General features: G+C 42.2%; 1 protein-coding gene across 17 annotated transcripts; it reads right to left on the bottom strand.

Annotated features, from left to right (window-relative positions):
• Positions 1–113,222: 113,222 nt before the first annotated feature.
• On the bottom strand, positions 113,223–562,889 carry MYO18A (myosin XVIIIA). 17 transcript variants are annotated; one of them, XM_077480369.1, is made up of 44 exons: positions 562,779–562,889; positions 494,344–495,465; positions 385,990–386,118; positions 383,890–383,958; positions 381,058–381,145; positions 376,891–376,997; positions 374,036–374,212; positions 365,365–365,575; positions 360,561–360,703; positions 358,286–358,386; positions 356,112–356,175; positions 353,665–353,809; positions 345,991–346,167; positions 342,484–342,574; positions 330,495–330,687; positions 328,147–328,233; positions 307,555–307,696; positions 302,546–302,705; positions 300,092–300,278; positions 296,094–296,331; positions 292,845–292,954; positions 247,456–247,521; positions 245,328–245,456; positions 232,797–232,940; positions 220,408–220,497; positions 219,021–219,140; positions 210,962–211,073; positions 206,880–207,007; positions 204,750–204,904; positions 203,025–203,148; positions 201,080–201,280; positions 194,937–195,047; positions 194,284–194,388; positions 194,044–194,190; positions 181,541–181,654; positions 174,752–174,868; positions 169,778–169,861; positions 151,673–151,810; positions 150,330–150,515; positions 146,793–146,932; positions 146,219–146,263; positions 137,633–137,755; positions 134,363–135,741; positions 116,719–116,858 (listed from the first exon to the last, which is right to left on the bottom strand). In XM_077480369.1, the coding sequence occupies exons 2-43, from the start codon at positions 495,361–495,363 to the stop codon at positions 134,367–134,369; spliced, it is 7,593 nt and encodes a 2,530-aa protein (XP_077336495.1). In that variant the 5' UTR covers positions 495,364–495,465; positions 562,779–562,889; the 3' UTR covers positions 116,719–116,858; positions 134,363–134,366. The 17 variants fall into 17 exon arrangements, with proteins under 17 accessions (XP_077336506.1, XP_077336509.1, XP_077336508.1 ...); XM_077480373.1 differs by having other exon boundaries at positions 386,080–386,118; XM_077480370.1 differs by lacking the exon at positions 562,779–562,889 and adding an exon at positions 511,187–511,204.
• Positions 562,890–576,716: the final 13,827 nt, after the last annotated feature.

Genomic DNA, 576,716 nt, shown 5'->3' with positions numbered 1-576,716 from the left:
CATTCCACCGAGTCGAACACCTTTGCCGTGTCCAGTGTCACCACCACCCGTGACCCAACTTCTGCGTGCGTAGCCTGGAGGTTAATATACAGTTTGCGTAGATTAAAGGATGTGTTGCGGCCTGGCATAAAGCCTGCTTGATCTACATGTATGAGGGAGAGAATGACTTGGTTCAATCGAAGGGACAGTACTTTAGCTAGTATTTTTATATCTACTTGCAGTAGAGAAATAGGACGATAGGATTCGGGGTAACCTGGGTCCTTCCCCGGTTTGGGGATGAGGACTATTGTCGCTTCCCGCATGGAAGGGGGCAGGGTGAAGGTTTCAAATAGGTGATTGAATAGTGCAAGCAGTTTGGGAGTTAGTAATTCTCTAAATTGGGAGTAAAATTCAACAGGGAGTCCATCAGATCCAGGGGATTTGGATCTAGCAAAGCTGGAGATCGCGGCATCTATTTCTTCCGCGGTAAGGGGTGCCTCAAGTGAATCTGTTTGTTCTTTCGTCAACTGGGGGAAGGTAATGCTGTGAAGGAAAGTGGTCCGTACGACTGTCAGGTCTGTCACTGTTGTTTTATATAGATCCGCAAAAAACTCTCTGAACTGAGAGGTAACACTGCATGGGTCCGTGATCTGACTCCCCCCCGGGCCATGTAGGGTAATGACAACTGGGGGCCTGTCTTCGCTATGCACTAGGTAAGCAAGGAGCTTGCCTGCCTTTTCACCATATTCAAAGAGTTTCTGCTTAGTAAAGAAGAGCTTTTGACAAGCATTCGTATACTGGAGTTGAGTCACCACTCTAGTCTGCATTTTAAGCTGGGCCGCTGTCGCTGGGGTGGGATTGGCAGCGTATTCCCGTTCAGTGGAGACTAGCTCCGCTATTGCCCTGTCGAACACTCCAGCGGAATCTGTTTTGATTTTGTTTATGTGTGAGATCAGGGTAGTACGGGCGTACATTTTAAATGAATCCCATATTGCAGCAACAGATGTTGTGTGATCATTTTCCAAGAAGTATTGCTTCCATTGGGTGATGAGCCCATCATCCTCTGGAAGCAGTGAGAGCCAGAACGGGTTCAATCGCCATGGCCTTGGTGGTTTATCAATAGGGATGCTAAGGGTGGTCCAGTACGGACTGTGGTCGGATAGTAACCTGGGGCAAAACGCTGTTTCCAGGATCCGTGGAGCTAGGGTGTGGGATACAAGAATGAAATCTATGCGGGACATAGAGTTGTGAGTAGGAGAGAAACAGGAATAGGCTCGAGTGTACGGGAAGTTGTGCCTCCATGTGTCTACAAGGTGAAAGGTGGAGATGAGTTTAGAGAATTTAGTCGTATCAGCACTGGCTACTGTTGCCTGCGACGTCTGTAGTCTATCCAAGGCCGGACATAGTGTTGTGTTAAAGTTGCCTAACCAGATCGCTGGTATCGCGGGGGTTACGGGACATGAAGGCAAAGCCATCTAGGATCACTGTTACACTAAAGGCAGGAGGTATGTAGAAAGCCATGAGAAGGAACGGTTCACCGTAGAGCTTAGCATGAAGAAATACATACCGACCGTGGGGATCAGTTAGGAGTTCACAGAGTTCAAAATGTACCGATTTGGCTATCAATAATGAGACGCCCCTAGCACGAGTCGTATAGGTGGAGTGGTACGCCCACCCAACCCAGGGGCGGCGAAGAGCCATTTGGAGTCTGCCCTCAACATGTGTCTCGACCAGCACCACTACATCAGCACATTGTTTTTTGAGGAATGCAAGGGTGGCCGAGCGCTTAATTTTCTCGCGCAGGCCCCTCACATTCCACGTGAGAAATGTTATAGTTGCCATGGTGCTGCGTAGGGTGCATACCCTTGCCTCAGTAGGACACATATCTTTAGATCTAGTGAAAAATATAATATATAATAGAACTGGAGTACATCAAACACTGTGTGCGGCACCTCTTCAACAGATATACATTTTCCCATATTTGGTTCCTGAGACACTGTATGCACATTTACAAATTGCAAAAATAACTGTTGAACAACCCCCTCCCCCCTCCCCGCCTTACACCCACCCCAACTTGTGCAGGCATGATCCCTTAACAACTTTAAACTTCCATCTGGGAAAAAACGTAACTTCGCATGTAAGGAGAAGAAAAGGAACAGTTTTAGCCACTGGGACAAGTAGTGGTTCCGAGCCAGCCACCACAGAGATGAATGAAAATGGGGCCTAATTGCGCGCCCCCACATGTTAGTGTAGAGAAGAGGCAGTGAGACCCACTCGCTCTGTTCATCTGCATAGTTATAATTCCCAGTGGTTAGTGGGGCATAAATTCGCTGCACTATGCATGAGGCTTGTAGGACCAACACACCTCTGCAGCCCCGTGTGGCGAATAAGTTCAGGAGTATAAAGAAAAAAAAATAGAAAACCCCCATGGGGGGGCAGTGAAATATAGTAAGTCCACTCAAAATATCCAAAATCACAGGAGGATGGTTTAGAAACCCAGTGCTCTGTATGTCGTAGGAAGGATTATATATCAACGGTTGTGGCAGTAGGGTCAGTAGAAAAACCGAGGTCCACCCGTCTCCCTGGCCCAGCAAAGCACAACAATGTGAACCCGCCAATGTGGGGCGCAAGTCAGGGTGACTATGTTGCAAGGGTGATTAAGTCAGGCCAAGTGGTGATGGATCTTTGTAGTTTAAAAGTTTTGCAATAAAGGTACGGGGGGAGCCCCTTGAGGAGGAGGCTTAGCTGGCATCCTATGAGCTCTTTCCACCACCATGACGAGGGAGAAGGCCTCCCGACCGTACGTGGTTATCAGTAGTTGTTCAAGGAATGATTTCGGGTCTTTACCTTCCGCTCCCTCCGGGAGACCGACGAAGCGGAGATTACACCTCCTCAGGAGATTTTCCATGTCGTCCTGCTTGGCGAGCAGCTTGTTAATCTGTCCCTGCATGCGTTCAGATCTAGCCTGTATCGACGGGAGGATATCTTCCATGATGCGGGTTTCCGTCTCCGTGACCCGTTCACGGATTTTCAGAAAATCTTGTCTAATTAGAGATATGTCCGTTTTAACTTCCTCGATCTGGACAGTGAGGGATGTCCTGCAGAGTGTGATCGCTTCTAGTAGTTTATCTGTGTCTCCCTGTCCACGCTCCCCTCCTGCCCTCTCAGCGACACCATCCTCCTCAGCCTCCTCTCCCTCATTCCGACGGTACTGTGCGAGCTTTGCTGCGGCAGATTTATGGCTCTTTGGAGGGGACATAGTATGAAGCTTACGTGTGACAGGTTCAGCCAGTCAGGGTATTGCAGGCAGAGAAGGGAGAGGACAGCAGACACAAGGCCCAGTAATGGCTGAAGGATGGGGTGTACCAAAATGGCCGCGGACCTCCAGGCACAGGCCAGAGTCCAAGACCTGCCCAGTCACAGTAGTGTTGGAGACTCACCCCTCCATGCAGGCAGCTGGATGGCTGTACAATATAGTAGGCAGACTGGATGAGAGGACGGCGTGCACAAGGCCCAGCGCTGGTCTGGAGCCTGGGTGTACCAAAATGGCCTTGGGCCGCCGTGGGTAGGCCGAAGCCGCGGTCTCGCCTAAGTGCGGCCGCTGTGCGGGACGGCGCCGCTCCGACCGGGTCGCCGGGAGGCTGGAAAACAGGTAGGGTATACAGGGGGTCCCCAGGCAAGTAGCCCACACGGGTGGGAGGATTAAAGGAGTGGAGGATCACTGCAAACCAGGATTAATAGACGGAGCCCTGGGTGTGCAGGTCCTACTCCATGCTCAGTCAGGCCACGCCCCCGATACGGTCTTCTTTACTATAGTCTCTAGAGGTGTCTCACAGTAAAAGTCAATATAGATATGCCCTAGGAAGATACCAGTATGGAGACAAGTCTGGGAGACTACTTGTGAGGTCATTGAATCCCCACTCCTCACAGACCTTTATACCTAGTATTGCGTTTCCATCTGGGGAAATCACCTCAGACCCACAGGCTCTCCAAAAGGCCTTTTCTGATTATTTTAGAGCTTTGTACAATCTTACCCCCCATCATCTTCCAACTTAGATGCTCTTGGCCTTCGTGTACAGGAATATGTGTATGAAACTGCTCCTTGTATTCCCCTTTTTTACTTGAGGAATTGTTGGAAGTGATTACTAATACACCATCAAAAGTCCTGGTCCCAATGGTGTTACTTTGAAATTCTATAAGATCTATAAAGAGCATATAACATTGTTCATGCTTCGGGTGTTCAACAGCATATCTGCTATTAACGGGCTTTCACCCCAGACACTAGAGGCACACATCACATTACTTCCTAAACCGGATAAGGATTTAAAACTGTTCTAGCTATCGTCCCATATCTTTAATTGGGCTAGATATTAAGATCTATGATAAATTGATTGCCTCATGTCTTCAACCCCATATTATAAATCCGGTACATTTAGATCAAGTTGGGTTTGTACAGGGGAGAGAAGCACGCGATAACACACTTAAATCCCTTTTACTCATTGATCATACTCAGTCAGCAAAAATACCAGCTTTCCTTCTCTCTGTTGATGCAGAGAAGGCATTTTATCGTGTTGGTTGGCCATTTTTGGAACAAACTCTAATTCAAATAGGACTAGGAACAGTCCTGTTAAGGAAAATCATGGCACTCTATACTAAGCCAAGAGCTAGAATACAGATTAATCAATCGTTTTCTTCTAACTTTCCTTTTCAAAATGGTACGCATCAGGGATGTCTGCTGTCTCCCCTTCTGTTCGTCTTAGTAATGGAACATCCAGTGACAGCTCTTAAGCCCCGTACACACGAGAGGACTTATGTCCGACAGACTTCCGAAGGAGTTCTGCCGGAGTTCTGCCGGAGTTCCGACAGAGTTCTGACGGACTTTTCGACTGAGCGGACTTGGCCACACACAATCACACTAAACTCCGACGGATTCGAACGTGATGACGTACGACTGGACTCGAATAAGGAAGTTCATAGCCAGTAGCCAATAGCTGCCCTAGCGTCGGTTTTAGTCCGTCGGAATAGCATACACACAAGCGAATTTTTCGAAGGGACCGGGTCCGGCGGAGTTCTGTTTTGAAGCATGTTCCATATTCTAAAGTCCGTCAGACTTTGGCGAATCAAAAGTCCGTTGCAGCCCACACACGATCGAATAGTCTGACGGAATCAGTCCGTCGGACTTTGGATGTTGAAAAGTCCGCTCGTGTGTACGCGGCATTAGACAAAACTCTTGTATTACAGGCTGTAGATGGGCAGGAGGTGAAGTTGGCAGTATTTGCTGAGGACTTGCTACTTTATGTCACCAACCCACATGTCTCCATGCCCTCTATTTTGTATGAATTTTAGCCTTTTGCCGCCCTGAGTAATTTTAAAGTTAGTTTGTCCAAATCAGAAATTCTTAATGTATCTCTGTCACCACATCAAGTCCAGGCTCTTGGTAATAATTTCCCATTTAAGATTTGCACTTCAACACTTAAATATCTAGGTATAAAAATTCCACAAGATCTTACCAAATTATATATAGAAAATGGACAAACCACCCCCCCTCCATTAGTACAAACCCCCCAGGACAAATCACTGCCTTCCATTAGTACAGATCCTCCCCTAGGACAAACCACCCACCTCCATTAGTACAGACCCCCTAGGACAAATTGCCCCCCTCCATTTGTACAAACCCCCCAGGACAAACCACCCCCCTAAATTAGTACAGACCCCCCAGGACAAACCCCCCTCCATTTGTACAGATCCCCCCAGGACAAACCACCCCCCTCCATTAGGGTACATAAAAACACCCAGCGGCAGCTGGAGAGGAAAAGACAGTGTGCAGTCATTTGCGCCCGGGTGGAGAACAGATCACAGCGGGCAGGAGTTAGACACAGAGAAGAGGAGAATACGTGTCAGGCACAGACCCCCCCCCCCCCGGTCTCTCTCCACACAGAGACAGCCACTCCAATCTCCAGCTGCTTTGCTCTCCTCTAACAGGAGGAGGGAGGGTGGACGGGCTCGAGCAGGAAACACAGCGGCGGTGGCGGTGACTGGCAGAGAGAGCCACCTCTGGACAAGGAGAGGAGAGAGGGGAGCATTCTGATGCTTCAGCGACCCCATCTCTGTGGTGCCTGGGTGCACTGCACCCGCCTAGGATCAGCCCTGACAGACTGTCTCTGTGTGGGGATTTTCAGCGCCAATTTGCGGGCAGCATGCAGGCCCCAAACAGTGACAGGGCCCTGGGCAGCCACCTCGTTTGCCCTGACGGGCGTAAAGTCGGTCCTGCTCATGTCCATATGCATTCATACAGGAAAAGAGAGAAAAATGGAATGAGCCTCAGTGATATCAAAATGCCGGCTGCATTGGCATACATGTGATTTACATCCAATAAGTCTTGATTAAGTAATGTACTATGCATGCCAAGGATAGTAAAATGCAGAAATCCCTTCCTCGTTCATTACTGGAGGACTACAGCACTTTCCCATCTTTGCCATACATAGTATTTGACTTAATCGAGCCTGTCTGGGATGCAGTATCCTATTGGAAGATCAAAAGCCACAAATTATATCTGTTAGCAGACAAACATGCCTTTATGATATCTCAGCAATGCACTGTTTCTTCACCTATCCATCAAAACTCTGTGATAGTGACCCACTAATGTCATATTTGAATAAATTAGGCTGGGCAAGAATGATAAAGAAAATCTCATAATAATTAAAGCAAACCCTTTAGGTAAAGCCAAACAAGCTATTTACACAATTTAAAATAGGTACACATTTAGACTGTTTTGAGGATAATTTTATGAGTGCACAATACAGTAAAACATTTCCAGATCTTTAAGAAACTCTGCTAACCACCTGTGTATAGGACTTTACCCAGAGCTAGCATATAGAGCAGTTTGGGTTGTGTCAAGGCACGCTTATTCAGTCAAATTTTAGCATGGATGGCTCTTTACCCATTTAAAATTATAGACATGTATCTGTAGATTTAAAGGAGAAGTGTGGCCAATGTTTTCTTGGCCCTACTTCTCCTATGGATCACAGGAATGTGGATTGTTCAGGCTCAGCCTCAGTGAGCTGCTGCTGGGAGACTGAGCCAACTGCTCCCACCACCTCCACAGTTCAGCACTCCAGTGAGCGCTGAAGGGGCAGAGCAGAGAGCCAATGATTAATAGTCAGCTCAGAGTGGAGGGGAGAAATGAGCGATAGGTGGTGTATGATCGCTCAGCTCTCAGAGTGTAGATCGGATGATCGATGCTGCATCCACCTAGGTGAGAAGAAGGTTTTTTTTTTAAATTACCACATACTTCTCTTTTAAAGTGTATATATAGTACATAAAAACACATAGATAGATTCACCCATCTCTTTCCCATTAGAAAGATTCACCCATATCTTCCCCATTTGAGAGTTTCACCCATTTCTGCCCCATTAGAGAGATTCACCCATCTTTTCCCCACAGTGTTGCCAACCGTCAGTAAATTAACAGACAGTTTGTAAAAATCTGTGATTTTTTTTTACAACCATCAGTAAATATCAGGGGCTAATCATTTGTCATGCTGTGTTGACTTTTTAAGTGTAAATCAGGCAATTACTTGTTAAGGGTATGATTGTGTTAGTTTTCAATAGGAGTTCTGTCATTTTTCAGGTATCCAGTAAAAAAATTAGCTCTGTCAGTAAATTTTCCATGTTTTGTCAGTAAAAAATGCAGCGGGAGGTTGGCAACCCTGCTTCCCCATTAGAGATGTACCCATTTCTGCCCGATTAGAGATATTCACCCATCTCTTCCCCACTAGAGATATTCAGCCTCTCTATTTTTCTTAGTGGCCATAGTCAACGATATAGAAAGTGAATAGAAGTCCTCAGGGCTGCTTTTAGAAAAGGGTCCCGTGCAGCCTACCTGGCATGGCCCCCAACCCTCTATATATATTAGGAAGACCATATTGTCACTAGAAATACACTAAAATCATTATTAGCGGACACAAACATAACAGGGAACCAATGTGAATTAGCCTTTTTTTTTATTGTTTTTTACATTTTTTTAATTAAAGATTTTTTTAAATGTTTAGCATTTTTACAGTTCTTTTATTTTACAATTTTTTTTATAACAATCTTTAATTATTTTTTTTATGATTTATTATTTTTCTTTACAAGACAGGGAACCTGCAGCGCTGTGTGTGTGTGTGAGTGGGGGGGGGGGTGGCACAGTGACTGACAGGGGGGAACACGGGGTTGGATCAGAAGGAAGCAAGTAGAACCGGTAAGGGGGATCGGTGTCGGGGAAGCAATTACAAGAACGATGCCCTGTGTCTGTGTCTCTCCCTGCAGCAGCTGAAAGCCACCAGGAGGGGGAGAAACTGGCTTTCATCTGCTGCAGAGCATCCTCTGTAATTGCCCCTTTGCCCGACCACACTAATTTCCCCTGCTGTTTGGGCCCCTCTGTGTGCCCGGGCCCCCTACAGGATGACTGGTGCCCCCCCCCCCATCAGCGGCCCTGGAAGTCCTTACGGGTTAGGGTAAAACTTTTTATGGCAGCTGTCGACAAGGGGATTTACTCTCCCTATGGATAAATGTCCTCTCACTTCCTATCACATCTCCAGGCCAGGAAATGAAGTAAAGGAAATGCTAGAAAGGAATACTAAAATAAAAAAATAAACTGACAAAAGTTTTAACCCGTCTCTACTCAATCCAAAACCAAAAAGAAAAGTGTTGGCTAAGCTTACACTTAAAAAAAAATAGACATGTATTTATTTTTATTTATTTTTATTTTCTAAAATAATATTTTGAATACCGTTTAGAATCATAGCAATGATCTTTGCGGTATGCTGTGCTTCATTTAGAAGGTAAATTCTGTTTTATAATGTATGCATAAATACAACATTCAGTTTTCTTGTCATTGTCTCCTCTGTTGTTTTCCCTGGTGTTTTGCAGAAAGGGCACAATGTTGTTTCATAAATTATACTATATTTTTCCCTTGTCAAAGCTAGGAATGTATGCAGCATGTAAAAATCTGATTTAAAATGGCCAAATATCTTTCTTACCCACTGGTATTATTCTTTTATATGTGGAAATAAACCAGATAAGCGATTGCAGTCCATTGATGCTCATTCTAAACCATAGTAACTAATACCATAATACTAAACTGTGAAAGTGGAAATAAAGATTCCATTACACCTTGGGCCCTACCTGAGGAAGGACACAGCGAAGATGAATTGTTGCACTATTCTGGGAATACAACTATCCCATCCAATGTATTTGCTAACATGCAATAAAAGAGACAGTTTCAAAGAACGAATGAGTCCTAAAATTTATTTTTTGCTCTTGGAAGAACTTCCACTGATTAATGGACCCTGGATGGTTTCTTCATGAAACCTTACTACTCTATATTTAAAGTTACCTGGTCAGGTTTTAAAAATAAAATAAAAAAGAAAGGTTTGTGTGTTTTACCTTCCCTTTGTTTCAGTGCTGCAGGCTCCATAAGACTCTTCAATATTCAACACTTCTAGGAGTGGAGGATGCCTCTGTTTTGTGGTTCCAACCCCTACATCCCTACTGGACAATGACATAGGGGTTGGAGGATGAGACCAAGGCAAGTGGCTGAGAACTGGGCATCAGACACTTCTATATGTGTTGCATGCAGGGGAAGTCTAACTCCGGCTCCTCACCAATAGAGAAAATAGCCTAACACTTTAGGCTAAGAACATTCGAAAGAGGAAATAATACAAGGGAGACCTCAGCACTGTCAAAGTGTATGACGATTTCTGTGCTCACCATTGATAATATAATCAACTAGCTACTGCAGAGAATGATCTGCTATACCAGGGATAGTGAATTAAAATTTGAGGTCCGATCATTAAAAATATTTCGGCCCAAGGTCTGAAGTACAAGTCTGTGCCATGAAAGATTGTACATGTCTTCTTTCCTTTTTTTGGTGCAAGCCGCGCTTTTCTTACTGTTTCCTCCACTCTGATGTGTACATGTATGTTAAGGGATATGTTGATGGGCACATTTTATTGTTCCCATCAGATTTCCCCTTAACATAAAATGTGCCCATCAGAGTGAAAATATGGCCATCAGTGTGCCCCTTAACATAAAATGTGCACATCAGAGTGTCCCTTAACATAACATGTGCCCATCAGAGTGCCCCATAACATAACATGTGCCCACAGTGCCCCTTAACATAAAATATGCCAATCAGCTAGTGATGTATTTAGGTTTTGTGCTGCCCTAGGCCTGCCTAAACTCAGGCACCCCCTAATTTAAATACAACCCACCTTTCCTGTCAAGGCCACACCCCTTCCCATTTAAGACATGCTCTGTCATCTTTAAACCACACCTCTTCCTCTTTCAATTGATGGACACAGGGGCTGCTTTTGATGGCACAGTGGTGGTAGTTGATGGGCACAGTGGCTGCGTTTGATGGCACAGTGGTGGCAATTGATAGGCACAGCGGCTGCATTTGATGGCACAGTGGTGGCAATTGATGGGCACAGTGCCTGCGTTTAATGGCACAGTGGCTTCGTTTTTATGGACACAGTGGCTGCGTTTGATGTCACAGTGGCTGCGTTTGATGGGCACAGTGGCTGCGTTTGATGGGCACAGTGGCTGCGTTTGATGGGCACAGTGGCGGTAATGGATGGGCACAGTGGCGGTAATGGATGGGCACAGTGGCTGCATTACTAAAGCTGCTTGGGTATACAACTTTTTTTAATTGGTCCTGACTCCTGGCTCGTTGGTTCAATTCATCTATATAGATCATCTATATAGACGGATTGAAACAGCGAACCAGGAGTCAGGACCAATTTAAAAACTTGTATACCCAGGCAGCTTTAGTATTTATCCATTCACTCACTCTGATCAATTTGTACCTGAGGGTTCCTGCCACAGTGGCTGCATTTGATGGCACAGTGGCTGCATTTGATGGCGCAGTGGCTGCATTTGATGGCGCAGTGGCTGCATTTGATGGCGCAGTGGCTGCATTTGATGGCGCAGTGGCTGCATTTGATGGGCAGAGTGGCTGCAATTGATGGGCAGAGTGGCTGCAATTGATGGGCACAGTGGCTGCGTTTGATGGCACAGTAGCTACATTTGATGGGCACAGTAGCTACGTTTGATGGCACAGTGGTGGCAATTGATGGACACAGTGGCTGCATTTGATGGTACAGAGGCTGCGTTTGATGGGCACAGTGGCTGCGTTTGATGGGCACAGTGGCTGCATTACTAAAGCTGCTTGGGTATTACATTTTTTTTAATTGGTCCTGACTCCTGGCTCGTTGTTTCAATCCATCTATATATGGATGGATTGAAACAGCGAGCCAGGAGTCAGGACCAATTTAAAACTTGTTTACCCAGCAGCTTTAGTATATATCCATTCACTTGCTCTCATCAATTTGTACCTGAGGGTTCCCACCACCGCCATCGTCCTCTCTCTCTCTCTCTCTCACTTCTCCTCTGGTTACAGAGAGACCCATCCCGACTCCCCGCCCTGAGCAATGATGCTGTGCAGAGGTGGGTAGGCGGAGCATTGGGCAGTTGCTCCCCCCTCAGCCAAGTATGCATTTAAGCACCCATACTGCCAGTGCTGATTGCAAGGCCTGCGGGAGGCTTATCTGAGTGGGACGTGGGAAGGATGAGGCACACTAATGGGCATATTTTATGGTAAGAGGCACTTTGATGTGCCCCTTAAGAGAAATGTGCCTATCATTGTGCCCCTGTAAACATCCCACATAACTTGAGGCAGGCAGGGAGCGGGAGCCAGCAGGGGTAACAAGCTGAAGGGGGTGAGAGCTGCGCTGAGAGTCCTACTAAAGGGGGCGGATCACACATATAATATTGTACCTCGCAGCTGGCCGAGTGAGATTCAGGAATCTTGAGATGACGAGCAGCAGGGGGTGGGGACAAGCACTTGACCTCACGTCTCACCTCGTGGCCTGGCTGGGAGCCGTGAGAGAGTAAATAGCAGGGGACAGGGTGCACACAATGATTGCAGAGTGGTGATATGGCGCTGTACACTGGTGGCTTGACGGTCCGGACAGGAGCGTCGCATGGCCTGTGTTCTGAATCGAGGAGCACCATTTAATGACAACTGTGCTATACATAATTCAAACAATGTTACAGAGGCAGAACTCTGTTGATTGGCAGAGATTGAAAGACCCTTTAGCTTCAGCCTCCATTCATATCTCTGCATGCGTGTCGCATGTAGGAAAGCACATTCATTTCAATGGACTGACCTACCTGCGAGAAATGCGGGAAAAGAAGTCCCTGACCCTTTAGTAAAATTGCACTGCACCTAACTACATGACGCTGTGGTTTGTTGCATGCAAAAATGTGGTGCGTTTGTAAATGTGTTAACAGTTAATGGCACCCTTGTGTTTCTGCTAAAGTGCAGCATGTTTCTCTGAGTGTCGGAAAACTTGCAATTTTGTGCATGTTCCTGATATGTAGTAGTGTGAACCTAGCCTTACAGATGAGCAACAGATGCAACATTGTATGAATTCTCTATAGCAGTTCACTCTCTGCAGTAGCTGATTCATTACACTGTTGATGGTGAGCACAGGAATGTAGAACTCCCCTTCATATATTTTCCTCTTTTGGTCTTTTGGTTCTTAACCACTTCAATACAGGGCATTTATACACCTTCCTTACCAGACCAATTTTTAGCTTTCAGCGCTCTCACACTTTGAATGCCAGTTACTCAGTCATGCAACACTGTACCCAAACAAAATTTTTATCATTTTTTTCATACAAATAGATCTTTCTTTTAGTGGTATTTAATCACCACTGGGTTTTTTATTTTTTGCGACATAAGTGAAAAAAGAGCGAAAATTTTGGGAAAAAAACACTTTTTTTTAGTTTCTATGATAAAATTTTGCAAATAAGTCATTTTTGTTCATAAATTTGGGCCAAAATTGATATGGCTACATCTCTTTGGTAAAAATAAACCAAATTAGTGGATATTATTTAGTCGCTTTGAAAGTTATAGAGTCTACAAGCTATGGTGCAAATCATTGAAAATTGATCACATCCGATCACACCTGATGTACTGACGGCCTATCTCATTTCTTGAGGCTCTGAAATGTCAGGAAAGTACAAATACCCCCCAAATGACCCCTTTTTGAAAAGTAGACAGTCCAAGGTATTTAGTAAGAGGAATGGTGAGTTTTTTGAAGTTGTAATTTTCTCCCACAATTCTTGGGAAAAAGAAGAGGTCCAACATGCAGGGAGCCCCGTAAGAGGTTCTAGGAGCATAAATGACACCTCTAATTTCCTAACGACCTATTACATTTGTGAACGCCCTGGAGCACCAGGACAGTAGAATTACCCACAAAATGACCCCATTTTGGAAAGCAGACACCCCAACGTATATTCTATGATGCATAATGAGTCTTTTAAACAGTTAATTTTTTTCCACAAGTCTTCGGAAAACGTGGAAAGAAAATGAAAACATATTTTTTTTTTACACAAAGTGGTCAGTTTATAAGATATTTCTAACTCAAAGCATGTACATAGCAAAAATGACACCCCAAAATACATTCTGCTACTCATTCTGAGTATGGCGATATCACATATGTGTGACTTTTACACAGCCTGGCCATATACAGAGGTCCAACATGGAAGTGGTACCTTCAGGCTTTCTGGGAGCATAAATGACACATCTCATTTCGTTCCTACCTATCACACTTTTGAAGGTCCTGGAGCACCAGGACAATGGAATTACCCACAAAATGACCCCTTTTTGGAAAGCAAACACCCCAATGTGTATTCTATGAGGCATGGGCTGCAAATAGGTACTCGGGTACTCTGACGGGCTCGTGATAGGTACTATGTTACTCCGACGGGCTGGTGACAGGTACTCCGTTACTCCGACGGGCTGGTGACAGGCACTCGGGTACTCAGATGAACTGTGACAGGTACGCATATAGAATGTGACAGGTACTCAGATGAACTGTGACATGTACTCAGGTACTCGGGTACTCAGATGGACTGTGAAAGGTACTCAGATGGACTGTGACAGGTACTCAGATACTCGGTTACTCAGATGGGTTGTGACAGGTACTCGGGTACTCAGATGGGCTGTGACAGGTACTCAGGTACTCGGGTACTCAGATGGACTGTGAAAGGTACTCAGATGGACTGTGACAGGTACTCAGATACTCGGGTACTCAGATGGGTGGTGACAGGTACTCAGGTACTCAGATGGGCTGGGCCAGGTACTCGGGTACTCAGATGGGCTGGAACAGGTACTCAGGTACTCAGATGGGCTGGGTCAGGTACTCAGGTACTAGGGTACTCAGATGGGCTGGGACAGGTACTCGGGTACTCAGATGGGCTGACAGGTGCTCAGGTACTCGGGTACTCAGATGGGCTGACAGGTACTCGGGTACTCAGATGGGCTGGGACAGGTACTCAGGTACTCGGGTACTCAGATGGGCTGGGACTGGTACTCGGGTACTCAGATGGGCTGACAGGTGCTCAGGTACCCGGGTACTCAGATGGGCTGACAGGTACTCAGGTACTTAGATGGGCTGGGACAGGTACTCGGGTACTCAGATGGGCTGGGACAGGTACTCAGATGGGCTGGGACAGGTACTCAGGTACTCAGATGGGCTGACAGGTACTCAGATGGGCTGTGATGCGTGATGACAGGTACTTTGATGGGTGGTGACAGGTCCTCTTTATTGGGGGGGGGGTAATCAGTGTGTGATTGGTGTACACTAGGCGGTAACGAGATGTTACCGCAATCTCCTCCTCACACACGATCAGTGTGTGAGGAGGAGAACCCGGTAACATCTTGTTACCGCGGTTTGTTTACATTCTGTGACCGGCTGTGATTGGACACAGTCGGTCACATGGTAAAGAGCCAATTTCATTGGCTCTTTACTGCGATCGGGGGTCGGGCTGTGTCAGGGTGACAAGTCGCATCCCCGATCGCCGCTCTGCATGCGCCCTAGGCGCGTGCACGAGCGCTGTAACGGCACAGTACATGTGACCGGCTGTGATTGGACACGGCCGGTCACATGTATTGGGGGGGTCGGATGGGGCTGGCAACCACACAGATCGGGGATGGGCTGTATCCGAGGGACACACCTCATCTACGATCGAGGCACTGCGGGCCCCCGGGGAGCCGCAAGAGTGGTGAAATACCGAGGCCGTCATATGACGTGCACCCAGGATGGGAGATCCCATCTGTGGCCGTCATATGACTATGGCCGGGTATTGAAGTGGTTAATCTATAGGGTTATACTATTTTCTCTATTGGTCAAAAGTTCTTTAACTATTTCTGATGAATGTTCTTAAAGCCTTATTCTATTAGGATCAAACATTAGGGAATATAAATTCACCCGTGAACAACAACAGTTGGAAACTTATTGTTATTATACAGGAGTTATATAGCACCAACAGTTTGCGCAGCGCTTTACAACATGAGGGCAGACAGTACACTTACAATACAAATCAGTACAGGAGGGACTAGAGGGCCCTGCTCATTAGAGCTTACAATCTAGAAGGGAGGGTCAAGTTGAAACAAAAGGTAATAACTGTGGGGGATGAGCTGATGGAGAAAATGAAAATACAGTTGTTAGGTGTGGGTAGGGTAGGCTTCTCTGAAGAGAAGGGTTTTGAGGGATCGTCTAAAAGCTAATAAATTAGGAGATAGACGGACTGATTGGGGTAGGGCATTCCATAGGATTGGAGAGGCTTTGGAAAAGTCCTGGAGGCGAGCATGGGAGGAGGTGATGAGGGAGCTAGAGAGCAGGAGGTCTTGAGAGGAACGAAGAGAACGAGTAGGTTGGTATTTAGAGACTAAGTTAGTGATGTAGCTTGGGGCGAAATTGTGGATGGCTTTGTACGTAGTTGTTAGTAGTGGAAGCCAGTGGAGGGATTGACAGAGAGGAGCAACAGACACAAAGAGATTGGTAAGGTGGATGAGTCTGACAACAGCATTCATAATGTATTTGAAGAGGTGATAGACTATGTAGAGGTAAACCAATGAGAAGGGAGTTGCAGTAGTCGGGAGATGACCAGCGAGTGAATTAGGAGCTTTGTTGTGTCATTGGTTAGAAAGGGACATATTTTGGAGATGTTGCGGAGGTCGAGGCGGCAGGATTTGGACAGTGTTGGATGTGTTGCTTGAAGGAGTGTTCACAGTCCAGGACTACAGCTAGAACCTTGGCATGTGGGGATGGGCTTATGGTTGTGCCATTGATTTTGACAGTGAGATCAGGGGAAGGGGCATATGGGGGAGGAAAAAGTTTGGTTTTGGATAGATTGAGTTTGTGGAAGTGGTGTGACATCCAGACTGATATATCTGATAGTAAATTAGCGATACATGAGGAGACAGAGGGAGTGAGCTGAGGGGTAGAGAAATATATTTGGGTGTCATCAGCATAGAGGTGGTATTGGAAGCCATGGGAGGCTATCAGTTGACCCAGGGAGGAGGTGTAGATTTAAAATAGGAGTGGTCCAAGAACAGAACCTTTGGGGACCCCAACAGAGAAAGGAAAAGGAGAGGAGGAAGTAGAGTTGTAAGAAACGCTAAAGGTGCGATTAGATAAGTAGGAAGAGAACCAGCGAAGAGTACAGTCACGGAGACCAAAGGTGTGGAGTTTTTTTTTTTTTGAGGAGGGGGTGGTCAACCGTATCAAAGGCAGCAGAGAGGTCTAGGAGTAGGAGTATAGAATAATGTTGATTGGTTTTGGCCATTAGTAGATCGTTTGTTAGTTATAGGAGAGCAGTTTCTGTGGAGTGTTAAGGACGAAATCCAGACTGAAGGGGATCAAGAAGGCTATTATCAGTGAGGTGGACACTTAGTCGGTTGTAGACCAGACGTTCGAGGAGTTTGGATAAGAAGGGGATCAAGGAGATGGGGCGTAGGTTGTTAGGATTGGAATGGTCCAGTGAGGGTTGTTTAACCACTTCAGCCCCGGACCAATTGTCAGCCTAAGGACCAGAGGTCTTTTTACAATTTCTCACTGCACTGCTTTAACTGGTAATTGAGCGGTCCTGCAATGTTGTACCCAAACTAAATTTGCGTCCTTTTCTTCCCACAAATAGAGCTTTCTTTTGATGGTATTTGATTGCCTCTGCGTTTTTTATTTTTTGCGATATAAATGGAAAAAGACCGAAAATTTCGCAAAAAAAAAGATATTTTCTACTTTTTGTTATAAGAAAAATCGAATACTCAACTCAATTTTAGTCATACATTTAGGGCAAAATTTATTCAGCCACATGTCTTTAGTAAAAAAAATGTCAATAAGCGTATATTTATTGGTTTGCGCAAAAGTTATAGCGTCTACAAACTAGAGTACATTTTCTGGAATTTACACAGCTTTTCATTTATGACTGCCTATCTCATTTCTTGAGGTGCTAAAATGGCAGGGCAGTACAACCCCCCCCCCCCCCCCCAAAATGACCCCATTTTGGAATTTTACAAAAAGTTGTCACTAAATGATATATTGCTCACACATGCCATAGTTATATGTGGAATTACACCCCAAAATATATTCTGCTGCTTCTCCTGAGTACGGAGATACTCAGTACGGGAGTACGGGAGTCTAGCCACGTACGGCACCCCGAAAACCAATCACTGCCTTCAGGATTTCTAAGGGTGCACATTTTTTATTTCACTCCTCACTACCTATCACAGTTTTCAAGGCCATAAAATGCCAAAATAACACAACCCCCCCCCCCCAAATGACCCCATTTTGGAAAGTAGACACCCCAAGCTATTTACTGAGAGGCATGCTGAGTTTTTTGCACAAAGTTGTCACTAAATTATATATTGCTCACACATACTAAGGGCATAAGTGAAATTACACCCCAAAATAAATTCCGCTGCTTCTCCCGAGTACGTGGATACCACATGTGGGGGACTTTTTGGGAGCCTAGCCATGTACGGGACCCCGAAAACCAAGCACTGCCTTCCGGATTTAAATATAAAACGCTACCAAAAAAAACTGTTAACGATCGCAGGGATCAGACCTGACTCTGCGAACGCTGCAGTTATGTGTTTAGTGTTTTGTAAGTGACAGTGATCGATCGATACTGCACTTGGGTGGGCTGGGTGGAGGGGCAAAACGCTGTTGCTTGCAGGTATCTGGGCTGATCCCGCTAACAATGCGTTTTTTTGGAACCCTGAACTGCTGGGGACGCTAGTATAGATCTAATCAGATCAGATATTGATCTGTTCAGATTCTATACCACTATGGGAGGTTTATGCTTTGCGTGTGGGTGTTAGCGGTACTGGCACTAACCTAGCGCTGCCTGGGGCAATGCAGACCCTGACCCTAAAACCTAATTGGTATCACCCGCCGGGTGATCAGGGGGGTTAAACCTTTATTGGGTAATAAATGGCGAGTGCCCTGATGCTATAAAAAGCAAACTAACTAACCAGAGTCACCCGTAAAACTTATACGGTGATCACTGGTGAAGGGGTTAACTAGGGGCAATCAGGGGGTTCAAATTTTTATTAGGTAGTATATGGGGGTCCCTGGCGCTATATAAAAACCTGACGGGGAACCTAAATAACTAACTGGCTAACCAGAGTCACCCGTAACATTTATACGGTGATCGCTGGTGAAAGGGTTAACTAGGGGCAATCAGGGGGGTAAAACCCTTATTGGGTAGTATATGGGGGTACCTAGCGCTATAAAAACCTGGCGGTGAACCTAAAAGAATAACTAGCTACCTAACGGCACCAGTGACACTAATGCAGCGATCAGAAAAACGATTGCTTAGTGATACTGGCAAAAGGGGGTGAAAGGGTTAACTAGGGGCAATCAGGGGGTTAAAACCATTATTGGGTAGTATATCGGGGTACCTAGCGCTATAAAAACCTGGCGGTGAACCTGAAAAAATAACTAGCTACCTAACGGCACCAGTGACACTAATGCAGCGATCAGAAAAACAATCGCTTAGTGATACTGACAAAAGGGGGTGAAAGGGTTAACTAGGGGCATTTAGGGGGTTAAAACCATTATTGGGTAGTATATCGGGGTACCTAGCGCTATAAAAACCTGGCGGTGAACCTGAAAAAATAACTAGCTACTTAGTGGCACCAGTGACACTAATGCAGCGATCAGAAAAACGATCGCTTAGTGACACTAGCAAAAGGGGGTGAAAGGGTTAACTCTAGGGGCAATCAGGGGGTTAAACCTTTATTGGGGGGGTAGGGGGCTACCCTGGACCTAACACTAACTGCCATGACAGTTTTTACTGTCACAACTGACACTAAATGCAGTGATCAGAAAATAAATGATCACTGCAATCAGTGACACTGTGACTGGGAGGGGGAGGGGGCGGGGGGCGTTCGGGGGGGTGATGGGGCGGGGTTTGTGTGCCTATGTGTGCCTACATGTCAGTGTAGCGTTGTTGACACTTACTTTCAGTTTTCTCCTCGTAGTCCGGTCAAAAAGACCGCCCCGAGGAGAATGTCATCACTTCCTCCCTGCCTGTGTTTACTATACACAGCGGGGGAAGCTTCTCATTCGCCAGGAGCGATCGAGAGGGGATGGCCAGAAACCAATGGGCATCCCCTCATCCCCGATCGCTCCTGCAGAGAAACGGACCGCCGCATCCAGCGGGAGGGGGTTCGATCGGACCCCCCACCCGCTGGAAGGCAAGCAAGTACATGTACGTGCTTGTGCCTGTCGGTGCCATTGCACCGACATACATTGCCATGCGGCGATCCTTAAGTGGTTAAGTATGGGTCTGACAAGTGCATGTTTTTGAGAGCTGGGGAACATGCCAGAAGAGAGGGAGAGATTGAAGAAGTGGGTTAGAGAGTGTAGCATAGAGCCAGAGGGTGAATGTAGCATTTGTGAGGGAACAGGATCCAGAGGGCAGGTGATAAGGTTGATATTACCAAGTAGTTTAGCAACTTCGTTTATAGTGGTGGGGTTGAAAGAGGGAAGTAATGATTGTGCCTGTGGGCATGAAGTGTAAAGTGTGGAGGGTATCAGAACAGTAGAGATCTCTGCGCAAATTGTATCAATCTTCTGTTTGAAGTGATTGGCAATCTCCTGGGCAGTGAGTGAGTTGGCGGGTGGAGGCGGGTGGAGGTGGTGGAAGACGAAGTAGAGAGTTGAAGGTAGAGAAGAGTTGACGGGGACGGGATGATAGGTTGCTAATGAGAGAGATAAAATAGGTCTGCTTGGCAGAGAGGACGCTGGAATTGTATTTTTGGAGGGCAGATTTATATTGGTTGAAATCTCTCTGAGACTTGATCTTACGCACACAGGCGCTCATGAGCATGACTATATTTTTTCAAACTTCTAGTAACATCTGTTTGCCAAGGTCAGTGGCGTAACTAGAACCTTCAGGGCCCCGATGCAAGAAACCATAAAGGGCCCCCCTGAACCCCAGCCAGGGCCCTTCCCTCCGAGTCCGATGGTGGAACTCCAGGGCGTGGTACCAGGTATGACCTTTGTGAGCCCTGTAGTTCCACCACTGGTATCAGTAGTTTTTTTGCCTATTATTTTTAAAAATTTTAGGTGCCCCATTGGGGGACAGTCCTTAGGCAGGATGGGGTCCCCGTCCCCAGAAGAGATGAGGTCCTTTTCTCCAGGGCAGATGAAGTTACTGACCCCAGGTGAGAAGGGGTCCCTGTCCCCAGGGGAGGAGGGGGTCCCTGTCCCCACGTGAGAAGGGGTCCCTGTACCCAGGGGGAGATGGAGGGGGTATGTAATAGTGTGTGGGGGATGAGGTCTTCTCACTCACCATGACCAAGCTGTAGCTCGCACACTCATCCATGTTGGCCTGGGCTCCATCCAGTGTGCTGGACGGGTGATCAGCATATCTCCCAGAAAGACCTTTCATCATCTGTGTATGACGGGGTAGGAGGGGGGCTGGCAGACAAGCCTGCAGTGTCCTCTGGGGGGCTCTCATAGGGCTGCACTGCATCTGTGTGCTTAAAGTTTGTTTACCCGGGAGAAGTATGCAGTGCAGTGTGGGCCGGACTCAGGGGGGCGGGACTCTGGCTGGGGATAACAGACATCGGACTGAGCGGCAATGCATGGAGCAGGAGAGGGGTACTCTGAGGAGCCGGCCGAGGACACAGGTCATGCGGGGAATGCACAACTAAAGAGCAGCCAGTGCGATAGTCGAGCATGGATGGAGCTCTGCTAGTCACCCTCCACCTCCACCACCTGTGTGCATGGTGCACTGGTACCCCTAGCTGCCTATGCTGCTGCTGGCCATATATAGAGGGGGCTGCATGGGCCCCCTGCATCACAGGGCCCGGTTGCGGTCGCGACTGCTGCACCCCCTATAGTTACGCCCCTGGCCAAGGTTGAAGGGGTCAGGGCTTGATTCTGAGTGTAGTGAGGGGGGCCAGTGAGTCCAGTGAGGCTAGAAGTGAAGCATTGTAGACAGAAGTGGCTAGGTTGTGCAGGATAGGGGTGAGATTTTGTCGTAGAGGTTGTCGATAGCAGAGTAGAGAAGAGAAGGGTTGAGATGACGTAGGTTTCTGCGGGTAACTGTAAGACGGTTGGGGGAAAGGAGGTGAAGGAGAGGGAGAGATCGAAATGAATAAGGTGGTGATCAGAGAAAGGGAATAGATAGTTAGAGAGGTTGCATGGAGTGCAAAGGTGAGAGAAAACGAGGTCAAGGATATTGCCTTTGGAGTGAGTAGGAGCATGTATCCACTGCTTCAGGTCAAAGGAGGATGTTAGGCTGAGAAGTTTGGAAGTGGCAGGAGTTTTAGTATTAATAGGGATGTTGAAGTCTCCGAGAATGATTGTGGGGATTTCAGAAGAAAGAAAGTAGGGTAGCCAGGCAGAGAAGTCATCAAGAAATGTTGATACTGGTCCAGCGGGCCTGTAGATCACAACTATCCTTAGAGAAATTGGAGTGAAAAGACAAATGCAGTGTGCTTCGAAAGAGGAGAGTGACAGGGAGGGAGGTGGTTGAAGTACCTGAAAGGTGCTATGTGGGCTAGAAGGATTCCGACACCTCCTCCCTTATGTCCATTGGATCTGAGGGAGTGAGTCCAAAGAAGACCACCATGGGATAGGGCAGCAGAAGACGCAGTGTCGATTCGTGGAGACAGGTTTCGGTAATGGCGAGTAGGTTAAATGAGTTGGTGATAAAAATGTAATGGAGAGAGGTGTCTTTGTTGCAAAGGGCACAAGAGAAAGGGAGTCTGGTCTTGGGAAGAATAGAAATGGGAACTAAATTGTGTTGATTGCGGCTGCTGCCAGAGGGTGCAGGGTGATGGGTGCATGGGGTACAGTTTATTGATGGAGGCCCAAGGTTTGGGGATATATCTCCAGAGGTTAGGAGAAGCAGGAGGGTGAGGGAGGTAATATGGGAATGGGATTTATATTTTTTGTATGAATTTTGTATGAATGCAGAGACTGCCACAGCAAATGCTTTATATATATAAATAGCAATCGCAATAGACCCCTAAGTGTTATAAGCTTCTCCGAGGAGCCATTGGAGTCATTCTCTCCTAGGCACTCCCAGCTTGCAGTATTTAAGCTTGGACTGGAGAAGCTTGTAAAAAAAACACACTGAACCACCAAATGGCTGAACTAATACCTTTTAACCACTTGCCGCCCGCCCTATAGGCAAATGACGGCTGCAAAGTGGTTTCAAAATCCTCATCATAGGACGACCTCAGGATTATGAGCCGATGCGCGCCCCCGGGGGCGCTCATCACGGCAATCGTTGTTGCGGGGTGTCAGTCTGACACCACGCAACTACGATCTCGGTAAAGAGTCTCCCACGGAGACTCTTTACCACGTGATCAGCCGTGTCCGGCTTTTCCTCACTCATGTCTGTCAGATGTGAGTAGAGGAGAGCCGATCGGCTGCTCCTCTGACGGGGGGGGGGTTTGTGCTGATCGATTATCAGCACAGCCCCCCAGAGGATGCCCACACTGGACCACCAGGGACGCCACCAGACCACCAGGGATGCCCAGCACCAGGTATGCCACCCTAGACCACCAGGGATGCCAGTCAGTGCCCACAATTGGTGCCAATCCATGCCCACAATGGATGCCAATCAGTGCCCACAATGGGCATCACTGATTGACATGCATTATTGTTTGGCACTGATTGGCATCCATCAGCACAAAACAATACAATACAATGTCGCCTATCAGTGTCCATCCGTGCCACCTATCAGTGTCCACCCGTGCCACCTATCAGTGCCCATCTGTGCCAACTATCAGTGCCCATCCATGCCCATCTGTGCCGCCTATCCATGCCCATCTGTGCCGCCTATCCATGCTCATTCATGCCGTGTATCCATGCCAATCCATGCCAGCTATCAGTGCCAATTTGTGCCACCTATCAGTGTCCATCCGTGTCGCCCATCAGTGCCACCTATCAGTGCCCATCAGTGCCGCCTATCAGTGCCACATATCAGTGCTCATCAATGCCACCTCATCAGTGCCACTTCATTGGTGCCACCTCATCAGTGCAGCCCATCAGCACCCATCAGTGAAGGAGAAAACTTACTTATTTACAAAGTTTTGAAACTGAAAAAAAAAAAACATAATTTTTTCCAAATTTTCGGTCTTTTTTCATTTGTTTAGCAAAAAATAAAAACCGTAGATGTGATCAAATACCACCAAAAGAAAGCTCTATTTGTGGGAAAAAAATGATAACAGTTTAATTTGGGTACAGTATTGCATGACCGCGCAATTGTCATTCAAACTGCGACAGCTCTGAAAGCTCAAAATTGGTTTGGGCAGGAAGGTGTTTAAGTGCCTGGTATTGAGGTGGTTAACCAGTTCCCTCCCGGCCTCTAGAAAAATGACTGCCAGGTGGGATTTTGTTGATCTAGGCGGACGTCAGCCGATGAGAGATCAGTGTACTAGCCCACTGCCGGTACCATGTGACCACTGTGACTAGGGATGAGCCGAACACCCCCCGGTTCAGTTCGCACCAGAACATTCGAATGGACTGAAAATTTGTATGAACTTTAGAACCCTATTAAAGTCCATGGGACTCAAACGGTCGAAATCAAAAGTGCTAATTTTAAAGGCTAATATGCAACAGACAACACCAGCAATAAGGGGTATCTTCAGGTGTATACTATGCTGGAGGCACACAACACCCACTTTAACTCCTGAAGATGCCTGTATTAGAGAACACCAGCAATAAAGGGTAGATACAGGTGTATACTGTGCTGGAGGCACACAACACCCACTAACTCCTGCAGATGGCTGTATTAGAGAGCAGCAGCAATAAAGGGTAGATATAGGTGTATACTGTGCTGGAGGCACACAACACCCACTAACTCCTGCAGATGGCTGTATTAGAGAGTAGCAGCAATAAAGGGTAGATACAGGTATATACTGTGCTGGAGGCACACAACACCCACTAACTCCTGCAGGTGGCTGTATTAGAGAGCAATAGCAATAAAGGGTAGATACAGGTGTATACTGCGCTGGAGGCACACAACACCCACTAACTCCTGCAGATGGCTGAGAAAAGAACACACTGTCCCTGCCTATCTACCTCTTTACCTGCACGCCAACACACTACACAAGGCCACCGCTATGGCAGCCTTATATAGTGTGGGGCGTGTACTAAACCCCCTGAGCTATAATTGGCTACAGGCATCCTGCCTGTGGCCAATTATGGCTCTGCTCGCTGCTGGCGCTGTGATTGGCCAAGCATGAGGGGTCACAAGGCATGCTTGGCCAATCATGAGCCAGCAATGTACTGCGATGGCATAGTGCATTGTGGGCCATTCGTGTCACACGAATTTGGTGCGAACGGTCCACAAAGTTCTGAATTTGCCGAACAGGCGGCCGATGTTCGAGTCGAACATGTGTTCGAATCGAACACCGAGCTCATCCTTAACTGTGACCAATTAGAGCAGATCACATGATAAATGTAAATAATGGATGCCTTCTGTTGTGTACAATTGTGTTGCTAGCTGTGATTGGCCACAGTGATGATATGGTACAGACAGAGCCAATCACACCCTATCTGTACCATGTAATTAGCTGTGGTCAGTCAGAGCTACATCACAACAAAACACAGTGAGTGAATCAGTTTAATTCATTAACCACTTTGCGCCCGCCCTATAGCCGAAAGATGGCTACAGAACAGACGCTAACTGCCAGGAGGCCGTCCCTAGACGTCCTCCTGTTTACTTCCCCTCTCCGCGGGCGCGCATCGGGGAAGTTCTGTGCTGGCTGTGTCCCCCGGACACAGCCAGTCACAGATCGCTGTAAACGGCCAATCACAGCGGCCGTTTATAGCGCAATCGGCGTGCCCAATGAGAGATGATCTCATATGTAAACATATGAGATCATCTCTCATCGCCGCTCTCCCTCCTCACACAGACAGCGTGTGAGAAGGGAGAGATGAACCGCTGTGAGATCTCACAGCGGTCAGTGTAAAAAAAAAAGAAAGGAAAATAAAGTGCCCATCTGTCCCCACTGCCACCTGTCCCTACTGCCCCCACTGTCATCTGCCACCTGTCAGTGCCATCTGCCCCACTGCCACATGTCATCAGTGCCATCTGTCATCAGTGCCACCTGTCATCAGTGCCACCTGTCCCCAGTGCCACCTGTCCCCAGTGCCATCTGTCCCCAGTGCCACGTATAAGTGCCATCTGTCATCAGTGCCATCTGTCATCAGTGCCACCTGTCAGTGCCACCTGTCATCAGTGCCAGAGTGCCATCAGTGCCACATAGTGCCATCTTTCATCAGTGCCACGTGTCATCAGTGCCACGTAGTGCCATCTGTCATCAGTGCCATATCAGTGTCACGTGTCATCAGTGCCACATATTAGTGCCATCTGTCATCAGTGCCACATATTAGTGCCATCTGTCATCAGTGCCACCTGTCAGTGTCACGTGCCATCTGTTATCAGTGTCACGTGTCATCAATGCCAGGTATCAGTGCCATCTGTCATCAGTGTCATGTGTCATCAGTGCCACGTATTAGTGCCATCTGTCATCAGTGCCAAGTATTAGTGCCATGTGCCATCAGTGCCACGTGTCAGTGCCACATATAAGTGCCATCTGTCATCAGTGCCACATATTAATGCCCAATGAGAGATGATCTCATATGTAAACATATGAGATCATCTCTCATCGCCGCTCTCCCTCCTCACACAGACAGCGTGTGAGGAGGGAGAGATGAACCGCTGTGAGATCTCACAGCGGTCAGTGTAAAAAAAAGAAGGAAAATAAAGCGCCCATCTGTCCCCACTGCCACCTGTCCCCACTGCCCCCACTGTCATCTGCCTCCTGTCAGTGCCATCTGTCCCCAGTGCCACCTGTCCCCAGTGCCACGTATAAGTGTCATCTGTCATCAGTGCCACCTGTCATCAGTGCCACCTGTCAGTGCCACCTGTCATCAGTGCCACAGTGCCATCAGTGCCACAGTGCCACATAGTGCCATCTGTCATCAGTGCCACGTGTCATCAGTGCCACATAGTGCCATCTGTCATCAGTACCATATCAGTGTCACGTGTCATCAGTGCCACATATTAGTGCCATCTGTCATCAGTGCCACATATTAGTGCCATCTGTCATCAGTGCATTTATGCTCCTAGAACAAGTGATGGCGCTCCCTGCATGTTGGGCCTCTCTATGTGGTCAGGCTGTGGAAAAGTCCCACACATGTGGTATCGTAATACTCAGGAGGAGTAGCAGAATTTATTTTGGGGCATTATTTGTGGTATACACATGCCACATGAGAGAAATAACCTATTACAATGACAATTTTGTGGAAAAATGTAAATAAAATAAAAATCTTCATTTTGCAAAGAATTGTGGGAAAAAATGACAACATCAAAAAGCTCACCATGCCTCTTACTAAATACCTTGGAATGTCTACTTTCAAAAAAGGGGTCATTTGGGGGGTATTTTTACTTTCCTGGCTTGTTCGGGTCACAAGAAATGAGATAGACCACCAGTACATTAAATGTGATCAATTTTGTGTGATTCGCACCACAGCTTTTGGACTCTCTAACTTTCACAAAGACCAAATAATATCCACTCATTTGGGTTATTTTTACCAAAGATATGTAGCAGTATAAATTGTGGCCAAAATTTATGAAGAAAAATTAATAATTTGAAATTTTTTATCACAGAAACAAAGAAAAATGCGTTTTTTTCGAAATTTTTGGTCTTTTTTCATTTATAAAAAAAAAAAAAAAAAAAGAAGTGATCAAATACCACCAAAAGAAAGCTCTATTTGTAGGGAAAAAAAGTACAAAAATTTAATTTGGGTACAGTGTTGCATGACTAAGTAATTGTCATTCAAATTGTGAGAGCACCGAAAGCTGAAAATTGGTCTGGGCAGGAGGGGTGTTTAAAGTGGTTGTAAACCCTTACAACACACTTCAACCTACAAGTAAGCCTAGATTAAGGCTTACCTGTAGGTCCAAGAAATATCTCCTAAACCTACACGGTTTAGGAGATATTTGGCGAAAGACAGGCACTGAGCGCGCTGCGCCGCGGTCAACGGCGATATGCCGCGAGTGGCAGCTCCCGTGCGCATGTGTGGGAGTGACACCATCGCTGCTTTGCCGAATGACAGCGGCGGAGCAGCGAGACCCACCGAGAAGATGGATGCGCCAGACTACAGGGGACAGCGGTGACTTCGCTGGCTCCTGTGTCAGGTAATGGACACATAATTATTATTATTATGCTTTACCTTTGCAGGGAATGAAAGAGGAAGTAAACTCATCAGGGTTTACTTCCTCTTTAAGTGCCCAGTAGGCAAGTGGTTAAAAATGGTTGCTTTTACCAGTGAAATTCACTGGTTTAAACAATCATAATGTGTAAAAATAAATAAAAAAAACATCCTGATCACCTTCCAAGAGGCTTACAGTGTTACTATAGTAACACTATTTCTCTGATTGTTCTAGTGTGAAAAAGATATGACATACTGTCACCAGTCAGTGTCCCTGATCACCGCCACACCTGGTATATGATAAAACTGTATTGCACTGGTGACAGTGTGTAAAGAAAAAATAAATTGTGAAAAATAAAACATTTTTTTAACCACTTTCAGACCGGACCATTTTGCTGGCTTAAAGTGGTGTTGCCACCAAAAAATAAAAAAGTGTTTAAAAATCTTTAAAAAAATAAAAATAAAATAATTGGAAATAAAAATTTTTTTACTCACCTCTAAATACCTGTTGCTAGGGGGTCCCTCGTAGTCTGCCTTCTTCCTTGCCCAGGCTGGTGACATCACTTCCCCCTCACACCTCACAGTCATCTGGGACGTGCTCGCGCATGCGCAGTGGGTGCCCGGCTGTGAAGCCACAGCTGGGTGCCCACAGTACGAATGACGGCGCCGCGAGCGGAGCGGGAACGAAGGGGGGCTTCGTTCCCCCACATCGCTGGACCCTGGGACAGGTAAGTGTCCGATTATTAAAAGTCAGCAGCTGCAGTATTTGTAGCTGCTGACTTTTTATTTATTTTTTTTTATTTTTTTTAGGGGCACCCCACTTTAAGACCAGACCACTTTTTGCAATCTGGCACTGCGTCACTTTAACTGACAATTGCGCAGTCGTGCGACATGGCTCTCAAACAAAATTGGCGTCCTTTTTTTCCCACAAATAGAGCTTTCTTTTGGTGGTATTTGATCACCCCTGCGATTTTTTTTGCGCTATAAACAAAAAAAGAGTGACAATTTTGAAACAAACGCATTATTTTTTACTTTTTGCTATAATAAATATCCCCCAAAAATATATAAAAAATAATATTGTGTCCTCAGTTTAGGCCGATACATATTCTTCTACATATTTTTGGTAAAAAAAAAACCTGCAAAAAGTGATTATTGATTGGTTTGCACAAAATGTATAGCGTTTACAAAATAGGGGATAGTTTTATGGCATTTTTATTAATAATGTTTTTTTTTTACTAGTAATGGCGGCGAGCAGCGATTTTTATTGTGACTGCGACATTATGGCGGACACATTGGACATTTTTGACACATTTTTGGGACCATTGTCATTTGTACAGCAATCAGTGCTATACAAATGCACTGATTCCTGTATAAATGACACTGGCAGTGAAGGAGTTAACCAGGAGGTGGCAGTGTAGGGGTTAAGTGTGTCCTAGGGGCGTGTTACTAACTGGGGGGCTGGGCTTTGTGTTAGTGAACACTAATCTCTGCTCCAATCACAGGGAGCAGAGATCAGTGTCACTTGTTGCTAGGCAGAACAGGGAGATTCTGTTTACTTCCGCATCTCCCCATTCAGCCTCCCCGTGAGACGATCACGGGTATCCCCATGGCGACCGAGTCCGCCTGACCCGCAACTGGACTCACGGGGGTCCCGACAGGCACATGCGCGTGCCGCTGGCAGCATGCACACGATGGCAGGGCGGCAATTTCAAATAGGCATACCTGTATGCCAATTTGCCTGCCTGTGCCATTCTACCGACATACATCGTTGTACGCCGGTCAGGAAGTGGTTAATTTCTTAATTTTCCCAAAAATTTTGACAAAAAAATTACAAGTTAAAAAAACTTGCCATGCCTCTTACTAAATACCCTGGGCTGTCTGCTTTCCAAAAAGTAGAATTTGGACTAAATTTGTACTATCTTGGCATTTTCGGGCCTCAAGAAATTAGAAAGGCTGTCAATACAGCAGGATTGATCGATTTTCAGATAAATACCATAGTCTACTCTATAACTTTCCTACAGACTAAATAATATACTCTGATTGGGATTATTTTCACCAAAAAAATGTAGCAGAATAAGTTTTGGCCTAAATTTATGAAGAAACCATGAAAAATGCATTTTATTTTTTTTAAATTTTGGTCTGTTTTTTGTTCTTTTGTTTTTGAAAAAAAAAGATAAAAATGTCATATGGGTACAGTGTTGCATGTCTGCTTAATTGTCATTTAAAGTGCGATGGAGCTGAAAAATGGCCTGGGCAGGAGGGGGGTAAAAGTGCCTGGTATTGAAGTGGTTAAGAAATATATCTGCCACCCAACTTGGATCCCCTCAACAATGTATTTTCAAATGATGTGATTACAGTGGATCGTTCTGCAGTTCTATTTAATCTAGGGCTGTTGAAATTAAAGATTAATTCCTTGAGTAATCGATTCATTTTTTTAAAAGAATCAAAATTCTCTTGATCGGTACACACCTCTCTGCCGGCTTCCGGGACTTCAGGGAGTTCCGTCGGAGATCCAGTGACATCATGGACATCGATGTCTCCTCCCCCCTTCCCCAAGTGCCTCTGTCTGCTAACAAAGGGAAGGGGGGACAAGTCCGGTGATGGCAAAGTTCTGAATGACCGTAACACGTACGGGGGAGCTACGCATGACGTCACCCGCTGCTGCCCTACATTGGGAGTTGGGAGAATGAAATTGTACAAAATGACTTGGTATGCTGATGCCTTAAGAGTTCCCTTCATGGTCATAAAAGACATGGATGAGTGAGTTTGGGGTGGAGGAACTTTCCTCAACACAACAGAACACCTTGGGGATGAATTAGAGCGGAGACTGTAAGCCAGGCCTTCTCGTCAACATCAGTGCCTGACCTCACAAATGCACTTATGGAAGAATGGTCAAACATTCCCATAGACACGCTCCTAAACCTTGTGAACAGCCTTCCCAGAAGAGTCGAAGCTGTTATAGTGGCAAAGGGTGTGCCAAATGAATTTTGAGCCCTACGGCCTAAGACTGAGATGCCATTACAGTTCATGTGCGTATAAAGGCAGGCATCCCAGTACTTCGGACAATATATTGCTTGTGACACTGAGCATGGCTATGGACTTAGGGCTGGTGCACACCACAGAGATGCAGACATGTGTGAGGTTTCCCGCTGGCTAAATGGGTAGAAATTCCATCTCACAGCACTGGGGTTGCTGGTTCAGTTTCCCAAAATGCTAATGCTTGTGTTGAAGTTTATATGTTCTGACTGTGTGGGTTTCTCACCACAATCCAAAGACATGGTGGTATTTTATTTGTCATCTGTTGAAATAGTCTCTAATGTAAGAAAGTTAGTTTTGGACTTTGAACTGGAAGCTCATTTTAGCCAGGGACTGATGTTAATGTTTGTTAGCACTAATTATGCCCAGGGACATGGACATTTAAAATTATAGTGTAGCACTGACCCCCGAAGGAGCTGCTGGTTTTATTGGGCTTACCGTTACTTTCCTGACCTCGTCTCTGTCTAGGGTTTCCCGTGATAGTTGGCCCAAAGAACTGCAGAAGCTGACATTGGATCTTCTTTTAGGTTATTTATTTAGAAGATAAAACCGTCTCTTAATGGAGGGTAGAGGGTTTAGGAGAAAGGCCAGGTACTTTTGAACTGCAAAAATAGAAAGTCTCTTATAGAAGAAATCCAGAGAATAACCGTTTCACAGCTGGATTCTCACAACCTCCAGATAGACCTCCTCTCACTAGGCCTAGCAGCCAGAAGGATGTTAAGTAAAGTGAGGTCTCTGCCACAGACTTGGATGTGAATTACTTGAGTGAAGTCTCTGCCACAGACTTGGACGTAAACGAGGGTCATAGACAAATTTAGAGAACCATCATACGGTACCAGTATCTCTCAGCCGATCCGGCGATACCGTAAGATTGTAAGTCCATGAAGTGTCCTTCAACTCAGCCTCCAGGCTCCTTCAGAGAAACCTGCATGGCCTCCTCCTGAAGAGTCCTCCCCTGGATGCTTCTCCAGTTGCTGGGCCTCTCCTTAGATGAGACAGCACTGGACCACCTTTAAACCCTCAGGCCTCAACATAAATTCAGGCCTGTCCCTGCAGTTACTTCGCCTCAGGCCATTCAGCCCCGAGATTTGGAATTGCATGTATCCACACCCCAGGCCAGGAGGGCCAGGAGGGCCACGGGGGCTGGTCAGGAGGACCAGGACCAAACAGACAGAAAAATCCTCTGGACCGGAACCCCCGAAGCACCTGATCTCAGTACTTTAAATACAACCTTCCAGAGTGCACAGCAGGAGAACACTCCCGCTGGTCTGGTTCCGAGAAAACGCGGCACCCAATACACCCAGCTAGACTGTGTTCTATCACTTGCAGGCGGTGACAGCAACACAGGCGGCCAAGGAGAACTCATTACAATCTAGCCAGACTGGTACTGAAACCATAATTTGCCAAAATTAGCCCTAAAACCGAACTGTGGTTTCAGAAATATTAATTTTCAAAAAACATATAGTGCATGCTCGTCAGGAGCCGGTGCTACAATAGAGTTTACACTGCACAGGTATATATGCTTAGAAAACTGTTGCTTTGTTTATGTGCATGCAAATGGACTTCGATCTTTGGCCTGTAGTTTGAGATTTGATGTAAATAGCCAAGGATTAACACAGTTGGCAAATACTATTATGAGTTCCTGCTCATCAGGTGCCATAACTTTAGACATACATGAAGAGACAGATTGAAAGATACTGGTGGGCGTGTACTTCTATTGTGCGCGTGTCAGTGTGCTAACAATACAACCTATCTTATATAAAGGGCTGCAGCAGGGGAGGGTTCATTTGGCCTGAGAAGGCCAGGTTTTTTGCTGTGATTTGTGGGGGAGAAGGAATGATATTGTGTATAATAACAAATGCCCAACTAGGGCTGTTTGCTGAAATTCTTGTGCATTTTTTCCATCAAAGGTGGGTTTATGTGACCATGCTGTCAATGTTGTGTGTGTATTTGTTTCTGCTGACAAAATAAAAGTACATTATTGAGCTTGTTTGTGTTTTTTTTTCTCTTCTCTTTCTTCTTTTTAATTAGTTTTGGGGGTGGTGGTTTTGGGGAAGTGCAATATCTTACTTCTATATCTTATAATTTCTATATGTATTTGTTCACCAAAAAAACGAATCTCTTCAGCACTCCAGCATGTAAATGATAAGACCCCTTTCACACCGAGCCACCCTGGGCGTCAGTGGTAAAGCGGCGCTATTTTTAGCACCGCTTTATCATCGTTTTAGCAGCCCTATTTGGCCGCTAGCAGGGCAGTTTAAACCCCCCACTAGCGGCCGAAAAAGGGTTAAATTCGCCTGCAAAATGCCGGAGTGGCATTTTTGCCGGCGTTATCTCAGTGCTTCCCCATTGATTTCAATGGGGAGCAGCAGTGAGTTCACTGCTCCTTCACCACTCCAAAGAAGCTGCTGGCAGGACTTTTTCTGACACCCTGCCAGTGTAGCGCCTGAAAAGCACCTGCAATGTGAAAGGGGTCTAAAGGTGGAATCTTTATATATAACAGCTGTGGAAAATTGCAGGTAATGAATTCAGCTGGTGGATAGGCAGTGTTGTATGTGTCAGCCCTGGTTCACATTGATGGGATTTGACATGCAAATTGGTGGCAATTGCACCGTTCTAATTGGTGTGGCACCGCAATTTCCGAAAGTAGTTTCTGTACTACTTTTTGGTGACTTCGGGTGCGATTTTTATTCACATCAGTGCAGAAACTTGCACAGAAGTCTCTGATATTCCCCCTGCAGTCGGGACTGACATGCGGGAATGAAATTGTCATTGTTGAGCTTGAACTCGCATGATTTCCTGCTGCTGTTGGTGTGAACCAGGGCTTAAACTGAGCCTTTGTCATTCACCTGTTGCTGTCCCAGGGACACCATTTCTTATCGAACTCCCTTAACCACTAGGCGTCCACATTATAGCCGAAAGATGGCTGCAGAGCAGACGGCAATTGCCGGGAGGGCGTCCCTGGCCAGCAGTACATCAGATGTGATCAATTTTTTATGATTCGCACCACAGCTTGTAGACTCTCTAACTTTCACAAAGACCAAATAATATCCACAAATTTGGGTTATTTTTACCAAAGATATGTAGCAGTATAAATTGTGGCCAAAATTCATGAAAAAAAATAAAAATTTGCAAAATTTTATCACAGAAACAAAGAAAATTTAGTTTTTTTTCAAAATTTTCGGTCTTTTTTCATTTATAGCGCAACAAATAAAAAACCCAGAGGTGATCAAATACCACCAAAAGAAAGCCCTATTTGTGGGAAAAAAAGGACAAAAAATTGATTTGGGTACAGTGTTACATGACTGAGTAATTGTCATTCAAAGTGTAAGAGCACCGAAAGCTGAAAATCGGTCTGGTCACGAGGGGTGTTTAAGTGCCCAGTTGTCAAGTGGTTAAGTTTACCTTCAAATATCATTATATGTAGAAATACAGATTGGCATATATGCAAATAAATGAAAATAAAAAAAATCTAATCGTGGTTGAGATCAGATATTCATAGCTGCGATCAAAAGAGTGTGGATTCACCTTCTGAACCAAAATTTGTCATTGTAATCACCTGGAAGTTCCTGTGCCTGTTAAGATATCCATCTAGCTGGGCATGGCGAGGTCTCTCTTTAGCAAAGAGGAGGTGCTGCTCATTTGCCGGGTAAGTGTAGGATATATAGTTGTGCTTACTCAATGTGGCGGTGGATGTGATAGTTTGATTTGGTGTGGGTGGGGTTCATTGATTTGTTTGGAATCACTTCTGGCCCATGTGCACACATCACTTCCTGCATTTGTTCTGCTGATGTAAATCAGTAAGGACTTTGCAAATATAAATGAGAGCTCCTTTCTATTAAAATATATATGACTTGTTTCACAGTTGGGTGATTTTTACAGCAAATTTGGATCTCCGAGTTGCATGACAAGTTTTACAACATCTATGCATTTTGTGGCCAGTGCGTTTTTGGAAATGGTCGGGGACTTTTTTCATGCAATTTTCAGGTAATAGATTTCAATGGAACTGCACCAGAAACGCAATAGTTGCGTTTGTGATGCAATTTTTGATGTGTTTTGCAGTTCTTATTTTAACACTGTATATAGCTGGTTGCTAACCGAGGGGCTGGCAAAGCCAGCTGCTGCATTCTTAACAACCAATAAGTCATCAGCTGTCAGCGGTTTCACCACTCAAAGTAAAAAAAAAATTGCCAGCCAAAAAAACTGCAAAAAAACTGCATGGGCCCCCCCCCCCCCCACCAGGTCTATACCAGGCTCCTTGGGTCTAGTATGGATTTGGAGAGGGCCCCATGTCAAAATTTTAAAAAATGGCGTGGGGTTACCCCAAGTCTATACCAGGCCTTTTCGGGTCTATTATAGATTTGGAGGGGACCCCCACGCCAAAATTAAAAAAAAAATGGCATGGGGTTCCCCCAGGTTTATACCAGGCCCTTCGGGTATGGACCCGGTGGGGACCCCCATGCCAAAAGTAAAAAAAATGGTGTGGGTGCCCCCCCAAAATCCACACCAGGCCTTTATCCAAGCATGCAAAATGGCGGGGCGCAGGAAAAGTGGGGGGACGAGAGAGCGCCCCCCCCCCCCTCCTGAACCATACCATAGCACATGCCCTCAATATGGGGAGGGTGCTTTGGGGTCCCCCCAAAACACCTTGTCCCCATGTTGATGGGGACAAGGGCCTCATCCCACAACTCTAGCCCGGTGGTTGTGGGTATCTGCAGGTGGGGGGCTTATTGGAATCTGCAAGCCCTCTTTGACAAGGGGGCCCCCAGATCCTGCCCCCCCATGTGAATGGGTATCGGGTACATTGTACCCCTACCCATTCATCAAAAAAAAGCAGTGAAATGTGACAAAAAACAATAGCCGGTTTTTGACAATTCCTTTATTGTAAAATAGCTCTGAGTGGTCTTCTACCCCGAGCCATGTTTCCCACCGTCATCTTCTCCTGGTGCCGTCTATCTTGCCACCATTTTCTGTCACCGCCTCTCCCGCCACCGCTTAATTCTCCCGCTGCTGTGCTCTTCCTTGTCGCCGTGTTCTTCCTCAACACCGTCTTCCTCTGTTGTGTTGTCACCCGCTTTCTGGAGTCTCTTACACTTACATTCTTACACTTCTGGAGTCTCTTTGACAGCACATAGAAAGCCCGTCCCCTTTTTTCCAAAATAATAAAGAGGTGGGCCTCCTTGTTAAAGGGGCTTCCAGATTCCAATAAGCCCCCCACCCGCAGATCCCCCACAACCCCCTTCAGTTTTCTCCTTCTTTCTCCAGCTGCTTCTTCCCCAGCCTCTTTCTCCATCTCCCTCCTTTTCTCCCCTGCTTCATTCTCCGGTCTTTCTCCTCCGCCGCTCGCACCACCGACCTTCTGAACATTCAAAGAATGAACCTCCTCCAACCAGCCAATCTGTCACTTCCATAGCACACATTTCATATATAACTATGGGGTGTGGCCGCCGGATGACATCAACAGGAGACCCCGCCCCCCTTGTGACATCACTGACCCATCATGCCCCGGGCGCTGAAGTCACAAGGGACGGGGTCTTGGAGTGTCATCATCCACCTCATCGCAGCATTGGAGGAGGTTTGTCTTTTGAATGTTCACCGGGTGTGATAGAGGAAAAAGGCCAGAGGACGAAGCGGGGGAAGAAGAAGGTGGAGGAAGATGGAGAAGACCAGAGGAAGAAGTGGAGGAAGATGGAGGAAGAAATGGGGGAAGAAGCAGCTGAAGTAAGAAGGAAAAAAAACCGAAGGAAGACCGGAGGAAGATGGAGGAAGAAGCGGGGGAAAGAAGAAGACATTTTTATAATGAAATTGTCTGAAACCGGCTATTGTGTTTTGTCACATTTCACTGCTTTTTTAGGTGAATGGGTAGGGAGTACAATGTAACCCATACCTATTCAAATGGGGGGCGGGATCTGGGGTTTTAGGGGGGCCAAAAGACCCTTCCCATGTTGAGGGCACGTGGCCTGGTATGGTTCAGGAGGGGGGGCGCGCGCTCGCCCCCCCCCTTTCCTGACCTGCCAGGTTGCGTGCTCGGATAAGGGTCTGGTATGTATTTTAGGGGGCATGCCATTTTTTTAAAATTTTGGTGTGGAGTTCTTTCGAGACTGGTATGGATATTAAGGGGAACCTAGGCTGTTTTTTTTTTTTTTGCTTTTTACTCTATATTTCCAGGAACTGGCAATTCATTACAGCCGCGTGCAAGTTTGAATGACATTTTTTCCTTTAGAAATGGCATTTTGCTGTGGTACAGTAATAAACACGGGAATGATGAGCTACTTTACAGGCATACTAAGGACACCCCCCCAGGCACGATATTTAAAGGAATTTTTAATTTTTATTGTTTCACTTTAAGCATTATTAAATCGCTGCTTCTGAAAAAACAACCGTTTTAAAAACATTTTTTTCCAATTGATATATGCCCCCTGTGGCAGGACCCAGGTCCCATACACTTTTTATGGCAAGGAACTTGCATATAAGCCTTCAGTGAGAACTTTGGATTTTGCAGGATCGAGCCCCATTGACTTGCACTATTCCCGCATATGTGATCTGACAGGCATGTTCGCTGGCAATAGTGCTGCTTTCCATTTGCATTAGCGTCCAGTTTCTGAGAGTTTAATTCTTAATTGGCCTTAACTGGGCGCTGTTTTCAGGGACTGCAGGATCATTTATTGGCGCTATAGTAAATGACCCCCAGAGTGTACGTAATTCAACTGCCTTTATAAATCACAAACGCTGGTATTATATTAATTTGTTGTAGCTGTAGCTGTATTTGAGTTCTAAGTAGCCAGGGCCTATGCAAAGGTATTTTTTGCAGGAAAGGAGGAATTGACCATTCAACAGCCACCTGACTCCAAGCAAATTTTCCTACCACACCAGAGTGGAAAATGTCTTTGCACATGTCCATACAAGCAGTAGTTTTAGCACCCCCAACACCTAATGAAATCCTACTATGCCACAGCCATCAAAGTAGTTCTACATCTCTTCCCCATAGACTTGTAACTGATCAGTTTATGGAACAACAGCATCAGGCTTTCAAATAACTCTATTACCCATGACAGAATCTTACAGGAATTCCTCTGTGCATTGTGTTACAATTAAAATGAAAACAAGAAAACTTATTGTCTGAGATACATCAGCCATGTGAAAATAATAAAGCACCAAATACAAAGTTCAGTGCACTCAGTCCTCTCCTGGGTGCAGTCCTATCAAACAACATACTGAATATAGCAAACCATTCAATGGAATCTTTCATTGGTGCCGGTATTCATTCAGAATGGACCAGTGCTAAGGGGAATGGTCTGTCTCTGCTACAAATAGACTGCAAAAAGATCTTCTGGTGTTGAGATTTCAAGGTGGATGTTCTAAAGAGGTTTCTCTTTACCTATAGAACTATGCAATCTTTTGAATTAATTAAACCTGTAATCTGTAAAGTGAAAGATGCCAATTCTTACATGATTCACATTTTCATGCTATCAAATACCTTGCCTCTCCCCATTGATAAGAACTAAAGGTTTTCTATATTAATCATTCTTAATTATGCAGTTAAGGTGTCCCAAAATGTTATCAAGACCCACAGGTTATTAGGTCTACACCTAACTACACTATCTACGCTAACCTGCCAGGACTTATCAAATATATTAAATATATCAAATGCCATACTCATGAATCTCATGTTAGAAAGTTGTATTAAATCCCGAGGTTATGCTTTATTGCAACTATGTGCTACTTGTCACAGTCTACTTGGGACAGGAATGATACAGGAAGAATCGGCTCTGCTCTCTGCAGCCGCGTGCTTCCTCTAGCACCAACTTTTGTCGCATTGTTGCTCAAGGATGGTGGGTCGGGAACCAGCCAGCAATACCCACCAACAGTAAACACCAGCAGTACCCACAAACATTCCCTGTCAGCAGTAACTGCCAACAGTATCCACAAGCAGTACCAACAGCAGGACCCACCAGCAATATCAACCAGCAGTACCTGCCAGCAGTAACAGCCAGCAGTACCCACCAGCATTACCAGCCCAAGAGGAAAGCCAGCAAAAGCAACCAACTATACTAGCTCGGGGGACAGCAGCAGCTGGCGATACCTGCAGGAATCCTGAGGAAGAAGTGACGATTGAGGTCAGTTGAGGAAAACTGCAGTGCATCAGTGTGAAAGCAGGCTTAGGCCCCTTTCACACAATTGGTCCGATCAGGTCCCCCTGTCCATTTTTCAGAGGGACCCAGTCTGACCCTCCATTCACCTCTATAGAGCTGCAGATGTAAACAGACTACTGCATCCACCCTGTCCTTCCCTCCACCTGGCTGCTCCCACTCTGTCCTCCCCTCCACCTGGCTGCAACCACTAATACTTTTTCAAGACACTGTGTATTTATATATATGTGTGTGTGTGTGTGTGTGTGTGTGTGTGTGTGTGTGTGTGTGTGTGTGTGTGTGTGTGTGTGTGTGTGTGTGTGTGTATAGATAATTGCATTTTATAGTTGGCCCCCCTACTTTTGTCCCTGTCCCCCAAGTGCCCCCCTTAAATATGAAAGCTGGAGACACCACTGTCTCTCACTGCCCCCCTGCATTGCCGCATTTCTGCATCTAAAAGACTGCCATTACTGTGCAGGCCTCACTCTGGGACAACAGGGACACTGTCACTGGCCACTGGCAGTGAAATTCTGCATCTGATAACAGGTGACGTAGCAAGTGACAAGCCCCATCTGAAGGCAGGTGACGGTGGCAAGTGACACACTCAGGGCTCCCACTGATACTGCATTATGGTGAGTTGAGCTATTTAATTTTATATTACAATGTAATAAGAGAAATAATGTGCTTAAATCATCCTGACACCATATTAACCACGGTGCCGTGATGATTGAAGTGCCAACAACAGCCATTTCCCCTACAAATTGCTTGCAAAATTGTTGGCTGTGCCTCTCCCGAGATTAGACTCCGGATCCGCCCCTAATGCAGCGTGGACATAGACCTGTTGTTTGCCCGCTGCTCTTATTGTAGCCCGTGACCGGTTACCAAGTCGCTAAAGTGTCCCTCGTGCCTCAAAATGTGGGCACCCCTCAGGTACAGCAAAGCCAAAAACTAAATTTACCTAGCCTAGGTCAGGGGCGCTATATGCACTGTGGAGAGGCGACCCCCTGTCATGGTGTATATGAGTAGTATATATAAGTATGCCTGATTTTGGCAGGCATGCTAATTACACACCTATGGGCTGGCTTCATAATCCTCCCAGAAAGAGAGCTCAGGGCTCGGACTTGGAGACAGCTCTGCCCAGCAAACAGGAAGTCTGGCCTAGGAGGTCGGGAGGGTCCCAGTAGGAGATGGCTCTAGGAGAAAGAGACAGGAGGTCTCGGAGTCTAAGCCTGCAGGTGGCAGCTTTGTACGTGCACGACTGTAGCAGGCAGATGTGGACCACAACCGAACAGCACAGAGCACAGAGGCTGAAGTGTGCATGTATACAGTGATGGTGGAACCTCATGCGAGGGAAGATTACTGTCTGTTTGAACTTTTTTGTTTCCTTTAAATATAATGTCATTTTTTTTTGAGTATCCTTACCAGGGAACATCCAATTGCCTATTTAACCACTTCAATACAGGGTATTCTCACCCCCTTCTTGCCCAGCCCAATTTTCAGTTTTCAGCGCTGTCACATTTTGAATGAAAATTGCGCGGTCATGCAACACTGCACCCAAATTAAATTTATAACTTTTTTTTCCCCACAAATAGAGCTTTCTTTTGGTGGTATTTGAAACCTTTGTGGTTTTTTATTTTCTACGCTATAAACAAAAGAAAAGTGGCAAGTTTGAAAAAAAACACAATATTTTTTACTTTTTGCTATAATAAATACCCCAATTTAACCACTTAACAACCGGCCCATAGCCGAATGACGGCAACAGGGAGGTTGCTTAACTCTGGGAGGCCGTCATATGACGTGCTCCCAGAATTCTGCTCTCATGTGCCCCCTGGGGCGTGCACTCGAGAGCTTCCATGACCGTATCACGGATCACGGTAAATGGCCGCTCATCGCGGCCGTTTACCACGTGATCGCTCCGTCAAATGACCTGCCAATACTCTGCAATACTCTGCAATGCCCTGCCAATACTCTGCAATACTCTGCAATACCCTGCCAATACTCTGCAATACCCAGCAATAATCTGCAATACCCAGCAATACTCTGCAATAGCCTGCAATACCCTGCCAATACTCTGCCATAAATTGCCATACCCAGACATACTTGGTGATGCCCTGTAATACCCAGCCATACTCTGCAATACCCAGCCATACTCTGCGATACCCTGCAATACCCAGCCATAGTCGGTGATACCCTGCAATACACAGCCATAGTCGGTGATACTTTGCAATACCCAGCCATAGTCGGTGATACTCTGCAATACCCAGCCATACTCGGCCATGCTCAGCCATACTCTGATACCTTACAATACCCAGCCATACTCGGTGATACCCAGCCATGCTTGGCCATGCTCAGCCATGTTTGGCTGTACTCAGCCTCTGTATGTTGCCAGGCTGTGGAAGTCTCACACATGTGGTATCGCCATACTCAGGATGAGTAGGAGAATCTATTTTGGGGCATAATTTTTGGTATGTACATGCTATGTGTTAGAAATATTGTATAAATTGACAACTTTGTGTTAAAAAAAAAAGAGCATTTTAACCACTTCCCGCCCGCCGGCCGTCATATGACTACTTTGAATTTGTGCGGGGATATCTGAATGATGCCTGTAGCTACAGGCATCATTCAGATATCAGCTTTTTCAGCCGGCGATTCCCTACACCATAAGAATGATCATAGTGGCTGTTCCACTGCTTGATCGTTCTTACAGGAGGCAAGAGGGGATCCCCCCCCCGCCGCCCTCTGGTGCTTCGACTGACTTATTTCAGGCTTCCCAGCCTAGAGGTGAGATGTGGGGCCTTATGGATCCCATATCTCACTGTAAAGAGGACCTGTCATGCCATATTCCTATTACAAGGGATGTTTACATTCCTTGTAATAGGAATAAAAGTGATAAAAAAAATTTTGGGGAAAAAAATGTCAAACAAAAATAAAGTAAAATTAACAATAAAAAAGTAAAGTGCCCCTGTCCCCATGTGCTCACATGCAGAAGTGAACGCTTACGCAAGTCCCATCCATATATGAAAACGGTGTTCAAACCACACATGTGAGGTATCGCTGCGAACGTTAGAGCGAGAGCAATAATTTTGGCTCTAGACCTCCTCTTTAACTCAAAACATGTAACTAGTAAAAAAATTTAAACGTCGCCAATGGGGATTTTTAAGTAGTGAAATTTGGCGCCCTTCCACGAGCGTGTGCAATTTTTAAGGGTGACATGTTAGGTATCTATTTACTCGGCGTAACTTCATCTTTCACATTATGCAAAAACATTGGCCTAACTTTACTGTTTTGTTTTTTTAAAGCACAAAACGTTCAAAAAATTGCTGCACAAATACCGTGCGAGATAAAAAGTTGCAACAACCACCATTGTATTCTCTAGGGTCTTTGCTAAAAAAAAATATATAATTTTTTGGGGTTCTATGTAATTTTCTAGCAAATAAATTATGATTTTTACATGTAGGAGAGAAATGTCAGAATTGGCCTGGGTGCTCCAGAACGCCAGATGGTGCTCCCTGCATGTTGGGCCTCTGTATGTGGCCACGTTGTGTAAAAGTCTCACACACATGGTATCGCCATACTCGGGAGTAATAGCAGAATGTGTTTTGGGGTGTAATTTGTGGTATGCATATGCTGTGTGTGAGAAATAACCTGATAATATGACAATTTTGTGAAAAAAAAAGGAAGACAAAATCTTGATTTTGCAAAGAATTGTGGGAAAAGATGACAACTTAAAAAAACTCATCATGCCTCTTACTAAATACCTTGAAATGTCTTCTTTCCAAAAAGGGGTCATTTGGGGGATATTTTTCTGGCATGTTAGAGTCTCAAGTAGGTCAGTACTTCAGGTGTGATCAATTTTCAGATGTTGGCACCATAGCTTGTGGACTCTCACAACTTTCACAAAGACCAAATAATATTCACTAATTTGAACTTATTTTTACCAAATATATGTAGTAGTATAAATGTTGGCCAAAATTTATGAAGAAAAATTACTACGGTAATCTGCTAAATTTTATAACAGAAACAAAGAAAGATTAATTTTTTTACAGAATTTTTGGTCTTTTTTCTTTTATAGCACAAAAAATAAAAAACCCAGCGGTGATTAAATACCACCAAAAGAAAGCTCTATTTGTGTGAAAAAAAGGACAAACATTTCAAATGGGTACAGTGTTGCATGACTGAGTAATTGTCATTCAAAATGTGAGAGCACCGAAAGCTGAAAATTGGTCTGGTTATTAAGAGTGTTTAAGTGTCAAGTGGTTAAAAAAATAAATACAATTTCCCCAGTTTAGGCTGATATGTATTCTTCTACATATTTGTGGTAAAAAAAAAAAGCGTATATTGATTGGTTTGCGCAAAATTTATATCATCTACAAAATAGAGGATGGTTTTATGGCATTTTAATTATTTATTTTTTTATTAGTAAAAGCGGCAATCTGTGATTTTTATTGTGACTAGGACATTGCAGCGGACACATCGGACACTTTTGACACTATTATGGGACCATTCACATTTATACAGCAATCAGTGCTATAAAAATGCACTGATTACTGTATAAATGTCACTGGCAGGGAAGGGGTTAACCACTAGGGGGCGATGAAAGGATTAAGTATGTCCTAGGGAGTGATTTGAAATGTAGGGGGAGGGGACTCACAAGGGGAGGAGGCCTAACGGTGTTCCTCTGTACTGGGAACATGCGATCAGTCTCCTCTCACTTGACAGGACATGGATCTGTGTGCGGGTGCCCGACATCACGGCAGCCGGGCACCCGCCCCCTAGATGGCCTGGAAGCCCAGGATGCAATATGATGCCCGCCTAGGATGGGAGATCCCTCCTGCGGACGTCATTTGATTATGGGTGGGATGTCAAATGGTTAATAAGGATCGGAAAGGAATTTTTTCCCTTGCTGTAGCAAATTGAGTCATGCTCTGTTGTTTTTTTTTTTTCCTTCCTCTGGGTCAACTATGTGTATAGGACTGTATAAAAAGAATGTTCCTACTATTGGTTGAACTGGATGGACTTTTTCCAACTAGACTTAGGCTGGGTTCACACTGGTATGACATGACAGTCATACCACTGTGGATCCAACTTTGCCCTGTGACTTAAAATCCGGCATCTGTCCCACTTCAGTGAACGGGGACCCGAGTTTGATCCTGACAATACCAGGCATTTTGTGTCTGGTATGAATCTTTAAGGGAAATTCCACGCCAAATTTTAAAGAAAAACCAGCATGGGTTCCCCCTCCAAGACCATACCAGACCCTTCAGTCTGCCCTTGATTTTAAGGGGAACCACCCATGTCGAAGAAAATGGCATGGTGTCCCCCTCAAATCCATACCAGACCCTTAACTGAGCATGCAACCTGGCAGGTCAGGAAAGTGGGTGGGGACGAGCAAGCACCCCCCTTCTGGACCATACCAGGCCCCATGCCCTCAACATGGGGTGAGGGTGCTTTGGGGTAGGGGAGGCCCTGCACCCCCCACCCCAAAACACCTTGTCCCCATGTTTATGGGGACAAGGGCCTCTTCCCAACAATCCTGGCCAGTGGTTGTCAGGGTCTGTGGGCGGGGGGCTTATCAGAATCTGGAAGCCCACTTTAACAAGGGGCCCCCAGATCCTGGTCCCCCACCCTATGTGAATCAGTATGGTGTACATCTTACCCCTACCCATTCACCTAAAAAAAATTAAGTGTAAAAAATAAACACATTACACAGATTTTAAAGTATTTTATTAAAGCAGCTCCAGCATCTCTTCTGATTTCTTTTCCCTCCTTCACTGATGTCTTCTGCCTCTGCCGGTTCTTTGCCCTGCTCTGGTTCCTCTCCACTCTCCGCTGATGTCTTCTAGCCCTCTCCGGTTCTTCTCCCTCTGTTAGGCATAGCCTAAATTAGGAGAGGATCAGCAGGTAAACTTATACAAACAATCAATCAATAAGACAATAACATTACTCTGAGAACTCCCTTTATGACCAAGCTTTCTTTTGGTGCTACTTTATCACCACTGTGGGGTTTTTTGTGATATATAAACGAGGACTGAAAATTTTTAAAAGAAAACAATATTTTTTACTTTCTGCTATATAACATATCCAATAAAAAAAAATGTCTTCATAACTTTTGGCCACATTGTATTTGGCTGTATGTCTTTGATAAAAAAAAATCCCAATAAATGTATGCTGATTGGTTTGCATGAAAGTTATAGCATCTGCAAACTGTGCTATATACACATATTTAAATGTTTATTTATGTTTTTAATACTAGTAATGGTAGTGATCAACAACTTGGGACAATGGGACTGCAATAGTGCAGTGTGCAATCTGACACTAACTGACGTTGCGAGGCACTAATACAGTGAGCAGTGCTAATACTATACACTGTCAATGTACTTATGGCACTGGCTGAGAAGGGGTTAACATCTAGGGCAATCCCTCTGTACAGAGCCCTGTGTTAATTTTCAACGCAGGGCTCAAAGTTGCGATTGGACAAAGCCAATCAGCAAGTCCCCACCATTTGCTGTACAATCACAGCGGGGGTTAGTGTGCGGGGTGTGTATCCTAAACCTGGAAAAAATCAGTGATGTACAGGTACGTCACGCCTTGGTGGATGATGTCACGTTAGATGCTGGACAGCAACGCTGACTCTGCTGTGGGTCTTGCGGCTTTCATCATGTACATTTTTCATTTGCAGTGGTTCGCAAAGAAGGATACTTTGTTTATTGTTTTTACTTGCAATTGTAGCCATTGAGGCTTTTAATAAAACACTCTATGGTATCACACTATGAGGAGTGCGTCCTCTTATTTCTCTCCTGCACCGCTGGTGATATCCCGTTTGGAGCCATGTCCCATGCCGACAAATAGGACATTGGAGGCTTTGTTTAAAGATCATGGAGGTCGGGGAGACCCCACAAGCACTTATGATCCTTTCTGTTGTATGGTAGTAGGATCTAAAACATCTGGTGAGTGGATATCTACACATTACTTGTTTGGACCATCCATGCAGGAAGATTTATTTTCATTTGAATCATCCAGGAACTTGATTGGAATTTTGTTTTTCATAACTGGACTTTTTCATTATCACATGATTCCTGGGTTTAAGTTTTTTTTAGTAGTTACCATTCACAATATTACTTTTTTCTTGGTCACATGGTTTATATTTATGATTATCCTCTGTATTTGCAATATATTTATTAAATTTGGTGATTGGCAAGCACTGTTTGCACAATAGGCTGTGCACATCTACATACATTGCTCTGCCTGCACAGGCTGCCGGCACGCAGTACTTTGTGGATGGGCAGTGCGCAATAGGTTAAACACCTGCAGTATTATGCAGATTTGCTCAGTGTAGCTCTACGTCAGCTCGTATACAGCGATCTGTGAGTGCACGCTCATTGACCAGCAGGGGAGCCAATGAGCAGGTCTGGCAGACTCAATGTCTGCCGGTCACCTGCAATTGTTCCCCTCAGTGACAAGGATCTACATAGTAAACAAGGCAGATCTCCGTTCTGACAGGGGATCACACACAGATTCTATCTTTCTGCTATGCAGGAAGATGGATCTTTGTGTTGTGCCAGGCAGTCAATCCCCCATAAAGTTAGAAACACACTGAGGGAATACACTTAACCCCTTGATCACCCCTGATGTTAACCCCTTCCCTGCCAGTGCCATTAGTACAATGTCAGTGCATATTTTTAGCACTGATCACTCTAAAAATGTCACTGGCTCCCCAAAAAAAGGCAAAAGATGTCACTTAGGTGTCATATCTGTCAGCCACAATGTTACAGTCCTGCTATGGCAGATTGCCATAAATGCCATAAATCGCAGATTGCTATAAAATGCTATAAATCTGTTCCCTATTTTGTAGACGCTATAACTTTTGCGCAAATCAATCAATAAACGCTTTTTAGGATTTTTTTTAATAAAAATATGTGGCAGAATGCAAATTGGCCCAAATTGATGAAGAAATTCGATTTTTTTTCTATTTTATTGAGTGTGGTTTATAGCAGAAAATAAAAAATATTGTGTGTTTTTTTTTTTATTGTCTGTATTTTTTTGTTTATAGCGCAAAAAAATAAAAACCAAAAAGGTGATCAAATACCACCAAAAGAAAGCTCTATTTGTGGGGAAAAATAGGACATCCGTTTTATTTGGTTACAGCATCGCACGACAATGCAATTGTCAGCTAAAATAACGCAGTGCTGTATTGCAAAGAATGGCCTGGTCATTAAGGGGGCAAATCCTTGCGGGGCTCAAGTGGTTAATGAATATTCAGTTTAACCCTGTCCTTACTGCAGAAGGATAATATACCAGCAACAAAGGAAGAGGTTCCACAGTAGTTATCATAGTTATAGTTATAGTCCAGGTTACACATTAGATTACAACATGGCTTGTGTAGCAATTGTATATTCTATGTTTTTTTAATTTGCATTTTTTTTTCCACGGAAGTAGAGCTACCCCTTAACCGCTTGTCGAACGGGCCATAGCCAAATGATGGTTACAGCGCGGTCAGCTTGTTCTGAGAGGGTAAACTATAACGACCTCCTGAACTCCCACTTCCACTCACCAGAAAGTGTCCATGATCGGGGTAAAGGGCGATGAGATCGGCCCTTTACCACATGATCGCTCCGTCCAACGACCGAGCGATCACTTGTCAACAAACCGGTGCATGTCTGGTTCAGCTCTCTCCTCACACGTGATCAGTACAGCGTATGAGGAGAGGAGGGAGCTGTTGCAGCAGCACGAGTGGGCTGGATCTAAAATGCCCATTCATGCCTCATCTGTGCCTCATACATGCCTCATCTGTGCCTCATATCAATGCCCATCTGTGCCTCATCCACACCTCATATATGCCCATCTGTGCTTCATTTATGTCTCATTCGTGCCCATCCATGCCTTCTCTGTGCCCATCCATACCTCATCCGTGCTCCATCCATGCCACATCAGTGCTCATCTATACCTCATCTGTGCCTCATCCATGCCACATCCGTGTCACATCCATGCTCATCCGTTCCCACCCATGCCTCATCAATACCACATCAGTGCTCATCAGTGCTCATCCGTGCCACACCAGTGCTCATCCATGCCACATCAGTGATCATCCTGACAGTACTCTCTGCATGTTGGGCCTCTGTATGTGGCCAGGCTGTGTAAAAGTCTCACACATGTGGATTCGCCATACTCAGGAGTAGAAGAATGTATTTTGGGGTGCAATTTTTACTATGTACATGCTATGTGTTAGTAATATCTTATAAATTGACAACATACCCTCTCGCATCAAAATACACATTTATTATATACTCCTATATTTACTCAATTTTGTGTTTTCATATAATTTATCTCATCAGGGAAACCTGAACAATTATTTCAGCTAAATATATCAAACAACAGTGCCTCCAAAACAAAAATAATTTAACTGCCTTAATGATTTATTCTGAGTTATTTTGCCAAGCAGAAATCTGTAAAAAAAACATGATAAGTTCAGTGTACAATAGGTCACTTACAAATGCCATACATTTTAGCCAGATTGGGATATGCATAAACACTAACATATTTACGTAAAAAGTTCTAAAATTATCTGTGACAGCAGGGTATATGTAGTAAATTAATTTCAATAATTAATTTCCCTTTGCAGACAACATAACCAATGATAACTACCAGTACATAGCAGGTAATAATTTGTGTTTTACGGAATTCAACTGTTATTCTCCTGCAGAATGAGTATGCATCAAAGTATGTAAGACCAATACGGTCAAAAAAAAAGAAAAATAGCCAAAAATAAATGTAAAAATAATGACCTAACTCTAGTGGGTATGCTATCATGGAAGAAAGACCAATTTACAGCAAGGATTATTATAATTGGCCTATTCATTTGAGCAAGCAAAATCACCAAGAGAATAATATATGTTTAATTACCCTCTAAGTATACTAGGTAGGGTTTTTAGTGGCTGATGACCCAACCATGACACTACCTGCCTGGAGTTTGCATGTTCTCCCTGTGCCTGCGTGGGTTTCCTCTGGGTACTCCGGTTTCCTCCCACACTCCAAAGACATGCAGGTAGGTTAGTTGGCTTCTGTCCAAAATTGGCCTTAGTATATGAATGGGGACCTTGGATTGTGGGCTCCTTGAAGGTAGGGACCAATGTGAGTGTGCAATGTACAGGGATAGGGGTAGACACTCACTCAGGTTGAACTGGATGGACTAGTGTCTTTATTCAACCTTACTAACTATGAAACTATGAAACTATGACCAGGCCCAAAGATGGCTGCCAATTAATGGGTGGAGTTTGCTTTCCCCTAAATGGTGTCTAGCTATGCTGGAGCTGTGTGTCCTAGCTTCAGTGAAGTGTCAGATGATGGAATGTGATGATTTCCTGTATATGATGAGCGTGTGGGCCGATGGTGATTTCTCCCAGATGATACAATCTCTAGATCAGTGGTCAGCAACCTGTAGATTGCGATCTACCAGTAGATTGCGGGCAGGTGACTGGTAGATCACGGTCTGGGGTAGCTGACACACTATCCCGGAGCATCAAACAGAGTGGACTACTTGTAAAGTTGGAGCTGTAATAGGGAGCAAGAACCACATAAGTTGATGCCTCCTCCGTAGTGCTGGCTCCTGTCTCATGTGAAGTGATACCAAATGTACTCCACCTCTTATCCCGGCTAGCAGTCTCCAGAGTGGCGACAGCAGCAGGAAAGGAGAGATCTTCAGGTCAGTGTGAAGCAATACACTGGAAATAATAGTATAGGGCTACTTTCACACTGATGCGCTGCGGTTTACCCTAACCACGGGTGCAGTGCAGTGTACCTGCAGCTTTCCCGTGGGTTTGCTGTGCTTAGCCGTAGACTTCTATTATATCCTGCAGGTTTGATTCACTTTATGAAAGCATACCAATACTCCTGAATGCAGGAGTATACACTTTTTGGGATTTTAATTTTTTAAATCCCAATCTGTCTTTAATTAAAAAATACAATATGATCTGCACAGGAAAAATGTCCTCTGTACCACAATTAAAGTAAAATTGTGTTGGATTCGAATTCTCTGTCTTATTGAAGAGTTAAGCCACTTGCAGATGGGACCAAGTCAGCAGGTAACCATACTGTCAAGACAGACTAAGTCTAAGGAGGTATGTCAATGTATAAAGCAGCATTTGAAGCAGAACTCAGAAGCTGCCACTGCCTAATTCAGTTTGAAAGTACAATATTCCTGGCTGCCATACCCACGACCTTGCTTCAATGCTTTGAGCTGTTGACCTAAAACAAGTATGCAGATCAGGAAACATCTGAGTATCCCTGGCACCAATCTAAGATTCTGTGGCTCTCTCTCCCTCTGGCCATGAGTGGGAACAACCTTCCGGGTTTCATCACTTCCACATACCTTTGGCATGCAAACTTATTGAAACTTATTCAGTACCTTAATGAATTGAAGTCAGATGTTCAGCATGGTAGCCAGGGAGTTAGCATGAGCGGGCAAGGCCGGTGAGGACACCCTTCATGACAGGTTTTCTTTAAATCAGAGTAAAAACCTATAAAGTTGATGGAGAAAGATTTGGCACAAATCTTGGCTTGTTGAGGAACAGATGGCTCCTGAGTAATCAGAGGTCTTCTGAGCGGGGCTGCACCTGTTCTCTGGGTGCTGAAAAAACTCTATGGAAAAAGTAATGATTTGGGAAGGCAAGATCTTTTTTAAATCTAAACTGCAGTAAAAAAAGAAAAAGAAAAAGCTAGGAAATGCTAATGGTGTGTTCAGAAATGTGCCATGGGTGAAAATGAATGTTTTATAGGAGACTGCAGAGAAGAGAGGATGCAATTTCTTACAATTAAATTAAAAGCAAAATAATTGTGTCTCCAGCTCTTCTCTCAAACTGAACATACAATAAAAGAGAAAAGAGAAGAATCTGGAGCTTTTAGTATGATTAGCCAGGGGCTTAGAAACATGCAGCAGATCTCTGTATTTATAATGTCTACATTTAATGCATGTTTTTAATTAGAATTGTGAAAAAAACAGGGTGTTTAAAAATAATAAAATCATTATAATTACAGTAGTTCAAAATGTTTAAATACAGGAAAAAAAACATTTACTGAAGTATAAATATCAGACATCCTTCTGGTTTTTACAAGAAACATGACATACATTTATTCTGTCACACTAATGACCTTATTCTATTGGGCACAACTGAATGGGATCTATTAACGTAGACCGTTAACGCCCAAATTCAGGAAAAGGTGGCCATTCACTAGGGAGGTCATTTATTTAGGCCCCTTAGGAAGCAGAAGCATAGGTGGTGCACAAGACATGAACATAACAAAATGACAAGGTTAGGAGAACCTTCCAGAGATGCACAAATGAAGGGTTTGAAGGATTTCCTATGAGTTATTCTGTAGAAGCAACAGACCGTGAACTTTTACTTATACCTCAGCTGAGTAGATATTAGGATCCTAAAAGACCCAAAACACCCAAGGACACCAACCTAGCACATAATGTTACAGAGCGCCACAGTGCACTCAAAGCAGGAACTCAACGGAATCCATCTGCCATTAGCTCAGGCATACTCACAGGAGGACATGTTTAGCTGAGAGAGCCCCTGCTCTCCTCCTCCAAATGAAAGAAAAAAATGCTCATGAAGTCTACTGGAATGTATGACATAATTTTGGTCTAGGCCAAAAACAAGGAAGCAACTGAAGAAATGTACAAAAAAAAAGGGTAAAACAAATATAATATGCCTCCCTATCTATTTACTAAGATTAGCAGCATAAGGATTAAAAATAGTTCTTGTTGATTGCAAGAGTTTGGTCCTGCTTTAACCCCTTCCCCCAAAAGGAGGTACTTGTACGTCCTCTGTTTGAAGCAGTTATGCCAGGACCATGGCTGCAAGTGCAGTCATTACCCTTGTATTTATTTCGTATCCCCCCCGCCACCTTCCTGGGCTCCTCCTGTCCCATTGGGGAGCCTGGAACTAAAGCTGGCTGTTTTGCCAGTTTACCCTAGAGATGACAGAGGACCAGAAAATCCCAAATCCTCTCCATGGTCGAAGCGGTGATTATTTTGCCACTTCCAGTTTGGCTCTAATGTAAACAGGCCTGTTAAATCATCTGAGAAAAACAATCGCAGGCTTTAAAAATGGAAGAGGAGAGATCTGGCATCTAACATACCTCAGATGTCATGTCTCAGTAAAGAGTGCCTGTCACTGCCCATAATAATTAGAATATCTGCGTGCTGCCACCTAATAGTGCTAACTTAATAAATGAAATAAAATAAAAAAATAAAATATAATAGAGATAGCTGCTGCTGTCACCAAGATGTTCCCACAGATACATTTCTACAGATGAAGCCACAAGGTAGGCAGTGTAACTAGTAGAGGGGGAGCCTGGTGGGAACTCTGTGCGTTACAAGTGAGACCTGTTTGGATTTTTGTATTCAGGGCCGTCTTTACCGCAGGGCAAATGGGGAAGCTGCCCAGGGCCCTGTTACTGTTTGGGGCCCAAAGCAGAGCTGCTCGTTAAGCCCATGTGCTGCCCACAAATCGGCGCTGACATAACCCACACACAGACAATCTGTCAGGGCCGATTTTTTAAATATTGGAGCTACATTGGCTTTTTCTCCAATCATCTGGTATCATTCCAGTCAGTAGACTGTCAGTAAAAATTAGGAACAATGTTCTGCCAATTACTTGACTGAGTTCCCTAAGGACCCTCGGGTGCAAGCCATCTGGTCCCAGTGACTTATTAATATTAAGTTTTCCAAGTCTATTTCTAATTCTGTTCTCTGTTAGCCATGAGGGTGCTTCCTGTGATGTGTCATGAGGATAAACACTGCAGTTTTGGTTACTGAAGCCCCCCGATTCCCTTGCGAAGACCGAGGAGAAAAATAAATTCAATACCTTTGCCATCTTCCCATCCTTTGTAACCAGATGTCCTTCCTCATTCTTTATGGGGCCAATATGGGTTGTCCTCCTTTTTTTACTGTTTATATACTTAAAGAATTTCTTGGGATTTTTTTTTTTGCTCTCCTCCGCTATGTGTCTTTCGTGTTCTATCTTAGCTATCTTAATTGCATTCTTACATTTCTTGTTGCATTCTTTGTAAAGTCTGAATGCTGATGATGATCCCTCAGGCTTGTATTTTTTGAAGGTTTTCTCCTTTGCTTTTATATGCATTTTTACATTGGAGTTGAGCCATTCAGGACTTCTGTTCGCTCTTTTAAATGTATTTCCCAATGGGATGCACTGGCTAATGCCCTTATTTAATATGCTCTTAAAGCAAACTCATCTCTCCTCCGTGTCCTTTGTTCCTAAGATTTTATCTCAAGTTATATCTTCTAGTAAGGTTCGTAATTTGGGGAAGTTTGCTCTTTTGAAATTCAGTGTCTGTGTATTCCCCTTATGTTTCCTATTTGTGTGATTTATATTGAAGCTAATTGACCTGTGATCGCTGTTTCCTAATTTACCCCTCATTTCCACATCCGTGATCAGGTCTGTATTGTTGGTAATCAGTAGGTCTAGTAATGCTTTGTTTCTAGTTGGTGCATATACCATTTAACCTATGAAATTGTCCTGCAAGACATTTACAAAACTGGCCAGCCATAGACGAATGTCTGGTTCCTTCCGTCCAGTCTATGGATGATTAAAACCCATCATTATGATGACACTTCCCGTCCTTGTTGCTAATCCAAATTGTGATAGGAGGTCCGTCTCCCCCTCCTCCCTCAGGTTAGGGGGCCTATAGCATACTCCCAGTATTTTCCCCTTAGTTTCATCCCTTTGGAGCTCTACCCATAAGGGTTTCACCTTCTCCCTAGCTCCCTTAGTGACGTCATCTCTCACATTCACTTGTACATTATTCTTGATATACAGGCATACCCTTCCCTTACCCTCTTTATCCCTACGATAAAGGGAATAACCTTGAATGGTTGCCAGCCAATCATGAGAGCTGTTGAACCAAGTCTCTGAAATTCCCACAAAATCAAAATCCTCCTCGTACAACAGTATCTCTAGTTCTCCCATCTTGTCTACCAGGCTCCTGGCTTTGGTGAACATGCCACATAGTTTAGACCAGTCTCATACTGTCCTCTTATTTTGGTGTTCCAAGATTGCAAATAGAACTTGTTGCTATTGGGTTTTATATTGGGTTTTTTGTGTATCAAAATTCACTCAAGTTTATTTTTTCCCCACAGTGTTGCATATCACTAGCCTCAGCAGTTAGAGGCCATACACATGGGCCGCATATCTTGCGGCATCAGCCAATTCAATAGAAAGCGGGCGACATTCATCCCATGTGTATGGCTGCCGGTCCAAGACAAGCAGGCCGTTCAGCTGGCTTCTGTTGAAGGGTCATGACCAAAAAAGGTTTGCCAACCGACTCTCAATCAGCGCTCTCAGCCAATGGCTGAGAGTACTGGCTGGTGTGTTCTGGTGGGGGCCCCCCTGTCAGAACAAAATTTCTCAACAGGAGAGATCGCTGTACTAACATTGAATTGTTAGTTCAGTGTCTCCTCCTGAACTCTTCGTTTTTTGTTTTTTTTTTCATTCAGCTCGCTGGGCTGAACAAAAAAAAAAAAACTGTTAGTGTGTACTAAGCTTTAGTGTAGTTAAGGAGATCTGAGTGATAAGATCATCTGCACGGGTTACTGACAACAAATCTGTCACCAAAAACAACTGTGAGAGTTGTGTGCAAATAAAAATGAGCTAAAAGAAATATTGCAATATCAAATGTATCCTATAATCCAAATTATTATATTTTTCCAAGAACATAATATGTTGATGTAATTTAACCGCAAGTAGAAAAGACAGATCAACTATACATAGGAAAGTGTACCACTGTTTGGAATGAACATTGCATTGAATTACTACAGCCTTTGAGTGTCTGATTCACTTATATTTGCAAATGTGTGCAACAAAAACCCTGTTTGTTATGCTAAATATTGAAAGCTATTTTAAAATTAGGTTTTCTATGTTGAATAGCTGGATCGAGTGCTGGGGAAGTTTTTACTAATTTAGCGCCAGATTAGTTTCATAGTCTCTGGACTGAGAATAGTTGATTATCATGTGTTACTTCAGGCCTGCATACCAGCTTTTTCCATCCAAATCACTGCATATAGCTAATAGGAGATTTTGCAAGTTCAATGGCAGACAATAAAAAGGACCACTGCGGTTATCCAGCCATCTGCAACAGTTTGCACAGCGCTTTACAATATGAGGGCAGACAGTACACTTACAATACAAATCAATACAGGAGGGATCAGAGGGCCCTGCTCATTAGAGCATACAATCTAGAAGGGAGGGTCAAGTTGAAACAAAGGGTAATAACTGTGAGGGATGAGTTGATGGAGAAAATGAAAATACAGTTAGGTGTGGGTAGGGTAGGCTTCTCTGAAGAGAGGGGTTTTCAGGGATCGTCTGAAAGCTAATAAAGTAGGAGATAAGCGGACTGATTGGGGTAGGGCATTCCATAGGATTGGAGAGGCTTTGGAAAAGTCCTGGAGGCGAGTATGGGAGGAGGTGATGAGGGAGCTAGAGAGCAGGAGGTCTTGAGAGGAACAAAGAGAACGAGTAGGTTGGTATTTAGAGACTAAGCTAAAGATGTAGCTGGGGGCAGAGTTGTGGATGGCTTTGTACGTAGTTGTTAGTATTACTACATACATTATATGGAAAACTCTTGTTACAAGGTAATATCAATGGTGTATGAAAATAGGTAGCATAGACTGTGGTTGCAACCAGATCTCTGCTCCTTGGGTCTCATAGGATCTACCTAGAAACTACAATCACCTTTTCCACCGTCATCATCTTGAAGAAGTATCCAGCTTAATGCCTTCTTGGTGTCCTCAAAGTCTCATGTTAAGTGTGGTTGTTTCTCTCTCATTCTATCATTATTCACCGCTGCACCCTACTGTCCTTCAACTCAAAAATATTAAAACACGTGATAATCCAGGCTTGAGGATGCTCCAATACAGCATTCAATTTGCACCAAGATTACACAGGCTACAGTAACAAAAAATCATACCATCATAAAAAAAAAAGAATTTTAAAGCATCTTAGAACTTATTTTACAGATTCTTAGATCTGTCGGGTGAACCTTGCCCTCAAGGGAGTGAGTTTTTAGTGTGGAATTTGTAGATCACCAGCAAAGCAAAATCTACCTTGCTCACTCATAGCATGAGGGGAGGTTGGGTGACTAGAACACCAAGGCAAGGACAGCAATAAAAAAAAAAAATTGTAAACTTTCCCCACAAGAGTGTTTTTTTTGTTTGCGTGGGCCCCCCTTCATTTCTACATTGGTAGACTATTAGAGGTGAGTGTAATACAAGAATGGCTGGCAAAAATTATGAATCAGTAGGTAGTACAGTACACATAGTATGTATTCCAACTGTTAGTTTGCTTAGAGTGCCGCATTAAGAGGTCTGCGGAAAGCAGTGGCAGTGTGTCCATTAAAGGCGCACGGGCGCCGCCCCCCTCTCTCCAGCCACCCCCCATATGACTAATGGATAGGTTCATGCATTGCATGAATCTATCCATGGCCACCGCTGCACCCTATTCATGCATCCGGACACTTTTCGGATGTCGGGCACTTGAATTACAGTGACAGGGGGGTGTTTTGAAGCACCTGATTAGAGCCATAGGATCTAATAGGCTTCAAAAAAGGTGAGCTGCGAGCACAGAGCATTGCACTCACAGTTTACCCAGGTCTGTTACAACATCGAATTAATATTAGCTTTCCTAACAACGAACTGCCTCTCCGCCAATCAGGCGCGCAGGTCTGTTACCCGTCACCTGATTGGCTGAAAGGACAGGTGCTGTGATCAAGAAGAGGGGAGGAGATGCATGGAGAACACAGGAGCCGCTGTCTGACCCGCTGCAAAGTCCAACCGCTGGCTGCCATCACCCGCATGCCTGACCCACCACCGAGACAGGGTGAGTGCTGGGCAGATGGTGAGCGGGCGCAGGGGGGGTCACAGTGGCAGCATTTTATGAGGCACAGTGACACTATTTGATGGGCACATTGGCAGCATTTGATGGGCACAGTGGCAGGGTTTGAAGGGACAGTGGCAGGGTTTGATGGGCATAGTTGCTGCGTTTGATGGGCACAGTGGCTGCATTTGATGGCACAGTGGCTGCATTTGATGGCATGGTGGCTGTTTTTGATAGGCACAGTGAGGCTGCAATTGATGGTTTGTTTGTTTTTTGCGCCCCCCCAAAAAATGTTGAGCACCAGCCGCCACTTGCAGAAAGCTATAGATTTGTGAGCACCAAATCAGTTTGGCGCTGAAAACAATGTCTGCCAGTTAATTGTTTGTGTTGAAGATCCACTTGTAAACTGGCTTATTCTCTGTCCTTTTGTCACAGCGCACAAATTTGTGACCAAGAGAAAGCAGGAAGGCAGGTCTAATGGAATAAACACTTTACTTTCAAACTAGGGATGCACCATTGTTTTTACAAAAACAAGTAACAATACTTTTTTTTTTTTTTAGTACTCGCCGATACCAGTTACCGATACCAACCGCAACTGAGCTGTCAGCAATGGCACAAAGCATTGAAAAGTTATTTACAAATTAAATAAATAGATTTTTGTTTTTAATGTTGCGCTTTTTCAATATGAAATGTGTAAATATATGTTAATATATATGTGCAAAAATATTCACTAACAAAGCAAATAAAAAAAAGTTTTAATTGCTTATCGTTTACAAAATAGACGTACAAAAAAATAATAAGGCGTTAAACAGAGGACCATTTGTTCATCCCTTTGATCCGCAGATGAAGAAACAGAAAGATACAAAAAAGAAACAAAGTTTCTTTTTATTTTAGTGTTTCAGGGGCTGAGCAATGTTGTTAATAAAATTGTTGTTAATAAATGTTGTTAATAAAATTGCCAGCTGCTTTTTTTTTTTTCACAGCTCCAATTACCGGTCTTCTTTAACACTTTAGCTGTCAACAGTGGAGACCCACTGAGGCGGCGTACACACGCGGGGACTGTCTGCCGAAACTAAGTTCGTCAAACAGTCCGCTCAAACTTTTGAATGAACGAACACGCCCACACACGGCACTTTTTGAGCGGACAAATACGGCAAACTTTGTTCGTCGTACTAAGTCCGCGCAACTTTTGAAATGAGCGGACTCGCCCACACATGAGGCAACAGTCCGCTCATTTCGAGCGCGTGTCAAGGTAGGCGGGGCCCGCGACGGAGACGTCGCGGGATCCGCCGCCTGGAATGGACTTAAAGGGGAACCCCAACGCCGAAAAAAATCGGCGTGGGGGTCCCCCCAAAGTCCACAACAGACCCTTGTCCGAGCACGCTACCCGGCCGGCCAGGAAAGGGGGGCGAGCGAGAGCGCCCCCCCTCCTGAGCCGCACCAGGCCGCGTGCCCTCAACATGGGGGGTGCCTTGGGGAAGGGGGGGCCGCGCGCCCCCCCCACCCCAAAGCACCTTGTCCCCATGTTGATGAGGACAAGGGCCTCTTCCCGACAACCCTGGCCGTTGGTTGTCGGGGTCTGCGGGCGGGGGGCTTATCGGAATCCGGGAGCCCCCTTTAATAAGGGGGCCCCCGGATAACGGCCCCCCACCCTATGTGAATGAGTATGGGGTACAATGTACCCCTACCCATTCACCTGTAAAATAAAAGTACCCAAAAAAAAACACAACACACGAGATAAAATATTTTATTGCACAGCTCCGGGGGTCTTCCGTCTTCGGGGGTCTTGTCCCCCTCTTCGGTTCTTCTGCCGGGCCACCGCGCCTTCTTATAGCTCTTTTAGAGGCGGTGGCCCGGTCTTCTGTCGCCGCTGTCGCCGCTGTCGCCGCCGCCTTCCGTTCTTGTTCTTCTTCTTGTTCTTCTTGTTCTTCTCCAGGAGATGTTGACACGTCGCTCTCTCCGGCCGGAATGCCAGAGCCGCGCTGAGCGGCCACTTATATAGTGACAATGGGGCGGTGTCACATGGTATATGTCACATGGGTTGGTCACATGGTGACCCCGCCCCCTTACGATGTCATAGTCCCCATGTGACATCAACCCATGTGACCAACCCATGTGACATATACCATAAGAACCGAAGAGGGGGACAAGACCCCCGAAGTCGGGAGAAGAGGCCGGCGGCGGGGAGGAAGAAAGCCGGACTCCTCCGCTAGCAAAAGAGCTACAAGAAGATAGCGGAGGAGTCCGGCGAGAAGACCCCCGAAGACGGAAGACCCCCGGAGCTGTGCAATAAAATATTTTATCTCGTGTGTTGTGTTTTTTTTTGGGTACTTTTATTTTACAGGTGAATGGGTAGGGGTACATTGTACCCCATACTCATTCACATAGGGTGGGGGGCCGGTATCCGGGGGCCCCCTTATTAAAGGGGGCTCCCGGATTCCGATAAGCCCCCCGCCCGCAGACCCCGACAACCAACGGCCAGGGTTGTCGGGAAGAGGCCCTTGTCCTCATCAACATGGGGACAAGGTGCTTTGGGGTGGGGGGGCCGTGCGGCCCCCCCTTCCCCAAGGCACCCCCCATGTTGAGGGCACGCGGCCTGGTACGGCTCAGGAGGGGGGGCGCGCTCGCTCGCCCCCCTTTCCTGGCCGGCCGGGTAGCGTGCTCGGACAAGGGTCTGTTGTGGACTTTGGGGGGACCCCCACGCCGATTTTTTTCGGCGTTGGGGTTCCCCTTTAAGTCCATTCCAGGCGGCGGAGCCCGCGGCGTCTCCGTCGCGGGCCCCGCCTACCTGCACACGCGCTCGAAATGAGCAGACTTCCCTCCGAGCGGGAACAGTTTGCTCATTTCGAAAGTGGCCTACACACGGGCGGACTGTTCGCTCAAACCAAGTTTCAGCGGACAGTTTTTCGGAATTTCCGAAAAACTTTGTTCGTCAAACTGTCCGCTGAAACTGTCCGCTGAAGCCCCACACACAAGCGGACTGTCCGCTGAAACACTGTTCAGCGGACAAAGTTGAGCCAACAGTCCGCCCGTGTGTACGTGGCCTGACAGCTCAAAGAACCGAGCCAGAAAGTATTGGTGCAAATATTTGTGCAAATACTCGGTATTGGCACCAGTACTAGTATCGGTGAAGCCCTATTTCAAACCCTCAGTAACCTAACATGGCACTTCCCAAAAATCCTGCAGTCACATACTTTGCAAAGTTCTAAATAACTTTAATGGAGAGACCCGTGTCCACAGTTTCCTACAGTTCAGTTAACTACACTTTCTACTAAGGGGGAAAGTTCAGGTCCCCTCTCTTCTCTATTAGGCTGGGTTCACACTGCTGCGGCTGGGAGACCCGGATGTGATTCGCACCGCACTGCAGTGCAAATCACATCTGATCTCTGTGCGATGCGAGTTCAGCCATACAGATAGTATGGCTGAATTCGCATTGCACCCGCTCCAAACTCGCACAGGACCCTTTTTTTGGTAGGCAGCAAAATCGGATCGCATGGGTGTTCACACCATGCGATCCGATTCCTGTCCGAGTTTGAAGATCGCACTGCGATATGCTAACTGATCTGAGGGTGTCATTAAGGTTTCACTGACACTCCCAGCAGTCCGCATATGGCAGTGTGAACTGCCGGCGGGAGGCATGCGATGCGGGAACCCGCCGCGGATTTGCGGCGTTCCCGCATCGCTTCAGTGTGAACCCAGCCTTAGGCACACACCCCAGCACAGCATCACATGCACTTAAGATAAACATCTACCACTCCTTTTCCTCCTGAAATGCCTAGAAGCTCTAACCACCATTCCTTATAAACAATGCTTAAGTACCAGTTCACACTAGCGCAATGCCAGACATAGCATGTAATTTGCAGCGCACTGCTGTTCACATTACATGCGATGTCTGTGCGGGTGCGATGTCAGCCATACAGATAGTATGGCTGATATCACACCGCATTCAGTCCAAACACGCACAGGACCCTTTTTTCTGTTCGGACCAGAATCGGATCACATGTGTGTTCACACATATGCGATCCGATTTATGTCCGAATTGTCAGTTCACAGTGCGATATGCGAGTTGAAATGGGGGTGTCATTAACATATAATGACACTCCCCAGCAGTTCGCATATGGCAGTGTGAACTGCCGTGCGTGTCGAGTGCGATGCGGGAACCCGCAGTTGATTCGCAGGGTTCTCGCATCGCACTAGTGTGAACCGGCACAAAAATGTGAGGGGTGAACTCACTTTTGTGATATACTGTGTGTATGTGTGTGTATAGATATATCTTATCTCTCTCTCTCTCTCTCTATATATAGATAGATAGATAGATAACACTCAGTATTAAACATGTGCATTCGTCCGAATCTCAGGTATTTTCGTTTTAGTTTTGACAAACAATAATGAAAGTGCAGAATCCGAAAAACGAAAGATCCGACATAAATAAATGCTTTATTTTCGTTTTCGTTGTTACAACAGTTCGATATAGAATAGGAGATTCGACGTGACTCTGACAATAACAATCTGTGTCTATAGAACCTGTGGTCGAATGTGCCTAACCTTACCTCTATTAGTCCAAGATTATATAGAGAAAATATTCGACAGAGAAAAAAGATTTGACAGAGAGAAAAGATTTGACAGAGAGAAAAGATTCTAAAGTGCTAATTTTAAAGGCTAATATGCAAGTTACTGTTCTAAAAAGTGTTTGGGGACCTGGGTCCTGCCCCAGGGGACATGGATCAATGCAAAAAAAAGTTTTAAAAACTGCCTTTTTTTCGGGAGCAGTGATTTTAATAATGATTAAAGTGAAACAATAAAAGTGTAATATTCCTTTAAATTTCGTACCTGGGGGGTGTCTATAGTATGCCTGTGAAGGGGCGCATGTTTCTGGTGCTTAGAACTGTGCCTGCACAAAGTGTCATTTCTGCAGAAAAAAAGTCCTTTAAAATCACTCGTGGCTATAATGAATCGTCGGCTTTCGTAATACAGAGAACACTCATTGAAAGTCATTAATTAAAAAAATAAATTAATTAATTTTAAAAAAGGTCTGGTATTGATATTAAGGGGAACCTTGCGTCAAATTAAAAAAAAAATTGATATGGGGTTCCCCCTAAATATCCATACCAGACCCTTTATCCGAGCACGCAACCTGGCAGGCCACAGGAAAAGAGGGGGGGCAAGAGAGCACCCCCCCTCCTAAACCGTACCAGGCCACATGCCCTCAATATTGGGAGAATGCTTTGGGGGTCTGTGACTCCTCAAAGCACCATTTCCCCATGTTGATGGGGACAAGGGCCTCATCCCCACAACCCTGGCCGGTGGTTGTGGGGGTCTGCGGGCGGGGGGCTTATCAGAATCTGAAAGCCCCCTTTAACAAGGGGACCCCAGATCCCGGCCCCCCCTGTTTTAAATGGTAAGGGGGTACAAAAGTACCCCTACCATTTCACAAATAAAGTGTAAAAAATGTAAAAGTTAAATAAGACAAACACACTTTTGAAAAAGTCCTTTATTAAAAATAAAAAAAAATAAAAAAGATTCCAGCGGTGGTAATCCACTCTTGCTATCCAGCGACGGATGATCAACTCTCCAGCGATTGTTGATCTGATCCAGCGCAGCAAATTCATCCATCTTCTGTCTCCACGGAGGAGACACTGCGGGTTCCCGGTGGCCTGTCATTTCTTATATGCGGATGGCGGGGCCACCCGTCACCTGACCCCGTCCCCCTCTGACGCGATGGAGAAACCCGGGCTTCCCCAGTGACGTATGGGTGACTCTGCCCCCCCCTGATGTAACGGAAACCTGCCATTAATGTCTAAACCACAGGTAACAAAAGTGAGTACACTCCTAAGTGAAAATGTCCAAAGTGTCAATATTTTGTGTGGCCACCATTATTTTCCAGCACTGATCTTCCAATAGGACACTGCATCCCAGTCAGGCTTGAATAAGTCACATACTATGCGTGGCAAAGATGGAAAAGTGCTGCAGTCCTCCAGTAATGAACAAGGAAGGGACTGCTGCATTTTACTTTCCTTGGTATGCATAGTACATTACATTAATTACTTCAAGCCTTTTTTAAATGTAAATCACATGTATGCCAATGCAGCCTGCATTTTGATATCCCTAAGGTCCATTCTATTTTTCCTTCTTTTCCTGTATGAATACATATGGACATGAGGTACACCCTGAACCATGCATTTGATGCATCACATTGTAGAATTCTCCTCTCTTTTTTTTCTGATGGAGCTGGACTTGTGAAACGCATTGAGAAAGGAGAGATCTGCAATAATTAAATGAATGTGATCATTGGACCAATTATTATACATTGTGTATTGAGTAAGAAGGCCCACATCATAGTCTTCGCAAGGCGAATGATTGGTAACACTGTTTTAAAGTAGAACACCATCATGGAAAGACAATGGTTTGTAAGTGTTTTTAAAAATTGTACAAATAAATATGGAATTTGTGTACAGTATATATATGTGTAGCCCCTTGTTCCCAAAAATGGGACTATAAGGTAAATTTAGTTTGGCTGAGCTCTAACCAGCTCAGATTGATTGCACATAGTTTATTGATTCTGTTCTAATATTGACTGTGTTGTGCATTTCCCACTGTTGCCAGTAGGTGTCACTGGTACCACAGGACAGTGTGCGAATAACAAGTAAGCTGTAATGAATATTCTTTTTCCAGAAACAGCCCAGTAGGAGGTTCCTACCGCTGTGCATTCTGGGAGGGGGTATTTGTTGGACAGATGCCATGTGCTCTGGGGAGTCCGGACCCCATGGCCTTTCAGGCCTGAGGCTACGCTGCTGCAAGCTGTGCAAGGTATATAAAGGCAACTTCCTATTATAGCCATGGACTCAGCTCTGGGGTGAATTTAAGCCCGCTCCCTGTCTCTGCAGGTACCTGCATGCTCCCAGGAGATCCAAGGGGGCGCTACATATATAACATAACAGTTGTGCTCATAAGTTTAAATACCCTGTGCGAATTTATGATTTCTTGGCCATTTTTCCGAGAATATGAATGATAACACAAAAACGTTTCTTTCACTTATGATTAGTATTTGGCTGAAGCTGTTTATTATCAATCAACTGTGTTTACTCTTTTTAAATCATAATGACAAAGGTAACCATCTTCACCTGTGATCTGTTTGCTTGTAATTAGTGTGTGTGTATAAAAGGTCAATGAGTTTCTGGACTCCTGACAGACCCTTGCATCTTTCATCCAGGCTGCACTGACGTTTCTGGATTCTTCATTGGGAAAGCAAAAGAATTATCAAAGGATCTGCCGGAAAAGGTAGTTGAACTGTATAAAACAGGAAAGGGATATAAATAGATATATCCCTTTTAAATTTTTATCTAAACAAAGCCATATATACAGTGAGCACTATTAGCGTTATTCTCTTCTGGGCCAAATATGGATTAACTTTCCAGTACCCAGAGGGAGGATGGAAGGAAGAGAACACAGGATGTATAGCAGTATCCCATGCTTAAAAGCGTTATTAATCTGAGCTGCATCAGATCCATGCAAAAAGATGAGAGTGGTGATATACTGGTGGTGGGCACACGCAGTGGAACTATCCAGATTAACCCTATCACACTAAGACCCATGTGACAATGAGGTGGTTTTCAGACATTTTAGTGCTAGAAATAGTGCCTGAAAACCGCTCCCATTAATTTCAGCCTTTGGGGTGGTTTGGGAGCTCCCAAAATGCCCTGTCCATTGAAATTAATCAGCAGTGCTTTGGAAACGCTACAACACTGACACTTTTAACGCCTTCTTTGGGGTTATAAGCCCCCCGCTAGTGGCCCAAAAAGCGCTGCTAAAACGAGCAGAGCTTTATTGCCAACGAGGCCACAGCCCCAGTGTGAAAGGGATCTTAAAGGAGAAGATATAAGAACATATATCTATATAAAACAACATTTTAAAAGGACTATTTTATGGAACTTTACTGTGTGTGTGTGTGTGTGTGTGTGTGTGTGTGTGTATATATATATATATATATATATATAGTGAGGGGAAAAAAGTATTTGATCCCCTGCTGATTTTGTAGTGGTGTAGTTACCACTAGTAACAGAATTCACCCCACTGCCAGACATCATGCATCACTTGCAGAAAACAATGAACAGTCTTTTGCTGGTTTTGTTTTTGTTTTATTGGGGGTTACAACTTGGTTGGGGAAAAGGGTATATAGGATGCCCATAGAATAGTTTAATTGCCATCATATTTTAGAGAATATACACACTAGTATATATTTAGAGTCAGAAGGTATGATGTGCATCTGCAAAAGTTATATTTCTCCTCCTGCGTCTCCATGCAGACTGTTGCTCCTCTCTGCTCTACTCCCGCAAACGATTAGCTTCCAAGGATTCCTCATTCAATACCGTGTAGAGAATGAGGACACCACGTCTGACCATGTAGAAATGATGTTCTCAGAAACTTCTTTCCTCCTGCACAAAGCGTCTCCTCAAGTTTCCCTCCTGCACAAACTTATTCTGAACTGAAGCAATGTCACATCTTTTTCTATTAAGGCAAAAAGGACCCACTCTGAATAAGTCATTTAGCAGGCTCTGGTTGCTCTCTACTACTAGACCTGAAGCCTGCAGTACCTCTCCCCGAAGGCCTAGTAGTTTAAAAGCTTTCTCATGGACGATGGACTACTGTTCCCAGCCAGCCCAACTTGCAAATCCTGTGCCCTCAGGCTACATTCATTTGACACAGATCCAGATCAAAACAGACAGGTTGCAGCATAGGCCTGCCTAAATTTGCCTGTGCTGACAGTTCCTAGTAAAAAAACTATTACTAGCACCTACCTATTGGTAGAGGGTGCTACACTTTTAATGGCAGGTTTATTTTAACAGTAAAAGACAGAACAACAATGAAAATATACAGAAAAACACAGTTCAAAAAAGTTATAAATTGATTTGCATTTTAATGAGTGAAATAAGCATTTGACCCCTTCGCAAAACATGACTTAGTACTTGGTAGATAAACCCTTGTTGGCAATCACAGCGGTAAGAGGTTTCTTGCAGTTGGCCACCAGGTTTGCACACCTCTCAGGAGGGATTTTGTCCCAGTCCTCTTTGCAGATCATTTCCAAATCATTAAGGTTTTGAGGCGGATGTTTGGTAACTTGAACCTTCAGCTCCCTTCACATATTGGGATTAAGGTCTGGAGACTGACTAGGCCATTCAAGCACCTTAATGTGCTTTTTCTTGAGCCACTCCTTTGTTGCCTTGGCCATATGTTTTGGGTCATTGTCATGCTGGAATACCCATCCACGACCCATTTTCAATGCCCTGGCTGAGGGAAGGAGGTTCTCACCCAAGATTTGACAGTTCATGGCCCCGTCCATCGTCCCTTTGATGCCGTGAAGTTGTCCTGTTGCTTAGCAGAAAACACCCCCAAAGCTTAATGTTTCCACCTCCATGTTTGACGTTGGGGATGGTGTTTTTGAGTTCATTGGCAGCAGTCCTCCTCCTCCAAACATGATGAGTTGAGTTGATGCTAACGAGCTTGATTTTGGTCTCATCTGACCACAACCCTTTCACCCAGTTCTCATCCAAATCATTCAGCTGTTCATTAGCAAACTTCAGACGGGCTTGTACATGTCCTTTCTTGAGCAGGGGGACCTTGCGGCCACTGCAGGATTTCAGTCCTTCACGGCGTAGTTTGTTAACTATTGTTTTCTTGGTGACTATGGTCCCAGCTGCCTTGAGATCATTGACAAAATTCTCCTGTGTAGATCTCAGCTGATTGCTCATCATTCTCATGCTCATTGAAACTCCACGAGGTGAGATCTTGCATGGAGCCCCAGACCGAGGGAGAGTGACAGTTATTTTGTGTTTCTTCCATTTGCAAATATTTTGCCACCCTCTCACCAAGCTGCTTGGCGATTGGTCTTCCAGCCTTGCGTAGATCTACAATCTTGTCCCTGACATCCTTGGACAGCTTTTTGGTCTTGGTCATGGTGGAGAGATTGGAATCTGATTGATTGCTTCTGTGGACAAGTGTCTTTTATACAGGTAACAAGCTGTGATTATCAGCACTCTGTTTACCTGTATAGAAGACAACTGGGAGCCAGAAATCTTGCTGATTGATAAAGGATCAGTATATCACTCATTAAAATGCGAATCAATGTATAACTTTTTTGAATTGCGTTTTTCTGGATATTTTTGTTGTTGTTCTGTCTTTCACTGTTAAAATAGATGTACCATTAAAATTCTAGACTGATCATTTCTTTCTCATTGGGCAAACGTACAAAATCAGCTGGGGATCAAAAACTTTTTATCCCTCACGGTATGTATTGAAGGACCACCATTACTCAGTACTTCCCTCTGGATTCTTTTTGGTTTTTTGGCATAAAAATATCACTTTATTGAGCATTAATTGTCTTTTGGCACATAAATAGCACTTTATTGAGCAATACTTAGTATTTACTTTTGTTGACTGATCTTTTTGGCAGAAAAACAGCACTTTATCGATTTGCATATATAAAGTGTTAACTGTTTGTTTTGGTAACCATTTTTGAGTACACTCATGCACTGAGCAGCTGATATAAGAGCTGAAACTATTTATTTTAAACTATTTTTTTTTTTTAAATAGGTCACTAGTGGCATTGCTCAGCGCTATTACCCATATATAAATCCGTATACATAAGTGAAGATGTGAACACTTATTCAGTGCCAGCAGCAATAATATACACATTTTTCTTTTTCCTCATAAACTTACAGATCAGTTATATTACTGAGTGCTAATTACTGAGAGCACTAGTTCTAGTGCCGTTTAGAATATACAGTCATATATCCTGTACATCTAATTTCATTTTGTTTCTGTACTTTCAATTAGGTTTTAGTGTGGAACTGACAATACTCTTCCCTGTCTATATTCTGACAATCGGTGTTGATTTATAATACACTGTTCTAATATGAACTGGTGATCTGGTACATTATACAGTACAGCACACCATTCTTCAGTCGCTTCCAGAATGGGCTGGCAGCTGAAGGTCATTTGTATGAGCAGCACACAATTGCTTGGCACTAGAGAGGTTACAGGGTCCTGATAATATGTTTCTGGTTTTCTTATTCCATGGCTGGATTGGTACTGCACAAATGGCACAATCAATCAGAATCACCGCAGTGTGTCAGTATTAATAACCTCTTCAGCATGGGGGGGGGGGGGGTGCGAAGGCTCAAAAGAAAACCCTAATAATTAACCTTTTAAAAGACAAATAATCATGTCAAAGCCATGGAGTCCATGGGGTGGTCTGTAAATATGCAGGACACTTGCATGCTTAATGATAAACCTTTTATGGCCATTTTAATAAAAGGTCAAACAAGGGACACCTCCCATCAGATCCCCAGGAGAAAGAAAGGAAAAGATGGGATCCCATTGGGCGAGTCTGGAAGGATGTCAGGTGTTCTAGGAATATAGTAGGATTCTAAATCAAAGAGAACCAGTCATTTCAAAAATATCTTATACATCATGCGGTTTTGTTCAGTTTGCGAGACTGTTTGTCCGTTTTAAGAGCTACCATTTTCTAGAGAAACTGCTGAGCTCTCATTCAAGGGGCAGGCCTAAACATTTTATTCCAGTCTGACAGTTCACTTACATACATTTACTGACAGGCTGATCAGTAGCTTAAAAGAAATTGTTCCTGAGAAAAACATGGAGGCTTCTATACCTAATGTCTCGTTCTGAAAATGCTAGTTCCTGACTCTCATGCTTGACCCCAAGTCTGATGATAATAAGTACCGGGCACACCAAAAACTGTGTGAGACGACACAGGGCAGCCATGTTCAAAATTCATAATCAGCCATGATATTTATTTTTTAGGAGCAATGAGCCCCCCTTTCGGAACATGGCTACATCCTACACAATTACCAAACTTTTAGCCGCCTCCCAGAACATCCTTCATAAGTCTATTAAGAGGACACCACAGACTCTCTCAACCTTATTAACTAACATCAAAACAAAGTAGGGCAACCAGACAACATTTTTATTTACCTCATCTACACCCTATTAACAGGACAATACAGATCTTAAGCCCCGTACACACAAGCCGAATGTCGGGACTTGGGAGACACTGGCCGGTTAAAAAAAAAAAAGTACGACATTAGTCCTGTGTGTATGCTACCCTGTCTGAGCAAAGCTGGCTGTTTGGCCAGCTTCTGTCAGGTGAGCATGCTGGAAAGCCATCAGCCGACTGACTCCCAATTAGCACTCACCACCAATGGCAGAGAGTGGTGCTCAGAGTGTTCTGGAAGGGAGACCGTCACCCTGTCAGAGCACAACAGCTCAGCAGGGGAGATCACTACACTAACTTTGCATAGTTATTACAGCAGCTCCGACTGGAGAGAACAGTTTGTTTTTCATTCAACCCAGTGGGTTGAATAGTGTGTACTAGGCTTTAGTCTCTCTTTAATAGCCATCATAAAATGGTCAAGTCCAGGTTTAAGTAATTGCTAATCTTAAGCAGATGACTGGCCTGGCTAACCACGAGTCATAAATAGTTTAGTTGGAGTAATTAGCAAATATACATTTCTGTCCATCTCATCCTGGAAATTCAAAACTTAAGGCCTGGTTAACACTTATGCAGGCTGCAGTTGATGCACATTCCAGGTGCATTCTGCGTTTTTTTCAATACACGTTTTTGATCCATTGAAGTCTATGGAACCAAATACATGACCTGCTGGTCCCTGGCCCTTTTCATAAAATGCACAGATGTGAACTCATAGGAAACCATGTTAAATGGATTGTAGTGTGTTTCTGCAAAACTGAAAACACAAAAAAAAAAAATGCATAGGTGTGAACCAGACCTGAGTATATTTATAACTCTGAAGATAATAGTACTGCCAGAATAAGGACATACTTACCTGTATCAGTTATTTAGCAGCATTTTAAGCCGAAATATAGACTAGACCCATTACCTCTCCTAGGTGAAATAGGCATCTGATAATCATTATATTTGTAGTCATTCAAGTGGTCATTTCATGCTGGACAATAATCTACAGGTTACCAGAATGGAATCTTTAGCTATTACAAGATATTAACCACTTCAGCCCGTGTAGGATTTGTCCCCTTAATGACCAGGCCATTTTTTTGCGATACGGCACTGCAACGCTTTAACTGACAATTGAGCTGTCGTGTGACGCTGTACCCAAACAAAAACGTCTTTTGTTTCCCCACAAATAGAGCTTTCTTTTGGTGGTATTTGATCACCTCTTCAGTTTTTCTTTTTTGCAATATAAACAGAGCAACAATTGCTATAATATATATCCAAAAAAAAATAAATAAAAAAACTACGGTAATTTATTCATCAGTTTAGGTCAAAATATATTCTTCTACATATTTTTGGTAAAAAAAAAAAAAAAATCGCAATAGGCATATATTAATTGGTTTGTGCAAAAGTTATCGTGTCTACAAATTATGGGATAGATTTAAGGACTTTTTATTTTTCATTGTTTTTACTAGTAATGGCGGCAATCTGCTATTTTTTTGCAGGACTGCAACATTGCGGTGGACAAATCTGACCCCAAATTACACTTTTTGGAGACCAGTGACAATATTACATTGATCAGTGCTATAAAAATGCACTGATCAATGTAAAAATTACACTGTGAGGGAAGGGGTTAAAACTAGGGGGGCAATCAAGGGATTAACTGTGTTCCCTGGGTGTGTTCTAACTGTAGAGGGGATGGGCTCACTGGGACATGACAGAGATCACTGTTCTTGATCACTGGTAATAGTAGATCTCTGACCTGTCCCTTGTCAGAATGTGAAATTGCCTTGTTACAAAGGCATAACCCAGTTCTGCCTCTGTAATAGGTGATCGCGGCTCACCGGCGGACATCGAGTCCTCCAGACCGACGGGCATGCTTACGCCCGCAACAGTGCCTGCACGAGCCGCCATACAGCTACGATGATTTGCGCAGGAGAGCTGACCCGCACCGTATAACGATGGTGGCTGGTCGGCAAGTGGTTAATTTATGTAGTAAAAACCATGCATGAGGGCGGGATAGCTAAATGCTTGTAAAAAGGCTGCGACACCCCATCGGTAACTAGTAGTTAGTTAACCATACCCAGGCATGATCATGCTCAGTTGGCTTGCACCTAGTCAGGCTTCAGGGGGTACATAAATGGCCTACACATATAGCAAGGGCATTGTTCAACTTAAGTCAGAGCTGCACAGTTTGTTTTTATCTACAGACACCCCTTAACTGCATAAGCAGGTTTTTGGTAAAGATGAACTAACTACTTAAAACAAATATTGTCTAAATATAAAAGGTGTAGTGCTACCGCCAGACTATTATAACAGTCTCAGTCCAAACGGCCAGTGATTAATGGAAAAAAAATGTTGGCCGGCAAAGTTGGGGCCCTTGAAGAAAGCACAGCAGTTGCCAATAGTCCACAAATTAACTTGTACAATGTTAGTCTCTTACCAAACCCAGGGACTCTGAGTCTCCAGACATGTGGTCTGGTTCAGGTTAAGTCCTCAAACAGGGATAGGAATTGCTATGATGTCTCTTGTTTTGTTTAGACAGTCCCTCCTTTTCTTCCTCATAAGTGGTAGGAGTGCTTTCTAATCTCACCAGGAACGCAAATCACACCTTACACCCTCCCAGGGAGAAAGGGAGAAAGTTCCCAATCTCTGAAGCAAGGTGATTAGTCTCTTTGCTTCTCCTGATTGTGGTCAGCCATGGCAGAGTTTTGGTCAGCCAGCAGAAGCAACCAAGTCTTTTTCCCCCAGCGCTTTTGCAGAAACAGTCAGGCGCTCATAGTGCGTGTCTCCTCACACTGCATCTACTGCACTCGTACACAGGTACAATAGATGTCGCCATTGGCTCCTCCCGATGTGTTGCGTCACATGTCAGGTGACTTCTTCAAGGGTACTCTTGTCATGTGATGTAACTCATCAGAAGGAGCCAGTGACAACATCTATTGTACAGTAGCTGCGATGTGAGGAGACACTCGCTACGAACGCCTGACTGTTTCTGCAAAAGCGTTGGTTATTCATATCAAATAAGAGTGGATTTCCCTGTATTTCGGAGTGCATGTTTAAAGTTTTAATCACTGCGCAATGATATATCTATCTATCTCATGCCCATACCCATGCAATTGTGAAATTGAGATGAACAGCAGGATTAATCAGCTGGACACTATCGCTGTTTTGAAAGCCTGAAGGGAGCGGCTTCTTGCTGAATATGTCAGGGAACTTTCTTCTGTTTTCCATGGGGTTTATTACACTCACCTTTTTATTTTTATTTGAGCAATCCTAGGATCTGTGGCTAATTGTACATTTTAGGCTGACCTGAACCTTTAGGAATTGATCCCATCATTACTGATTTTGAAGACATTTTATTATTTGCATCATAGAATAACTTATTGTTTTGATTGGTTTACTTTGTAAATTGTGCACTTAGGAAGTTAGTTATAGCGCACCATTGCTAGGTATTTATTAAAAGAATGAATTAAAAACGACTCAAAAGCGTGTGCAATGTCAAAGCCTTTAACTGATGGCAATCACCCGATATCAACAGCCTCCAGGTAATGAAGGAGAGGACACGAGGACCACTGCTGGCTGACGTGTTTCAAAGGGGTACCGTCTTCCTTCCATGTTCAGCTGGTGTGTATTGCTAGAGAGGTTTTTTTCTTAGGAGAGTGCATGTGATCAGCACAGGGACAATAAACACTGTCCAACTCGTGATGGAATGGTATTAATGGTTATACTGTGGTAAATTAAATGGTTGGAACAAGACACAAGCTTGTCTATTTTCCAGCTTTACGCTTAAGAACTGTGTATGATGTTAAGATGGCTATATACGGAGTGCTGTTGTGATGTGCTCATTGTATGTACACAATTGATTACCACAATATGTTTGTTGTAACGGTTTTATTATAATTAACTAATAAAATGATATTGGACAAAAATAAACACTGTTCAGACAGAAGGTCAGTGGTTCTGCATACTCATAGGACAGTCAGAGCAGAATGAAAACTCCTCCTACATACTTTACCCAGTGCTCTTCTGGACACTGATAGAAGTCACAAAATTGCTCTAGCTGCTGATGAGAAAAGGAATTTAGCAGTTAATATTTACTAAAATAATTGCATTTCCATGTTCTGTGTACCTTGGGAGACCAGATATAGTGAATGCAGGGTCCTGGGTTTAGAAACACTTTAAATCTGTTAAGTCAGAATTTGGAATGAAACTATAGCAAAGCTTTCCGCAATTTGGTACAGCCTGCTTTAAAGGGCCAATTCTACCAGAGTAGTGTTGAAAATGTTTTATTTAACTTCCACCCAAAATTGATTCATATCCTTTGTGACTCTTAAGAGCCGGTTCACACAGGGGTGACTCAGATCCGACTTCAGGTCGCCCCTAGTCGCCTCAAGTCGCGCTACATGTAAAAATCAATGTAAGTGAATGAGAGCCGTCTTAATGCACACTACTGAAGTCGCTCCGACTTCAGAAAAGATTCCTGTACTACATGTATCCGACTTCTAGGCGACTGGTACCCATTGATTTCAATGGAAGTCACCTCCAAGTCGGATCTCCGTCTATATTGAGGTGACTCTCACAGAATTATCAGCTCTCGAGAGGGAACTCCACGCCAAATTTATTTAAAAAATCTGGCGTGGGTTTCCCCTCTGGGAGCATACCAGGCCCTTAGGTCTGGTATGGATTTTAAGGGGAACCCCCTACACCGAAAAAACGTTGTGGGGTCCCCCCCAGATCCATACCAGACCGTTATCAGAGCACGAAGCCTGGCCGGTCAGGAAGGGGGTGGGGACGAGCGAGCGGAAGATAGAAGAGGGAAGAAAGAAGAGGGAAGAACGGGGGAGGAGACTGGGCTCCTCCGCTAGTAAAAGAGCTGCAAGAAGACAGCGGAGGAGCCCGGGAGAAGACGCTGGATACCGGGAGAAGAGGCCAAACAGAGCGGAAAAGTCGTCAGAAGACCCCCGACGTCGGAAGAAGACAACTTGTGTTTTGTTTTTTATTGACATTTTTTCCCCATGTGAATGGGTAGGGGTATGATGTACCCCTTACTCATTCACATAGGGTGGGGGGCCGGGATCTGGGGGCCCCCTTATTAAAGGGAGCTCCCGGATTCCGATAAGCCCCCCGCCCGCAGACCCCGACAACTAATGGCGAGGGTTGTCAGGAAGAAGCCCTTGTCCTCATCAACATGGGGACAAGGAGCTTTGTGGTGGGGGGGTTGCAGGGTGCCCCCTTCCCCAAAGCACCAACCCCCCCATGTTGAGGGCACGCGGCCTGGTACGGTCCAGGAGGGGGGGCTCTCACTTGTCCCCACCCCCTTCCTGACTGGCAAGGCTTTGTGCTGGGATAAGGGTCTGGTATGGATCTGGGGGAGACCCCACTTTGTTTTTTCGGCATAGGGGATTCCCCTAAAATCCATACCAGACCTAAGGGCCTGGTATGCTCCCGGAGGGGGAACCCATGCCGTTTTTTTTAAATTTGGAGTTCTCCCTTGAGAGCTCATTGTCTGATTTGCAATGGCCAAAGTCGCCTGGCCTGGGGCGACTTAAAGTCGTGTTGTAAGTCGCCCCAAGTCTTGTTGACAAGTCGTGTCCAAGTTGCCTACAAAAGCCGCGTTGGAAGTTGTGTTGCCCATGTGAACCGGCTCTAAAAGTTGTTCCTTTTTTTTTTTCATAATCAAACATTGGTCCAATGCTGCATCTGTCCTCCGCTGGCTCCAAGGCTCCATGCACACTGGAGCTCAAAAAAGATTTTTCTGAATGCCAGATTGCTGGCAGAAAGCGCTGGTTGAAGCTGACCCCGCCCCTCTGACGCTGGAGAGGGAAGCCAGGGGTTCCCCAGTGACGTGTGGGTGACCCCGCCCCCTCTGATGTAACGCAGGTTTCCGTTACATCAGAGGGGGCGGGGTCACCCATACGTCACTGGGGAACCCCTGGCTTCCCTTCACCAGCGTCAGAGGGGGCGGGGTCAGGTGACGGGTGGCCCCGCCCTCCTAATATAAGAAACGTCAGCGCTGGGATCCCACAGTGTCTCCGGAGTGGAGACAGAAGACGGATGTATGGACAGCGCTGGACTGAGAGATCCCCCTTCGCTGGATATGATCATCCATCGCTGGACCCCGGAGATTCGTCGCTGGATAGCAAGAGTGGATTAGAACCGCTGGAATCTTTTTTTTATTTTTTTATTTTTAATAAAGGAATTTTTCAAAAGTGTGTTTGTCTTATTTAACCATTTTTACACTTTCTTTGTGAAATGGTAGGGGTACTTTTGTACCCCCTTACCATTTCAAACAGGGGGGGGCGGGATCTGGGGGTCCCCTTGTTAAAGGGGGCTTCCAGATTCTGATAAGCCCCCCGCCTGCAGACCCTCACAACCACCGGCCAGGGTTGTGAGGATGAGGCCCTTGTCCTCATCAACATGGGGACAAGGTGCTTTGAGGGGTCACAGACCCCCAAAGCATCCTCCCAATGTTGAGGGTATGTGGCCTGGTAGGGTTCAGGAGGGAGGGGGGCCTGCCAGGTTGCATGCTCGGATAAAGGGTCTGGTATGGATTTTTAGGGGGACCCCACGTCAATTTTTTTTTAAATTTGATGTGGGGTTCCCCTTAATATCCATATCAGACCTGAAGGGTCTGGTATGGATATTTAGGGGGACCCCCACGGCAATTTTTTTTTTAATTTGACACGGGGTTCCCCTTAATATCCATGTCAGACCTGAAGGGCCTGGTAATTGAATTTAGGGGAACCCCCATGCTTTTTTTTTTTTTTTTATAAATGAATGAATGAATTGTCGGCTAATACAGAGAACACTCATTGAGTGTTCTCTGTATTACGGGGAGCCGACAATTTAGCCGCAAGTGATTTTAAAAGACTTTTTTTCCTGCACAAATGACACTTTGTGTAGGGACAGTTCTAAGCACCAGAAACATGCGCCCCTTCACAGGCATACTATAGATACCCCCCAGCTACGAAATTTAAAGGAATATTACACTTTTATTGTTTCACTTTAATCATTATTAAAATCACTGCTCCTGAAAAAACGGCCGTTTTTAAAACTTTTTTTTGCATTGATCCATGTCCCCTGGGGCAGGACCCGGGTCCCCAAACACTTTTTAGGACAGTAACTTGCATATTACCCTTTAAAATGAGCACTTTAGATTTCTCCCATAGACTTGTATAGGGTGTTCCGGCTTTTCGAATTTGCTGCGAACGGCCCAAATTGTTCACTGTTCGCTGAACTGGCGAACAGGCAATGTTCGAGTCGAACATGAGTTTGACTCGAACTCGAGGCTCATCCCTAGTTCCTAATTGTCCAATGGATTTAGGGATGGATATCCGTGTAATTTGTACACATACAAAGGTCAGTCAGGGCTGTCACCAACAGGACCAGAAGCAAGGTCCAGAAAGAGCTGAGAAGAAAAACAAGGAGAGAGGCACCTCTGAATATGTATCAAGTAAAAATTTATTATAAAACAAATATCCGCTCACAAGAAGGACTGCAGCAGAGCGTTCAGGAAGGAGAAGGACTACTAGTCACAGCAGGTCTATATACTGTAGACAGCACTTGTCCAGTGAGGAGTGGAAGTGATGTGGAGCAGTAGTGGATCCTTCCAGGGGTAAGCTGCATTTAAACGTTTCAACAGCAGGATCAGCAGAAGATTTCAGTGACCAGCTGTGGGTTCCAGGACAGGGGCTGACGCTCGCCCTTGTAGCCAGTCACCTTAGTGTGGGTTAGCTCCGCTCGATGGGTCTCCATTCAGTTGTGTAACATGGCCGTGTATGAGAGGCCAAAGCGAGGCTTGGAACGCACAGTGGAGCGCGGCACCGGGCTGATGACGTCATAAACATGCAACGCTTTTCAGAGTATTCGCGCTATTGATGGCAAAGCATAGGGGATGTTAGAAAAGGGTCATGCATAAATAGTCCTGTAAAAAGGGGAGGGGGGGGGGCATGATAACAAAGCATACATTTGAAAGTGTAAGTGCTGGAGAACAACACAATTAAATATACCAACAAGAAATGCGGGATACATCAGGTTTGCATATATATATATATATATATATATATATATATATATATATATGTGTGTGTTTAATAAATGTTTACTTGATACATATTCAGAGGTGCCTCTCTCCTTGTTTTTTTTCTACACTCATAGGTAGAGTGAACTTAGTGAAAATTCTATTTTTACCTCTGTTTCTATATATATTTCGGAATTCCCCTGTTTGGATACCGAGATATGTATTCAAGAGAATAGATCAGCTCATAACAAATTTTCTGTGGCAGGGGCAGCACCTCCGAATTAAACTCCGGGTGTTACAACTGCTGTGGAAACAAGGGGGATTGGCTAGTTTTCATACATAGGTGGTTTACTATACCTGAGGATGACACTGCCAACACACTGGAGGCGGCTGTTGTCGGTTCGTATGAGGCACTGACACATCTCCCGTATCGGGGTGTCAGGGCTCCGTATAGACTCACAATATCCATGCGTGCAACCAGTAGGGCATGGGCAGCAGTGACCAAGATGGGTAGCGCTTCTGAGATTTCTCCTCACACACCACTTTGGAAGAATCCTACATTAACACATTTCTACGAGTACCCTGATCTAATCATTTGGACTAAATTTGTTATTAAGACGCTGAAAGACAGAGGGTGATGGGTAACTTCTACAATTTGACGCCCTAAAAACTAAGTTTAATCTGACCAACACTCACTCGTTTCGTTATCTTCAGTTCAGACATGCATACAATGCCCAATTTGGAGATAATGGTATTACCCTGAAAATGAGTGATGTTGAGCCTCTGCTAAGGGAGGACACTTTGGACAAGGCCTTGTCTACAATATATAAACAACTGTTTGGTGGGGGGGGGGAGATCTCCTTGCAAAGTGTAGGGCGGCATGGGGTGAGGTGTTCCCCCAGATGGATGGGGATGACTGGGACGATGTATGGGACATTCATTTTACTTGATTGGTCTCTGCTAGAGACCAACTCATACAATTTAAATTCCTGCATTGCATATATCTTACTCCAGCTAGATTGACTAAGATGTTCCCTACCCAGTCACCTGGCTGCTGGTGGTACAGTTCCCTCACTGCCGATTACATGCACATATTTTGGAAGGGGGTCACGGAATGTATAGCAGAAGTAACAGCTATTCCTATACAGCCTACGATAGAGGTGTGCCTTTTGGGACTGGTGGACAATCTAGCTCCAAAAAGAGTAACTCGTACTTTGCTGATGATCCTAATCTATTACGCTAGAAAAACTATAGTGTTATCATGGAAAAAGCCTAATCATCCAGCTGTATCAGCGTGGAAGGGTTTGGTTAATAGGGCTGCACCCTTATACAAGGCTACATACAGTAGCAGGGGCATACCACAAAAATATGATAAGGTGTGGGGCAGTTGGATGAATAGTGAAACCATGGTGGTGGATTGGAGTGATACATAATAGTATGCACCTGCGAGGGGCATGTATGTAATTATCTGACATAAGTGAATGTACCATTGACTGTTGTTGAGAAAAGGTGGCCTTATTATTATTTTGATTTTTTTTTTTTCCCTGAGCGTGGGTTGGAAGGAGGAGGAAGAGTCAATCCTGAAGAGATGTAAATAGTTTTTTTTTGTGGCCCCTTGGGTCTTGTATGTACCTGTTATGTTAAAAAAGCAATAAATAAAACTTTTCAAAAAATAATTTGGGCTGAAATTCAACTTGGAGCATTGAACGGGGACGCACAGGACCCCTTCTGGGAGCCGCATCGGTATTAGGTGTGAACCGAGCCTTAAAGGTTTATATGTTTCTTATGCCCCATGCATACTATCAGATTTTCTGCTTAGTTTTTCCTTCAGGTTTACAAAAACCATGTAGTGCAAGGGCCTGCCTGATTGCATACAAATTGAAACTCCTAAGGTTTGACCTCATATTATATGGTTTTGGTAAATCTGAAGGAAAAACTCAGCAGAAAAACTGATAGGGGGGTATGGGGCTTTGGAGTTTCGATTTTTCATGAGTTTTGGAACTGTATCATCATTCACATTGTTTTACAGGTTAAAGGATAGCACTTTACCTATTTTATGCTTTTGCTTGCTTTAGGTGGATATTTCACTTAAAGGGGCAGCTGCTTATTCATTTTGATTTATTTATTAGAATTTTGAATTGTTGGCACCAATTTTATCACATTTCTTAATACAATAATACCTTGGGTTGTGACTATTGTGGTTTATGAGCATTTTTTCATAATAAGAGGTTTTAAAAAATAAAATAAAATCTTGACTCGATTTGCAAGCGTAGTCTCGCAAGACGAGCAGGATTCAAGCCTCTGGAGTTTGCAGTGATGCATGTGGCCAGAGGTGCGGGGGCACCGATGATGCTCGGAGATGCTCTCGGATGATCTCCGAGCATCTCTGGCACCCCCGCACATCTGGCCACATGCGGTACTGCATACACTAGCAGTGGCACTGGAACGCATTAGTGGAGTTTTCATCGACTCCTGTGGGGAAACTCGCTTTGATATATGAGTGCTTTGAATTACAAGCCTGCTTCTAGAACGAATTATGCTCATAATCCAAGGTACTACTGTTTTATCTTTTTTTTTTTTTTTAGTCCACTCCAATACAGTCACAATCCAGTCACAGCGCCGGCTCCCGTGTGTCAGTAAACAGCTGCTGCAGGGAAGAGGGGTGAGCACCCTAAACATCTGGGCCACGGGAGCCCATGGGTGACATTATGTCTTCCAGAATTCCCAGCAATTGTCAAGCGCTTCATGACATAAGGGAGCCGGAGTTATAGATTGGAGAAAAGGGCTACAATACAACCATTGGATTCAGTGTGACAGGAACTCTTGTGATGCTCTGATCTATAATCAGGTCTGCAAAGTTTATCCACAGCTAGAAAAGGAAAAGTTCTGCTGTTGTAATCAGTTTTCTGTATTGGTACAATTTACTCCATATCAGGCAAAATGTATAAAACACCAATGCCAATGATCATTTCATACTTCTAATGTGAGTGTCCTCAAGGTTGCACTTGCTAGGGAATGAATTGCATCAATAAAAAGAAATCAATATAGCTATGGCCTTGAGTTTCCTGTCATGGGGTTTAATGCACAGTTTCAGATCTCATCTATAGATCTCACTGTACCAGGGGCTCGGTTGAGCATCATTTACACACTTTAATACGGCTCAAACTTTACGATGGCAAAAAATTATTGTTCACTTGCTAAAAAGACCTGAAATGTAATCTCACCTGACCAACATTTGTTTTTAACCCATACACACAGAATTATTAAAGTACGTCTGTATTTCAGTTTTTGTGAAAACAAATGTAAAACCTTTGTGTTGCAGGTTTATGGGACTTTACACAAAGTGAATAGGGTTCTAAATAGGGCTGTACTAGCAATCCTGACAGAAGTCTAAGACTGGGTTCACACTATGTGCGGTCACGGGGCACAGCAGGGGGTCTGGTGCATCGCCGTTCACCACTTCAGATCTGAATTAGGTCTGAATTTGTGGCAGAATTCGAACCTGAAACTGAGCCAAAAACACACAGGACCCTTCTGCTGTGCACTCTGTGGCTGCCCCTTAGATTTGTGAACCAGCTCCATTGAGAGCTGGTCACACTCTCGCACAAAGCCGGTCACACTCTCGGGGAAAGCCGCATTCAATTCGCAATAGTGCGAACCCAACCTTATGGGCTGCCAAGTCTAGATATCTATGGCTTAGGTGAGAACCCATAAACTGTTCAGCATGAGACAGACTCTTCTTTTACTCCTAGGAGATATAAAACTAGTTATCCTTTAAAGCTTAAGTTTTATCTGCTTTGCTTTTTTATTAGTTATCTTATCTGTACTTCTCTATGCAATGCAGGCAGATCACGGCTGGTTGGGGGAATGGTAGGAAGTCGAGCATAGTTTCCTGAAAACTTTATAGTGCCCTGCAGGCGCCTCAGTTCTCCTCTGGAGAGTCCTCAACTCTGAGGCAAGCAGTGAGTCGGCTATTGGGAGGGCTTACATAAATATCAAACAAAATACAGGAAATCGTCCCAGGACTTTAAATGAGGTGAACTTGGTTAGCCAACAATTGACAGGGTAAATGCAGTCTCAACATTTATTAGAATTGTCATGCAAATAATGATAACACAATTGTCTATTTTAGATAAAAAATGTGACAGTGAATACAAGCACAGTTTTGTGTAGAAAGGGACAGTGTGCTGTTTGTACAGAATTAATTGCTATCACTTTTTTTTTCACCAGTATCTACTCTGAATAATCTGATTCTTCACACTGCCTCTTTCATGCCCCTCTGGAATTATCAATATGAAACTGCTGTTTTTAGCTAATTGTAGGATGTTTAATGCCCTGAATGCAAATGTTTTCATCAACTAAGCACGGCTGTTTTCTGTGAATTTAGTGTCTCTCGGGAGCAGAACCGTGCGCTTGTTACAGGAAAGTCTACGCAAGTACAGTGTCAGTTCTGTGCCTCAGGCTGTGATGTTCCAGTTATAACGAAGTGAGCATCTCTCCAGTATTTGGGACTCTAGTGTTAAACAGAACAAAGCTTTCTACATGGCTGTCTGTTATTCCTTGTTATGTGTAAGGAAGACATTAGAGGGAGATTTCCCAAAAAGACCAAAATCCTAAATCTGTTTGAAAGACAGCTTTGTAACGAAACGTTGCACACACCGCTTGAGTGCTTTCACCATATACCATTTCCTCCCAGTCTGAATATAGATATCAGATATTCCAATCACTCCCAACAACAAACAAGGCAATACTCGTTTGGTTGCTGAACATGGACTGTTTATTATAACAAGAATACAGTCTTATATACAGTTGAAGAGGAGGTTCTCCCCTCTCCTGCTCATTTTACTCTAACAATACACCTGTAACCAGAAACCTAATTTACATGAGCTAGTTATTGAATCATTTACCCAGACTTGGTGACTCGGAGATATGACTTTTCAGGGTAGACTTGTCATCTCCTCACTCAACTTACAAAATGCATAAGTATAAACACATCCCCCAACAGTTTGCTAGGAGACAATGATGTGTTATTGAGCACAAAACTATTGGGTGAAAGACCCGGGCTTTCCAGATCTCATTAATCAGCATTCCTTTCACATACATTTGTCCATTTAGTCCCAAGCTGGCAGAGACCATCACGGCCTCCGTAATAATGTCATTTTGCATTACATAACAGAATATCTTCCTAAATGCTTTTAGCTCCCTCAAATGCCAGGGGCCATAGTCTGTAGGCACGAGGCTAGCATTCAGTACCCTCCAAAAGCCCCTGTCCCGGGTGAATCTGTCACGAGCTTTATATTAACAAATTGAGTCCCTGATCTTAAAGCCCTCTTATAAATTTCAACCCTATTCTTCTGTCCAGAACTTTTTTACCAGGGGACAATCACCACCAATTTGTCAGGAGACAATCGCGACCAAATCATGCTGCAATCAGAAGCCACAGGGATTGAAAGCGTCAGGGATCACAAGAGCACCCGCAATTTGTGGTGATTCAGCGATTCTACCTGTAATCCAGGAAGAATAGATGCTGAAATGTTGGATTGTCTGTCACCCTACTCGGCCTGGCATTCACTTCTCAAACACTCAGAGACATAGAAGAGTCCACATGCTTTGTTTTTTTTTTGTTTTGTTTTATTGAGGGGATTGAACCTGGATGGGGTCAAGGAAATTTGGGATGCCCAGGATAATTTGTAGAACTTGCTTGGGACAACTATATACAGTTTAGTATATACACTCCATTTCTTCTCCTGCACATCACTTCCTCTCTAATCTTCAGGTCTTTCTCCTCCAGCAAATCGCTTCCTCTCTAATCTCCAGGCACAGTTAGCACAAAGTGGTAAGGCCTGACACTGGCTCAGCCAGGCATTTAGCAATTGTCAATTGTAGGCAGGAACTGCGGGCCCCTATAGTGTAGAAAAATAGAAAGTCTCTGGTGCTAGCTGTCCTACATGTGGCTACTGAGCCCAGTAAGCCATCTTCAGGCCCTGCCAGCCCTCGTGGCTGCAGCTGCCTCTCTCAACTGCCCCATTTACCACAGTCCACACTTTTGGTTCTGCACCTATCTCAGACTACAAGCTCCTATTCCTCTCAGGCGTGCCTCACTCACCAACCCCCTGCGACCAGTTTTGCTCCCTAGATCCTCTTAATAGTGCGCTCTCCCGCTGTCCTCCACTTGCTCTCTCTTGTGCCTCCAGTCCAGGGCCTCTTCATGCATTCTTGAATGTGGTCCCGACTGTACCCGAGCCCAGGCCCAAGGTCACCTCCCAGACTGGGGAGCTCCCTCAAAGGCCCAAAAGCCTCCACACTCTCTCACTCCAGCTCTTCCACCTAACAACTCCTCCCCAGCTGGGCTAGCCCTGGGTATTTAAGGAGGGCTGCCCCATGCTATTCCAAGTTTGGGATATTCTAAGGAGCCTTGACCAATCCCCATGTCAGAAATCATGAATCAGACTGAGACAGAAGTACAGTTAAATCACACTTGTTTAATAATAAAAGTAAACGTAGTTAAAACATAGCCAAAGTTCGGTAACCGCCACGGATAGTCAGACAAGCCAGAAAGTCAGGAAGCCAGGAATCAGCGTAGTGGGGCAGCAAGCAGGATCTGGAGCCAAGCAGGTCTAACAGGAGCGCAGGAGAAATTTTCTGTGATGTTGACCAAGGCGAAGGCAGAGATCATCTGGGCTGGACGACTTAAGTAAGAAGGACTGACAGCTGAGTGGCCAGCTCAGAGAAGGAAGAGCTGAGCCCAGCCCCGACACCCAGGCAGCTTCATCTCTCCTCTCCTCCTCTTTCCAGAAACTTATGGAAAGAAGAGGGAGGTTCCAGTGATGCTGCTTGTGAGTCACCAGCTGCTACTCTGAGCCACTCCCAGCCCCAATCAAATCAAAACAAACCAGCCAAGCCTGCCTAAATTTACCTAAACCTAACCAAATATCCTCACTCTAGCACATACCTACCTAGAGGGTGCTACACTCACCCCCCACCAAAATCCAGCCAGTTTCTTGGCTGGGGAAAATTTAGAAAAATGTGGCTAATGGGCCCAGGAGCAAGAGCATCCCATAAGATAAATTGGAAGGGAAAAAGGGAACAACTTGGATGGAAATATGTACAAATAAATACATATAAAAATATAAAATAGTTTATTTTCAGTATTTACAGCATGTACAACACATTACACACCTAACTACAACATCCCTACCACTAAACAATTACACAATATACATTGAACCAGAGCATCTCCCCCTTGAGGAAAAAATCCTTTGTCCGCAGGATCCGCAGCTCCAGCTGGAGGTAGATAGACAGCCGTCCCATCCAAAGGAGCCCTGTAAAACAAACATAATAACATCCTATGCTACCAGCTACCTGTACACTTTACAAAACCTTTTGTCAGAAGGGGTTCTGACCCTATCAACAGAACAAAACAATCAAAGCACACAAGTCACTCCAAATACATCTTCACCTATAGTTCTGTCAAGAGGAGCCTATGGCCTGCCAACAGAACATCAAAGGAGAAAAACATAGTACAGAGAGCAACAGTCCTCTTCGGATTTCCTGAGGGGCTCCTCCACAAACAAACAGGCTCTGTAAAGGCTTAGTTGGGGAACTGGGAAAATCTGGGCAGCTCCCTCAGTTTTCCTTTCCCGGACAGGACACAGGTGCCAGGGGACCTTTGCACCCACTGCCTGTATTTAGCTGCTCTGTGCTGGGTGGTGGATAGTCTTTGAAGGTTTGTCTGTAACTGATGGGGTTCCTGCAGCATCTTCAGGCCCCTTAACAGAATCGGCTCTTCTCCTCCCTCGGACAAGACTTCTAGGACGTGGGAATTTCCTGTCTCCAATTCCTCCTCTGAGCAGCTATCAGGAAATGACCAGTCTGCTAGCCTCTCTAGGGACCCGAATTCTGCTAACAGTCTGATAGAACCACAATCTATGGCCCTACCCCTTCACTCCTCATCCAGCTCACCTGAGGGCACAATCTCCTCCAGCACTGGCTCCTTCTGGACTGGGATAGCAGGGGACATCGGAGCACCCGGGTTTTCAGGGACATCTTCTGGTTCCTGCTAGGGAGTACTCACAGTTACCAGGTTCCAGGCCACAGGCCACAGCAGACACCTCTTCTCCTATGTCACTTGTTTTGGCAGGGGTGTCACCAGGCTCAGACCCTACCCCCCCTTTCGATGATGACTCTAGCCCCGCTCCGGCCTTCTCAGGATGTCTGTGGCTGCACGTGACACAGTCCTAAGTGCAGGTTCACATTGTGGTACTGTGGCTCCTGCTGGCTGTATGCAAGCTGGGTAAGGGGTTTGCAACAATGACTGCACCGGATCCACTGACCAGCGCGGTCGGTATCCAGCATTCTGGACAAAGTAGGCACCAACGCTTCATCCCATCAATCATCGAGAGGGCGAATCCCCAGTGATGTTCCAACCAGACAACAGTATCCACCAGTGAACTAAGAATGCTTACAGAAATAGAAGTGTTAATTATTATCAATTAACAAAATGGAAAGTAAATGAACAGAAGAGCAATCCAAAGCAAATCAAATCAATATTTAGTGTGACCACCCATTGCCTTCAGACCAGCATCAATTCCTTGATTCTTCTAGGTACAATTGCACACAGTTTTTTAATGAACTCGGCAGGTAGGTTATTCCAAACATCTTGGAGAACTAAGCACAGATCTTCTGTGAATGTAGGCTGCCTCAGGTCCTTCTGTCTCTTCAAGTAATTCCAGACAGACTCCATGATGTTGAGATTACACTAGTTGCATGTTTGGGGTTTTCATCCTGATACAGAATAAATTTGGGGCCAATCACACGCCTCCTTGATAGTATTACATGATGGATACAGTGTCTTGAAAAAGTATTCATACCCTTTGAAATTGTCCACATTTTGTCATGTTACAAACAAAAACGTAAATGTGTTTTATTGGGATTTTATGTGATAGACCAACACAAAGTGGCAAATAATTGTGAAGTGGAAGGAAAATGATAAATAGTATTCAAAATGTTTTACAAATAAATATGTGAAAAGTGTGGTGTGTATTTGTATTCAGCCCTCCGAGTCAATACTTCGTAGAAAGTACAATTACAGCTGCAAGTCTTTTTGGGGATGTCTCTACCAGTTTTGCACATCTAGAGAGTGACATTTTTGCCCAATCTTCTTTGCAAAATAGCTCAAGCTCTGTCAGATTGGTTCTAGAGTGTCTGTGAACAGCAATTTGCAAGTCTTGCCACAGATTCTCAATTGCATTTAGGTCTGGACTTTGGTCAATTCTAACACATGAATATGAAACCATTCCATTGTAGCTCTGGCTGTATGTTTAGGGTTGTTGTCCTGCTGGAAGGTGAACCTCCTCCCCAATCTCAAGTCTTTTGCAGACTCGAACAGGTTATTTTATAAAACACAAAAAAAACTTTTACACAGCCTGGCCACATAGGGAGGCCCAACGTGCCGGGGGCAGCATCAGGTGTCTTAGGGGCATACATTTCTCAAATGATGTGGCATGGATAAGCCGTGGATGGGGATGGCCGAGCCATAAATGTGGATGGCTGAGTATGGATGGGATGACTGAGCATAAATGAGTATGGCTGGGATGGCCGAGTACAGCTAGGTATGGCGGAGTATGGCTTGGAGCGGCTGAGTATTGCTGCGTATGGATAGGATGGCTGAGCATGGATGAATGGATGAGTATTGCTGAGTATGGATGGCTGAGCATGGATGGATGGATGAGTATTGCTGCGTGAGCATGGATGGCTGAGCATAGATAGATGGATGGCTGAATGAGTATGACAAAGGGATGGCTGAGCATGGATGGATGGATGAGGCTGCAATGGGCACAGAGCAGCGCTGTGGGCCCCACAGATCCAGCCCACAACACAACACTGCTGTAACCGATCTCTCCCCTCTCAGCTCACACTGTACCGATCAGTACAGAGAGGGGATTATTCTATCTATTGACGTCGTCCCGTGCATGAGCGGCATGCGCGCCCCCTGAGGGGCACGCGCGGCGTGCTCTGTGATCGGCGAGTCTATGAGACTCGCCTGATCACCGATCCGAGCAAGGGGTCGATCCCGACCCCTTATCACGTGTTCAGCTGTCAGCCAATGACAGCTGATCATGTGATACAACGGAGCCGGTAATGGGCTATTATTCCTCCTCGCGCTGACAGCGCGAGGAGAAAAAAAAAAGAGCCGATCACCGGCGGCCGTGATCGGGACATCAGTCCCGATCACGGCCAGCCCTGCCAGTGCCCACCTGCCCCCTGCTTTGCCACATGAATAAAAAATGTGTCCCCCCCTGTCAGTGCCACTCAGCAGTGCCCATAGTGCCACCCAGCAGTGCCCACAGTGCCACCCAGCAGTGCCCACAATCTGCCTCAACATAGGTGCTGCACCCCAGTGCCACATATCCGTGCCCAGCAGTGCCGCCCATCAGTGCCCAGCAGTGCCACCTATCAGAGCCACCTATCAGTGCCCATCAGTCCCATCTATCAGTGGTACCTATCAGTGCCCCTTAGTGCCACCCATCCGTGCCACCCATCTGTGCCACCCATCCATGCCATCTTATCTGTGCCCATCTTTGCCCATCAGTGCCGCCTTATCTGTGCCTATTAGTGCCGCCTTAACTATGCCTATCAGTGCCCACCAGTGCAGCCTATCAGTGCCCACCAATGCAGCCCATCAGTGCCCACCAATGCAGCCCATCAGTGCCCACCAATGCAGCCCATCAGTGCCCACCAATGCAGCCCATCAGTGCCCACCAATGCAGCCTATCAGTGCCGCCTCATCAGCGCACTTCAATGAAGGAGAAAAATGACCTGTTTGCAAAATTTTATAACAAACTATTAAACATGATTTTTTTTTTAAAAATGATAAAAATTTCATTTGGGTACAGTGTTGTATGCCCGCTGTCATTGTCATTCAAAGTGCATCAGCGCTGAAAGCTGAAAATTGGTCTGGGACTGAGGGGGGTTTAAGTGCCCAGTAAGCAAGTGGTTAAGAGAACAGTATGTTTGGAGAAGATCAGCACAGGAAAAAGAGTGTTTGATGTGGGACTTTGTTTTTGATCTAAAAAGATACACGGTTTCTGTTATTAGATACATTGTTGACTAGGGCCCCTTTTACACGTGCCAGATCAGTTTTTTTCTCAGCAGGGAAACCATCTTCTGATCCGCTGCTGAGCGGAGTGGCCAGGTGACAGGTCTGTGTCCACCCTACCTATGCGCAGTAGACACGAACACAGTCCACCCTGCTCCATGGGCAGTAGGATTTAATGGACCAGCTGTCCGTTTACACCCGGCTGCCTTCTAATTTGACCAGAGGTGAATGGTTCTACTTCCGTTCTGGCCGCAAGTCTGTTTACATCCAAATACCCATTGAAGAGAATAGAGAATCCGAACGAGACCATCCATAGAGGAGAATAGAGAATCCGAACGAGTCCATCTGAAAAATGGATAGGTGGACCCAATCGGACCTCTCATGTGAAAAGGGCCTAAGCACTGAGGAATTAGGTGTGGAAGTCTTTACATAGTTACATTACATAGAACAATGGCAACAAAAGGTGTCCAGTGTGCCCCCTCACCAATATTTCAATAGTACAAATAGCCACTGCCCTCACCTATAACTGGCCTTTATTATGCATGTGTTTCCACTGTGAAGGTTCTCAAAATTTAGAGTTAGGACTACAGAAAATACCGGGGTGCCGCGACAAGGCTGTGTAGCTTATGCACGTATTTGCAAATATGTGAAAACTAAACCCGTTTTTAATGCTTACTGTTAGACAGGACAATTTGGCTGATAGCAGGCTGGTTGGTAAGTTGAGCTGGGAATTTCTTTGGTTTTGTTTTGCATGTGTTGCCCCTTCCATGTGCTCCTTGCTGTAAAAGCCAGTTATAGGTGAGGGCAGTGGCCATTTGTTTATATCGGTAAACACAGACAGCCACTTGCTCAGCCCAAAACACCATTCAGAGAACACTGCATTTTCTCAGTGAATGCAAAATGTTCACTCAGCTGGTCCAGGCTCTGGAGAGATCCTAACTTTTATGTCAGGGTTCATCCAGATGCCTGACTGACAGCTGGCTTAGCCTCTCAGCATGCTGCTGAGAACCTGAGCCAGCCGCTCTTGCCCCCTCCACAGCCTGGCGCTCCAGTAAAGCTGGAGGGGCAGGGCAGAGAGCCGGTGACTGAGTCACTGGCTCTCTGCTCACTGAAGATCAAGAACTGAGCGATCAGAGGCCTTTGACTGCTCAGTTCTCAGTGTAGAACAGGGATATGCAATTAGCGGACCTCCAGCTGTTGCAGAACTACAAGTCCCATGAGGCATAGCAAGACTCTGTTAGCCACAAGCACGACACCCACAGGCAGAGGCATGATGGGATTTGTAGTTTTGCAACAGCTGGAGGTCCACTAATTGCATATCCTTGGCGTAGAAGCCGAGAGGGACTGATGCATCAATCCACCTATGTGAATATGAATGGTTTTTTTTTTTCAAATCCTGCATTTCTTCTTTAAGCCACACATCCACAGTATAAGTTAGAGGCCTAAAGGATGGGGAAACCAAGATGACCTGCAACTACATACAGTATCTGCAATAACACCTGTACAGCCATTAAAAAATAAAATGTTTATAAAGTTTTTGATTGATTTATATATAGAAAATGTTTTTTCTAAGGTGGCTCTCATCACAATATTTTCCCTTGTTCTGTTGTCACATTTTTCCTCGGCTAGCAAACAAAACTGAAAAACAAGTACAATGGAGCAGAACTTACTTTAGAGCTGCTGTAACATAACAATAGAGAAGATAGGAAGAGGGGACACTCAGACAAGTGTCAGAATGATCCAGCGATTGAAGCAATAAATAACCCGCAGAACAATGATCCGGCTCCCTATCTTTTTTCATAAGCAGTCACAAAAGATTACAGGATTAGAAGCTTTAGCTGCAGGCCTTAAAAGACTGAGCAAACCTAATACATTATTGCTGTACTGCCATATGGGTCACAAACTTTTATACAACATCCTGAGATTGCATTATCTGGCCTGTGGACAGCATGGAATCTTTACCAGGACACAAAACAGAGATAGCAGAGAAATGAATCCAAAAGATTAATTCTGCTTTTGGATGGATAAAAACTCTTTTTTTTTTTGTTTTTTACATTTTTGACAGCTGTGCAGATACACTGCAGAGGCTGCCATGGTTAAGTGTCAGACGTACAGATTTAGCACAGCACTTTTATTACAGAAAAATACAGTATTATTGTGAGGGGGGAACCAGAGTGGTGAAAAGGCAATACGATTACCAGCTAGAAGTTTTAGTAACTACTGGCTTGTCTTCAGCAGAGGGTGGGGTTGGGGCATTTTCTCACTAGGCCATTACAAATAACATATATTGGGCTGGGGCCCCAAGTTGAGATACTCCTGATTATTTATACATCAATCATCATAGCATGTGCTGCAGTCAACCAGCTGCTTGGTTTATTTATTATTATCATACAGAACAACGCCACAACTTAAGGGCAGTACAATTACAATACAATTTAATACAGTAGGAATCAGAGGGCCCTATCTGCTCCCTGTTCAGACCTGCGATCACATAGCCTAGCAAAGGAAGGTCTACTTGTCATAAATTAATTGGTGGCTCTGAGATGTTATATGACCAAATGCAGAGTCACAAAGGATGGTAGTGCTGGAAGAGCATGTCAAACTGTGAAATGTGCTTTGCTAATTTGTTAAAGGGATTTGTTGTGGAAGAAACATAATTTGGTAGCATTATAAATGAAGACCCATAACAAATGAGTTTTTATTTTTCTTATAAAAATATATTGAAAAATATTTCTACCAAAAAAGGTAAAGCTTTTGTGTTCTTCAAAAAGCAATATATGTTTTACTTACAAAATTACAAAGCTATTGGCGCAGGCTCAACAGACCGTGTCAGAAACCTGATAACTGTACAGCAGCTGAAGACCTACACAAAACATACAAGGTGGCCATTATGCAAATTAGGATTTATGACTTTTGTTTAATTTTCCTGAGCTGCTTACTTGTTCCAGGTCACTGGCTGATAATATTGAAGCATGACAGGCATGTAAATAGCATTTGTAGAAAATCAGCTCACCAATATCCACCTCCATGTTTACTCTTGTAGCAGAACAAACATGGAGATGAAGGGATCAAATGTAAAGGTACCACGTCTCAAATGTTACATATTAAGAAGTCCAAATGGAGAAAAGGGGGAAAAAAACGAAAGGGCTGGAGGGTAACAAACCCCGGGACTTTAAACGGTACCAAATTGGAAAAATCAAAACAAATTATAATATAATATAAAAGGTTTTATTTTTATTTATACAAAAAATAGAAATAGAGAGAAGAAGACATCATAAAAACGTCAATACACAAACAAATAGTAGCAATAAGCCTGGTACAAAACAACGATACATGAAGTGTTACCAATCTTATTATAAAAACACAGCTGCTATTCTCAACATGTTGCGCTCAATGGAGCTTCCTTAGGAGATAGACCTAATCTTAGGGCGGAAGGTAAACAAAGCAATGGAAGAACAGAACATAGGAGCAATGCCGAAAAAAGGACAGGGCACATGGAAAGGATACACTCGATTGATTGGCGAGATTACATTCACCAGTGCCCCTGGGCGCCCGTGCAAGCCTTATTAAAGGGGACATGCCTCCAAGCGAAAAAATACTTACATAGTGGCCACTGTTACTTACATTTTCATAATAAAATATGTAAATGGTCAATAAGACCTCTTATCTGATTATTTGGCTGTATATCAATATATATGGTGAGATAAAATTCGTGCATAACTTACATTGTAAAATAAAATCAATGTTCAACTTACTTATGCCTAAATTAGAAGTTAACCTAAGAACTATATTTCAACAAATATATATATTTATTTTTTGTCCATACTTTATTCGTTGATATATAGTTCTTGAGTTAACTTCTACTAATTTAGGCATTTTTCCCCCCTCCCCCGGGGGGTATCGGCTTAAAGGCATCAAGCCATGACAATTTTATTTTTATTCAATTTAGTTTTGATTTTTCATAACCTTATATTGTCCCTCTCTGCAGGCCTTTGGGAATGGGGATGTGTTACTCCTTAGCGGCCTTTGTTTTTCCAACTGTACCCTATAGGTCCGAATAGGCCTTATCAGTGGCCTTTTGGGCTACGAAATTAAGAGACCAAACTCTGGAACCCGTTTTTATATGGTGAGATATCTTCCTGCATTTCGCTCACTTATATGCCTTTTATGTCCTTTAACCACTTTCAGACCGGACCATTTTGCTGGTCAATGACCAGAGGTCTTTTTACAATTTGGCACTGCGCTGCTTTAACTGGTAATTGCGCGGTCATGCAATGTTGTACCCAAACAAAATTTGCGTCCTTTTCTTCCCACAAATAGAGCTTTCTTTTGATGGTATTTGAATGCCTCTGCGATTTTTATTTTTTGCAATATAAACGTAAAAAGAGCGCAAATTTTGAAAAAAAATGATATTTTCTACTTTTTGTTATTAGAAAAATCCAATAAACTCAATTTTAGTCATACATTTAGGCCAAAATGTTTTCAGCCACATGTCTTTGGTAAAAAAAAAGTCAATAACTGTATATTTATTGGTTTGCGCAAAAGTTGTCACATCTACAAACTAAGGTACGTTTTCTGGAATTTACGCAGCTTTTAGTTTACGACTGCCTATCTCATTTCTTGAGGTGCTAAAATGGCAGGGCAGTACAAAACCCCCCCAAATGACCCCTATTTTGGAAAGTAGACCCCCTAAGGAAATTGATAAGTGGCATGTTGAGCCCATTGAATATTTTATTTTTTTGCCTCAAGCGATTGAATAATGACAAAAAAACATTTTTTTTTTTTTTTTTTTACACAAAGTTGTCACTAAATGATATATTGCTCACACATGCTATGGGCATATGTGAAATGACAACCCAAAATAAATTCTGCTGCTTCTCCTGAGTACGGGGATACCACATATGTGGGACTTTTTGGGAGCCTAGCCGCGTACGGGGCCCCGAAAACCAAGCACCGCCTTCAGGCTTTCTAAGGGCGTAAATTTTTGATTTCACTTCTCACTACCTATTAGGCCGCGTACACACGCGCGGACTGTTTGCCCAACCTTGTTCGTCAAACAGTTTCGGCAAACAGTCCGCTCAAAATTTGCATGAGCGGACTTGCCCACACACGAGCGGACTGTTTCAACGAACTCTTTGCCAAACAGTCCGCTCAACTTTTGAAATGAACGGACTCGCCCACGTAAGGCGGAGGCAAATCCGCCCATTTCGAGCGCGTGTACAGGTAGGCGGGGCCCGCGAAGGAGACGTCGCGGGCTCCGCCGCCTGGAATGGGCTTAAAGGGGAACCCCAACGCAGAAAAAAATCGGCGTGGGGGTTCCCCCAAAGTCCACACCAGACCCTTGTCCGAGCACGCTACCCGGCCGGCCAGGAAAGGGGGGCGAGCGAGCGCGCCCCCCCTCCTGAGCCGTACCAGGCCGCGTGCCCTCAACATGGGGGGGTGCCTTGGGGAAGGGGGGGCCGCGCGGCCCCCCCACCCCAAAGCACCTTGTCCCCATGTTGATGAGGACAAGGGCCTCTTCCCGACAACCCTGGCCGTTGGTTGTCGGGGTCTGCGGGCGGGGGGCTTATCGGAATCCGGGAGCCCCCTTTAAGAAGGGGGCCCCCGGATACCGGCCCCCCACCCTATGTGAATGAGTATGGGGTACAATGTACCCCTACCCATTCACCTGTGAAATAAAGTACAAAAAAAAACACAACACAGGGGAAAAAATATTTTATTGCACAGCTCCGGGGGTCTTCCGTCTTCGGGGGTCTTCTCGCCGGACTCCTCCGCTATGTGTGTGTAGCTCTTTTACTAGCGGAGGAGTCCGGCTTTCTTCCTCCCCACCGCCGGCCTCTTCTCCCGACTTCGGGGGTCTTGTCCCCCTCTTCGGTTCTTCTGCCGGGCCACCGCACCTTCTTGTAGCTCTTTTACAGGCGGTGGCCCGGTCTTCTGTCGCCGCTGCCTTCCGTTCTTCTGTCGCCGCCTTCGGTTCTTCTGCCGGGCCACCGCGCCTTCTTGTAGCTCTTTTACAGGCGGTGGCCCGGTCTTCTGTCGCCGCTGTCGCCGCTGTCGTCGCCGCCGCCGCCTTCCGTTCTTGTTCTTCTTCTTGTTCTTCTGCTTCTTCTCCTGGAGATGTTGACTCGACGAGCTCTCCGGCCGGAATGCCAGAGCCGCGCTGTGCGGTCACTTATATAGTGACAATGGGGCGGTGTCACATGGTATATGTCACATGGGTTGGTCACATGGTGACCCCGCCCCCTTACGATGTCATAGTCCCCATGTGACATCAACCCATGTGACCAACCCATGTGACATATACCATGTGACACCGCCCCATTGTCACTATATAAGTGACCGCACAGCGCGGCTCTGGCATTCCGGCCGGAGAGCTCGTCGAGTCAACATCTCCAGGAGAAGAAGCAGAAGAACAAGAAGAAGAACAAGAACGGAAGGCGGCAGCGGCGGCGACGACAGCGGCGACAGAAGACCGGGCCACCGCCTGTAAAAGAGCTACAAGAAGGCGCGGTGGCCCGGCAGAAGAACCGAAGAGGGGGACAAGACCCCCGAAGTCGGGAGAAGAGGCCGGCGGCGGGGAGGAAGAAAGCCGGACTCCTCCGCTAGTAAAAGAGCTACACACACATAGCGGAGGAGTCCGGCGAGAAGACCCCCGAAGACGGAAGACCCCCGGAGCTGTGCAATAAAATATTTTTTCCCCTGTGTTGTGTTTTTTTTTGTACTTTATTTCACAGGTGAATGGGTAGGGGTACATTGTACCCCATACTCATTCACATAGGGTGGGGGGCCGGTATCCGGGGGCCCCCTTCTTAAAGGGGGCTCCCGGATTCCGATAAGCCCCCCGCCCGCAGACCCCGACAACCAACGGCCAGGGTTGTCGGGAAGAGGCCCTTGTCCTCATCAACATGGGGACAAGGTGCTTTGGGGTGGGGGGGCCGCGCGGCCCCCCCTTCCCCAAGGCACCCCCCATGTTGAGGGCACGCGGTCTGGTACGGCTCAGGAGGGGGGGCGCGCTCGCTCGCCCCCCTTTCCTGGCCGGCCGGGTAGCGTGCTCGGACAAGGGTCTGGTGTGGACTTTGGGGGAACCCCCACGCCGATTTTTTTCTGCGTTGGGGTTCCCCTTTAAGCCCATTCCAGGCGGCGGAGCCCGCGACGTCTCCTTCACGGGCCCCGCCTACCTGTACACGCGCTCGAAATGGGTGGACTTTCCGAGCGGGAACAGTCCGCTCATTTCGAAAGTACAGCGGACAGGCCCACACACGGGCAGACTGTTCGCTCAAACACAGTTTCAGCGGACAGTTTTTCGGAATTTCCGAAAGACTTTGTCCGTCCAACTGTCCGCTGAAACTGTCCGCTGAAAGCCCACACACGAGCGGACTGTCCGCCCAAACACTGTTCAGCGGACAAGGTTGGGCGAACAGTCCGCCCGTGTGTACGCGGCCTTACAGTTTTTTTCAAATAACAATTTATTTAGTTTTCGTGGTCGCATAACAAAAGTAGTAGTGCAGGCATACAGCAATAGTAACATGGCTTCCAAAACACAGGAGGCCTATTGTAAGTGGACAGTGCCCTATTACAGTTTTGAAGGCCATAAAATGCCAAGATGGCACAAAACCCCCACAAATGACCCCATTTTAGAAAGTAGACACCCCAAGCTATTTGCTGAGAGGCATGTTGAGTCCATGGAATATTTTATATTTTGCCACAAGTTGCGGGAAAATTACAAACTTTAATTTTTTTTTATTTTTTTTTCACAAAGTTGTCACTAAATGATATATTGCTCACACATGCCATGGGCATATGTGAAATGACACCCCAAAATAAATTCTGCTGCTTCTCCTGAGTACGGGGATACCACATATGTGGGACTTTTTGGGAGCCTAGCCGCGTACGGGGCCCCGAAAGCCAAGAACCGCCTTCAGGTTTTCTAAGGGCGTAAATATTTGACTTCCCTCCTCACTACCTATTACAGTTTTGAAGGCCATAAAATGCCAAGATGGCACAAAACCCCCACAAATGACCCCATTTTAGAAAGTAGACACCCCAAGCTATTTGCTGAGAGGCATGTTGAGTCCATGGAATATTTTATATTTTGCCACAAGTTGCGGGGAAAATTACAAACTTTTTTATTTTATTTATTTTTTTCACAAAGTTGTCACTAAATGATATATTGCTCACGCATGCCATGGGCATATGTGAAATGACACCCCAAAATAAATTCTGCTGCTTCTCCTGAGTACGGGGATACCACATATGTGGGACTTTTTGGGAGCCTAGCCGCGTACGGGGCCCCGAAAACCAAGCACCGCCTTCAGGCTTTCTAAGGGCGTTACAGTTTTGAAGGCCATAAAATGCCAAGATGGCACAAACCCCCCCCAAATGACCCCATTTTGTAAAGTAGACACCCCTAAATTTAGGGGTACACTAGTGAGACTAGGTAATAAATGGCGGGTGCCCTGAAACTATAAAAAAATAACTAACCAACCAGCGTCACCTGTAACAGTTATATGGTGATCACTGGTGAAAGGGTTAACTAGGGGGCAATCAGGGGGCTTTATGCAGTAGTATATGGGGGTCCCTGGCGCTATAAAAAGCTGCGGCGAACCTAAATACCTACCTGCCTAACTAGCGTCACCTGTGACACTAATACAGCGATCAGAAAAACGATCGCTTATTAGGCTGGGTTCACACTGGAGCGATGCAGGAACGCCACGAATCCGCGGCGGGTTCCCGCATCGCATGCCTCCAGGCGGCAGTTCACACTGCCCTATGCGAACTGCTGGGAGTGTCAGTGAAATGTTAATGACACCCCCAGATCAGTTCGCATATCGCAGTGCGATCTGCAAACTCGGATCGCATGGTGTGAACACCCATGCGATCCGATTCTGCTGCGGACCAAAAAAAGGGACCCGTGCGAATTTGCGGCGGGTGCGGCGCGAATTCAGCCATACTATCTGTATGGCTGAACTCGAATCGCACAGAGATCGGATGTGATTTGCACTGCAGTGCGGTGCAAATCACATTCGTTCTCATAAACCGCTGCAATGTGAACCCAGCCTTAGTGACACTGGCGACGGGGGGTGATCACGGGGTTAAACCTTTATTGGGGGGTTAGGGGGGTACATTAGAACTAAAGGGGGCTAACCCTAACTGCCCTAACAGTTATTACAGTCACAAATGACACCAATGCAAAAAAAAAAATGCAATTGATGTCACTGTGACTGGGGGGGCAGGGGTAATTGGGGGGGTGATCGGGGGGTGAAGGGGGGGTGTGAGTGTGCCTGGCATGTTCTACTGTGTAGTGTCGTGTTGGTGCAACTCACCGATCCTCTCTCCTCGGTGCCGGAACGAAAACTACCGACACGGAGGAGAGATTACATCACTTCCTCTCCTGTGTTTACATTACAGGAGAGGAAGTGATGTCACGGAGCATTTCTATTCGTCGGGAGCGATCGCGAGGGGGTGGCCATGAATGAATGGCCGCCCCCTCATCCCGGATCGCTCCCGAACGAATACCGACCGCCGCAGGTCGGCAAGTGGTTAAATAACTTTATTAAAATAACAAAACTCGATTGATTATTATCTTGATAATGTTCTTTGATCACTATTTGGATTGTTCACATGTTTGAATATCAATCTATATTTACAAGTGTCTTTTTTTATATTTTGTTGTCTTAGCATTTATTGTGAGCTGCATCATCTATCTCCTGAGGAAGCTCCATTGAGCGAAACATGTTGAGAATAGCAGCTGTGTTTTTATAATAAGATTGGTAACACTTCATGTATCGTTGTTTTGTACCAGGCTTATTGCTACTATTTGTTTGTGTATTGACATTTTTATGATGTCTTATTCTCTCTATTTTTATTTTTTGTATAAATAAAAATAAAACCTTTTATATTATAATTTGTTTTGATTTTTCCAATTTGGTACCGTTTAAAGTCCCGGGGTTGGTTACCCTCCAGCAATTTTTTTTTTCCCCCTTTTCTCCATTTGGACTTCTTAATATACTCTTGTAGCAGGTTTCCATTCACACTAAGTTATGGGTTCCCTTTTTATTCACCCAAAGCAGTGGTCACAAGACACTCCAGCTCTGAGTCTTCCCCCTTTTCTATTCAAAAGGAGCCTGGGTCCTTATTTGAGCGTCCATGTTCTCTTCTCTTCTATTTACAGGTGGCAGAGTCCTTTGGGTGTCCACACCACAAAGGCAGTGATGCTGACTCTCAAAGAAGGGCCCCATCTCCTAATTTCCTTTAAAGCCAATCCCTGGGCTCCTCTTGCCACCAGTCCCCTTCAACTGATTGCTGACATAACAATAAATTGTATTTTTATTTACTCAATGCCATAGACACATGAGACACTGGTCTCCTCCCCCTTTCTGTTTAAAGGAAGCTGGGTCCTTCAGTTGTTCACTGCCTGCATGACGTGGACACTTCAGACTGGCTGTCCAGTAATGGGGTCCTCTTAGGATCCTAATGAGAAGGCAACAGTGTGAGAGAACTGTTAGGGACTGGGCAGCAGGGGCAGTTCTGGATTAGCAGTCACTCGCACCCAGCTGATGGACAAATGAGTATATCTTGCTTTATAAGGTAAAAAAAAAAATTGTGTAGGATGGGTTAGAGAGGGGTGAAAGGCGTAGTGATTAATGCTTGCTAAGAGATTAGCTTTAAGCATGCTAGTTCCCATCTTCACAAGTTGTGGCTTAATTTGTATCATAAGTTATCATATTGGATCACTGACCTGTTTTGCCTCTTGCTGACACTTCTAAAGAGGCAAAAATTGGCAAAACAGCTACTGAACATACTGTTTATTAAGCAGTCACAGCAGTTACTGGGAGGGGCTGGGGAAGACTCGGCTGTCAGGGTAAAGAACGATTTTCGGGACTTGGGAGCTAAATTGATGAAAAGGACCCCTAAGGTAGTATTCTCAGGAATACTACCAGTACATCGAGCCACACCAGAAAGGCAGAGGGAGATTAGGAAAGTAAACAAGTGGCTGAAGAGCTGGTGTAGTAAGGAGGGGTTTAGGTTCCTGGAGGACTGGGCTGACTTCTCAGTCGATAACCAGTACTATAGGGATGGACTGCACCTAAATGAGGAGGGGGCAGATCAGCTGGGAATGAAGATGGCCAGAAAGTTAGAGGGGTTTTTAAACTAGGCGACGGTGAGGAGGGTCCAGAGATAGAGATAATCAGCGCGGAACATATTCCAGAGGGTAGTATTGGGGGCATTAGTGACCAAAGGTTGACCAAAGCACATAAACCAAAAGGTAAGTATAGTAGCAAGTCCTAGTTGCAATCCTGGAACACCCAATAAGAGAATAACATGTGACCAGTCTAAACTATGTGGCATGTTCACCAATGCCTTGAGCCTGGTAGACAGGATGGGTGAACTAGAGATACTGTTGTACAGGAAGGATTTGGATTGTGTGGGAATTTCAGAGACTTGGCTCAACAGCTCTCATGATTGGCTGGCAACCATTCAAGGGGATACCCTTTATCGCAAGGATAGAGAGGGTAAAAAGGGGGGTGGGGTATGCCTGTATATCAAGAATAATGTACAAGTGAATGTGACAGATGACATCACTAAGGGAGCTAGGAGGAGGTGGAATCCTTATTGGTAGAGCGCCAAAGGGATGAAGCTAAGGGGAAAATAATACTGGGAGTATGCATGCTATAGTCCCCCTAACCTGAGAGAGGAAGGGGAGACAGATCTATCACAAATTGGATTAGCAGCAAGCATAGGAAGTGTGATCATAATGGGGGATTTTAATTATCCTGACATAGACTGGGCGGAGGAAACCACGCATATGGGGAAATTTAGGTAACAGCGATCACAGGTCAATTGGCTTCAGTATAAATCACACAAATAGGAAACACAAGGGGAATACAAAGATACTGAATTTTAAAAGAGACAATTTCCCTAAACTACGAACCTTGCTAGAAGGCATAAATTGGGATAAAATCTTAGGAACAAAGAACCCGGAGGGAGATGGGTTTGCTTTAAGAGCATATTAAATAAGGGCATTAGCCAATGCATCCCATTGGGTAATAAAGTTAAAAGAGTGAACAAAAGTCCTGAATAGCTTAACTCCAATGTTAAAATGCATATAAAAGCAAAGCAGAAGGCTTTAAAAAAATACAAGGCTGAGGGATCATCCTCAGCATTCAGATTTTATAAAGAATGCAACAAGAAATGTAATGCCGCGTACACACGGGCGGACTGTATGGCCTACTTAGTCCGCCGAAACACATTTCAGCGGACAGTCCGCTCGTGTGTGGGCTTCAGCGGACTTTTTCAGCGTGCAGTACGGCGGACTAAGTATTTCGGAATGTTCGAAATACTGTCCGTCGTACTCGCATTTCGGCGGACAATCCGCCCGTGTGTATGCCAGTCCGCCGTACTTTTGAAATGAGCAGACTTTTCCCGCCCGGAGAAAAGTTTGCTCACTTCGAGCGGGTATCCAGGTAGGCGGAGCCCGCGAAGGAGACGTCGCTGGCCCCGCCGCCTGGTATGGACTTAAAGGGGAACCCCAACGCCGGAAAAAATCGGCCTGGGGGTCCCCCCCAAGTCCACAACAGAACCTTGTCCGAGCACGCTACCCGGCCGGCCAGGAAAGGGGGGCGAGCGAGCGCCCCCCCCTCCTAAACCGTACCAGGCCGCGTGCCCTCAACATGGGGGGGTGCCCACCCCAAAGCACCTTGTCCCCATGTTGATGAGGACAAGGGCCTCTTCCCGACAACCCTGGCCGTTGGTTGTCGGGGTCTGCGGGCGGGGGGCTTATCGGAATCCGGGAGCCCCCTTTAATAAGGGGGCCCCCGGATACCGGCCCCCCACCCTATGTGAATGAGTATGGGGTACAATGTACCCCTACCCATTCACCTGTAAAATAAAAGTACCAAAAAAAACACAACACACGAGATAAAATACTTTATTGCACAGCTCCGGGGGTCTTCCGTCTTCGGGGGTCTTCTCGCCGGACTCCTCCGCTATCTTCTTGTAGCTCTTTTGCTAGCGGAGGAGTCCGGCTTTCTTCCTCGTCGCCGGCCTCTTCTCCCGACTTCGGGGGTCTTGTCCCCCTCTTCGGGTTCTTCTGCCGGGCCACCGCGCCTTCTTATAGCTCTTTTACAGGCGGTGGCCCGGTCTTCTGCCGTCGCCGCCGCCGCCGCCTTCCGTTCTTCTTCTTCTCCAGGAGATGTTGCCTCGACGATCTCTCCGGCCAGAATGCCAGGGACGCACTGCGCGGCCACTTATATAGGGACAAGGGGCGGTGTCACATGGCTTTATGTCACATGGGTTGGTGTCACATGGTGACCCCGCCCCCTTACGATGTCATAGTCCCCATGTGACATCAACCCATGTGACCAACCCATGTGACATAAAACCTACCTGGAGACGCGCTCGAAATGAGCGGACTTTCCTCCGCGTGTGTGGGCGAGTCCGTTCATTTCAAAAGTACGCCGTATTAGTCCGCTCAAAAAGTGGTGTGTGTGGTCAAGTCCGTTCATTCGAAAGTATGACGGACTGTCCGTCGGATTGTCTGACGGACTAAGTTGGCCAGACAGTCCGCCCGTGTGTACGCGGCTTAAGGGTGCAATAAGGACGACTAAGATAGAACATGAAAGACACAGAGGAGAGCAAAAAAAAAAATCCCAAGAAATTATTTAAGTATGTAAACAGTAAAAAAGGGAGGATAGACCATATTGGCCCCATAAAGAATGAGGAAGGACATCTGGTTACAAAGGATGGGGAGATGGTGAAGGTATTGAATTTATTCCTCTTCACAGGGGAATCGGGGGGCTTCAGTAACCAAAACTGCAGTGTTTATCCTCATGACACATCACAGGAAGCACCTGCATGGTTAGCAGAGGGCAGAATTAAAATTAGACTTGGGAAACTTAACATTAATAAATCTCCGGGACCAGAAGGCTTGCACCCGAGAGTACTTAGAGAACTCAGTCAAGTAATTGCCAGACCATTGTTCCTAATTTTTACTGACAGTGTACTGACTAGAATGGTGTCAACTGATTGCAGAAAAGCCAATGCAGCACCAATATTTAAAAAGGGCCCAAAATACATCCCTGGGAATTACAGACCAGTTAGCCTAACATCAATAGTATGTAAACTCTTGGGGGGGATGATAAGGGACTATATACAAGATTTTAGTAATGAGAACAGTATCATTAGCAGTAATCAGCATGGATTCAGGAAGAATCGTTCTTGCCAAACCAATCTATTAACCTTCTATGAGGAGGTGAGTTGCCATCTAGATAAAGGAAGGCCTGTAGACGTGGTGTATCTGGGTTTTGCAAAAGCATTTGACACAGTTCCCCATAAACGTTTACTTTACAAAATAAGGTCCTTTGGCATGGATCATAGGGAGAGTACATGTATTGAAAACTGGCTACAAGGGCAAGTTCAGGGGGTGGTGATAAATGGAGAGTACTCGGCATGGTCAGGGGTGAGTAGTGGGGTCCCCCAGGGTTCTGTGCTGGGACCAATCCTATTTAATTTGTTCATAAATGACCCGGAGGATGGGGTAAATGGTTCAATCTCTATTTGCGGATGAAACTATGTTAAGCAGGGCAATAACTTCCCAGCAGGCAACCTTGCAAAAAGATCTGAACAAATTAATGGGGTGGGCAACTACATGGCAAATGAGGTTTAATGTGGAAAAATGTATAATAATGCATTTGGGTGGCAAAAATATGAATGCAATCTATACACTGGGGGGAGAGCCTCTGGGGGAATCTACGATGGAAAAGGACCTGGGGGTCCTAGTAGATGACATGCATGCAATGCCAAGCTGCTGCTAACAAAGCAAACAGAATATTGGCATGCATTAAAAAAGGGGATTAAGTCCAGAGATAAAACAATAATTTTCCCGATCTATAAGACTCTGGTCCGGCCACACCTAAACTATGCTGTCCAGTTCTGGGCACCAGTCCTCAGGAAGGATGTACTGGAAATGGAGCGAGTGCAAGAAAGGCAACAAAGCTAATAAAGAGTCTGGAGGATATTAGTTATGAGGAAAGGTTGCGAGCACTGATCTTGTACTCTCTAGAGAAGGGACGTTTGAGAAGGGATATGATTTAAATTTACAAATACCGTACTGGTGACCCCACAATAGGGATAAAACTTTTTCGCGGAAGGGAGTTTAACAAGACTCGTGGCTACTTATTAAAATTAGAAGAAAAGAGGCTTAACCTTCAAGTATGTAGAGGGTTCTTTACTGTAATGCCGCGTACCCGCGATCGGAATTCCGGCCAGAAAAAGACAGATGAAAGCTTTTTCCTAGGAAAATGCGACTGTGTATATGCTCCTTCGGAATTTAGCTGTCAATTTCTGCCAGCCAAAAATTGATAGCATGTTCTCAATTCTCTTGACGGAAAAACTTCCGATTGCGTGTATGCATTTCCCACACGCCAAAAATCCTGCATGCTCCAATTCAAGTACGAGACAGAAGCTATTGAACTTCCTTTTTCTAGTCCTGTCGTACATCACCGCGTTCTAAACTATTGGAATTTGGTGTGACCGTGTGTAGGCAAGACAGCTAGAGCGGAATTCCGTCGGAAAAACCATCAGAGCTTTTTCCGATGAGAATTCCGATTGTGTGTACGCGGCATAAGAGTGGCAAGGATGTGGAATTCTCTTCCATAGGTGGTGGAACTAAGGAGCTGGAAGGAAGTTCACCTCTCCCCCCTCCCTCTGTGCATGTCACAGGTCCCAGAAGATTGCCCGGCCAGTCACAGCATGCAGCGTTTGCCCAGCTGTCAAGCCAGAGCCGGGCGCCCACAGTCACAATGTAGAGGAGAGAAGGGGGAGAGGAGCGGGGCATCGTTCGCCTGCATCGCTGGACTGTGGGACAGGTGATTGTCTGATTATTAAAAGTCAGCAGCTACACTTTTTGTAGCTGCTGACTTTTATATGGGTGAAACTCTGCTTTAGGTTAAAAAACTTCCATCCTTTACAACCACTTTAATGTATCATATACATTAACCACTTCAGCCCCGGACCATTTTGCTGGTCAAAGACCAGACCACTTTTTGCAATTCGGCACTGCATCGCTTTAACCGACAATTGCGCGGTCATGCAACGTGACTTCCAAACAAAATTGATGTCCTTTTTTTCCCACAAATAGAGCTTTCTTTTGGTGGTATTTGATCACCCCTGCGGTTTTTATTTTTTGCGCTGTAAACAAAAATAGAGCGTCAATTTTGAAAAACACGCATTATTTTTTACTTTTTGTTATAATAAATATCCCCCAAAAATATATAAAAAAACATTTTTTCCCTCAGTTTAGGCCAATACGTATTCTTCTACATATTTTTGGTAAAAAATTGCAATAAGCGATTATTTATGGATTTGCGCAACAGTTATAGCATTTACAAAATAGGGAATAGTTTTATGGCATTTTTATTAATAATTTCTTTTTTACTAGTAATGGCGGTGATCAGCGATTTTTATTGTGACTGCGACATAATGGCGGACACATCGGACATTTTTGGGACCACTGTCATTTATACAGCAATCACTGCTATATAAATGCAGTGATTCCTGTGCAAATGACACTGGCAGTTAAGGGGTTAACCAGTGGGTGGCAGTGTAGGGGTTAAGTGTTCCTAGGGATGTGTTATTAACTGTTGGGGCCTGGGCTTTCATTTAGTGAACACTGATCTCTGCTCCAATCACATGGAGCAGAGATCAGTGTCACTAGTTGCTAGGCAGAACGGTGAGATGCTGTTCACAACGGCATCTCTCTGTTCAGCCGCCCCGTGAGACGATCGCAGGTATGCCCGCGGCGATCGAGTCTGCGGGACCCGCGACCGGACTCACGGGGGTCCCGACCGGCGTGCTCGTGATGGCAGGGCGGCATTATAGATTGGACGTACCTGTACGCCAATATGCCTGCCCGTGCCATTCTGCCGACGTACATCGGCGTGCGCTGATCGGGAACCGGTTAAGTTAAAAAAAAAAAAACTTCCACATTTTGTGCCTCCTCCTCCCTAAACACTGATCTGACACCACTCTTGATCCAGTACTGTCTCTGCTGCCAGCCCTGTTCTCTCTTTCTGCATTCAAGGGCTTGGCTGAGAGCATTGGTAGCCATTGGCTCCTGCTGCTGTCAGTTAAGTCCTGTGAAGAGGGAGCGAGGGGTGGTGTCGAGCCACACTGTGTATGTCAATGGAAGTATATAGCCTGCTCGGGGAGTAAGCCTGCATGACCTCCCCCTATAGCAACTGGCTTGCTTTGGGGGCACTAGAAAAAGAGGAGGTGACTAGATCATCATTTGGGGCCCCAGAAGAGGAGGTCCACGACTCCTCTGTGCAATACTAATGCACAGAGCAGGTTAGTATAACAGGTTTGTTATTTTAATTTAAAAAAGTATTACATTTACAATCACTTTAAGATAAATTAGAATGCCAGCTTACACCTAACTAGCCTTAACATTGTGCCCTCCCCTCCTAACTCCTATTGCTAACTAATCTGTGTACTTACCTATTTTCAGGCCGCTCATGCCCAGTTATGTGATCCAGCTCACGTGTGTCAGTCAGTGTGGCTGTAGGGGAGAAGAGGAAGCGGACAATGGATAGGCAATTGAAGACTATGGGGGATGTCGCTGCACGGGGCCAGACCAGGTTGAAAATAGGCAAGTATATACATATTTTTTAGCATAGGGTGATAGGAGGTGGGGGAAATGGACAGTTTGAAAATAGATGTAAGATGGAAAGATACGTTATAGCTAAATCTTGTAATTTTTTGCTAAACGTATGAACAAAGCCCCCTCCCTGCACCACCCTATTGGTCAGTGAAGGTATCAATGGCTTTAAATGGGCAGTATGAGAAGTTGGGATCCAGAAAGAGCCATGGTCAAGCAATTTGATTTTTGTAGGGAAAGTGAGGATTTGTATACAATTTTTGTGGCCTATATCTCTGCAAAGGAAGCTCATTGAGACATTTATTTTTACTGAAGAGAATCTTTAATTATTGACAGTTGTTTTAATTGTCCAGGTTTGTGACAGCCTTATTTATGTTGTTGCTGGAGAGTCAGCATATTTTTTCCTAGGTTTCAAAGGTGAACTATGGACGGATGTGTCAGGGTTTCTATGCAAATTCATTAGTATTAACCCTTTTCGCTGCTGTATGGTCAAGTGGCATATACTTCCAGATTTGGTTTCCTTTTGTCACCCCTTAACGTGCAGGTCATTTCATGTAAATTTTAAATTTAAATTGCTTTTGCTGAAATGGGCCAGAATAGACATTATATTATAGGTGTAATGATCAGACCTAAACCCCCTTATTTGCTGGTCTTTACTCAGCACTGCAGGCTCAAGTCTCTGCTGTACAATTGTGTCCTTACTTGCCATCATCAGTGGAGAGGCCACAACTTCAAGCCAGCATCTGATCAACAAATTTGTCGGTTTGCTCAGCGGGTTGGAAAAAAAAAAAAAATGAACTGATTACCCCCATCCACACATTCGAATCAATCTGGCTGAGCTATAGCCAGCAGGACTGATCATTTGGGAAAAATCCACAAGGCTGGTTAGATCAACTTGTGCACAAACTATTGCCCATACATGGATCAAAATTCGGCCTATTCAGTAGGGAATATGTATGGCCAACGTAAAAGAATGTCTGCCTCTGTCCAACTATTTGTGCCTTGAATTATTTCTTTATATTTGCACTACATTTGTACTCTGCTTGACTACGATTATTCTGATTAGCAGTTTGTTACCTCTGCTAGTACCCATCAATTACATTTACCTTTGAAGAACATGGACTGTTTGTGTCTGACCTGGCCATCAATATACTGACTCTTACAGTCTGTTATTTGCTCTGACCACCTGCCCTGCATGTTGTTGGCTGTTGCCCTTGGCTACACAGAGGAGTTACAGAAATCTGTGAAAATTATATACTGTACTGCAGCAATGTTTAGCATCGGGACACTTTTCTGGGGAAAAATACAGTCCCTGGTACACATCTCTGGAATCTCAAAGGAATGTAAAGCTTATTGTTTTTTCTGAACATTACTCTTATTTTATGAATTAATTTGCTCTTGACTAGTCAAAGGTTTCCTGTTGGCCTTGACATGCAGATACCTATTATTAGTCAATCAATCACCAGCCTCAGGCTTTTCAAGAGCCTCCACTTTAACACAGTTGCTGATGCACTGTGGCCCTGCTTACTGGCCCAATGCACACACACACACCATTCTTTCACGCCACCTCTGGGATGGTTTTCTCTTCATCAGAACTTACCTCGCTAGACCCCACCAATCTTAACAACCTAAAACCCATCTCTTTACTCCCTTTTGACGCTAAACTCCTTGGACCCTAAGACTACAACCTACTGAGCTTCCACCTCATTGAGACTAACCTTCTTGATCCCCTGGATTTTGCCCTAAACACTCCACAGAAACTGCTTTCCTAAAACTCAAACAAGTTACCAACAGCTAAAATGAATGGTCACTATTCTGTACGCTTACAATTGGACCTCTCTGTCTTTGATACAGTTGACCATTCTCTCCACAAAAAAAAAAAAAAACTCTATTCCCTTAGTCTACGTGATTGTACTCTTCATTTGGTTCTCATCATACCCATCTCTCTGCACCTTCAGTGTTGCTCACAACTCTACCGCCACCTCTCCTATTCCTTTTTCCGTCAGGGTCCCCCCCAAAGTTCCGTCTTTGGACCTCTCTTTCTCTCTCAATCTACACCTCCTCCCTGGGTCCACTGATAACTTCACATGGCTTCTAATACCATTTCTATGCTGACGACACCTAAATCTATCTTTCAACCTCTCAGTTCACTCCATCAGTTTCCTCATATATCGGTGATTTACTAACAGACATATCAATATGAATGTCACACCCTTACCTCAAATCTATCCAAAACTGAGCCCATAATATTTCCTCCCCCACATAACTCTCTTTTTTGCCACACATCTAATTGCTGTCCAAATCATGCTGCCTCAACCTCCACGTCATCTCCAAAATACTCCCCTTTTTAACAGACACCACACATCTTCTAGTTCACTCCCTGGTTATCTCTCGTCTTGACTACTGCAACTCCCTTCTTTCCTTTACATAGGTTATTCTACCTTTAGTCCATCATGAAAGCTCCTTCCAGACTCATCCAACTTACCAACCCTGCAGTGTCTGCTACCCCTCTCTGCAAGTCTCTCCATTGGCTTTTGCTCACCCCTCAGGAATACAATTTAAAATTCTAACAACTTACAAAGCTATCCACAACTCTGCCTTCAGCTACAACACTAATCTAATCTCAAAATACCAAATAAATTGCTCTTCGGTCCTCCTAGACCTCCTGATCTCTAGCCCCCTCATCACCTCCTCCCATGCTCGCCTCCAGGACTTCTTCAGAGCCTCTTCCATCCTCTGGAACTCCTTACCCCAATCTATCTTTGGGCAATCCCTGAAAATCCATCTCTTTAAAGAAGCCTATCCTGCTACTATCTTGGTAAATTACTTATCCATCTGTACAATCTACTCCTCTCTGCTGAACTGTCATTGCTGTAACATATTTGGTAAATTACTTATCCATCTGTACAATCTACTCCTCTCTGCTGAACTGTCATTGCTGTAACATATTTGGTAAATTACTTCTACTGTCATATCTTTAAACTTCCATATTTAATGTTAGCTATATAACAACCACACTACAATAGCAACATTACTGGTTACTGGTGACTGATTCTAAACCCCATGTACTTCTCTTGATCAATGAAGCAATTAGCTTTATGACTCTAGCCTGTGTCTGGTTTTGGACATCTTCTCTCCCATATTCAGGTGTCTTAAATCAGACCCTATGATGACCAATAGAGAAATGCATGCCTTCTCCCTCTCCCTATAAATTGAAATCATTCTATGGGGGGGCGCAGACCGGGGCATGGCGCAGACATCATGGCTCTTTCCTGAGTGGCTCTGTCACGAGTGATGCGCAGTTTCAGCGACGCAGTTTAACGAAAGCAGGATAACTAGAAGTGGATGAAGACACAACAAGATCTCTGCAAGACAACAAGCAAACCAGCAATTCTCCTTTATTTTGTATCAAGTCAGATTCCCACTCTATCTAGTACGATGCTCCTCATTCTCTTCCTTCTCACATCAGTGTCTTCTATCCTCAAATTCTCCTTACTCTATCCCTCCCCTCTAACCTGCAGCATGCACATATCACCCTCACTCCTACCTTCTTCCTACTACTGCACCCATCATCTCCTGCATTTGCTGCATCCATATGCTGGCATAAACTCCAAAGCCACGAGACACATGCACTCATGCTCATCTCACTCCCATCTTGTGTTCCTCACCCTCCTCCTTCTCCTAGTCTCGGGTGACATTTCTCCTAATCCTGGGCCACCACTCTCAAACTGCAAGCCACATCTTCAAAACCCCTCCCCCTCTGGCAACCACCGCAATCCACTTAATTTAGTTTCTATCCCCCTGCTTCCTCTAAGCAGCCCCCCTATCTCATGCGCCCTTTGGAATGCACGCTCCATCTGTAACAAGCTAACATCTGTACATGACCTCTTCATCTCTCATGGCTTCAACATACTCGCCATAACTGAAACCTGGCTTCAAAATTTGGACTCAGCTTCTCCTGCTGCCCTCTCCCATGGTGGTCTCCATTGGACTCACTCCCCCAGACCCAATGGACAGAAAGGAGGTGGAGTTGGATTGCTCCTATCCCCACAATACACCTTCCAAGTCCTTCCCATCCCTCCCTCTCTTCTTTCGAGCTGCACTGTATTCGCCTTTTTTCTCCTATTTCTCTGAGAATTGCAGCAATTTATCGGCCTCCTGGACCGGTGTCACGCTTTCTTGATGACTTTGCTGCCTGGCTACCCTACTTTCTCTCCTCTGAAATACCCACCATCATTCTTGGTGACTTTAACATTCCTATCAACGTTAACAACCCAACTACAGCTAAACTTCTTGACTTAACCTCATCTTTTGACCTAACCCAATGGACACATACTTCCACTCACTCTAATGGTAATACCCTTGACCTTGTATTCTCTCATCTCTGCAACCCTAGCAATCTCACAAACACCCCCTTTCCTCTCTCTGATCACAACCTCATTAGTTTCACTATATCTTTGTCTCCAACCACCCATCCTTCCAATCAGCAAACTATCACTTGTAGAAACCTTCGCCACCTTAAGCCTTCTCTTCTCTATTCTGCTACTGACCACCTATATGATATAATCTCTCCCCTGTCCTGTCCTGACCTTGCCATCTCTGTCTACAACAGTTCACTCTCTTCATCACTAGATGCACTTGCTCCTCTAACCACACGCAGAATCAGGCCCCGACCATTACAACCCTGGCAAACTGACAACACTAGAAATCTCAAGAGACGTTGCCGTGCTCTTGAACGGCTGTGGCGTAAAACCAAATGCCTCCAAGACTTCACCATATATAAATCTGCCCTTCTAAAATACAATTCCTGCCTCCATGCTGCCAAACAAGCCTACTTTGTATCTCTTATTAATACTTTGTCATCCAATCCTCGCCGGCTCTTCTCAACTTTTAACTCTCTGCTTCGTCCCCCACCCCCTGTACCCACCAACTCACTCACTGCCCAAGAGATTGCCAATCACTTCAAAGACAAGATTGATGCAATTCGCGAGGACACCTCCGCTGTGCGTACATCTTCCCCACCCAACATACCTGGCCCAATAGCACATTCAACACTCTCCTCTTTTGAATTGGCTACTACTGAAGAGGTTGCAAAACTTTTTTCAGATGCTCACCTAACCAATTGTCCCTTGGACCCTGTTCCCTCACAACTATTACGGTCACCCTCTAATTCTATCCTATGCTCCCTCACTCACATCTACAATCTCTCCCTCTCAAGTGGCACCTTCCCCTCCCCTCTAAAACATGCACAGATCACCCCCATACTTAAAAAACCCTCTCTGGACCCCACCAACCTGAACAACTTAAGACCTATCTCATTGCTCCCATTCACCTCTAAGCTTCTAGAACGCTTAGTCTACAACCGCCTTAGCTCCTACCTCAGTGAAAATAACCTTCTTGACCCATTACAGTCTGGCTTTCGCTCTCAGCACTCCACAGAAACTGCCTTACTAAAACTCACTAACGATCTACTAACTGCTAAAACCAACAGCCAGTACTCCATACTCCTACTACTTGACCTCTCTGCTGCCTTTGATACTGTTGACCACCCGCTCCTCCTCAATAAACTACATTCCCTTGGCCTCCGAGATTCTGCGCTTTCCTGGTTCTCTGCCTATCTATCACAGCGCTCCTTCAGTGTCACCTACAACTCTGTATCCTCCTCTCCATTGCCCCTTTCTGTGGGGGTCCCCCAAGGCTCTGTTCTTGGACCCCTTCTCTTCTCTATTTATACCTCCTCCCTTGGTCACCTGATAACCGCCCACGGCTTCCAATACCACTTATACGCCGATGACACCCAAATCTATCTGTCTACTCCTCACCTCACTCCTTCAGTCTCCTCTCGCATTACTAACCTGCTAACTGACATATCAGCATGGATGTCACACCATTTCCTTAAACTAAACCTCTCTAAAACTGAGCTATTAATAATCCCCCCTGCACATGCCCCCCTCCATGACTTTTCCATCAAAATCAACAATGCAACCATCAGGCCCTCCCCTCACGCCAGGGTACTAGGTGTAATCCTAGACTCTGACTTGTCATTTCAGCCTCAAGTCCAATCGCTGTCAAAAGTTTGTAGATTTCACCTCCGTAACATCTCTAAAATTCGCCCCTTTTTAACAATTAAAACTACCAAGATCCTCATTCACTCCCTTGTTATATCTCGCCTTGACTATTGCAACTCCCTTCTCATTGGCCTGCCTCTACATAGGCTATCTCCTCTTCAGTCTATCATGAATGCTGCTGCCAGACTTATCCACCTTACCAACCGCTCAGTGTCTGCCAACCCTCTCCTCCAATCCCTACACTGGCTCCCAATCACCCAGCGAATTAAATTCAAAATACTAACCACCACATACAAAGCCATTCACAACTCTGCCCCGAGCTACATCACCAATCTTGTCTCCAAATATCACCCAAACCGTCCCCTCCGTTCTTCTCAAGACCTCCTACTCTCAAGCTCTCTCGTCTCCTCCTCCCACACTCGTCTCCAGGATTTCTCCAGAGTCTCTCCAATCCTCTGGAACTCGCTACCTCCACCGGTCCGGCTATCCCCTACTCTTGCTACCTTCAGACGATCCCTGAAAACTCATCTATTCAGGGAAGCCTATCACGTCTCAAACTAATCTCCTACCACTTCCATAAACTCATTCCCAACAGTTATAACCTTCTGTACCACCTGCCCCACCCTTTTAGATTGTAAGCTCTTCTGAGCAGGGTCCTCTTAATCCTTTTGTATTTAATTGTATTGTAACTGTATTGTCTCCCTTTTATATTGTAAAGCGCTGCGTAAATTGCTGGCGCTATATAAATCCTGAATAATAATAATAATAATAATACTATCTAATATACTGTGTATTTACTTTCTCTATCAGCTCATCCACCACAGTTATTACTTTTTGCATCATTTGACCAACCCTCAGACTATAAACTCTAACGAGCAGAGCCTTCTTGTATTGAAGTGTACTGTAACTAATGTCTGCCTTCATTTTTTAAAGCGTTGTGCAAACTGTTGGCGCTATATAAATCCTGTAAAATAATAATATATTAATAAACCTAAGCATAATCCCGCTGTAAAGGAAAGATGTCTATACGTACCTAATCAAAGGGCATTCCATTCTGGTCAAGTGATCCCCTCAGCAGCCGGTTTGAAGGGAGAGGAGAAACAATGGCTGCAGTGACATCATCCATTGACTTCCTATAGGGCATCTGTTGTCTGCTGTCCCTCCTCTCCCCTGAAGCCAGGGGTTGGGAGCTAATCACGCAAATGGACTGGAACCCCTCAGATTAGGTAAGTATACACATCTTTCCTTTATAGGCTAGTTAGTATAAGAGTTGGAATAGGGGTGGGAGCAGGTGAAGACCAGACTTAACTCCTACAAATCTATTTTCAACCACCACTTTTAACATGTGGTTGTCAGGAAAAAATAAACATAAGGTGGTACAGACCTCCTGTTACATGGCTAGAGAAAGCAAACAACAGACTAAAAGTGTGGTGACATCGCCATCCTGCTGCTGGTGCAATCTGCTGAGTCACAGTGGTCTTGTGACAGAGGGGACTTATAGTATTCCCTTTCACAGATCCCCGTATATGGCTGACAACTGTGAGGGCAGAGCCTTACACTGCCAAGCCAAATTCCCACTGGAAGCAAGAAGCACCCTGCAATTCAGGTAAGTGGGGAAAAGTTTGAAAGGGGGGGGGGGGTGGAGGTTGGGGAATGAAACAATGTTTCATGTTAAACTTTAATTATGGGTGCAACATTTAACATAGTTCCAAAAGTGAACTATGCCTTTAGACAATGTTTTTGGAATAGTGTGTATGATACAGTAAACAAAACATAACCAGTCTGATTTTTTTATTTTATTTCAATTTAATTACACACAGTTGATAAAAAAAAGCAGCAGCTCGAGTATATCTAAAATATGGATAGCTGGGCCTTCATTACCACACTGTCTTGTGGGATTGATCTTCTACCAGGGATAAACAGAGCATGTGGCATGCTTACAGGTATCTCCTCAGCTATAGACATTGTTGCTCAAGCTTTTAGTGGACACCAGGGAACAAATCTGGAAAATATCCATTCTAAAGTGTACCCATTACCTACACACAGAGGACGCAGCCGTTTTGAGGGCAGAATGGCGGAATTTTGTTTCTATAGTAACATTTGTCAATGCTGTGACAGGTTGTTTACATAAAATCCCAGGCTCAGCTGTAGTATAATAACAGGTACACTTCACATAATTACCAATTACTTTTTGACATGAAAAATCAATTGTTAAAAAAAATTCTCTTCCTTGGAAGAGAAATTCACATCCCTAAACCCAATATCAATGGATTACATGCAGAACTTCAAGCATCTTGGTACTTTTTATTGCACAGTTTACTGAAATCAGCATGGATCTGGAAATTAAAACACAAGTTTAAAAAGTGAAAAGCAATCAATACATACATCTGTGTAAAACCAGAAGATGGCCATTCTCATATTTCCTCCCACAAACACGGTTTATCACAAGTAGTCTATATAAATAAAGATAGTGCTGTGATGGAGGAAAGTTAGGAAGGAGCACGGTCTTCCAAGGATGGAGTTTTTAGTGTACTCTGCAAGTATCGTGTTTAAGGTGTGGCTCATTTCTCTATGACAGCTCTAGAAATGTGGACTATTGGTGAGCTAGATGTGACAGGGACAACTTGTGGTGAGCTGCAAAAAAAAGGCTGGAAAAAGGGAGTGAAGGGAAATATGTCATCTCAGTTACATTTACCCTACAGTTATATACTCCCTTTGAATCCCCCTATACATCCTTCTAAATAGTGGCTAACTCTACCACAAGCCAACTTCGTAGCATCTCTGCTCTGTGAAGGTAACATACATACAGCAATACAGAGGTGGTGAAACTGAAAGGACCATAAATCACAAAAAAAATGCATTTTGATACTGTGGTTAATTCTTGTAATGATAGTTATAAATTATATATTCAAAACATTTACCTGCAGACCAAGATGTCCAGCATGGTGACCATAAAGGGATTGGGACAAACTGCAACATTGGCCGCATTTGCTGAAACTACTCAAGCACCTCTGGCCATGTAATAGTTTGTCCTAAAACCTATGACTGCCACTTTTGCTCGTAAGCTTCATCGGCATGTAAATGTGAAGAAAACCAGGCATGTAAAATAAAGGAATTACAACACTGATAATCATTACTTTTGTATGCACAATCATATTAGAATACAATAATTTTGCAACAGAGGTCCTTCAGAAGGTACAAGAACTAAGAACACACACCACTCTTACAGTAATAAACTAAAACCTCCATTAAAAGATTTTTAAAAAGCCTGCAGTGCTTCCTTTGCAGCTTACGGTTTGCTTTGAAATTAAATTGCACATGAATCTGAGCTCTGCCACTTTGTAAAATCTGCTGGCTTACTATGGTTTATGTTCAGAGAGTACATGACACTTTGTAGACTTATCACTCTTTTTTTACACTGATTGTTATACTGAGCGCTGGGAGTACAGCTATCACTACACTCCCGATGCTCTGACGGGAGAGACTATCTTATAAACAACATCTCTGCCTGGCTTTCCCCTCTACTGTTCATGCACAGAGAGTTTTGTATTTTGTAAAGGGTTCACATAATACAAAGAACTCTGTTATTAGGCAGGAGAAGAGGGACAAGCACAGCAGCTGTATGCGACTCTGCAGCTGTTGGAGACCAGGAGGTCCAGTGTCAGAGCTATAGTGAAAGCTGTACTCCTGGAGCTCAGTAAAAATGTAAACTGTAAATTAAAGAGACAAGTCTAAAGGTTGCATACACCTTGTTGGACTTAACCTATTGTAATCCAGCAGATTTTACAAAGTGGCTGAATACCTGGAGTTCAGCTTTAAAAGTGTACCAGTTGAAAGCATAGCAGCCTCATAGATTTGCTTTTGTTTGGTAAGAGGACAGGCTGCATTCTCCTAAATACTGCAAAAGTGTACGTGTTTGCTATACTTGCCCAGTATAGAAATATGGGAGCTGCCATTATTGATTAGTTCTTAAAGGTTAATGCCCCATGCTGTCTTATGCTTCCTTCACTACTTGTTGAATCACTGACCAGCAACAAGGTTTCCAGTAAGAGATCCGCAAGGATCTGGATGACAATCCTTGGAGCATGCACTTTCAAAACATGGTAATAATGGCAACTTTATTCTGTATCTGCAAGATTTCTGGTGAATCAGATGTGATTATTTATGTCAGGCATATCAGTATGCTGCCTTTTATTGAAAGGATTTAGTTATTGCCATGAGTTTATACAGATGATTGAGAACAATAACAGATGTACATTGTGGTTTAGGACACATCAAGTCATTCCTACAGGACAAGCAAGACTTCCTAGTTAGCCATGCTAAGAACTTGCATTTTTTTTTTTTTGCATATCTTTGAAGGAGATTCCTAATGTACATACACAATTTTTACCAAAATAGTTTTAAATTTTTGGTATTGCACCTGGATATACCAATATAAAAGATTTTATGCAGGCCCTCCTGGCAGGCTAGCAATTATAGGAACACTGTGTACTTCATATTATTTGCTTTAGTCTTTGCTGTGAGAACACCACCCTTTTTACCCACAATGCAATGTGCACAGCTTTTACCCAAGCTGCTCTTTTTCATCACATTTCTGTGAACAGCATGTCTGAAGTATGACCCCCACCAGAGCCAGCCTGTGTGATCTTTTATTCTTTTTGACACCTGCTGTCTTTTCTTTAGTTAATCAGGAAACCAAGTGTATATACATAATAAACATATGTAAATAAAAAGGTACAGGATCATCACTTTGAAGGGTCTGGAAAGCATTAAAGATCAATAAAAATGGCAAAAAGAAAGGCACCATTTAGCGCGGCACTCCATGGAAGCAGCACCTATAATGATCGCTTGGGACTACACGTCCTTCTAGTGTTTACAGATGGGAGCTCTTAGACCCAAGGACAGTGGAAATCCCAGTTACCATGTTACAATTCAATGTTCCAAAAAGGGGGGGGGGGGACAAAATTTCAGAAAAAAGATCAGAGTAATAATTTATATCTGTTTACTCTTCCACCAACTGTCAAGCATGAACACAAGCGTGAACAATCCGATGGAAGCCACCTTCAACTTTAAATGCAGAAATGAGCCCATGCAGTGAGAGTGACAGGATCTGGGCAGAAGTGGAGTTATCTAGCCAAGTCTGAGATGATCATCATTTGGAAGCCAGTAGACTGTTCCATGGACATGTACAGAAACTGCAAATCTCAATCCATGGACATTGCAGTGTGCTCACATTCCTCAGCGTAGCAATAACTTTCACACGCTCAGCATGGTTAGGATAATGCTTCAGAGGATTTGGTTTCTGTGTCACTGTCGCTCAGGTAGCTCCGAGTGGAATATTTCGATCGATATGTACTTTCAAAATTGTCCCGCTCATCGTCATAACTTAATGGTTTCCTATAGGATGGGGGGCTGTTGAGCAGAAAAAAGAAAAAAAGGACACTGTCAATTTCTACAACATGGTTAATCTTTCATCTATGTTTAAATGTTGGTTTAAATAATTCAAATATATTATGGAATTTTGCTAGCATGCAGGATCAGTTTGAATCACACTGATTTGTATTCACCCTTGCAAAAACCTGATTGTGCAAAATAAATAAGGCTAAAGTCCAAGAAAATTGATATTTCAGTATTTGGCAGTGCATGAGTGTCTTACATGCTGGTTGCATATATCAGACCAGCAGGTTGATATCTACCTATTCACAACGACCTCAGTTTCTACTTGGTTTAAGCTTTGGAATTAGGATACCCACAGTGCCAATTTCTGCTTAGCCAACAAAAAACATTGCCTATGGTAGGGTTTCCGGGGGGGGGGGGGGGGCACTCATCCTGTTCCTGACAGTGACAAAACATTTCTGGGTATAATAGGGCCATGCCTGCACAATTTCTGCATTTTACTAGGCGACAATTATTCTTTGCTCTTCCATACATCTATGACTGTACTGCTGGCAGAATAGGAGTGTATATACGTTTCAGATGATAAACAGCTGAACTTCAGTAAAATGATTGGATACTCCTCTGTATGAAGAGAAGATTAGATGTATATTGTAATTAAACAAGATGGGTCCTGCCTGCTGAACAAATACACAAACTATTGAATAAAAGATTTATCCTATTGTTTATATAGTCATCAAAATTGGATCTAAATTAATTTAGATGCAGTTTTAATGTTTATAAGGACCCATTCTCTTTATTACATTATACTTGTAATACTACAGTGTCCTTTACTCATCTTGTCATCAGTGTTAGGTGCACCTCCCAGCTTCAGTGTGGAAGTATGAATATCCCTTAAGCCACACATGGAAGCAAGCCCACTCAAGATGGTATGTGTCAACCTCAGCCTGGGCTCCTGCCAGGCCATGCCCCCCAACACATTTCGCTCAGCCCCTTGGGAAGCCTCCAATGTGCCCTGTTTGGGTATGTTGCTTAATCGTGCTTGTATGATGCTAGGAACAGCTACTTGACTGGGGTGGGGGGGGGGGGGGGGTGACACAAAACAGTTGATTTAGGATGACCAGAAATATACATTAGGCCCTGATTGCAGGAGATATACATTAGGCCCTGATTGCAGGAGATATATATATATATATATATATATATATATATATATATATATATCTCCTGCAATCAGGGCCTAATGTATATTTCTGGTCATCCTAAATCAACTTAACATGAATGCTCACTTTGGTTAACATCCCTTTACTCATCACTAAAGCTAACTTAAAGGAGAATTCAGCACTGGAGACACGAGTAAACAGACCACAAGCCAGTCAAGACTCTCAAGAGAAAAATCAGTTGAGAGAAATTTCGAGTGATGGCAAAGAGAAAAGTTATCAAAATGATGAATGCTAATCCATACACTAATCAATACTGAAATATTAATTTTCAATGGAATTGGCAATCTACATTTGATGCCCAACACAATCATCTATTGAACAAAATTAGTTAGAAGCGAATGCATGCCGTTTCCAGCATTTACACTCATATTAGGAATTTATTGGGTTTTCTTCACACATGCAATAATATAATAATTTAAAAAAAGAAAAACGTGAATAAGGTGTGTTCAAATATTGGTAATTATTTGTACACACAGGCAGATATCTTGTAAGCTGAACCAATATTTTTGAGAATGTGGCAGAGCTAATTACTAAAATACACCGAGGACACATTAAAGTGTAATCATAAGTGTGATTACTTTTGCTAACAAATCAAGAATCTGCTCCCATTACCACATATATATAAAAATCATTCATACGAGCCATTGAAGAGAACCACCGTATCTAGCAATGGCCGTTCCCTTGGCGTGGCTTAGTTGCGTGGAAGAGTTTAATGAGCAAACTGGTAGAGGTCATGGTAGGGGGCTAAGGATGCCCTTCTAGTAAACAAAATCACACTTACATTAAAAGTTCAATCAAGCTCTGTAAAACAATGATGCCTGTAGTTCATTAACAGCTAGAACTGAAATGAATCATAATGCACTTTTTTGACTTTATAAAAGCCAGAAGAAAACAAAGGACGTGTATCCCACACCAACAAATCACGTTAAAATTTTAACCTGTAATGGGAAAAACTTCTTGATGTGGGACTTTTTTTTTAGCTTAAATCACCCAATATTGGTTCAGCCTAGCCAACTGGCTGCCTCTGTGCTGCAAAGTACATTTATTCTCCCAAAACCTATTAGGATCTATAGCTGGGCCATCTCCAACAAGGCATTTATAATAGGGTTTTTTTTTAATTAGCAAAGAAATATAACAAGAAGTGACATAGATGTCCCAGCTAGACATTTTAGAATCAGTTGCAGCAAGTTGGGGATAATGACCTACAGATTGTCTGGGCAAAGAATACCAACATACTTACATTTTTTTTTACCACACTGATTAGTCTTTGTTTTTACCTGTCAATTAATGATGGAACATGAATGATCTTCTACAGACATGTAAATAGGAGCAGTACATTGTGAATACATTTTGGAGGCCCTAGTGAGTTTACAAAGTCACCACTTTATTGGAGGCAAAAGTGTGATAAGCACTAAATAAGTGAAGTAGCAAATGTTTTAGAGTCTGTAAGAAACATGGGAGCTAGCAATACTAATTTTTCTTTAGCTGTGCATGCTCCAAGACTCTGACTTCAATAACCAGCAAGTCATCAAGCTGAAACATGTATACAAGACTGTTGTTTAGACTTCACTGGCTGCATTCTTGTCCCAGCCAGAAATTGTAGTTCCATTACACTGGTGGCCCATTTGAAAAAGCAAAATTATGCTACCTAACATAAAATGAATTTCCTGTATCTAACTTTGCTAATTTTTTCTGTTTGTTCCACGATAAAAAAAGAAAAAAAAGAAAAGGAAATTAAAAAATACTTACTAGCTACACAGATAATACCATAAAATAACATTTTCATTTAGAAATAAAAATAATAAATCCTGAGCTCTAGATAGTATATGCAAAACAAGCATCTTCTTTTATTAATTGTGTCAATTGTTACTGAGGGGATAAAACAACAACAGCTGTTGCAGTGATCCCCCGCAAAAGACGGCTGAACTTTTAAATCACACCTTGTAAAATATATTCACACATTTCCTTGCTTCCAAAAGACAGGGGCTCCAACATTATGTTCACCAACTGTGTGTTAAATGGTTAAAGCAGCAACCTGCTCCATCTATTTTAATGAATTGCCATCATCATTATTTATTAATAGAGGTCTGCAGATCCTGAGCAACTGCACAATGCGGAAAGTGAAACAGCATCATTAAATACCGCTCTCTACCATTCAATCATCATGTGGCTGTGGACATTAATCCATTTAATAGATGCAAATTACCATCTACCACTAATTAATACATTTAACCCTAACAATTTCATGGTCCATCCTTTCACAATAAGACTTAAAAATCCCTGGTTCTCTTTTTTATATAAACTACCTGTAATACAGTACAACAGGAAAGTATTCACAGCGTTTCACTTTTTCCACATTTTGGTACGTTACAGCCTTATTCCAAAATGGATTAAATTCATTATTTTCCTCAAAAGTCGACAAACAATACCTCACAATGACAGTGTAAAATACGTTTTTTTTTTTCAAATCTTTGCAAATTTACTAAAAATAAAAAAATAAAAAATCCCACGCACATAAGTATTCACAGCCTTTGCCATGACACTCAAAATTGAGCTCAGGTGCATCCTGTTTCCACTGATCATCCTTGAAATGCTTCTACAACTTGATTGGAGTCCACCTGTTGTAAATTCAGTTAATTGGACATGATTTGGAAAGGCACACACCTGTCTATATAAGTTTCTCAGCTAACAGTGCATGTCTGAGCACAAACCAAGCAATGAAGTCCAAGAAATTGTCTGTCGACCTTTGAGACAGGATTATATTGGGGCAAAGATCTGGGTAAGGGTAAGGAAAAATTTCTGCAGAATTGAAGGTCCCCAATGAGCACAGTGGCCTCCATCATGCATAAGTGGAAGAAGTGCGAAACCCCAGGACTCTTCCTAGAGAAGGCTGCCCGGCCAAACTGAGCGACTGGGGGGAGAAGGGTCTTAAAGAGGTGACCAAGAACCGATGGTCACTCTGACAGAGCTCCAGCATTTCTCTGTGGAGAGGGGAGAACCTACCAGAACAACAACCATCCCTGCAGCCCTCCACCAATCAGGCCTGTATGGTAGAGTGACCAAACGGAAGACACTGCTCAGTAAAAGGCTCATGACAGCCTGCCTGGAGTTTGCCAAAAGGCACCTGAAGGACTCTGACCATGAGAAACAAAACTCTCTGGTCTGATGAAACAAAGATTGAATGCTTTGGCCTGAAAGGGCAAGCGTCATGTCTGGAGGAAACCAGGAACTGATCACCTGGCCAATACCACCCTACAATGAAGCATGGTGGTGACAGCATCATGCTGTGGTGAGGTTTTTCAGCGTCAGGAACTGGGAGACTAGTCAGGATCGAGGGAAATATGAATGCAGCAATGTATAGAGACATTCTTGCTAAAAACCTGCTCCAGAGTGCTCAGGACCTCAGACTGGGGCAAAGGTTCATCTTCCAACAGGACAATGACCCTAAGCACACAAGCAAGATAACAAAGGAGTAGCTACGGGACAACTTTGTGAATGTCCTTGAGTGGCTCAGACAGAGCCCAGACTTGAACCTGGTTAAACATCTCTGGAGAGATCTGAAAATGGCTGTGCACCCATCCAACCTGATGGAGATTGAGAGGTCCTCCAAAGAAGAATGGGAGAAACTGCCCAAAAATAGGTGTGCCAAGTTTGTATCATACTCAAGGCTTAAGGCTGTAATTGGTGCCAAAGGTGCTTCAACAAAGTATTGAGCAAAGGCTGTGAATACTTAACGTATTTATCGGCATATAACACGCACTTTTCCCCCCTGAAAATAGGGGGAAAATCGTGTGTGTGTATTATACGCCAATATAGCCTGCCTTAGAGGGAAAGGCAGGAGCGAGCGCCACCGAAATACAGAGCCGCAATCTCCTGTGTACTCGGCTCGCAGTCACGCCCAGTCCCGCCCCCTGGATGGCTCCTAGCGTTGATGTCCCGGCATTGGACCACTGTTATGTCCATTATAGGAGCCGAGTCAAGGGGTGGGACTGGGCATGACTGCAAGCCAACACAGGAAATACGTATTTTTCTATCTTGGCATAGACAAGGCTGCAGATGGGCACGGATCAGCCTGAAATTATGGACAAGGCTTCAGATAGGCACTGATCAGGTTGCCATGATGAGCAAGGCTGCAGATGGGCACCGATTAGGCTGCAATGATGGGAAAGGCTGCAGATCGGCACTGATCAGGCTGCAATGATGGACAAGGCTGTAGATGGGCACTGATTAGGCTGCAATTATGGGCAAGGCTCAATGATGGGCAAAGGTGAGGCTTCAAAATTCAAAAATGCGGTATGTACATGTGATTTTTTTCCTTTTTTATTTTTAATAAATTTGCAAAGATTTCAAACAAACTTTTTTCACGTTGTCATTATGGTGTATTGTTTGTAGAAGTTTGAGGAAAATAATGAATTGAATCCATTTTGGAATAAGGTTCCTTTCACATGGGCTTGTCCACCCAGTAGACTCCGCTGTTTCAGCGGGGGATTGATCAGCTGATCCCCGCTGAGCAGACGGATGACAGGTATGTCTCCGCTCACTGTGCAGAGATGGACCTGTCATAGCCCCGCTTTCCTCTCTCTATAGAGATTAGATGAAAAAGGACTGCCTATCCATCTTCAACCGATCCCATCCGACCCGCCAGACGGATGGAAAATAGGGTCTACTTCCATCTGGATTTCACGGAGAGGATCGGATCATATATAGCAGTGGGTGTCAGCGGACATGTCACCGCTGACATCCGTCGCACCATATGGTCGAATGGAGCCTCCGATCAGGTCTGTCTGAAAAACGGACAGGCGGACCTGATCAGAAAGCCTGTATGAAAGGGGCCTAAGGCTGTAACAGAACAAAATGTGGAAAAGGTGAAGTGTTGGGTATACTTTCCGGATGCACTGTATATCTGCCATTTTCATTTTATGCAATTTAGTCTTTTACCCTTCTTTCTTGTTTTTACACTTTGCTTTGTCTTTCTGGTGCCTCCCATCTCTTAAAACTTTGCAAGTTTAGCAGCTTTTGTGTCTTTCAGTGCTGGGTGAATGGTGAAAGGTTTTAATGCACAAACAATGATGCCCTATCCCCTTACATTAACCCTCCATGCAAACCTAACATGAAATCTGTTTCTAACCCTAATCTCCAACAATATAAACCTAAATAAATAATATAATGATTTTGACCCAATTTCTTTAATAATAAAAAAAAAAACTCCAGTTTTCGTCTTGGTAAAAATTGCCAGCAGTATTAAAAATACAAAAGCAGCTTTCACCACCATAGTCATCTTCAACCCAAAACTGTCCTCTGCAGTAATGCCTTTGTGCAACTGTATGTTGGCAATTTTCTGCATTTAATGGTGGTCAGGATCATTAACCACATGCTGACTAGCACACGACGATATACGCCGGCACAATGGCACGGGTGTGCAAATGGGCGTACGGGTACGCCCCCCTTTAAATCAAATGAGGCAATCCCCCTACAGTTAGAATCACTCCCTAGGACACACTTAACCCCTTGATCACCCCCTAGTGGTTAACCCCTTCCCTGCCGGTGTCATTTACACAGTAATAAATGCATTTTTATAGCACTGATCGCTGTATAAATCACAATGGTCCCAAAATAGTGTCAATGGTGTCCGATGTGTCTGCCATAATGTCGCAGTCACGATAAAAATCACAGATTGCGGCCATTACTAATAAAAAAGAATTTATAATAAAAATGCCATAAATCTAGCCCCTATTTTGTAGACGCTATAACTATTGCAAAAACCAATAAATATACGCGTATTGTGTTTTTTTAACCAAAAACATGTCGAAGAATACATATCAGCCTAAACATAAAAAAAAATTGTTCTTTTATATATTTTTTGGGGATATTCATTATGGCAAAAAGTAAAAAATATTGCTTTTTTTTTTTTTTTTCAAAATTGTCGCTCATTTTATGTTTATAGCACAAAAAATAAAACCTGCAGAGGTGATCAAATACCACCAAAAGAAAGCTCTATTTGTGGGGAAAAAAAAGGATATCAATGTTTGGGTGCAATGGCGCATAACTGCGCAATTGTCAGTTAAAGCGATGCAGTGCCGTATCGCAAAAAGTGCTCTGGTCAGGAAGGGGGTAAATCCTTCCGGGGGTTGAAGTGGTTAAACCCAATTCCTCTGAGCCCAGATTATCCTGGATACTGTCATCACAACATTCCCCCATCTGCCAGGGGTCAGAGAACTAGTACACAGAATGATGCTCACATGCCACTGTGTGAGCCCTGTTTAGTGCACAAAGAAAAACCAACCACCATCGTTCCCACAGGGGAAAAGGAAGGCACGTTGCAATCACTAGACCATCCAGAAGGAAGGCAAGTTAAAATCCAGAGTTCTGCTTTAAGCATATAAAATGTTTGTTTATGTATTAAAGCTTTATATAAAACCCAAAATCAAAACATAATATATTATAGCTTAACAATCATTAGATGTGGTAGCTGCATCAGTTTTCTTTTATTTGGCTTTTTCCATTCTGTTTTAACCTGGTGATCTAGCCAGCAACACCTCCCATATTAGGAGATACACCTATGGATAAATGAGCACAGGAGGCAGAGCAGATAGCACCATTGTCAGTCTGGGGGGTAAGGAGTGTTAAACGTATTAGCAGATTTAGATGCACTAACAAATTTAAGCCAAACTCCAGCTTACAATTTATAATCAGTTAAAGCAAACAGTTTTCTTTTTCCTTTTGGGATAAATGTTTTGCAGGAATACATAAAAGCTGACCATTTTACCACGTTATGCATGCGGCGGTCAAACCGTTCCTATCCTGAACACGATTCTTTCACATTCAGGAGAGGGAGGCTAAAAAGCTCCCCTAACCACAGCAGCTCCTAAACTCTTGTAAAAGCCTATGGACATGGACACATAGGCTTTCATGGAGTTGAGTTAAGGAGCTCTGGCAAAAAATAAAAAATAAAAAGCTCAACTCAAGTTTAGGAGCTGCCAATGTACACAAAGCCTTACAATGGGTAAGCTACAATATAATAAATGTTTGCTTTTGGGTTTAATACTGCTTTTAGGCTTGATTGCATGGCTGGGTGCGCAGGGATTAAACCATGCAAATGCACCGATCACGGTTTACTGTGTTTTTAGTTAGAACCTTATTGAAGTAGCATGTGAAATTTCATTAACTTCACACATTTGATTTGCAATGCTGTTTTTTGTTTTTACCTGTAAAAAAAACTATCAAAAGTTTTTAAAGTACAATATATTGTAATCTGTCAGTAATAGTACCACAGTTCAAGCTCTGAACATGGAAAAAAAAAAAAAGTACCGCATGTGGTACTCTACTTCAGCACACAACGCAGTGGTATGAACTATCCTCATTGGAAACAATTTCTCTCTCTCTCATATTATATATATATACACATACACACACACACACACACACACACACACACATACATACATACACACATTATATATATATATATATATATATTTTTTTTTTTTTTACACATACACACAGGGCCCTGCTCGTAGAGCTTACATTCTAAAGGGAGGCCATAAAGGCCAAGGAACACACCAGACAGGTCAGGGACAATGTTGTGGTGAAGTTGAAAGCAGAGTTGGGTTATGAAAAAAATATCCCAAGCGTTTAACATCTCACGGAGCACTGTTCAATCCAACAAAGCAAAATGGAAAGAAGGTGCTCTGGTTAGATGAGACCAATTTAACTTTTTGGCCTAAAAGCAAAATGCTATGTGTGGCAGAAAACGAACTCCACACATCACTCTGAACATACCATCCGTGAAACATGGTGGCAGCAGCATTATGTTGTGGGGATGCTTTTCTTCAGCAGGGACAGGAAAGCTGGTCAGAGTTGATGGGAAGATGGATGGAACCAAATACACGGCAAGCTTACAAGAAAAAATGTAAAATGTATGCAAGACTTGAGACTGGGGCAGAGGTTCACCTTCCAGCAGGACAACAACCCTAAACATACAGCCAGAGTTACAATGGAATGTCTAGATCAAAAGCAAATTCATGTGTTAGAATGGCCCAGTCAAAGTCCAGACCTAAATCCAATTGAGAACCTGTGACAAGACTTGAAAATTGCTGTTCACAGACACTCTCCATCCATCTGACAGAGCTTGAGCTTTTTTGCAAAGAAAAATGGGCATACCCAAAAAGACTTGCAGTGAAATTGCATATGAAATTGCACTGAAAGGTGGTTCTACAAACTATTGACTCAGACAGGCTGAATACAAATGCATGCCACACTTTTCACAAATGTATTTTTTTAAAAATTGGAAATCCATTTATCATTTTCCTTCCACTTCACAATTGTGTGCCACTTTGTGTTGGTCCATCACATAAAATAAATTTATGTTTTTGGTTGTAATATGACAAAATGTGGAAAATTTCAAGGGGGTATGAATACTTTTTCAAGGAACTATCTATCTATCTCATATTATATCTAATATATATATATATATATATATATATATATATACACACACACACACACACACACACACACACACACACACGGAAAGCATCTGTGACTATTGTGTCTGAGGCACAGTAGTGTTTTCTCTTTAAGTGCCTATGCCCAATTCCTATGAATAAAATATTTATGTGCATGGACTAAAATGCCATGTATGTAAGGATTCTTTCATTTGAACATGGTAATGTTGATGGAGGCGGGAGTGAATCTGCTGGGAGATATTGAGGAGGTTTTCCAATCAGATAAGCTGGATGCTACTTTTAGTAATTGCTTATACATTAACCCACTTTCCCTCCTGCCTCGTATTCCTGATTTTCTACCCCTATGAATCTTCATTCGGTTCCAAAATGCACCCTCCAGGCAGAAACAAATTGTGTTGAAGTTGTGCAAATTGCAGGCATGCCAGAGTATTAATCCAGATCAATGAGCGGAGGGAGATTGAAAAACAAAGGATCTGTCGGGGAATTTGCTGCTTGCCCTGTGAGGATTCTCCTAACTGAACAAACAAATGAACACGCTTAGCCCGGGAGCCAAGTCAGCCAGCTTGCAGGTGGAGGGCTCATGTAATATGCCAACAATGAGCATGTTATGCATCATGCAAGTTACTTTTCCCAGCTACATAGAGCACAATGAAATGTTGTGACTAAGCCCCTGTCATCCTATAAACACACCTTCGCTGGCAATGTTTGATAGGTTAATTGATGTTTCTTGTTTAAAATGCAATACTTCAAATACATGTTTCAATACATACTTCAAATATGAAGAGGTTTATTACACAGAGCACAGGAAAGTGCAATACTGGTGTGCAAAGTACACTTTACCATAGCGATCAGATTCCATTTTTTTTTTAAAATAAGAACAGTGAAAATTGTTGTTTACTAGCTGCTATTGTTTTGCTTAATTAAAAACTTTACTTGTCACCCAAAAAATGGCATATATCCTGGGACCTACTCGGTCAAAGACTACCTTATGTGGTGAAAGCAAATTCTACAACAGATCAACATCCCAGGACAGTAGTGGTTGCACGTATTAACCATTCTGTACTACTCTACAATGCATACGCCCTTGAAATTCCACATAGTATTTAGGTCTTTGCTTACAAGGGTGTACAGAAAGTTATAATCTGATAAAGAAGCATCCACCTAAAGCATGGACAGGCATTCACTTGTGTGTGACTAGAAATCTTAATTGTGCGAGCACTTCGTATAGTCAGGGCACAGCATACATACCATCCGATCAAGCTACTTGGCCCTACCATGGAACACACAGAGGTTTGTCAGTTGTGGCTAAACATACAAATAAATCAAAGCAAAGAGGCCAAAAGTAATGCTGCTGTACAATAGTTATATTCATGGATAAAATGGATAGACATCACAACAGGTCTTCTTTCCGGGAGAGGACTTTGGGCAAGTTGGGTCTACAACAGCCTACAGTAATTGGCCACATAGTTTCCCTATATAGAAGGCATGTTAAGGCTGGCCATATATTATGCAATTTCCTTAAAATTTTCCTTTAGACTTGCCAAAACCATATAATATGAGGTCACGCCTAAACACTTTCACTTTGTATGCAATCAGGCAGGCCCTTGTACTACATAAGAAATATAAACAAAATTTTATTTGAAAATCGTAAGATGTATGGCCAGCATAAAGCCCGTATATGCTATTAGTTTGGGTTGAAGGCCCCCCCCAGCCATTTTGGTCATGACCCTTCAACAGAAGTCGGCTGCTGCACACATGGATCTAATGTCAGCCAGTTCGCCTGACATTCGGCCCGTGTATACTAGGCTTAAATCTAGACTTTAAGGTACTTGAACTAATTTGGTGAAAAAAGTAACAATGTGTCAGGAACAATTGTAAACATAAAAATCTTCCAATTCTATCAACTCTGTACATATAAGTTGGTACAGTATGGCCGTGAGCTATGGACTGCAGGACAGTTTGTTGTTATCCTATATTTTTGGATTGCTAAAAAAAAGCATACTAAACCGCACGGTGGCTGAGTGGTTAGCGCTTCTGCCTAGAAGCACTAGGGTTCAAATGCCAACCACGGCACTACCTGCACTCTGTCTGAATGTTCTCCTTGTGCTTGCGTGGCTTCTTCCAGGTACTCCGGTTTCCTCCTACACTCCAAAGACACGCTGGTAGGTGAATTGGCTCCTAAATTTGCCCTAGTATATGTGTGTATGAATGTGAGTTAGGGACCTTAGATTTTAAGCTCCTTGAAGGCAGGAACTGATGTGAATGAACTATATATATGTAAAGCATTGCTTAATTGGTGGCACTATATTAGTACCTCTAATAAAAGATATTCCGTTAAAGCTTAACTCTTGCCAGAACTGGCTATCCCCAACTCTCCAGATGACTCCCTAAATACTTTGTGTTTTTTGTTCTTTTGTTGTTTGTTTTAATGAAAGGGTAGTGACTGACCCTTTTGTACTTTCACTAATATATAACACTTCCATGATCAAGGTGCAGCTTGCTACTATTTATACTTAGTCCGCATATTTCCCTGCTAGTGAGAAAATAAATTACACGCAAGAAAAATCAATATGTTATAAAAGGTGAACTTTTATTTAGTATACCGACATGCCTCAATTAAAACCTTAATCACAAGTTAAAGGAAATAAATGAGGTCTACCTGCTTGTGCTAATGCACATGAAATCCAGAATATCCCACAAATAAAATAAAATCTACCTATTCCTGAGTTATTACCTTGCTGCACTCTTTATGAGGCTAGGTGTAGGATCCAGACCAGAACAGCATTTGAAAATCTAGAGAACCCAAAACATGTCTAGGGAAACAAATGGGCAAACAATTCCAAAATGTCTCATAATATCAAATTATGAGTCCATGATGTTTTTTTAAAGTGGACCTAAACTGAAGTATACATTTGCCTTTGCTTAGGGAACATCTAGAAACGTTAGTTGTACCTAAACTGTAGATTTAGTTTTATTCTTTTAAACAAAATGAGTGAACTTTCCTAGCCTTGAGTCTCATAACTGTATAACTGCTGCACAATGTACCCCAGGACACTGTGGCCTCTGATTGTCTCATGGGTTTTGGTGATGTCCCCTACTGTGCTGCTAACCCTTTGCTATTCACTCCTTGCTGTAGAGAAAGCTATACCTGAGGACCTGCAGTTTATGAATCTCCCTGCTTTATTCATTCTTTGGATGCATGCCCTTGCGCATCTTTCCTGCAGCTTCTTAAATATTATCCTACTGGTAATCAGATCACCAGCTATCAGGGGGGCATCTCTGAAGCGATGGAGAAAATAAAAGCTTCAGGGAGCCTATGGGCAATTAGGCTATGGTGATTAGTCATTTCCTCTCTAGTTACCCTTTTTCAATTTTTTTTGTGGAGCAGCTTCCACAGTACAGGTCCTCTAAATATCATTAGTTATAAAGGTAACGGAAGAGAAAGCAAACTATTTTCCATTCCTTAAGTGTAATCAACATATAGTGTGGATGTGAATGCCTCCGCCATTGAATTAATTACATTATGTGGAATGGCTACAAGTTACAAGTAGCCTACACTAGCCTTTTGCAACCAAAGTGCCCAGGCACACTGGGGTGCCTTCAGGTGTCTCCAGGGACGCCTTGGCAAAATGTTAAAAAATTGCCCAAAAACTGCATACAAGTCAGCTGGTGGATCAAACTTGCCTTTCAGTTATGCAAAGCCACAGATTTTCATTGTGCACCATTACAATATTCTAGACGCTAGCATCCTAACAACTAATGATGTTATCGGTCCTGGGATCACATTAGCTGAGTGAGGGAGAGTAACTGAGGGAGAAGAGAAACATTGTCAGTACCAGTGTGCAAAGATATATTTGCTTTGGAAAAATAAATCGCCTCCAACGTTGGTTGTTCTATGTGTGTGAATGTTGCTGCATTATGAAAAACTCCCTTTTTACATTTTAGAATGCAGTGCCTCGAGATTGGGCAGCATTTTAAAGGGTGCCTAGACTAAAAGGTTGAGAAACACTGGCCTATTCCTTCTACTGTAGGCTCAAAGCTTTGTACAGAATCTCTCAAACAAAACATCTAAAAACAAAGCCACAAAAAAAAAGAAAAAAAAAGTTCCCCAATGAAAGTTGGTAACTTGGAGCTCTCCATTAAATGGTCTAGTATAGGCCTGACTGGTAAATACCAGTACTAAAATGAGTTTTATGATTTAAACAGTTTTATTAGATGCCAATGATGTCTACGGTCACAAGATGCATGATTGTTGCTGTAAAAATGCTCTTCAACACATTATTGTCATAAGAACTCTTCCTTCAAATACAAAGGACTTCCGCAGAGTATGGAAGGGTTAAAATGTGTGTTAAGGTTTTATTGTCATCTGTGTCCCCCACTGGAGAGATTTCTACTCACTTCTTGTGTGGATGGTAGGGGATCAAAGGACGAGAAGTGACGTAAATCTCTCCGTTGGGGACAGTGATGGTAAGATAAATTAATATTTTAGTTTAGTGGAGAATTACATTTCCTTCTATGTGTAACTACTGGGAATATTTGGATTTCTTAAAGGATTCGTTATTTGGTAATGCATCAGACTATTTCCTTTTAATTCTTTACTGTACTGGCAAGGTTGCTTTAATAGCAGAAAAGTATATATCTGGCTATGATCCAATTTGTTGGCATTCATTTTTGGAGTGCCATGGAGTAATGGATTTTCTCCTCTATGAGCATGATGCACTTAATAATAAACCTTTGCTTTAGGTATTATTGTACAGTTTGAAATAACCAAATCAACAAGACTACAATAATGGAATTCTACCGTAATGATCAATGATCAGCTTAGTATTATAGGAGTGGGGCATTATTTCTGCTTGTACATGTGCAGACCAGAATAGCAATTATTGAAGGATGACATGAACTTTGTCTACAGCAAAAAAAAAAAAAGCACTGTCAACAAAATTTAATAGCAAAGGTAAAAGAGGCTCAGCAAATATACAAGGCATTCACCAATCAATGTAAACACTTTAATAAAAGAAAACTGTGCAACTTTTCAGTTCCAGAGATGAAACCTGACAAATACTCTCATTTGTCTTAAGGAGGCCTTACATAGATAATACAAATTATGGATTATCTGCAATAAGTTTCAAACTGTAGGAATGAAATATGAGCTTATGAGCATAAGAAGTGTTTATTATTTCAACAGTCAAGTACACTGGATAAAGCAACTTTTTAGTAGGTTCCAATAGCTGCGGTGAACTCCGTAACCTGGATAGATCTCCTTCTACCTACTGTTATTTCTAATACTAATCTGGTGCTCTCGTGGAGTTCTGTGGTGAAATATCTCGTCCACTAACCCAGGTTTCTCACAAGTTTTTGTGATGACATTAGGCTTTGAAGAAAAAATAAAGACTGCATTCAACAAAAACTAATTTTTTCTCTGCATGTGGCAGTACATACACAAGGGAGGGAAACCTCCCTAAAGAAAACACAGTCAGCAATTAAAATCTGAAAGAGATCTTTCCCCACTCTATCAAATAAAAAAACAATTGCTTTGAGTTGACAATTCAGTTTAACAGGGTATTCCTTATATAAAGAATTAGAAAGGAAATGGTGTCCCTCTAGGTCTCGAAGCAAAAAGTAAAAGTTAAAATAACAGAGAGCAACTTTGGCTGCGATACTTACCTTCAGTCTGTCACTGTCCTTTACAGAAACTCCTTTTTAACACTAGGTGCAGTTCATGGGGGATGGGGTGCATATGGGGCACAAAAATCCATATTCACTAATTCTGTTATGCTTATTGGGAAATTCTGGCAATCTTTTTCATAGTTCTCAAAAGCACAAAGCGCATGCTCAGTTCTGGTGAATGGATGGAGCAAGCCCTCATTAAATGTTTATGTACAAAATGTGCAGCAAAGAAAAAAGCTAAAAATGACTACAGAGAGTGCGACATGTAATTATATAGAAAGTATGCTCATACACAGATTTCCTGCTGCGTGGAGGACAGGTTCACTTTAATACTGTGGTTTGAGAGGAGGAAGCTTCATCCAGCTTGGAATGGAAAGGGTTACAAAGCAAGGTGCTAGATTGCCGCAAAAAGACCATGGATAATAAAACAGGCAACAAGAACTGCAAACTGCTCCCGCTGTGCAGATTAATTTTCAGTCTGTTCACTCCCTAGCTTCCTTGACAGAAAGAGCTACACAATGCTTAGTAGAAGTACTATTTTCAACAAATATGTATAAAGGGATATTTGCATATCTGTGGATCACAAACCTCTTTTCAGGACTGGAAAGATTGAGGTCACTCAACAGGAGGTGCAAGAGCTGAACAGAACAGAAGCACAGCCTTTAAAACACAACTATGCCCTAGGCTTGTGGTTTTTTATGTAGTGTGGATTTCCAGGGCTGGCTCAATGAAAATGTGCAGTCTGTTTCACCTTAGAAATTCTTTCCCAAGAACATCTATACAGTAAATGTATGGCATTCCTAACACACATCCTAAAAATATAGTTATATCTATATGTCACATTTCTTACAAAAGTTGATATTGAAAGGCTGCAGTGATGGAACTTTCTCGTCTATGCAGCCTGTTTTAGATGCCTGCTGGGCACCAACTTATTTCTTGGACAAAACATATGAGCACTGCCTCCTTGAATGTTGATTTTCCATGCTGCTGCTCCTCTCATCTCTCTCTCCCTAGGCCAATTAAAAAGTGGGTGGTCACTACCTAAGGTCTTCAGGACAAGTATTCCCTGTATAAACCAAAAGACAGTTTTGGATAGAGTGGAGGGATTAGAACCCGTCAGTTGTTATTGCTGCCTTTGCCCCATTAAGGAGATTCACCCTCTCTAGTCATCATGTTTACTATTATCATTGAAAGTTAAAATAGTAAATGTAAATCCCAAAATTTGGGTTATCCCCAGAAAAGTAAAGTAATGGAGGGGAATTCTTCTAATGGGAACACTAGTTCTGGTGACATGGGGATCCCCAAGGAATATCCTTTATTTGAAGGAATTTCCTTTCACTTCGTGCAAAAACAGGGAGAAAGGCTGGTGCCATGGAAGTCGGCTAAAACATAGTTTTATTAATGCAGGCGAAAAACAAAAAATTCAACATGTTTTGGCCATCAGGCCTTAATCATGGCCTATGATTAGGGCCTATGATTAGGGCCTGATGATCAAAATGCATTGGCTTTTTTGACTGTTCTTCACCTGCATTAATAAAACTATGTTTTAGCCAACTGCTGAGTGCTGTGTTCTTGAGGCTGACAGGCATTACAAGGAAGGTAGCAGCTTGGATGCACCTGTTCAGTTTCCTCTAACTACCGGTTTGGCTATGGGACAGGAAGTGAAGTAAAGTCTCTGCAACGGGACACAAATCGAAAAAAAATTAAATAAAAAATTATCAGACAGGGATTGTAACCCTCCCATGCTCTATCCAAAATGAAAAAAATAACTTTTTGCCTATAGTTCTACTTTAATTTTCGACTGGAGTGTTTCTCACCAGCTTCCATTGTTGTGCAAGTGTGCATCTAAAAGAATTAAACTAGGAACTTTAACGTGCAAACTTAGTATTGCATATTGGTGTATAATGTACTTTACATGCTATGGAGATGCTCAAGGCTTTCAAAATGTTAACTACAACCACAGACAACTTCACGATAACTGCACTTTTGACACTCCAGCACCAGATGAGCCTATCCAATTTTAAAACAAGGGACAGAATTCTGCAAACGTGAATGTAAATTACAACACAGGCTGTTAAAAAAACTCAATCCAAATGTCACCCTGAGTTAATGTTAGTAGTCCACACCGTTCAGAGCATGCTAGGTCACTCACAAGCAAAACACCTACTGCATTAATCACTTTCTGGCCGGTATAAATATTTCATCATCAGACTGTCAACCTGCTTCTTCCTCTTCTTATCCTCCTTCTTTACTTGCTTACTGTTTTTCTCATCTTTTTTGTCACCTTTGTCTTCTTCATCTAGGTCCCTATTTTTCGGCCCTTTTTTCACACTACCCCCACTACGGTATGATACTGTAGAACCAGATGAGGAGTCAGACTCAGATGATGAGGATGAGGAGGAGGATTCAGATTCTTTCTTCTTTGACTTCTTCTTGGATTTCTTGGAGCGCTTTTTAGAACTCTTCTTTTTGCGATTGTCCTCAGATTCTGAGTCAGAGCTACTTTTTCTAGCTCTACTTTTCCTGCTTGGTGCCCGAGAGAATTCCATAGCTGAAGCTGACCTCTTGAGTCCAGAGGATGATTCTCCTTTTTCTCTGTGCAAGCTTTTTACACTCCGTACACTTTTTGAATCATCATCATCCGAATCAGGATCAAGACTCTTTCTCTTGAACTTTATAGGCTTATAGCTCAGGACCTCATTGATTGCAGCCTCAAGATCCGGATCTAAGTAATTGCGATGAGACACTGGCTGAAGATCTCTGCTTTCCAGTTCATTGTCATCCGCGCCTGGTGTTCTTGCTTGGGGAGGTACAGAAAAACTACGCCCAGAATGCTGACTGTACAAAGAGCGACTATCACTAAATCCAACACTAACAGAGTCATCAAAATCATCTAAAGTGCTTCTGGCCATAGACATTCGAGTGTCTGATCGGCTTCCAAGAGTAGGGCTTTCCAGGCTAAAATCAGAACGCCTACTAAGAGAGGGACTTACAGCTGACAAACCATTACGAGTCTCCTCTAATTTGGAAGTACTACGTCTTAGACTTGGAGGACTGGTAATACCGAAGCTCAAGGTTGATTTTGTGTCATCTTCATCTTCCAAACCCCGTCTACTAGATAGACGACTGGATACAACAGAAACTTTATCAAATTCAGGACTTGCAATTGACCACCTCTTGTCAAGTCCTTTCCTTGCCCTACTAGATGCCTCAGTAAATGCTTGAGAAACCATAGATGAGCGATCATCCAAGTCTTCACTGCCTTGAGATTTTCTCCATGAACTCACTGATAATGTGTCATCAAGAACGCTTCCTGCAGAATCTTTCGGAGCCTTACGGAAAGATCTCTCTGGGGACTCAGGCCTTTCTTTCAGAGTTGAGAACAGTGAATCCTCATCACCTTTACCGCCTATGGAGTCTTTAAGAACTGCTCTCTTTCTATAACTCAGGGAACTCATTACAGACATTGGCCTCTCCTCCAACTCTTTCCCTTGTTTGACTGGCTTGGCTTCCTTTCCTTCTTTTAAGTCTGTACTTTGGCTAGGTCTTAAGTTTTCAATATGTGTGGAATTTTGAAGGGTGAAACAGAAAGTAGACAGAAAGAGTTAAATATAAATGAAAAGCGAAGGGAAAAAGAAAAATGTGATAGCTTTATAAACAGAGATGGAAAATAAAATATAATGTAATGCAGTGGTCATCAACCCTGTCCTCAGGGCCCACTAACAGGCCAGGTTTTATGTATTACCCTGGGGAGATGTAGACTAGAAGACTGCAATCACTGAGCAGAAAATTAGATCCCCTGTGGTGTATTTCAGTTATCTTGCAAACCTGGCCTGTTAGTGGATCCTGAGGACAGGGTTGATGACCACTGATGTAATGCAAAAAGAAGAAAAATATACAATCATGTACATTAAAGTGATAGAACTATGCAATTGTACCTATTAAACTTTTTCTGAGAACCATTCGAAAGATTATAACATTCTCATGCAAACTTTCTCAGGTCAAAGATAGATTGAATATTACCAGTGGAGCCTAAGGATCTTGAGCTGATGTTTACTAACAGAAGACTGGTAAATGAGCTCCCAAAAATGGATGATGCTACAAGTAACACATCACAGACAACCTAATCGAATCCTATTGACTAAATTATTTATTTGGCCAGATGAAAGAATTAAGAGCTCATGGCAGCCCATTTGATCTCAACAATATGCCTTGAAAAATTTGTTTGGGGACATTGGCATCGAGTTGCAATGCTGTGGCCTGATACTAATTGCTCGGAAATGACTAATGTATAGCCTGATTCTAGCTGGCTAGAGAGCACCCCAAGTTATAAATTGTGATTGGTTTCCTGCTTAATGACGCACACAATTTGCTGATGACCCTCAGCAAAGGGATGCAGGCTGACATAAACACGCTCCTTCAAGAAGTCTTCCACATCGAGGGCCTGCTTAATGAGTGAAATAGACAATTACCACTGCAGATTTCTGGCACAACTCCCCAGCGTTCAGTACTTGATTTAGACATGGATCTCTAAGAAAATAACACATTGTATACCTGGCATAAGCAAATAATGTATTGCAATTGAAACTGTCAGCTCTTGGGTAAGGATATTTTCTCTTTCTTTATGTGAAGCCAGCTGTCATTTTAGAATATAAATCTTGGAGAATATGCAATTGTATTCATATTCAAAGACACAAATTTAAAAGGAGAGATTGAGAGACAGATGGCAAGTGAGGGTGAGAAGACTAAAACAGAACATTTAAAGGTAACCTACCCTGTGCCTTCTAAATGTGTCATAACACAGATGTGTAACTTAAGATGAGAAGATATACTTCTGATTCCAGATAAATTGGTTCACATTATTTTAACTGCAGATTTTGTTTGGGATGGAAAGTAATAGAAGTTAAACATTGTAAAAGATTGCACGTTGTCACCTCACTATTCACCAACGAAGCTGTACATTTCCTCTGATGATATCCAGAACAATACAAACATTTTATAGCACATTCTTCATCCAGTCAGCACATGAAGCCTATGTAAACTATTTCGACATTTTAGGTTACAATGTATGAGTGCTTTGGTTCATAGGAGAATTACACATTTTAACCATCATTATCAGACTTATAACATGAATGGCAGGAAGCCTGCCCCTAGAATGCATAAAAATAAATGATCAGCTGTTTCTTAAAAACTGCATCTAATTTTTTGGACCACCCCAGTGTGACATCCTTGAACTTTCTGCATATAGACTGCACAGTTAAGCTCAGCACAAATAATCATTCCCGGCATTTGCGAATACTTGGCAGGGATCAGAACTACCTGCCAAACGTCCCAGTTTAACCATCCGTTTGAACATATCCTTGGAGTATGTCACATTAAAGAAGCACAGACATGTTCAATTACAAGGAACCAAAATTTCACATTAACATTCACCAACCTTGAGCTCTTTAAACTGCCATCATCTGAGAAGGCTTTGGAAGAACCTTTGTTCTTTGACAGCCAGGACTTTACACCATCCACTCGTTCATCAAGCTCGGAATCTGCATCTGAATCTCCATCGCTGTCAGATAATAATATAGAGTTCATTCATTTAATTCCCCAAGATCATAAAGTATGGGCTATCTACATTTACAGAGTTAGTTTATTTAAAAAGGTAAGGGGTAAGAACAGAGAAAAAGAGAAGGATAGAAGAATGCAATCAAGGATTTATACGTTAGCCATTCCTGGATTTAGTATGACAAAACAAACAAAACATAACGGCAGTGATAATACTTGAGGAAAGTTTCATTGCAGATTTTAGATTTTAGATTTTACTGTTAAGAATAATGTTCAGAAGAAAAACATTTTTTTAAATAACCGTCAAAATATTCAATTCCTTTTCTTGGATATATAGCATACACTATTGTTATTTGTATGGGTACATTTATTAAACAGAACATTCAGAAACCCTTTGCTTGACTGAACCTTTGACCAAATGAAAATGAAAACCTTGTAACCTTTGGTCATACCCTGTGAACAGTGGCGGCTGTTTTTTTGGTGGCTTCCTTCCCTCCTCCTAGACATCCAGTAGGATTGCCTGCCCTTTCAGCCAATGGGCTGATGAGTCTCAAGATCCGCTTCCGATTGGCCAGGAGGATGATCAGTGTTACAGTAATGAATATTCATTCACTATTGTAACACACCTGGGTGATCTCGGTTTGCATTCTCTGCACTCTGAGCCCACCCTATTATGAAGCCTATTAGACCCCCCCATTGGAATCCATGCATCCGGCATTCTGCAAGGGGATAGGGGGGTGGCACCAATGCACCCTTAATGGACGGCCTCCCCTGCCTGTGAATATTGGTCACAGTGTACCAGTGAACTGTGGCTCATTGATTGGTAGTTTTAATACATACTACTGTATTGGGCTCCTTAAGAAACCTGGTATAAGGGAGAAACATGGAAATCACCAGTGCTGACCACTTCCAATTGTCATTTGCCAGGCTTAGTCAGAATCACTGATGCAGGACAAATAGTTTTACAATTTTTGACTCTGATTCAAAACTACACACCCTCGTTTCATGCATTCTGGACTCAGATTCCAAATTATGTATCTTTATATATTTTCCTCTACACAGAAAAGAAACATTGGGACAGGGCTTCACAGTGGTGACAACAGTAATTGGCTAATCACAGTACTTACATGATAGTGAGCCGGTTCTCCTGGCTCCTGATTGCTAGAAAGAGACCCGGAGCTGTCAGTTATAGCCTGGTCTCAATGCTGGGAGCGCGCAATCAAGCACACTTCCAAACAAACTTCCTTGATGCCTGATTTATGTGTTCCATGGTCGTAAATGGACTAAGGTCATATAAAATGCAATGACAGCATTTATAGTTCTTTTATGACAGTTTTTTGCTACTCTTTCCACAAAAACCCCTCTAAATTCCTATGAAGCTTTCAACTTTATGAAAGCTGGTAACTGAACAATACTAAAGCGAGTGGACCCTGATCCATATATGACAGCAGGTTTTCTACTTTACCTATACATTTTTCAATCCCTAATAAAAGATAATGGTCCCATACCTTGGCACCAGGCATGCAGTTTTTTCTGCTATAACTCACTCTGAATTTAACCCCTAGATATGTTTTAAAGTGGTTAAAAAGTCTAAACCTTTTTTTCCTTAATACATTCCTTGCATTAAGGTAGAAAATGTTAAGGCATCAGTATTGCCCTCCCCCTTTTACTTGTCTCATTCGATTCAGTTCTGTGCCTGTCTGCAGCTCTTGTCTCTACACACTTCCTAGTTTCTTGGGCTTTGCTTGAGGCAGAGTCCTGCTATCTGTGTCAATAAATGCAGACGAGCTTGGGAGCGATCCTGCACGGGTGCCCCCATAGAAAATGGCTTTCTATGGAGGCACTCTTCGGATGGAGGGGAGGAAACAGGAGCACCGGGTGCTTTGAGCTATTCCATTGCACAAACCAGGCATGTATGAACTTGTTTGGTATTTAAAATCACTTTTAATTTTACCTGAATGTTAGTCTGATAGCTAAAACAGAGCAGGCCTTTATAATTTCCTATATTTAAGCATCAGAAACAACTCACTGTTAATGCGGTTACCTCTTGCACACCAGTAATGTTGCTGATCCATTAGTGATTTGGATGTATGGCCATTTCTTTTCTTAGTTTTGTGTAGCATAAGGAATGTTAAATGTTGCTTTCCTATCTATTTTTGTCTCAGCAATAGTGGTCACCAGGGCAGATAGTGTGAATCACCTCAAACAGCATTAAAGTTGACATGGGTTCTAATCCCCCCCTATCCAATACAGAATTGAAAAGTTTTGGCTACACATACTATACAGCAATATAGGAAAAATTGTGGGAACAGATAATTAATGCATTAATGGCAAGAACCTTCACATATGCCACAAGGCAGTGATTCTGGCTCATTCCTTTCAATTCTCCTTAAAAACATAAAAGCATACAGGTACAGTGAATACTGCAATACAAATGTGCAATAGAATTCACAGTTCTGTATTGTTCTGTTATCTCCCACAGCGCCTTGTTGCATTTAAAATCTGCTTGTGTCATTATGACAGCCTGGTAAAGGTTTAGGATCAAATGGGAATGCCAATTGCGGTGCCGACGGACTCACTCAGGCAGCTGCTTGCAAACCTGAAAGCAGCAAGGGTAATTTAAACCGACTCGCCTGTTACAATAATTTAAAATCAATAAATATTTCAGCATTTCTGGCCTGACGTCCGTATTGGAGATGACTAGAGCAGAAGGCTGGGCGGCAGGATAGGCTTTAAGAGAGAGTGGATATTTCAGCCAAGGCAGCGTTACATAATATTTAGTGATGCTCTGTAAAGAAAACTAATTTGCAGCACTGAGTGTATTAAAAGGCTGCTGTCACGGCAATGTGTCATCAGCTGAACTCTTCATCCTCATGCCGGCAGCTGGTGCAATTCATCAGGGAGATTGCTTTACAGGCGAATTTATGAATTTTTTTTACAAAAATGACAAGAGCATTCGAAATAAAAGATGATCTTAAAATGATTTTCACACCTTGGTGCAGTCAATTTTCTCTCTCTATATATATATATATATATAAAATGTGAAACACTTGAAAGGTTGTCAGTTTTTGCTCATTTAATATCCAGAGCCACTGATAAGGCCAAGTCTCAAAGTCAAAATCAGAGACCTGACAAGTTGACCCACAACTGGGTGTGCAGAAGCTATAAGAATCACTCACTATAATCTAAGATCTTTCAGAGTAGCTCCTTCTCAGAGGTTCTGAGAAAGAAAACAAGCAAGTTGTTTCAACTTAGGTTATGCAAATTCCACCAAAAGAAAACATGAAACATCCAGTGGACACATTTAAAGTCACCTCACAGTCATAGAGGGCAATTCACAAGACAACACTGCAAGGTAGATCTTGCAGCTGAAAACCTCTGGACATAGGAGGACACCACCAAGAAACAAAGTCCGCTGATGTCCATCAAAAGACTTCCCCACTTGCTTTCAAACGTCGAGGAATTCTAAGAAATTTTGAGAGTGGAACAGGAATATGGATCCTATTTAAAGATTTGAGCCTGGCCAGAGAGTAAAGGTGGGCTTTCCGGTCAGCAATCCATGCCGGGAAACCTTGACTGGTGAGTGATTCCGACCTTGTGTGTGTCCAACTGTTTAATGCTAAATCCTCAAAACATATGTAAAGGAAATCTAGTGTTGAAAGTGAAAAATATTGATTGGAAGAGATGGAATGTTAAATCCAGTGATTTCTTAACTGGTGACCTCAAGATATAAGCTATAGCCACAACTAGACTATCAACCTTGGTTAGACTAAGCCCTTGTACACACGGTCGGACCTTCCGACAACAAATTTTGCCTGAAACTGGTGTTGCATACACATGGTCGGACAAAGTTGTCGGAAAATCCGATCATTCGGAACGTGATGACGTTCTTTTGTTACGACGGTACTACGTTCAGGCTAATAGCCAATAGCTTTGGTCTCGTAATTTGATCTGAGCATGCGTGGCACTTTGTCCGATTGGAATTCTCTACACACAAAGTCCGATCAGATCATGTTGTCGGAAAATTTTATATCCAGCCCTCAAACTTTGTTGGTAGGACATTCCGACGGAAAAAGTCAGATGGAGCCCACACACAGTCAGATTATCCGACAACGCGGTCCGATCGGACATTTTGCGTCGGAATTTCCGACCGCGTGTACAAGGGCTTAGTCTTTACGGCCTTTTATTTTCATTATTTTTTTTAAAAGAATGTTGTTTTAACAACTAGAACGTGAATACGTTTGCTTTATGGTTCTAAAACAGAAATGGTTTATCCAACACCATCTCTCTAATAAATGAACTTTAACTGAGCAATCTAAAACTCTGCCAATCTTGACAGAGTTTATTTAAGTTAAAAATGTTTGTTTGTTTCAGAAGGTTTATAAAGCGTCCAGAAAAAAGAAGGTACACGCGGGGAAAAAATAGTCGTGTATCTGTTTCAAAAATAATAACTGTCCCCTGCAGTGAGTGAGAAAAGTGATGGCAGCTAAAGAATTGGCCTTATTTAACGACTTTCTCCTTGGAGATGAATAACAATTTGATGGACCAAGTAAACAGTGTGTTTAAAGTAAGTATGGGGAACCAGAGGCCATAATCACTTCCCATTTGACTTACACCTACACAGGGACCTAGCAAACTTGTAAATCTGCTTGACATATGTAGCTGTACTATAAATTGCCGCCTCCTCCCGGCACACAGAAACATCCGTCAGCCGCCCCTCCTTCCTCCCACCCTGGTATACCGCTGATCTGATTTCCAACACCGCTGTGGAGATTTGCTAAATCCATTCCCTGCTTTCCTAAAGCAGTTTCTGGTGACACTGTCTGAATACAGAGTGGCCTCCTGCTCTCATTATGTGTAGAGGGAACGACAACTGTGGCTGCACTGCTAGTAAATGGAAATATTTTTTTTCCTGCTTGGCTGGGTAATAGTATAAACAGCAACACCACCTCTCCTCACCCCTTAACCCTCTTGTGTCTTCCTCTCTTTCGCACATCCTTCCCTTCTACAACTGAGGCAGCCAAGAGCTCTCATGGGAGAATGGGACAAACTCTGCTCAAATTGAAAGCATGCCTGAAAACGGTTACATGGCATTAGCGGCAATCAGCAATTTACTCCATGGCATGAAGCTTTTTTCTGTCTAGAGACACAAGGCATATTGTAACCTTTATCTCTTGACTAGTAACTCATTACTATCAATTTTCGAGTAACATAAATGTATAAGTTTACAATTAAAGAAAACTCATACTCCCAGGACATTCAAAACAAAGTTTGCCAGAACAAGTAACATTGTAATACAATCAAGGCATTAACATTTGTGCATCAGCTACAGAACAAAATGCTAAAGTTCAAAGTAATTTGTCAGTGATTTCGAGGTGTAAGGAGTTGCACGTTAGAGTGACCACTGAAGGACTAATAGATATTTCGGTGAAGGTTTAAAGTGATTGTAAAGCTTAATTTTTTTTTCTAAAATAACAAATGTTATTTTTTCCTGCTCCGTAGAAGTGGTTTTGCGTGGAGCAGCCCAGGACCTTCTCTGTTTGGGTCAATTGGCAAAGCTCTAGGTACCTCCTTATCTTGGTGCATCACCATAAGAAACTGCTTACAATGGGGGGGCACTTGCAGGCTCGCTCCAGAGCCAGGCTGTGTACATTTATAGTGCATACAACCTGGCTCAGCCCTGCCCTCCACTCCCTCCTCACAGGATTTAATTGACAGCAGCAGGAGCAAATGGCTACCACTGCTCTCACTTACAACAGGAAGAGAGCAGGGCTGCTACACTCGGGCACAGCGCTGGATTGAGATATGGCTCAGGTAAGTATCTAGAAGGTGAAGAACCGATACCAGCAATGGGACATTTTTTAACCTCATGCAAGGAATGCATGAGGGTAAAAATGTCCTGCCTTTAAAAACACTTTAACTAAACCTATGATCCACATACAAACTACTGTCAATCAGAGGCTTTTGGAGCTCCTACATGCTAAAAGTTGAAGAACAACAAAATATTTACCAAACAGAAAATTAGAGCTTGACTAACTGCTGATAGAAAGGAAACGGGTTAGAACTTTTGTCAGGTTTCTGATACAGTTTGTATCTCGGTTGGGCAAATTTTAAGTCGGCCACTTCCTACCACATTGAAATCAGGACATGAAATAAGGGAAAATTTGTTTAGCTGGCACAGAAACATGCCTAAAGCATAATACAATCCACGGAGGTTTTAATGCTTAAAGTGGTTATTAAGCCACTTTCACATTTTCATACCATCCCCTCAGATAACTACCTGTGTTGTAATCCTGTGAACCCCTGTTTGAGTGATTTATAAAAAATAAAAAAAAGCCCGCTATACCTCATTTTAGGGCTCTTCTCAGTGATCACGTGAGCGGCTGGCTTTCTTTTCTCCCTGTCCGATAGATGCAGCGGGCAGGGCCCGAGATGCCCCCGCTGACATCACTCGGGAGAGGGGAGAGAGAGAGAGAGAGAGAGAGACAGCCAATCATGTTATAGCTGAGAAGAGCTGTGAAATTAGGTATAGCAGGCTTTTGTTTTATAAATCACTCACACAGAGGCACACAGGATTACAACACAGAGGGGATGGTATGAAGATGTGAAAGTTACTTGAGCAGCAAGAGTTGAGGGTGCATGCACCTGTCACAAACTGACAGGCAGAGAGGGGAGGGGAATAGAGCACAGAGGAGATAGATAGCAGGCTGCGGATGATGGAGGCACATACGGGTGACTCCGGCTGCTGAGCCCTGATATATCGGAGTCAGCATGGGGGGGGGGGGGGGGGGTTTATAGCCAGGCAGGATCAGCCAGGTATTTTAGCTGATACAGAGGGCCAAATGACACAGCACAACCACTGTGCTTTAAAGGAACAGGATCTTTTTTTGGGGGTTAAACGCTTTAAAGAAGAATTTTTATTGCCATTTTGGCTGGAGCAGGCCCTTTAACAGGACATACATTCAGAGTTTCTTTTGTTGACTACTCAGCAAATTAACAAGGAGTATGAACATCAACCATGGCAAGAAGCCGTCTCTGTGGACTAAAAATCTATTCACTGGCTCTAAATTCTTTTTTTTTAATTCTCCAGAACTTGATTGGCTATTTGAAGTGAACACTGTGGAGAGAGAAGAATGCCTCTTTTATTGGCTCCATTCAGTCTGGAAGCATGATGTACTTTCAATATCACATTTGTTGAATATACAGAGTTCTAAAAACAAATGTTTTCAGCAAATGTGCCATAAAAAAACACAAGACAAAATGAGAATTTATGAGCACTTTCCCTTAGTCCATATTAAGTTCTACTAAATTATGTTCTGCAAGAAACCAGGGTCTCAAAATGATTTAACCTGGGAATGCACTGGAGGAACCATGATGCCACACAGGTTTCATTCCTGCCGTATTCTCCATTGTTGCAATAGTGATACATCTACAGTTAGCCGTCTACACTTATACTCGTCATAATCACATAGGTATCCAATTCAACAAGACACGCAGACAGCAAACAATGTGTGATCTGTGTCTCAGTCACTCAGACTGAACAGGCTGATCACTTCCAGAGTCACTGCCTCCGGTCAGTGAAGTCAGATTAAGACTGCATTTACAAACCTACTGGAAAATAAATCTACAGATAGACACAGGGTCAGTAACTAATATTTGTACTTTTCCCAATAGTACATATTTGTCCAAGTTAAAGAACTCAAGTATTTTTTCTCATCAACAAATCCAAAACTTTAGAGAGGGGTGACTTTAGGGCTTGTTCACACCATATATTGTGTCCGTGCATGTGCCTTTTTTTGTATGTTCCTGTGCATTTAGGGCAGCCCATTAATTTCAATGGCCGGCCCTACATCTATGAAATGCACATACATTAAACAGGCACAACTTTTTCCATTGCACCAAATCGCAGAATCATGTGTTTTGGCGGCTGGCACACACGTTTACGAGATGCAAGGGGGCGCCGTTAAAAATGAATGCCACCCATGTGCATCTGTATAAGGCAGCATGTTTTCGTGCAGTGTGAGGAAATGTATGACTTTGCGCGTCTTCCCACACCGAATTAGCCCTCACTGCAGCAGACATAATACAGAGGGATTTACCTAACCTATATAATTAAACATTATGACTCAATGAATGGGCAGCAGACTGCACAGGTATAGCCAGCTTCACTGTGTGAAAAGAAGCAATTCCACAGGACAATCAACAAGTTGCAACCTTTTTTATACTATATTGTAAATTGCTGCAAGAATAAATAGGTTAGGAAGTTTAAATACTTTTGAAAAGAAACCTTCATAATCTAGTCAATGGGATTAACAAAACAGACATGCACTTGTCTGGGTGAGATGGGAACCATGCAGTTATGTAAGGGATCTTTCCAGGGAAGGTAACAGAAAGGGGAGTTATTGTTGCTTAATGCATGCTGAAATTAAGGGCAATTTAAAATCATAACTTAACACCATGTCCTCACTTTTTATTCTTGCGTTTATGATACTTGGTCACCATGTCCTGTAGACTGAAAACATGGAAATAAAATAAAACATGAGAGAGTGTCAGATGAAAAAATAAAAGTAACATGAATGATGGAGTAACGGGCCCCATTTATCAAAGTGTGAGATGTATTGTTCAGACAGGTCATGCAGCCCACCAGCAACCATACAAATTCTTCTTTTTTGTTTTCCTATACTGCAAAGGGAAAACATGACTGTACTTTGTTGGACACAGGCTGTCTGAAGCAATGTTCTCTCAGCTGTCCATTTTATAACTAAAGTCCAATGTTTTTTAGAGATTCAATGGATGTCTCTACAGCCAGTCACTTCTGAGATAATTCTGCTGTTTAGCCCAAAGTGATGAAATCTAGGAAAACGGTTACCGGGGTCCAAAAGTGTTGGTAAATGTGGCTGAATACAAAAACATGGCTTACCCTAATAAATTTGACCACTGAGAAACAAACGAGATAATACAACATTAGGGCTAAATGTCTGCTATTACTAAAGAAAATGCAATTATAGCAACCACCATAAGAGAGCCAAAGGGTCCTATACCTGTTAATGAGGTCTTCATTATCATCACTCTCCATCTCGTCTTCTATGGCGGCTTGAAGATCCCCGATGCGCTTAAAAGCAAGTTTCAGATCTGATTGCAAACTCTGATTTGCAGCTTCCAAGCTCTCCAGATCCATTTCCTACAGAAATATGAAACTTTTCAGTGTTACCATATACAGTAGCCTGTAAAGAGTGAACATAGCAGTATGTATTAACCAGCAGTGTCTTTAGCCCTTTTCGATGCATAAGCCAATATGAATTCAACACAAACCTTTGCATGGAGGAAAGTAATGTGAAGTTAGGGAATACATATGACCTAAAGTTGTATGGACTGATATACTGTAAATACAAGAAAAGTTATATAATTTAAAAATAAACATTATGAAAACCATTGCAGCTTATTCAAGATGCAAAAAAAATTGTATACACAAATGTGATTTACCGTATATACTCGAGTATAGGCCGACCCGAATATAAGCCGAGGCCCCCAATTTACCCCCAAAAAAACTGGCAAACTTATTGACTCGTGTATAAGCCGAGGGTGAGACATGCCTGTCCATCCCTGTGTGTGTGTCCGTCCATCCATGTGTGTCCGTCCATCCCTGTGTGTCCGTCCATCCCTGTGTGTCCGTCCATCCATCCCTGTGTGTGTGTGTGTCCATCCATCCATCCATCCCTGTGTGTGTGTGTCTCCATCCATCCATCCATCCATCCCTGTGTGTGTGTGTCTCCATCCATCCATCCATCCATCCATCCCTGTGTGTGTGTGTCTCCATCCATCCATCCATCCATCCCTGTGTGTGTCTCCATCCATGTGTGTGTGTGTGTGTGTGTGTGTGTGTCCAGCCTACCTTTGTCCCGAGCCTCCGTCCCGTGCCTTGCCTCCTTGCCTCCGTCCCGTGCCGTGCCTTGCCTCCTTGCATCCGTCCCGTGTCGTGCCTTGCCTTGCCCCCGTCCCGTCCCGTGCCGTGCCGTGCCTTGCCTTGCCTCCGTCCCGTGCCCTCTTCGTCGGCGGCCATTGTAAAGTTCAAAAGCTGCGCCGCCGCCTTCGCCTGTGATAGGCGGAACACTGAATTTCCCAGCAGCCTGTGTTCCGCCTATCACAGACGTCGTATCATCCTCGTCCGTAGTACGAGGATGATACGATGTCCGTGATAGGCGGAACACAGGCTGCTGGGAAATTCAGTGTTCCGCCTATCACAGGCGAAGGCGGAGCCGGAGGCGCGGCTTTTGAATAGAATGGCCGCTGTCTGTCTGCTCGACACGCTGATCGAGCGGGCAGACAGCGATGACTCGAGTATAAGCCGAGGGGGGCACTTTCAGCCTCAAAAAAGAGGCTGAAAATCTCGGCTTATACTCGAGTATATACGGTATATATACAGTATTTCACACCCCTCACTTTTTTTTTTAAATATTTTACTATCTCTTTTCATGTGACAACACTGAAGAAACAACACTTTGCTGCAACGTAAGGTAGTGAGTGTATAGCTCATATAATCATCTTATTTTTTATTATAACTGTATTGTCTCCCTTTTATATTGTAAAGTGCTGTGTAAACTGTTGGTGCTAAACAAATCCCGTATAATAATAATATGACAGTGTAAATTTGCTGTCCCCTCAAAATAACTCAACACACAGCCATTAATGTCTAAACCGCTGGCAACAAAAGTCAGTATACCCCTAAGTGAAAATGTCCAAATTAAGCCCAATTAGCCATTTTCCCTCCCCGGTGTCATGTGACATGTATTGTTACAAGGTCTCAGGTGTGAATGGGAAGCAGGTGTGTTAAATTTGGTGTTTTTTCTCTCAGTCTCCAATACTGGTCACTGGAATTTCAACGTGGCACCTTCTGGCAAAGAACTCTCTGAGGATCTGAAAAAAATAATTGCTGCTCTACATAAAGATGGCCTAGGCTATAAGAAGATTGCCAAGACCCTGAAACTGAGCTGCAGCACAGTGGCCAAGACTATACAGCTGTTCAACAGGACAGGTTCCACTTAGAACAAACCTCGCCATGGTCAACCAAAGAAGTGCACGTGCTCAGCATCATATTCAGAGGTTGTCTTTGGGAAAAAGACATATGAGTGCTGCCAGCATTGCTGCAGATGTTGAAGGGGTGAAGGGTCAGCCTGTCAGTGCTCAGACCATACACCACACACTGCATCAAATTGGTTTGCGTGACTGTTGTCCCAGAAGGAAGCCTCTTCTAAAGATGATGCACAAGAAAGCCTGCAAACAGTTTGCTGAAGACCAGCAGACTAAGGACATGGATTACTGGAACCAAGATAAACTTATTTGGTTCAGATGGTGCCAAGCGTGTGTGGTGGCAACCAGTGAGGAGTACAAAGACAAGTATATCTTGTCTACAGTCAAGCATGGTGGTGGGAGTGTCATGGTCTGGGACTGCATGAGTACTGCCGACACTGGGGAGCTACAGTTCATTAAGGGAACCATGAATGCCAACATGGACTGTGACATACTGAAGCAGATCATGATCCCCTCCCTTCGGAGACTGAGCCGGCGGGACAGTATTCCAACATAACCCCAAACACACCTCCAAGATGACCACTACCTGGCTAAAGAAGCTGAGGGTAAAGGTGATGGACTGGCCAAGCATGTCTCCAGACTTGAACCTTATTGAGCATCTGTGGGGCATCTTAAAACAGAAGGTGGAGAAGTGCAAGGTCTCTAACAACCACCCGCTCCGTGATGTCATCATGGAGGCGTGGAAGAGAACTCCAGTGGCAACCTGTGAACCTCTGGTGAACTTCATGCCCAAGAGGGTTAAGGTAGTGCTGGAATATATATATATATATATATATATATATATATATATATATATATATATATATATATATGTATAGTTGACACTTTGGGCACAATTTGAACATTTTCCCTTAGGGGTGTACTCACTTTTGTTGCCAGCAGTTTAGACGTGAATGGCTGTGTTTTGATTTATTTTGAGGGGACAGAAAATGTACACTGTTGTCATATGAAAATATATAATAAAATAATTACAAAAATGTGAGGGCTATACTCCCTTTTGTGATATTATATATACTGTAATAGAGTGACTACTTGCATTTTACAAGCACTTTTATGCAGTTCTACTGGGTATTCCTGACAGGCAGGGAGGGAGAGGGGGAGAGAGAACAGCACATGACATAAGACCTACCCCAAAAATAAGCCCTACTGTGTCTTTTGCTGCCAAAATTAATAGAAGACCCAGGCAAATTTTTGGGGAAACGTGGGAGATATTATATATATATATATATATATATTTTTTTTAATTATTATTATTATTTATTTTGTTTTATTTTAATTGTTTTAATACCAGGTCAACATCAACAAGTGAAATGACTGAAGTAACCAACAGCACCACACTAACATCCCTCAAATAGATAACAGGTATTTAATTGGCTCACAAAGCAAGGGCCTCAACAGTATTTATGCCACAGGTTCACTATTAACAGAAGTAGTCCAAAATGGCAAAAAGTATAATAAATCTGTACTGTAGCAAAACACCTATAAATTACCAGTTCATGTCTTTTGCGGCTGGCTTCAGCCTCTTTTTTGGCCAGTTCTCCCATCTCCTCTTTCGTGTCCCTGATCTGTCGTTGTATCCTTTTATTTTGTTCCTTCTCACGGTTTTCTGCAGCGGCTCGCTGATCTCGCTCTTCTGTCAGCTTTTCTATGTTTTCTTTTAACCGGGCAACCAAACTCTGTAGGAGGAATAGCATGAGACTGTAAATGGCGTACTCTATTTTGATTTTGAAAACTGTCACACATACAAAAAAAAAAAAAATACGGTATTTGAGTTTTGTGTATTTTCTTTTAAAGTGGACCTGGACATAAGAAAAAACAAACACAAAAAAGTTGGTAACATCTAGAAATAATAATTGTGTCTAAGCAGTACACTGAAACATCTACCTTTTTTTCTGGAATGCCATCAGAAAACACCTTTACCTTCACAGCTGTATATCTTCAGTGTGAGGTAATCACAGCTCTGCTGTCTCTAACTGCTAGTCTTACCAAAAAACTTGGACTAAGATTTTGTGATGTCACTGCTGTGATGCTTAATGTTCATCTTGCTGGAGAGAAGGCTGTACCTGATGGCATGCAGTGCAAGATATCCTTGCTTATGCTTCATCCATTCTGTAAACTGATGTTTTCTGCACATCTCCTGCTTCTTTTTGAATATTACCTTACCACCTATCAGGGACAGCTATGACATAGGAAAGCCAAGCCCTGGCTCTAACAAGATGTCTTCCTCTATACAGAGACACAGTGCTAAACAAAGCATGGTAAGTCAGTATTACAGAGATCAGCTGCAGAAAGCCTATGGAAAATATTGGCAATTAGACTTTTGTTTTCTGCTGCTTTTTGGGCAGAGCTTCCATGGTCCACTTTAGGTCTCGAAGTCTTACTTTGCAAATTTTTCTTTATATTTGGTGTAGAATATAATTCTACAAAATCAAAAAATCAAAATCAAAAAATGTGAGATACATTTTATGAAGCATTAAGGAAATTTCTGTTGATTTGTAGCACTAGGAAGGTACTGCTCATTACAAGCTTTAAAGAAGCCCTTTGCATAGAGCCAACCATTTTGTTTTGGAAGGAGCATATGTTTATTATAATTAACAGTACTGGATGTCTAATATTTGTACAATGGTCCTTTAATAGCACTTGTGCTGAATGTGATCCACGTTTAGAACTCAACTGGTACTGCCCTTGGGGGTTATTAAATCTCTACAATATAGGTTATTTATGGTAATACCAGAACATATGGATCAACTGAGCACAGGTGCATACAAAGCATACCAACATAACCATAGATGCAATGAAATCATTCACGCAAGAGGTCAGGGACTCGTCATACCTCCATGCGCTTCACTTGTGTTCTCTCAAATTCCAGCCGTGTTTCCAGTTCTCGAATTTTGGCCTCTTGTCTGCTTACTACAGATTTATCCACCATAGACTGCTCCAGGAACTCCAGCTGACTCTGCAAGCCTTGTAACTGTACAATGAGAAACATGTGTCACTGAAACTACCAAACAAGCAATGAAATGCTGCCATTACACAGCATTTACAACCCCCTGAATGATATTTAAAGTAGTATTTGCATTGTTCTGTTTTTGAAAAACGAACATAAATAGAGATTGCATTTACTGGCTCCCGTGACAATTGTCCTAAAATTATCTGCATTTCTTACTTATTGGCTTTACTGAACAGGAAAGAGTCTGATCTGATTATACAAATATTCATATTACATAGGATTGAATCATCTTTTGTGTTTGGTAAGATTCAGTGCTCAGCCATCACTGGTCACACAAAGATCAATGGGCAGATAACCAAATTACAATGGGTTGATAGTACATCCCTGTGCATTGAGTATTTATTTTGTAAAAGAGCAGCTACATGGAAAATGTTAAATATGACTACTTATGGATGGAGGAGACACAAAAATACCACCTGTTACTTTTAAATAAAGGGTAATAACAGAAATGGATAGAAGAACATGAGAAAGTAAGACTTTTCAGAAGATGATCAAAAAAAAGGTTATGGTCTCCTACTTAGCACTGTACAAAGCATAACAGACATAGCTACATGAAAAAAGTTGATTAAGAACCTAAAATTGCACAGCTAACCATATAAAAAAAAAAACAATGAGTGAAAATCTTTTTTTTTTTTTTGCTGGGTATCAGAACAGGAAGTGAACAGAAATCTCCCATCCCAAACAGGGACACTGGCAGCAAGAAAATCAACTGGTCTAATAGAGTGGAGAAGGGGTCAAAACTTTGTCACCTTTTCACTACCACCTGGAGAAAATTTCCTTCAGGCACAAACCAGATTATAAAATCAGAAAGTGAGAAGAAATGGCCTCAATGGGTCACACAGATATCTTACAAAAAACATTTGCAGGTTATCTCAACAAGGTAAAACAATGTACTGCTATCAGTAAGTGGGATCATTCATTATAACTGGAGCCCTCATTAAATTTTCTATGTCAAATTATCTACACCCAAGTATATCGTCTAACAGGTTACCCAGAAATGGCAGTGGTTTTGTCCTCTAGCATGGTAATACCCTCAACCAAAGGCAGATATGTTTGTCTTAATAAGAAGCTTTGCAAGGACATAGACTAGAATGGATAAAATGATATGAGACCAGGGAAGAATGATGAGAACTGGGAAATACATACCATCAGAACATGTTAAGAAAGAACGAGGATTGTCAAAGATAGAAGTTTTGAGACAAGTATAACGAATGAGCAATATCAACTGGAATGAAAACCTTACCTAATGTTTCTATGATTTCATGACCCTATAAGGCTACACTTATGATAAAAGATGCTTAATGTGTTAGGAGATGTCTGCAACCAGAGAGGCTTCTATTTTCCATGAAAAGGCTCTGTTGTGGCAAAGCTAGTTAACTGAAGCCTTTCAATATGAGTCCTTGATGCCAGGCAGGAGTGGAAGTAACAATAAATACAAGAGGAGATAACAGAGTCAAGGAAAAGGATTCTTGAAATTGAAAACGATGGCGAAAATAAAAAACAAAAAAAAGAAGGGGCAGCCATAGAAAAGATAGAAGGCAAACTAAGCCTATTAACATGGCTGGCAGGACAAAGAATTCCCTTTCCTAATGGTTCACACTCAAAACAATGCAGATGTTTTTTCTGAGTTAATGTGAATTGCAAAGATTTTGAAAGAACCCTCAACGTGCCACCATGAAAAACTGCAACCTGGACTATTTTTGAGAACGTAGCACACAGCAACACAATGCACAGAGTACTCACATCTGTGTGATGTGGTGGGCTATATTACAGGTGCATGTTTTTTAACCATTGTCTTACTGGGCACATATACCCCTTCCTTTTTTCACAAAAATAGAACTTTCTTTAAGTGGTATTTAATACTCACTGGGTTTTGTATTTTTTGCTAAACAAAAAAGGACCAAAAAAACCCCCCAAATAAACAGTTTTCATAGTTTATTATGAAATTTTGCAAACAAGTCATTTCTCTCCTTCTCTGATGTGTGCTTATTAGGCTGCACTGATAGGTGGCACTGATGAAACAGTACTGATGGGCACTGGTAGTTGGCACTGGTTAGCAGCACGGGTGGGACCGATGTCCCTTTTACAGAAGCCGGTAATCTGCATTATGTTTTTCCCCTCGTGCTGTCAGCGTGAGGAAACCCCCCCCACCCCATAACCGGTTTCGGTTTATATCATGTGATCAGCTGTCATTGGCTGACAGCTGATCACGTAGTAAAGGGCCATGTGATCACGGTGACCAATCACAGCAGATCACATGACAGGTGTAAACAGCTGAATATGTGTGGGTGTTATTAAGGAAGGATGGCAACTCATACATTGTGGTTGTGGTGTAAATGAGCTCTTTGGGTTTTTAACTGCTTCCCATGCATGTCAAAATGACGGATGGGCGGGAACCCTATTGTTCTGGGAGGACGCCATCCAACGGCCTCCCAAGAACGGGGCCGTGGTCCAGTATGATCTGTCACCAGCTGTGTCCACTGGACACAGTGGATGACTTATCGGTGTACCGGCCCACTGCCGGTACTATGTGATTGCTGTGACCAATCACAGCAGACCACATGACAGTTGTAAACAATCAATGGCTTTCTTTCATGCCATTCAATGTATACAATTGTGCTAGCTGTGATTGGTCACAGTGATCACATGGTACAGACACAGCCAATCACAGGCCATTTGTACCATGTGATTAGCTGTGGCCAATCACAGCTAATCACAACAATACACCCTGTCATTTAGAAAAAAAATGTGCTTATAGCAGTGAAATTCACGTAAAAAAAAAAATCCTGATCAACTCCCCAGAGTGGTACAGTGTTTATATGGTAACACTGTATTGCTCTGGTCACAGTATGTAAGAAAAAAAATGAAACAAAAAAAAATATAAAAAAATGTAATTTTTTTTTACAGGATGTCACCATTCAGTGTCCCTGACCACCGACACACCAGTTATATGATGACGCTGTACAGCACTGTAGTGACTGTATATATAAAAAAAATTCAAGATGTGATAAAACACTTTTTTTTAAAAAGAAATGTCCAAAAAATTGTGACTCGCCATGCCTCTTACTAAATATCATGGTCTACGTTCCAAAAGGGTAATTTGGGGGGTATTTGCACTGTCCCTGAGTTTTCCAACTATACACTGATTTGGGTTATTTTCACCAAAAAAGTAGCAGAATACATTTTGGCCTTAATTTGTAAAGAAAGATTATTTATTTGCAAACTTATAACCAAAACGAAGAAAACGTGTTTCTTTCAAAATTGTTGGCCTTTTTTTTTATTTAGCAAAAAATAACAAAACCCATCCGCTCACCAACCCAGTGCATTAGTATGTAGATGAAAGTGGCCTCAGCCAACACCACTCCAGCCATGCCCCCTTGACATGTTCTGTCCCGCTCACCAGGGCTTGGTCACCTCTGTGACACGTCAGGGGGCGTGGCTGGAGCAGTGCTAGCTGAGGCCACATTCATCCACATAGCAATGCATTGGTGAGTGGCGCCTTTTCTTCTCTTTGATAGTGCACCTATACCTCTGAATGGTGCACTGATGCCAGCTCCCTTCACTGCAACCGGCGGGGAGACCTGTCTCAGCTTAGAACGGCACTGTAAGTTTCATTTAGATTTCAGATACATTAAAAAAAACGACAGCTGAATTTTCATATGCCAATTCAACATGATGCAAGGAGAAAAACAAAAGATTAAGAATGTACATGCAAATCAGAAAGAAGGGTTCAGATAAGAAGGGATAATGTACAGAAAAGACAAAAAGAAAAATCTATAAGATATTGACTCTTTCTTTCCTTCAAGTCTACATTAATCCACCACTGAAGAAGTGTCTCCCCCTCCACCCCCTTCCCTTCCAGGATATTGATTGGGAATTACTTAATGCGCTTTATTTACTTAGTTTCACTAACATGGCTCTTAATTACCAATGACAAATGTATTAAATGAAAGAACTGCAGACAGGAACCTTAGAGGGGTTGGAAAAGGTCATGGAGTGATTTCTTCTCTGTGTCATCTTATAAATGGGACATATAAATAAACTTCTGGAAAATAATGGTTTAACAACCTGAAATATGTCCAGAATAGAAGCATTCTGTCTAGTAGTGTATCGCCTGGACAGGCTAATCAAGCAGTAATGTTGCACAAATAACACTAAATTAAAAAAAACAAAACGCTTCCCATTCCAACACCACATACAGTAGTGCTCAAAAGTTTGCATACCCTGGCAGAAATTGTGAAATGTTGGCATTAATATTAAAAATATGACTGATTGTTCCAAAAAACTGTCTTTTATTTAAGGCTTGCAATCACATGAAGCCATTTATTATTACATAGTTTTTTGGATACTTTTTAAATCGTAACACAAATCACCCAAATGGCCCTGATAAAGTGTTTACATACCCTGGAATGTTTGGCCTTGGTACATACACAGAAGGTGGCACACACAGGTTAAAATGGCAATTAAAGTTCTATTTCCCACATTTGTGGCTATTTAAATCACAATTCGCGTCTGTGTATAAATAGTCAATGAGTTTGTTACCCCTCACATGGATGCACTAAGCAGGCTAGACACTGAGCCATGAGGAGGTAGAAAAGAACAGTCAATAGACCCACGCAACAAGGTAATGAAACTTTACAAAGATGGAAAATTAGGGGCTCTTTTGATACCAAGCCAAGGTCAGGTAGACCAAGAAAGATTGCAGGCAAAACTGGCAGAAGAATTGCTCAGGATACAAAGAAAAACCCACAGGTAACCACAGGAGCACAATTTGATATTCAAACAAAGAGGATCTGCATGTTTGAGCTGCCAGAAGGAAGCCTTTACTGCGTCAATGCTGCAAAAAAGCCAATGAGGCATGTCAAGGTGTTGCATATTGCAACCAGGCTTTTTTGTGGAACTTGTACAGTAAAGGTTTCTTTCTGGCAACTTGACCACACAGCTCTTTTTTGTTAAAGTATCATCGTATTGTTCTCTTTTAAAACAATCACACCATCTTTTTACAGAGCAGTCTGCATTTCTCCTGAGGTTACATGTGGGTTTTTTTTTCTTTGTATCCCGAACAGTTCCTGTGGCAGTTGTGGCTGAAATCTTTCTTGATCTACCTGACCCTGGCTTGGTGTCAAGAGATCCCCAAATTTCCCACTTCTTATTAAGTGATTAAACAGTACTGACTGGCATATTCAAAGCTTTGGATATCTTTTTATATCCTCTTCCATATTTGTAAAGTTTTATTACCTTGTTGCACAGGTCTTTTGACTGTTCTTTGCTACCTCCCCATGGCTCAGTGTCTAGTCTGCTTAATGCATCCATGTGAGAGCTAACAAACACATTGACTATTAACACACAGACACTAATTGCGATTTAAAAAGCCACAAATGTGGGAAATTAACCTTTAATTGCCATTTTAATCTGTGTGTCACCTTCTGTGTCTATACCAAGGCCAAACATTCCAGGGTATGTAAACTTTTTATCAGGGCCATTTGGGTGATTTCTGTTATCATTACGACTTAAAAAGAATCCAAAAAACTATGAGATAATAAATGGCTTCATGTGATTACTATCATTAAATGAAAATACAGTTTTTTGGTATGATCGGTCATATTTTCAATATTAATGCCAAAATGTCACAATTTCTGCCAGGGTATGCAAACTTTTGAGCACAACTGTACATTCATATAATAGCTTCAACTCTTCTGGAATTATTTCCAAAAGATTTTGAAATGGGGTTTTGGGAATTTAAGGCCATTCAGCAAAAAAGCAGTTGTGAGGCCAGGTAGTGATGTTGGGTGAAAAAAACTGACTTGCAGATGTCATATCAAATCATCCTGAAGGTGTTCAACAGGTTAGGGGCCAGGGCTCTGTACAGTCTATGGGAGTTTATCCACACCAAACTTATCCAATATGTCTTTATGGAGCTGGCCTTGTACTGTACTTTTTTTTTTAAAACAAATGCACTTATACTGTACCTTAAGCAAGAACTTATTTTCTGGACAAAAGGGGATGGTTAGTACCCTGGTTATGTTTTTTCTTGTTTGTGTCTAGGGAGATCGACTTTGACTTTCAGTGCTGGATAAACAGCGGTAAACGAGAAGGAATCATCCCATAAAGGACGAGTCATTGTAGTGGGTTTTGGTTTTAAATACACTTTACTACATGTCTACTTTGTCGTTTTACTACATGACAAAGGATTTGTAAAGCACTATGGGTTAGCTAAAGAGACAATGCAATGTATACTGCCTGCTTTGAGGCTCTGTTTTCTTACATAGTTTCATAGTTAGTCTGATTGAAAAAATAAAAAAGTCCATCTAGTTCAACTATTCAACTGTGAAAAAAGCTTTCCGTATTTGGAGATTAATTCTTTTTTCCTCCAGACATAAAGCGTGTCCCCTTGTCCTCTGTGATGGCCTTAAAGTGAATAACTGAACACCAAGCTCACTATATGGACCACTTATGTATTTATATCAGACTGTCTGAATTAAACACCAGACTCAGCCATCCTATGATCAATTAGTCATTGCAATGAGTAACAAAATGTGTGAGTGTATGTAAACTTGTTGCCAGCTAATAAAGTCAGTAAACAGGCATTTAATATCAAACAAAATTATTAAATGTTCAGAGAGTGCAATGCAGATGTAAGTGCCACCCACAGGCTCACAAGGAATGGGCAGCAAAGCGGCTAAGTGGTTGGCACTTCTACCTAGCATCACTAGTGTCGTTGGTTTGAATCCGAACAATGGCCCTACCTGCCTGGAGTTTGCATTGTTCTCCCTGTGTCTGCGTGGGTTTCCTCCGGGTACTCCGGTTTCCTCCCACACTCCAAAGACATGCTGGTAGGTTAATTGGCTCCTGTCTAACTTTGCCCTAGTATGCGTGTGTATGAATGTGAGTTAGGGACCTTAGATTGTAAGCTCCTTGAGGGCAGGGACTGATGTGAATGTGCAATATATGTGTAAAGGCGCTGCATAAATTGATGGCACTATACAAGTATCTGTAATAAATAAAAATGCTAAATATTAACATGCAATATTTCATATTTACTTGCCATGCTATCATGAGCATAATAAATACATCTTTTACAAAACCACTATACATTCTCTTTAAAATGGGAGTAGGAGTAACTAAGTAATTGCGTGCTCCCGCTAGTGAGATGAATGACATTCAGTGCAAGGATGTGCCTTTTAAACCGCAAAATAAAATGGCCAGTCCACCATTAAAGGCAAGGTTATATAAACAGCAGTAATATTTACTCGTAGTTAGCTCAATCGCTTAGGCATGTATATTTCAGATAAACTGGTCATTAAAATAGATATTTTCCTACCAACTGCTGGCTTCCTGTTTGGTCATTTCATTGAAGCATGGTGTTTGTATAATCACTGCAGTCAATTTTTCCACTATTTTCTATAGATGATTGTTGTTTTGTTTTGTTTTTTTATATATGTAAAGCAACTTGTATTCTAGCTTACTCCACAGTTTGTGGCTTACTTGCAGCCTTTGTTTTGCAGCAGACCCCTATGAGGAACATGGATGATCCAACACGGAAAACTTGCAGGCATAAAAGACCACATACGTTGCTTGTCAAATGCTGACCATTCTATCTGCAGAGGTTTTGCCAAAGGCAGCACATCTCCACCACTGTACTACACAATTCAGCATTAGGTTTAAACTACAGCTAAGCAAACACTACAAGAATAATATATTATGCAAAACATATCTTTAGCCTGTGGCTCCTCATCACCTGAAAGCATACACATTAATTCTGCATCCCAGCAAATCATTTCTTCCAGCCCAGTGATTTTTTTTTCCTCCTGGCTCAACTGAAAATACAGAGGCAGTGACCACAGCACTCTTTAAATTAATGACGCAGTGTTTAATATATGAATGCACAGATTTATGGATCATTGTTTTGGGCCTAGCTCCTGTGAACCCCGTAAGGCGCACCCTGACGTCTGAGATATGTGTTATCATAGATTATATTATGCCTCATTAGACTGAAACTTAGGGGTCGATGTCACAATTTGCATTAGTGTAATAATGTTTGCTTAGCTCTTTTCAATCAAGTCGTATGATTTGTCAAAATGTCAATTGCAAATGGATGCCGACTGCCAAAAAGTAACAATTAGCAGGTTAGTTCCAGGGTTAGGAAAGAATATGCTACAATTGTTAATTGGTTAAAGATATCAAGCAAGAAACTAAAAAAGAAAGACAACTGTGTGTGTGTGTGTGTATATCTATCGTTCTATATAGATAGACCTAATGTACATATATACACATACAGTCCTGTGCAAACGTTTTAGGCAGTTGTAAAGAAATGCTGTAAAGTAAGAATGCTTCCAGAAATATATATTTTAATTGTTTATTTTTATCAATTTAAAAAAAATGCAAAGTGAGTGAACTCTAGAAGAAAAAGCAAAATCAATATTTGGTGCAATTATCCTTTGGCTTCAAACTAGCATTAATTACTTTAGGTACCTTTTGCACAGTTTTTGAAGGAACTTAGCAGGTAGGTTGTTCCAAACACCTTGGAAAACTAATCGCATAAATTCTGTGGATGTAGGCTGCTTGCAATCCTTTTGACTCTTTGTGTAATCCCAGACATGCCCCACGATGTTGAGATGAGGGCTCTTTGAGAGACCAAACCATCACTTCCGGACTCCTTGTCCTATATGCTGAAGATGGTTCCTAATGACATTGGCTGTATGTTTGGGGGGGTGAGATTGTCCTCCTGCTGCAGTCAAATGAGTAAAAATTTTAAATATTTGGCTGTAGCAGGAGGCAGTTAGTTAGCCGAAGGGTTGAAGAGCAGTACAACAATGAATGTCTGAATGTCTGCAGGCAACAGTAAAGCATGCAGTACAACAATGAATGTCTGAATGTCTGCAGGCAACAGTAAAGCATGCTTCTAGGTTTCTTGAAAGTTTGGGGCTGCGATTCTGCAAATGGAGTTGGAGATATGGACAGGATCAATGGTGTCCTCAATGCTGAGACATACAAGAAATATCCATCATGCTATACCATCAGGGAGGCGTGTTATTGGCCCCAAATGTATTCTGCAGAAGGACAAACCCAAACATACAGCCAACGTCATTAAGAACTATCTTTCAGCCTAAAGAAGAATGAGGAGTCCTGGAATTGATAGTTTGGCTCCCACAGAGCCCTGATCTCAACATCATCAAGTCTGTCTGGGATTACATGAAAACATGGAAAGATTTGAGGCAGTCTAATATTCACAGAAGATCTGTGGTTAGTTCTCCAAGATGTTTGGAACAATCTACCTCCTGAGCTCCTTCAAAAACAAGTGCAAGTGTACCTGGAAGAATTGATGCGGTTTTGAAGGCAAAAGGTGGTCACACCAAATATTGATTTAATTTGGATTTCTTCTTCTTAATTGATAAAAATAATCTATTAGTACTTCTATTTCTGAAAGCATTCTTAGTTTACAGCATTTTTTTACCTGCCTAAAACTTTTGCACATTACTGAGAAGGGATGGACTGTCAGCACAAATCTGACTGTTGGAGGTCAGGGAGGCTGTTCTCCCAGCACAGCCAGAAAATGGACCACATTGGGATGGATGTGTTCTTATGCCTAGGGTGGTCAGTTTAAAATAGAAAAGTAGGGGATTAACAAGATCACCTGGTATTTTACAAAATGGAAGCAATACAAAGAGAACAGGATCATTTTAAGTTCGTGTAACAGACAGACATATATCAGGAATATGAACTGTGGTAATATGTTCTTTAAGTGCTGGAAGAACTAAGCATTGTGACAGTTGGCACAGTTTTACAAGGACTGATATGAATAGAGACGGGTCCCTATACATGGGATTTCTCGGTGCAAACCTTTAATATTAAAAGTCCACTGAAAGTGGACTTTTCCTTTAAAATGATGTTAAAGAATAAATATAATCAAATAATAATTTTACCTACAACCTAATAAATAACTGCATCATGCCAACAGTCAGTAGTGTTGAACATTAACTGCAGAATCTGCTCCGAAATGCTAAAGAGGAGAAATTAGGCGATTGACGCATTGATATCACATGGGGTGGGAAGAGAGTCTTCAGCCCTATGTACGATAAGTTACATTTGAATTGACTTAGATCTTACCTAGGGATTCATCTCCTTGCTTTTGGTGGCAAAATGGGCAGCAAGAGAGTGAAAAGGAGAATATAATACTGCAAGTGTTGGCTTTAAAATTATCCTGATGCTTTGCCCATCCTGGGAAATCATTCACCCCAACAAATAGACTAATAATTCCCAGGTTAGGTCTAAAATACTATTAACTGCCATCATAAGCAGATCATTTAAAGGCATCTGAACTCTGAAAACAAAATGGCTTCTTAATGGCATTACAAGAGCTCATTAGAAGTACATTTCAGCAGTCTGTTGCCATTAGGCACAGAGTACATTTGGGAAATGGAAGTGATTTTCAGGTGCAGTGTAACTACTTGACAGTCAAAAGGTAGCATTTCACCAGAACATGCTGAACACATTTATATCACTGAATAAAGCGACACAAATTCACTTCACATTAACAGGACTTACAATGCAGGCGAGAAAAGAAATTCTAAAGATGCCATACATTTTATAAATTCGATTTTTTGGGGGCAGGTACACAGAAAAAGTGTGATTGACTGCTGTTCCCTTTCTATAGTTATTTCGAATATCCCCACAAGAGACATCTGAAGATGGATTAAAACACTGCAGTATGGTAATGACAGGAGGAAGCCTACACATTACATCAAGAACATGCGCTACAAGCCATTTGTATTCACTCTGTGCTTAAGTGTTCTAATTGCATTAATAAAGATACAGTCAATTGTGACCTCTGTCTGCAATCACAATCTTGCTATGACTTGTGTAGTAATTAAGTAAAAAAGTAGATAAAAGTCCTTCTGAAAAGATAAAAAGGTTCTATTTTCAAAGCAATTATGCGTTTCAAGTTTTATCAAATTATTCTGAAGCTTTCTACACAACTGCGGTTATTAGGCATATTAAATCTGTATATAGTCATCATCGGTGGTTTCTACAGAGAAACTCAAGTCATTTATACAAATATTGACATCCTGAACATAAAAGAAAATTCCAATTTAGCTGGTACTAGGAAACAGACATGCCAGGCTATACACGTAAAGGCACCGTTGAGGACCCATTGAAATGTTTGTGTTGCATGAAGTGTACTCTAATGCACCAAAAAAGGCACGTTCGCTATTTTAGGCTATGCATTGGGAAAAGTGTGTTGGGGTGCCATTTATATGAATAGCAATTTGGTGCCCCTACACGCATAGCAGAATTACTGTGATGCATGAGTGTAAATGGCAGGGTCAGATCTAGGGGGGTGCTGGGGTGGGCTATGACCCCCTGGTCTCGGAGAATGCATCTATTCATCTATGAGCCAGTATGATGCAGACAGTTGATGTAAGGAGGCACTTTGGGGACAATCCATGTAGAGGAGACCCGATGCAAGGGGGCACTCCTGATGGGGAGACCCGATGAAAGGGGGCACTCCTGATGGGGAGACCCGATGAAAGGGGGCACTCCTGATGGGGAGACCCGATGAAAGGGGGCACTCCTGATGGGGAGACCCGATGAAAGGGGGCACTCCTGATGGGGAGACCCGATGAAAGGGGGCACTCCTGATGGGGAGACCCGATGAAAGGGGGCACTCCTGATGGGGAGACCCGATGAAAGGGGGCACTCCTGATGGGGAGACCCGATGAAAGGGGGCACTCCTGATGGGGAGACCCGATGAAAGGGGGCACTCCTGATGGGGAGACCCGATGAAAGGGGGCACTCCTGATGGGGAGACCCGATGAAAGGGGGCACTCCTGATGGGGAGACCCGATGAAAGGGGGCACTCCTGATGGGGAGACCCGATGAAAGGGGGCACTCCTGATGGGGAGACCCGATGAAAGGGGGCACTCCTGATGGGGAGACCCGATGAAAGGGGGCACTCCTGATGGGGAGACCCGATGAAAGGGGGCACTCCTGATGGGGAGACCCGATGAAAGGGGGCACTCCTGATGAGGAGACCCGATGAAAGGGGGCACTCCTGATGAGGAGACCCGATGAAAGGGGGCACTCCTGATGAGGAGACCCGATGAAAGGGGGCACTCCTGATGAGGAGACCCGATGAAAGGGGGCACTCCTGATGAGGAGACCCGATGAAAGGGGGCACTCCTAATGAGGAGACCCGATGAAAGGGGGCACTCCTAATGAGGAGACCCGATGAAAGGGGGCACTCCTAATGAGGAGACCCGATGAAAGGGGGCACTCCTAATGAGGAGACCCGATGAAAGGGGGCACTCCTAATGAGGAGACCCGATGAAAGGGGGCACTCCTAATGAGGAGACCCGATGAAAGGGGGCACTCCTAATGAGGAGACCCGATGAAAGGGGGCACTCCTAATGAGGAGACCCGATGAAAGGGGGCACTCCTAATGAGGAGACCCGATGAAAGGGGGCACTCCTAATGAGGAGACCCGATGAAAGGGGGCACTCCTAATGAGGAGACCCGATGAAAGGGGGCACTCCTAATGAGGAGACCCGATGAAAGGGGGCACTCCTAATGAGGAGACCCGATGAAAGGGGGCACTCCTAATGAGGAGACCCGATGAAAGGGGGCACTCCGAATGAGGAGACCCGATGAAAGGGGGCACTCCGAATGAGGAGACCCGATGAAAGGGGGCACTCCGAATGAGGAGACCCGATGAAAGGGGGCACTCCGAATGAGGAGACCCGATGAAAGGGGGCACTCCTGATGGGGAGACCCGATGTAAGGGGGCACTACTGATGAGGAGACCTGATGTACAGTGGGACTCTGATAGAGACATCTGATGTAAGGGAGCACAGGCTCTGTTTACTAGCATTTCCCAAGTCATATCAGCGTGTGACAAACTCACACATTCTGTTGACATTATGATCCCTGACTTTTTTGCTGCACCCCCAGATCAGGTGGGCTAGATCTGGCCCTGGTAAATGGGCTCTTAGGCCTTTTTTCATGCTGCCTGCATGCAAACTCCTTAGCTTTAGCAGCTGTCACTTGCATGCATAGTGAGGGGCAGTGTGATGCACATTTAAGCGCAAAATTTACTTTATTTTTAAGTGTCAAAAGCGAACATCCATGTCTCCACAAAGAAGCACGCCACATTGTGCTTGCGGTAAAAATGCTACGCTGGCATTTTATATCAGCTCACCACACCTCCCCCATCTGCATTGCAGTGTAAACTGGGCACATAGTTAGGTTGAAAAAGACAATTCTATCTAGTTCAACCAATAAATAAATCATACAATCCCATATACACAATCTTTCACCCACAGTTGATCCAGAGGAAGGTGAAAACCCCCAGCAAAGCATGATCCAATTTACTACAGCAGGGGTAAAGGTAAATTCCTTCCTGATCCCCCAAGAGGCAATTTTACCTATAAATGTTAGTACCAAGTTATATTATGTACAATAGGGAAAGAATCCAGGCCTTTTTTTAAAGCAAATCTACTGAGCCTGCCAGAACTACTTCTGGAGGGAGTATATTCCACATTTTCACAGCTCTTACTGTGAAGAGAGCTTTCCGTATTTGGAGGTGGAATCTTTTTTCCTCTAGACATAAAGAGTGCCCTCTTGTCCTCGGATGACTTTTAAGTGAATATCTCAACACCAAGTTCACTATATGGACCACTTATATATTTATACATGTTGATCATATCCCCCTTTAAAACATAAAAATAATTGTTTGCCATTTGCCATGTGCCCATTTGTTGGTTATCTAGTACAGAAAAAAGCCAATCACCATATTATGCGTGAATAAGCCCCTAGGCCTGGTTTACACATTTGCATGTTTATGTGCACTTTGGAACATACAAAAATGCATGTGTTCTAAAAAAAAAAAAAGAAAAACATTTTAGATTAGAGAGTCCACATTTTTGCATCACAAATGTGCATTGTGTTGCAGTGCATTGGTAAAGATGAGGTATGTCTAATTTTCTGTGCATTTTCATGTGCTGTGATGCCCAATAAAATAATAAAATAACAATGCAAATGCACTAAAAATGGACAAAAGCAGACACCGATAGATTTCAAGTTATACCTGAGGTCCTGTTTGGAGCCAGCTGGCTGAAAATTACAGCACATGTGGAACAAAAACAGGTTCTGGGTTCTAAATCTGGCCACTATGTAAAGTGCACTCTAGTAAAAAAAAAAAAAAAAAAAAAGACTAAATTTTACAGAAAAGAGAGGTACCTAGAAGTGCACATTTCTACATGAGCATAAATTGTGCCCTCTAAGCCCAAATGCCAGGCTATTGTAATTGCGCATAGCTCCACCACTTTATCGTAGTTCTGGAGTGATCTGGTCCCACTTTGGCCTCTTGCACATTCTTATCAGCCAGATATTGGCTACTAGGAATGTGGAGGGCTTAAGTTGATTTAGTATAGGCATAAAAAATGTAAATGACTGCTAGTCGGTTGTACATTTAACAACATTTTTTTAAATCTGTATGCATTGCAGCTTTAAGTATACACTGTAAATCCTACCCTCCATTTAAAAAAATTATCCTTATTTTTGAAGCTGCTTCTACTAAGGGCTTCCCTTCTCTGCCCTACCTATATGGCAGGGCATCTGACCATTGAATGCACAACTCCAGCACCTCGCAAATGAGCGCTTAGCTTGCCCAACTACGCATGCGCAGTCCACTCTCTTGAAGCTAAGCTCAGTGCTCTGCGAGTGACAAAATGCATGCCTGGTTAGCCAAGTTGAATTCTCGTAGCCAAGTGCTTGTTCGTGAGGTGCAGGAGCCACGCATCCAATAGTTGGACCTCCTGACTTCCAGGCAAGACCGAAAGGAGAAGCCCATGGTAGAAGCAGCTTCAAGAATGTAAAGTAAACTTAAAGCGGAGTTCCACCCAAAAACTTCCACTTTAAAGGGAGGCCACCCCCTGAAATGCCACATTTAGCATGGACATGGGTCCCAGCTCCCACTTCCTCCCGGCGCATCGCGGCACCGAAAGGGAGATCCCCTCTTCCCCCCCAGCAATCATCTGGGACATGTCACAGGTCCCAGATGATTGCCCGGCCAGTCACAGCGTGCGGTGCGGCTCGCTGATGCGCAGTGGGTGCCGGGCTGTGAAGCACAATGCCAGGCCGCCGAGAGGAGGGGGAGACAAGCAAGGCTTCGTTACCCAGCATCGCTGGATCCCTGGACAGGTAAGTGTCTGATTATTAGAATTCAGAAGCTGCAGTATTTGTAGCTGCTGACTTTTATTTATTTATTTATTTATTTTTAAGTAGAACTCTGCTATAAAGCTGTAAAGCATGTGGAATTTAAAAATAACCCTTTAAATCCATACTACACTTTTTATGAATGGCAACTTTATCCAAACAGCTGCGACGAGAACTTACTAACAATGGAGAAGCCAGAATCTGGAGCAGCTGTGCATAGTAACCAGTCAACTTCTAGTTTTTATTTGCAAGTACAACTGAACAAGGTGAAGCTAGAAGCTTAATAAATATCCCCCAATAAGGGTAGTGGGGCAAGGCTAAATCTGACATGAGGTCCTTACTGCTTTCCCAGACATCAATAGGGAGATATCTCCCAAACCCTAGAACAGTGGTCTCCAAACTGTGGCCTGGAGGCCAGATGGGGGCCCTTTGTTGGCCTTTATCTGGCCCTTTGGGCACTGTTCCTCTCACTTATACGAGACACTATTTCTCCCACTGACACCATCTATGGAGCTCTTTTCTTCCTACGAACACCAATGATGGGGTTATATTGCTTTGACTAACACCAATGATGGGGTTCTATTCCTTCCATTGACACCAACATCCGGCCGCCTAAAGTCTTAAAGCGAATGTATAGTCATAATTTGAACTTTTACCTAAGCCTATAATAAGGCTTACCTGTAGGTAAAAAAAAAAAAATATTCCCCTCGCAATGAGCCGCCGACTGCAGCGGCGCATGCACACAGGGGATTCTCGGCTGGAAGCCCCTGCAGACGCCAGACCCTGCCGGAAGGAAAACTCCTGCACGCATGTGTGGGAGTGACGATATCGCTGCTCCAGCCACTCACAGCGACAGAACCGCAATATCCAGAAGACACGCCGAGGGAACATGTCAGCTCCCTCGGCGTGCATCGGGTGTGATGTCGGGTGGCTCGTTCAAAGGTAAGGATTTTATAATGAGCTAGTATGCGGTGCATACTAGCTCATTATGCCTTTTGGCTTGCAGGTGTGAAAAAAAAAAAACCTCAGAGGGTTTACTACCGCTTTAAGGACAGTAAATTGGCACTTTGCTTAAAATGTATGGAGGCCTCTGCCCTAGAAGGACCAAACAGACTCGTAAACCAAATTTTTTGCGAATTCTCTAAAAATAAAATATAGAGAACCTAAAGTATACATAAGCTCAAGAACAAAACTCTAATATATTGCAACTAATTAGTCCTTATAGTTGGTGGCTGCATTAATTTATGTTTTTCAGGCTTCTTTCAATTTTTTTCCCACCTGGCATTTTGCCAACAACACATTAACTCTCCCAGGTGACAACAATCACTGACTGTACTGTATATAGATGCACTGTCACTGTAGGCTGCTTTCTCCTAAAATTAACTCTCCCCAATCATCTCCATAACTGGGAAGAGCCGATAGCACAGGCAGAGTGCACAAGACATTACGCTGGATTTGTGGCAGGATCAATGGGTATTTTTTGCATTTATTGAGCATATATAACAAAACTTGACTAAACTTAAAACTTAACAAAACAAAATCAATGGTACATTTAACAGACCAGAAGAGAGCTAAAAAGAGAAGCTCGTTGTAAGGGCTTACAAACACTTTAAGGAAGTACCAATACTATTTAGGCTGGAAAATCACAAATGTTCTGGAGTTAGGAAGGGATTTTTCCATAAGTTTTTGTACTGAGATTTAAAAGGAGTATAGTGGTTTTTACATACACACTTTCTTTGAGGACAGGCCTAAAAAACAAATTATAATTTTCTTAGGCAAATATAAAATCTTGCAAATGAATATTTTTTTTTTGTGTGTACCACTACCAAGTATTAAAGGTTTATTTGCAAAAAACAAAGCTTTTTTTATAAATACTAAAATAAATAATAAAAACATTAGTTTAAAAAGGTATTCACAAAAAAGTTGCTCAAAATATTATCATTTATAGCCTAAGATAAGAAGGCACTCCCCTGCTCATCCCTCCTCCAAGCTAACAGACTAGCTGGAGACTGCACGGTCCACTGTCAACTCTTTCCTGTGAAAACTGGAGGTTCAGGGAAGCAGCATTGAAGCAGCAAGTGTCAGCATAATTGTAAACTACAATTTTAAATTTAAACTGATGAATGTTCATCTTATTGCACTCAAAGTGTTAGCGATAAGTGCTTTCATATTACCTTAACTTGTGTCTTTTACATCTGCCCGGAGCACAGCTTCAAAGTACCAGCACCTCAAAGTGACAACTACTGATTATTAGTTTTACACGTAGTGACACTTTTGGAGTTACAGTGAGTGCATGTTTAGGATCACAGAAGCATGGCCACACACAATTAGAGATCCCTGTGTTATAAACAGGTTTTGGAGTTTTTAGTCGCTGAAGATTAGTATTGCCAAACATGGGACCTCCAAATGTATATGTACTTTGTCTAAGGTTACTTTTAACTGCTATATATCTGGTCATCCTGTGTTGGGTGCAGCTCTTTTGTGACTTAGCTGACTGTAAAATGAATACACAGCCCATTAATGATGATACATGCTATATTCTTCATTAGTTTATAAGCTTCTATGACTAATGTTTTAGCACATAACAGGTGCTGAACTACAGGTGACAGGTACACTTATATTTAGTAAATAATGTATATACTTTATCCAAATACATGCAGGTCTGCACTGATTACTGTATACCCCAGCTAATGAGATTAGGAAATCTTCTCTTACCTTTTCCTGCAACTCTTGCCTCTCTTTACTGCCTTCCTCCAGCTGAGTATGCAGGTCATTGATCTGCGCCAGGTCTCGGGAGGACTGTGAATAAAAAAAAACAGGTTTCAGGGGATGGTTTGGTGAGAAAAAGATTACGCTTTAGTAAAAGCCAAGAAATATTTATTGTAAAGCAGTCTCTGCTCACTCTCTGGGTTCCCAGGCTCAACTAACTGGGCCAAAGTAAAAAAAATCAATTCACTTTATTTACATTACAAGCAGATAATCTATTGATACAGTTGTGCATTTAATTAAACTGGATGTTTGCAGACAGCAAAGTTTTGTGCGAGCGGTCTTCCACCCAAACGAGCAGAACATAGAACAAACACACCACCCTGGGTGCTTCAGGCCGGGACCTATGGCTCATCTACAGCAATACAGCACACTAAATATTTCTTTTCTAATGTATACTATTCAAAAAAACTTTCTACTAATGGCCAAAAGGCTAACAAGGAATGCACGGATACTACAAAACAATTCAGTGGTAACCCCTGTAGAAAATAAAACTATGGAGTGACAGTAACAAGATGAAATGGGAACCCCCTGAACTAGATGGAAAAGGCCAGAGCAGAAAATAGCTGTCTGTTATCAGGCCAAGACATCCACCGGCATTTAGTGTAAAGACCATTTTACACTATCTTCAGAGAAAATCCTGACCTGCTTCAAAGCGTTGCTCCTGTGCTGCCCAGATGAGCGAGGTGTCACTCTTTAGCTGATGCAATTGCTGTAGAGTGTAAGTGGCCAGAGAAAGATTGTCCCCTCTCTGATTTGGGCAGCGAGGGAGCGACAATGAAAGCAGGTAATTCTGTACAGTGTTTTGCTCTGTAAGATATTCCTGTTGCTGATGCTTTCCTAGCAATGACAGGATCCCTAGTGTAAACCTGTCTCAACGCTACACAAACTTGGATGATAAATTGAACTACCAGTCAACTGTGGATGGTCATATAGGAAGTCGATTTAAAATGCCCAATTATTCATATGCCCCTAGATGTTCAGCCACAGCTTTGACTCTTTGTTCCTAGAACCCAGACCAGTCCCAGGGAATACCAGATTGTTGATACATATGTCTATAGTAATTCTGCCTTCAAGTTGTCATGGAGAATTTACATAGACTGATTGCATCTAGAACCAAGCTGCCACCAAAACTTAAATGGCATTAGAGTACGCCAATGAAGCCAATTAGTAAAAAAACAAACAAAAAAAAAAAAAAAACGGGTTGATTTACTAAAACGAATGTGTCTGCCTGGTTTCTTCTGGGTTCTTGAGTTTTCTCCCACAACCCAAAGGCATAACGGTAGGTTAATTGGTATCCTCTCAAAATTGCCTCTAGTTGTGTATGATTCTGAAAACTGGAGAGTGCAAAATCTGGTGCATCTGTCCATAGTAGCTAATCAGCTTCTTGGTTTTATAGTTAAAGCTTAAATGAACTAGCTGAAGTTATAAGCCAATTGGCTACTATGCTCAGATAAACCAGATTTTACACTCTCCAGATTTAGTAAATCAACCCCATAATTAGTCCCTGTCCCACAAAAGAGCTCACAATATAATCTATTAGAATCATACAAAACTAGAGGCAATTTTGAGAGGATACCAATTAACCTACCAGTATGCCTTTGGGTTGTGGGAGAAAACTCAAGCACCCAGGAGAAACCAGGCAGACATGAGAAAATACGCTATACAGACAATATGTAATTTGAAGTGGCTCTAAAGGTGGAAGGTTTTGACCTTAATGTATTCTATGCAGGTCTCTCTCTCCTCATTGACTCACACAGCAGCAGGAGCCATTGGCTCTTGCTGCTGCCAATCACAGCCAGTGAGCAAATGAGGGGAAAGCGGGGCCATGACACGTTGTGTATGTGAATAGACAATGTCTATTCACAGGACCATGGCTCGGGAGTGAGCCTGCTTGAGTGCTCTGATGGCAAGAGGCTTGCTATTGGGGGCACACACCGCAGGAGGGCAGGAGCAAGGACTGCCGGCAGGAGGCCCAAAAAAAAGAAAAAAAAGAAAAGAGGATTGGGGTGCTCTGTAGAGGCCCAAAAAAAAAGAAAAAAAAGAAAAAAGAGGATTGGGGTGCTCTGGAGAGTGCAAAATCTGGTGCATCTGTCCATAGTAGCTAATCAGCTTCTTGGTTTTATAGTTAAAGCTTAAATGAACTAGCTGAAGTTATAAGCCAATTGGCTACTATGCTCAGATGAACCAGATTTTACACTCTCCAGATTTAGTAAATCAACCCCATAATTAGTCCCTGTCCCACAAAAGAGCTCACAATATAATCTATTAGAATCATACAAAACTAGAGGCAATTTTGAGAGGATACCAATTAACCTACCAGTATGTCTTTGGGTTGTGGGAGGAAAACTCAAGCACCCAGGAGAAACCAGGCAGACATGAGAAAATACGCTATACAGACAATATGTAATTTGAAGTGGTTCTAAAGGTGGAAGGTTTTTACCTTAATGTATTCTATGCAGGTCTCTCTCTCCTCATTGACTCACACAGCAGCGGGAGCCATTGGCTCTTGCTGCTGTCAATCACAGCCAGTGAGCAAATGAGGGGAAAGCGGGGCCATGACACGTTGTGTATGTGAATAGACAATGTCTATTCACAGGACCATGGCTCGGGAGTGAGCCTGCTTGAGTGCTCTGATGGCAAGAGGCTTGCTATTGGGGGCACACACCGCAGGAGGGCAGGAGCAAGGACTGCCGGCAGGAGGCCCAAAAAAAAAGAAAAAAAAGAAAAGAGGATTGGGGTGCTCTGTACAAAATCATTGCACAGAGCAGGTAAGTATAACATGTTTGTTATTTTTAAGAAATAATACCTTAAGAATCACTTTAAACTCATGCCCCAAAGCTGAGTTAAATGTCATTTGAGACTCTACCTGTGTGGAGTAGTATGGCTTGATCATACACTGCAGTTATCTTCTGTGTGTGCAACACTCTTAACACAATTAAAAACCATCAATAAGATAACAGAATATATACAGTGGTGTGAAAAAGTTTTTGCCCCCTTCCTCATTTCCTGTTCCTTTGCATGTTTGTCACACTTATGTGTTTCGGAACATCAAACCAATTTAAACAATAGTCAAGGACAACACTAATAAACACAAAATGCAATTTGTAAATGAAGGTGTTTATTATTAAAGGTGAAAAAAAATCCAAACCATCATGGCCCTGTGTGAAAAAGTGATTGCCCCTCTTGTTAAAACATACTATAACTGTGGTTGTCCACACCTGAGTTCAATTTCTATAGCCACACCCAGGCCTGATTATTGCCACACCTGTTCACAATCAAGGTATCACTTAAATAGGAGCTGCTTGACACAGTAAGGTCCACCAGAAGATCCTTAAAAGCTACACATCATGCCGAGACCCAAAGAAATTCAGGAACAATTGAGAAAGAAAGTAATTGAGATCTATCAGTCTGGAAAGGGTTATAAAGCCATTTCCAAAGCTTTGGGAATCCAGCGAACCACAGTGAGAGCCATTATCCACAAATGACGAAGACATGGAACAGTGGTGAACCTTCCCAGGAGTGGCCGGCCGCCCAAAATTACCCCAAGAGCGCAGCGACGACTTATCCAAGAGGTCACAAAAGACCCCACAACAACGTCCAAGGAACTGCAGGCCTCACTTGCCTCAGTTAAGGTCAGCGTTCATGCCTCCACCATCAGGAAAAGACTGGGCAAAAATGGCCTGCATGGCAGAGTTCCAAGGAGAAAACCACTGCTGAGCAAAAAGAACATCAAAGCTCGTCTCAATTTCTCCACAACACATCTTGATGATCCCCAAGACTTTTGGGACAACATTCTGTGGACCGATGAGACAAAAGTGGAACTCTTTGGAAGGTGTGTGTCCAAGTATATCTGGCGTAGAAGGAACACTGCATTTCATAAAAAGAACATTATACCAACAGTAAAATATGGTGGTGGTAGTGTGATGGTCTGGGGCTGTTTTGCTGCTTCAGGACCTGGAAGACTTGCCGTGATAAAAGGAACTATGAATTCTGCTGTCTACCAAGAGATCCTGAAGGAGAATATCCGACCATCTGTTCGTGTACTCAAGCTGAAACGAACTTGGGTTCTGCAGCAGGACAATGATCCTAAACACACCAGCAAGTCCACCACCGAATGGCTGAAGAAAAACAAAATGAAGACTTTGGAGTGGCCTAGCCAAAGTCCTGACCTGAATCCTATTGAGATGTTGTGGTATGACCTTAAAAAGGCCGTTCATGCTCGAAAACCCTCTAATGTAACTGAATTAGGACAATTCTGCAAAGATGAGTGGGCCAAAATTCCTCCAGGACGCTGTAAAAGCCTCATTGCACGTTATCGCAAACGCTTGGTTGCAGTTGTTGCTGCTAAGGGTGGCCCAACCAGTTATTAGGTATAGGGGGCAATCACTTTTTCACACAGGGCCATGATGGTTTGGATTTTTTTTCATCTTTAATAATAAACACCTTCATTTACAAATTGCATTTTGTGTTTACTTGTGTTGTCCTTGACTATTGTTTAAATTGGTTTGATGTTCCGAAACACTTAAGTGTGACAAACATGCAAAGGAACAGGAAATGAGGAAGGGGGCAAACACTTTTTCACACCACTGTATATGGATATAAATACTCTGATCATACCACTGATTCTCAAAAATGTAAGTTTTAAGTCTTCTGGTCTTTTTGCTCATATTACAATAACAGAATATTGTTAGTCCTGATGACATATTGAAGTTACTAGGCAAATTAACACTTTATTTACATTCCTAGCAATCCCCTAGAAGTTCATTTAGAGGACACTACTTCACATAGTTCTTCAGAATTTCTGGTAGTCACTAAAAATCGATCATTTTCAATTTAATTTAATTTAATCAATAAACTCAACATCAGGAGACAGTGTAAAGAGTACATTGTGAAACAGCACAAATATTAAAAGGAATTTACCTGAGCCACAGCAGCCTTTTGTTTCTTCATCAGCTCATTCATGTCCTCCTGGTCCTCCTCCATTCTGCTTTGTAGCTCATTCTTCTCTCTCTGCAGGCGGCTAACTTGCTCTTCCAGCTGCCATTCAAACATATAAAATAAGGCATGGATTAAACTCAACAAACAGCATGCGATAACCCTTTACTAAAATAGCCAAGTACATCTACTAAGGATTTATATTTTTGTACTGTGTATAATACAATAAAATACTGAAGAATTAACTAGTTATCTGTGGACCGGAGATGAAACCTGCTTTATTATAAACTATCTTATTAATGCCAGCGATGGACGTTGAATGCATTAGTTCACACTGAAAAGGTGGCACCTGGTCTAGAAATAAATGAGCGCAGAATGCCAACTTTGGATCAGTTAAACAAGATGCTCTTTCGCAAGAATTTAATGAAAACTAGGGAGAGCTTTTTCTGGCTGGACAGAAGCATTGTGCGATCCAAGGGTTGGATTTGTCTGTTCTACAGTTGTGCTCATAAGTTTACATACCCTAGCAGAATTGATTATTTCTTGGCCATTTTTCAGAGTATGCATGATAACACAAAAACTTTTTTTTCACTCATGGTTAGTGTTTGGCTGGAGCCATTTATTATCGATCAACTGTGTATACTATTTTTAAATCATATTGGCAACAGAAACTACCCAAATGACCCTGATCAAAAGTTTACATACCCTGGTTATTTTTGCCTGATAACATGCACACAAGTTGACACAAAGGGGTTTGAATGGCTATTAAAGGTAACCATCCTCACCTGTAATCTGTTTGCTTGTAATGAGTGTGTGTGTATAAAAGTTCAATGAGTTTCTGGATGTTTCTGGATACTGAGTCATGGGGAAAGCAAACGAATTGTCAAAGGATCTGTGGAAAAAGGTAGTTGAACTGTATACAACATGAAAGGGATACAAAAAGATATCCAAGGAATTCAGAATGCCAATCAGCAGTGTTCAAACTCTAATCAAGAAAAGGAAAAATGAGGAGTTATGTTGAAACCAAACCACAGTCAGGTAGACCAACTAAAATTTTAGCCACAACTGCCAGGAAAATTGTTCGGGATGCAAAGAAAAAGCCACAAATAACTTCAGGTGAAATACAGGACTCTGGAGTGGCTGTTTCGAGATGCTCAATAAGGAGGCACTTAAAGAAAGATGGGCTGTATAGTCGAGTCACCAGAAGAAAGCCATTACTACGCAAATGCCACAAAGTATCCCCCTTACAATACGCCAAACAGCACAGATACAAGCCTCAAACCTTCTGGCACAAAGTCATTTGGAGTGATGAGACCAAAATTGAGCTTTTTGGCCACAACCATGAACACTTCATTTGGAGAGGTGTTAACAAGGACTATTATGAAAGTACACCATTCCTACTGTGAAACACGGAGGTGGATCACTGATGTTTTGGGCATGTGTGAGCTACAAATGCACAGGAAATTTGGTCAAAATTGATGGCAAGATGAATGCAGTATGTTATCAAAAATACTGGAGGAACATTTGCATTCATCAGCCAGGAAGCTGCACATGGGACGTACTTGGACATTCTAACATGACAACGATCAAAAACACAAGACCAAGTCGACCTGTCATTGGCTACAGTCAAATAAAGTGAAGGTTCTGGAGTGGCCATCTCAGTCTCCTGAACCCAATATCATTGAGCCACTCTGTGGAGATCTCAAATGTGCTGTTCATGCAAGACAGCCCCGGAATTTACAGAAACTGGAGGCCTTTTCCCAAGAGGAATGGACAGCTTTACCATAAGAGAAGATAAAGAGCCTCATCCCCAAATACCACAAAAGACTTCAAGCTGTCATTGATGTTAAATGGGGGCAATACACGGTATTAGGAACAGGGTTATGTAAACTTTTGATTAGGATAATTTGGGTAGTTTCTGTTGTGATCATGATTTAAAAAGAGTAAACACAGTTGGCTAATAAATGGCTTCTGCCAAACACTAACCCTGAGTGAAAGAAAAGTTTGAGTCATCATTCATATTCTCTGAAAAATGGCCAAGAAATCATAAATTCTACCAGGGTATGTAAACTTATAAGCACAACTGTAGTTTGAGAGTGTGCTGGATTTTAGACATCTGTAGTGAAACTTGGCAAAGATACTGTCTCAAAGGAGGCTACTACCAAGTCCAGAATGCTTATTTAGAAGTGAACTGAGGGGTGCAGTTTTGACCTAAGGGTTTTTCATGTGGGACCTTAGGGAAATAAATCACTTTAAAGATTTTAGGGTCAGTATTGGGTGGATGCCCCCAGTTTTTTATGGAGCTGTGAATAGGTTTTAATAGAAACCTTAAAACTGTTCTTCTAAAGCAAGAAGCACAGCCACTCCTTTGTACCTGAAACTGCTGCATAGTGGTGATTAAATCTGCCTTCTTTTGGGCTGAAGCTGGCAGACTTGAAGAGAAAATACGAGAACAGGGCAATGACAGACTGAACCCAGGGGATTCAGACTGCCGCAAATGGCAAAAAATTTCCCACCACATCTAAGAGTGGGGGCACCCCTTCATTGCAAGGAGGGCTTCTAGATATTCTAGATAGGACATGAGAGAGTAGCTATCACATAGATAGAACAAAGAAAGAAAAAGAATATATGAAATTAAACCCAGTCTTTCTGTGTTTAGTCTAATATGTACTATAAGGGTATACCTAACAGAAGACAGGTTTAATGAATTGCTTAAGCTGACCATAGACTGTTCAGATATCAGGTGGTTCTGCAGGAACCAGCCGAGGTTGAAACCATGTATGGGCAGGCTGGTTGTACCAAAGTACAATCTAGAGCACATAATGGCTACACAGAAGGGATTCCCCTGTCAGTACGATTAGTGATTGCAGAAGAGATATTTGCGCCATGGCTGGCCTTAGGTAGAGTTTTTACGACATAGTTTTGGTAGATCTGAAGGAGACTGGTATTGGGAATCCATGCACAATCAGCTTGTACTGCATTTGGCTAGCTATCAAACCCAAGCTCTCAATACAGGCATTAAACTCTTTGCCATTTCATACGTGTCTAGTTTATTAATATATAGAACGATCTGTACATACACTTTGGAAATGCATGATAAAAACAGTGGTGCCCTGAGGTCATGTCGCATTGTAATTTTTCTCTGCCTCCTTTTACAGTAATGTGCTATTATGTGTAAAAAGCCTATACATAGGGCAAGTGACTGATGTCCCAACCTACTGATCTGATGATATACATCGATCACATTAGACATTGTATGAAGGATAAACTTTGGGTGTTTGTTATTACAATGCATAACTGTGGCCAAAGAGGGTGCAATAGGATACCAACATCGTGGCATATTTACTTTTTTTTTTTTAATCAACGTATTAAATAAAATGCGTATTGGTTACTCAATGTAACCAGATTTCAGCTGCTTTTCCAGCACAGACAAAAGGATAGCAAAGCAGATCCTGGCTGCCACTGGAAAGACAGATAAACAACTTCCTCATTAGGGTTCTCTAGTCCCCTCTGCAGAAGTACAACCATGCAGAATATGAAGCCCAAATATGGTTTCTGTAACTTTTTATGAAAATCTTTACTGCAATACAGCTGGAGGAAGAAGAGAGTGATTTGGTTTGGGAGGGGTGTTCCTGTTAATAAAGAGAATAATGTAGGCTTCAGAAAGTTAATGAATCTATTAGCACATAATTCCAAAAGCAAAATGACTTCCCTGGCTCAGCCTGACTGTCATCTATCTTATTACTACTGGGGGGGAAGAAAACCGGACACAGCTAAAAGAGTCAAATTTCTTACGCTCAGAATAAATGAAAATGTCATTTCAAGGCTGCCTTCCTCCACTGGCATTTTACTTCCATTCCGGTATGATAATGAGCTCAGCAAAATGTGTACAGCAATGGGGGGGTTAATTAAGGACAAAGGTGTCCATGTAGAGTGGTTGCAGCACTGAGTGCATGGTTTCTACAAAGCTGGAAATTAAGTTTGCGGGCAGAATTATTAAGAACTAGCGCAGTCAACTGGATTCTTCTTTTTATTCCCCTTTTACTGCAGGGAATGAAAGGGTAGACAACCTTTTAAAACATTATATAACACGTGCTTAACTGAATATACTTGATTTTGATATAAATGACAAATTTAAACTTTTTTATTTTCAGTTTTATCCATGAAATGGCCTGTTAGTCTCTAAACTACGGAGGATGTTGCTGTGATACCTTACTCCTGCTTATATGCAGGACAGCAAAGTGACAAAGCAACTGTGACAGCATGCAGCACAGAAGATACACATAGAAAGAAGAAGTGGGCAGAAAGAAGGAATAGATTGCATAGTTAAAAGATAAGTATGTTTTTTTGTTTTGTTTTTTCCCAGATTTATACTTGCCTAGGTGGATGCACCATTGGTCCGATGCTGCATATGTCCCCCGCCGCCTCTACACCAGGAACTGCATGATCGAACACTGCCACTGGCTCGGTTCTCACAGCTCCCTGAGCAGAGAGCTGATGACTGTCAATCAGTAGCTCTCTGCTCCGCCCCTCCCCCCTGCGCTCACTGGAGCACTGAGCTGAGGAGGCACGGCTTGCTGAGAAGCTGAGACAAGCATCAGTCCAGACTGATTCCTGTGACATCAGCAGAGAGCGGGCTGAAGTCCAAACAGGATTCCACTCCTGTGACCCATAGGAGAAGTCCAGCCAAACGAGCTGAGGCTGGATTTCTCCTTTAAATTGTATGTTCAGGCATTACTCAAATATACCCCCATACCTTCTCCTTTCCCCTCTTGAGCATGTGCCAGAAATCTTTTTATTTATTTATTTACCTTGTTCCTGTAGCAAGAAATGGCTATTACTCCCTGTGACATCAGGCCTAGGCTTGTAAACTTCTTGCAGGACCAGCTGCTGGGAGCTCCGCTCCTATTAAAGTAGGCCCGCCCTTGGAACTACATCTCCAAAGAACCCTTTTCCCTGCACATACAGTGTCAGGATTTAAGGCAACAGTATTTTTTTACTGGAAAAGAAATCAATGTATACATCCAGCGTGGACTAAAGAGTGCTGGGGACAGGCAGAATTCTGTAGTCTACCAGGCAGGGCTGACAATGCAGGCTGGGATTTCAAAAATAACTCCTGCATTCTCTCCCCAAAACATAATATGAATTGTGAATGTAAATGAATCACAACCCCACTGTCTGTTTTTATATAATGTACCTCCTTTAGCTGTATACAGCAGGTTTCTGTGTCTGTGATGTCACTCCTCTTCCTGGTTGAAGTTCTCTGACTTCACGATTCCTTTTTGTGCCAGTCCTGATTCTACATGTCCCATGATCCTTAGAGCCTCTGTAGTTTCAGGAGTTCTGGGAGTTGATGTGGGTGGGTCCTACAGTTACTGTGGGCATTTCTGGGCCTTCGTGTGGGTGGTGAAAGGTGTAAATGCGTCATACCTCCTCCTGTGTCATTCCAGTCTTGCAGCATGCCAAAGAATGATGGCTTACTGCAAGATTACAGAGGAAGGGCTATGGGAGGCTTTTATGAAGGGGGTTCATTCATATTTAAATGAATCACTGCATAGAGAGCAGGGCTCTGGGAGGACAGATCTGAGGAGTGGGAATCTCCCTGTTCACACTGATCCGCATATATAACTGTGATCAATTAAGTCCTTCCCAACAGCAGCACAGCTAGCTTTAAAAAAAGGCTATGTATGAAGGGTCTCCTTTTTTAATAATGCTGTGATCTGAGAGACAGGACTTGGGAGGTTTGGACTCTTTCTGTAGGTGTGATTGAGCAAGGCTGAATGCTAATTGGAATGTATTCAATCCCACACACCATCAGAGCTGTGAAGGAAATTATATCATTTGCAGAGTCCGAAAGACTGCAAAGAGGTGTGTTATAGGCTCTAGCTGCAGGAGCAAGTGGCTGTGGAAGGGGGAGAGTCTATCAGCAGGATATACAGTGTCATATGACACAAAGCCACACCTATACCCAGAATATCAGGGGATCTGCAGACAACAGAGCAACATGGTAAAGAGATATGACCTATGCTGGGATTGATCATTCCATTCAGTTCCAGTGATAAGAAAGTTGGAGTTCAACTTTAAGTGCACCAAGGCAATGTGTTGTCTGCCCAGACACAAATTTAGTACTTACAGAATTTGCAAAGGGATAAAATATAGGGGATGTGAATGTATTGCAGTTATAAATATGTATCAAGTATGTATTTTTTCTTTATTTGCCCTAATATTCCCTTTGAGGTGTAGTAAGCAGAAGTGAGTATTCTTGTCTCATTCATTTATACTAATGCAAATTTGGGATAATACACACTGATGTTATACATTTATTTACACAATACTGATCTAGAAAATTACTTCATAACTAACTGTCAATTTATCCATAAGTGACTATGCTAGAAGATTGGATGTACTCATCTTACAGTGAACTGACAGGTGGAGAGAACAAAAGGATGTCACTGATAAAATACAGCAGGAATGTGTGGCACAAATATGATGGATGGGAACACCAGCAAGTTGCATAGACAGAAAACAGGCAGAGACAGGAAAATATGACACATACAGAAGCATACAAAGAAGGAACGCGTGAATGGGTACAGGTGGCACAAAAAGAGAAGTCACATAAAGCATGACTTATTTTAGGCAGGACCTGAATCTCACCACTGGACATAAAAGAAGATGACATGAGCTTGACCTTCATACACAGAGACAGGAAACAGCTTCGGCAAATGAAAACAGACAAATGCCAAAATAGGTAGCGCATATCACCATGTATCTTACCGCTGTCTTAGCTTTGGAAATATCATCAATCTGAAGATGGAGATCTTCAATTTCGGCTTCCATAGACTTACGAGCCTTTACTGCTGCAGCACTGGTAAATTCAGACTCCTCCAGCTGTAAATAAAACAGGATATGAAAGGAGATGAAACACTGTGAAAATGCATTTACCGTATATACTCGAGTATAAGCCGAGATTTTCAGCCTCTTTTTTGAGGCTGAAAGTGCCCCCCTCGGCTTATACTCGAGTCATCGCTGTCTGCCCGCTCGATCAGCGTGTCGAGCAGACAGACAGCGGCCATTCTGATTCAAAAGCCGCGCCTCCGGCTCCCCCTTCGCCTGTGATAGGCGGAACACTGAATTTCCCAGCAGCCTGTGTTCCGCCTATCACGGACTTCGTATCATCCTCGTACTACGGACGAGGATGATACGATGTACGTGATAGGCGGAACACAGGCTGCTGGGAAATTCAGTGTTCCGCCTATCACAGGCGAAGGCGGCGGCGCAGCTTTTGAATTTTACAATGGCCGCCGAGGCGCCGACGAACGAAGAGGGCACGGGACGGAGGCAAGGCACAGGACGGCACGGCACGGGACGGGACCGGAGGCAAGGCATGGCATGGCGGCGAGGCACGGCGGCGAGGCACGGAGGCAAGGAGGCTCGGCACGGGACGGAGGCTCGGGACAAAGGCTCAGGACACAGGTAGGCTGGACACACACACACACACACACACACACACACACACACACACACACACACACACACACACACACACACAGGGATGGACGGACACACAGGGATGGACGGACACACAGGGATGGACGGACACACAGGGATGGACGGACACACACACAGGGATGGACAGGCATGTCTTACCCTCGGCTTATACACGAGTCAATAAGTTTGCCAGTTTTTTTGGGGGTAAATTGGGGGCCTCGGCTTATATTCGGGTCGGCCTATACTCGAGTATATACGGTACTAGCAGTGGCACTACTGCCTAACACAGTGGTAAAATCCCTTCTTGTACTAGGCATGATTTCAATTATTATTTTAGACAGCCGAAGAAAAGTTGAGCTTTTCTTTGTAAGCAGTTAATGGACACACACAACAGCTTCTAATAGAGGTCTACTAGCAGCCATAGCATTCAAAAATACTAACTAGCAGCCAATGAATGTTCCTTTTTATGTTTTTAGAAAAAAAAAAAAACATGTAAACATTTGATCACTTTATTTCACAGCATTGAAAGCTTTAAAGAAGAAAAACCCAGCAGGACATAATTACTATATTTAGCTATATAAAAGACCAACCATATATCCAAAGAGTTTATTTGGTTTAGGCCTAGCTTACAGGTGCCCAAAACAGGGTATTTTTTTTTCAGATTAAGTTGTATTAGGCTGGATGGCTGGATATAGACATGAAAATATCTTCTCATGAAAGTTAGGTTGGGAATAACCTACCCATTCTTAGCCGACACTCTTATCTTATTCACATATAGTGCCAGGACCCAGATATGCTCAACAGGTGGCACATGCACAGAGGAACCTGTTTTCCCACAATCTCACATCTTATGGTATAAGGGAATTTCAATAAAATAATTTGACCTTTAAAAACTGACTGCAATAAATGAGCAGTTCAACCTATAAATGAATAGTACACGGTGGATCATGGTGAAAAATCCAATTTAAACAATTTTTTTTCTGTGTTGTGTTGAATTGTAGTTTCTAAAATAAGGAACTCCAAAAGGGTTGTAATAATTCTGGGCAGCATCAAGGAGAGGAAACTTGGTAACAGCAAGGTTCAAATGTGGAGTGTTACTTGTAGACCAGCCTTTTTTAACCAGTGTACCATCTGCATTCTTCAGGGGTGCCTTGGCAAAATGCTTACAATTTACCCCAAATTGTCAAAAAATTGTCAACAAGCCAGAAAATGTATTAAGCAAGTCTTTTTGTTACACAAAGCCACAGCTTTTTATTGTGTAGCATTATAACCTTGAATACAGTGAGGGCCAGCCGCGGGTGTCCTAACAACCAATAACATCACTGGTTGATAAGATGGACATTGGGCTCCTGCACAGCATCCTTGTTTGCCTATCCCCTGCCCTTCTCCACCAGCACTGGGGCAAAGTAAGTTAAATGAGGGAGTGAAACTGGGGAAGAGAAACACAGAATACTAGTCAGTATTGGTGTGCAAAGGTATATTTGCTTTGTAAGAACAAATGGGCTTTAATGTTGGGCATCTTACGGTGTGAATGCTACTGTGTTATCTAAATCTATTCATTTTTAAAAAAATGTGAATGGGTTGCCTTAAACTTGTGCAAAGTTGTAAAAGGGTACTACAACTGAAAAAAAAGGTTGGGAAACACTAGACAGTGTAAAACTAGTCAAACAAAACAATTTGACTGTACAATCTCATTCTTCTAGATTAGTGCAATGGCTTCCCATAGACACAAACAAAAGCAGTTTAAGTCATCATGCATTTACTATTAAATCTAATACTTTGTACAATCAGACTGTAAAGTGTAAGGCCAGCTTTTCAATTACCAATGTAATGGCTTCCTAACTGGATAGTAAATTGATAATTTAGGAGGATCTCACATTAACCACTTAACAACTGGCCCATAGGCGAATGACGGCTACAGGGCGGTTGTTTAACTCTGGAAGGACGTCATATGACGTCCTCCCAGAATTCCGCTCTTGCGCGCCCCCCTGGGGAGCGCACTCCAGAGCATCCGTGACCACCGGGTCCACAGGACCCGGCGCATCACGGATCACGGTAAACGGCCGCTCATCGCGGCTGTTTACCACGTGATCGCTCCGTCAAATGATGGAGTGATCACTTGTAAACAAACTGGCGTCATGTTATGACACCGGTTCCTCCCTCCCCCTCTCTGTACCGCGGAGGGGGAAGAGATCGGTGTCAGCAGTGCTGTGGGCTGCATCTGCAGTGCCCACACCGCTGCTCACCGAAATTTAACCCCTCAATTCCTTGCCAATACTCTGCAACGCCCGCCAATACTCTGCAGTACAATTCCAGCCAATACTCTGCAATACCCTGCCATAAATTGCCATACCCGGAGATACCCAGCCATACCCGGAGATACCCAGCCATACTTGGAGATACCCTGCAATACCCAGCCATAGACATCCCCTCCCGCCGCCCTCCGGTGCTTCTACCAACTCACCAATACGATCAAAGCCAGAATCTTTTTTTTATTTTTTTTATTTCAGGCTTCCAAGCTTAGAGGTGAGATGTGGGGTCTTATTGACCCCATATCTCACTGTAAAGAGGACCTGTCATGCCATATTCCTATTACAAAGGATGTTTACATTCCTTGTAATAGTAATAAAAGTTATCAAAAAATGTATTTTTGGGGAAAAAAATGTCAAACTAAAATAAATAAAGTAAAATGAACAATAACATTTTTTTTTTTTAAAGCGCCCCTGTCCCCATGTGCTCGCATGCAGAAGCGAACGCATATGTAAGTCCCGCCCACATATGAAAACAGTGTTCAAACCACACATGTGAGGTATCGCTGCGAACGTTAGAGCGAGAGCAATAATTCTAGCCCTAGACCTCCTCTGTAACTCAAAACATGTAACCAGTAAAAACATTTAAAGCGTCGCCTATGGGGATTTTTAAGTAGCGACGTTTGGCGCCATTCCTCGAGCGTGTGCAATTTTGAAAAGTGACATGTTAGGTATCTATTTACTCGGTGAAACTTCATCTTTCATATTATGCAAAAATTGGGCTAACTTTACGGTGTTTTTTTTTTTTAAGCACAAAACAGTTTTTTTTTTTCAAAAAAAGCATTCGAAAAATTGCTGCGCAAATACCGTGCGAGATAAAAAGTTGCAACGACCACCATTGTATTCGCCAGGGTGTTTGCTAAAAAAACATATATAATGTTTTCAGATTCTATGTAATTTTCTAGCAAATAAATGATGATTTTTACATGTAGGAGAGAAATGTCAGAATTGTCCTGGGTGCTCCAGAACGCCTGATGGCGCTCCCTGCATGTTGGGCCTCTGTATGTGGCCACGCTGTGTAAAAGTCTCACACATGTGGTATCGCCATACTCGGGAGTAATAGCAGAATGTGTTTTGGGGTGTAATTTGTGGTATGCATATGCTGTGTGTGAGAAATAAACTGATAATATGACAATTTTGTGAAAAAAAAAAAAAGTAAAAAAAATCTTGATTTTGCAAAGAATTGTGGGAAAAAATGACAACTTCAAAAAACTCATCATGCCTCTTACTAAATACCTTGGAATGTCTTCTTTCCAAAAAGGGTTCATTTGGGGGGTATTTGTACTTTTCTGGCATGTTAGGGTCTCAAGAATTGAAATAGGCCGTCAGTACTTCAGGTGTGATCAATTTTCAGATATTGGCACCATAGCTTGTGGACTCTATAACTTTCACAAAGACCAAATAATATCCACCAATTTGTACTTATTTTTACCAAAGATATGTAGTGGTATAAATTTTGGTGAAAATTTATGAAGAAAAATTACTAATCTGGTAAATTTTATAACAGAAACGAAGAAATATTCATTTTTCACAGCATTTTCGGTCTTTTTTGATGATTAAATACCACCAAAAGAAAGCTCTATTTGTGTGAAAAAAGGACAAAAATTTCATATAGGTCCAGTGTTGCATGACTGAGTAATTGTCATTCAAAATGTGAGAGCACCGAAAGCTGAAAATTGGTCTGGTTATTAAGGGTGTTTAAGTGCCCAGTGGTCAAGTGGTTAAACACTTGGAAATGTTTAAGGAGAACATACAGATAATGTACAGCTAGAGTGTAATATGTTTGGCCAGCTTTCACAAAGCCTGCAGTGCTGGAAAATTGGAGACAAGTGCTGACTTGCGTTTGCCAATTCCTCATCCTGGTTCAAAAAGTGGAAAGATTCCTCAGGCAAGACCACTGCTTGAAATGGGGCTGGGGTGTCTGGACATCCTTATCCAAATCTACCAGAAGTGACAGTAGAATGATTTGCTTCTTTGATATATGGGCCTTTTTTGTGACCTGTCTATAAGGCACATTGGGAGTTTCAAGACCTATATCACCCAGGAAACAAATCCATCTACTGTTGCACTAAACTCTCATTTATACCAACAAGGATACAAAAGTGAACTGGGGAGACAAGAATATTCAGCCAGTCTTTCACTCAGCACTTGACTGAAGATCCTGAAGATAAAGTCTTGAGCCAACAGAGTTGGGTGAGAAGCATCCTTCCTCTGTGGACACTAATAAAAAACAAAGCATTCTGGAAGTTATGGGGGTTTAGTAATTGGGTAATGCAATTCCCCTGGGTTTTCTTTTTCTTGCACCTAGTGTCCTTCTCTTGTAAGTGGCATTATAAACTCATAAGCTTTGGGCTGTGTCGGCCAATGAACTTTAGAGAAATGCAGATACTAAACTGAGTTGCTAATCGACTGGTTTCAAAATCTTCTAAGTCTCTGTCCTCAAACAATGATACAGACGTGGAGTTTGTAGCACTGTTTCGACTTCACAGGCTCCATGTCTATTCCAGGTCAGAGACTCAGAAGGACTGAGTCTAGAAACAGAAAACTAGTATTTCAGGAGGAAGTCAGCAATGGGGACATCTTTGAAAAATCTGATCATTTATTGATTAAAATACATTCTCCTATTTATATAAATGTAGGGCTTGTAAAGGGGAAATTATTTGCGCTGCTGTACAAATGAGGTTCAATACAGAAGGCAGTCAGTTGTGAATTTTATGTAATTGGTCACTTAACCAATCAGAATTAATCTTTAACAAAACTGAAAACAAATGATGTTGCTATAAATTACTGCATTTTTGACAACATTGTTAGGCCTCATGCACACGAGACGCAGTTAAACGCGTGTTCAGAGGCAGTTGGACACTTTTTTCAACTGCTCCTGAACTCATTCAATGTTATCCTGTGTGTCCATGCACACAGTCTCGTTTTTTGCCGTTTTTATGCAGTTGCGTTTAACCTCGTTTTTCCAAAAGCAAAAAAATGGGTTCAGACGCAAAAGTTTCCACGTTTCAGACGCAAAACGCGTTTTCGTTTATAAGCGTTTTTAAAGGTGACCTTTTTTTTAACATTAAAAATCTCAAAAATGATTGCAAATTATGAAAAACCATTAGAAAAATATTTTAAACAATTGCAATTGCAAGTGGACAATCCACAACTTGTGGCAAGTGACATGGCAGGTGGCAAGTGGACAATCCACAACTTGTGGCAAGTGACATGGCAGGTGGCAAGTGATGTGGCAAGTGGACAATCCACAACTTGTGGCAAGTGACGTGGCAGGTGAAGTGGCAAGTGACGTGGAAAGTGGACAATCCACAACTTGTGGCAGGTGACGTGGCAAGTGACCTAGCAGGTGGCACGGCAAGTGACCTGGCAGGTGACGTGGCAAGTGGAAAATCCACAACTTGTGGCAGGTGACTGGCATGTGACGTGGCAAGTGGACAATCCATAACTTGTGGCAGGTGACGTGGCAAGTGACGTCGCAAGTGGACAATCCACTTGTGGCAGGGGACGTGGCAAGTGACGTGGCAAGTGGACAATCCACTTGTGGCAGGGGACGTGGCAAGTGGAAAATCCACAACTTGTGGCAGGTGACTGGCATGTGACATGGCAAGTGGACAATCCATAACTTGTGGCAGGTGACGTGGCAAGTGGACAATCCACTTGTGGCAGGGGACGTGGCAAGTGACATGGCAAGTGGACAATCCACAACTTGTGTCAGGTGACGTGGCAAGTGACGTGGCAAGTGGACAATCCACAACTTGTGGCAGGCGATGTGGCAAGTGATGTGGCAAGTGGACAATCCACTTGTGGCAGGTGACGTGGCAGGGGACGTGGCAAGTGACGTGGCAAGTGGACAATCCACAACTTGTGGCAGGTGACATGGCAGGTGATGTGGAAAGTGATGTGGCAAGTGGAAAATCCACAACTTGTGGCAGGTGACGTGGAAAGTGATGTGGCAAGTGGACAATCCACAACTTGTGGCAGGTGATGTGGTTGGTGACGTGGCAAGTGGACAATCCACAACTTGTGGCAGGTGGCATGGCAGGTGACGTGGAAAGTGGACAATCCACATCTTGTGGCAAGTGACGTGGCAGGTGATGTGGCAAGTGACGTGGCAAGTGGACAATCAACAACTTGTGGCAGGTGACGTGGCAGGTGATGTGGCAAGCGACGTGGCAGGTGATGTGACAAGTGGACAATCCACATCTTGTGGCAAGTGACGTGGCAGCTGATGTGGCAAGTGGCGTGGCACGTGGACAATCCAAAACTTGTGGCAGGTGACGTGGCAAGTGGACAATCCACAACTTGTGGCAGGTGACGTGGCAAGTGACGTGGCAAGTGGACAATCCCCAACTTGTGGCAAGTGACATGGCAGGTGGCAAGTGATGTGGCAAGTGGACAATCCCCAACTTGTGACAGGTGACGTGGCAGGTGATGTGGCAAGTCACATGCCAAGTGGAAATCCACAACTTGTGGCAGGTGATGTGGCTGGTGACGTGGCAAGTGGACAATCCACAACTTGTGGCAGGTGGCATGGCAGGTGGCATGGAAAGTGGACAATCCACATCTTGTGGCAAGTGACGTGGCAGGTGATGTGGCAAGTGACGTGGCAGGTGATGTGGCAAGTGGACAATCCCCAACTTGTGGCAGGTGACGTGGCAAGTGACGTTGCAAGTGGACAATCCAAAACTTGTGGCAGGTGACGTGGCAAGTGGACAATCCACAACTTGTGGCAAGTGACGTGGCAGGTGACGTGGCAAGTGGACAATCCACAACTTGTGGCAGGTGACGTGGCAGGTGATGTGGCAAGTGACGTGGCAAGTAGACAAGCCACAACTTGTGGCAGATGATGTGGCAAGTGACGTGGCAGGTGATGTGGAAAGTCATGTGGCAAGTGGACACTCCACAACTTGTGGCAGGTGATGTGGCTGGTGACGTGGCAAGTGGACAATCCACAACTTGTGGCAGGTGGCATGGCAAGTGACGTGGAAAGTGGACAATCCACATCTCGTGGCAAGTGATGTGGCAGGTGATGTGGCAAGTGACGTGGCAAGTGGACAATCCACAACTTGTGGCAGGTGACGTGGCAAGTGGACAATCCACAACTTGTGGCAGGTGACGTGGCAAGTGGACAATCCCCAACTTGTGGCAAGTGACATGGCAAGTGACGTGGCAAGTGGACAATCCAAAACTTGTGGCAGGTGACGTGGCAAGTAACGTGGCAGGTGATGTGGCAAGTCACGTGGCAAGTGGACAATCCACAACTTGTGGCAGGTAACGTGGCAGTTGGACAGTCCACAACTTGTGGCAGATGACGTGGCAAGTGACGTGGCAGGTGATGTGGCAAGTCACGTGGCAAGTGGACAATCCACAACTTGTGGCAGGTGCCGTGGCAAGTGACACGCTAAATACAAGTACACTGCAGCTCTCACAGCTGCTGCTACTCACTCTGGTCTCACAAAATTGCTGAAATAGTTAATAATACTGTTTTTTGAGCTGGGGAGGGTCTATGATGTTAGCTTAACTAAACGCTTCTAGACGCAAATGCGGTAAAACGCAGCTAAATCGCGGTAAAATCGCGGCAAAACGCGTGTTTCCAAACGCCGGTTTCAGCTTTTAAAAACATGTGTCCAGCAGAGTTTGCATCTGCGTCTCGTGTGCATGAAGCCTTACGCTTGACACTGTTTTATTAAAAAGTTTGCCAGTCTGTTCCTGACTACCCACAGTGTACTTTTACAGTACTGTATAAATTGGAAAAAATAACAGAAGGAAAGCCATGGAAGAGGAGGTTCAAACTATAGCAGTCAAACTCGCACCTTAATTTTCCAGAGCAAGTTAGTGAAATGAATTAGTTGTTCTACTGAACATCACCACAAGTGTTTCCCTTCGTATTTTTAGCAATGGCTCCCATCGGTACTACATGAAAAGCACAAATAGCCTAGGCAGCCTAGATACACACAAATAATACACTTCCATGCAGGCCTATCAGACATTGATAGTTCAGGAGTGGTATAATATCAGGAAGAATTTTTAATAAGATGCTTCATTAATCTCCTGATGATATTCCTGTAAAATAAATGTGTGCTGCTGTTGTGCTTCTATACCATTTATCTGGTTTGTATGAAAGAACATACTTGAAGCCAGATTTATTGCCGAGCAAGCCTTGCCTGGTAAAATATTTCCCCAGAAGTAAATAACATTTCAGCAAATAGAGAATTTATGGTGTGATGGAAAAAGGAGGGAGCAGATATTCTGGGATAGCCACACATCACAGGACTGGGGGCACATTCTACTCTGCATTATGAAATGGCCACCTGGGAACTCCACACTGTTCTCGGTTTCTACCCCTTCAGAGGACAATATTAAAAACAAAACATTTTAAAATATAAACTGCAAGGCTTTTACATTTCTGTCTACAAGCGGTTACCATTACAGTGCTAGCTAGCTATATGTGTTCTTATATATAATATGTCAACTGAAAGTGCACCTGTTATTTCTTAAAGCGGGATTCCACCCTAAAGTGGAACCTCCGCTGATCGGATCCCTCCCCCCCTCCGGTGTCACAATTGACACCTTTCAGGGGGGAGGGGGGTGGAGATACCTGTGACTGTTCACAGACGCTCTCCATTCAATCTGACAGAGCTTGAGCCATTTTACAAAGAATGGGCAAAAGTTTCACTCTCTGTAGATGTGTAAAGCTGGTAGAGACATCCGCAAAAAGACTTGCAGCTGTAATTGCAGCAAAAGGTGGTTCTACAAAGTATTGAATCATGGGGGCTGAATACAAATGCAGGCCACACTTTTCAAAAATGTATTTGTAAAATATTTTGAAAACCATTTATCATTTTCCTTCCACTTCACAATTATGTGCTACTTTGTCTTGGTCTATCACATAAAATCCCAATAAAATACATTTAAGTTTTTAATTGTAACATGACAAAATGTGTAAAATTTTAAGGGGTATTAATACTTTTTCAAGCCACTGTATATGCTCCCAGACTGAACAAACTTCTAGTTAGAGGGGTATGTAAAGAGCACTTACACAGTTTTGAACCTGCTGTATGCTTTGGCATGGAGTTAGATATTATCCAAAGTCATTAATCTAAAGCCTCATACGCACGATCAGATTTTCAGTAAAAGCGTCATGACTTTTGTCCGAAGGGCATGTGCCGTGAACTAGTCTTGCATACAAACATTACATAATTGTCGGCCAACAGACACGAACATAGTTATGTACTATGTGGAACTTCAGCTCTTGAGCACCACCCTTTGGGCACCTTCTGCTAATGTCGTGTTTGGTGAGCATTGATTCCGAACAAGTACTCTTGTACTTTGGACTTGTGATGAACTTGTGTACACACGAGACGAAAATCTGACAACAGACCGATGTCTGCGGAAAATTTACTAGCCTGTCATCCAACATTTATTTGGCGGAAAGTTGGACAACAATTGTCTGATGGAGCGTACCAATGGTCAGATTTTAGGCCAACAGTCTGTCATCACAAAATTCTCTGCCGAAAATCCGATCATGCGTACAAGGCTTAACACTAAAAGTCTTTAGTCTATGCTTTCTGTTCATATGTTCACATGTTTGACACATGTAAGTGAGAATTTCTTACAAAATAAACTCCCCTCAACCTCGCCACTGGCTATTTAGTGGAGCTACACTTTAAAGTGACCCTGATGCCAGACCTCGCATTTTAACAAAAACTCTTCCCATAAGATTAAATGTGCATTTAACATTTCTAGCCATGTTATTTACCTGTAAAATTCTACCTTTTGCAGTCATCCAAAAGCTCTGACATTGCTGTGCCGGGAGATGCTATCTTGGGTGTAATGTCACCAACTGCAACAGACTCAGCTATCGCTGTCAATCTATAGTATTTCCCTTCTCTCCTGCCCCTGCTGCTACATAAGGCTAGGTTCACACGTGTCCGATGCAAATTTCCCTCCATTTTCACAGAAAATTTTCAAAGCAGCTGTTCAGATGCGATTTATTTTATGATTTTTTATTTACATTTTTGGAATCAGCAGCCACCAGTATCGTTACCATTAGCTGGTCATTAAGGAGCAGGCCAGGAAGTCGACCGCCACATCCTTAACAATGGATGACAATGGAATGTATTTAAAATTTTGGATTCAATGCAGATTTTAAGGGGAACCACATGCCCAAATTAATAAAAATAAACCGTGAGCGCCCCCAAATAATGAACCATACCAGGCCACGTGCCCTCAACATGAGAGGTACTTTGGGGGGGTTGACAGGATCTCTTATATTGATGTAAATGTTAAGGTTAAGGCTGGGGACTTAAATCTCTTCTGTCAGTGTGCAATTGCAGTCAAACGTTGGGTTTATTGTAGACATAAAACATAAATCAAAGACTTGCACTCACATAAGGAATAGAACAAGCGGCATTCAACTCTTGTCCTTGGTTTACATGAATGTACTTCAAGACAGCACAAAACATTAATCAATCTATACTATGACACCTTGTGGTAAATGCACACTACCAGAATATATGAGACTTGTTTCTGTTCTTACATTTTCCTTACAGACAGTGATGCTGCTGCTTTGTTAATGAAAGAAGTATTTGCATATCTGTTTTTAGAATCACACTGCTTTTTGAATCCCAAAATAGAGATTTATTCCTTATTTAAAAAATAATAAAATGATTAATGGAGCAATGTCAGATGCATCTTAGGATCTTCCTGAGCACCTAGAAATCTCAATTTACAATAAAAATACATCCAAACAGATTTGTCAAGAATCATTAGTGTAAGAGACCAGAACAATTATTAAGGCAAAAATAATCAGAGCTTTAAGAAAAAAACATAACAAAACTCTAGGCATCATGTTAAAGGGGTTGTAAAGGTAAATGTTTTTTCACCTTAATGCATTCTATGCATTAAGGTGAAAAAACATCTGACAGTGCCTGCGCCCCCAGCCCCCCGTTTTACTTACCTGACCCCTCGAAAGTCCCGCGCTCGTCCCCCGACGTCCTTTCCACCATTCAGCCTGGCTGCTGATTGGCTGGAGTGGATGGATGGAAAGCAGCACAGCCATTGGCTCGCGCTGCTGTCAATCACATCCACTGACGCGAAGCGCCGGGGGCGGGGCCGTGTGATACAGCGAGCGGCTATAGCCGCCGGCTGTATCACGGTAGTGCGCCCGCAGATGCTTCTCACCATACAAGGGAGCTCGCATGAATGTGAGAAGCATCTGAGGGAGGAAGCTGAGACAGCCGCCGAGGGACCCCAGAAGAGCAGGTTTGGGGCCACTCTGTGCAAAACGAGCTGCACAGTGGAGGTAAGTATAACATGTTTGTTATTTAAAAAAAAAAAAAATAATTCTATTTACAATCCCTTTGAAGTTTGAAACTTTCATTTACAAATCAAAAGACTTCTTGCAAACAGAGAGATTATATAGACTTGTGGACACAATTTCAGCCTGACACATCAATATTTTGAGGAAGCACATACCTGGCTCCTTAACTGGGCAATCTCACGCTTACTCGGGGCATTGTTCTTTAAGTGGTCCAACATAATCTGCGCATCAGCAAGCAGAGCTTTGGTTCTCTTCAGATCTTTTCTCAGACGTTTTTCAGTCTCAAAGTCACGATGGCTGACCTGAGGTCATGAAACAGTATGAATTAGGATACAAAAAGCCAGGCTCTTGCCTAAGATTACTTAATGGCAAAACTTGCATCTTCTTCACCATACCTGTTCACTAACGGAATTTAATCTGCTCTCCAGATCTCTCTTCTCTCTTAGTACCTTCTGTTTGTCCTCATATTCCTCCTCTAATTGAACTTCCATCTGTTTCAGCTATTAAAAGAAAGAAATTGAGGTAATGTCAGGGGGAAAAGTCTAATGACACGACAGTAGATATCATACTTTGATCCTAATTAATAGACCACTATGGAAACTAAGAATTATGAACAGCAGATGGGGTTAAGAAAAGCCCATCCACATTGCTTGCAATAGGATCTGTAGACAAACTGCACCTTGTGTGAACAATTAATGCATTTTATAGCCATCTTAATAAGTCTTCTGCCAGCATTTAATTATGCAATTCTAGATGTTAGAGATTTAAAATAAAAACACTACAAATAAAACATGAACAAGATTGGATCATTAACACAGTGTGTCTATAGTATTAGCATGTGATGTGCCATTATGTCAACTTCCACCTAAAACTCAATTATTTGCTTGATTGAAGTTCTGCTTCAGCTTGTAAGACCTGAAGTACCAGGCCCATTTTTTAACCATGACCCACAATATACTGTCAGTGCCATTTTCTATGAGAGATGCAATTAACATTAACCTGTAATGATAAAATATGTCACTACAAATAAAATGACTAGCAAGATTACCTTTTTCTGACAAGACTGTCGAATTTCTTCCACTTCATCATCTTTGTTCTCCAATTCCTTAGAGTGTGACTGCCGAAGCCGTTCCATCTCCATCTCCAAACGCAATTTGGACTAGAAATAAACAGCAAATTATTTAATTCATGCCAAATATGCTATAATATATATAATATAATATATTCTGGTTAGTTTCAAACATTTCCAGTACTCAGCTAGAACCCTTTTCTATATCTGACCCAGTATCATGTTGGTGCTGCTGACATTTGCAATGATAGAAATAAAAGAATCCCACAAGTAAACACAATTCAAATGCAGATCCTACATAAAATAAAATCTGCCCAACATGTAAAATTATGTCTAGAAAAACATGTACATTTCTCCAGGCAAATAGCTAAAAACAAACACATACATGTGAATGATCTTCCCTGACAAATGATCTGTAACACAGATGCTCCAAAACGCTCAACATCACGGTTTTAAATTGCTCCTGTTCACGTCTGATAATAGTGCAGCTTGAAGCCTTAAAAATGTACATGAGCATATTTTGGGCTACAGGTTTCAAGAGTTTTTGGCCCCAATAGGCTTCAATGGAAATGCCAGAAAAACAGGTGCCGCACTTTTGTTTCTCCTAGTAACAAGTTTTACATTAGCTAAAAATAATTAGAAAAACACAAAAAATACTTGATCAAAAACCCCTGCAAAAATGCTCAAAAAGCAAACAAATCTGTAAAAACGACGAAAGACATTTAGCTCAAGTGTACATACAGCCTATTTCTGGTTAGCTACATGGGGGAGAGAAAATGAGGAAGAATAAATGCCGGAACACTAGTCAGTAGCAGTGTTCAATAGTCTATTTGCTTTAAAAGAATAAATCACACCCTCTAATGTTGGGTGTCTTAGGTGTGTGGATCCTACTGGGATATGCAAAACTATTAGTTGCATTTTTTTACATTTTAGAAGGGGGTGCTCCAAGATTGTGCAGAATTTTGAAGGGTACCTTGACTGAAAAAAAGGTTGAGAAACACTGCATTACAAGCATAGGCTAGATGTCCCTGAACTACTTGTGATACACAGCAATCCCAGATCAGCAGAATTACACTACAGATGACTCAGTAGAGCCAGAATAGGTTTTTTCTATCAATAAAAAAATTTTTTTTTGTGTAAGTTGGTTAATGAGTACATGTCATCTGAACATAACAGAGACAATCTTTTTGGGGTCACACTGCAAGACACCAATCCTCTGCACAATTTAACAGAACAGGCCTGAAAGAGTCCATACAAATCCAAAGTAACTCAGCAGGCCTCTGCTGTCTGTGGTTGGAATCCGTGCATCAGCATTACATGCACAGCTTATCGTCAATCGTCCACCAAGAGATAGATATTTATATCATTACTTTGTAAGCATGGAAGGATCCATTAAAAGGAAAAGACTATATCTACAAGGAATACCCCAGTGTGCACTGAGATAGAGTGAGAGGCCCTGAGTGGTGCAAAATTTCGGCTCACAGGTCCCAAGCCACATTTCCTACAAAGAGATGATTTAAGCAGTGAGCAGAGAGCACTAAGTGCTGAGGGTATAGGAACGGAGGCCAAGCAAGTCTCTTGATGACCATTCATCTCTCTGGCCCAGTCGCTGACTCTGCAATTGCTCCTTGATGTGCGGACAGCTAATGGCACTTCTTTAACTTTTACAGCTACCAAGAGGAAGATATATAGGAAATGGCCGAAGAACAGCAATGGGAGGCGGTAGCCCATCCGATGAACAAGGGCATGAATTCTCACCGATTGTGGGGATTTTTTTATTTTTATTCTACAACGACTGTTACAGCAGCCAGGAAACCGAGTCTCTTACTGAGCAGTTTGTGCAATTTTCTCCTCTCTCCTCCTACACCTGCGCTACAGCCAGCAAGAAGGATTTATTCAGGAAGATTAAAGCTTCTCCTCGTACCTTAGCAATTATTTGTGGTTCCACTGTACCCATTAAAAGTCTATATTTTAATGTAAGCCTGCAGATTATTAAATAACCTTAAGAACAACTCTAGGCAAATCTAGAAAGCATTTTTCAGTTTATTTTATGCAGCTTTCAAAAGTTACAGTTTTAAGTTTAGATAATTACAGCATAACTGAATTTTTTTTACCGAGTTGCCACAAGTGAGAGTGCTGGTTTTGCAAGCCGATTACCAGGAGGGGGAGGTAACGGGCTGCACTTAAAATGGACTTAAAGTTAAGCTGCCTGTTTTCCATCAAAGCGATTTATATCATTGCTATGCCAAATAGAACGCACTACCTTCACTACTGCAGTGTAACTCACCTTCCCAATACACTGGAACCATATTTCAATATTCCTCTTACTCAACATATTATATGTTGTCACATATGTGTCACATATGTTATATGAAATTAGGCATTCCTTGGACTTGCATTTTCCCCCCTTTGTGTAACATTTAGAACAGCTGTTCAAGCTGTTTTCAAGCTTTTTGCTGGACTATGCATGAATTTAAGTGTCAGTATCAGATATTGGGGATGCGTTTTTTTCTAAATCCCTGTTTCCAGTGAATCGAAGGAGGGATGCAGATTAGAAGAGTTACATCAACTTCCCAAAATGCATATGGAAGGCATAAAGCTGCCAAGGCACTTTGTGACACAAGTGAAGGAGATCCCATTATTTACTGATTATCCTCACGATGTTAGACTTACTTATATTGCTTATTGTCCCACAAAGGGACAAAAAAATAAACTCAGTGCTCGTTTGTGGAGGTCTGTCAATAGGAGGGACAAAGTCCATAGCAACAGTCTCTAAGATGAAGAGGGAGAGGAAACCATGTACCAGCACTAAGGGCAGCCAGTGTGAATAGCTAGAAAGGGGCCTGTTCTTTTTTACCTATAGACTTTAGTTACACTTTAAAATAGTGTGCGCAGGGTAAATGTCACCAGTGGTGAATGTTCCATAATGATTTAAAACAGGCAGGAGGAGGGGCACTGGCCAGAGTCTGAAGACTAGAAGGCTCTGACATATGTTATTGCCCTTATGACATGCATCCATATAACCCAAGGGTAAAGGATAATAACAGTATAAGAATTATGTGAAAAAGTCATTTGCAGGTAAAGCTGTATCTTAATGGGTATTCAAACTGTGTATTTAGCCATTTGGCTGATGTTGCATTTTAAAAGGACAAAAGATGTGATTAGAGCACCACTTGTGACAATGCAGAGACACACTTGCCAAGGATGAGGCGCACATGTGAGAGTCACAAGTTCTTGATGGAGCGATGGAAAATTTCTGCAACCAATTCAGGATTTCTTCCCTTTTTCCAAAAATGTAAAAGATATGCTTGCGTACAGACAACCTACAGTAGGTCATACATGGCCCAAATCTGCAACTACTTTGACAATACAACTAATTGCAAATATGACAGTCTGTGAACCCAAAAGACAAATTATGGGGTCCTTATGGTCTCAAATCCACATTTGTGGTTTCTGGCTAGGTGAATCACTTCTTATATCCTCTGGGTACACTCACAGCAAGAGATCATCTACCTGAATTTCCATGTGCAACTAGTGCAGCAATTACAATGCCAAGTGATGATGATATGAGCAGGAGCACATACTGCTGAGATCTTCCTACTGGGGACAGACAAAGTAGTAGGGTGATCCAGCCCTGCTAGGGCCTGCCTAACACTGAATTAAGAGAAAAGGAAATATTTTAAATAGTTTAATCAACAGAAACTGATCTCAGTCCATAATGAAAATGTCCGTAATCTTATAATTAAAGCAATGAGACTGAATGACATGCTGAGAAATGCACATTTAACACCATGTGTTTCTTTCCCTTCCAGGAATGATTTTATTCTGTGACTAATACCGCATTTAATTGGTATTCAGCACTTTCCTTGCTGTAGTAAAATCCTTCCCAATATCTCTATTTAAATACTTATTCGAATCCCTCATCTATCCCAGTAAGCTGTAATTTTCTTCAAAGCATCAAGCACAATGATCCAGACGGTCTGTTTACACAAAATGACTATTATAAGAAAAAGTGCCACGAAAGTAAAAGTTGATTTCCTGGGAATGGCAGTATACTACTCTCTAATGTGCCAGGCATACATCATTACTTCTGTAATGTAAATACACATTGAAAACAAAGTAAGTGCAAGCTTCAGTTCAACACCGTTAGCATTAACACAGAAATGTTTTTCCAGACGCTTAGAAATTCATGTTAAGCGACGGAGTATAGGCTATACCCTAAGCCAGACTGACTAGAGCTCATGCATGAAACTAGGGCATGAAGTGGAAATTTTTCCCCAAAGCCACTTGATTTAGATTAGTTATCCTCCCAAACTGGTCGAGAACATGAAAGCACACAAGCCTCCAAATTATTCAGTCCAGGTGTTTTCAGTGAAGGATACTGTTAAAGTTAGAGCATACAAATTACCATTGTGTGCTTATATGCGGCAAAAGTTTGGGAAGGCCAATTTGTGTTCCAGGATAGTGTGCCCCTGTAAACAGTCAGCTCCAAACAGACATGGTTTGACAAGTATTATGTGGAGGAACTCGAGTGGTCTGCACAAAGCCCGGACCTCAACTCAAGTATGAACTGGAATTCTAACTGTGAACTAGGTCTTTCCATCCAACATCAGTATCTGCTCTCACAAATGCTATTTTGGCTGTATGGATACAAATTCCTGCAGACCCACTCCAAAATTACGTTAAAAATCTTCCAAGCCACAAAGGGGAATAAACAATCCAAATTAACGCCAGTGGTTTTGTAATGGATTGTCCAACAAGCTCACATAGAAGTGATGGTCAGCAGTCCACAAATTTTTCACCTTTATACTATATGTGACCGGATTTTGGAATGTTAGCTTCTATTTAGTTGAAAAGACAGCTCACATTAGCAACTCTGTAGCAAAGATGTATAGGCAGTGAAAAGATAAATGTGCCTGCATCTGTAGGCAGTGAGAAGATAAATGTGCCTGCATTCATCTCAATTCATATAGAAATACTGTCAGAAAGGTAAAAGCGATGGTAGCAACCACTAGATCAGCCTTTTTACCCCCAGGGGAACCCTTGATATAATTTTCAGGTCTTGGGGAACCCCTGCAAAAATTAACTCATTAGGGCCAGGGTCAGTAAGAGGAATGCAATTTACATTAGTGGTCAGTAGAAAGAACTAAATTCTTATGCCCTGTACACACGGTCAGACTTTCCAACAGAAAATGTGCGATTGGATCATGTTGTCGGAAAATCCGATCATGTGTGGGCTCCATCATACTTTTTCCGTCTGAATTTCCGACACACTAAGTTTGGGAGCTGGATCTAAAATTTTCCAGCAACAAAATCCGATCGTTTAAATGCCGATCATGTGTAGACAATTCCGACGGACAAAGTGCCACGCATGCTCAGAATAAATTACGAGATGAGCGCTATTGGCTACTGGCCCGTTTATAGTACCGTCGTACATGTTCTACATCACCGCGTTGAGAGCGATCAGATTTTCCGACAACTTTGTGCGACTGTGTGTATGCAAGACAAGTTTAGCCCAAAATCCATCGGAAAAAAATCAGACGGATTTTGTCACCTGAAAGTCCGACCGTGTGTACAGGGCATTACAGTGGTGAATGCCACAGGCAACTAAATGTTCACTAGTGTCATACCACTGGTTTTGGACCTGGAACAAGGAAGGCACCATAACATGGGAGCTCAATCAGCCACAGCTCAGGGAACCCCTGACAACCTATGGAGGAACCCTGGATGAGAATCCCTGCACTAGAAAATTGGCAATATTACCTAGCTTAATAATAGGAAAGCATACCTAAACAGGTTAAACGTGACATGAGCTAAAAGGAACCAAAAAGCCTTTCACTAAACAAAAGATATAAGCCAACTGGATACTTAAATTTGCCGTGGCCCACAAAAACTAAAATACATTTTTGAAGGAAGGACTTCACGGGCACATTAAGAAGTGAATGTAACATTCACCAAATATTCACTGCAGATGAATCAATCGCTGTAATTTAAAAAAAAAAAAACATGCACCAGGAAGATTCACCTATTTGGTAAATGTTACGTTCACAAATTTTTAAACATACCCCCGTGTTTGTATCACTGAAGCATCCCTTCTGACTAGAAAATACAAACTTCTATACCTGCTCCAGCATTTGTATGGATCCAGCCTGTTCATCAAGTTCTTCCTCTTGGTCTTTAACTTTGGCCTCTAAGTCTCGCAGTTGTTTCTTGACCTTTGCTAGAGAAGCTTCATCCTTGGTCTCCTGTGATGAGAGGTCCTGAAGTTCAGCCTCCAACTGATCAACCTTGTGTGTCATGACAGTGATCTCAGAGTCTTTCTCCTGATGAAGAAATGTATATGTATTAGATACTTTAAGGCTCAAACATTTAACATTTTGCTTTACTACAGCAAGTTGTGCAAAAAAAAAAAAAAAAAAACAATGTTTGAATATAATGAACTTGAATGCAGATATGTAAAAGCACTAACTGAAAGGACCGCTATTGAAAAAAGTGGCTATTTCAGATGAAACAAATATCAGCGTAGGTAGGAAAAAAGGCAAAATTACAAAAAAAGCACTGGCTTATTGATTTTAAAGAAGTTTAAGCTGGCGGAGAAGAGAATAAAATGTTATCCCGCTGAGATAAGCACGCCATGCAGTGCAAGTGTTTATAAATGAAACAGAGCCTTTTAAAGTAACAAATGGTCGCTAATTTCTGGACTGCAGCAAAAACCATACTAGGAGGAGGTCTGCAAGCTAAAGGTGCCAATTTGTACAAATTAACATGATTGGTTCTTTAGTGGTATATGATTTTTTTTTTTTTAAAGAGCTGCAGTCTCAAAAACAAATATATATATTTGTTGTGTAGATATCCAAAAGTCCTGAGACTGCTGCTGGGTGCCAACCTCTTGTAAGTGACGTTAGTAGCCCTCGCAGACTCAGAGCGGTCACTCTTCCCCCAGCTGCTACATACAAGATTATGTACAAAAAAGGGGAGGGGTTAAACAGATAGGCCAACACAGACTGTAATTAGACTCTCCCAGAAAAGGAGAGAGCTATAACGTGCAGGAAGGATGGAAGCTGTGCTAAGAAATTGACTTTTTTTTTTTTTTGAAGAAGTCAAATTTGCTTCAAAGGCACATGTAAGTATATAAAAAAAAACGTTTAATTGAAAGGAAAAATGCTCCAGAAAGCATTTAAAAAGCTTTTTCTGTGTTCCCACACACATTTTTTAAGTTAGTGACAGGGTCTCTTTTGTAGGCGTTATTAATACAGCTATACTACAGAACAATAAAAAAACTATTTGTATTGACTTAAAGGATAAGTTCACCTTTCCTAACATGTTACATCTGTATTCAGGGTGTAAAATGTTACTTATGCAGCCGCCCCCGCCCGAGTCCCCATTGTGACTATGGGCCAGGGATCTTTTCCCCACATCCGCTATCATAATTTAAAACAAGCATGCCCATCTGGCCGTGTCATTCATTCACAGAGTTCTGTGAATGGGGGAACTACAACTACCGTCAACATACCCGTTTGAGGTATAGGCTACACTGAGAGTCTGCAGGAGCCTGAGATTGCACCCATACTCTGCTGATCGCAGGTGCAGTGCTTTACAGAATCCTACTAAAAAAATAGAATAATCAATGCACATTTTTTTTTTTTTCACAAAGGTGAACTTATTCTTTAAGTTCTGTAAACCCTAAAGTCCAAATTTATGATGTCACTGGTCCATCCTCTTCTTCTCCATCATTGCCAGTCCTTACTCTCAGACAGCTTATACAACAATATGTGGGTGCTGTCGAGAAGTATCGTCAGCCAAGGCTGGCATAATGACAACCCCCAGGAGGTGTGTTCATGACAGTGCAAGCTGATAGGAAGTGGGTTGGATGATGCTGGGTGTCATTCCACCCAGAAGAATACTGGTGCTGGATTATACAGCGAGTCTGCAGGGGCCAGTATCAAGAGAAAAGGTGGATATTGAAGCCACAGTATCTTTTTTAATTTTACCAGTGTTGGGCTATATGTTTTTTTGTTTAAAAGAATTGGACTTGTTGAGACAAATGATTTCTTTAGTTGTACTTACGTCCAGCTGTTGTCGGAGGCTGAACACCTCAGAGGTGAGCATATCCTTTTCTCTGCTCAGTTTCTCCTTTATAATCTTTTCCCTCTGTACCTCTTCTTGAGCCTGTGTTAGTTCAGAGTCAAACCTTGGGGATACATGAAATGTTTAAAGACCAGTCAGGAGTTATGCACATCAGTAACTATGCATAAAGATGTACTTTTGTGGGCCTGCCATTACATGGACTTTTCTCCTACCAATAAAAGTGGTAAATATTTTCACGCAAAGTTACTCATTCCCATGAAGGATACCTTCCCCTGAATCTATACCACTCTCCGTTTATGGAAGGTCCTTTTAAACAGGATCTTTGTCATGTTGTGCTTTCTCTGTAAGCAGAAGTTTTTTTTTATCTTAATGCATTCTATACATTAAGATAAAAAGCCTTCTGCCTCCTCAGCCCCCCTAAAACTTACCTGAGGTCCATCTAAATCCAGTGATGTTGCACAAGAGACTCGTCTGTCTGGGACTCCCATCCTTTTTGGCTGAGATAGCAGCGCAGCGCCATTGGCTCCCACTGCTGTCCGAGTCATTGAGCCAATGAGGAGAGAAAGGGGGCTGTGCTGGGCTACGGCTCAGTGTCTTAATGGACACAGATAGCTGTGGCTTGGCTGTCCCTATAGGAAGCTGCTTGCTGTGGGGGCACTCAACAGGAGGGAGTTGTCAGAAGTGCATAAGAGGGACCCAAGAAGAGGAGGATCTGGACTGGTTTGTACAAAACCAACTGCACAGAGCTGGTAAGCATAACATGTTTTTTTGGGTTAAAAATAAGAAACGTGACTTTAGTATCACTTTCAGCCCCATTCACATCGAATGCGGCTTTACAATCATGCTACTTCAGCGAGATTTAAAAGCCGCTGATCAATGTGACTTCATGCACAGATGTCAATGCAAGTCCCACATGAAATTGCCAAAAATAGTGCAGGAGCCTTTTCAAAGTAAGTGCAAGTCGGTGTCACACTGACCTTTTTAAAGTCGGAGTTGCAACGATTTGTACCGTTCAATAAATGGGGTGCAACTTTGATCTGTCAAATCGCATGACAAGTCGCACTGGTTTGAACGGGGACTTACTACTAGCAATGATAGCAATAACAAATAGCAAGCATAGACAGTACGCAAGTGCTAAGCGACTCAACTTGGATTTCATACTAGTGAATAGCATACTTCACATCAGCTAACAGCTAAAAGTGAATGTATGATAGCAGAAATATGGGAACAGATATTGTCAAATTGTTTTTTGAAGGTTCAAGCTCCAGGGCAATCATCCTAAGCAAGAACAACCATTCAAATTCTACTGGTTGCATGCTTGTTTCAGGTCACTAAGCTGTAAAACCAGGATGAGGATTGCATACCTGAAGCCTATGCTTCTTAAAGCCAAGTCAGCAATGCTGTTTCTAAATATCTTTTTTTGCAAATGTTCATTTTAAGCACATGAAGTTACCTAAGAAAAAAAAAACATCCTGGGTGAAAGCTACACTTAGACTTTCAATGTGATGGAACGATTTAATGACATTGCCGTGCTATATTTTAAACTATAACTACAGAGTGATTAGACCGTCGACTCAAACTGATAATACTATTCTCATTAGGATCAAACCATTCACATTCATAGCTCTAAAATAAATAGGAACAGCAAAAGATTCCCTTTATATGTAGCTGGTGGATAAATGTGAAATTCATTAGATCACTGACCTACGCTGTTTCTTCTCAAGCTCATGGTTGCGCCCCTGGTGACCCTCTAGATGAAGTTTGGTGTCTTGTAGCTCAGACGTTAGACGCTGACATTTCTTCTTTAATTGTTGCAATGTTCTCTGCGTCTCTTCATTATCTGCATGCAAATCTGCCAGCTGAAGGCAAAAAAAAGTGAATTGTTGGATAATACACAGGCAGTACACCCAGCAGCCCCCCGAGCATGGATACTTCGCATAATGCAGAAAATGATAAGGCTACACCTAGAGATAAAGAAATCACAACCTCTTTTTATCTATAGCTATGTCCTCCATTTAAATACGCATACAGTCCACATATTAGAGCACTAACCACTTTCCATCCAGGCCAATTCTGACATTTCTCTCCTACATGTAAAATTCAGAATTTTTTTGCTAGAAAATTACATGGAACCCCCAAACGGTATATATATTTTTTTAGCAAGGACCCTAGAGAATACAATGGCGGTCACTGCAACTTTAACCACTTCCCGACCAGCGCACGACGATGTACGTCGACAGCATGGCACGGGCAGGCATATTGGCGTACATGTACGTCCAATATTCGTTGCCGCCGTGCCATCGGGAGCGCGCCGCCGGCGGTGCGCTCCCGCGCTGGTCGGGACCTCCGTGAGTCCGGTCGCGGGACCCGCGGACTCGATCGCCGCGGGCATCCCTGCGATCGTCTCACGGAGCGGCGGAATGGAGGAAATGCTGTATAAACAACATTTTCTCATTCTGCCTAGCAACTAGTGATGCTGATCTCTGCTCCATGTGATTGGAGCAGAGATCAGTGTACACTAAATGAAAGCCCAACCCCCCCACAGTTAGTAACACACCCCTAGGAACACTTAACCCCTACACTGCCACCCACAGGTTAACCCTTTCACTGCCAGTGTCATTTACACAGGAATCACTGCATTTATAAAGCAGTGATTACTGTATAAATGACAATGGTCCCAAAAATGTGTCAAAAATGTCCGATGGGTCCCCGACAATGTCGCAGTCACAATAAAAATCGCAGATCGCCGCCATTACTAGTAAAAAAAAAAATAATAAAAAATTATTAATAAAAATGCTATAAAACTATCCCTATTTTGTAAACGCTATAACTTTTGCGCAAACCAATCAATAATCGCTTATTGCGATTTTTTTTACCAAAAATATGTAGAAGAATACGTATCGGCCTAAACTGAGGGAAAAAAATGTTTTTTTATATATTTTTGGGGGATATTTATTATAACAAAAAGTAAAAAATAATGCGTTTTTTTCAAAATTGTCGCTCTATTTTTGTTTATAGCGCAAAAAATAAAAACCGCAGGGGTGATCAAATACCACCAAAAGAAAGCTCTATTTGTGGGAAAAAAAGGACGTCAATTTTGTTTGGGAGCCACGTCGCACGACCGCGCAATTGTCAGTTAAAGCGACGCAGTGCCGAATCGCAAAAAGTGGTCTGGTCTTTGACCAGCAAATTGGTCCGGTCTGAAAGTGGTTAAAAAAAAAAAAAAAACATTAAAGTTAGCCCAATTTCTTTGCATAATGTGAAAGATAAAGTTACGCAGAGTAAATAGATACCTAACATGTCACATTTCAAAATGGCACACGCTTGTGGAATGGCGTCAAACTTGGGTACTTAAAAATCCCCATAGGCGGTGCTTTCAATTTTTTTACTGGTTACCTGTTTTGAGTTACAGAGGAGGTCTAGAGCTAGAATTATCTGAATGATGCCTGTAGCTGCAGGCATCATTCAGATATCCCCGCTCAAAGTCCATGACATCATATGACATACCTTGGGCAGGAAGAGGTTAAAGTAATCCTACTAACAGAGAGAAACACAGGAGCTGTCATTCCAGGTCTTCTTCTGAAAATGCTAGTTCCCTGGCTGTCATGCTGATTTACTGGCTTCAGTACTTCTAAGTCAGGTACACATAATATTGCTTACAAATATCTTCCCTGTATACCTTTGTTTATTTTAAAAAAACAAAAAAAACAAAACACATTAGACATTTAACACTGCTTCTCCACAGATAAATCTACCTAAACTGCTCTGTCTTTTCCTCTCTTAACCCTTCTGACAGGAAATGCATGTATAAAGTGTTATACTAATCCAACTGACCCTCCTTTCCAGCTGCCTCTTGCTCTGCTGTTCCACTTCCAGCTTGTCCTCAAACTCCTGCTGCATACGTTTCTTTGTAAAATCAATTTCACGTAAAGATCGCTCATATTTTAGGCGCCATTCTCCACCTACATGTAACGTAAAAATGTAAAAGACACGTAAATACTTTAAGCCATAAACCCAGGAACAAAAATGAATAGTACTGCAGCATACTAGTCCATAGATACGGTGGCTGCATTTGTTTTCTTTTCAAACTTCTTTTTTTCATTGCCATTAACACAGGTCTTGTCCAAGGGTGAAAACTGCATTGAGCAGTGCTCTCCCTCTAGGACAGGGAGTGTGTTAGGATTACATAACACCTCCCTCTCATATCAATAACAGGGGGAGGTGTTTTGTAGTCCACAGAGACAGCCAGGAAGGATGTTAACAGATAACAGTGCAGAGGCAGGAAATACAGGAAGTTATCAGCTCACTAGACTTCTGGCTGGATGAACCACATTAGCCCTTTGCAGTTGATGTTTTTGAACAGGGATGGACGCACATGTAAGAACAAGCCTTCACTTTAATGGGTACTTCCTAACAAATGCTGGGAACTGTAGAGAACCACATTCTTCAAAAAGCTGTAACTGTCTGCACACCCAGGACATAATTCCCTTTAGGGTAAGTTACCCATCAACTTGAGACGGGCTGGCAACATACCGGATCTGCACCCTTTACCGGTGTGAAAAGTGTCCTGTAACTGCTCACGCAGTCTTTACAATATAGTGACTCTGTGTCAGAATAAGAAACACTCTTGCTTGTGTCCTTTTAGCTTGGCAGCAAAATGTTCCATATTTTTTCTACAGTAATCTTATGTAAAGTCATAACATATAAATGACAAGCACTAACAGATTATATTCTCCTACAGCCCTCATCCTAAAGTGAAACATGCATCTTACAGATAGATGCAATATTTGAATGAAAGGTGAAAGTCATATCGGATATGAGGTCTTATTCATATTATCCAAATCTGGACATTCCCTAGCTAGCACTTCAATGCTAATATTTGCTAAGAAGCTCTTATCCTGGAAATGATGAGACAAACTGCTGCCTAAAGCACTCAGAATGTAATAAGCCAGTGCTGGTCTTCTGCACGTTATGGGTACAATATGCCTCAAACATTCTGCACATAAATTTTACCACGCAAATACCAGCATAAATGGAAAAAATTTTGCCGCGCTAGGAAAAAACGTGAAAACAAATAAACTATATGTGAAACAGGCAGCAGCAATAGATGTGATATAACACCAAACAGATATACAGAAATGGAAAACTGCGCCAACCCTATACTAAAATAAATAACAAAAAATAGTGACAAAATATATAAGTAATTATCATTAAATGATTATAACGATAAAAAAACACCTTAAGTGCATAAAAAACACAGCAATACATAAAGTAAAAATATCATAAACAAAAGTCCAATCATGGAAAGTTCATAAGTGAGTCCGGATAAACGTTTGTGACACCACAGTGATTCAACACGATCCAAAAAGCGCATAAAGTGCCCGTCACCGTATATTCAATGCGCTTACCAGAAAGTAAACAAATTAGGGCGTTTGTATATATTCGATGGGTCCCTTCAAAAGATATCCTCCTTTTTAGTGGGTCAGCTCTCCATCTCCTAATAGTACCTTCCAGATACTAATATACTTCGTGGTCCCAATAAGGAGCTCAGTAATTCCTGACTGTGTCACCTCCGCAGCCGCTCCTCACACCGCTCTACTCCTCTTACTTCCTGTTTCCTCTCTCAGGTGAGATGGGAGAGAGAAGACGTCTTCTCTCTCCCATCTCACCTGAGAGAGGAAACAGGAAGTAAGAGGAGTAGAGCGGTGTGAGGAGCGGCTGCGGAGGTGACACAGTCAGGAATTACTGAGCTCCTTATTGGGACCACGAAGTATATTAGTATCTGGAAGGTACTATTAGGAGATGGAGAGCTGACCCACTAAAAAGGAGGATATCTTTTGAAGGGACCCATCGAATATATACAAACGCCCTAATTTGTTTACTTTCTGGTAAGCGCATTGAATATACGGTGACGGGCACTTTATGCGCTTTTTGGATCGTGTTGAATCACTGTGGTGTCACAAACGTTTATCCGGACTCACTTATGAACTTTCCATGATTGGACTTTTGTTTATGATATTTTTACTTTATGTATTGCTGTGTTTTTTATGCACTTAAGGTGTTTTTTTATCGTTATAATCATTTAATGATAATTACTTATATATTTTGTCACTATTTTTTGTTATTTATTTTAGTATAGGGTTGGCGCAGTTTTCCATTTCTGCAAATACCAGCATAAATAAATCTTCCATGGAAATCAAAATAGGGTTTTTGCCAATTGAGGGACAGAGGAAGTCTTTAAATTCAGGATATATTGCTGCCTACAGGAGGAATAGACACAGGTAAACAAAAAAACTGTAGGCCAGCCATGGATAATCACTACCAGCATTTCTGGCATATATAAATCGGGCAAACTTCATGGACCACTTAGTCTTTTTTCTGCCTCTAGGTTTCACAGAAAACAGAAAAGCATGTGGTAGCATTGCAAATTTGATAAAATTTGCTTGATACTGATAAGCCCAAGCAGAACTTACAGGTCTAGTAGAGTGTGTCTTGTCACATAGGGATCATTCAGACTATAGGCTTGGATGATGGTTTATATATACACACACAATTACTCTGCGCTAAAAACTAGACCGCTGATGTGTACTAAGCTGTTATATCTTCAAATCATATGAAAAGCATGCTGATGTAATTTACACTATGGAGAATCTTTTTTCCCCATTTTATGCACCAACATTAACTGGTGGTTAAATCTCCCTTGAGGAAAATGGATTGATTGAAGGATAAAAATATGGCTCTTTGGGTAAATCACTTGAAAAGGTTTTTAGGATTAAAAAGGACGTCTGTATTGGGATAGTCCATACAAACTAAAGGGTTATGGTGGGGTTAAAAGATGACCTGGAAAAATCTGGTTAAAGCAAAGTTTATATATTTCTGGAGGATGATTGGATACTATACAGCATAGAAGAATATTTTCTACTGCATACAGCACTGAGTACACTTACCTAGACTGCACTTTATAACAGTGATTTCTATTGCATACCACATTTAAAGTTTACATTTGTTAGGCCCCATGTACACATACACCTAAGCCTGTCCAACACAAATTCTGGAGCCGCCTGAAGCCCCTAACCCCCAGCAACCCCCCCCCCCCCGCGTTTCATATTAGTGTACGAGATAGATAGATAGATATATATATATATATATATATATATATATATACATACATACACACACACACACATATACATACACACACACAGTATATAGCAAACCATACACTGCTAAAGCTGGAGGATCCCTGTATCTGGAGACAAACATGTCCAAGTTGATGCCGAACCTGGAGGTCCACATCTGGGATACACCTGGAACATGTCCAGGTGTAGGGACCACGTCAATAGGTCCTGTCATTATTGGCTGTGGAAATCTGCCTGTTAATTTTCTGAACCTGGAAAGTACATGCCACACAAGGCTGCAACGTGATGTTCTGCCCAGAAAAGGATCCAACCTACCTAGCCAAATTGGTGGGAGGACATTGAGGCTAAGGGAGTGGAAAAATGAAAGGGATGTTTCTTAACATTCAGAGAGGGCGAAGACTTTGCAGTCAATTGCCTAGGCACCTTTTGCCAAGGAAGATGAGTGCTCTTACCCTGACAATATTACCTGGAGAGACTAACTTTGTCCCTCAAAGGCCAGAGATCATTTGCTTCCTGCACAAAGGTTCAGCAGTCCAGCACTTTGGCTAAAGTGTTTTACTCATATGTATTGACATGAGACACATGCCAGAAATGAGATGAGAGGCTTTCAACAAACTGTCACAAGACATCCTATGTCCCTCAATGAACAATAAAGAAGGGAGCAGAAAGTGTTGAATTATGAATTATTCCACTTGGAAAATAGCTTTTCCCTATTATTCACAAATACCTTTGATAAAATACATTCAAGGATTAAAACTGTAAATCAGGTAATCATACCAGAGTCATCGTCATCGATCTCTCCGTTCAGTTCAGCAGCTCGGATCAGCCTAGCTTCCATTACCTCTACTTCCATGGATTCCATCTGCTTCTTAAGAGCATCATATTTGGCCTAGATATAAAGACACATTGCTATAAAGTGTGACATGAAAAATAACCATTCTTTCATGTAAATGACTTTATAAGACCAGGCCAGGGGGCTTCAAGAGAAATGAGAGTAAAATACACAGTGAAAATAATCAATGCACACATATATTATACACAATGAACAACAATTGTGCCCAGCAGCAATGTTGGAACATGATTTAGAATCAGGCTGCTGAACAGGTGAGATTATAAAATCCTCCATGTCGATGACAGATTTCCTCCTTAAGGGAACCCAGATGCATCTGTACTGGCAATGCCATTATGGAAGCACAGCTAGACACAAATGCTTCAGTTAAATTCAATCACATCAAACATGAAACAGTTATCTCTGGAAGGTAACAAACATAAAACATTTTATATATTCTTAATTACAAATTTAAAACAATTTTATAAAGGCTTACATCTAATAAAAAGTATCTCTACTACGTAATGGCTAAAATGAGACATAATAAAAAGAAATTCCATCTAAAACAGGGTGATCTGGAGAAGGCACTGGATTATTCAGTTCTGTGGCCTGCATCCATTTCAGATGGGCTCTCAGCCTATTCTGGCCATGCTGCAGGTGTATGCTGTAGGTGCATGCTATTGTTTTTCACACCTGCACTCAAGTATGGTAAGTTGGTGTGCTTGTAATTACCAAATACTAATACTTCTATCAAACTCTGTAGCTTATGAGTAATCTATGGGAGTTTTGCCAAACCTTGCCAAGTTGTAGGTGTGTTTTTCAAGGACCTTTCTTTAACCGCCTAGGACATCAATGATTTTTACCTATTAAAGTAACAAACTGCTGCCCAGCAATCCCTAACCCACAGTCAGCTTATGACAGATGATCTCCGGGGGGGGGGGGGAACAAACATAAAAAAGCTTGTAATAGAGTACACTAATGCCGCATACACACGATCGAACTATCTGGCAGACCGGCGGTCAATCTGCCTGACTGTGAGCTAGTCTGCACCCCCCTTGTTGAGGGCACATGGCCTGGTATGGCTCAGGAGGGGGGGGGGACCTCGCTCGTCCCCACCCCCTTTCCTGACCGGCCAGGCTGCGTGTTCGGATAAGGGTCTGCTATGGACTTTGGGGGGACCCCCACTCGGCGTAGGGCTTCCCATATAAATCCATACCAGGTGACGGGGCTAGCGAGGTGTCAATCTTGCCAATGGAGGCGGCGACTTCTCTAGTCCCGGCTACCTGGAGCCACGTTCAAAACGAATGGACTTTACTCTGTGTGTGGGCAAGTCCGTTCATTTCAAATGTCCGGCGGACTCCCGCCATAGTCCGCTGGACTAAGTCCGCCGGATAGTCCGATCGTGTGTACCCGGCATTAAGTGGAAAAAAGACAACGTGAAAAAGAACTTTAACTTTGAAGCAACTACGGTAATTTACTATTTAAAAGATACAAAGGTGATCAAACAAAGGCGGCTATAATTCATAAAAAAATATAATTTCACTAAGCTATAGTATATGTGTTATGATCTTTATTTTCATTCGTGTGATTGTTATGTTCAGTTCCTATTGCTAAAAGTTATGATTTTTTTTATGGCTTACTAAACTGAGCCTAATGTCAGTTGCCAACATTTACATATAGTGGTCGATCCCTAATAATCCACCATCCCAAAAGGATGATCGCTCTACATAACTGAAAAAAAACAAACAAGAAATCTAAGGCCAATTCCACACAGATGAATAAAAGAAAGGGTGGTTTCATGAACAGCAGCATATGCAGGCTTCAATGACCTCCTCAATGATTAGATATAAACATCATTGAGCCTTTAAAAGAAGTTCCAGTGTGCAGAATGTAAAGCAACTTCCTTCTCTTTTATCCCCCAAAAAACAGATCTTCATAAAGAACTGTGCAAAATCCCAGGACACACAGATCATACTTGTATAAAAGCAAAGCCTGAAGCTTTTTAAAAGGGGATGATGGCCCCCACTACTTATTCGATCCAGATATTAACATGTTAAGCATTACTTTGTCATCCCTGTACAGTTACAAAAAACTAGATATTAAAAGAAGGGTACTCCGTTATCGTATTGGTAGCTGTTTTGTGTTGCGCTGCTCTCACTATGACCCATTGGCCCATATTGTATTGTATTATATCGATTTGTTTTCTCACTACTCTTTTATATATTACATTTTGTACTGAGATCTTGTGCTGTATGTTATTTTTGAAAACCTCAATAGGATTTTGTAAAAGAAAAAAAAAAAGGGACTATTATGCCTATCTGGGTGTTATTACAAAAGTAGACTTACACCAAATATTAGTAACCACTGTACACATATAGGGAAAAAAAAAAAACACATTATATACCATATGTGTTGCTCCTCAAGGCCTCCATAAAATCATGGATCATGGCCAACAAGCATGAAACAGCTGTACACACAGTGTTGAAAAAAGGGCTCTTTAATGTACAGCACAAATATAATGCATCTAGATGGAGAGACAGCCCAGAGATACAACTCCACCCACTATGCTAAAATAAGGAATAAACCCTTATTTTTGTTATTTGCGATACAAGTAGGTTCTGGTTTAAAGTTCTTTTTGGGATTGCGAAAATCCATCAAACAATGCTGAAGTACCCACACCTGACCAGGCATCAAATTATCTGACTTTTGGGGAACTTTGCTGCAAAACCTATTGTTGCAGTTCTATGCTCACTGTTCCCTCAGGCAAAGACAAAGCGACGGGTGCTAGTTTTCTTGTACAGTATGCGATTACTGGGTAGGATGTCAGCTGCCAGAAAATAGTGCTCCCAAAACACCACCTTGATCTTCAAAGTCTCTAACTTGAATCATATCGCTTAATGGTACAATGTGAATAATGTGGGAGTGCAGATAAAACCCTTTAGGCTGGGGTGCGATGTTAGACAGTGTGATGCAAATTCAGCCATACAAAACGTATGGCTGAATTCGCATTGCATTCGCATCAAATTGGTGCAGAACCCTTTTTTTCGGTCCACAATGGATTTGGATCACATGGGTATGCAAACTCATGTGATCCAATTCCTGCACCATTTGACAGTTTGCACTGCGATGTGCAAACCGATTTGGGGGTGTCCTAACTTGCTGTTGACACCCACAGCGATTCCCATAGGGCAGTGTGAACTGCCTCCAAGACCTATGGGATGCGAGAATCGACACTGGAATCGTGCTGGTTCCCGCATCATGCTAGTGTGAACCGGCACTTAAACTGTCACTGTTCTTTTGTAGGCATTTCGGGGACAGTAGGAAAGTGGAAATGGGGGTGGGGTACATATGTAATTTTTAGTACTGAGAAAAATTCCTTCAATAAAACACATTTGATAAAAAATGAATTATCTTTGGCTCAGATGAATCTAAAAATCTAAAACACAAATTATTTTCTCTGCCGGTAATCTCCAGAAGCTATGACAGTTACTAAAATCTCTTTTGCATAAACTAGTTTGTTAACATTATGCAAATTATCAATAGTGGCACTTTAAAGCTGCTTTTTTTTTTTTCCAACAGTGTCAATTTTCTCTTGAGCACAAATAAGAAATAAGCATTGCAGTCCCTTAATCTACATGGTAAATAGATCATTATGGAAATGAAATTATGTCACCATTAGTGAAACAAATGGCAGACATTAATGCAATGGACCTGAAAGCAAAGGCAGATGATTTTCTCCTCCTTGTGGATAAGCAAATCTTCCAGAGAGCCTGAAAGTAATCTGCCATCTGACAGAAGGAAATGCTCTACTCTTAGCCTTGGTAGGGAGAACGGATGCTGCCTGTCCTTTCCATAGTGCCAGACATTCATACATCTGAAAAAGGACACTTCCCTTGCATTAGCAATGGCAGACAAAACAAATTTCAAGTGTTCTCAGTCACAAGAGGTACTCGGTCCACAAAGCTCACTGCCAATCTCTTCCACTCTATTCTAGTGTAAGAAGTAATCAGTATCATTAGAGCGATCGGCAAGGGCAATCTGGAAATCAGACAACACAAACACAAAAGAGGTGAGTGGGATAAGAAATCTCGGAGTCTCCAGAGTTGGTGGTAATACCTTAGCGGTAGGATGCTTTCTGCTGAACAAGTAATACGACACAGGCCTAGAAGACCCCCTTTTCATCAGAATATCTTGAAAGGATGTGGCCAAAAGGCAAGGGATACATCTGTGGTACGAAGCAGATGTCCTGACAGACGCTTTCTACAGCAAACTGTACATAAGTACACTCCAAAAGGTATGTACTTGGGATGAAAGATTTCTTTCAAATGTGTGGATCAACTTTGAAGAACCATCTGTCTGTTTTGTAAACAAACACACATAAAAGCTGCATATGTGTACATATATCTCTATATACATAAAGCAATTAGGCTTTAAAACTGGTTGGAATTTTTTTTTTGAAACATTAACAGCGGCAGGATTTAAAGCATTTCTGTGTCTTATGCAAGGGGAAGGCAGCCATTTTGCATGCCATTCAAAACATAGCTTAATCAACTGAAAAATCTTGCTGGCTGCAGATACATTTTTAAGCTGTATTTTGGGTATGATGAATTTCCTACAATGCCTTCCCTAGTGAGTCCTGTATTGCTGAAATGTCACCACCATTTGTATTATGAGGAGGTGATGTGATTTCACATTTTTGTGGCCATTTCCTACAGATGGACAGGTAACGGATCTCACCTTTGTGTGGTCAGTAACATTAGAGTGTCATTAAACCCACATCATAAAAAAACTATCAATAAATGCTGTATTACATGCTGTTCATACTCACTCACTGTGAGATTCGTTTTCTGTATTCTGCAAAAAAAATTAAAAAACCTGCTTGATCCTGCTGCTCTATATCTCCGCTTTCTGTCCATGTCCCCAGTTCAGCTTGGGATTTTGCAGCTTTTGTGGCAACTCTGCACATGTTCGGTTTTCAGTGAGTTTCTATTTGGAGCATTTCCTCCCCATTACCTCTGAGCAGGCCATGTGACTATAGAGTCACACATGTGGTGTATACACAGTGGTAAATGACAGCCCACTCCCTCCCTCCTACTTTGTGTCCACTAACAAGCTAAACACAATGGGGATGGAATATCACATGTAGATCACTTCCCTGTTATTCTATGACACATGCTGTAGGTCGTAACGCAGACTGGGACTGGCAGAAATCTGCCTACTCCATGTTATTGCCAATAATAATAAAGATTTAATGTCAAATATATATTTGTATGACAATTTAAAACCGTTTGATATTAATTATTTATACTCTGTATTCCAAAGGCTGTTTTTTTTTTTTATATTCTGAACATATGACTAGGCAGCAGAGGACTAGAAGCTCCTTCTGATTATGTTTCCCTGCATACAGGCTGGGAAAGAGCTGGGTCATGTGACAGCTATATATCGATTAGGAAAAAGGGACTTGGATGGGTTTTGGTTTATTAAATCAATTACAGTGCCATCATCCGCATACAGAAATAGAAGGGACAATGTAAATTAAACAGTGTGTGTGTTTAGTATCACTTTAGCTGAAGTATAGAGAACATTGGTCATATTTACTGTCTGAAAAATACAGTATATATTAGCATCCATTTAGTGAATAAACAAGAAGGAATATTTTCTCTTGGGTGTACTCACACCATAGTCCATCATAATCCAGACATGATTGTTACTAAACACAGACAGTTTAATATGCATTATCCCTTTTATTTACATATTCTGTATGGATGATGCCACTGAATTCATCTAAAACAATCTAAATACCTCTCATAGCCAATATACAGCAGTCACATGACTTTCCCCAGCTCTTTCTGAGCTTTAGGAGAACATTGGCGGGAAGAGCTTCTATTGCGTTAACAAAAGGCACACTGTAATGACATCTAGAGGGAGGTTATGGTATTCATAGCCTGCTCCACACCCCTCCAGCCTGTGTCTATTGTGTTTCTGTACTTACAATTAGGGAGGTGGTGCTGCCATCATTCAAGATATATTATCCCGCCACCAAAGTGTAGAGCTGTTTAATGGATATGGAGGAGGAGAATGGGGGGGGGGGGGTGTGGGCTGTCATTTATCCCTGTGTAGAGAACCACATGTGTGACTCTATAGTGACGTGGGTTGTTCAGGTGGAAACGCTGGCATAGAAACACACTGAAAACTGAACTTGCTAACTAGCTGTGGCAACAGCTGCTTTGCAGAATATTCAGCTGCAGTGGGATGCAGACAGGAGGGAGGGACACAAAACAGCAGGATCAACCAGGTATTTTGGAAAATACAGAAGAAAAATCCCACAATAGGAGTATGCTCAGGATTCAATATAGCATTTATTGATAGTTTTTACTGATGTTGGTTTAAAGTCACTTTAAGACTGGCTGAAGATGGCCTGTGAAACTGCACTCCATCCTCCACTTTCTGTCTTAATAAAGAAATGGTGGAAACATTCATCTTGACCTGAAATAAAAGAATCCCAAGACTATCTAAAGCCTAAATATTTTTTGTTTGGATTAACTGGTAATGGTGTAAAACCTCTGTTAAGTTTTTTGTGTTTCCACTGGAAAGAGTTACCCTCTTGAGGAGAATTACCACCAGAAGAGAAAGAAGAAAAATTCTAAATGAGTTGTCACCTGAACAAAAATAGAGAAAGGAGAAACTTTCCAATGGGTAGACTTGTTGTAGCCACAACTGTCTAAGAAGAGATTTCCTTCACTTTAGACACATTTTTGCCCGCTGACTGTTAAAGTAAATTTCAACAATTCTAACTACCACCCTCCCACCCTCATGTAACAGATTGCCTTCAAGAAAGGAAAAATCGAAAGGCCCTCTCTCTGTTACATCTGGGGTTTGCATGACATGTCCAGCTGCAGGTTAGTCTGAGGATTCTGCAGAAGAGTGACATCATCACAAGATGGCGGAAGGGGTAGGGGGCTGGTTGGCGAGGGCCCGCTCACTGCGCTTGGTTGGAGGTCCCTCGCACCTATGAAACGGTGCGGATGATGGACCAGGATGGTAGATTTCAGTGAGTAGAACTTGTTTCATGAGGTAAAAAATAAATAAAATGTTTCCCACAGTAGGGCTTTAAGTAAAGGCAAAGCTCCCTAAGGGGGCCTAGATAGCAGCAATAGACACAATTTCTTACCCTATTCAACAATGTAAAATATATTTTGACTTTGAATATACTTTATTTTGTGTTTAGGACAAATGTTCACTCACTTACTTATTCATCTGCTCAGTGTTGCTAAAATTGCTAAAATAGAAGAATCTTAGAGCAATTACCTAACTGGAAAGCAAGTTGAAATTTTTTTAAGGTTCACACGTGGCTCACCATGGCTCAATTTTAAACTTATTGGCTACATTTTGAAAATCAAAATTTATCTTTGCATTTATATATTGAATAGCTCTGCAGGAGCAGTTGGTGCACCTGTACTAAGCATCCTGTTTGCCAGCAATGTTCATGCCAATTGACATTATTTGTACAGTTTCCAATACAAGGTTATTTGGTGCACGCTCTGATACCCCTGCATAAAGCAGAACAAATTCATTTGGATTACTGTGGGCACATGTATCATCACTGATCCTAAGCACAGGACACAGCACTAGCAGTCTATATACATATTCCTATTGTAAATATTTAAGCTCAGAAATTGAATCAGCAAATGCCATCCTGCAAAGGTGGTAAGCCGTAAACATGCCATAGTAATAACAGTCATTAATGCCTAACAATTTATTTGTATTACAATGTAAGGAGACATAGGTCCCGTGTAGGTCCACCAATTCTCACATATTTATGCCAGAAGGATAATACCATTTTTAAAAAGGCACGCTGAAGGGCAGCAGGAAGACAAACAAAGTACGAAAGGAAGCAGTAAGTAAGCCTTTTGCATCTATTAGATCATAACCCTAGAGATAAGAGAGAGACTTGCCTAAAAGAGCATAGAGACTCTATGGAGAGGATGGAATACTAAGAGGTTTTACCTGCAGATCCTTCATGTCTTTTTCCACCCGCAGTCTATCAGCGGTCTCGGTCTCCAGTAGCTGGGAGGCAGATTCTCCTGTGTTTCTTTCGTCTGTAAGCTCAGAATTCAGCTCTGTGATCTAGAAGTAGTAAATTAATGCAAGGCTTTGTCATAACCAGAGAATTAAATGGAAATCAAACACCACAATCAAAATGAGATTACAGGATCTCTTGTTCTACCTGTTCAGTAATTGCATTATAAAATACAGAATCCCACACTTTCAAAACAAATCAATTTGCCTGATTTTGCTGACTAAAGTGAGACTGGAAAGTGTATCTCTGTGCATTTCTTGGGTCTAGCATTCTTACAGGAAAAACTGACTGACCAAGATGTTTTTTATTCTAACCAACTGGTTTGCTTCTTTTTTTAAATAAGTTGGCACAAGGGGGATCTACAGAGCACGTCCCTCTGTCCCCTGAGACACAAGAATATAAACCTATCCAACAGAATTGTCATCGGTCAGATCATGCCTAACAGAGCTTTCATCATTCAGATCATGCCTAACTCCTCTCTAGGTAGCTTTAGTCATCTAGAGCATGTTTATATAAAATGTAATTGCACTACCTATCATAGAAAAATCCTTTGGCTCTTGCCTAAACAGACGGAGTTTAGCTGAAGATGGTGCGAGTAATCTCACTCAGACCGATGTTTCAGTTCCTGTGATTAGCCATTCTAAAGCACTATTCTGAGCCTCTCCACATACAATCCTAACATCTGAACTGGAATTGGATTCTAGTGAGAGCATCACCAAATGAATGCAAGAAACAAAAAGGTTCTCTTTATAAAAAAAATGTGCTGTGCAAATGTCTCAAACATTCGCACAGCCACCATAAATAACCATGGTATACGGTTTAATATGTTTATTTTCCTTGAACATATCCTTCATTTAGTGGCCATAATACAGTATTTTCCTGATTGAGGTATTGTGGAAAATACTGTATTATGGCCGCTATATGAAGCTGATGATCATAGGACATAAATGCATTAGACACATTACAGATTATTAATTATTAATAACGAGTGTACTAACGCTGGACATGTTCACACAGCTTTTTTCTTTTTACTAGATCCTTAACTATATATATTACTTTTATCAGCCTCATTCTACCTCCTCCACTCATCTGCTTAAAAGAGCTCTCTAAACATGGTATCTTTTATGTACAATTATGAAAACTGTCAGTTTATAAACATGAGTAGAATAGGACCAAGTAGCTATGGAGGAACAATAGCTCATAAATGTTAAGGGCGCCCTCTGGCCTAAAATTGAACATAAAGCAGGAAGCTCTAGTGGAAATAAGGATGGCCAAGAGTAAAAATTCAGGAGCATATTATAAAAGAAGCATTACCCTGCTCTCTAGGCGGTCGGTGTTCAATCTCAGTTCATTCCTCTCCTTCTCAACTTTCTCGAACCTGCTTTTCAGCTGTTGTATCTCTTCCTGCAGAAAGAAGTAGTGTGCAATTTGATAAACATCGAACCCAAACTCACAGTGTACATGAACAGATAAACATTGAGGCGACTAGTACTAATAACAATGTATTGGAACAATATACAGAATTCTTCAGCATTTCCCTCATACAGTGTTCTACGTCAAACCTAGTGATGTTCTCTTAGCAAAATTCTTATGACCTCTAGAACTTGGAAATGGCGTGCCTCACTGTGCATGTAAATATTATTAATATTATTATACAGGATTAATATAGTGCCAACAGTCTGCACAGCGCTCTTTACAATGTTAGGGGAAACAGCACAGTTACAATACAATTCAATACAGGAGGAATCAGAGAGTACTGCTCAAAGCATGATGCTCTTATCTGTTCAATACACCATTTATATAACTAACGTTTTCTCAGCCTTATCTTTTAAATGCCAATCATGTAAAAGTTGCCAGTTGGCACTGTGTTTAGCAGGCTTGTCTTGCAGCACTGGAGGGCATGGTGCTAATAACCACCAGGGTTCTAATCTATAAGGGGTCTAGGCCATAAACTAGAAGAACACCAAGATCTACCCGTTCTCATTTACATGCCAGCACCAAGGGGAGATTCTCATCTCACTTGGCTTATGTTCGTTCAGAGGCTTTGCAAATAATATAATTGCTTTAGAGTTAAGTATGACCAAAATGGTTATGAACAGTTTCCAAACCTGCATTAACATTTGTTCATATATTGTTGTCGGCTACTATATTAAAACAGCCTGTTTTATAAAGAACTTAAGTTATTTCCCAAAAGCCGCAAATTGGATTCTAAATTCTAGGGCTGGTCTTTTGGCTTTAAGGCCGCGTACACACGGGCAGACTGTCTGGCCAACTAAGTCCGTCAGACAATCCGACAGACAGTCCGTCCTACTTTTGAATGAACGGACTTGACCACACACGATGAACAGACAGTCCGCTGAAAGCTTGCGCGATGACGTGTACAGCACGTACGACGGGACTAGAAATACGACGTCCAATACACTGCAATGCAACTTTCGGCCGTGTAAATCCTTTCTGAGCATGCGCCATACTTAGTCCGTCCAACTTGCCTACTCACGAGCGGACTGTCCGCTGAAACCAAAGTTGGACGGACAATATTACGGAAATTCCGAAAGACTTAGTCCGCCAGACTGTCCGCTGAAAAAGTCAGCTGAAGCCCACACACGAGCGGACTGTCCGCTGAAACACGTTTCAGCGGACCAAGTCCGTCAGACAGACCGCCCGTGTGTACACGGCCTAAGGCTTGATTCACATGTTTTTTGATGCATTTTGCAGAAATGCAGGGACATTTTTTAACATGGGTTCCTATGGAACATGTTCACATTAATGCATTTTTGTGCCTCTGCGTTTTTGGAAAGGGTCGGGGACTTTTTTTCATGCAAAATGCAGCGTTTTGCATGTAATAGAAGTCAATGGACCTGCAGCAAAAACGAAAGTACCGCGTTTTTACCGCGATTTGCGTTTTTTATTTATTTTTTTCATTGTTTTAACTGTATATAGCTGGTTGCTAAGCAACCACAGTGTAAAAAAGAATAAAAAAACCCTGCAAAACGTGATAAAATCGTGGTAAAAACATGTGTCCAAAAATACGACAAGCACCGCAAAAAGCACTGCAAAAACGCCCAAAAGCAACATGCATAGATGTGAATCGAGCCTTATGTTTTGTGTGCTTGTTCTTACTCCCGAGTATGGGCCAATTCACACCATTTTTTTTTCTGCACTAAAAATGCATGCACAGTGTTTTCCATGTATTCTAATAGCTCTAGTTCACACCAATGCAGTCAGTTTCCGGTGCAGAAACTGACTGGAACGGACTGCACTGGTGTGAACTTGAGCCTTTGGAATACATGGAAAACACTGTGCATGCATTTTTTAGGGGCAGTTCACACCATAAACATGCACTTTTACATTCTGGATCAGATTTTACTTTACTTTATAGTTCACATCACATGCAGTTCCAGTGCGTTTTTGATACTATTTGCTAGATTCCAGTACAGTTCTGTGCAGAAAAAAATGCAGCAAGGTATTTTTCTGTACCGGAAACTGACTGGAAACTGACTGCATTGGTGTGAACTAGAGCCATTGGAATACATGGAAAACACTGCATGCATTTTTAGTGCATCCGGTGTGAACTAGCACTGAGTGATTCAGAAGTGCTGAAATCATGCACAACTGTGCAAATGGCACTTCCAAAAAAGGGCCAGCAATAAAGGTGCATGTATCTCTATAAGGCTACATTCACACCTATGCATTTTTTGTGCTTTAGGCATGTTGCAAATTTGCACTACAGAACGTGTTCCATAGGAAACCATGTTAAATGGACTGTAGTGCAAATCTGTAAAATGCAAAAAGCACTAAAACTGCATAGGTGTGAATTCTGCCTAAGCCCTTGTACACACGGTCGGAGAATCCGTCGGAATGTGTCCTATCGGACCGCGTCGTCGGATAATCCGACTGTGTGTGGTATGCATCGGACTGATTCCGTCGGAATATCCGTCAGACCCAATTTTCCAACATGTTGGAAATATTTCCCGACCAACTGGGCCGATCGGACATACTCCGATCATGTGTAGAGAATTTTGATCAGACCAAGTGCTACGCATGCTCAGATCAAATTCCTACATCAAAGCTATTGGCTACTAGCCTGAATGTAGTCCCATCGTAACGAAATTACGTCATCACATTCTGAAAGTTTGGATTTTTTCGCCAACTTTGTCCGACCGTGTGTATGCAACAGTTTCGGACAAGATCTGACGGACAAAATCCGACGGGCAATATCCAACGGATTTGGTTGTGGAAATCTCCGACCGTGTATAGAGGGGCTAAGACAGGTTCACTTCAAGGTGCTTGGCTTAGAGGAGAAGTATAGCCAAAGCTATTTTGGCTATACTTCTCCTGTATTTCCCAGGAGTGCACTCAGCTCAGCACTCCCATGATTAAATTTTCCCAGAATCCATGCCTTCAACAGCGGTCTCTCAGACCAGAACTTGACGTCAAATTACAGATTTACCTATCAAACCTCTGCATGAAATATGGCATCCCAGGCAATGCCTGTTAACTGACCCTGGAGTTGGACATTTCATAAGATATTTGCAGTGTTCTATAAATCTTCAGTGATGCACTGAATACATGGCTTCTTAATAAAGTCCTTGAACTGATCATGTAATGAGGAAAGTCTCAGTTCCCAGTCATGTTGTTCAAGTCCAGGTGGTTATTGAAACATAACAGTTTAGGCAGCCTACACCAGCATCTGGAACAGATCTTTTACTACATACTGTCGAACTGCTATTTAGGATCACTCCATATTTATCAAGCCTAGGATTTGTTTTTCCGCTTCAGCACCAATGAACAAGGGTCCTCTGAACCTCTCAAACACCCTAAGTTTGCAATCATGTTTGTTTGAAAGCTCTCTTGTAGAGTACACTGATCAGTGAAAACTTTATGACCACTCCTCAAATAATGAGGACTCCTTTTACTGCCAAAGCAGCCCTGACCCGTTGAGGCATGGACGCCACTAGTCCTCTGAGGGTATCCTGTGGTATCTGGCACCAAGCCATCAGTAGCAGATACTTTACATACTATACTAAGTTCCTAGATTGGACTTGCTTTTTCAGCACACCCCACAGATGCTTGATAGATTGAGATGTGGAGAATTTGGAGGTCAAATCGACACTTCATACTCATATTCCTCAAACCAATCTTGAACTATTTTTGCAGTGTGAAAGGGCACATTATCCTGTTGAAAGGGACCACTTCCATCAGATAATACTGTTTCCATGAGGGGGTGTGCTTGGTCAGCAACAATGTTTAGATAGGTGGTACATGTCACGTAACCACCACATGAATGGGAGGACCCAAGGTTTGGCTCGTCTTCTTTGCATACTGCCTCCTGGTGCCATATCTTTGTGTCACGGGTCAGCATGAGACCTCTGACCTGTCTGTGGTTAGAAAGCCCAAACTGCAATAGCTATTTTTTATGCTTTCAACAAATCAACTTCAGAGAGAACATGTTTACTTGCTGCCTAAAATAAACCATGGAATTCCAGATACCATTAGAACAAAATAATCATTGTTTTTCACTTTAACTGTCAGTGGTCTTAAAGTTATTGCCGATTAGTGTATATAATGGTTACCACTGTTGAGTCCTGGACGAAAGGATTTTAAATATTTTAGCACCACGTCACAATCTTAAGCTACAAAAACACGAGAAAAGTAAGGACTTTAAAGGTGCAAATTTACACAATTAATCATTATTCTATATCAATAACTTCCATTATTGTAATAAAATTCAAAATTGCAAGATTGGTAAATTTAACAGACACATTTTACATGTTCCATGTTAAAATTGATGCATCCATCTTGACATGTTTTGCCAATTTTTTTTATACATCTTCTTCAGAAGTATGTGCATCAATCTGTTAACTTTCCATCAGATATGATCTAGAATTGTAATCGCAGTTGACACCCATGGGATAATGGTCTGGACAACTGAATAGACAACCACGGGGAGGATAAAGATCCAGTTTAAGACTCTATTTATTGTCTCAATCATCCATCATCCACAAGGTATGAGGATCCACAGATTGTGTTAATACCATCAGCTTGTTTGGTCCCTTGTGGCTGGGAGCAAACAAGCTGATAGTATTGACACAAGGAAACAGATTGATGCATATAATCCAGAAGAAGCTGTGTAAAAAATTTGGTGAAACATGTCGCGATGGAGGCATCTATTTTAATATGGAACATGGAAAATGTGTCTTTTATCAGTCCGATTTTGAATTTTTTTTTACAAAAATGAATTTTATTGATATAAAATAAATAACGATTTTATAAAATAATTGCATTCATTTGCACCTTTAAATTCCCTACTTTTTTTGTGTTTTTGTATATAATTGACAAGGGGGGTTTGACCCTTCCCCAGCAAACTTTGAATTTAAGTTGCCACCTGCTTTTTACCACCAGTCATTTTGAGGACTGAGCTAGGGTTGCCACCTCATCCCTTTAAACCGGAACACATATTAATTGCACACGTTCTGTGGCTGATTAAAGTGGTTGTTAACCCTTACAAACCACTTTGACCTACAGGTAAGCCTAGATTAAGGCTTACCTGTAGGTCCAAGCAATATCTCCTAAACCTATATGGTTTAGGAGATATTTGCCCGAAAACGGGCACCGCTGTCTACGGTGCATGCGACTTCGCCAAATGACAGCGGCGGAGCTGCGAGACCCCACCAACAAGATAGATGCGGCTCCTGTGTCAGGTAAGTGACACATAATGGGCTACTATGCGATGCATAGTAGTCCATTATGCTTTGCCTTTGCAGGGAATGAAAGAGGAAGTAAACTCATCAGGGTTTACTTCCTCTTTAAGGTGCCAATTAAACTCACTTGGTGTCTTATCTGCATTCAATTAGCCTGAGAACCTGTAAAATTCATATATGTTCGAGTTTAAAGGGATGAGGTGGCAACCCTAGACTGAGCCAGTATTCATAGGAAAGCAGTTGAACGCTTCTCTCTGAGTCAATGACACACTTGTCCAATGAGGTACACCAATTGATTATTGCTAGATCCTAGGTCATTGATGGTTTGCGAATGTAATGTTAACAAATGCACTTTAAGGTTAAGTTATATTTATAGCATGACATGAATGAACAGGGTTTCATTTTGTATCTCTTTAAATTTCCCGTTCTCTCTTTTTTTCGGAGCTGTTCCAATATTCTGATTATTAGACACATACCGTATTTCCATTTCTGACCAGAGAAAGGTCCTTCTACACATGCTCTCCCTTTGTACTGTGTTAACAAATAAGACCCAGAGGAACATATTATAAATTGTTCTATTCCATTAACAATCTTGTTTCTTTACGTCCTCCAATTGCAGATCATTTATTCCATTCTGTGAAACAAATGATCTGTACTGGTTATTTTTACACTGCGTACTGTTAAATGCAACTGCTCTGACAGTGTGCCCGCAATGTAACACCGAGGGTAAAATGAAGACAAGAGGCGTGCTGCACATAACAGATACAGACATTCAGCTGCTGGTGGTCCAGTTCCTGAGGGTTATCATAATTCACCAACAGAAACCCACTGCTGTAGTACATTTGCAGATTTTCTATTCTCCTTTCTGCCAAACTGTAACAGAATCTCACTAAAATTCCCCTGTGCAGCTCTTGATAATCATAAACATATTCTGCACCACTCCTCCTCGCTCAGACAAACCCCTGGAGGACAATAATTGTAATTTGAACATCCCTACCAGAAGCCGCACACAGCCAAGGGGAGGAGAGACAGCAGGTCTCCTGGCTCACAATAATTCAAACAGTCATACTTCCCCTGGTTTTCAGGGTTATATTTCATATAAGGCCTGTCAATGACAATCATTAAGACACCTAACGGGTTCTGCTACATATTCAATAAAAACAGACCTGAAACAAACACAATGTAATGAAACGTCTATAGCTTGTCTGCCACATGTCAAACAGAACTGCATCAATAGCTGGTCATGTGACCAAATTCCACTAAACATAGTGTACTGAAGTGTGATTCAAGCAGGAGGTTATGGCCAGGGGATGGTTAACTGAAAACAATTTAATTTTAAATAATTCCAAACAGCTGAATGGAGGTTCTTTAATGATCCCTTAACATACATAAAGTTAATGGGTCAGTGTTATTTCAGGTGTAGGTGGAGTCCAATGTGCTGACTCAAATGCTGGTTTCTTGCATCTTTTAAGCACTTCAGCAACAAGCTGTTCCCAACACGGCCTCTGGAGATCTTCCCATCTGCTCTACAATTTGAATCCTCTGACTACATCAGAAGTATTCCAACTCCACCTGCTTCAGTCTCCACATTATTATTATACAGGATTTATATAACGCAAACAGTTTGCGCAGAACTTTATATAAAATTATGTTGAAAATTCCCCAGATGTCTGAACCCATCATAATGGCTGCTTGTTCTGGGCCAATCAAGAAGGTCAGCATCTCAGAGATGCAGCCCACGCAGGTCTATCATTATATAGAACAAAGCAAAGATTTCCCTATATACTTATACCATTAGTAGACTTAAAGTGGTAGTAAACTGATAAACTGCAAAAACCACTGACAGGCAAAGTTTTTATAATGACTGTTCCCACTGCCTGTCAGCGGGTAATGTGATCTGAGCTGCAAATGCGCAGCTCAGACCACATTTACTGCCCACTCTGTGTGCCTCATGCGATTGCGCAGGAAAGACATCCCCCCAGCCTCGCCATTTAAGTGGCCAAAGATACAAAACCTAGAAGGAAGACTATGGAGCCATGTCAGTGCAATGCTTGAGGGCTTTGCTTGTAGGTAATTCTGTCATGATGTACTAGTATGCAGTGCATGACTTAAAGTGGTTCTAACAGGGGAAGGTTTTTATCTTCATGCATTCTATGCATGAAGGTAAAAAAAACCTTCAGTATGCAGCCCCCCCAGGCTCAACTAATACTTACCTGAGCCCAAATGTGCTTGAGAGTGGCTGCTCCCTGGGTCTCTGCCTCCTGATTGGCTGAGAGAGTCATTGGCTCCAGCTGCTGTCAGTCAAAGCTCAGAGCCAGTGAGGAGGGAGCAGGGGGCGGACAGAGCACTCGGAGCGCTAGCGAGGGACCTGAGAAACTGAGGATTGGGGCAGCTCTGTCCGATCCCATTGCACAGAGCAGGTAAGTATTACATGTTTGTTATTTAAAAAAAAATGAAAAAAAAAATACCTTCAATACCACTTTAAACCTACAGTTTTTTTTTTTACATTAACAAGACTTTACTACCACTTTGAGGGCATTGTACACTTTCAAATCTTTTTTGTTGTTCTAACTAGGTTTTCTAGCTATATTCCTTTTGTGCTTGCCTTACCTTGTAAAGATGGGCTCACATGTTGTGGTTGCAATTTGTAGTGTCATGGCCAATTGATACCCCTATGTCCATGTATTAATTCACCTAACTTGTTTCTATTCATCAGAGGGACAAGCAGCTTCTTGATCTGGGTCAAATGCATGTCCAATTATTTCTTTGCGTTGTATCACAAATGTGTGACTGCTAATTATATGAAACATACACATCTCTTCCAGGGAGGTTAGGTCTGTTAATTGATTTTAGCTGCATTAGAACTAGACTGAGAGACCCAGAGATTGTGGTATATGTTGTTTCTTCACAGGAAGTGTCAGTTCTTAGACAAAAGACAGTAGACATGCATTAACATGGGCAATGCCATGCCACGTGCCGCATGTTTCAAACACATTTCTAACACAGAAATGTGATGATGTACGCCACAGTAGACTCTCCATACAGATCAACAATAGAAACCTTAAACCTACGTAATCAATGCACATCTTGTGTAGGTGAAATACACAAGGTGCAGGTAGGAAGGTTTATAGAAAAATTAGAAGGCACTAAAAATGACCAATGGTTAGACTCATTGAGGCCAAATTCAACTTTACTGAAGTCCAGAATTCTGGAGCTACCGACAGGTAAGTTCCGACTACGTGTTTGTTAATCTGAAACAGGATTAGGACAGGTTTACTTTCACTCTCCAATAGTATCAATTCTGAGTGTAATGACCCTTTTATGATTTGAACTGATAGACAACCTTCGCAGCTTCACAAAAATGATATCACTAATATAGCCTATGCACCGTAAATCTCGTGTTTGTTGAGCCACTTGAAAGACTCTGTTCATCTTTTATCATTGAGAGCTACAACATGCACCTACCATTGCTCATGTGATTGCTGACAGCATTGTATCCCTCTGTCTAGTTTAACAAGGTAAATCTGGCAGAAAATAATGGACAGCTTCCAGCGGTAACATGAAAGAGGGTGCTCACAGTAGACTCTGATAAGAGCTGAATGGAATCAACCAAGTGGGACAAAGTTAAAGTCACCCTCAGCACATGGATTGAAGGTCCACAACAATTTTATAAACAAACATCTCTGCATAAAAGTACTCGGTATTTTGAGAGTGGCGAGCCAGTGATCACCTTTCAAAATAAATAAAAGATAGTTTGATAATAGACGGGTAAAAATGTACATTTAAAGTGAATATGTACACTTAAAGAGAACATGTCAGCTATTTTAAACTTTAAAAAAGGTAATGTACAGAGGGTGCAACTCATCTCACTAGGACTTTTGGGGTTGATTTAGGCAAGTAGTCTGTTCACTTTGTAGGGGAATTGCACTTTGTGAGGGAATTTTCTCTTAGTAAATTTAGTGAAAATTATTTTTGCAAAAATCAAGTTCAAGGGGAAAAAACAACATTATGCTTGCTTGTACATGATTAGAGAGTAGAGCTTCACCTCATACACCAAGCAAAGAGAATAACCTATTTCCATTAGTAAAACACCTACTGATGTGCTTCCTTGGCTCCTGGCTTTCCAAATGTCATTGGGAAGACTAAAAAATGTATCTGTACTGATCAGACTGTAAGATATAACTACTCTACATATACTGCAAGATTGGGAACTCATCAGCCACTATGCCAATAACTTTTGAGTTCTTATAAGGAACTGATTGAGTCAGTAAGATTAACAGAATCCATAAAGCAAAGTCTCTAGCCTCTATGTGACAGTGATTAATCAGGAAGGTCCTACGCTATGCATGCCAAGTCTGACTTTTCCATTAGCAGTCCTTTTAGAGAAGTGGTACCTCTCTGCTGAATTTAGCTAGAGCTGTACATTACCACATGTGGTATTTTGTCATTGAAACAGGCACTAAGCACTCTCAGCCTGATGCCATCTAGCTGCACCTCTGATACATTCTATTCTCTGAATAAACAAATCTCCTTTTAGAACTAGCATTACCATCAAGGCCTACACTTTTAAATGTTCCACTTCAAGACTCCAGATTTAAAAAGACTCTAATCAAACATTGCCAATCTTTATGCGTTGATTCTGCCATAACACCAAAGGGTGAGAACCTCAGGCTTCTAGGGATGTTGACATTAGCTGAGCAGTTCAATTGTGATGTGCTTGCAAAGTCTGCCTATCCTTCCTGTCTAGAACAGATCAAAGATTTTAGCAAGGAATGTGGTACAGTGTGGTAAACATGGCCCGTATCACCACAATATTATTTATAAAAGTGCTCAGTGAATGGTTTAATATGTTCAGTTAAAGGGTTTATGAAACCAAAAAGCTTGCCTCTTAGACAAAGCTTTCTGGTGCTTTCAAGTGGTAGAATATTGATATAAGAAATATCATGATTAAAGAAATGCATACTGGTTAAAGTGTCATAGGACATTATAATGTAGGTCATGGCATAAGGTTGTAAGCAACCTTAGGTTAAGGTTAAAATATCTTTCAGGTTTTCTTTGCCATCTATGTCCAATGTAGAGATTCCTCTTCACTTCCTGTCTGTTAGACACAACAGGAAGTGAGAGGAAAACTTTCCAAAATGAGGAGCCCCCCTGACAGCTTTCATTGAACAAGTGACACTGTTGAAAAATGTCCTTCTATTCTTGTTCTAATGGCAAGATAATATGGATTGAGTACTGGTGATATTGGTCTGCAAGACAAACTGAGGGATTGAATCTCCACAGTAATTACAGTGTTTTGGATAGTGTAGAGAATAGAAAACACTGCCCATGCATTGTTTCTGTTTGTACCACTAGGGAGATTTCCCTTTACTTTTTGTCCTGATTGTACAGCAGGAAGTGTGCAGAAGTCTGACATCTGTGCATTGCAGGTCATTATTCTTAAAGTGGTTGTAGAGCTTTCTGTATGCAGCAGCCCCCCTAATACTTACCTGAGCAACATCTCGATCCAGCGCTGTTGCACGAGAGACTTGGCTGTCTGGACTCTCCTTTCTCAATGGCTGAGACAGCAGCGAGGCGTCATTGCCTCCCACTGCTGTCAAAGTCAGTGAGCCAATGAGGAGAGAGAGGGGGCGGGGCTAGGCTGCAAGTCCATGTCTGTATGTACACACGGAGCTGGGTTTTCACACCCACATGATCTAATGCCTGCACCATTTGACATTTTGTACTGCGATATATGAATCGATCTGGGGATGTCATTAACTTTCTATCGACACCCAAAGCAGTTTGAATCGGGCAGTGTGAGCTGCCTGCTAGTCATATGCGATGCAGGAATCGGCACTGGAATCGTGCTGGTTCCCGCATTGCGCTAGTGTGAACCGGCACTAAGGGTAAATGTAAACAGACAAAGGCAGTGTTTGGTGCATTCATTTATTACATTTTTTTAAGCCAAGTACAAAAAATACCCATTGATCCTCCCAGAATATTTGTGTCCTTGTAATCTCCTGTGCACTGAACTGAGATCTTAGCCTTCCCAGCTATCTTCTGTGAACTAGAACACCTAACCCTATGTAATGGGAGGAGGAGAGGGGAACTAACTGCACCCAAGGACTGATAAGCTGCAATATATTACATTTTTGTTTTTTGAGTTTAGATACACTTTGACTGATGTTTAAAGAGAGGTACGGCCAAAGCTTTTTTGGCCTCACCTTTCTTGTGAGTATCAGGTGTGCACTTTTGCTCTCCTGTGACCCAGAGTCAGCTAATAGCGGGCTAGTGCCCACTATCAGCCAGCATCACAGAGCCACTCCGGGTTCTGGAAGGATCACAATCATATTGTCCAGATCCACCCTGCTGCCTGATTGACAGCTGGATCCAGCATTCAATACTCCAGCTGCACCCATCCCCTCTTTTGCCTAGCACTCCAGTGACCAATGGAGGGGCAGAGTGGACAGCAGTGACTGATGGTCACAATTCTACGCAGACCAAGAACTGAGCAATCATGGGTAATGTGATCACTCAGTTCTTAGTCTCCGAATCAACATGGGACAGCTGCCACCTCAGAATAATGCTACAGCAAACAGGTAATTCTGCAAGGTTGCTTTTTCTATGTACCCCAAACGTCTTCTTTAAACTAAAATATGAGTGCTAGCATTGGTTTTCTGAACATTTCACATCATTACTCACTACATCATCATCTTACTGAACACTGACAGTATGAAAATATAGAAAAATAGATAAGCATCACTTATAATAATAGGAGCATCACTGTCTCCTGGGAAACTTACTGTTAGAGAATTTATTTTTTTATCTTTATGTTCTGCCAGCTGTGTATAGAAATTTTATCTACCAGCAGCACGATGCACAGACAGCCTGCTGGCAGAACAAACAGAAGCCCCCTATGGATTATTAGTTAGCCCATGCATAGTATCAACAAACACATTTTCTCTACAAATAAACACTGAATATATTGGCAAAGCTGGGTGTGACAACCATTTTACTTACGTCTTTGCCTCGGATTTGGTCCTCAGTCAGCTGCACCTGTATGAGAGGCCGGACAGTGCTGATAAGCTTCCACCAGGGCCAACCCTTTACCCCCTTGTTCTTTTTGATGTTCTTCTGGATGCAGCGGATAGCAAGCTGTTGAATCTACAGGGGGAAAAAAAGAAAAAGAAAAAAAGGATCAGTGCTAAGATAGGACTGAATCCTAGCACACCGACTAGAGACGTCATAATAAATCAATTACAAAAGAGGTAATGTGTAGGCGATGTAGCTTGGGAATAAAAGAAAACAAGCTACTTTCAGCAGGCAGGATTAATGCCAAGGACATCACTCAGATAAAGTGTAGCCAGCATGCCTTGTATGGGAGAAAGAGAAAAGAAAGATGGAAGTACACTGAAAATGTAGAACAGCGGCAAAGAGATTGTTATACACAATAACAAGTAGCAAGGATCTCGGCATTATGGCAAGTGCTGGAAGTCCAGAGGAATTTAACTAATGAACAATGGCAGAAAAGATGAAACAAGGAGTCATCGGGAGGCAGGCATATGATCTGTGGCAAAAAGCACACTGTAAACACGAAGATTAACTATGAAATCTTTCTACTCGATTGGAAAAACAATATTATCAGATCAAATTAAATTAGAAGATGCACTGGAGTGTTTTTTTTTTTTTTTAACAGAACAAGGAATTGCTTAAAGGAAACCTATCATCAGAAAAACGCATAGCCACTGCTGACCTCTCCTTCTACAATTGTTAGGTGCCTGACTGTCATTGACCTGGTATAGAAGGAATACTGATTTTCATTTACTGTATTCTTCTGTCCCTGTGATTTTGCAACAATGGTGACCAAACACAGCCAGGCAACTAGCATTATCAGAAGGCGTTACTCCATATTTCTCTTATGACAGTATGTAAAGCCTAAACATTAATTCCTTTTATTTGTTACCTTTCAAACTTAGAAGCATTTTTTACATTTGTTTGAGAAGTGCAAAAAATGCCTGTTGTTCCTCCCAAAAATCGTATGAGCGGATAACCTCCTGTGCTGCCTTCTTATCTGTTACATTGCTCCCAGCTATCTCTGAACTACAAAATACCTCTACCTAGGTTATTGAGAAAAAAAAAAAAGGAGTGTTGTGTAATCCTTTACTTAGGTGACAAGGCTGCACCCTCCACAGATACAATAGGGTGAGTTTTGGCATTTTAGAACAGCAAAGTGTGTTAGTTGAAGGATCATCAGGTGAAAACATAGGGGGAAAAAAATGAATGCAGCCACCACATCTAAGGTCTCATACGCTGCAATATATCACATTTAGGCATAAACTTTAATGTAAAAGTAACAATTAGTAAAGTAACATAAGTTGCCTTTTACAATAAGGCAACAATCATAGCTACATATGATTTTTTTTTTTATTACACTGCAACATCAATGCACCCAAGGACAACAGATTTTGTATTATCAACCAGATTAGGCTGGGAAGAGAAAAACAGCAGAAATCAATGGGATTAGTCAGCAGGAAATATAATGTAAGAAGTAATTTTTTTAAAGATCTTCAGTTCTGATAATCTCATAAAAAACTTTCCTCCACAATTTCCATAAATGGCGCTTTGTGGTCACTTGGATCTTATCTCGTGTTTATTCCTTTTTAAAAAATTGTATTATTACACTCATTAAAGCATAACTTCCCTTTTAATCTAAATGTACATAGCCTTTGCAGGAATTTCTCCTCAGACTTGAATTGAGGTAGTACAGGGGGCTGCCATTGCTGCTGGAAATACTAGTTCCATGGCTGCCATGCTTTTCAAGTATGGTTAGTACTTTCCACTAACCTATCAAGTTTATATCAAGTTTATAGATTAGGAGCTCTAATGGCACCCTAACGTTTGTGATTAGCATGCGTGTTCCAAGTTAGTGTCTTAAAAAGTACAGGGACACTCAGGCCAAGTATTTTAAGGGTCCTCGTCACTTCCTGTGAGCCAAGCTCGGATTTTAAACAAATGTTATTAGCTTATCCAGCCATCTTCTGTGATTTACAAAACACCTCATCCCTATGTTAAAGAGGTGATGAGAGTGGGAGGTGCGTTTTCTGTCCAAATCTGGAAAGCAGCCTAGGGTAAGTTAGCGACGTAACCCTAGGACAGGATGTGTTTTATTCACAGGATCACCAGGTGAAAAGAAAAAAGAAAAAACAAGTAAAAAAAGAAAAGTAATGCAGCCACCACATCTTATGTGTTGTTCACATGGGACAATTTATTCTGTGCTTAATTTGGGTTAATATGCCCCGTGTGAATGAGGCCTTGGGTCTGATAAGCTGCATTATGTTACAGTTTTGTTTTTGGGAATAAACATGCTTTATAGTTGATGTAAATCTCAGACATGAAATATGAACAAAGCATATTTCTCCATAGTGTGTACTTGTCTCAATCCAGAGCACTAAGTGCCACTTGTTTCTGCTGCCTTATTCCTTTGCCATCTGCATGAGGCACTTCTGATGAGTTTTCCTGACACCAAGAGAAAAATGGTGACGGGGAAGGCATAGTCTGTGGTTGACAGCCTCAGCTCTGTTCCTGTGTGGTGTTTGAAGGGGGGTGTGTCAATTCCCTCCAATAAGCTCTCCTCGCTGATGTATAGTATCTCACAAAAGTGAGTACACCCCTGACACTTGTTAAAATATTTAATTATATCGTTTCATGTGACAACACTGAAGAAATTACATTTTGCTACAAATGTAAAGTAGTGAGTGTACAGCTTGTATAACAGTGTAAATTTGCTGTCCCCTCAAAATAACTCAACACACAGCCATTAATGTCTAAACCACTGGCAACAAAAGTGAGTACACCCCTAAGTGAAAATTTGCCATTTTCCCTCCCGCGTGTCACGTGACTTAGTGTTACAAGGTCTCAAGTGTGAATGAGGTCTCTCATACTGGTCACTGGAAGTTCAACATGGCACCTCATGGCAAAGAACTCTCTGAGGATCTGAAAAAAAAGAATTGTTGTTTTACATAAAGATGGCCTAGGCTATAAGAAGATTGCCAAGACCCTGAAACTGAGCTGCAGCACAGTGGCCAAGACCATACAGCTGTTTAACTGAAAAAGGTTCTACTCAGAACAGGCCTGGCCATTGTCGACCAAAGAAGTTGAGTGGACGTGCTCAGCATCATATCTAGAGGTTTTCTTTGGGAAATAGACATATGAGTACTACCAGCATTGCTACAGAGGTTAAAGGGGTGGGGGTCAGCCTGTCAGTGCTCAGACTATACGCTGCACACTGCATCAAATTGGTATGCATGGCTGTTGTCCCAGAAGGAATCCTCTTCTAAAGATGATGCACAAAAAAGGACACATAGTACTGGAACCATGTCCTGTGGTCTGATGAGACCAAGATAAACTTATTTGGTTTAGATGGTGTCAAGCGTGTGGGGCGGCAACCAGGTGAGTAGAACAAAGACAAGTGTGTTTGGACATTAATGGCTGTGTTGAGTTATTTTGAGGGGACAGCAAATTTACACTGTTATACAAGCTGTACACTCACTACTTTACATTGTAGCAGTGTGACATGTGTCATTTCTTCAGTGTTGCCACATGAAAAGATATAATAAAATATTTACAAAAATGTGAGGGGTGTACTCACTTTTGTGAGATACTGCAACTTCAGCTCCCTGCCCCCTGCTTTTCAGAGCTGAGAGATCCTGTGTAAATTCTGCACTTTGAATAGATGTAGGGGAAATACAGCTGTAGACAAACTTATGTAGGAGGGGCCAGTCATCTTGTTGGATATATGAGTTCACAACCACCTTAAGTCCCTAATCTGAAAAACAAGTATAGAAATAAGGATGTCTGGATTTTTGCTGACTTCTATTTGCTCCTCACTGTAGGAGACTAAACATCACATTTTTATCATACACCAATAATCCCCAAAAGACCATTAAGCCCCCCCCCGGTCACACCAGTGTGACTTGTCACGTGATTTGACAACTCACACCCTATTGTCAGCAATGGAACTGTTCAAATAGGTGTGGCACAGACTTTAAAAAAGTTCATGCACAATTTTTGCCAATTTCAGGTGCGACTTGCATAGACATCGCACAGATGTCAGCCAAGTCGCACCTAAAGTCGCACTAACATGCAGCTTTGAAATCGTGCAATTTCAAGTAAGGCCGCACAATTTCAAAGTCGGATTTTTGCTGTGACCAAAGAGTTAGATTACAGGGAAAATGTACACAGTGCAGTAACTCATAGCAAACAATTGGCACTTGTTTAAATTAAAGTGCTAAAGCATTCAAATTTTTATTTATTTTTTGTTTTAGATAGCGTGGAGAGGAATTACTAACTATCAGTGTCCCCATTAGAGAGAGTTTCACTGTCTCTATTCCATGATCACCGAGCATGCAGTGAAAAGTACTACATTTTGAATTGTCACCAGAATAGGAAGAGAAGCTATATCTCACACTAGTTCTTATGAAAATTGTCCATAAGGGGATTTCCCTCAATTTAGAGACAACTTCCTGTTGTGACTATGGGACAGAAAGCGAAGGGAAATCTCCAGATTGGGACACAGATGAAAACTGACACTTATTTAAGTGGTTGTAAACCCTTACAAACCACTTTGACCTACAGGTAAGCCTAGATTAAGGCTTACCTGTAGGTCCAAGAAATATCTCCTAAACCTATACGGTTTAGGAGATATTTGCCCGAAGACAGGCACCGCTGTCTACGGCGCATGCGCCGTAGACAGCGGCGCGCAGGCGCACTGAGCGCGGCATTTCCAACAATGGAGCTGCCGCACGTGTCGGCTCCCGTGCGCATGCGCGGGAGTGACGTCATCGCGGCTCCGCCGAATGACGGCGGCGGAGCTGCGAGACCCCACCGAAAAGATGGATGCGCCGGACTACAGGGGACAGCGGTGACATTGCTGGCTCCTGTGTCAGGTAAGTGACACATAATGGGCTACTATGCGATGCATAGTAGTCCATTATGCTTTGCCTTTGCAGGGAATGAAAGAGGAAGTAAACCCATCAGGGTTTACTTCCTCTTTAAGTCTCCTTTATTCTATTAACAAAAAAAAAAAAATGATTGGGTTTAGTTCTATACTTAGCTGGTCTCAGTACAGGTATGCACTTTACACACTATTATTAAACAAGGTGTGTCTTGTATGACTCCCTTTACAAAAAGCTGCCACTGCCACAGAAATGAGAACGTCTTAAATGCGGACACATTTTTTGTATTTTCTCCAATTTCTCATACTATTTAATAGCTTTCCTTTTTGAGCGCTGCAGACATAACACAACGTGTAGCTCTAAATTACTGTGATCCAATGAATAGCTGCGTGATCATTTACAGCATTTTCCCATCCATCCATCTACCCAATCCATCTACCAGGATGACCTACCAGCAAGCTGTAATTTACAGGTTGCCAACTGTGTAGATTGTACTGTATTCTCTGCCTCCCTGCTGACTGCTCCCCCTCCCACCCCGCAGGCAAAAACATGCACGTTTGGACGAACACACAAAAGATCTTTAGGTGGTGAAATTGTGGCGGCACGACCCACTGCCACCTGTTGCTGAACTGTCTCATTTTAAAAAGAGTTCCATATACTGTGCTATACACAAACAAATGCCGAGCATCCCAAAATGATCCCCGGCAGTTATATACATGTGCCTCTCTGTAAAGATACAGTCAAGGTGTTTGCCAATTTCCTCTAGCAATAATATTTTGCTGCTAGTCTTCCTATCTAATGAGATGGAGAAACATATTGCGTGCTAAACAATGAAACAGAAAACTGTTTTATAAGTGCAGAGCCGCCATCTGTAGTTGTGCTTCATGCACAGAGGGGATCCTCTTGCATAAGATGGCATCTCGTGCAAGTATAAAAACTCCACTAAGATCTCTACCATTGTCATTTTTAAAAGCAGTATCTTGCAATGAAGAATATATATGATGCGTGAATCAAATTTTTGATACTGCTGTAGAGGTAAATCACATACTGTTATTTCTTTATAAGTTTTTTCTTTCTTTCACAGAATACGTTTTTTTTTGCAGCTTAACCACCTCAATACCGAGCAGTTATTTCTTTCACAGAATGAGTCAAGAAAAAAAACAAAAAAAAAAAAAAAAAAAACAGGATCCAATTCCTGAACCAGATATTATAGGGCAGCCTGCTTTTGCTGTGGGGTCCAGGTATGGTCGTCAAGGGTCAACGATATGGAAACTGATAGCTATGAATGCACTAAGATCTTGATATACTGTATGTCTGTTGAAGGAGATAAATAAATCTGGTAAAAAGATAACAAGAAATTCTTCTCGAAGAGGAGAAGACATCCATCACCCAAGGACACTAGCAAAAAACTTAAGCCTCAGCATGGACAAGGTTATATAGGGACACTAAGAACAATTCATACCTGAGTGTTTTGTAGCTTGAAGCCTCAAGCTACAAAATTCCCGGAGGGAAAAACAAAAAAAACATCTATTCTCTATGGAGATGGTTCACATCTCCACTCCAAAACGCCTGAAGCCAGAAGCTCCAAAACGACTGAAGCTCAAACAAGTTCTGGAGCTTTTTTTAAAAAAAATTTTAAGACAGATTACAGGCATTTTTCTTCTTTTTACATTGGTGACCATTTGACCTGTACAACGTTGTGGCAAAAACACGTCAAAGTCGCGCCAAAAAACGATGCAAATACGTGTGACTTTCTGCCTGAAAATGAAATGCTCAGTTGTGAATGCAGCCTAAGGCCGCGTACACACGGGCGGATTGTCTGTCCAACTAAGTTCGTCAGACAATCCGACAGACAGTCCGTCCAACATTTGAATGAACGGACTTGACCACACACGAAGAACAGACAGTCTGCTGAAAGCTTGTGCGATGACGTGTACAGCATGTACGACGGGACTAGAAAAACGACGTCCAATACACTGCAATGCAACCTTCGGCCGTGTAAATCCTTTCTGAGCATGCGCCATACTTAGTCCGTCCAACTTGCCTACACACGAGCGGACTGTCCGCTGAAACCAAGTTTGGACGGACAAAACCAAGTTTGGACGGACAAAATTACGGAAATTCCGAAAGACTTAGTCCGTCAGACTGTCCGCTGAAAAAGTCCGCTGAAGCCCACACACGAGCGGATTGTCCGCTGAAACACGGTTCAGCCGACTAAGTTGGGCAGACAATCCGCCCGTGTGTACGCGGCCTAAGGGGCGGACCCAGCAAAGCATTTGGCAGTGTCCAAACAGCTGAAGGTACCTGCATATAACCCATGAATTGATTCATGTGTCCTGTACTGAACAATAAAGATAAAAACTTTTTAGTGTTCACTTGATAAAAAAAAAAAAATAATGATTCTGGGAACTTAATCAGAAATAATTGCTCAGAAGGTTGTATAATAAAGAGTATAGGTACCTTCATCCCAGAATCAAATAAAATACAGGAAAAAAAAGTGGGGGGCAAATAAGATAATTCTGGTACCATCACAAGACATCATAACAATATGGTTAAAAAGTTTTTAGTTTTATTAAACTTTGTGATTAAAAAAACACATATACACATTAAAAAATACAGAATGCTAAATAAGTCCTCTCAAAGGTCAATAAACCTCTAATTCAGAGGTTATTCAAACCTAGGGATACCTTCAAGAGTCATGTGGAAAATAATGAAGTCACACTCTCAACATGCTTCGCGGTTGCCCACTTCTTCAGGAGAGAGAACACACACAATTGGAAAGGGAGGAGCCTACACTCGGAGGCTATAACAAGGCCGACAAACACAGACAGGGGGGCAAGGGTCACCAATTCCCGGCAAGCATGGGAACAGGTTCCAGGGATCCCAGGATATTCGATATGATGTATTCATCAACCAAATAGTATTAAGAAGACCAAAGTTAAATATCTGGCGGTGGGATAGATGGAATGTGGCTGAATATCAAGATCATAGGAGGAAGACAATCTGTCTGGAGGCTAAATGCATCAATTCTAATGGCATGATAACACCATTAAGGTGTCTAGTATTTATAAGTTAGGTTCAGGTTCCATAGGGTAGGGATGGCCGTTTATACAGCAGAAGGGAAGAGGAGAGGATATTGTTCAATCATCCTACAGAAGTTCCTGAATAGATATGCTATGGATGACTAGATCGATAAGTTCAGTGACATGCATCCACTGCTGAGTGTCAGCTCAGGACCTTATGTAGGATCATTGGAAAATATCCTCTCCTCTTCCCTTCCACTGTATAAACTGCCATCCCTACTCTAGAAAGCCTGAATCTAACTCATAGGTACTACTTTTTGCATTCTGTCAAAATGTATAAAAACCTTTTAACCAAATTTGTTGTAATGTCTTGTGATGGTACCAGAAAAATCCAATTTGCTCCCCACTTTTTTTAATTATGGTAACTTGGTGATATAAACCAAAATTGTGAGATTTTAGGATTAGCTAACCTTTAAAGACCTATAGCTAAGACAAGGAAGGTGCATTCAACAATGAACATATGCCGGATGCAGTAATCTGCAACAATCAGATTTCAGCTTGCGGTCAGATCATTGGAAGGTGATCTTTGGCTGCTATGGGTAACTGAAATGTATTCACCATTATTGTGCTTTGGAATGGACTTCAGCTGGGCACTTGCATATAGATTTCTTTTGGCACTGCTCGAATTTCAGTTCGAGCTGGTTGAATGGCTGTTAGAGCTTTCATGTCATTCTAGAAGTACCAGTTGCCAGGTTATCATACTGGCCTATTTGCTTCAATTATTTTGTGTCACTGAACAGCAACAAGCATGCAAGTAAGAACGTCTGACTTTTTTATTTTTGTACTTCTGGGAAGGGAAAATGTCTTCAAGCCAAATTGAGCCTTTTATTGTATCCATGATGCAATATAAACAGTAAATATTTTGTTCTGTTTTTATTTTTTAGAACTACCACAGCAAGGGTTAGAGCCAGGACCTCTGCTTAACAGTGTGCATTGGTTCGAGTCTCCAGTTGTCCAACACACCCGCTGCCCAGTACTCAGATTCTCTAAGCAGCACTGTTAATTGGAGAAATGGGCAGTCCCCTGGAGATTGACACCCCTATGATCTGTTTTCAGCAGATGTCTGGCCTTCTAGCGTACTGTCAGTATTTTAACATTTACTGCAGCAATTAAAACATAAAAAAATACATATTTATTACTGTTTATGCAGCCTGAAGTACAGTAATACAGGAAGGTTCAACTGCAAATCAGCATAAGAGGCAGGAGTCTAGCATTTTCAAGAAGGAAGCTAATGATTGCGGACCCCATAATTCTCTCATAATAAGTATACTTAAAATCAATGTATGTTTTCTAGGGTTCCAAGTTTGTTTGCACTTGTGCTCTATTCTGGGATAAGTGCAGTGCCTACCAACAAAGTGAAATCACAGAACCACAATGACCAAAAAAAAAAATATATGATGAGAAGATTAAATAAACCACCAGTTTGTAAATTGAATCCATCCACCAAAGAAAGTAAAACAGAGACACAGTGATATCCAAATTTTGCAAGTGGTAGGACCTGGAACCCAACACCCAGCGGTAAGTGTTTAGGCTTACCAGAAATGTAGCCTTAAAAGCATAGGAAAACAGCGCATTAATTTTCCTGGGCTGAATGGATCTCTCCCTGCTCCACTACAGCTGAAGCCTAGACAGCTCACACCCTGCGATCCCTTGATTGCCTCCTTGTCTCACTAGTAATTTGCCACTCAGTAGCACAGCAGACATGTAGAATAAGAAAAGGCTTTCAAAGTGTAGTATTAATAATAAAGTATGTAAATAAGAAAAATTTTTATTCTAAAAACACTTACATAAATTAAATACAGTTACCAGCTTGAAAACATACAGAAATGCCGCTATCTGACGTGGACAGCAGCGTGTGACGTCAGCAAGTACAAACTCCTCCCAATGTGCGTTTTTGTCCTATCAGACATCACCAGCTCCTGATGATGTCTGATAGGATAAAACGTGCGTTGGGTGGAGTTTGTGTTTGTCGACATCATACGCTGCTGTCCAGGTCAGACAGGGGTATCTCTGTAGGTTTTTCAGCTGGTAACTATATTTTTATGTGGATGTTTTCATAATAAAAGTTTTAATACTGCACTATGAGAGCCTTTCCTTATGCTACATGTCTGCTGTACTACTGAGCGCCATATTAATAGTGAGGCAAGGAGACAACTAAGGGATCACAGACAGAGCTGTCTAGGCTTCAGCTGTGGTGTAATTGGAGCAGGAAGAGATCCATTCAGTGATGTCCAAGGATTGCTGAATGAGAGCTGTCTTGGCTTCAGCCGTAGTATAAACGGAGCAGAAAGAAATCCATTCAGCCAATTGATAATACATGTGCGGTTTACCTCTGCTTATGAGGTTACATTTCTGGTAAGCTTCAAAATTTACCTCTGGGTGTTGGGTTCCAGGTCCTACCACTTGCAAGGTTTGGATATTACAGTGTTTTTGTTTTACTTTTTGGTGGAAGATATGCTGCATCTGGATTTATTCACTTTATGAACTGGTCATGGACTATGGGTTTCATTTATTATCCTTTTTTCTTTTAGTTTGACATTTGTTACACTGTGCTTGCTTATTTAATCTTCTCATCATATATGTGTTTTGGTCACTGTCATTCTGTGGCTTTGCTTTGTTGGTAGGCGCTGCATTTGTCCCTGATCTGTTAGGAATTTACCTGTATGGATTCCTTGCTAGCTTCCTGATTACTACGTTTTATTTATTTTTCTATTGCCAAAGATGTGCAGAACAGTTAGCAGTGGAGAGTAGTCACCAAACCCTGAGGGAAAATGTCTGGCATGCCACACGGATTTTTAAAAGGTAAAGGGAAGAAATTAGACATTTCAAAGTGTACGCTTAAGCACCATCATGAACACTGCCTATCACAGGGTTTCTGATCTCTGGTATTTGGAGACACTGAATAGTGCAGGTCTGGTGTTGAGAGGCAATCTCTTATGGTACATCCACAAGTAACGTTTGAGCATACCAAGCAATGCTTACACTCTACTCACAGGGCCAGTACTGAACCGCTGATAACCAAAGAGGTGACTAATACACAGCACATCAAGTATTTAAAGGGCCAGAAACAAAAAAGAATAAGAATTATTGGTAAACATGCATAATTTTCAGCAGCTTTTGAGGATTTGCTAGATTTTAAAATATGCTGCAATTATGAGGAGAGTTCAGATGACTTCTTTATATCAGCATTACGCTAAATACAGTAAGTCCCCAACTAACAAACGAAGTCCGTTACAGGAGCTCGTTTGTAAGTTAAACTTGTTCGTAAGTCCAGCAAAGATCAGCGCTTGCAGACAAAGCCCCCCCCGGAGAATACAAAAGCACAGCATGGAAGATCGCTGCACCAACATTGCTTGTGTTGGTACAGTGTTCTGTCAGTTTTTCATTCATCCCGTTGGGTTGAACGAAAAAAAAGAAAATGTGTGTGTATACCCAGCTTTACAGGATTAGACATGTGAACACATGTTTGCATCTGTGAAAGTTTGTAAGTTGAATTTTCCTATGTAGGGGCTTTCTGTACTTTTAACTGTTCATCTGTATCGTTTTTTCCTCCATTAGCATATGTACTATGCAAGGTTCGTATTTCTTGACTAGATTATGTTTTTGTTTTCCCCATCTTTGTATGCATCCCTTATTTTTCTTTAGACCTCACCCACTTTTTTCAAAGTTTATTTGTGCCATAGGTGGTCAGTATGCATAGAGTATCTCTACGTGTATAATTATAAAATTACTAATGAAGTTTCACCTTGAACTCTAACTAGACATTAAATGCTAATTGTGCAGACTACAGCTCACAGCAGCCTGAGAAAAAAACACTGTAAATGCAAGGAATTTAAAAGGCATGTATTAAGCTCCATACACAAAACAAAAAAAGTCTATAGTATTTATAATTAAAAAATATTTTTTAAATAAAAGCTGATATCTAAATGCAACAAAATGGGCACACAGCAAATGCATTTTTATTTATTTTTCACTTTATGGATTTAAAGTAAGGATTTTCATTTTTGCCTTACAATTTTGCCTTAAGCTCTAGACAAACAATGAAACAAGTATACGTTTGAGAATAAGGAAGAATTAGTAGAAGTAAAGTTTGAAGTGTATGTAGTGAAGTTGTACTTCTTTAGATTGTCAAGTGGACACGTCAGAAATTTTGGAGGCTGTACTGCCAGCTGAAATTTAACACAGTCCACTGAAAAATTCTACAGCATTGGGAGAAACCCAATCAATACACGAGTGATAAGAAGACAGTTGTAACTCTTACCGTATCACAGTGCTCGATCCCAGCAGTGTGACTATAGCTTGATAAACTCTGCTGAAAAACAGTCCAACAGAGGTCTGACACAGAGACCTGTCTGTCCCTCCCAGCACATGTAGACGTTTACAAGGAAACCCCCTCATCTGACATCAGGCTCTAATCTTTAGCAAAAGGCGAGCAGTTTACCATTTTTGGTTACTGTGAAAGCTCTGGAGCTTCTAATTTGGAAACGTCAGCCTAAGCATTGCACTCACTGTACCTTTCTCTTTTTGAACTGCTGTCGTGCCAGGTAACCTCTGCATGCAGCCTGGAATAATATGAGGTTTCTACGAGTTTGCTCATCCCTCTGTTCCTCAAGCTTTGTCAAGGTGCCAGCTCGGAAGAAAACCTGGGAGGACAAAGAGAAAGAAAAAGTAAGATGCAGACCGATGCCTGCAAAGTTTCAAGTCCTGCAGATCTTTTACTTACTGAAGTAATCCCCAACTACTGGGATGGTGTCTGCATTACATTACCAACTTTTACATCTCACTGCAGTGTGTATTCATCCTGACAAGTGTCACAGTATATTTGTGAAGAAGGTTAATATAGAGCATGCCTAGGGTCAGTGTTAAGTACAAATCAACGTGAGAAGTGACAACCCTGAACTCTGGGAGAGTCTGCAAGTAAAAATAGGTCATGTTCACATATAAAACTTAAAAAAAAAACTTTATTATGTTTTCTCAACTCTGGTGAGACATCACCTGCCGCCTCTCTCCTCTGTTACGCCACATGGAAGACCCAGCAAAGGTTTTCTACGGTAACTACATTAGGCTATATTTATACAAAAGGCACTTAAGGGCTGGGATTAGTATACTTAACGAAAAGATGAATGTGCTTCATTGTCTGCACCCTAAACAAGTGATGGTTTAGATTTGTAAAGGATAAACAGACACACTATGTTTATAATATGAAGCCGCACTAGAAGCAGAAGAATGACATCGCCTTTATCAGTGAGAAGTAGCAAGCTTGGATTCCTCAGCTTCACCCTTTGCTGTCTGTGAAGGGTGCTTGGCACCGCTGGATCCAACAGTCCGGCGCAATCCTCTGGAGTCCCAGAGAATGAACGTGTTAATCAGCAGGGCCTGACTCTGTGTGCCATGACTGTATTCCCTAGCTCATTAGCATGAGGAATTCTGCCTGTGGGAAGCAACTCTTGGTCAGTACATAATGCAAGCTACAGTGTGCCCAGTGCTTTATTATACTGAATCCAAGCAGTGCATTGTGTGTCAGTGAATGGCAGATAAGTCTTCTGCAATCTGCCATAACCACTGAAAATGACACAGCTTTCTGCCACTCTGCTGATGGGAAGGCTTCATTGAAGTAGGATATGATATTAAATAAGCCTGTAAACAGAGATCTAAAGCTGGGTGAACTGTGAGCACTACAACACAGGCACATAACTGCTGACAATAAAGAATACGAATGCAAAAATAAACACATGAAAAAACAGCCATATAAGAATCAAAGTAGTCACCAATTGAGAAAAAAACTAATACAAAATACAGACTGGGAATTATTATTCAAATACTGCACAGATGCACGATGTGAATATACTCTTTAGAGAGGCATACATGTTCAAAGTGCAGAAAATCACATCAACCAATCAGAAATAATATACCTCGACTATGATTTTAAGAGATTGTAAGCTAGGTAAAACGTAAAAAAAAAAAAAATTCAGTAAGATGGATGTAGGAATCTTCCCCACTACAACATTGTATTCTGACAGTAGGGACTCCCTGCTGTCTAAATATACTGATCAGCAGCTGCAGCCACTGATCTGTACCCACCCCTTTGATGGTTACCTAGGTCTCTTCACTTTGCACATTAACATCTTTAACTTGACAGTGCATTATTCAACAATAATTTTTAGCACACATTTATCACCTCTTTTTAAGCTCTTGTCTTGACTTAGAATGCTCCCTTGAACTTTTATGGTAGAGTACTAGAGCAAGCATTATCATTTTCATTTGTAGCACTGATTAAGGGGAATTGTTGACCCCCAAAATGCGTTGGATGTCTTATTTTCTCTTTGTCAAATCTGCAAAAAAATTGTTACGATGGCCATCTGGTGCCCTTTTTGGCAATTTTCCTGTTTATTTGTCAAAGTGCCTTCTATGAGACCAGTCTACTTATAAGTCACAATCAAGATTAAATTTGCAATTCTTACATTTTGACTGGAGCTGCAATAAGCTCAACTGCTGAAAGGCAACATAGGCAGTTATGAGGGAAGATTGATAACGCAAACCCAAAGAACCCAACCAGGAACTTCCAAATAGTCCCAGTTTAGCTGAGGGATTACAATAAAAATAATAGCGTGTAGACATTCCAATACTTTAAAACATACATACCCTGCTCAGTCCCATGTGATAACTGCTCTTCTCAAGGTCCAGAGATTCTAAAAGTTCTTCTACAGCCTACAAAGAAATAAGAACAAAGTTTCAGATGATTTATTAATAGTATTTACTAGTATAGTATTTATGGTAAGCTCAGATCTGTAATCACTAAATGAATATAACATGAGCCAATTTATCAAAGTATCTAAAGATGAATGTTTCAGACTCTTTTCACAAATAAACCAGGTTTCCCCATATTACAAAGCGAAGATCAGATTTTGCTGCACTAAAGACTCATACAATTACAATACAACAGCATACTAATTCATAAAAGGCTATGGGGGGGAATATCTGGATATGCAGACGACTTGTGCTGGTAATTTAGATTATTTGGAAGTGTGTATGGGTGGACTAAGCACTTTTGATATGACAGCCCCATGTATGGAGGTTATGATGGTTGATGGTTTAACCACTTGTTTACTGGCCACTTAAACCCTCCTCCTGCCCAGACCAATCTTCAGCTTTCAGTGCTGTCACTCTTTGAACGACAATTGCGTGGTCATACAACACTTTCCCCGCAAATAGAACTTTCTTTTGGTGGTGTTTGATCACCTCTGGGTTTTTTATTAAAAAAATGAAAAACAAAAATGTTGATGTAAGCCTATGAAGCTGCACTAATGGGCACTGATAAGATGGCACTGATAAGGCGGCACTGGTGGGCACTGATGGACATTGGTAGGTGACACTGATAGCCTGCCCTGCTAGGTGGCACTGATGAGGCATTGATTGATACCATTGGTGGGCATTGATAGGTGGCACTGATATGCACTGTGGACACTGGCAGGCAGCACTGGTGGACCAGATGAAGTGTATGTGCCTCTTCCTCTTTGAGACCAATGTCCCTTGCACAGAAGCCAGTGAATTCCTTTTTTTTCTGCTTATATTGTCAGCGTGAGGAGAAAAAAAAAAAAAGATTACCGAACTTCTGTTTACATCACGTTATCAGCTGTCATTGGCTGACAGCTGATCATGTAGTAAGGGGCCGGGATCGCCCCCTTACTCCGATTTGTGTTCACCCGAGTCTCATTGACTCAGCGATCACAGAGGGCACGCGGGGAGCACACAAAAGCTCAGGAGAACACAATAGCTCAGCGGCAGGGATTCACCCATCAACACTTACGATTTTCTTTCCTGCAACCACGGGTACCATCTAAGAATGAGCCCAGGCGTATTCGCAAGCCACACGTGCAGAGTCCACCAGGAAGTCGGCATTGCACAGCGCTAATCACAGGCAGTGAGACATTTTCCCGATCCGCGGCTGCAGAGATCGGGAAATGTCACACTGCCTGTAATTAGCGGGCTCTGTACGTGCGGCTTGCGAACACGCCTGAGCTCATCCTTAGTACCATCCATGGCTGGCTTTAGCCTCCCAAACGGAAACTACAGTCTTTTTGCAGGTTAATGAATGACCACTGCTTTACTAGTTCCTCTATCTTGGTACAAGTCTATGGACCAGGTATGACTGAATTAACAAGCAACAGACTCAAAACAAAACAAACATATTTCAACCACCATAAAATGTATCTAAATCCAAGAACAATAATATATTGTAGCTTAATAATCCTTAGATGTGGTGGCTGCATTTGTTTTTTTATCAGGGTTTTTTTTTTTTTTTTACTTCATTTTCACCTGGAGATTCTGCCAGTAACACTTCCTATCATAGGGGAACATGCTCACTCACTGGATGGTATTTATAGCGGAGCAGCATTGTCACCCCCGGATTGCTTGCCCCTTATTCAGATATAAGAACATCTCCCTCTCTCCACATCTTCATAACACTGGGTGGAAGGGTTCTGTAGTTCATGGGCTTAATTTGCCATGGCTACTAACACAGCTTAAGATTTTAGTGTAGCAGAAATACTATGTTGTCAGCTCACTATGAGAAGTTAGCAGGATCAATGGGAATTTTTTACATATTGAACAGATACCAGAAAAAGCTTTCAATTGGATACTTAACAGATCAAATAGAGCACAAATATATTCTTAGGATTTACATACAATTTAGGGTGAACCCAGAGTGGCAAAAGGCCTTGAACAGCTGCTGGCACCACATAGCAAGGACTTCTATGTCTGTTTTTCATCGCAGTCCACCTGCTGCTCAAAATACTGATGTGCTCTGGTATGCATTTGTGGACCCATAAATGAATATTAGATTCCAAGCTCAGGACATTGAATGTGGCTGCTGCCTTACCCAAAGTCCCCCCAAAAAGTGGAGAATATAGAGACAGAAAGGAGGTATGGGTGGTGCTGCCCTCATGTAAGTGTATACAAATAAAGATATAAAAAGTGTGCCAATTGTCATGCACTACCCCTTTAAATACTGTGTTACATAAAAAGATATTACCATATGAATCAAAACACAAATATGTATGAAGGCAATAAATAACAGTGAATCACATGTCTTATCCTCATATACAACCTGGGTTCAATCCAATGGTTTACACTATGAGATGTCTCTTTTTCCATCCATTTCCTGTATGAGTATATCATGGACTGCTCTGAGTAAAGAGGAGAGACCAGACATTCTTTACCAAGAAATCACTTACACACAGGGCCTTTTACTCCTGCAGGGGTGCCACCATTTGGTGAGCGTAGACCCAAAAGGGGGGAGCACGAGTGATTTCACCCATTCACTGGCTGGATACTGTTGCATGGATATTTAAAGCACAAAGTCACCTTGGACTTATATTATTAACATTTTTTGGCACAGTTTTTTTTGCACATATGCACTTCAGCACTTTTTAAATATATTAGATAGGTGAAGGTCACATGAGTTGATTATGTGACAAGGTTTTTTTGACTGGATATATTTTTTTCCCAGAAAGAGCAGCACTTGACACTTTTTAAAGGGGCAGTGCATATTCATTTTTTGATTTATCTTTTTATATTATTATTTTTATATTTCTGTATGTTGCTGCATAGTGCTTCTTGCGCATATGGGTTTTTTCCACTGGACACTATTAAATCGCACTGGATGAACCCAGGTTGTATATGAGGATAAGAGATGTCATTCACTGTTATTTATTTTCTTCATACATATTTGTGTTTTGATTTATATGGCAATATCATCTTTTTATGTAACACAGTATTTAAAGGGGTAGTGCATGACAATTAGCACACCTGTATGTATCTATATTTGTATACACTTACATTGGGGCAGTGCCACCCATACCTCTTTCTATCTATATGACCCAGCTTCTTGGGATCTAGAGCCAGGTCCCGAGTCTTTCTCCTGTTATAAGCCTCACTATTAGCTCATCACTGTCATGGGAATCTTCACTGGTCAATAGTAGACTAAAGCCGGGTACACACATTACAATATATTTTTTCCTTCAGATTTACCAAAACCATATAATATGAGGTCAAACCTTATGAGTTTCAATTTGTATGCAATCAGACAAGCCCTTGCACTACATGGTTTTGGTGAATTTAAATCAGACAACAAAAGTTGTATAGGGTATATGGGATCTTAGAGGCTGGAGCCAGGCCTTTGAACCAGGAAGCTGGATTGACATTTTCATGCTAGAAGACCACCAAAGTCAGGACACCGAACAAGCAAACAGAGCTGCTTGTAAGGCAGTGCCAGAAATGGATTAGAACTTTTGCACCCACACCAGGTTTGCTGTGCTTAAAGCAGGGATTTTAATCTCATTCCTTGATAGTAAAATGGAGTACTAAAAATGAGCAACAATAATTCTGTATAGAAAACAAAATAAACTGTAAAATTTTTGTAAAGGACTTTTAGGTAAGTGTAACAATAACTTAAAATGTTCTTGAAAATGTACTAGAATTTTAAACTAGCAAAAAAGTCCAAATCCATATTCATTTTAATCACTCACTTCTAACAGTAGAGGTGAACACATTCAAAACACAACTACATTAAAATAAAAATGTTATCTCTTATTGTACTGAGGAACCATGTGTGACATCCTAGATACTTATCTGCTTCCCAAACGAAGTCCTAATAAACACATTATACATTTGATACTGCTCTTTAGTTTCCAGCTGAAGTACTATCAATTGGATTGTACACCATAAAAGCAGCATAAAATGGCAGTGAAAGTGTTATATGGCTGGGTGCTTTTTATTGACCACACTTTATAAAGGGTTGTGCCGGAGACATCTCTATGTAACAGCGCTCTGCTACACTGCAGTCTGGGCACTGCCAGCGCGGTGGAGGAAACACTTGTCATATTTAACCAGCTTGGATAAGGGATGGGGAAAATGTGTGTTATTCTTACTATATATTGTCTATTCTCCAAAGCTGTAGAATATATAGAATGTTACAATGAGTTACAAAAAGTTACAAAAGTGATAAAGTAACATAACAGATAAAAGATTTTACAAGGAAAATTACAAAATAAAGTGAAAATATTCATCTTAATCGAAATGTTGTTCGATACAAAGGTTGATCATTCTCAGGCATTCTTCTTGGCCACCAGGTGCATAATTATAAGACCCCTTTCACACTTGAGGCAGTTTTCAGGCGTTTTGGTGCTAAAAATAGTGCCTGTAAAGCACCTGGAAGCTGCCTCATGCCTCCCCAGTGTGGAAGCCTGAATGCTTTCACACTGGGGTGGTGCACTTGCGGGATGGGAAAACAAGTCCTGCAAGTAGCATCTTTGGGGTAATGTAAGAGCGATGTACACAGCGCTCCTACAACACCCCTGCCCATTGGAATGAATGTGCCTAAAAAGAACTTTGGAAACACTGCAATACGGGCGCTTTTAACCCCTTCTTCGGCTGCTAGTGGGGGTTAAAAGAGCAGCTGAAACAGTGGACCGCTAATGCACCCACCACTATCTACACACATTGGAGTTGATCTATGTAAATTGTAGAATGCAAAATCTGGTGCAGCTGTGCATGGTAGCCAATCAGCTTCTAACTTCAGCTTGTTCAATTAAGCTTTGACAAAAAAAAACTGGAAGCCGATTGGTTTCTATGCAGAGCTACACCAAATTTTACTCAGTTTCAGTAAATTAACCCCATTGTTTTTTTTACTAATTTTCTTCATTATAGTGCTGTAATTCCATTTGTGTTTTGGTGGCAGCTCAGTTCTAGGTCAGAATCAGTCTATGTAAATTCTACATACTACTATGAAAGCTTAAAGGCAGAATTTAGTATAGACTGGTCTGGGTTCTAGGAACAAAGGGTCAGAGCTATGGCTGAAAAATCTAGGGGTATATAGATAATTGGGCATTTTTATGGACACTCATTAAATATTTACAATGGAAATATACAGATATAAACACTATGGGTGTTATTTTCAAAAGGTAAATCCGTTTTGCACTGCAAGTGCACTTGGAAGTGCAGTCACCCTAAATCTAAGCGGTAGATCTGAAATGAGTGGAAGCTCTGCTGATTTTATCATCCAATCATGTGCAAGCTAAAATGCTGTTTATTTTCCTTGCATGTCCCCCTCGGGTCTACAGTGACGTTACTTCCAAGTGCACTTTCAGTGCAAAGTGGATTTTCCTTTAGTAAATAACCACCTATATCTTTAGATATATATTGGAGAAGTATCTGGCCAACAAAAAATTTAACCAGAGGTAACAAAACAAAAAAAATACAAAAAAGAGTTAATGCAGCTCTGAGCAATCCTCTTTTACTGTTCAGTGAGATAAATCTTGACAAACAGAGAAAAACGTTGTCAAATCCTCCCCCTTGCTGTGACAGGTGAATTACATATCTCGTGCACTAGCCTAAGAGGCATGCATTATTTTTTTAATTCCCTCCCACTCCTTTCTTCTGCTGTTCTGCAAGGATTGGCTGTTCCCCACCTCAGCATGATTTGGCATGCTGAAGTCATGTGGGGACTTTCTGGGTTTTGACTGGATGTTAGTGATCATAGCAGAAGTTCAGTGTAAGAAATACACAGGAGAAAATACATGTTGATAAGGGGTGGGCAGGGAGTCTACTGACAGCACAACTCCACCCACTGAGCCCTGGAAAACAGACCCACCCACAAAATCTGCAGTTTTTCGGGTCTCATAGCAGACAGGAGGTGAGACATTTGACAGATAAGTATACATGCAGGAGGCGTTTTATATCCTTCTAGATAACCAATATTGCAGTAATTTTGAAAGGATGAGAGTGGGTTTACATCCACTTTAAAGTGGTTGTAAACCCTTACAAACCACTTCGACCTACAGGTAAGCCTAGATTAAGGCTTACCTGTAGGTCCAAGAAATATCTCCTAAACCTATATGGTTTAGGAGATATTTGCCCGAAAACAGGCACAGCGTAGACAGCGGCGTGCAGGCGCACTGAGCGCGGCATTCTTAACGACGGAGCTGCCGCGCGTGTTGGCTCCCGTGCGCATGCGCGGGAGTGACGTCATCGCGGCTTCGCCGAATGACAGCGGCGGAGCTGCGAGACCCCACCAAGAAGATGGATGCGGCGGACTACAGGGGACAGCGGCGACTTCGCTGGCTCCTGTGTCAGGTAAGTGACACATAATGGACTACTATGCGATGCATAGTAGTCCATTATGCTTTGCCTTTGCAGGGAATGAAAGAGGAAGTAAACTCATCAGGGTTTACTTCCTCTTTAAGACACTTACATTATAAAAGAAATACCAATATATAAAACTAGTATGTTAAAGGAGGATCTATGGTCACAGCATACATTTTCATTTTATACCATGAGCGTTTTAATATTACAAAGGTTATTTTTGGCAATTCAATTCAGACTTGCTGAAAAAAAAAATTATCTCCTGTTATGTTGTGAGTGCTGCCTGTCTGCTGGTCATCTCTTTCCATAGTTTCCTGGATTCCCTACATGCTTTGCAACTTCTTCTCTGCTGTTTATTTTTAATTTCTATATCCCTATATTTCTAAACTTCCCATTGTACATTGCAGCTAACAAACTGATGTACCAACTCTGCTTCCCGAAACTCCTCTCATCAGCACCTCTGTAGTACAGAAGGCAGGCTCTGCGAAATGTGTGACACATCATTGCCTATACATCGGGCACGGTGAATATTCAATAAATAAATGTGTGGGGATCTTCACAAAAGTTTAGAAATTTTAAGAAAGTTTAGATTAATAGGTGTAGGCTAGAATAATTGAAATTCTATGTGGAAATGAATATCAAGAATAAAATTTATCTATAATCAATATGTATAAAGTTTGAGTTTTTTTTTTCTCTGGCATGACCTTTTTAATGATTGTAGGAACAACTCCAATCATAGTCACACATAATGTCCTTCTACCCTGTAAGTTGATTCAGAAGTACTGCATCAAAACTCAATGTCCCCGATGACTGGTGACCAAACAAGATGGCTTGCTCTGTTTGCTGACGCTGCCAGCCAATCAGAAGACTTTGGGATTCGGGGTGGAGCAGCTCTCCTGAGAACCAAGTGGTACTTTGCTCAGGGCATCTGCTTAAAGCTTTCTTAAGCCAAGTTAGTAATCTAAGACTATGGAGTGGAGTTTTCCCTAAAGCAAAAGTAACATCACAAAGTGATTTAGGCCTTTCCCACAGCAAGCTGGGCAATACCTTGCTTAACATAATATTCCCTAAACGGGGACAAAATGGCAATTGCTTTAAACCAGTTCTTGCCAGGAGACAATGCCGGGCTCTTTAACACTCCTTGTCACGAATCACATTTTCTGCTAGAGGAGGCTGCTACCCACTGATTTATAATACTCATTAACACCTTTACTTCTAGCAGAAAACGTGGCACATAAATATTAATACATCCTCATGAAGATCTGATGTTGTGCATGGGGCTGTGTTCTGCAGCACTGGGAAGCCTCATAATTACTTGTCTTTGAAGGCTAGTAATCTAGCGTTGTGTTCAGCACTAGGAAAGGTAGGAAAACACTTTAAAATCCATTTACATGGACCTAGGTTTGCCAACTGTAAGTTCAGCTGAACATGCAGATATAGCTCCACACACATTATCTCTTCTGCATGCAGAAAATTACTTACAGAATATTACAATTAACAGACAAGTAGTAAGAACTATAATCTTTATTCAAATCGTATTTAGACATACGTAAGAGACCAATTTAAAAGTAAAAAAAAAAAAAGAAAAGACTGTTGTGTTCTAAGGTTCAAACAAATATTAGTCATTTGTAGTTATATAGGAGCATATGTAATTATATATGTATAATCATATTTGCTTATTACACATACCTCCTAATAAGTGCTGAACAATAGTTTAGCTCTGTTCTTTCTCTTATCTTCACTGCAGATCTTCCAGACATGGACTGTCTGACTGAAAAGAAAATAATGTGGTCTCTAATAAGGTGAAACCACCACAATGCTCTAGATAGCCAGAAACCGTGTGACCTCTGGATGGGCCTTAGGTTATAAGATGAAGCAGTCATTGTATGCATGGAATGAGGGCTACATTTTACTGCCATTTGGTAATGCTGAGATGTAATCTATGGATTCACACAAAGTTTGAATTTTAATAGGTTCACATAAAGAAAAATTCCCAGAATTTTTTGAGTGCCAGTAAAATGAAGACTGATTGTTGAATGGCTGCTATTGGTTACTGTATTATTGCTCTTTACATTTTATGAAAGAAAACAAAATGAATCTCCATGGCCAATCAGTCCCAGAAGACAGGAACTTTGTATGCATTGGGGTTGATTTACTAAAACAGGAGAGTGCAAAATCTGACACAGTTGTGCATGGTAGCCAATCAGTTTCTAACTTCAGCTTGTTTGGTTAGACCCCTTTCACACTGAGGGCGTTTTGCAGGCGCTATAGCGTTAAAAATAGCACCTGCAAAAATGCCCTAAAACAGCTGCTGGAGCAGTTTACTGGCAGGGCATCAGAAAAAGTCCTGCCAGCAGCTTCTTTGGAGTGGTGAAGGAGCGGTGAAATTATAACTGTGATGAGGAGGTAAATCATCAGCAATCCCTTTAGAAAACACGTTCTGAAAGTCCTTATAACAAAGCGGAATCTGTTTCATTCCCACTTGACAGGCAGCAAATCAAACAGGGTGCTGGATGCAATTTTTATACACACTGATTGGACCAAGCCAGAATATTTCCTGTTTGTCAGTCAATTACTGGATTGTGCTTCTGAAGCCAAGGAAGGCCTAGGATCAAAGGAGTGGATGGAGAGTCAATGACAAAGCATGAAATCTTGTCCCAATGCAATGCCCCAATTGCAACTGGAAAGGGCCGGTTGATTGGAGCACTAGATTTTGTGAGAGAGGCATGTTTTCCACAGAAATCAGGCGGACTGGGCAAGCTACAGCATGAGTTTCCAGGGACAAAGAGGTAATCAGAATCTTATCAATAAAAATTCTCAGTGGCCCCAGAATCTACAAAGGCCAGTAGTTCATGAGCGCCTGTCCCAAAATGGATAACATTGGGTAAAAGTATAAGATTGGCCTGCTGGGGAGATGAAAGCAGACCTAAGGTGACCTCCACACAATCACCTAGGTCCTGGAGTTTCCCGGACATGTAGGGCAAGAACGGAGCACCTGACCCTTGAGGCCACAATATAAGCAGAGTGCCATGTTACGCTGGCGTGTGTGTTCCTGGGCAGATAAACGGGTGGAGCCTAACTGCATTGGTACTGGATCTGGCACTGGAAGTGGAATAAGGGAGGTATATAATTTGCCACAGCTGTAGGGAGTTCCCGTCTCCTCTCCCGCTGGCGGTGGTCAATTCTAATGGCTAGACATATAGCCTCCTCCAGTGAGGCTGAATTTCAGAGGTAGATGAGGATGGCTTTAACTTGAAATATAATTTTCAGCTGTTTTTAGGTCAGGCAAAGGAATTTTTGGTTCAGATGATGGAGCTTTTTTTTAGAGGTGGTAGTAGAAGGAGATTGCACCTTGGTGAGCTCTGTGGCCATTTCCTGGACTTGATGGGATAAACAGCAAAGTTCCTGTGCAAGCAACTGAGCCTGCTCAGGATCCATGACAGTCTTCCCTTTTTATGCATGGTTTGTGATATAGTCAGGCTAGGAGCAGATAACAAGTAACAGTTCAGGGGTGCTGATTATGCAAAGAGTTCGAGGAGCACATATCATGAGCATGCCTAAGCAGAGCAGGTCAGCTGGGACTTGTAGTTCACCACTGCAGATGAAGGTAGGTGTTGGCTGCACCTTGTAGTTCACCGCTGCAGATGAAGGTAGATGTTGGCTGGTGCTTGTAGTTCAACGCTGCAGATGAAGGTCCTACAGTAGAATCAGGCAAAACGTAGTCTAGGAAAGTTGGGTCATACACAGGTAGATCAGAGTCCAAACGGTACCGAATCAGAAGCAAGCAAGCAGGGCCAAAAGTTGCCAGGTCTTACACGAAACATACAGAGCAGATATCAGCTGGGTCAAGCAGTACCACAGAAACATAACTACTATCATAAGCACTGATTGTGTGCTGATAGAGGTGATTTAAAGGTTAGCTGACCAATCACTGCTGTTTCCCAGGCAAAGGCGGTTTCCCGGGCAAAAGGGATCCTAGTACTGACAAGGGGCCAGTACACACTCTGTGTACAGAACAACTCCAGGTAGCCATATTACTTTGCATTTATAGAAAATTACAGCGACTGCAGATTGAAAAGGAAAGGCAACTTTTAATAACATTCAATTACAATATGACTTGTATCACAATTGTACACACTATATTATTTTTTCTTTATTTGCTATTTTTTTCCCCACGAGAGCCATGTTTTTACTCCCCTCAACCATTCCTCCTTTTGTTGCAGAGGCAACTGTTGGGGGGGGGGGGGGGGGTGTACACCTGCCACGGTAGGATTTATACACCCTATTGCAGTCATTGGGTGGTATCGCCTACCAAGCACAACCCACTTAGGTGAATAGGGCTGCACTGCAACTGCCCCACAATAAAATGCAGTTGTCTGATCTTTAGGGGGTTAAAACAGGTGGTGAGAAGGCAAAACAATGCTGCCTCACTGTCTGTTAAATATTCTCTGAAGAGTAACTGGAAGACGGATGGCCCTTCAGAGAGCAAAGCAAGTATAAACGAGCCCTTAACCACTTACGGATCGTCCCTGCCGCAGTTTTACGCTGGCTGTTTTAAGGAGGATATCGTTGTTATGGCAGCAGCTAGCTGCCATAACCCCAGTATCCCCTTATTCAGTGGGTTGTCTGCTAAAGATAAAAGTGGTCTTTGTGGCGGATTCGCCACAAGATCACTTTGATTGGTGGTGGGAGAGGGCCTCCCCCTCACGCCACGATCTGGTGTCCTCCACTGCTTACCGGAGCCGTCAGCATCGGCGGAGGCGGTTGTGTCTTGTCACTAGCTGGGTATGGAGACGAGTGAGGGGAAGATGGCCTCCACCCGTCTCCATACAACTGCTCGGCGGAAACGGCATCACAGCTCTTAAAGAGCCATTTTTTAAAATGATTTTTTTAAATCACAATTTTTTTTTCTATTGTATTTTAGTCTAAATATGAGATCTGAGGTCTTTTTGACTTTTCACATTATGAAAAAAAATTGGTTTAACTTTACCGTTGTCTTATTTTTTAATTCAAAAAAGTGTATTTTTTTTCCAAAAAGAGTGCACTTGTAAGCCCTTGTACACACGATCGGAGAATCCGACGGAATGTGTCCGATTGGAGCGTTTTGTCGGATATCCCGACTGTGTGTGGTCTGCATCGGAATATCCGTCGGACCAAATTTTCCAACTTGCCGGAAATATTTTCCGACAAAATGCTCCGTAGAGAATTCCGATCGGACAAAGTGGCACGCATGCTCAGATCAAATTCCTACATCAAAGCTATTGGCTACTAGGCTAAACGTAGTCCCATCGTAACGAAATTACGTCATCACGTTCTGAAAGATCGGACAACTTTGTCTGACCGTGTGCATGCAACAGTTTCGGACAAGATCCGTCGGACAAAATCCGACGGATTTGTTTGTCGGAATCTCTGACCGTGTGTACAAGGGCTAAGACCACTGCGCAAATACGGTGAGACAGAAAGTATTGCAACGACTGCCATTTTATTCTCTAGGGTGTTAGAAAAAAAAATGTTAGGGGGTTCTAAGTAATTTTCTAGCAAAAAAATATGTTTTTAACTTGTAAACAACAAATCTCAGAAAGAGGCTGAGTCCTTAAGTGGTTAAAGTAAGAATTCACTATGTATTTTCAACATGAAATTAGTATAACCATTAGGTTTGACATATGGCTTGCCCATTTCCTAACCTGTATTTCAAAAGGTGATTACAGGTCTAGAGACACTGTGCAGACTATAAAGCAAAGGCTGCCTTAACCTAAATTACCATTCACAGTACACTGTGGGCTTAGCCTGCATAAACCACCTTTATTCGAATGTTATTGACATTTACAAGAGGCACTTAAAATAATGTGGAATAGAAAAAGTTAATAAAGGATTGACCACAATTTCAGTTGTAATCACGGTTGCATTACACACTATAATGTATATAGCACTGCATTGGGTATATTTATGTATATGGTTAAATTACCATTGTAAGGTAGCAACTTTATACTAAATTTAGTTTTTTCTACTCATTTCACAAATAGTTTTAGCACTATTATTTAAATTACAACCCCAATAATAATAGTGACTACACCAATCCCCAAAAGGAATTTAAAGCGGGAGTTCCGCCGTTTTTTTTTTAAAAAGTCAGCAGCTACAAATACGGCAGCTGTTGACTTTTAAAATAAGGACACTTACCCGCCCAGCGTGCCTGCGATGTCGGCACCCAAAGCCGATCTCTCCATCAGCTCTCGGGTGCTGCCGCCACCATCTTCGGTATGGGAATCAGGAAGTGGAGCCTTGCGGCTTCACTTGGCGGTTCCCTACTGCGAGTCGCGCTGCGCAATAAGGATGGTCCCTGCTGTCTCCCAGCAGACAGCGGGGGACACGCAGGAAGTGGCGTAAATATCCGCAGATTCTGCGGTTATATATGCCGGACGTGGGTGCAAATACCTGTACTATACAGGTATCTGCACCCCCCCTCCCCCCTGAAAGGTGCCAATTGTGGCGCCGGAGGGGAGGGTTCCAATGAGCGGAAGCTACACTTTAGGGTGGAGCTCAGCTTTAATGAACCCCTGCTATTCAGTCCAAACAGTGATCTCAGTAGTATGCATTGCTGGATGGAAGCCTATACTCTACCCCTGATAACAGCACCTTTACACTGGTGGCCTTGAATGCCAAATTAATATTAGTCTCATTAATAATAGTGGAAACGTCCCATTTACAAAGACGGTCATAAATCAACTTGAACCTAGTCAATAAAAAGAAAATGCTTTTAACTATGTTGCTGATGCTTTGTACAACATACTTTTTGCAAACCGAGACAAAGTATTCAAGGTTTCACAGCACACATGAGTTTAGGAAGAAAGCTCCACTCTCATCCTCTATGTGCAGGCCAGAACTATGCTATCCTAGCTAGGTGGATTAACTTGCCAAAGAGAAGTCAATTTTTCAGAAGTCTGAGCCATTAAACTGGGACCTATTTTATAGCCAGGATAAAATGTTGTCATTGGGTAAGTTATTGAGTAAAGTTTCTTAAGCCTGGTTCACACCTATGCGTTATTTAGCACTTTTTGCAGAAATGCACTACAGTCCATTTAACATGGTTTCCTATGGAACATTCACATGTATGCTTTTTTCAGCCGCTGGGTTTTGGAAAGAGTCAGGGACTTTTTTAAACACAAAACAGTGCATTTTTGGATCAACAGACTTCAATGGAAAAGCTGCAGAAAAGCATGTAATGCGTTTTGTGGTGCGATTTGCATCTTTTACCCACTTCCCGCCCGCCATATAGCAATATGAGGGACCCAAAGTGGTTTTGTTATCCTGACTGGACGTCATATGACATTCAGTAGGATAAGCCACAAGGGCACGCAGTGCGGCGATTGGTGGGTGTGGTGTGTCAGTCTGATACACCGTATCACCGATCTCAGTAAAGAGTCTATGACGTAGGCCCTTTACCATGTGATCAGCTGTGTCAAATCAATTACAGCTGATCACATTGTAAACAGGAAGTTCAGTTTATTGGCTTTTCCTCTATCCGCGCTGACAAGGTGCAGGTAGGGGAGAGCCGACGGGCTGCTCTCCTGACGGGGGGGGAGGGGGGGGTCTGCGCTGATTGATTATCAGTGCAGACCCACCAAGAATGCACATTAGAGCCCACCAGGGATGCCAATCAGTGCCCATTAAAAATGCCAATCGGTGCCCATCAGTAAAGCCTGCAAGTGCCTCATCAGTGCCATCTATCAGTACCATCTCTCAGTGCCCCCCATCAGTGTCCAACAGTGACGCCTATCAATGCCCATCAGTGACGCCCATCAGTGCTGCATATTAGTGCCTCATCACCAGTGCCCATCAGTGCCACCTCATCAGTGAAGGGGAAAACTTTCTTACAACATTTTATACCAAAAACAAAGAAAAACTTTTTCCCCCCACAAATTTTCTGTATTTGTTTAGCAAAAAATAAAAAAATAACAGTGGTGTTTGAATACCACCAAAAGAAAGCTCTAACTGTGGGAACAAAAAGATAAAAATGTTGTTTCGGTACAGTGTTGCATGACTGCACAATTGGCATTTAAAATGTGACAGTGCTGAAAGCTGAAAATTGGCCTGTGCCAGAAGGGGGGGGGGGGGGGGTATTGAAGTGGTTAATCTTCCCAAAAACAAAATTGGGCAAAAAAAAAGCATAAAAAAATGCAAACATCATACAAAGGGTGAAAAACACAACAAAACCACATGTGCAAAAATGCAAACTGTGCTTATGCAAAATTCACCTTCTACCAGGGCACCCACCTTTGTATCCTATTGTACAGATTAATATTAACATTAAAGAGTAAGTAATATAACTTTTATAAGGAGGTGACATTTTCAGTTCATTATCTCTTTACTATGTCACCTTAATACAGCCCATACCAATTTGAAGATCTTTTTTAACACTGATGAACTCCAAAATGCTGAGCTGGTTAAAGGGACAAGAAGACATTACCATCTCAGTTTAACAATCTGGCCAGAGCCTCTGTCTTCTGCATACTGTTAATGGCCTTCTGAAAAAGCTAGCTGCTTGACTGTCATTGGTGATCCTCTAGTTTCATCGCTTGTTGAGCTACCAACCAGGAACACGATTGCAAACAAGGAGTTTTGACTTCAACTGCTGCATACTTTTGAAAGATCAGTAACTAAGTGCAGGAGATCAATATGACAACAAGCGAACGAGTGCTTATAGTTCAGCAATGGCAGCCCCCGTATTTCTCTTAACGGCTCTTGAAATCTCTCCACCAAAACCACCACACGTAACATTTGCCAACATAAACCTGTTTTTCTATTCTCGATTAAGGTATAAAATTTTTACTGTATGAAAACTTGCGGGTTGCTTTGAAATACATGAATAAAATGATGTGGTCAATGAGTCGGACCACCTTAGAATTATTTTCTTCTGAATGACAGGGTTTACTATCAGCAATTTCCAGCAAAGCGCATGGACCTTTTATTGTTAAAAATGCTAATTTAAAATTAACTTCAAATTGCTAACCTCAAACCATTACGTGTCTGGTAGCTGAATTATCACAGGATTGCCAACAGACCGCTTTTCAAAGCATGCTTACCTTTGTAACATGGTATTTTAGTCACAACTGTTACTAGACAATAGGGACAATATAAAAGTACTGCAGAATATTTTAATGCTGCGAATGGTACAGAAACTGCTAAAGTCATCAATTTTGTCTGGGTTCAGGCATAATTCGAAGGCTTAATCTCAGATACTTAACTGCACAGGTGGTAATAATGGTGCATACATTAAATAACTTCAAAAGCTTATTTCTAGACATTGTCTAAATGTCAGGATAATAAAGAGAGTGCTGCCAGCCAAGTGAGAATGAATAGACCAGACACACGGCAAACTGCATGGCATTATAGAAGACGACCGAACAATGAACACAGCTAGTTTGAAGGAGACTAAAAGTTGCCAGAATTCATACTATATATAAGGACAACACTGAGAGTGCACATGGTAAACTTAAAGGGCCATAAACATTTCAATATGCACAAATGCATGCTAAAAAGTTACGTGTGCACAGCAGAACATGCCAGAAGGCATGCCATATGGAAAGAAAAAAAACAAAATCATGTTGCAGATCCCAAATACATCCATCCCTGCCCTTATTCTCGTTCTTTTATTGTTATGTGTATTTGGGGGGGTGGGAGGAGACAAAGGGAGTCATATGAACAAAAGAACAAAATATCATGGTCAGGTAATGTTTCCTATGCAGAAATATATATATTTGATACGACCTGCCAAAAACAGCAAAAAGAAAAAGAAGTTTGCAAAGTGGCCTGCATATGTTGTTCAGGGCCTCCTGATCTTCTTACTAACCCTCCACTGTATGCAGTGTGAAGACCAAGTCTGACACTTTTCATGATCATGGGGGTTATTTTACGGAGTACTAGTAATTTTTTGTTTAGTAAAGCTTGGTCATCCTTTAACCTCCCTGGCGGTGATCCCGAGTCTGGCTCGGGTTGGGATTTCAGTACCATAAGCGGTAACCCCGAGCCAGACTCGGGATCGCATCGCTGGATGCAGGGAGACTTACTTACCTTGTCCCCTGGATCCAGCGATGTCCTCCCCGCTGTGTGTGCGAGCCGTCCTCCGCTCGATTCACACAGTGCCCGAGTGCCGCCGAGCTCCGTTCCCTGTGACAGCACGGCGCACGAGAGCGGAGATCGGCGCCAAATTCAAAAAAGTAAAAATACACAACACACATACAGTACTGTAATCTTACAGATTACAGTACTGTATAAAAAAATTATACACCCCTTTTGTCCCTAGTGGTCTGTCCAGTGCCCTGCATGCACTTTTATATTATAAATACTGTTTTTTTCTGCCTGGAATTTGGAGATTGCCCATAGCAACCAAAAAGTGTCCCTTTATGTCAAAAGTGATTTTAGACCAACTAGAAAACAGCCATAATAAATTATAATCACTTGCAGAATTGAGCGATAGCGATTTGTGGGGAAATTCTTCATCAAACACTAAATCTAATGACAGCGACAGTTCTGCAAATGAGCAAATTTCAGTGTTTTTGGATTTGATTACATTATTGAATAATTTTTATTATTATTATTTCTAAGAATTGCAGGCCTACAATATAAAACGCCAAATTTCCATGCAAAATAATTGTACAGCTTTCAGCACCTAAAATCAGAACGAATCATACCGCCAGAGAGGTTAATAATAAACTTCACCTAAAAAGTTCAAATGTTCCCCCTTCCGTCCCAACCGCCCACCCTACTATTTTTAGAGGTTTATTTTCTGGATGTGGGTACCTATTTTCTAGCAGAAAACTCGGAAGTTGCCCCACCCCCCCCCCACCCTACCCGAAATCTTCTGGGACACATCATACGTCCCAGGAGGCTGCAGGTCACTTCAGATAGCACTGCACTACTCGTGCATGTGGGATGTGAAGCCACTGGTCACAGCAGCCTTCCCACAAGCAAGATGGCAGTGCCCGAGACCCAAAACCAGCAAGGAGCTGGCCTGGGTGAGGTCAGCGATGGATCATTGGACTGGTTAAGCGTTTGCTTATTAAAAGTCAGCGACTACAATATTTTGCAGCTGCTGAATTTTTATACAAATGACTGAAAATTATAACCATTTTCTAGCTTGTTTTTAAAAGTGTACATTCTCATCCTTGCTTCAAAACTTAGTAAGTCTAATCGGAAACAAGCATGCAGTCAATAATGCATTGAGACACCCGATATGCACTACCTAGTCCTATGTCAGTGACTCTCTAAAAAACGCATCAAGGATAAGAATGGCGGCCCCAGAAATGCCGCCTTCAAAAACAAGTCAGCTCCCATATTTGAGCCCTGACAAGTTTCCCTTAAACTTGATTGAGGATTAAGCTAACCTGGGAGCTAATTTTAATGCTGGCATTTTATCTACTGTAACTAGCTGCTCTTTTTGCTTACCCCTATTGGTTACCATCATTTTTCCTTTTCTGAATTACCCTAAATGTACTCTAGAAAACCAAATGTTCAATGGTTCCCAGCACCATCCTTGCAGTACCCAAATGTATGGAGCATTTCATGTAATCATGTGCCAAGAAGTTGCGGTCAAGAATTCTGAAAACCCTGCTACATTTGGCTATAGTGGGTTTTACAAATATTGGGAATTTAGAAAGTGAAGTGAGATTATTGGCTTTGGAACCTTTACAAGATTTCTTGGATAGCATTTTTCAGTTTACGGTTTATTCTTTCCTAGATCTGCGCTTCCAGGCTTGACCTTGCATCTTAACTGCCTACGTCTTTGTATATTTTGAAATATAAAATATGTTTTATTTTACAGAATACAGTTGGTTTAAAATGTGTCTTTGATTAGCTGTACTTACACAATATATTTATTTTTAAAACCCTAGATATAATAATACTGCCCATAGTAAAATGAAGAAGAAAGATTATGCGCCACTATGTAAAAGTGGCCACCATTAAAAGATTCATACAGTACAAGGCAACATGTACAAGTCCATAACTTTTTGTTTTCATAATAGTAAAAGGTTTATTGGGACATCACAGGGACATATAACATCTGTATTGCTTTTGTGTCTCACTAGCTGCTCTTACGATACATATTAAAAGCTAAAATATGATGGCGCACATTAAAGCAGTTTGTTTATGAAAAAGGATTATACTGCAAGTTTTTACTAACTTTTTGTGATCCTCTAGCATTTTAGCATTTTATCTCCAGCTGCCAGTGCACAAATTATGTGCAGAGCAACAGAAGATAAAGTAAAGTGTGATGGTCTTTTGGGGAAAGGAGGAGGGATAAGCTGACATCGGCGCTTACAGCTGTTAACTCTCTCATTGTTCTAGCAGAAAAGACAGTATGCTACCACTGTTGTGTCACAGGCATATTTTTAAATACATTGACAAATGTCAGCTTACATGTAATCAACTGCCATTTCAGTTCATGTAAACCAGAGGTCTTCAAACTTTTTAGTATAAGGGCCTTATCTTATATTTTACAAATACTTGTGGGCCAAAAAAAATTTGTTTATGAATAAATGCATACACACAGTCCTCTGTCTCCTCAACCAGCCTTACAATCTTCACTACAGCATTGAACAACCTGGGAGGCAGAGCAGGTCTGGACAGAAGGTGGGAGGCAGCGCAGGTTCTCTTCTGAAAGTAGGGATGGCCCTGCATGCTGCCCACCCTGGATCAGTGTAATGTGTTCCCATGGTACAGCACGGCTGAATGCCAGCATCATAGCAAAAAATGGCTCTATGCGTCCTTGACATTTGGAGGTTGATTTACTAAAACTGGATAGTGCAAAATCTGCTGCAGCAGTGTATGGTAGCCAATCAGCTTCTAACTTCAGCTTCTTCAATTAAGCTTTAAAACCTGAAAGCCGATTGGTTTCTATGAAGAGCATCGCCAGAGTTTGCACCATCCAATATTAGTAAATTAACCCCTCAGTGGCATTGGTTGTTATGGTGCTGGCAGCCAGCCCGCCTGCACCATAGAAACGCATGGTGCAAATACAGGACAATTTGCTGTAGGCCGGTTAAAATCTTGTATTGGCCCTCAAGCCCTAGTTTGGAGACCCCTGATTTAAAGGATAAATCAGTACTTGAAATAAATTGCTTTAAAGGGTAAGGAAGCATTTAATAAAGTGGAATTTCATGAAGGCAACTCCGGCTGAACAGAAACACCATTTTTTTTTTACAGGTAATTTAGTTAATTTATAAAGTATCTATTTTAACTGTGTATTTAGCAGTTTGCCTAGAGTTCTTCTAGAAAGGGATTTTATAGTCTTAATTTTTTTTTTTGCTTTGACCTTTTTTAGAGTTTGTTTTCACAGGAAGTAAGTATGAAATACCCACACTACAAAGTATACCATTTAGCTACGCTTGCAAGTTCCATCACCTGACCCTACGTACATTCTCTTCTAATTTGCTCCACTGACTATAGGGGGACCTACAGAACTACAGTTCAAATAGGATGAAATTGCCTCTTGCAATTTTAGATAACTGCATAAAAGTGAACCTAAAATAATGTCAATCAAATGTCTTGAGAATTATAATATTCTTAACACAAACAACAAAAAAGGCAACCAATATGTTTTGGGAGTCTACAAACTCTCGCTTCATCAGGGCTTGTAAGTAATGTCAAGAATACCCGAACCCAAACGGATTCAAAGATATTCATAGATATAACACCAGATTAATACATCTTTAAACCTTGGTTAACTTTCCCGTTTTTGACAAGATAAAAGGAATTTTTGGACTCTTGAGGTAATTGTTTGGTGCTCAGAATGGTTCACCTTTAGCTGGATTTCTCAATTTCAGTAACCTCTTGATCCTAGTGGTCTCTTGTTTTGTGGAGACCTGACAATTTAAAGCCAATAGGCTCAACCAATAATTATTTTTATGGGTTATAGATTTGAGTCCAGTGCCTCACTTTTACCTCTCCTTTGACTCCTGCAATTTGAAAACAGAAACCACAGGTAGCACACATCCAACACCTTGTGAAACAATGCTATACTAAGCCTAGGTTCACATATGTGCGATGCAGGAACCAGCGTGATTACATCGCCGTTTTCCGCATCGCATTTCTCCCGCAGGCAGTTCACACTGCCCTCTGCACACCACTGCGGATGTCAATACTTTGTTAATGACACCCCCAGAACGGTTCACAGATCGCAGTGTGAACGGTGAACTCGCACATGAATCAGATCACATGGGTGAGAACACACATGCGATCTCCAATTCTAGTGTGGGAAAAGTTCATGCACTGTTTTTTGTCTAATCCAATGCGAGTTCAGCCATCGCATGTGATTGGCACCTGCGGGTGCGAATCATATGCGATGTCTGAGATTGCACATATGTGAACCTAAGCTAAATGCTCTAATACATTGCACCCATCTGCTCTAAACACAAGAGCACAGTAAAAAAAAAAAAAAAAAAAAGTATAATATAATACTTTTTTTTTCCCTACAAGGTTTGAAAGAAATTGTGTCGTATGCAAACATGCAGTTTCACAATTGTCTGCAATGCTGTGGGAAACATTGGAAAACAGGAAACCTTGCTTTAAAGTGGAACTAAACTGTATCTGAAACCCACAAACCAAAAACGCTGTTTAATTAATTTTTAATATTCAAAGCAAACTTGACCATCCATGTCTGCATGCAAAATCACTTTGGAAAACACCCCTCTAGATTTCTAGCTGTGGCCATATTTAGTACAGGCAGATGATTCATGGAGCATTTAGGCCAGGTATGCAGCTGGGAGCCCCTTATCCGAGAAAAAAAAAATTGCCATGGTAGGTCTGTCATCATTTTGGCCTAGGCCAGAAACCAGGAAGAAGCGAAAGAAATGTAGGTTAAAACAAGTAAACAGAATTTAAATCCCTCTCTACTAATGCTGGGTTAGTTCATTGAGCCTGGGTTTACACTATAGTGAACACAGACATTGCATGTGATTCGCACCCGCACTGCTGTCCCGATCACATGTGATGTCTGTGCAATGCGAGTTCAACCATACAGTTGTATGGCTGAACTCGCATTGACTTTGCATAAAAAAGGCGCAGGGAATTTTTTTTTCTCCCTCCGCATTGGAATCGGATCACATGGCTGGAATTACGCTGGTTTCCGCATTGCTATAGTGTGAATCCAGGGTGAGAAAGTTTAGCTCTCTTTTAAAAATTAAGTGCATGGAAGAATTTATCACACCTTACATAACTCGAAACCCTCTTTTGATGTTAAATGGACTTCTTGGTTTCTTTACAGACATCCTGGCTAATATAGCTTTTTTAAATCATTACTTAATCTTTCTTTCTTACTTTTTACTGGTACATGTATTCTTTTCTTATTTTATGTTCATCTTTTATTTTGCTTGATATTGATAATTACATACCGTATTTATTGGGGTATAACACGCACCAGTGTATAACACGCACCCCAAGTTTAGGAGGGCATTTTAAGGAAAAAAGTTTTAGGAGGGAAGTTTAAGGAAAAAAAAAAACATACATTTAAATGCCAGTCAATGCAGCCTTATCAGTGTGCATCTGCAGCCTTGTCCATCATTGCAGAATGATCAGTGTCATTTGCAGCTTGCCCAGCGCTGTTTGCAGCTTTGCAGTGTTATTTGCAGCTTTGCAGTGTCATTTGCAGCTTGGCCAGTGCCGTTTGCAGCCTTGCCCATGTTTAAATTTCCTGCCGCCGAGACAGACCGAGTGAGAGCTGCCGAAAAAGACCAAGCCGACTTGCTCGGCTCCGCTTGTAGTCCCGCCTCCCTGCTGTTTCTCTAGCGAGCGCTGCCGAAAAAGACCGAGCCGTCTGTACTGTGTATTCGGCTGGGCTCCGCTCGCAGTCCCGCCCAGTATGGGTGGGACTGCAAGCCAAGCCGAGCCGAGTACACAGTACAGTCGGCTCGGTCTTTTTCAGCAGCGCTCGCTAGAGAAACAGCAGGGAGGCGGGACTACGAGTGGAGCCGAGCAATCGGCTCGGTATTTTTCGGTGGCGCTCAATATTTTTCGACGGCGCTTGGTTTTTTCGGCATCGCTCGGTATTTTTGACTCGCAGACAGTGGGGATCGGCGTATAACACTCACCCACGACTTTCCCCCGATTTTAAGGGGAAAAAAGTGCGTGTTATACGCTGATAAATACGGTACTGTTTCAGACTGAATCTTCATATAGATATTTGAGATTTCACTAACATATTGTAAATTGTGATAATCTTTTTCTAATCAAATATTTCATTGTTAATTTCGATATTGCTTTATCATCAATATTTGTTCCTTTATATTGTCAATATGCAATAAAAAGTTTGTAGACAAAAAAAAGTAAGTGCATGTCTGGAACTTGGTCTCATTCAACACCCAAGCAGTGTCATCAGTCCTGCCTGAGTTTCTGGACTACAGAACACAACTTGAGGATTAGGAGCAGCAGAGTTTAGGGACTGTTAAAACTTCCCTCTTCTGAACGCAGAAGAATCGTACTAGATGTACTACGTGTTTTTTCAGCTCTTTAGCGCCACCCTTTTGGCTCCTTCTGCTAATTTTGTGTTAGTAGAAGTTTGGCGAGCGTTGATTTGCTCTTTTCATTTCTCACTAGTTTCTGAACGGCTGTTTGTCAACCAGACATGTTGTGGAGTTGGAGGAGATAATGTGTTATTTATTATTGGCCTTGGAGTTATTGCTTTGACATTAATTTTTTGGTGGAATAATGATTTGATTTGGTATATTTTCTATATTTTAGCATGTCTAATTTTATTTTTATTTTTTTAATGCACAATAAAAAAATAAAAATGTGTAGAATAATATTTGGCTTTTATATGTTTTACTTCAAATCACATTTTGGGAGTAGGCAGTTACATTTTAAAAAATACAATGTAAAATGAACAAGGGACACCAAAATAGATGTATCTTTGATCTTAAAAACTATGGGTTAATGGTGTTGCGTTAACTTGCCTAAATAAAAAAAATAAAAAAGCATAATATTCTTCTTGATATCACTAGAAAAAAAAGCCTTTCAAAATGAAATTTGCAATAACTCCATCAGTAACACCAGCAAAGCCGCTTCATTATTATCCCATTAAAGAAGAAGAGAATGCGCTGAATTTCGAGATTTCATAATTTGCCACATCACAAATGTTAATTCTCCATTACGAACGCTAGTTTACAAGACCGACCGCTTCTGGCTCGTCCTTGCTTCCGAGTATGTTTGTACTTACGGACTTGTGTACACACGATTGGAAAATCCAACAACAGACATTTGTTGGCGGAAAATCTGAACACATGCTAGCCAACATCTGTTGGTGGCAAGTCCGACAACAATTGTCCGATGGAGCATACACGGTCGGATTTTCTACCAACAGCCTGAGCCAAAGCCAACATTTCCCATTGGAAAATCTATTTGTGTATATGGAGCTTTAGAGTGAACTACTTGAAGCTTGCTGAAAGCTCCATGAAAGCTTGGTGTTCACACTGCTCTTATACATTCTGAAGCCCATACAAAACAGCCCTAAATAAAAGTTTATTTTGTCCAGACATACCCTTTAAATTTGGGAAAATTGGCACTGATTTGATTAGGAGAGCACTAAGAAAAAGAAAACCGCAATTACAGATATTCTGATCAGTAAAGCTAGCCACACATATTGAGATCAAGGTGACCCAGTCTGAAAATTATTAAGTCTTTATAGCTTAACCACTGCTCTGTAAAGCACAATACGTGCAATCTTCGCAGCTTTTTTACACAATATTTCTTATTACTGCAATCATCAGCTTGTGAGAAAGCGGGAGATAGCTAGGCTATTATCTTCAACCAACTCCACTTCTTGCAGTAAAGTTTCTAGTGCCAAATACTTATACCACAATACGTTCTTTGCAATCTCTTTATAAAGCGTCGCTTCAAGTTCAAGAAGTTAATTGGAGAGGAAAAAAAGAATTCATTGTACTAGTAAATAATAAAAAAAAAAAAAACTTTGAGTTTTGTGAACTGGAGCGCTGGGATTACTTCGTAAATTAATGATGACTCATGCAAATAAGCCGTTTAGCATTTCTAATCTTCTGCCAGTAGGGACCGTAATTTTATTAAGAGTAAAAGGATTGTTCTCCGCAGGCCTGCACAAAACAACTGCTAGTCCTCTCGGGTATTAAGGGATCAGCTGTGTTTAACGTATAGACATGCAGGCTTCCTTCGTTGACTTCATGGTGTTAATGGCTTATATTGGCAGCATAGAGTAGGAGGAGTGAAGATTTTATGGGCAGAAAGTTGACCTCAGAATATAAAATTTTACACAGCAGAACACTGGGGAATTATGCTCATCATATTAAACCAAATAAACAGAAATAACTTGTTATCATGCTGGAGAGATTGTGAGCTTTATCTAGGGAAGACAATTATTCATTCAAGTGCGACACAAGGCACATAAAAATATGGATAAATGTGGTAAAGGATTAGAAACAGTTTTTTTGTTGCTGTCCGTGGCTCTGTTCAGAGAGATCCCTATCCTGATGGCAACATGATCAGCAAGACATGAAGGAAGGGGAATTTGCATGTTTTGTCGCACGTTTTTGCGCGATTTTCTGCTCAAATTAAAAATTGTAAAAAAAAAAAAAAAAAGCAATAATATATGAATAAATAAATGTAAATTAAATCCACACCTTAAAATCCTCATAAATAAATAAGATGAATAATATGCAATAATACAAAGATAAATGATAAATAATGATAATAAATAATATTAATAATAAAAAATTTATATTATTAATAATAATAATAAAAAAGAAATAAAAGCCAAGTGAAAAGCTAAAAAAGCTGAAATAGCTAGCTAACAAATAATGCAACAGATGATAGTTTTCTCTATTGGTGAATAAAAAAAGGCCAAGCTCAAAAACACGTGCAAGTCATGCATATAAACGCTGGAAAGAACGCTCAGTCGGACAATCCAATAGACAATGTCCGATCGGACCGTGTTGTCGGATAATCTGACCATGTATGGGCTTCATCGGACTGTTTCCGTCGGAATATCCGACCGACAAAGTTTTAGAGCTGGGCTATAAAATTTTCCCACAACATGATCCAATCAGACGATCGTTTGTAGAGAATTCCGATCGGACAAAGTGCTACGCATGCTCAGATCAAATGCCTAGACCAAAGCTATTGGCTACTAGCCTGAACGTAGTCCCGTTGTAACGAAATAACGTCATCACATTCTGAACGATCGGATTTTCTGACAACTTTGTCCGACCGTGTTTATGCAACACCAGTTTCGAACAAAATCTGGATTTTGTGGTCGGAATGTCCGACCGTGTGTACAAGGGCTTAGAGATTTCCACTCACTTCCTGTTTTTTTCTAAAGGATTTCCCCTTACTGGAAACAAATTGCTTTTATAGTCAAATGTTGAAAGCAGTATACCACACGGAGCTGGACAGTGGCAATAAAGTGTCCACAATCACAGGAAAAATACACAGTGTATCCAAGGGAATGAGACTTCATAAAGTGAATGTTAACCTTAGACAGGTAATTCCTGCATAGGAATTGGTCATCCCCCAAGCAAGAGCTTTAGTGGACATTGCATTCATGATTTTACAATCTGGTCATATGCATAAACGGCAATACTGTAGTAAGCATGGTACAACATACCAAGGTGTAAGAGTGGCCAGACAATATATGTCTGAAGGTCCTCAACCATCAGGTCAAGGCATATATAGTAAAAAGTTAGTCCATTCGAACTTGTTTTGGAACGCTGGAGACATTTCTTAGCATGCCCAGGTCAGCCAAAAATTATAAACACCCACCTACTATTAAGTAGGTCCCACTTTTGCCACCAAAACAGCCCTTACCTGGGGGTGTGGTTTGTCTGAGAAGAAGATGGCCGTGTGATCCTAAACCTCATGCCATCAGCTGCCACTATTCTCCTAGAATGGAGGCTCCAAACAAGAATACCAGCCTCCAAAAAAATGGACACCTCTTCCCGTAGCAGCTCGGCTACCAGGTCCCATTCTCACTGAGACACTACAGGGTGCCTGAGCCAAAATATTCGGGAGATCTTCCGGATGCAGACGAACAGCATGGCGGCGTCCTCTCAGGGACACCATCCTCCCACAAGCTCCACCTGCGTCACTCCCGCACCTTCCCGCCTGGCTCTTTCCATGGATGAGGGACCCGCTGCACAGCAGAGACTCAATCTAAATGACCTCTGCACGATATCAAAAACACCCTCTCGGCTGCCATCACAGACCTGCGCCATGACATCCAGGTCCTAGTGGGAAGGGTATAGGAGGTGGAATGTAACGCTGCGCACCAGCACACTGCCATCTGCCATATTCACCATCAGCTGGACACCCACCCCCTCCAGATGCGTGATTCCCAGTGCCATATGGAAGATCTGGATAATCATGGCAGACGACATAATCTCAGATTGAGAGGCCTTCCAGAAGCAGTGGACTCAGACCAGCTGTTACAGGCCTAAATTAAGGGATTCTGACCCACCACGGACATGGTATGTTGCCTGACCAATTTCCGCCTGAAGGATGAAATCCTCCGTAAAGCCGCAATAGAATCCAGCTGACCCACGGAGGTAATGACCTACGCTTCTACCAAGACCTGTCTGCCATTACTCTTCTACACTGCAGAGATCTCAGTCCGTTGCTGGAAATACTCCGCAACAAAGGAATCCACTACAGGTGGAAATTCCCCTTTTGTCTTTCAGCAACTTCCCAAGGCCGCACAGCCACAATGAAGGTATTCATTAAGGTATATTTTTCTTTGATGATTAACACTTCTGGAGACTTAATAAAGGAAGATATTGGGGGATTGCAGTGCTGTCGACCTCCCCAGCACAGTTTGCTCCCAGATAGGGTGTCTGCGGAAGTCAGACAATACTCTCCAACTTATACAAAGCATCGGGCACTACTGATATTACACACAATATTACACGTACTACTGACCTCTATTAACACCGTGCGATGTTGTAGATAACCCCCTTAACCTCCCTGGCGGTATGATTATTTCTGATTTTAGGTGCTGAATGCGGTACAATTATTTTGCATGGAAATTTGGCGTTTTATATTGTAGGCCTGCAATTCTTAGGAATAACTCTCTTAAATCTGTTCAAACAAGAGTCTAATAGACATCCTGGGTTTGATAAAATTTATAATATAATAAATAACTATAAATAATGATAACAAATAATAATAAAAATTATTCAATAATGTAATCAAATCCAAAAACACTGAAATTTGCTCATTTGTAGAATTGTCGCTGTCATTAGATTTAGTGTTTGATGACGGATCTCCCCACAAATCGCTATCGCTCAATTGTGCAAGTGATTCTAATTTATTATCGCTGTTTTCTAGCTGGTCTAAAATCACTTTTGACATAAAGGGACACTTTTTGGTTGCTATGGACAATCTCCAAATTCCAGGCAGAAAAAAAAAAAAAAAAAACAGTATTTATAATATGACAGTGCATGCAGGGCACTGGACAGACCACTAGGGACAAAGGGGATGTGTATTTTTTTATACAGTACTGTAATCTGTAAGATTACATTACTGTATGTGTATTGTGTATCTTTACTTTTTTGAATTTGGCACCAATCTCCGCTCCCGTGCGTCGTAACGTCGCAGGGAACAGAGCTCGGCGGCACTTGGGGCACTGTGTGAATCGAGCGGAGGACAGCTCGCACACACAGCACGGAGGACATCACTGGATCCAGGGGACAAAGTAAGTCTCCCTGTATCCAGCGATGCGATCCCGAGTCTGGCTCGGGGTTACTGCTCGTGGTACTGAAATCCCAGCCTGAGCCAGACTCGGGATTACCGCCAGGGAGGTTAATGTCTCCCTCTTTACATTGCCTTATTGTTTGACAAAATCTTGAAGTGCTGTAAGTTGTGATGTGGGGCCTCCATGGATCGGAAAGATGCTTGACTGAATTGACATCTGAAAAATTGTGAGGCCAAGCAACACGTTGAAGACATCTTCTTCCATTGCTCTGTGGTCCAGATCCTCACAAATCCATAGTAGGCTCTTTTTGTTGTGGACACAGGACAGCATGAGCACCCTGACTGGTCAGTGGCTACACAGCCGCATATGCAGCAAACTGCAATGCATTGTGTGTTCTGATGTCTTTCAATCAAAATCAGCAATTACTTTTCAGCAATTTCAGCTATAGTAGCTCTTCCTTTGGATTGGACTACACAGGCCAGCCTTCGCTCCCCGCAATGATCATTCAGCCTTGGTCACCCATGATCCTATCGCTGGTTTGCCAGTTTTCCATCCTTGGACCACTTTTGGTAGATCCTGGCCACTGCAGGAACATCCGACAAGAGCTGCATCTTTGGAGTTGCTCTGGCCCTGTTGTCTAGTCATTACAATTTGGCCCTCGTCAAAGTCGTTCAAATCCTTACGCTTGCCCATTTTTTCTATCTTCAACACATCAACTTCAGGGACAACATTTTCACTTGCAACCTACTACATCCCACCCACTTTCAAAAGCCACTGGAACAAGATCAATGTTATTCACTTTACCGGTCAGTGGTCATTATTTTCAGGGTTAGTCAGCCCTTCCTTCTCTGAGCTGGCAGCTCAGCTGTCAGTTAATTGCCAGCTCTCATCTCTCTCCACAGTTTACCAGCTGTTGTGGATCTGCTCGTCAGTCCCATCTACTTAAAGATCTGCAGCTCACTTCATTCCTGCCTTTGCCACATCACAAGAAACCATCTCCTGCGTTCCTGTTTAAAGACTGATTATGCTTTAATTATGCTTACACTATTTACCTTTTTATTAATAAACAAGTGTGATTTTACTGTACTTCTGTCTCGGTCTGGTTCATGGTTTCTGACAATAATACAATGGCTGATCGGTGTAAATGCCTGGGTATTTTACAGGCACTCAGAGCTAAAGAAGCAGCTTGGACTAGCTACAGAACATCTTCAACATTACAAAACAAGACCAGTTGAATTTGACTAGTTCTACTAGACTAGCCAGAGACAAGCAAACAATCAGATTTGCACCTACTGTACACCCAGCTGTCACAGGCCTAGGGACTTTAGAAAAAGTAAGAATTTTTCCCTCTCATAGAGAGGTAGTCAATTTTCTGAACATGCCCTGGGCTTATTATGCAAAATGGAGTTCTTTAAATGCAAAATACACTATGCTCTCCCCTGATGAGCTAAATTTACCTTTCACAATTACCAAATGTAAAAAAAGGGATTATGGAGACAGTCTCATTTGAACTGAATTCTGCTGCATTCTGCCAAGTCTGTCATTAATGTTTAAATAAGATGCAACACATCTGTACATTAGGTTAATCACATAATATACTAGAAGGCTATTAGCAAAAAAAATATGCAACTCTAGTTTGTTGGCCATCAAATTGCTCAGAGCTTTCAGGATGCTAAAAAGCTAGGCAACAGAAAGGTATGTGGTTTTCTTCAAAGTGGTTAAGTGCCACACACATTACACACTTTTATAAGCAGCTCCATCAATACCAACAGTATTATTTTTCATTTAGATCCACAGTACAAATTAAAGGGGGGGAGGGGGGTTGGGATATTTGCTTGTTTTCCCGAAGTTAAAGGTTCAAGTAATAAATGCCATTTAAAAGTAAAATGAGGCATATTGTCCCCTCATGTAAAATTACAATTAAAATGTATTTTATAGAGCTTATTCTCAACTAAAGCAGGAACTTAAGACCCAGATATAATGATATCCATATAATCTAAACCCACAAAGAACGGCTGCTTCTGAAGGATAGATGACTTTTTATTTGATTAGAAGTATTGAGAGTGTTTCAAATAATTAAAGACTGCAACATCCTTTTTTTTCTTTGTGGCAGATTTGCAGTGAGAGAAGTTATCCGTAAGGTTGATGTTCTTAATCTGTATATTTAAAAGATGCAATAAAGTCTACAGCTCCTCTTAATAAAACATTGCCAGAGTTTATTTGCCACGAACAGTGTTTATATAATTAGCACTGCACGATTCTGGCCAAAATGAGAATCACAATTTTTTTTTGCTTAGAATAAAGATTAAGATTCTCGTGGCGTAACATCATCTTTTACATTATACAAAAAAATTGGGCTAACTTTACTGTTTCGTTTTTTTTTTTATTCATTAAAGTGTATTTTTTTCCCCCAAAAATTTGAAAGACTGCTGCGCAAATACAGTGTGAAGTTAAATATTGCAACAGCCACCATTTTATTCTCTAGCGTCTCTGTTAAAAAATATATATAATATTTGGAGGAGTCTAAGTAAGTTTATAGCAAAAAAATTATGACTTTAACATGAAACCAACAAGTGTCAGAAAAAGGTTTAGTCTTCAAGTGGTTAACTTCCCTAATTTACAGACCGAAGTTCATCCCTTTGATCTAAAGAACAAAACGTTACAATGTTTATAGTCAGCTCAGGGATGAGGAATGTTGTGATACTTCGTAGACTGCCTATTTTTTTTTTTTTTTTTACAGCTGTTGGCTTCAGCAGAGAATTCTCTGCATAGAAAGAATTGGGAAAATGGGGGAAAAAAAATTGTGTGCGCGAAACCGTGTGTGTGTGTGTGTGTGTATATATGTATATATATGTATATATATATATATATATATATATATATATATATATATATATATATATATATATATATATATATATATATATATATATATATATATATATATATAGCTTAAAGGTGTATTAATGTATTTAAAAATTGCATCGCAAATTCACCCAGTGCAAGTGTATGTACATTCATTCTGTGCAAAAAATGCAAAAGTGCATTTGCCCACTAGATCGTGTAGGAAGTTTCCATGATACTTGGCGCCATTAGGTGGTCAAATGCAGTATAGTCTAACATTTTTTTTTTGTCCCATTCACATAGAACAATGTATATGCACTTTCGCTGGGCGAATTGTCATGCACATTTTTTTTATAAATACAGAGACTTATTAGACATGCTATTGCCCGTGTGGTATTGTTTGGAATGGTCCTGGAGAAAAGTGCAAATTGTATTTTTTCCTAGATGACATGGGCTATCTAGATATTCTCCTCCCAGCAGTCCTTGAAGGCATCTTTGGCTTTGTAGAAGAATTAGCAGTCATGGCAGCACACGGACAGACACATCATAGCTGTCCCTGTGCTTTACTCGTATTTTTCTATTACTGTTGGCTTTGTTAAACAAACAAGCTAAACCCCGGATTGAATTCCCAACGGCGATCAGGCACACACAGGTGGTGCATATTACATGAAGAGTCGGCTCTAGCAAACATGCTGTCAGTTTGTGGAGTCTCGGGGTGACATTTAATGCTAAACAGCGTAGAATAGCAAAGTATTTCCACAACACAATAAATGGCATTGAGCTCTACAGATGCTCAGGTGACAATTTCATGGGTTGTGCAATTATACAAGATGTTGAGTGCTGCTACATTTAGCATTTCTATGTTGTTGTTCTGCTGAATGCATTGTTCTCCTGGCAGCAGCTTAGGGCACAGCTCATCTGCTTGTCTGTAAAGCATTATTATTGGCTCTTTACTGTGGATGTTGGTTAACCACGAGTTTCAGGGTGGATTCCACACAATAATAAACCATTTAATGGATGATAACATCTGGGAAGGGGTTTAATTATCTGAAGTTTAATTCAGGCTTATGCATTCAAATGACAAAAAAACGATCACATTGTTACATATGTTATCTGAATATGGGTATAGGAAATTTAATCTGAACCTATACCAAAAAAGTAAAGACCTAATGCATCATAGATAAAGTTAATTGTGGCTAAGCAGTATCCTAAACTATCTTTTGATTTGATTCCTTCAGTAAAGTAGCAGTGCATATCCTGATGTGCCTAGGCACTCCTGTTCCTGTAGCCTTATAGCGTATATCTGAAATAGTCTCAGATATATCCTGCCCACTTCTGCCCCTGATGACTGCTATTCCCTGTAATTTCTTCCGAGGTTAGTAATAACTCAGTAGTCAGTGCTAAACGTTACGGAAACAAATAGGATGACATTTAAAAAATGAATATTTTAACTGGGCATTCAATACTAAGCGGATTTCACTCTCACCTGGCAGCACTAGCCTCGTCGGTTTGAATCCCAACCACAGCATTATCTGCGTGGAGTTTGCATGTTCTTCCTGTGCCTGCATGGGTTTTCCCCAGGTACCCAGGAGTCCTCCCACACTCCAAAGAAATGCTGGTAGGTTAGGCTCCTGTCAAACTTTGCCCTAGTATGTGTATGTATGAATGTGAGTTGGGGGCCTTGTAAGCTCCTTGAGGGCAGGGACTGATCTATGTACAACATATACATGTGATGCGTAAATTGTCGGCGCTATACAAATACTTACAATAAATACAGTTTTGGCACATGCAGACACAAGACTACTTTCAAGTTGATACAAGCTGCACTGTTAGTCTGCAGTGGCCCCTGGCTTCCGTAGTTGAGCTAGCACAAGTGTTGGCACAAACTAAAGTGGACCTTCACCCTCCTCAGGTTCCTTTCATTTCACCCCTCCTCCCATCCTGCAGAAGTTTTAAGCTTTTTTTTTACCTTTTTTTTGGTAGAAAAGGCTGGCCTCACCTCCCTACTCGCATCATACGCCTTAGGTAATAGATGCGCAACCTGCCCACCGTGCCTCCTGGGATATGTGCATCACAACAGTTTGGGATAGGTGAGCCCAGAACAAGAGTCCCACTGCCAATAGGGGTACATGTACTGGTAACACCTTTAGGTCTGGTTTTCCCTTATTTGTCATTCCCCCCCCCCCCCCCCCGTTTTGGATTCTGCTACATCTTTTGCCATGGTAATACTGATATTAGTGTTGGCCGAATTAGCCCAGGGGGGCTTGGTACACAGACATAGCGAGTCTTGCGGAGGTTGCTCCTTGGACACTCCCCGTCTAGCAGGACCTGCTGATCTTGAGTCCTGATTTGAATGCTTCCTGAGAAAAGATTGAGGTAAAGAGTATTGAGGTATCTTCAACAAGCCCAGCACTGGGGCTAGGCACTTTGAGAAACCTCTGAAGCTGTGGCCAACCCAAAGGCAAGATTCATCAAAAAAAAAAAAAAAATCGCTTTCCATTGCAATTACAGAAATCTTTGATGAGCTTGGAAACAAACCGCCACATGAAGATGTGCATTTACAGATGATCATGGACCCCCCGAATTCAACCTCTTGCAGAGAGGTCATCACTGAACAGTCTAACCTATCTGAAAGCAGCTTGAGATCTTAAGATAGATCTAATGTCCCTATCTGGCTTTGAAACTGCTACCATTTAATTGTCTCACAATGAGCCCATAACTTCTGCTCCAAGAGCAAATGCAAGGCAAAAGACTGACGACTCTGTGACAGATCCAGACAGTCCCAAGAGGTGCACTTGCCCTACTAGGTTTCTGCCAGCTAAAGATGGAACAAACCACCTCAGAGACTGCCCTAAGATTTTCTGTCCTAAGATACCCTCAAAACCCAGCAGCCTCAGATGCCTCCCTCACTCAGGTGGGGAAAGCTTACAGCATCTGGTATCCCCGGGCAGTCTCCCATCTATAAACTAACCAGGCTTGATTCTGCTTAGGCTTTGATCAACCAAGATCAGGCATGATCAAGGTGATGCGGCCAAAGTCTGATGAAAAATGAATGCGCCAGGAAACGCTGCAATGCCAAACACCCCAATCGCTTAGATACACCGGACACCACTGTCCTTTGGAAGATCCCTGAACCTGAGAAGAGTGCCCCTGCTTCCTCCCTTTTCTATGCAAGTATACAAGTATTCTTGCCATTCATGCATATATGTATGCAGTACAAGGTCAATAAACACACACGCATGTACCCCCAGACAAACAAGCACCCAGGCAAATAAGCCCATATGCATGTAGTCCTATACAAATAAGCACATATGTATGTAATCCCAGGAAAACAAGTACATATGTATACAACTTAATGTAAACATACATATGCAGTACAAATGAAAACATGCCAGCATGTGTTTAAGCAATATGCATGCGTTTATCCAAGCATGTGCTTATGCAACTGTACATTTAAACAAAATATGAAAGCGTGCGCTGTACACACGCATTCATGCAACATGTGCCCATGGAAATAAGCATTTTTGCAATAAGCATGCATTTATGAAACGTGTTTATGCAACAATGTATAAACATGCGTCTTTATGCAACCATGTATCTTTATGTGACCGTGTATCCTTACGTGATCATATATAACTATGTATATTTAAGCAAACATGAACATGCATCTTTATGCAATCATGTATAACCATGTATATTCAAGCACACGTGTATAAACAAGCATCTTTATGTGATCACATATATTTATGCGATCATGAATAACCATGTCTATTTATATAAACATGTCCAAACATACATCTTTATGCAACCATGTATATATAACCATGTATATTTATGCAAACATGAAGAAACATGCATCTTTGCGTAACCATGCATCCTTGTGCAACCATGATCATGTATCATTATGCAAACATGTATAACCATGTATATTTATGCGAATATGTAAAAACATGCATCTTCAGCAACTGTGCATTTCAGCTAGTTTGCAAGCACCAGCTTAACTGCAGTTGGCCCCATACTAGTCTTGCAGGATTTAGCCAAACACATATGCATGATACTGCAGGTACAACTCCTTAAAATGCACCCAGTCTCATGTTTTACCAAACGTGTATATTTAAACATACATTTAAGCAACAAGTTTGCAAGCATATATACTACGCTGCACCTGCCTACAGAGCAGTCAACAACACTTTAAAGTGAACTGCTAACCTTCCAAGGGTGTATCAACTTAGTTGTACAGTTCCCCCTGGATAAGCAGTAAATTATGTAGCATATAATCATGACTTGTTTGTCACACAGTTCTCCCATAGTAAGTACTCACACTTTGTTAGTATCCATGGGCTGCTGCTATGTCTCCAGAGGCCTACTGAACCTGTTGCCAAATGGCATGGTCGACCTTCCTGCCCATCTAAAAATAGGCCATACTGAGCCCTGAAGTGGCTGGAGGAGAAACAGCAGCCGACATGAGTAAGAGTACATAGCATGATTAAACAGCATACTGCTCCCAGTGGCCACCAGGAGAACTGACAGACAGAATGTTTTTTTTCTCTCAAAAAAATAGAAACTGAAAACAAATGCAGATTTACCATGCCTGCTGCAGGACTGAACATAACGGCAGTCCAATCTTCACCCATCACGGCAAGCTTTGTCATAAAAGACCTTGAGAGACTGGGTCCCCCTTAATCTGGGGTCCACTCCCCTGGACCTGTATAGCATCCTGCAAGAAACCACCTTGGTCAGAACAAACACTCCACAGGGTTCCATTACGTAGGGTCCAGCGCCTTAAGGCTGCATTACAGGCAAACCTCAAGGAATCTTCTCTTCTTCCAATGAGGCTCGGGTACCATCCATTTTGGCTGACAGATTTTTCAAATGGATATGTTTGAAGTACATGATTCTTAATAGAACCATCCAAACCTCCAAGTATGCTGCAAAAGCAAATGCATCACATCAGTGACCACCACCTTGCAGATACTGGTGAAAAACGGAGGTACTTCTTGTATAGGAGGGGTTATACAGAGGGGGGTCTGCCTGTCTTTTGGGTGTGCCAGTGTCCATTGACCTATAGGTGGCATATAACCCAGAAATAGCTGCTCTGTGTCCTGTTATGTACGATAAAGAAACAAAAATTTCACTTCTGCGTAAATTATGTAGCAACAACACAAGCAAAAGTCCAAGTTCTCGGGAAGCCTTTTCTGGTGAAGTCACAAATTTAAATTTAAACTCAGATTATTTAATCAAGGTTGTTTTCGTTCTTGTCTAATTTAACTACATTTTCAATCCACTTGCACTGGTTCCTTATTATACACAATTTATAACGTGCCAACAGTTTACGCTAGGCGTGTTGAATTCAATTGCAGCATCAATACATAGTGATTCAGCCATGCACAATTCGGCATGAACGGCATATTCGATTTTCAGATGATGTTATATATGCTCCGTACTGTGCTCTTCCTCTTCGAACGAAGATGAAAGCAGCCAAAAGGCGCTGTGCCTTGCCTTCCTTAACAGAGCCAAAAGGCGCTGTGCCCTGCCTCTTCCAACAGAGCTGAAATGGGCAATGGGTGTTAGCCGCAACCTCTTTTCCAGCCTCCTGTTGACGTCACCCCCAGCTGACCGGCATAGTCGTGTGTTGAGCTGGTTGCTGTAGGAGAGGAGATGAGACACCTTCAGTGAGTGCCCCAGACTCCTGGTCCCCAGATAGTCTTCCTCCTCAACTCACTGTAACACAGGCTGCTACTGGAGACCAGAGTCTGTGTCCTATGCTTGTCATCCGCCCTCCATGCAACAGGCTGCTGCGGGCAGCAGCAGACCCGAGCAAGCCAGGCCAACGTCCCAAGACGATTACTGGTTGGCCACGCTTGTCCTTCTCACAGGCTGCTGCAGGCAGCAGAGAGCAGTGCAAACTCTGTCATCATCAAGTACTTAAGTTAGACACTGATAGTAAATATCTGAATCACCATTATGTGCAAATTTGCCAAATTATGACCATAATAAAATAATAATAAACATGATGGTGAATTGATAGTGGACCTAAATATTAAAGTGACTATGCCATTTCATTAATTATAATTTATCTATGTTATTGTCTTAGTGATTGATTCACATCACAACTTCATTGATGCCTTTTTTATTTTGTACAGTTTATGGTGCATGCATTCAGGCAATCTCCTGCATATGTCTCCTTTGCTTTCAATCACCGAGCACTGCAAGATGTCTGATATGTCCCGCTTGAAAACAATCACATATGTTTGAAGATATGATGTCTCAAGTTAAAAGTTGGCCTCTTACGAGATATGGTGGACCCCTATTACAGAGATCAAACTCGCTGTAGGAGTATATTCACCTGTCTGGTTATCACCCACTTGGTTGTCCTGCTTCCATGCAACTCACAGACTTGAACTCAGGTGATTCAAAGACCAAGGAATTGGATTGCTTTCATGGGCGTTCAGCTTATTAACTGGGTTAGAAATCTCAAGTGTATTGATACCAGATCTTTATATCCATAACAATATAAAGAAACTACAAATTTCAGGAAATCCTATAGATAAAGAAAAAAAAAGCCTCAGTGTAAAACTGCACGGATTAAAAAGCTTATAAAGCTTACAAGACAGAAATTTCAGGCATGAAAAATATTGTAGTATCTGGCGGTGATATCATTGGTCTAACCAGTTTGGCGGAGTTACAGGGAGTCTCCAATATGATGCGTTTCCGCAAAAATGTCATCTACTGGGAATGGAAGATCCTTTGCGATACTACAATTTTCTCATGCCTGAAATTTCTGCCTTGTTGTAAGTGTAAGTTTTTTAATAAATCCATGCAGTTTTACACTATGAGGCTTCTTCTTTTCTTATCTATACGATTTTCTGAAATTTGGAGTTCCTTCACATTGTTATGGATATAAAGATCTCGTATCAATACACTTGAGATTTCTAAGGCAGTTAATAAGCTGAACGCCCATGAAAGCAATCCAATTCATTGGTTTTTAATGGCTAGACGACCAGCCGCCATAGATACTGCGGCAGGTTGGCATAGCTGCGCAAATCGTTGTAGGTGTACATCGGATCTTTAAGACGCTATTGCAGGTGCGTGTGCCCGCAGCGTGTCCAACAGAGCCAATGCTTGTGCACAGCAGGCGCAATATCCGCCGAGCACCTGCGATCGCTCATGACAGAACAAAAAAATGGGGATGTGTGTGTGTGTAAACACACTAATCCTGCTTCTGTCAGGGAAGAGGAGACAGATCGTGTGTTCCTACTAAGTAGGAACAACAATCTGTCTCCTCTAAGTACTAAGTAGGAACAACAATCTGTCTCCTCTAAGTACTAAGTAGGAACAACAATCTGTCTCCTCCTCTAGTTACTCCCAATTGTCAGTTAAAGCATCGCAGTGTTGTACTGCAAAAAATGGCCTGGTCAGAAAGGGGGCAAATACTTCTGGGGCTGAAGTGGTTAAATCACCTGAGTTCAAGTCTTTGAATGGAAGCAGGACAACCAAGTGGGTGATATTCAGACAGGTGAATATACTCCTACAGCAATAGGGGTCCACCGTATTTGGTAAGAGGTCAACTTTTACCTTATGAGACATCATAGCTTCAAACATATGTGATTGTTTTCAAGCGGAACATCTTGCAATGCTCAGAGATTGAAAGCAAAGGAGACATATGCAGGAGATTGCCTAAATGAGATTCTACATATGCTGCATCTACTCAGTATATGAACTTTGTGTGTTACAAATGTCACAAAAGACACTTATTATTTATAAGTTTCTCGAATGTTTATTCATTTTGCACTTTTTTGAGCATGGTTTTTATATTGTGGTTTATGCATCAGTCACTATTAATTTTCATTATATTGCCACACATTTGCATCAAGTATTATCTTATGCACAATGATCACTTTATAAATCATATATTGTCACATTTTATATGGTTTAACACATGAAATAGCTCTCCATATATATTAATACATTTTTTAATTCTTATTCCTGGTCTTGAATAGCAGCCGTTTCATCATTTAGACCAGCGCAGAGATTTCACATTTAAACACTTCTCTCTTGTATCATGCCTGCAATCCCTGACCATCCCATGCATCATGTCCACAGTCTCTGTCCATCTCTTGTATCATGTCCACAGTCTCTGCCCATCTCTTGTGAATGCCATGGGCGACAGGAATGCAGCAATGTATCATACACTGTTCAATATTTTAAAACACGATCAAGAATATTGTAAAATTATGAAACAAAAACACAAGAACGGAACAGCTCAGTGGCTGATTTCTACTGCATGTTCTATTTATGTTACAAACATGAATTACAGCCTCTGTTCCTAGTGATGCATCCCTAATCACAAGTTAAGTTAGTCATGCATTCAAAATACGGAGTTGCTTTATCCCCAATGATTCAAGCAGTACAGAAACCCTTGATTGGTAAACTGTAAAATCCGGCTGTGCCTCTTCATTAGACAAACAGCACCTCTCTCCAGAGCCTCAGATAAGGCAGACAACACGAACATGCATAGTATTAAAGTCCCTATCAGCAAATAAGCAGTTACCTTAATTTGGTTATACAAATTGTCTAAACAAATTAAAAGGAAACTCTGGTTACTGAACCAAATTCTGTATGCATTGCATTATTATATGTCAACAGAACTCAGATTATTTCTATTCCATCTTTTGTGGGTACTGGTGGCTGGAGTCACCCCTTGGCTTCTATTGTGTCTTGAAGACTTCAACCAAAAGATCGTTTTTCCATGACAGTTTGAATCCCTGCTTTAGTCTAGACCTCCTAAGTCTGTATGTTCTACAATATGGTGAAAGCCATCAGCAGGTGGGTGATGTGGGCATGGGAGGGCCTGTATGATGTTTTTACAGTAGTTCTAACAAAAAAGAAAAGAAAATGAGATTTTCAGGTGCTACTTATTGATACAACTTTTTCAACCAATGGCTTCCACTGCTGTCAATCAAATTCTGTGGTGAAGGAGTGGGGGCAGGGCCGAGCTCCACTGCCTGTCAATAGATGCAGGCAGCGCCACAATAGGAAGCGGTTTCCTATTGGAGCACATTGGGAAAAGGAGGAGCCATGAGCGCCGGTGGGGTGGGGAACCTGAAAAGAGAATGTCCGGGGCTACGCTGTGCAATTCTATTGCACACAGCAGGTGAGTATAACATGTTTGTTGTTTTAAAAATAAAGGTTTACAGTCACTAAAGTTTTTTTCCCTCTGTTATCTGGCCAGTAACATACCTCCTGTATTAGAATGCCCCCACTCTGGATGAAGGCTCACAGGGGGCACCTCTGGAAAGCAGCATTGTTACAATAGGGGAGGGGAATGTTAGATGTACTAGCATATTTAGATATACCAAACAAATGGAAGCCAAACTCCAACTAACACTTTTTAAGCAGTTGCAGCAACAGTTTTGCTCCTTTTGGTATGAAGGATTTTACATAAGTCACGGCTGACCATTGTTAACACCCCTGTAGTGGTAAATGGTTTACTTTGGATAGTAGGTATAGACTTACTATCCAGGGCACTAGGTGAAAAGAAATGAAAGCCTTAAAAACAGAAAAAATGCAGCCACATCATCTAAAAATTGTTAAGCTACAATATATTAAAAGGTTTGCTTTTGGGTTTAATACCACTTAACATTTTGTATACTGCCACAGGCCTGAATAAATAATACTTATTGTGCAGATCATCAAAAGGGTTATGTCACATGGACATGATCCTTTTCTCTGCCTATGCAGCCTAGAGTTTTTGTGATATTTCAATATCAAACAGGGATTCAGTCCATCCTTAAATATGAAAATAGCACTAAGGTGCTTTGTATAAATGCATTGGTTTTTATGTCTTTCATTGAAAGGGCAGAGGATCAAATTAATTTCAGAAGATGATGGAAGGTGCTTAACCACTTGCCGCCCGCCCTATTACAAAAAGACAGCGGCAAAGTAGTTTGATAATCCTGACCGGACGTCATATGACGTCCTCAGGATTATGAGCCGCTGCGCGCCCCCGGGGGCGCGCATCGCGGCGATCATTGTTGCGGGGTGTGAGTCTGACACCCGGCAACTACGATCTCGGTAAAGAGTCTCAGACGGAGACTCTTTACCATGTGATCAGCCGTGTCCAATCACGGCTGATCACAGTGTAAATGGGAAGAGCCGGTGATTGGCTTTTCCTCACTCGCGTCTGTCAGACGCGAGTAGAGGATAGCCGATCGGCTGCTCCTCTGACAGGGGGGTCTGTGCTGATCGATTATCAGCACAGCCCCCCCGAGGATGCCCACACTGGACCACCAGGGACGCCACCAGACCACCAGGGAAAAGGTAATCCTCCCTAGACCACCAGGGATGCCAATGGTCAGCACAATGGATGCCAATCAGTGCCCATAATGGATGCCAATCAGTGCCCACAATGGGCATCACTGATTGGCATGCATTATTGTTTGGCACTGATTGGCATCCATTAGTACAGTATAACACCAATGCCGCCTATGAGTGCCCACCTGTGCCGCCTATGAGTGCCCACCTGTGCCGCCTATCAGTGCCCACCCATGCCCATCTGTGCCGACTATCCATGCCCATCTGTGCCGCCCATCCATGCCAATCCGTGCCAGCTATCAGTGCCAATTTGTGCCACCTATCAGTGTCCGTGTCGCCCATCCGTGTCGCCCATCAGTGTCCATCAATGCCACCTCATCAGTGCCACTTCATTGGTGCCCATCAGTGCCGCCTTATCAGTGCCCATCAGTGTAGCCCCATCAGTGCCCATCAGTGAAGGAGAAAAGGTACTTATTTACAAAGTTTTGAAACAAACAAAAAAAATACATTTTTTTTCAAAATTTTCTGTATTTTTTTATTTGTAGCGCAAAAAATAAAAACCGTAGAGGTGATCAAATACCACCAAAAGAAAGCTCTATTTGTGGGAAAAAAATGATAAAAATTTCATTTGGGTACAGTGTAGTATGACCGCGCAATTGTCATTCAAAATGCGACAGCGCTAAAAGCTCAAAATTGGTCTGGGCAGGAAGGTGTTTAAGTGCCCTGTATTGAAGTGGTTAAAGAAATAAATAACTGTTTGATTACCCATTTTAACAACCACTTTGAAGTATGAAGATTTATTTAAAATAGCTGGACAATAACAAACAGCTTTGGTTTTCCAAGGGATGGTAAAGTAAATGCTAACTGGATGACATTCTTATAGTAAAGCGCTGTGTATCAAACAACTCAAATACATTTTTTTATTTTTATTTATTTTATTATTAATCTAAGTGCTACTGGCCTTCTTCAGCCTCCATAGGGCCTATGCTCACTGTAAGCGGGTCTTGGATTCTCATACAAGTCATGGGAATGTAAAACCCATATTCACCAGGTCAAATGCAGGTTAGAAGGTAGTCAACTGCAGGTCATTTGCACCTGTCAACTAATACTGAATGATCTCTGAAGTGTCTCAAACATATATCAACCTCTCAGGGACACAAGCCAAACACCATCAACATAGGCCCTTGTAACAATTTCTTGTGTATATGTGCTCCAGTGGTGGCTGTATGTTATTGCAGGCCCTTATGTAATGAGTGCCTGAACAAAAACCTTTATGGCAGGAATCCCCAGGTTTCATTTTATAAAATCTCTGGATTTAAAATAGTTAAAACAATTCATTTGAATTTAAAGATTATTGGAGATTTTAGTGATTGGGATTCTATTTACTTTATAAGCTGATGGCTATACATTCTAAGGCCGCGTACACACGGGCGGATTGTCTGTCCAACTTAGTCCGCTGAACCGTGTTTCAGCGGACAATCCGCTCGTGTGTGGGCTTCAGCTGACTTTTTCAGCGGACTGTCTGACGAACAAAGTCTTACGGAATTTCCGTAATTTTGTCCGTTCAAACTTGGTTTTGTCCGTCCAAACTTGGTTTCAGCGGACAGTCCGCTCGTGTGTAGGCAAGTTGGACGGACTAAGTATGGCGCATGCTCAGAAAGGATTTACATGGCCGAAGGTTGCATTGCAGTGTATAGGACGTAGTTTTTCTAGTCCCGTCGTACGTGCTGTACACGTCATCACACACGCTTTCAGCGGACTGTCTGCTCATCGTGTGTGGTCAAGTCCGTTCATTCAAAATTTGAACGGACTGTCTGTCGGATTGTCTGACGAACTTAGTTGGGCAGACAATCCGCCCGTGTGTACGCGGCCTAAGTCCCTAAGTAAATAGAAATACCATAATTCATTCTTAGAAAGGACTGAAAATAAAACCTAACATAACTTTAAAAGTTCTCCAATGACTAACAAGAGTAATATGAACATAGAGGTAGAAGATGAGGAGCTCATATACTTTGAAATAACTTACAGCATCAGTGCAACATTCCACGTATCTCTGCAAAAAGCTCTGTTTATTCCTGATCCACCATAGAACAAGTCTTGGCCCAGCCTCATGCTAAATTTCTCCCCTGGCAAGCCTCTGTATTCATAGCCAGCACTGTGAAGTACCTCTGCTGTGAAATTCAATTGTCACCACACGAGTTGCAGAGAAATACATAAAAGTGGAACGGGACATCCATATCATTTACTATAGAAATCCAATTCAGAAACATTGGGCCTTGAGCCAGCAATACCAGAGGCAAAAACCTGTGTTCTGTCAGAGCATTACCTGCCACAAGCTGAAAAGCACGACAGCAATGGAAGTACTGCTGGAGAATCTCTATGACCAATCTCTTTTCTTCACAAAAAGAGTCTGAATAAAGGTCATTCAAGGTTCACAAAATGGGACAAAAAAAAAAAAAACAGATCAGGTTTCTTCTAGTAGTAACAAATTAGACCCTCCAAGCAATGCTGTCTGATTGCCTTTGGTAACTGCATTCCAGTTGCTGAAAATTCAAGTGACCAGTGACATTAGTGTTATGCCTTCCATCCAGTCTTCACATTTGAGGTGTAATATTTTTTCTTTCTTCTCGTTCTCTTCTGCTCCAGTGTCCCATATGGTCCAGATACATACTAGGAGGTGCACCGAAATTTCAGCCGCCGAAAATGATCATCCGAAAACACTTTTTTCATTCGGCCGATAGCAAAAAGCAGACGATATAGAAAGGGGTGCCGCCCATTCCCTCCTTCTCCTCTCCCTGCTCGCCACCATCTCCGCATGTCACAGAACTGAATTGTCCAGGTCATAGTAACAATGAATGAATCAGTGTGATGTGATCACAGGAGGCGGGACATTGTTACTGCAGCCCGGAGAATTCAAACTCTGCTCAGTGACACATGGCGATTGCCACTTTGATACGGGCACAGGCATGCTGCATATGATGGACACTGGTGAGGCTACTGGGAACAGGCAGGCTGCATATGATGGGCACTGGTCACTGAGGGCAATATCCTAACCAGAGCTTGATCTGACTGCCCACACCTAACGGACTCCCCACAAGTTCAACAGTAGAATGACTGAACTCAAAAAATGCCAGGGTTGTAGACAACCTATGATTTAAGCCTGGTACGCACTATCAGTTTTTTTTCTTCTTTCAACCCAGCAAGCTTCATGTGAAAAAACAAAAAAACAAACGAGGAGCTCGGGAAGAGCTCTCTGTACTAACTATACAATGTTAGAACAGCGATCTCCTAGCTGAGCTATTGTGTTCTGACAGGGGGACTGCCCCCCCCCCCCCAGAACACACCGGTCAGTGCTTGCAACCATTGGCTGCCAGCTCTGACCGGATGCTGGGTTTACAGTATGCTGTTCGACAAGGCCAGCCGTCTGACCAGCTTCTGGCAGACAGGCCAGTTTACACAAGGGCTTAAGCCAGGAATTAGGTGAAATGTGTCAAAGAGGGAGGTTCAAGGCAGAGCTCTGTACAGGCTTATCAGGATCGATAAAGTTTACAATAGTTATTGTATTTACAAATCATTACAATAACATTGGCATATGTCAGAGTTCAACCATTTTTGTCTTTTGTGCATTGCTAGCATTACTGCTCAAGCATCCCCGGTTGGGTTATAGTTTGTCCCAACCCAGTTAGCATCAGGTTGGCTGAAAGCATGACGGGTGCTTGATGGAATGTGAAATAAAATGTTAACACATCAAATTGAATAACATTTTCACGCCTTTGCAAAAAAATAAATAAAAAAATCATATGGGTTACAGGTGCATATGATGAGGAGTTTTATTATAAAATTACAAATCTTTTTACAGTAGCTTTCAAAGATTCCTACTAGTGTATCTCTACCATATTCTGTATGTTTATGATGCTGAATGTTGCAATTTATATATATTTGACACTCTGTAAAAGTCCATGCCTACAACAATCCTCACAATTGTACACATACAGTAAGAATTAATAAATACACCTGCATGCACACTTACCCTTTTCTCATCTGTCACAATGTAATTACGACCATGCTTTTTGGTCAGTTGAGGAACCAAGACATCAAACCTGCGTCGGAATTCACAGAATATCATGTGATCAGGGTATCCTGCACAAACAGAAAAGAACAAAAATAAAGATCCATCCAGTGGCACATTTCAGAACGGTCGTACCCTCTGCAAGGACGACAACTTGGGAAAACCTGCTGCGAACAATAGCTTACAATGCTGAACATTTGTGTCTACCGAGTACATAATGTACAAATTCTAGCTTTGCCTCTATATTGAGTGACCTTTATGTGCAGTAATATTGAATGGTGTAACTAGCAAAACACATCTAATAAAGCTTCAAATAGTCTCTTTTAAGACATCATGACAGTTGAGTTATGGATTTTGTTCCTTTTTATTTTTTTTCCAAAAGGAAGAATACCTTGCTGGAAAGTGTTTTTTCCAAGTACATTCCACGGGTAATTTCCTGGGAAAGTCTGCCATTATTTGTTTCACCTATACAAGGCCAGGAAACGATAATGTAACAAGCTGGAACGCGGTCAGGGTCATGTTTGGGTGACTCTTTAATGTCTACAAACACACCATGAAAACATACCGGAATTCGATTAAATGTGAGATTGAGGCACTGAATGTGATTATATATGTGTAATTAAATCAAGCAATGAGCTGCTTATTGAAAAAGGAGCTTCTGGTAGCAATTGTTTGTAAATTCTACTTCAATTGATTAGCAAGACCTGATCGCTTCTTTTCTGTCTCCTAAGTCATCTCTCTCTATTGACTGTTGCCACATTTAATGCCAGCTAAGGAGGCGGCTTGTATCGATTCCATTGCTGATATGTAAACTGATTTTTTATTTTTTTTGGTGGATGGGGGGGTGTTCATTTATTCAGTCTAGTTTTTTCTTTAACATAATGAGCAAAAAGCCTACATGTACATGATTTAAAGCTAAAATTTGGTAAAACAACGAAATACAGAGCTGAAATACATGTTTGTGAAAGGTTTTACCTGTGACACACACACCTCTGCCACTGTGCACAGCCAGGATGGTAACATCAATTTTTTTTGTGTAGCTTTACATATTCCACTGCATTTTCAACTGCTTACAAATAATGTACTAGTATAGTTGGGGATAGTGGAAAAATAGTGCTGGATCCATAGGGTTATCTCACTAGTATAGTTATCTTAAAATAATTATATTAATATAAATTATCTGCTTCTGGGCAAGGAGCTTCTATACCCCAGAGCAGCCTTTCGTAACCTTCAACAAAGAGGAACCCTTGAAATAACTTTCCAGTCACAGGGAACCCCTGCAAAAATCGCTATATCTACATCTCATGACACATTAGTGTGATAGGCAGTGGGCAGAATGCAATATTGGCAGTGGGAACTTATCTGAGAGGCAGAACTTGCTCATTGTACTGGGAAGCCCTTGTGATCTTTGGGAGGAACCCTAGTGATCTATGGAAACCTGGTTGAGAAACCCTGCCCCAGATGATATCCACAGTCTGCTTGGCTTATAGTGTAATGTAGAAAATAAATTTGGAAATCGACGTGCCGCACTACTGCAAAGAGGTCCAGATTCAACTTTATTCCAAAAGTCAGGGGGACAATCCAAAAAGCATCCAACACGTTCCAGGAGTCCAAGAATGTCCCTTCATTTAGGCTTGATTGATAACAATGTGAATAGACTAGAAGTGAACTGGACCTTTATTGTTATGTATTTCCAGTGTGATTGCAAGTACAGGCTTTGCCAGCAGCGGATTTTGGCCCCCTGTGTTGAATACTTTTTTGGATTGTCCGCATGACTTATTGCAATTGAAAAAAAGTTGTATCTAGACCTCATAGCAGTGGTGTGGTGGTTTAATTTAAATTTTTGTTACAATGTACTAGTATTATCACCTTTGTACAATGAGCAACTCCATGACCCAGAAAGGTGGTGAATCAGATAGTAATGGGGTGGTCAGATGTCCTGCATAGGACTCTACTCAACTTGTAGGAACAAGCAGATTATTTAAACATTCTCATCCAATATGCACATAAACTGTTAGGTGATCTCCCCATAATTGCATACAAAAAAAAACGTGCTTGTTAATACATCATACATGTATGGGGCAAAAACGAATGTGCCAGTACACTTATAAGAAGCTGACACAAAAAGCATAGGTTTTTTTAGTGTACTAATATGTTTTATAGTGAAAGCTTTAACCCCTTTATAATAGTAATAGCATTTTTATCGCTAGTGGTGCTGTGATAGTATTTGACATGAAAAATATAGCCCTTATTGCTCTGATAGCATAAATTAACCACTTTCAGACAGGACCATTTTTCTGGCTTAAGACCAGACCACTTTTTGCGATTTGGCACTGCGTGGCTTTAACTGACAATTGCGCGGTCGTGCGACTTGGCTCCCAAACAAAGTTGACGTCCTTTTTTTCCCACAAATAGAGCTTTCTTTTGGTGGTATTTGATCACCCCTGCGGTTTTTATTTTTTGCACTATAAACAAAAAAAGAGCGACAATTTTGAAAAAAAAAAATTTTTTTACTTTTTGCTATAATAAATATCCCCCAAAAAGATATAAAAAAAAAAACATTTTTTTTCCTCAGTTTAGGCCGATACGTATTCTTCTACATATTTTTGGTAAAAAAAAAAAATAAAAAAAAATCGCAATATGCGATTATTGATTGATTTGCGCAAAATTAGCCTTTACAAAATAGGTGATAGTTTTATGGTGTTTTTATTAATATTTTTTTTCTACTAGTAATGGCGGCAATCAGCAATATTTATTGTAACTGTGATATTATGGCGGACACATCGGACATTTTTAACACATTTTTGGGACCAGTCATTTATACAGCAATCAGTGCTATACAAATGCACTGATGCCTGTGTAAATGACACTGGCAGTGAAGGGGTTAACCAGGGGGTGGCAGTGTAGGGGTTAAGTGTGTCCTAGGGGCGTGTTATTAACTGTGGGGGGCGTGGCTCTGTGTTAGTGAACACTGATCTCTGCTCCAATCACGGAGCAGAGATCAGCGTCACTTGTTGCTAGGCAGAACAGGGAGATGCCGCATATCCCCGTGAGACGATCGCAGGTATCCCCGCCAATTTGCCTGTCCGTGCCATTCTGCCGACGTACATCATCATGCGCCGGTCGGGAATCGGTTAAAATAACAGTTAGGCTCAGGTAAATCTGTTTTGAAACATATATTATTTTTCTGTCAAGATTGATTGCACTCACCTTGTCTGTACATGTGTAATGCATCCATAAGGCGTGACCCCCGAAGCTGGGCCCGCAAAAGTGGGACATCAACCTGCATAAGCTCTGAGTCACATCGCTCCCCAGATAGGTCTGACTCGCTGGAGCCCACTCTGGCAGCTGGGACTAGTCGTGCATCGCTATTAAATGCTTCCACTTTTGGCACAAAGCAGTAGACAAAGTGGATTTTTGACCTTTTAATAGTGTCAATAAGAGCATCCTGCAAAAAAACAAAAAAAAAAACAAAAAAAAATAAAAAAAACAATAATTTAGATTTGTGTGTCTAGGAGCAACCTATAACAAATCGTTTTTTTTTTTGTTTTTTTGTATCTAAAAATAAACAAAATTAAGAATTTAAAGTGGACCTTCAGTCGTTTTTTCAACTTTCCATCTATTAGATCTTCTGCCATTGTTGTTTTAACTTTGGTCAGTAAAAAAAAAAATTCTGGCAGTAAATACTTTATACAGCCCACTCCCTATTTCTTGTCTGGTCTTTAGCCTAGGCTTATGGCATCATACACAGCTCTCTCCATCACTCTTGTGAGAGTTTGCCAAGAAGGGAGGGGGGTGAGTCATAAGAGGGCCAATGAGAGCTGCAGGGCTGCAGAACTGGAAGTGTGTCTGTGTAAATCCAGGAAGTGAACAGGCAGCAGCTTCCGCTTAGTACAGGGAGATTTCTGCAGCATGTTTGGCAAGTATAGAATCACAGTATATATAAAATAATATGCAAAGTGGTTGGATGGAAGATTCAGAATGGAAAAGATGGTTTTATTACAAATGATGTGAGCAGACTGTAGTTCCTCTTTAACAGCTACTGCGTTTTGTCTCATATCGGTTACTTTAAGCATTGCATGGTCTATAACATAGTTTCAGTACAAGCAGTAGTTAACAGTGAAGTTCTGCATTTAATCAAATTATGTACCAATTAAAAAAATCTATTAATGTACTTTGAAAAAAACAAGTACCTGAATCTGTCTTAATATTCACTTTCTGCATTCCCTATTACAGCAGCATTTGTACTGGTCGAGGGCGATCAGCGCTCAGAGCCAATTGGGGCTCCACTGATTTGCAGCATGCTGCCAGTGGATTCATTGGCAGGAAGGGAGGAAACAGGGCTATACTGTCCAGTCACAGGCTGTGGTGGGTCCAGAGCCAGGTGGTACTTTTATGCAGTGTAGTTTACAGACAACAACAACTGGCTCTATTGTTTGACACACGTGCCTAGATCACAAGACTCACTGCAGAAAAATACATCTTTTCTATATTCAAGCAGTTGTAAACCACTGAAAAAAAAAAAAACCTGTAAGACAATGGCATAATGTGCTAGTATGCATCACATACTAGCACATTATGAAATACTAACCTTGAAACAAAGCCCTTTCAGCAGCACATGGTCACCCCCTGAGAGGGCTGTCATCATACCCTGGCCTTTCTTCCAGGTTTGCCAACTCCGATGCTGCAAGTGGCCAGAGGATTGATAACGTCACTGCTCTAGGAAGCCCTCAATTCCGACAAGAAGCTCTGAAGGTCCAGCATAGTATGCCAAACCTTCAGAATGCATGGGCCGGTGACGTCAGCGGCTGCATGGAGGGTGAATATCTCCTAAAAGGTGCACACTTAGGAGATATTCATTTTATCTACAGGTAAGCTTCATTATAGATAAGGTAAAAATAACAAAGCAGGCTTTACTACCACTTTAACAGTCACAAATATGTACTTAAACTGTGTACTCAACTATTTATCTGGATCACAGCTGCACTGCTCTGAAGTCTGTTTCATAATTGTGTTTGTCCTATATTTTAAAGCTACACTCCAGGAAAAGAGCAAAATACAGTACAGTATACAGTGAGATAAAAAAAGTATTTGATATTTGATCCTCTGCTAATTTTGTACGTTTGCCCACGGACAAAGGAATGATCAGTCTATAATTTTAATGGTAGGTTTATTTTAACAGTGAGAGACAGAACAACAAAAATATCCAGAAAAACGCATTTCAAAAAAGTTTGATTTTGTTTTTGTTTTGTTTTGTATGAATTTGACCCCTTTGCAAAACATGACTTTGTACTTGGTGGCAAAACTCTTGTTTGTAATCAATCGTTTCTTGCAATTGGCCACCAGGTTTGCACGCATCTCAGAAGGGATTTTGAGCGATTTCTATTTGCAAATCCTCTCCAAGTCATTAAGGTTTTTGAGGTGGACGTTTAGCAACTCAAACCTTCAGCTTCCTTCACATATTTTCTATGGGAGTAAGGTCTGGAGACTGGCAAAGGCCACTACAGGACCTTAATGTGCTTCTTCTTGAGCCACTCCTTTGTTGCCTTGGCCATGTGTTTTTGGTCATTGTCATGCTGGAATACCCATCCACAATCCATTTTCAATGCCCTGGCTGAGAGAAGGAGGTTCTCATCCAAGAATGGACAGTACATGGCCCCAGTCTATCGTCTGTTTGATATGTTGAGGTTATCCTGCGCCCTTAGCAGAAAAACATCCCCAAAGCATAATGTTTCCACCTCCATGTTTGACAGTGAGGATGGTGTTCTTTGGGTCATAAGCAGCATTTCTCCTCCTCAAAACACAGCAAGTTGATTTGGTGTCAAAGAACTCAATTTTGGTCTTGCCTGACCACAACACTTTCACTCAGTTCTCCTCTGAATCATTCAGATGTTCATTAGAAAACTTCAAACGGACCTTTACATGTGCTTTCTTGAGTAGGGGGACCTCGCGGGTGCTGCAGGATTTCAATCCTTCATGGCGTGATGTGTTACCAATTGTTTTTTGGTGACTATTGTCCCAACTGCCTTGAGATCATTGACAAGATTCTCCCGTGTAGTTCTGGGCCAATTCCTCATCATTCTCATGATCATTGAAACTCCACAAGGTGAGATCTTGCATGGAGCCCCAGACTGAGGGAGATGGACAGTTATTTTTTGTTTCTTCCATTTGCAAATAATCGCACCAACTGTTGTCTCCCTCTCACCAAGCTGCCTAGCGATAGCCCATCCCAGCCTTGTGTTGGTCTACAATCTCGTCCCTGACATCCTCGGACAGCTCTTTGGTTTTAGCCATGGTGGAGAGATTGGAATCTGACTGATTGCTTCTGTGGACAGGTGTCTTTTATACAGGTCCCTTTAAGAGAGTGCTCCTAGTCTCAGCTCATTACCTGTATAGAAGACATCTGGGAGCAAGAAATCTTGCTGACTGATAGGGGATCAAAATAATTATTTCACACATTAAAATGCAAAGCAATCTATTACTTTTTTTAAATGCCTTTTTTCTGGATATTTTTGTTGTTATTCTGTCTCTCACTGTAAAAGAAACCTTCCATTAAAATTATAGACTGATCATTTCTTTGTCAGTGGGAAAATGTACAAAATCAGCAGGGGGTCGAATCATTTTTTCCCCACACTTTATGGCTGCTATTTTATATTTCCATCCAATTCTGAAATATACACAGCTTTGCCAACCAATGCAGCCAGGTGGAGAACATCAAATTGTCTGTTAAAATTATAGAATGTAGAAAGAATGCAGAGGTGTCCAGCCTGCTGATTGAACAGTGAATGAGAAGCAGAAGACTGCAAAGGTCATCTCTCTACTTACGCTGATCTTTACTTCTATCCGCACGTTCCTTTTAAGTACATTGGTATACAACAAAACTGAGTTGACTCCAAGTCCTGCCTTACCCTCTACCAGAGTGCTTGTGTATAAGGGACTGCATGAGGTTAATAAACAGTCCAGTTCAGTTTAATAAAAAAAAAAAAAAAAAGATTGAAAAAAAGAAAACCAGAATAAATGTATTATTGTTTTTTTGTGATTTTTTTATGGTTAGAATAAGAATAAGAATATTGATGCCGCTGTATAGGCACCCTATAGTCTTTAGTCATATGCAGGCTTCGTATAAACAATGTACGGATAATAAAAGTGTACTTCTATATGCAGGTATGTTTGATAGGAAGATACTCCTAAAGTTCTCTCAAACTCACCACTTGAAGTTTAATTTGGATACATAGAGACTTCTTCTTGACAGCTGCCACACCTGTAGTGAATGTCTTCCTCATGCTGGTGGCTCTCCGCAGGGCCAGCTGGGATCCTCCTTCTAGTCCAGCCACTGAACCCGACAAGACTGTCGCTGTGCCTGTTCTACCAGCAAATAAGCTGCTAATTATTTTCCTGCAGGGAAGTAAAAGGCATACTGTTAGTAATGCATAACATTAAAACATGACTGAAGGCAAAAACAGCAAGAATACTGTGATGAGTTTTCCAGCTCATATCTGCCAATATTCCTTAGTTCAGTTCCGGGTTAAAAGAAGTCCCATGCTGATTCGCTTATAAATGTATCAACTTTGACTAGAAAATGACCATATTTATATTGGTATTCCTGAGAACACATTCTTGAAAAGTTATCGATTAAAAACAATGAATTAGGAATGTTAATAAGACCTCCACCCAGCACAAAGAATTTTCTTGTGCATGGAAAATAATAGGAGTATAGCTTGCATGGAAACAAAGATTTACACATTCACTCCACTGGGATGATTCTCTGGCAAGGGTGAGCTGGGGTTTGGGTTTGGAAAGAGTATGGAAGGAATATGTCACTCTCGTCCCCACTATCCAAACACAGCTATCACAGTCCCCTAACGTAGAGGGGACTGTAATAGCCAACACCTGCAAGACAAAGGCATAATGAGCTGATATGCATAGCATACCAGCTCATTATGGAATGGGAGGGCTTCGAACTCACCTGAGATCGAAGCCCTCGCTGCGGTGCCCGTACACAGCACCGGCCGTCGAACATTACTCCCCGGGGTTACTTCTGGGTATTGGCATATGTGCCTGAAGAAATAGAAAGGGCAGCCGTTCCTTCAGAGTGCATGTGCCGATAACATCATCGGCGCAGTATACTGTAAATATCTCCTAAATGGCGCACGTTTAGGAGATATTTACAGTACCTATAGGTAAGCCTTACCTATAGGTACAACTTACACAGGAAGGTTTACAATCTCTTTAAGCAGCACGGCAGTCTTCCTTTTGTCTCACTTTCTCTAAACAAAACTTTGCAGAGAGCCATTCAAGAAGAGAGGAGTAATTCAGTATGTCAATTAAAATGCAAATAGGAGCCTAATGCTCCACCTGCTGGCCCAAAAAGAGAATGCAAACTATTTATAGTATCGGAGCCACGATGGCATCACTCCCGCGCATGCATGCAGGAGCCGCAGGTAACGGCACACTCACTGAAGCATTGTTGCTAATGACGTCGGCACATACAAATACAGGGGATACTGTGCAGGTTTACGAGGTATCCTGCGTAGCTACAGGTAAGCCTTATTATAGGCTTACCTGTAGCAAAAAGTAGTCTGTAAGGGTTTACAACAACTTGATCACCGGAAGATTTACCCCCCCCCCCCATGACAAGGCCATTTTTTTGCAATATGGCACTGTGATAATTTAACTGGCAATTGTGCAGTCGTGCGACATGGTACCCAAATAATACATAATGCATTTTTTTTTTTAATAACTCAAAATATAAAAAGATTCATCATTTTGAAAAAAATAAATAATATTTTTACTTTCATCTAGCCCCACAGGGGCACAAGTTCTGGTGTGAGCATTCACATATCATAGCACTGAGTGGCGCACCGGGGATGAATGTTTTCTCTCCACTGAAAATTTGCACTGTTTGTACCAGTCACTTGATTTGGCATCATTACCATCTATAATACCAATATTGGACACGTGTAGCGTTTTTCATGCGACTGCTTCTTGAATTGAAGATTGGCACTTTTTTGCACTTATTTGCACTGACCACTTTTTTATCCTGTATCACGGATAGCCAGGATATTACTGAGGGACATGTTTAGTGACTCTATGTGGCTTTGAAAGTTTTCCTTCATACATAAGGATTCGGTATCAACTATGATCCATATGAACTACTTTCCGTATCAATTTTTTGTAGTTTGATTTATTGTTATATGGCACCTATATGATGTTTTGAATGTCGATCATACTTTCCTTTTTTGAGGTTATCACCATACGGCACTTATATCGATTTAACTAAACAGAGTCAGTACGCATTTGCACTTTAATCCCTGTAGGATTCAATTAGCACTTATAATATCACTGAGTTTGAAGAAAGGTCACTAAGAGCACACTTATATACTTATATATATGGTGGGTTTAGCGCCATAACCTTTTAATCTTATCCCTTAAAGTTAGAAGCTGATTGGCTACTATGTACAACTGCACCAGATCCTGAGTGCACCGGTTTTAGTAAATCTCCCCCACTGCGATAGATTTGTGAAAGATCTTTTGCTTTGCTGATTCTGTTGATGACAGCACATTATCACTCATGTCGTGGACAGCATTATGGTCAAGGCACATGTGGAATAGATCAAGACAAAATAAAGGATTAATAAATGAATGGTAGTTATGAAACTAACTTTTGTGAGTCTTGCAGTAAAGAAGCAGCATTTTGAGAGGCAGGGTTCTGTTTCACATAGTTCAACCAGCCTGAGGCGTTGTACTCCACCCAATTCGTTCCGTAGCTGTGCCCCAGCAGGAAATGACGTTCCTTATTGCTTCGGAGCAATGGTTTCTTACCTGAAAAACATGTTAACCTTATCAGAAATGCCAATGATTATTTCAAATTAGTTCAGAATACTGTACAAAATATGTATATGAAGTAATAGTAGGGAATGCAGCGATTATATAACTTTAACATGAACTGGGGAATAGGACTATGGCACTTCTATTCTTGTATTCATATACATTGATCCAAAAACAAAGTCGATTTATCAGATTAGAGGAAAACTAGAATGGTTTTGGATTAATTAATGTATTTAAGGTTTAGATGCTTTTCAAAATGTTTTGTCCTTTTTCTATATACTATACTGCTCTATACTATTTCTATATACTATCTTTGTTTCATAAATAAACATTTAATACATGACAAATGATTCCCAGACCACTACAGGTTAGCAAATTAAGGAGGAAGTAAACCCTGGTGGGTTTTTCTTCCTTTCCTGTCCCCTGCAAAGTAAAGGCATAATGTGCTAGTATCACATACTAGCACATTATGTGACACTTCTCTGCAAATGAAGGCCGCGTCATCCCTGCTGCAGGCCACGTCCATCTTTGCCCGTCCTCGTTCCGGGGCCGCGGACTCAGGCTGTGCTACTGGCCCGAGTCGTGTGACATCACTCCCTCGCATTGCGCACGAGAGCCACCGGTCATGGCACACGCGACTGAATTAACAGAACAGGCAGCCATTCCTTCACAGCACATGCGCCGATGACACCATCGGCACAGTATACAGTAAATATCTCCTAAACATCTCACGTTTTTTTTTTTTTTTTTTACAGTACCTATAGGTAAGCCTTACCTATAGGTACAACTTACACAGAAAGGTTTACAACCTCTTTAAGCAGCACGGCAGTCTTCCTTTTGTTGTACTTTGTCTAAACAAAACTTTGGACAGAGCCATTCAAGAAGAGAGGAGTCATTCAGTATGTCAATTAAAATGCAAATAGGAGCCTAATGCTCCACCTGCTGGCCCAAAAAGAGAATGCAAACAATTTATATGGCAAAAACATTTTTTGTTGTGATTCCCCCCACTATATATAAAAAAAAAAAGAATATCTAAAAACTACTATAGTTCATTTACGATGTTGATCTTTTTTTTTTTTTTTTTTTTTTTTGGAAAAAATGATCAACAAGATCAACATCGTAAATGAACTATAGTAGTTTTTAGATGATCTTTTTTTTTTTTTTGAACGAACGAGAGAATCTGGGTGGTGGTTAGCGCAAAAACAGTTCTGCCTTCGAACACTGATAAATGAGGCCCCTGACTCCTAGCTCAAGGCACTTAATGGTTTCAAACTTTGTGGAAATGCCATGCTTTACACTGCAGCATAAATGTGACTCCATGCGCCAGAGACTCCAGCTGCTGCCATTGTCCAGGGGGATGATAACCAGCCAAAAGAATAGCAGATTGTTCATCAGTGACAGCCAGAAAATTCCCCCAGGAAGATCATGTGATGCTACTTTAGGACTAAAACCAAATAAAATGATAAAGCATAGAAATTAAGGATGGCTTGTCACAATGTGCAATTTGAAAAAAATAATTCTTCATTCCCTTTTGCAACAAATAAGGAGTGCAGCAAGTGCTTATGCTCTGCTTTAAGCCATCAACCGGCTAACTTAAAGAGAACCTGTTCCGAACAGGCACTTGTAATAACAGGTTATATAACACGCAAGTTGGTCCTACTAGTCTGATAAAGTTATTTGTCCCAATATTTAGATGCATGGTCTGCTGCTATTACTATTCTGAGATTTGGCTGTAAAGCTGGCTAAAGACAGAACAGATGTAGAGGCAAGCATGTTTACTGACAGGGCTTCAGTTATCAACGAAAAAGCTTGGGTTTCATGAGCATTCCTGTTTAGTTTATGAAGGATTTAGATAGAGGCACAGCTCAACTTAGATTGTTCCAAAGCTGTCTTTTTAAAACATGTATGACATTTGTCTTTCCCATGATCGGTTGGCTCAATGGGAGGCATGCAGTAGTCTCCCGCATAGGATTAAAGTGATTGTAAAGTCTTGTTTTTTATTTAAAAACAAAAAAAAAAAACAAACATGTTATACTTACCTGCTCTGAGTAATGGTTTTGCACAGAGCAGCCCCGGATTGTCTTCTTCTCGGGTCCCTTGTCTCTCCCTCCTGCCCCCACAGCAAGCACCTTGCCATGGGAGCACCTGAGCTGAGATGCTGCTCTGTGTGTCCATTCAGACGCAAAGCCGTGGCTTGGCCCCACCCCTCCCTCTCTTAATTGTCTCACTGACCTTGACAGCAGCGGGGGCCAATTTGTGTGTCAGCCAATCAGGAGGGAGAGTTCCGGACAGCTGAGTCTCTTGAGCCTAATCTCGATCCAGGGATGTTGCACAGGTAAGTATTGGGGGGCTGCTGCACACTAGAATGCTTTAAGATAAAAACCCTTCTGCCTTTAGAACCACTTTAATCTTCCATAAATTACTATTTTATTTCACTGTCGTGTCTTTGAACCTATCAAAAAAAAATTAACAGCTGCTGTATCTGATTGGATTAAGCTGCTTGGATTAAAGCGTTTGTTAACCAAAGAAAAAAAAAAAATTATCCTGTTCCCTTACAACATTTTATACAGCAAAGTGCTGTGTCATTTGGTCCCCTGCAACACCTGTAATACCTGGCTGATCCTGCCTGGTTCTGCCCTCCCCCTTATAAACTGACCATGGTATATCATGGCTGCTGAGCCCTGACACCATGGTTGGCGTACATGCCTCCATCATCCGCTGCTATCTGCAGTTCTCCTGTGTCTTCCTCTGTCCTCCTCCCCCTCCCTGCCTGTCAGCTCTCACTAGCAATGCTCTGTTCCTCTCCCCACTGCTTCAAAACTATCTGGCCTTTATATCATCCCCTCTGTTAGATAAAAAGCTGTATCCTAGTGCCTGCGCTTTATAAAAAAAATATAAAAAAGCAGTTTTAACAGCGTCTCCCAGCGATCACATGGCTCCAGGCTCTCTGTTCCTCTCCTCCTGCCTCCCCAGCTGACGTCATAAGGGAAATCTCGACCCCGCCCAGTGGAGCCATCAGGCGGGAAGAGCAGAGAGCCTGGAGTCACATTGTCGCTGGGAGATATTGTTAAAAGAGATAGAAATTGGCTTTTTTTTTTATAAAGCACAGGCACTAGAATACATCTTTTTATCTGACAGAGGTGATGATATAATGATGAGATAGTGGCTTAACAACCACTTTAAAGTGGATGTGAACCTGAGTTTTATTGTGAAGACTTCTACCTGGTAGAGTAGAGGATGTCAAGTCATCTGTGTCCAGTCTTGCCACAAAAACTTACTCCAGCTCTGAGCCAACCTCGTGTCTTTTTTTAGTAAGATAAAAAACAACACACAGATAAGTTTGTGTCGGCGCATCCCCCACTGCTGTGATTGAAATCTAATTTCTTTATCTCATGAATGAGTAGAGCGTGTGATATGATTCCAGCTTCACATCCCTCCTCCTTTCATCTCCAGCTCTCCCAGGATTGGCTGCTCCACACCTCGGCATGATTGGCACAGTGAAGTCATGTGGTGCCTTTCCTGAGTTTTTTTACTGAATATTACTCATCATGGGGCATGATCAGTGTGACTGAAGAGTACAATAGTGTAGAGGTGGGCAGGGAGTTTTGCGACATCATGACTCTGCCCAGTGGGCTCCGGAAAAGAGACCCACCCACTGATTCCAGAGTTTTTTTCCTACTGCTGAAGGGGGTCACATTTGCAAGGTAAGGATACATGCAGGAGGCTTGCACGTATATATACATTAATACTGTGCCATTCATTTATACTGCGCGAGTGGTGGGTTTACATCCACTTTAAGTTGCTTTTTAGTGAACAACTTTCCACCCTACTTTGATTTTTTAATTTTTTTAATCGAGGAATGTTGGTCAATGAGGCCATCCACCGATTGAAGGATGTTGGGTGGGAAGAATGAATGAATTTTGGAGGATTCATCATGAACCCGGCTGAAAGTTGTGTGGGGTCAGCGTAGGAAGACGGGACAAAGGTCAAAGACAAGGCTAAGCACCACTTCAACAAAAAAAAAAAAAAAAAAAAAAAAAATCACAATTTGAATATTACTATAGCTGTCTATTTCTTGACCTGCTTTTCATCTCCACAAGTTGTTTTCAATGAAGGTAACCTCTGCTTATTAATTCCTTCCTCCTGTGTGAACTGGGCATATTTGTGACTGATTTATTTAAAGTGATTGTAAAAACTCATTTTTTTTTCTATAAAAATAACAAACATGTCCTACTTACCTGCCCTGTGCAGTGGATCCTCCTCTTCGAGTCCCTCTGAGTCTCCTGCCCCCTCCCTCCTATCAAGTGCCTCCACAGCAAGCAGCTTGCTATGGGAGCACCCAAACTGAGCTGTAGCTCCATGTGTCCATTAAGACACGGAGCCCCAATTCAGCCACACCCCCTCCCTCTCCAGATTGGCTAAGTGACTGCTGTATCTCAGCCAATCAAGAAGGCGAGATGGTCGAGGCAGACGGGGACATTGATGGATAGAGATGGGGCTCAGATAAGGATTAGGGGGCTGCTGCACACAGAAAGCTTTTTATCCCAGTGCATAGATTAAAAAAAACTTCCAACCCCTTTAAAATATATACATAAGGCATTATAAAATAAATTGAAACAATATATACACATACACACATACATATATACCGGTAATATATATAAAAAATATACACACACACACACACAAAAAATAAAAGGGCACACGCTGATAAATATTTTCACAATAAATTGACCACATACATATATTTAAATCTGTGTGGGGAAAAAATTAACAATTACATTTTACACTACTAGTCTTTACAGTAAAGTAAATAAAAAAAATTAAGGCACAGTCTTATTACCAGGCTGCTCTCCTTCCTGTGGTCCATAGTAAGTAAATAGACGATCCAATAAGGTGTCCTCATTTCCACCGGGTTGCAAGGCCTCTTCCTCCAGCAACCACAGCAGACCTCTGGCTTCGTCAGTTCTTGCAAGGGTCCTTACCTGAGATTAAAACCAAGTTCATTACCCAAGATACATTTCTGCCATCGCCTCCTGTCAAACAATTGTTACAAGCTTATTTTTCATGTGCAAGGGAGCGCAAGCACAAGGAATGAGACCTGCTAACAAACTCCCATTAATCAGAGTAACAACCCCCTCCTTCCCCACTTATCCACAATCTCATTTCTCCGGTCCTCCAGGCAGCTTTGGCTCTAATTGCCAGCCTGATTTTCCTGATGAGATGGCAGTAGAGAAGGGGGACTGGTGAAAAAATAATAATAACAAGGCCGCAGAGTCAGCAGGGGTAATTCTAGGCGCTATTTTAAAGACACTTAAGGAAAAGAATCAATACTTAATGCTTGAGATAGCAAAAACACATTATTTTGTAGTAAAACGTTTTAGTCTGCTTTCTTGCCTCTGTTGAAAATTCAATCTGGGTGGCTACAAGGTAAAATTACAGCCTTCATTAGGGGGGTATATAGGTCCTTTACACATAGACACTACAGCCCTGTGCCTGTCGATTCTACCCAATTAGTGGTAACAAAGAAGATTGGTTTTCAGATCTCTCACATGCCTGTATCAGAGAAGTGTGTGTGTAACACCTACACAAAAAACATTCACAGTTCCTAAATGAGGAAGTTACAGTGATTTAAAAATAAATATAGTTTGCAATGTGGCGTTTTCCAAATAATAATTCATATAATAGCCCTTCTGCTCTCCTTATAATGATTTGTTCTGTCCTTCACAACTGTTGCAGAGAAGCAACTAACTAATCTCTTTCAGTCTTCCTTCAAAAAAAGGCCTTTGAAATTATTATTTTTTTTACTTTTTTTGCAAATTCTTTATTTATATAAAAAAGTAAAGTAACAATCAAAGCCAAACCTTACATAATTGGTGTGATATCTCAAAAACAAAAATCAAAAGTAACATTGTATCGTATTGAGAGGTAGAAATCCGAAACCAAAAAACAAAAAGCAAATAAAATCTCTCTTCCAAGATCATGGAGATGACTTGTAGAAGTAAAATGCAGAACTCCCTTGGTCGGATACTCCAATTTTTTTTAAAAGGAAAGGAGTGAACAGGGAAGCCAAAGGACACCTATAGGTGCCAGAAAGATAGGACTCAGATGAGGAAAGGGAGGGAAGTGGGGAGAAAAAAAAAGAATTTATCCAAACGATGTAATAGAAAAAAAAGAAAAAAAACCTAAACAATCGATTCAGTTGTATGAAATCAGACTGGCCCTAGCATTACATAATTGATGCAAGATCTAAGGCCTCATTCACATTTATGTATAGGGCCATCAGCGGATTCTTACAGTTGGAATCACAGGTGGCTGTGAACAGCAAGGGCCGGTGTTCTGGCATATATCGTCCATCCATCGGATAGTGTCCGCCCCGTACTGCGCAGGCGCAGCGCTTGCACAGTACGGAGCAGAAGGAGATTCGAAAAATCTCCGAAGATGAACGGTGCCTGCGCCACGAGTCGAGGTGCTAGCCCCACCATCCAAGTGGACATAGGGCTGCAAATATTAGAGGGCCCTTCGCGGCCTCTCTTTGCTCGCCACACTTCGGGCACGGGCTCGCTGCGCTCGCCACACTTCGGGCACGGCCTCGCTGCGCTCGCCACACTTCGGGCACGGCCTCGCTGCGCTCTGCTCTTTTTATTCTAACTCTATGTCCACTTGGATGGTGGGGCTATAACCTGTACTCACGGCGCCGTTCATCTTTGGATATTTTCGTAATCTGTATGTCCTGTGTATTGCACATGCGCAGTACACAGTGGACACTATCCGATAGGGGACACTATGTTATAGGACACCGGGAAGCCTGTAAGAAAGACTGTCAGCCACTGTGATTATTTATCCGTATATCTAGGGGTTATCTGCCGTTAGGGACAAAGACAGCCATAGCTCCGGTCACTATGTTACTGCTTTGTCTGCTCAATCACCTGTGATTTCAGTCACAGAAATCCATTGATGGCCCTATTTAGAAATATGATTGAGACGTAAAGGAAATGGTACACTCAAATTGGATAGTGTGTGTTTAGCTTTAAACTAGCATTAGCTATAACAAATATGTATTTTTTTACAATTCTGCTTCACATAGATTTTTCTAACCTATCAGTATGAGCAATGTAGTAAATCCCTTTAGTGATCTACTGCTGCAAGAGGATAACTAACAAGCCTCTGGCAGTGTAAAGTAAATTTTATGTTGCAGGTAACATGAGCCCTAATGACATTCCCACAACTTTCAATATCCATCTAGAGTCTGAGCAATTTATAGCAATTGCATATTTTCACTGTAACTTATACTGTATCTTATGGCATGAGACACACTCCAAGTAATGAGCAAATATAGCTGGTCCTATGCACACATATCGTATAATTCAATTAAGGAAACCAGCTTATAAGACAAAGATACATACAACCATTGATGTGTAAGTTAAGCTGATTATATTTATTGATAAAGAACCCTAAAGTTAAAGTTAGATTTCCTTTGTTACCCAACTGTAATATACAGTTGATAGTTCTTAAGGAAAACCGGGCTTTAACCTTGATAGGGAAATGGTATATTTCATATTCCTAATTAAGGTTGGCCTCACAAATATGTAATAAAGCTTCTAATATCTTGGTTATTTTGGTAAAGTTTAGCTGACTCGTGTGATTGGAAAGTGATTGTAAACTCACACTACGGACAAGTCAGCCCCCTCTCCTTCAGCAATGTGCCTCCTTAGAAGGTCACATTGTTGCTTACAAGGGGAGTTAGCCAGGGGTGATTCTATATTTCGAGCCAAAACTGGTAGGATTTTAGTCTCACACCAGAGCTTGCTTTATGCTTGTGTCTGAATCTGGTCAGCCATGCTGCATAAAAGCAGGTTGACTCCATGGCAAAACAGCATCTTTAGATAAGTATTCTTTTTATCATTTCCTTATCTGTATCTCTCAGTAGTTTTAATAGCTGTTATACTTTTAAGTATTTGTGTGATCTTCTTTGCACATATTAACACAACCCTGCAACATGAAAAATCAAACCTTTTAGAATATTCTTTGGTTTTGTAGTTTCTAAACAGCTACCATTAAAACTATTTCAAGGCTGTTTGCTTGGGGCACTTACAGGCAAGCAGGACTAGGAGAAATGGTGACTACTCAAAATACATTTTGTTTCCCATTTCGGACCTCCTATGGCCATCTATGGCTAAATTTAATAGGATAACTATAGGTAAACATGGTGCAGGGGATAAGGCGTCAGAAGGCTCTTTAGTTCAGAAAACATGAAACCATCTCTGCTTTCTCTAGTTTGGTGATATGTACTATGAAATAGTGGTTTTGTATGCTACCTCACAAAGAGCATTCTAGTGAACTTGTTTGTTAATATAATCACATGACACAGAGGGCAGAGTGTATACTGACCAGTAAGGATGAGCTCAGGCATGTTCGCAACCCCACATGCAGAGTCCACCAGAAAGTTGGCACTGCACATCGCTGATCACAAGCAGCAAGACATTTTCCTGATCCGCGGCTGCAGAGATCAGGAAATGTCTCTTGTGAACACGCCTGAGCTCATCCTTACTGAACAGCCATAGCATTCTTACAATGGTATCTGAAAGCAGGTGGGATATATTAGGGAAAAATTTAATATGTTCTCCCTGAAGTTGGTGTGTAGAAAGTAGAAAAGAAAATGGTCAAACATAAGGATTTGAGCAATTCTGAGAAGGACCAAATTGTAATGGCTAGACGACTGGGTAAGTGCATCTCCAAAACTGTAGCTCTTGAGGGATGTTCCCAGTCTCCAGTGGTCAGGACCTTCAAAAGTGTTTCAATGAAGGAGACCAGCAATGCAGCAACAGGATTATGGATGGTCAAGGCTCATTGATGCATGTGATGCATGTGGGCAGTGAAGGCTGTCCACTGTAGTCTGATCCAATAGAAGAGCTACTGTAGCTCAAAATGCTGAAAACGGTAATGCTAGTTCTCATAGAAAGGTGTCAGAACACAGTACATCACAGGTTGTTGAGTATGTGCCTGCACAGATGCAGAGCACTCAGGGTACCCATGCTGACAACCAAAAGTGCTTACAATGGGTACATGAGCATCAGACCTGGACTACGAAGCAATATAAGAGGGTAGCCTGGTCTGATGAATTCAAGAATGGTTTGAGGTACACAACAAGTTTGGGTGTTGACTGGTGTTTGATCCATGGAGGCCCCACCTTGTGACTTACAAGACTTAAAAGGACCTGCTACCTACAGCTTTGTGCCAGATACCACAGCATACCTTCAGAGGTCATGTGGAGTCCATGCCTTGACAGGTTATGGTGAGTGGTCACAATGAAATGGCTGATTAGTGTATATAATAGGTAAGGTATTATAATTCAGGAATGCCTAGGATAGCTAATTATATCCATAAATCTATAATTTTATTCATTCTTCACATTATTCAATGGGGGACATATCATCATAACCAAATTGCAGTGGACATCATGTACAGAGTGCCAGACTGAACAACAGACCATTTCAAGCTTGGCAATTAATAAACTTTTCCTTTCCTGTTTATTGGGCAGCATAAAATATGCAAGCATTGACTAGTTGCTAGGAGAGGAAATCAATGAATTCCAGGTATGGATTCCTTTGCACAGCTACATTGGCCCAGCTTGGACCAACAAAAATATACTTATTCCATATCTGACTTTGTGAAAACAGTCAATAGCTGTAGTAGCCACCACCAATACAGTGATCTCGCTGTCTTCCAGGGTCTTGTGCCGAGCATCTGCTCTACTGCATAGCAAGCAATGGGGGATTGCTTGCCTCGCATTGGTGCCATTCACAAAACGCCTTACATTATGGTCAATGAATACAAGCCATTCTCTCATTGGACAAGGTGGAGAGGCAGGTCAATGACATCAATATTCCCACCTCGCTCAGAGAGCACTTTGCAGTCACTGAGATGACTGAAAAGCATTCTTCGAATGGCGCCCTTGCCATGTGGGAAGCCCACTGTGGTTACTGAGCACCAGGCCAGCTGCTCAGGACGGGACCCAAAAGTGAGCTAGGATCACTCTAGTAGCATTGGCTACTACAGTGATTCTTCACTTCCAAATGGATTGGCCAGGTGCAGTGTAAAAATGCAAAAAAAAAAAAATTATACTCGAGTTCAGCTTTAAGGCCTAAATTGCAAAGTCCCCAGCTAACAGGAGCACTGTGGATATTTTATAGGCTGCTGATCAGTAAAAAAAAAAAAAAAAAAAAAAAAAGAGAATTGGCAAGGTACAATAGTGTATAGTACTTTATAGAAGGAAGAAAACAGTACATATGTAATTAGTAAATAAGGCTTCTCCCCAGAAACATAATTACATACATTACACACATACATTGATGAGATTATTTACAGTATTCTCTTTTACATGTGCATCTGTGCGATAAAATGACTACAGCACCCACATCCTATTTTTTGATTCATGCTAAGCCTCTCATGGGGACACCTGGGGTGAAAGCTTTGCTCTGGTTTTCCCTGATCAGCTCACCTACTGTAGCCATTACAGCGGGGTTGAGCTCTCTCTGCATAGGTCTTAAATGTATTAATATACATTTTGGAGAATGTAACTGGATGGGCTAAAACACCCAAAAGGTTAATGGGATAAGAGATATAGGAAGCAAGAGATGCCGTAGCCCACTAGAACATAAACATAATTTCTGGGTGAACTACATGAACCCTCATTATCTTTATTATTGTTCTAACTTTGCCTACAAGTAAAGGAGATGTGTGTTTATAGACACATCTCCTCGCCTGCTGCAGCTTAAGCAGTTAGACACCTGTTCAGTCATCCACAGCCTGCCGTTACATCCATGCACATAAAGATAATTCAGACATTGCATCACACTGCACACAAGAACACATGAAAACAAATGTTTTATTAGAGCAGAAAGAACAGCATGGGTAGTTTTATCCCTTAGTGCCCGTTCACACTACCGCGACTTGTCAGGCGACTTAGCCGCCTGACAAGTCGCGCTCCGTTCTGTACTATGGAACCGTTCTAATAGGAGCGACTCAAGTCGCTCCGACTTAGAAAAAGGTTCCTGTAGTATTTTCGGGGCGACTTCAGGCGACTTGCATTGACTTCTATACAGAAGTCATTTTGCAAGTCGCCGCTGAGGTCGTGTGCAGGTCGCGTCTGTGAGTCGCGCTGCAAGTCGCGTCGCCCCTGTGTGAACGGGCACTTACTTTAAAAAGGCTAAAAAAATAAATAAAAAAAAAAGCCAATACCTAATGTATGGGAGTCAAAACAATACTGTTTGGTAAACCAGACCCCAGAAATAAAGTAACCTCCCCCCCCCCCCCCCCGCCAGAAAATTCAGCAAGGGTGACTATAAGGTAAATTACAGTCATAACGATAATGCATTTGTAAAGGCAGTATATAAAAAGGGTGAATTTCTTTTATTTTATTAAGTTTTCACAAGTAAAGCAACATCATTAGGTTGCAAAACAGACTAAGAGCCGGTTCACACTGCGGGTGATGCGAGGCGACACGACTTGCTCGCCTCGATCTGACAAGTCGCCCCCGTTCTGTACAATGGAACCGTTCTGAGAGGAGCGACTCGAGTCGCTCCGACTCAGAAAAAAGGTTCCTGTACTACTTTCGGGCGACCTCGGGGCGACTTGCATTGACTTCTATACAGAAGTCATCTGCAAGTTGCCGCTGAGGTCGCGGCGAGGCAAGTCGGTGTCGCCTCGCATCGCCTGCAGTGTGAACCGGCCCTAAAGCCAAAGCATGTACAAAAGATGAATATTATGTAGTAGTCTATCCATTTAGCACAAGTAATTTTAGGCACTATCAAATTTTCCTTAAATCTTTACCACCAGCGGCAAAAAGCCTTCTGTTTACAGAGCTCAATAACTCAATAGGAATGTTACATATAGCCAATTAAGAGAAATCACTCATCCTACTCCCACCCCTTTCTTTTGTTTAAAGACACTGTGGCATAAAAGTAGACAACCCCTAATGTGCTGTCCCTTTTGATAACTTGTAGTGCATACTATTATATTGTCACATATATTCTTATTCCTAAAACAAACACTGTAAAGACATAGTACGTTTTTAATGTTGTTTTTAATTCATTTTTTTTAAAGTGGAGCTCCACCCTTTGGGGGGGGGGGGGGGTACCTGGTTTTGACAGTTCAGCCTCCTCCCTCTTCCTTCCCCTACTGCAAAAGCATTCACAGGAAGCAGCAAAATTTGCACATGTGCAGTAGGGAACAGGCTCTGAAGCTGCAAGGCTTCACTGCTGGTTTCCCTTAGTGGAGTTAGCAGTGGCAGCACCTGATAATCAGCTTAGGTGAGGTCACTACTGGATTTCTGGACAGGTAAGTGTCCTAATATTAAAAGTCAGCAGCTACAGCATTTGTAGCTGCTGACTTATTTTTTCTGCAGGAGCGGAGCCTGGAGCTCCACTTTAAGGCTGGCATAAATGGCTCAATTTCCTCTTATTCAGCCGAAAAAAGAGAAAATATCAATGATTCCCAGCTGCGACACCCACGGCTGCCTGAATACAACAGCCCTGAAAAAACAGTGACTGCATTTAATTTGTCAGCGCCACCCGGCCTTGTCAATTTTTAAATCAACTTTTGTTGAGCCAGGGGGTGCTTTCAGGGCCATCCACAGCTCAAACTTTGACTTATTCAGCAAGAATTGATCGGAATTCGAGCCATCTACAGGGGCCATTACAGTAATAAAAAAAAGTATCCCAAAGCTATTTTAATTTCCCATCAACTCTGACACTGAAATAGAGAGCGATACACGGTTGGGCGCTCCCAGCACTGCAAATAACTATTCCAGATGGCTCTGCCTACAAAGTATTAAGGCCACTTTCTCACTGAGGCACTTTACAGGCACTATAGCGCTAAATGTTGCGCCTCTCCTGTCACTCCAGTGTGGAAGCCCAAGTGCTTTCACACTGGAGGGGTGCACTGGCAGGACGCTCAAAAAAGTCCTGCAAGCAGCTTCTTTGAGGCACTTTAGGAGCAGTGTATACACCGCTCCTAATGCGCCCCTGCCCATTGAAATCAATGGGCAGTGCCACCAAAGTAATTTTAGAGGCGCTTTAGTGTTTTAGCGGCACCTTTACCACCAACGTGGCTCAGTGTAAAAGTGCCCTAAAAGGTAACATTAAAGCGGTATTAACCCCCAAACCATAAACGCAATATACTGCAGATTACTAATCATTAGATCCCCCGCTGATCTGGCCAGTAATTACACCTTCTATAATACAGAGTGTCTCCGCTATGGCTGAATGAGCACAGGGCCACCTTTGGACAGCTGCAATGGTAGTCTGGGGGGAGGGGAGTGCACGATGTACTAGCGGATTTAAAGCAGACATTTTTTTCAACTTTCCATCTATTAAATCTTCTGCCCTTGTCGTTTTAACTTCGGATAGTAAAAATAAAATTTCTGCCATCAAATACCTTATAAAGCCCACTTCCCGTTTCTTGTCTGGTCATTAGCCTAGCCTTATGACATCATGCACAGCTCTCTCTCACTCATGAGAGTTTGCTAGGAAGGGAGGGGGGATGAGTCATAAGAGGGCCTATGAGAGCTGCAGATGTTCCTCTGTGTGTCTGTGTAAATCCAGGAAGTGAACAGGTAGCAGCTTCAGCTGACCACAGTTAAAATGGCTGCAGCCAGACTTAGTGGAGGGAGATTTTTGCAGCATATTTAGCAAGTACAGAATCATGGTATATATAAAATAATATGCAAAGTGGTTGGAGGGAAGCTTTAGAATGGCAAAGATGGTTTTATTACAAATAATGTGAGCAGACTGCAGTTCCTCTTTAAAATTCACTAACAAATTTAATATAAGCAGTTACAGTTACAGAGTTTCCTGAAAATTTTAAGTGATCTGCTGATGCACAGTTGCCTGGGGACTTGATCAGGTCAGCACTGACCAGACCCCCTTGAGGAAGAAAAAAATATTCTAATTTGGTTTCTTGTCAACCTGAGCTTGCACAGCTCTTCTAAATGTAACGCATTAAGCAGGTGCTGCTCTTAAATAATAATAGGGTGCAAGCCTCTTTGTTAATTAGGAGCAATCAGTTCTATGTTCTGTGGCTGTGACATGCTCTGCTCTCTCTTCCTTTCCCACCCCTTGCTCGGCTCAGAGCGGAGGGGGGTGTTAACCATGTGCAGTGTCTGTTCGTGTAGTGTAATCATTGGGCATCATTGGAGAATGCAGATTCAGTTCTCTATTGCCCGTCTACAAGCAGCTCACATCCCTTATAAAAAGGTTGGGAATTGGCCATTGTTTCCTTTGTTAATCAGGTACAAACCTGCACTAGTTTCTGTTTTACTGTAAAAATACAAACTGGCACAAACAGACCTGAAACTGGTCTATCAGCTCTGTTAATATGACGCATTCCACTTCAGACAGTTTCCTGCACCATTACAGTGGGGATCGAAAGTTTGGGCACCCCAGGTAAAAATGTGTATTAATGTGCATAACGAAGCCAAGGAAAGATGGAAAAATCTCCAAATGGCATCAAATTACAGATTAGACATTCTTATAATATGTCAAAGAAAGTTAGAATTTATTTCCATCATTTACACTTTCAAAATTACAGAAAAAAAATGGCGTCTGCAAAAGTTGCAAATGATGGAAATAAAATCTAACTTTTTTTGACATATTATAAGAATGTCTAATCTGTAATTTGATGCCATTTGGAGATTTTTCCATCTTTCCTTGGCTTCGTTATGCATATTAATACACATTTTTACCTGGGGTGCCCAAACTTTCGATGCCCACTGTATAGCAGCACGGGAAGCTTAGTTAAAGCGGAGCTTCACCCAAAAGGGTAAGCTCCACTTGTTTGCACCCTCCACTGCTACATTTGGCGGGGGGGGGGGGGAGGAGTGGGTACCTGGTTTTGCAGGTACCTGCTCCCACTTTCGGGTATGTCCAACACCCCCACCTTCTGGGACACACACAGGTCTCAGAAGATGGTGGGACCAGTCAGAAAGTGCAGGTTTATCATAGTGAAGATGTGCAGCAACTGCCATTTTAAAAAGAAGTTCAAGCAATGACACACAACTAATATTTTCAGGTCAGCATTGGCCAACTCTTTTTAGTTGTCTCAGTACAGATTAGGCAGTTGGCATGTCGGCAGCTGTCAGACTTCAGGTGTCCTCTGATACCCGACTCTCAAGCTAAAGAGACAGATTCCAAGTTAAAAAACATAGAGGACTAAGCAGGAGCTCCATTTTGGGCAAAAAAAATGAAGTCAGCAGCTACTAATACTGTAGCTGCTGACTTCTAATATAAGGACACTTACCTACCTGTCAAGCGATCCAATGATGTCAAACCCCCCCATCAATTGGCTCAGAGTGCACCGACATCTTCACTATGATAAACCTGCACTTTCTGACTGGTCCCACCATCTTCTGAGACCTGTGTGTGTCCCAGAAGGTGGGGCTGTTTTTTTTTTATTGAATAAGTACAATACACATTTCCTTGAAGACTATTCAGGCTTATTAAAGTGAATTACTATGGGCTGCAGCTTTCTTTTCTTATTTTTTTTTTTTTAACATTTTTGCTTCATGACATATTACAGATTACACACCTTAACCATTCAAAATAAAGTATAAGAAATGTCAAGGCTTTCAACCATCGCCAGTTATAAAGTACAAGTAATTTATCTGGGATTTTATGGGAGTCAATAACACTCCATCTGGTTTCAATTACATTGGAAAATACAGAAAAATAAAGTAGAAAATCATGACAACGTATGATATACCTTTATATTGCAAATAGCCATTCATAGATCCTGTTATAAAGGACACCCCTATTTGCTATCACAGTTGAGCAAGTTTATGATCCTATTATGTTTATTATCCTATTATTTTTATAATCCTAACAAAGGGTTAATATAAACGTCTGTCTGTCTGTTAATGTCACATATTTCTAACAGACTCACAGCTGTAAATGCTAAAATCCAGATACCCTATTATTTTTACAGGGCCTGTAAAGTGCTGTAATAGTGACAAGTGAAATGATGCATTTAGTGAGATCTACATCATGTGGAGGGTAGAACTGGAAAGCAAGTGACAATTTCATCTCCAATCCCTATAGTTTGAGAGCTCCGAGGATATGAGCACATGTCAGAAGCCTTGGTGAAAAATAAAGATGCTAAAATACCAGTAATTATGCTAACAAAACCTATTTCCAATGAGTTTTTAGATGAGACTATTTCTCCAATCCAGTCCCTAAGGTGTGTGACCTTTGACCTTCATGGTATTTGATTTCTGTTTCGCTTGAAAGAGGACTATTAGATTTAGTATTGCTGCTTCTTTTTTGATGCTGCCAAAAAAACTGGTATTTTTTATTTTTTTTATTCCCCAAAACTTATACTTTAACAGCTTGGTGTTTTTTCCTATTGATTTGCAAGTATTCTGCATGCCCAGCTTTCATGCATAAGCAGTGAATCCTCTGTCAACAATAATAAACATGGGCTCACACAGAGGCTGGATTTGCAGCACCTTTCCATGCTCATTTCACGTGTTCTTACATGTCTTATCAACACATCTGCAATATCATACAATGCTACTGTCACCAACAGCCTCTATAACACACGTTGATGTATCTAAAATGGACAATGTGCATCATACAGATATTAACTAACACCATTTAAAACAATGGCCAATTGGCACACGTCATTGATGCATATTCATGCTATAGGGTCTATTGATGACAATGGCATAATATGAAAACACATTGTTGCTGATAACACACATAAAAGGACACTAAAAAGCGCACAGAAAGGTGTGAATGAGCTCAATGAAGTAGGATTCAAGGAATGCCTGGTCTTCACCCTTGCTCCTTGAAACATAGTTTCATAATCCAAAACTACACAAAGACAATATTTCCCGGCGTGTAAATGTAATAGCCTGGTATAGATAATAATGCGGACACCACCTCACAGAAATGCCACACCTTGCTGCCCTTTAGGACTAGGGGTGTCCTGTAGCCACTACAATAAAACAAACAAAAGAGGGCACACCAGCCTAGTGCATTATCCCACAGCATTTATTTAATAAAAAGCAGCATAGAATATACTCAAAAACAAGTGAATTAAGACCACTTATTTAGCTACTCATCCATAGCCCAGTACTTCCAGACTTGGTATGCTCCACATTACAGGGGGAACTCACCAGGATCCTGAATGGCTGACATGTTTTTTGAAGGGTATAACTTCTTCATCAGCTCTGTGGAATGATGCAATAGGCTGGCCGCTCTTTTGTTCATTTTTAAACCTCCAAAGATAGAGCTAACCGATGAGCAAATATAGGACAAGGAAAGGTAAAAATCCACAAGCCAGAAACAAACACACATTCAGGCCAGGGGTCAAGACAGGCAGCAGGCAGAAAAAATTAAGGGCCAAGAAGAAAGTCAGGACAGAAAGCAGTAAAACAGCAGATTCAGGGTAGGTTGGGCTCAAAACAAAGTGACAATAGGGAGGGATGCCAAAGCTTACTGCATCTGGCAAAACAATTTTGTTCAGGTACAGAACACTGGAAGGAGATTTTATTATCTGCCCAGTTGACAGCATGCTTGTGTACAGTAGTAAATTTTAGCATACAAAAGATGTCCAAGGCCCAGTTGGAAGAATAACATTTTGGCTGTATCCCACTGAAAGTAAGGCCAGCCATTCATGATTCAAATCTCAGCCAGTACCGATTCCAACCCTTAAAGGGCAGGCTGAATATACCAAGTTGATCAATCAACTTAGGTACAATCCGCCTCCCAGATTCTCCTGTGATCATATATTTAACATCGGCCAGCGATAATCACGGTCTTTTCCAGGCGGGAATATTATCTTTGAAACTTGCATAAGAAAACAAATATGAAGAAATAAAGCAACAAGCAAAAGCAGAAATAAAACCCTATTGTCCAAAGTTACTGCGTATGTGGTCTTTCAACAAATCCAGCCCAACATTTTGGTTCTCAAATTAACCCATTCTATGAACATCATTTACCGATTAAGATGACCATTCGAAAAAAATGGATCCTTGAATCTAAGTCCTCTGTGTATAGCCGCAGAAGGTGCCTCTTTGTAAAGGCTCATTTTATATAGTACTCCATTCCCACTCAGCATACAGAGGGTATGCAGGATTTGCATTACGTTCAAAATGACCTGCTTAGACAAACGTTAAAATAATAAGAAACCCTCAGCATTTAGCTTGGAGGAGGGAGGAGCAGGGGAGTTCCTTTCCATTCTAGATCATGGAGCTGCGTGTTTCTATTGATGCACACAGTGTAGGGAGAGACCATTCTAATCCCTGCATGCAAGGGTGGCTCCACAGGATGCTGCAAGAGAATGGAGCCATCCGATACAGGAAACCTGGGGCAGTGGTCATGGCAATAAATGGGAACATAGGCAAGGATTAAGAGATCAAGAAGATGCACACTGAGTAATTGATTAAATCAACTGCTAAAAGTGCTTTAAAAAGCAGAGGGTTTAATTAAAGTGGTTGTAAACCCTCACAAATTCACAGTGAGCTGACTGGCCTCAGGTGATACACAGAGATTAAACAAATCCTCAAACCGCTTATCTGAGCGTTAAGAAAAAAAGGGCGGAGAGCTGAAGTTACACACACAGGAACAGAGCTGAGGCTTATAATCAGCTGGAGCTCCCTTCCCGGTCACCATTTTTCTCTTAAAGGTGTTGTAAAGAGAATCAATTTTTTTAAAATAACAAACATGTTATACTTACCTCCACTGTGCAGCTTGTTTTGCACAGAGTGGCCCCGAACCTGATCTTCTGGGGTCCCTCGGCAGCTGTCTCGGCTTCCCCCCCACAAGTACTTCTCACGTTCATGCAAGCTCCCTCGGATGGTGAAAGCACTTGCGGGCGCGCTCCCGTCATACAGCCGGTGGCTATAGCCGCTCACTGTATCACTCGGCCCCACCACCTGGCGTGCCGCGTCAATGGATGTGATTGACAGCAGCGTGAGCCAATGGCTGCGCTGCTTTCAATCCATCCACTCCAGCCAATCAAAGGCCAGGCTGAGTGGCGCAGAGGATGTCGGAGGCGAGCGCGGGACTTTCAAGGGGTCAAGTAAGTAAAACAGGGGGGCTGGGGGGGGCCAGAACTGTCAGATGTTTTTTCACCTTAATACATAGAATGCATTAAGGTGAAAAAATGTTTACCTTTACAACCCCTTTAATTCAGGAAAACTTGTCAGATTTGATTCGTGCTGATAGCAGAGGAACAAAGCAACAGACAGAAATGGCACTTGTTGCTCTTAATTGAGACAAGTACACACAATAGAGGGATATGCTTTGTTCATATTTAATGTCTGATGGTTACAACCACTTTAATGTGTATAAATGTCCAATTCTTTAGAGAAAACATTGACCCCTTAGCTTCAATTAAGTTCACCTAGAACAAATCTGTATTAAAAACGACTTCTGACTTACTGATGTGTTTACATATTCTGGCTCAGTGACTCAGAAAATATCGAAACCAGTAGTCTGAAGTAGTAGTAGCCCTTTGGGCTCATTTACACTTGCTTCGGGCTTTAATACACATTAATGGCTAGTTTACACTTGCTTCAAAACAGGCTTTGCTAAAGCTCTCTGAATGCTAGTCAAAGCTCCTGTCACTAAATAAAATGTTTAGCTTACAGTTCTGTTTACACCTTGTTTTTGCTTTGTTTCAGCTCATTTTCAAAAATTATACCCCATGTAGCTTTAGTGGTGCTTCAAATCGTCTTCAAAGCCTCCATAGAAGTCTATGGCAAAGCTCGCTTGAAGCCCCACCAAACCCTTCTTGAAGCCCCTTGAAACTCCATCGAAGCCCCACCAAAGCCTCATCGAAGCACCAAGCAAAAGCAAGGTGTAAGTAGGACTGTAAGCTTTTATTTATTTGGCGATGGGAGCTTTGACTGGCATTCAGATAGCTTTAACAAAGCGTGTCCGAAGCCATGTTTTGAAGCAAGTGTAAACTAACCCTTAAGGAAACCTGTACTGAGATAACCAAAATAAGCATCCAACCAGTGAAGGAAAAGTCAGAACACCTGACCTGGTTTGGAAAAAATGTTTTGTATGGAAAAAAACTACTTCAACAACCTGTTTAACAGTCCGCATAAATGGCGATTTTACATTTATTGACAGCAGGCCTCATAAGCACAGCAAATGCTTCATTCAAAACTAGCATATTTTCTCAAGTATACGTGCTTCTGGTAATGTCTCCCTATATACACTTATACTAGTGCCTCTTCCTATTTATTTTACACAAAATGACAAGCCTCAACCCCACTTACATTTTCCCCAACAAAAGTTGTACTTTTGCAAACCAACAACAGATACAGCTCTTCTTTGATCTCTAAATGACCGAGCATGTACAGAGATACGGGCTGAGCACACAAACTAGAGGAAGGCGCTGTGTCTTCCAATGCTGTTCAAACAGGTCAAGGATGCTGTGCTGAGGGATGTAAAAATAAAGTGTTCCCCTTGAAGGCAAATGCCATATTTGGAATCTTTCCTGACGCTCTCCTCTCATTAGAAGATTTATCTGCAGGCTGCCGGAGAATGAAAGAGAAGTTTACCTGACCCTGCTAATCTCCCCAGAGGAACAACGCTTCACGAGGCGCTCTTTCTTCCCGCGTCCTTGTGAAGGTGCATTTACAGCTTCCTTTTCCTTTCTCCGCCATTGCTGCCTTTTAAGAAGGGTTAAAATACCTCTTTATTTAGAGGCCTGATGGAATAAATACCATATAAATTAAATATAAGGAGGTCATGAATCATTTATGAAGCCACAATAGACTCTCCAGGGCGAAAAATGCTTTACTGCTCCCTACCTCTGCCGTGGCTGCATAACCTGCCAGTTCTGAGCATATGGGTATTTATGAACTGCTTTGAAATGCGGCTTCTTAAAGCCTCAGCCACAGACATTTATTGTCAACGTTTTTTATGAGTCATGCGGCTGCTGTCACATTCTATTAAACTTTGCAAGTATTTCTGTTACTTTTCCTATTAATGTGGATCTTGAGTTAAGCAAAGCAGCAAGGAGAGAAGGGGAAAAAAAAACACATTTTCAAGAGCATCTGCGAGTCAGAAAGATCCACTCGTTGCCATTTTATGCCTAATAAAGTTGAGAGCTGGATGTAATTGCATCAAGCAGAATAAGAGAACCTCTCAATATTAAAAACAATAAAAGCGTAAATAGGACAAAAGAATGTATAGACTGATAGAGAGGCAGCTAGATAGCTCAGCATACATAAAACAGAACCATTTCCTTCTTAGACTACTTATAAGCAATAATAGTGGATAAATGCCAACATGCTACTGAAAGAAAGGTACATATATACAGAGATATCTATCTATAGATTTAGATAGATCTATAGATAGATATCTTTGCATATATGTACCTTGCTTTAACTAGCATGTTGGCATTTATCCACTATTATTGCTTATAAATAGCCTGCTACACCTACCCATAGTCTAAGAAGGAAATGGTTCTGTTTTAGCTATACTGAGCTATCTAGCTGCCTCTCTATTGATCTATACATTCTTTTGTCCTATTTATGCTATATATATATATATATATATATATATATATATATATATATATATATATATATATATACATACATACATACACACACACACACACATATACACACACCTACTTACATACAGACTTTAACTCAACTGCCATGGCATCAAATAAAAGGCTGTGTGTTAGCCTAAGGCTGGCCATAGACAGAACAATTTTCTTTCCTGCAACTACGGGTTGCAGGAAAGAAAATTGCTTGATACATCAACACAGTCAGTGTTGGTGGGGTAATCTCTCCTGCGGATCCATTGTGTTCTGCCGATGGGGTGGGAGGGGAAACTGTCCCTGCTGGGAGAAGATGGCTGCCACAGCTGCTAGCAATAGTCGCATGTAAAATACAACAGGTTGGTTGTACCCAAGTTGATAGATCAATGTGGTTACATTCAGCCTGCCGCTATATGGTCGAATCACGGCCGGTTACTTTTAAACCAGCTGAAATTTTAACCATCTGTGGCTGACCTTAGACATGGATAGATAGCTAGATAGTTGGATAGACATATAGATAGATCAATATCACAAAAAAATATGCACAAAACCCTTTAACCTACAGCTACAGTTAATGTGTTCTGTTAATGAGGAACGTTACCCCTACCCCCAAAAATTCCCCACATACTGCACCTCTCCCTTACGGCCATCATGAAATATATTGTGCGTGTGTAGATGCACTGTAGCTTTTTGCCATTTAGAACCCGGCAGAGATCTGTGCATACACATCACTGGTTTCTGGTATCTGGGACCTTGGAAAATCCTGCATTGTGTGTGCAATTGCCCAGGAATACCAAACACAAGCACAGGCATGCTGCAGTGTTCTGCCAGCTCACAAATACCTGGCAGAGAGGATGAGTGGAATCCCCCTCAGTATAAAATCACCTCCTGGGATGTGTGACGTGGACCCTACATCATTCTCACCTAGGCGGGAAAGAAGGAAGTGCTGTGCTACAGCACAAAAAAAAGAAAATAAACCTTTCCAACATGAGGAAACCTCCTTCAGTTATCTTAGTGAAAGAGGTGATGTTCTAGGAGAGTAAACGCTCTTTCAATAGGTAAAGGTCTGCTTTAACAATCTAAGGAGAGAGGCAAGGTAAGTGAACTGTGGGAAAGAGTGAACATTACATTTTGTGGATTTTAGGTACAGTACTCTATATTATGTTAACAGTCCCTAGCTAGAAAATCTAAAAAAATCTAAATTCTTTTTATGTGTGTTTTGGTGCATTAGGCTTAATGCATGAATAGAAAACAGAAATGTTGAAGCAATTTCCTGAAGACATTCCCCTGAGAACACAGGGCCACTGAAACTATGACATTTATGAGTCATGAAAATGGGAATGAGTACACTTTCATCTTTATTCCTCTAACCTCGCCTAAGCCTCAGTAATACCTTCTGTTCCTCTAGGAGACCTTGATAGTCTATTACCAGTGATAAGCAACCTGTGACTTATGGTTTCTGTTTATTGCTAACTGAGCATTAACCATACTACAGGCAGAAGCATTGCAAAATATTATGTTAACTCTTGTGCACATTTGTTCATATTCTATGTATTTCCAGCATATTACAAAGAGTTTTATTCAACTTTAAAGCACAAAATAAACTATGCACACTCAGATTTGAGAAGAGCATAACAGGTTTTTAGAGTACATAAAAATCTGCATTTTGTTTTATAGCCTGTAAAATTATAATATATATACATACTTGCATACATACACACCTAGTATATTAATGGTTTTGCAACCCTAATACTCTAACCTACGTTAGTCTTTTGTTTCCCTCTGTATCCGCCACTGGCGGTCTCCTTTGTATTTGTTTTTACATTTAATAAAACTTGAAGAAAAAAAATATCCAAAATATTATATATATATATATATATATATATATAAATATATATACACACACATATATACATATACACATATATACATACACACACACACATACAGTATATTGTAGATATATAGATAATATCACTGCAGCTCAAATCTCAAGCTGTCCTTATGCATTAGGCATGAACGTTGTACCTAAGGTGGCCCTGTCATCACCCTGAGCTGAGCAGAAAATTGTCATTCAAGCACTGACTCCAATCAACCAGATGCAGTCACTCTTTTGGTATTTTGATTGCCAGTGGCTCTAGATGTCAGAATACAAAGTTTACTTAGGGAGAATCCTCCATCCACGCTGTTTAACATGGAGGAATCCATTGGATTTTTTGTTAGCGCTACCCACAGACTGAATAACAAATTTTATTCGTGCATGGATGGCCAGTTTTAGTCTCTTGCAGCAGGAAAACATGTATCTACTTTGTTGATAGTTAAAGGAAAGGTTCACCTTTGTACAAAAAATAATAAATGCACATCTTTTTGCAAGTAAAAAATGTGCATTTATTATTTTTGTATTAGAACCCTGTAAAGCATTGCACCAGCGTTCAGGAGATCGCTGATGCCATGCAGGTCTCCTGCACAGTCAATGGTATCTGTTTACCCGTAGATCCCATACGGATAAGTTGATCCTCACTGACAGGAAGACTCTATGAACTACAACAGCGCTCCACAGCGCCATGGTAGTTCATTGAGAACTACAAGCCGACAGCCGCTAAGGATGTCGGGACTTGTAGCTAATTGACACAGAACTCTGTGTGTGAATGACGCGGCCGTGTGAGTGGAGCCCCACATAGCCATGGTGCTTTTAAAAAGGGAACTTCTCCCGTACTGCTGCCACAGGGGGCGGGGGTGGGTGGGTGGGGCAGTGGGCTGCAGCTTCAGCACTGGGAACATATTACATGTTCTACCCTAAAATCGGGTGGAACATGTAACATGTTCTCAAAAGGTGAACTTATCCTTTAACAGGTCTGTAAATTGGAACTTGTCAGGAATACTTGCACATATACGTTACAAAGATTTTTACCTGTGATTATCTCTCATGAGTGATTGGTTTCAAAACCTCTGGAATCAAGTGAATGACAAAAGTACAGCAGACCCTAGTGACAAATAGGGGGTGATTTACTTAAACTGGAGTGTGCAAAATCTAGTACAGCCATGCATGCAGCTTCTAACTTCAGCTTGTACAATTGAGCTTTAACAATAAAAACTTGGAAGCCGATTGATGGTTTCTATATGGAGCTGCACTGAATTTTGTACTCTGCAATTTTAGAATACCAATCCCATGCTGTGGAATGCTGACGTACAAATCTGGAAGAAAGCAACAGAGGAATTGGTGCATGTGATATCTTCCATGTGATCACTACAAGACAGTCATGAGTGGGTACAGTAGAGCTTTCGAACCAGGGATAAAATCTCATAATGATACTAGACTTTCCTGGGAAGTAAAAAAAAAAATTGTAAAACATACTACACAGGAATAGCTGCTCAAATGCCAAGAGGGCATAGGCTTTACAAGGTGAGCTGACTCAAAATGAATTAAAAAGACAGATTTAATCAAAAACTATTGATTACTTACAAATTCTAAGTCTCCCACCTGCTGTGGCCTTGATGAGAGGGACTCACCCTTAATTTCTGTTTTCAGAGTACTAAAAACTGCAGCACAAAAAAAATTACTCTTCTTGCCACCCACACTTACACATAGCTGAAATCCCTTGGATTCATCCTTTAATTATGCAATAGAGTATATATAAGAACATAATAAGAACATAATTCACCAGCCTAACGCTGTGTACTGTACAGGTATTCAAAATATTACACATTTAATTAAAAAAAAATAAAAAAAAAATAAAACACATTTCATTGGGCACAATTACTTGAACAACACAAAAATGTTATACATACAAAATGTAAATTGCCATGACAGTATCTATTTAACAGTCATGGCAGCATTGGTCCTCATGGTACCCCCTGCCTTGCTTACCAGTGATTGATGTGAAGCTTGGTCTACAGCAGCTACTGAGCCAGATGTACTGGACTCTATTTCATCTAAAGCAAGCTCTATATTTTCCTAGAAGGGACAGATGAGTGATTAGTATTCATGAGACTAAGATTTAAGTTATGACATCATTAGAGATCAGTCCGTTAGTCTATACATTTATATAATGGTGCATGGGGTTCCATGCCAACCTGCCTGTTTTTCATATTCATTCTATACTGTTTATCCCATGTCTATGTACTTATATGTATTGTGTGAAAAGGTTATAACCTTTGTCATTTTTTTTTTTTTTGCTGTCTGTATCCCACATGATGAGATGAACTCTGTCTTGAGGACAGTTGTCACTACAACTGGAGATAAGGGAAAATATTCCATAGGGACACTAGTTCACGTGACTTTGGAGGGACTTCCACATGCTTCCCGTTGTGTCTCTACAGCAGGAAGGAAAGGGAAATCTTCCAAAAAATGGGACACAAAATACAAAATAAGTGTGGCTTCAAATACATAAGAATAAAAAATAATGCCAAGGATAGATTAAAGGATCCAAACAAATAAAAAAATGAGCTGAACTTTAGGGTGGGATACAGTATTTGAACAAAACAGTGATTATAAAGTGAATTTTGAAGCAGTGAGTATCTAATTGGGCAGTCAAATACAACATGTTAATGATTATTTCAGGACTCAGGGTTTAAGTTCAAACAGGCTGCCTCAGGAACCCCTTACACCAGATCATCCAACCAATTATGTTTAATTTAAGGTTCCGCTATAGCAGTACATCTATCAGACAGAATATGAAATAAGATCTACATAATTAGGTCATCATTAACTTAAAAACTAATGAGAAGTAATTACAAGGAGATGGCAAGAAAGAAACTAAAGGATTGAAAAGGGACGGGTTGAACAGATGAAGTTGGTAACAAGGGTATTTGAACATCAACTACAACTGTGCCACATTCAGGAGGTACACTAGTATTCCAAGGTGCTTTGATCTCTAGAACAATTGATATTTTGTAAATGAAAAACTGCGGACTAATCATATAAATGGTGAAACGCCATACAAAAAATATAAACTAAAAAAATTCAGGTCATACATTCTGAAAGCCAGTTAAATAGCTGTTGAAATTAGTAAATAAACCATTACCTAAGTTTGTTATAGGAAAAGAAAAATGGCGAACACTATAAAATAAGGAAAAATTTAGAGCATCAAAACAGATTTTGACTGGAACCTTATTTTACATAAAGCTTTTCCTTTCAGTATGGTAATTAATTTGAAGGGTGACATAGGGATTTAATTTTCTATGTTGCAGATCCATGTTCTATTTCACACCTTTATGGGCTACTTGGTAGGGTATCTCCCTGATATTCTGTCTAATAGTTAGAAAGATGTGTAATAAATGGCACCAGAATATTCAGTGACATGACCATTTACAGAAGAAATTCTATTTTTATGCGGGATATAGTACTTAAAATGTCTAATGTCTAACTGTGGTGATGATGACTGTGATAGGGTACTCCTTTTTTAAAAGGTAAAGCAACAGGTAAAACATGGAAGAGACAATGACAATCCTTTTGAGGCCATCCAGCTGTACAGTAAAACACATAATGGGGTGTATTTATAAAGCAGTGAGTGTGACATTCACCAAACATCCTCTGCAGGTGAATCTTCCAGATCGATGCGTTTTAAATTACAGTGATTGATGCTCAACCAGAGAATGTTTAATGACAATCACATATACTGCTTTATAAAACAGAACCAATAGTATATTATTTTATTTGAAATTATGAATAAAGATGACTAAATTAAAACATTTTTAAAGCAGAACTCCATGCAAAACTTTTTTTAGTGTTGGATATGATGGGGGGAAAATTATAATCGCTACAGTTTTTAATGTTGTTCCATTTTGGGTAAACCTCCCATTCAGTTGCATCAGAGACAGGGATTGAGGGGGATCTCTCCAACAGGGACACAGATAACAACAAAAATACTTTTATTATTAGAGAGGGAAAGAAATAAAACATCTAAGGTTTTTTGCTGCCGCCTGTGTCCCCACTAAGATTTCCTTACTTTCTGTTGTGTCACCAGGACAGGAAGTGGTGGGAAAACTTGCCAACAGGGCACACACAGAAAAACAAAAAACCCAAGAGATTGTATTCCTCTCTTCCTCTACATCAAACATAGAAAAAAACTTTTGACTGAAGTTCTGCAATTCATATGTCAATTGTAGTACTGTTATGGTAAAAAATGGCATTTTATGAATACTTCACAAATGCTACCAGAACATTCCGTTTTGTCCTCCAGGAAACTCGAACATCCAAATATCCATTTATAATACCTCCTTGTAACGCTCTAACTCCTGTGCAAAGGTTTTCTCGTGGAAAAGGGCCTGCAGTCTCTCCTGTGCATAGTTATGGCAAAGTTCCTCAAAGGTAGCAGCTCGCCCTTGTTTCACCAGCTCTGGATTCTGAAAGCCGGGAGTGTCCACAATCATAATCGAGCAAAGGGAGTGCTGGCTGGATTTCAAGGCTCTGCCAAAACAACAAAAGAAAATTCTCTGTAAAGGATTTGAGATGGAATTATAGAATTGGATAAATAGCCTGCGCATACAATTCTCAAGCTGGCAGGCATCCACTGAGGATATTATCAGCTCATTTCAGTAAGAATAATAAGCATTAGCTGCTGCATATTCATTCATGCCACCTATCAACAATACACTTAATAACAATAAGAAGAAGGAAACGGCAAAACTCCTCCAAGTACTGCATATTTTTAATAGTTGAAGGCAGTGTATAGAGCAAAGCACTAAATAAACTTGCTGCTGTGCCAGCCAGTAAAAGCCTCATCCAGCATTTAAACTGCACACAGAGAAGGGCGGAAGTACAGCTATGAACAGGAGGACATAAATAACTTTTAGCGTGCATAGCAGAGTAATGCTACCCTATGCACTGCGGAAGAACCCCGAGCACTATGAATCTTGCTCCAATAAGCTTTGGAGCAAGGATTCAACTGCTGCAGAAAGAAAGCAAATAAAAGTATTTATATAACCAGTAAGTTATGATTAACCATTGCAGGTAGCTTGTTCAGTATTCACACGAGGGTCCTAAAATGGGACGAAGAAGAAGACGAAGACGAAGACGAAGAAAAGCTTTGAATGTCTCTTCTACCATAAACTCCTACCTTCCCCCATAGCATTTTTTCTGCCATGCACACAGAATGCAATTTACATTCTTAGCCCATTCCCAGAGTCTGTAGGATTCAGAAAATGGAGTCAGATGATGTAACTATCAAAGGCTGCTCAATGGCTATAGGGAAAACACTAAGCTGCAAGAAGATAGCAGAGAGAAGATAAGAGAGTAGCGGTAGGGATCATGGAGCTGTCTGTATTGGAGGATGGAAGATTCTGCTATAATCTATGTGATATTTGTTGTATTGCACATTATGGCAAAAGCTGCTGACCCTTAGACTTAGTACAGTTCCTTTTAAAAACATTTTAAAAAAAGGGGAGCTACATTTTACAATCAGCATTCCGCACATGTTACAATGTATGTGTTGGGGACCGCGCTGGACTGAGTAAATCTGTTGCTGGTCCTGGATAGTTGTTTATTTGGGGGAACGGAAGGATTGCTTCAAGTAGGAATGTGCCCAATGGTGGAGATCGATTGTAAATCCTATTAGGTATTGGGCAGCTGCCTTTTTTGGTACGCCCTTAACCACTTGACCACTGGGCACTTAAACACCCTTAATAACCAGACCAATTTTCAGCATTCGGAGCTCTCACATTTTGAATGACAATTACTCAGTCATGCAACACTGGACCTATATGAAATTTCTGTCCTTTTTTTCACACAAATAGAGCTTTCTTTTGGTGGTATTTAATCACCGCTCAGTTTTTTATTTTTTGTGCTATAAAAGAAAAAAATACCGAAAATTCTGTAAAAAAATTATTTTTCTTTGTTTCTGTTATAAAATTTAGCAGATTAGTAATTTTTTCTTCATAAATTTTGGCCAAAATTTATACTACTACATATCTTTGGTAAAAATAAGTACAAATTGGTGGATATTATTTGGTCTTTGTGAAAGTTATAGAGTCCACAAGCTATGGTGCCAATATCTGAAAATTGATCACACCTGAAGTACTGACGGCCTATTTCAATTCTTGAGACCCTAACATGCCAGAAAAGTACAAATACCCCCAAATGATCCCTTTTTGGAAAGAAGACATTCCAAGGTATTTAGTAAGAGGCATGATGAGTTTTTTGAAATTGTCATTTTTTCCCACAATTTGCAAAATCAAGATTTTTTTTTACTTTTTTTTTTTCACAAAATTGTCATATTATCAGTTTATTTCTCACACACAGCATATGCATACCACAAATTACACCCCAAAACACATTCTGCTATTACTCCCGAGCACGGCGATACCACATGTGTGAGACTTTTACACAGTGCGGCCACATACAGAGGCCCAACATGCAGGGAGCGCCATCAGGCGTTCTGGAGCACCCAGGACAATTCTGACATTTCTCTCTTACATGTAAAAATCATCATTTATTTGCTAGAAAATTACATAGAATCCCAAAACATTATATATGTTTTTTTAGCAAACAACCTGGAGAATACAATGGTGGTCGTTTTTGGAAAAAAAAACAGTTTTGTGCTTAAAAAAAAAAAAAAAACACAGTAAAGTTAGCCCAATTTTTGCATAATGCGAAAGATGAAGTTACGCTGAGTAAATAGATACCTAACATGTCACTCTTCAAAATTGCACACGCTCGTGGAATGGCGCCAAACGTCGCTACTTAAAAATCCCCATAGGTGACGCTTTAAAAAATTTTTTACTGGTTATATGTTTTGAGTTACAGAGGAGGTCTAGGGCTAGAATTATTGCTCTTGCTCTAACGTTCGCAGCGATACCTCACTTGTGTGGTTTGAACACCGTTTTCATATGTGGGCGGGACTTACGTATGCGCTCGCTTCTGCATGCGAGTACATGGGGACAGCGCTTTAAAAAAAATTTATTTTATTGTTCATTTTACTTTACTTTATTTTAGTTTCACATTTTTTTCCCCAAAAATAAATTTTTTGATCACTTTTATTCCTATTACAAGGAATGTAAACATCCCTTGTAATAGGAATATGGCATGACAGGTCCTCTTTACAGTGAGATATGGGGTCAATAAGACCCTACATCTCACCTCTAGGCTGGAAAGCCTGAAATAAAAAAAAATAAAAAAGATTCTGGCTTTGATCGTATTGGCGAGTCGGTAGAAGCACCGGAGGGCGGCGGGAGGGGGGGGGTGTCTATGGCTGGGCATTGCAGGGTATCACCGACTATGGCTGGGTATTGCAGGGTATCTCCAAGTATGGCTGGGTATCTCTGAGTATGGCAATTTATGGCAGGGTATTGCAGAGTATTGGCAGGGTATTGCAGAGTATTGGCGGGTGTTGCAGAGTATTTGCAGAGTAATTGCAGGGTATTTGCTGGTACTGCAGAGTATTGCAGGGTATTGCAGGGTAATGGCAGGGAATTGAGGGGTTAAATTTCGGTGAGCAGTGATGTGGGCACTGCAGATGCAGCCCACAGCGCTGCTGACACCGATCTCTTCCCCCTCCGCTGTACAGAGAGGGGGGGGGGAGGAACCGGCGTCGGTTTGTTTACAAGTGATCACTCCATCATTTGACGGAGCGATCACGTGGTAAATGGCCGCGATTACGGATGCTCTCAAGTGCGTGCCCCAGGGGGCGCGTGAGAGCGGAATTCTGGGAGGACGTCATAGGACGGCCTCCCAGAGTTAAACGCCCTGTAGCCGTCATTCGGCTATGGGCCGGTTGTTAAGTGGTTAAGGCCTTACATTTTCTGTCCATGCAACCACAGCTGTCACACCACCAGCCTGCCTTCAGAAAACCTTATGAATACGCAATGCCTGGGATCTACTCCCAATCATCTAGCATGCTACAAGAGCTCTGAAGAAGGGAGAATCCTGTCACAAAATTTGCCTGTGCCCATTGACTACATAACTTTCTTTTTATAAAGAAGACCCCAGTAATGAGAATCAAGCTACTTGGTCAGTATGGGAAGTCAACAGACATGGTCAGGAAAGCCGCTATAGCAAATTTTGTGATTTAGGACAAACAGAATAACTAGGATCACAAAGAATAATGCAAAGTTGAAAGGCTAGTTATATTTTATTATTAAATACAATTCCTGTTCCTCAGTGTGGGTATATAGACACACACATATATAAAAAATGTATGTATGTATGTATGTATGTATGTATGTGTGTGTGTGTGTGTGTGTGTGTGTGTGTGTGTGTGTGTGTGTGTGTGTGTGTGTGTGTGTGTGTGTGTGTGTGTGTGTGCAACAAGGGATTTTCTTTTAGGTTTAACTTTATTTAATTTTCATTACATAGACAATGCCTAAATTTTTGTATACTTTGACAATGCGCATATAGATAACAAATGCTTGTCTGATGATATCTTATTTTGTATTCTATGCACTAGGGCTGAAACAACTAATCGATTAATCGACAACTAATCGATTATGAAATTAATCGATTACTATTTTCATAATCGATTAATCGGCCAGTCACATAACGAGGTTAAAAAAAAAAAAACTAAAATGAGCCCTTTATATAGTACAAAAATATAATCACTACTGTAAATATTACTTTCACAGTTCTACAGTAAAAAAAAGAAAAATGTAACCCCTTCCAGTAGTGATTATCTGCTTTTTTTGTACTATAAAGCGCTAATTTTAGTCTTTTTAACCCCATTATGTTACTAAACGTCTTAGGCCTGGTTCAGAACTATAGGTTTATTGGTGCTTTTTGCAGAAATGCACTACAGTTCATTTACATGGTTCCCTATGGCACACGTTCATATCTGTGATTTTTTCAGCCGCTGCATATTTAGAAAGGGTCAGGGACTTTTAACGCAAAACGGTGCTTTTTTGGTTCAATATACTTCAATGGAGAAGCTGCAGAAAAGAATGTAATGTGTTTTTTTCAGCAATTTGGGTTTTTTAATCTGCCCAAAAAAAATGCAAAAAATGCAAATTGCAGTAAAATCATGCATGCAAAAATCAAAACGCACAGCAAAAAGCACCGCAGAAAAAGATCAAAAGCAAAAACTGCATAGGTGTGTACAGAGCCTTTTGCTGGCCTCACGGATCAATTTTCAGGTGAGAATATTCAGATGAAAAATCTTTGTACATTTGCTGAATGAAAGAATTTTGTTTAAAATATTCACTTCATTTCTGAACGAAAACCAAATACACTGTCTGAAAAGTCCTTTGACCAAGAAGTTTTCTATTATTTCCAAATTTTTCCTGTCACTGTGGTTGAAAATGAACTTCAATTTGACCCACTTTTTTTTAAGGTTATTAACCGATTAATCTCAACAATAATCGGCCAACTAATCGATTATGAAAATAATCGTTGCAGCCCTACTATGCACTATGGATGTGATTATTACTGAATTTTGTGAACTATCAATAAACTTTACACCCCCCAAAAAAAAAAATAATAATAATCTCCCAACAATTTCATCCATATTAGAGCTCTTGTACACAAGTGCCAAAAACACAACTTTTTTTTTTTACTGATCTGAGTGTAGCCTATTGCTTTCAATTTACACACAGACATGTAATGATCAGTAAACTAATGTTGCATTTAGATTAGTTAAAAAAAAAAAAAATTGCATTACTGTGGAGTACTTTACACACAAATACACGTAGCTAGAAGATTTTGAAGGTTCTTTTGTGCAGGAACCTTCTGCCAGGAAGATCTATTGCTCATACATCAGTACTGTATGCAAGGCCCCTTAATTAAAAGGAACATTCACTACAGCCAAGAATCTGGTCAGCATCACAAACACCATATTCAAGGAAGAAAATCCCCTAAAACTAACAGACAAATCATTTTTTGATTTCTAAAAAGAACTTAACTAAATTGTAATTTAAAATATGGATTATAAGTAAAGAGATTTGAATGGTGGAAAATTATAAAATTAAAAGTTTATTTAAACCCAGAAAAAAAAAATTGAAGATATTGAAGCTTACTATGTCCCTGGATGTGGCTTTCCTTTTTTATGCTTCTTTCCTTTATTTTTACCTCCTGCAGATAACACATGCCCCTGAGAGGCTATGCTTACTCACTCCATTATTTTACCTTGGTTGCCACCCAGACTGGACAGATGGAAGAAAATATTCATTGTGCATTCATTTTGGTACACTGCATTTCTGCAAAGAACAAGTTTTTTTCTGTACTTGCTTAAAAAAAATAAAAAAAAAGCTTGAAAAATGAAAGTTAATTCAGCCACCACATGTAATGACTGGTGCCCCAATAGTTGCCGTCAATGGAAGGAATTCTGACCCATCATTGGTATCAATGGAAGGAATAGTGCCCCATTGTTGGCGTCAGGGGATGGAATAGTGCCCCAAGTGCTAGATAAAGGCAAATAAGGGACCACATCCGGTCCCCAGGCCACAGTTTGGAGACCGGTGCATTAGATGATTAATGTGATTGTAGAACTAGGATTTTTTTTTCTTAAATAACAAACATGTTATACTTCCCTACTCTGTGCAATGTTTATGCACAAAGCAGCCCTGATCCTCTTCTACTCGAGTCCCCTGCCGGAGCTCCTGGCTCCTTCCCAACTGCTGAGTGCCCCCCATAGCAAGCAACTTTCTATGGGGGCACTCGTGAGTGCTTGCTCACGAGCTCCACTCTATGTATCTATTGACACACAGAGCAAGGTTCGGCCCGCTCCCTCTTATCACTGGGTGTATTACCCACAGAAGCAGAAGCCAATGACTCCCACAGAGGCCAATGAGGAGAGAGATCTGTTGCTCTCGTGCACATCGCTGGATCCAGATCGTGCCCAGGTAAGTATTTGGGGGGGGGGGGGGGGGGCGGGCAGTAGGGACAGCAGACCACAGAGGGTTTTTTACCATAATTAATATAATGCATTAAGGCGAAAGATCTTCTATATTTACAACTTTAATCTAGTCTGAAAACTGCAGTAAACATGTTACAAATCTGGGCACATGAAACTGGACATATGATGAAAAATGAATTTGTGCTGGTAACCTTCAATTACAACTCTGTGTAATTATGATTAGTAGATCCAAAAAGAGCAGCTGAAGTTAAATGCAAATCTTAACTTTTTCTGTAAATGTCACGTTTGGTTTCTTACCATCCTATCACCGGAGTCTACCTAATGGTAAGCCAGGCCACCCAGCTTGCCAAAAAGAACAATAGGGAAGAATGTAAGGCAGGAGGAAGCAAGGCCAAGTTCGACTTTTACAGGAAAAGACAAACTTTGTATATATTTTCTGCCGCCTACACCTTTGCTTCTATGGGTCATCTGTCAAACACTTTTTACTGAATACAGCCTCTGCTTGGGCATTTTTTCATCAGTATGAATTGTTCATACTGATTACAGGTTTGCTTTAAATGAAGGCTTCTTTTTTAAAAGGATCACAGTGCAATTCTAACACGTTAAAAAAAGCACCTGAATAAAATAATATATGTTAATACATATTGCACTCTCTGATCATTTCCACCAATCAGTTTTTTGTAAATGACATCTGAATAAACAAGGAGAATAAAAGAGCTGTTTAGTAGTGGATGATGGGTACAGGCCTAATCGGCGAGCGGCGCCCAGTCCTTGATTCAAACTGAGCGTATGCCCTTACCCTCACTCAACTGAGAAATAAATCACCTGCTTGATGGATGATGGCAACACAATCCATTTAAAGAATGAACATGAACAACAGTGATCAGACTGCAATTCACCTGAACAGAAGACTGATGCCCTAGTTATCAGCACACGGAGAGCTGTTCTATGTGAATACACACATTAGAGAATCAAAACAAAGCCAAAATTAGGTTCTAAATATAGAGGAAAAGCCGTGGTTTAATCAGTTAATCAATGGTGAATTTACTGGAGAGTGAAACGTATGGCATTAAAGGCGTCAAAGATACTAAGGGATGTTAAAGCTGAACACTAGGCAGAAGTAAAGGACATAGCTCTGTAATCAATATAACACAATTAATTGTACTTTTAAAAGCAAGAAGTGCAAGCACCTGAATTTCACCTAGTATTAGCCTCTAGCAGTCCCTATACAGCAGGGCTGGAGTGTGAATGGAAGAAGCAGCGCAATGGGCCAACCAATTCATGAACTGCGAGCAGTATGCCGATAGGAGGAGAAATGTGACACATGACACAGATGAGCTAATCTAGTGGCAGAAAAAGAGTACTGCAGGGGAAATCTCTGTATTGAAGGTGGATAGTGCAGCAAATGTGGTGTTGGTATTTTAGCCGTTGTTATACTTTTTTTTAATACGGTTTGCTGGACTTTTGCTTTAACCACTTGCCAACCAGCTCACGTCAATATATGTCGGCAAAGTGGCACGTTCCCGCAAAACGACGTATGGGTACGACATCCCCTGTAAGAGACGCCACACGCAAACGAGCCCACCAGGAGCGATCGTGTGCTTGCCCAGCAGGAGCGATCGCCATCGGCCACCCGTGATCACAGACACGAGAGCCAGAACAGGGATTTGTGTGTGTAAACACATAAATCCCTGTTCTGTCAAGGGAGAGGAGACAGATCGTTTGTTCCTAGTAAGTAGGAACACCGATGTCTCCTCCCCCAGTCAGTCCTATCCCGCCACAGTAAGAAACACGAGGGAACACATTTAACTCTTGATCGCCTCCCTAGTGTTAACCCCTTCCCTACCAGTGACATTTACACAGTACTCAGCACATTGATTGCTGCAGAAATGTCAATGGTCCCAAAATCGAGTCAAAAGTGCCTGATCTGTCCGCCACAATTTTGCAGTAACGCTAAAAATTGCAGATCACCATCACCGCAATTACTAGTAAATAAAAAAAATTTAAAATGCCATACATTTTTCCCATAGTTTGTAGACGCTACAACTTTTGCGCATATATATACGTTTATTGTGATTTTTTTTTACCAAAAAATGTAGAAGAGTATATATTGGTCTAAACTGATGAAGAAATTAGTTTTTTGAAAAAATGTTTTGGGGATATTTATTATAGCAAAAAGTAAAAAATCTATATTTATTTTTCAAAATTGTCGCTCTTTTTTTGTTTATAGCGCAAAAAATAAAAACCGCAGAGGTGATCAAATACCACCAAAAGAAAGCTCTATTTGTGGGAATTTTGCCTGGGTACAGCGTCGCACACCCACGCAATTGTCAGTTAAAACGACGAAGTGCCGCATCACAAAAAATGGCCTGGTCATTAAGCAGGAAAATTTTCTGGAGTGTAAATGGTTAAGATATTTGTTTATGTGTTGTTATTTTCTATTTCAGCATTGAAGAATTTATTTTTCAGAAATGCCTCCTCTCCTACCTACAAAATACTCATTAACTCATTAAATTAGCCTGAGGAAAAATTACACAGAAGCAGCAGTTGGTTGGCATAGGACAAACAAACAAGATTCTTTTGACATTCAGCCACAATGGAGAAGACATGGCTTTCATCTCGTTTCTTAATTTGCATCCATTCTAATTTTTCTCTGCCTAATGAAGCAAGCACATACCTGCTATTATATCTGGACTTGCTGTGGGGAAAGGTTGCTGTATTTTGTTTTCACACATCTTCTCCCACATGTACTAGACAAATGTGGTCCATTTAACAAAATACCTTTCGCATTCAGGACAACCTATGGTGTGTGGTATAAACTATGAGGCCCTTTTCACACTGCCGCTTCTAAACTGGCAGTAAAACACTGAGCGCTTTTGAAGAGATTTTCAGGCGCTTTTGAAGAGCTTTAGATTAATTTCAATGGAGAGGCGTGTTTTTTCACCGACCTGCCAACGCACTGCCCCAGTGTGGAAGCGTTCATTGATTTTAATTGAAATCGTTTTTTGGGAGCTTTTCATGTGCTTTTTTTTAGCATGAAAGTGTCTGAAAAGCGATTCAGTGCGGAAAGGGGTCTAACTTCTAAAGTGAATACATCAACCAAAGATTCATTTCTAAATAAAGTTTAGTATGTCATTGGGTACAAACACACTAGTGGCCTGTTTGTACCATTACTTTTTTTTCTGTCTGATCTGATCTCCATCAGGCATTCCACACTCAATAAAATCCTTATTTCATGTTAACTGCTATCACACTCCACCTTCTACAAATCCCCCAAGGGCACACTTCTTATAGAGCTCATCTCATTTAAGGCACCAGTTCAGGGTTTTGCTTCACAGAATGCCAAGGAACTTCTACATCCATTGTCAAACCAATAACCAACAAGTACATGGACACTTTATGACAGCATGATAGAATTCACCATTCGTATATTTCTAAACCACTGTTCCTACACTATTCTATGTTTCTAAGGTTTTGAGACATACCAGGGAAATAATAAACTAAGCTTCATGTGCTATTATAATGGTGCCAGAAACTGTCATAACTGGCATGCACCACATTAACTAAGCAGATAGACCTATTTCAGGTCTATCTGTACCAGTTTCTATTTCAGAGTGAAACAGAAACCAGCGCAGGTCTACACTTGATAAACAGAGGGAATGTGGCAGTTTTCCACATAGAAAACTGCTGCAGACTCCCCTTGGTGAACAGGATGTGAGGGGTCAGTCGATTACACAGCACAGGGCACTGCATTGCACTTGCACCGGGTTAACGTCCTCCTCCCTCTTCTCAGAGGTGGGAGCAGGCAGAGAGATCAGAGCATGTAGCTCTTGCTCTACTGTTCTCTGTGCTGTTCCTATCACAGCCACAGAACACAGACTGATCGTTCCTAATTATCCAAGGTGCTTGAGCCCTTATTTTTTGTAAAATAGAAGCATCTGCTCCATATTCTAAAGCTGGGTGCTTCCACAGGCCAAAAAGCCTCTGAAAATGGCCAGTTTGGCCTGTGTGTACAGCTCCTCATCCGACAGAATTCAGTCACACGCCCGGATTCTGTTTTACGAGCATCAGTGGTGTATTTTGGTTTTCTTCTGCCTAGGTAAAAATTTGATGCCCCCCCCCCTCCAATCTAAATTTGCCCACCCATTCCTGTTTAATCCACCCCACATGTGACACATGATGACTATCAGCAACCAGGCAGACATTAGGTGGAGGTGTGATTGCACACAGCATAGCCTTCAGGTTACCTGCAGACTTACACCAGTAACCCAAACTTGTCCCCTTCACCTGCATTCCCCCTATAAAGGAATCTCCTGGCACAGAGGCAGAATAGAGGAATGTTGTGTATTCCGGGCTGCACTGAGAGATCACATCCCCGCTGCCCCTCAGCCTGCAGAGCCTGACAGTTTACATGGATGGATGTCAGCACACACTGCACTCTACTCTGAGAAACATAAAAATCATCAGACAGGGGCCAGCACCGCACAGCATTGCACACACACACGGACAGGGAAAGCTGTTACCGTTGGGCGAAGCTGAGCAATTTGGAGGCAGCGGAGTCCACCTGTCCATCCACCATAGATGAGGGTGAGCGGAGCCCCTGAGAGACGACCGGAGGGAGGAGGGAGTGGGGGTCCACTCTACATGAACATGACTTGCAGGCTTGATAGGCAGCTGAACACTTCCCTCATTATCCATTAACCCTCCACTGAGTCCGTGCCCTACCCCCCCCCGCAGTGACGCAACCGGGCGTTGTCTCTCCCCCTGAAATATGCCGCTCAAGTTTGCCTCGTGGTAGATACTCCCCTGACAGGTATGTTGTAAAACCAGCATCTGATCAGTGCTGGCAGCCAAGCGCAGGAGATCCCCCTATTAGAACAAGTGGCCCCCCTATCAGAAAACAATAGCTCAGTGGGGAGATTGCGGCACTAACATTGGATGTGTTTTTTTTTTTTTTTCATTTAGTCTCCTGAGTTGAATAAACAAAAAGAAGAAGAAACTTTCTGTGTTTATCCAGCTTATATTTATAAGAGTTGTGCAAACACTGTTGCACGACTCTTTGTTAATTCCTCCCATAGTTTACATACTGAGTGAGTTTGTTTATATGTTAGAGTCAAATCAAATGCTTAGCAGTATGAGGCTAATCTCTTTATAACAGCAGAATGTGCAACACAATAGCACATGCTTGTTTTTTGAAAGCACATGCTTGTTTCCGGTCAGTGACTCAAAGTCTTAAAGCCCAAATCTGCCAGGCAATTCGCTTTTTGAAAATGGGGATGGCAACAGCAGGCCACATGATCGACCAGTTTGATTATAGTTTCAGAGGCAAAACCACCATCCAAAATTGCAATTCAATAAACACTGTTTTCTTTTATTGAAGATCTCCATTAAGCATCTCCTATAATGTGATCGTCCCATTTCTATACCTGTTTAGCAGCGAGATGAGTAAAGTGAAAAGCTCCGAGTACAATCCAGAGGCCATTCCTTCCAGACATTCCAAAGCAGACAATTTGGGACCTTTGCAGGGAGAAAAAAATAATAATAATAAAGTGAATATATAATGTACATAGCAACGCTAATCAGTTAACTTAAGTGACAACAGTAAACAGTCTGTATTTGAATAGACAAACCAAGGACCAGAATATTTTGAATGAAAGCTGACTAATTAGTTTTGGCAGCAGTGTGTTCATTGATGGTAACAAAGAAAGGGATATCACTCTTCTGGCTGTGCTGTCTGGCAGGGTAAATCTTAGGACTAGATGAACAGAAAGGTAAACAACTTTGGCAGGTAGAATAACTCCTTTATACGTATTCCATCTGTGTATTTAAATGTTTGTAGTTCAGATTTAAAAAACTTTATATTACCAATGCTTAGTAATGTTTCAAAAAAATGTGTTGCGAATGTTTAGTTTGTATTATATATGTACATAGGAGGCAACCATATTTGTTTGTTAAATACCTTATGTAGGCTCATGTTCTTTACTGCTCCTTCTACTAATGCAAGTTTATTGTGCAAGGCTGGGCTACCAAATTCTTGTGAATTATACCAAACACATATAATGGAGGCAAGATTACGCTTTCTTTTACTTTCCTGCCACTGATACTACTGTGTGAAAAGGGACAAGTGGAGCAGACCTATCCACCGGCAGGTTAGGAGGGTCACCATGTCTATTATATAATGGAGGTCACTGCCTTGAGTCTAATCAGCCTGGGGCATCTCATCGTAGAATCACTTATGCATTGAAGAATGGTTCTGAGTAATTGAAAACTTGAAGCAAAATGCAAAAAAAGGAAGAAAAAAAAAAAAAATGAATAAAGGAAATGTCAGATGAACATGTGAGGCCAGGAATGAGATGTTTCATTTAAAAGCTGGGATTTATACATTTTAAAAAGGTTAGAAGATTTAAAGTAAACATAAAATTGTAGAGATTGGGGCATGCAAGTCACATCTCAGGTAAAAGTCAAACCAGGCTTTAATAGGCACACAATCTGCCTTAATTCTGTTTCTCTGGTGCCTTACTGGGTTCTTAGTGGGATCTAGAGATTTGTTAAGATAACATAAATAAGTCTGTAAATTAAAAATTTAAGTATATGTAAACCCTTCCTTTATAAAACAACCTACCTCGTTTCAGAGCTAATTCCCACTATTTGCGGTTACCGCATAGTAAAAGGTCCCCCTCCGCAGGAACAGGAAACAATGGTTTCCAATGTGTCCCATTCGCAATGCAACATAGCCTAGGGCTGCTCTGCAGTGTGCTGCAATAGAATGCAGACAATCTGCATCTTATTGCAGAGTACCATACTGAATTGCACAGCCATGTACAGCAACACAGCGCACCACTGAACATTGCCGTGAATGAAGTGTAAGTTTTTTTTACACTTCAAATAAAGTTAGTACAAAAGATCCTTATTGTGTGAATACAGTCTAAAATAGAGACAGAAGGCAAAATGTTTGTGTGTGTGTGTGTGTGTATACATATACAGTACATACACACAGATAAAGCCCTGAAAAAGGCACATCTGTCAGACCGGACTCATTAGTGACCGCTATATTTGAGTTAAACTACCCTCAAGTCGTCACAATACCGTTTTTTTTTTTTGTGTGTTTTTTTGTTCTTCAAGTGTTCACGTATTCTCAGCTGCATAAGGAGGCTCAGAGAGCTGGGGGTTGAGACTGCAGGGGGTGTATCAGCAAAAGTCAGTGAAGCAGCAGTACGCTGATCATTCCTGTGAAAGGCTGTGCAGAGGGGCGTGTCCGCACAAGTCAAACAGGCTGTGCTCCCAATACAGCCAAAAAATTGACCATGCTGAGATGGATGTGCTTCCATGCCTAGCAGGGGGGCTGGCAGGATCTCCAGGTATTTCACCCAAAGGAAGCAATACAAAAGAGAACAAGATGTTTTTTAACTCAAGTATATGGTACAACAGACACTTATCGGAAATATGAAATACTGGGGTAACACCAAACACAACAAACAAATTAACTGTGTGAGACAGGTCTCATGGTATCTGCTGCTTGTTTTTAAGCACCATATTAGCTCTCCAATGGATTTTTATCTTAAAAATGGATAAGGTCTATTACTAGTTCACCTTCTGGCACACATATCCCCCTTCCCTGTGTTCCCCCGCTGCTCCATTTTTCTGGGAATCAAACCCCCTGTTATTAGACAGCGTTGGAGCCCATGACATTAATGAAACTGTCCTCCTTATCATGTGACCATGTGACACGTGTTTGGGGATGACAGGCAACTCGGGCCCAAGCACTGTATCCTGGGAGCAGCTCACATTCTCTCTCATACCTGAAGAGCCAGGTGTTTGTGACCGGTGCATCGGAGCAAGAGAGTTGTCAAAATTAGCTGAAAATCAAGTTATCAGCAGGGCTTGAAATGGCCCTCACAGCTCAAAAAAAAAAAAAGTTTATTCAACGTAACAAATGACACCGGATAATTTATTAAATTAGAGAAGACAACATCTCCCAAAAAATACAGTAGTAGTATTATGCACTGCACTGTATGGCACCTAAACAGAACCATTTATTCACACAGAGTTGTGATCTATGAGAGAAGCTACAAAATAGAAGTGAATATTTTTCTGTATACTGAATTAGCCATTTAATTCCAAAGAGATGCAAAGCCAAGATATAATACTACTAAATGGCTTTATCAGATGAAATGGATTCTTATTTCGGCTTGGTCCCCCAGTTTATAACAAGAGGATGTGCAATTTCCTGTACACTTGTCGGAAGATTTTACTGCACTAGAGCACCTCTGGGTCTGCTTCATGGTGATTTAGTAGAGCTACGTTAATATGATTCATAAGCTGCTAAATAGAAAGTGGGTAGGAGTAAGCTGTAATGTAATGTGGCTTTCTTATCATTTGACAATAATTCCGTGCAAAATCTAATGAAAAAGCCATGCATTTTCAGAAAAGACTGATGAATTTACAATAAACTGCAATTGGCAGACCAGTCTGAAATTAGGCAACTTAAAACGGATCTTCAGTTATTTTTTCAACTCTCCAGCTATTAAATCTTCTGCCCTTGTTGTTTTAACTTTGAATAGTAAAACATTTTTTGTCTGTCAGTAAATACTTTATACAGTCCACTTCCGTTTTCTTGTCTGGTAAAAAGCACTCCCATGAGCGTTTGCCAGGAAGGGAGGGGGATGTGTCATAAGAGGGCCAATGAGAGCTGCAGGACTGCAGAGTTGGAGGTGTACCTCTGTGTAATTCCAGGAAGTGAACAGGCAGCAACTTCAGCTGCCCACAGTTAAAATGGTTGCAGCCAGACTTGCTGGAGGGAGATTTCTGCAGCATTTTCGGCAACTACAGAATCACAGCATATATACAATAATATGCAACGTGGTTGGAGGGAAGCTTCAGAATGGCAAAAATGTTTTTATTACAAATTATGTGAGCTGATTGCAATTCCTTACCAGAACCATCTCCTTGGCTGGCATCATCGAGTCCTTGGCGGAAAGAGGTTGACTTTTGGAGGGTGCTGGTTTTAGATTGGTGTTTGAATATGGATGAGGAGAGTTCTTCCAGTGAACAGCCCAGGAGATACGCAGCTTTCTGTGCCCATTCGTGGCGTGCAAATTGCTTCCTGCCACCTTTTGGGGAAGAGAAGATTTTTTTTTCAGTCTATTAGCCAAGCCATATTGTGAGTGACTAATATGCTACACAATAGTCATACAGCAGAAAAAAAGCGATTTTTAATACACAATTAAACACCATGTCCATTTTGGTGCATCAACCACAAGGTCAGCAATAAATCTTAAATAACCTTTGGCATTTACTGTACATTTGTGTTCTTCACGCAATTTTTTGCAAACTCAAAAGACAAGCATTTTTTTAAATGCTGCCACATCTGAATACAGCAATAATTCCTACATCCCAAACACCTAAAATACATGGTTTTGCCCTATTCTAAAACTGTCTATATAGGTAAAGATTATTCTTGTTCAGCTTTCTGGGCTGAATGAGAGAGATGTAAAGACTCTCCCCATACATTCTAACCAGCATGATGGACGAATGTATTCCCGCCGGCTATTGTATTCGGACAGTCGATACCTTTGGCTGTCAGAAAACCTGAATTGGCTACAGTCCTTGTTTAACTGACTTACTGGTCTGGCCTGTTTAATTTCTCAAAGTTTATTGGAGTTGGGTGGTGTTGGAAGAGCAACCTGAACCCACGGCTTGAATTTTTGAAGCGGTGTATGGCCAGCTTTGCACACAGATGGATACCAGCTTAAAGTGGTTATAAAGGCAGATTTATTTATTTTTTTACCTTAATGCAGTCCTTAATTAAGGTAAAAACAACCTTATGCATGCAGAACAAGTATAACGTGTGCAAGTATAACATGTGTTAGTAATTTTTTTTTTTTTTTAAAAGATCATTTACAATCACTTTAACCTTTTGACCACGTTTACATGTTTTGTGGCTGCAACTCAGTAAATGGGGAAAAAAAGGCAAAGGTATAAAAAGGTGTCAGTACTAACAAATCCCACCACATTATGTTGATATAGCCGCTGATTTCCAAAAGCAAGTGTTTAAACCGATTAAACACAAACTTGCATAAAACGTTTTTAATTTTGTTTACCCCAGGGGACTAAGTGCATTCTAACCAGTGGCCCTTTGTCTCCTAAATGCACCTTTTAATGCTGGCTACAACTCCACCCACTTTACCAGCTCAAATTTTGGACATTCCTGGGGTGGGGGGGCAGGAGGGGGGAATAAAGCCAGCATAGACTTTCATTCCCTTTATAATGCCAAGTAGAGGGCTGAATGTAAAAAAAAAAAAGTACAGAGCGCTACACTAAGACAGCTTTCATACTGAGCCGCTAGGGCCGTCGGATTTGCGGTGCATTTCAGCTGCTAGCAGGGCGCTTTTAACCCCCACTAGTGGCCGAGAAAGGGTTAAAACCTCTCACAATAGCGGCGTTTTGCCGGTGGTATAGCCGCGCTGCTCCATTGATTTCAATGGGGAGCAGCAGTGGAGGAGCGGTAAACACACTGATCCAACTAAGCTGCTGGCAGGACATTTCCTGACATTCTGCCGGCGCAACGCTCCAGTGTGAAAGCCCTCGGGCTTTCACACTGGAGACAATGGAGCAGCAGTTTGATGGAGGATTGCAGGCACTATTTTCAACACTATAGCGCCTGCAATACGCCCTTGGTGTGAAAGGGGTCTAAGAAATCTGATGTTAATATGGCGATCTCCACATTAAGCTGTTGTGTTCTGACAGGGGACTGCCATTGGCTGCAAAAACTGATTGGATGCTGATTTTCCAGCATGTTCATTTGGCAGAAGCCGGCCGTGAGACCAGGTTCTTTTGGATGAGGAGCTGTACATACAAACAAAAAGTCAGCCAATAACAGCCAAACCAACTGTTTTCAACCAATTTTCAGCCCGTGTGCACCTAGCTTAAGCTGACTGATCTGTCACTATTATCTGAACACCACTTGTTCCTTCATGATAGTAAAAGATCCCTCAGAGCTGTGGCTCTGTGTAAAGTACCTGCCTAAGAACTGTATGTATATAAGCAGCCACAGTGGAGCTGAAGCTCTGAGTGATCTTATACAATTATGAATGAAAAAGTAGCACTGATCACTACTTCATAATAGTGACAGATCACTCAGTGTTGTGGCTGTGTGCATCTATTATTAATGGCTATTTTTACACATATACAGCCCAGCCGATGCGGCACTGTGTGATCTGTCACTTTTATAATAACGATCAGCAATGTCAGGTCAGTGCCAGTATGACACAACCCACAGCACCGATCATCATTCATAAAACGGAAAGATCACACAGCTATATGCACAGCTTTATTCCCCCCCCCGGGGAAATAAATAACATAAAAAAAAAACTGTCATAATATATATATTGATTGGTGTATATATCCAGTGGGAAAGGTTAGAACCTGACACTTTTTTTTTTTTTTTTATTACTCTCTGTGCCCTTGCTGCATATTTGCATTACTTTCTGACTGGTAAATCCATTGTCAGGACAGGAAATGGGGGTAAATGTTTCTACCAGAGCCCCAAATACCATTCAAAACCAGACAGGAGTTCTAATCTTTCCTCACCCTATTCAAACTAAAAAACTGTAACTGCAATACGGTGATGGAAGCAATGTCCATTGCCACAAATTACAGGATAAAGTACATTGTCTACTTTGCAAAAGACAAATAACAGCTGGAATGTGACTGTTCACAAAGCAACAGTTCTACTTTTCCCATCTTAAGTTTTTTTTTCCTTTTGTAAATCAGCCCAGATCTCCCAGATAAACTCACAGCATCAGCTCAATATGAGTCAACTAAACATCTTTTGCGCTCAGACACGGATTGTGATCATCAAAACAGGACAGAACAGACACAATCACTTGGCAGTATATGAAAGCAATAAAGATAAAAACACTTTCTTTACCTTCATCTGCTTCTGTATTGCAACGGAGCAGCATGCAACATGCAAATAAAAACACTTGGTTAGAAAACAGACAGACACAAATGTGCAGTAGTTCTTCAATGAGAAGAAAAGGCAGGTATAGAAGGGGGACAGTGAACAGGTTGCTGGAGCAGGCTGTGCAGGTCAGGACTCTGCGTGTTACTACAACATGCCGACCACAGGTGCTGCCAAATTAGAGCATTACAGAAGGAAAACACTGCAGGGAAAAAAGCGATTGCATGCTTGGATTTCTTTTCAACCTTTTAGCCACTGAGATTCTTACTGAATAAGAAGAATAACCCCAATCTTACCTTTTTTTTTTTTTTTTTAAATCATCAATAAACTGTATATTTTAGAGAGGGGGGGGGGGGGGGGCTTGACCCTGTTTCACTTAGATTGTGTATGTTAACAAGAGCCATCCATAGTCAAAAACATCCTTATATTTTACTGCGGATAGCTGAAAGACCCCTTCAATGAGGAGTTTAAATTGAAAGTAGTAGTACGATGAAATTAGCTTTTTTTTTTCTTAAGGTGTACAAGGTCCAGTGTAAAATTATTTGCTGTAATAGGCAGCAGTAATTTAATTGAACACCATATCCCTTCAACATGGTTTCCTCTAATGAAAAGTAAATAAAGCACTTCTAAATAATCCCTTTGATACCATCTATAAAAGATTCCCGTTTACATAAGTATCTCTGTGATAGTTGAGATTATGGGGATTTGGCTTCCATTACAGCAAACTTTCTGGATGATTTTGTCAGTAAATTGTGTTTTTGTGACCACAGAAAAAGAAAAAGGATAGTTCAATATAATAGTAGTTAGGGTCCAATCAGAACTGTTCATTCCATTGCTGCTAAAGCATGAGAATCGGACATGCACCATATTTTCCAACACAGCGCACCACAATGCTGCGTAATAATTACCATGTGTCAGGGGTCCGTTGCACTGCTTGTGCATCACAGATGAGTATGAGTATATGTGCTGGGGTGTCATGGACAATGAATAGCCCTTCATCATCATAAAGCTGATGTACATACCGAAAAAACCCTCCCTGCAGCTAGGGAATTTATTTCAGCATTTAGTGTGTTGGAACGTTGAACACACATATATCCATTAGGTAAATAATATTTGAGCCTGAATAGTACATAATTGAATTAGGAAAAAGCAAGTAGGTTATTAAAAAAAAAAAGCCAAATCACAGTTACTTTTAGATAAACGGTTTATATCTTAAAAAAAATATATAAAAAAACCTAAAAGAAGTTTACTCTAGGCATAAAATTAAGCTACCTGCAGCATTTGTGAGTTTTGGCGACCAGTAGGATCCACCATTAGGCTGTGTATATGTTTTTGTGCCCCATGTCCTACTCCTGAAGTTGGCACTAAAACCCAATGGTAAGAGATTCAGGATCTCCACTGTATTCTTTAATAAATGAAGAGAAGTGCTACTCTCCAACAATAATACAGCTGAGCAATTCAGAGAGGGGTGTTAAAGGTTTAGGGGGGAATCTCAGTTTATATAAAAGAGTTCTTGGAGTGGGGTATTTCTGGATATTTTAAGTATAAAAGCAGCACCTATGATCAGCACATTACACACACAGGGATAGAAGGCAATTCATGCAGTAATGCGTACAGTGTACTATCACTAGTACTATTCCAAGTCTCAAGCTAGACTTTTATTACGATTACCTTACGTTTGTCCTTGTAACACATAATGTTTTCAATTCTGTGCAATGAGGATGCTAGTGGAAAAGCCTTGTATTTCAATCAGGCAAGTAAGAGTCATAAAACCATGCAAGGTCATGTTGTCACAAAATGGAGTGAATACACACATGCAATAAGAAACAGTGCTACTAAGACAGAAATCTTGAATAAAGCGTATCTATATTAATTTTTTTTCTAGGATGGAGTGGAGAAGGATTTGAACCCCTGGAGGTGCTAGGAGCTTTAAAGCTGTGGTGCCTTAGTTCACCTTTTCTTTTTTTTTCTAAAAAGATGAATATTTAAAGTATGGAGCCCTGGGAGTGCCCTGCTTAGCAGAAAAACCTGAAAAGGGTTCTAACCTTTCCTCACTCCATCACAAACTTTGGCGATAGATATCCTTTAATTCACTCAAAGTGTAAAGCAGATCACACATTGGCAGATTTCCCATTGATTATGAACAAAAGAGGAGATCTGACCATGTTCTTGGTGATCACTAAATACCCAAATCCATTGCACACACTTCCTGATTATCCCTAGACCAGGGGTCTCCAAACTTTCTAAAGAAAGAGCCAGTTTACCGTACTTCAGACTTTAGGGGTCGGACTGTGCCCAATGGGAGTAAATGCAATGCCCGATCTCTGGTATTGGGGGGGAGGGGGGATTAGTTGATGTCAGTGGGAGGAATAGCGCCCCATTTTTATTATCAGTGGAAGGAATTACGCCCCATCGTTGAGGTCAGGGGAATAAATACTGCCCCATGGTTGGTGTCAATGACAGGAATATAGGAAACGGCTACACTCTAATACCAGTCCAAAAAGGTTTTTATTCCATAAAGTGCAAAAAACTGACAACAGGACACAGTCAAGTATTGCAGGTTGGAGTGCAGCCGTTTCCTAGTTTGTATTCTGCCTTCACTGATACTAGTGGGGGGCTAACACCCAGTCTATTTGGAAATTACACTCACCTGGAGCTGCTTATTGTTTTGTTTCCAGGAATAATGCCTCAAGGGCCAGATAAAGGCAAGCATAGAGCCGCAGTTTGGAGACCACTGCTCTAGACGTAGGAACAATGCAGGATCTGTCCCTTCTTAGCTTGGGAGACAGTAATGAGCCTCATTTGGTTAGGCAGTTTTGTGAGATATTACATCACCTAGAAAACTAGTATTTTACCAGAAAGCAGAACTGTCTCAGTTCTGAATTCAGCTGCCACTTTATGTAGACTACTTGGCACACTCACACATTGGACTTGCAATAAAAGATTTAAAAAAACACCTCTGCCATGCGCAGTTAAAAAGCAATTTGCAAATGTACAAATTAAGTCTCAGTAAAAGTTTCTCTATCCTGAGCAATAGGGAATCATGACCACATTGATCAAGTCATTACCAGTTTTCTATTTACATGTCTTCCACATGTTATCACACATCATAGAGTGTGTCTGAAATTTGTACAGGCAGGTACAGTGTATTTTCCGAATGTACAACATTTGGCTCAGACTGCCATCTGGTGGCCTAGAAACCCACAGCATCCTAACCGAAATACTGTATGATGGGTATTCATGCCAAGGAACAGTTGAATCAAAGTGCTCCCTGCCAAACTGTGTTAAAGAATCATTAATGAAGATGACTTTGTATTGGTGGACAACGTTTTAAGTACTCAAAGTCCTGGCTGCATTCTCCACAAATAATGAAGTTTAAGAAATTGCCTCAAGACTTAGGAGTCCAAAGAACTTGTCTGATGTACAAATTGTGAATTCTAGCGTTGCTGTTATTACAGTTCAAGCAATAGAAATAGTCTGCCATGGACAAAAGCATCTTTGTACAGAGCCATTTGTAAGAGTTAGCATTGTGTCTGCAGAAAAATATGGCTCATTGATGCAGCTGAGTGGTTGGAAAGCCATACTCGGTGTCTGGGCCCAGTGAAGGATGGGAATCTGACATGCTCCATGCTATGCAGAGCAGTGAGTGAAACGCTACAAAGTGGGATCTCTTGCTGGATGACAAAGAAGAAATGCACACAGGTAAAGTACAAAACACAACTCATCAATAACCAAACTGAATTACCCAGAGCATCTACATCTGAGACTTCGGGGGAAGGCAAGGTTACACAGGAATTAAAGTTCAGGTCATTATTATTGTCACTAACCATAATGTATTAGTTACACATCACAGTCAGGGAACTCAATCTAAAACAGCTATTTCTGCTGTGCAAAACATGCAAGAAATTACACAACGTAGGTATAAAAAAGTAATTAAAATAAAATTAGACATCTGGGATTTATGTTTACCATTCCTCCTTGTGGGAGGCAGATGATCAAACTGTGGATCTTTAATTCTCTTTGATATGTGGTTACAAAATAACAAACAAAACTGGTCACCAATGAGCATTTACAATTTACATCTCCATTTTAGGATGGTTATAATAATGCAGCCCTACCTCTCAGCATCTACAGAAGCATCAGTCTGTTTGTTCTTTTGTCTGCCAATAGCACAGACAAAGGGGGTTGATTTACTAAAACTGGAGAGCGCAAAATCTGGAGCAGTTCTACATAAAAACCATCAGCTTCAAGATTTTAGTTTTTTTTGTCAAAGCTTGATTGAACAAGCTGAAGTTGGCTGCTGCCTGGTCACCATGCACAGCTGCACTGAATTTGCACTCTCCGTTGCACAAAGGTGCCCATGTGAAAGGGGCCTAACGCTCCTTCAGCAGCCCATATATCAAGAAGGAGCCTAACACTGGGCCACCATGTGTGCTCTATGAAAAACAACCAAATGAATGACCGCACACAACTAGCTTAGAGGGTTAAGACTGTGCGATTCCAAGTATTATATTCAAATTGTAATAAATGGCAAGTCTTGGCATTTTTTTCAAAAAATATAAACGTAACTAAACATGTGTCTAATGTTATAAGAAGAATGATTTGAATGCTTATTCTTTCCTCTACCAGGAAAATCATAATGTACCTTTGGTGGCTCCAGCTGCCCCTAGATGGTAAATGGCTCCAAGAATTAACCAGCAGGCCTTTTGCTCATCACCAGAGATTCCCAGGATCTTCATAGCGGCCTGTAGTTTGCTGAATAACTGTGCTGACTTCTGCTTGTCTTCAGCCTTAAGACAATATGGACAGTGTTTATGAGTAAATATTAATTTTTAGTTATTAAAAGCTCAACTAAAGACTGCATCTTAGATATATGCAAACAATAAACAGTATCAATATAGGTAATGCAATACTAAAAGTGGAAGTTTTATAACACTTTTTTTTTTTTTGTCCATTTGGGGAGATTTTGCTTCCTGTCCTATAGTCACAATAGGAGGCGAAAGGAAATCACTCCAAAGTGAGGAAAACCTTGGTTGTCACCAGAACTATTGTCCTATTGGAAGCCTTCCCCTTTATTTCTGTTCTGGTGTCAACTCTATTTTGGATTTTCTTTAAAAAGAGGCTGTAAACCTCCATTTGCAAGTTGTACCTATAGGTAAGCCTATAATAAGGCTTACCTATAGGGACTGTCAATATCTCCAAAACGTGCTCTGTTTAGGAGATATTTACTTTCTACTGCGCCGATGATGTCATCGGCGCATGCGCTGTGAAGAAACAGCCCCGCGACTGACGGCTCCTGCGCACATGAATGACATGCGGGAATGACATCATGCAGCTCTGGCCAGTCACAGAGACGGCATCCGCAAACATGGATGCTGCCTGCAGTGGGCTTTGTTTGCAGGTAAGTGTCACATAATGTGCTAGTATGCGATGCATACTAGCACATTATGCTTTTACTTTGCAGGGAAAAAGAGAGGAGGTAAAACCCTTCAGGGTTTACTTCCTCTTTAACCTTCACTTTCGGTGATAACAGTAAACAGGACACATTGTGTTTTTTTTCACTTTCTGTAACTAAACTCTCTTAGAGCCGTGGTATACTTTATGTTTAAGAATGATGGATGTAAAAAAATAAATAAATGTGTAGCGTTTCTTTAGGCAGGGTTTTTAACCTGGGGTCCATAGTCCCCTTAAGTCCCTGGTGCCTAACCTGAGGTCCAAAGGCTACATGCAGCCTTCTGGTATATGATGTGTGGCCCTCGGACATCAGCAGGTTGTATTGTGAACATGGATTAGGGTAATAGCATTGCTCTCCACTAGTCTCATGTTACTAGTTTCATATTGTCTTTTACAGCATATCCCCAGGCAACAATGTAGCATATCCCCACTCTGTAGTTTCTGGCAGTCCTCTCAAGCATTACAATATTCATATGTGTGGCCTTTTGGTGATGTCAGAGGCTGCATTTGAGGCCTAGCTCCTAAGTTGACAGCCACTGCCCTAAGTTGCCTATGGATGGGTTTCAGGGGGTCTGTGAGGGTCAGAAAAATAACTTTTACATTCACTATACAGCCCTTGTCCTAATTAATGGTTTCCCATTGAAAGAAATTAAAGTGGATGTAAACCCTCACATATACCCAGTGAAGTAAACAGCATCAGATGATACACGGGGATGAAACAAATCCTCCTATATAAGTTTTACATGTATATCTGCTGTCTTCAGCTTGCTTCATTCTTTAGAAAGTGCAAATCGTGTTATACATTTTCTCTTCCTGTTCAGCACTGGGTGTGGATTCTCGGCATACACTGTGTGACAGCTGATTGGAAGAAAGGCACACATCCACCCTCCAAATAGGTGGAGGAAGGAAGGAATGTGCTGTAAATAGACCAGCTCTCTGCTAATCTAATTACATCAACCTCCCCAACACAAATTTCAAGCTGGTTTTATCTTGGTAGTTGGAGAACTTGTCAGAAGTTATCATACTCATAACAGAAGAATGGATTAGCAGAAACACACAGGACTTTGGGCTTTGGAGAGAGATAAGAAAACACTGCAGATATATGTGCCTAGGTCAATTTTCATGAATCAGGTTTACATCCACTTTAAAGAAAACGCACCCTGCCACTGCCTTTAACACTGACCACCAAGCATCTTGACCCATAGTTGGCTGTTAACCATCATTCTCTACACAACCACCATCTTGAGCCACTCCATAATGGCAAGAGCAAAGTCTAATTTTCTAGTAGTGGTAGTAGAAGTAGGTTTGAGCAGAATTAATTTTTTTTGCTAAATTTAAGTTGATTATAATACAATGAGTGGCAATCACTTTTTGCATGAAATGCAGTGAATTTTTTTGTTACAATGTCTTACTTTATTCACACTTTGTGTAAGTACTATAGGCAATCAAATTTCAATAAAATAAAGTACATGCAGTATATTCATTGCATGCCATGTTGCGTTTATGTGAAAATTATTGGGGAGGGGGTCCATACTTTTTATCAAATTCTTAAAGGGGTCTGTGACCCAAAAAAGGTTGAGAATCACTGCTTTTATGAGGGTCACAATAGCAAATGTGTCTGTCCTGGTCACTACCTACCTTGGAAGCGAGGGTAATACCAAACACGTTGTTTTCTGCCAAGTGATTGAGGTGAAGCTCTGTCCTGTAAAAGGATAAAATATTCAGCTTAATAACACTTAACATAACATAACCACCTGGAACACTGCAACTACCTGGAACCTGGATTACACACCAACTACCCCAATAACACACCAACTACCCCGATTACCAGGATCTTATTGAGCTTTCATGCTACGCTAAGCATATACATGATCATGCACACTTTCAAACAACTCCAACCCAATAGCCCGTAATTACATCACTCGATTTTAATAATACAAATTAGAAGCAGGACACGCTCTTCAATGAATGACAGTGATTGTTGTGTTTGTTAATCCACAAAGTTCCCATTGCCCTTATACAAATTATGAAGAAAGAAGAGGCTAGATAATTTTATTGGAACTTCAAAGAGTCTTCTGACTTCTCTAGACAGCAATATACCTCTCTTTCATTAGCTCTGGTGCTGCATACTCTGACAAATAGTGGTCATCCTGATAATTAATATAACCTGGTGTCTAATTATATGATAAGAATGGCATACTAAACAAGTTATAGAAATGGCACTTCTACCATCAATTTAGCACCTGGTAGTATAAGGTGAATAGCCAGCAGTTACTACCAGGCCCAGTATAGTCAGAAGAAATTTGTCTCTTTCCTCTTCAAACTCAAATCATCTTCACTATATGTTTATTATATATAATATTATCACAAGGTAGTGTGTGTGGTAGGGTAGCCAAAACTCTTCTGGGCCACAGATGCATTGGGGCTCAGTAGACATAAATAGAAATGTGGGAAGAGTATGTAGCCTGCAAAATGTCTTACGTAACAGAGATTGTTTAAAATATGACAAATAGGGCTAGATAAAAAGCCAGCTGGAATAACAATCATCTGTATTGCTTTAGATGCCGACAAGAATGAAAAAAAAATAATAATGTACTTCTGAATTAATTGGGACCACAATAGGACATGGATCAGAAACTGATTTTGTTATGTTAGGCAAGGAAAAAACAAAAATCTATACGGATTGTCACGGCAAACAAGGAATGAATCTTAGTATCTAGTGAAATCAATTATGTCAGTTGTCAAAGTTATGTACATAAGCTGTATGCACCCAATGAAAACTGCTTGATGGTTTACCAAATACACAAAATGATTGTAAAGGCAAACAAAAGACTACAGCTTATAAAATAAGTGAATTAATAAAAGTATTGGTAAGTTTTTCATTCATTTATTGTTGAAAGTTATTACGATTACCTAAAGTACTATAATAGAATAAAAATAAAATATTTGGAAGCACCCTGTGTTTAGATTTTTCCAAATGGTCATACATGTTCCATTCTGGACCAACAACCAGTAGTGCAAATGCCTACCCTAAGGAATCTAGTTTATCCCCCGTCAGACAGACTCATGCTATACAGTCACTGGTAGGGGTGTAATCGGATCTTTTTACTTTATTGGTCTCTGTCACAGGACAAGCGTAGAATGCATTGAACAAACTAGTTTACAGCTTGCCACCTGATGGCTTCAAGTGGTAAATATACAATATTCTTATGTAATAAAAAAAATAAAGATAAATCATCATTATCATCAAAGCTTGCCACTACTGACTTACGTTTGAAAATGTTAGCCAACTAGCAGTTATACTGATCCAGTGGCATCAGCCTTACCAAGTATAGAGAGAATGAATTCTGATTTGTCCATTTATCAATCTATTACATGCATGCCCAAGATCCGTGTTGGTACTGAAAGATGGCCCTCAAAAACTGGTTTAAATTCCTCCTGAACCCTGTTTCATATGTTTTGTTCTAGCAGCATTCATTGCTTCTTAATGTTATTTGAAGAGGAGGGGGGCACATATTTTTATTTAAGAACAATGTAAAGAACAATGGTAGCCGTAATCAACAGAACCCAGAGGTCAGTCTTCATGAGTACTTTGTGGACGATGATCAGTGTGTGTTACCCGCACACAGTGCTGCAAAATATGCTGATGCTTTAGAAGTATGCATTAACATAAAAAAAAGTGGCTGTGATAAAAAACAAAAACAAAAAAAAACACAAACTCCACAAATAACAAATATCTGCCTCATGAATCATTTTGAAAATAAGCAGACTAAACAGAACAGCCGCACACAGTTATTGTTTCATTCACGTACCGAAGAGTACTGTCGGCTCCAGCCAAGAGGTAGTAGAAACTATTGAAGGAAGCTTCATTTTCTGGACGTCTGGCCACTCTGAGTTTCTCCAAAAGCATCGTCTGAAACCCAAAATTAGACAAAAAAAAATAAAGTGAGGACAACAAATCAAGACAACAAACAACATACTTTCAGTTCTCAAAAAAAAAAAAAAAAAAAAAAAAAAATATTATATATATATATATATATATATATATATATATATATATATATATATATATATATATATATATATATATATATATATATATATGCTCATTTTATTTTCCAAATGAATAAGCCGTTTTTTTGTTTTGTTTTTGTTACAGACATTTGTACAAACTACTGCCAGCTATTGCTCGGAATAAGATGTTCAAAGGTAACACTGTGGTGTTTGTTTGCACTAGTATCATTAGAACATGTGTGCCTTTTGTCAGATGTGACATTGCGACTCCTGTACAACAAGATACTTCTCACCCAATGCAGATGCAGCAGCTTACAGAGCCATCTTCTAACACGCAACCCGGAAAAGGGCGACATTTTGACAAACACAAAATATTGCCATACATATGGCTTAGAAGTCTTGACCTAAGCACAGTGAGCGTGAAGGTCAAGGTAGCTTGCAGTTCACTGAAGAATTTGAGTGTGGTCTGTTCTACAATATTAAACAATAATGGCATGTACACTACACATCTGCATCTTATCAGAGCAGCGCCGTTATAGAGAACCTTCCACATACAACTAATGATGGGTAAATGATTACCATGAGGCAGACTACTTCATTAAAAGACAGCTTCTTGCACATAAAGTAAGCCAGGATCAGTGGAGCCACATCCTCCAAACTGCATGCGTCACTTAAAGACGAAATTGCAGTCCACTCACATAATTTGTAATAAAATCATCTTTGCCATTCTGAAGCATCCCTCCAACCACTTTGCATATTAATTTTATATATACTGTGATCCTGTGCTTGTCCAATATGCTGCAGAAATCTCCCTCCAACAAGTCTGGCTGAATCCATTTTAACTGTGGGCAGCTGAAGCTGCTGCCTGTTCACTTCCTGGATTTACAAAGAGACACAGAGGGACACCTCCAGCTCTCCATCTCGCATTGGCCCTCTTATGACTCAGCCCCCCTTCCTTTCATGGCAAACCTTCACAAGAGTGAGAGAGAGCTGTGCATGATGTCATAAGCCTAGACTTTTTACCAGACAAACAGGAAGTGGGCTGTATAAAGGTATTTATTGTCAGAAACAAAATGTTTTGCTATCCAAAGTTAAAACAACAAGGGCAGAAGATTTAATAGATGGAAAGTTGAAAAAAAATACTGAAGGTCCACTTTAAATAGTCTACCCAAAACTGAACTTTAGGAAGGTGCTGCAGAGTTACACCCTCGGATATTTCTAATCTCTTGGGGCCTCTATTCGCGAGATCTCTGAACTAGTCATTAGGTCTTTAAGCTTCAAAATAGATTTTTATTAGATCTACAAAAGAAGATGCTGAAATATTCAAAGGCTGGTGTGAACAGCCACCATTTGCAAATGGACAAAGACAGTTAGGCAAAAAAAAGACCAATATGAACTTCAGCACTCAGAATTCACAAGGAAAATTGCCTTAATGTCATGAACACTGTGCAACTTGGACTGGATGGTGATAGCGATGCAGCCCTCCTCCAATCAGGGAATTCTGGACTGTATAAACAAAGGACAAAGGAGCAAATGCCTAGAGCATTATCTCCAGCACTTTATTAAAATATAAAAATATAGAAATTATACTCACAAACCACAAAGGAGTCCTGAAGTCTGCCCTTCAACCTCATGGGATTACAGAGATTTTAGGGGGCTGGCTCCCTTCCTCAGAGCAATTACTAATGGATCACCCCATCTTATCTTCTCTAAATAAAGGAAATTCAAAAGCCCTGCACCCCACTTTTTTTTGAAAAGTGCAAAATTGCTGGTCTTCCTTAAGGATATCTGAGCAGGTGGAAATGGGTTAATTTCATTCTCGATAAACCAGCAACATCCTTGCAGTTGTAAGCTGGTGAAATTTGTTTTCTTGTAGGAAATTAATTCACAGTCTTGTGCACTTATGAAAAGCTACTTAGTATCCAATGTTAATCCTTTCCATGCTGAAGGCTAAAATCACACACCACACCGGCTTACAAACCTAAACACATTTTCCACGCTTACTTGTAGGTCTTATAAGCTCTCAATGGCAACCTGAGGCACCCAGACGTATATTTGAGCATTTCCTCTCACCTGTATGGAAGCAGATGCCACCTGTCCAGCCTGGTCAAAGTCAAGAGAAATGATCTGTGAAAAGCGCGTGGCATTTCCGTTCAAGTTGGTACTGCTGTTGCCGAAAGCCTCCAAGATCGTGTACACGGCTTGCCACTTCTCAGCTGTAAAAACAAAGTCAAGAACACAGTGCTTAGATTTACCAGGAAAGATTCCCCATTGCATAGCAGCTTTCTAAGGTGACTTAAAGCAGATCTTCAAACATTAACACATTTTTATTTTCCTTGTTTCATCTCCTTCCTCTTTCACAATTGGATAATGTTCCCCCTAGTATTAGCAATGTTTACTACTTTATTTTGTGCCACGCTGCAGCACTTCCTCCTTCCTCGCCTAGGTGAGAATGATATTGGACGTCAAAAGACAACAAAGAAAAATTCCCAGCTCCCTTACCAACCAGCCTGCAACAAACCGAACTGTCCTGTCTAAGGCCTCATGTACACTGCTGCTGGTAAACGGATGTTTTTAGGCAGTTGAGTTTAGAGGCCCTTTTTGGAAAGCAAAAAGTTCAGGCGCTGAGTTTAGAGGCATTTCAAGTACCAAACGCTTCTAAACACGGCTAAACACGGTAACTTACTTTTAACCATGTTTCATTTACAGGTGTTTTTCATTTTTGGCTAGTTTGAAAAAAAAAGCGGCAAAATGTCTGTAAAAACGTCTGTAACTATCTGTCAAGTTAAAGTGGAGGTTCGGCTGTTTAAAAAAAAAAAAAAGTCAGCAACTATAAACACTGTAGCTACTGACTTTTAATAAAGGCACTTACCTGTCCGTAGAACCCTTGATGTCGCCCCTCCAAGGCTGATCCATTCATCGGATCGGGTGTCGTTCCTGCCATCCTAACTAAGAGAAACAGGCAGTGGAGCCTTGCAGTTTCACTGCCCGTTTCCTACTGCGCATCCCCGAGTTGCACTGCTTGTTGTGAATGGCCGGCTGTGTTCTGGAATACACACAATTCCCAGAACACAGTGCGCCCCATTCCCCAGAAGACAACGCGAGGAGGAGAAGAATGAACATCACCACGGAGTAGGAAGTGGCAGATTAGGATGTTCTGCCTAGCTGCCTTTTTCTTCAATTTATTTTATTTATTTATTTATTTTTTGGAGCATTTTTGTGATTATTTTTTTTTCGTTAGGGTGGACCTTTAAGTGTACATTAAGCCTTACAGTTCTCATTAAAACAAGGGATTTCGTTTGCACACATTTACAAATATATGCGTAATTTGCAGAGCCATTTCATGGCCCCCCAGTGTACTACAGTCCTGACTCCATAAATTTTGAGGGTCAAAAAGGGGCACGTATATAATAATGGATAGAGTAAGTGTACGTATGCCTGGAGGGAGTCAACCCTTCCTTAAAAGTTATAGAGGTACACTGAACACCCAGTAAAAGCACAATCTCAGCAAAGGTATCCAGTGCGCCCCCCTCACCAATTCACAAACAGTACAAACAAATAAAGTGCAAAGGTGAGCATACAGCCTGACCTTGCAGGGTGCAGCATATTGCATAATGTAAAGCCTGGTGCACAAGGGCCGAATGTAGGGAGACATTGGCCTGTATAAAAAAACAAAAAGGTCTGTTTGGCCAGCTTCTGTCAGATGAGCATGCTGAAGAACCAGCAGCCGACCCCCAATGGCCAATGGCAGAGATCGCTGATCAGACTGTTCTGGTGGGAGAGCTGTCCCCCTGTCAAAAAAGCAGCTCTGTGGGGGAGATCGCTGTACTAACTTTGCATAGTTAGTACAGCGTCTCCGACCGGAGCTGACAGTTTTTTGGGGGTTTTTTTTCATTCAACTCACTGGGTTGAAAAAAAAAAAAAAACTCCTAGTGTGTACTAGGCTTTAGATTCTATACCAGTCAAAAGGCAGCAATAAAACAGCAGGTCAGGGACTACTAGAGAGGATTCTTCTACATGACTACTAGAAAAGATGGGTTTAATTTACTAAAGGTGTAGAAGCTATTTACTGTGCAAAGTTATTTTAGTGAATTAAGTGAAGCAGTGTTTGCTCTGAATACCAAATCACATGCCAGCCAAAATCCTGTTTTTTCACTTTCCTCACATATGATCAGGTCTTCACGTTGAGCTCAACTTCAATACATTCACTATAATTCACATCATTATAAACGGCAAGAAAGTCTATTATTTTCACTCACACAGGCCCAGTCTGGTAGACTTAAAAGAAGATAAAGAAATCATAACCGTAACAGAGCCTGCATATGTACTTAGCAAACACAGTATGACTGTTCCCATGTTTATATAGACTTTCAAACTATGCACAGAAAGGTTTTGCAAGTCTTAACGCAAATTGATAAAATTGACATTTACATTATGCTGATCTAAGATTTTAATCTAAAAAAAAAAAAAAAAGACTACAGATTACAAGTAAAGCATATAGAGCATTACATTGTCAAATCTAAAAGCCCTTGCTGGAAAAAAAATAAAATCTTTGTACTATAGTTAGAACTGTTATAGTATTGCCACACTTATAATAAAATAGTGCCACCTAGTGGTTAGGAGATATACTGCAAGCTCAAAAGAGTGTACAAGAAAATAGAATACTATTGTGTGTTCCTACTGGAGAGAAGTCTCCAATTGTGCTCGTAATCACAGAACACTTCACCTGCATTTTCACAGGCTGATGTTTAGAGATAAAAGAATACCAGCTTGAAGATTTGATGGGGTGGGGGGGAAGCTTGGTTCTTCTGAGTCAGCTTACATTTTAACCTTAATTTTTGACTACAGTGTGCTTTTATACTATACAAAATTCAATGTAAAATTCACTCTTTACTGAATAACGTTCATCATACTTACAATAAACGTAAGTAAACTAAACCAAATCACTAAAATCTAAAGCTTTAAACGTGGAAGAAAAGCCTAAATACAATTATTCTTAAAACCATTCCTTTCCTCTACCTATCCTGTATAAATGATCTATTTTTAATCCACTCCAGTCAGGTCACGTGATCCTGAAGCTCTTTGTAAGGGAGCAAACCCTCTTGTCCCTTGCAGCAGCCGCTCACTGACACAGGGGAGCCAGAGCTGCGGGTTTACATGATCAGACTGTAATGGACTAAAAATAGGTAATTCTACAGATTCTATTTTTTTTTAATACAGGCTCGGCAGTAGAGATGGGGGGGGGGGGGGGGGGTACGGTATGGGGATTTTTTGTACAGTTTGACTTTTCTTCAAAACTAAGCTTTAACACAGCAATGTGTTTTTTTAAATGTTTTCTACTGTTTTAAATCAGCAGATTTCAATAAAATGACTCCTGTCATAAAGTTCTTTATTGAAGCACTTCCTTTTATGGGGCGACATCAGTTTCCTTATGGTGCTTCTGTATTGAAGTCTTACATTCAGTCTTTTTTGAGACTATATATGACCATACCAACACACTGCATAGAAATGGTACACTGTTGACACTATTAAGAAGCCAATCCAATCATACTGTATATAGTGAATGCTGGAATGAGTGCATGTAGACAAGTACATGATGGAAGCTTGAGGAAAGCAGCAGTTCCGAGATTCAAATGAGGGGAAAAAAATGTTCTTTGTAAACCATTTTGTAATTTATGGGGTAAAAAATGACAGTTTAGGATAAACAGAGCTTTAGCACACCTTTCACATGGGCTCTCCGATCAGGTCCACTTGTCAGTTTTTCAGGTGAACCTGATTGGACCTTGCAGTCTCTGCTATGGAGCTGTGGATGTCAGCGGACACACGTCCACTGACACCCGCTGCAACCCGATCGGATTTTGCCTGCAAAATCCAGACGGATTTTGGTCCTATTTTCCATCTGTCTGGCGGATCAGATGAAAACAGACAGTCAGTAGGAGAGCAAGACTGTGTCCGTTTCCTCTCTGCACAGTTGAGCAGACAGGACCTATCATCCGCCTGCTCATCGGGGATCAGCGAAGCAATCCCTCGCTGAGCAAGCGAGATTCGCAAGACAAAGGCACCCATGTGAAAGGGGCCTAATGCCTCGTACACACGATCAGATAATCATACGACTTATCGTTCGCATTTTGTTGCATAATACTTATATCGAATTTAACAGTCTATTTTGCGCTCTACAAAATGAACAATTTTTTTCATACGATTCTGGAAAACCTTCCTGTTTGTGTAGCTACGTATTGGAAATTATGTAAAATATGTGTGACCCCTGTATCTGCCACGCCTTTTGGTTTACGTTCTCCCATCTCCTTCCGGGTCATTTTCATGTTTCCAAACATGCGTGGTGTTTGTCTACCGATTTTTAGCGGACTCATACTGTACTGATTAAACAATTGACCTTCGCTGGGCTAGTGTCCGAGCAAAGTTTTCGTGTTTGTCCCTTCAGATATTGTTGGACAAACTGTTCTGATCGGCTGTCGAAAGCTGTGTACTAAAGATCAGACTATCGTGCGATCAATCCTAAAGCGAATTTTATCATCCGATGATCTGATTGTGTGTACGAGGCATAAGTGTTTAAAACTGGCGAGTACAAAATCAGTTGCAGCTGTGCATGGTAGCCAATCAACTTCTAACTTCAACTTGTTCAATTAAGCTTTGACCCAAAAAAATGGAAGCCGACTGATTTCTATACAGAGCTGCACCAGATTTTTCACACTCCAATTTTAGTAAACTAACCCCTATATGTCATTCATTTGGTGTAATAGAATTTTTTTTTCAACCTGCCTAACTATGTAACTATGTTTAGCTCTTTTTTAATGCTGAAACAATTATACCCAATGAGAGCAAGGAACATTACATATATCTACTAGTTATGCAATACCTGACAGAATCTTTCCTGTGCTGCCGGACACAGTAGCCAGATATTGGATAAGGTGCTGACAGCTTGTGGTCTTGCCAGAACCACTACTTCCCAGTAGGACAATTGACTGGTCCTGGCGGGTCATGAGCATATTCCAGTATGCAGCTTGGGCCACTCCGTAAATATGAGGAGATGTGTCTTCCCTTCGACATCCTTTGAACATATGCATAACCTGGAATAAGAGAAATGGTTATTTCAGAGGAGAGCAAACCAAGTAATATGACTGGACAGGATTATTATAGCAGTGAAATGAACAGTGAGAGCTGGCAGTTTATGGCAAATATGCACAGAGGTTGGCCACACTGCAAAATTACAAGAAATCCAACAAACTTTATTGATGTAAATCCATTATGAAAAAAACATAGCAGACATCAGAACTAAAACAGGCAGAGAGTAAAATCACAGTGCACGTTGTGTTTAACACGTTAAAGGATACGTTTGCCTTTGGGAACACATTATATGTTCCACCCATATTTAGGATGGAACATGCAACATGTTCTTGCTCCTGCAGCGACTCCCAGATCACCCTCCCATCTCCCCTGTCACTATTTGAATATAGTGCGGTTGTGCAGGGCTCTGACCATCCGGCTGTGTCATTCATTCACAGTACCAATAGCCTTTGCAGACGACGGCTTGCAATTCTCAAACTATCAGGGAGCTGTTGAGCCCTCCAAGTAGTCAATTGATTCTTCCAGTCCCTGAGTAACTGCCTGCCTGTGCAAGGTATGAGCAGACAGCTTACACTGACAGTCTGCAAAAGACCTGCATTGCACCCACATTCTACTGATTGTACGTTCAATGCTTTCCAGGCTTCTACAAAAAAAAAAAAAAAAAATAGTAAATGCACATTTTATTTTACCTACAAAAAAAAAAAAGTGCACTTATTATTTTTTGTTAAGGTGAAAATATCATAAAGTGGTTGTAAACCCCCCTGAGACATTTTTACATCTAGGTAAGCCTATAATCAGACTTGCCTATATGTACTGAAAATATCTCCTAAATGTGCACCGGTTAGGAGATATTTAACTTGTAGTATGCCAATGTCATCACCGCATGTGCAGTGAAGAAACGGCCCTTCGTCCCCTTTCTTCCCCAGCGTGTGCCGTGACTGGCGGTTCCCGCACGCATGTGTGGGAGTTATGTCACACGACTACAGCCAGTCACAGAGCAGGAGTCTGTGGCCCCAGGAGGAAGAGGGGCGAAGATAGATGCTTCCACCAGAGGGGACATCGTGAGCTTCATTTGCAGGCAAGTACCACATAATGGGCTCGTATGTGATGCATACTAGCCAAGTATACTTTCACTTTGCAGGGGAATAAAGAGGAAGTAAAACCCATAAGGGTTTACTTCCTCTTTAATATCTTGCTCCCTGCCTGTTTATTTATGCAAATCCATACAGAACAAAGTTAGTTGAATTTCCTAACAATTTGGTGTGCGGTCAACCTCTGCGTATTTGTGGAGCTGCTTCTACTTACGGTACTTAATCCCCCCCCCCCTCCATACTGTGGGCCCAGAGAAAAAAAAACACTGATGTACTTAGTACTTCCAGTTATGGGGAGCATGAGGCTCACTCCCCTTCCAAGGCTATCACACATACTAATTAATCAGAGGTTTTACTGTAAAATTTTCAAAAGGACGCTCCAACTACTGAATTTCATACCATGAGCAATACCGCCATTTTCCTCTGCTGGACAAAGGAAAGAGCAGTGCTTAGACCAATACTTCATACCAGAACTGGAGAGGATGATGGCAGAGCTGGGCATAGGAGGGCAGAACTAAAACAACTTGACTTTTTTTCTTTATTATTACAAGATTTTAAAAGATAAGATTTAAAACTGCTATTAGGCCATATCAACTCTATTTTCTCTGAATTACAGCACATTCGTCAAGTCCTGTTCCTTGAAAATAAGTAAAGTGATGACATTTTCAGCATGGAAGAGCGAGCTGTAGGTCACTAAAAGCAAACGCGGCAGTTTGTACCCGACACAAAATGATCTAGCCTTCTCTTGTTTAAATCTTAACTTCTCAGAGAGCTTTCATTGCTTCATAGAAATGGCTTTCAGAAATGACAGAGCTGATGGAAGATAAGGGATGATTTTATTAGGAAACTTGACTGCGACCATAATTAGGAGTGAATGTACCTGAACAGTTATAGCTCTGGGGAAATTGTGTTGCCATGGCAACTACGAGAACATTTAACTTGGAAACCGGAAAAAGAACCGACGGGGTTTGAATGACCTGGCCTGCCCTGATGTATCTCGCATCAGAGTAAATTTATAATGAAACCCGACAAGACTGATATTTCTGTGCTGGAAAATAAGGGGTCTGTGCGTGCTGAAGAGGAAGGGTAATTTAGGAGCAGAACGGCATCCCCTGAGGTCTACTACTGTATTTTTTAAAAAAGCTAAAGGAAAACACAACAGGAGCCAGCTTCAGATATACCCATCACCTAGTGATCAATGCGACCGGTTTACTGCAGGCTGTATCAGTTCTGTTGTGCAGGGAATTTGGGAAATAATGCCTTGGGGGGGGATATTTATACGCTAGAGAGGCAACACTGAGCAGCTAAGAGAAAGGCTGCTACTGGGTTGTTGGGAACAATGCAGCAGCAGGAATTTTTACTGATGAAAAGTACAGATGACATATAAAATGGTATCTGGTCATTTGTAAAGGACTGCACTAAAAACAAGAACACAATAGCGCAGTCCAATCATAAAACATACCTTCTCTTCAAAGAAAAAAATTATATTCCAAACGGACGCTGACTAGAACTGACATTTTAGGGCAGTAGGTTAAAAACGTGTGCAGGTTAGAAAAATGTTGCTTAAAGGCCATACCTGTAGGACATGGGCAACAGGCACCTTCAAAGACTGGCTGATACATTTCCATTATAAACAATTAGCCTGTCCTGCTGAGAAGCAAAGATGCTCCATACATTGAGCGCTTTCCCCCAACATGACAAGAGCAAGCATACTCTGATCAACAACCAGCACCCTCCCTTTGCAATAGCGCCTATGGAGATTTTTAAGTAATGTAATTTGGCGCCATTCCACAAGCGTGCGCAATTTTAAAGCGTCACATTTGGTATCTATGTACTTGGCATAACATCTTTTATATATTTTTAAAAAAGTGTCATCTATTGTGTTTTCTTGCATTAAAATTCCTTAATGTATATTAATGGTGATGTGCAGTGTTAGCCCTTGTACACACGGTCGGACAAATCCATCCGAAACTTGTGTTGCATACACATGGTCGGACAAAGTTGTCAGAAAATCTGATCGTACATAATGTGACGACGTTATTTCGTTACGACGGGACTACGTTCAGGCTAGTAGCCAATAGTTTTGGTCTAGGAATTTGATCTGAGCATGCGTGGCACTTTGTCCGATCGGAATTCTCTACACACAATCGAACAAAGTCCGATCGGATCATGTTGTCGGAAAATTTTATAGCCCAGCTCTAAAACTTTGTCCATCGAAACAGTCCGATGGAGCCCACACACTGTCGGATTATCCGCCAACACGGTCCGATCGGACATTTTCCGCCAGAATGTCCGACCGTGTGTACAAGGGCTTAGTTTTCCGTCATACATAGTGTTTTGTATTTAGGCCACAAAGTTAAATTTTGGCCTCATCTGACTTAAGCACCTTCTTCCACATGTTTTCTGTGTCCCCCACATGGCTTCTCACAAACTGCAGACCAGACTTCTTATGGCTTTCTTTCAATAATAGCTTTCTTATTGCCACTCTGTTTTTTTTTTTTTTTTTTTTTTAAACAGAGTGACGTAATGACCACCACATTATTCTCTAGGGCAGTGACGGCAAACCTTGGCACCCCAGATGTTTTTGAACTACATTTCCCATGATGCGCAACTACACTGCAGAGTGCCTAAGCATCATGGGAAATGTAGTTCCAAAACATCTGGGGTGCCAAGGTTCACCATCACTGCAATAGGGTCTATGCTATTCATACCCTTTGAAATTTTCCACATTTTGTCACGTTACAACCAAAAACGTAAATGTATTTTATTGAGATTTTATGTGACCAACACAAAGTGGCACATAATTGTTAAGTGGAAGGAAAGTGATAATGGTTTTCCAAATTTTTTACAAATAAATATCTGAAAAGTGTGGCGTGTATTTGTATTCAGCCCCCTTTACTCCGATACCCCTAACTAAACTCTAGTGCAACCAATTGCCTTCAGAAGTCAACTAATTAGTAAATAGAGTCCATCTGTGGGTAATTTAATCTCAGTATAAATACGGCTGTTCTGTGAGGCACTATGAGGTTTGGTAGAGAACCTTAGTGAACAATCAGCATCATGAAAGCCAAGGAACACACCAGACAGGTCAGGGATAAAGTTGTGGAGATATTTAAAGCAGGGTTAGGTTACAAAAAAATATCCCAAGCTTTGAACATCTCACAGAGCACTGTTCAATCCATCATCCGAAAATGGAAAGAGTATGGCACAACTGCAAACCTACCAAGACATGGCTGTCCACCTAAACTGACAGGCCGGGCAAGGAGAGCATTACTCAGAGAAAGCAGCCAAGAGGCCCATGGTAACTCTGAAGGAGCAGCTGAGATCCACAGCTCAGGTGGGAGAATCTGTCCACAGGACAACTATTAGCCCTTGTACACACGGTCGGACATTCTGCCAACCAAATCCGTTGGATTTTGTCCGACGGATTGTGTCCGAAACTGTTGCATACACACGGTCGGACCAAGTTGTCAGAAAATCCGATCGTTCAGAACGTGATGACCTTATTTCGTTACGACGGGACTACGTTCACGCTAGTAGCCAATAGCTTTGGTGTAGGAATTTGATCTGAGCATGCGTGGCACTTTGTCCGATCAAAATTCTCTACACATGATCGGAGTATGTCCGATCAGACCAGTTTGTCGGAAAATATTTCCAACAAGTTGGAAAATTGGGTCTGACGGATATTCCGACGGAAACAGTCCGATGCATACCACACACAGTCGGATTATCCGACAAAACGGTCCGATAGGACACATTCCGTCGGAATCTCCGACCGTGTGTACAAGGGCTTAGTCGTGCACTCCACAAATCTGGCCTTTATGGAAGAGTGGCAAGAAGAAAGCTATCATTGAAAGAAAACTATAAGAAGTCCTGTTTGCAGTTTGTGAGAAGCCATGTGGGGGGCACAGCAAACATGTGGAAGAAGGTGCTCTGGTCAGATGAGGCCAAAATTTAACGGTGGCAGCATCGTGTTGTGAGAATGCTTTTCTTCAGCAGGGACAGGGAAGCTGGTCAGCATTAATGGGAAGATGGATGGAGCCAAATACAGGGCAATCTTAGTAGAAAACCTATTAGAGCCTGAAAAAGACTTGACTGGGAAGGAGGTTAACCTTCTAGCAAGACAACTACCCTAAAAATACAGCCAGAGCTAAAATGCAATGGTTTAGATCAAAGCATATTTATGTGTTAGAATGGCCCAGTCAAAGTCCAGACTTAAATCAAATTGAGAATCTGTGGCAAGACTTGAAGATTGCTGTTCACAGATGCTCTCCATCCAATCTGACAACCTGAGCTATTTTGCACAGAAGAATGGGCAAAAATGTCACCCTATAGATGTGCAAAGCTGGTAGAGACATACCCTAAAAGACTGTAAAGCTATAATTGCAGAGAAAAGTGGTTCTAAGTATTGACTCAGGGTGGCTGAATACAAATCCATGCCACACTTTTCACACATTTATTTGTAAAAACATTTGGAAGACCATTTATCATTTTCCTTCAGCTGCTTTCACACTGGAGGCGCTTTACAGGCGCTATAGCACTAAAAACAGTGCCTGTATAGTGCCTTTAAAGAACGTCCCCTCTCACTCCAGTGTGAAAGCCCGAGTGCTTTCACACTGGAGCGGTGCATTTGCAGGACGGTAAAAAAAAGTCCTACAAGCAGCATCTTTGCAGCGCTGTACACTGCTCCTAAAGCGCCCCTGCCCATTGCAATCCATTGAAATCAATGGGCAGTGCTGCCAAACCGCCAGCAAAGCTCCGCTTAACCCCCGCTAGCTAAAAATAGCGGCAATTTACAGCTGACGTCCGCCTGCCCCACAATTATGTGGCACTTAGTTTTGGTCTGTCACAGAAAATCCCAATAAAATACATTTACTTTTTTGGTTGTAACATGACAAAATGTGGAAAATGTCAAGGGGTGCGAATACTTTTTCAAGCCAGTGTGTGTGTGTGTGTGTGTGTGTGTGTGTGTGTGTGTGTGTGTGTGTGTGTGTGTGTGTGTGTGTGTGTGTGTGTGTATATATATATATATATATATATATATATATATATATATATATATATATATATATATATACAAAATGTGTGGGGGTTCTGAGTGATTTACTAGCACAAAAATTGGCTTGGGTGGCAAGTGGTTATTGAGATCCATAATCTTATCCATCAAGCCATGTAATTCTCAAGTTATGCACTAGGTGGCGCAATATATCTAATTCCAGTGCAAACTAAAACTTAACCACTTAAGGACCAGGCCTCTTTTTTAGATGTGTTGTTTACAAGTTAAAAGCTTTATTTTTTTTGCTAGAAAATTACTTAGAACCCCAAAACATTATACATTTTTTTTCCTAACACCCTAGAAAATAAAATGCAAGTCACTGCAATACTTTCTGTCACATCGTATTTGCGCAAACTTACAAGCTTAAAAGCGCACTGTTTTTTTTAAAAATAAACTTTTTTGAATTCAAAAAATAAGACAACAGTAAAGTTAGCCTAATTGTTTTTATATTGTGGAAGATAATGTTACGCTGAGTAAATTAATGCCCAACATGTCATGCTTCAAAATTGTGCCTGCTCCTGGAATAGCGACAAACTTTTACCTTTTAAAATCTCCATAGGGGACGTTTAAAACACTCTACAGGTTGCATGTTTTGCATTACAGAGAAGGTCTAGCTAGGGCTAGAATTATTGCTCTCGCTCTACCTATCGCAATACCTCACGTGTGTGGTTTGAACACCGTTTTCATATGTGGGCGCTACACGTATGCATTCGCTTCTGCGCGCAAGCTCGGCGAGAAGGGGCACGTTTACATTTTTTTTTCTTATTTATTTTACCTTTTATTTTTACACAGTTTAAAAAAAAAAAAAGTGCCACTTTTATTTCTATTACAAAGAATGTAAACATCCCTTGTAATAGAAAAAAAGCATGGCAGGACCTCTTAAATATGAGATCTGGAGTCAAAAAGATCTCAGATCTCATATTTACCCCAAAATACAATAATATATAAAAAAAAAAAAAAATTGTCATTTAAAAAAATAAAAATAAATAAAAGGCCTTTTAAGAGCTATGGGCAGAAGTGACATTTTGACGTTGCTTCCGCCCTGCAGTGTCATGGAGATGGGTGGGGGTGGGGGTCTTCCCCTCACTCTCTCTCCATGCGCAGCCACAGGAAGGATCTGATTGCCTCCAACGACGGCTCCGGTAAGCGGCGGATGGCACTGGATCGCGGAGGGAGGAGGGGGGCCCCCCTCTCCTGCCACCAACAAAAGTGATGTCAATGCGAATCCATTGCAGAGACCACTTTTATCTTGTGCCGTACCGCCGGCCGAACGGGGGATACTGGGGTTATTGCAGCTAGCTGCTGCCATAACAACGATATCTGTCCTCGAATTGAGGACGTATGTCGGCGTGTGGCGGTCCGGAAGTGGCTAAATACCACCTATTCTTACTATACTTACAGTGAACCTGAAGTCATTTCAAAACTACTGGGCTTTCCTCGGTAGCTGCTGGTTATAATCCTTCTCAAGTGGCCACAGTTTTACTTAAAAAAAAAAACAAATGCACCTTAGGTTTGCAAATTCTTTTTTCTAGGGGTTGGCTGGGATCCATTCTGCCACTTCAAGTGACAGAAAAATCTGTGTCCACAGTTTATGGAGAACCTAGCTTTGACAGTTGTCACCAGAACAGGTGTCCCCACTGGAAGATTTTTTTTCCACACTTCCTGTGTCAGTATAAGCTGTAAATATTTAGAGTGCTATCTGTTGTAGTGGCATTGACAAACACGATCAGAAGTTCTAATACTTCTAATCCCCACTATTTGAGGATCCTTGGCTGCAGTTACACTTTCCACTGCTAGCTACCATTTTTTTTTAATAGGAGACTTAAAGTGATTGTAAAGGCAGAAGGTTTATTATCTTCATGCATTCTATGCATGAAGATAAAAAGCCTTCTGTGTGCAGTAGCCCCCTCCAGCCCCCCTAATACTTACCTGAGCCTCATCTCCATCCAGCGATGTTGCAGGAGTGTCTCAGCTGCCCAGGACTCCCCTGCTCATTGGCTGACAGCAGCAGGGCACCATTGGCTTCTGCTGCTGTCAAAGCCAATGAGGAGAGGAAGGGGCCGGGGCCGGGCCACGGCTCCATGTCTGAACAGACACACGGAGCTATGGCTCGGCTCGGGTGCCCCCATAACAAGCTGCTTGCTGTGAGGGCACTCAACAGGGCGGAGGGGCCAGGACCACCAGTGAGGGCCCCGAGAAGAGGAGGATATGAGCAAAAACATTATTTTAGGGCAGGTAAGTAGAACGTTTGTTATTTTTAGCTAAAAAAACTGAGCCTTTAGTATCACTTTAATAATTACTGTGTGTAATCCTACCTTCTCAGAATATATAGAAGGTGAACTCATGGGATTCATGATGACCATGGCAGGTCCAGCATAGGTATGTATCAGGTTGCCTCCATAGCGTTGCCGTAAAGTGTGCAGTACACTAGCCTCATTCAGGTAAACCAGCATTGCCAAGTCTTCCACTCGATCATGGGATGGAGGATTTGCCTGTATAAAAACACAAGTGATTCATTTAGGTTTCTAATCTCATCCAAAATCACTGTATGCAAACAAGACAGCCCTCCAGAATGGTTTTTGGTAAAACAAATGTCTGAGCTTAAAGGGTAAATTTCCTGTACAGAATACAGTACAGAATTATAAGAACTAACGGCTGATGCCAGCACGAGAGTCAATATAAAAGACCTAGATATCGAAATGAGGGCCTGTTCCAACTATTATATAGGGAATGATTCTTGTAACTTCAATAGTTACCCCTGACTTCCTGGATGGTTTCAAGATTTTCAGAATTTCCCCTAAAAATGTGTTCAAATTGACCAACATTATTAAACTTCTCATTAGTTACACGGAAAGCTCAATAATTGGGCTCAATTCACTAAGAAATATGCAGTCTACTGTAGAGAAAATCTTCACATTCATTTGTCAGATTTGTTTGTGTTCAAACACGAGGCATGGTAAATGGAGCAGCACAGGTTATTGCATGGCCTCTGTCAGTGGTCTGAGAACTAACATTTCCTGTGAGGAAACTACAGATCCCACAATCCCTGGGTCTCTCAGGCTAGTGCTCTGCAGTAATTAGATCAAACACAAGCAGGCAGAGTAATGTAGGGAATAAATGTGTTTTGATCACATTGGAACTCCTAGATTTGTGATGCAACAGAAAATGCAGAAGCATAGATTAGATGCTGTGTGACCTGGAACAAGAAGTTGCCTTTTCCTTTAGCAAATAGGGAAAAGTTAGGTGAATGAATACATGGACATAAGGGAATCGATTAGCCATGACACTACAAATTGCAGCCACAACACGTGTCCATTGTTACAAGGTAATACCGGCAAACAACACAGGAATACAACTACACTAATCCCTAATTAAAACATCAAAGACATTTGAAAGTGTACAAAATCTCTAAAGCCATGGTCATGGGATCCTCCAGTCCTGAGTCTTTTCTCCTCTTGTTTACACGAGGTAGGGTCCTTTTTCATGTGTCCACATCACTGCCTGCACGATGTGGATCTAAATTTCAGTCTCATATATTGACTGACACACCTCCATTCCTTATATTACCATGAAAGACAAATTAAGATTTTATATGTGTGTGTGTGAAAAACAACAGTGACTCGTCTTTGGTACAGGAAACTCCAGCACAGAGTGAAAGTGCAGGGTTTTTATTAAGCTGGATCACAGATCTGGAAGAAATACACAAAGGGTACCAATATTCATTTAAGAATACACATGCCTCTTGTATTTAGATGATCTTTGTTTGGCCCAGATACCAGCTTTAAAGTGGTTCTAAAGGAAGTTTTTTTCTTAATATAGAAAGCATGTTATACTAACCTACATTGTGCAAATGCATTGCACAGAGCGGTCCCCTACCTTCACTTTTGGATTCCCCCATTAGCGTTCTCAGCTCCTCTTCTTCCGAGTGCCCCAATAGCAAGCCCTGTGCTGAGGGGGCACTGGTGCGGGTGTGCTCCCAGACAAGGCTGTGTGCGCCCATCAGGGCTGCAGTTAGAAATCACAGGGCCCGATACAGCCTACCCAACAGTGCCCCCCTCGGCCAAAAGTGACTGAGGACATAGATTTATCAGTCCCTTTCTCTGCTGCACAGATGAAGGAATAGGAAGTGCTCTGATGCTTCCTGCTTGTTCACAAACTGAAGCATAGCAAACTACAATTTACTATGCTTGTGATGAATGGACACAGGAGTGACTGGTACCAATTGTTACTGTGTTCATTCAGGAAAGGGAGGGGCCAGTAAATTACATATTTACTAGCCCCTTCCCCTGCTCTCCATCCTGAAACATCCCCTTGTGTACCCATAGCCGTTTCCGGTGAGAGAGGAGAGGAGGGAAGCCGGCAGAGCTGTGGGGAAAAGAGGCACACAACGGGGCCAGGACAGCAGATGGAAGGGGCACATGTGCTAGGACCAATCCCCCTGCAATGCAGCCATATGGATGAATAAGAGGAGAAGCTGGTAGTGCTGCAGGGGTGGCAGAAGAGGATTGGTGTCTGCAATAAGGCAGTACAGCCGGCCCTGGTGCCCATAGACACAAACAGCGCAGCTGTGCCACGTGCCTGCTATGTCGACACAGAATTTGACTAACAGCAGCAGGAGCCAATGGCTCCCACTACCCTCAATGTATCTTGTGACTGAGAAGAGGAAAAGAGCAGTGTTGCTGCAGACAGGGACAGCGCTGAATCTAGAGAGGTAAATGTTTAGGGAGGGAGAGGGGACGGAAAACATGTAGTAGGACATTTTCTACTTTAAAGCAACCACCTTAAATAAGTGCATGTCTGTGTGCCCAGGGAGCCTTCTGATCCAAGAATTGCCAAGTTGAGGTCGGACTAGGATTTGTTCATCTTCCTCTCTGTGTAATACTATTCAGGGAGCCTCCTAATCAGCGCTAATCATGCTCTCGCTGGGCAGCAGAACAAGGGGGGACATGAATTCCAAGTAAGCATTGTGCACCCAGGATCAGCTGGCTTTCAAAGCACACAAATGTTTAGTCGATGATGCAGACACCTTATGCTACCTATTTTTGGGACATGCCCTAGCTTAGAAAAGTGATACAGGAGGAGTTTGAATAAGATATAATATGGAAATCTGAGGGTATAATGTAACCAGTTGTATGCATGACATGTATGTACTTTACATAGAGAAACCTACCTTTTCAATGTCATCTTCATCCACGTCCAGTATACTCCCATCATGCTCCAGTCGAATTTTTTCTTTTCCTTCAGGTAGATTGCCGTTTTCAGCATTCAGTTTATTTGCTGCAAGAAAAAGACAAGGCGAATATCAATGAAGTCATACCAAATAAGTAACATGAAATTATCTAGGAGGTGCTTTCACTGCATCTTTGTGTCCAGTTATTTGTAAGGTGATGCTAAATTTGCACTACCTTCACCTATGATTATAGGACAATTCATCAGGGAACTTGAGTGATCTTCATATAGGTGGTTGGATGGACCATTTTATTACACTGGATAAAAAATTAAAAAAACACCCAAAACTAACACACTAAAATAGGATTTTTGGGTTAGAATTTTTTCTGTTTGGTGACAACTATAATGAGGATGATTGGAATCAAGCCCACATTGAACGGTGTATTGGAAAACACATTCACAAATTTCAGATGGTCATAGTGCTGTCTAAAGAAATATACTTCACGTGAAGGCTGAACGATCAAACCAACCAGATTGTAGTAATCATTTTGGCCTGATTATAAGTACCCTAAATTCCCACTCCAAAACACAGGTAATAGGTGGAGGGTAGCAACAGGAAAAAGGTGAACACCTTAAAGTGTTACTAAACCCAGGACCCTGCATACATTATATCTGGTCTCCCACTGTACACAGAACATGGAAATGCAATTATTTTAGTAAAAAATGAACTGCTAAATACCCCTTCTCATCAGCAGTATATAGCCGTCTTGTGAATTCTATCAGTGTCCAGCAGAGCACTGGTTAAAGCTTGTAGGAGTTTTCATTCTCCCCTGATTGTTCTATGAGGCTGCAATACCCCTGACCCTCTATCTGGATAGTGCTGATTGGCCCTGTGCTGATCACATGCACTCTCCCAAGAAAAAAAACAAAACAAAAAAACTCTCTAGAAAGACACACCAAACTGAGCATGTGCAGCTTGCCCCCAAGGCTCTGTTCTATCAGCAAATGGTTTGGGGACTGTGGAAGAAGGGGAGGATCAGAGACGACAGGATCAAACAGCCTTTTTACTCAATGCAGACAATTAATCCTTCAGGTTCCACAGTGAGTATAACAGGCAAGTTTTATTGCACATACAGACTGATTTAACAGTTGTGGGTTTAGTAACCCTTTAAAATATTGTGTCCTTGAAGGGCAAAGTGACCGTGTCTCTGGAGATGGCATCCCTGTACTCCATATACTTACCTTGTGGTGCCTTACAGCTCTTATGCAGTTGGTGCTGGAATTAGCTGTGAAAAGTGACCCAGTGAGTGCTGCAAACTTATGGGTTCTGTGCAAGTGGCTTCCCCCTCTGCACATTCAAAAAGGGGGATCACTCACTCAGCACCCCTGCCATTCATAGATGAATAAAAGGCATTCTCTGATTGGTTGAGGTGAAGAGGAGGGGTGGTAATATATTCTTTACCTCATCCGATCAGAGAATGCCTTGTAGTTATTTAAAAAAAAATAAAAGGAGTAGTCAGTGCGCAGAGGGAAAGCTGCTCACAAAGAACCCAAAGAACACAGCTCTCACTGTATGTGGCATGGGCTACTGTGGGAGTTCACCGCTCCAAGACAATTACCTCTCCTGGAATCAGCTGTCTCCACAATCAAGTTGGGTGCCGGCCCTGTTTGCAACAGAGACATAGAAACAAAAATTGATGCTGGATAGCCGCACTCCAAATATTCACCTTTATTTTGTAAAAAGTAGAAATCAAAGCATCATATGTAGATACAGACCAACTGCACAGCTAACACGTTTCATACCATATATGGTGCTCAATCATAGCTAGCTAGCTATATATGGTGTGAAACGCATTAGTTGTGCCGGTGGTCTGTATCTACATATGATGCTTTGATTTCTACTTTTTACAAAATAAAGATGAATATTTGGAGTGCGGCTATCCAGCATCAATTTTTGTTTCTATGGTATGGGCTACTACAAAATTTACAGAATCCGTAGTGACCCTCTGGATAGCAGATCGAAGTATGCAAAAATACTATTCCTGAAGTTTAGCTCCAAGAAGCTAAGGAAGAAGGAAATTCTGCAGTCCTTGGGTTTAGATACACTTTAATTGATTTTGTTTTTAAATAACAAATTTGCACCAGAGGAGAGTTTGGGGCATGAATAAGAAAAAAACTGTTTTAGGACAAGTTCACAGCACAAATTAGTTTTAACTTAATTTCCATTAAAATGCCCTGGGAAGCTTCGATCTGCAAACAGACACTTCAAGCACAGACTTCATTCTGCAAACAGGCCATGTATACTAATATATTTAAGAGAATTAGTTAGTACAGACCTTCCAGGCAACATGATACGTAGTTAATAAAGTACTTTGTATTCAGATTCACTAGGCACAGCTTTGGCTATTTAAAGTTATAGCGATGGGGCATGAAACATATTCATTTGAATGCCCAGATAGTAAAAATTGTATTGGAGAACAGCTTGATAAAATCATGCCAAGTCTCATTAAGGATCACTACTGAAAATGAGATCCAGAATATCAGACAATATAAAAGTCCTCAACTCATTTATAAGTCATTATTACCATAACACATCATCAGTAAAGTACTGCTTCTGCTTCAAAGTCACTCCTAGGGACAAAGGCAAACATATTTACAGTAATATTCATGATAATAATCAGCACTGTGTGCCCCTGGGGACACTCTTTGAAACCTCCTTCTTGCGTACGAGAGTTGAATCCAGACTCTCTGCCATTAGATGAAGGATCTGCATGTGAATTACGAAATGTAACAATTTTTTCAAATATGATTTTAAGTCACCAATAACCATCTTTTCCTCAACAGAGTGAAAAAGCGGTCATCTCTGGGTCCTGGGTGTCAATCAACCAAGGACAATATATGCATGAAATTTGTATTAGAAACCCATAAGTTTGCAATCCAAAACCCTAAAAAGCAGGTTAATTGTCTTCATCCCAAATTGGCCATAGTGTGTGGTAGGGATATTCGATTGTGAGGTATTTGGGGGGGGGGGGGGGGCAGGGACGGAGGCGAAAAGATTTATGTACTCAGTAATGTGTAATACACCAGTACTGAATACGTAGTGTATAAAAGCAATAAAAGCATTGTTATCAGTAACTGAAACACAATACATAGTCAAATTAAATTGCACAGGATTTACAGCCTCAAAATCTTCCTTCGTTTTCTCAGAACTGTCCCGATTTTAGTGACAATATTCTGTTTGCAAATATGACCGGAAAATATAGGCTGTTGATATTCTGATGATCCAATGGGTCTCCTAATGAAGCCCAATATACCCAGTAGGCTCATGGGCCATCTGAGACTAAATTAAGCTGCTGCCGTGATCAGAGATCATCACTGAAGGCTCATGTCTCCAGCTGAAGTTTCTTTGCCTTGATGTAGGTTTAAAGTGTTTGTACGTTTGAACGTTCTCAGCATACTTATATACTAATGGCAGAAGGCGGAATGGGAAAGAAGCAATTTACTTGGGTCAATTTACTACTATTGGAGAGCGCAAAATCTGGTGCAGCTCTGCACATAAACCACGCAGAGTCCAGGTTTTTGTTAAAGCTTAAATTGAACAAACTGAAGTTAGAAACAGATTGGCTACCATGCACAGCTGCGCCAGATTTTGCACTCTCCAGTTTTAGTAAATCATCCCACTAAGGCAGGCCATCATACATCGGTCGAATTTCGAAAATCTTATCTAAGAATTTTCATTAGGATTTCGCACCATTAGTGGGCTGCAACAACAGCCTATTTTTGTGCAGAAATCAAATTTGAGTAATCAGACATGTTGGAATTTTTTTTTTAAAACAAATGATTTTCTAATCAATGATGGGAGAATTGTGTGAGAAATGTAATTGAAAAAGAAATGCGCATGTGCAAGAAAAGAAAATTCCCGGAAAGAAAAAAAGATTCCCATCCACAAAAATTCTTTTCTGTAGCAAGAGGTGAAATTGAAGGCTTGGTTAGCCAAATTTTGAAATCAATGGTGGCACCAACGGATCACAAAATGTACGAATTTTCTGATTTTCAAAAGAAAATTATTTCGAAATTCGACCATGTATGGCCAGCCTAACTCCCCTTTCCACCTCCTGCATCAAGTGGTATTAGGGGAAAGGAATCAATACAAAAATTCATAACCTACCAAGAGAGAATCCTTCTTTGTGAACCAGCCACACTTTCTCAGTCTCATACCAGTTCTGTTCAGCAGAGATCTGCTCCTCTGTCTTTGCCTGTAGGGAGAAGACAATCTCCATTATTACGAATTCATACAAAAAAGGCCAGTCTTACAAGATGCTACACACTCCAAACTTAGCACAGCCTGATTTCAGAACACACAATGGGAAAACCCTTTCACAATCAAGGAGAATGTACATGAATGAACATGAAGCCACTACACACTCAGGAAAATACACAAACACATGCAAAAAAAAAAGCAATAACACATACCAAAACACATACCTAAAATTATTCAAAGGAAAAAAAAAAAAAAACACACACACACAGCTCAAACAAATTTACTCAAACCCTGCCTCTTCACAACGAAAAAAAAAATCAAAATATGATTATTAAAAATCAAAATTTACAAAAGATGCGATTAAGCAAGTGTAAATTTATGCACCAGTTCCATCACAGGTGAGAAAACATGGCATTCAAAGCATTCCAGGAAAAAAAAAAACTGCAAAAAGATTTACGTTAGATCACGTGCCATAAAACTCAAGTACCAACATTTTGGGGACGACCAGGCACATAATTGGGTTTTATGGCATGTGACTGCAAGCAATTTGTCTCTGCATCCTTATTTACTAGTGTGTTGGCCATCTCTTCGTATTGAGAAGTAATATTAACCTGACGATGCTCCCTTCCCTATTATATTCAATCCCAGTTTACTGTTCCTTTAATGGAACAAATTACCTTAATAAAAACACTGGCATGCACTAAACACACAAACACAGCACATTGTAAGGAAGAACAGCACATGGCAGCAGGTAGTTCTGAGAAAATAAACTTAAGATGATGATCTGTATGGTAAGGGCATCTACGCATTGTCTGGTCAAGGAAAGGTAAGGGAGGAACATTGTCTGGTACAGGCCTAATTTAGGCACACCCTTCAATGACTGGGGCAGATCAGGCATGTAGAAGTTTCTTTGGGGGCAAAAACAACCCTTACCCTACCAAGCATAATCTTAGGTTGTATGGAAAGCTTTGGTAAATGTATGCCTATTCTTTATTTTCTATGCAGAAATGAGAAATAAATGTTGGTCTGTTGTAATGAGACGACTGCATTTAGGAAAAAACATGCAATAACCCATTTAATGCATTTTTAATCAAGCAGGATAGTAAAAGAACTAAACGTAGCTTTAACAGGTTAATATGAAAGGGTGCCTCAATGAACAGAGATGCATTTGTGGCTTGACAGCAGGACCTCTGCCTACTGTCAAAATACCCAAACTGTGTCTGCATCTGATAGGAAATTAGGCAACTGACAGGAACACCCACTAAGTGGATTTTGGCTGGTTCATCAAGAACTGGTCGACATTTGAACAGTGTATGGCAAGCTTTAACCTGAGTAACAAAACAGAGGACACTACACCTAGCTGTGTTCTAATGTCTAAACCAGCCTCCCAACCTTTTTATGATAAAGGAACCCTTAAAACCAATTCATCAAGGGCACTAGGAAAAACGCCCCCTGCATTGGTGGTCAGAACACTTTTAGATAGCTAAAACAATTGTAGGTTTCATGCCACTGGTTCTGCAAAATAGTTTTTCCCCCGATACTATGAAAGCACCATCAGATGGGAGGTCAATTAGCTACAATTCAAAGAACTACCAACCTCTGGAGGAACCCTGGTAGAAAATGGCTTGCCTAACCTATAATGCTTATGGTCTATGATATAGGGTTCAATGTGGGGCACCAGAACATTCTTTGACCACATTCAAAATATTTGAGAGTCTAGTGTATTAAAAACGACAGCAAAAAAAAAAAAAATTCCAAACTTGTTTCATATGACTGATGACTAAATGAACTTAATTGTGTAAAACCTAGTCTTTGGCTGGCCATACATTATTTATTTAAACTGATTTCCCCGTCCACACATTCAACGTGGATTGGGGATTCACTCCCACTAAGCTATTGTATTCTGCCAGTGGGGAGTTTCACACTGCCAAAATACAATAATTGGTTCTGCCGGCTATAGTCAGCGGCACTGATCGTTCGGTAAACACCTGACAGGCTGGTTGTATGCAAGTTGATTAACTGACTTGTGTACAACCAGCTAGCCCGTACATGAATCAAAATACGATGAGGTCCCTGCTGAACCGGTTCGAATTTCAGTCCATGTATGGCCGGTGTCCTATCAGATACTGTCCCCCATCACATAGTGTCTGCGCGAGAAGCCAAACATCTCCGAAGAAGAACGGAGCCTGCGCACTGTGTCCAGGTTCAAGCCCCACCATCCAAGTGGACATAGAGTTAGAATATAAAAGAGCCGAGCGAGGCGAGGCCATGCCCGAAGCGTGGCGAGTGAAGTGAGCCCACGAGGGGCCCTGTTACTATGAGCAACCCTATGTCCAGTTGGATGGTGGGGCTTCAAACTGGACTCTTCGGAGATGTTTGGCTTCTCCTTGTCCCCCATACTGTGCAAGCACTGCGCCTGTGCAGTACGGCCCGGACACTATCCGATAGGTGTACACTTTGTGTCAGAACATCGGCTGTAGTCTTTAAATCCTATTGATTTTGCCCATTTAAGTTCTTTACCATCCTGCGTGCTAAATTCAGTCTGAAATAGTTGTAGAGCTTATATTTGTGCAGTTCTGCAAAGGAATAGTACATTGTGCATATGTATATTGGATTAATCATTGGAAAATGGACAATGGATATGATAATGTGACGACTAACCTGCTATCATGGATCAGGTAATTTCAGGAAAGACATGAACACACAACAAAGCAACAGCATAACACATCACCAGCCAACCTGAGGCAGAGCACCGGGTGAGCTCAGAGGCGAAGCTGGGGCATCTTCCGTGGCACCATGTGAAGCCGACTGGCAACAGGAAGGCAAGCAAGTCTAGTTAGTGGTTATTGCATAGCCAGTCCAGGAGCCACAACAAGCTAGTGATGACTCTAACTTCACCAATGCTGAAATGCAGCTTATCTACACTGCAGCAAATGGGAAAACAACTACAACATGATAACATTACTTAATCTATGGTGAAGAGTTTATATAAGGGAGTAAATCAGATGTATGAATAATTTTAAAAAATAGAACTAAATATAAATATGCAGATGGAAACATATGAATGAAACAGAAGATTGATTGTTGTTATACCAGGAAGTCCTTAGATATACTATGTGGCCATTTTTCTAGAATGGGCACCTTACTATGGCTTTGGGACCACTCCAAAAATGTGATTCTTAAGCTACCCATATACTCACCAATTTTTATTTGCTAAACAAAACGTAATCCAACCGATTCCTCAATCCACGCTAAACAGCATGGATGCACAAATCTGCCCTCTGCCAGCTATTCTGACAGCCTGCACTCAACTGTCAAAATACCCAAACAGTGGCTGCATCTGACTAGTCAATTTTCAACCTGTCTCCTTCCAAAAAAGTCAACTGAACAATTGACTATTGTCAAACTGGGTGGAGCTGACAGAGACTTAGTTTTAGAAAGATTTCGTTTTGGAAGTGGTTTGATATCCACACCATTTTTTGAGTTTGAAAATTTGTGAAACTGAAGGAGAGAGCTGGGGAGTAGAGAGATTTGCATTTCATCAGAAAGGAGGGGGTATTGGAATCCATGCAAGAAGATGTAGATAGAGAATAGCAGGGGTCTGAGGATCGAGGAGGTGCCTCACGAAGAGGAGAGGAGGGGAGGGGAGGTAGAGTTGTAGTTGACATGGAAGAAGCACTTCAATAGATAAGAGGAGAACCAGGAAAGAGCAGAATATGAGTGTTTCCACTCTGGACCACCTAAGAGCATTAAAACAGATGTAGGTTTCAGAAAGGCTACAAGTCTGCATTTATTGGGAAAATTAAACTACCACCAGTGAAAACTGACCATAAAAACAAACTTGAGAATATCTGTCAGAAGGTTGTGTGAATATGGACCATACAAGTTTACACATTTTTTTTTCTTTTCTTAGTATTATTAAAACACAGACATGCACCATGCTTTTTTTTTAAATGATAAATGACTTGGTGACATTTTAGTATTCACAGTTCTGCAAGTCAATCTAGACAGCTAGAAAGGGATAAAAGTTATAGGCCATGTATATTACATATAACGCCTCTTATACACGGGTGTAAAAATTTACTGATGTTTATACGCAGGATCTTACTGGAAGGTCCTGAGTAAACAATACAAGTTTATGATATGTATATGAGCATAAACATGATACATATGTAAAACTCTTCACCCTGCTGCAAGGATTTAATTACTGCACTCAAAAACGTAAACCTTTTTTTCCTTTTTTTTGTTTTTGTTTTTGTTATACGGCTTTGAATGCATTGCTGCATTATAGCGTTACGCAGTGTCTCAGACAACAATGCACCAATGTTCAAATCCATATAAAAAAATAAAAAATAAAAAAGAGGGGGAAGAAAATGCAACAAGGCTATAAATGTGGCTTTTTTCCCCCATTGAAAATATTTTTTTATTGCTTTAAACAAAGGACTTAGACTAGATATAAAAGAAATGCATGCAGAGAGAATATGTAGGCTGCTACTGCTAGTCTTTCCTTCTCAAAATGTTGGTTGTCTTGCCATCATACTGATCCGATGGCTTTGAATACAGAATAAATAAGCACATCTTTCTAATGAGTTCAGCCATAGCAGACCCCATATTGCTCTCAGTAGAAGACTCTTTAATAACGTTGCAGAAATAGCAATAATGTGCAGTAAATTCCAGCAACATCAAAGCCAAGTTGGATTCTGCACTGTGTCATCAATGAATGCCCCAAGTCACCAGGAGAGGGTTAGATTGCACACATGCACATCATGCAGAAAGGAAAGGCTGGGATGTAGGTGGAGGTTAGTCATGGGCAGGAAGGACATGTGAAGAGAGCCTTACACTCCAGCATGACACACGCGCACAGACACCAGCCCAGATGTGGACAGGAGACGAGGCTAGGTTGGCAGACAGATCCTGGGGGTACAGTACCTGGCTCTGAGGAGAAGAGCTAGAGGCTGCTGGATCCAGCTATGACAGCAAGAAGATGAAAGAAAGCAAAGATGAGCAACCAGAGAAAACATCACATACCAGAACAGCAGATGGAACACTGTAGACAACTATTACCAGGAATGCTGATATCACATTAACCTGCAAGTGTGATTCTATTTACGAGCTACAGAAACGCACAAGTACGCACCATGATTTTTCATCTAAATCAGAGAAAGGAATGTGTTCTTCTCTACACTACCAACAGATAACATCTGATAAAGAAGCAGGACCTGAAGCATGGATGCATTTTCTAAGCTAGATTAATTCAAAACTGGAATACAAGCCCCACTTCAGCCACATTTTTGGATATAGTAGGGAGGTGGTAGAATGTATGTCAGGTTTTAAATGCTGTTAGTGTTTCTATTGGGAGAACATCCCCTTACTTCTTGTTCTATAGACATTCATCAAAGGGGAACGTGGACAGCAATAAAATATCAACAGAGGTTCTAATCATTCTGCACGCTTTGGTCACCCAAAGGGGCCATGAGAATTAGTCCCACTCCTTGAGATGTACAACGTATTCTCTGAAACAAAAAAAGAATGAGCAAAAAGGGCAAGCCCTCCTAGAGGTGGCCAAGCCAAGGTATCAGCTACAAGGTATCAGCTACAGTTTTCAGGAGCTTCACAGTCACAGTTGACACATTATAAACAAGTATGTGGAAATTGTGTAACCATGAGCATGCAGAGCTATACAATAACCCGCAATAGATAAATGAGGAATAACCTTTCAGCATTCTCTAAATGCCAATCTGCCAAGGGCTACTTTGCTATTGGTTATTTTCGGTTATATCACAATAGAGGTACAATGTTATTTCAATAAAGTATTCTGTAAACCATGAAAGAATAAGCAGCTTATGTCCAGCTGTAACGATAGTGAAGTGACAACACAGTAAGCAGCATGTCCATTCTGAAGTCATTCAAGCTGCAGCAAACGGACAGTAACAGAGCCAATGCTAAGTATATGGAAACCGTTCTTTAGACAGCTGTAACAGACAGGCCTGCAATAACAACTTCCATATAAAAGCAGATAAACAGACGTACACTTATTATAGATACAGCCATAACAAAGAGTCATCAACATTTTCAGAGCATGCTGTCACCAAACATTACATTAAACGCTGAAGTAAGAGCTGTTTGATGCATATAAAAATAAATGCCCGCATAACTCATGAACCAACAAAAGCAGGCCAACCACGCTAATAACTGTATTACAAGAAAGCTTATATTAATATTTACGTTTTTTGAACATGCAAAAATGAGAGCACATGCTTACTGCTACAATATTAGTTGGCTATTTGGTCACCCATTTCTTTTAACGCTAAGTTGGCTAAATTTTGAAATTCTGTGAGGTTCCAGCAACAGAATCCAAGAGATGCGATCTGGCTAGATGATGGGGCATATGCACAAACATGAAACTCAGTCAAGCAATGGGTATTCAAATTTTCAGAGCCGAGTGACAACATAATCAGCTTTTATGATTTCCTATAATCCTGTAGTCCAATGCAGAATTTAAAATTGGGGGGGGGAAATACACATGAACTGCAGCACACAGAACGTGTGCCATTAATAAACAATTCTGGTTTGTTTGCCTCTCTGCTTTGTTTCAGCATTGAGAGGCAGAGGCTTAAAACTATTTCAGTGGAAGATCAACATAAAGTAAGAAGGATAGGACTTCATATTCAAATTCCCAAAAAACAACATATTTGCTTCAAATGGAGTTTAAGTAGTTAAAGCGGTAATAAAACAGAGCTTGGTGACTTGCACCGTTCAGGAGATATTCCCTATTTCTGTAGCCGATGACATTAGCAGCGCATAGAGCACTGCGCTCTGAAGGAACGGCGTCCATTTAGAGCTTTGTGATTCCCGTGCGCATGTAAGGGAGTGAGGTCATCGCAGCTCGACCATTCAAACAGATGGAGCCTGTGAATCCGGAAGGAAGACCAGATGATGAGGATGGAAGCCCTGCCAGCAGTCACAGCTTGCCAATGGAGGGCTTCGTTTTAAGGTAAGTATTTTTTATAATGTGTTAGTATGCGATGCATAATGCATACTAGCACAATATGCTATTAACTTGCAGTGGAATGTTTGTTTGTTTTTTTTTGCTTTTTTTTTAGTTTGATATCACTTTAAAGGAGCTTAAAGCGGAGGTCCACCCTAAAGTGGACCTTCCGCTCATCGGAACCCTCCCCCCCTCCGGCGCCACAATTGGCACCTTTCAGGGGGGAGGGGGTGCAGATACCTGTACAGTACAGGTATTCTGCACCCACTTCCGGGATAGCTCTCTGCGGAAAGGGGCGTAGATTACGCCCCTTCCCGCAAGTGCCCACCCCTTTCCGCAAGCGCCCCGCTGCCTGCTGGGAAACACACAGATCCCAGAGGCAGCGGGGACCGTCCTTATTGCGCAGCGCGGCTCGCGCATGCGCAGTAGGGAACCGGGAAATGAAGCCGAAAGGCTCCATTTCCTGATTCCCATACCCAAGATGGCGGCGGCAGCACCCGACAGACGATCTAGAGATCGGCTTCGGGTGCCGATATCACGGGAGCGCTGGACAGGTAAGTGTCACTATTTTAAAAGTCAGCAGCTGCAGTATTTGTAGCTGCTGGCTTTTAAAAAAAAAAAAAAAAACGCGGAGTCCCGGTGGACTCCCGCTTTAAGTCCAGTAGACTTAGACCCTATGTTTAAATAACCTTTAGGTGAAGTTCATACAGATGATAAAATACCTGTGAAGTACTCCTCAATGCAAGTTCTGAAAGGACATAGGGATCCAAACACCACGGTACACACTTCTGCATTCTCTGGGCAAGGTATTGAGCTGCGTTGCCTACAGTGGTTGGACCTTACCAAACCATTCATTTCCCAAACACCTATATCCCTGATGTTGAAGCTGAATATCAAGCATAACAAAAGATGCACATTAACCACTTATGCCCCAGAAAATTTTACCCTCTTCTTGACCAGAGCACTATGCGTTTCGGCACTGTGCCGCTTTAACCGACAATTGCGCGGTCATGCGACGTTGCACCCCAGCAAAATTGACGGCCTTTTTTCCCCACAAATAGAGCTTTCATTTAGTGGTATTTGATCACCTCTGAGGTCTTTATTTTTTGCGCTATAAACAAAAAGCGTGAATTTTTTACTTTTTGCTATAATAAATATCCCCCAAAAATATATAAAAAATGTTTTCCTTCAGTCTAGGCCTAATATGAAAGCATTGAAGACAAAAGGTAGGGAACAAGTCTTCAGCAGTCTTGCCTTCGTCTTAAGCCTGGTTCACACCTATGCAAGTTTTTGAGCCATTGAAGTCTATAGAACCAAAAATACCCCTGGCCCTTTACTTAAAATGCATAGATGTGAACGTGACCCATAGGAATCCATGTTAAATTGACTGTAGTGTGTTTCTGAAAAACTTAAAACGCGCAAAATAATGCATAGATGTGAACGAAGCCTAAGTTATAAAAACATTTTATGCAACACCAATAGACAGTGCTCAAATAAGAATAAGCACAGTAATATAGTTTGCCACAATTTTACTTAAACCCTTACATATCCCCAGTGAAGTGACTGGTCTCAGGTGATACACAGAGATGAAACACATCAGGTATTCAGTCTCTTCTTTACAGGTTTGGCCTTGGTTCAAAATATTTCTATATAAAACAGGGTCACTTTACATTCTGAGAGTTTCTCAACTGCACTGCAAAATATCTTCAGGACTTCTGTGCTGTCCTGTAGATCAGGAGGCCTTAAAGAGGAAGATCCACTTTTGAATAGAACTCTGCTTTAAACAGCAATCTACAGTGGTTCTCAACCCCGTCTTCAAGTACCCACGATAGGCCATGTTTGCAGGTTTTCCTTTATCTTGCACAGGTGCTTAAAATCAGAGTCAATGGCTTTGGACAGCTAATTTATCTAAGAGAAATTCCCAAGACATGGCCTGTTGGGGATACTTGAGGACAGGGTTGACAACCACTGCTGTAGATTGCTGTTTAAGCAGAGTTCTATACAAAATTGCATCTTCTGCTTTAAGGCCTCCTCCCCAACTCCTGTTTGTGAAACTGAGCTTTTAGGGAGGAGGGGGGTAGGCAGGTACCCAATTTTGACAGGTACCTGCTCCCACTTTCCCCCCCCCAAGTTCTCCTTCCCAAAAGACTTCTGGAACACGACAGGTCCTAGAAGACTTTGGGACCAGTCACAGAGCGCAGCGCCGCTCACACATGCGCACTGGGCACCCAGCTGTGAAGCCCCAAAGAGAGCCAGTCACAATCTCCTGCTATGTGAATTGGCTGTTGGGAAACCGCATCCAGTTCACATAAGTGTCAACTGAAAGTGACCAGTTCCGCTCAGGCAGCCAAGAGAACCAAGCAATCGGCACTGTTTGATCACTCGGTTCACAGAATTAGAGCCATCGGGGGACAGATGCAGCATCAATCCTTGCCTAAGCTAGTATGATTTCTAAAATAAAAAATTAAGTCCATACTTCTTTTTTAAGGAAAATGCTAATTTCATGTTTCACTGAGGGGCCTTCTGTGCAGTTACATGGGAGAATCCCGTGTCTCTACCACTAGTGGGTCCAACAATAAAAAAAAAATATTGTTTCCCCAAGGGATAACAATTTTCAGGTTGAAGCAGGTGGTAAAAGTGAAACCTATAACTTACTTACCCTAAGAATATCAGGGAATAATGATTGGGGGACTCACAGAAGGATGTAGAATAGAAAAGGATGTTCCCTTTTCCTGGAGGCACCCTTTAAGGCTCATGCACATTGGGCTTAAAAAAACACTGCTTTTACAGGCATTTTACTTTTTTCAGCCTGTAAATACACCTCTATGTTCCCATGTTCATGCACACATATACATTTACAGGCAAAATTAGAAGAAAAGAGTTTACAGGCAAAAAAAATAAACCATCACCAGCTTGTTTAAGAAAGGAGCTTTTGCATCCATTCACACAGCCACAAAAAATGCAGCATTCAGATGCATATTCTGCAAGATTCTGTATGCAACCCCATAAAAATAAATATGGGCATTCAGAACTTTGCGTTTGGGGCCGCTGCAATTGAATCTAAAATAAAAAAAAATAGAGCAGAGTTGTATCTCTGCCCTTGAAAATAATGCATTTTTTTAATGCATTCATGCTTGTAAACCAGTCTGCCCACGTGTATACTCCAGCACCTCCAGCTAGACTCATATAGACGCAACATGGATTTAAGCAAGTCTAAACGCATCTAAATGGATCTGCTTTTTTTTTTGTCAGCAGGAACCTGCGTGCGGGATTAATACCTGTGTGAATGAAGCCTTTGGGCTGAAAAAAGGTTTGACATGCCTAAATGCTAGACATGTTTGGCACTTCATTCACTCCAATGGCCAGGATAAATTAATATTCTGGCTAATGGAATCCATTCACACTGAAACACTTGAGGCGCAGGAATGCATCTAAAATGTGCCTTGTTGCTTGTGCAAAAGGTGTTAAAGGGAGATGATCAAACAGTGTGCATGAGCTCTTCCAGTCAAAATGTTAGATAAAATAAATAAAAAAAAGGATTAAAAAAAAGAAAAGACATCTGAACAGAACGTTTTATCATATACCATAGGCTCCATGCACATTAGCATTTTTTTAAGCTCCCAGAAGCTGTTATTAGCATTTTCTTCTAATCCCAGAAGCTAAATAGTGTTATCCCATGTGTCCATGCATACTACTTTTATATGTTTTTTTGAGCTTCAGCATTTCGGAGCAGAACATTTTTTGTAGCGTTTCCTGGAGTGTTTTTCCAGCAGAAACACTCCTAAACGGCACCAATAGCGTTTGAGCTTTTATTTCCCTTGTACTGCAAAACTGCCAATAAAATGCTAATGCTCTTAAATGCTCCTAAAACGCTGCTAAAATGCTACTACAAAAAGCTATTGCCAGAGCTTTTTATCCCGTGATTTTTCCAGGTTTTTTAGCTTAAAAAAAAAAACAACATTAATGTGCATGGAGTCTGGTACTGAACATTTACAGCAGTATATATGACAGTGTCAGAAAGATTTTAAAAAAAACAAAAACAAAAAAAAAACAACCAGTCTTCCTTTGCTACATTAAGAACAATACAGGAGGGATCAGACTGGTTACAAGGTGTAATACCGTGTACACACGGTTGGCCTTTCCGGCAGAAAAAGTCAGACGGAATCATTTCATCTGATATTCTGATCGTGTGTGGGCTTCAGCGGACTGTTTTTTTTAAATTCGGATGGCCCTAGAAATAGAACATGTGTTAAATCTTTCCTACTAAATCAATTTCTATCAGGAAAACCATTTGTCTGTATGCTGTTCCAACGGACCAAAAACGACGCAAGGGCAGCTATTGGCTACTGGCTATTGAACTTCCTTTTTCTAGTCCCGTTGTATGTCACTGCATTCTAAACAATCAGACTTTGGTGTGATCATGTGCAGTCGAGTCCGTTTCAGCTGAGTTTATTCTGACGGAAAAAATGGTCTTGTGTACGCGGCATAACAATCAGGTCTTTATCTGTGACGTATTCACATATAGAAAGATTCTTACACCACAGAGATGACACAAAATACACCATCACAGTTTGGAAGCACAAGTAAAGCCAACAAAGGATAAAAGCCTTGAATACATTATAAACAGCCATGCAAACTGGCTTCACTCAATTGATTGTACTGATAGTCAGAAGCTAGAAAACAGCGTTAGATATGCAGACTGTAATGGAAAAGAAAAACTAAAAACTTTATTTACAGATGCCATGAAGATCCTTTCCAGGCGCTTCTGTGCTTCGTCTGATGGTGTCCGTTGGATAACAGTACTTGGGGCCTAGAGGTCAAATTTATATTAGTATTCATCTAAATGCCAAAGCTACAGCTACCCAACAGCCCCCCTCCAATCAAAGAGCAAGCAGGTAACTCAATGTAACTGACAAACTGTGGAAAATGTATAAAGATATAAATATAGAGACGGTGTAGAATAGACGCAGTGTGCAATGAGCGAACACAACTTTACTATGAGTGCACTGCTAATGCTGTGACTGCCCTCTACTGGTCAAAAATCTCTACTAATACTCTGAAAAACTAAAGTGTATCCCTGAGTACTGAGACATGTCTATCTAGAGGAGGAAAAAACATTCATATTACATGATGATAAAGAAAGGCAACACAAAGATGTACTTAGTAAATATGTTAATTTGTGAAAATTCCTCACTGTCAAAAGTTTTGTTAACCAAACCAACCAACTGGATTAGAAGCAAGTGAAAACAATTCATGTTAACCACATCAACCAATTAGATGTCAACTAGTGGTTACAAAGTGAAAAAGCAAACATTAGATTGGGTTTGATATGGCACTTTTTCAAAAGAAACAATATACTGACTTGTAATGGTTCTGGACACGATGATCCAAAATATTTAGCTTGGCAACCCCATCATAGAGCACACAATGAAACTCCAAAAGCAATTTGCCTTTTTTTTTATTTTTTATTTAACATTAAAGACCGATGTTACTAGCACCAAGCCAGGTATCCAATTGTTGCCATCACTTTAACCTCTCTTGCCTTTGATGATTTTAACTTACGGCTTGCTAGTAAATCTACTGGGAACAGTGGAATTTTGTCCACAGAGCAGGGTGGCGCCCTGCCTGCCTCCTAACAATATACTTGGGCAATACATTATTTCACATGGAGACATGGCTATATAGAGATAGAGTCCGTGTTTAAATTGTACTGATAAAAGATACCCAGTGGGGCCATCTAATTAAGCAAAGAAATTTGTCTCCGAGGAGGAAATTAGTCATATATTAAAAAGACAGTAATAATGTCCTCCAGTTATTCCTGAAAAGCTTTCCCACCAGACACATTCAGTAGAGAGACCGGATAATGGCTCCTGCTCCAAAGGTCACTTGTCTGGGAATATGAGCCTGCAGAAAATATCCAAGAACCAAGCCTGATCTGGGCACTTAGGAGCCAACACCTAAGAAAACAAAAAAGGTCCTAGTACAACGCTGCCTTCCAGAACAGAGTTTTTTGTGGTTTTACATCTCAATTCCATCCTCAAAGACGTAATAGGCAAAGGTGGCAAATTTCTTTCCACCCTTGCAAATCTTTCTTTTTTTTGGATTGATTGGGGGGGGGGGGGGGTTACCTGGGATTTGCAATGAAATCTCTACTTTGCAATAAAGTGATTGCTGTATATAGCACAGAAATATAGTCAAAGTAAAGTGGAGATAATTCTGGTTCCTTTTGTACCCATCAACTCAGCAGAGGATGACCCCGGATGACACATGGGCTTCACTCAATTACTTCAATCATAAAATGCAATTCCCCACTACTACAGCTATCACTAATACTCAACCTTAGCAAAGCTCCCTACCAGACAAGTTTAGTCAAGAACAACAGGCAGTTGAAGTTATATGCAAATCTCAACTTGTTTAGTGGTCACTGATACTATTAGGCACCAACATGAATGCTTGAAAAGCTGGAGGTGGCAAAGCCAAGCTTTACCTTTAGAGAAAAAAATAAATAAAAATCACAACCTGTATACAACTTAAAATCCCTGCATCTATGACCATACTAATTATATTTGGCAGAATGGTTTAATAAAAAGGTAACTTCGGCATAAATATTTTTAAAATTATACTGGAAGTTTGAGGTGCCGAGGAAAGGCCTGTGTCAAATGGCTTTTGCTTGTTTCCAACAGGCTTAGTTCTCCCATAAAAGTCTATGGGAATGCAAAACTCACTTGAAGCAGATCAAATGCCGCTTAGAAGGACATTAACTACAGGTCAAATGCACACTTTAGTGAATTCACGGCCCCAAATTGATGTTAAACTGTTATCAACACAAGCCTGCTTGCTTTTAGACAGAATGTGCCTGATTGAAACTTCAGAAGAAGCCATCCTTAAAAAAGGAAATAAACAAAATTTTTTACTTGTACCAATAGGTAAGCCTATAATAACTGTACTATAACTATAATTTCTTGTAGGTACTGTGAATATTAGGGTTGGACTGCTACTAGTATCGGTGCCGATACTGAGTATTTACACAAGTATCGGTACTCATGCAAATGCACCGATATCTGAAACCTATACTTTTAGGATTGGTTCTTTGAGAAAAAAAAAAAAAAACAACAAAATGATAACTTGAAAATAACAAATGTCAGAAAAAGGTTTAGTTGTTAAACTTTTTTCAAGTATACACAAAGTCTATTCCATTGACAAATTGTTACAATGTTTATAATTAAGTTCAACTGATAAAGAATGTTTTGGTTCTTGGCAGACTGCCCGGTTTTTCTCTTCCTTTCTTTTGGCTGTGGCTTCAGAAGAACAGAGAGAATTCTTTGCTTAGAAAGAATTGTGAAACACTTTAATCACGATAACGATTCTTGACGATTAATTGTGCAGCTCTACTGCAGATCAAAAAGGATGCACAAATGTTCCTCTGTTTAACCCCTTATAAACCCTTAATTTACTCTAATCAGTCTTAACTCCCTATTCTTTATTTAATTATTTGCCTGCTTTCTTTGTTCATGTCTATTTTATAAACGATAAACAATAAACAATTAAAATGCCAGCTCTGCATTGAGAACTGAGCGATCAAACACCATTAATGCTCAGTCCCCTGCCCTCACTGGAGCGCTGGTCTGTATATGGGGAGGGAGGAGCTGGCTCAGGCTCTCAGCCAATCACTAAGAGGCTGAGAAGGGTGCTGGTCTATGCAACTGGGTGGATCGCAACCATATGGACAGGGATCTTTCTCAAGCCTGGATTGGCTCAGTGATTGTCAGCCGATAGCAGGCTTTTGCCCACTGCTAGCTGAAAATTGGTCATAGGCTTGCGGAACGAACTGCACATCTGTGATCTACAGGAGGAGAAGTATGTCCACAAAAGCTTTGCCATATGTCTCCTTTAAGATTTACCTGGTTAAAAAAGGCAACATATTTGCTAAATCCTGACCATTATTAAGAAGGTATGTGAAAACTGCTATATACATTACCTTTATATAAAGGGTAAATAAACCCAAACCTAATATTTCAGATAAAGGCGTCCTCTAATGGATTTTTCCACTTGGCTTGTTGCATCTCACTGGAGGACAACTTCAATGAGATCTTCCAACTGGAATTGCCAGTTGCTACACACAAAATACCAAAATCTATTTCCTGCTGAATTCTCCAAAACGAGGGAAATAATTAAACAGGATAAAGGGACGTCATTATAACAACAGGTGGGGATAGATGATGTGGGAACTCGATTATAGGGATCTTGCCAACAAAGTATTTGGAAGGGAAACTGGACGAGTCGATGTCCAAGCACATACTTATAACTGAAATATTACTTCAGGTGGACGAACCCTTTAAAGATAACCATTGATTATGTAAACTATCCTACAGCAACTAGATTCAATTTTTATCAACAAAACAGCTAAAATAAGTAAACAAAGAAACTAATGATGCAAAGGCCAACAAACGTAAACAAATTTGGCACGTGCCAAACTTTTACAAAGCACTAAACAGTAATGCAAAAACAGCTCAACGCATCAAGAGGAATTTCATTAGAAACACACCTGTTTTGAGAAAGGACTTCCACGTTTTTGAGTGACAGCGGCAGTCAGCGGCTTCTGAGACCTGGGGGGTGCAACTCCCTTCTTCAAAGAAGGCTGAGCAAAGGTGGGAAATCATTTAAGAATGACCAAATGTACCTTTGTGTGGGCAAAGGCCAAGCTGAAGCACAGCGACTGTACAATAGTCAGCATTGGGCTTGATGAGCAGCATATCCAACAAACTATTCTAAGCTGCAAGCTCTATATTTAATTGCTGAAAGCTGAAAAATAAGCTAATTACATACATACCGACTAGAGGAGTAAACAAAGAGCTCAGTCACTACAAGATGGCACTATTTGCTGCCCAGACAGCTCTACAAAGATTTGTTTTTATTCATGCAAAATAAGAGACAAAAGGATATTCAAAGAAGCCAAGAGACTGAGACTTTAATTGATACCAATTGAAAAGGTTTGGTAAGGGTTAAGCTCTGGCTTAAATTTCTTAGTTGCAATGGCTACCCGACCCTGGGATTTATCCAGCCCTGGAAATTACGCTAAGAAGCCAGAATGGGATGTTGAAGATAATGGAATTGTATTTAAGTAAATTAATTTGTTAAAGGTTAACTCCACTTAAGTGGGAAAAATTTGGTAAATAAAAATATGTATATAATTTATACAATTGCGACACAAACGTCATATTGTAATTGAAGGTTATTAAAAATTACTTTTCCTTTTTAAACTGCAGCCACTGTAATTTTCTGTAAAATGCAATGCAATATGGCTACCTGGAGGTGTTCTGTACACAGATGGTATACAGAACAATGTACATAGATCACCCATAGGGTCATTTTTTTCTAATTAACAAAAGTGGAGTTATTCTTTAATGTATCATCAACACATTTAGTCAGTAAAGAACTCCATATCAAATACATGCACGGTTAATGGTCCAGGAGGGGTGTTGTGGTGGCTCAGTAGCGCATGCACAAATGTAGTCACATTGCACACACAGGAATACCTCTGATGCAAGTCCTTCAGTACTCTTCTGTGGAGCATTAGCAGATAAATCAGTGACGGTCTTTGTAGGCTGGTGACTTTCATTAATGGTCTTCTCTTCCACAGGAACAGGAGAGATGGGCTTCCCAGGTGTTTTTTCAACAGGAGAAATGGGTGGCGGCACCTTTTCGCCAGCAGGTTCCACTTTCTTCTCAGGGAGCTTAAGCCTCTGTTTATGTTCTTTTGTTCTACCTCTAGACATAAGGCTTGTGAGACCTACTGAAAGATCATCCTTTTGTGTCACCTCCTTTTTAGCTCCAGTTTTTTGAGTGGCAGGGGGAACAGGAGTTTGAGGTTTTTCCTCATTAGTGGAGTCCAAACTCTGTCCACGTGCTTGGTCACTTTTGCTGCCTGTATCTTCTTGTGGAATAACTTTCCTAACCATCTTTCTCACCACCTTTACCACCTTCTTTTTTGTACCACCTTCTTCATTATCTGCGTTCAGGGACTTTTCACTTCCTCCTCTTCTCAGCATAGTATCAGCTGGTTTGTCTGCAGGCAGCTTTGCATCACCATTTAGTACTGGCCCAGGGCTACTTACCCTTGCAGAACTCAGAGGCCTTTCTGGACTCTTCACCCTGAATGGACTTTGTCTTGGATCTGGACTTTTTGCTCGCAGTGGATTTGGAGACAGTGAATTCCTTGGAGATGAGGGACTACTAGAGGTTTCCTGCTCACTCCCTGGTTCGGAATTTTCAGACTACATTTTGAAGACATAAATTTTATGAGTATAAAACATAGTACTACATAAACAAAATTGTATGAAAATTTCACACAATTTCAGCTACAGTGGCACCAATTAAACTACCTACAACGTGAAAACCTTTCAAGATAACACAAAGTAACATTTTGTGACAGAAGAACAGTTATTTGGTTTTTCAAGAATACAATATTCTGTATATAAAAATTATGGTTAAGCTGAAACAAACAACTTCCTAAGCTTTCCTATACAGAGTGTTAGTGCAGGCAACGAGGAAGCTCCTAAGTAATCTTCTAAAATGTCCCACAGTCCCAAAACCCAGGCTATTATAATATGTGAATATCAATAAGTGTGCAGGGAGCCTACTTCCTATGCCTCCATAGCCATCGATGAGATAATACAACACACTGTTCAACCTATAGTGAAGCATGGATAAAAGTTTCAACTTCTACTAAAACCTTGGAAGTTTAGCAGCCACATTTCATTTTTTGGTGTTCAGGTTACCACCACGGACCCCGATTTAAGGGCCTATTTATGGTAGAAGGAAAGTTATTGTAGCTTTTTTTGCTTGGGAGGAAATTCATATCCAAGTAGTCTGAGGTAAGAACAGGCAAAAATAAAAAATGGTTTATTTTGAAAAAAAAAAAAAAAAAAGAAGGATCAATAAAATGGACAGTATTAATATAATTTTGGAATTTATAAATAAAACAAAATGTAACTTTCCCACAAGACAGCATTACATTAGCTTTAAACAAATGTTGGTAACCAAGCAAATTAGTAATTTTTTGGGTAGATTAATTAGCATTGTATAATAATAATAATAATTATTATTATTATATTAATACTGACAGTATTTCTTTTCTGTATTTAGGATAGAGAAGGGAGCTTTTATAGCTCCTGTCATTTTGTGATATTTGTGTTCCTCTAAAAGGAAATTTCCCTTCACTTCCTGTGCTACAAACACAAAAGGAAGTGAGAGGAAAACTATTCGGAGTGAGGGAAATCAACTCTCTTACAGCGTTGTTACCCAAACAAGTTTCCAATGGAAAATATCCCTCCTATTCTGGTGAAAACCCCAAATTCTGGATTATTCTTCTCTTTCAGTCCCAGTGACATCGGTCACCAGGACAAATGATGAGGGTGAATCCTCCCAGCAGGAACACAGATCATAGTACAAAACTACTAAGCTACTAATCCCGCATTACGCAAAACTAAAGGCTCCTGTAGGACAGCCTAAACCAGTTACCGTACTATGTGAAGAACAAACCTCAAAATAAAAACAAAAAAAGTGTCTTCCCTGACTGAACAAAATCCTCCTTGATTTGGGTTTCATACTTTCTCAGACACGGCTGCCTACAGTGGGAAGGTTTCCACAACAGAAGCAGTGCTGCCAATCCAGAAATCAGTAGGAAGCACCAAATGTATTAAGGTTCTAATAGACAAGCTAGAGGCTTGTGAATCAGTAGTGACCAGCACAAATACATTATATTACAAAAAGTATTGGGACACCTGCCTTTACACGCACATGAACTTTAATGGCATCCCAGTCTTAGTCCGTAGGGTTCAATATCGAGCTGGCCCACCCTTTGCAGCTATAATAACTTCAGCTTTTCTGGGAAGGCTGTCCACAAGGTTTAGGAGCGCATCTATGGGAATGTTTGATCATTCTTCCAGACACGTATTTGTGAGGTCAGGCACGGATGTTGGGCGAGAAGGCCTGGCTTACAGTCTCTGCTCTAATTCATCCCAAAGGTGTCCTATCAGGTTGAGGTCAGGACTCTGTGCAGGCCTGTCAAGTTTCTCCAGCCTAAACTCACTCCTCCATGCCTTTATGGACCTTTCTTTGTGCAGTGGTCCAAATCATTTGATATAGGGGGGATTATGGCTTGGTGTTGTTTTTCAGAGGTTGGCCTTGGCCCCTTCGTTACAGTTAGGGGAACCCTTAAGGCATCAGCGTACCAAGACATTTTGGACAATTTCATGCTCCCAACTTTGTGGGTACAGTTTGGGGATGGCCCCTTCCTGTTCCAACATAACTGCACACCAGTGCACAAAGCAAGGTCCATAAAGACATGGATGAGCAAGTTTGGGGTGAATGAACTTGACTGGCCTGCACAGAGTCCTGACCTCAATCCCATAGAACACCTTTGGGATAAATTAGAGTGGAGACTGCAAACCAGGCTCTCTAGTCCATGTCAGTGCCTGACCTCACAAATGTGCTTCTGGAAGAATGCCTATACCTAATGACAGTATGTATACCTGCTGATCTTGTCAGTGGTGGCAATGATTCTGCACTGATCCTGAATGCAGAGTAGAGGTGCCACTCTCTCATGTAGGCTGTGCCTGGTTGCACTACAGTGGAAAGTGAAGATGTTGCAGTGGGCGTAGATACGCTATATTACCAAAGTTTTAGGACACCTTCCTTTATTATGCACATGAACTTTAATGGCACCCCAGTGTTAGTACGTAGGGTTCAGTACTGCGTTTGTTCACCCTTTGCAGCTAGAACAGCTTCAAGTCTTCTGGGAAGACTGTCCACAAGGTTTAGGAGTGTGTTTATGGGAATGTTTCTGACACAAATGTGCATCTGGAAGAATGGTCAAACATTCTCATAGACATACTCCTAAAGCTTGTGAGCAGTCATCCCAGAGGAGTTGAAGTGGTTATAGCTGCAAAGGGTGGGCCAACTCAGTATTTAACCCTACAGACTTGGGCCCCTTTCACACTGGGGCGGTGGTTTTAACCCCAGTCAGCGGCCAAAAAAGGGTTAAAACCGCCCGCATAGTGTCGCTGCAGCGGCGCTTTGCCGGTGGTATAGCCGCACTGTCCCATTGATTTCAATGGGTATGAGCGGTGAATACACTGTTCCTTTCACCGCTCCAAAGATGCGGCTAGCAGGACTTTTTTCACCGTCCTGCTAGCGCACCGCTCCAGTGTGAAAGCCCCTCGGGCTTTCACAATGGAGTGAAAGGGGCCATTTTTTTCAGGTGCTATTTTTTGCGCTGTAGCGCCTGAAAACCGCCCTAGTGTGAAAGGGGCCTAAGACTGGGATGCCATTAAAGTACATGTGCCCCAATACTTTTGGTAATATAGTGCATCTACGCCCACTGCAACATCTTCTCATCCCACTGTAGTGCAACCAGGCACAGCCTACATGAGAGAGTGGCACCTCTACTCTGCATTTAGGAGCAGTGCAACATCATTGCCACCACTGACAAGATCAGCAGGTATACTGTCATTAGGTATACTGTGGCACTTTGCAGGAGGATAAAGAGAGAGGACAAATGCACTTATAATTAAAGTACAACTAAAGGCAAAACTTTTTTTTTTTAGTTTTGGATAGAGGGCACAGGGATTAGAACACCTGTCAGGTTTTTTTGTGCTCATTATAAGAAACATAAGGGGTGGCACTCCAAAATAACAAATAGGCTTCTTTATTCAATCCATACAGGTAAAAGACAAAAACACAGCTCCAGGACAGCCAGTTAACGCGTTTCACACGTCAGTGCTTATTCATAACTGAAAGCTCTCTGAACACTCACCCACTTAAATCCCAAACTGACAGATGAAATCAATAATTGGATCAACTTTTCACAGATATACATTTTTACCAGTCCAGAATAGTCCAGTTTAGTTTGTATTGGTGTCTATGCCCCTGTTAGGGATATTCACCTTCTCCATTTGTTTTGTTTACCATTATCATTGAAGATGAAAGTAAAAGAAAAACCCCTAATTTTGGGTCATTCCCAGGAAAGTAAAGAAGAAAGGAAATCTTGCAATGAGGACACTAGTTCTGGTGACCTGGGGGTCCCATAAGATTCCCCTAATTTGCAGTGATTTTCTCTCACTTCCTCTTTTGGCTGTGGGACAGGAAGTGAAGGGAAATCTCCCCATTTGGACAAAGATGGCAAAAATAAACCATACAGGAGTTATAACCCTCCCTTAACTCTATCCAAAAATGAAAAAAAAAAAAAAAGTTTTGCCTATTTTTCTATTTTAGGTGCTGCAGCACAAACTTTTTAACAAAGGCCACAGTTCTACTTTAAGCAAACCAAAACAGCAGCTGTTGGGGCGAGGGTGACAGAGAAGTCAGATCTCAGGGATAGACCAGCTGGAGTCACTGAGCCATAGATATAGCACTATTACACCATTAAAATGTCATCACAAACAGGGACATGGAATACCAGGGCATATCAAACTGATAACGTCTTACATCAAAGTTACCTAAAAGGCAAAACTATGATACATTACATTAGGCCTTATCCCTGGGTTATTCAATATAAAAAGACAACTGCTGGAAAACACTATGTAAGCTGTCACTGTTCAACTGCAGTATGACTGCAGTGCAGGGCTGCCGGACAGCCCCGCCGTGTATTTTGCTCTGACAATAAATATTCTGCTAGACCCATGGAAAAAATCACCTGCCCGATAATGTCATTACCATAGGTGTCAGCCAAGAAAAGCCACACACAGCTGTCACCATACACAACAGCCGAAAAGAGCCCCTTGACAGAACTGCTGCTAACTAATTTCATCCGCCCTCCTAATATGAGCTGCAAAAGACACACATGATTTTTATAAGCCGTTTTACAACTCGACACTCACTGCAAAGCCAATGGAGCATGCGTCTGTCAAAGAAAAGCCTCTGTACCTTTCTGGAGCCTTTTCTGACTGCCACTGAACAATCAAACACTAATGCAAGAGATGGGTACGCTGGTCTATCCAGAGATCAGGAGGAGGAGGAGGAGGAGGAGGAGGAGGAGGAGGAGGAGGAGATACGCACGGCTCAGTCTGGGCTGAGTTCTGAATGCCTGCACTGAGATTGCTCATCTGCAATGAGAAGTGGGATGGCTGCTCGAATAGAAAGCTGCTGACATCAAAATTTCCTCGGTTCGTATTGACCCAAGAACTTCAGTAATGTGTCACAGATCAGGAAATTCTTACCATCGAGCATTCTGTTCTCTCCAAACCTGTTGCTATTTAAAGCAAATTGCTGAAATTGTTTTATATCTATGCAGCATTGATACCAGCGGTCTTGATCTCATAGACAACTTGAATTGTACGCCTAAAGCCGGTCACTTACTGCAGCTTACTAATCATTAGACGTGGTAGCTAAAATAGTTTCCTTAATAGTTTCCTTTTTTTTCCTTTTGGCTTTATCCCGATGATTACCCCTGGTGATCTGGCCAGTAGCACACCTTTTAGTGCCCCCACTCTGGATGAAGGAGCACAGGGGGCACATTTGGACAGCAGCACTGGCAGTCTGGGAGGGGAGTGTTAGATGCACCACTAACAAACTGAACTCCGGCTAAAGCTTTATCTTTTTTTTTCTCTTTTGGGAAAAAGATATGTACACAAATAAAAGCTGACCATTGTAAACCCCTCTGCCAGTGGTAACTGGTTTGTCTCAACCCTGAAAAGATACATCTGCAAAATAGCTTGTTCTTTTGAAAAACAACAAGCTTCCAGGGCAGATCACTAGATAGAAGAAAACTTCAGCCAAATAGGAGGGAGCGTCCCGGAAAGTTTAGGCTCTCATGCGACATTGCTGTATCAAGATGGAGCTCAGGTAAGTATTGGGGGGGGGGGGGGGGGGCGGCTGCTGCACACTGAAGATTTTTTATCTTTACGCATTCTGCCTTTAGAACCACTTTAAGCCCATCTTACCGCACTGTCACAATGGTTTTGGTGGCTTAATAAAGACATTTCAAAGTAAAAATGTGGCTGCAAAACCTACCATTTAGATTAAAAACTGCTCCTATTTCCTAGCACGTGATCATGACTTAGGCTGGGTTCACACTGCTGCGGTGATGAGATCGGATGTGATTCGCACCGCACTGCAGTGCAAATCACATCCGATCTCTGTGCGATGCGAGTTCAGCCACACAGTTGGTATGGCTGAATTCGCATCACATCCGGCCCAAACTCGCACAGGACCCTTTTTTTGGTCCGCAGCAGAATCGGATCGCATGGGTGTTCACACCATGCGATCCGATTCCTGTCCGAGTTTGCAGATTGCACTGCGATATGCGAACTGATCTGGGGGTGTCATTAACTTTTCACTGACACTCCCAGCAGTTTGCATAGCGCAGTGTGAACTGCCGCCGGGAGGCAAGCGATGCGGGAACCCGCAGCAGATTTGCAGCGTTCCCGCATTGCAGCAGTGTGAACCCAGCCTTAATTCAGATAGTGGTGAATTGTAAGGAACACACATTAAAAGAAGCCCTAAACTAACTACATAAGATCAATGTCACAGTTGTTTGATATTATAGAATGTCTCTGAGATAAAGAATCAGCCCAGCAGCAGACCCCTTAAAAGGGGCTCCTTTATCTTAATAAAAATTAATATCTCTACGCGAACCTTGAAGATAGAAGATATGGGGTTGTGGAAATATATATATATATATATATATATATATATATATATATATAAACACAATATAAAAATGTTTATATATATATGCACACACACGTAGGTGGATGCAGTGCTGCATCTGTCCCCTGCTGCTTCTAAGACTGAGAATGGAGTAATCAAGACCACTGATCGCTCAGTTCTCAGTCTTCAGGGTCACCAGCTATCTGCCCTGCCCCTCCAGTGCTCTGTTCACTGAAGTACTGGGCTGAGGAGGGAGTGGCAACGACTGAGCCAGTCTAGGCATCTGGGTGGATCTTAACAAACATGCATGATACGAGGGGTGGGCATTACAACCTTCATGAATGCTTGTTCCATTTCAGTGACACACTTTGAAGTAAAACAAAGATCAGGGCACGTGTACCATTGAGAATCTGGTCAGCATTGGCAGCCTTTATTTCTCTCCTCACAGATTCACTTTATGGCCTTCCCATGCAGGAAAACAAAAAAACTCCCCATCCTTCTGCTTTTGGTCCAGACTGTGATGTCAAATTTCTCCTTTGCATCATGGTCTCCCCATTCCAATAGGTTTTACTTCTAATGAATGGGTCACAATTGTATGGCTGGTCAGACTGGGTGCGGAGGTAAAAATTGGAACATCTGATGGGTTGGAATTATTATTCTGTTGATCTCACATAAAATGGATGTGTCTCTTATTCTCTGCTATTCCTAAGAAGAAGGGTGCCTAGGCAATAACTGCCCTGAGGAAAGACCAATCAGAAAAGCTAACAACAATTATCTCTCTTACACAGATCTATTTATTTGGCTAGGCTGAGATAAATTGAAATTACATGTTTCTATCAACAGCACAGCGAAAAACTACCATCAACTGGTAACTCTAAAAAAGCCCAGGAAATGGTAATGCCATTGTAAATTTGTGCTTTCACTATGAGTGTACTACACCTTTGACTAATGCCAACTTACAGTTCCATTCTGGCTACCATTGTTTTTCTTTCCTAACGGTTTGTCTTCATCCTTGACCTAAAGTTTCAAACAGGGGCAGGAAAGTATAAAATCACTTGTCAAGTAAAAAAATTATGAAAAATAAAAAACAAATTTTGCAGCTTGTCACCTAAAAGACAGAAATCTGACAGCTTGGGCAGAGGCACGCCGGACAAATGCAGGAAAATACACAAAGAAGTGTCAGCCCTAAAGCTAGCAATCACAATGTCCGCTTTCCTTTAAGTGCACCTGTCATGTCCCTATAGTGCAAGTTTTTATTTTCTGGGCTAAATGAACACAGAATAAAACCGGAACACTAAATGGAGGACAGATACAAACATGAGATCAACATTAGACTTCAAAACTCTGGATTAGATGAAAACTCAACCTAATGGCTGTCAAATTAAATACCGGTATATTCTGTTTAAAACTACTACTAACGCAATAAAACAAACAACAATAAATAAAACATGCGCAGTGTCACAACACTTCCCTTTTGCTCCCAGAATGCAAAGCGTGAGGAAAAAGCCATGGCAGGGTAGTCATGAGCTGCTGGGTCCTAATCTGATTGGCTGAAGGAAAAAGAAAGAAGATCACATTCTGGACACCCAATTATCGCCATGTGATGACAATCACAATTAAGTTGGACAAAGCATGTCTATATACAGTCTGTTTAATACAATACAAACAGCAAAGAAAAATAATACACAACATTTGGACAAAATAGCTATTAATTGGTTACAAACTGCAGCTGAAAGACAGAAAAAGTTCTTTGCATTTATTTCATAAGCTTATGAGTCGGGTTCCGAGTCCTCCTACTTCACATCTCCTAAGCGTCTATTTTCTAGTAAGGTTGCACATCACAATAATGAGTCACTACTGAGGTTTAGTAGGCATTAGGGGTTAGATATAGGAACCCAATCCATTACCCCAGAAGTAAATATATTTGAGCACTCAGGCATGCTGTGTATGAAGGGTTCCAACACAAAGAAAGCACCTGATGTGCAAGCACCCCGAGGTGCCTGTTTGTGCGGACAGTGCTGAACAAGGCCAGTCCAATCACCAATTTTAATACACAATGCATTTCACGCTTTATTTTCTAAAATGTATAATTCAGCACATCCCAAAATCAGAACTGGTTTCTTTGTGAATACAGGTGTGTAAGTGCTTCCACCTTCTTACATCCCAGCTTTGACCAGTTGCTGAAGCCCCAGGTAACACGAAACGCAAGAGGGGGGAGTCGGCACTCAGAATGGCACCCAACAATGGTTATCGTTTATTGCAAAAACATGTATAACAGCTGTAAAACAGCCAATGGATTTCAGGCAACTTGACTAAGCTCTTATGGCCGACATGCATTGACTGTTTTAAAACTGTTATACAGTGCACTGAAAAAGTATTCATACCCCTTGAAATTTTCCACATTTTGTCATGTTACAACCAAAAAATCAAATGCATTTTATTGGGATTGTATGTGACAGACCAACACAAAAGTGCCACATAAATTTGAAGTGGACAGAAAACGATAAATGGTCTTCCAAATTGTTTACAAATAAATATCTGAAAAGTGTGGCGTGCATTTGTATTCAGTCCCCTGGAGTCAATACTTTGTAGAACCGCCTTTTGCTGCAATTAGAGCTGCAAGTCTTTTTTGGTATGTCTCTACCAGCTTTGCACATCTAGGGTGAATGTTGTGTCCATTCTTCTTTGCAAAATAGCTCAAGCTCTGTCAGAATGGATTGAGAGCGTCTGTGAACAGTAAGTTTTAAGTCTTGCCGCATTCTCAATTGGTTTTAGGTCTGGATGTTGACGGGGCCGTTCTAACACATGAATATGCAGTGATCAAAATCATTCCATTGTAGGTCCGGCTGTATGTTTAGAGTCGTCCTGCTGGAAGGTGAACCTCCGCCCAGTCTCAAGTCTTTTACAGCCCTTAACAGGTTTTCTTCTAAGACTGTCCGGTATTTGGCTCCATCCATCTTCCCATCAACCTTGACCAGCTTCCTTGTCCCTGCTGAAGAAAAGCATCCCCACAACATGATGCTGCCACCACCATGTTTCACAGGGGGTTTGGTGTGTTCAGTGCGATGTGCAGTGTTCGTTTCCGCCACATATAGCATTTTGCTTGTAGACCAAAAAGTTATATTTTGGTCTCATATGACCAGAGCACCTTCTTCCACATGTTTGCTGTGTTGACTTGTTATGACTTTATTTCAACAATTGCCACTCTTCCATAAAGGCCAGATTTTTTGGAGGCGTGCACGACTAATAGTTGTCCTGTAAACAGATTCTCCCACCTGAGCTGTGGATCTCTGCAGCTTCTCCAGTTACCATGGGCCTCTTGGCTGCTTCTCTAAATAATGTTCTTTGCCTGGCCTGTCAATTTAGGTGGACGACCATGTCTTGGTAGGTTTGCATTTGTACCATACACTTTCCATTTTGGGATGATGGATTGAACAGTGCTCCATGAGTTGTTCAAAGCTTGGGATATTTTTTTTTTAGAACCTAACCTTGCTTTAAACATCTCCACAACTTTATTCCTGACTGGTGTGTTCCTTGGCCTTCATGAGATTCAGATTTGTTCACCAAGGTTCTCTAACAAACCTCTGAGGGCTTCACAGAACATCTGCATTTATACTGAGATTAAATTACACACAGGTGGACTCTATTAGGTGACTTCTGAAGGCAATTGGTTCCACTAGGTTTTAGTTGGGGATATCAGAGTAAAGGGGGCTGAATACAAATGCACACCACACTTTTCAGATATTTATTGTTAAAAAAAAAAAAAAAAAATGGGAAACCATTTATCATTTTCCTTTCACCTCTCAATTATGTACCACTTTGTGTTGGCCTATCAATAAAATCATAATAAAATACATTCACGTTTTTGGTTGTAACATGACAAAATGTGGAAAATTTCAAGGGGTACGAGTACTTTTTCAAGGCACTGTACATGCTTTTGCAATAAAGGATAACCATTGTTGGATGCCATTCTGGAGTGCCGATTTCTCCTCTTGCGATATGGATTCCTTGTGAGCATTTGATGAATAGGCAATACTAAAACAACCTATGTTAACTGGAGACTTGTTCACACACTAAAGCCGGCCATAGATGGATAGAATTTCAAATGAAAATGTTTTAGAAAAAAATTGTACAAAAATGCCTGGAACATTTGAATGTCGCTTGGAAGATTTAATTTGCTTTAATATTAAATTTTGGAACAAACTAACTTTATCGAAGGCAAACCACATGCACGGTTAGAAAATTATTTATTTGAAAAAATTGTTTCTTCCTGATCCTTCAAATTGTCTCGTCATTTCGGTCAAATACGAATATTGATTTTGCCACTAATGAACAGAAAAAAACAAAACTTACTTAGAACATTCTTTTCCTAAGAATTTTCATTTGAAATTCTACCCATCTAGGGCCAGCTTAGGGCACAATGGACGGACTGTAGTACTAAGCAAAATTTATCCTACTTTTTACTGGTTAAGTATTTTTAGTGCCACCCTATAGAAATACTCTACAATCCTCTTGGCTGCACCTTGCATTTGGTTCCGATACAGTAGACAACAAAGCTATCCTTGTCTGTTCTCCTTACATCACCACTTCCTGGTGACCAGAAAAGTCTGTCTGAATGAAACTCACTATAGGGGTCATGAGACAGAAAGGCTTAATTGCTGAGAGGAAATAAAAGTTGCAACCACATGCCATGTGATGGGCGGCAGCACTACATACAGAAGACAGACAGCGGCTCTGCTTTAAAAAAGTTTGAGTTCCATTATTAAAGAACTCAAAGGCTGGTGAGGTCTCCGGCATCACGATTTACAAATAACCCCAAACCCTTACAATGTTAAACCCTGCAGAAAACATTTTGATTCTAAAGCCCCATACACACTATCAGATTTTCTGCTAACTTTTTCCTTCAGATTTACCAAAACCATGTAGTAGAAGGGCCTGCCTGATTGCATACAAATTGAAATTCCTAAGGTTTGACCTCATATTATATGGTTTTGGTAAATCTGAAGGAAAAACTCAGCAGAAAAACTGATAGTGTGTATGGGGCTTAAGAAATGAAATGAAAGGTTATTTTAAAGAGAAGTGCTGCACACTCGTAAAAAGGTACAGCCTTAAATTTAAAGGCCACCTATAGATGCCTCCAAACAGAAATCGGCCAGTTTTACGAAACCAACCCAGAGTATTCTAGATGCTAACAGAGTAAATGGGGAATGATATTGTAAATTATTTAGCAACTTGTAAAAATCGGTCTTTGCAGACAATCATATTGAGAAATATGATCAGTAAAACTAATTGTTTACCAAACAGGGCATTTACAGTCTTAAATATATCCGCTACTCTAGAATGTGCAAATTATCTAAAAGCTGGAGTATGGCCAAAAATGACTTTTTGCACAGTAAAAAGAAGTTGGCTCTAATGAGGTGTGCCACATTTCTGGCTGCTGCAGTGTTTGTTACATATCCTACTTATTCAGGCAGCCGTTTCCTTTTGGCAATGAATGTCAGGAGCTGATATTTGTACAACGGTATATTGCTGCTCCAGGTGGGTTCACCTCTGATACATCTTCTCCAGTCAGGTGCCAGCCTAGCTTGTATGCTGCGTGGTATGGAACAAGAAAAATCCAGATAGCTGCACACCAATCATCCATTTTTATTGAACAGTTTTTTGTTTTGTTTTTAAGTTATTTTAATTAGTTTTAGAAAAATACTAGACAAAATAGAGCCTTTGGGAATTGCCCAGATCAAAAAAATACACAGCATAAAAAAAAAAAAAAAAAACACACAACAATCCCAACTTTAGTCGCAACTTTGGTACCCCTCGATAATTGAGGGTAACAGCATCCACATGGTCAGGGTAAGTAATCAGGAGGTGGAAGTTGGGCAATATAGTGATTAGGCACATATCACATTTCAAAAATAGAAGAAAATTAATGCCCCGTACACACGAGAGGGATTAAGTCTGACAGACCTCCAAAGGAGTTCCGCCGGAGTTCCGACGGAGTTCTGGCGGACTTTTCGACCGAACGGACTTGACCACACACCATCACACCAAACTCCGACGGAGTCGAACGTGATGACGTACGACTGGATTCGACGTAGGAAGTTCCTAGACAGTAGCCAATAGCTGCCCTAGCGTCGGTTTCAGTCCGTCGGAGTAGCACACACACGAGCGGATTTTTCGAAGGGGACCGGGTCCGGCGGAGTTCCGTCGGGAAAATTTAAAGCATGCTTCATTTCTAAAGTCCGTCAGACTTTAGCTTCGCTAAAGTCCGTTGCAGCCCACACACGAGCGGATAGTCCGCCGGACTCAGTCCGTCGGAGTTTGGATGTCGAAAAGTCCGCTCGTGTGTACGGGGCTTTAGAGTGTAAGGCAGCCCATAGACGGTGATTTTCCTGTAACCACGGGTTGCAAGAAAAATTTACACAATTCCCCCCATCAACACAGATGGTGCTGACAGGGGAATCCCTTCTGCCGAGCAATTATCTTTTCGGAGAAGACAGTGATTATCGCTAGCAGCTATAGCAGCAACTAGCGATAATCGAAAAAGGGAATCTGACAGATCAATTTAGTACATTCAGCCTGCCCATATAGGGTTCGAATCTCGGCCGGTTTGCCCTCGACTGTATAAAATTTGAACAGTGTATAGTCCTCCTTACACAATAAATAATAAAGTGCAGTATGAGCAATATGTATTCCCAGGGAGAAGGTAAAGAGGGGGTGCACAGGGGGGATCACTTCAGGTCAAACGCTGCATAGCCGCTCCCCTTCAGAGGAACATATAATTCACACACTATCCACTCGAGCCTTGGTTCACACTAGATGCGGTGTGAAAGAAAAGCAAAATTTGCTGCAGATTCGCCCTGCATCAAAATCACAATCCCTTCACACGAACCGAGTGCAGAGTGTATGCTAACAACACCCCGCAAACGGTTTGCAAAACGCAGTGCGATTAGCAGAATCAGATCGAGTGGGTGTAAACATCCATGCGATCCAATTCTGTTGTGGACAAAAAAAGGTCCTGCACGAGTTTGGTGCAAATGAGGTGCGATTTGAGCCATACAAATCCATGGCTCAAATCATACCCCAGAGACGCCGCATGTAATTCACATAGGAATCTGCTGTGCTTCCTGTGCAAATTATATGTGGTGTCTCGCACCACATCAGTGCTTAGTCAAGCACAGTATCGTCTCTAGCATTAGTAGTAGAGGAAGATTCAATCCAAATGTCCCAGGCCTTGTAAAACTTTTTTGGGACAGCTATGTTGTGTTTTTTTTTACAATGGGACCATTAAATTAACCAGTTTTTCCAGCTCTCCAAAGTAGGGGGGTCACAAGACCAAAATGACAGGTGATACAAGTACAGTAGAGGACTGACAGGTAAACGCATTCCGCGTTAAAACCAGCTCTTAATTATTACCCCATAATGAATAAGAGCTGGTTTTAGCGCAATACACATCTACCTATCAGTCCTGTACTGTACCTGTATCACCTGTCATTTTGGTCTCAACTGTTCAATAAAAGTGGATTGTTGGTGTGCAGCTATCTGGATTTTTATTGTCCTATATGCTGATACTTGTACTTCTGACTGCATGAGACTCAAAACACTAATCTGAGTTATTTGCTCGCCACGTCTTCCATTTTTTCAATGAATGCAAAACACCCCGTGATTAAAGGAGGTAAGGATGAACATCACTATCTCCCTCCTCCAATTACAAAGTGCCCTGCATTCAATAAATATAATTCATAGCTTTTTATAAATGGAAGAGGTGCTGAGTGAATGATCAGTGTATTCAATGAACTGCGGCCAGAACTACAAGTCTCAGCACTGGATGTTCAACACCAATAGGAGACTGCCACCCGAGTAAAAGTAATATATGTAGTAAACACTGCAGCTGTCAGAGAAGGAGCACACGTAATTACAGAAAAAGTTAGAAAATCCTGCCAGTTTTCTGCCATCACACATGTCAAATCAGGCACCTCGGTTTTGTTTGTTCTTCTTGTGCCGGTGATGGCTACGTACCTGGATCCTGGCACATCCTACATTATCATTGTTCAAATTCAAGCCCTTGTTTAGGTGTCTGTATACGTTCAGCATTCCACATTGGAAACTGCCTTGGTCACTGCAATAATCAGCATATTTTGACAGCCATCTGTCCAGGGCGTAATACTGAATAAATACAGGACAAGACATGACTAAAATACTCTTCAGTCATCTGTTTAGCCTACCCTAAAATGTAAGCTTCTGGGACCACCCTGTCTGTGTGGATTAGGGCACCATTTTGTGGTCTGTACCCATAGGCACTGGCCCATTTACACTGATGGGTTTTAACATACACATTCCAACATGCTCATACCCATGTGTCAAGGTTCAACATAGTAACAACAGTGTATATTGCCATCTCAGCACTGCAGTACAGTGTGTTTAGAAAAATAAGGGCTCTTTCACATGGGCGGTCCACCCGGCAGACTCCGCTTTGCTCATCGGGGGATTGATACTCTGATCCCCGCTGAGCAGGAAGATGACAGGTCCATCTCTGCTCACTGCGCTGAGACTGTCAGAGCCCCGTTCTTCTCCTGTCCGTTTTCAACCAATTCTCCAGACACATGGAAAATAGGGTCTACATCCATCTGGATTTGGCAGACAGGATCAGATAGCAGAGGGTGTCAGCGGACATGTCACCGCTGACATCCACTGCTCTATAGCGGTAAATGGAGTGTCCGATCAGGTCTGCCTGAAAAAAAGGCAGACGGACCTGATCGGAAAGCCCGTGTGAAAGGGGCCTAGGACATGTATTTTCAGTATGTTAGCGTCAGGGCCGTCTTTAAGACAGGGCAAAAGGGGCAGCTGCCCTGGCCCTGTCATTGTTGTGGGGCCCAAAACAGCTGCCTCATACTTGCCAACTATCCAGGTTTAAATTCCCTTGTCCCTTGGAGTTTTATTCCTGTGCTGTGTCCCAATATCTCAGTGTGAAGTGCTGGTACTAATTCTGCCCAGCTCTGCCGTTTTGTTGTGTGCAGATGACTCACCTGCAGATCCTGTGTTTACATGTAAATAACCGGCATTCGTATGTAAATAGCGGCGACAATACTAAGTAAATAGCTGCGGCCAGCAGCATTGGTATGCAAATAAAGGTGGCATTCCTATGTATATCATGCTCCCCTGCTGTGAGGAGGTGATGTGCTGTAACCTCTAGCAACTAATCAGTGAGCCGTAATGTGTGCTGTAACTTCTAGAAACTAGTCAGTAAGCAATAATGACATGCTGTAACTGCTGGCAACCAATCTCAGTTGCTGTCTGATCTGATACAGAAAACTGATTCTAAGTCTAGCTGCTATTTATTGTATGTCTCAGAGTAGGTGGAGAGGGAAATTGCATAGGGGGGCCCCAAGAAAATCTTTGCCCAGGGTCCAATCTATACTAAAGACGGCCCTGGTTAGCGTGGTAGAAGGCCCATAGATGTCAATGGCAACGCATTAAAATGTATATCACATGCATTTTAATGCTCTAGAAACTGGTATTAACAAGCATTGGTCAATTACTGTTAACCCCATCTACTCTAAATTCAAAAATGCATGTCAACTGGCATCAAACCCCACGTCAATGCTAAAAGGAAATACACACTTATGCATGACAACACACCTGCCTAAAGCTACAAAAAAACAACACATGCTTAGATCTAAATGGGCCCTAAGAAAGATATGCAATTTGGTTTTCTCTATCAGTACATTTTAGTTACTGGCTGAGTAGCTGAGATAACATCCACTGGCTTCTTATATCCCTTGGATTCCCCAGAAGTGAGATCTCCCTGCCATTGATCCAGGCTCAGTTATTGCTCATCTTGGAGCTTCAGATACTCCTTTTTTCCTGATCTCACCACCAAATAATAATAATGCAGTTAGATAGGTAAACGCTACCGCATCCACCGCAAATCAACCGCTTTGGAGAGGGGAGGAAAACCCTTTCCGAATGTTATGTCCTTTAGGCAATCCATTTCTAAGCTGCACTATAAGTGGCCATGTGTCCATGCCAAGTAAGTTTAATAGAAATCCCAATCCTCTGGCCTAGAGAAGCAAAAAAATACAAAATGTACTGGGCAACATTAATAATTACTATTTCTCAGAACATAAATGATAAAAGGCATTATCTCCACTAAAGGAAAGAAGAAAACACCTCTACTGTGGGCAGCACTTTGCAGAAATATCACCGACAGCTGCTGTAGTGCAAGGGAGTCTGGCAGGAACTCAAACAAAACAAACAACCCATTAGTCTAGGAACTAATTATTCTCTTATGCAATATACCAAAGAATAAGCTTGGTATTTAAGTGAAGACTTTATATTCCAAGTGCCAATGACACAAGTTTACAGCAAAAAGTCTAAGGCCGCGTACACACGCGGGGACTGTTCGCTGAAACTGTCCGCTGAAACCAAGTTTCAGCGGACAGTCCGCTGAACAAGGTTTTTCGGAAATTCCGAAAAACTGTCCGCTGAAACCTTGTTTCAGCGGACAGTCCCCGCGTGTGTAGGCTTGTTCGTCAAACAAAGTTGCGCGCATGCTCAGAAAGGATTTTCACGCCGAAAGTTATAATGCAGTGTATAGGACGTCGTATTTTTCGTCCCGTCGTACGTGCCGTTCACGTCATCGCGCACGGTTTCAGCAAACTGTTCGTCCGTCGTGTGTGGCCATGTCCGTCCATGCTAATTTTGAGCGGACTGTTTGCCGAAACTGTTTGACGGACAAAGTTGGGCGAACAGTCCCCGCGTGTGTACGCGGCCTAAGGCTTGCTGCAAATGAACACCAAAGTGTACTAGGCCCAGTTGTGTCTAATGCCAAGCATCCATTACTAATACCAACATGGTGCTGGAACAATGGCCGTGGGCACAGGAGGTATCCTATGAGATGAACATGTGTGACAATGAAATGTGATGTGGAAGTATAGTTTTTTTTATTTTTATTATTTATATCTTTTTTAATTGTTTCTTTTATTTTCCAATTTTTCCTTAGTATAAGACAGTGATCTCCAAATTGTAGCCATTTGCTTGCTTTCATCCAGCCCTCAGGACACCAAAAAGAGTGTCCTTTCTCTGACACCAACAGTGGGGAACCCTTCTTCTCATTGACACCAACAATGGGGCATAATTCCTTCCAGAGACACCAACAGTGGGGAACCATTCTTCTCTCCGACACCAACAATAGGGCATTTTTCCTTCCACTGACACAGTGGTGAAACACAATTCCTTCTACTGACCACCAGCAACGGGGCACATTTCCTTCCACTATATATAATCAATTAGGCACTATTCCTCCTACCAATACCAGTGATGGGGCACTATTCCTCCTTCTACCGACTACAAGCACTATACAATTTTTATTACACCCACTGACACTGGGACAATTTCTACTTCAACTGGCCACTCCAGCCCCCATGAAGTCTGAAGGACAGTAAACCGACCCTTTGTTTCGAAAGTTTTGAGACCCCTGATATAAGAGATCACTAAGGTCTTAATATATTTTTTTCCATTTTGAGTAGCGTTAGAACCTCGCTCAGGTGTTTATTGTGGTTTGTCCGCTCTGGTGATTCATTCCTCTATTTGTCCTGGTGATCACGGTCACCGGCACTCAATATAAGAGAAAATTGAAAATGTTAAATTGTCACCGGGTTAGAAATAGTAAAATCTTCCAGTGGGGACACTTTATACGGTGACAATTGTCTATGTAGGATTTATTTGAGGAAAATCCCTTTACTAGTGTACAGATATAAAACAAAAATGGGGTCGATTTACTAAAGGACAACAGGATGATCAATCAAACGCAGGAAAAAAAATAAAAAAAATAAAACACAGTATTCTGTATGCATATGATTGGATGATGGAAATTAGTTGCCTTTCACCTCATTTACTAAGAAGTAAAAACTGCCTTGCAAAGTGAACAGCTTATTTTCCTTTCGTAGATCAACCGCGATGACTGCGGTTTTAACTATTCCCTATTGAATCCAAAATGTGCTGAAAAAAAAGGACACCCCAACATGTGCATGCTGTGACTGTACAATTTCTTCAGTAGGGAAGACTCTGATATTTATGGAATGATCTTCTACAGCAGGGATCTCCAAACTTTCGAAGCAAAGGGCCAGTGTCCTTCAGGCTTAAGGGGACCGTACTGTGGTCAGTGGGAGTAGAAAATGCCCCAGCATTAGTGCCCCATTGTTGGTTTTAATGGAAGGAATAGTGTCCCATTGATGGTATCAATAGGTAGAATAGTGCCCCGTTGATGGTGCCAGTAGGGGGCATGGTGCCAAATTTTTGCTGTCAGTAGGTGGAATAGTTCCTCAAGGGCCAGATAACGGCAAGCAAAAGGGCACATTTGGCCCCCAGGCCACAATTTGCTGATCACTGTTCTATAGGAAACATCCAAAGTACTGAGCAGGTATCTGCTGACTACTGCCACGTGTCTGCAAGGTAGCCTCCTAGATGAACATAGAATAAAGAAATAAAAAGCTAGGCTAACCATTTTTCTATGGATTAATGGAACTTTGATCTAATTTAGTTTTGTATTCTAATCCTCGATCACATGCTGAGCCTATAGGAGGGAAAAACACTTCAAGGCGGGAGATCCTCAGACCAACTAAGGCAATCCATTCATTCCCAGAGTCCAGCTCAGGAGTATTAACAGATCCTGACTGCCAGGACACTCGAGATAGGATGCCTGGCTTACATGGGTTAGTTAAACAACTTTTCTTATCTAATGATGTAAGAGGCACAGAGCTTTATAAGGATAATAAGAAAATGTCCTGCCAAGGATTTGCACTTATCCAAAATACCAAATGTGTGAACAAGTCCCCTGGTTACCAGTTCCTTTTCATGTTACTGTTTATTAATTGACAACCTTCTTTTAGTAAAGCACATTTTTAAATAAAAAACAAAACAAAAAAAACACATATGTAAATCTGCAGGGGTGCTCAACCTATGGCCCTCCAGCTGTTGCAGAACTACAAGTCCAAAAAGGCATTGCAAGCCTTTTAGACAGTTACAAGCATGACTCCCAAAAAGAGGCATGATGGGACTTGTAGTTTCACAACAGCTGGGGGACCACATGTTGAGCACCCATGCTTCATTGCAGGGGTGCCCAACCTTTGGAAGAGCAAGGGCCACTTAAGTGACTTGGTAACCGGTAATGGGCCACAATGAACGGAGCGGCCAGATGACAGGTCCATGTCCGCCCAGGCGGAAGGGGTTGGATCCCCTTCTGTTTTTTTTAGCGGATCGGATTGGAGATAGGCGCATGTAAAATGGGCACAAGCTTGTTTACATTTGCGGCTCCATAGAGGTGAATGGCGGGTCCGATTGGGTAGGGCAGATTGTGTGAAAGGGGCCTAAGGCTGCTTTCACATGGATGTGTTGCAGTTTACCCACACCGCGGATGCAGCGCAGTGCATCTGTGGCTTTCCCGTGGGTTAGCTGCACTTATATCCTGCAGGTGTGTTGCACTTTCTAAAAGCACACCAAACCCGCAGGTAATAACAGAAGTCTATGGCTCAGTGCAGGCAACCCTCAGGTGCACTGCACTGCACCTGTGGATCAGTTTGAAAGCAGCTTGGTAACTACTGCAGAACAAATATGCCCATATATACACACTGTGATTTTTGTAATAAACTTACCTTTAATACCAGTCTTCCATTCAGGTATTGCCGGCTGTTGCTGCCCCAGAGTACATTTGGTATCACTCTGTGCCAGGAGCCGGTACTATACAGGAAGCAAAAGCTTTGCAGCCGCTTGCTTCCTCCACCCCTGTCTTCATTCACAACACTGATGCTCTAGGCCAGGGGTGCTCAACCTGTGGCTCTCCAGCTGTTGCAAAACTACAAGTCCCATCATGCCTCTGCCTCTGGGTTGAGCACCCCTGCTCTAGGCAATCCTGATCTGTGCTTGCCAACCCACCATCCCAGAACAGGAAGTTGCAGGCCACATCAGAGGGCACATGTGGCCCCCGGGCCATTGATTGGGCACCCTTGCTCTAGTGCCTACATTTACCCTTTATCATGCTTTGAGCCCCCGGACCTGGAAAATTGAAGGCCCTCGTATATTCCCAAAGTCAATAGCTGATACCCCATCACTTCCAGGCACACACGCTTTACTATTCTCACAAGTGACAGGAAGGAGTGCAACATTTATTGACTTAGATTACCCCAGGTTGTTGGAGGACCTGGAGTGCTCAAGGGTAGGTTAACAAGTACATGCAGTTGCCCGAGTGCTGGCCTTTCACTTATATACATTTATGGAAAGTTTTTACATTGTAATTCTTAACAAAAAGCTTATACCGACTATGAAGCCAGATTTATCAAGCTTGAGCAAAGAAAACCGATGAACATGCAGATTAAATATTATGGTGCAACCAGACACCTTTCAATGCATAGCACCTATGAAAAAAAAAATTTGCAGTCAGTAATGACAAAGTATTAGTCCCTGTTCACCTCTATGTAATGTGGAAACAAATGTACATAGATGTGTACATTCTGACAGTTTTACATGTGTTACATTGAGCAACTCATTCATGTGAATAGGCTGCCCAACGCAAAGAAACTTTGAAATAAACAGTTTGCACGTGTTCCCGTGGAGACGCGGACTTAGTCACGGTCAAAAAATAATTAGAAATCAAGCCAATTGTTTGCAATCAAGGCACACAATACTGGTAACTATGTACACAGGGGTTGATTTACTAAAGGCAAATAGACTGCGCACTTTGCAAGTGCAGTTGCACTAATTTTCCTTAGTAAATGTAATGCTTCACTTTGAAAAAAAGATTACCCAATCAGGTGCAAGAAAAATAAAAGTGCATTTTTGCTTGCACATGACTGGATGATGGAAATCAGCAGAGCTTTACCACAATGAGCAAGCTCTGGGGAAAAGGAGTGCAACTGCACCGTCTTTTTGCCTTTAGTAAATTCACCCCAAAGTACACAACAGAGGAAAAAAATCTTTGTAGCTGTGGAGCTATAATTTCCTGTACACACTGGAAGATTGTACAGGGAAATCTAGTTTCATATGTTAGGCAGCTGACTATTGCAAACCTCTTTGGCACAACTATAGCTGTAAAAGCAATATATTTTCGTTAAAAAAAAAAAAAGTCGCCTGTACTAGGCTATGTGGAAATCTTGTGTAATGCTAGTCTGTCCAAAACGCAATTGAGGAAACCAAGGCTCCTTCCCTTCCTAAAGGTCTCCATTTAAAGGATCACATAATGTTTGTCTTTTTAAAAGGCCAAAAAATAAAATAAAAATAAAACAAAAAACAAACTAAAAGCATCTAAAAGGCCGTGTTTATGCTTCACATACATAAATACTTTGGCTACATGTTGATACATTAGAAGTATAAATACAAAACTACAATAATGTTTTTTTCCCTTTAGCAACTAAAGATCAAACAAAATCCAGGTGTAAATAAGTTTCAAAACATGAATTGTTCAATGAGCCCTAATCAGTAGCTGTATAAAAATGTACAAATACTAAGACTTCAGCGATTACTTTAGATTTTCGTCAATTATCATGGCAGTTTCAATCTGTAAAGCAGAATTAACAACGTGATCAGGCAAAAAAAACTGACCTTGTATTCCTAAAATGCAATAGCAATCCGTTCATGGTATTACACATGGGCCTGCCATAGATAAGAGCCAGGTCTAAGAATAGCCTACGTCTACAATCTGGGCCTGATTAGAATACCTACTGTCTGCCAAGTTTATTTAGTCTAAAATAGTGAAAGTTTCTAAAACTCGTGGAGATCAGAACTCTGGGGTCACAGCAGAGCAATCGTCCCAAGTTAGATCGTTCTTTGCACCTTACCGCAGCCCGGGGAAAAGGAACCTTAGAGGAGAAGAAAGAGGGTGAGACAGGCAGAGCTTTCCGGCTAACACAGAGAGAGAGGACTATAGAGAGCGAAGCCAGGCAGTGAAATGTGAGAGCAGGCCTATGAGTCAGTTTCCCCAACGCTGCAGCTCCAGTCAGGGGACAGCTGCACTGATATAAACTTCCTAAATATAGCTGAGGAATGCCAGGGGGGAGAGCAGGCATAATGTGTCCTACCCACCTTGGTCTACCAACAACCAGATGAAGAAACATCAACAGGCGGTTTACTGTAGGTAGAGATGGCACACAACATGAAAGTTCACAGGAAGGAAATGACAAGGGAGTGCAGAGTTTTGTGGTTGATCACACTGACAAGTGACAGTACAGTAGGTGGTACTGATACTTGTGATAAAAAAAAAATATGTTTTTGTGGCATTGTATGCAAGAACTTGCTGCAGTTTGTGTTTTTTTATTTCTTACTTGTAAGGTGGGATGTTATTTCATAATATGCAACTTCCAATGACTGAAATGGTATCCATGATTAGAATTGCCAACATCTGAAAGGTAAATTACATGGGCATCATATTTGATTTGATCTTATTTTTAGCCACTGTTTACATCTGGACATGCTAAATCGCAGCCTATTGCCGGCAAGGGTACTATCCAAATTGGTGTGGTGCCACAAGCACTGATTTCCATAAGTAGTTCCTGCACTACTTTTGGCGACTTCGGGGGGAGATTTCAATAGACATCTGTGCATAAACCCACACAGATGTCTTTCAAATCACCCCCGAACTCGCAATGAAATGTGGTTCAGCTGAACTCACACGATTTCAAACCTGCCTCCAATGTGAATGTACCCTTAACCACTTAAGGACCGCCACATGTAAATATACGTCAGCAGAATGGCACGGACGGGCACAATCACGTACCCGTACGTGCCTGCCTTCCAGCGGGTGGGGGGTCCGATCGGACCCCCTCCCGCTGGCTGTGGCAGTTTGTTTCCCTTCAGGATCAATCCGGGATGAGGGGATGGCCGTTGGTTTCTGGCCATCCCCTCTCGATCGCTCCTGGCGAATGAGAACCTTCCCCTGCCTGTGTAGTGTAAACACAGGCAGGAGGAAGTGATGTCACTCTCCTCAGGGCGGTCTTTTTGACCGGACTGCAAGGAAAGAAGACATAGTAAGTGCACCAATACTACACTGACATGTAGGCACACAAATCACCCCCGCCCCCAGTCACAGTGTCACTGATTGCAGTGATCATTTATTTACTGATCACTGCATTTAGTGTCAGTTGTAACTGTAAAAACTGTCAGGGCAGTTAGTGTTAGGTCCAGGGTAGCCCCCTACCCCCCAATAAAGGTTTAACCCCTTGATTGCCCCTAGAGTTAACCCTTTCACCCCCTTTTGCCAGTGTCACTAAGCAATCGTTTTTCTGATCGCTGCATTTGTTTCACTGGTGCCGCTAGGTAGCTAGTTATTTTTTAGGATCACCGCCAGATTTTTATAGCGTTAGGTACCCCCATATACTACCTAATAAAGGTTTTAACCCCCTGATTGCCCCTAGAGTTAACCCTTTCACCAGCGATCAACGTATAAGTGTCACTGGTGATGCTGGTTAGCCAGTTAGTTATTTAGGTTCCCCGTCAGGTTTTTGTATAGCGTCAGGGACCCCCATATACTACCTAATAAAGGTTTTAAACCCCTGATTGCCCCTAGAGTTCTCCCTTTCACACCCTTTTGCCAGTGTCACTAAGCAATCGTTTTTCTGATCGCTGCATTAGTGTCACTGGTGCCGCTAGGTGGCTAGTTATTTTTTAGGTTCACCGCCAGGTTTTTATAGCATTAGGTACCCCCATATACTACCCAATAAAGGTTTTAACCCCCTGATTGCCCCTAGTTAATCCTTTCACCAGTGATCACCGTATAAGTGTTACGGGTGACTCTGGTTAGTTAGTTTGCTTTTTATAGCATCAGGGCACCTACCATTTATTACTCAATAAAGGTTTAACCCCCTGATCACCCGGCGGGTGATATCAATTAGGTTTTAGGGTCGGATAGGGTCTGCGTCGCCCCAGGCAGCGCTAGGTTAGTGCCAGTACCGCTAACACCCACGCGCAAAGCATACACCTCCCATAGTGGTATAGTATCTGAACAGATCAATATCTGATCAGATCTATACTAGCGTCCCCAGCAGTTTAGGGTTCCAAAAAACGCATTATTAGCGGAATCAGCCCAGATACCTGCTAGCACGTACGTTTTGCCCCTCCGCCCAGCCAAGTGCACCCAAGTGCAGTATCGATCAAACACTGTCACTTACAAAACACTAAACACATAACTGCAGCGTTTGCAGAGTCAGGCCTGATCCCTGTGATCGTTAATAGTTTTTTTTGGTAGCGTTTTATATTTAAATCCCGAAGGCGGTGCTTGGTTTTCGGGGTCCCGTGCGCAGCTTGGCTCCCAAAAAGTCCCCCACATGTGGTAAATTTGTAGTTTGTAATATTCCCGCAACATGTGTTAAAATATAAAATATTTCATGGACTCAACATGCCTCTCAGTAAATAGCTTGGGGTGTCTAGTTTCCAAAATGGGGTCATTTGGGGGGGGGGGGGGGTTTGTGCTATTTTGGCATTTTATGGCCTTTTCGAAACTGTGATAGGTAGTGAGGAGTGAAATCAAAAATTTGCCCACACATGTGGTATCCCCTTACTCAGGAGCGGCAGAAGAATATATTTTGGGGTGCAAATCCACATATATCTATGGCATGTGTGAGCAATATATCATTTAGTGACAACTTTTTGTAAACTTTTTTTTTGTCATTATTCAATCACTTGGGACAAAAAAAAAAATATTCAATGGGCTCAACATGCCCCTCAGCAATTTCCTTGGGGTGTCTACTTTCCAAAATGGGGTCATTTGGGGGGGGGGGGGGGGGGGTTGTACTGCCCTGCCATTTTAGCACCAAGTCTATCTCAAGAAATTAGATAGGCAGTCATAAATTAAAAGCTGTGCAAATTCCAGAAAATGTACTCTAGTTTGTAGATGCTATAACTTTTGCGCAAACCAATAAAACCAATAAATATACGCTTCTTGACATTTTTTTTTTACTAAAGACATGTGGCTGAATACATTTTGGCCTAAATGTATGACTAAAATTGAGTTTATTCGATTTTTCTTATAACAAAAAGTAGAAAATATCTTTTTTTTTTCAAAATTTTCAGTATTTTTTCTTTTATATCGTAAAAAATAAAAATCGCAGAGGCAATCAAATACCATCAAAAGAAAGCTCCATTTTAGGGAAGAAAAGAACGCAAATTTCGTTTGGGTACAACACTGCATGACCGCGCAATTACCTGTTAAAGTAGTGCAGTGCGAAATTGTAAAAAGACCTCTGGTCCTTAGGCTGAAAATTGGTCCGGGGTTTAAGTGGTTAAGGTTACTTTGACCAAACAACGTGCCAGAAGTCTATCCATTCATAAGCAGTCTGAGTTAGCAAAGTGCTCATCAACAGTCCAGGTCTGACGGGTTTCAGGCTATGCCTTCAAAATTGAAATGCATACAGCACGACCTCTATGGATCGGTACCACTCTAGTGATCAAAATAGACACGCTAAAATCTGTTGATTTTGTTACCAATACAACAAGGGCAGCTTCACAAGCCCTACTGCGCTTTTTGCTGAAGTGCGGCGAACCTGCAGTTTTTATGCGAGTTAGCTGCACTTTCCCATAGACTTCCATGAGGCCTTGCAGTTTTGGTGCAGGTTCTGAAAGCACACCAAAATTCCTGCATCTTTGGTCTTTAAAGTGATTGTAAACTATCACCTTTAAGACCCAACTCACACAGGGGCGATCTGTCAGGCAACTTAGCCACCTGACAAGTCGCGTTCCATTCTGTAAAATGGAACCATTCTAAAATCGGAGTGACTCAAGTTGACTTAGAAAAAAAAAAAGTTTCCTGTACTACTTTGCCATTTACTGCTATACAGAAGTAATTTTGCAAGCCGCGGTGAAGTCACGATGCTTCAGAGTCTGGCGACTTTAAAGTGGTTGTAAACCCTCCCCCACAACTTTTTCCCATGTAAATCATTATAAAAAACCCTAATGATCACTGCTTGCAGATATCTCCTTACTTGCTTAGTATTGTTGTAATCATTTTTGTTCTTTAGAAAAATGTCACTGAGCATGCCCAGATCTCCCCTGATTTACGGCACACTCTCTATGTCTTATCTATCTGCTATAAGGACTTCCTACGGCACACAGCACTGAACTCCCAGGAGGCTGCTAATCACTCAGACACACCATGTGACCTCACATACAGTGTAAACCAGAGAATGGGACAGCAGTACTGCAGTCTTATCAGCTGAAGCTGATAGGACTCACACAGGCAAACACTAGGTAATCAGCACAAGTAAATACTATGAAATAAAACAAGTCAGCTATGAACAGGGAAGGAGGGTTGCCATAGAAACGTTGGATTGAGAAGGAGGCTTGGTTAACATTACAGGAAATGCTCAATGTAAGGGCGGAAATGCACTCCACTGTGGACTCAAAACAATAGTTAAGATGGCGCTGCCTAACCCCTGGAAACAAGTTTTTTTAAAGTTTTTTTAAACAGCAAGTAATATGCGATTTAGGCTGGATTACAGTGGCTATAGTTTGATAATTACTTATTATAATGGACTAAATGAAAAGAAGCATCAGAGTGGGAGAGTTTACTTCCTCTTTAAAGTCTGTGTAAACCCTGTGTGAACTGCCATTTAAAACAACCCATTCAGTTTAAAATAAAAAGTTAAAACATGTTTACATTTACTTTCATACAAGTACATGGTACAGCAAGAACACATCAGGAATATAAAGTTTTACAAACACACTAGGGAAGTGCAATAAGATTTTCAATGTGGTTTTAGGTGCAGCTGCAGGGCAAAGTGGTGCAATTTGGATACGTTTTGTGAGTTTTTACTACTGCAACTCATCCCTGCTGTCAGCCAGTAGGGACGAGTCATTGGTTCTTAAGGAGCCTACGCCTGCCAACTTTCTACCAACGAGGAGTCATCCCTGCTAGCCTGGTGCCTGGTATGAATTTTAATAAGGACCCCATGCAAAAAAAAAAAAAAAGTGCCCCCCATGCTGAGGACATGGCCTGGTATGGCCTGCATGTTCTGATAGGGCCTGGTATGGTTTGGGGAGCACCCCATGCCATTTTTATTGACATGGGATTCCCTTAAATCCATACCAGACCTAAGGGACTGTTTTTTTTTTCAATGCTAGATCTTTTGATTGCATTCTGCTGTCAGTGGGTGGATCCCCACTGACAGCAGGGAGGACTCGTTAGGAAGCCGGCTGGTGCCTGCTGACAGTCACTGGCTGTTAGGATGCTGGGTGATGGCTCCTAACAACTAGCACAAATTGAATTGTAAATTGGACAAAAAAAGAATGCAAAGTCGGATTGCAGTCGCACTGCACACATGTGAATGGGCTCCATAGAATCTGATGTTATTTCATCAATGCGATTGTGCTAGTTGCTAGGAGCCAGCGCCCGCTGGCATCCTAACAACCAGTGACTGTCAGCAGGCACCCAGTACCCACATAATGACATTTCTTTGAGAGACTACCCATCTTAAAAATCCCACAAAAACATTTGTTCTTTTCCTCAGGTATTATTTATTAGCTGCAAAGTCTAATATATTAGAAGTGCTGAACTGAATCATTACAAATCTTTTGGTAAATTAATTTGTTCACGTATACATATTTTCACCAGCCTATTTAGGAGTTTAACTAAAGTTCAGAGACAAGGGCTAAAAGACGCACAGAACCTAAAGTAAGTTGTATTGGACACTGGGGTCATGTTTGCACTCATCCACTATGACTATGGTCACAGCCGTCCAGGAACAGGCACTGGCATGACCAGATTGGTTGCTGTAGTGCATGATGAACAAAATCATCAATAGTCATAAGAGGTTTTCCTGGTGTGATCTCCCCAAAAAGGACCCAGGCATGTTTTGGCTTGAAAGCTTCAGGGTCCATTCACACAGGGGCAACACGACTTTGAGCGAGACTTTGGGAGGCAACTTGGACACGACTTGAGTATGAATCACAGCACGACTTGAGGCAACTTACAAGGCAACTTGAGGTTGCTTCCAGCACAGGGGACTTTACCAGTGGTCAATCACATAATAATCAGCTCTGTGGGAGGGAGGGGTTTGCCTAGAAAACTATTTTTACTTCCTGGAAAGTTGCTTCAGTTAAGACCCCCTCCAAGTCGGATCCCCTATCGACTTGGAGGCAACTTCTATTGAAATCAATGGGTACAAGTCGCCTAGAAGTTGGATTGAAGTAGTACAGGAACCTTTTCTGAAGTCAGAGCGACTTCAGTAGTGTACATTAAGACGGCTCTCATTCACTTACATTGATTTGATCATGTTGCGCGACTTGAGGCAACTTGGGGCGAATTCAAGTCGGATCCAAAGTTGCTCCTGTGTGAATGGACTGAGTCTTTCAGTTATATAATGGCTTGTGTAGCCTTTCTTCCAGAAATGCGAACAAGTCTATAAAAGCTATAAGACCCGTATTCTCCAACCAGACCCAGACTGATAAAAGTAAACTTATACTTTAATAAGGAAACACTCACATCTGGGAAATGTGCAACAGATATTTGGCAGCAAACAATGATTGAATTTATTTTAATACGCACAGAAATGCTCTGGAGGCATCTCCGAAATACTGTAATTTATTTCTGGATTGCTGTGCGGGTAAAAACAATATGGATCAATGAGTTATTGTCTAGAAGAGATGATAGCATAATAAACTGCTGCCCAAGGCACAGACAGATAACACTTGCCAGCCTTATTCCCTGCCAGAGACGTCTCCCACCGGAGCAACAATAATTACTGACACTGAAATACTTGTCACAATGTAGACCATCAATGACCAACACATTTATTACAGTGTTTACACCTTCACTGCTGTGGCCCAGGGATATAGCAACTTCCTGGGCTGGCTGTGTTAAACTACATTTGGACCAGTCACATAATAGAAGGAGAAAAAAAAAAAAGGAGAGAGAAGAGAGAGAGAAGAGAGAGAGAGGGAGAGGGAGAGGGGGAGGGGGGAGAGAGAGAGGAGAGAGAGAGAGAGAGGGGAGAGGGGAGAGAGAGAGAAGAGAGAGCGAGGGGAGAGAGCGAGAAGAGAGAGCGAGGGGAGAGAGCGAGAAGAGAGAGCGAGAAGAGAGAGAGAGGGGAGAGAGCGAGAAGAGAGAGCGAGAAGAGAGAGCGAGAAGAGAGAGAGAGGGGAGAGAGCGAGAAGAGAGAGAGAGCGCGAGAGAGAGAGAGCGCGAGAGAGAGAGAGCGCGAGAGAGAGAGAGAGAGAGCGAGAGAAAAAAGAAAGAAAATTAAAAAGAAAGACGATGCAGCTGATCCATTGGTTTTTGTTTACTTTCCATATCATGAATAGCCGAAAGAAATGAAGATTGGCTGCTCATCTACAATAATGTTTTTAGAATGTCTTTTTTATTTTATTTTATTTTTTTTTACATTAATTAACCTAAATTTTCACTCCTGCTTACTATGTGCGTTTTTTCTCTAAGTGGTGCCCACGAACAGCTGTCAGTGTACACTTATGTCAATGTCACACCTATACTACAGCTGTGTACACAGACCTACACAACAGCACTTAGGATAATTATGTTGTGTGGTCTGTTCTGCTCCTTTAGCACAAATAAATAACATTGGATGGAGAGGCTGTTTTCTTTTTATTAGAGGCATGTAGACATAGGGTTGCTGCATGGTGAGAAGTGTGAGGTCACACGGACAAGAAAGCTACAGAAGAACATTTATTCTAAGGCTTCATGTACTGCTGCTGGTAAACGGAGGTTTAGGAGAGTTGGGCCTTTTTCTTCAGCTGTCCCTGAACTCTCCTCCATTATCTTATCAGTACACAGGGTCATTTATAGTTGTTTCTGGGCAGTTGAGTTTAGAAGCATTTTTTGGAAAGGAGAAAAAATGCATTCAGGACGGATGTTCAGAGGCATTTGAAACGCCTGTTACAACTTTTAGACGTGCGTTAACGCAGCAACACGTATTTTGTTTACAGGCGTTTTTAAATTTTTGGCTATTTGAAAGAAAAAAAAAACGCTTCTAAAGTGCAAACACGGCTAAACACAGGATGTAAATGTGGCAAAACTGAAGTTTTTAAAGTGCAACTCCCCTTTTGTTGAACATTCCCCTCTGGGTGATCTAGTGTTTCCCCGAAAATAAGACCTAGTGTTATTTTCCGGGAGAGCTGCAATATAAGGCCTACCTTGAAAATAAGCCCTAGTTTAAAATGCTTGTAAAATCCTATAATCTACTTTATTATAGTAGTATTTAATGTACAATGTGTGTGTTTCTGTAATATAAATGCCAGGAAGAGCTCTCCGGTGGGTCACAGAAGAGCAGAGCAGCGCTATAACCAAGCTATTTGGCACAATTACAGAAACACACACATTGTGCATTATATACTATTGTAATAGAGTAGATTATAGGATTTTACAAGCATTTTAACTCGGTTCACAATGGGAATTCTTGTCAGGCAGGGAGAGAGAGGGGAAGAAGACAGAGAAGACAGCACATTACCTAAAACCTAAAACTTTGTTGCAGATTCCCTCCGTTTGTTATTCTGAAAAATCCATGTGCGTTTGTCAGTGGCTCTGTTCTGAGTGGGTCTAATTGGAGTGGTTTCGTTAGCCTGTTCACTGTTGGCAGCAGGCGTGAGCAATTTGTGATTCTGCATTTCAAGGGTAGGGGGCGTGTGTGCACTTCCACCTGGCTGCGGTCTCACTGGCTCCCTTACATGCCAATGACCGGGACCTGCTAATTGTCGGAGAGAGTGGCAGGAGACAGTTCTGTATTGTAAAGAACACAGATCCCTCTACAGACAGCGGGAATGTGACGGTTTTTGTCTCCCTGCAAAAACCAGCACATCCTCTAGTAAAACAGTACACAATTACATGATTAGTACAGTGACAGTGCATTTTATTAGCACTGATCGCTGTATTAAGCGTCACTGGTGATGGCAGGGTTAGAATGCCGCCATACTATCACAGTCCCGCTAGAAGTCACTGATCGCCGTCATTTCTAGTATAAAATAAAAAAAGTTAAAAATTCCAGTATATATACACACACCATCATTTGTAGACGCTAAAATTTTCACACAAACCAATTAATATACACTTATTGGAGATATATATTATTTTTTATTATTATTATTTACCAAAGACATGTAGCAGAATACATTTTGGCCTAAATTCATGTTTTTTTTTTTTAATGGGATATGTTTTTTTAGCAAAATAAAAAATATTTTTTGAACATTTCCAGTCTTTTTTCATTTATAGCAAAAAAATAAAAAACCCAGGAGGTGATCAAATACCACCAAAAGAAAGCTCTATTTGTGTGAAAAAAATGATATACATTTCATTTGTGCATAGTGTTGTATGACCACACAATTGTCAATTAAATTAGCGTAGCGCCATATAGCAAAAAAGCCTGGTTCGTAAGAAAATAAAAATATGGCTCCTAACTTTTTTTAGCTGGCTCCTACATTCAAAGAAAATTTGTCAAGCTCTGCTCTAAATGAAAATCTCTATTGGTTTTGGATATATTAAAATAAATGTTGAATTATCCGCTGGTGTTCCTGAGACTCTGGTGAGATCTCTACGCCTGAAGTTTCAGCTTTAAATTATTACATTCTATTCTAAATTATTACATGTTTGAACAATCTTTTTACATGATAAAAAAAAATAAAAAAAATGGAGAAGCAAGACTTTGTGGGGGCAAAGCCAGAAACGGAGTCAGAGATATTAAGACTACCACCAGCATTCATCAATTATATCAATTATATGGCCGGGGAAGTAGTTAAAATGAAGGCCTGCACAAATCCAAGCAGATGCATTTCCAGACACAGGCAGAGTGTGCCATCTTGTGGCCAAATATGGGCAATGCAGCAGAGTTTACACATTGTAAAATAGTTTGCAATGCTGTTAATGAATAAACAGCAAACAAGTCTAAATGTATCAGAATGACAATTCAAAATAAATCTTTATGCTATGTTAAAGGAGTCTGAAATTTACAGTAAATCAGAAAACAAACCACAACTAAGTTTTTCTGCTAAATCAATACAAATCAAATCATATGAGCTGCACAGCTTTACAATTCACAATGAATATGAATCAGCAGGACATACAGTAGATCAGCATTACTATACACAAAGTACCCCTTTCTTGTCTTAATTAAAACTAACTGCTCTTGGATCCCTAAGAGATCACAAGGTAAAACATGGAGAATGCAGTAAGTCAGTTTCCAATTAGCCAGAATCTGGCTGGTAGGCTTGCAATGTAATAGAAAAGATGACCACTCCAAAATAAAAATGATGGCACACTGTGCACAGAAACAAGTTAAAGAAAAATACACATTTCCTATATTATTAATATTAGAGTAGGGCAGGTTGGTTAAAAAAAATGCAACTGTCCTCCCCAAGATAAAATGGTGCCATCAGCTTCTGCCACCACCAATCAAAGCCCTTCCCCATGACACAAACAATCGTCTTCATGATAGTTCTGCCCAAATCTGGTGCTTGGGGGGGGGGGGGGGGGCGAAGCTAGGTCACGCATGAGTGTCTACATCCTGGTACAACCCCCCCCCCCCTTCTATGGACACCTCTCCACATCCTGGTACAACCCCCCCCCTTTCTATGGGCACCGGTCTACATCCTGGTACCCCCCCCCCCAACTTATATGGACACCCGTCTACATCCTGGTACATCCCCCCCGCCCCCGATTTCTATGGACACCCGTGTACATCCTGGTACAACCCCCCTCCCCCCCCCGACTTCTATGGACACCCGTGTACATCCTGGTACAACCCCCCCCCTTTCTATGGGCACCGGTCTACATCCTGGTACCCCCCCCCCCCCCCCCAACTTATATGGACACCTGTCTACATCCTGGTACATCCCCCCCGCCCCCGATTTCTATGGACACCCGTGTACATCCTGGTACAACCCCGCCCCCCCCCCGACTTCTATGGACACCCGTGTACATCCTGGTACAACCCCCCTCCCCCAACTTCTGTGGATACCTGTGGTCCGACTGTCAGCGTTACCATATGCATACAAATGCATATTTACCATTCTGATCTGATGACTAGCATTGCGACCAAATCCTTTTGCATCCAAACATTCTGCAACATGCTACAAAACACAGCAAAAAGGGGCTAAAACTAATTTTAAAAGTTTAATCGTAGGCAACTAGCTAAAGTACACAATTTAAATACATTAATTTTAAAGAATAAGTAGAATTATCCTTTTTGCCCCTTGACATAACTGAACCCACACTCCTACTACATAGATTCATCAATCCAGAAGCCACAGGCTCCTATGCTTATTTACATCCTAGCTGTGCCTGTACATTACAGCCCTATAGACTTCTTTGGGGTCGTCTCCCTTAACCTCCGACTGCAGGACACAGATAGTGGTCTATGGGGCGGTAATGCACAGGTGTGAGGCTTAAGCCCCATACACACTATCAGATTTTCTGCTGATTTTTTATCTTTAGATTTATCAAAACCATGTAGTGTAAGGGCCTGCCTGGTTGCATACAAATTGAAACTCCTCAGGTTTGACCTCATATTATATGGTTTTGGTAAATCTGAAGGAAAAAAAATCAGCAGAAAATCTGATAGTGTGTATGGGGCTTAAAGGTGGTCATTCACTGTACAATCTGATTGCACAATTTTTTAGCTCTACCATCAACTATGTAGGGCAGGGGTCTGCCTAATGTGATATAAACTGAATGGTTTTATAGGTGGGTCCTCCTATTCCATAGTTCTGGTTAATCTCAAGGAAATTGTACAGAGATTGTATAAATCAGATTGCATAGTGCATGGCCAGTCAGCAGAATAAAATGATCACTGCTTGTGGCTATAGCTGCCACCAGTGATCACATGAAAATCCTACAGGCTTGTAATACTAAAGCCAAAATCGATGGATCGACTTCAGTACAACCAGACTGCCCATAGGTGGATGGGATGTTGATTGCTTCCACAGGGGCGATCCATCTATGACTGGATTTAGGAAAAGAATGTTCTAAGAAAGACAATTCGAAGCAGCAGAACGGAAAATGTTTCTTCAAACAGTGTAAATGGTTTTCATTTTGTAAAGTCCATTCAATCCAACATACAATATTGAAATGTTCTGAGAACATTCTAAGAAATTTTGTATGCATTTTCCAAAGACTTCTAAGCCCCTGTACACATGGTTGGACATTCCGACCACAAAAACTGTCAGACTTTTTCAGACTGATTTTGTCCGAAACTGGTGTTGCATACACACGGTCGGACAAAGTTGTCGGAAAATCCAATCGTGCGGAACGTGATGACGTTCGTTCATTCCGACGGGACTACGTTCAGCCTATTAACCAAAAGCTTTGGTCTCCTAATTTGATCTGAGCATCGGAAAAAGTCAGATCGGATCACGTTGTCGGAACATTTTATATCCAGCTCTCAAACATTGTTGGTCGGACATTCTGATGGAAAAAGTCTGATGGGCTGCGAGGGAACCCTGACTTTCCCCCTGGTACATCTGGAACGTTTCTCCAAAGGGAATGGCCTCATGAGGAAGTTCTGGCACACCAACTTTTTCACAGGGGACGTTTACGTCCCTATGAGGACCTAGTAGCCTCATCGCGCACTGAAACATTCCCTTTCTGGACCTACAGACAGCTAAGACACTTCCTCGTGTCGCCAGACCCCTCGCTGCAGTGGAATAGACAGTTTACTGACTTTGAATCCTTACTCACACGCTCTTCCCCTCAAAGGCATCTGATTTCATTCATTTACACCTTACTGCAGGGTGACTGTTCTACCTACGGCAGCAATGAGTCGCGACTGTCCTGGGAAAGGGACCTTCAGGTGTCTCTCACGGATGACAACTGGGAAGACATATACACACACATTCACAAAGGTTCATTAAATGTAGCAATACAAGAAAATTGCTACAAGATTGCTACCAAATGGTACAGGACCCCGGCCCTCCTGCACCAATTCTCACCCACAATCTCCAACATCTGCTGGCGTTGCGGGAGGGCGGTAGGCTCAATGCTCCATGTCTGGTGGGAGTGTGCTCTAATCCAACAATATTGGAATGAGGTGCATACCCTAACAACACAAGTCACTACACACCCCTTAGACTTTAGCCCAGCGCAATACCTCTTACATCACTCGACCGTGCCTAAGAGACTCTACCATAAGTCCCTTGCTATGCATATGGTCAATGCCGCGAGGCTCTGCATTCCGGTACATTGGCGATCGAAAGACACACCATCCATTAGGGAGTGGCTAGTTCGGGTCTCGAAGATCGAGGAAATGGAGGAACTGATTCACATCTCCCAAGAGCGCCTGCAGAGCTTTACGGCTACCTGGGCCTGCTGGATCCATTTTAAAACCACAGAACACTACAAATCCTATTTCGTACCCCCTACCGGGTGATCCGGATCGACCTAGTGGGACACTGCACCCGCAAACCCTTAGTGGGGGCTGGGGCGGAGAGCGGACCCTACCCTTTTCTCCTTCCCTTTCTCTCACCTTCCCACTTCTTTCCTTTCCTTCTCTTTCATTATTTTTCTTTTCTTCCCCTTCCTGCCTATCCCTCCCTTCTTGTCGCTGCTCGTGACTGGCCCCCTTTGCACTAACGAGTTCTTTGCTCGCCCAGGTAGCGATTTAGAAATCAGCCCCTTTTGGAACCACATCTTCCACTACTTGGGCCTGGTAGCATTATCCATACTGACACTGGTCTGTTCGCCAGTGGGGGTTAGCCTCGGGTGGCGGCTCGAGCGGGGAGAAAGCTGTAGTGGTAAGCTTAAATGCAAGATTAGCTACCTTGAATAATATATGGTTTTATCCCAATGTCATACCTAACTGCTTCATGCTTTATAAAATGTTATGTTGACTGTACTGTAGGGCATACTGCCCTTGTAACCCTTTCAAGAATTCAAATAAAAATTTATTTTTTGTGAAAAAAAAAAAAAAAAAAAAAAAAAAAAAAGTCTGATGGAGCCCACACACGGTCGGATTATCCGACAATGCGGTCCGATCGGACATTTTCCGTCGGAATGTCCGATCGTGTGTACAAGGGCTAAGAATTGTTTGTTCCAGAGTCTATACAGTAAATGGCAGGAACAAAGCCATAAGGCACAGGAGTCTTATCCAAACAGCTTCAGAGCCCTGAGGAAGGGGGTACAATCCCCGAGACGAGTTAACCATTCAACTGTGCCATGTTTAGATAAGATGCCTTTGCCTCGTGGCTGTAGTTTTGTGAGTACATTAACAGATTTTTATTCAATACATTTTAATAATATGGTAATGCCCTAGGTATTTGTGCCTTCCGGTGTGTTTTTACCTTTAAAGCTGAACTTCCAGAATTGTATTCCATATTTAAATGCCCACCTCAAAGCGGATTACAGATGGAAAGTCTCACGAGCTCCATTAGGAATACACACCAAATTCAGAAATACACGTTTTATTGGATTGAGTTTACATGCACAAATTACTGTAAATGACTACTGGCTGAGAAAATGAGCTGTTACTGGGAGACTAAAGGGTGGCAAGACCCCCCAATACACTTGTATGTACCCCATGGATGGTATGTGTGTGTGTGTTCACCAAATTCTGTATTGCACAAACTTTAGCTTGATCCATGTTCAGCCCCCATTGTATCCCCTGAAGGGGTCACCAAAGTATCCTATATGGGATTGGACCTCACTGGCACAGCAATGATATGTTATTGTGGTGTACAGGGTGGATTAAAATCAATAAAATAAATTAATTTGGAGTAAAAAAATCTATCTAAAGATAGTTTTTTATTTAGGATATATTAATAATTTTTATTAAATCTATGTACACTTTAAACTGTATGATTGAATTGGTTCCGATATCGTGGTTTTACTAACCTGACAGCTTATTATTCTAAATAGGAAACCTTAATTTTGTTTACAAATATTAAAGACTCTAACTACAAGCAAGAACGAGTCCTTACATTTAAAGAGCACCTGTCATTTTAGATCCATCATGGCAGCACCTGTTAGCGGGCATACACTTACCTGCTGCCGCCATGTCCCTCACCTTGTTGTGTCATTGCCGCATCACCAGCCACCCCATTAAAGTGAGAGACTGTCGATGAGTCAAGAGCGGGTCAGAGGAGGAGCCGCTGCGGGACAGAAATGACAGTTGCTCTTTAAAAATTATGATTTAAAAAAAGCCTTTTTACTTGTGATTTAAATCAAATCCACTCTGCTGGTGAACCTGCAATTCCCGTGTTTTTGTTTTGTTTTATTAGTCTATTTCCTGATTTTCAGCTGTATTGTATTGAAAGTTAAAGAAAACTAAAAGCTGATTAAATATTCTAGATTTTAAGCGGGGGGAGAGAAAACGAAATTTTTTTTTTTTTTTAGCTGGGGAGTCGGGGTGTTTTTAAGAAGTTTTGAAATACTTCGCTTTGGGATTTAAACCACACAAGGACTGGGACCAAATGAAATAACGTGTGTGTGTGTGTGTGTGTGTGTGTGTCAACACTGGATTTTTTTTTTTTTTTTGGTTATTTAAAAGCCACCTTTCCTTGTGTATAGTTATCAGTATGCAGACAGCAGTGAATGCCACAAGAGGGCGACAAAACATCAGATTCAGACAGGCACCCTGCACAGGAGCACAAAGTTTTATGGGAACACAACTTGGCAGCTGCATAGAAATGTTTTCATTTCCCATGGGGGCTTCAGCATTTCCTACGTGTATTTATTTGAAATGGTTTATTATTGGGTTTATTTTTAGTGGGTTACATATTATAAAAACAATTACACTAATTAATACATTACAGTCTCTATAAATAAGGTCATTGAACCAGGCTACTTCAAACCAATGTAAGTGGTCACATTAGTAATGTCTGCAATGCAATGTACGAAGTGCATGATAGTAATGTGACTGTAAAATCATGCCATGTATACTCTGAAGTGGATAGAGCTACCATTCTAATCATTTCCCAATACCCTTTCCACCATGTACATTTCTCCTCCTCCTCCAATTATTATTATACAGGATTTATGGAGCACCAACAATTGCAATTGCACACCACTTCACAAAATAAAGGGGGACAGTACGATTCCATAGCTCCCAAATGTCCCTAATTTCAAAAGACTGTGCCTCATTCTGAACAAAGTCCCTCTGTCCTCCTCATTTGTCCCTCATTTTGGTCTGATCTATATACAATTGTATATAAAATACACTACTTCTCTATCAAAAAGTGTTTTCCAGCGCTAAACCTGTCATCTAATATCTAAATTGCTGCATCTGTAAATTTCAAAATGCCGTATAAAGGAATTGTAGTGGTAAATTTTTGGGTCTAACTAATAATTTTTTTGTACAATTCTCCTTTGAGGGGGGCATGGCGGAGGGGTGTCCTATGCCTACATACTTTTGCTAAAAGGCGTCCCTCATTGCATACCTTTCAAGTTTCTGAGATGGGAATAACAATACAGTTTACCACAGAGGGAATAGGAGGGCCCTGCTCATGGAGCTTACAATCTAAATGGAGGGGGGTGATACAAAAAGGTAACAGCTGCAGGGGATGATCTGACAGAGGTGACTCGGGTACAGTTTTAGGTGAAGGTGGGGTAGGCTTCCCCAGATAAATAAGTTTTCAAGGATCGTCTAAAGATGGACAGTGTAGGAGCTGACCAGACAAACTGGAGTTCCAGAGGATGGGAGAGGTTCTGGAAAAGTCTTAGAGGCAAGCATGGGAGGAGGTGACAAGGGAGCTAGAGAGCAAGATGTCTTGGGAGGAGCAGAGTGGACGACTTGGGTGATACCCAATGTTTCCCACCAGAACACTGCCCAAAACATCACCTCAGCTGGCTTGCCATCTTTCCATACTGCATCCTGGTGCCATCTCTTCCCCAGGTAGGCGATACACATGCACCCTTTCATGCCTAGGTTGTAAAAGAAATTTATCAGACCGAGCCACCTTTTTCCATTGCTCCGTAGTCCAGTTCTGATTCTCACATGCCAATTGTAGGTGCTTTCATCTTTAGACACGGGTCAGAATGGGCACCCAGACCAGTCTGTGGCTATGCAGCCCTATACACAAACTGCAAAGCACATTTTTTCAGCTTTCAACACATCAACTTCAGGGACAACATGTTTACTTGCTGACTAATATACCTAACCGACTTTTAGATTCCATTGTAAGATTATTGTGAGATAAACAATACTATTCATTTAGCCTGTCAGTGGTCAACAATTATGGCTGATCGGTGTACAGTCTGTCATCTACAGGTACAATATAAGCCTACAACTGAAGCCTCCTGTACAGCTCGCCATCAGACAAAATGGTAGACTGTAGTTTTCTCCAAACACTGACAAACACACCAAGTTTAACCAGCACTTTCCTTATGAAAGGATAATGGCTAGATTGTTTTCCCTAATAATCCATATTAAGAATGTTCCCAGAGACCCTTTCTCTGCCATTCCTCACCTCTATAAATAGGGGGCAGACAACAGTCTAGCCTTGGTTGTGTATTCAGTGGAGAGGTTAATTGGTGGCACGACTCAGGAGACTTTGTTACAGTCATCAGACACACCCAGCCCTATGAATGTTGAAAAGATTTTTTCACCCCACTTCCTTTCTTTAATGTATAGAGCAGCACATATAGCTGAGATTTCCTTCTAGAAAACGTTAAGCAAGCAGACATTTTGATTTTCCTGGAATAGAAACTCACCGCAGACGCCCTTCATTATTTTAAACGTATTGCTCCAGAACGCCCCAGGATGAATCCTTCAGTGTCCTCCTAGATTGTAAGCTCTTTAGGCCCCCCTAGCCCTTTGGTCTTGTACTGTTTTGTAACTGTATGGAATTTACATTTGTAAAGTGCTACACAAATTGTTGGCGCTATATAAATGATGTATTTTAGAAATAAGAACTACTAAACAACATCCGTCTGGTTATACAGAGTAGGTTCCTAATTGATCTAATAAGGTCCATCCGAGGGGTGCTGTAGTTGCTGGAGGGGAGAAGAGAGAGAGGACCATCCGTGTACTCCATGCTCCTTCTCTGTCAAACCACAGGCTGGGGTTGGTTCCTGTATTCAGCAAGTGGTCAAGGGTTAGAATCCCTGACAGTTTTTTTTACTGCTGTCTTCATGCCCACTTGGGAAAATTCACTCTGTTTGTCCTACTGACCACAGTCACCAGGATTTAAAGTGATTGTAAAAAGGTTTTGATTTTTGTTTTTTAAATAACAAACATGTCTATACTTACCTGCCTGTGTAATGGAATTGCACAGAGCGGCAATGAACCTCATCTTTTCAAGTCCCCCGCCGGCGATCCTGGACCCCCCCCGTCGAGTGCCCTCGTGGGAAGCCACTTCCCATGGAAGCACTCGTGCATGCTCGCACCCGAGTCCCGCTGCTGCATCCATGGACACAGACAGCGGGACTCAGCCCCTTCCACCGCAACCTTGTCACTGGCTTTGATTGACAGCACTGGAAGCCAATGGCTCCTGGTGCCCCAGCAAAGACAGTGAAACCCAGAAGGAGAGAAGAGCTGCAGATGTGCACAGCTGTGGATTGAATGAGGGCTCAGGTAGGTAAAAGGGGGTTAAGGGGTGATGCTGACACCTAAACATTTTTACCTTAAAGGAGTTGTAAAGGCAGAAGTTTTTTTATCCTAATGCATTCTATGCATTAAGTTAAAATACCTTATGTGTGTAACAGGTCCCCTGCACCCCTTTTCTCTCCAGCGATGTCCACGATCCCCTCAGTCATCCAGGACACTCCTGATTGGCTGAAACAGAGCAGCAGCGCCATTGGCTTACTGACCTTGACAGCTGCAGGAGCCAATCAGGGGAGAGAGGGGGCGGGACCAGGTTGGGGCTCTGTGTCTAAATGGAGACACGGAGCTCTGACTTGGCTTGGGTGCCCCATGTAGCAAGCTGCTGGCTGAGGGGCACCCAAAGGAGGGAGGGGCCAGGAGCAGCGAAGAGAGACCCCAGAAGATTAGGCTCCGGGTTGCACTGTGCAAAACCAACAACACAGAGCAGATAAGTATAACATGTTTGTTATTTAAAAAAACAAAAAAAAAAAAAAAACAAACAAAAAGGGATCCTTTACAATCAGTTTAATGCAAAAAATTACTAAACCCACAAGAGTAAAATCTGTCTGTATATGCAGAATAACATGCTTGTTATACTCACTGTGGAACTTAAGGGGTTAATCCTCTGTATTGTGTAATACGGCTGTTTTATTCTGTATGGACAGATCCTTCCCTCTTACAGGGTCCCTCTTCGCAAGGCCAGATGTCAGAGTCGAAGAAGTCTGTCTATCAAACGGGCATGACTGGCTGCACTACACATGTGCCGAATGTCAAACAGTTTCTATTGAACCGTTTGATGCCGCCCGTCATTCGGCACGTGTGTACAGGGCTTAAAGGTCTGCCCACTACAGGCTGTCTGCAGAAAACTACAGGATCAGACAGATCTAATGCCCTGTACACACGGTCGGACTTTCCAACGGAAAATTTTCCGACAACAAAATCCAATTGTTTAAATTCCGATCGTGTGTAGACAATTCTGATGGACAAAGTGCCACGCATGCTCAGAATAAATTACGAGACAAAAGCTATTGGCTACTTCCCTCTTTATAGTCCCGTCGTACGTGTTCTACGTCACCACGCTCTGAACGATCGGATTTTCTGACAACTTTGTGTGACCATGTGTATGCAACACAAGTTTCGGCCAAAATCCGTCTGAAAAAATCTGATGGATTTTGTGGTCGGAATGTCCGACCGTGTGTATGGGGCTGAAGACCAATCACACAACTCAAAGGGAGAGATGAGGAGTGACTGGTCTTGATTACATTAACTCCTGTACAGAGGCAAAGTTCCATGCAGAACCACTACACAGATCTGGAAGAAATACACATGAAACTAAAAAAAGAACACAATTTTTATGTAGACAATATTGATTATCATGAAGTTTAGCTAAGGGAAACAATTAAAAAAAAATGTTAAATTTGTCACCAAACAGGACTATGGGGAAATCATCCAATGAGGACACTTGTTCCAATGAAAACTGGCTAAAGAGGACACTTCAGGGTGGATAAAAATCAATGAAAGAAAAAAGAAATCAAAAAGAAAAAAAAAATCTGATTTTTTTTTTTTTTTAGTTAAATCAGATTTATTTTAATAAAAAGCTTTTGGAGTAAAAATCTAAAAGATAGTTTTTTTAAATTTAAGATGCATTAATAATTTAGTTTATTCAGCATGAAATGGAGCTTAGTTATGTAGCATGAGGCTGTATATTCTGCAATATTAAATTTTTTGGTAAACTCATTCATTGAATCCAAGCTCTGCAAGCTGACATAACATGCACTCCCTTGACACAGTCACACAATTTCACAGTAACCATGAGATAACACAAAGTTCAGAAATATTACTTTATATCATCGTTTTGCAACTCTATGTACACTATAAACTGTATGATTGTTTGAAGAGAAATGCACCTGTACCAGGCTCTAAGTGTGAGGAGGAAGGGCAAGCAGTAAAAATTAAAGTGAAACCTTCTAAGCGCTTATAAACTTAACAATCTTTCTGCACATAGCTTGAAGAGCTTTATTCCTCCTTTGAGGAGCAAAATGTCAGCAGGGCGTAAAAGAGACCCATTTTGGGAATATTTTAATGAAGTTCCTCTACCTATGGGTAAAGCGTATGGGTATGTGTGCAAAATGCAAGAAATGCAACAAAGATATGCAAGTCCTGGTGGCCCGAATGAAACATCACGTGAAGACGTGCTGTGATGAAAGGACCCTGTTTGGGACGTTTTTTTTTATATGGACCCAGGTGATATATTTTTAAGTTTAAAAGAATAAATAAAAGAATTTGGGTAGTCCAACTATGTGTGATTAACCCATTTACCCAAAATCGATTCCGATATCGCCGTTTTACAAATCTGACAGTTTATTATTCTAAATGGGAAACCTTCATTTTGTTTTCAAATATTAAAAATTCTAACGACCAGGAATAATGAGTCCTTACATTTAAAGAGCACCGGTCATTTCAGATCCATCATGGCAGCGCCCGTTAGGCTTCATGTACACGGGATGTCTTTACAACCTCTCCTGAACGATTTAATTTGACAGATAGTAACCCACGTTTAAAACATCCGTTTTGCCACGTTTGTATTTAGAAGCATTTTAAATATATATAATATATATATATATATATATATATATATATATATATATATATATATATATATATATATATATATATATATATATATATATATATATATATATATATTTTTTTTTTATAATAGCCAAAAATTAAAAACGCCTATAAATGAAATGCGGCTAAACGCTAGTTACCATGTTTAGAAGTGTTTGGTGTTTGAAATGCCTCTAACCACAGCTTCTGAACCTTTTTTTGTGTTCCAAAAAAAGCCTCTAAACTCAACTGCCTGGAAACTCTAAACGGCCCTGTGTACATGTACTGATAAGATAACAGAGGAGAGTTCAGGAGCAGTTGAAAAAAAATGCCCAACTGCTCCTAAATGTCCTTTTACTAGCAGCAGTATACATGAGGCCTTAGCGGGCATCCATTCACCTGCTGTGCCACGTCCCTCATTTTGTTGTGTCACGGCCGCATCACCAGCCATCCCATTAAAATGAATGGAACTGCAACAGCGGGTCAGAGGAGGAACCAGTGTGGGACAGAGATGACAGTTGCTCTTCAAAAATTATTATTTAAATCGAGTTGATTTAAATCAAGTCTTTTTACTAGCGATTTAAAAACGACTCGATTTAAATCAGATCCACCCCGGGACACGTTAAGCATTTTATAAAGATTTTTCTTTCAGCTCCCATTGCATCTATAGGACATAAAGTATAGCAAAATCTCCCCAATGGGATACCAATTGCATTATCAGATTGGGACACAGCTGCAGTATGATCGAGAATCTATTGAACATAATTACACTTTGACTGGTAAAACGTTGCATTTATGAACCTGCAGTTCAGGTTTAAAGTGGTTGTAAACCTCAGACATGAAATATGAACAAAGCATATCCCTCTATAGTGAGTACCTGTCTCAATTAAGAGCAGTAAGTGCCACTTTTGTCTTCTGCTTCATTCTTCTGCTATCAGCATTAATCACTTCTAACAAGTTGTCCTGACACCAAAGGAATAGTGATGACTGACAGGGCAGGGATCTCCAGCTGACTGACAGCCTCGGCTCTGTTCCTGTGTGGAAAGGGGGGGGGTTCGCTTTTCTCACAGAGTTCCACAAAGTGTAACTTCAGCTCTCCGCCCCCTTTTTTCTGACAGCTCAGACAAGCTTTAAGCCCTGGTTCACATTGGAGCAATTTGGCATGCGATTTGGCAATGGCAGCGTCCGAAGCGGTGTGACGCTGCATCGTTTCCCAAAAATAGTTTCTGTACTACTTTTAGCGACTTTGGGGTGCGATTTCCATTGACATCTGTGCAGCAAACCGCACAGACGTCTCTGAAATCGCCCCCAAAATCAGGAATGAAATTGTGGGAGTTCAGCTGAACTTGCACAATTTCATTCCCGCTGTCAGTGTGAACCAGGGCTAGAGGATACGTTCATCTTTCGTAACATGTTATACATGTGACTGCACTGGACTCCGCACCTCCCAGTTCCCTGCTGTGCCAGCTAGCTGTCAATTTATTTTTATTTTTTAATGTGGCTGTGCAGAGCTCCGCCCACATCACTCATTCACAGCGCTCTGTGAATGTAAAACGACCAAGGTCCAGCAGCCTTTGCAGCTGTCGGCTTGTAGTTTTCAATTAACTACCAGGGCACTGTGAGCACTGCGGTAGTTCATTCATTCTTCCTGTCAGTAAGTATCAGCTACAAGGTACGAGGAAGCAGATGCACCGACAGGTCTGCAAGAGACCTGCATGGCATTAATGATCTGCTGATCGCTGGTGTAATGCTTTACAGGCTCATGCAACAAAAAATAATAAATGCACTTTTTTTTTTACCGGCAAAAAAAAGTGCATTTATTATTTTTTCTGAAAAGGTGAACGTATCCTTTAAAATTCAGCACTTTGAACAAATGTATAGAAGAAAGGGCTGCAGATAGACAGATACAACTTATGTAGGGGATTTGCTTCATGTGAAGCCAGCCACTTCACTGGGTATATGCAAGGGTCTATATCCATGTTAAAGGAATGGTATATGGGTAGGTTAACGTCTGCTTGTGTGACTGCAATAGGTAGATTTGAATCCAAGCCCACGAGGGGACATATTTATTCTTTTGCTGTACATTTGTTCCCAGCATTGGTCTTCTGTTGCACAAATCATGTTAACTGTTTGCAGACCAGCCGCCGCAGTTTTACTGCAGCAGGTTGGCTCCTCTGCGTGAAATCTCATTATTGTACGTGATCTCGCGAGGCTTGGATAGCAGACACATGCCTGCCGCGAGCCCCGCAGGTCCCGCAGACTCGATGTCAGCAGGGATACCCGCGATAGTTTCATAGAGAGGAACAACGGGGAAATGCCGATGTAAACAAGCATTTCCCCATTCTGCCCAGTGATAGGACACTGATCACTGCTCCCTGTAATCGGGAGCGGTGATCACTGTAATTTCACACACAGACCCCCCCAGATAGAATCCATTCCTAGGACACGTTTAACCCCTGCAGTGCCCCCTCCTGGTTAACCTCTTCACTGCCTGTCACATTTACACAGTAATCGGTGCATTTTTAATCGCACTGATCGCTGTATAAATGTGAATGGTCCCAAAATAGCATCAAACGTGTCCGATGTGTCCGCCATAATGTCGCAGTCATGATAAAAATCGCTGATCACCGCCATTACTAGTAAAAAAAAAAAAAAAAAAACCCATAAAACTATCCCCCGTTTTGTAGACGCTATAACATTTGCACAAACCAATCAATAAACGCTTATAGTGTGGTTTTTTTTGTTTTTTTTACCAAAAATATGTAGAAGAATGTGTATCGGCCTAAACTGAAGGGAAAAAAAAATGTTATATATATTTTTGGGGGATATACATTATAGCAAAAAAGTAAAAAATTGTGTGTTTTTTTTTTTTTTCAAAATTGTCGCTCTCTTTTTTTGTTTATAGCGCAAAAAATTAAAACTGCAGAGGTGATCAAATAACACCAAAGAAAGCTCTATTTGTAGGTAAAAGGACATCAATTTTGTTGGGGAGCCACATCACACGACCGCGCAACTGTCATTTAAAGCGGTGCGGTGTGGAATCGCAAAAAGTGCTCTGGTCTTTGGGCAGCCAAATGCTCCGGGGCTGAAGTGGTTAAAATGCCTCCCGAAACAATAACACCAACCTATACTTAACAACGCTCCCACGATACACATATTTTGCCATTATGCACCTTTTCCATTTTAGCTGGATACACATTATACAATTCTCTTTAGATTTTTTTTTCCTTTAGATTTACCAAAAAACATTATAATATGAGGTGCAATCAGGCACGCCCTTCAACTACATAGTTGAAAGTAAATCTAAAGGAAATCCAACAACAAAAGTGGTTTAGTGTGTATCCAGCTTTAGGCCTCATGCACACGAGACGCAGTTAAACGCGCGTTCAGATGCAGTTGGACAGTTTTTTCAACTGCACCTGAACTCATTCAATGTTATCCTATGTGTCCATGCACACAGTCTCGTTTTTTTGCGTTTATATGCAGTTGCGTTTAATCACGTTTTTCCAGAAGCAAAAAAATGCGTTCAGAGACAAAAATTTCTGCGTTTCAGACGCAAAACGGGGCTAAACGCGGCTAAACGCGGCTGAACGCGGCAACCGCGTTTAGCCGCGTTTGCGTTTATATGCGTTTTTAAAGGTGACCTTTTTTTTTACATTAAAAATCTCAAAAATGATTGCAAATGATGAAAAACCATTAGAAAAATATTTTAAACAATTGCAATTGCAAGTGGACAATCCACAACTTGTGGCAAGTGACGTGGCAAGTGGACAATCCACAACTTGTGGCAAGTGACATGGCAGGTGGCAAGTGATGTTGCAAGTGGACAATCCACAACTTGTGGCAAGTGACGTGGCAGGTGAAGTGGCAAGTGACGTGGAAAGTGGACAATAGACAACTTGTGGCAGGTGACGTGGCAAGTGACCTGGCAGGTGACGCGGCATGTGACTTGGCAGGTGACGTGGCAAGTGGAAAATCAACAACTTGTGGCAGGTGACTGGCATGTGACGTGGCAAGTGGACAATCCATAACTTGTGGCAGGTGACGTGGCAAGTGACGTGGCAAGTGGACAATCCACTTGTGGCAGGTGACGTGGCAGGGGACGTGGCAAGGGACGTGGCAAGTGGACGATCCACAACTTGTGGCAGGTGATGTGGCTGGTGACGTGGCAAGTGGACAATCCACATCTTGTGTCAGGTGACGTGGCAGGTGACGTGGAAAGTGGTGTGGCAAGTGGACAATCCACAACTTGTGGCAGGTGATGTGGCTGGTGACGTGGTAAGTGGACAATCCACAACTTGTGGCAGATGGCATGGCAGGTGACGTGGAAAGTGGACAATCCACATCTTGTGGCAAGTGACGTGGCAAGTGGACAATCCACAACTTGTGGCAGGTGATGTGGCAAGTGATGTGGCAGGTGATGTGACAAGTGGACAATCCACATCTTGTGGCAAGTGACGTGGCAGCTGACGTGGCAAGTGACGTGGCAGGTGACGTGGCAAGTGACATGGCAAGTGGACAATCCACATCTCGTGGCAAGTGACGTGGCAGGTGATGTGGCAAGTGGACAATCCACAACTTGTGGCAGGTGACGTGGCAGGTGATGTGGCAAGTGACGTGGCAGCTGACGTGGCAAGTGGACAATCCAAAACTTGTGGCAGGTGACGTGGCAAGTGACGTGGCAGGTGACGTGGCAAGTGATGTGGCAAGTGGACAATCCACAGCTTGTGGCAAGTGACGTGGCAAGTGGACAATCCACAACTTGTGGCAGGTGATGTGGCAGGTGATGTGGCAGGTGACGTGGCAAGTGAACAATCCACAACTTGTGGCAGGTGACGTGGCAAGTGACGTGACAGGTGAAGTGGCAAGTGACGCGGCAAGTAGACAATCCACAACTTGTGGCAGGTGATGTGGCAAGTGACGTGGCAGGTGATGTGGCAAGTCACGTGGCAAGTGGACAATCCACAACTTGTGGCAGGTGATGTGGCTGGTGACGTGTCAAGTGGACAATCCACAGCTTGTGGCAGGTGGCATGGCAGATGACGTGGAAAGTGGACAATCCACATCTCGTGGCAAGTGACGTGGCAGCTGACGTGGCAAGTGACATGGCAAGTGGACAATCCAAAACTTGTGGCAGGTGACGTGGCAGGTGACGTGGCAAGTGATGTGGCAGGTGACGTGGCAAGTGATGTGGCAAGTGGACAATCCACAGCTTGTGGCAAGTGACGTGGCAAGTGGACAATCCACAACTTGTGGCAGGTGACGTGGCAGGTGACGTGGCAAGTGAACAATCCACAACTTGTGGCAGGTGATGTGGCAAGTGACGTGGCAGGTGATGTGGCAAGTGACGCGGCAAGTAGACAATCCACAACTTGTGGCAGGTGATGTGGCTGGTGACGTGGCAAGTGGACAATCCACAGCTTGTGGCAGGTGGCATGGCAGATGACGTGGAAAGTGGACAATCCACATCTCGTGGCAAGTGACGTGGCAGGTGATGTGGCAAGTGACGTGGCAAGTGGACAATCCACAATTTGTGGCAGGTGACGTGGCAGGTGATGTGGCAAGTGGACAATCCCCAACTTGTGGCAAGTGACGTGGCAAGTGGACAATCCACAACTTGTGGCAGGTGCCGTGGCAAGTGACACGGCAAATGCAAGCGTACAACTGCTCTCTATGCTGCTGCTGCTCACTCTGATCAAAATAGCAGAAATAGTTAAAAAAAAATGCTTTGAGAGCTTGGGGAGGGTCTACATGATGTTATCTTTATAAACGCGTCTAAACGCAAACGCGTCTAAACGCGTCTAAACGCGTCTAAACGCGACATGCAAACGCGGCAAAACGCGCGTTTCTAAACGCGCGTTTCAGCTTTTTTTTGACAGAGGTTTCATCTGCGTCTCGTGTGCATGAGGCCTTAGGTTATATAACGAAATTACCTGGTTGATCCTGTCAGTCCACTGTTTATTATACAGGATTTTTGTAGGACAAACTGCTTGTGCAGAGCTTTACAATGTAAAGGGGGCCAGTACAATTACAACACAGAAGGTATAGGTGAGCCCTGGAGCTTACAATCTAAAGGAATGTAACCTTGTTTGCTGAGCCAGCCCAACACGCTATTTAACCTCCATTTAAATGGCTTTTCCCCAAGTGCTGCCAGTACCTGGAAGCTGCATGTATGTGCAAATACAGGACCTGTGGGGTCTATTCATCTTATTACACAAGTTTTTATCAGGTCAGGATTCAGGCAATGGTCAGCCTTGACATCAGCCAGGAGAGAAATTTCCAGCTGCCACTCAACACTGCACACTTTGCTAAGGACCAGCACCATGGGTAGCGGTCATGTGACTGCTAACAGAACAGCCAAAAAAAGTATTTCATTAACTTTTTTTTTTTTATTATATATTAAAAAGATACCATTTAGGAATTAAAATATCCCTCACCTCTAATTTATATGTTAAGCTGGCCTTAACACTTAACTTCTCCTCTCAACCCCAACCTCACCATTTTAATCTAAAATGGCTCAGCCAGGCAATTAGCATTTTCTAAACAAGAGTTCTGCAATACATAATATACGGCTTACATAATTTCTGAGAACAGGTTCACTTTAAGCACAGATTGGTAGAAACATCTTCATATTGAGAGTTATTTAGGCAAAAACTAAAAAACACAAGACGTGAGAATATCTTTTTTTTTTTCCTCCATTTCAACCTGAGCAATTGTCTGAAGTCAAACTGGTTTTCCTGTCCCGTCCCATTTCCATAGTCTAGTTGCAGAAGTATTTAGTGCCTGAACTGATTAATGCTTCCAGGTGAAGAGGAAACGAAGACGTGTCCTTCAGGTGAAATTATCGGTCATACTGATCACTGATAAACAGAGAATGGCATAGCAACAATCCAAATCACTGCATAAACAGGATGAGATCACTGCTGAGAACCTGGAACCATGCATTAGTATGTTCACTGGCCTAGATATGGTAGACTTCACTGTAATAGAGCTCTATGGCATGGGCAGGTTATACTATATATACAGGTTAGTTCTCAGTGTGGGGGATTTTGTACAGAAATATGTGAATTACCGAGACCCTCGATCTTCTGAAACGGATGAGGTAACTAGAAGCTGAACTCCAGCCAAACAGCTAAATAAACAGATAAACGCACATACGGGGGCAGCTTTATTTTTCATTGCTGTAGTTCCATAACACAAATTACAGGTATCTTTCCAACCCCTACCCTGTGACTGGACAGTGAAAGAAGAAGCAGCAGACTGAGGAGTTCATCTCTCAGTCACATGATCTCTCCTCCAATGAGCATGCTCCTTGCACATAAACAAAACTTATTAGCATGTTGTGCTGCTTCCCCTACCCCAGGCTGGGTTCTTCTGTACAGGGACTACAAAAAGACCTACACCAATTCAAAGTTAGGTGTGTGTATACTAAAGGTTGTAATAATGAATAGAATTGTGCATTCTACATCTGCCTAAAATGTAACCTTCGGGTTAGCCAAAAACCTTAGATCCCTTTAACACTGAGGCATTTTTCAGGTGCTTTTGGGCTAAAAATAGCGCCTGTAAAGCACCTGAAAAACGGCTCCCCTGCAGTGTCAGTGTGAAAGCCTGAGTGCTTTCACACTGAGGAAACGCACTGGCAGGACTTTAAAAAAACTCCTTTGGAGCGGTGAAGGACACCACTCCGCCAACGCTCCTGCCCATTGAAATGAATGGGTGGCGCCGTTGCAGCAGCGCTTTGTGGGTTGTTTTAAAACTTTTTTGGCTGCTAGCGGGAGTTAAAAGCGCCCCGTTAGTGGCCGAAAACCTCTGCAAAAACAATGGCAAAGCTCCACTAAAAATAGCACCACGTGTGAAAGCAGCCGTACACTCAGCTTATAAGAACTAGCATTTAACACTTAAATCTGAACTCCATGCACAAATGCTTATTTTAAAGATGAATTCCAGGTATTTTTGCACAGTAAGGCTTAATGTACACGAGACATGTGGTTGCAGGAAAGAAATTTTCTCAATGTATGGCTGGCCTAAATGAACCAATACAACAGTAGATTGAATTCATTAGCTATCAGAATCATCTGATAACTGTCTGATGGTTTTGCAGTAATGGAGAACAGAGGCACAATTATAATCTCTGCCAGTACAGCACTGTAATTAGGGCCTAAGGAATCTTTTCCACCTTCACATATTATGCAAATTGATTTAAGTCTACACACGCCACAGACTCCTCAGCCATGCCAGGAAGGAAAAAAAAATGGTTGTGAAACTCAGCAGAAATGATAATACAAAAATTCCATTCATTCCATCAGCTGAAAGCGGCTGTTTCCTTTTCCACTAGAAGAATTCAGCCAAATTGTGGCTTTCCAAGGTAAAATGATAATCACACAGAACTCCATTTTTATCCGTTAAGAGAAACAACGTGCAGGGGGAAACTGGGGGCATTTTCAGCACTTTAACTAGAATGATGTGAGGGCAAGTTCTGTCCTACAAAATAGAGGAGAAAAAATGTCAGGCGATGTAGGAGTTCCTACCAAATGCAAACCAAATCCTACACTTGTCCCTTCTGTGGCACACATTGGGGGAAACGGGGGCATTTTGCAAGTGGGTGGAGCTTACAAAAGTCACAGTCCTGGTTCACGAAAGGGCTCAGATGCTCCAGGCCACCGGGCAGTTAGATGAGCATTGCAAAGCCCTGCTATGAACTAAGCCAGGGGTGCCCAACCAGTGGCCCGGGGGCCACATGTGGCCTGCGGAGCCCTCTGATGTGGCCCTGTGAACTCCTGCTCTGGGATGGTGGGTTGGCAAGCCCAGATTGCAGGTTGTCTACCTACCATGCCAGAGCATCAGTGTTGTGAATGAAGCCAGTGGTAGAGAAAGCAAGCAGCTGTGGACAGCAAGTTTATTAGTAAAATCACAGTGTATATATGGACATATCTGTTCTGCTGTGTTTACTGGGCTGTTTTTAAACTGATTTGCAGGTGTAGCGCAGTGTACCTTCAGCTTACCTGCACTGAGCCATAGACTTCTCGTCTTACCTGTGGGTTTGGTGCACTTTCAGAAAGAAATTCTATGGCAGAGTACAGCTAACCTGCGGGAAAGCCAGGAGGTGCGGATAGACCACAGACCATCCTTTGTAAAAGTAGCCTTAGGCCCCTTTAACATGATCTGTCTGATCCAATCGGACTCTCCATTCACCTCTTGTGTCCGTTTACACCTGCCACCTTCCAATCCGATCTGCTAAAAATAAAAAAATAAAAAAAGAAGAAGGAAAGTGGGTCCGTCCCCTTCCATTTGATCAGATTAGAGGGCCCATAGAGTAGAGTGGGCTGTGTCTGTGTCTGCTTTCCATACGTAGAGTGGATGCAGAACTGTCATCTGCTCATTGTGGCCCACGACTGGTTACTAAGTCGCTTAAGTGGCCCTCGCTCTTCAAAAGGTTGGGCACCCCTGAACTAAGCAGTAAGCTTATCTGCCAACATCTGACATGAATAAGCGTATGGCCAGATTTACCAGCCGCCCCCCCCCCCTTTGCACGCTTACCTTTCCTGCACTGGGATCATCTGCAGCGGCCAACCCTTCTGGGCCAGACTACACCAGGTATTCTCAGCAAGGAAAGTCCAGGTAACAGGCAGTTTTAAAAAAACAACCATTACTACTAGAAATAGACTGCAACAACTTAACTTACAAAACACAATGGCATTTGGGCAAATACAGTAGAGTAGATGTGGAAGATCACTCCATTTTTTTTTAACAACATAAGGAATTAAAAAGAAACTTGTTATAAAAACAGTGTGGATGCTACTGATGACCTTCTGTAATGGCAAGTTGCCTGGCTGTCTCTGGTCTGAGCCATAGGCCCACAAGTCAGAACTTTCAAAATAGAAGTCAACAATGGCATACCCTTAATTCCTATCATAGGTTCCTTTTATTGTGAAGTGCAAAATGGTAAGCATGGGAGCAGGCCAACTAGCTATCTTACTATAGGAGGTCAGCAATAGTAGCCTCCTAATTCCTTCATGAAATGGTTTCGTTTTACAGAAAAAAAGTTTAAGGCCCCATTACACCATACATGCAGAAAAATGATGGGAAAAAAAAAAAAAAAAACTTTCAGATTTCACTTACATGACACGAGTTTACATCAGTTTTCACACGCGCTTCAGTGACTTTAATATACGTTGCAGATTTCTGCATAGAAACAATCCACACGATACCAATGTTGTGGTGTGAACAGGGCACATAGAGAACAATTGCTTTTTTGTGCCATTGGAGTACGTGTGCAAAAAAACAAAAACTGATGTCTCTGCACCATGGTGTGAACGAGGCCTAAAAGGTGAACTCAATCCTGTTCAGGCTCCCTACCACCCAGTCCCTGCTACACATACCGCCGGGCTGCTGAGCTGTGCCCACGCAGCTGGTCCAGAGATTTAAAACCCCTGCTCTCCACACTTTTCCATGCAGAGCTTTCAGGATGGACCTGAGTGTTTCTGAATGGTCAGCACCGTTGCAGAGCATCACTCTGATCTGTCCCAGAAGAGCTGCTTGGGGAAGAGTGGGGATTTCAACTCCCTGAACCACTGAGTCGGCTGCTGAGTTTAGCAGCTATAAAGGGAAGTACAGTGGGGACCAAGGGGGTGTAGGACAGTGTATGGCATTAGGTGAACTTATACTTTACGCCTAGGTTCACACTAGTGCGATCACAATCATGTACTTTTCAGTTTCTGTACTGTAGCATGTTTTGCACGTCTTTGATACTTATTTTTTTGTAGGAGGGGACTGGTTGTAAAACATAAAGCCCTACCAAAAACGCATATACATACGTTTTTCATGTGTTCCCATTTAGTATATAGGGGCTAAAGTGCACTATGTTGCACCAAAAGAAGCACCTGTGCCTTTTCTAAAATGGCACTGCACCATGATGTGAAGGGGCGCCATAGAGAATGAGCACAACGGCAGGCGCAGGAGGAATAGAACTAGGTAACCAGTTGTGGTCCTCGGTGCCTGAAGATAGACAACCTTCTGAAGATTACACAAGTTTTGTGAAATGAGTGCAGGTGTTCAAACAATGGTCCAGTAAGGAAATGGTTTTTTAATGACACCAACATACTTTTCAAGTAAACAAGTATCTAATCTCGAGCGGGCGGCATGTAACAGACATGTGCCTCGCCCTAACGCTGGCGACAACCAGTATGTGCTCTGCTCACTATGACCTATTTTATTCCAGCTGATGAGGGTGGGGTGTGTATTGCATGGAATTGATGTGCTTGTCACACTGTTGTAGGTCAGATGTCCTCTTTAAAAAGCTATGGATCAGCTAAGGAAGAAGACTAAGTGATCATGTTTTTGCGTCATTTCAGATAATCAGTGCTGAAATATTTGTGTCCGATGCCATGCAAAGGTGAAGAATGAATGAGAAATGACATGGCACAGACATACTTGTACACTGTTCATAATAATGCCACTTCCTCAGTGTCTCTGATTCTTATTATGACAAAGTCAGTAAAAATTCTATGTCTTGTATTTAGGGCTCATTCACATTGGATGTTTCTCTACCATTGGCCGAGAACCCGACAAGCAGTTCTAACCCTGCCATGCACCCCTCAAATTGCAGATGTTGGGTTTGCACTGAGCCCCACTTCTCAGCCGTCCTCACCACCCAGCTGGTCAAACTTCAACTGAAAAATCCAAAGATGGGTGGAAATCTGTCAAGCGAAGAGTAACTGCAGCCAATCAGATGCTGTCGCTGTTGAGGTTTTCAGTCAGCCACAGGTCCGCAAGTGTCAGAATTTAATAAGCAGCAGAAGGGATTCCCCTACTGATGCCATATAGTGCTGATGGAGGAATCTATCAATTTCTCTCTCTCAGCCAGCAGGGCTGAATGAGAGGAATCATAGCATGTGTGGCTAAGCCTTATCCAGATGATAAATTAAAGTGTTACTAAACCCATGACCCTGCATTCACTATATCTGGTCTCCAACAGTACACAAAAACATGGAAATAAAATTGTTTTAGAAAATATAAACTGCTAAATACCCTTTCTCATCAGTGGTATATAGCAGTCTTGCGACTTCCATCAATGTCTGGTTAAAGCTTGTAGGAGGAGTTTTCATTCTCCTCTGACTGTTCTATGAGGCTGCATTACCCCTGACCCTCTGCCCGGACACTACTGATTGCCCCTGTGCTGATAACATTCAACCTCCCAAAAAAAAAAAAAACACTTTCTAGCAATACGCACCAAACTGAGCATGCGCAGAGTGCCCCCAAGCCTCTGTTCCATCAGCAGATGATTTGACAACAGTGTAAAAAGGGGTGAGACAGGATCAAATAGCCTTTTTTACACAATACAGAGGATTAACCCATTAGGTTCCACAGTGATTATAACAAACATGCTTTACTGCATATACAGACTGATTTTACAGTTGTGGGTTTGGTAACACTTTAAAGGTAACCATGCTGCATTACATTTGAAGCCGTTTTTATCTGCACTATCCAATCAAAAACAGTATTTTGCGGTACGATCGGGGGAAGTATGAAGCTTTGAGGGGGAGGGTGCACTAGCTCTGCTCAGAAGGTATGGATGGGTGCAAACCGGTAAATCCTCTTTCACATCTGTTCATTTTGTTATGCTTTGGCACAAGTGGAATTCTATTATTGTCTATAGAGCCAGTTATCACCTATGCCACATGCTTCTGTGCAGCTTGGAAAAAGATGCAGGCGCTTCTTAAAGTGCAACATTTTGGGCACCATAGACTTTAAATTGAGCTCATGAAAAACGCATCAAAATGCAGACGCACAAATTGGACCCTAGCCTAAAGAAAATGGTTTTAAAGCAATTGTAAAGATAGATAAAAAAAAAAAAAACCTCTATACCAGGGATATACAATTAGCGGACCTCCAGTTGCAGAATTAGTCTCATGAGGCATACTAAGACTCTGGCAGCCACAAGCATAACACCCAGATGCAGAGGCATGATGGGACTTGTAGTTTTGCAACAGCTGGGAGATCCGCTAATTGCATATCCCTAGTCTATACTTACCTGCTCTGTGCAATGGTATTGCAAAGAGCAGCAGAAAACCTCCTCTTCTCAGGTCCCCTGCCGGCACTCCTGGCTCCTCCTCCCTTTCAGTCTTGTGTGCTCGCTCCCGAGTCCCGCTGCTGCATCCATTGACACAGACAGCGAGACTCGGCCCTGCCCCCAGCTCCTTCGCTGCTGGCTTTGATTGACAGTACTGAGAGCCAATGGCTCCAGATGCCCCAGCAAAGCCAGTGAGACCTGGAAGTGAGGGGAGAAAAGAGCTGCAGACATGCACAGCCCTGGATACAAATGAGGGCTCAGGTAAGTATTTGGGGGGGGGGCTTGAGGGGGGATGGTCACGCCTAAACATTTTTTTTTACCTACATGCAAGGAATGCATTAAGGTAAAATATGTTTAGGCTTCAGAACTATTTTAAGGTTTGCTTTCCCCTAAAACTTTAGAACATTGCATGTCATCAACTAATTCACATCCTGAAAGGACCAAAATCAAATTACTAGAACATGGAACTAGATCTAATGCTATGATCCAAAGACATTCCAGGGGGTATAAGGCAGTAAACAAAAATGATCCTTAAAATTAAAGCATTTCTCCAAGTTTCACGTCACTTTAAATAGTTTATTTGGACCACTTTGGTCCGATGGACCTATTTAAAGTAACAGGAAACCCGGAGATCAGCTTTAAGAACCAACTTTGGAACAATTTACTTGTAGTGTCTACTCCCTTTTCTGCCGCTATCTTTCCCACTGACATTTTGCTTCCTCCAGCTGTTTTAAGTCATTGGATTTTCTTCCCATGCCCCCACTGCCTTCCACATACCGGAACACACTGCATTCCACTATGCAGCACACATCTCAATGCTGTCAAGCCACTAGGATAACATACAATATCAACATTATATCCTAAAATGGAGGAAAACAAAAGAGTAACAAGATTTTAGTTTTAAAAATAGAAAAATAATTATGCTGTATAAAGGACTCTCGTATATAATGTTGTTAAAGTAAATCAGATTTAAAAACAACTGAAAAGTACCCGTATAGTTAAAAAAAAAAATAAATAAATAATGGGATTACTACCCCTGTCAGGATTTTATTGCTGTCGGTATCTCCAGAAGATTCAACCTCTTTATTTTTCCTGGTCACCATATCAGAAAGGGAAAGGAAATTCAACATTTTACATCAGTCCTAAGAACAAAGAGGTGAGGATAAATCTTCCATCGGGGTACCAGTTGCAGTGACATTTTAAAGGCTTGTTTTCATGTGCAGCAGTTCTTGCTGCCCCTATGAAAAACAATCTGTGGTGGATCACTTTTCAGAGGCATTTGACATGTAGTGAGCAGGCCCAACCTATTTTAACCCTGAAAATGTTGACCCACCAAAAGCTGCAACCAGCTTGAATAGGTGGCATTCAGGGGCAACACTACCTGCAGAACGTGACATTTCATTATTTTTTTTTTTGCAGCATTCGTACAGCCCTGAGCATTGTTTAGGTGGGCATCCCCCTTTTACCACCCGCTTGGTGGCACATCTGAATAAGCCTTAAGAAGGGAAAGCAGCCAAGTAAAAAAGTAGAAAATGCTCGCAATCAAGTTTTTAATAAATATCACTAAAGCAGACCACAGTTTGAATCTCAGGTGGTTCAGCAGGGGCCGGCTGAGATTCAAAGCATGTATGGGCAGGCTGAATACCCACGTTGATCGATTGATCAACTTGGGTACAACCTTCTATACAATGTTACTGCCAGCAGCTATAGCCGCTAGCAGTAATCATTGTATTCTGCTGGCCCCGCACCCCCAGCTGGCAGAATACAATAGCGCAGTGGGAGGAATTCACCTATCAACACGGAGATGATGGAGGAAAATGGAGCAATTTTCTTTCCTTCCACTCATGCTGGAAGGAAAGCAAATCGTATCCTCTATGACCAGTCTGATATCCTGGAACAATTTGTTCATGGATGGGTAGACAAGTCCCCATGTGCCAATGACCACCCTGTTCCTTTCTATAACCAAATCATTCCATATAATTCCCTGTCACGGTTTCAGACATTCCACCCTCAATGGAAGATTGAGCAGTGAATTAAAATAGCCCAGCGATAAGTGAGCAGCGTTCTCTGCGGGGAACGCTTCCTTCCTCAGGCTGAACTCATAGCTAAGCCAGCCAGGTCATTATGTATATGTACATTCTTTTAGGTTTACACATTCTAGAAGTAGATTTTCAGATGTCAGCCCCTAACAAACCAAGCCGTGAAATGGACGCAGCTGAACAGCTTTGGAATGCAAACCTTCCAAGCAGATATTTTGGCAACAGGAGCCTCCTCTGGGATCAAGGACCTCAGGTTTTCAGCTAGCAATTTCCCTTAGCGTCATGACCTTTGGTCCTGATAAAAAGGACTCTACAGTTCTGTTTTTTTGACCTTCCGTAATTTGAAAAGGCTAAAAACTTTAAATAAGACAAAGATCTTATTTTCAACACCCATGTATCATACAAGCATGCATGACGCCCTGCAGATGAAGCCATCTCCGGGAACAACTGCTATTAGCCAGGGAAATCCAGCATGACCTTTCCACCAATAAGGCCTCATGCACGCTGGACGTTAGAAAAACGCCAGTAGCATTAGCTGTACAATGAGTTTTGCAGCGTTTTTTGCAGTAGCGTTGTTCAGATTTTTTTAGCAAACCTATACCCCCACAGAAGCTTATGGCACAAAAATGCTGATAAGTGCCCAATAGCCGCGTTTTTCAGCTTTTATCAGAATTAGAGCGTTTTTACAGCTGAAAAACTCCTCTTAAAACCCACTAGTTCTGGGGGGCGGGGTTCCAGCCAGAAAAGCGCCCCTTACAAAAAAAAGCTGATAACAGCCTATGTGCGATGGACACATAGGATAACATGCTGGGGAGTTTACTGACTGCAGAAAAAAAAAATGCCTAAAAAGCCAAAAACAGCAGCTGTAAAAATGTCCAGTGTGCATGAGGCCTAAAGGTTGTCCAGGTGTGTCTGATTAGGTCAGTAGGTGTCCTTCTATTGAAGATAGCAGTTTATTGCCCAGTTTATTATTTTGACTTCAAAATGCCAGTGGTCAATTCAATTTATGGATGAAAGATTGCTTGGTGGTTGAAATTGACTTAAATTTCCACAAGCACAGCTAGTTTTAGACATCAAAACTAGGGGTGCACCGAATGGGTTTTTTGGTGCCGAAACCTATACTGAAAATGAAAAATACACTAGGCCGAAAACTGAAACATATTTAAAAAAAAAAATTTTTTATACAGGAGATGGTCAGAGACAGGAGACATGGTACAAGAGATGGTCAGAGACAGGGGACACGGTGTTCCCCATTGCAGCCAGTGTGTCCCATTGCAGCCAGTGTGTCCCATTGCAGGCCAGTGTGTCCCATTGCAGGCCAGTGTGTCCCATTGCAGGCCAGTGTGTCCCATTGCAGGCCAGTGTGTCCCATTGCAGGCCAGTGTGTCCCATTGCAGGCCAGTGTGTCCCATTTTGCAGCCAGCCTGTGCAGGGAAGAGAGCCGCCTCCGCCGCCTGTTTGATCACAGCGCCGGGAACATCACAGCTTTCATTTCAATAGCTGTGTGTTCCCGGCCGCGCGCTGTCACACACAGCCCCTCCCCCTTGTCCGGGCACTTTGATAGACAGATCATCCGTCCAATCCTGCGGATGATCTGTCTATCTAAGTGCCCAGACAAGGGGGAGGGGCTGTGTGTGACAGCGCACGGCCGGGAACACACAGCTATTGAAATGAAAGCTGTGATGTTCCCGGCGCTGTGATCAAACAGGCGGCAGAGGCGGCTCTCCTGCGCTATACACCCGCCATGATGGGCGGCACCATGGGCGGGGCAGTGCCACGCCCCCCACCCAGGCCACACCCCATTTTTGGCTCCATTAATCGGCCGTTTTTCTCTTTCTGCAAATTGCCGAAAAGGGCATTTTCGGACGATATGTTTCGGCGGCCGAAATTTCGGTGCATCCCTAATCAAAACGGTTGTCTGTATTTTCAAAATCAATACACAAAAAGGTTTAATATTTATGGATAGACTTAAAAGGACAACTCTGCAAACTATTTAAAAAAAAAATAAAAAAAATTAAAATAAACTACCCTTGCTCCGAGGAACCCCACAACAAGTGTAGGTAGGTTTTTATTTGGGCTTTTTTTGTTTTTTTTAATTGAGTTGGACTTAAGCCCCCACCAGTTGTCATGCGATTTAAAAAACACATCACATTCAATAGTATCCATTTTCATCAAGGTAACTCAGCACTTTGGAAAAGGTTCCTGTGCTACTTTTGGCACGATTTAAGGCCAGCAATGGATGGTTCGATCTGTGTCACTTCTGCAGGGATCAGCCAAGATTCAAAATATGTATGGGCAGGTCATGTGTACCAAAGTCAATTAACCGACTTGGGTACAACCAGCATGCCGGATTCTTACAGAGGATTATTGCCAGTGGCTAGAATCATTGTGATCTCCTGGTAGAGACGGTTCCCCACACAGCCCCCTGCCAGGAGAGAACCCCCCATCAACACTGACTATGTTGATGAAGGAATTGAGCAATTTTCGTTCCTGCAACCTGAACTTCCTTCGCACTGAAAATTGGGTCAAAATGGCATCACAGCAGGGTGAACCTAGACTTGTATTAGAGCTAAGGGATAAGACTGACGGTTCACAAAAGAAAGATAGATAGGGTTTTTTAGCATATTTTATTCTCCCGTGACACTGCATTTTGGGAAAGATCAACAATGTATTTCTGTAGTTACTGAAAATTTTCTTAGCATGAACAATGAAAAACGAAAATAGCCTCCACATCTAAGGACCAGGATATTACATAATTGTTTTCTGACACACTAAGGCTAGGTTGAGGCTTAATGTTGTTCAGTGTTAAGGGGGGCTATGAGTAAATAGCTATGACTGGTATCTCCCAAGCCATAGGTCCAAACTAACCATGCATCAAATCTTCATCTATATACTTCCAGGTTGGTGATTCTGAAAGTACTGAAGCCAAAGCAATGGCATGGCCACCAGGCAACTAGCACTCTCAAAAGAAGGTCAGTAATGGCAGCCTCCATAATTCGCCCTTTAACCAATCACGCACATTTCACAGCTAAGTTCAGGAATGCAACCTTTGCCTTTATGGCTATGCATAAACCAGAAGCTAAAATACCTACACAAAGACACCGCACATTCCACAGGCTGATAAATGCTGTAGAATAATGCAGAGGACACAAGATGGAAGAGACCACTGACATGTGCAGTCATGCATAACACAACCCCTCAACTGGTCTGACAGGTCCAGGTCAGCAGGATGCTGTTGCACACGCATACCGCCATGCTCACTTACTATCCAGTTCTGGAATGTGGCCAAGCTGCATTCACCAAGACATTGTACCCTAATCTCTGGCACACTCAGAGAGATCATGCTGCTAGAGCGGAATTAATTAGGACTGACAAAGTGATTGTATTATTAATGCCTAAACATGAATTTTGGATGCAATCAAAACAATTTAAAAAAAATAAAAATAAAAATAATAATAATTAAATTATTGTTCAACCAATCCTTACCCTTGTTTAGGCTCAATTCTGCTCTATATAGCATATTTTTTAATGAACTTCATTGAAATGTCACAGAGTGACATCTATTAAATTCTATTGGTGGCAGTGTGGTGTAAGGTAGAGGATCGCGTCGCACTGCATGGTACTGAAAAAAGTACTGTATGCAATGCACACCACCACAACACAGTGGTGTGAGCTTGCTAGGTACGAGAAAAGCCAGTTTGCCTCGTCTTGCAGTGGGACTGCACTGAAATAGCCACCCCAAAGCAGTTCTACCAACCAACTTGGTGTGAACGGGCCTGATGTAGAAGAACGAACATGCAGCAAACACAAGTCAGAACTCCTAAGTTTCACACTTGTGCCAGGTCTATGATTCAAAGTAGTACTGAAAGCAAAGGGGAAACACAACAGCCAGACAGCTAGCATTTTCAGCCCTCATACTTTTCTAATAATAATAGGTTTACTTTAAAAGATATGTAAATACAATATTTCATATTCCCGATATGTGCCCACTGCACCACGTACTTGTATAAAAAAAAGTATACAGTTCTTCGTGTATTGATTCTTTTTTTCGTGAAATACCTGGCGTTCCTGCCAGTCCCTCTGCTTTCCGATTATAAAACTGACGACATTAGGAATAAGGGCACAGTGTGGTCAGTTTTCTGGCTGTGTTGAGAACTCATCCTGCCAATGATTAGACTTCTGCTGACAGCCTCCCCCTCCTGCACAGCCATTCACTGGGAAGACCAGTGTACTGCTGCTTCTCCTCGCACAGCTTTCAAAATCCTTATGCAGCTGAGAACAGAAAGTATGTGAAAAAAAGAAAAAAAAAAAAAGAAGCACACACACGCACACACACACACAGTTTTGCTCATAAGTTTACATACCCCGTCAGAGCTTATGATTTCTTGGCCATTTTTCAGAGAATATGAATGATAAACACCTTTCTTTCACTCATGGTTAGTGTTTGGTTGAAGCCATTTATTATCAATCAACTGTGTTTACTTTAAATCATAATCACAACAGAAACAACCCAAATGACCCTGATCAAAAAAGTTTACATACCCTGGTGATTTTGCCCTGATAACATGCACACATGTTGACACAAAGGGGTTTGAGGCCGGGTTCACACTGGTACAACAAACGCTCCGACATCGGGAGCTCATGTCGCATGACGTGTGAAAATCAATGTTTCCCTATGGGAGTCATCTTAACTAGTCCAAAAAAAAAAAAAACACGCTATGGGTTTCCCCTCCAAGAGCATACCAAGCCCTTTGGTCTGGTATGGATTTTAAGGGAAACCCCCATGTTGAAAAAACGGGGTTGGGGTCCCCCTGAAATCCATACCAGACCCTTATCTGAGCATGCAGCCTAGCAGGTTAGGAAAAGGGGTGCTCCCCCCCCCCGAACCATACCAGGCCGCATGCCCTCAACATGAGGGGGTGGGTGCATTGGGGCAGGGGGGGCCCTATGCCCCCCACCACAAAACACATTGTCCCCATGTTGATTAGGACAAGGGCCTCTTCCCGACAAGCCTGGCCGTTCATTGTCGGTGTCTGCGGGCGGGGAGCTTATCAGAATCTTAAAGCCCCCTTTAACAAGGTGGTCCCCAGATCCTGCCCCCCCCCCCCATGTGAATAAGTACATTGTACCCCTACCCGTTCACCTAAAAAAAAAGTGCCAAAAATAAAAACACATTACACAGGTTTTAAAGAAATGTATTAAGGCAGCTCTGTCGCCTCTTCCGATTTCTTCTCCCCTCTCCGGCTCTTCTGTCTCCTCCACTTACATCTTCTGCCAGTTTTTCTCCCCTCTCTGGGACTTTTCCACTCTCTCTCTTCAGTTTTTCTCTCTCTACCCACTGTCTTCTGCCTCTGCTGGGTCTTCTCCGCTGTCTTCTCCCAATGTTGATGCAACGCTCTCTCCCGCTCTAATGCCGGGTGCGCAGTGTGTCACTACTTATATTGGCATGGGGTGGGGTCGTCACGTCATGTCATCTGGAGGCCTTGCCCCTGACATCACCACCCGGGGCACGATGGGCAGTTACGTCATAAGAGGCAGGCCTCCAGTGACCTGCCCCATGGCAATATAAGTAGTGGTACACCGCGCACTTGGCATTAGAGCGAGAGTGTGCATCGAGTCAACATCAACATCGGAAGACGGACAGAGGGAGAAGACAATGGAGAAGACCCAGCAAAAGATCGAGAAGATAGTGGAGAACACCCTGCACAGGCAGAAGACAGCAGACAGAGGAAAGAACCGGAGAGAGAATGGAGACCCGGAGAGGGGAGAAGAAGTCTGAAGAGACTGGCGGAGCCGCCTTAATAAATGATTTTAAAAACCCGTGTACTGCATTTTATTTTTGACACTTTTTTTTTTAGCTGAATGGGTAGGGGGGCCAGGATCTGGGGGGGGCCCTTTGTTAAAGGGGGGTTCCAGATTCCGTTAAGCTCCCTGCCAGCAGACCCCGACAACCAACGGCCAGGGTTGTTGGGAAGAGGCCCTTGTCCTCATAAACATGGGGACAATGTGCTTTGGGGTGGGGGGGAGCAGGCCTGGTACCCATCCTCACCTGTGATCTGTTTGCTTGTAGTGTGTGTGTGTGTGTGTGTGTGTGTGTGTGTGTGTGTGTGTGTGTGTGTGTGTGTATTAAAGTTCAATGCGTTTCTGGACTCCTAACAGACCCTTGCATCTTTCATCCAGTGCTGCACTGACATTTCTGCATTCTAAGTTATGGGGAAAGCAAAAAGAATTGTCAAAGGATCTGCGGGAAAAGGCTGAACTGTATAAAACAGGAAAGGGATATAAAAAGATAACCAAGGAAATGAGAATGCCAATCAGCAGTGTTCAAACTCTAATCAAGAAGTGGAAAATGAGGGGTTCTATTGAAACCAAACCACGGTCAGGTAGACCAACTAAAATTTCAGCCACAACCTCCAGGAAAAAGAAAAACCAACAAATAACTTCAGGTGAAACTAGAGCTGGGCGATTTTCTAAAAAGAAAAAAAATCTGCGATAAAAAAAAAAAAAAAAAAAAAACTTGACAATTTGAATCAAGTTTTTTTTTTTTATTATGGACACCGCGCCGGTCCTGAGGAGCTGCGGGCAGGAGTTTTTAGGCAAGGCCGCGGCTTTGGGCCTAGTCCGTGGTGTCTGGCCTCTCAGACTAGGTCGAAGCCGTGGCCTTGCCTAAAAACTCCTGCCCGCAGCACCTCAGGACCAGCGCGGTGTCAGCGCCCGGTCCTGGTGGGGAAAAAAAAAAATATATTGATTTGCTGAAATTTTTGAATCGATTTGACCTCTCAACTCAATTCAAGATTTAAATCAATTTTCACAGGACTCTCTGAAAACATGTGGTGTGGCTGTTTCAAGATGCACAATAAGGAAGCACTTGAAGAAAAATGGGCAGCAACGTCGAGTCGCCAGAAGAAAGCCATTATTACACAAATGCCACAAAGCCTCCCGCTTTCGATACAACAAACAGCACAGAGACAAGCCTCAAACCTTCTGGCACAAAGTCATTTGGAGTGATGAGACCACAAGGCCTATGATGAAAGGTACGGAGGTGAATCTCTGATGTTTTGGGGATGTGTGAGCTACAAAGGCACAGGAAATTTGGTCAAAATTGATGGCAAGATGAATGCAGGATGTTATCAAAAAATACTGGAGGAACATTTGCATTCATCAGCCAGGAAGCTGCGCATGCGACAAACTTGGACATTCTAACCTGACAATGATCCAAAACACAAGGCCAAGTCAACCTGTCATTGGCTACAGCAGAATAAAGTGAAGGTTCTGGAGTGGCCATCTCAGTCTCCTGACCTCAATATCTGAGCCACTCTGGGGAGATCTCAAAACGTGCAGTTCATGCAAGACAGCCCCGGAATTTACAGGAACTGGAGGCTTTTTGCCAAGAGGAATGGGCAGCTTTACCATCTGAGAACATAAAGAGCCTCATCCACAAATACCACAAAAGACTGTCATTGACGATAAAGGGGGCAATACATGGTATTAAGAACTGGGGTATGTAAACTTTTGATCAGGGACATTTGGGTAGTTCCTGTTGCCACTATGACTTAAAAAGAGTAAACACAGTTGGTTGATAATAAATGGCTTCAGCCAAACACTAAACATGAGTGAAAGAAACATTTTTGTGTCATCATTCATATTATCTGAAAAATAGCCATGAAATCATAAATTTTGCCAGGGTATGTAAACTTATAAGCACAACTGTACATACACAGACACACAAAATGTTTTATTTTAAATATAGTATAATCATATATACATTTCCATTTTAAGCTGTTTTACAAGGTGAAGGTCTACATATACTTTAAGGCATATGTAAAAAACCTAAATAAATCCAAAATGTATTGGCGTCATGCCACACAAGACATTTCAAAGATCTTGGCCTCCATGCATTGTGTGTTGCAAAGAGGTGAGTATTTGCACTCTGTAGGACCACACCTGTTCCTACAAATTTCTATAGTAGTAACGCAGGACTCTGACACAATCTGTCCAGTTCTCAGCTTATGGGTGTGTGAGACTTTTGTTACATTAACAAGAAGTAGTTAGAGATTAATCATGTAACACTGGCTCAGCAATCAGAGTCATTATAAAATAATGAATGAGCATTAACATTTGTGAACACCCACACCTCTCACAAGGCAATTATTCAACTCCCAAGCTGACAGAGTCAGGAAGAGCCCATCAGTGGAGGAAGAATAGACATTCCAGCAGGGGAATGTGTTCTGCTGCAGAGGAAGGGGCTGCACATCTCATTCTTTGAAGACTTGCCTTTCCCTTCCTGTCCTCTGTACCAACCCCTCCGGAGGAGACCTAAGTATAACCAGGAACCTCGCAGGAGTCGGATCCCATACAGGAACAAACACTTCTGCATTGACCGGCAAGTGACAAGAGGCGGAATTCCAACCAAGAACTTGGGAACCACCTTAGAGTTTTAAAATACAGATAACCAAAAACTTCCCTGTCTCTCTTTCTACTATATAAACTCCTTAGAGAGGAAATACTGTTCTTATTTTAGACCTATAACCAGTGACATCTAGAGTGGTTTGTAGATCAGCACAAAAAGATTTTTTTTCCAAGCCTTTTTAATCCAAAAAAAAAAAAAAATGTAATTACAGTTATAAATCATCACAATGCAAACAAGAAAACACAAAAAAAAGGGTCTGCAACATAGCTAAACTCACGCAGAACAACTACCACACTAGTAGTTTATGCATGACATAAGCATGAGAGACTAGAAAAAATAAAAAATAAAAAACACAAAAAAGAATAAAAAAAGGGAAGCTTTAAATCAGGTTTTCTCAACTGCAGTACTCAAGGCGCTCCAACAGGTCATATTTTCAGGGTTTCCCTCACATGAAACGGCTGTGGTAATTACCAAGGCCGTGAAACTGATCAAATCACCTGTGCAAAATAATGGAAAGCCTGAAAACATGACCTGTTGGGGTGCCTTGAGGACTGGAGTTGAAAAACACTGGTCTAGATGGTATTACTCCATGAATGTAGCTTCTAGTGACACCTTAAAGTGGATCTTCACTACACCTGAGCACCACTAACTAAAAACACTATTTAATTAATTTTTAATATTCAAAGCAAACTCCCCTCTCCATCCATGTCTTCATGCTTTATTTGGAGAAATCACTTTGAAAAATACCGCTCTAGCATTTCTGGCCATGGCCCTCTTGAATAATAGCAAATGATTAATGTAGCATTTACTTCCTGGAATCCATCTGCCCTTAGCGCAAGCATGCAAGTAGGAGAGTTTTTAGCAGAGAAAACCCTTCCCCCTTAGCCTCCCCTCCTGAAAACTTCTATGGCATTATTTGCCTAGGCAAGAAACAAGGATGTAATGGAAGAAAAAAAAAAAAGAAAAGAAAAAGTTTAACACAAGAAATAGGATATACTTTTTAAATCTATATACTAATGCTAGCAGCATAAGGACTAAAGATAATCAATGTTGACTGGGGGAGTGAAGCGCCACTTTAAACCAGAAGGAAGCAGATCCCTCAGTGCTACTAAACTGAGATGACAGAATCAGATGGCATTTTAAATCCAAGTTACCGGTAAGTTTAAAATGTTAGTTCGTCTTTACAGAAAAAATGTAAAAAGGTGAAAAACGACTACCAGGTTTCCTGAGCGGTCAGCACCCCAACAGCCGCTCCAGCAGGCAGGGGATTTGAATTCCCTGCTTTTTTCTCTCTTCTCCGTCAGTGCTTAAAGCGGAGGTCCACCCTAAAATGGACCTCCGCTCATCGGAATCCCCCCCCCCTCCGGCGCCACAATCGGCACCTTTCAGGGGGGAGGGGGGTGCAGTTACCTGGATAATCCAGGTAACTGCACCCACTTCCGGGCTAGCTCTCTGCGGAAAGGGGCGTACGTTACGCCCCTTTCCGCAAGCGCCCGCCCCCTTCAGCAAGTGCCCCGCTGCCTGCTGGGAAACACACAGCTCCCAGAGGCAGCGGGGACCGTCCGGATTGCGCCACGCGGCTCGCGCATGCGCAGTAGGGAACCGGGAAATTAAGCCGAAAGGCTCCATTTCCTGATTCCCATACCCAAGATGGCGGCGGCACGAGCGAGCGATCGGCTTCGGGTGCCGACATCGCGGGCGCGCTGGACAGGTAAGTGTCACTATTTAAAAGTCAGCAGCTGCAGTATTTGTAGCTGCTGGCTTTTAAAAAAAAAAAAAAAAATGCGGAGTCCCGGTGGACTCCCGCTTTAAAGGACAGACCGGATGGATTTTGATTGCTTATTACCATCACACCGATGGCACTGACCAGAACCCATCTGGTCCTTCCTGGAAGCACTGATTGAGAAGGGAGAAGAATAGGCAATATACAACATTGGAACATAAATGCAAGATAATGGAGCAAGACTCTTCAATGTAATGGAAGATAAAACTTTAATGCATAGTGGGGATGCATGACTCCACACATCCTCTTCGCTCCTGATCCTCTGAGCATAGCTGACATAGCACTGTCGGGAAGATCCAGCTTTCTCTTGTACATGCATTTTATCATGAACTTGAATGTGCATTAACATACATCTTCAAATCAGAAATCGCTAAGTAAAGGAAAAGGCTTCTCTCCATAACATATACACTGCTCTGGAAAATGCTTAGCAATGAAGCAAAGCACAGCCTTCATAAAAGCAAAGAGGCATTTAAAGGTAATCCGCAATTAAAAAAAAAAATAAAAAAATAAAAAAAAAAGAGAAATACAAACAATTATCCTCTCATTCAAGGAAAGAGGACAGAGCCAAGCAAATCATTGCTTTACGTCCTTTTTATTTATTTTTTATTGGTTATGTTTTGTAGCAGAAAGTAAAAAGTACTGTTTATTTTCAAAATGTAAATGGTTTTTAAATTTATACTGCAAAAAATAAAAAACCCAGTGGTGATCAAATACCATCAAAAAAAAAAGGTCTATTTGTGTGAAAGAAAATATCTAAATTTTGTTTGGGTAAATTGTTGCATGACCGCGCAATTACCAATTAAAGAGGAGGTCCAGCCCGGCCCTATCAAAAAATTAAAAGTCAGTAGCCACAAATACTGTAGCTGTTGACTTTTATTAGGACACTTACCTGTCCAGGGATCCCACAATGTCAGCACCCCAGCAGATTTTACAATGGGCTTTCAGGTGCTGCCGCCGTCATTTCTGGTAAGGGAAACTGACAGTGAATCCTTTTGGCTACTGTGAGCTGCGCTTTCTAACTGGCCCTGCGGGGGAGGAGGGGGGGGGGTCAAACTTCCGAGTGTTCTCACCGCATTTTGCCACAGCCAGGTCTCCCAGAAGTGGGGGCGGGTACCTGACAAATGTGGTACTAGAGGGGGGAGGAAGCAAACCGAGCTTCCACTTTTTTTTTTTTTTAGACCCCTTTCACACTGGAGCGTTTTGCAGGTGCTATAGCGTTAGAAATAGCGCCTGCAAAACGCCCTAAAACAGCTGCTCCATTCATTCATTCATGGAGCAGTGCGCTGGCGGGGCATCATAATCGATTAGTTGTTTCAGCCCTAGTTAAAACCCCTCCCCGCTAGCGGCCAAATAGCGCCACTAAAACGACGGTAAAGCGGCGCTAAAATTAGCGCTGGTTTACCGCTGAAAGGGGTCTTATAGCAAATATACAGCCTAATATTATGCCGTGGTTTACCAACAACTGCATACAGCTGTTGAAGTGTCATATACTCAAACTTTCTTGAAGGCTTGCTTTTCATTGCTGGCTCCTCTGTAGACATATTCACTTACAGGAATCATGAGCAGAGGTTATCTTCTTTGGCTACTAGCTAAATAGCATCCAGCTCATTTTCTGTAATCCACCTTTAAAAACGTTCAATTTGCAGACTACAGAGAGCGCCGAGTTGCATCTCGCTTTTCTCCTTAGTGGAGAATGAGCCATTCTAATCATAGTGGAATCTTTCTAACAAATACAATCCACAGAAATGCAGAGGAGGCAAATGCATGCCACTGAGAACAGAACATTATCTGTGTACGCTGAAGAATAACGCTCTCATTTCGGACACACAAACACTGCACAGAAGTTCATGAGTGCAGAATACATACGGGTATTGGGGTTGTTGGTGCAGAATAACAATGATTGCTACTGCGGTACAGCCCCCAATACTCGGCTTTGCTGCACTGGAATGCTGAAATTGAGGCCAATAAAGGAATCTGCATGGAGAACATCTTGGAGTTTAATTTTAATTTTTCTTCATGTAAATATTTAAAAAAGTAGTGAAAATACATAGTTTTCAAAGGTCAACTATAATAAGTACTTCTATTTTTTTTTTAACCTCCTGTAATCTGGTCCCACTAACGGGGCAATTTGACTACAGTTTGGAGTATTCAGGGGTTCTCACCCATGAAAAGTGAGGGATTCCAGTTACAAAGACGTTAAAGTGTTTGTAAAGGTTTTTTTTGTTTTGTTTTTTAAAAGCTTGAATATAAATTCTTATTAATTTTAAAAGGAAACAATAACAGAGGTAAGGGGGACAGGATACAGAATGAAAAAAATAAAGGGGGGGGGGGGACGCGGTTCTCACATACCGCCCACCTTCTTTTTTTTTTAAATAACAAACAGGTTATACTTACCTGCTCTGTGCAAGTACTTTGCACGTAGCAGCCCCCCATTCTCCTAATCTGAGGCGCCCCATTGGCGCTCCCGGCTCCTCCTCTTCATGGCGTGCCCCCACAGAGACCCCAACTACCTGGGGGCACTCGTGTGGGTGCACTCATGGGTCCCGCTGCTGTGTCCATTGACAGAGACAGCAGGAATCGACCCCGCCCCCTGCTCCTGTGTCACAGGATTAGATTGACAGTAGCGGGAACCAATGGCTGCTGCTGCTATCAATATATCCAGCAATGATCCAATGCAGTGGCTGGAGCTGCTGGGCTTGTGCTCAGCACTGGAACGATCGGTTTCAGGTAAGAAAAAAGGGGGCTTTGGGGAGAGGGTGGACAGCAGCAGCACAGAAGGTTTTCCCCCTTTAATGCATAGAATGCATTAAGGTGAAAAACCTTGAGACTTAACAACCCCTTTAAGTCCTTATATGGGATCTGGCATTCGGAGGCTCAGAGACACCGAGTTGGAAAGAGCCTCCATTCTTGATTATATAGGGAATTTGGTCCTGACAGGATTAACCTGGCTACAGGATAGGCCTGAAAAGGAACAGGAAACAGTTTGCAGGTATCTATGATGTGGAGTGTGATGTAGGACACACTTTGGAGACAGAGTGGTGGATTGCTGGTGACTGAGACACTGTTAAGCGGCTGATGACTTTGCCTTTGAACCCCTGAGGCAGGCGAGGAAATATCCTTGTTAAGGGACAAGTTGTGGGCGGTGAGCCAAAAGTTCGGTTTTCTAGGGACTGTCGTGGTTTTATTTTGAGTTGCAAGCAAGTCAATTTGTTTTTTTGCTTCCCTATATACAAATTTTGTTTTGCCAACATGGCTGACTAATGATCCCAGGCTCACTAACATTAAATTTATTATGGTGGCAAATAAGTGGCGAATAGGTAGTTGGCGGACATTCATATCAGTGCAAACACATCAGACGAACCCCATCTACCGCCAGGATTTCGTTTAAAAGATAGGGATGCGGCACAATTACTATTAGAATTCTCTAGTAAATCTTTCATCCATTTCAATGCCAAACACAGGAATGACAGTTTTGGGTGTCCCTGCCTTTATTCAGGTTCACATGCGGGCAATCCTCAATAATTTAAGCTACAAGCATTTTTAGCCCCAATAGATGTCAATGGGCCTACACTGGAAAAAAAATGCACACTAAACCTCCCCCCCCCCAAAAACACACACACACACACACACACACACACACACACACACACACACACACACACACACCAAAAAACAACCTGCAAAATGGCCAAAAGGCACAACTCAAGAGCATGAATGCAGCCTGAGGATGATGTGCTTCCTTTTTCTTATATTTTAAAATTACGGACTTGCATTAAATATTTTTATTAAAACAACAAACATGGTATACTTACCTGCTCTGTGCAATGGTTTTGCACAGAGCAGCCCCAATCCGCTTCCTCAGGGGTCCCCCACAGTCGCTCCAGGCTTTTCTTCAGCAAGTGCCCCCATGGAAAGCCGCTTTCCATGGGGGCACTCATGCGTGCTCGTTCCTGAGCTGCCCTGACTGTGTCCATTGACACAAAGCAAGAGGCTGGGCCAATGGCTCTCGCTGCTATTAATCTTCCCAGGGAGGAGAGAGAAAGAGGCGAAAGCCACGGCTTTCACACACGTAGCTGGATAGGATCAGGCTCAGGTAAGTAGAGGGCGGTGGGGCACCGTGATTCTTCCACATTCAGGAGGGGGAGGTTGAAGCTCCTAAACTCTGCTAAAAGTCTATGTGTACATTGACACATAGGCTTTTATGGAGTTGAGTTTAGAGTTGGCAAAAAAAATAAAAAACTCCAAAAGCTCCTAAACTGGAGCTGTAGTGTAGCCTTACTCTGTACACCTGTGAATGTGTGAAAGGGTAGAAAAGGCTGACATTGTTTCTGCCCTAGTATGTTGTCCTTTGGCGGGGCAGGGATTTATACGTATGGCGTGTACACAGTGCAAAGTTCTGGGAAATGTATTGGCCTTGAATAAATGAGCAAAACCAACCACAATCTATGCAAGGATCACAAACAATAATTGCAACACCGAGCAAAGACAGTTCTACCCATGGCAACAGATCAATTTCTAGCAGTGTATCACAAGTATGCTAATCAATGCTTATTTGGATTATAACATACATGACTAACAAAAAAAAGTTACAAAAAAGTGTCTAAAGCAGTGCCAACAGATCACCAACACATTCCAAATGTTGAAATCTTCTATTACAAGATCCCATGCCATCTGCATCTACTGCAGTTATTATAGTGAAACAAGCCAACCTTAAATAACTGACATTCCAATCTAGTTGTTTTTTTTGTTTTGTTTTTTTAACAGAGAAACCCGATAGAAGATATCTAAATGGGGGTACTATGAGACAATCAAAAAAAATTCTGTCCGAGGCACGATCGTTTCATTTTCGTATAGTTTGTACACAACTTTCAACATCCGATGCACAAGAAAATTTCGGAAGGGGCAAAATTCCAAAAAATGTCCTCGTACATGAATAGAATAAACGTTTTTTTTTTTTTGAATGTGTACAGTTTTCTTATGAGGAAAATCAGATAAGAAAGACTGTGCCTGATCAGACACAAACGAAAAAAAATAACTTGTTGTACGAGAATTTCTGTACATTATTTCCTTCCTCGGTTATGACAGGCTGTGAAACCTGGAGGAAAACTGGACAGTCGTTGACAAATTTTCCTTTAGGGTCCTTTCACACGGGGCGGATCAGTTCTGATCCGCCCCGTGGATATCCGTTTGCTCAGCGGGGATCACTCCGCCGATCCCCGCTGAGCAGGGAGATGACAGGTCTGTCTCTGCATACTGCGCAGGGACGGACCTGTCACAGCGCCGCTCTCCCCTATGGGAGATCGGATGACGACGGACCGCAGTGCCCGTTGTCATCCGATCCGATCCGCAAACGGATGGAAAAATAGCTTTTTCCTCCGTTACACTTTTTCGGATCGGAGCGGGTCGGATGTCAGCGGACATGTCACCGCTGACATCCGACGCTCCATAGACCTCTATGGAGCACCCGTTCAGGTCCGCCTGAAAAACTGACAGGCGGGCCTGAACGGAACGTCAATGTGAAAGGACCCTTAGTGTGCCTTTATGGTGTTTCCTTGAAGGTTCCTAATACAAGTTATTCATTCTTCAAAGTCATGTTTGTTCGAAAATGTTATCCTCCTTTCATTCTCCAAAAAATGTTTATCATTGGCGGTGCCAAACAATACCACGCCCTGATTAAATGTATCATAGGTAAAGGTTTAGAATGTCTGCCAAATGCTCATGTTGATGCATTGTAAAGCTTAGAATCATCAATCAGGAAAAATAAATTATTATTAATATCATTAAATGGGACAAACACCAAACTATCAAGAAAGTTGCTAAACAGATTCAATCCCTCGTTATGGTATTTACTGTATGTGGAGATACAACTCCATAATACAGCTACATACATTGACGATTGCGATTCCTGTGTCCAACACCTGCTTTTAAAAATTGAGAGGCTGAGCCAGCTGCTGGTCCAGGGTGGATCCTGACAGTAAAGTCGAGATCTTTCCCGAGCCTGGACTGGCTGAGTGACCTCAGCTGGCAGCAAGCTTTGGCCCGGTGTCGGCTAAAAACGGGTTATAGGATAATGAATTGCACTCCTGTGACCTAGCTTTGGCCATACTTCTCCTTTAATTCATTTTTAATATTCAAAGCAAACGCATCCATTATCCATCCATGTCTCTAGCGTTCAGCTACAGCCATTTGGTCATCCACCATGCAGGAGTTCTGTTTATATATGCTTTAACTACCTTATGCTTGTGAGTATATATTTGGCTTTTTAATAAAGGGCTATTGTGTTGGAGGTATTGCACTAGGCGGTTGCTTCCATTCTTGTTAGCGCACAGCAGAGGGGTGGAAGTGGTTCTCCTGTAGGTAAAGAGGCCTGCCAGTGAAAGCAATCATCCAGATGGAGCAGATGCAGATAGAACTCAGAACAAACATACTGCAACTGCTCTGCTCAGCAGCTGCTTATGCATAGCACACTACTCTTTCCACGTATGCTAGTAAATAACATTACAGGCAATATATTTTTGTTGTGTTCGGAACTCCGCTTTAAGCTGGTCATAGATGGATTGAAATTCAGACTGATCAGTAGAAACCGGCTGAATTTTAATAAAAAACTAAGGTCTACCATTTTTGGCAGAAGTTAATCAATAGATTGACTTCTGTTGAACAGTAGTGTTGGGAAACCTTTGTCAATCAGTGGTTTCAGTAGGTTCCCTCTGGAGCAGGGGTCTCCAAACTATGACCCTCCAGTTGTTCAAGAACTACAATTCCCATCATGCCTAGTCATGTCAGAGTTTTACAATGCCTATTGTGATGATTAGTTCCGCAACAGCTGGAGGGCAATAGTTTGGAGATCCCTGCTCTGGAGCCCCATAATGTCCACGCTCCCCCTGCAGGGAAAAGCCCCTCAGTGCACACTTGCACAGGTAGTTAATCCAGAATATCCAGTAAATTGAAATTTACCCACATGATAACAGGCAAGGAGGGAATCAGCAGAAACTCATATGCACTGCATCATTGGCAATTCTGGGCATAGGGGAAATACTGGGTGCACGCTCCCGAACTGAAGGGCTGCACCACAATGAAAAGTTATTTATGACAAATGTATCTATTGCAATCTGAGTGAGTTAAAAGTCGATCGCATTTTGTAGCATATTAACAGCATTCTTTGTTTTATTCCAAGGGTTTAATACTACTTTAACAACAGACACCAAACTAGCTTGGTGTCAATAGGCACTTGACATTATCTACACACTGGCAAACATACACTCCAGATCTTTAATCACATGTGATTTAGAAGACTCTCAGAAAATGGTCTGTATACAAGTGGTGATCCAAGAAGCCTTTGTGATGAGTGAACATGCACTCAGCCATTAGTGAGCTGTGCAGGCATTAGCCACCACCACACACATAAAAGAGGATTAGCGTAGTCAATGATTTATCACAAAACCCATGCAGTACCTGAACGCTTGGTCTTCATTATTAATATCCCTGCTGGAAATCAAAACAAAAATATAAATAAAGAGCAATTATGAACATTTCTAGTTGTGTTCCGGACCACACTAAAAATTGCAGACTGTCAGATCTGAGCCAATGAGTACCGTAAGTGCTCCCAAATTCAATGATCGAAAACCCACCAATATAGGCATCAGAGCTGATTTAACCTCCAGCGAACCTGATCTATGATGGGTCAGGAGGTCTCCTTTAACATTTCTGACCTGTGAGGAATATGCTGCAAATTATTCCGGGATCTGGCTGTGGTCTGAATGTTTTATACTGCTTATCCTGACAGGACACTGGTAATAAAAGAACATTACATGGAATGCAGAGATAACACCGACACAATGGTTGTATCAAATTAATGTAGATCTTCAGACATGACAGCAACACGTGTTTTGCCAGGATGATAAATTACAGAATTATGTACCTGCCAGCATTAACTTTACAAATTCTTTTCCGGACAAAAAAAAAAACACACCACTTACAAAACCAAATACTACATTTCCAACCTTTAATAGCCGTTATTAAATATTTCATTAAAAAAAATTAAAAAAAGGAAACGTGAAAGGCATTATATGTAATAAAAGGTGCTTATTATTCAATTTATTAACCAGAAAACATGCTAAACAGAATATACCACTCTCAGGCAGCTGTAAATGGAAAGTTCACACACTGATAGTGATAAAGTGACCCTGTCACCACATGATTGCCTGTGTACAAATCAACATCTGTGATAAAAATGAATATACTTACCTTCCCGACAACCTATGCGTTGAACGCAGCTCCTTTGTTGCTCTCCGGCTATTGCAAGTATTTGATCCTTTGGGTGGTCTCACTGCCCGTTTACCCCCCATGCATGCTGTGATTCATCCCACAAGCTCATTTGTGTTGCAGTATTATGTAATCCACAGAGCATGCTGCAGGGGAGCAGGTGAATACACGACAGCAGCGTTTCAACACAAGTGCTGCCAGAAAGGTAAGCATATTTATTTTACAGTATTTATTTACATTTTTTTCCCCTTTTAATACAAGTAACCCTGATAGATTTTATATAATACTGTGTGTGTATTTTAATATATATATATATATATATATATATATATATATACACACATATATATACACACACATACATACATACATACATACACACACACACACACACACACACACACACACACACACACACACTATCTCACAAAAGTGAGTACACCCCTCACATTTTTGTAGATATTTTATTATATCTTTTCATGTGACAACACTGAAGAAATTACACTTTGCTACAATGTAAAGTAGCAGCTTGTGTAACAGTGTAAATTTGCTGTCCCCTCAAAATAACTCACACAGCCATTAAATGTCTAAACCGCTGGCAACAAAAGTATACCCCTAAGTGAAAATGTCCAAATTGGGCCCAAGTAGTCATTTTTCCTCCTCGATGTCATGTGACTTGTTGGAGTTACAAGGTCTCAGGTGTGAATGGGGAGCAGGTGTGTGACATTTGGTGTCTCACTCTCTCATACTGGTCACTGGAAGTCCAACATGATACCTCATGGCAAAGAACTCTGAGGATCTGAAAAAAATAATTGTTTCTCTACATAAAGATGGCCTAGGCTATAAGAAGATTGCCAAGAGCCTAAAACTGAACTGCAGCACAGTGGCCAAGACCATACAGCGGTTTAACTGAACAGGTTCCACTCAGAACAGGCCTCACCATGGTCAACCAAAGAAGTTGAGTGCACGTGTTCAGCGTCATATCCAGATGTTGTCTTTGGAAAATAGACATATGAGTGCTACCAGCATTGCTGCAGAGGTTGAAGTGGTGGGTGGTCAGCCTGTCAGTACTTAAACCATATGCCGCACACTTCATCAAATTGGTCTGCATGGCTGTCATCCCAGAAGGAAGCCTCTTCTAAAGATGATGCACAAGAAATCTCGCAAATTGTTTGCTGAAGACAAGCAGACTAAGGGCATGAATAACTGGAACCTTGTCCGGTGGTCTGATGAGACCAAGATAAACTTATTTGGTTCAGATGGTGCCAAGCGTGTGTGGTGGCAACCAGGTGAGGAGTACAAAGACAAGTGTGTCTTGACTACAGTCAAGCATGGTGGTGGGAGTGTCATGGTCTGGGGCTGCATGAGTTCTGCCGGCACTGGGGAGCTACAGTTCATTGAGGAAACCATGAATGTCAACATGTACTGTGACATACTAAAGCAGAACATGACCCCCTAACTTCGGAGACTGGGCCGCAGGGCAGTATTCCAACATAACGACCCCAAAACCCACCTCCAAGACGATCAGATCACTGCCTTGCTGAAGAAGTTGAGGGTAAAGGTGGTGGACTGACCAAGCAGGTCTCCAGACCTAAACTATATTGAGCATCTGTGGGGCATTCTCAAACGGAAGGTGGAGGAGCACAAGGTCTCTAACATCCAACAGCTCTGTGATGTCATCATGCATGAGTGGCAAACTGTGAAGCTCTGGTGTACTCCATCCCCAAGAGGGTTAAGGCAGTGCTTGAAAATAAATGGTGGCCACACAAAATATTGACACTTTGGTCCTAATTTGGTCATTTTCACTTAGGGGTGTACTCACTTTTGTTGCCAGCGGTTTAGACATTAATGGGTGTGTGTTGAGTTATTTTGAGGGGACAGCAAATTGACACTGGCATACAAGCTGTACACTCACTACTTTATATTGCAGCAAAGTGTAATTTCTTCAGTGTTGTCACATGAAAAAAGATATAATAAAATATTTACAAAAGTGTGATGGTGTACTCACTTTTGTGAGAGTGTGTGTTATACACACACACACACACACACACACACACACACACACAGTAATCCATGTCCTTAGTCTGCTTGTCTTCAGCAAACTGTTTGCAGGTTTTCTTGTGCATCATCTTTAGAAGAGGCTTCTTTCTGGGACGACAACCATGCAGACCAATTTGATGCAGTGTGCAGCGTAGGAAACCGGAGTACCCTGAGGAAACCCACACAGGCCCAGGGAGAACATGCAAACTCCCGGCAGATCGTGCTATCTCCTTTAACAGTTATTGGTGTAAAGAATGAATCAGTCCTACCAGATATTTGGCACCCAACTAAGATATGATGCTAAAAGCCATTATCCATTCTTATTTAATGGTGCTTTCTATGAATTGTAAAGTATTGTGCCCGTAAAAAATATGGCACTAAAAACTGGATATCTGGCAGCATTATATGATCTAGTAATCATTTATAAACCATAAAAAAAATAGTTCTCTAATATGTCACACAAAATTGCATAGGTACCTTATTGTCCATAATCACATTTCCCTTTCATTCATATCTGAACTAGCAGTTGATAAGCACTGTCCTTTCCTTTGACTCTGCATCTCCACTGTTTATAGTGGAAATTCCTAAGCACTACAGAAAATATAGAACACAGATGCAATGTGTTTACACACTGGTATTGGAAAAATGCAGTTAGGAAATATAAATAACTAGAACAAATCCTTAAAATTATGCCCAATGTACCGTACTGGAAATTCCTTCTAGTAAGAATAAGAATGTTCTGGTTTGCATCATGAGTGTATCTTACACACATACATACATACATACACACACACACACACACACACACACACACACGGCTTGGACTTATGGAAGACCGCATACAATTGTGTCTAGGGTGTCCATTCCTAAGTGGAGACAATTTGGCAGAGCCAAGGGTTTAAAGTGCCTACAAGCAAAAATTTTTCTCTGATGTTCTCCTACTTTGGCTCCTCAATGCCACCTATTACCTATTATTTTCAACAGTGTTGACACAATTCTGACAGGTAGCAGAGAGGAGCAGATCGATCATTATGATAGAAAGGTGGATAGGGTTTTTCACATGACTGAAGCTGCTGTTTAGAAGTAAACTGCTATAAAAAGGATTCTAAAAGCAAACAAAAAAAATATATATATGCTAAAATTCCACTGTGGTTGACTTAAAACAGGGGTGCTCAATCTTTTTAAAGGCGAGGGCCATTTAAAGTGCAAGTTTACCCAAAACAAAAACGAAGGCCGGCCATGCACGGCCTGCTGAACCGGCTGAGACTCGAACCATGTGTGGGCAGGCTGAATGTACCAAGCTGAGCAACCAGCCTGTCGGATTCACTTGCGATTACCGCTAGCGGCTGTAGCAACAATCACGGTCTTCTCCCGACGGGGACGGCTTACCGCAACTGTGTTGACGGGGCAATAGTGGGGGAATCGTGCAAATCGCTTTGTGTAAAAATATGCTCCGTGTATGGCCAGCCTAATTTTAAATCTAATTGCAGTCACATTCTAAAATGAATCTATCTAGCCCTGCAAAGAAGAAATCACTGTACTTTTTCTGAAGCAGATCCAGTCCAGTCTCCAGAGATGGATGCAGTGTGCAGGCGTTATGAGTAAGAACATTGTAGCTGTGCAAAACTAGTCCACCTCTGTTGCGGCTACTGCAACTGTGATGTGTGTCATGTTTGTATGGAACATTCAATAAATGGACTTCAAGAACATTGGTGTGTAGCCAATTTCTTTCCTTATTCTGGGGGAGTGATACCAAATGCACTTCACCTGAGACAGGGGGAGGCGCTGTAAAGGAAGCATTGGCTTATGCTCCCTATGTAGTCACTTGGCTTCCTCCAGCACTGGCTCCATCCACTCTGATGCTCTGGAATGCCAGGTCAGCAACCAATGATCTGGGCTTGCTGACCCGCCCCCCCAGAGCAGGAGGTTGAGGGCCACATCAGAGGGCTCTGCAGGCCACCAGTTGAGCACCAAGGAACGTACGTATACATCCCCACAGGATCCAAAAACAAGGTGCTCCGTGGGTAAGTGTGTAGAGTCACGCAAGTCACCTTTTTTCTTTTGCCCATTTTTGCTACCTGTGCATCCAGAACAGTTTGTGCATAAAACGGATAAAACCATAATTTTACAGACCCAATATTACCAAATGGCATACAGCAAACAGACTTATTAACCCTCATCAGTGCCAATATTCAGCTTGACTGGCTCTATGGTGCAGGACCTGTGCATCCAGAAGAACAGTACAACCATTAAGATGGTGGTGCAGTACAAAAAGAACCAAAAAAAAAAACACCATAGCACCAGTAAAGCATTTTACACTGATGAGCTCCAAGAAGCCTGAAAAAGCAACTGTATGCCCATTAGTAATACTGGACCTGTACAATTTTGGTTGTATCTGTGCTATACACAGATCTGGACGCACACATAGCAAAAAATAAATAAAAAATTACCCATGGAGCTTTTAGTTCTTTTGGTTTTATGCTACAAGTGAGGAGGAGTAAACACCTTCGGTTAGAAAACCACTGTGGTTGACCTGTAATGTACGCAGAGTAACAGAGTAAAATCAGAACATTCTCCGACATTAGGAACAGAGCAACATTTTCAGTGAAAACGTGATGTTAGTCATGGCAGAGGAACGTCAGTACCCACAGGGTAATCTGGGGGAGCTCTTCTTATGAAGGGTTGCATGGTGACCTTTTCTCAAGCTCTCTTTAAAGTTGCATCCCTGCACTTACACCACTGTTAAGAGGTGATGCCTTTATAAATTAAATGGAAACTTGTCAGTACATGCAGTTCATATTGTATTATACTCCCCCTCTGATTTTTCTCATTCCACTGAAGACAATCCTCCCAGAACATCCCATCAGGGACTCGTCAATGTTTTATTATTTGCTAATTGATAGTTACGCTACTCCTTGCAAGATGAAAAAAAACATTACAGGAAGGCTGACTAGGCGCTTATACAGATTGCAGAGACCATTGTCTAAAACTAGTGATTGTAGCAGGATCACATAACTATTGGGCCATCTGTGGGAGAAATAGCCCTTTGCATCACCATTAGGGGAAAGGATATTTGGACATTAGGTGGAAAATTTCAGTTGGTGACCAATTACCCTTCAAGCTAAAACATAAATCAGACTAATTGTGCAAATGCACAAAGCCTCAAATGAACCCTCCACCCCATCCTTACCTCTCCTCCGTAAAATGGCTATGGAAATTGCAGACCCCAGCTCAGTCTTAAAGAGGAAGTAAACCCATCCATTTACCAGTTTCAGGTTAAATGAAAAAAAATTTAAAAAAACGATCGCTGTACTAACAGTCCAATGTTTGTGCAGCGATCTCCTCCGCTTAGCTGTTTGGCTGCTAAAACAAGCTGCTGATTAGGCTTGTGCTTTCAATTCACACTGGAATAAAAACCATTGTAGGTCCAGTTCCCCACTGGTTTGTTCCCTTTGCTGCCAGTCAGGCCCTGATAAAGAGGGCACTTAGACCCCTTAAGCACACTGGCCATCTCTTGAATTGTACTCCTGACCTTTAATGCAATAAAGTTGTATCTGGACCTCTTAGCAGTGATGTGGCACTTAAATGTCAACCCTTCTCACATCATTACACTACGAGCCAAGGCAACTGGGGTGTAGAAGCCGCCTGCCTACCAGATTATTTACACCAACATTAATATCCAGGCGCGGACATACAGGGGTCTCAGAAGTAGCCATCGCGGCCGCACCCCATGCTGCAGGGGGCCCGTGTGGGACCCCTGTATGCTTGGATATTAAAAGCAGCAAGGGCGGTTGAGACCGAACTCCCTGATCCTCAGCCAAAGTGTAAATTGCCATTGTGGGGAGCTGATCACATTGATTACACCTAAAGGCCACTTTCACATTGGGGCTTTTTTTAGCTAAAAATAGCGCCTGTAAATTGCATGAAAAACACCCCAAAAGTGCCCAAAGTGAAAGCACAATGTGTGCTGTGCTCTCTGCCTCCCCCTACAGTGCAGTACCCTGCAGGAAGAGATACGTTAAAGGACTGACGTTTCTTAAAAGGTTGTATGTATGTATGTATGTATGTATGTATGTATGTATGTATGTACACACACACACACACACACACACACACACACACACACACACACACACGTATAGCAGCCCCCCTCAGCACCCCTAATTACCTACCTGAGCCTAGGGTTGCCAACTCATCCCTTTAAAACCGAACACCTATTAATTGCACAGGTTCTGCGGCTGATTAAGGTGGTAAATAAACTTATCTGCATTAAATAAGCCACAGAACCTGTGTATTTCATGTGTGTTCGGGTTTAAAGGGATGAGGTGGGCAACTATACCTTCTCTCTCCAGCGATGTCCATTATCCCCTCATCCATCCAGGAAACTCCTCCTGATTGACAACTGCGGGAGCCAATGGCGCCACTGCTCTGCCTCAGCCAAAGTCAGTCAGCCAGCCAGCCAGCCAGCCAGCCAATCAGGGGAGGGGGGGGCAGGGCCAGGTCGGGGGGCTCCTTGTCAGAATGGATACACGGATCTTTGACTCGGCTTGGGGTCCCCCGTAGAAAGCTGCTGGCTAAGGGGCACCCAAAGGAGGGGCCAGGATCAGCAAAGAGGGGCCCGAGAAGAGGAGGATCCAGGCTGCTCTGTGCAATCCAACAGCACAGAGGTGGTAAGTATAACATGTTTGTTATTTAAAAGAAAAAACAAGACTTTACAATCACTTTAAGGAAAACATAAAAGTCACCGCAAGGACACTGAGGAAAGAAATAGAGAGTGCTACAACACTATAACAGCACTTAAGTGGGACAACAGTAATCCCCCTCTACTGAAAGGAGAGGATATCGTAGTTTAATGTTGATTTGGGATTCTCATCACCTAAAGTCAAAAGGGGAAGAAGAACTAGTAAAATGCTTTGATTGTTACGGTATAAAGTAGGGGAGGGAAACACAGTATAGCACATTTTAGGGTTAGGTAGCGAGAAAGATGTGAGCTATGTCATTATGGCACCATTAAAAGGGATTCCCCCATTACACCCAGTTAAAGCAGAGTTCGACCCAAAAATGGAACTTCAGATTTTTGGAATCATTCCCTCCGGTGTCACATTTCAGGGTGGGGGGGGGCAGATACCTATCTAATCCAGGTATTTGCTTCCACTTCCCTGCATACATAGCCGCGGTATCCACAGATATCGACGCCATGTCCGGCGCCTCCTCCGTCCCACCCCCGCGGTCTTCTGGGAGACACACAGGTCCCAGAAGACAGCAAGGACCAGTGGGATTGCGCACTGTGACTCGCTCAGTAGGGAACCAGGCTGTGAAGGCGCAAGGCTTCACTTCCTGTATCCCTTACCAAAGATGGTGGCGCCTCCAACCGAGAGCAAGAACGGCCTCGGGTGCCAACATTGCGGGCACCCTGGAAGGGCAAGTGTCCATATTTTAAAGGTCAGAAGCTGCAGCATTTGTAGCCGCTGACTTTTAAAAAATAAAAATTTGGCTGAACTCTGCTTTAATGCCATTCTGTCTAAAGCAATCTCTCATATATGGACACAGACTGCAATAGAAACCTGACAGAGGTTCAACCCTTCTCTACTACATCCAACAAACTGATTTAAAGCCCAGCTCCAGCCAAAACGAAACTCCACTCTACACTGTGGATTTAAGAGCGGAACATATCCCATCCATCTGTGGAGGGGCTGCTATAGAAGGATGTGCTGAGCACGGTCATAAAAGACAAATACACATCCCAGGCCAAGGAAAAGAACAGCTCAGCATGACCGGACACTGCTTAGTACTGGCTGTTTATCCAAACATTTCCTTTATTTATCCAGTGTGCTGTATCTTTATACCGCTGTTAAATTTGAGAAGAAAAACAACCTTATCTGTTATCTTTTACCAGGTACACTTTATTAACTAAAGTAAAGCCCCGTACGCATGGGCCAAATGTCGGGAGACATTGAGCGGTCAAAAAAGAAAACACTGACATTAGGCCCATGTGTATGTCAGTCTGTATGTCAATGGCAGAGAGCACTGATCAGGGTGTTCTGGTGAGGGACCCTCCCCCTGTTAGAACACAACATCTCAGCAGGGGCGATTGCTGCACTAACTTTGCATGGTTAGTACAGCGGCTCCAATGGGAGCTGACAGTTTGTTTCATTCCACCAAAAACTCAGCGTGTACCAAGCATAAGTCTAATGAGCAAACGTCAACAAGTGGTGGTCCAAGGAGGGTCACCAGAAAGCCTTAAGATGGTCATACAGAAAGATTAATGTAGAGCTATGGCCATGTTCACATTGACCTGACACAAAAGTCGTACAAATTCCGATCCAAAACTTCCATGCAAATTTAATGAACAGGGTCTAATTTTGATCCTGGTCTCAATATCAGACACTACCGAATTTGCATAAAGGTCATGCAACTAGCATTTTCAAAATAAGAGGTGCACAGGGAAATAGAGGTCGACCGATATATCGGCCGATATTTGCAGTTTTTTAATTAATCGGCATCGGCCGATTGTGCTGATAAAAAGGACGATTTAGAACAGCGGGACTTGGAAATGACTTCTGTAATAGAAGTCAGTGTAAGTTGCCTGAGTCATCATAAAAACAACTTTCCTCCTCTCTGGGCAGTCTGCCAAGAAAAGAACAAAAAGATACAATGTTTACACTTGAATAAATGAAATCATCTCAGTGTGTAGAAGTTCTCAGTTTAACCATTTAAAGACTTAATCTTTTCTGACACTTGTTGCTTACAAGTAAAAATCCTGTATTTTCTGCCAGAAAATCACTTAGACCCCCCAAAAATTATATATATATATATATATATATATATATATATATATATATATATATATATATATATATATATATATATATATATATATTTTTTAGCAGAGATCCTAGGGAATAAAATAGCGGTTGTTGCAATATTTTATGTCACACGGCATTTGCACAGAGGTCTTTCAAATGCATTTTTTTGGGAAAAAAATACACTATTTAAAAAAAAAAAAAAAAAAAAAAAAAAACATTTAAAAAAACAGTAAAGTTAGCCCATTTTTTTTTCGTCCAAAAGTTTTGACTACCTGTTTTTATTTAATAGTTTTTTTTTTTATCTAAATCATACATACAAGTAAACTGATTGGAGGTTTGTTTTGTTTAATAAATGTTTAAACGTGAGAAATTTTCTGTATCACTTATGAAGGCTGCTTTCACAGTGGAGCGGGCAGGCGTTGATGGTAAAACGCTGCAAGTTTTAGCAGCTCTTTACTATCATTTTAGCGGTGCTATTTGGCTGCTAGTGGGGCACATAAAACCCAGCTAGCGGCCGAGGAAGAGGTTAAATGCGCCCGTGAAGCACCGCTGCCAAATCGCATTGCATGCGCTTCGGCAGTGGTGCCCATTCATATCAATGGGCATGTACTAAAAAACAGACATAACAGTCTGGATGTCATACCACTTCCTCAAAACTCAATGTTAGTTAAAAACTGAACTCATATTTCCTCCTCCACGTGCCTCTTCCCCTGATCTTTGTCGAGATCAATGGCACAACTTTTAACCCATCCCCACATACCAAGGTTCTAGGTGAAATCCTGGATTCTGACCTATCATTTAGGCCCACATCCAATCACTGTCCACATTTTGCCACCTCAACCTCTGCAACATCTCCAAAATACATCCCTTTCTAACCAATGATACCACAAAGCTCTGGGTTCACTCCCTGGTCATCTCACGCCTTTCATTACTGCAACTCCTTCCTTATTGGCGTACCTTTACAGTACATAGTCTATTCCCCTTCAGTGCATCATGAATGGTGCTGCCAGGCTCATCCACCTTCACAACCGCTCCGTGTCTGTTATTCCTCTCCATCAATCCCTCAATTGGTTCCCGCTCACTCAACAAATTAAATTAAAAATACTAACAACTTACAAAGCCATCCACAATTCAGCCCCATGCTACATCACCAACCTAATCGTACTCTTCGTGCCTTCCAAGACCTCCTGCTCTCTAGCTTCCTCGTCACCACCTCACATGCTTGCCTCCAGGACTTTTCCAGAGCCTCTCCCATCCTATGGAACTCCCTACTCCAATCTGTTCGATTATCTCCTACTTGGTTTGCTTTTAGACGATCCCTAAAAACCATCTCATTTTCAGAGAAGCCTATCCTGCCTCTACCCAACAACTGTACTTAAAGCTGAGATCCGACTTACAAAATGTTTAAAGTCAGCAGCTGCAAACACTGCAGCTGCTGACTTTTAATAAATCGGACATTTACCTGTCCCATGGTCCAGCGATGCTGGGAATGAAGTCCCGCTCATCTCCCCCTCCTCTCTGTGGCGCCGGCATAGTCACTGTGGGCGCCCGACTGTGGCATCACAGCCGGGCACGCACTGAACATGTGCAAGCCACACTGCGACTGGCAGGGCAATCATCCGGGACCTGTGACATGTCTCAGATGATTGCCAAGAGGGAGGGGGGAGAGGTAAACTTGCTTCCGGCGCCGCAGTTTCCTGGGAGGTAGTGGGAGCTGGAACCCACTAAAAAGAGGGTTTACTCCCCCCACCCCCAAAAAAATGACATGCCAAATGTGGCATGTCGGGGGGTCACCTTCCCTTAAAGCGGAAGTTCCATTTTTGGCTGGAACTCTGATTAAAAATGTCTCCATCATCTCATCCCCCACAGTTATTACCTTTTGTATCACCAGACCCTTCCCCCTAGATTGTAAACTCCCAACGAGCAGGGCTCCCCGATTCCTCCTGTATTGAATTGTATTGAAACTGTACTGTCTGTCCTCAAGTTGTAAAGTGCTGCACAAACTTTTGGTCGCTATATAAATCTTGTATAATAATAATAATAATAATATATACAGTAAGGGAATAAAATATTTGACCCCCTGCTGATTTTGTAAGTTTGCCCACTGACACAGAAACTATCAGTCTATAATTTTCATAGTAGGTTTATTTTAACAGTGAGACAGAACAACAAAAGTATCCAAAAAAATGCATTTCAAAAAGTTATAAATTGATTTGCATTTTAAATGAGTGAAAGAAGTATTTGATCCCGCTCAGCAAGATTTCTGGCTCCCAGCTGTATTCTATACATGTAACAAACTTAGATTAGGAGCATTCCCTTAAAGGGAGTGCTGCTAATCTCAGTTTGATACCTGTATAAGCCCAGGTTTACACTGAGCTGCAGGAATGAAGCTGTGTGAGTTCAGCTGTGCTTGCACGATTTTACTCCTGCATGTCAGTCCCGATTTCGGCCCCAATTTCAGAGACATCTGTGCAGGTTTCTGCATAGATGTCAATGCAAATCGCAGCCCGAAATCTCAAAAAATAGTACAGAAACTACTTTTTGAAATTGGTGCAACGCCGCAGATGCGGTGTCACACCGATTAGGATGGTGCCATTGACGGCAATTGTCGCCTATTTGACATGTCAAATCGCATTTTGAAAATGCTTCAGAGTAAACCAGGGCTAAAAAGACACCTGTCCACAGAAGCACTCGGATTCCATTCTTTCCACCATGGCAAGACAAAAGAGCTGTGCAAGTATGTCAGTGACAAGATTGTAGACCTACACAAGACTGGAAACAGCTACAAGACCATCGCCAAGCAGCTTGGTGATAGGGTGACAACAGTTGATGCGATTATTCAAAAATAGAAGAAACACAAAAAAACTGTCAAACTCCCTCGGCCTGGGTCTCCATGCAAGATCTCACCTTCTGGAGATTCAATGATCACGAGAACAGTGAGGAACCAGCCCAGAATTACACAGGAGAATCTGGTCAATGATCTCAGGGCAGCTGTGACCATAGTCACCAAGAAAACAATTGGTAACACACTACGCTGTAAAAGGACTGAAATCCTGCATCGCCCGCCGCAAGGTCCCCCGGCTCAAGGCAGCACATGTACAGGCCCGTCTGAAGTTTGCTAGTGAACATCTGAATGATACAGAGGAGAACTGGGTGAAAGTGTTGTGGTCAGATGAGACCAAAATCAAGAGCTGTGGCATCAACTCAACTCGCCGTGTTTGGAGGAGGAGGCGGAGGAGGAGGAGGAGGAGGAGGAGGAATGCTGCCTATGACCCCAAGAACACCATCAAACATGGAGGTGGAAACATTATGCTTGGGGGGTTCTCCTAAGGGGACAGGACAACTTCACCTCATCAAAAGGGACGATGAGGGGGCCCATGTATCCTCAAATCCTGGGCAAGAACCTCCTTTCCTCAGCCAGGGCATTGAAAATGGGTCGTGTATTGGTATTCCAACATGAAAATGACTCAAAACACATGGCCAATGCAACAAAGGAGTGGCTCAAGAAGAAGCACATTAAGGTCCTGGAGTGGCCAAGCCAGTCTCCAGACCTTAATCCCATAGAAAATATGTGGAGGAAGCTGAAGGTTTGAGTTACCAAATGTCAACCTCGAGAACCTTACAGACTTGGAGAGGATCTGCAAAGAGGAGAGGTGTGAAAACCTGGTGGGCAACTACAAGAACATCTGACCTCTGATTGCCAACAAGGGTTTTGTCCACAAGTACTGTCATGTTTTGCAAAGGGGTCAAATACTTATTTCACTTCATTAAAATGCAAATAAAGTTATAACTTTTTTTAAATGCATTTTTTTCTGGATTGTTTTTGTTTTTATTCTGTCTCGCACTGTTAAAATAAACCTACCATTAAAAATTATAGACTGATAATTTCTTTGTCAGTGGTCAAACATACAAAATCAGCAGGGGATCAAATAATTTCTTCCCTCACTGTAACTATGGAAAAATTGTTCAGAAAAGGCCCTCAAACTCTAAATGAGCTCCTGTAGGTGACTATGAGAACGTGGCTGACATTTTATCATAGTATACATTTTATTCATTAAAGTATATCAAGAAAGATCTAAATTAGCCCAGAAGACAAAAGGGTATTTTTCACACGGCAAATTTGAAAATGAAGGTAGGAGTTTGATTGGTTGCTCTGAAACCGTGTTCTCCAATGACACATTGATAAAGCGGATTACATCACCACATTTCACAGGCAGTCTGGGATTTCAGAGCGAGATACATTACAGCAACAGTTATTACTTTTACCAAACTATTCATATAATTGTGCTCTGCTTTCCCATTACACCAAATCAAACTGGTCTTGTAGGTGTTGTTGCAATAGTCGCACATTGTATGTCATATCCAGAGTCATATAATGGGAACAGGATGGACACGTAGAAGGATCCAGTTTCTTCTTGCTTCCAGAAATTCACATTCTTCACCATTGTCTTTCACTGTATCCATCACACACCTTTTATTGTGAAATATCCTGCTTTCAAGACATTCCAGAGTCATTGACTTGCTTGCTAATCAAGGTGGTGTGTAAAAAGGATTGCATCTCAGTAACCTTATATAACAATCATACATCAGGGGAACCTGCAGAACCAACCATCAGCAACATACCCAGCCAAGTCCATTACATATTTCTGGGTGTCAGGATACTAGACTGTGACCACTATTTGTGACTGACAGGCCTGCTAAATGGTAATATTGCTGTATATCAAAAGTCCTAGATTGTAAGCTCTAAAGAGCAGGGCCCTCCTATTCCCCCTGTATTGAATTGTATTGTCTGCCCTGAGGTTGTAAAGCGCTATGCAAACTGTTGGCACTATATAAATCCTGAACAACAGCAATAAGTATAGTCCAGTGGTCTCCAAACGGTGTCCCTATGCTTGCCTTTATCAGGCCCTTGGGACACTATTCCCCCCGCTGATACAAGGCACTATTTCCTTTTACACCAACATGAAGCATAATTTCTGTCACCGATACTAACAATAAGACGCTATTCCTCCCACTGACACCAATGATAAGAAACTATTCCTTCCCCTTATACCAACAATGGGGCAATATTTCGCCCACTGATACCAACGATAAGGTATTCTTTACTTCCATTGACACTAAGGCATTTTCTACTTCCACTGGTCACAGTCTGGCCCCCTCAAAGTCTGAAGGACAGTAAACTGGCCCTTTGTTCAGAAAGTTTGGAGATCCCCCCGGTATAGTCAATATGCATCTAAAGACAGTAAACTGGCCCTTTGTTCAGAAAGTTTGGAGACCCCCCCGGTATAGTCAATATGCATCTAAAGACTTCTCCATAAGCAAACACGGCATTTGGACTACAGTCAGCTTTAACCAGAAAACTGAACATCAGGACAAGAATAAAGGACCAACATTTTTTTTTTAAATAATGCATTCACTAAAATTATTACAATGCATTTTTAAATGCAGTTGGTACAAATTACCCAAAACTGTCACCCTACCTTCCTGTAATCATCTGAACAGCTGGTTTCAAACCAAGAAGGAGCCATTCACATTAATGGCAACCTGAAGCTGGCCATACTGGATCGAATGCTGGCCTTTACTGCTGAATCTGCCACAAATAATCAGTGGGTGGCCCTCATCGCCACCACCTCGACAAGCTTGGATCTAGGGCTGTAACTAACGATTATTTTCATAATCGATTAGTTGGCCGATTATTGTTTCGATTAATCGAATAATCGGTTAATGACCTAAAAAAAGTAATTTTGCTGCAATTTGCATTTTTACATATTTTTTTGGCCAATTTGTTGTTGGGTAGATTAAAAAAACACAAATTGCTTCAAAAACGCATTATTACATGCTTTTCTGCAGCTTCTCCATTGAAGTATATTGAACCAAAAAAACAAAATAGCACCGTTTTGCGTTAAAAAAAAAAAAGTCCTCGTCTTTTCCAAATACGCAGCAGCTGAAAAAAATCATGGATGTGAACGTGTCCCATAGGAAACCATGTAAATGAACTGTAGTGTTTCTGCAAAAAAGCACTAAAAACAGAGGTGTGACCCAGGCCCGATATGTTTAGTAACATAATGGGGTTAAAAAACTAAAATTAGTACAAAGAGCAAATAATCGCTACTGTAAGGGGTTAATTTTTTACTATGGGACAGTGAAAGTAATGTTTACAGTAGCGATTTGCTCTTTTTGTACTATAAAGGGCTAATTTTAGTTTTTTGTTAACCCCATTATGTTAGTGGCCGATTATTCGATTATGAAAATAGTAATCGATTAATCTCATAATCGATTAGTTGTCGATTAATCGATTCGTTGTTTCAGCCCTACTTGGATCTGAAGTTCGAAGGAGCTGGGCTGAAATCTCTTCGCAACATCCTCTCCACAGCCTTTCTCCCATGCTACCTCTGTATTTTCAGCAGAATGAGAAAAGACAGGATTTGTACTAGTAAATACCCTGGCATGCACAGGCTCGAGCTCATGATCAGTAAAATTAGAAAAAATTAAAGGTAGCCGAAGAAAACTAAACCAGAGGACACAACTGAACTGAATTCAGTATGGAAGGGCAGAGCTTGTAAAGGTGTCAGATAATGAACAGTCGATAAAATATTTACATCCTGCCACTATATATATGCAGCAAATAGCATAGCAAGGATAAGGATGACTGACTGTCACTTTCAAAAATAACCCAGCAACAGGAAGCTCCCATATCTGACAGAATCACAAAAGCTGGCACTCAATGGATAATTTTAGCGTACATAACAGCTTGACATACCTCAAATTAAAGACAAAAAAAGAAAAAAAGAAAGAAAAGAAAAGCTTCTAAGCACCAGTTTGCCTGCGGGCATATAGGAATACTTCTCAGGATTACACCCAAACTGCAAGAACATTTGTTAACACAGACTTCAAAGCAACAGTTTATATGAAGCATGCTGCAATAGATGCAAAAATTGGTATACCAATTAAATCATTTTCATATGTTTACCCAAAATTGAAAAGGTTTTCTTGAGCATGTGCACAAATAAAAGTACTTGAAAACATCTACAGAAGTGTCTCATCATTAGTGCAACTTAATGCAAAGTTATCAACTGGACATCCGTTTTCAATATGGATTCCATAAACTCAAAAAGAAATGTTACATAGATACTTTTGAGCAATTAGGCTGAATTGCTTAGATTAATCTAGTTTAGGTCCACACTGACTTTCCCAACACATGCAGTGAGGTGGACCAAGGAACTCCCACCCACCTTTGCTGAGACAATGTTAGGACAGCAGGACTCTCCGCTGTCAGATCAGCAGCTGCAGGCGACAGCCTGCAGTTGCTCATCTACAAATGTTTTCCAACATTCCCATCTAGCTAGCGATCAACAGATGGATCAAGATTTGGCTAGTCCTTGTTCAACTGGCTGAATTTAAATTCATCTATGGCCATCATTATACTTAAATGGTCAGACCACACAAAATCCAACAGTGAATCAGGGAACCTGTACATTGACCTAAACGGACAAACATTTTGCTAGACAGCTCGCTACCTCTGCTACTGATGCTTATTTTCCATTCATTCCCCGCTGGCCCATTCTCCTACCAGAATCCCTTTTGTAAGGCTGCATTCACACCTGAGCTTTTCAAAGGTGCGCGGTTTTACAGCGTTTTTACCACGATTTTGCCACATTTTTTCAGCGATTACAGGCAGAAAAATGCCTGTAATCTGCCCAAAGAAGTGTATTTTTTTGAGCTTAGGATGTTTTTCAGGTGACAAAATGCTCAGATGTGAACATGTGCCATTGAAATGAATGGGATTTTGCCTGCTGGGAGTTTTTCGGGTGTTTTTTTCAGGCATTGTATGAGCTGAAAACGCTCAGGTGTGAATGCAGCCCAAGTTTCAGCTTGGCTTTGGGTTTGGGTTTCAGCTTACGCAAGGTTAGGAACCCTTTCATTGCCCCCTTGAGCCTGGCATTTGGATGCTCAAACGCAGGTATTCCATGGGGCTTTGGCAAGTGAATTGGATGTAGGAAGGAAATTACCGCCAATAGGAGAGGGTATCCAGAAACTTTTGTCCTAAATGGGTAAAATACAGATTTGCTTCAAGACAAAAGCAGGCAACGTACTATATAACACATTTTGTTCAGTATTATTCTTGGTCACATTGTTATGAGCCATGTGACCGACACAAGGTAACCACAAAATTTCCCAGTGGATATGGAAAAATACAATACAAATTATTAGTTGTGCTGCCCAAGTCTGACTAGTTGGAATCCCCACAAACAGCAATAATCAGAACGTCTCCATTTCAATAAAAACTTTCCTGGGTTCTGCTAGTGAAAGCCTTTACAATTTCTATAGTATAACCAGAGCTTCAACCTGCAGTAGCTGCTCTGTGTATTGTAAGAGGACACTGATCAGTTCCAGTTCTCCCAACTGCTGGCTGCATGCATCAGCTGAGGCCATATGCACAGAAAACAGAGAACTGAAAGGGTTATCGGTTACACGAATTGTCACATAACTCAGATTATCCTATGGATTCCAACATTTATTCTATCAAGAAAATGGATACGTGCAACACGCCAAGTCTTAGAAACCCTTGGCTATCATTTTCAGTTTTGCTGTTATGCATATGGTTTTATTTTCCCTTATTCTGTGACTTTTGTTATATTAATGGGAAACTCCAGCAGTAACTAGGGAGAGAAAGGTTTAGTGGTGGTGTGTGTGTGTGTGTGTGTGTGTGTGTGTGTGTGTGTGTGTGTGTGTGTTGTCATATTGGAATTTGAAAACGGAACTCATAGTGAGTCCGGAATCACAATCTCAGCCTGCTGCTGTAGTAAACGTGAAGGATGTGATTTACACCAGTGACTGTCAGGAATCAGAAGACTACACTACTGAATTTTCAAATATCTAGTTAGGAAGATATGTAAAAAAAAAAGCTTTTTTTCATTTTTTTTTTGGATTTGTAGAGTGTGGAAGGGCTGAAAACCTTATGCGTATTCTATAGTCAAAATCACACAATACTGTAGGTCAAGTGCGAAAAAAGATACCAAACATCACAATTACTTTCTTCAAACTAGGAATTCATATTATAGCTAGATACTGTAGAATAGCACTACTGTGCTACTTAAAAAATGCTGAACTGTAAAAGTTGTACATATAAAACCCACATTGTTTCCTTGCAATAAAAATAATTTCCATCTACACATCACAAGACGATCAATAGACGTTCGTGCAGCGCATTTCACGTGAATGCAGAACTAACTACAGACAAAGATAGCAAAACATAAAAAAAACAAAAACAAAAAAAAAAAACACAAATGTAGAAGCTTTAAAACTCATAGCAATCAAGCAACTCGCATTTTTCTAAAACATGTTCAGATATGTCATAGACACTAGACAGAAGTTCAATCATGTATGCATAGATCATCTAAAACATTCGTAACAGATTGGTCAATAGATATTCAAACTCGTACTGCACAAATGTGTAGGTCTGTGCTCTCAACAGACCCATCCAGACACCAGCCTGTTTTGGAAGAACAATTTCTATAGGTCAGAAAAATCCAGGAATGCCAATTGACTACTACGATTCACAAGAATGCCTATAAGCATCCAATTAATAGGTACCTTTAGAAAATTTGATATTACGTTCTACAGGAAAAATTCCTATATGAATCCAGTTTAACTAATCACAAGCTATAAGTAACATATTTCGACCCAAAATACACAGGGCCGAGGAACCCTAAAGCATGGTAAAGCAATCACTAAAACAGTGTTCCATCTGCAGATATATAGAGAAGACACACAAGATAGATGTCATGCTTTTAATGGTCAATTATATATATTTCAGAAACGTGGAAAACAATTCCGACCAAAACCAAGAATACACTGATAAAGAAGAAATAATAAATAGGAGGAAAATACAGGCAAACTTTTCTTTAAGAGGTTTCTCAATAATAACCACTCGGGACAAATGGGCTGCATTATTATAATGACTGCAGTACCTTGGAATACTAGGAAGACATCTCAAAATGTTAAGAAAACAAAGCATTAGAAAAGCTCGGTAGTACAATACTTACTTCACTAGCCTCTTTCCGTAGACCTTTACTGCTCCTCAACCAGCTTCTGCTTAGCTCACTCAATTCAGGAATGGGCTGAACTTTCAACCTCACTGTATCTCCAGACTGGCGGATCATCTCCACAATTTCATCTCTAGATTTATTCTCCACATTACGACCATTTATTTCCACCAATCGGTCACCAGGAACCAAGCCCAATGCAAGGTCTTTTGTACCAGCACCTGGCTCTGCAAAGTGGACAACTCTCCTATACACTTGCCCTTCAGGTGCCCTGTCTAACATAGTTGTCCTACGTAGCGAAAAGCCAAAATCTCCAGTGTTTCTTCTCTGAAGCTCCAGTTCTCTAGGTACCGGGGCCTGTGGTGGGAGCACAGAAGGCAACCTCAAATCGGCTGGGAAGGTTTTCCCCACTACTTCTGGGACTTTGACAACATTCGGACTGCTGTTTGATGGGATCACCAGCACTGAAGGCACAGAGTGTTGATTGATTTGTGCATCAAATGCTCTGATTTCAACCTGTGGGGAAGGAGCAGCAGAATTCTCTGAAGGGGTGGAAGTTTCAGACAGACTTTCATCTTTGCTCTTTTGAGAGAAGGAGAATCTTTTGACCATTTGTGCCACTCCAGTAGAATTTTGTTTAGCCAGAGAACCAAACTTAGCAGCACGCTGAAGTACACTACCCTTAAAGGTCTCTTCAGTCTTCAAGTCATCACTGGAGCTGGCAGTACTGAGGTGTCCAGAATCATAGAGGGCACTTCCTCGATTGCTGACATTATCTGAGTCAATGTCCGTAAGGTTAAGCTCAGAACTGCTAGCTACCTTAATGGGTATAGGATTAGATATTTCCAGTTTGGTCTTCGAGTCCCTTTTAGATGAACGATTAAGGTTAAAAAATCCTCTCCTCATACTCATCTCTTCCAGGCTTTTCAGCTCTGCGGCCGACATCCTCTCTTTCTTTTCTTTCTTTTTCTCCTTTCTGATTCCATCCTTCTCTTTATCCTTTTTCATCAAGTTGAACATGTTGAAATGTCTTTATAAAACGCAATGTGCAGAATCTGAAACCTGCTGCCGATCAAAATGCTCCTTCTGATGTTTCTCCAAGGCTCATAGATAAATATTGCTCTAGAAAAAAAAGAAGAAGGAGAGACCACAATGAGATAAGAATGACTTCATGGATGGTTAAACAGAGGAATACTGCTGAAACTGACCCAGATGCTGCCACTAACAATAGTACAGTATTTCCATTGTGTGCCTGCAGAAGATACTTATTGGAGCTAAATATGAGTATGCCCACTTATGTACGCAATTAAAGCGATTCCATTTAAACTGAAACACACTTTAATAAAAAGCAATGCATTCATTATTTCTTCAAATACATTTATATGTTAAAAACACAATATGAATGTTTCTTCTTTACAGCAAGGCACATGAGGCCTTTATGTCAGAATTTCAAGCACACTACTAAATACAGAACTGAAAACACATACAAATGGTCTAACCTTCCAGAATATTTGTAACTATTTTCAAGTGCTCTTTTGACTCGCACACACCTGCCAGGCCATATATAAACAGAGTGTAACAATGCAATTCAGTTCTAGCGGCATGTTATGGTAGCACCAATGTGGTATGCAATGGAGTCTGCTTGGCTCACAGCGCTGACACTAGGCACGCCCAATCTAATTTCTCATGTGTAGAGGGATTAGGGGAAATCGGGAAATATATATGATATATATTTTATTATTATAGATATATATATTTATATTATCATTATCATTTATAGCAGCAGTACTTAAAATAAAGTGTAGCTCCAATCAAACTGCTAAACACACACGCGGCTATATGCTTGACCTGCCAATCCAATTTTATACAGTGAATCCTAGATTTTACAGACATTTTTACACTACACAGCCAAACAAATGAGAAATGTAGTTCCTAATTCTAACTTCTCAATTCAACAAGTACAGCTTCCTATGTCACCTGCTTTCAGCACGGTTATTGGGCAGGGAGTCAACCCTCATGCAAGCATCATACTTTATGAGCTAATGTAGGAAAATAATGGTAAACCAGGGAGTGGTAGTGCCATCAGAGTCATTTCACTGAACAGCTGAGGTGTGTAATCACAGGAATAACTGAGCAAAAATTACAAATCCTTTGTCAGGTACAACAGTAAACAACCTTTTTTTTTTTCTCTTTCTCCCTTTATGGACCTTGCTTTGTGCACTGGTCCAAATCATTTGTTTTTCAGGGATTAGGTTTGGTCCCTTAATTCCAGTGAAGGGAACTCTTAAAGAGGAAGTACTTCCTCTTTCATTCCTCTTTCATTCCTACTTCCTCTTTCATTCCCTGCAAAGGCAAAGCATAATGGACTACTATGCATCGCATAGTAGCCCATTATGTGTCACTTACCTGACACAGGAGCCAGCGATGTCACCGCTGTCCCCTGTAGTCCGGCGCATCCATCTTTTCGGTGGGGTCTCACAGCTCCGCCGCTGTCATTCGGCGGAGCCGCGATGACGTCACTCCCGCGCATGCGCACGGGAGCCGACACGAGCGGCAGCTCCATTGTTGGAAATGCCACGCTCAGTGCGCCTGCGCACCGCTGTCTACAGCGCATGCGCCATAGACAGAGGTGCCTGTCTTCAGGCAAATATCTCCGAAACCGTATAGGTTTAGGAGATATTTCTTGGACCTACAGGTAAGCCTTAATCTAGGTTTACCTGTAGGTCAAAGTGGTTTGTAAGGGTTTACAACCACTTTAAGGCATCAGCGTACCAAGACATTTTGGACAATTTCATGCGCCCAACTTTGTGGCAACAGTTTGGGGATGGCCCTTCCTGTTCAAACATGACTACGCACCAGTGCACAAAGCAAGGTCCATAAAAGACATGGATGAGAAAGTTTGGAGTGGAGGAACTTGACTGGCCTGCACAGAGTCATATCCTCAACTTGACAGAACACCTTTGGATTGAATTAGATCGGAGACTGCGAACCAGGCCTTCACGTACAATATCGGTGCCTGACCTCACAAATGTGCTTCTGGAAGAATGGTCAAACATTCCCATAGACACTCCTAAACCTTGTGGACAGCTTTCCCAGAAGAATTGAAGCTGTTATAGCTGCAAAGGGTGGGCCAACTCAATATTGAACCCTACAGACGAAGACTGGGATCCCTTTAAAGTTCATGTGTGTGTAAAGGCAGGGGTCCCAATACTTTTGACAATATACTGCAAGTCTACCCACATGAGGATTTGGATAGTAGTCAGATCAAAAATAAAGTGGAGGAATTCAGACCAAAATCCCTGTCTCTAGGGGCAAGTTCAGAACATGCAGGTAGCCAGCCGAATCACCAATACACCACTAAGCAATTAGGGGAAATGTTAGGATATATTTTATGTAATCTCTCTGGTGTGAGGTAAACTCTATGCAGTATTTTAAATTGTATCAACCTGTACCTGGCAGAAATCAACTGGAGAAAAGCATAGTCCTATATATCCTCCCAGTCCTCTCCAACCAGTTCCGGCACCTCCACCTGCCATTTAGAACGTGACCGTTCCAGACCAAAATGTATAGAAGGCAACAAGGCCTTGAAAATATTGGACAGGGGTTTAGTTAGGAAATCATCTCTCAAAAATGATTCAACCCTGGATGGAGTCAGATCTAGTGCAAACACCCCAAATTGAGATTTATGCACATGGTAGAGCTGCAGGTATCTGAAAAATAGGGGTTAGGAAGATTATTGCTTTAATTTATCAAATAAGACTTCAGAGAGCCAATTTCGCAGATGTGTTTGAAGTACCTCACATCCTTGGATGCCCAAAGAGAAGAGTCTGGTACTGAAGAGAAAAATTAAATCTGGAAGAGTAGGATTCGGCCAGAAAGTATAGGGATGCCTACATCTAAGAGCACTGGTCAATCTGGAATTAGCCTAGATCAATGCCCTAATTACTGCCCTCATAGAAGGTGAAACAGAAGGAGGAACATTAGCACCCCTATAAAGGTCATTCCTTAGTGCCACGTATGAACCCAGGAGGCATTGGAGTCATATGACATCAGCCAATTGTGTGCATGAGTGAGGATAGCAGCCAAAAAGTAAGCAAGCAAATCAGGGAATGCCAAGCCCCCTTGAGGCCAGGGAGTTGGATGAGCAGACAAGCGAAATCTAGGGGGGTTGGAATCCCAAAAAAAAGCACAAAGGCCAATTAATTAAATGGTTTGAATAGTGATCTAGGAATCCACACAGGGGTTGTTTGGGTACATAGAGCAATGGATGAAGTATTTTCACCAGGTTAATCCTGCCAATCAGAGACAATGACCGATTCCCCCATGCCTATAACTTCTGTTTCATGAGTTGCAATAATAGGAATAAGTTTGAGTATTTTTCATCTTCCCTAATATTGCTGACTTTTGTCAATTAAATATTGAAAAGTGTCTGTCCAATTTAGGGGTAGATTTGGGTGGACTACTGGGCATGTCCTGGGGTCAATAGGGAAAAAAATAAAAATAAAAAATAAAATCGAGTACTTATCCTAATTTACCCGCAGTCCAGAAAAGTTTGGAAATTGGGAGAAGAGCCTAAGGGCTTTCATGAGCAACAGCCCCAGATCACTGAGATGGATAACAAGATCATCCGCACACATCACTAGTTTTTTTTCTATGGGGCCTACTCATATCCCAACCACCTATCCAGAGTGCCTTGACACTGAAGCAATGGGTTCCATCATCAGTGCAAATAGGGCCCAGGAGAGGGGACAACCCTGCCTCATCCTCCGCCCTATTAAAAAGGGAGAAGAGAGCTCCCCTCTATTTTAATTTGCAATATTGGAGATTTGTATAATACCTTGATCCATCTGCGTAAAAAAAACAGGTCAAACCCTAGTATGTCCAAAACAGAAACTATGTATCACCAGTAAACAGAATCAAAAGCTCTTGAAATTATGGGTCACCAGTACTCTAGTATCAGAGTCAACTGAGGGCAACTGTAAGTGTGTAAAAACTCTACAAAGATCAACACCAGGCAAAAACCCAATCTGATCTATGTTAATCAGGGAGGGAAGGACTTTCATCAACCTGGTGGCCAGGACCGGTCTCAATATTTTAAAGTGCAGTTCAATAACGACATGGGCCGATATGATAAGATGTTCCTCCCTGTTGACCTTTTCTCTTCTCAATAGTGTACAGAGGTCACTGCATCGCACATCACATGGCTGCACACCAAAGAAACCAGTTCTGTGCATTTTTTCAGAAAATGTCTACAGGCAACAGCTCGCCTGACATCAAATTATCTATACACCACTTACTTTAGATTCCCATCCAAAGATGGACACAGGAGACACAAATTTATCTTCTACCACAGAGTATTAACATTCTTTCACTACAAGGGGGTTTCCTAAACGGCTGCCTTTACAGTGACATCAAACAGAGAACAGGCCAGGAAAATCCAATTAAACCTCCTACACATGTTTTTCATGATGAGCCGATAAACTGGTAAACCTCTTTTCAGCAGATTTTCATCTGATTAAGAACTATGATAAGCAATATGTATCTTTTCATTGAATAGCACATTTGATATGGTTTTGTTTATTTAAAAGTAGAAGTAGAAGAGCATACATGTGTGACGCTGGTGCGTATGAATTCTTTCAGGGTCAATGACACCACTATGGATGCCAGTGGAATAATGTCACTGTTTTAAAAGGATAAGTTCACATTTACAAAAAAATATATATTAATAAATGCATATTTTTTGTATAAAAATGCATTATTATTTTTTATTAGGGACCTGTAAAGCATTGTACCCACAATCAGCAGAATGTGGGTGTAATGGCACCATCCTGAAGACTGTCTGTATAGCCATACCTCTGATACACTCTGACAGCACCCTGGTAGTTCATTGAGAGAACTACAAGCTGACAGCCATAAAGGCTGCTGGAACATGTAATTTTCCCATTCACGGAATCAGTTTTTTTTTGTTTTGTTTTTTAAGATTGTGACAGCGAGTGGGGAGAGACGATCCCCTGCTCGCTGTCAAAACGGAGACTCGGGGTGTCAGCCGATGCATTTGTAACAGGTGAACTTATCCTTTAAAGCGTTTGTTACCCCAACATTTTATTTTCCTGATATGTGCCTGCTGTACCATGTATTTGAATGAGAAAGGATCCTGTTCTCCTTGTATTGCTTCCTTTACGTGAAATCCCTGGTGTTCCTGCTAGCCCCCTTGCTTTCCTAATAAAAACTGACCACACTAAGCATGAGAGCACATCATGGTCCATTCTCTAGCTATGCTGGGAACTCAGTGTACTCTCCTTCAAAGATCACGCTTGACCTGACACGCTCCCACTGCACAGCCATTCACTGGAAAGCTCAGTGAGACACACTCGCCGGTGCTTTGCAGTTAAGTGACTGTGGGAAAAAAGTTTATACAGAGATAGATTAGCAACTACATGTAGAAAATATGAGCAGTGGGGAGTCATTACTTATTAGCTTGAATACATGCACACTGCATTTTGGCACACTGTACCTCATCTCTTGCCAGCACATTTTTCCACTGCACTGCATAGAAGTCACAAAATGTCATTTGTTGACATTTCAATACAGGAAAAAAAGAAAAAAAGAAAAAAAAAAAAAAAAAAAAACAGTACACAGTGCCTTGAATTGTAACACAAGGTAATACCCCTCACTGTCATTACACAATGGGCACCAGCTCGCATGTTTTAGCATGCAGACTGGTGTGAACAAACCCTGAGGACAAATAGGATGAAAGAGTGATCATCTAATCAACCATACTTGTGTCTGTGCAGCCGCTGCATCCTAAGGCCTCATTCAGACAAGGCGGATCCGCTTGCACGGAGTCCACTGGCTCAGTGGGAGATCTCTCCGTTGATCTCCGCAGAGCCGGCGGATGACAGGTCCCTCTCTGCTCACTGAGCGGGAAGGGGCTTGTCGAGCGACGCTGGATTCTACAGAGAGATCAGATGAAAAACGGACAGCATGTCCGTTTTCATCAGATCTCACCAGATCCGATAGCGACTGATCTGGACATAGGGCCATCCATCTGTTTTTAGCGGATCGGACATGTCACCGCTGACATCCATCGCTCCATAGACCAGCATGGAGCGCCCGTTCAAGTCCACTGTCAAAACTGACAGGCGGACCTGAACGGTCCGACAGTGAGAAAGGGGCCTAATAGACTTCAATGGGCTGCATCTTCAGCATCTGGAGGTTAGAGACACCATACTGGCCTCTGTGCCCGCATTAAAGAGGCCAATAGGAGGACATAACAAAACCAGCTGCAATAATCAGCTTCAACTCAGAGTTCCCCCTTTGCAGTCCTTTTTTTTTTCTGCCGCTAGTTGTCCTCAGTCTGATGGCCAGCATCATGCAACGCGCTTCCTCTGAGTCCAGGTCATCTTAGACCCGCCCCGGTCTGTAACTGACAGTGAAGGAGAAGCAGTACAGCGGGTTCATCTCATCTCTCGATCACTCTACTCTTCCTATCAGCATGCCATTTGTCCTTTGAATGGATTTTTCTCTTTGTGCTGCTTCTTTCTCTCACACTCCAGCCCTGCTGTACAGGAACTGCAGGAGACAACAGGCCAAATTCAGGTACTTCCATTTCTTGTATATACAAAAATACATGTTTCACACTGCATGCAGCGCTTTTTTTTCTGCATCAAAAAAGCATGGAAAGTAGGATATATGGGTTCCAAAGGCATAATTCACACCAGTGCAGTGCGGTCCAGTGCATCTCAGCTCCAGAAAAAATAAAGTACAACATTAAAGTACAACATTTTCTTTTTCTTGCACAGAACTGTACTGGAACGTGGTAAAAAGCATAAAAAAAAATGCATCAAAACACGCCACACCCCAGTACAGTTAAAAAATAAAATAAATAAGAAGGCATCTGTAATGCATCCAGAAATTACAAAATGCAAAAAAAATTGCTTAAAATTGTGCATGCAGAACAGAATTCAGAATGGATCTGGAGGAGGTTTTGTGGCATGAAGGGACATTTAATGATAAATGAATGATTACAGAGCTGTATTCATCGGTGTCTTTATTTCTGCCTATAGTCCTGCTTTACATTTCTATCACAAACGATTAGGTATTAAAAGTAAACACAGGTTTACCCAATTAAAGCAGAGTTCCACCCAAAAATTGAACTTCCGTTTTAAGTGAAGGTGACCCCCTGACATACCACATTTGGCATGTCATTTTTTTTGGGGGGGGGGGGGGCAGATATCCTCTTTTTTAGGGGCATCCAGCTCCCACTTCCTCCCAGGGCTCCACGGAGCCGGAAGCAAGTTCACCTTTCCCTCCGTGCAATCTTCTGGGACACATCACAGGTCCCAGACGATTGCCCGCGCAGCGCGGCTCACGCATGGACAGTGCGTACACAGCCAGGCACCCACAGTCAATGCCAGCTCCTGAGGAAAGGAGCGGGGCTTTGTTTGCCTGCATCACTGGACCGTGGGACAGGTGAGTGTCCGATTATTAAAAGTCAGCACCTACACTTTTTGTAGCTTCTGACATTTATATGGGAGGAACTCCGCTTTAACTATAATTCACTTTGCTAGGGCTCGGTTCACACCTATGTGAGTGTGCCGGCCACGTTTGCTTGGACACAGCAGCCTATTAATTTTGAATGGGGTGCTGTGCCTGCGTTTTCCACAGAAAAAGGTGCATGCACTTGTTTCAAAGCGCGGCCCGACTGGGAAAGTGCATGGTCATTTTGACTCTGCCATCCCTGCATACGGTTTTTACATGTGTGGGGGTGGCATTCAGAATAAATGGCAGCCCCATGCATTTTCTCACAGCAGCGCCTTTTCACCGTGGGTATCACACAGCATCTACTCATTCGGTAAACATGGTCAAACCCACTGTCTATATTACAACACAGTATTGTTGTGCGGTATTGTGTATACAAGCCCCAACAATGAGCTTATTTTCTACCATTTGGTCTGTTAAAAAAAGCTTTATTAAAGTCTAAATTTAATAATTGCAAAATGTATGTTCATCATAATCAGAAATTACCCCGCACTGGTTAACAGACCAGACCACAGAATGATTACATTATGAAATTTTCTTCAACCACCGGTTAAATTTATGTGTGTTGCCATCCTATAACAGGACTTAGGCTAGCCATACATTATAAAATTTAATTGTGCAATTTTGAATTCCCTTTTGATAAAAACCATATAATATATGAGGTCATACCTAAACACTTTTCATTTGTATGCAATCAGACAGGTCCTTGGACTACATACAGTAGTTGAAGGTAGATCCAAGGGAAATGCTGTATAATGTATGGCCAGCCTAAAGCTTGCTAGACACTGGTATTTTTTCTTACATTCAGCCAGCGGGCTGAACAAAAAACAAAAACAAGAAAAAAAACAGATTCCTTTATTCCACACAAGCCCCATCAGAACACTGTATTCTGACACCAGCTCATTGTATTCTGACAGATCAACTTCTGTTGAGCAGAGACTACCACACACGGTTCGAAATTCATCTGAACCTAGCTGAACCAGGGCATTTCTGGCAGATCAACAGGTATTTTTCTGTACTTGCAGGGTCTTTTAATCCCGGTTCACACACATGCGATGTGGGAACCAGTGCGATTCCTGTGCGGGTTCCTGCATAGCATATAATTTGCAGGCAGTTCACCCTGCCCTTTGCGAACCGCTACGGGTGTCATCAGAAAGTTAATGACACCCCCAGATCAGTTCACAGATCGCAGGGTGAACACCCAGGAGATCCGATTCCAGTGCGGACCAAAAAAAAAAGAGCCCTGCACCATTTTGGTGTGAATACGATGGCATGTAATTGGTATGGCTGAATTCACATCGCACAGACATCACATGTGATCTGCATAGCAATGTGGTGCGAATCACATGCGATGTCTGTGATCCCAGCCTATAGGTCAGCTCACAGAGCTTTCACACTAAACTGAAGCAGTTTAGTGTGCAGGCAGCTGCCCATTTCGGCTGCAGTGAACCAGCGGTAGGAGGCGATGTGATGTACATTTCAGCGCATCACACAGTTCCCTTTTCTTTTTCCTCTCTTTTTTGGCAACTATACTTTAAGTGCACTAAGTGACACTACATTTATGTCACTGCACAGCAGCTCAGTGAGTTGTGCTACTGTGCAGTGACATGCAGAGCCTTCCTGTGCACTGCAATAATATGCAGCACATCTGCATTTTATCCCTACACTGCACCTCTGAGCTGTGTTACAGTGTGAACTGGGCCACATAGAGTGATAGAGAACAGTTGTTTTCTACTGTATATGTCTCCCCAGCAGGTATTGGCGGTCTCCCAGTGCATAAAAACACTGGGGACCACATTAGGAGTACACAGACACTAGTATAAAACGTGGTGAATGTGCATGTATTGCATAGATGTACGGATTTTTTTTTTCCTGCCCCGACATACACTAAAAACATGTCTTGTGTTGAATGCACTACAACACTTTTTTATTGGACATGCACTATTTTTTTTCCATGGTTCTCATCTGGGATTGCATGCACTATCAAGGTGTGCCATGCAAAGAGAAATTACCAGTGTAAGGCCCCATTCACCACTGAGCGTTTTGTAGCTTGAAGTCCGAAGCTACAAAACGCTTGGGGAGAAAAAAATCCATTATTCTCTATGGAGATGGTTCACATCTCCACTCCAAGTTGCCTGAAGCTCAAACAAGTTCTGGACCCTTTTTTGTCACTGGAATCGGGCAGATTTGGGCGTTTTTGGAGCAGGAAGCAGGTGACAAAATCTAAAAACAAACATAGCAACAAATGATGAAAGAGATTATATTTTTTCCTATTGCAAAAAATAAAAAAACACACACACTAAAAGCTCAAAAAACGCCGGGAAATGCTGTATGCAAACATGCAAATACGCGTGTCAAAACGCTGGATAAAACTCAGGTGTGATTGGGGCCTTAATGAGGCCTTATTATAGTACAACCATAAAAACCAAGTATAAAACAGCAGTCACCCACAAATTTCTACATGATGCCAACCAACTGCTCTTGGGGTAGAACAATTACTGGGAAGGTCATAAAGCCAGTCCCTAATGCCATTTTCCACTCTAGCAGGGTACACACAGGCCGAATGTCGGGAGACAACGGCCAGTTAAAAAAAAAAAAAAAATTAAAAATGTGCAGCATTCGGCCGGCTTCTGTCGGACGTGCATGCTGGAAAACCATCGATCAGCACTTTCAGCCAATGGCAGACAGCGCTGATCGAAGTGTTCTGGTGGGGGGGGGGGGGGCGTCCCTCTATCCGAACACAACAGCTCAGCAGAGAAGATTGCTGGACTAACTTTGCATGGTTAGTACAGCAGCTCCGACTGAGCTGACAGTTTGTTTTTTTTCGTTCAATTTGCGGCGCTGAATGAAAAAAAAAAAACACAAATAGTGTGTACCAGGCCTAAGCGGCCCCGACAGTGGCTCTACCCCTTCTGATCAGAGCTGATCATTTCTACGCACATCTGACCATCCTCCCAGGTCTATGGACACCTTTGTGTGACTCTTCTATAAACAGCTTGTGTGTGAGCAGACAGAAGCATGGGTTGGAAAGTTAGAAACCCAGCCAGGCAGATTAGTGGTTACATTGTTTACTCCATCTACTGTACAGGGAGCCACACTAGCGGGCGGGTGTTTATTATGCAGAGACGGCCTTTTGTAAACAGACAAACAAGAGACACTCAGATATAAGAGGCCATTAGTATGTGGTGACTACAAAGATCTTTCCATCGCAATTTGGAAACTGAAGATAACACGACCAAAGAACAAAAAAAAAAAAAAAAACCCGTCTCCCCCTATCCCCTGAGGTTATGACTGTAAATCCACAGGACCCTTGAACCTGAAGTGCCTGCTCCCAATGAAAAATATAATAGCAGCCAATCAAAATGAATCTTATTTTTTTTGGACTTCAGTAAAGAGAAATACAATTAGTTGTTATGGATTAGAGCCCATTCACACATGTGCGACTTATCATGCAACCTTGAACATGACAAGTCGCAGACCATTGTTTGCATCGGTACTCGTTCAGATCAATGCCACGTAAAAGTTGCAGCGATTATGAAAGGTGCTGGCACTACTTTGGTCCAGAGAATGTAAGCCGGATCAAAGTCACACCAAAAGTCGCTTCAAAGTCACGCACCGGAGTCACACTGGAAATCATCACATTTGGAGATGTGCTAATGTGAATGGAGCGTTACTGTATTTGTTTTCATTTCAAGAACTGAAAAAAAAAAAAAAAATGCATCAATAAAGAGGGAAATGTATTAAAAAGCATTGGGGTTCCTTGTTCGAATCACAACCAATACACTACCTGCATGGAGTTTGCATGTTCTCCCTGCACTCCCAAAAGATATGTTGGCAGATTAAAAAGAGGGAGTCGGCCGGGAGTCTGCGTTTTTTTTTTTTTTTTTTTTAAAAGCCAGCAGCTACAAATACTGCAGCTGCTGACTTTTAAAATAAGGACACTTACCCGCCCAGCGCACCCGCGATGTCGGCACCCAAAGCCGATCTCTCGATCGTCTCTCGGGTGCTGCCGCCGCCATCTTGGGTATGGGAATCAGGAAGTGGAGCCTTTCGGCTTCATTTCCCGGTTACCTACTGCGCATGTGCGAGTCGCGCTGCGCAATAAGAATGGACCCGCTGCCTCTGGGATCTGTGTGTTTCCCAGCAGGCAGCGGGGGACTTTCGGAAAGGGGCGTAATCTACGCCCCTTTCCGCAGAGAACTATCCCGGAAGTGGGTGCAGATACCTGTACTGTACAGGTACCTGCACCCCCCTCCCCCCTGAAAGGTGCCAATTGTGGCGCCGGAGGGGGGGAGGGTTCCAATGAGCGGAAGGTCCACTTTAGGGTGGACCTCCGCTTTAACTGGCTCCAGTCTAAAACTAGCCCTAGCATGTGTATATGTGTGAGATAGGGACTTTACATCAGGGTTTCTCAACCAGGGTTCCATGGAACCCTTGGGTTCCTCCAGGCGTTTCTAGGGGTTCCTTGAGCATTGAGCGATTTCTGGCTCTCAGATAAGTTCCCTCTGGCACCATTGCTCTTTTTAGCGATCTGTAAGGTGCCAATTCATCCCAACGTCCACAAGTGTAAGGAGCATTCTTCCGACTGACCATCACACTAGTGTACAATGAATTTTAGATATAGTAATTTTTAGCAGGGATTCCCTAAGATCAGAAACTTATTTCAATGGTTCCTCGGTCTTCAAAAGGTTGAGAAAGTCTGCATTAGATTGTAAGCTCCTTGAGGGCAGAGACGTATGCGATTGCGCAACATGAAAAGCGCAAATTGTTGGCACTATAGACATATCTGTATCAAATAAATAATGACAGGTAACAAAAGGATAATGTTAACCAAAACAGGCATGGCACAATCTCCATTAAGCCCCGGTTCACACCATGAATTGCACAGGAACGTGTTGTGCAATCCTGTTTGATTCATAGCAGTGCGATTTGAGCCCATTCACCCTGAAATAGCTCAAAGGAAAGTGCATGCACTACTTCTGAAAAAGCACTGCAATCGGATCATATGGTACTAATGTACCACACGATCCAGAGCAGGCAAACACTGCATTTGTAACCTGCATTTGGGGTGTCATTAACATTGCCACCCACAGGAGATCTGCAGTGTGGGAAACACGCACAGATCGCAGGTTTCCTACACCACAGTCTAGCCTAAAATCACACGCACGGTGAAAAATAACCAACACTGCTTTCATGTTTTAAGCTGCTATAGAAAAAATGATGTCTGGAAACTGGTTATTCAGGGAAACCAACACTTTCTTCAGGTTTCTAGAAATCCGACGCCAAGGCAAGATTCATATAGAAAGAGTATCACGTGCCTGTGATCAGTTTGTGCCACGTTTGCTCTCCTGGTGGACCCCATGCTAACGAAGGGTCTCCAATGGCAATACCCAACAAATGCAAACCGGTTTATCTAGCTTGGGGGGCACCAGATGCATGAGGCAAGCATGCCCTCAGTGACTCTGTCAACCTAAAAAGTTAAAATGGTAAGGCTTCTCCTCCACATATCGTACAGATAGAAAACAATGTGACCCTTTCACAGGAAGCATATGAGTGGCAGGATCACCAGGTGAAAAACAAAAAGAGCCTATAAAAGAAAACTAATGCAACCATCACAAAAAACGGTTAAACTGCAATATATTACATTTTTGCTTTTCAATTTAGATATGCTTTAAGCTGCATTCACACCTAAGCCTTCTGTGAACACATGTTGTGCTTGTGGTGAAATTTATTGTGAATGGTACCCCAAACGCGGCAAGCAGATGCAACACCCAAAAAGTTGCATAAGCTTCTTTGGCACGTTTGAGACATGTAGGGCAGTCCATTGAAATGAATGGGCTGCCCCACAGGTGTAGCTTCCCGTCAGCACCACCCAGATCCCCAAAAAATAATAAAAAATACATTTTATGATCATCTATGAACTATGATTAGTTGTCAAATATTTTCATAATCAATTAATAGGCCAGCCAATTAGTTGGCCCGCATACAGAATTCATAATTTGTTACATATCAGGAAATACCGTGCATCACACATACAGCTCAGTACACCATCCATACATGTCAGTAAGTGCCTGAGAACTTGTGAATGTGTGAGGAGCAATGTCTCATGGGACATGTAGTCTTGGGCAGAAAGTAAGTGGTTCCAAAAGGCAGAAGTTTTTTTTTTTCCTTGCTTTAATTTGCAGCTTGCTATTGGTGCAATCTGAAGGCAGGAGAAGCCAGAAGCATCGATGAAGGACCCCAGAAGAGGAGAATCAGGGCTGTTCTGTGCAAACCATTGCACGGAGCAGGTTGTTTAAAAAAAAAAAAAAAAAATCACTTTAAGGCTGGGTTCACACTGAAGCGATGCGGGAACGCCGCGAATCCGCGGCGGGTTCCCGCATCGCATGCCTCCCGCTGGCAGTTCACACTGCCCTATGCGGAATGCTGGGAGTGTCAGTGAAACCTTAATGACACCCCCAGATCAGTTTGCATATCGCAGTGCGATCTGCAAACTCGGACAGGAATCGGATCGCATGGTGTGAACACCCATGCGATCCGATTCTGCTGCGGACCAAAAAAAGGGTCCTGTGCGAGTTTGGAGCGGGTGCGATGCGAATTCAGCCATACTATCTGTATGGCTGAACTCGCATTGCACAGAGATCGGATGTGATTTGCACTGCAGTGCTGTGCGAATCACATCCGGGTCTCCCAGCCGCAGCAGTGTGAACCCAGCCTAAAGACTGTGTGGCGGGAAGATCAGCATCTGAAGGTGGAGGCTGATAGACTGGAGGTAATAGAAGGCATTACAATTACATTTAAACTAAACGTTTACCAGTATTGTTCATTATATTTAAAATGACCATATCCATGAAAAAGAAATTAGGGAGATTTATATCTTCCTTCCACCCTTCATGTCTGACTCCTAGTTAAAATGCCCATATAGCCTATTTCTGGGTGTAATGTGTGTGTATATTATATTTAATTTACTCACTGTTTCACGGTATAAATGAACCCCATATCGTAGTGATATCTGCTTTTTGTGTACTATAAGGGGCTAATTTTAGGGTTTTTTTTTTTACCCAATGATGAGAGGCGATACAAAAAATAAATAAATAAAAAGCATGCTGCTGCTACTAAACGTCTTAGGCCTGGTTCACACCTATGCGTTTTTCGGTGCTTTTTACTGAAACGCACTACAGTTCATTCAACATGGTTTCCTATGGGACACGTTCCCATATTACCTGATTAATCAGAACAATAAAAATCGGCCAACTAATCGAGTATAAATATCATCGTTAGTTGCAGCCCTAGTTACGACACCAGCCATTGGATGGTTTGACAGTTTGGTTAAGAGCACAACCAATAGGAGCGTTACATTTCCGGCACGTGCTGTAAACAAAACTATTTTATGGATGGGTTTACTTCCGCTTTAAGGTTAGCCATACATGTAGTTTTCTCTATTTAAAATCGCATGGAAGAAAGAATCTTTCATGTAGTGTAGGTTAATGCATTTGAACAGCCGACACGCACAGCTGTCACTATACCCGAACAATCACTGTATCTGAATTGTATCTGTAACTAAATGTAGTCACAGTTTGTACACAAATTTTCCACCCAGTGTCTTGACTAGAGTTGCCACCTCATCCCTTTAAACCAGTGGTCATCAACCCAGTCCTCAAGGCTCACTAACAGGCCAGGTTTTATGTATTACCTTGGGGGGATAGAGACTAGAATACTGCAATCACTGAGCAGCAAATTAGTCACCTGTGATGTATTTCAGTTATCTTGCAAACCTGGCCTGTTAGTGTTAGTTAGCCCTGAGGACAGGGTTGATGATCAATGCTTTAAACCTAAACACATATGAATTACACAGGTTCTGAAGCTAATTTAATGCAGATAAGGCACCAACTAAGTTTAATTACCACCTTAAATCAGCCACAGAACCTGTGTAATTAATAGGTGTCCGTTTTTAAATGGATGAGGTGGCAATCCTAGTCTTGATTATTAAAAAAATAAAATGGAGCCAGTTGGTCCTGAGAGATGTCCACCGGTAGTTAAAATTTTGACGGATTCTGCAGCAATTAGCCAAAACTCGTTCCATGTAGGATTAAATTGCTTTGTCCTCACAGGGACACGGGCAACGTTCAGCACACACAAATACAACGGGTAACCATGAAGGCCACCATGGCTCTGCCAGTACCGCTATTCTGCTGGAAGTCAGCACCAGTAGCTTTAGATCCGAGCCATACACAGCACAGAAAAGGTTAACACAGCATGCACACACACCAAGCAAATAGTAAGGAAAGGTGTTCCTACTTACTGATCAGTCACATTCCTGTCCAGGAGGAAGCAAACACACACACACCTTAGGGTGAGGGGAGGCAGCTGAGTCGGTTAGTGAATGGTCAGGACTGAGCCTTACAGACAGTGTCTCCCCCCCTCAGCCAAGACCACCAGCCAGGCTTTGTTCCCAGACAAACCACACCCTCGCCTCCTCACCGCTTCTCACTTTATTTGGGGGCTTCTCAGCCTTCTGTCTATAGAATCCATTGAGTGCATTTTCCACTCCTCAGGTGGTTCTATCCCCCTCCCTCCTCCTCCGCGCTTTTCTTTATTATTTTTATTCAGAACTTAACACCGTCTCAATTATTCATGAAAGGAAGCAGCCGGCTGGTTGCAACAAAAGCATCCTGCACAAAGAGCTCTGGCAGGCTCAGAGCTGTCAGTTCTAGAAAGCCGGCCTTGTGCTTTCCAGACCTCAGGAACACAAACATGGCTCGTGTGTGGAAGGGCTGAGGGGGAGAGCGGGAACACATGGCTGTGGAGGGGTCAGCTGAGCTATGACAGGCAGCTTCAGGTCACTAGCTCATCAGGTCACTGTCCCTTCCAGCAATGTGACACCATTCACAAAAAAAATCATGGCCGCTTCTAGGCCAGCACAGCACATGTGTGGACACCAAGAGCGCCTTTATTGTTAGATTTCCCTAGACTTTTTTTTTTTTTTTTCCCCTCAGATGAAATGAATTTGCGATGGAATATTGTAAATAAGGCACAACAACATTCCAACAGTGCTTTCAGGATGGATTAGGCCCCTTTCACACGGGCCACTGTTCTGCCGCTGTTAAAACCATGTTTTGTTATTTTGAAATTCAGAGAATCCTGGCACAGCATTCACTTGCAGTTGTACATTGCGATTAGCTGCGTTTACGTGCGTTGGAACATTCTTGCCATTTCTGATGTGCTCCCTGTTTTTCTTTCCTTGTTGCCACTGCTATCTGCAGGAGAAATAGTACACTGCGATTACATGCAGTTGTGTGAAGATAGCTGCTCTAAATTGTTCCTGGACGCAATCAACTTTATTTTTTCTATCTGCACAAAACTGCATGTAATGAAACCGTCGCTAAACGCAGTGTGTGAATGGGGCCATTGGAAAGCATTATGCGCATTTAGCTGCGGTAGGTATCTGCACAAATCTGCATGTAACGAAACCGTCGCTAAACGCAGTGTGTGAATGGGGCCATTGGAAAGCATTATGCGCATTTAGCTGCGGTAGGTAACTTTATCCATCTGCAGCTAAAAGCAAAATTCTATCTGCCCGTGTGAAAGGGGCCTTAAAGCGCAACTCTACGATTTAGTCTTAAAATTTTAGCCCAGCAAGGGTTAAAATAAAAAAAAAACAAACACATACAACACACCTAGTTCATTAACTGCATGTCTGACATCAATCTATCTTTAGGGCCCCATTCGCACGTTGCATGTTTATGGAACGCCACAATTTTGAATGGGCCTCCCTCCCCTCAAAAGACATGCCAAAGAAGAACATGTACCAAATTTTGTTTGGTGTTGTGCATTTTCCAACAATTTGTGTATTTTGTCGCACGACAAATGCAGCAAAAATCGCATCGCGTTTGGGGTACCATTAAGAAATAACAGCACTGTAAGAGTGTTGCACATTTTGCCTGCGATACTAATATGCCTTAGGGGTCTGTTCACACCACTATTCAACTCCCATGCAAAGACAGGGTAATTTGCTTTGTGTCCTATGTGTTCAGTTCACACTGCCTCACTGCAGTAGTGTGTACTGGAAATAAAATAAAAAAAGAAGTACATGCTGCCTAAGTGCCCTGTTCACACGCAGGCATGATGCGATGAAAAATAAAAATAAAAAAAGACTGCGTGCACTACTTTGCAGCCGGCATACTGAACTGTAGGAGATTTCTGACATTTCAATAAAGTTTCATAGTAAGGTTGAAAAAAATAAATAAAAATAAAAGACACCAGTCCATCCAGTTCAACCTGAGTGAGTATCTACAATTGTCCCTATCCCTGTACATTACACACTCACATCTGTCCCTACCCTCAAGGAGACCACAATCCAAGGTCCCCATTCATATACTAGGGCCAATTTTGGACAGAAGCCAATTAACCTACCTGCCTGTCTTTGGATTGTGGGAGGAAACCCACGCAGGCACAGGGAGAATACATGCAAACTCCAGGCAGGTAGTATCGTGGTTGGGATTTGAACCAGCGACCCTTCTTGCTGCTAGGCGAGAGTGCTAACCACTACACCACTGTGCTGCCCCTTCCTTAAGTTCATAAAATAAAAATACTCCTCAATCGGGTGCCCCCCCACAGAGAGCGGCTTTCCCTGGGGGCACCGGTGTGGGGGCGCTTACGAGTCCCACTGCTGTGTCCATTGACAGGCAGCAGAAACTCGGCCCTGCCCCCGGCTCCTGTGTTACTGGATTTGATTGACAGTAGCGGGAGCCAATGGCTCCCACTGCTATCAATCTATCCAAAGAAGACCCAAGACAGCGGCTGTAGTTGCTGGGCTTGTGCACATCACCGGAACAATCAGGTACAGGTAAGAAAAAGGGAGGCTCTGGGGGCAGCTGCACGATTTTACACCTTTTTAAAAGTGCACCACGCCCGCAGCACAATGGTGTGAAGAGTTCCATAGGATTTAAAAAGGGATTTTTGTTCCACTTTTTAAACACCAAAAGGCAAAAAAGGCAAAAACTGATCAGTGTGAAAGGGCCCTTATTAAAAGTTAAATCTAGTTAGTTACACTTGCAGTTTGAACCACACAGTTCAGCAGATTTTTTACAACCTCGATGCTGCAAAAGGCAGCCATAGAAGGGGAATACACATGCGGTGCAAAAATGATCCCCAGTGGGCAAAACTGCAAAAATTAGCATTGCTTTTGTATTTGGTGGGTGCTGCAAAAATTAGGGTCTGGAAACCACTGTGGATTGCATCAAAAGGCTTGCACACATTATACAATTTTTGTTCAATTTCCTTTAGATTTACCTTTAACTATGTACTGCAAGGGCCTGCCAGATTGCATACATTTGAAGGGGTTTAGATTTGACCTCATATTATATGGTTTTGGTAAATCTAAAGGCAAGTTGTACAAGAGAATTGTATAGTGTGTAGGCCCCCCTCTTCACAACTGTAAATGAGCCCTTCAAAAAGGAATTCATGCAATACATTGTACTAGCACACTGTCCTGTTCCCTTTACAGCAAAAATTGCAGTATAACACGGTCTGTTAATGTGAACAAGCCCTTAGGCCAGTTCAGTAGGGACCGAGATTCAGTCAGTCAATGTATAGGCAGGCTGAATGGACCCCATCGTTCGATTTGGGTACAACCAGCCGGTCAGATTTTTTTTTTTACGTTTTGATGAACACTGCCGGCTACAACCGCTAGCAGCAATCATTGTGTTCTGCCTGCCAGGAAGGCTCCCTGCCAGCAGAACACAACAGTTCGCGTCTGCATGCAAGCACGAAGGGATGGGGGTGCTTGCATTTTTTTTTTTTTGAGGGGGGGTTTCACTTTACCTTAAAGGTTTTATTTTTTGATCGCTTTTATTCCTATTACAAGGAATGTAAACAGGTCATCTTTATGGAGAGGTCCACATCTCTCAACTAAAAAAAAACTAAATAAAAAATCCGGCAGTGTTTACATCTACCAGCGCCAGAAGAGATGTCATGGCGTTGCTTCGGGCCTCAGAGGGTCATAGAGATGGCCAGGGACCATCTGGTCCATGGCCAGCTCTATAGTAAACCACTGCTGGTGGCGGATTCATCCTCTGGCTCCCTGATCGCACGGGTGAGGGCTGGGAAAGCACCGGAGGGCAGTGCCGGAGGGAGGGGGAGGGGGGGCGTAAAAGGAATGAAGCCGCTATTATGGCTTTTACATTGAAGGGAATTGCTGGCTAAAAAAGGAAAAATCTGGATGATGCCTGTAGCTGCCACCATCATTCAGATATCTCCACCTCAAATCCCCAAAGTCATAGGACATGTACCCGGGGGAAGTGGTTAACCACTTGGGATCCGCGCTATTGCAAAATGACGGCAATAGCGCGGACCCACATTTTCGGGACTACGTCTATTGACGTAGTCCCGGTTACGAGCGGCCTGCGCGCCCCCTGAGGGGCGCGCGCGGCGCGCTCTGTGATCGGCGAGTCCGTGAGACTCGCCTGATCACCGATCCGTGTAAGGGGTCGATCCCGACCCCTTATCACGTGATCAGCTGTCAGCCAATGACAGCTGATCATGTGATAAAACGGAGCCGGTAATCGGCTAGTATTCCTCCTCGCGCTGACAGCGCGAGGAGAAAAAAAAAAAGCCGATCGCCGGCGGCCGTGTTCGGGACATCAGTCCCGAACACGGCCAGCAATTTAAAAGGACACCTGCCCCCTGCCAGTGCCCACCTGCCACCCGCAGTGCCATCCTGAAATAAAGTAAGTGCCCCCCTGTCAGTGCCACCCAGCAGTGCCCATAGTGCCCACAGTGCCACCCAGCAGTGCCCACAGTGCCACCCAGCAGTGCCCACAGTGCCACCCACAGTGCCACCCAGCAGTGCCACCCACAGTGCCACCCAAAATCTGCCTCAGGTGCTGCACCCCAGTGCCGCCCATCAGTGCCCAGCAGTGCCGCCCATCAGTGCCCAGCAGTGCCACCTATCAGAGCCACCTATCAGTGCCACCTATCAGTGCCCATCAGTCCCATCTATCTGTGGTACCTATCAGTGCCCATCCGTGCCACCCATCCGTGCCACTTATCCGTGCCACCCATCCGTGCAATCTTATCTGTGCCCATCTTTGCCCATCAGTGCCGCCTTATCTGTGCCCATCGGTGCCGCCTTATCTGTGCCTATTAGTGCCGCCTTAACTATGCCTATCAGTGCCCACCAGTGCAGCCTATCAGTGCCCACCAATGCAGCCCATCAGTGCCCACCAATGCAGCCCATCAGTGCCCACCAATGCAGCCTATCAGTGCCGCCTAATCAGCGCACTTCAATGAAGGAGAAAAATGACCCGTTTGCAAAATTTTATAACAAACTATTAAAACATGATTTTTTTTTTTTTTTTTTTTTGCATCTTTTTTTGTTTGTTTAGCAAAAAATAAAACTCCGAGCTGTAACTAAATACCACCAAAAGAAAGCTCTATTTGTGGGAAAAAAATGATAAAAATTTCATTTGGGTACAGTGTTGTATGACCGCGCAATTGTCACTCAAAGTACATCAGCGCTGAAAGCTGAAAATTGGTCTGGGACTGAGGGGGGTTTAAGTGCCCAGTAAGCAAGTGGTTAATGAACATATATCATCATGAACTGATGTTATTTCTAGCAGGCTGAAGTTCACCTTTAGAACTATACTATTCAAATGGTGATAAAGATATTCAAATCTGCTGCATCAGAAGCAAAATGCACTTTTTGTACGGCCAGTCTAAGAGCAACTTCATGGGAGCCAAGTTCTATTTATCTCACAGATGGTACGAGGAAATTCAGACAAAAAAAAAAATACAGTGGATATAAAAAGTCTACACACCCCTGTTAAAATGTCAGGTTTCTATGAAGTTAAAAACAAAAAACAAAAAAAACAAACACATTATTCCTGAACTTTTTCCAACTTTAATGTGGACCTATAAACTGTAAAACTCAGTTGAACAACAAATTGAAATATTTTAGTTGGGGTGAAGTAAAAATAAAAAAATAAAATAAAATATGGTTGCATAAGTTTGCACACCCTTTTGAGGTATCTTTTGACATTATTACAGCATTCAGTCTTTTTGGGTAGGAGTCTATCAGCATGGCACATCTTGACTTGGCAATATTTGCCGACTCTTCTTTGTAAAAACACTCCAAATCTGTCAGATTGCAAGGGTATCTCCTGTGCACAGCCCTCTTCAGATCACCCCACAGATTTTCAATCGGATTCAGGTCTGGGCTGTGGCTGGGACAATCCAAAACAAATCTTTTGGTGATGCCATTTCTTTGTTGTCATGCTGAAAGATGAAGTTCCTCTTCATGTTCAGCTTTCTAGCAAAAGCCTGAAAAATGTGTTCCAATATTGACTGGTATTTGGAACTGTTCATAACTCCCACTACCTTGGCTAAGGTCCCTGTTCCAGCTGAAGAAAAAACAGCCCCAAAGCATGATGCTACCACCACCATGCTTCACTGTGGGTATGGTGTATTTTTGGTGAAGTGCAGTGTTGTTTTTGAGCCAAACATATCTTTTGGAATTATGGCCAAAAAGTTCAACCTTGGTTTCATCAGACCAGAACACATTTTCCCACATCCCTTTGAGAGACTTCAGATGTGTTTTTCTTTCTAAGAAAAGGATTCCTTCTTGCCACTCTACCCCAGACATATGAAAAATACGGGAGATTGTTGTCACATGTGGCACACAGCCAGTACTTGCCAGATATTCCTGCAGCTCCTTTGCTGTAGGCCTCTTGGCAGCCTCCCTGACCAGTTTTCTTCTCGTCTTTTCATACATTTTTGAGGGACGGCCATTTCTTGGTAATGTCTCTATTGTGCCATATTTTCTCCACTTGATGACGACTGCCTTCACTGTGTTCCATGGTATATCTAATGCCTTGGAAATTCTTTTATACCCTTCTCCTGACTCATACCATTTAACAATAAGATCCCTCTGATGCTTTGGAAGCTCCCTACAGACAGACCATGGCTTTTGCTGTAGGATGCGACTAAGAAAATGTCAGGAAAGGCCTAATAGAACAGCTTAAACTTTATTTGGGAGGCACTTTAAAAATGATGGCAGGTGTGTACCAACCTATTTAACATGAGTTTGAATGCGATTGCTTAAATTCTGAATGCAGCTACATCCCGAGTTATAAGAGGGTGTGCACACTAAGGCTGGATTCACACCTATGCATTTTTTGTGCTTTTTGCATTTTGCAGATTTGCACTACAGTCCATTTACTATGGTTTCCTATGGAACACGTTCTGTGGTGCAAATCTGCAAAATGCATAAAGCACTAAAAAATGCATAGGTGTGAATCCAGCCTTACGCAACTACTTTATTTAGATTTTTTAGTCTTACTTTTTAAACCGATTTGTACAGTTTATAGGTCACATTAACAGTGGAAAAAGATCTGAAATGGTTTATCTTTGTCTCATTTTTTACAGCACAGAAACCTGACATTTTAACAAGGGTGTGTAGACTTTTTATATCTACTGTATTCTATATTTAGTAACCAAACAGTTCAAGTAACAATACAGCTAATAACATACAAAGCTGCCAAGTCAGAAAAAGGAAGTGAAAGTAAATAAGAAAAAAAAAAAAATTATAAATTCGACATACTGCACCTTCTATATTTTCTTAACCTGTTCCTGTACCTGCTTCCCTAGAACAGCTCAACTGTACACATGAACTTCTCCAATTTTCCTTTGTTAGGTCTGATCAATTTACCACTGAAGGCTGTTTTATCTGTTCAAAAAGTAATAATAAAAAAAAATAAAAAAAATAAAAATAACCAATCCTGCAGTAAATTAAGAACGATCTTTTCCTGTGCACTCTGCAGTGTTTTCTCGAGGAGTCTAACCAGCACACCGAGCTCTTGGGCATTTATTAATTTCATTGGCCACAACATTCATTTATTCTGGTCATTGAAATGCAAAAAAACTGTTAGCCCTTGTACACACAGTCGGACATTCCGACAACAAAATCCGTCTGAATTTTTCAACTGATTTTTTCCGAAACTGGTGTTGCATACACACGGTCGGACAAAGTTGTCGGAAAATCCGATCGTTCAGAACGGGATGACGTTTGTTCGTTACAACGGGACTAGGTTCAGGCTGGTAGCCAATAGCTTTGGTCTCGCAATTTGATCTGAGCATGCGTGTCACTTTGTCCAATCGGAATTCTCTACAAACGATCGGACAGAGTCCGATCGGATCATGTTGGAAAATTTTATATCCAGCTCTCAAACTTTGTTGGTCGGACATCCCGACGGAAAAAGTCAGATGGAGCCCACACACGGTCGGATTATCCGACAACGCTTTCCGATCTGATATTTTCCATCGGAATTTTCGACCGTGTGCACAAGGGCTTAAAGTGGAGTTCCACCTGGGAAAAAAAAAAAAGTCAGCAGCTACAAATACTGCAGATGCTGACTTTTAAAATAAGGACACTTACCTGTCCCAAGGAGCCTATGATGTCCTCACCCGAAGCCGACCCATCACTCAGCTCCAGGTGCAAACTTGCAGCTTCACAGCCTGTTCCTACTGTGCATGCGCGATTTGCACTGCGCGATCTGAATGGTCCTTGCTGTCTTCTGGGACAGACAGCTGGGGGGGAAGAAGGAGGGGTCAGACATTGCATAGATCCTGCACAAAGTGTGGTGATCTATGCCTGAATTTGACAGGTATCTGCTCACCCCCACCCCCCCCCCCCCCAAAAAAAAGGTGGCAAATATGGCAGCGGGGGGGGGGGGGAATGGATCAACGGAAGTTCCATTTCTGGGTGGAACTCCACTTTAAGCATTAAACGTGCCTAGTGCTTAGGTGTGTTTTATCTGCGTTTAGGTGTGTCAGGTGTTTTTTTATGCCCAAAAGCTCAACACAACTTTGTTGGGTTTTTTCTCTGCCTCTAAAGCTGGATGTGGATACACACTATACAATTTTCTTTAGATGTTTTCCTTTAGGATTTAAGAAAACCACATATTATGAAGGTCAAACCAGAACACTTTCAATTTGTATGTGGTCAAGCCAGGCCTTGCACTACATAAGGTAAATCTAAAGGAGATCAAACAACAAAAAGTTGTATAGTGTGTATCCAGCTTAACCACTTGCTTACTGGGCACTTAAACACCCTTCCTGCCCAGACCAATTTTCAGCTTTCGGTGCTCTCACACTTTGAATGACAATTACTCAGTCATGCAACACTGTACCCAAATGAATTTTTTGTCCTTTTTTTACCCACAAATAGAGCTTTCTTTTGGTGGTATTTGATCACCTCTGGGGTTTTTATTTTTTGCGCTATAAATGAAAAAAGACCGGAAATTTTGAAAAAAAAATGCATATTTCTTTGTTTCTGTGACAGAATTATGCAAATTATTAGATTTTCTTCATAAATTTTGGCCACAATTTATACTGCTACATATTTTTGGTAAAAATAACCCAAATTAGTGGATATTATTTGGTCTTTGTGAAAGTGAGAGAGTCTACAAGCTGTGGTGCGAATCGCACAAAATTGATCACATCTGAGGTACTGGTGGACTATCTCGCTTCTTGTGACCCGAACAAGTCGGGAAAGTACAAATACCCCCCAAGTGACCCCTTTTTGGAAAGTAGACATTCCAAGGTATTTAGTAAGAGGCATAGTGAGCTTTTTAATGTTGTCATTTTTTTTCCCCACAATTCTTTGCAAAATTACGATTTTTCTTTTTTTTTTTTCTCCACAAAATTGTCATTGTAATAGGTTATTTCTCTCACATGGCATGTGTATACCACAAATGACACCCCCCAAAAAATTCTGCTACTCCTCCTGAGTATTACAATACCACATGTGTGGGACTGTCACAGCCTGACCACATAGAGAGGCCCAACATGCAGGGAGCGCCATCATGTGTTCTAGGAACATAAATTACACATCTAACTTGTTGACTATTTATTACACTTTTGAAGCACCAGGACAATGACACGTGGCACTGATGACAGATGGCACTGATACGTGGCACTGATGACACGTGGCACTGATGACAGATGGCACTAATATGTGGCACTGATGACAGATGGCACTAATACGTGCCACCGATGACAGATGGCACTAATACATGGCACCGATGACGCGTGACACTGATGACAGATGGCACTGATAAGTGGCATTGATGACACGTGACACTGACAACAGATAGCGCGTGACACTGACAGGTGGCACTGATGACAAATGGCACCAATACTTGGCACTGATGACAGATGGCACGTGGCACTGATGACAACTGGCACTGGGGGCAGGATGGCACTGCTGGGGGAGGATGGATGGCACTGCTGGGGGAGGATGGATGGCACTGCTGGGGGAGGATGGATGGCACTTTTTTTTTTTTTTATCAATACAAAGCAAAGCAGAACGGCTGCCGCTGCAGCTGTTCATCTCTCCCCTCTCACACTCTGTCTGTGTGAGGAGGGAGAGCGTCGCTGAGAGATGATCTCATATGTTTACATATGAGATCATCTCCCATTGGATACGCCGATCGCGCTGTAAACGGCCGCTGTGATTGGCCGTTTACAGCGATCTGCGTTTGCCTGTCCCCGGGGGACACAGCGAACACAGAACTTCCACGATGCGCGCCCGCGGCGGCGCGCATTGCGTAAGTAAACATTAGGACGTCCAGGGACGGCCTCCCGGACGAACGCGCCTGCTCTACGGCCGTCATTCGGCTATAGGGCGGGCGCGAGGTGGTTAAAAGGCCTATGTTGTGAATGGACATGGAGGGGCATTTAGAGGCAAAACAAAAACCCAAACTCCTGTAAACGCCATTTTTTTATTTTATTTATTTTTTTAACTAAAGTATGCATGAAGCCTAAAGGATGCTGTGTCCATCCTGCTGGAAAATTAATACTCTTCATTTTCAAGAACAGTACGTTGTCATAACCATGAAGCTTTTTGTTCCTGGACTTTGTCTTGTATTACAAGCGTTGGTAAAGATTTTAACTCTGTTACCAATTCTCCCTTCTGCCCTAATTCACCTCTGGGCACATGCCTACATAAAATGTAAATGAAGCCATATTTGCTCATTATATAAAAAGTTTACATACCCTGGTGATTTTGGCCTGATAACGTGCGCATAAGTTGATACAAAGAGGTCTGAATGGCTATTAAAAAAGGTAACCATCCTCATCTGTGATCTGTTTGCTTGTAGTGTGTGTTATATTATATATATATATAAATGAGTTTCTGGACTCCTGACAGACCCTTGCATCTTTCATCCAGTGCTGCATTGACGTTTCTGGATTCTAAGTCATGGGGAAAGCAAAAGAATTGTCAAAGGATCTGCGGGAAAAGGTAGTTGAACTGTATAAATCAGGAAAGGAATATAAAAAGATATCCAAGGAATTGAGAATGGCAATCAGCAGTGTTCAAACTCTAATCAAGAAGTGGAAAATGAGGGGTTCTGTTGAAACCAAACCACGGTCAGGTAGACCAACTAAAATTTCAGCCACAACTGCCAGGAAAAATTGTTCGGGATGCAAAGAAAAACCCACAAATAACTTCAGATGAAATACAGGACTCTCTGAAAACATGTGGTGCGGCCGTTTCAAGATGCACAATAAGGAGGCACTTGAAAAAAAGATGGACTGCATGGTCGAGTCGCCAGAAGAAAGATATAGAGGGATTTGCTTTGTTCATATGTCATGTCTGAGGTTAGTTGCCCTCGGAAACTTCCAATCCATCGATGCCTTAATGCCTTATGGTGTCTAAACAGGCACATATTATCTGAGCAGAAGACTTCTTCTGAACCTTTTTTGCCAATATTTAAGTTCGTCTTTGACATTAAGAGATGCCTTGGGCATTCTACCTGATCCCCAACGCACAGTAAAGGCTGCCCTTTTTGAAAGCCAAACATAAGAAAAAGAGTGTCCACTTTAAATATGTATTCATTATAAACCTGTGCTGAAGTCAGCAACATCCAAGTAGACAAGCACATGCTAGCAAAGGAAATCATACCTATGACTAATGCATATTAGTATGAACACACCCTACACCCCTACAAATCACTTACAAACTGCAAATATACTAAACGATTCTCCTTACCTAAACCACACACATTAAGCAAAGTATTGTACACAAGCCTGCACTGTGGTATACCATTTTCATCTGCACCACCAACATCTGTCTTCAAGAGTTAAATGTCTGGAATAATTTTGAGGCTATACAAAGAGAATTTAACAAATAATAAAAACGAAACAAGCCAAATCTAAAATAAATTGTGCCATCTTCCTGCATAAAACACAAGGGGGGGGGGGGGGGGTTGTCAGGATAAAAAGGAAAATTGAATTATAGTACATTGATGATGAAAGAGGTGACTACTTCATCCTATGGGAGTTAGAAGATTAGACCTCTCCTAACTGCTCCATATACTTGTAACTGATAACTATGTCAACCTACCAAAATGGTGTTAGTAAAGAGTGCAGGTAGAGGGGATAGGTTTTAAAGACACGATATGGATGCTGCTAAACTTGGGGGACAACATTAGTGATCAGGATGGGTTTCTAATGTTTCCGATTGATGTCCTCCCTTCATCAATGGCTAAGTGGTTAGCACTTATTCCTAGCAGCAAAAGGGTCACTGGTTCAAATCCCAACCACAACACTACCTGTCTGGAGTTTGAATGTTCTCCCTGTGCGGGTTTCCTCCGAGTAGTCCAGTTTCCTCCCACACTCCAAAGACATGCTGGTAGCTTAATTGCATCTGGTCTAAAATTGGCCCTATGTGTGTGTGTATGAATGTGAGTTAGGGACCTTAGATTGTAAGCTCCTTGAGGGCAGGGACTGATGTGAACGTATAATGTATATGTAAAAGCACCTGAAATAAATAAATCAGTCAGTAGACATCTTACTGCCAACACCAACATGACACTGTCACATAATACAGAGAAATAAGGCTGCTGTTCTCTCCTGTCTGTGTACTGTCTAACTCTAAACCCTCGTACACACAATCGATGTCAGGCTGTTGGCCAATTGTTGTCGAACTTTTCCCCAACAAATGTTGGCTAGCAGGTTTTCAAATTTTCTGCCAACAAATGAGTTTTTTCGGATTTTCCGATCATGTGTACAAAAGTCCAAAGTACAATCACGCATGCTCGGAAAGTCCAAAGTACAATCACGCATGCTCGGAAAGTCCAAAGTACAATCACGCATGCTCGGAAAGTCCAAAGTACAATCACGCATGCTCGGAAAGTCCAAAGTACAATCACGCATGCTCAGAAGCAAGGACGAGCCAGAAGCGGTCGGTCTTGCAAACTAGCGTTCATAATGGAGAATTAACATTCGTGACGTGTCAAATGATGAAATCTCCAAATGCAGCACACATTTCTCTTCTTTAATGGGATAATAAGTGCTTTGCTGGTGATATTGATGGAGTTATTGAAAAATTATTTTCAAAGGCTTTTTTTTATGGTGATATTAAGATTATTATTATGCTTTGTTTATTTGGGCAAGTTACACAACACCATTATCCCATCGTTTTTAAGATCAAAAGATACAAGTTGGTGTCCCTTGTTAATTTTACATTGTATTTTTTAACCTGTTCCTGCCGAGCATACGCAGATGTGCGTACTTGGCTTTTGGGGGTTATACCGGAATGATGCCCGCAGCTGCAGTTGCTGTTTAGAGCGGGCGATCGGCTATCCAGGGATAACAACCGTTACAACCGCCGCCTCTCGCTGCTCTTCCCGGGCCCGTACAACAACAATAATAATAATAATAATAATAATAATAATAATATAGCAGCGAATCTGTCAAGTCTAAGGGTCCTTTCACACGGGGCGGATCAGTTCTGATCCGCCCCGTGGATATCCGTTTGCTCAGCGGGGATCACTCCGCCGATCCCCGCTGAGCAGGGAGATGACAGCTCCGTCTCTGCACACTGCGCAGGGACGGACCTGTCACAGCGCCGCTCTCCCCTATGGGAGATCGGATGACGACGGACCGCAGTGCCCGTCGTCATCCGATCCGATCCGCAGACGGATGGAAAAATAGCTTTTTCCTCCGTTACACTTTTTCGGATCGGAGCGGGTCGGATGTCAGCGGACATGTCACCGCTGACATCCGACGCTCCATAGAGCTCTATGGAGCACCCGTTCAGGTCCGCCTGAAAAACTGACAGGCGGGCCTGAACGGGACGTCAGTGTGAAAGAGGCCATAACCAGTGTTTATCAATCTTTTTTCAGACAAGGCACCCCCATCCTTAAATGTAAAAAACAAAAGTAATAGTTTTACACAATGCAGCAGCATTCACACACGTTCCAAAGCAAATATACCTGGTACTGACTAGGATTCCAATGTTTCTCTTCTCCCTCAGTTTCTCTCAGCTAATGTGACCCCGATGCTCACAGGCAGGGGAGGGGCAAACAAGGAGGACTTGGGGTGCCTGCAAAGCATCCTTATCAACCGATGACATCATAGGTTGATAAGGGGGACATTGGGTGCCGGTATTTCGTCAGACATGGCGACCGGTCAGATTTTGGAATGGAAGTGATGTTCTGTCGCTGCTAAATCTGACGAAACACCTGCACAGGGTTTTTAGGAGGCTGGCCATTGGCTGAGAGCGCTGACAAGGAGCTGGTCGGCAGACCTTTTTTTGGCAAGCTTTTGTACACACAAGCCGAATGTCAGCTGGTTTCAACTGGACTGGCCGTTGGCCGTTGCCGTCTGACATTCACCCTGTGTGTATTTATTAGGCTTAAATCTGGCCATACACTATTTGTTACATTTTTTTTTTCCCCCCATTTTAATAACATTTGTTCAATTGTATAAGCTTTAGTAGGGCCAAATCAGCATTCATTTTTAACTATAGTAAAAAAATTCAAGGAAGGATGGAAACTTTTCTCTAATATGTTTTTCGGTCAGGAAATGACTGTCATTCCCAAATCAAAAGCAAACTTTCAAACATTCGTCAAGTCAAGAAAATGTACTGAGAATTATTTATACAAACACAGGGGTTGATTTACTAAAATTGCAGTGTGCAAAATTCGGTGCAGCTCTGCATAGACACCAATCAGATTCCAGTTTTTTTTTGTCAAAGCTTAAAAAGGGGTCGTAAAGGTTTGTTTTTATTTATTTATTTCTTTTTAAATAACAAACATGTTATACTTACCTCCTCTGTGCAAGACTTTTGCACGGAGTGGCCTCAATCCTGCTCTTCTGGGGTCCTCCAGCAGAGCTCCTGGCTCCTCCCTGCATCGAGTGCCCCCTCAGAGACCCGCATTCCAAAGGGACACTCGTGCGGGCGCGCTCCTGAGTCCTGCTGCTGTGCCCCCCCCCCCCTCCGACTCCCATGTCACTGGATTTGATTGATAGCAGTGGGAGCCAATAGCTGTCTTGCTATCAATCTATGCAATGAGGATCCGAGACAGCGGCTGGAGCTGCTGTGCTCGTCCCCATCAATAGAACAATCGGGTTCAGGCAAGTAAAAGGGGGGCTCTGGGGGGTGCTGGACTACAAAGGGTTTTTTACCCTAATGCATAGAATGTATTAAAGGGGAACTGCAGTCTGCTCACATAATTTGTAATAAAAACATCTTTGCCATTCTGAAGCTTCCTTAAAACCACTTTGCATATTATTTTATATATACAGTTGCAAAAAAAGTATGTGAACCCCTTTGGAATTGTATGGATTCCTGCACAAATTGGTCACAGCAATAGACAATCACAGTCTGTTTAAACTAATAACACACAAAGAATTAAATGTTACCATGTTTTTATTGAACACACCATGTAAACATTCACAGTCCAGGTGGAAAAAGTATGTGAACCCCCTAGACTAATGAGATCTCCAAGAGCTAATTGGAGTGAGGTGTCAGCCAACTGGAGTCCAATCAATGAGATGAGATTGGAGGTGTTGGTTATAGCTGCCCTGCCCTATAAAAAAAACAAAAAACAAAAAACACACCAGTTCACAAGAAGCATTGCCTGATGTGACTGATGCCTCACAAAAAAGAGCTCTCAGAAGACCTACGATTAAGAACTGTTGACTTGCATAAAGCTGGAAAGGGTTATAAAAGCCTTGCTGTTCATTAGTCCACGGTAAGACAAATTGTCTGTAAATCAAGACAGTTCAGCACTGCTGCTACTCTCCCTAGGAGTGGGCGTCCTGTAAAGATGACAGCAAGAGCACAGTGCAGACTGCTCAATGAGGTGAAGAAGAATCCTAGAGTGTCAGCTAAAGACTTACAAAAGTCTCTGGCATATGCTAACATCCCTGTTAGCGAATGTACAATACATAAAACACTAAACAAGAATGGATTTCATGGGAGGATGATACTACAGAGGAAGCCACTGCTGTCCAAAAAAAAAAAAACATTGCTGCACGTTTACAGTTTGCACAAGAGCACCTGGATGTTCCACGGCAGTACTGGAAAAATATTTTGTGGAGGAGAGATGAAACCAAAGTTAAGTTTTTTGGAAGAAACACACAACACTATGTGTGGAGAAAAAGAGGCACAGCACACCAACATCAAAACCTCATCCCAACTGAAGCATGGTGGTGGGGGCATCATGGTTTGGGGCTGCTTTGCTGCATCAGGGCCTGGATGGATTGCTATCATTGAAGGAAAAATTAATCCCCAAGTTTATCAAAACATTTTGCAGGAGAAATTAAGGCTATCTGTCCACCAGCTGAAGCTCAACAGAAGATGGGAAGATTGCAACAGGACAACGACCCAAATCATAGAAGTAAATCAACAGAATGGCTTAAAACAGAAGAAAATACACCACCTGGAGTGGCTCAGTCAGAGTTCGGACCTCAACCCGATTGAGATGCTGTGGCATGACCTAAGGAAAAGGATTCACACCAGACATCCCAAGAATATTGATGAACTGAAACAGTTCTGTAAAGAGGAATGGTCAAGAATTACTCCTGACCGTTGTGCACGTCTGATCTGAAACTACAGGAAATGTTTGGTTGAAGTTATTGCTGCCAAAGGAGGTTCAAGCAGTTATTAAATTTCACATACTTTTTCCACCCGTACTGTGAGTGTTTACATGCTGTGTTCAATAAAAACATGGTAACATTTAATTCTTTGTGCATTATTAGTTTAAGCAGACTGTGATTGTCTATTGTTGTGACTTAGATGAAGATCAGATCACATTTTATGACCAATTTGTGCAGAAATCCATCATTCCAAAAAGGTTCACATACTTTTTTTTGCAACTGTATTGCGATTCTGTACTTGCCAAATACACTACAGAAATCTCCCTCCACCGAGTCTGGCTGCAACCATTTTAACTGTGGGCAGCTGAAGCTGCTGCTTGTTTACTTCCTGGATTTACAGAGGCACACCTCCAGCTATGCAGCTTTCATTGGCCCTCTTTTGACTCACCCCCCCTCCCTTCCTGACAAACGCTCGAGAGAGGGAATACACAATGTCATAAGCCTAGGCTTTTTTCCCCAGCCAAGAAACAGGAAGTGGGCTGTATAAGGTATTTACTGGCGGAAAAAAATATATGTTTTACTATTTTAACGCAAGGGCAGAAGATTTAATAGATGGAAAGATGAAAAAAATTACTGAAGTTCCACTTTACAGTGAAAAACCTTTAGACCACTTTCACACTGAGGCACTTTTACGCTAAAAACAGCACCTAAAAAGCTCACGAAAACGTATTTCCATTAAAATCAATGAGCGCTTTCACACTGGGGCAGTGCGCTTGCAGGGCTGTGAAAAACTCCCCTCTCCACTGAAATGAATGGAAAGCTCTTGAAAAGCTCTTCAAAAGCGTTCAGTGTTTTTACTAGCAGTTTAGAAGCGCCTCAGTGTAAAAGTGGCCTTAGGGTTTACAACCTTTAATTGAACAAGCTGAAGTTAGAAGCTGATTTGCTACCATGCACAGCTGCACCAGACTTTGCACGCTCCAGTTTTAGTAAATCAACCCCCATGTGTATGAAATCTACTAATGCATGGCCAACTTTACAATACTCTAACACTAACCTTCCTATAACTATAATTACGTGTAACAAACCCTTTCTCAGGTAAACGTGACGCACATCTAAAGACACTTTATGGCCAACACCAGCAGTTTCCATTCTAATCAACAGGGAATCCATGAACAGATCCCTCTGCTGAATTAGAGCAAGAACAGAATGGATGTCACTTTTGTTCAGATTTTCTTCCATCATATGATGGTGGTATGATGGTGGTGGCAGAAAAATCAAACTTAAAAACAGACCCATGTCAGGTTTATGGGCATCTTTTTACCTTCGATCAGATGTTTGCATGCCTGCAGACTAAAGCCTGGTCAACACTAACCCAGCAGGTTTCACAAAAGAAAAAAAAAAGCTCCAGTCAGGCATTAGTATAGCAATCTCCCCTGCTGAGCTATTGTGTTCTGACAAGGGGATGACCCCCCCCCCCCCCCACCAGAACACTCTGATCAGCGCTCTTCGCCATTGGCTGAGAGCGCTAATTAGGAGTCGTTGGCTGCTGGTTTTCCAGCACGCTCGTCCAACATACACAGGCCGAATGCCGGCCATTTTTTCATTTTATTTTTAACCGGCCAATGTCTTCTGGCTTAATATTGAGCTTCTGAAAAACTGATAGGTGAATCTGATCAGATCCACCTATGTGAAAATGCCCCTTAGGCCCTTTCCACACGGGGCAGATTCCATTCATATCAGCAGGGGATCAGCTCACAGATCTCCTGGTGATCAGAGCAGAGCAAGTGGATGACGCAGTATCTGTGCAGTGGAGAAGGACAGAGCATGCTCTGCGCTATAGATGGCCGAGTGTAAACGAACTCCGCTGCCCACGTATACCAGGCTACCCTCAGATCCTAAATGGAGGAGGACGGATCCCTGGATCGGACCTGGAGGTATACTGCTACAAGACAAACACAAGTCCTTTTACACCTGCCTGTCCATAGGAATACATGGACCTTCTGATCAGGTCCACCTGAAAAAAAATCGACAGGTGGACCTGATCGGACCGTGTTAAAGGGGCTAACAGGGAAAGGAATCCATCAAACAAGGTTTTGTGTTGTCTTGTTTTTTGATCTCCAGAAAACATTTGCTCTAATGAAACTGCACTGTAGTTATGTTATGTGACCGGTTTAGCTGCAAATACTAATCCCCAAGATAAAGGGCATTTTGTTTAGGCTATTTGCAGTTTAACATTGCCCTTCAGATGATCGATCTGTTATCTTTATGACAAGAACTGAAAAAAACAATGTAATCAAAGAGAAACACAAAATGTATTCACCTGTACAATCTCCTATTAGCAGGATGGTTTCTAAACATCAAAGCTTATTTCAGGGAATGAACATCAAGACTGGATCCAACTAATCCCTAGGAGTTTAGACAAAGGCATCTGCCAGCCCGCAGTCTGAAACAAAAGCGCTTAGCAAATATCCCATCTAGCAATTACTGCATTTAGACACCCATTATATGGCTAACTGCACTCACTCCACAACAGCAGTTAAAACACACCCTTGCAATATATACAAGTCACATTTATTTACTTTGCAAAAGATTTGTAACTAGGATTTGGCCAGTCTTGTGGTCTTCTGTACCACCCCTGACAGCATAACCAGGTTCTGGATCTACACTGCAATGGCAGCACTGCTCAATTCTAAACACCTCTGAGCCACCTCTTATGCCCCGTACACACAAATTCCGCCAGCAAAAGACAGATGAGAGCTTTTGGTCGGAAAATGCGATCGTGTGTATGCTCCATTGGACTTTTGCTGGCCGAATTTCCGCCAGCAAAAGATTGAGAGCATGTTCTCAATTTTTCGGTCGGACAAAGTTCCGACCGGAAATTTGGATCCTCTGTACCAATTCCAAAGTGCAATATTCCTACGCATGGTCAGAAACAAATTCGAAGCATGCTCTGAAGCATTGAACTTCATTTTCTCGGCTCATCGTAGGGTTGTACTTCACTGCATTCTTGACGGTCGAAAGTTCAGAGAACTTTTGCGTGACCGTGTGTATGCAAGCCAAGCTTGAGCGGAATTCAGTTGGAAAAACCATCCAAGTTTTTTCCGACGGAAAATCCGCTCATGTGTATGGGGCATTAGATACCCCTCCTAGACAACAGTCACCAGAAGGCTACCTGTGACAAAATATTTCGCTTTTACCATAACTTTCTGGAGTGGGCATCGCTTTCTGGGGCGGGGAGCGCATATACAACAATAAAAGTCAGAGGCTCTAACACTTTCACATTTTACTCCAAGCTGGGCTTTACATACACTTTACCTTTTGGAGCAGGATCTACTGTCACTCTAAATCTCTAGCCCTCCTGTCTCTTCCTCCCATCCTCTGGAACTCTCTACCTCAATCTATCCAGATATCTCCTACTCTGGACACCTTAAGGTGACCCTGAAAACTCAGGGAAGCCTATTACGCCTCTAACAGCTGATCTTTTAACTTTTCCGTCAGATTATTCCCTACGGTTATTACTGTTTGTACCACTTGCCCCATCCTATTGGATTGTAAGCTCTTATGAGCAGGGTTCTATTAACCCTCTAGTATTTTATTGCATTGTAGCTGTACGGTCTTTCTTTAGAGATTGTAAAGCACTGCATAAACGGTTTGAGCTATATAAAATTCTGTATAATTTTTTTTATTATTAATACGTTTTACAACCCTGCTCCCAGTACTCATTACTGGCTAAAATACCAAGTCGCTTAGAGAGCAGCAAATTAGGGTTTTGTTTTTTTTTTTTGTTTTTTTTTAAAGTAAACCTAAAAACACTGTATACCCTCCCCAACCCCTGGTCCCCCTGTACATACCTCCATGGATGCTACAGTTTCACCCTCCACACAGCCCAGTGCAGTAGTCCTGGGTTTGAAAACTATGCTATTCTATCTCTTCTTTCCCCAGGGACATCGGGACAGATCACAATAGTTCCAATTGGTCAGTGTGTTCATGTGCTGGCATTAACTAATCAGAACCACTCTGATCTCTCCTGGTTTCCCTAGGGAAAGAAGAGGCCGAAGAGCATGGTTTTCAATACCCCGAACCACTGCATCTTGCTGTGTGGACAGTAAAACTTTACCACCCATAGAGGTAAGTGCAGGGGTGACCAGGGGGTGGGAGTGGGGAGGCTGTAGGGTGTTCACCCTTTCACAAAAAAAGTGAACTATCCTTTTAAACCCTTCCTGGTGAGCTGGTGCACATGCGCTGCCTCACTGAGTTGAGTTTTCTTCTGTGAGGCCGCATATGTACCCACATGTGTCTGTGCTGGGAGGCTGTATAGCGCGCACTCCCAGCATGTGGACAGGGTTGTCACTGACACCAAAAGTACTAACAATTGGGAGTTGGGAGAGCCAGCTCTTAGTCACATGATCGCTGTAATAGCCTGTGATTAGCTGTCACAAAGAACAACAACTGTATAGCCCACCCCTGTACTTTTATCAATTCTTGAGTACAACATTTTCTCCTTGCTAGAGGAGAAATATGTAAACCAAAAAGAAACTAGATCAGAGTTTGATCTAGGTCAGTGTTGGGATCAAAAATCTGTGCGTTTTAGGTAGGAATATCAGTTTTAACCAAAATAAATAAAAAAAACTAATTTAAATAAAGTGCTCTTTTGTTTCTTGGCCATACTACAGGTGAAAACAACAATTTATACATACAGTATATGGTATCTCTGCAATAGTGACTGCGCTGTAGCCATCTTTCTGCTGTAGCATGGCAAAGGAAGTGGTTAATAGGAAAAATAAAATATAGGAACTACCCATTAACCTTTACAACTAAATGAAGGTTCAATTTGTCCTGGGAAAATAAATAAAAAAAAAAAAAAAGAACTGGGTATACATTTTCCTGAAAACACTAAGGCCGGCCATAGATAGTTCCTGCTGAACTGGCCGAAGTTCATACCATGTATGGGCAGGCTGAATGTACCCAAGTTGATTGCTCAACTTGGGTACAACCAGCCTGCTGCATTTTACATACGATCATTGCTAGCTGCTGGTATACCCACTAGCAATAATCACTGGCTTGACAAGACGGATTCCCCTGTCAACACTGTCTGTGTTGATTGGGTGGGGGTGTGGCGGGAATAAAAAAAAAAAATATTCAATAAATATCGAGGTGTAACCCATGATTGTGAAAGAGACATTTGCTCCATGTATGGTTGGCCTAAAGCTCGTCATATGTTTTTTTTTCTTTTTTTTGTTGCCAGCTGAACAGATCTTCCCATCTCCCATTAAGGTGGAGGCAGGAATCCTGCCCGCTGTGGCAATGTATTCTAACAGCGAGACTCCCTTGTCGTCAGAATACACTGATCAGCATTTGATTGGTTGCAAGTGAAGCTAAAATTTTCCAATAAGCCACTTCCTGAGAAGTTGAATGATAGACTGACTTCTCATGGACAAGAATGGCCATACACGGGTCAAAATTTCAGTCCATGTATGGCTAGCGTTAGTAAAACTACATATCTTTTGCAAGTACTAACGCTTGACAAAGCTGCAAAAGTGGTCACTAGTACTACAGATAGTGATCTCTAGGACATGTCTATCTAATCGCCTGGGTCTTCTGAAAACAAAGACTCGGCCAATTACCCCAATATCTGCAATAATCTACAGTAAAATCTTGCAAGGTTCTCTGTTGAAATGTAAATGAACATTCGTCTTGGCCAGCCATTCTTGTTTATGGCTGTAAACAAAGTAGGCGTGAGGGCAGACAAAGTTGGAAAACCCAGGTAATCAGATAGCGAATTCATAGAGATCTCCCTCTTATTTTCTTCAATGAGAGCGAGCCCAGACCATCTCCTCTTGTTAACCAAGAGAGGTTTGCCCAGGCTGCAAATAGGCCTTAGATATGCAATCTGTCCCGTTATCCAACCACAGCTAGCCACACTGGGAGACGAACATGTCATGTGTATGGATACTTATCCACTAAAGTCCCATTTGATCTTCCATCACGTATACATTAGATCCAGGTTTTCTAAAACAATGGCATTTCCTTGGCAGTTTAGATGCTGAGTCACTGTCCTCCATACATCAAACAGCAGGAATATTCCTATAGTCCAGATCAACATATGAGGATCTGAGGCTGTTTGTATTTTAGTTATTTCTTTTACTAATGTATTCAGCCTTGACAGATTACACAAGTTACAGGAAATGAACCCTTTGGTTTCCCATCGGCCCTCTTTCCCGAAAGGCGCTTGCAATCCAATGTCCTTGCAGACTAAAGCACACTAGTAACAGTTTCCCTAAATGCCAATTAACTGACCATTATTTCGGGTTGTGGGAGAAAATGCACACCACAAAGTAGAAAAAATATACAAAATCTAAACTTAAAATAGGGCCTCATAGGTCAAGCTTCAGAGAGAATTGCAGATGTATTCTTAACAATTGCCGACCTTGCTTGTTAATGGGTCATATCATGTCCGGTGAGCGTTCTGCCATATGCCTTTGTGATGGTGATCACTTGGCAGTGAGACTTTCAGAATGACCTTTCCGCATGTCATTTATATTCTGTGAAGTTTGCTGTGATTTGTGATTGGGAATTAACTTTTTAGGAACTTTAGGTGTTGACTGCACGGTCAAAATGTAAATGTTAAAAATTATCTTTCTCCATATAATGTAGTGCTGTTAGCCAACCTGTATTATTTCATTCTTTGGAGGCAGCACAAGTTTCTACTGATATAGTGTCACTACATAAAAGGTGTGTATTTGTTTTTAGTAGTAGAACACTTTAACCATTTCATGCCTAAACCTTTTTCTGACATTTGTTGCTTACAAGTTAAAATCCATGTTTTGCTAAAAAATTACTTAGAACCCCCAAACATATACAGTATCCCACAAAAGCGTGTACACCAGCACCCCTAAATGAAATGTCCAAATTGGGCCCAAAGTTTCAATATTTTGTGTGGCCACCATTATTTTCCAGTACTGCCTTAACCCTCTTGGGCATGGAGTTCACCAGAGCTTCAACGGTTGCCACTGGAGTCCTCTTCCACTCCTCCATGACATCACAGAGCTGGTGGATGTTAGAGACCTTGCGCCCCACAGATGCTCCATAGGGTTTAGGTCTGGAGACGTGTAGCGGATGACATTTTGGATAAAATGTCATTCATGTGTAAATTTCGTTTTTGCCTCAGAACAGTAGGGGTTTTGAGGGTTAATTATGTAGGTCAACCTTGACATCAGTTTAGCTGGGCTGTGTGAGAAGTTCTGCTTGGTCATGTGTACAGTGAAGTGCACATGACAAGCCAGAACCAGGTCTGGTTGGACGTTTTGGGTATCAGCTTTCTCGGAACCAATCAGTGGGTGAGCCGGGCCCCGCTGAGGAGTCTGGGAAGGGGTACTTAAGAAGTGGAGGTCACGTGTTCAGGAGAGGAGTTCGTGAGGCCCGTGCAGTCTGTTCTTGGTTCCAGGACCAGGGTAGCCCCGCGAGGTGTCCCGGTCACGGGGTGTTCAACATCCCGCAACATGCTCCTGTGGGTTACCCCCAATAGACCCGTCTGGTCTGGGGTAGGGATCCTTCTGTTCCAGAGTCTCGGAACCGGCTGGTCCGAGGCGCAGTAACTGAGGGAGGATTCAAGATGCCCAGCTGTGCTCTCGGCTTGGAGGGACACCACAGGGCCGACAAGTGGCATCCTGAGCAGTGCCTGGTTACTGAGTTGGGAAGGACATTGACGAATCCACGCTTTTTCCAGTATTATCAAGGAGACAGAGAACGTTCCAGGTACTGAGGAAAAAGGTTCCTGTTCACTTTCAGTTATAACTTGTACATGTTCAGAGGATTTGACAAGTTCTGAATCAACGTGCTGACTGCCATTATCTCTGGCTAGAGATCTGTTCAGCCTTGAAGTGCCCAGCTGCGAGTGGCTACTCTCTGGGTGGTAATAGAGACTTTGTTATGTCTGCAGTTCAAGGTGCCTGAGCTCTTCACCCTTGCCCTCTGTTCCCATATGAGACTGTTATTGGACGTTACCCCTGCAAAATAAAACCTTTCAAAAAGGACTTTATTGGTGTCAGTGTCCAAGTTGTTGGGTATCAACTCTGGGAACTCCTAGACGTGGAAGAACAAGCCAGGCGGAGGTAACCGGTAAACCCAGTAAGTTAAGGCCGCCCTACAAAGGGTTATGGCCGCTACACATGCTTGGCCAGTCCATCACCTTTACCCTCAGCTTCTTTAGCAAGGCAGTGGTCATCTTGGAGGCGTGTTTGGGGTCGTTATGTTGGAATACTGCCCTGTGGCCCAGTCTCCAAAAGGGAGGGGGGGGATAATGCTCTGCTTCAGTATGTCACAGTACATGTTGACATGGTTCCCTAAATGAATTGTAGCTCCCCAGTGCTGGCAGCACTCATGCAGCCCCAGACCCTGACACTCCCACCACCAAGCTCAAAGCGGAGTTCCACCCAAAAATGGAAATTCCGCTTTAAAAAGGGAGGTGACCCCCTTTTTTTGGGGGGGGGGGGGAGCAGGTCCTTTTTAGTGAGTTCCAGCTCCCACTTCCTCCCAGTGCACTGCAGCACCATAAGGGAGATCACCCCCTCCCCCTCAGCAATCATCTGGGACATGTCACAGGTCCCAGATGATTTCCCGGCCAGTCACGGCTCGACTTGCACATGCGCAGTGGGTGCTCGGCTGTGAAGTTACAATGCCCACAGTTACAATGCCGGCGCCGCAGAGAGGAGGGGGGGACCAGCGGGGGCTTCGTTCCCCTGCAATGCTGGACCCTGGGACAGGCAAGTGTCTGATTATTAAAAGTCAGCACCTGCAGTATTTTTTTTTTTAAGCAGAATTCCGCTTTAACTGGGCAAGACACGCTTGTCTTTGTGCTCCTCACCTAGTTGCTGCCACACACGCTTGACACCGTCTGAACCAAATAAGTTTATCTTGGTCTCATCAGACCACAGGACATGGTTCCAGTAATCCATGTCCTTAGTCTGCTTGTCTTCAGCAAACCTTTTGTGGGCTTTCTTGTGCATCATCTTTAGAAGAGGCTTCATTCTGGGACGATGGCCATGCAGATCAATTTGATTCAGTGTGTGGCGTATGGTCTGAGCACGGACAGGCCGACCTTCCACCCCTTCAACCTCTGCAGCAATGCTGGCAGCACTCATACGTCTATTTCCCAAAGACAACCTCTGGATACAACGCTGACCATGTGCACTCAACTTCTTTGGTCAACCATGGCCAGGCCTGCTCTGAGTGGAACCTGTCCTGTTAAACCTCTGTATGGTCTTGGCCACCGTGCTGCAGCTCAGTTTCAGGGTCTTGGCAATCTTGTTATAGCCTAGGCCATCTTTATGTAGAGCAACATTTTTTTTTTTCAGATCCTCAGAGAGTTGTTTGCCATGAGGTGCCATGTTGAACTTCCAGTGACCAGTAAGAGAGTGAGAGTGATGACACCAAATTTAACACACCTGCTCCCCATTCACACCTGAGACCTTGTAGCACTAACGAGTCACATGACATCGGTGAGGGAAAATGGCTAACTGGGCCCAATTTGGACATTTTCACTTAGGGGTGTACTTCACTTTTGTTGCCAGAGGTTTAGACATTAATGGCTGTGTGTTGAGTTATTTTGAGGGGACAGCAAACACTGTTTACACTGCTATACAAGCTGTACACTCACTACTTTATATTGTAGCAAAGTGTAATTTCTTCAGTGTTGTCACACGAATCTATAATATAAAAATACAAATAGGCGCTGCGGTCTTTTAAACCCAATTTTTGGGGAAAAAATTAATTTTCATGAATTAGAAAAAAAAAAAAAAAAAAAACAGTAAAGTTAGCCCATTTTTTTGTAGAACATGAAAGATGTTATGCTGAGTAAATAGATAATCCAACATGTCAGGCTTTGAAATTGCGTAGGCTTGTGGAATGGCGACAAACTACGGTACTTAAAAATCTCCATAGGCGACATTTTAAAAATTTCTACAGGTCTACCAGTTTAGAGTTACAGAGGAGGTCATGTGCTTGAATTATTGCTCTCGCTCTAACGATCGCAGCAATACCTCACATTTGTGATTCAAACACTGTTTACATTTTCGGGCGCAACTTATGTATACGTCACTTCTGCGCGCAAACACGGAGGGATGGGGCGCTTTAAACAAAAATGTTTTTTTATTTTTTTACACTGTGTCTTTAAAAATAAAAAATAAAAATTCTGATCACTTTTATTGCTGTCACAAGGAATGTAAAACGGATAACGAAAGAAAACTGCGCCACACAAAAAATAATACATTTTTTTTAAATTAATAGTGAAATGTAAACATCCCTTGTGACAGTAATAGGCAGGGATGGGTAGTCTTTATGGAAAGACCCCAAATCCCTCCTTTGAACTTAAAAGCATTCAAATAGCCAAGTTTGGCGGTTTTGAATGTTATTTTTTTTAAATTGTGGCACCTTTAAGGCTCCAACAAACCGGAAGTGATGTCATGACATTGTTTCCGGGTTACTAGAGCTGAGACCGATTCCAGCTTTATTCGGGTCTCTTCGGTGGACGTGTCGGCTGGTTGCTCAGGCCTCCTGGTGGGATGGGAGAGACGCTTTTAGCCCCATCGGTTGTTATCCCAAGAAGGCCAACTGCCAACATTAAAAAAAACGGTATCGAGGTGATGCATCACCTTGGTACAACCCCTTCAAGCCTATGCCACATATTTGTGTACGGTCAGCGTGAAGGGGTTAATGCACTATATGCCCAAATGCTCCCCTCCCTTGCCCTTCAGATCACCCCAATATATGGTATATCATAACAGACATTAAATCGGCTGTAAACCTCAGACATGAAATACAAACAAAGCATATCCCTCTATAGTGTGTACTTATCTCATTTAAGAGCATGAAGCATCATTTCTGTCTGCTGCACCATTACTCTGCTATCTGCAAGAGTCACTTTTGCCAACTTTTCCTGACACCAAGAGAAAGCAGGGGACAGGAGGGAGCTTCAGCACACAACATGTGATTGACAGCCTCAGCTCTCTACCTCTGTAAAGGGGTGAGTGTCCCTTCCCTCCAAACAGCTCTCCTCACCAATTTTTGCAGATTGTAACTTAAAGCGGAGCTTCACTGCCTAAATCGTTTTTTTTTTTTAAATTCAATGACATTGATTAAATTAATCATAATTAGGACTCACTTGTCCCATTTTATAAGTCTTTACCATATCGATTTTAGCTATATAAATGAAGTTATATAGCATCTGCTCTGCGGTTTTCATCTTGCCTGTGGGCATGTGAAGCCCGCAGACATCCTCTTCCGGGATAATGTGTCACTTTAGAGCCAGCATGCACTGCGCGCTGTTCTTTCGATCTCGAGCATGCGCAGTGACTTCAATTCGGAGCGCAGACAAAAGCTCAGGCCGCCGCACTGACTCCTGGGAACTATGACACAAGCTCCCAGGAGACAGTGCGGATAGGGGATATTGCGAAATAGCTGCAATATACCCGCCTATATCCGCAATCACATACACCAGAAGTCCAGCATGTCAGCAGAAAAAAAAAAAACCTACCGTTTTGGATAGCTGAAAGTTAGTACCGTATATACTCGAGTATAAGCCGAGATTTTCAGCCTCTTTTTTGAGGCTGAAAGTGCCCCCCTCGGCTTATACTCGAGTCATCGCTGTCTGCCCGCTCGATCAGCGTGTCGAGCAGACAGACAGCGGCCATTCTATGATTCAAAAGCCGCGCCTCCGGCTCCGCCTTCGCCTGTGATAGGCGGAACACTGAATTTCCCAGCAGCCTGTGTTCCGCCTATCACGGGCATCGTCTCATCCTCGTACTACGGACGAGGATGATACGACGTCCGTGATAGGCGGAACACAGGCTGCTGGGAAATTCAGTGTTCCGCCTATCACAGGCGAAGGAGGAGGCGCGGCTTTTGAATTTTACAATGGCCGCCGACGAAGAGGGCACGGGACGGAGGCAAGGCAAGGCACGGCACGGGACGGGACGGGACGAAGGCAAGGCACGACACGGGACGGAGGCTCGGGACAAAGGCTCGGGACACAGGTAGGCTGGACACACACACACACACACACACACACACACACACACACACACACACACACACACGGATGGAGACACACACACACGGATGGATGGATGGATGGAGACACACACACACACAGGGATGGATGGATACACACACACACAGGGATGGATGGATGGATGGAGACACACACACACAGGGATGGATGGATGGATGGATGGAGACACACACACACAGGGATGGATGGATGGATGGATGGAGACACACACACACAGGGATGGATGGATGGATGGATGGAGACACACACACACAGGGATGGATGGATGGATGGACACACACACACACAGGGATGGATGGACGGACACACAGGGATGGACGGACACACAGGGATGGACGGACACACAGGGATGGACGGACACACACACAGGGATGGACAGGCATGTCTCACCCTCGGCTTATACACGAGTCAATAAGTTTGCCAGTTTTTTTGGGGGTAAATTGGGGGCCTCGGCTTATATTCGGGTCAGCCTATACTCGAGTATATACGGTATATGCATTTTAGATTATATGTTTAAATCGGGTGGAGCTCCGCTTTAAGCTCTCCGTCCATTTTCTGAAAGCTCAGACAGACAAGCTTTATAAATTGTGAACAGATGTAGAGAGAAGACTGCAGATAAACAGGTACAACTTATCTAGGAGAATTAGTTTCACCTCTGTGGGTCACCTGAGGCCAGGCAATTCACTGGGTATGCTGTATGTAAGGGTTTGGCCCATGTTACCCGTTTAACAGACTACAAGGGCTGAAAATCCATGGTAAAAAAGAAAAAAGGAGGACACACACATACAGTAATACAGTACATGTTGATTTCAAAGTAGAGCCCATTTTTGATAACAGGTTCTCCAAAAAAAAAAACAAGCAAAAAAAACACAACACATACACCACAGTAACCATGCACAGTATGGAAGAGGAAAGGCACACAGCTTGGAATAGTGCGTACAACATACATACGTATGGTTATTAGCTAAACCAGAGGTCTGTGTTAAGGTGGGTACACTACACACTTTAAGAAAATCGGGTGAACGATCATCCAATTTTTCCTTGGTGATCCACAGCAAGTCGGAATAGAGGATGGAAATAATGTACAAAAACCTTCTCATACAACAAAGGCTTTTTTTTTTTTTGTTTCTGATCATGTGCAGTCTTTTGTATCCGATTTTGAGTTTGTCCCTTTGGAAATTTTTGTTTGGAAAGTCTGAAAATCGGAGGTGGACAGTTGGGTACACACTATACAAAAATCGAACGATCGTTCCTTGTACAGAATTTTTATTCCGATTTTCCCATTGTGTGTACCCAGTTTTTTTCTATGTTGAAATGATCAGAAGGATAAAAAAGACAATATCGAGATAGTCCGCAAAAGTGTACTTATCCTTTAAATCCTTGATAAATCACCTAATCTCTTATTCCTCCCTTATCATGAGTCTGAGCCAGTTGACCCCCCAGACACTACAAAACATCTATTAAATCACATTTAATCAAGGTTTCAATTAGTGATCCTTGGAGTTCACCCAGGAAGAATACCACTCAAGAAGTACTCAATGTAAGCTGCAATTCAGAGTTGAACTTGCCATCTATAAAACGGAGCAAAGAAAGATGCTACAAATCAGTGTATACTAGATAGTTATTTTTATACGGCCTAAATGAATGGCTCATCCATTCATCTCACGGTCTTTGTATTACTCAGGTGTCATAAATAAATTCTCTCCTTTTGAGCATCAAAGGCTTTACGTGGTTTCAGAGTAAGGCCTAGTACACAATCATCTTTTTTTCCCTTCAACCCAGTGGGCTGAACGAAAAAAAAAAAAAAAAAGGGAGGAACGCTGTACTAACTAAGCAATGTTAGTGTGCCAATCTCTCCTGCTGTGCCTTTGTGTTCTAACAGGGGGACACGTCCCACCAGAACACACTAATCAGTGGCGGTCAGGTTTTCCAGCAGGTCTCTGACAAAAACTGGTTCTTAGACCAGCTTCTGTTGGAAGGACAGCTGTAGACATGGTCCAAATGTCGGCAGATATTTGAACCGTGTGTATCCAGCCTCATGCATTTTCAAGGCGGACAATTAGGCAGCCATGTGCCATGACCCTGGACCTCTATAGCACACTGCAGCTGACAACGCGTTTCACAAAGTGCCAAGGCGAGCACCCATGCAGTGCCCAAAGCAAACATTACAGGCAATCCTCACAGCATGGGGTCTGGGAATGGCTTCCAAGGTTTTACCAAAGTAAATACCCTGCTTCTCTTAGGCATTACAAGGCAGCGCGGTGTTGATTGAAAAATCTAAAGAAAATAAGAAAAATAAGAAAAGCTAGTGGAGGCAGATTTCTCAGTGAAGGAGAAGAGGTCCATCACCTTCAGACACGAACACAAACTGAGCATTCCTGGAGTTGGGTAGGATTATAAGAGGTGCCCCAGGGCAGGGTGGATTTGATTTAAATCAAGGATTGATTTAAATCATAATTTTTAAAGGGTAACTGTCATCTCTGTCCTGCAACGGCTCCTCCTCTGACCCGCTGTCGACTCAACAACAGTCTTTAATGGGACGGCTGGTGATGCGGCAGTGACACAAGGTGAGAGAGGTGTCGCCCAGGAGGCGAGTGGATGCCAACAGGCGCTGCCCCGATGGATCTGAAATGACAAGTGAATGTATCTTAAATAGAAAACTAACTTTAGATAGATTTTTACTCCAAAAGCAATAAATTTGATAAAAATCTAAAATTATATTTTATATATATATATATATATATATATATATATATATATATATATATATATATATATATATATATATATATATATATATATATATATATATATATATATATATATATATATATATATATATATATATATATATATATATCAGATTTAAACCAAAAAATTTCCTCAATAGCCTGCCCGTGTCCAATAACCTGGAAGTAGGTATAACTATTTTCTTATTTAAAAAAAATAAAAAAATATTTGTTGCATTTAGCATTATCCAAAAAATAAATAAAATTACCTCTACATACATATATTTTGAATTTTTGTTAACTCTTTAAGCAAAGTTTTTATTTTTATTATTATACTACAGCAAAGAATGAAGAAGTCTTTAAAGCTTCGTAAAACCAAGAGACATAGACAAAGAATTTAAAAAATATATATATTACACAACTCAGAACATGTCATCAACCAAACAGCATTTTTTAGAAAATATTGCTATACATAATCCTGCAATGATAGAGACTAATTATTGTCAATACATCGCACATAGCCCTAGGCAGTGAGCAATAGCTGACTGTGAGCAAATGTACTTCATGTGAAAATCAATGTCTCCAGATACTAAATGCATTAAACATAAATACACAAAGCAGAGGTTCATACGCAGTCGGAATGAAAACAATCTATGAACCAAAAATAGCAAAACTGAGACTCTCAGTGTCAGGACTACCGGCCTCTGTTCAATTCCCTGCTTTTGGGATCTAGAATTACATGAATCTCTGAAACAAAAGGTTCAGCAACATTTCATAATCCCACTACAATCTGCAATTCTTACTGCTTAAAAAAAAAAAAAAAAAAAGTAATATATGCAGGGGACTTACTTTGAAAAATTCCGATCACTGAACACAAAGAAATATCTGATCTCTTATGAGTCACCAGTTATAAATCTGAAATGTCTTAAAAAGGGTTGAATATAATCTTCAATATAATAAAATATAAAAATGTTATTATTACAGGTACTTATATAGCACTCTCAATTTATGCAACGCTTTACATATATATTGCACATGAGTCTAAACTAAACTGCTGCCTGACTGTCATGCCGATCCTCCCAACTGTACTGTTTAGTAAGGCTGGCCATAGATGGATCGAAATTCATCTGCTACAGCAAAGATCGTCTGAATTTCAATCCATGTGTGCCAGGTTCCCGCAACTTCTATCGAATAGCCTTTGTGGAAAAAAGTTTTTATAGTGATCAGCAGCTGCAGGATGGAAGAAGATTTTCACAACAGAAGAGGAATCAGCACAAGGGACACATCCTACTGGCTGTCCCTTGTGCTGATTTTTCGGTTTGTGATTTGGGCTGCATTTTAGGTTTTAACAAGCATAAGCACCTGAATTTGACTTGATATTTTACAATATTCCGAATGGAAGGGGAGAGGGAAGCAGCACAAGGGGCCTATCAGTTATGCTGCAGTACTCATGTACCAGCAAGGAATACATTGACTGGAGAAGAAATCAGAGTGATAAGCTAATCAATCTGTTGCTTCTCCTCCACTGTACAATCAGAGCCTGGAGGAGGGACAAGACTTAGGGCTCTTTCACACGGGACGGATCCGTGCTGATCCGCCCCATGGACATCCGCTTGCTCAGCGGGGATCGCTCTGTCGATCCCCACTGAGCGTCCGTCGTAACCCGATCCGATCCTCAGACGGATGGAAAAATAGGTTTTTCCTCCGTCACACTTTTTCAGATCGGGTCGGTTGTCAGCGGACAGGTCACCGCTGACATCCGAAGCTCCATAGAGGTCTAGAGAGTCCGTGTGAAAGAGGTCCAAGTCCTATATTAAACATTAAATCCAAATACACAGAATCTTAAATTTCACTTTGAGAAAAAAAAAAAAAAAAAGTCAAATTTCATGTTTCTGGATAAGTAACGGCCTGACTGTCCTCTCAATGGGCTTTGTGGGGAAGCCAAATGTCAACTTCTATAATTGCTGCTAACCACAAGATTTTTGGATCTAGTCCTACTCTCCTACATCTGGCACAAAAAATAAAATAAAATAAAAAAGCGACACTTCCGAAAGAAAGAGAATGAACTGCAGCTTTGTTCAGCGATAACCTGGCTAGATAATTATACAGGGTCTCTCGTTCACAGGTATACCCCACAATACGTACATAACATTCTATTTCAATGAACATCCAGGATGGGATAGAACAGTTCATCATCGGCAACGTGTATTTAAAGCTTTATTGGCCATATAACAGCTTAATAAAAGCACCCATTAAGTCCTTACTGCAAAGCTCTGGTAAGCGTAAAGTAAACCTGTCATACATGGGTGAAGCATGTGCAGTGCTCAGCATAAATAAGTACACCCCAACAGATTTGTCAGAAAACCTTTACTTTGCTTTCAGAATCAACATTTTCTATGGGACACTATACTACCAAATACTCCCACAAATGCGGGCCATCGATTGCAACCAAAATTTGTTAGACCCCTTTCACACAAAAATAAATAAATAAATAAATAAATAAATAAATAAAAAGCGCCTGCCTGAAAAGCTCATGAAAACCTATTTCCATTAAAATCAATGAATGCTTTCACATTGGGGCCGTGCGCTGAAAAAACACCCCTCTCCATTGAAATGAATGGAAAGCTCTTTAAAAGCGCCTGAAAGGCTCTTCAAGCACTCAGTGATTTACTGGCAGTTTAGAGGCACCTCAGTATGAAAGGAGCCTTAAAGCGGAGTTCCACACAAAAGTGGAACTTCTGCGTCTCCTCCCCACCTTTGGTGCCACATTTGACACCTTTCACCATGGCGCAGTCTCTCAGAAGTTTGCCCACCCCCCTCCTTTCTCCGCTATCAGGCCAATTAGAAAGAGCAGCGTGCTTCTCGCATGCACAGTTCCCCTACCAGGAATGGTGGCAGCTGCACCCGACAGCCGATCCGAAGATTGGCTAGGGTGCAGACATTGCGGGCTCCCTGGACAGGTTAAGTGTCCATATATTAAAAGTCAGCAGCTGGAGTATTTGTAGCTGCTGACTTTAACTTTTTCGTGAGTGGGCAGAGCTCCACTTTAAATTTGCCCACACAAAAAAGTATTTTTCCTAACAAATTAATTCAGATCATGCAAAATTGAATAATCATCAATTAAAGTCTGCATAAACACGACCGGACTTTCTGGCAAAAAAGGTCAGACGGTCTTCCCGATGGACTTTCGGCGGAGTTCCAAACAAACGGACTTGCCCACACATGAACGGACTTAGTCTGTTCGAAGGTCCATTAGTTTTGAACATGATGACATAAGACGGGACTAAAAAAGGAAGTTCAATAGCCAGTAGCCAATAGCTTCCCTTGCATTGTATTTGGTCCCTATAGGATTTGAGTCTGTCGTTCTATTTCTAGGTCCGTCAGATTTTTATTATTTTTATGAAAAAGGATCGGTTTATCCCACACACAATCCGAATGTCCGACGGACCTAGTCTGCCAGAAAGTCCAGTCATGTGCACGCGGCACTAGGAGCAAAGCTAAAATTTTTGACAACAAAATCCTAATTAACAAGAATTCAACTACAATCGAGTCTAATTATTCATTAAACCGATGTCCAACAGACAGCCGATTATAAAAGGGAGTTACTTGATCGCTTGCCACCTGTATATTTCCGTCGGCAGAATGGCACGGCTGGGAAAAGTAACGTACCTGTGAGCTCTGTGACCATGCCTGCGGTAACCGCGTACTCGATGTCCGTGGGGATACCCGCGATCGTGTCACGGAGCTGAAGAACGGGGAGATGCCGATGTAAACACAGCCTCTCCCCATTCTGCCTAGTGTCGTGTCACTGCTAGCCCATCCCCCAGACAGTTAAAAACACACCCTAGAACACACTTAACCCCTCCCCACCCCCTAGTGGTTAATACCTTCACTGCCAGTGACATTTTTACAGTAATCAATGCAATTTTATAGCATCGATCTCTGTATTAATGCCAATGGTCCCAAAAATGTGTCAAAATTGTCCGATGTGTCCGCCATAATGTCGCAGTCCTGATAAAAAAATAAAATAAAAGCGGCGATTGCTGCCATTACTAGTAAAAAAATAAAAATAAAAAATAAAATTTGAGTTGATCAAATACCACCAAAAGAAAGCTCTATTAGTGGGGGAAAAAAAAAAAGACGTCCATTTTGTTTGGGTACAACATCGCACAACGGCGGAATGGTCAGTTAAAGCCACGCAGTGCCGAATCGCAAAAAGTGCTCTGGTCAGGAAGGGGGCAAATCGTTCCGGGGATGAGGTAGTTAAAGCAGAGTTCCACACATTTTTTGAAGGACCAATCACTCTCATGCCCATCCTAAATGCCGTAATAAATGGCTATATATTCGATTATGTCACTAGGCGATCTTCAAGGGCTCCTGGAATAGCAGAGTCATGTATCTCAGGAGTCCTTGCAAATCGCCTATTGAAGAAATCTTGCATTATTTCCAGACCGGAAATGACACGAACGGGGGGGGGGCCCAGATGTCATGATTGACAAGTTGCTATAGCAATGGGGTGGGAACTTCTGCTGAGGCTGCCATTGTTATGGCAAACTGTCAGAAAGAGCGAGAGCTGCTCAATGTGCAGGCGCAAGATCAGGAGGTGAATGCTGGGTTGCCAGCTGCACCAAATCCCGGAAATCAAAAGAAGAGGGCTTTAGGAGCCCACAGATGATATGGATCTTGCCTGCTTCCAAGATCTGGTTAGTCTTAAAATATTTGAACACAAACTACAGGGACTACACATAGGACATGTTCTAAATGTTGCTAGATATGTTTAAACAAGTATGGAGGAGTGTTTATTAACAAAAAAGTATTTGGGGGACTGGAACTCTGCTTTAACAAAGAAAACCCCTTCCCATTTCATGCTGTCAGCAATGGCTCCACATGGAAGAGAAATGTCACAAGGCCGGAGAAAGAAAATAATTCCTTTACACAAGAAAGGTGAAGGCTACAAGATCAGCAAAGCTTTAATTATCAGTCAGAATACTGTAGCAAGATGGATACAAAAATGTAATAAAGATGGAACTGCAACCATCTCATAAAGATGTCCAGGCAGTCCACGGAAGTTAGCACCTCGACAGGAGCGTCTTCTGATGAGGGTTGAAGAAAAATCGCCATGCAAGTTCACTGCAGTTATCTAAAGAAGTAGAAAGCCAAACTGGGGCAATTGTATCCTGCGACACAATATGGCATACACTGCAGAGGAATGACATGCATGGGGTGTTGTCCATGAAGGAAGCCTCTCCTAAAGTCCATGTACAAAAAAAACCTGCCTAGAATTTGCCAGGGCCCATGCTGAAGAAGACTATTTGGAATCTGTACTCTGGAGCGATGAGACCAAGATAAAGGTTTTGGAACGGATTGCTTTAAAACTATATGTGGTGGCAAAGTTAAGGAGTACAAAGAATGCATGGGGCCTACAGTGAAACATGGTGGTGGATGGTGTCCTTCTGTGGGCCTGAATGCGTGCTGCTGGTGTCAGGGAGCTACATCTCATTGATGGTATCATGAATTCACAGTTGTACTGCTCTATATTGAAAGAGAAGATGCTACCATCACTCCGTGTCCTTGGTTGTCATACATTTTTCCAACATGGCAATAATCCAAAGCACACATCTAAGACCACTGTTGTATTTCTAAAGAACAGGGTGAAAGTGATTCAGTGGCCAAGTAGGTCTCCTGATCTGAACCCAATCTAACACCTATGGGGAATTCTGAAGAGACAAGTTGAGAATTACTCTCCATCCAGCATCCAGACTCTAAAAGGAGGTCATTCTTGAAGAATGGAAAAAGATAGACTTTGCAATATGTCTCCAACTTGTTCATTGCATGCCTAGAAGACTTGCTGCTGTCCTCATAGAGATCATACAAAATACTAGATGATGTTGTTTTTTGTTGTGGGGTGTATTCATTTTTGCCAATTTGAGTAAAACTGAGAATTATGGGGGTTATTTATTAAAGAAAAATCCACTTTGCACTGCAAGTGCATTTGGAAGATGCAAGGAAAATAAAAAAACAGCATTTTAGCTTGCACATGATTGGATAATAAAATCAGCAGAGCTTCCCCTCATTTCAGATCTTCCCCTTAGATTTAGAGCGACTGAACTTCCAAGTGCACTTGCAGTGCAACGTGGATTTGCCTTTCGTAAATAACCCCCTTTGTCATCTAAATTTATATTTTTAACCTTACTTTCATGTAATGAGCAAAACAAATGTTCTATAAAACTCAGTTTTGTCAAGGATTGCTCTTGTGTTTTTTGCGATATAGATTAAAATCGTACTTTTCAAAAAAGGAGTGTACTCATTTATGTTGAGCACTGTATATCTAAACCTGCCTTCAAAAAATAAAATAAAATTAAAATATTGCAGCTTACGAGTCCTTAGTTGTTTTATCTGCATTTATTTTAATTGTTTAATTGTAATTAGTTTCTCCCCCCCCCCCCCCCTTTATTTTCACCTAGTAATACTGCTACTAATAAACTTGCTGTCCTTGGGTGACTACGCTCAATTACTCTACTGTATCTATGAAGGGAGCTATAGCTGTCATCCAAGCCGTTCTTTTGATTTAGACTACAGATTTGGAATTTTTGGGAAATGGTTTAAACCTTGAACATTGTTTGTTTTTTGTTTTTTTTTGCTGCCCATCTTGTTATGGAGATTTTGTCCATTTGCTGCACCAGAGACACAACAGGGAGTGGGTGAAATTCCTTCTAAAGGTGACCAACTATGTAGTGCAAAACCAGCCTGACTGGAAACTGAATAGGTCATTGCCACAATACCATAAACTGCAAAAAATTCTTACTGCAAGAAAAAAAAAAAAAATACACACACTGCAAGGCTTAATTCTAAATTCTCCCAGAGTTTGGGTTTAAGCTAAAAACATTAAAAAAAATCAGCGTATAGTCAGAGCTCTTTTGGGAAGACTCCAAAAATGGTTTCCATAGTGACAATGTTTCCTCAGAATCCATTACCTGTCTTTTTCTTTTATTTTCCTAATAGCGTGAACACCAGATTTTATTTCTAGTTAACCTCTTCCCGCCCAAGGTATGAAATAGGACGTCCTTGAATTTGCTGGGGTATATCTGAATGATGCCTGCAGCTACAGACATCATTCAGATATCGGCTTTTCTCAGCCGGCAATTTCCTACACCATAAGAATGATCATAGCGGCTGTTCCACTGCTTGATCGTTCTTATGGGCGGCGAGAGGGGGCGCCCCCCCTCCCGCCGCCCCCTGGTGCTTGTACCCACCGAAACCATCGGTGTGTCGGAGACAGGATCCGCCAGCCCCAGATGGTAACCATAGAGATTTCCGGCGGACCATATGGTCAGTGAAGTCTCTATGATCGTTCAGAGGCCGAGTGCGATGTTATGATGTCACGCCTGGCCTCTGCATTCAAACGAATGGCGCCGCCTCCCTGGAAAGCCGAGCTTTTATTTCAGGCTTCCCAGCCTAGAGGCAAGATGTGGGGTCTTATCGACCACCATATCTTATTGTAAAGAGGACCGATCATGCCATATTCTTATTACAAAGGGATGTTTACATTCTTTAATAATAGGAATAAAAGTGATCAATTTTTTTTTATTTTTTTTTAAAGTGTTAAACTAAAAAAAAAGCAAAATAAAATTAACAATAAAAAAAATAAATACACTTGAAGCGCCCCTGTCCCAACCACATACGAAAACGGTGTTCAAACCACACATGTGAGGCATCACCACAAACCTTAGAGCGAGAGCAATAATTCTAGCCCTAGATCTCCTCTAACTCAAAACATGTAACCAGTAAAAAAAAAAAAAAAAAAATTTACAGTGTTGCCTATGGGGATTTTTAAGTACCGAAGTTTGGCGCCATTCCACCAGCGTGTTCAATTTTGAAGCGTGACAGGTTAGGTATCTAGTTACTCGGCGTAACTTCATCTTTCCAATTATGCAAAAAAAATTTGGCTAACTTAAATTTTTTTTTTTTTTTAAAGCATAAAACCAAAAAAAGTGTTAGAAAAATTGCTACACAAATACCGTGCGAGATAAAAAAAAAGTTGCAACGACCGCCATTGTATTCTCTACGGTATTTGCTTAACCACTTGAGGACCGCCGTATTGCCATTGTACGTCAGCACAATGGCACAGGCAGGCATAATCCCGTACATCAACGTGATTGCCTTCCAGCGGGTGGGGGGTCCGATCGGACCCCCTCCCGCTGGTTACGGCGGTCCGATTCGGTCCAGGAGCGCTCCGTGATGAGGGGATGGCCGTTGGTTTTCGGCCACCCCCTCTGGATCGCTCCTGGCCAATGAGAAGCTTCTTCCCCTGTGTATTGTTTACACAGGAAGGAGGAAGTGATGTCATTCTCCTCGGGGCGGTCTTTTTGACCGGACTACGAGGAGAACAGTAAAAGTAAGTGTGCACCAACACTACACTGACATGTAGGTACACACAGGCACACAAACCCCCCCCGATCCCCCCCTCCCCCCCCAGTCACAGTGTCACTGATTGCATTGATCATTTCTTTACTGATCAATGCATTCAGTGTCAGTTGTGACAGTAAAAACTGTCAGGACAGTTAGTGTTAGGTCCAGGGTAGCCCCCTATCACCCCCCAATAAAGATTTAACCCCCTGATTGCCCCTAGAGTTAACCCTTTCACCCCCTTTTGCCAGTGTCACTAAGCGATCATTTTTCTGATCGCTGCATGTGTCGCTAGGTAGCTAGCTATTTTTTTAGGTTCACCGCCAGGTTTTTATAGCGCTAGGTACCCCGATATACTACCCAATAATGTTTTTAACCCCCTGATTGCCGCTAGTTAACCCTTTCACCCCCTTTTGCCAGTGTCACTAAGCGATCGTTTTTCTGATCGCTGCATTAGTGTCGCTACAGTCGCTAGGTAGCTAGTTATTTTTTTAGGTTCACCGCCAGGTTTTTATAGCGCTAGGTACCCCGATATACTACCCAATAATGTTTTTAACCCCCTGACTGCCGCTAGTTAACCCTTTCACCCCCTTTTGCCAGTGTCACTAAGCGATAATTTTTCTGAACGCTGCATCAGTGTCGCTAGTGTCGCTAGGTAGCTAGTTATTTTTTTAGGTTCACCGCCAGGTTTTTATAGCGCTAGGTACCCCAATATACTACCCAATAATGGTTTTAACCCCCTGATTGCTGCTAGTTAACCCTTTCACCCCCTTTCACCAGCGATCACAGTATAAGTGTCACTGGTGACGCTGGTTAGCCAGTTAGTTATTTAGGTTCCCCGTCAGGTTTTTATATAGCGCCAGGGACCCCCATATACTACCTAATAAAAATTTGAACCCCCTGATTGCCCCTAGTTAACCCTTTCACCACTGATCACCGTATAAGTGTTACGGGTGACTCTGGTTAGTTTGTTTTTTATAGCATTTTATATTCAAATCCGGAAGGCAGTGCTTGGTTTTCGGGGTCCCGTACGTGGCTAGGCTCCCAAAAAGTCCCCCACATGTGGTATCCCCGTACTCGGGAGAAGCAGCAGAATTTATTTTGGGGTGTAATTTGACTTCTGCACATAGCATGTGTGAGCAATATATCATTTAGTGACAACTTTGTGCAAAAAAAAAAAAAGTTTGTAATATTCCCGCAACTTTTGGCAAAATATAAAATATTCCATGGACTCAACATGCCTCTCAGTAAATAGCTTGGGGTGTCTACTTTCCAAAATGGGGTCATTTGGGGGGGTTTTGTGCTATTTTGGCATTTTATGGCCTTCGAAACTGTGATAGGTAGTGAGGAGTTAAATCAAAAATTTGCACCCTTAGAAATCCTGAAGGTGGTGATTGGTTTTCGGGGTGCCGTGCGCGACTAGACTCCCAAAAAGTCCCACACATGTGGTATCCCCGTACTCGGGAGAAGCAGCAGAATGTATTTTGGGGTGTCATTTCACATATGCCCATAGCATGTGTGAGCAATATATCATTTAGTGACAACTTGGTGCAAAAAAAAAAAAGTTTGTAATATTCCCGCAACTTGTGGCAAAATATAAAATATTCCATGGACTCAACATGCCTCTCAGTAAATAGCTTGGGGTGTCTACTTTCCAAAATGGGGTCATTTTGGGGGGTTTTGTGCTATTTTGGCATTTTATGGCCTTCGAAACTGTGATAGGTAGTGAGGAGTTAAATCAAAAATTTGCACCCTTAGAAATCCTGAAGGTGGTGATTGGTTTTCGGGGTGCCGTGCGCGACTAGACTCCCAAAAAGTCCCACACACGTGGTATCGCCATACTCGGGAGAAGTAGCGGAATATATTTTAGGGTGCAATTCCACATATAAACATGGCATGTGTGAGCAATATATCATTTAGTGACAACTTTTTGTAAAAAAAATTTTTTTTTATTTTTTTTGTCATTATTCAATCCCTTAGGACAAAAAAAAATAAATATTCAATGGGCTCAACATACCCATCAGCAATTTCCTTGGGGTGTCTACTTTCCAAAATGGGGTCATTTGGGGGGGATTTGTACTGCCCTGCCATTTTAGCACCTCAAGAAATGAGATCGGCAGTCATAAATTAAAAGCTGTGTAAATTCCAGAAAATGTACTCTAGTTTGTAGACGCTATAACTTTTGCGCAAACCAAAAAATATACGCTTATTGACATTTTTTTTACTAAAGACATGTGGCTAAATAAATTTTGCCCTCAATGTATGACTAAAATTTAGTTTATTCGATTTTTCTTATAACAAAAAGAAGAAAATATCTTTTTTTTTCAAAATTTTCGCTCTTTTTCCATTTATATCGCAAAAAAAAAAAAATCGCAGAGGCAATCAAATACCATCAAAAGAAAGCTCTATTTGTGGGAAGAAAAGGACGCAAATTTCGTTTGGGTGCAATATTGCATGACCGCGCAATTACCAGTTAAAGCAGCGCAGTGCGAAATTGCAAAAAGACCTCTGGTCCTTAAGGTGTTTATTGGTCCGGAGCTGAAGTGGTTAAAAAAAAAAAAAAACGCATACATACAATAATTTTTATATATGTAGGAGCAAAATGTCAGAATTGGCCTGGATGGGAAGTGGTTAATAGGCAGATGTGGGTTTAGGACATGAGGTGCCAAAACAATAGTACACTAATGAATTTATCATATTCTATATATACTTGACAGTGTATGTTCGGAGGCGGCTCACCCGTGCCCCTGTCAAATTAGGACAATCGGTGTATCTTTCTTCTCTGCCCCACCACTGTAACCCCCCCCCCCCCGCTCATCTGCCCCACCACTGTAACCCCCCCTCGCTCATCTGCCCCATGATGTTACGCAGTGAGAATTGTGATCTTTATTCTAAGCAAAAAAAAAAAAAATTGTGATGCTCATTTTTCCCAGAATCATGCAGCTCTAGTCACCATACATCATGCCTGTCACCTGTCAAACCATATACTGAATACTGTGCTGTTCTGCTATTGAAGCAACATAAAAAACACCAAGGTTAGGTGCAGTCCTCAGATATCAGAAAAAGAAAAAATAGAAACCAGACAGTTTTTTTTTTTTTTTTTTGTCAATTTCTGAAGCTTTTTTGCATTACACTTGAAACCCAACTACGGAGTCAGTCAAAAAAAATAAAAATTTGAATATGTCCGCCTGTGCCTTTGCCATCTATGTTTGTTTATGGTCTATGCTGGCTCCTAGACTGAACCACCAGAATTGCAAATGAATGAGTTTAGCCCAGTTTATGGTCACAACAAAAGAAGAAAAAAAAACTAAACTAAAAAAAAAAAAACCAAGAAAATAAGCCACAGAAACAGATCCACATAGTCATAACAAAATACAGCAAAGTGTCTATTTGGGGTCACACATACTCCCCTGAGAGGAGTTGGTTAGGACTGCAACTAGACTGGCCTTGGCAGAAGCAAAAAAATAAAAAAATAAAAAAATCCCCACACCCAACACACACAACCTTGCAGCAAAGCTATTAAAAGTTCAAAGAATACAATAAACCTGTAATACACATTTAAGCCTTATGCGCACTGGACATTTTTTAAACGTGGCTGTTTTGGTGTCTGGTGTTTTTCTTTTTCTCTGCCTCTAAACCCCCCTGCATGTTAGCCTGTGTCCATGTACACATTTAGAGGTAGAAAAAACCCCACTGCCAGTGTGTCCAGAAGCAGTGGTGTTTTAAGACTGGGTTCACATATATGCAAATTGGATGAGTTTTTAACCGCATCCAATGCGCATAACATGTGAGTGTGACTGACTTTCAATAGAGCGGGTTCACACAGGTGCGGGACGGCTGCGGTGCAGTTTTAAAAAGGGTCCTGTGCTTTTTTTGGGTCCAGTTCAGGTGAGAATCCAGGGAAAAAAATTTGCACCTGAACCGGTGAACAGAAATGCACAGGACACCGGACTGCAGATATGTGAAATCACTGACAGTGGGTGTTGGGAGAACATCCCCAACCCGCTGACACAACAAGGTTAAGAGGGCAAACTAGCGGCAGGACCTCAAAGTACGGGCGGAACATGTAACCTGTTCCAAAAGGTGAAGTAATCCTTTCAACCAAGCAAATCACATTTTCAGAAGTAATTAGTGGCAGCCCTCTATTTCTCTCCAGCAGTAAAGCCATTTTCTAGAGGCCAAGATCATTACTGTATATAGGAAGACTTCCTGGATGGCCACTTAGGATGGTGATTAGTGATCAATAGAGTCGACAACTCTGATATAAAAGTATTCATGCAATTAGTCATTTCAGTTGCGCTAGGTTCACACAAGTGCATCTGCATTTCCAGGTGTTATTTTAATCCGTTTTTTTTAATTGATCCCATTGATCATTGAGGTCTATGGAGGTCAAAAACAACAAAAATGTCACACAAAAGAAGCCCTGCACCTTTTTCCAAGACGCAGAGAAGCATTTTGCATGGGTGTGAATGGGACCCATAGTCAATAATTGGATGCCACTTGTGGTGTATTGTGTCGCAACAAATCGCAAAGGCGTGAATAAGGACATCATTGAGCAGAGCGGGAGGAGGTCACTTCCACGCATACACAGCAATGCAGTCACCCTGGCACATGCGCAGCACTAGGTCAATTATAGAGGAGACTGGGTCGGTGTTTTTTTAAGGCTTTAGTTAAATTTAAAAGCTTTGTGATTTGAGTCTTATGCACAATATTTGACACAAGTGAGTACAACCCTCACATTTTTTTGTAAATATTTTATTATATCTGTTCATGTGACAACACTGAAGAAATGACAGTTTGCTATAATATAAAGTAGTGAGTGTACAGCTTGTAAAACGGGTGTAAATTTGCTGCCCCCTAAAATAACTCAACACACAGCCATTAATGTCTTAACCACTGGCAACAAAAGTGAGTACACCCCTAAGTGAAAATGTCCACATTGGGCCCAAAGTGTCAACATTTTGTGTGGCCACCATTATTTTCAAGCAGTACATGAACCTTATTGGCCATGGAGTTCACCAGAGCTTTACACGTTGCCACTGGAGTCCTCTTCCACTCCATGACGACACAATGGAGCTGGTGGATGTTAGAGACCTTGTGCTCCACCACCTTCCGTTTGAGGATGGCCCACAGATGATCAATAGGGTTTAGGTCTGGAGACATGCTTGTCCTGGTCCATCACCTTTACCCTCAGCTTCTTTAGCAAGGCAGTGGTCATTTTGGAGGTGTGTTTGGGGTCGTCATGTTGGAATACTGCCCTGCGGCCCAGTCTCGGAAGGGAGGGGATCATGCTCTGCTTCAGTATGTCGCAGTACATGTTGGCATTGATGGTTCCCTCAATGAACTGTAGCTCCCCAGTGCCGGCAGCACTCATGCAGCCCCAGACCACAACACTCCCACCACCATGCTTGACTGTAAGCAAGACACTTGTCTTTGTACTCTTCAACTGGTTACCGTCACACACAGTTGACACCATCTGAACCAAATAAGTTTATCTTGGTCTCATCAGACCACAGGACATGGTTCCAGTAATCAATGTTCTTAGTCTGCTTGTCTTTAGCAAACTGTTTGCAGGCTTTCTTGTGCATCATATTTAGAAGAGTCTTCCTTCTGAGATGACAGCCATGCAGACCAATTTGATGCAGTGTGCGGTGTATGGTCTGAGCACTGACAGGCTGACCCCACCACCCCTTCAACCTCTGCAGCATTACTGGCAGCACTCATACGTCTATTTCCCAAAGAAAACCTCTGGATATGATGCCGAGCACGTGCCATGCACTCAACTTCTTTGTTCAACCATGGCGAGGCCTGTTCTGAGTGGAACCTGTCCTGTTAAACCACTGTATGGTCTTTGCCACCGTACTGCAGCTCAGTTTCAGGGTCTTGGCAATCATCTTATAGCCTGTGCCATCTTTATGTAGAGTAACAATTCTTTTTTTCAGATCCTCAGAGAGTTCTTTGCCATGAGGTGCCATGTTGAACTTCCAGAGACCAGTATGAGAGCGATAACAGCAAATTTAAGACATCTGCTCCCCAGTTAAACCTGAGACATTGTAACACTAACAAGTCACATGACACTGGGGAGGGAAAATGGGTAATTGGGCCCACTTTGGACATTTTTACTTAAGGGTGTACCCACTTTAGTTGCCAGCGGTTTAGACTTTAATAGATGTGTGTTGAGTTATTTTGAGGGGACAGCAAATTTACACTGTTATACAAGCTGTGCACTTACTACTTTACATTGTAGCAAAGTGACATTTCTTCAGTGTTGTCACATGAAAAGATATAAAATATTTACAAAAATGTGAGAGGTGTGCTCACTTGTGAGAAATTTATATTATAAGAGGGGAGAAGATGGACGCTCACTGCTAGTGGGGACAACGGTGACATTGCGAGCTTCGGTTTCAGGTAAGTGACACATAATGGGCTACTATGCGATGCATATAGTAGCCTATATATATTTTTATTTTATTTTTTAAGTAAAATAAAAGTTATGGGTATAGAGGGTATAGTAAGTAAAAGAAAAGAATCATTAAAAAAATAAATAAATAAATAAATAAAAATAAATAAAAAACGTTGTTTGCATTTGGAGTTCGTCCCTTCGAGAGTTTTCGTATGAAAATTCAGAATCAGCTGTCGAAAGTTGTGTACACACTAAATGAAAATGTCCGCCCCGTTTTCTTCTAGTGTGTACGAGCCTTAGTCTTAAAGGGTTACTAAACCCTTGTGTTTTTTTTTTTTTTTTTTTTTTTTTTTAAATAACAAACATATCATACTTACCTCCACTGTGCAGTTCGTTTTGCACAGAGTGGCCCCAATCCTCCTCTTCTAGGGTCCCTCAGCGTCGCTTGTGGTTCCTCCCCGCATCAGGAAACCACCTAGGAGAAGCGCTCTCCCTGGGGGTTACCGTGCGGGCAAGAGCCAAGACAAAGGGCAGAGAGGGTTACCGGGCTCAGGTGAGTAAAATAGGGGGGGGGGGGGGGGGGAGTGCATAAGATGCATTACGGTGAAAAAGCACAAGGGTTTACAACCCCTTTGAGGGAGATTTCCCTTCATTTCCGGACCCATAGCCAAAACGGGAAGAGAGAAGAAATTCCTCCAAAAGTGAGCGAATCCCTAGGTGTCACCAAAACTACCGTTCTGGGGACAAACCAAAATGTGACGTTTTCTTTTACTTTCACTTTCAATGATGATGGTAAAGAGGACAAATAAAGAGTGAACCTCCATAATGGGGCACAGACAGCAATAAGAAATGACAGGAGTTCTAATCCCTCTCAATGCAACCCAAAAAAAAAAAAATGTCTTGCTATTAGTTATACTTTAAGCAATACTGATAATAAAAGCAGACACTTGAAACTAACGGGTACAGACATCATTGTAATTCCAAGTAGTGATAGAAGAAGTTGGTGGGTGTGAATACAGAACATAGGACAATGACCACTTCATAGGGCAAACATGGCAAACTGGGCGCTCTCATACTGTGACAGCCATGTTTATCTGCCGTTGTCATGGAAACCTGTTGCCCTCCAGATCTTGATGGCAAGAAGTGGGCAGAACATGCTGGCACTTGTATTTCATCAGCATCTGGAAGGAAAGAAGGTGCTCTGGACTGATTTGGGGTGTTTCATTGCCATGTTAATAAAGGCATTTCTGACAAGTCTGGGGATGGATTGGGACTCCTACTTGTTAAAATAAACTGAAAACTAAATACAAGTTATCGTAAATAAAATCTATACCAAACCATCCACATTTAGCACTGGTATTTTTATCATTGAGGCCTGGTTCACTCCCGCGCCGGTGTGGAAGAACGTGCGCATTTCACATGTGACGACATGCGCAGCATTGGGTCAGCTCTTTTATTTGAAAGGATTGTCCAACAACATGCCAAAGTGCTTGGGTCTGCTTTAATATCACACTGCACTGAACACATAGTACTCTGATACCGTGTGTTCTGCCGTGCTAAATGTATGTTCCTTAGTAAGGTGTTCATTAAAAATTTATAGAACCGCAGAGGAGATACAACATGTGTATTTGTGCACTGCAGGGATGTGACTGGGGACTTAGCAACAGGACTTAATAGTAATAATTATAATAATGCAACGTCCTAAAAATAATAAGGTCCTAATATTAACAATTCATAATAATAATAATAATAATAAACAATCCTAAAAATAATAATAGCATTAATAACTGTTACTGTATTATTATTCCTATTTTGGGCTGGATGTAGAAGGCCTCCAAATGAGAATAGATATGATCATCAGTTTACAACTAATAATATTTTTTTTAACGAAGTAACATTGTTCCTAGGAGCATTATTTATACATGACATATTAACAGGATTATAATTCATAAGAAAGCTGCACATATATTTAGAGGGGTCAGACGAGCAACGTGTGTACGTGTGTGTGTGTGTGTGTGTACGTGTGTGTACGTGTGTGTACGTGTGTGTACGTGTGTGTACGTGTGTGTACGTGTGTGTACGTGTGTGTACGTGTGTGTCAAAACTGTTGGCACTATATAAATCCTGTAGAATAATAATAATAAATATATATATATCCCAACATTGGATGTCCCTGACATGTCATTCCTCTCTATGTCCCTGCATTGGATGTCCTGGCATTAGATGTCCCTGACAAGTCAGTCCTCTCTATGTCCCACCATTGAATGTCCCTGACATGTCAGTCCTCTCTATGTCCCACCATTGGATGTCCCTGACATGTCAGTCCTCTCCATGTCCCTGACATGTCAGTCCTCTCTATGTCCCAGCATTGGATGTCCCTGACATGTCAGTCCTCTCTATGTCCCTGCATTGGATGTCCCTGACATGTCAGTCCTCTCTATGTCCCTGCATTGGATGTCCCTGACATGTCAGTCCTCTCTATGTCTCGACATTGGATGTCCCAGACATGTCAGTCCTCTCTATGTCCCGACATTGGATGTCCCAGACATGTCAGTCCTCTCTATGTCCCGCCATTGAATGTCCCTGACATGTCAGTCCTCTCTATGTCCCTGCATTGGATGTCCCAGACATGTCAGTCCTCTCTATGTCCCTGCATTGGATGTCCCAGACATGTCAGTCCTCTCTATGTCCCGCCATTGGATGTCCCTGACATGTCAGTCCTCTCTATGTCCCTGACATGTCAGTCCTCTCTATGTCCCTGACATGTCAGTCCTCTCTATGTCCCTGACATGTCAGTCCTCTCTATGTCCCTGCATTGGATCTCCCAGACATGTCGGTCCTCTCTATGTCCCTGCATTGGATGTCCCTGACATGTCAGTCCTCTCTATGTCTCGACATTGGATGTCCCAGACATGTCAGTCCTCTCTATGTCCCGACATTGGATGTCCCAGACATGTCAGTCCTCTCTATGTCCCGCCATTGAATGTCCCTGACATGTCAGTCCTCTCTATGTCCCTGCATTGGATGTCCCAGACATGTCAGTCCTCTCTATGTCCCTGCATTGGATGTCCCAGACATGTCAGTCCTCTCTATGTCCCGCCATTGGATGTCCCTGACATGTCAGTCCTCTCTATGTCCCTGACATGTCAGTCCTCTCTATGTCCCTGACATGTCAGTCCTCTCTATGTCCCTGACATGTCAGTCCTCTCTATGTCCCTGCATTGGATCTCCCAGACATGTCGGTCCTCTCTATGTCCCTGCATTGGATGTCCCTGACATGTCAGTCCTCTCTATGTCCCTGCATTGGATGTCTCAGACATGTCAGTCCTCTCTATGTCCCTGCATTGGATCTCCCAGACATGTCAGTCCTCTCTATGTCCCTGCATTGGATGTCCCAGACATGTCAGTCCTCTCTATGTCCCTGCATTGGATGTCCCTGACATGTCAGTCCTCTCTATGTCCCTGCATTGTATGTCCCAGGCATGTCAGTCCTCTCTATGTCCCGCCATTGAATGTCCCTGACATGTCAGTCCTCTCTATGTCCCTGACATGTCAGTCCTCTCTATGTCCCTGACATGTCAGTCCTCTCTATGTCCCTGACATGTCAGTCCTCTCTATGTCCCGGCATTGGATGTCCCTGACATGTCAGTCCTCTCTATGTCCCGACATTGGATGTCCCAGACATGTCAGTCCTCTCTATGTCCCGACATTGGATGTCCCAGACATGTCAGTCCTCTCTATGTCCCGCCATTGAATGTCCCTGACATGTCAGTCCTCTCTATGTCCCGCCATTGGATGTCCCTGACATGTCAGTCCTCTCTATGTCCCTGACATGTCAGTCCTCTCTATGTCCCGGCATTGGATGTCCCTGACATGTCAGTCCTCTCTATGTCCCAACATTGGATGTCCCTGACATGTCGGTCCTCTCTATGTCCCTGCATTGGATGTCCCTGACATGTCAGTCCTCTCTATGTCCCTGCATTGGATGTCCTTGACATGTCAGTCCTCTCTATGTCCCTGCATTGGATGTCCCTGACATGTCAGTCCTCTCTATGTCCCACCATTGAATGTCCCTGACATGTCAGTCCTCTCTATGTCCCGCCATTGGATGTCCCTGACATGTCAGTCCTCTCCATGTCCCTGACATGTCAGTCCTCTCCATGTCCCTGACATGTCAGTCCTCTCTATGTCCCTGCATTGGATGTCCCTGACATGTCAGTCCTCTCTATGTCCCTGCATTGGATGTCCCTGACATGTCAGTCCTCTCTATGTCCCTGCATTGGATGTCCCTGACATGTCAGTCCTCTCTATGTCCCTGCATTGGATGTCCCTGACATGTCAGTCCTCTCTATGTCCCTGCATTGGATGTCCCTGACATGTCAGTCCGCTCTATATCCCGACATTGGATGTCCCAGACACGTCAGTCCTCTCTATGTCCCTGCATTGGATGTCCCTGACACGTCAGTCCTCTCTATGTCCCGACATTGGATGTCCCTGGCATGTCAGTCCTCTCTATGTCCCGACATTGGATGTCCCTGACATGTCAGTCCTCTCTATGTCCCGACATTGGATGTCCCTGACATGTCAGTCCTCTCTATGTCCCTGCATTGGATGTCCCGGCATTAGATGTCCCTGACAAGTCAGTCCTCTCTATGTCCCGACATTGGATGTCACTGACATGTCAGTCCTCTCTATGTCCCTGCATTGGATGTCCCTGACATGTCAGTCCTCTCTATGTCCCTGCATTGGATGTCCCTGACATGTCAGTCCTCTCTATGTCCCGACATTGGATGTCCCAGACATGTCAGTCCTCTCTATGTCCCGGCATTGGATGTCACTGACATGTCAGTCCTCTCTATGTCCCGGCATTGGATGTCCCAGACATGTCAGTCCTCTCTATGTCCCGGCATTGGATGTCACTGACATGTCAGTCCTCTCTATGTCCCGGCATTGGATGTCACTGACATGTCAGTCCTCTCTATGTCCCGGCATTGGATGTCACTGACATGTCAGTCCTCTCTATGTCCCTGCATTGGATGTCCCTGACATGTCAGTCCTCTCTATGTCCCTGCATTGGATGTCCCAGACATGTCAGTCCTCTCTATGTCGCGGCATTGGATGTCCCCGATATGTCAGTCCTCTCTATGTCCCTGCATTGGATGTCCCTGACATGTCAGTCCTCTCTATGTCCCTGCATTGGATGTCCCTGACATGTCTGTCCTCTGTGTCCCGACATTGGATGTCCCTGTCGGGTGATCAGTCCTGTGTATGTCCCTGTTGGAGGAGAGGAGGGTGTGATGAGTGACAGGTCGGTAGGGATCTCCCATCACAGGGCGCAGTAGTGAGGAGTGGGCCGGTAGGTGTCCGCTAGGTATGTAGGGACGGTGGCACACATACATACCCCCGGGGACCACCGTACGGTGACAGGCATAGATCAGATCTCCGATCCTCCCGCTGGAGATTTTTTTTCCAGGAGCTGCTTAGAAATAATGGAGGACTGTAACCCCGCCCCCACAGGCATGTCACTGGGTCATGTGACCACTCCACACTGGGGTTAACCCTTCCACACCCAGGAAGGCAGAGCACCGGGATTGCCCTGTGATGAGGAGGGGGAGGGTGATGTGTGACTACATGTACCAGCATGTCCTGATCCTCCGCTGGCCAATCAGCATTCCTTCCATGTCATTCCATTTCCTCTTCACTGATGGCTCATGTATTATCCTCTTATTACATCACTGTGCTCCTTTATTTAGGACCATTTACTGTCATGTGTCCAAGTTCTCCATAATAAAGACAGTGGGATCAAGTATTTTAGGGACACACAAGATAATTCCCAATTATTTGGTAGAATATAAAACATGATGTTACGCTGCGTAAATGGACAAAAGACACGTCACGCTGTAAAATTTCACACACCAATGGGATGGCGACGATCAATCAATCAATTCTCCATTGGTGACACTTATAAAGCCTTTATATGTTACCAGGGGGTCTAGCACCAGAATTATTGCTCTTCATCTGACATTTGCGGTGATCAGCAGTGATATGTTTGCCTTTGGGAGGAGGGGGGGGGGGGGGGTGATTTAACTTTTTTTTTTTTTTTTATGCTAATTTTCTTGTATCACTTTTATTGCAATCACAAGGGTTGGACAACATTGTGATATCAAATAAAGCATATATCTATGTGAATAGGTGTGCATCCCCAATTATAATAATAAGCGATAATATACAATAAAGTGGATGCACAACCAACAAAGTCAATCCATAAATAAGTAAGTAAATCCCAATTTCTTCACATAAATAAATAAGTGGAATTTCATTCTGCACAACACATTAGGCATCATACCGCAGGATGAATGTATTTATTGTGTGATTGGAACTGAATTGTTATGTAGTGTATTTTATGCACTGCGTTACTGTACAGGATTAAGTATTTGTTTTTTGTATAATTAATTATGCAAAATAAAGTATAACTTTCCAACCAAAATAAGTGGAATTTCATCAATATTTAATACCAAACAAATAAAAGAGCTCATGCCATCAAAAGTTCCTCAAGATTAAAGTGATTGTAAACCCTTTTATCAGTGTCATTTTGGCAGAAAATTTTGATTTCTTTTTATAAAAAAAAAAAAAAAAAGAACAAGTAGGCGGGAGTTTAAATGAAGTACGCGGAGGGTAAAGTGTTGTGGCATTATAATTAACATATCTATAATGTTCAATCTATTTTTAGTCTTAGGACTAAAATGGCATTTTAGTTTTAGTCCCATTTTAGTCTGCGAATGTTTTAGTTTTAGTCGTATTTAGTCGACTAAATCTCTAGGACATTTTAGTAGACTAAAACTAATTTTAGTTATCTAAATTATAATGCATTATTTAAGCATTTCTCTACAATTTCCAAACTCATTATATACTGCTGGAGTGAAAAATCAAATACGTTATTTATGGTATTGAGGTATGAACATGCACTACAGAGCAGTGTTAATTTTGACGTCAAATTTCAATTTAGTATTAGTCTTATGCCCCATACACACGGTCGGACATTCTGAGTACAAAATCCGTCTGATTTTTTCAGACGGATTTTGGCCGAAACTTGTGTTGCATACACACGGTCGCACAAAGTTGTCAGAAAATCCGATCGTTCGGAATGAGGTGACGTAGAAAACGTATGACGGGACTACGTACAGGCCAGTAGCCAATAGCTTTAGTCTCCAAATTTTTTCTGAGCATGCATGGCACTTTGTGTGTCAGAATTATCTACACGCGATCGTAAAAAAAGTCCGATCGGATTTTGATGTCGGAAAGTTTTAGATCCAGCTCTCAACCTTTTTCCGTCGGAAATTCCGACGGAAAAAGTTCGATAGAGCCCACACACGATCGGATTTTCTGACAACATAATCCAATCAGACTTTTTCTATCGGAATTTCCAACCGCGTGTATGGGGCATATGTCTTTTGACTAAAATGGCATTTTAGTTTTAGTCCCATTTTAGTCTTTTGACTAAAATGTCATTTTAGTTTTAGTCTATTTTAGTAGACTAAAATGGTATTAAGTTAGTCGACTAAAATGTTTTAGTCAGTTTTAGTTGATGAAATTAGCACTGCCTGTTACACCACTTGTACCTACAGGTAAGCCTATAGTAAGCCTACAGATAGTGTGACTATCTACTAAACCTAGAGATATTCAGAGTGCATGCAGCTGATGACGTCATCAGCACATGCCCTCTGCACGTCTGGCATACAGTGGCAGACCTTCAGAGTCCATGCCGGAAACATGCAGGAGTGACTTTATCACGGCTCCAGCCACTCACAGGGCCGGGGCCCGCAAACCAGGCAGAAACACAGGGGAAAGATGTCAGCTGTCTCAGCGGAAAGCAGGCACCTCTGGAAGGACTTTGTTCTAAGGTAAATATTTCATAATGTGCTAGTATATGACGCATACTAGCACATTATGAGGAAGATACGGAGAGGACACTGGAGCTGCAGCTCGTCACCCCCTGCCCGAACTGACCGTCAGACAGCGACACGGAAAGGGGGGGTTCGGTGGTAGTTTGCGCCCCCCCCCCCAAAAAAAAAAACACCAGCCGCCACTGAACATTACAGAACCAGGTACACTATGACCTGGAAAAATGAGAACCTTTAGACATATTGGCAAAATAGGAAATTTTGCTTCAAAATCATATCACTTCTTATAATTCATAGAATGTACAAAGGTGTACATCTTTAGTTCTATATCATTTCTAATTCTGATTTATTATTGTTTTAACTTTATTATCCTTAGATGGGCCTTATTGATCAATGTCCAATGGAAGCATTATTCTTGCTTGCAGCAACCAATCTGATTCTAGCATCCCTTTCCCACTGATGCACTTTAGCCACCCTGGAACGCATCTTTCACATCGCTGCTCTGCGTTTTCTCTGCGGTTTGAAAAGTTCTGCTTGTTACATCTGTGGTGCATTTTTAAAAAGCGCACCAAAGATGCACCTCCCATTGAAGTCAATGGGAACTGCAACAAAAATGCACCAAAAACACACCCAGTGAATAGCTGATTGTTACGGAGCCGTCATCCTTAAAGCGGAAGTCCAGGCTTTTTTGTGTTTATTAAAAGTCAGCAGCTACAAAAAGTGTAGCTGTTGACATTAAAAAACACACACTCACCTGTCCCACGGTCCAGTGATGTGGCAACCCAAACCCTCGATTCTCTTCCTCTCCTCTCCCCAGCGCCGGCATTACAACTGTGGACACACGGCTGTGACAGCTTGCTGCTTTACAGCCGGTTGTGCACTGCACATGCGCGAGTCGTGCTGTGCCACCGTAATGGTCGGGCAATCTTCTGGGATCTGCGACATGTCCCAGAAGATTGCAGGGAGGGAAGGGGAGAGGAGAACCTCCAGTCGCATCGCCAAGGCGGTCCGACCGAAAGTGGGAGTGGTGACCTGTCATAACTAGGTATCTGCTCTCCCCACCCCCAAAAAAAAATGACATGTCAAATGTGGCATAGGAGGGAGGAGTGCTTAAAGTGGAACATCCCCTTTTGAGTGGAGCTCTGCTTTAGCAATCAACAGGGGATGTAAACAGTGCCCTCCCTTGCACAGCCTCCTTTCCTATTGGTGCTCACCAGTAGCTTTGGTTCCCCCTGCCTCCTCCCGTTAAATTCTGAGAGCTGATTCTCCTTGCTGTTCCGCTCGCTGTCCCTCCGCCTCCTTCTCCCCTCCAGTGATAGCATCACTCCTGGGCTAGAGCATGCTGACCACGGGGGGAGGGATTTATTACTGATTATTATTATTATTATTATTATACAGGATTCAGATGGCACCAACAGTTTGCACAGCACTTTACAACATGAGGGCACGTGGTACAGTTACAATACAATTCATTACAGGAGGGATAGATTGGCTTAGGGTGCCGACATTGCGGGCACCCTGGACAGGTAAGTGTCCATATTTTTAAAGTCAGCTGCTGCAGTATTTGTAGCTGCTGACTTTAAAAAAAAAAAATACATTTTGGTGGAACTCCGCTTTAAGGAGACAGCCACAACGAAATCCTTAACAATTAGCTATTCACAGCTTATGCCCTGCATGCAACGCATTTAAAATGAACTATGTGTTAAATAAAAGCGTATATTTTTTTTGAAAGTGCTGCAATATAAAAATCCATGCACTTCAGTGTGAAAGGGCCCGAACATTGCACTCAAAGTTTAACTAAAGGCAAAACTTTTGTTCTAATTTTGAATAGAGTAAGGAAGGGTTATATCCCTGTCAGGTTTTTGTTTTCTTTTGCCCTCTCTGTTCCATAAACTAAAACAAAAATTGAGAGTGTAAAGGAAATTTGTAAATTCTGTATACAACTGTATTCTATTTTTGTATGCTTTGCCCTATGTATTGCACACTGCACTCATTGTGCACAGGGCACTAATAATGTTTTCATTACATGTTGTATTCTTTCTGATTAGAATTTAACATGTGTATGTTACGCCCCTTGTCAAGTTCCAGCGTTCAGAAGAGGTTTTCAAACGTCCCCTGTATACAAAGCCTACACACTTATGCCTCTGAAAGTTTATGTGTGCATGGACACATAGGCTAACACGAAGGGGTGTTTAGATGCAGTTAAAAAAAAATGTTGCCCCTAACAACAGCTGTAAAAATGTCCTATGTGCATGAGCCCTTATGCCGTGTACACACGATCGGACTTTCCGACAACAAAACAGTGGATTTTTGTTCGAAGGTTGTTGGCTCCAACTTGTCTTGCATACACACAAATGTTGGCCAACAATTACCAACATGAGAACGTGGTGACGTACAAGACGTAAGATGAGCCGACAAAAAGGAAGTGCCATAGCCAGTGCGGCTCCTTCTGCTTGATTCCGAGCATGCGTGAACTTTTGTGCGTCGGACTTATGTACACACGACTGGAAATTCCGACAACATATTTTGTTGGTGGGAAATTTGAGAACCTGCTGGCCAACATTTGTTGGCGGAAAGTCCGGCAACAAATGTTCGATGGAGCATACACACGGTCGGACTTTCAGCCAACAAGCTCACATTCAACATTTGTTGGAAAATCCGATCGTGTGTACGGGGCATAACAATTTAATTAGGGGCTATATTTAAAATATTGTAGTAAAGTAAAAGTGAACAAGCAAGGTTGTTGCTCTTTGGGACCAATGAGATTTAATTGTATCTAAACTCCAAAATGAAAAATGTATTTTGCAGTTTACCAATCCGTAAATATGGTGCTTGCATTCGTTTTCTCTTTTTAATCCTTTTTACTTTATTTTCACTTTTATTATTAGTTATTAGCCATATCATTTAAAGCGGAGGTCCACCCTAAAAAAAAAAAAACATAAACACTCTCCTTTAAATATATTAAAAAACATTTGAAAAAAAAAATTATTCTTTTTACTTACCAGAAATGGCTGTTGCTAGGCAGATTGTTCTAATCTGCCACTTCCTACTCCGCGGTTCTTGTCCTCCCTCGCGTTGTCTCCTGGGAGATGGGGCGCAATGGGACATGTGTGGGTCCCAGTAGACAGGCATCCATTCATAAAGGGCCGTGTGACTCTCGCACGCACAGTAGGAAACGAGCAGTGAAGCCCACTGCCTGTTACCCTTCGTCAGGATGGCGGCGCCGGCACCCGATCTGGTGGACGGATCGGCCTCGGGGGCCTGACATTGCGGCTCGCTGGACAGGTAAGTGCCCTTATTAAAACTCAGCAGCTACAGTGTTTGTAGCTGCTGACTTAAAAAAAAAAAAATGTCCGGACCTCAACTTTAAGTTCTGAAACCATATGACTGGCGGTTATTTCTTTTATTTATATTTTTTGTTATTTTATTATACTTCATTTTTTGCAATTATAAGGAAACAAAAACATCATAGGTATACATTGTACACATGTGACTGGCAGCTTTGTTGTAAGAAACATATTTACTAAACTTAGTTTTAGTTTAGTTTTACGAATTAATTTAAAACCTCAGAATTAGAGATGAAATGGCGACCTCTGCTGGATATAGCTAAAACTGAATGCTTATAGCGGTGAGAGCAGATGAGGATTCTTTTCTTGGTGGGTAGGCTGCTGCGGTTGGAGGTTTATAGCTTCCAAACTAATTTTTTTTCACAGCGTTGTTCTGATGACAATAGAATGGCTCTAATTTTTGCAGAATATGTTTTCTTATAGAACATCACTGTCATATTGTAATAGCTTGTTCTTCTTTCAGCTTTAATGCTCCTGGATTGGTAGTATGCAGCTTTCAGATAAACGCAGGTCTTTCTGCATTGCTTACATAGAAATAATTAAACGATTATTTGTAAAAGAATCTAATAACAATATTTAAATGTTATTGTATTTATTTATTGCACATATTTGAACTTAAATGCTGGTTGTATATATATAAAAATGTAAAAAAATAAAATGAAAAAAAGGTCTACCTTGTCATGGTGGGCAGGCTTGTACTCTTTTGACCAAAAATGTATCATGAAAAGGGAGACATCGCCATTTACTGGAGAGTTCTATTTTGGCCATTTGATTAAGGCCCTGTTTACACTGATGCAATTCAGAATTTGCAGTGAATTCTGTGCAGTTTCCATACCGCATCAAAATTGCACCCTGCTCATGCAAACCGCTGCAGGTGTGTATGTTAAGTCATTGACACCCCAAAATTGGTTCGCCAACAGCAGTGCGATGTGAGCACCCATGCAATCCAATTCTGCAGTGGTCAAAGTGATGGGAGTGAGGTTAATAATGTTCAAGGATATGGAGGTATTGGTGGCCTCTAAAATAATAGATTCTGAGATGTATTCGGTAACAGTGTTTTGAGGACAAACGTGTCTAGATTGCCCTGTCTCGTGGCTTCTGATGTCGTTAATAAAAATTAGTGATTAGTGCTTTAGTGTTTGAGTGAAGACTTTTGGGAATAATATTGTGTAGTGTGGGCTTTAGTAAGCCACTAGACTGGGCCTGAGCTCCCAGGGGGATGGGTTGGGAGGAATGTGGTAATTTGTGAGATTTACCGTGTTTTATCTCTGGAGTTGATCCCCTTTTTAATGCATGCCAATATTCTGTTTGTTAGCAGCAGCTTGGCATTGCATGCCATTGCTGAGCCTATTATCTACTAGGACCCCCAGGTCCTTTTCCATCCTAGATTCCCCCAGAGGTTAGATTGCATTCATATTTTTGTCACCTAAATGCATTATTTTACATTTTTCTACATTAAACCTCATTTGACATGTATTTGCCCACCCCATTAATTTGTTCAGATCTTTTTGCAAGGTTTCCACATCCTGCAGAGAAGTTAGTGCCCTGCTTAGTTTACTATCATCTGCAAGTACAGAGATTGAACTGTTTACCCCATCCTACAGGTCGTATATGAACAAAATACTACCCACCCCTGACCATTCCAAGTACTCCCCATTTATTACCACCCTTTAAACTCTCCCTTAACCAGTAACCAGTTTTCAATCCATGTACTCACCCTATGGTGCATGCCAACGGACCAGATTTTGTATAGTAAACGTTTATGGGGAACTATGTCAAATTATTTTTCAAAATCCAGATACACCACATCTACGGGCCTTTCTTTATCTAGATGGTAACTCACCTCCTCATAGAAGGTTAATAGATTGGTTTGGCAAGAACGATTCTTCATGAATCCATGCTGATTACTGCTAATGATACCGTTCTCATTACTTAAACCTTGTATATAGTCCCTTATCATTAGGGATGGCCGAACTGTTCGCCCGGCGGTCGTTTCGCTGCAAATTTTGCGTGTTTGCGATTCGCCCGGCGGACATATGTGTTTACAGTGTGAAAGAACTTGACCCATGATGACACATCCATCATGGGGTACAGGACAGCCAATTGAGACATTTCAGCACATGAACAATTGGACATTCCCCCTACCTTATAAATAGACCTGATCTGGCGGCCATTTTACATTCTGTCTTATTTCAGTGTAGGGACAGGACACTGTGTGGAGCAGGGAGAGACTGTAGTGCCACAAATCGCTAGCTATTAGGTCCACAAAAGTCCTTTTAAGGACTGGTATGGTATAGGTGTAGTACAGTATATAGGGTTGAGTGCACTGCTGTGCTGGTGATTGCAGCAGCCTGTCTTTTGTCAGTGCAGGGAGGGACAGGACGCTGTGGGCAGCAGGGACAGTCAGTTTAATCACTAGCTATTACTATTAGGTCCACAAAGGTCCTTTTAAGGACTGGTACAGGTGTACAGTATATAGGGTTCAGTGCACTGCTGTGTTGGTGATTGCAGCAGCCTGTCTTTTGTCAGTGCAGGGAGGGACAGGACGCTGTGTGCAGAGGGGACAGTCAGTTTAATCACTAGCTAGCTATTACTATTAGGTCCACAAAGGTCCTTTTAAGGACTGGTATAGGTGTACAGTATATAGGGTTGTACACGTATAATATACTTTCTTCCAAATATAGAAAGAATATTATACTTGACTGGTGCCCTATTCTACAGCAGTCCTTTATCAGTGTAGGAACTGAGGTACAGTCTGCAAATCACTAGCTACACAGTGCTGGTGTGGTGTCAGTGCACTCTATCACGGTGCTGGTGTCAGTGCTCTATATCACGGTGCTGGTGATCATCTCCTGCACCCTTGTCATAGCCTACCTTGACCTTTCCTCTCCTCCATTGCCTTCATGCGCTCCTGAGTCCTGAATTGTCAAAATTTCACATATAAAAAAAGAATGCTTGTAGCTGTCCATCCCAGATTCACTTCATACATGTTTTATGTCAGTGGCCATGTGGTGGGACTATGTGTGCACAGCTAGTAATTATTTTGTGGCTGGAAATATGACCTGTAGGTTTTTAAATTTCGCCTGCCATTGAAGTCAATGGGGCCCGCCGCGAACTTTGCGGTTCGCGAACTTTCGGCCGTGTTCGCGGTTCGCGTTTGCGAAATGTCCCGTCCGAAGTACGTCCATCTCTACTTATCATCCCCTTCAAGAGCTTGCATACTATTGACTAGGGATGGCCTTGCAGTTCGCCCAGCGGTCGGTTCTCGGTGAATTTTGCGCGTTCGCGATTCGCCAAACAGGCGGACTTCTGGCGCTGTTCGCAAGGCGGACATATGCGTTTACATTGTGAAAGAACTTTGACCCATGATGACACATCCATCAGGGGGTACAGGACAGCCAATTGAGACATTTCAGCACATGGACAATTGGACATTCTCCCTACCTTATAAATAGACCTGATCTGGCGGCCATTTTACATTCTGTCTTTTGTTAGTGTAGGGAGAGGTTGCTGTGTGGAGCAGGGACAGACCGTAGTGACACAAATCACTAGCTATTAGGTCCACAAAAGTCCTTTTAAGGACTGGTATAGGTGTACAGTATATAGGGTTCTGGTTCACTGCTGCTGACTGCTGTGCTGCTGATTGCTGAGAGCACTGCTGACCGATTCTGCAGCTGTCTTTTGTCAGTGTAGGGACAGGATGCTGTGTGGAGCAGGGACAGTCAGTTTAATCACTAGCTTTTACTATTAGGTCCACAAAGGTCCTTTTAAGGACTGGTATAGGTGTACAGTATATAGGGTTCTGGAGCACTGCTGCTGACTGCTGTGCTGGTGATTGCTGAGTGCACTGCTGACCGATTCTGCAGCTGTCTTTTGCCAGTGTAGGGACAGGACGCTGTGTGGAGCAGGGACAGTCAGTTTAATCATTAGCTATTACTATTAGGTCCACAAAGGTCCTTTAAAAGACTGGTATAGGTGTACAGTATGTAGGGTTGTACACGTATAATATACTTTCTTTCAAATATAGAAAGCCTATTATACTTGACTGCTGACCGATTCTGCAGCTGTCTTTTGTCAGTGTAGGGACAGGACGTTGTGTGGAGCAGGGACAGTCAGTTTAATTACTAGCTATTACTATTAGGTCCACAAAGGTCCTTTTAAGGACTGGTATAGGTGTACAGCATATAGGGTTGTACACGTATAATATACTTTCTTTCAAATATAGAAAGCCTATTATACTTGACTGCTTGCCGATTCTGCAGCTGTCTTTTATCAGTGCAGGGACTGAGGGAAAGTCTGCAAATCACTAGCTACTAGGTCCACAAAGGTCCTTTTAAGGACTGGTATAGGTGTACTATTTGGTGTGCAGTATATAGGGGTGTAATACACGTATAAAATACTTGCACATATAGAAAGCATAGTATAGTGCATTTCCACTGTGCAGCATTGTGACTGCTGAGCGCTTCTGCAGCGATACTACAAAGAGTGACAAACGCAATAAAAAAAAAAGTATTATAACTGGTGTGATAGACCAGTGGCCCCCAAAAACGACAGATTGAAGGGGGTGTTATATACCTTCTTTCACATACATACTACACTTCTCTAGAGACTTTTGTCACAGGGTAATTAAAAAAATTACAGGCAGAGGAAGAGGTGGGCCCTTACGCAGAGGTGGTAGGGGTAGGGCAGGAGCAACAGACTTGAGCCAAAGTGGCAAATTGCAGAAGGTGCGTGCAATTACGTCAAAGGACGAACCAGACTTGGTTGAGTGGCTCACTCAGCCTTACTCTTCTGCACCCTCCTCATCCTCTCGATCTGCACCCTCTTCACTCTCTGCTGTGTGCACCCCCAAAGACACTACCACCAACACCACCATATACCTTCCGCTTGAGTCACAGGAATTATTTTCCGATCCATCACAAGACATTTCCGATGCGCAGCAATTCTTGGCATTGGATCAGCAAGAGGAGGTAGCAACAACCGCCACTCAGCAGTCTGACAAAAGTACCCAGATCAGCCCAAGGAGGAGGTTGGTCCCCGCTGTTGCTGTCTACTCCGAGATCTCTAATTATAGTGGTGGGGAAGGTGACGTCGATGATGACGTGTCTAGTGATGTCACGTGGGTGCCCACAAGAGAGGAGGAGGAGAGGAGTTCAGAGGGAGATATGGACCAGCAGATAGGGAGGAGAAGCAGGCGGAACTTAGATTGCACAGGAGGGACAAAGCAGACTGCTAATGTATCAGGAGCGAGGCATCAACCATGTAAGGTCACATCTGGCCCTCCCAGGACGCCGGCACATGTCTCCGCAGTGTGGGCTTTTTTTAACGTGTCCGCTGCTGACAATAGTGTTGCCATCTGCAATCTTTGCAGTCAACGCATAAGGCGCAGTAAGCCCAACACTCACCTAGGGACGACCGCCTTAAGAAGGCACATGAGCTGCCATCACCGAGCCCAGTGGGAGCAACGGAACCCACAAAGCCACACTCCAGGCTCTCACCGTCCAGCCTCGTCTTCTACTTCTCCTCTCTCCTCACAATTGTCCTCCACTCCACCTTCCATCATGTTGTCCTCATGTTTTTCTGAAAAAAAGGCAGGCTTCCGTGGGCCAAATGTTCGAGCTTAAAAAAATGATGACGCCGGATAACCCTCTTGTCCAACGGTTGACCGCTGGCTTGTCAGAACTGATAGCCCGCCAACTACTGACATATAAACTGGTGGACTCGGAGGCCTTTCGAAAATTTGTGGCCATTGGAACACCACAATGGAAGGTCCCAGGAAGGAAGTATTTCTCACAGAAGGGCATCCCAGAGCTATATGGCCATGTTCAGCAGCAAGTGAATGTATCTCTGGCACACAGTGTCGGTGCCAAGATACATCTGACCACAGACACGTGGTCTAGCAAACACGGGCAGAGACGATATATAACTTTTACTGCTCACTGGGTGAACCTTCTGATGGCCGTCAAGCATGTAACCCGTGGCACCCGTGTAGATTTGTTTTTACTGCCACGGATTGCATGCAGGCCTGCCTCTTCTCCTCCTCCTACTCCATCCTCTTCCCTCTCCTCCTCGGATGACTCCTCCTTTTCCACTGCTAGCATCTCTTCCGCTGCGCCGCCCAAGCTCCCCAGAACCTATTCAACATGCCAGGTGAGACATTGCCATGTTTTGCTGCATCTGTTGTGCCTGGAAGCCAAGAGCCACACTGGCCCTGCACTCCGTTCAGCTTTGCGTTCACAGGCAGATCAGTGGCTAACACCGCTCAATTTGACAGTAGGTAAAGTGGTGTGTGACAACGGTGCCAATCTGCTTAGCGCATTGAAACAGGGCAAAATTACACACGTGCCATGCATGGCACACGTCTTAAACTTGGTCGTGCAGTGATTCGTTGTCCAATACCCTGGAGTCCAGAACATCTTGCGGCAGGCAAGGAAAATCTCGACCCATTTCAGAAGATCTTACACGGCCATGGCTCTTCTTGCTGACATTCAGCGGCGACACAATCTGCCGGTCAGACGTCTTATTTGTGATTGACCGACGTGTTGGAACTCAACCTTCTATATGCTTGATAGGCTGCTCCAGCAGAAACGTGCGGTTAACGACCACCTGTACGAACTCTGCGGCAGAACAGGTTCTGGGGAGCTTGTTTTTTTTCACCGCGTCAGTGGCTGCTCATGCATAACGCATGTAGACTTCTGCGGCCATTTGATGAGATCACCAAACTGGTCATTGGCAGCCATGGCACCATCAGTGACATGGTACCTTATGCCTTCTTTATGGAGCGTGCATTGCGTCGTGTTATTGATCAAGCCGTGGAGGAACAGGAGCAGGAAGATGAGGAGGTCGCAATGCTGGATGAATTCCCAGGGGGGGCTACTCTATCTGAGACAAGTCAACAACAGGAGTCTGAAGAGGAGTCAGAGGAGGATGGTGCCGGGGAAGATGAGGAGGAGCAAGAAGCGCATGCTTTAAACCTTTCTGGGATCCCTGTTGTTGTCCGTGGATGGGGAGAGGAGAATGAGGAGGAGGACATTATCCTGGATGATGAGCAGGAGGCAGGCCACCACACCGCTTCCAGTTTAGTGCAAATGGGGGCCTTCATACTCCAGTGTTTTAATAGGGACCCCCGTATAAAAAGCATAAGGGTCAAGGACCAGTACTGGGTGGCAACGTACTTAGACCCCCGGTACAAACACAAAATGGCGGAAATGTTACCGCCGTCACAGAGGGCTGTCAGAATGGAGCACTTCCAGGCCTTGCTTCGAGAACTGCTGCATTCTGCTTTTGCGTGCGCTGGCAGAGGAGGAATTCCCACTCCCAGAGAAAGAGTTGCGGGTACCAATCCAACAGCGCCTGCAAGAAGAGGGCGGTTTGAAGATGTGTTGGTGACTTCTGATATGAGGTCATTCTTTCAGCCGACCCATCGACAGGTCTCATCCACCTAGACCGACAGGTGTCTGACTACATCGGGTTAACGGCCAATGTGGATGCTCTGAGGAGTGATGAACCCCTGGACTACTGGGTGGGCAGGCTTGACCTCTGACCAGGGCTTGCCCAATGTGCAATGGAACTGTTGGCTTGCCCCTCGTCCAGTGTCCTGTCCGAAAGGACGTTCAGCGCAGCAGGGGGGATCGTGACCGATAAGCGCACTCGCCTAGCTCACGACAGTGTTGACTACCTGACATTTATAAAAATGAATGAGGCATGGATCTCGGAGGAATTTAACACATGTGACCAGTATACCATGTATATGCATAACTAAACGATTTATTTAATCAAGCACACGGACCTTTTTTCTACCTTTGGCTCACTTCCTTTTACAAAAAAGCACACTGTACTATATGCCCGTACCCTCCTGTTTGAAGAGGTTGAGCGGTGTCATATTTTTGGGTCCCGCAGCGAGTTGCTGTTATCAGTGCTGCTGTCAGTGCTCTCTATCTTGGTGCTGGTGTCAGTGCTCTCTCTCTATCTCGGTGCTGGTGTGGTGTCAGTGCTCTCTATCTCCGTGCTGGTGTGGTTTCAGTGCTCTCTATCTTGGTGCTGGTGTCAGTGCTCTCTATCACGGTGCTGGTGTCAGTGCTCTCTATCATG

The sequence above is a fragment of the Lithobates pipiens genome, unplaced genomic scaffold (genome assembly GCF_037356315.1).
Source record: "Lithobates pipiens isolate NorthernLeopardFrog02 unplaced genomic scaffold, aLitPip1_a1.2 Scaffold_16, whole genome shotgun sequence".
In the NCBI taxonomy this organism is placed as follows: domain Eukaryota; kingdom Metazoa; phylum Chordata; class Amphibia; order Anura; family Ranidae; genus Lithobates; species Lithobates pipiens.
Note: the sequence above shows the minus strand (reverse complement) of the source record. Positions and strands in the feature narration are given on the sequence as shown.

What these genes read in the sequence shown, in the direction of transcription:
- MYO18A (XM_077480369.1), bottom strand. Translation starts at nt 495,363, where the DNA reads ATGTTCAACTTGATGAAAAAGGATAAAGAGAAGGATGGAATCAGAAAG. An exon ending in CTTCTATATATTCTGAGAAG is followed by an intron (nt 365,576 to 374,035) that starts GTAGGATTACAC and finishes CTCTTATTCCAG; the next exon opens with GTTATGCATATGTTCAAAGG. An exon ending in TTTCCAAAGCTAAGACAGCG is followed by an intron (nt 174,869 to 181,540) that starts GTAAGATACATG and finishes TTTGAATGGCAG; the next exon opens with CTGGAAGAGCAAGTTAGCCG.